At 39.2% G+C, this 448,001-nt stretch overlaps 7 protein-coding genes across 20 annotated transcripts; 4 read left to right on the forward strand and 3 right to left on the reverse strand.

Moving 5' to 3' along the window:
- Nucleotides 1-5,616: 5,616 nt before the first annotated feature.
- On the reverse strand, nucleotides 5,617-9,467 carry LOC130929459 (uncharacterized). Its single transcript, XM_057856600.1, has 5 exons — nucleotides 9,073-9,467; nucleotides 8,934-8,990; nucleotides 8,484-8,618; nucleotides 7,643-7,771; nucleotides 5,617-5,744 (listed from the first exon to the last, which is right to left on the reverse strand). The coding sequence occupies exons 1-5, from the start codon at nucleotides 9,389-9,391 to the stop codon at nucleotides 5,617-5,619; spliced, it is 768 nt and encodes a 255-aa protein (XP_057712583.1). The 5' UTR covers nucleotides 9,392-9,467.
- Nucleotides 9,468-10,920: 1,453 nt separating this feature from the next.
- On the reverse strand, nucleotides 10,921-19,745 carry LOC130912492 (uncharacterized). Of its 2 annotated transcripts, none has more exons than XM_057830618.1 (13): nucleotides 19,073-19,745; nucleotides 18,203-18,311; nucleotides 17,456-17,618; nucleotides 17,165-17,357; nucleotides 16,707-16,808; nucleotides 16,147-16,248; nucleotides 15,557-15,658; nucleotides 14,367-14,468; nucleotides 13,171-13,272; nucleotides 12,573-12,674; nucleotides 12,269-12,364; nucleotides 11,882-11,945; nucleotides 10,921-11,083 (listed from the first exon to the last, which is right to left on the reverse strand). In XM_057830618.1, the coding sequence occupies exons 1-13, from the start codon at nucleotides 19,103-19,105 to the stop codon at nucleotides 11,064-11,066; spliced, it is 1,290 nt and encodes a 429-aa protein (XP_057686601.1). In that variant the 5' UTR covers nucleotides 19,106-19,745; the 3' UTR covers nucleotides 10,921-11,063. The 2 variants fall into 2 exon arrangements, with proteins under 2 accessions (XP_057686601.1, XP_057686600.1); XM_057830617.1 differs by lacking the exon at nucleotides 10,921-11,083 and adding an exon at nucleotides 11,327-11,570 and having other exon boundaries at nucleotides 11,844-11,945.
- A 109,412-nt stretch (nucleotides 19,746-129,157) lies between these two features.
- LOC130908552 (cytochrome P450 3A40-like) lies at nucleotides 129,158-133,768 on the forward strand. Of its 2 annotated transcripts, XM_057824099.1 has the most exons (13): nucleotides 129,158-129,307; nucleotides 129,969-130,062; nucleotides 130,181-130,233; nucleotides 130,314-130,413; nucleotides 130,496-130,609; nucleotides 130,701-130,789; nucleotides 130,882-131,030; nucleotides 131,122-131,249; nucleotides 131,361-131,439; nucleotides 131,685-131,845; nucleotides 132,914-133,140; nucleotides 133,224-133,386; nucleotides 133,471-133,768. In XM_057824099.1, exons 1-13 carry the CDS (start codon nucleotides 129,237-129,239, stop codon nucleotides 133,558-133,560), a joined length of 1,518 nt encoding a protein of 505 aa, XP_057680082.1. In that variant the 5' UTR covers nucleotides 129,158-129,236; the 3' UTR covers nucleotides 133,561-133,768. The 2 variants fall into 2 exon arrangements, with proteins under 2 accessions (XP_057680082.1, XP_057680091.1); XM_057824108.1 differs by lacking the exons at nucleotides 130,181-130,233; nucleotides 130,314-130,413.
- Nucleotides 133,769-136,588: 2,820 nt separating this feature from the next.
- LOC130904685 (CTTNBP2 N-terminal-like protein) lies at nucleotides 136,589-164,377 on the forward strand. Of its 2 annotated transcripts, XM_057817624.1 has the most exons (5): nucleotides 136,589-136,713; nucleotides 141,471-141,578; nucleotides 156,152-156,403; nucleotides 160,870-160,977; nucleotides 162,223-164,377. In XM_057817624.1, the coding sequence occupies exons 1-5, from the start codon at nucleotides 136,708-136,710 to the stop codon at nucleotides 163,495-163,497; spliced, it is 1,749 nt and encodes a 582-aa protein (XP_057673607.1). In that variant the 5' UTR covers nucleotides 136,589-136,707; the 3' UTR covers nucleotides 163,498-164,377. The 2 variants fall into 2 exon arrangements, with proteins under 2 accessions (XP_057673607.1, XP_057673615.1); XM_057817632.1 differs by lacking the exon at nucleotides 160,870-160,977.
- A 71-nt stretch (nucleotides 164,378-164,448) lies between these two features.
- Nucleotides 164,449-170,212, reverse strand: capza1b (capping actin protein of muscle Z-line subunit alpha 1b). Its single transcript, XM_057817644.1, has 10 exons — nucleotides 169,995-170,212; nucleotides 169,087-169,150; nucleotides 167,738-167,789; nucleotides 167,514-167,577; nucleotides 167,228-167,434; nucleotides 166,318-166,397; nucleotides 166,076-166,154; nucleotides 165,896-165,967; nucleotides 165,734-165,796; nucleotides 164,449-165,616 (listed from the first exon to the last, which is right to left on the reverse strand). Exons 1-10 carry the CDS (start codon nucleotides 170,061-170,063, stop codon nucleotides 165,476-165,478), a joined length of 891 nt encoding a protein of 296 aa, XP_057673627.1. The 5' UTR covers nucleotides 170,064-170,212; the 3' UTR covers nucleotides 164,449-165,475.
- Nucleotides 170,213-170,457: 245 nt separating this feature from the next.
- On the forward strand, nucleotides 170,458-197,791 carry apeh (acylaminoacyl-peptide hydrolase). Of its 2 annotated transcripts, XM_057817601.1 has the most exons (24): nucleotides 170,458-170,564; nucleotides 170,857-170,986; nucleotides 171,057-171,183; nucleotides 171,269-171,356; nucleotides 172,576-172,651; nucleotides 172,781-172,872; nucleotides 173,150-173,224; nucleotides 173,311-173,448; nucleotides 173,704-173,795; nucleotides 173,907-173,947; nucleotides 174,095-174,216; nucleotides 174,347-174,407; nucleotides 184,565-184,662; nucleotides 184,759-184,810; nucleotides 185,132-185,176; nucleotides 187,930-188,018; nucleotides 191,521-191,659; nucleotides 194,868-194,951; nucleotides 195,566-195,646; nucleotides 196,164-196,252; nucleotides 196,438-196,628; nucleotides 196,741-196,843; nucleotides 196,937-197,043; nucleotides 197,126-197,791. In XM_057817601.1, exons 1-24 carry the CDS (start codon nucleotides 170,553-170,555, stop codon nucleotides 197,229-197,231), a joined length of 2,238 nt encoding a protein of 745 aa, XP_057673584.1. In that variant the 5' UTR covers nucleotides 170,458-170,552; the 3' UTR covers nucleotides 197,232-197,791. The 2 variants fall into 2 exon arrangements, with proteins under 2 accessions (XP_057673584.1, XP_057673594.1); XM_057817611.1 differs by lacking the exon at nucleotides 185,132-185,176 and having other exon boundaries at nucleotides 197,126-197,787.
- Nucleotides 197,792-202,369: 4,578 nt separating this feature from the next.
- On the forward strand, nucleotides 202,370-446,667 carry LOC130907988 (ERC protein 2-like). 10 transcript variants are annotated; one of them, XM_057823594.1, is made up of 17 exons: nucleotides 202,370-202,484; nucleotides 205,949-207,063; nucleotides 209,551-210,249; nucleotides 225,379-225,534; nucleotides 226,676-226,843; nucleotides 241,606-241,773; nucleotides 263,387-263,524; nucleotides 268,309-268,497; nucleotides 271,478-271,519; nucleotides 277,438-277,631; nucleotides 288,327-288,420; nucleotides 297,350-297,502; nucleotides 302,773-302,933; nucleotides 354,452-354,599; nucleotides 362,244-362,402; nucleotides 370,335-370,384; nucleotides 444,824-446,667. In XM_057823594.1, the coding sequence occupies exons 2-16, from the start codon at nucleotides 206,215-206,217 to the stop codon at nucleotides 370,359-370,361; spliced, it is 3,345 nt and encodes a 1,114-aa protein (XP_057679577.1). In that variant the 5' UTR covers nucleotides 202,370-202,484; nucleotides 205,949-206,214; the 3' UTR covers nucleotides 370,362-370,384; nucleotides 444,824-446,667. The 10 variants fall into 10 exon arrangements, with proteins under 10 accessions (XP_057679577.1, XP_057679548.1, XP_057679563.1 ...); XM_057823565.1 differs by having other exon boundaries at nucleotides 209,533-210,249; nucleotides 444,824-446,665; XM_057823580.1 differs by lacking the exon at nucleotides 444,824-446,667 and adding an exon at nucleotides 412,207-412,600 and having other exon boundaries at nucleotides 209,533-210,249.
- Nucleotides 446,668-448,001: the final 1,334 nt, after the last annotated feature.

Genomic DNA, 448,001 nt, shown 5'->3' on the forward strand with positions numbered 1-448,001 from the left:
TCATCGTCTTCTTCGGAAGAGTCCTCGAGTGAAGATAGTGACGGATTTGAACACGTGGGTGACGCCATCGACAAGCAGAGGTAAGCCAACTCACTTTTTTTTTTTATGCTGAAAAAGTTTCTTTTGAAAGTTTCTTTTGATATTGCAAGACAAAGTTAATTTTGATGCAATATAAGTGTGTGTTTGTGTATATAATAATAAAATGTGCATATCAGATCAAAGTCGTACGTGCACTATGTGTATCCCAGGCAGGAATTTATAATTTGTGGTGTTCTTCTTTCTATATGAAGATTAGGGATGTAGCACATATTCAGCTATGGTATTCTTTCTATTGTCATACATATAGATTTCCATTATTATTTATTGCTGTATATATTTTTATTTTATACTTTATTATTTTCATAAATACTGATTTTTTTTTTCATTTACATTTAGAGTGACAATGAAAGTAAAGTGAAATGAAAATGGAAGGGTGGAAGGGTGGAAAGAGGACCGACACCCCATGGAAGTGTGGGCTGTGTGATGTAGCCCTGTGTCTAATTCCAGGACGAAACTGCTTTTCAGAGTGGCATGCCTGAAAAAAATTTAACTTGTTTATTGTAAATATTTTTGAAAATACTTTTTTTTCCAATGTTATATATATATATATATTTTTTTTTTTTCCCACAATCAGTCTTCTCAATTTGTGTATATAAATGTGTGTTCAAGAAGCTTGATTGTGTGTACATAGTTTTCATCAGGTGATGGGCCGCAATACCTAAACTCAAAGAGATGGCCTCTAAACACTTTTTGTGTTAGATGGTATATATTTTTTCACTGTTCTTCACTGTTTGGTCTGCTGTATATAACCTGTTTTGACTAGAGCATGTCTAAAGGCAAAAAACGCCTATGGCTATACCTGTTGTTTATGTTGAATTGTCAAATATAAGACTATTTATTCTAAATTTTTTTGGTTGAATGTTCATCCTAATATGTTGAATAAATATTACAAAGTTTCAAAACGGTTCGTTACGCATGTTTGGTTGTCAATTGGACATCAATATTAAAAATTTTGACAAAACGATTTTGGAATTTTTGGTCTTTTTGGGCCCAAAATGATGATTTATAATTGGTCAGTGAAGGAAACAACAGTTTGGACATGAAGTTCAAGGTGTCACAAAAAAAGGGACCAAACCAGGCCATCGTAAACAATTCTTTCTTTGAAATATAAAGGCATCTTTAAAGGCATGCAAAATCAGACAAAATAGGCCCAGACCTTAAAGGGTTAAAACACAAATTAAATACTTGGAAGCTTTGTAAATACATGACATGTGTGCACATACTACACCTCTTGCCTCTTGCACATCTTGCTACATAGTATTAGAGGAACCTGAATAACACAAAATGCATTAATCTCCGGAATAACAAAAAGAACAATGTGCCGTTCCTTAGATTTTGGCATCAACGGAAGAAGTTTTTGCGGTAATAGGCCTAATAAACTAAACACACTTCTGTGGTGGTAGAAATGGCCTTTGTAAATGTCTAAACCTATAAACTAAGTCTACAGTACGTTGACACTGCAAGTCAATTCAGGTTTCTTTGCTCATATGCCACACATTGTATATATTTTTATTCCATGCGGAGTGAATTGACCAATTCCAGTTATTTGAAATCGTATTTGGGCTAATTCGTATGTGTATAACCTTAACCCTTTGCAATGATTATTTGTTTCACGTACTTGGAAACAAATTTCCAAATTCAATTTATAGGGTCTGTGTCAGGGATACACTAAGGGCCCAAATGCACGACTGTTCCGCCTAAACAAAAAGGTTCGTTTTTCAGTCCATAATGTTTGAATAAAGAGACAAGGGAAAAATCACAGCACTTGCTGGACACCAAAAAACTGAGCAAAGTCAACAAAGTAACAAGAAGGCATTTGTTCCAAACATAAATCTTGGTCAAAAAAAGGCTTACACAAGTTGGTGATATAGAAAAGAGACAAAGGGCAAGGGCACATGCAGACTATTTATATACAGGGTCACAGGTGGAAACTATCAGTCTGATTGGGAAGGGAAGGAAGTAACAGTGAAGCAAGGCGGAGCGCCACTATCAAAATAAAACCATTAATCCAACATGAATAAACACGAAACATTAACAGAAATTACGAGACATGACGGACTGTACTGAATTTGACTCAGGGTATTTATAATAGTTTGTTAGCAATTCTTTTTCCTATTCTGTATTTACATATTTAGGAGCTAATTACTTTATGTATCAGTCAAGCACCCCAAGGTCATTGTTGCTAACGATAATAATAATAATACTAATAAAAAGGTTTTCTTGTGTGAGAATGTGGTCATTTGTATTCACCATCAGTGTCAGAGTCTATCTCTGCACATTATTCATTGCTTTTTGTTGCATGACAAAATCCGGACCTAATTGAGTCAACTGGGAAATTATCATTTTGCAATGTAGTCCATAATCAATAGGGCCAGCATTCCCATCTTGCATATATAGTGTGGTCATGGGGGTAAAATACATTGAAAGTTGTTTTCTGGCGCAATTCTCTAACCTACACTGATTTAAAAATGATAAATGTCACATCGAGGGAAAGTGAAATTATATTATGGAAAATATTCTCCAGTTGTAGTTGTAATGAGAATGACGGGGTCACACACATGAATCCATAAATGGACTAAAAATGGCCTTTTCAACTTGTGAGTTCGTAACAAATTAGAATAATTTAAATGTCACTGAATAACAAGGTGGGATGAATTTCATGGTCAGTAGAAAGCAGTAATTGCCAGAGGACATGACAGTAATGCCAAACTTCTAAATGTTGTCTGCCTTGTTGTCATGACTTTGTCTTGATAATAAAACATCAACACAATAGTTTTTATTTTTAAATAGTTTTTTTTTTTTTTTTTTTTTTTTTTTTTTTTTTTTTTGAAGATACACTGGTCACTTGTCTGGCAAATTGTGCTGGCTTGCTTTTTTAACCCCCATTTTTAACACAATGTCAAAATAACTTGCATGAGAGGTAGCTTGTGACATCATATCTGGAAAAGTAAGATTAACTTCTGAACTTAATCCATTCTTAAATTGTTTTTCATTTCCATTTGCATACACCATTTGCATCAGTACACCCTTAGCAGGTGCATCTGTCTCAGGCATCCTGGTATTATTCTCAATTTAATGTGTATATGTAAGTTTATTCCTTATTACTGATGCTGCAACGCTTAAATCTACAAAGCTAATGCCGCTCACTACTTGATTATGTTTGTGTGGATTTGCACTGAATAAATTTCCTCCATTCCAACTACTGCAAGTTCAAAAGAAAAACTGGAGGCTATTTTTAATATTTGAAGTTAATTTACCATCCAACACACATTTTCTCTCTGTATGCCATTTACAGTATACATTTTTTTCCACAGAGCTATATTTTTCTCCTGTTGGGTTTGATCTGTGATAAGATACTGACCAAATATTAGTATTGAAAAGCAAGAAATGATACTGTCTTGTGTTCATTTTTGACATTACAGTATATTACTTTGTGTTTATTTATTCATCAGGTTTATACGGGCCAGTTAACTAATATTTTCACTATCTTTCTTGGTTTGTTCTATCTAGTTAAACATAGGTACTAAAATAGTCCTTTATGGAAGAATTCTGTAGCGGTAGAGGAGTTTATTCTCCGTGTGCCTCATAGTGATCTGGCAGCTCCTCATTTCACTGTTCAAGAAGGCATCAGCTCAAGGGGCTTCCTAGATATACTGCAGGTTGTTGTTTTTTTTGGCTCTCATCTAGCCCACAAAAGCTACATTCACACTACAAGGTTCAAGAGAGAAGTGAAATCCTGATTAGTTATTTAGTCAATTGATAAATGTACAGTATTTATCTATTTTGCAATTTGTTACGCTTTAGTACAAAAACCTCATGCTTGGGGGATAAACACTACCAGTGATGTGCAATAATTATAGCGGTGGATGATTTCATTTTAAATAGAGTTGTCAGATCATGACTTTTTACAGATAACCAATATCCCAATATTGTCCATCTCCAAAAATCCAATACAGATATCAAAATCTGCAGTCGTGCACTTAACGTGTAATTGCTAATTTATTGTGATGCCACACTGGATGCTTTAATATTGATAAATGTAACAACTTCAAGGTTTAAAATAAACATTCTGTGAAAAATAACAGAACAATTTCAATTTAAGTTATAGAAAATAAATATCCCATATAAATAGTATAAATTAAAATGAGTTAAAATGTCCATATTTAAATCAAATGAATCATTCACAATTAAATCACGTTTACAGTAGTTGCCCCAAAGAACAAATAGGAGGTGACCAAAGAAATTGAAATACAGGCAGGCAATCATAGGACATACCAATGCAATGACAATTCTCAAGATGCATTTTGCTGTGTTTTTACACAAATTATTGTATTTTATTACTTTTCTAGTTTTCGTTGTGACTATTTCTTTCAGGTAACGCAGTAGTTATATGTAATGAGTTTATAATTCATAATTTTATATTCATTTATTGTTCATTTACTTTTTTGTGCAATGAATGCAATTGGTCTGCTCACATAAATCTCAACCATCTTTGTTTTGATGCATCTTATGGTCATAAAGCATAACTGCTGTGCTAAGCTGTGATCAGCGCTTTTAGGAAGGCAGAAGGCTTCTACGTTCACTTTGAAGGAAACCATGCAATTTGGCCTAAAACTGATAATGAATAGCCGACAATGTTATTGTCCGATATTATTTTTAAATGCTATTATCGACTGATAATATCAGACTCTCATTTTAAACCTTGTTCCCCTTGCAAGATGCTACGTAATTCATGTATTTGTATTAAATAAAATAAAATAAAATAAAAAAAACAACAACAAACAAAATCAGAATAAAAAACAGGGCAACAGTGACCACACACACACACACACACACACACACACACACACACACACACACACCTATACGGGTTTATATGTTTTCTGGGGACCAAAAATCTAAAATTATGAAAGCATCATTTGTGGGGACCACCCTTTCTAAATGGTTTACAGAGCTGAAAAAAATCAGGTATAACCAGTTTGGCCATGTGAACTTATACACGCCTTCAAATATCAGAAATGATGAAGTGATGATTTTCACCATGCATTCTGGGGACCTATAAAAAAAACGATTATACATTCTTTTTGGGGACCTCATTTAAATAATATGCAAAGTAATTTACATATTTCACACTTGGTCCCCACAAATTGAACTTGATTAATGGGGACATTTTACCAGTTGTATTGACATACAGTAGTAAGCATCTGTATTAAACCATAACCTGACAGTCAGTGACTGAATATTGAAATAGAGGCCATTTAATATTAGTTTCATCTGCCAACACGAATATATTTCACACTGAAATAAATTTTATGAAAACATGTTACATTTAATGGAACAACAACAACAAACAACAACAAATTGCCTTTGGTGAGGTCAAATGGCACACAAACATAACACTGTCGTCTTTAGAATAACAAAAAAAAGAACAAATGAAAAACCAAAAACAAAACAAAAAAAACCCCATCAAACCAGTGTTGTGTGTGAAAAACTTACCAGAGTGTTGATAACAAAAATCTATTTACATTGCAATTTCCTTTTAGATGCTGAAATGCGGTTGTAAATGTAAAATTTGAGATTCCGCCAGTCCCGGTTCTTCAGGGCTTCTGGTTCAGCCCTTAAACACTTTTCACAGTCCAGTTTACCTGGCACAATGAAAGATGTTATGAACTTTGTCATGTGCCTTTCCACCGCCTGCACCTCCTTCTTCTGCCAGGGACATTTCTTCTTCTGCGTGGTTTTGCCTTGAAGTTTAGGGAGGGGGGGGGGGGGGGGGGGGGGTTGTGATTGGAAGAATAAAGAAGTTTGTGATTGAAATCATGTCTAATGCCACCTATAAAGACAAACATTATTGTAATGCTGTGAAGTTACATTATATACTGTAGCTTGCTCCCTGGGACACCACCTATTATGCCAATAGGTAAAACTACCACCAGACTAGGTTATTTGAAAGACTAAATAGTCTTGTGTACCATTACGTGTAAAAGTGTCATGCATTCATAGAAAGAACAACAGAGCCAAAAATGTGCCAGATCTCCCAGGAAATTTTCCTTTTTGTATCAACTCAACCAGGTCTTCCCTGCTGCAGTATCACAGGTCCCTGCAACTTCCGAGTTTTCTATAAAAATGATGACTCTGCAGGCAGTTCTACTGTTCAGAGAGCAAAGCCTCTGTTGTTATATCCTACTATGACATATTCGGAAGAAATTACTTCAAAATGTGAACACTTCATTTTTTGACATTTATGAATTAATTACAAATATTCAACAACACATAGCCACTTAAAGCCACTTGAAATTCAAGGGTCAATAAATGATTAAAAAATATATTTAAGGAATTGAGTGTCTATTAACCCTGACAGCCATCGATAATTTACATTGACAGTAAAATATGCCTCTGTTTTCTGCTGTACAATAAATGGATGAGAGTCATCTTCCCTGATGACTTTAGAGGACGTACAATGTTGGATAAGTCTATCTTTCTCACGGCCAGTGTTGTTAATCTTACTGAAAAAAAGTAATTAATTATAGTTACAAATTACTTCTCCCAAAAAGTCATTGCGTTAGTAACTCAATTACCTGAATGTAAGACATTACACGGCAAAGTAATTGGTGATAATTACTTTTTTTTTTCCTAAAAAAAAACAAAAAAAAACATTGGCCACACTATGTAAAGTTTTTTGTGAAGGTTTTTGGTACAATTGGCCCGAGCCCAATTCTTTACCCTAATTTACCCTTTACCCTGAATCAACTGTTAAAAGTTGTTAAAATTGCTCCCATTATTGCATTAGTTCCCTTCTCTCTACTTTCAACATATGAAAGTTTTAAAACTGTGTCATCATTTAAAGATAGATTCAAGTCAAGATTTTACTGATTTAGAAGTATTTTAGATAAAAAGTTACTTAGGTTCGCTAGGAAGGTTCTCTACAACAGAGCCGTAATAAAAGGTCTACTGCTTTAAGATGGCGGCTGTTTACTAACGCATCTAGTGCCGTGTCTATCATTTTGCATCTAGTTATATCTATATACAGTACATGTGATATCTACCATATGTCTACCATATCTACCATAACATGCGGGCGTAGTTTGTACGCTATCGGCCCATTTACAACAGGTATTATTGGAGCTACCTAGCATCGCGTTTGCTCGGCGTCACAACTTTCTTGCCTCCTCCCCACTCTTGCTCTGCTCTGTCGTCTCGGTGAGTCCGTCTCCCTCAGACTTTTCGACCAATATAATAACGCATAGTAACGCATGCCTTTCCGTCCTCAGTAACGGTAATGGCGTTGCCAAGATGAGAAAAGTAATTAATTAGATTACCCACTTCTGAAAAAAATAACGCCGTTAGTAACGCCGTTATATTGTAACGCCGTTATTAACAACACTGCTCACGACACACATATTTGTGAGATTGTGAGATCTCAAAAGAGTAGTATTTAATTTTCAATGCAAAATTTCATATCGGTGTTCCCACTATTACAATACTTTGATTACAATACAATGAATATATTGGATTAAAAACAGCTTGATTTCTAAGTGTTTACCTTCAGCGGAGGACTTCTTAGCACTGGCCCTTGCACGGACCCCATCTAATGATGGGGGTTCGTGCCTCCTATGTGTTTTGGGTCTCTTGTGTGGTATGTCATCACTCATTGTTTCATCTTGGTCTGCTCCTATGGAAAATAGAACATATTGCACATATAGTACAAATAATTATGTACATATCCTCATGCATTGATGTGTTCCACTCAAATACATTTTTACATTCATACATTTCATGAATATATTTAGTTTTATTAAAAGTTGATTTTGTCTTCTCTCATTAGAAATATTTGAAATGTTCATATTTTTAGAATAGCTGCTGAATTTATTTCTAACTTCAACACAAAATCTGTTTTAAAATCAACTTTTAGAAGGTTTCTTAACAATGACACCTGATGGCATCTCACAATCAACAGATGGAGTTTTGCACCTCTTATTTGTTTTTTTATCTCTTCTTTGGTCTGTCCTCTATTTCTTCTAAATGTCCTCCGAAAGAAGTTTTTTTTTAATAGAAAAATTGTGTTTACACTCAGAGATAACTAAAGCCGTTGCACTCAAAGATAACTAAAGCCGAATTATTATTTCTATTTATCTTACGATTTAGAAAGTGTTAAAAACTTTTGCAGTAACAATAAGTTTCTGAATGCATGTCTGTGTTTGTCATAAATAAATTATTGGTCTTAGATTTTAATTTTAATATTAAATATACCGTAGTTGGTTATTGGTTGCTTATTAAAAGTACTGTAAAGATGTTATTTCCTGTCTTAATTACTCGTACTAGTAATATTTATATATTAAAAGAGTTATTGATTTTAGTCCAAATTACAAAAAAATAAAAAAAACCTTTTGAGGAAGGTTTCTCAGCACCGACTGCTGATGACATCTCATCACCCGATGAAGAAGATGAGTGTCCCTCTCGTGATAGCAATGGTGTTTCAATCCTCTCAGGAGGGGGATGTGTCTCCTCTGTTAGTAGTCCTATGGAAAGTAACCTTTTTCAGAGTTTTATAGTATTTTGGCAATAAATTAGGGTAAATGTGTACTTAACCACCTACACAGGTATAATAGAATAAGATAAACATGTCCACAAGCCACTTCAAGAGTAAAAATAAATATTTTCCAGCTAAATTCCAAGTGCTAAAACTCATTTACAGTCCTGAAATTTTATAATCTGGGTCATAAAACAAAAACCCTCCCACAAAAATAAGACATACTAAAAACAGGAAAAAAGATAGTGTTTCTTTAAAATATAATAAAAATAGTATTTAACCCAACAACCCAGACCTACTGTACCATCATCATTTAGGTGTCCTGTATGCATGGTGTCATCATCACTGTCCAGAAGTTTTTCTGTAGAAGTCATGCAAACTGCAATTTACTTTTTTTTACTCAAAGAGGAAGGGATGGCAAATACAGAAATAAAAAGACATACCATCTGGGTCAATCTCAACTTCATCCAGACTTTTCCCACTGAATTCAGCCATTCTACCCTGTTCGAGAGCCACAAGGAGTTTGCTGACTTTGGCAAGTTGCAAAGTCTTCTCAGGCAGCCGATAATACTCTCTGTGGACTCTAATGTCATGGCCGAGAAAATTGGCCAATTGGTCCATTTCTGTGTTTGTCATGTTTAGCACTGTTGACAAGGTTGCGGCATGCTTTCTCAGCTTGGTCGATGTCAGTGACCTGGGACATGCAGCACCACATTGCTGTGCAAACGAACGGAAACAATCCGATCCTCGGAAGTGTGTCATGGCCCCTGGTCGTGCAAATAGGTATTCATTATCTTTCAGAACCCCACAAGCTTCTCTCTGTGAAACAAGGAGTTCTATGGCACGCAGCATTTTGGGAGTGAGAAGAATGGGCACTGGACGTCCACGCTTTCCTCTGATAACAATCCTGGTGAAGTGTCTGCAGAGTTTTTTTTCCAACTCAGAGAGTGCCCAGTCCAAATCATCATGTGGATCAGAGGTGTCTCTCGAAAGAAATGCAGATAGGGGCATGCATGCCACCTCTCCCTCTCTGCGCCGGTTGAAAAGAATGAGCTGGACAAGACACACCTTTGTCAGCTCATTCCAGACCTTTGCCGATGGAGTCTCAGAGAGGAATGTGTACCATTTATCGTGTTCTTGAGTGAGATATGCATGCAGTTTTTGGACATCTTTGGTGAAGGGCATGACACTGGGCACATTCCACTTTGCTTCCCTGATGTTCCTTAATGCTGCAGCTGAGATCAACTCGTGCCACTTTTCCTTATGGACAGCTTCAAAGTTGGTGGCCTCCGTTACAAGCTTTTCATTGTTTGAGATTAAACCCTTGGCTTTTAGGAGTTTGCTTACTTTAACTAAGGAGTGTCCTAGTTTGTTTGCGAGTGATGGAACCAAAAACCTGCCTAATTCATTTTCATGCCCACATGTAAACTTGACAGCTGTAACAGTCTCCATGTACTTTTCTGGATTAATGAAATCTTCCATGTTTTTCAAGGTGGTCACTCTCCTGGCACCCTGAACCAACCTTCCCAATTCTCGCATCTTCTCTCGCACATGATTTTTATTCTTTGCTGATGTACCGCTTTTATTTAACAAATGTTGCCCAAATTCAATAATTACTGGGTCATTTTTTATTATGTGTGAGATCGGATCAGGATTCATTGAAGTAACTATTTGCCACAACTGTTCACTTGTGGCTGCTGGTACGGGCCCTGTGTATACACATAAAGATTGAACACGGTTCTTTCCTGGTTTAGGGGCATTTGATCCAGGTTTGAATTGACAAATACGCATGTGTCGCCACAGAACTTTGCGAAGGAAAAGTCCTTGACAATGTGCACAATGCATAAAGTCATTTCCTTGTGTCTCGTTAGGAGGCCGTTTAAATGGCACTAATTCTCCTTTTCCTGACTGCATAACAAATGCATTGTGAGCAAAGTTTCCTTTGTTACGAATATAATCTAACTGTTTTTTTCTTTCCTTCGAGCCCTTAGGAAAGCTAACAGCACGCGCAACATCTGATTTATCCTCATGTGAACGTTCTAAATGCCTTGCCATCTTCGCGTAAGGCTTTGAACAATACAAGCAGTAATGTCTCTTATCATACACTCTTTTGGCACCCACTTTTTTGCATGGACCAACAACTACTGTGCCTCTGGTATGACTTGAACTGTGGACATCATCTGCTCTGCTGGAAGAAGGTTCTTCTGTTTCACTGGAATAGGGTTTCTCTTCTGCTCTGACACTAGATGTCAGTCTGTTTTTTGGTGTGGTAGAGTCACACATAGGGATTTCCATGTCAGATATATCATGTTTTGCCAGTGTGGGTAGTTTGTATCTGTCGCTGGCCTCACAGTCGGTATCACTTTTGGAGGTGGTATCAGGGATAAACTCATCTCCACTTGATGGTGAAGAATAAAAAAGCTCATCTGAATCTTCAAAACTTGTGTCTTTCATCTGAAATATATTCAAACATGAATAATTTAAATGAAATTGAAACATTTTCAAATTTTCATGAAGTTTTGAATTTTCTTATGAAGAATGTTAAAATCTGACATACCGTAAAGCGTATTGTGATATATTTGTTAACAATTTAACTGCTCATCATCAAATGTCTTTGTTAAAAATGATACAGTATCTTCAAGAATCTGCTTGTACTAGGAATGCAGGGTAAATACATTTGGCCCAGCCTCCCCCATGTTGTCTGAAGATCACTAATTAGTATGTCATTTAAGTGTGAGTTGTTTAAAACCTATGTTAACTTGTATTCGTCACCAATCACGGGCTACTGTATGATTAGAACATTAAATATAACATTTTGAGCAACACACTAAAGTGAAAAAAGACAAACTCAGTTTTGATCTATTTAGTATCTTCCAGTATATAAACTCACAATGACACTTCTGGTCCTTCTGTGTCTGTCACTATGTGTCGTTGTAATAGCCTGATAATAAGAAGTGAAAACATACACGTTAATATTTACCAGAACAGTATTTAAAGTTATTTTAAAAGGATTTAGAAATTCCTTCCTAGCCAAATGCTACCTGCCTTCACATATCCTAAAACTAAACTAGCTTTTTGTGAACATAAATATTTCACTTTGGCATGAGCACAACATGAAATACTTTTACACTGCTTTTCCACAAACTCAAGGTTAATGAACGTTTTGATAATTATATACCGTACATATAGACTTAAAAAGTAAATATGAAAGTACCTGTTGAGTGTTGTTTGGAAAAGCAACATTCTCCTTACTATATACAGTTGTTGAAGGACATGAGGTCTCTGAATCCAATGCACTGTCCTTAAAGGCGGTCATCTGCAACATCATCAACAACATTAGTAAATCATCATTGTAGGAAATGATATAAGAAAACAAAATACATCTTAAGTGTCCAGAATAAAGTGATTAACCAAGATAGCCAAACATAATTGTGCAACATTAACCTTCAGAATAATAAAAAAAATAAAAAAGGCTTTTTTGTTTTCCACATGACTATCATGTAATCTAGCAATCTATAGCTCATCATGAAGTCTAAGCTATTGAGAAAAAAAAAAAAACTTAAAAAAATATGTATAAATGAAAGCACCTTTGATGTAGAGTGAAAAATATAACCTGAAAAGTGATGTATATGAAAGTACCTGTTGACTGTTTGAATCAGCAACATTCTCAAAATGACCCACAGTCATAGAGGAACAAAAGATCTCTGAAGCTATATCACTGTTAATGGTGATCATCTGCAAAACATTAGGTAACACATCATTTTAGAATAAAATATAAGGCACCAAAAGTAAATCTCAAGTAAACTTCAGAATCAACATTCTCTTCTACCTACAAAACTACGTTCCCACATATATTTCAGTCCAACCTAACAGGCATTGTAGGGACATAGCTTTACAAAAACTTTTAACATTCACTCCTGAAAAGTGATGGAGATGAGCGTACCTGTTGTGTGTTATTTGAAACAGCAGCAATCGCTAACTGATCCACAGTCGTGGAGGGATGAGAGGTCTCTATAGCCAAATCCCAGTCTTTGTAGGCTGCAACCTGCATCACATTTAGTAAATCACAGTTATATGGTATTAGAAACCATAAGTAATTATCAAGCAAATGTCAGTGTAAACAACACTTTCTACCTGCCAACCACCGTCCTCACACATCTTTCAGTAAATCCAAACGGGTATTGTGGTGACATTTATCAACACAAACTTTCATTTCTCATGGGGACCGGGACTACAAGCAGTCCCCATTTTCCAAATTGTAACCCAAACATTTTACACACATTGACATTATAGTTTAAAAGTGTAATGTGAGGACATCGTAAATGTCTAGAAAAATGTGATAAATAACCAAAATTTTATTCACTATGATCAATTAAAATCAGCCTAAAATATTCATGTAACATTAACCTTCTGAACGCGATATATTAAACTGGCTGCTTTACACATCCACATGACTATATAAAGGAATTTAGTGCCCAGCCTCACAAATGCTGTGCTGTAGATGGAAAAAATGACCTGAAAAGTGATGGAGATGAAAGTACCTGTTGAGTGTTGTTTGGACAAGTCGCAATCTCCATCTGATTCATACTCATGTAGGGATGAGAGGTCTGTGAAGCCAAATCACAGTCCTTGCAGGCAGCAATCTGCAACACATTTAGTAAATCATCATTGTAGAATCTGATATGACAAAACAAAAGTCAATATGAAGTCAAATTAAGCATAAACATCCGTTTCTAATGGCCAACCCACGTCCTCACACATTTCAGTAAAAATAATCGGGCTTTGTGGGGACATTTATTCACACAAACTTTATTTTTTTCATGGGGACCAGCAGCAATCTAATTTTCCTAGATATCACCCAAACATTTTACACCCATTTAGATTATGGTGTGAACGTGTAATGTGGGGACATCGTAAATGTCTACAACAAAGTGATAAATAACCAAAATTATATTCACTATGATCAATTAAATCAGTCTAAAATATTCTCGTAACATTAATCTACTGAATACAATTAATGAGGCGTGCTCCTTTACCTATCCACATGATTCTATCATGGAATTTAGTGCCCATCATCACAAAGGACGTTATTAAGACGGAAAAAAATAACCGCAAATGTGATGGAGGTGAGAGTACCTGTTGAGTGTTGTTTGGACAAGTAGAGATCTCCGTCTGATCCATATCCATGGAAGGAGTAGAGGTCTCTGAAGCCAAGGCACTGTCATTAATGGTGGTCATCTGCAACACATTTAGTAAATCATCATTGTAGAATATGATATGACAAAACAAAAGTCAATATGAAGTCAAATTAAGCATAAACATCCGTTTCTAATGGCCAACCCACGTCCTCACACATTTCAGTAAAAATAATAGGGCTTTGTGGGGACATTTTTTCACACAAACTTTAATTTTTTCATGGGGACCAGACCAGCAGCAATCTAATTTTCCTAGATATCACCCAAACATTTTTACACCCATTCAGATTATGGTGTGAACGTGTAATGTGGGGACATCGTAAATGTCTACAACAAAGTGATAAATAACCAAAATTATATTCACTATGATCAATTAAATCAGTCTAAAATATTCTCGTGACATTACTCTACTGAATACAATTAACGAAGTGTGCTCCTTTACCTATCCACATGATTCTATCATGGAATTTAGTGCCTATCATCACAAAGGAAGTGATTTAGAGGGAATAAAATAACCGCAAATGTGATGGAGGTGAGAGTACCTGTTGAGTGTTGTTTGGACAAGTAGAGATCTCCGTCTGATCCATATCCATGGAAGGAGTAGAGGTCTCTGAAGCCAAGGCACTGTCATTAATGGTGGTCATCTGCAACACATTTCGTAAATCATCATTGTAGAATATGATATGACAAAACAAAAGTCAATATGAAGTCAAATTAAGCATAAACATCCGTTTCCATGGCCAACCCACGTCCTCACACATTTCAGTAAAAATAATCGGGCTTTGTGGGGACATTTATTCACACAAACTTTAATTTTTTCATGGGGACCAGACTAGCAGCAATCTAATTTTCCTAGATATCACCCAAACATTTTTACACCCATTCAGATTATGGTGTGAACGTGTAATGTGGGGACATCGTAAATGTCTACAACAAAGTGATAAATAACCAAAATTATATTCACTATGATCAATTAAATCAGTCTAAAATATTCTCGTGACATTACTCTACTGAATACAATTAATGAAGTGTGCTCCTTTACCTATCCACATGATTCTATCATGGAATTTAGTGCCTATCATCACAAAGGAAGTGATTTAGAGGGAATAAAATAACCGCAAATGTGATGGAGGTGAGAGTACCTGTTGAGTGTTGTTTGGACAAGTATGAATCTCCTTCTGATCCATATCCATGGAAGGAGTAGAGGTCTCTGAAGCCAAGGCACTGTCATTAATGGTGGTCATCTGCAACACATTTCGTAAATCATCATTGTAGAATATGATATGACAAAACAAAAGTCAATATGAAGTCAAATTAAGCATAAACATCCGTTTCCATGGCCAACCCACGTCCTCACACATTTCAGTAAAAATAATCGGGCTTTGTGGGGACATTTATTCACACAAACTTTAATTTTCTCATAGGGACCAGACCAGATATTCGAAGATATCACCCAAACATTTTTACACCCATTCACATTATGATGTGAACGTGTAATGTGGGGACATCGTAAATGTCTACAACAAAGTGATAAATAACCAACATTATATTCACTATAATCAGTTAAATCAGTCTGAAATATTTTTGTAACATTAATCTATTGAATACAATTAATGACGTGCGCTCCTTTACCTATCCACATGATTCTATCATGGAATTTAGTGCTCATCATCACATAGGAAGTTATTTAGAGGGAAAAAAATAACCGCAAATGTGATGGAGGTGAGAGTACCTGTTCAGTCTTGTTTGGACAAGTAGAGATCTCAGTCTGATCCATACTCATGGAAGGATTAGAGGTCTCTGAAGCCAAAGCACTGTCATTAATGATGGTCATCTGCAACACATTTAGTAAATCATCATTGTAGAATATGATTTGACAAAACAAAAGTCAATATGAATTCAAATTAAGCATAAACATCTGTTTTTAATGGCCAACCCACGTCCTCACACATTTCAGTAAAAATAATCGGGCTTTGTGGGGACATTTATTCACACAAACTTTAATTTTCTCATGGGGACCAGACCAGCACCAATATCATTTTCCAAGATATCACCCAAACATTTTTACACCCTTTCAAATTATGGTGTGAACGTGCAATGTGGGGACATCGTAAATGTCTAGAACAAAGTGATAAATAACCAAAATAATATTCACAAGGTTCAATAAAAATTAGCTTAAAATATATTTTTTACATTAACTGAATGCAATCCATGAAATATGCTCTTTCCACCTTACTTTGTCATGGAATTTAGTTCCCAGCATCACATGGGCTGTGCTGTAGATGGAAAACATGACCTGTAAAGTGATGGAGATGAAAGTACCTGTTGTGTATTGTTTGGAACAGCAGCAATCTCTAACTGATCAACGGTCATGGAGGGATGAGAGGTCTCTAAAGCCGAATCACAGTCCTCAAAGGCGGCCATCTGCAACACATTTAGAGAATCATAATTGTAGAATATGATAAAAGAAACCAAAAGTAATTCCCAAGCAAACATCAGTGTAAACAACCCTTTCTACCTGCCAACCACCGTCCTTGTTCATCTTTCAGTAAACCAAACAGAACTTTGTGTGGATATTTATTTACACAAACTTTAATTTCTCATGGAGACCGGACCAGCAGCGGTATGATTTCCGAAGATATCACACAAACATTTTTACTCCCTTTCACCTTATGGCGTGATTGTGTAATGTGGGGCACTGTCAGTGTCCACAATACATTGAAAAATAAAATAATAATCACTATGTGATATTAAATTAGTTTAAAATACTCTCATAACATTAACCTTCCAAACGCATTACATGAATTTGGCTGCTGTACGTATCCTCAGGACTGAATCAGTAGATAGACAAATAACTCAAAAAGAGATTGATATAAAAGTACCTGTTGAGAGTTGTTTTGACATGTCACATTCTCCATCTGATCCATAATCATGGAGGAACAAGAGGTCTCTATTCCCAAATCACTCTCCTTAATGCCGTTCATCTGCAACACATTTAGTAAATCATCATTGTATAATATGATTTTACAAACCAATCTTAGTTGAATTTTTCTTTTATCCCAGACAATTGATTTAGGTTGTTTTATTTGCCTGACATGTTTTCACTTTTGTCAACAACAACAATTGTCTGGGATAAAAGAAAAGTGTAGAAAAAATGAACTTAATACAACAAATGTCAATCGATAGTCCAATTCAGAGTCAAGATTCCTTTCTACATGCCAATCTCCTTCCTTACACATATTTCAGTCAAAGTAAACAGATGGTACGGGTATGTAGGTAGGTAGGTAAAAATTACTTTCGTTTTGTATTACAGAGCGATTCTGTGTTCCATCTCACATACTTGTGTTCTCCATGGACAGTCATCAACTCCATAATCATAATTTATTTCTTCTCCTTCTTGAATGTCTTCCACAGCAAACAAACAGAGGTGTGGCTTTCCTTCCACATCAATCCTTTTAATTTTACAGTTTGGCCGTCTGTGTTCATCATTTACCAACCTCCCAAATGATTCATCATCTCTTGAAGCATCAATGCTTGAAAAAAGATGAGGAAAAGAAAATAATCAGATGATAATACCTTTCAGGGTATTCTAATTTGTGTAATTCTGTTCAGAATATAATTTAAGCCTTACCACCATGTTTTTCCTCTCCACTTAAATGCAAACATAAATGCAGCACATGATGGGTGGTAAACTCTTCTTCTGCACTGATATTCTGAATCATTTATCAGATCACCCCTATATTCTGCAACAAATTGACCTCTGCTGATTGCAGCTTTTGCAAAAACACCACGTCCTGCAGACAGAGGGAACACTTTTTTTTTTTTTTTTTAACAACACATTTACAAAAAACAAAACAGACTCATCATTAATTTCCAAATGGTATCAAATCAGCAAACTCTCTCAGATATCAATAAATAAAAATAAAATTTCATATATTCCGTAACGAAAAAAGAACCCATATTATTTCTAGACATTATTTGAATTACTCAGGTTCCAATTGTTTAATTCTTCAGAGTCAGAGTAGTTTTGTTTGTCAAAGGATTATTAAGTTAATTTAAAACTAAGTTTTTGCTTTGATTTCTGAACACTGTATCCCTTAACTCCCTTCATGTAGCGGTACAACAAATGGTCGCCTACAGTTAGAATTGCTTTGCTGGTGCTTTAATTTTTTATCTTTACAAAAAGTGCCACACATATTCCTGCATTTTTTTTTTTTTTTTTAATTATCAATGATGGTTAATATTTATTGCAGCTCTACTAGTGTCTAATGTCACCTCAGATTTTGGTTGGTTTTTGATGCCCATGTGGTAATAATTGTACGTTTTGTGTATCATGTAGTTTTTGTAATCACAACAAATCACACAGACCACATCTTACCTTTAACTGCATCAATGTACTTGATGCACAATTTGTCTGTCTTGTCAGTCTTTGAGGTAACATGACAAATGGCATCCTGAAGGGGGCTGACCCTTTTTGGCATTTCAAACTGAACACATAAAAAAGTATTTTCATTACATTCAGTAAGATTTTTCTATAATATGACATCAAACATAATTAAAAAAAAAATATATATATATATATATATATATATATATACAAATGCAGTAAGCTATACAGCATATGTATTAGAATATCTCTGTTCCATCACACCTCATTCCAATGTTTATTCTGGCTTACTTGATTGATTTGAGGGGAAAAAACCCAAATGCAGCAACATAGAAATAAATGTAACATCTGATGGGTATTTGTGTAAAAGTACATGACTAATCTGTGAACCAAAGCAAAAATGGGAAATCTGGAAAGATTTTCTATAGGCAGAAACATATGCCTTTTTTAATTATTTTTTTAAAATCATTGCCTTTCTCAGAACCAAAGTGGAATACTAACTTTTTTCACTTAAATATAACACTCTGGTTATGCATTCCACAAAAATAAATTCCATGTTTTACTCATTTCTAAAGTTAATCCATACTTCTACACATTTTTCACCCAATAAATTGCTAACATACTGTTACAAATATTTATGCTTAAGATTTAGCCCTATAATTTAAATAAAACTCTTCATCCGGAGCAAAAATATTCTTAAATCCCATTATGATACAAAGTAGTACTAAGCTTAAAACATTACTCAGTTAGAGCTACAGTGTGATTAACTAAAAAGAGCAAACTTAAGGAAATTTGCGCAATTGGAGCTATAATTAGCTAGCAACAGCAAACTTAATTGTTCAAGCATACAAAACAGCTTACCTTAGGTTTTATTTTTGCTTCTTTGGCTGGCATGTTTACTAGCTCTTGCTAGCGTCTTCTGATGAGTCTAATTGAAGATTGCTTTCTACCTGTTTGACTCCATCGTTGTAAAAATCACCACATATTGGGGACAAGGGAGTGGGCGGGATTATGCAAATATGTGTGTGAAGCAGTGAATGCAATGAAATATATAACTAGATAATACATAATAGAAAACTTATTTGTTCATGCAAACAAATTAGCATTTTTTGTGTTACATTTACTTCATCTTCTTCTGCTGGCATGTTGACTAGCTCTTTCTAGTGTCTTCTGATGATTCTAATTAAAGATGACTTTCTGCCTGTTCTGATCCATTGATGTAAAAATCCTTACATGTGGGGACCAGGAAGTGGGTGGGATTATGTAAATGTGTGTGTAGAGCAGTGCAGTCGCAGTGAGTGCCATAGCAGTGAAAACTATGTAGGGGGGGCTAATGAGCATTGTCTACACACATACGTTGATCAAAAATCATGCTTTTTGGGCCAAGGCTAAAAATTTCACAGGCACATATAGACCACCTGCTTTATCGAATTTTACAGTTTGACTCATGGGGACCAGCTTTTTGGTCCCCATACCGCAACTGGTCCCCATGACGTGACTGTGTATACAGATTTTTGTCCCCATAAAACATGGAAACCAGTGCACAGGCACACACCATAAGAAACTGAGCTGGAACAACAAAATGGATAACTGCTTCAATGTGATCTAATTTGATTTATTGGGACTTTCTAATTGACAATGAAGAAATTTGGTATGACACCAGCACATTCCATAAATATCCATACATTTGCACACAAGGATGTGCATTTCTTTTTCGTGAGATCAAACATTTTGTTTCAAAGAGTGAGTAAAGTATCACACGTATCATTTCCCAGCGTCTCTGACTCATCACTGATGCTTAAGTGAGATTAATAAAGGGTTCACTTCATGTCCCAGTGCCCCTTTGTTCCCAGTGATGGAAAATATGCAATCAAGCAGCAAATATAAAAGATCAGACAAAACTAATCGGGAGATGTTTGGCCGTAAATGTATGACAGGAAAGAAGACCAAGATATAAACCTCTTGATTTTGTCTTTGATAGTCTTGCCAATCCAAATAGGTCATTGTTTGTGATCATTACAAAGTATCAGTTCACTGATTTAAGCTAAGCCAATCTATTTCCAAAGCCGGGCTTTCTTTTTTGTGCTTAATTGGAAATAGGGAACTTCATGAGTGAATCTTAAGCACCTGAACCTCATCCTAATAATGAGGTTGCGATGTAATCACTGAAGGTTAACGAGGGTGCGCCTCACTAATCAGTGCACATGAGCATGCTTTGCATCAAAAAAATGATGGATTTTAATGTCTTATCACTCATGTTGTCAAGTGATAATAATTAAGGGAGATATTTATACTCTGTCCTTTAAGCTGCTGTTTTTCTTTCTTTCTTTTTTATATTTGAAACAATTTCATCATATATAGGCAGATCAGTAAGGACAAACATAATGGGTGTGTGGAGATATATACTAGTAGTTCTTTATTGTCCCTTGAAATGGAAATTAGTTTCCACAGCCTTTCATGTCAAGTTCTTAACATTCCACCATAACAGAAGTTAATGAACAATCACAAAAACGCAGTGCACTACAAAGAACAAAAAAACATTTCACATTGTTGTGATTGTTTATGGATGCCAATAATGTGATGCTCAAAGGTGAAGATATTGTCCAGAGTGTTTCCAAGATAAATGTGTTTGAATGTGTTCTGTTCTGTGTTGCTGTTGATGGAGATGTGCTTAAGTAGACTAAGGACAATTTCCATGGAATTAGATTTGTTTTCAAAAAGATTGAAACAAAACTTCCTAAATTGCAAGCAAAAAAAAGACTAAGCAAAAGAATGAAACTCAAGCAAAAAAAAAAAAAAAATCATCTGAAAAGTAAAACTCAACGCTTTCAATGTTTACAATTCTCTCTTTTTCATTCTCCCTCCCCAGACTTTTGCTCTTAATGGCAAGCTTTCTTGCTTGCGTCTCTTCTCTTTTTGCTTGTGAAACAGATTTTTCTCTCGTGCTGCTTCATTTTTCTCATGCTCTCTGTTACGTCCCGGCTGACTGAAAGAGTCTCAAAAAACAATAATTAAACGGCCAGGGCCGTCACACTTTCCAAGTTTTTGCAAATTTGACACAAATATAATGTGGGGCGGGCTATATGTGAAGCGCATACTCATTGGTCAGTTAGTTTTCCTGTGCCCCCGGAAATTATTACGGACCTGTGCTGTTGATGCTGAAATCAGATATGACAGATCCTACCCTCACAACCTGTGGTATGTTGCTCAGAAAACTCTGGATCAGGGGAATGATGTGAGGTGAGATGATGTAGTTTGTGTATAATCAGATGGCATTGTGTTGTGTTGAAGGCTGATCTCAGATCCACAAGAAGATATATCTGACCAGCGGTTTCCAGAGAGAGTGGAGGAGACAGAGCTTGGCCTTATAAGCAAATTTAATGTACTATATCCAGCTGAGGATTAATGATCACACAGACAGTGACTATGCCTTGAGGTGAGTCTTGGCACGGGTTCAGTGCCTTGCTCAAGGGCACCTTGCCAATAGTCAGGAGGCTGACTACCATCTCGCCCAATAAACATTTAGTAATTTATTTATTTATTACACTCGAACTGTGACCTTCTTTTTATTAAAGTTTATAGTTGTGGTACGTGTGCGGACACCCAATATCTGTAACAGCCACGTTAGTTTGGATGTTGTGTGGAGCCTGACAAGATCAAATGTAACACACAATGAGTTGTCAATTTTTACTAAGAGCACTGATGGCAGCCAAGTATTGCAGAGGACAATGTCTGACACAGACACCCCCACTCAGTGAGGCTGACGCTTCTGCTGTAACTATGGAAACGTTCATCTGGCAACACTTGTTCAATCATCATTTATACTTATCATGTGCGTAAATGACTTTGTGTTGATGTATGTGTACAGCTATGTAGACGTGTTTATGGAAAAATGTATTACATAGTGTCGTAAAATGAATTATTCAAATATGTTATTTTAGGCACTCTGTTCCATATACAGTATATGCTATTTATATTCACTGCATTGGGTGTTCATCCGACTCAATTGATTGCTCATTATTTTCCATACATTGCTAACATTGCGGAACACTTGCCATGAGTGCACCGATGAATACATCTCATTCATCCATGTGAGAATAGAGACTTGATAATTCTATAGTAATTCTGCTCTACTTTAGTACAAGACTTCATTTTACACTATCATGCAGAGGACAGTGTCAATGTCAAAATCCATCAGTCAAATTTGAGTGTGCCCCCTCAGAAGATGTGAACTCAATGTACCTCACAATAGTCTCAACCATTCTGGGCAGTGTTGCAGAGGATTAAATGGATTGTGTGTCATTGTTGAATGTGACCGATTATGACCTGTGTGATAGACTAAGGTGCATAAGAATGAGAGGCAGTAAGAAATTGAAATGTACAGAAAATAATTTGAGGTGGGATGTTAATCCATAACATCAATTGATAACAAAAAGATATATATGTATATATATATACATATATATAATTTACAAAAAAAAAAGCACATTCTAAGGCCACAGAAATAGAGAAATCCAATTTAATGAGCAGGATTTCATCTAAAAAATGATACATTTTTGCCAAGGTTACTTGGAGGGTACTTGTCAGGGTCACAGGGTGCTGGAGCCTATCGCAGGTGACTTTGATAGAAAGGCGGACTACACCCTAAACTTGTCACCAGTCAGTTATAGGACACAAATAAATACTCAAAATCTATCAGAAGAAGAAAATGTGCACTTTGCTATGTTTTTTTTTTAGTTGTTGTTGTTTTTGGTTATTCTTTACCATTTAATGTTGGTCTGCTACGAGGAAGAAAAACTATTCCAGATTATACTATTTTATTCATTCGCCCACTAAATTCCTTTCGAGTAAGAATTTTTGGACAAATATTGCGACGTGATTAAAATGTGAGGGCTATAATGTGATTAATCCATAATTGGTATCAATCATTCAAGACAAATAAGAAACAGCACTCGAGCATGGAAAGCCACAATCTATTTCTTCGAGTTTCCCCTAATATGTTGTTCATACCTTCATTGCTGGGTTCAAGGCAATAACAGAATCTCTGCAATCTCATGAGGAACACCTGGTTCAATATCCTATTGATGCTGAATTACTTAACGAGCTGTGTTCACCTCATTTTCTGTTAACGAGCAACTTCCACAAACATTTCAACATTCCCTTCATTTACAACAGTTTATATCCTAGGTTAAAATCTTTGCCAGGACAGCAACCTAATCCTTCTTACTAACAGCAAATGTACTTATCACCGCTCTGCATGATGAGTCATTATGCACGTTTGTTAAGAAATTTGCCAAAACGAAGTATGGGAGATTTTAGGAGCGTCTATTTAAGTAAACAACTCTTGGATCACTCAAAGAGTATTTGGGTTATGCTAGGCAAATTTCCGTTATCAGCAATGGTGTTGCTGCCTGATAAGAGAACATCAATATTTCATCAGAATAAATCCAGAGGCAAAACTGGTATGACATTATGAAAATATTAAATAATGATTGCAATTCACAGTCCTGCCGTGTTATGAGTGAAATAGTTACACATCATTTAAATAAGTGGTTGAGGCCAAATACATGCCAGGATAATGTACAGAAACTGATGAGGGCTATGGTGAATCCTAATGCCTTTCGGTGCTAAAGATCAATGTGAAGAAACGGCAGGCTGCATTCAAAATTAATGGAGTATGAGACTGTCTTATAGTCGAACATTTATTTCATTAGCATTACTCGAATGTTGTGACCTTGGACCAAACTACCAAGTACATCAAGTCCAAAAGTTTAAAAGAGTAGGTGTAAAACAGAATGCAGTATTGTCTTTCTCTGTTCAAAATGAAGCTGATTCGTAGACAGGAGGAACATTGCCAACGAGAACAGATGAAATGTCATTGATTATGACAAGAAATTCCTAGTTTAAGAAGAGCAGTAAAGGTAATTATTGTTGCGATTACTTTATTGAGCGACCTTGCGTAATTACAATGAGATAGAGTGAACAGGCCCAAAACTGGAAGAACTTAACAGTATGCAAAGAAGATAAATCCTTTTATAATGAGATGTAATCTTACCCAGTGTGCAGCATATGGCTTGGTTTCCCACGCCGTCATAGTGTTCTTGCTGAAAATGCACTTCTGGCCCAAAACTAGAGCACAGAGAGTTGCACTGGGCATTGAAGAAGCACTTTTCAAGTTGATTACCATAAATCAGAAAGACACCTAAAAGATGGAACATTCCAATAGAGACCATTTGAATTTCTGTTTGCTGACTCAGTGTTTCAGTGAACAGTGCTCGAGAAAATGTCTCAGCATAGTGTATATATAAAGTACATTTACTGTATACGTAGTCTGTATGTATACTGCATATTATTTGGGGGCAAAGGGGTATACAGCTAGCAGAAATTTGAACTAAAGCTCAATTCAAGATTCATAGTAGCAGTTGGAACCCAATGTCTTGTTTTCAGTTTCTACATTCAAAGCACATTTTTCACATAATCTGGGTTTTGTTTGTTCAAAGTGACAGAGGAGGAGGTGATTGTGAGAGTAATGGAAAGGATAAAGCTTTGTGTGTCAACAAATGCTACTCAAAGAGACATCGTCTCTGGCAGGCCAGCCAGAGCTTAATGAGATGTTCTGATATAGAATTATTGATCATCCTCTGTCAGACCAAGGCTGGAATTCACAGGAGCTTATCCTCCACTCATTATGATGTTGATTAACATGAGCTGCCCAGACTTCATAGCTCATCACATGGATAGATATGACAGACATGTCAAATTATGTTATGTTTCTCCGAAAAGCTAACCTATTGGAACAAATGTACAGTATGTGCAGACTTTTACATGTATGTGTTTGCTTTCCATTTTGTTTGAATATGGCACTTGTACAGTACTGGGCAAAGTCTACTATGACGATCACCAGCACTGTTGTTTAAATAGATTTCATAGCTATCGTATCTACAAAGTAAATTGCTGAAACGATATGGTGCTAATAAGCAAATAATACTGAACGAAATTTAAATTGATCTTAAACTCTTTCTGGTAATCAAAAAAACACCAAAAACACCAGTTAAAATACCTGTATTGCTAATTTGAAAAGGAAAAAAAAACTCATACAAAGTAAAAATCTAAACTCTGAGCAGCAAGACGTCTATTTTCCTAATCAACTTCTCAGCAGAAAAGGAATGCACAACCACTAAGGAGTGGTATTTATTAGAGAGCAGCAAAATTTCCGTGGCTGAAAATTTTCAGCCAAAATGTGACTGAAAGGTTTCGTTTTGAAACGAATAGCATCCCAATGCCATTGCTGTAGATCCTGGTTGTGTGGGTCAGTGAGTCGATTTCTTCCTCATTTTATGCGTACAGCTTGAGGTCATCCATGTCGAGTAGGTGTCTTTTTGTTGCTCCACTTCAGAATTGGTACCCTTTGGCACACTTTGTGATGATCTGACTGACGGGGTTCAGGCTTATGCAGAATAGCAGTGGTGATAGTGTTTCTCCTTGGAGTATGTCGCACATGCTGTTGACTTGGGCAATTGATTTTGAATTGGCCTCTACGGATTTCTGCCACATCTCCATCAGTGGTGAATTCTGGTCTTTAAATGAGGGGAATCTCAAAGTGTGTCTGCCTGTGAGTGTTTTGTGAGTGTAGAGGGGCTCAGCGGCCCCTGCTGCTTAGTAGGGACTGAAAGTGCAGAGCGATAGAGGTAGGTCTCCTAACGCAAGCAGCTACAAAAAAAAATAGAATAGCGGGTTTTTTTGCCAGTCGTTTTTACCAAAGAAAGTGACGCTAGGATGGTTAAGAAAGTCTCCATTTCAACTCAGAACAACAGAATAAAAATTGAATAATGCTACCACGGACGTTTTGAACAACAAAATAGTTTATCCGCTCATTTAGCTGTCAATCAAAAAACTCCCCACTGAGTTCTGGATGAAGGGTCTTAGATTCCTATTGATCTAATACAGTTCTAGGCATTCTAGTACAGGGTTGGGCAAACTATTCCACAAAGGGCCGCCGTGTGTGTGCGTTTTTGTGCCAACCTATCAATAGGTCACCTTTTTACCAATCTGGTGTTTTAAAAGTGCAATCAGTCAGGTGATTCTTGTTTCAGCAGAAACCTCATTGGTTAAACCGTTTGTGCTAGATCGATTGGAAGAAAGATCAGGACCCACTGTAGCCTTCGAATACTGGTTGTTGTCCTTCCCTGTTCTAGTAACAATGTTTGTGGCATTAAGTCATAGGCTTTCTTGGAGTCAATACAGACAGTGCTGCTCTGCTGACCAGTATCTGATGTTTGACTCCTCTGGTGTTCCTGTTAATTCCTTTCTGAGCCCTGGTCATGTAATGAAACACATGCTTGCTCATCTTTGCCGGAATTTCTGATAGGGCCTTTCATGTTGAGCAAAGACAAATTTTTGGCCGGTAGTTGCATGGGATTGGTCCTTTCTGGGGTTCCTTCAGGATAGGATTGTCGTTTCAAGGTTTGGCCATTTTGGGTGCTTGCCATCCCTCAGCAACTGGTACTTGTTCTGGGTAGTTTCACTAACCTTTGGGCTTTGGTGTTGTGTGGTGCCTCTCTTGTCCATATACTCTTCCAGTACTCCTCCGTCTCAGATCTTTGAGGGTCTGAACAGTTGTTGTTTTCCTGCCACTGGGAGAACACTTTGGCTGGTTTGGTGGAGGAAATCTTGTTTATTCACTTGGCTTCGGCCTCCTTGGTGCATCTTTTCAATCGGGTGGCCAGAACTGTCAGTCTTTGAGTTCCTTGGGTATGCATGTCAGAATTTCTGCTTTTCGTGTCATGTAGTGTGACATATCCTACGTGTTCCTACTTTTTATTGATGAATAATAAATGAAGGATTTTAAGTGTGCTTTATAGTCCAAACATGTCACAGACATATTTTAAGGATAGGAATAAAGGAAAGTAAGATTTTTATTTATTGATTAGGTTTTTAATTCACGTTTACTATATTAGGATTACCTAGCCAGTATTTTTCCGACTAATGCGCTATAACAGAGAAGTTGCAGTGCCTCTATGATATCTTTGACAAAATATATTTGGGCCAGTCTTTTTATATTCTATAGCTGTCTGAAATTCACATACAATCATTTTTTAATATAGAAAACCTTTCTCCATTCATCCCAAAGCTTCTAAGACATCACCTAACTATAATCCTTAGCCTTACCTGGATGACTGAGAACCCACAAAAACCCTTTCCTGCTGTTATTCACCATTTATCCCATTTCAATTAAAGAAGCCTTTGCAGGCATTTTTTTTCCTTTTAAGTCTAGCTTCCTAAACCCCTGTAGAATTGCCCCCTATCCCAGCTGTTATCTGTCACCTTTCTTCACAGTCACCACTTCCCTCCCCTTATTTCCTTGACTGCCTTCATTCACCCAATGATGCAGCTAATGATGGATGAGACAACCCTCCTCTGGGCTCGGATCGTGGTAGTATTGTGGGGATGTCCTCAACTACCCACTGGCCTTTTCACACAACTTTCTCATTCATTGGCCTCGCTTTTATTTGACCATTACAGATTTTTTTTATATATTTAAAGGGTTTTAATTTCTGTTTTTGCAATGACATTTTCTGATGGTTTTTTTTTTTGTTGTTGTTGTCTTTTTGTTGGTTTTTCCGAATTCGGGCACAAATTAGTTTTTTTTTTCCCCATTTGAATTAAAGGTTTTTTCCCAAGAGGTACAGTAAATATTTGAAGGCAGTCATAACGCAATAATATCTTCCTTTCCAGAAATCCTCATTGGTTGCAGTATCGATTCAAGTGAATGTTCAGTCAGTCCCTGCTTCAATAATGTTATGTATCTCAAATTCTACGTAGAGGAGGGGGTGAAATCAGCATTGCTGTGAATGTGAGACTTAGGCACATTAGCATTCTCTTCATTTGTATAGGTATAATCCACATTCAAAGATTCATGCATTTTACACACACTGAATAGTCCACATTTGTACATAGGACCACTACACTATTAAGATAAAGAGTGCAAATCCCTCCGCATCCTGGGGATTATTTTATTCTGTGAAACGGTTTTAGACCTAGCTGTTCCTCCTTTTGTGCAACAGTGTGATTTATGATTTCTCTCCATACAATTTTTTTATGCGGTTTCCCCTGTCAGCATGATTCTTGGGGGAACTGCACAACAATCACAATCTATCAACGTTCAGTAGCTCAAATGTGAAGGAATCCTGGCAGAGTAGGTGTTAGCGCCAGCAGTTCCAATCAAAGGCAGCTTAAAATCTGCGAGCGGCAGCTGTCAGAGACACAGTAACTTTCTTTAAGCGAGTGATCCAATGACTAATTTGTAGGGTGAAAATGAGTAGAGCAAATGTCTGCGAGAGAACAAAGAAAACCTTGTTTCAGTTTATGTATCAGTGTCTGTCCATGCACACACGCGGTCGTGATTAACACCGTCCTCTTACTGAGTTGTAATAGTTTAATTTAATTTTATGTGGGTCACGTCCCAAGCCTTTTTAATAGCCTACAGTGGTCTGTGCCAACCGATTACTACAAACTTGTAAAGACTCATTTCCACATATCATTATAATGTTAATAGATTGTATCATTCAATTATTTATTTTATTCCAATGTACAGTGTAAAAGCATTTTTGCTTGTTTTACTCAACCATAGCAGTTAATGTTTTTGCACCTGTTGGGGCAATTTTACTTTCAATTTTTATTTGAGGGCTGTTGTAACAGTCACACACACAGCCAGACCGCTCTAGTGATAAAACTGAAGCTCGAAATCTACGTAATACATAACTCATAAAACGCTGTGCATGGAAATTTATGCTCTGATTCTTTTGACACCTTTCAACTCAATCAATTTTTCCTGCCAGCTGACCTCTTTCAGGCTTTATCTGTTTAGTATTTCCTGTCTACCATATAGAGTACCTGGCTGTGGCCTTTCACATTATTCATAGCTGCCACATTCAAAGAATGAATGCATAATTAATTGTTCTTGTCGTAAAGAATCTTGAGCAAGGTTACTTTCTCTTGCGCAGAACTCTGTCCGGATGCCTCTTTTTCTTGGCAGGGAGCATACCTATCTGCTTATAATGTCATTCATTAAATGTTATTTGCATCTTTTGACACAAGCTACACCCACATTTACCTGGGACTTGACCTGTGCATCTCACCTATATGTTTTATTCATCTTGGCTGTCAGTTTAATGTTTTATTGCTTGGTCCCGTTCTATAGACCAAACCTTTGCTCTTCACTGATCTAAGTGCGTATGTACAAAAGGAATCCCAACATTTCAGTGGGTGTAAGCTCATTGCCTTTAAGTATCAAATTAATTGGAGACTCATTGTGTATATTGCTCCCGGGAATGGGAGATTTTAATTAGATGTTCTAAATGGCCCCAAAATATGAAATATTCATGAGATAGCAACGGAATTCCATTGCTGTCTCTTGGCAATAATCTGTCTCCCATCAATTCAAGCTTATTGATTAAGAAAATATGACATTTTTCTAAACAATCAATGCCGCAATTCTGCAGGATAAGTGTATTTGATTGGGATATTGTGTTGGATAACATACAATATGATGGGGAAACATTTCAGTTTTTCTGTCAGTCTTCTGTAGTGCACACCTCTATTTTGTGTTGGTCAATTATATCCTTTCCTGTTGTTGGGTTTCACCTACCAGTGTTTTTGCTATGTAATTTATTTAATTCCTCGGTCCCATTTTGGTTAAGTAGGTTATTTCCATCCCTTAGTGTGGTGTCAGTTTAGTCCTTATCAGATAATGCAAAATAGATTAATTCATTTCGGCGCATCAGTTTCAATGTGGTTTTAATTCTTCTACGTTTACTTGACTTCTTATTATATTTCATCAGGCACATGCTTTAACAGTTGGTGATCTATGTGTTAGCTGACTGTATTTTCATACTGTACTGATAGTGGGGAGAGCTTGACGTAGGAAAAGAAGATGGTGTGGCATTTGGCAATTATTATAATGCAGCCTAATGGAATGGGGCGATTTGTTCCACAGCATGAAGTCAGTACTCAAGTGGCTTCTTCAAGTGAAGTGTAACTGTACCTCATTGGTTGGACTCTGTGACTTTGTTCCCCCAAAATAAAGTTCTTTGCATCCTGGCCTCCTGGGTTATTCTACGGTCACATTCAATGTTGATACATTGTAAAGTACATAAGCACCCCTGGGACTGTTTCACAATGTTTTTTTTGTTGTTGCAGTTTTTTTCATCCTGGTTGGCTGCCATGGTCAAAAATTACATTTTAATTAATCTGTTCAAAAGACGAAAGGGCTGTAAAATAATAGCCCCAGGAGGCATGAAGGATGCCATTTACAGTTAACAGTATAGAGATGTGGTTGTTCATTCTTTAGAGATGGATAAGTGCAAACTGATACTCGTTGTAATAAAAGGGATTAAGCAAAGATTAAAAGCTTATGTGTTCAATGTTTCCCAGAAGTGTGGCCATCCAAGTGATGGCAGTCATAATTCAAGGATTATTGATAAAATGACAGTAGGTTTAGAAATGAAAATTTAGCAACAAAAGATTTATTTTCTCCATTAGGGGTTTTGATGTCTGCATCCCTGTGATGCAATTCAAACAACAGAATGTCATGGATTCTAGTGAGCCTAACAAGCTTTTTGTTCAATCAAATTCCAATCAATTACACTGTCTAAAATTTTACTCGTAAATAAGCAATTAAAGAGTATATCAAGAATCAGTGTTTATCCTTTTTGTGACATGTTTGTGTGGTGTGAGCCATGAGACTTTTAATTACGAATTAATAAGAATAATAATAATATCTATTTAATTAAGGGCATTTTGTCTCATTACAATTTAAATCAATTACATGGGACATTTATCTTCTGTAAATCCAGTTGAAGTTGTTCTCTTATTTTAACAGAATGTTTATTTTATTTGGAAACCATGAAGTTGTTCCATTTATCATTATTAAAGCATCCAGTGGGGCACCACAATACAGTTAGCAATAGCATGTTAAGTGCATGACCCCATACAGTATATTGGTATCAGTTGGATATCAGTATTGGATTTTTTGAGATGGACAATACGTATCAGTTATCGGTTAAAAAGTCACTAGCGGACAACTCTAATAGTAATAATAAGAATAATGATAATAATATTTTAGGATTTAATTACGTAAACTGTGTGCACCCGAATTTGTGAAACACATATATGGGGATAACAAACGTTCCTTCATGGCCTATCCCCCAAAAATATGACAGAACCACATCATCATTACGAGAAGGTAAACGTTCTTTTATTAAAACTTTAAGTCATTAAAGAGGAAATTCATACCTATTATAGTAGTTGAAGTGTTATTATTTTTCGAACTTGGACATTTTTATTTTATTGTGTCTTCTGAAATGCATGCATGACCTTTCAAAACACAGATCCTCAGGTCTTGAACAGTACTGTGCATTGACGTCAGTCGAAAGAGCTGTGGTCCTCTTTCACCGAACCAGGGTGGAGGTGCCTGCTGTGCTGCTCACAGGAGAATAAAACATACACACAGTTACACGCAAACACACACAAACTGACATGCCCCTCTTAATATTAGAATTCTGAAGCAAAAACAGAGAGTTTTCACTGGAGACTGAACAACGAAAACTGCACTTCATGAACTTTTACAAGCAAACCACAGTATTAGTCTACATCGGTAATTGCACGATGCATGATGTAGATAGAGCTAATCAAGCTAAAGGATATTTAATTATGATTATCACAATGTGAAACTTCTGACTTTTTGTGGGCACAATTCAAGTGTATGCCATCGAAATAAGGCAAGGAAAGTTTAATTGTAAAACACAATTAAACATAAGGCAACCTTGTGATTAAAAGTGCTTTCAAGGACAATAGGATACAATTAAAAACAAAAACAGTACATCTTCTGAGATAACTGAATTTTGCACCACCCTACATACGTACATACAGTAAATATCAACATCAGTCAACTTCATTGCTACCCATTGAAAAAGTACCACAATAATTCCACAATAATACCTCTGCGACATAGCAATGTAAAAATCAGCTCGAACTATTGTAATAATTCATGGGAGTTAATTAAACTTCATTTCCCCGCAGCATTCTTGCTGAAACTAATTAAATTTGGTGGTTGGTGACATTTTTCAGGTGAGAGATTTAGTTTGATAAAGTGGCAAACTGAGTGACAAGTCAGAATTATAGACTTTGAAGTATGACTCAGCCTTGACCTTGGCACGGACTTTAATTATAAAAAGCAATCTTCGTATGCTATTTTCCTTCTTCCTAAATTCTGCTATCATCTGAGTAGTGCTGTCATCAATTTTTGGCTTTGTATGTTTTCATTATTAGTATAGTATGTTTATCTATTTCTTTGTCCTCATTTTACAGTCATATTCTGTTCAATTTATGTTGCTGTTCCATTTTTCCACCTGTTTAATTGAGCAACATTTCAGCCATGAAACAGTTGTAACACTAACATGTTCTTTCCAAATCCTTTGGTGTGTCTACTGAAAGAGACGACATTCAGTTTACAGCTGTTCCTGTGTTGTTTTTATACTCCAAAACACGTTAACATTGTAGCTGGAGTGTCACAATGATGAATCTTCAGTAAGAAATATTCATTTACTAGTGCAATAAACATAACACTTACTACTATATGGTCAGTGAGGCATGAGGCAGGGCATGTGCATGAGCCACCTGCTGTCTGATTGGAATTCAAAGCGGTGATGTTTCTCAACTGACAACAGCCTGAGGGAACCATCCTATACATGTCTGAGCAGCTGCTCCAAAATGTTGTGAGGAACCTCTGAGACACCCAAACAAAGCATCTATGGTCATCATTCAAACAGAGAAAAGGTGATGAATAAGGTCCCCCACAAAGAACTCAGGAGATGCCGAGGAAGTAATAAATTCTATGCTGAAATCATCCCCTGAGACTTCCACTCGGTCTTGTCATACTTTGCTAAGCAAGATGGAGACACACTGTATGTTGCATCGTACACAAACCTAAAAATAAGATAAGGGGGAATGACAATTGAATGACAATCCCCTGCCTCATGCCTTTATGACCATATAGTAGTAAGTGTTATGTTTATTGCACTAGCTGTCATTGCTACTATTGGAGAAAAGTGCTGCAAATTTTCTTCTGTATGTATTGTGATCATGACTGTGTGCAGGCCTACTCGGTTCGGTACGTACCTCGGTTTTGAGGTCACGATTCGGTTCATTTTCGGTACAGTAAAAAAAAACAAAATGCAAAATATAAATGTGCTAGTTGTTTATTGCACACTTTTGGGCTTTCATCAATAGGAACATTACCCTATATAAAGCTAGAATTCTGCTCAAAAAGTAACGGGTATTTAAAGATAATCCAACAACAATTTGCCTTTCAGACCCCGCATATTGGTCAGCTTTCTTTCTGAAAGAAAGAAGAAGTCCTGTGCTAAAGAGAAAAGCAATCCCAATGACAAAGATTTTAACATGTATTTTACAAATAAAATGCCTCAGTGAAACATTTTTTTTTCTTATGAACGGTTTTCAAAAGCTTTATTGGTGGATTTTCTCAAGTTAAAGCGCCACACAGAAATTAATAAATTTAATTGTGTAAGCAGGATGTGTGTATTATTCTTATTATTTGATTACAGATGTTCTAGCTCATTTCAATTTATTTTATTTAAACGGGCGATTGTTTATTTTATTATGTGTTTATATTTTACAATATAGTAACTGTGATATAGTATTCATTTATATTGTATATTTTATGTTGTATAACTTTAGTTCCTATGTGAATATTAGTTCCTACTTGTTTTGCTGTGGTAGGAGGGCTTTGTATTGAACACGGGGCCGTGTTGGTTATTATTATAGCCGAGAAGACAGCCGTAAATCAACAAAGACAAGTCAACTGTGCCCCGATCTACCACTCAAGAGATCTGATGGACTCAAAAAATAGGTTACGATTGCATATTAGTTTGAAAATCGACCGGATCCACCGTATTATTACACGAGTGATTTCCGGCCCAATCCTAGCTAGTAGTGTTGACGCAGGAGGGCCATGTCTCGCGTCAAATAATAAACTCTGCCGTTCTTTTCGCGTGTGTCGCGTTGAGCCGCTTCTGAGACGCATCTAACACACAGCCGCACTGTGACTGGTGTGCATTGGCTGATAGACTCTAACGCCCGCGTTTCACTGCGTTCTCGCGGCGGCCACGTTGTCGCGCCGTTGACGTTTCTGGACTGTCCTACCGTGTTGGTCCTCATTATAGTAGAGAAGACGGACTAAATATAATCTACACAAAGAAACTGTAACCCAATCGACTCACAGCCTCGAAAAGTAAGGGTTATATTACGTCAGAAACTCGTTCGGTACGTGTCCGTTCCGAACCGACTACCACTTACCGAAACAGTTCAATACTATTAAATGTACCGTTACACCATTAATATATATATACTGTATATATATAATTTTGTATATTCGTGCTGTCAAGAAAAAAGTCTTTAATTGGAGTTAATTGCCTTTTTTCATAGTTAACTAGCACTTTTTTTCCTTGATTTTTCTTGGGTGCCATTATTTTGTCAAATTTTAATACTAATGCCGTCCAGCAATTAAAAGATTAATCGCATGCAGTCCATAGTCAACTTACGATTAATTGCATTTTGTTTTTATTTATTTTAAATGAAAAAATGATTAGATGTTTTAAGTTTTAACTACACCTATCCGCACAGGAGTTAATCAATGTGCTTACCTTACATAATTCAAATTTAAGCCTTATTAGAAACAACAGTTGGGCATCCCAATGGGGTACAGGCATTGTCTTGGAGTCCAAACTCCCGTATTTTTCAGACTATAAGTCGCAGTTTTTTTTTCATAATTTGGCTAGGGGTGCGATTTATACTCAGGAGCTATTTATGTGTGAAATTATTAACACATTATTATATATACTTATATGTCATTTTGGTGTTTTGGAGTGACACCGATGGTTTGATAAACTAGTTAACATGTTCTTTATGCTGTAGTCATCTGAAAAACTCCTGATAGCTACATTATGTTAACATACCGGCCACGTTCGCATTTCGCTGTTCATGCATCATGTAACATTATCATACTGTAAACTTATTCAGCATGTTGTTCTCTATTTTATTTTTATCTTAAATAACCTTTCAAGATGACATATCTGTTCTATGTGTTGGATTTTATCAAGTAAATATCCCCCAAAAATGCAATTTATACTCCAGTGCGACTTATATGTTGTTTTTTCCTCTTCATTGCGCATTTTTGGGCAGGTGCGACTTATACTCGGGTGCGACTTATAGACCGTAAAATATGGTAGAGGGGGTAGGCAGGGCCTTAATTAATCACGTGTTTTAAAAAAATTGCGTTGACGTTGATATTTATTTATATATACAGTACATATCTACTGTACATACAGTAGAGACCAGAGGTTTGGACACACCTCATTCAATGAAACCAAAATGAAGGTCCCAATCCCATTGATAAAGCAATTTATTCCATTAATTAACCCTGAAAAGGCATACCTGCGTGTCCAAGACAAAAGCCATTTTAGGTGACTCCCTCTTGAAGCTCATCAAGAGGATGGCAAGAGTGTGCAAAAAAGTAATCCGAGCAAAAGGGTGGCTACTTTGAAGATACTAAAATATTATGTTTAATACTACTTTTTATTTCACCTTTTTTTGCTGAATACATAATTTCACACGTTTATTGATAGTTTTTTGTCATTGTTAGCTTTTTGTCATTGTTTTTTCCATTTGTGGTGTTCAATGACAGAAAGTAAAAGTCAATGAAAAATATTGTCATTGTTTTTTCCGTATGAGGTTGTTAATGACCAAAAGTAAATGTCAATGACAAAGTATACGGTTATATTTTTATTTATTTATATATTTATTTCTCTTTATATTTATTTATTTGTTTATTTATTTACCTATTCGTTTATTTATTTATTATTTATTTCTCTTTATATTTATTTATTCATTCATTTATTTATGTATTCATTTATTTATTTATTTTTAATTTTGGCACTCCTGTGACTCCATAGACTACAATGGCCTACGCCCTGAAGTATATTATTCCAGTCAATCATAGATGAAAGAGAGTCATCTAACATGTCTGAACTTTAGCAGGTGGTGGGAATCATGCATCAGTGAGTAAAAAGGGATGTGGGGAAATAAATGACTGGAAAATATCATGAGAATATGGCTTCGTAGAGCTTTCTGAGTAATCAATGAATTGTAAATGCAGCCCAGACAGTTGAAGTACGAAATGTTTGTTGATACCACGTGCAAGAACTTTGTCCAATAAGTTTTGGTAAAATTATATGATATATTCAAATTTTAAATGTGTTAGTATGCTATTATATTTCACATCAATAGACTAAAAAGACTGCCATGCTAAAAGTACATTTTTAATTGAATGGTGGTTTACAGTATATTTGGAGAAACACAGTTTTTGAGCGTCTTTACCTCAGACTAAAGGATGGCCTTGATCAGATGTAAGGCTATGGCTGACCTTCCATGTGACATTTTCACTTTTAATACTTGAGGATTTTCAAGAATGTATCATATCCATAGGGGATTGTACAATTTGGCCTTGGATCCACTCATTTCAGCGTAGATGGAGAAAAACATGGCTAACATTTTTTGGTGGAAAGTTCCTCAGGATTAGATGAGGAACACCAAAATTTTCTGGATTCTGAACTAGTAGATTTGTGTGGTTTTTCTACATTTCAAAACAGGGAGTACAGACTGTGCTCCAACTACACGATGATCATACGCTTACATTGTTTGTCTTTTTTCGTTTTATTTCCAGGTTTGAAACAGTTCTTCATACTCACGACTAGTCCACATGTGCTTCATGGACTTGCAGAAAGTGTTCAATCATATCCCTCTAGCAATTCTGTCACGCTGCTACAGGTGTATAGAGGCTCGTAGGGGCTGTTTGTTCCCAGTGGGGACCGGTGGAGTTTGGTCCAGATTACCAGCAGTAAATTGGTTTCGTTTCAAAGATCTTCGAGTCCTGTTTTTGCCCCATCTACTAGTGACATCTCATTCATGCCCATGGGGGGTTGATGGTGGGTGGGGGCGTAATTGTTTTCTGCTTTAGAAGTATTTAGCTTTAGTCCTCAAAGTACCAAATATCTATTTAGGAATATACCTGTATAGGCAAACCTATACATGGTATTAAATTTAAACTTTAAAAGAAGAACAGAGCAAGGAGTATTTCTCAAACACCAGAGCTGCAAGTCAGAAGTGATAATGACTTGTCCACTGTGCTGCTGGTTTTTACTTTATGTTCCTATTAAATGACAATTTTGAAGCGCAACCATCTGTGTTAAAGGATAAATTCTCATTTGTACGGCAGTTTCAGAGGTCAACCAAGAAGGTCAAAGTACAACTTGGAGGAGGCCTCTTGGTAAAAGCAATAGAGCAGGCCCACATACAAGGTTAAAGCATTCATGGGTCAGGAATAGGTTAAGGACAGGACAGTCATACCAGAAGGGCCATTTCTTCTAGTCAGTTTGTTTCCTTAAGAGGTCTGCAATTCACTTAGTAATATCATAGGTTTGGTGTGGATGGAAAGTCATAAAACAATTGCCACAATGTACAGTATATGCTGTCGCTTGTATTTTTGTCCTGAATTTAAGGAAAAATTGGATTTGGTTAAATCAGTTATCTGATTAGGGTTAAACAAATAAACAAACAAATAAATAGTTTATTTATTTATTTATACAGTTTTTGCATTAAAGCAGACATCTTAAATGCATCTCTGAGAGAATTTTAGCGTAAAAAAAGATTAATGATTATTTAGCCTTGATTGTTTTTTTTTTGTTTGTTTTGTTTTGTTTTGTTTTAATCTAACATTTATTTGTTTATTTTATTAGAGTCCCCACTGATCTCACTGTGTGAACAATGTCACCTTTTTGAGAATTTCCAAGGTCCAACAAGTGGAATTGTGCAACTTTGTTAGGTCGTAAAGTTAGAAAGAAAATTTGTCAGACAGAGAACCAATCATAAATGGACCTCTTACAGCACTCTTTTATCCCCTCATCACATTCCATTCATGCGGAATGAATTTGGATACATACGGTAATAATCATACAGAAGGAACATTTGGTAAAATCTTTTAGAACAGTCATACAATGACCTTGGGCTGACTTTAAACCAAAGATGATAGCTCCAGTTAAGTGCATGAAGTAAACCTCTCTCTTTTTTATTTTTTATTTTTATTTTTTAAATTGAAGTAGATTTTAGCAACACTAGAGATGAGACAATCATCAATACCTTAATACAGAAATACCAGACATTGCACGTCCCACCCATAAAATTTTAAATAATCCATTCACAAAGTACTCTTCTTCTCACCAAAACACACTCTAAATAAGAATAATAAGAGTTATACTGTAATTGCTCCTCCAACCCCCACACAAATGGTGTTATTTTTATTATAAAAAGATTGAGTGTCTGTCATTGAATATGCTGTTTGCAACAGAAAGACAAAAAACATTTAAATGTGCTATACAAAGGTAATGTACATGTGTACGTGAATGGAGTGACCGCTCAATGCATTCCTCATATGAACCTGAACATGTATTTTCAGCTTGAGGCGTAGCTGCAGGGAACAGAGTGTGATGTGACATCGCCAGTGAACGCGAGTGATTGGTATCCACGGCGATGGCAAATCCTGGTCGAAGAAACAAAATGTAATTTTTCATTTTATGTTGACATATCACAAGGATATAACATCACTCTGACTGTGATTGTTGTCTTTCACCCAGCATTCACATAATTATCCCTGTCTATCTTAAAGTAGCATGGCACCCAGTTAGTTGAAAGGATACTTGTGGCAGTCTCGAATGAGTCTTAAATTCTATTTACTTAGACCTTGTAGTCGTAAATGTACAAAGTAGCTGCAGTTATAGTTGAAAACACCTGTTTTCATATTGTAGTAATGTCTTTAGTTGTATCATACATATTTCCATTCATACTACTTCTCGGTACCTTGCTAACTCTTGGCGAGCAAATTTTACTATTGGTAATGAGCATCAACCAGCTTTACTCAAGTTTTGTCTTAGCCCATTCACTCTATCTTCTCCTTAATGTTCCCTTGATGTCCTCTATTTATGTCTTATCTATTAAACAAACACCTCTTGCAAGTGAATGAATCAGTGAGGCACTGCATATGACAACTTTTTTCCGAATCAAATGAAGTCAGTCAAACAAATTGCTACGTAAATGCCTCAAGGGAGCTCTTTCATATATATGCAGAACATGTGTGCATTCTTCACAGTATGCATGATTGCCATCATCATAATCATCATCACTGCCTTCACTGTCACCATAATTCTCATCATCATTACCACCTCTCCACGATTCATTAAATCATCACCTAGCCATATCCACACTCACTGTACCAGTGGGACAGTGCAACACTGCTCTGAGTGAGATTTATGACTGGGGTAGCCGTGGTTACGACTCCATTATGCCGAAATGGAGCACAGGTACATGTCACTCCTGCCTGGCCATGCCACATGTTCACTGTTTGAGCACATATAAATAATTGGCTCCATTTCCAATCTACAACAACTGTGGCCTGTCATTTGTAGATGTAGCATAACAGATGGCAGATTGTGTTGTCTCTATGTGCTACTCTATAAATAAAGAGAAAATGTACACTATTAAAGAATCAATTGGTGAGAATATATGTTCATGAAGATCAAAAAAATGCATGTGACAACACATAAAATTGGAAAGGTGCTTCATCAAGTCACATGTTGAGCCAAACCTTCAAACTTTGCATTTAATAGCTCACTTCTAAGGAGCAAGTCAGCAGTAGGTTGAGCTTCTTGAGTCCGAAGATTCTGCTCCAGAAAACTAAATTAGAATAGCTTTGAAATGCAAGCACTCTGCTGGAGTATATCAGATGCACTTTCCAGCATTGTGGGTCCTGAAAGGGTAACACCAAAGAAAATAAGTTTTATTTATATGGTGTTTTTTATGTATAAATTAACTCAATGTTATTTACAACATTTAAAAGTAAATTTAAACATTTAAAAAGACCAAAATAATTTGAGAGCAGTGTACAGAAATAAAAGGCTATTGACTCAAAATAATGGACAGTGCAACCTTTTTTTTATGATTTAAAAACGCTTTAAAAAGACCTCAAAGGTAAGCATGAACCGAAAAGAAGCTTTTTGCACATGGACTTAATACAACTCACTTCTCCTAGCAACTTAGTACTTACTTACGTCTGCAGCATAACGGCGAAATGCATCGACAATCCCAGTTAAGGGAGTATGAGGGAGGTTAGAGATGAGCATATTGTTTGCTAACATGGAAGCATCCATTATTCTCTTTTTAGTAGGGGCTTAATCAGGCCCTTTGCGTAAAACCAACATCTGTTATCGTTCACCGTGCCTTGCATCCAAAGAGCGGCTGTCTTTATCACAGTCACTCGCTGCAAATGAAGCCCTTATACTACGTAAGAGGATCAACACCAGTGAGAAAAAAAACAATGATTGCAGGATTCTCACTTTTAAAATGAGCTTTATTGTCATGTTTGCATTTACATGGTTCTGTCTTGGTTCCGTCTCCATTCAAACGATGAAGCAATTCCACCTGAAATCGATGTAGTATTCATGCCAGGCTCTGAGGGGCAGTGCTGTTTTGCAAGGCGACAGCCAATAATGCACTTAATTGACAACAACCTCCTTAGCCCGGAATACAACATACCCGCCCACGCCAACTCGAAGCAATGGCATCCACGCGTTTTTTTCTTTTGGTTCAAAAGGCACAAAAACATGAACATAAATATGTTTGAAATAAAAAATATTAATAAAAACAGTATATTAAAGCCGACGTTCCACCATGTTTGCTATTTTGAATGTTTACTAGCAGCAACTGCGCATGCCCAAAGTGACGTGTGCCAGTGCCGACATCATCGGAGCAAGAGCGTTACAGTCATATGGTTGCGGAACAATCCCCGCAATTGAGTGGTTCCACTTTGGAGGCAGGAACCAAAGGTTTGTGTATTTGCCTTCTATTTTTCCCATCACCATGTACATGTACTATGTAGGCGAGGCCATTCTGCAACACAATCGTTGCGTGTTAGTGTCGCAGGGTGACCATGTAAACAGCCCATTAATTTTGATAGGAGAAAGTGAGTTTTAGTAGACAGTATTAGGTCGGCTGATCTTTTGGGGTTATATGTAAACCAGAGAACACACAGAAAAGATCAAAGATGGCCAAGTCCTTCATGCCAACAGATGTAATGTCAATATCATTAGGGTTTAGCAAATCTGGCATGTCACCTTGAAAATAAGTAGGTCTTTTCACGAAATGTGACCAGTACAGAAAGGGGGGATGGATGCTCCTGCTTTCCCTCTTTTCTCTACCCGGGCGGTCTCCTTGGGCCCACCCCCCAAGGCTGGGGATACTTTCCTGCCTCGGACATGTTGGGCCGGGGCAGTTTGGTGGGGGGGGGGGGGGGGGGGCAGACGGTGGCACAACTCTTTGCCTGAGGGCTAGTTATTGGGGACAGGGATAGTGGAGGCGGCCCCAGCGCAGAATTTCCTTTTTTCTACATCTAAGTGGGTTCACGCATGGATGGGTGCAATTCGACACACTGAGGTAGATGACATTGTTGGTGTCAGGATTAGCAATCAGGTAGGATAGAATAGGATGCCAACATATCCACTCTTACAGGTGATTTACATTTTACTAGGTTCCAAATCTCACATTGCTGGTGTTGTGTGCGCTGTCAGGTCTCCTTTCGACTTACCTTTCCCCCCTCCTACTCCTCGGTTATCAGGCCCCCACATAGTGTCCAAGTGTAAATTTAATTAGATAATGATAGCTCTACTATGTTCGTAGGTAGCATAGGCGTGAAATAATGTATTTCTTGTGGTTGTTTGTTCTTTCTGTCTGCTTCCTTCCTCTCTGTCCCCCCTAAACCCCTTTCTGTTTGCTGCTTTCTCATAATGAATAAAACATAATGATCAACCACAATGGGAATATATCAAACTCCCATGTAATACATTTAAACTGTTCAGACCATAAGGACACTTAGATTCCTATTCTCAGTGCCTAAGCAGCTGAACAGGATAGGTGAAAAAAAAAGGGAAAAAAAAGAAAAAAGGAAAATAAAACAATGCCCGCAGTTCCTGATTTCAGCCTGCAAGCAATTCCAGTTTATTCAAGACTAGCTATGTTTAATGTGAGTCACTCAAATCAGTGTAGTCAATCCCATGAGCAATGCTTTGACTGATAAAGCAATGGGTCCGAGGGGCTCTGCAGCAGCTGCAAAAGCATACCCAATTGGTTTCTTTTGCCATAACTACAATGAAACAAAATTTATCTTTGTCAAAGTTGTGCTTGTGAGGAGCTACAGAGACTGTCTAACTTTGAAAACCTACACTGATCACCTCTTCAACAGTTATGTGAGTGCAAAAGGACCAAAATAGGTTACTTGACCTTTGGACCCACCATAAAGATCAGCGTCACCACAGTATAGTTTATTCCAAAAATATAAAACTTTAGAGCCAAACGGAGGTATTTGAATTCTGCTGTGAGTCACATAATATCCATACTACTATAGTTAAGTGATCACTACACTAGTTATAGTGTTGAACCTAATTGTTTGAAGTTTTACGTGAAATGGACAAGAAGCACGGGGTGGGCAAGTCCATTGTGATTCAGCAGGCAAACATAGATAGCGTCATTAGCTTAAAATTGGGGTTTAGTTTGTGCTGGAAATGATATGCTGTCTATCTATTTTTAATAACAGTGATAATTATATAATATACCGTATTTTTCGGACTATAAGTCGCAGTTTTTTTCATAGTTTGGCTGGGGGTGCGACTTATACTAAGGAGCGACTTATGTGTGAAATTATTAACACATTATAATATCATTTCACATGTTATTTTGGTGTTTTGGAGTGACACTGATGGTTTGGTAAACTTGTTAGCATGTTCTTTATGCTATAGTTATCTGAATAACTCTTAATAGCTATGGTCACGGTCGCGTTCTGCCTTTGGCAATGTGTGTTCAATTGTATTATTTACTTTTTTATATTGAAATGCATTCTTTTAGTTTGTGGCGCTTTCATGTCCACGTGGGGGCGCATTCGCACATATTTACGTGAAGAAGAGCGCTCACACGCTAGAAGACGGACAGCTACGCAGCTCTGAGTGAGTGGGTGAGTTAGCGAGAGAGAAACACGGCTGCGAACCTACATTCATTGTTTATGCTTGTAAAACATCTCTACAGAGGCAACACCTGTGTGTATCATCTTTTCTGTTGTTGCTGTGTGTTTTCCACCCGCGATCGGACACTTAGAGCCAGTTGGGAGGTTGTTTGAACAATGTGCTAATGCTAGTGAACGCATGTTAACCGTTTATGTCATCGCTGTAAAAGCACCTAATTATAAATTTATTTACGTTAATGCGAACCTGTTTGGTATCGAGGACGAAGTAGATTCAGCAAATTATACGGATGTCCAGCATCGTCATTTGGGAGTTTAGCTCGCTGTATAGCCAGGACCGAGCCGTAGCGTCCTGATGAGGACAGTATATTCACATTTCGTTGTTCATGCACTGTACACTGTACACATATTCAGCATGTTGTTCTCTGTTGTATTTTTATATTAAATTGCCTTTCAAGATGACATATCTGTTCTATATGTTGGATCTTATCAAGTAAATTTCCCCCAAAAAATGCGGCTTATACGCCAGTGCGACTTATATATGTTTTTTTTTATCTTCGTTTGGCATTTTATGGCTGGTGCGACATATACTCAGGTGCGACTTGTAGTCCGAAAAATACGGTAATCTATTATTATTATTATTATTATTATACTAATATATAACATAATTAATATATAATATATAACAACATTATTAAGTTAAACATACTGTACCTGTTTAGTGTTTCAATGGAAATAAAGATAATGATAGATGGAAGTCCAACCCTTCTATCTACACAATGAATGACGTACCTGTTGTTTCACTTTAATCACTCACTCCACCGACTGGTTAAGCACTGTGATTTATTGTATTCATTCATCACAACTGGCAAATATACAGGGGTTAGAGTCATTACACTTGTATTATTGTGGCCAACTATGCAGTTTACATTCTGCATTGATTTGTGCATTAAGTTATAACAAATGAACACCCTCAAATGTTTCACCCTTCCTCCATCATCTTTTAGGTTAATAATTTAGTGCGGTCAAATTAGAATGTATGTATTGTCAGTGAATTAAACATGAGCGATAATTTGAGTAGGAAATGGATTCTGATTTGCAAGGGTATGTAGTGCCATCCAAATTTATGACAAAATGACTCACCAAAGCAGATTTGAAAAATAGCTGTAAAAACACATGAAATATGCATGTCAGGAGGGATATTATTAGATCACAGATGTTCTATTCAGACAAAACAAAAGTAACCACAAGAGAAAACAGTTTTAAGTCTGAACCAGTTAGTTAACACCCCAAACAGAACAGTAAGAGCTAAGCGATTGTTTTTTTTTTTTTTTAAATGCCACCCTTTAATTTGTATACAGTGGTATTTTAAATAAGCACACTGAATATGTTTGTTCACATTTCAGAAAGGAAGTGCACTCAATAAGAGCTAAGCTTCATGAACAGACCATTGTTCACTTTAAACGGCAAAGAAAAGACTCCGCTTATTTTGAACTATGATGGCAATTGTGAGGTTTGAATAACAATCATACGAGGCACGAGAAGTAATGCAGTCTTGCTATCCTTTTCGCAGACAGAATGTCTAACTGTAAAGTCCTACCTCATATTTAACACAACTCAAGACACATCTGGTGTTTTTTTGTAAATAAGCAAGATTTTTATTTATTTATTAAAGTATTTTAAAGTGCCTGTGATACGAAAAAGCATGTTTATTTCATAATACATGCGGTATTTTATGCCCCTGAATGATATGGGCCGCTTGGATGTGTGTGGAAGCGATCGCTATTTTTATTTAGTTTTTTTAATCCCGCGCCATGAAAATGAGTGACTTCCGGCTTCGGTCTTGCATTGAGGAGGAGGGCGCTGTGACGTGTACGGTAGAAGACGTCCTCTTCACGCTACAGTGTACTGTTGTGTATGAGGACGAAGGATTCAGCTGATTTTGCGGATTAATGCGTTTATTTTTCGCATCACGCCAGCCAAACGGCTGCAGAAAAATCATTCTGTATGAGGGAGAGGCGTATGCACCTTTTTGGAGATTCAAAAGGTTCCCATTCACCGTGGATATTTACTGTGGGACCATTGGACTTACGAGGAAGTGAGTAAACATCTTGTTTTGTATTATGTCAAATACGAATACAGCGATTACAAAGTAAACACTACAAACTTCCTTTAAATGAAGGACTACTTACGTTTGATCATTGATAGGCATGTAAAAAGCTCTCCTAATGCTCATTAGCAGCAGCATGTTAGCTGCACAACAACTCCAGCCACCCTCCTCCGGGGAACGAACTGTAAATTGCTCTCCGCCAGGCGGTTTCCCGATCCCCGAAGACAATCGACAACCGGGTCGTCATGTCAAATAATCCAGGATAGTTATGTGTGATTTTCCGCTTCGAAGACTTTGAAACATCACTCGGTTCGGGTTAGCATGTCGGCTACCTGTCACGCCTTCTGGTTTGTTTACATTCTCCGAAGCCGGGGAAGGGAAATGACATATGTCCGATTTAGGTGTCATAAAATATTGTTCGGGAGGTGCGACAGTAAAGGTGAAGTCGACAGTTTTGACCATTATGGAGTAATTTTGCCATGTCGTCCTGAATAAATGCATTTTTATTATTTCATATTCCATTCAGCACAAGACTGTTATTTGTCATGACCATGCTATTTATTTAGCAATTGGGGAAAATACTTGGATAAAAACAATATCCAGTAAAAATATTGAAGTAAAGAGACAGAAACAATGACATTTTGCCGCTCTCTTCGTCGCGTTTTCCTCGTTGTGAATAGTTCCCCCTCGACGGGCTGACTGGTCCTTCTCAAGCCATTTATATAGCTATTGGGGAAAAATACTTGGATAAAAAGAATATCCTGTAAAAATATTGGAGTAGAGAGACTGAAAAAATGACAATTTGCGGCTCTCTTCGTCGCGTTTTCCTCGTTGTGAATAATTCCCCCTCAATGGGCTGAATAGTAAAACCGATGAGCCCAGTCTACCGCTGACGTCATCCACCTGTTGGGGACGCTAAAGCCCTATAATGGTAGGCGTGGCTAACCGGCAGATTAAAAGACTAATTTCTCGCCATCTGTGCTTTGCTAAATTGTTATATATAGTCGAATCGTCTCAAAATATGATTCTAATTCACATAATAATGCCATTTAAGACTTTTTTTCTCGTGTCATATGCTCTTTAAGAGTGTTCTCCACTGTGGCGTTTCAGCTGACATTGTTGCTCAAATACTGTGGTCACATTGAGACAGCAGTGAAAATGAAAGATGTAAGCATCTTGGACGAAAGATGGGCTGTGACAGATATCTATGAGTGTCTGAAATAAGGTATGATCACTGTCAGTCAAGCAACCAATCAGAAGACACCATAAAATGAAGAGAATATCACTGCATCTAGACAGTCACAGCCACTTCATCATCAGCAGCAACAACAAAGAATATGGAGAAATGAGGCATAGAAAACTCTGGCCGCTGTCATTCAATCACATACAGTCTGAAACCATTTTCCTTCCCCTCTTCTGTGTCCTCCTTACATTTATTTTCAAGTCAAATAAACAAGCACTTAATTTAACAACTTGAGATGGACTGATATTGCAGCGATGCTGCCTTTACAATCTGAAATGTACCCAAACAAATGTTTCAACTGCACAGCATGAAACATTCACAAACGAAGTTGACACACTTTGTTTTGCTGATGTTGTTTTTTTTGCCTGTCCTGTTCAGCTGCTTTGACACAGAGAATAGGAATCTGAGCTTTAATGTATCACATGGGCCTTTGATATACTCCCATTGTGGTTGTTCATTATGTTTAATTAGGAAAAAGGAGCAAACACGAAGGGATTATGGAGGGACAGAAAGGAAGTAAGCAAACACAAGAGGAGAAGAACAAACAACACAAGAAATACATTATTACACATCTATGCTACTTATGAACATAATGGTGCTATTGTTAGCTAACTATATTTACTCATGGGCACCATGGGAAAACTGAGGAGAAAGCGAAGGGAAGATAAGTCAAAAGGAGGTGCGATTAGACAAGTTGGAGCGTACACCATTCAGCAATGTGAGGTGGGGAACCCATTGTATGTAAATCACCTGTAAGTGCCGATATGTTGACATCCTATTCTATGACACCTGATCACTAATCTTGGCACTGAAAGTCCCTCTACCTGAGTGTGTCTAGTCATGCGTGAACCCACTCAGATGCGTGATAGTCCTGCAGAAAAGTGGAAATGCTGCGCAGGGGCCAGAGGGGGTGACACCCTGTCTCCCGCCAGCATCCCACGCCAGGACCCAAGGCGTAAGTGGGAGAATGCCGAGAGGCAAGCCGCGGGGCGGCACGGGACCGGAGCTCCAACACCCTGCAACCGACAGCTTAGACAATGAAGAGGCCCCGCCCCGGGAGCCCTGTCAGACAGAAAAGTTACACACTTTGTGACGTGCATTACTTTATAGAACCGGAAACACATTTTTGACACCTTAATAAAAAAGCTAAATTTACATTTTCCACTTGCATTGATTGCCTTCTAAGAACGTCAGTTTTTCTGATCTTATTTTAAATGAGGCAAAGTAACACTTTACACACAAGCTACAAACAAATTAGTAGAACAATGCGTTTTACTTATACAGTACATAAATATAATGGTTATAGTATAGCTCCCCCAAATTATTGGATTATATAATTACAAGTTGAAAAAAGCACAAGTTTTATTGGAGTCAAAAAATATATTGCTGTTTTTGCTTTGAAAGTGTTTTAATTCTGATTCAACCACCTCATTTTCCAAAGAATAAACTAGGCTTGGTGTGATGGTGTAATTCAAAACCTTTTTTTATTTTTTTTTTTCTTCAAAATTACCTCCCTATTAGGACCAAGTGCAATAACTATATTGTTATGGGATATTAGCATGTTACTATTCACAAGGGGCTGCCACAGGGTTCCTTAATGAGTCCCCTAGCTCTTATTTGTCACATCAATAACTTAATGCAAATATACATTTATTATTTACAGCTCGGGTGCAACTCCTTTTCAGCCAGTCAAATTGTATGAATTATTTTACTGCTGTCCAGCACTCATTAGTTCAACACAAACATGCTCTCAATGCTAAAAGAACAAATCTTATGTTCTTTTCTAACTGTAACATGCTGGCTCAAATGATTCCCAGAGGGTTTACTTTTGAGGGCAAAGAAATAGAAGTACATACTCTTATTAATACGGTAAACCCCAGACAACAGGACTCGTCTTATAGGGCCATGGACTCGAGTCAACTTGAGACGCAAATTTGACAACATCCAAATCGGCTGGGACTCAGTAAAAGCTGACAAACCCGACTCTCTTGGCCGAAGAGGGTCCGAGACTGACTTGAGACTTGCAGTCTCTGAAAACTCAGAGCATACATATTCTAATCAGTACAGGCATAGACATCATAGGAGTTCCTAGAGTTATCCATTTCGCTTTTAAAAACTCCCATTGAAATACAAACCGCAGAAAACCAAATTGTGATGCCAACAATAGTGACAAAGAAGGCATCACGTCAAATTGTTGTCACGTTCTGCTGCTGGTTAGTTTATGTTCTGTTACAGAGCTCATTGTGGGGGGCGTTCCTGACATCGCACCTGCACTCAATGCAGGCTCGTCAACACAGCATTTAAGCACGGCTGATCCCGAAGAAAGCTGTCGAGATATTGCTTGCTGATCGCCATTAGATTCTCGCACTATAGCCTTGCTACTTGCGCTTATTCTCTGTTTAGGATTTTGTTTGTGTGCTGCCCTCCGTTGAATCTCTACCTTGTGCAGGTATTTGAGTATTTGTATTTTGCCGGCTCTCTGCCTATTGTCTTAGTTACCCCCGAGCTTGTATTATTGAGCCCCATCGACGTATTGTCACGGACCCTTTTTGTTTTCTCCTGCCTTTCCGCAATCGCATGTTGTTTTTCGTTAGTGCTTAAATAACCCTTGTATTATCGAGCCCCGTCGACCTATTGTCACGGACCCTTTTTGTTTGTTCTGCCTTTCCGCAATCGCGTGTTTTTTCCGTTTATGATTAATAAACCCTTGTACGCCATCCCGGCTTGTTGTCTGCTACTTGGTCCAACCTTATTTCCGTATTCGCGGACGTAACAATTGTGAAACACGTTAAGCAATAGCTACAGTAACTTTACATTGTGTATGCCATTGGCTTTACACTGCTTTACTCCATGCAGATTACACAGAATGCACTTTTTTGACATTGAGTTTAGGACGGTAACATTTTTTTTCTCAACAATATAAACCTGTGTGCTTTTGGGTAGGGTGCGGAACAATTCTGAAAGACTTAATAAATCAGTAATTTGACATAACCTTGCGACTTTACTCAACTTGCCCACTAGTGGTGTCAACAATAATCGATGCGGCGATGCATCCCGATGCGGGGCATGGACGATTCAGTTCGATGCGGACAACAAGCCGAATCGATTCAGCGCATTTTAAAATATATAAGTACGTTCAAAAATCTTCCCTGCGCTATTCCGGTGATGCAACGGATTTGGTTTCCCCATTTGTATTATTATTCTCATGTTTCATTTTTTACACACCACATAACTCTGGTCAAGTTTCCCACCAACCTCGTAGAAGCCAAAATGTCTCCAGATGTCTGCTTTCAATGTCTTAGGTGCATCAATAAACTTTCTCGCTCTCTCTTTCTCCGCTTCAGCCATTGTTATGTTATGTCCTATCTCTTAGAGGTTAGATCTTGTGCCCGAACCCGAACGGGTCGGGTCGGGCCCGAAATATTAAGCATTCACGTTCGGGTCGGGTCGGGTCGCCGTGCCGGACTAATAAATTATTTTTTAAAAATGGGATAAAACTGAGAGCAGGCTCTCTGTATTGTGCATTTGCTTGTGCACGCACATGAACACAGTGGACACCCGCTTTTTCTTCTTCTCCTCCGCTGTGGTGCTTGCGATTCGTTACGAAAGACACTTTTATTTATGCACATAAAGGCAACACAAATGTGATCCTTTTGAATCTTCTCCTCTGTGTGTCTGCATAATTGCATGTTTTTTTTTTTATATATTAAACTTTCCCAGCGTTATTGTGTTGTGTAAATGCTTGTATAATGATCATAAAAATATGTAGACTATTTAAACATTAAGAAAACTTGCGTTTTTTCTGCCAACTCGAAGAAATGAAAATAAATTGCTGCTGCTGCCTTTTTTTTTTTTTCACGTCACTCCAAGCCGGGTCGGGCTTCAATACCAGCGGGCCGTGTCGGGTCGGGCTGGATTTTTTAGGCCCGATCTAACCTCTACTATCTCTCTGCTCTCTCGATTGCAAAAAACTGATATTTCCTCATGTTGAAACAGATTGTTATGGCTGCTAAAATGCTGCTGCACTTCATTTTAATTCATTATTTTTTATTGTTATGTGGTAGTTACTGATTGCATTTCTAAGTTGATTGCACATATATAGTGGGCTAGGCCTACATTTTACTTTTGTACTACATTGCAATTTAGTTGATGTTTTGTTTGCAACTGAACTGATCCCTGGATTGATATTGCGATAAAGATGCTGCTGCACTACAATATTTTCTTTGTCTTTTTCTTGAATATTTACTTGAATATTTTTATTGATGGGTCGTTGTGACTAAAATACAGTGACTGTGATTACTGATTTTGCACAGGAGTTCAGATGTTGCACTGTGTGAAAGGCTGCTACTGTGTGTAAAAAAAAAAAAAAAGAGAAAGCCCTGGTCTCATTCAAAGCACCAATTAAATGCTGTGATCTGTTTTTTTTTTAAATATATATATCATTTGACTTCAACCAGGAGTGACACAAGAGCCAATAAAAAGTTGTTTAATGTCTGACCGCTTGTGTTCCCTCATGATTCACGAAAAATATGCTTTGCTTTAGAATTTTAATGCATCCCAGGCTTTAGGGCATCGCGATGCATTGCCGAATCGAACCGAATCGAATCGTGACCCTCTGAATCGAATTGAATCGAATCGTGGCCCTCCGAATCGTAATCGAATCGAATCGAATCGTGAGGGCAGTACCGATGCACACCTCCATTGCCCACCATAGAAAAACTTTACTTGCCACTTGCTTGGGACTCGTACTTAATTGATGACTGATTCACCTTTAAGCAGTCTACAGAAAAGAAAACCATGTACTTTTGAGGAGCTGTATATTTGGCCAAGTTTAGTTATGCTATTGGTTCAAATAATAGAAATGCATTTCAAACTGATTCATCAAAAATATTTTGAACAGAAAGGAATGGTGGACAAATCCTGTGAAATAACCTAAATCAAATTCAAGAAACAGCAGTGTTGCAGCAAGCTTCATAAATGAGCAATGTAGCTGCAAGAGAATAAGGGTAGAGAATTGGTTTCACTTTAGAGTTATCAACCTGCTATACAACATATGTTGTATATCTATTACTTTAGAGGGTTGACTGTGTAATGTCAGGTCGAGTCAATCGACTATTTTTCATGTGGATGTGAAATTCTGTAAAATTGATTTCTTTACAGATTTAGCTCACCTGGAAATGCCACACTCGGCATCACTGAGTGACGATTTAAAAAATGTCAGATCAAGTAATGCATTTGTGCAATATAAAGAGTGAGAAGTGAAATACTGCTCTGTTGGATACAGCAAAATTATTTTGCACTCTCATTCGGAACAAAAGTGATGCCACAGGTATTGAACTTTAAATCAATTCAGGTATTATGTATTTCCATCAGACTCAAATTCCTTTCACCATCAATGAGGTCGTTGCCCCTCGCAAGGAAAAAAAAACAGGAGTGGCAAAAAGAAAATGTGTGACTGGAAAATGTGCAGAGAATTTACAAGGGACATTTAATACAGAAGTTTAGCCACTGTTTTCACATTTTTGTTTCCCTTACTCATACTGTTACATCTAAGATTTTGAAGTCATTTTAGATTCCCAATTTTAAATTTCTATGAGCACATGCTAGTTGAAAGGTTTTGCCTTTGTTGCCTTTTTTATTAGCAAAGGTAATTCAATGCGAAAGTAATTTTTTTTTCTTTTTCTTTTATTTTTGCTTCAACAAACAAGCACCTGTTTATCTCTTATTAGACTGATGTCAGTGTAAATGTGCTACACATTGACTGCTTGTCTATCAGCCCAATGAATATCTTACTGACACAGACTCTTTATAGGTGGTTATGAAAGGAAGTATGGTAACTATTTGTGGCAAAGCATGAGCATTTTAGCTGGGCTTTTACCGTCAAAAAAATGTATCATCATATCAACCGTATAGAGTTAGTTGAGCGGAGAGTGTAAGTAAACTATGTTGTAAAGAAACCTTTGGAATTTCATCGTTAATTTCTTATCTTTACTTTTATGTATTATGTATGTATATATTAATTACTACTAGGGCTGTCAAAATTATCGCGTTAACGCGCGGTAATTAATTTTTTTAATTAATCACGTTAAAATATTTGACGCAATTAACGCACATGTCCCGCTCAGACAGTATTCTGCCTTTTGGTAAGTTTTACAGCAAGGCTTTTTGTGCTGCAGCACAACAGCGAACTCTTGTGGTCGCTTTGCGACATGGTTTTTTTTTTTTCTTGCCAGTTCATATGGCTGCACGACGTCTCGGGCTGAAGCCTACGTTGTAATGAATGTTGTGCTTATATGATCCTTGGACAAGATTTGTCCGTAAGTATGGTTGTTGTAAAGAATGTACATATTATGTTGGTAAGCGAAATGTTCTATTTTTTGTATGAGACGCTTTTTGTTTATGTTTAGTGAACCTGTGTAGCGTGCTAAGCTAACGTTGTTGCTAATGCAATGCTTGTGTACTTTTTTTTTTGGTAGTTTTATGACGGTCTAAAGAGGACAATGGTTTGAGGCTATTTTCTTTATAAATCAGATGAAAAAGGAAGAAGTCTGATTATTAAGGCGTCGTTCACTAGCTGTCTAGCTTTGGAAAAAGTAGACGCTTCGGAGTGAGGACAGCATAGACAGATTTAAATGACAGTAGAGTGAAATGCTCACTACAGTCCTTATGTACCGTATGTTGAATGTACAGTGGGGAGAATAAGTATTTGATACACTGCCAATGGATTTTCCCATTGGCAGTGTATCAAATACTTGTTCTCCCCATTGTATATATCCATTTTGTGTCTTATCTTTCCATTCCAACAATTTATTTTACAGAATATATATAATTTACAGAAAAATATGGCATATTTTATAGATGGTTTGAATTGTGATTAATTGCGATTAGTTACGATTAATTAATTTTTAAGCTGTAATTAACTCGATTAAAAATTTTAATCGTTTGACAGCCCTAATTACTACATGAGCTGTGATCTCTGTAATGTGCTATAATCCATGTGTTCATGTTACAACTCATTTAAACTTTGACGTCCTTTGCCTTATTTTTGTGTAACAGTATTTAAAAAACAACAACACACATTTACGAAAGAACATTAAAAAATGATAATAATAATAGGGAAAAAGATGATGAAACAATATCCCTAAAAAATCCCTAATCTCAACACAAACTACTGCCTAAACTACTTGCTACTGACAATTCAGATTTGATATTATGCTTAAAGGATAGTAAACCTTTAGTTGTAGACATGACAAGATCACAGATGAGAGGAAATTTGTTGATGTACTTGGAAAATTAAATGAAAAGGATATTTTAATTTGTAATATTTTGATGAATTGCTTGTTTCATGTATTTTTTTTCTCAATTTAATTAATTAATATATTTATTTATTTTTAATCTCTGAAGCCGTAGCAGGCCCTAAAAGTCCCTACTGGTACATATGGATTTGTGATCCATCTTCTACCAAACATCTGCAGTGTTTTTTTAGTTTAGTTTACTAATATAGTTTTGGAACATCCAAATGATTACATGCTGTGTGTAGTCTACACTGCAATTTGGATGAATAATCATGAAAATAAATATATAAAATGATAATGTAAATCTTATGTGTCTTGACAAATTAAAAGCTATTCATGTGTCTATATCTCAACTTAGGACTCATGAATCATTCCGCATGAACAAAGTGATAACTCATAAATCTTTGGTGGAACACTATATCAGTGCAATTAGAGCAGCCTCACTGCTGCACAAGCCTCATGGTATATTCAAAATGTTTGGTGAATATTAAAATGAAAGGATCAGTGAGGAATACAGATCTGACTGAGGGGAGAAAACGATTGCCGGTCCAGAAATTCATCATGACAATAGAGATGGGCTTTAGTGGTGACAGACACAATACCAGGGGAGAAATTGCAGCACTAGATGTGAATGATTCAAAAGCGTTCTGCCGTATCAAAATGCAATGAGTCTCTATTATTTATTTTTCTACTGTTTAATGAGTTGGTAATCAACACACATTGCCTGGCTGAATACATTTCGACAAGGCTCAACTCAGAGTTGGCAGTAATGGAGCAAAAACGCAAATAGCGCTTAATCAATTCCTGTACCAAATGTAAAATATTGCTATTAATTCGTAGTGAAGATCCATTTGTGTGGCTATCTGTGAATGTTTTTGCAAACATTCCTGATAACTGGAACTGTGTTCTTTATCCTTATGCGTGTTTTTTATTTATGTCTTTATTTTTAAATTCATTAATTTTTTTAACTACTGCAGGAAGTAGCACGTTGAAATAATTTTGCAGTCTCACAATTGATGAAAGAATGTCTGCAGCATGAAACATTGCCTGGTATCTCTGTTGAAAGTCATTTAATCATCTGCTATTACAAGTGATGCCCTTGAGTCTCTACATTAATTAGCATGTTGGAAAACTGATTTATGGAGCAGTTTAGAAAAAACTAAATCGCTCATGTGTGTTATTAAGTAAACATCACGTGTGCCCTGAGGTTGAAATCCTTAAAGTGAAGCCATCAGATGTCCAATAATGCATAATGTGAGTAGCTAATGTCTCAACTGAGTTTTTGTCATGTAATTACAAAGTGTTGCCTTTCCTTGCTTGTAGCATTCTCTTAACATGCGCCGTTGTGGTTCATTTGGTCCTAAGTGTTAAGGAAAACAATGTTTTGTTTTTTCATCATAGTAAATTTATGTCTATTCTCATCAGATATATATATACTTTTTTATAAAACAGCAGTAACCATCTCATTAGTGAATCCATTAAAAGATAAACACATATTTAAATTTTGAAACAAAGCACTCATCATTTTAGGAATCGCCTCTCCGTGAACAGAAATTTAGACATATTAAAGCCCCATTCAGACATTAAATTACGGGATTTAAACGGATAGGCCTTATGTCTGAAAGCAATTTCCCAGGTTGACTAACACAAAGATGACACGGACATTAACCTGGTCGCGTCCTAGTATAGTGTCCTGGACTTACCCGGGAAGCGGGATGAGTGAAAGCAGCTGTTTGATTCCCGGGTCACAGCACAAAGTCTGATAACGTAAATATCATGGCCGGCCGATCGTCATTTCCTCATTCTACAGATGAAAAGCCGTAAAAAAAGTTAGCAAAATTAAACTGGACATATTACAAAATTAAATTGCTACTGGATTTTGGGGCAGAGTAAGAGACAGTTCATTGTTGGAAATGTGTCCATCTGTTATTCCAGAATTGTCGATGTTCTTGATTCTTCAAATCACTCTGGGTTGCTTGTCATCTTGAATCCACGGTGATGATCTTTTTTTTCCCAATCAGAAAAAAAACCTGAGCTGTATTTAACACAGGTCCTGGGTTACAATCTTTTCAGTTTCATTGTTGTACAACTTTCCAAGCATTACTGGGTGCAAACACTCAAGAATAAAACTTCAATTCATTCACAAGCATTTTGTATGCAATAAATGAAAAAATTTTCAGAAGACAAAAACGTAAATTAGATTTCTTTTCCTTTCAATCGGAAAATGTGTTTTATAACATTTTAAATAGCAGTACATTTTAGTCAAAATATCTCACCCAATAGTCTTAACTGACAACGCCTGGTCCTCCTGCTCTCTCACAAGGCTTTTGGCCTGCATGAATAAGGCGCTAGCAGTTAGCCACGAATGTAAATTTAGCATTAACGAATTAGCAAAGTGTGCTTCCACATCTTTCGAGTGGTCTCTGCTCAGTATTTTCACCACGCGACAAGCCGAATTCGCCTTATAATTTTAGTTCTAATCGGTTTGGGAAAAGGAATATTCCACCCCTGTGAATCGGAATGAAATTCCATTCAGTTTGGGCCTGTTCATTCCGAATGAGGTGTTTATATGGAACACATTTATTCGGTTTGAACAAATATTCCGATTGTAATTGGAATATTTGGCTCCATGTAAACGTGGCAACTGACTGACGCTGGGCTGCAAACACCCCAGTAATGTTGGCCAACCACTAGAGGGCGTTGTAAACAATCTGTACTCTGATTAGTATTGATGTATCAAAAGGAACAGGCCAGATCGCGGTCGTTAACAGATTGTTTAATATTTGCGGCCCGGTAGCAAATGCGCTGCAAACTAGTACCGGTCCCCAGCCCAATGGTTGGGGATCATTGATGTATAGGGTTGCTATGTGAAGAGTTTTTTTTTTTTTTTTAAGCAATCATAAACATTTGATACAAAACAGACAGCACAAAAGTACGATACTGAGCATTAAAGTCCAAGAAATATACAGAAAAAAAAATATTTTTTTAAGGAGGAGCACTGTACTACATGCGGCAGAAATACTTTGACATGTCACTTAAGGCGCTTCAAATTTATTAATTCCAAGCAGCTTATCCTAACTAGGGTTGCAGGGATGCTGGAGCCTATCCCAGCTAACCATGGGCAGTAGCCAGGGTACACCCTGAATCGGTTGCCAGCCAATCGCAGGGCATTTATGCACACACTCACACCTACGGACATTTTGGAGTGTTCAATCAGCCTACCATGCATGTTTTTGGGATGTGAGAGGAAACCGGAGTACCTGGAGAAAATCCACACAGGCACGGGTAGAACACGCTAACTCAGCACAGGAAGGGTGCCCGATATTGAACCCTTGATCTCAGAATTGTGAGGGGGACGTGCGAACCACTCGTCCACGCAATGCTGCCTTCCTTCAGATATTCCATTAATTTAATAAATAAATAAATAAATAAATAAAAATATTAAGGTCAATCAAAGAAAGATTGAAGATATTGCAATGCACAAATACTATACTGAAGATTATTTGTATGAGAATTAAACTCTAAAAGAGATATTTGGAAATTTGGTGTTGACTTGGAAACCCTTCTTTTGTTTACATTTTTTTTTCCCAAATAGCAACATAATATTAACCACAAGAAAACATGTTGTTTCATCATCATCATCAGTAACTTTGCACCCTTCACTGGAAAAGGTATACTGGAGCATTATTGCCACCTACTGTTCCGGAGTACAGAAGTAAGGTGTAAGATGTCACCCAAAATTAACTTTTGCGTTGTCAACTGCTTAGACAGTAACAATAAGGTGGAGCATTGTCAAGATTTCCAATCTGAATGAAGTTTTCAAATGTTTACATTTTTTTACCCCCCTCCCCCGTCCCCCAAACAGAGTCGCGGTGTAAATGATAGGGCTCTCTGGAAATGTTTTTGTGTTTTCACCCCTGTTACCTTTGTTGTGTAATGGCCCCTATATTATGAAATAGGAGATGAAGTTGAAGCGTAGAGGTTGGAGAGGATTCATCCCTAGTGATTCTGTATTATGTTGAGTTGAGATTATAGTGTAATAATTATTGAAAGTGCCTAATAAAACTGGAATTGCCGAAGTCAGGGATTTAAAGCTAGGTCTTTTGTCATTGGATTTCCCCACTCTCAGATGGACAGCTCAGTGCTTAGAAATTATAGCTTTTGTTCTAGAAAGATTTATCTGAACTTACCAAAGCTTAATGCGAACATTTAGACATGTATATATTCTTTAATCAACAACTCAGTGTATTTTTTGATGGGCATAACATTGAAGTGATTGAAGTGAGTGAAGCAGTGTATGATGAGCATAAGTGTTTGGTTTTTTTAAACTGCTTTTAAAAGAAAAACTGCCAGTAAGATCTATTTTGCTAACACATAAACAAGATATTGTTTACTTGTCTATCCAAGCAGTCTCCAAGGGCTTTGACTGAGACCATGGGGAAATTAGGTTTGGATTCACGTCGGATCATCGATCAGAGCTATTTACTGTTGAATATGTATTAGTGTAATCAAAACGTATTGTTAATGAATATTATTGAGTGACAGCAGAATTGTGGGAAAAAATTAAACATCCATTTATATAATTATACTGTGCTTTGTGTCAGAGATATGTCATGCTGGCTTTCATAATGTTATCCGCTGGCCTTAACATTTCACTGGTCTTCATTTAAAACTGATATGGAATCATGTTAATTTCTTTCCAAAATTTAAACTTAAAAAAAAAAAAAAAATTTACTTTTCCTCATCCACTCAGAATTCAGCTTCTATGCATTGTCATGTCATTGTATACTGCCCTGGGGCTTCGGATTTAGAATTGCTTGCTAGTACCACATAGACATCTTTGAAATTGTTCACATTGGGGAAAAAAGAACAAGCAATCAGATGTCAGTTTGAATCATGCTCACATCACATAAGCCTTCACCAAGGTGTCAGATTTTATTTACCGTACCATTCTCTAATTGTGTTAGTGTTCTGTGCGTTAGTTTTGGTACTCTATATCCATGGCCCTTGTAGGGTTTCCCTGCGGTTATCGTTTCAGTCTCTTCATGTCTGATTGCATACTAGTTTCATGTAGGCCTGCGTTTTATGTGTATACCAAACAGCTTCCCTGAGCCTCTCGTGTCTTGCTCAAATGTTTCTCATCTTCTTGTCACTTTGTGTAACTTCTTCCCATTTTCTTACTGTCTTTTGTCAGGATACTGCCCTTGTTAATGGTCCCTTTCCGTCCTTGCATTGTTCTATGCCCCTCGCAGTAAGTTTATTTTGTATATTTTTGGTAGGCTATACTTTTTTTCTCAGTATATTAGGGTTTTTGTAATTTTGTATTTTTCTTGTTGAAACCCTGACATGTGACCTGGAATTGCAAAATAAATTGGAAGCCGGACAGAGCGATTCCAAGATATAGGGCAAAAATATTTCACTTGGTGAAAATTTTATGAATTGATTTTGTAAAATGTACTCCAACAAAACATAAATTTTTTTTCAAAAACAATAGCTTATTTCCATACCATTTTTGTTAGTACACATAAGGGGACTTCTCAATTCACAAGTATAAGCAAAGTGATGAAAATTCCCCAATGGTAAAACTGCTTAGAAAAATTATTTTCCGTCCATTTTCAAAACCGTTTACCCTTACTAGGGTTGGGAGGGCGCTGGAGCCAATCCTAGCTGACCGCAGGCAAAAGGCGGACTACACCCTGAACTCATTGTTAAACAGTAGAGGGCAAAAATCAATATAAAGACATAATTTAGGTGATCGTGGTAGGCTCTTTATGAGTCATTGGAATTGCTTTTTGAATACCCATCATACAATTTAATCATTTAATTGATGCGCAAAAAATTATTGCAATGGGATTGTATGGCAAAAGACTACACTTTGAAATGGTTGCAAGCCAATAGTTGCTTGTCATATAGAGACAGAAAAATTAACAAAGTATCTACTGCCACTGAGTGGGAACTAAACCATGTGACCTGCACAACGTACTGTATGTAGCACCACATAAGTGAAAGCAAATGGTTTCAGTAGAGTAAGAAAATTGTGTAATTTAATGTGAACTGAATCATATGTGAAAGAATATGATCCCGGAGATCCGGGATCATGAAAGGCTCGCTCGCGGGAACCGGGCAAGGGAGGATGATGACTAATCTTCCGGAGCGGATACAGCAGACATGGGCCTCCATGATACCCCCGGCCATCCCTCCCTACACCAACTTGGAAATCAACCTATCCAATGAACCTACTCAAATTGACAATATTGCGAAATGCCATGGCAATCAATGACTTTTTGAAAGATATATGAGTTAAAAAAAAAAAAAAATGGACTATTTAACACAAACATGCTAGACTGTGCGTCCCGGGCTGTTGGGGGACGGGTATAGATAAGCATTTGCTTTTTTCCCGTCTTCCTTTGTCTGTCATCTTCTTTTTCAGCAAATTACACCATAGTCTGTGTCAATGTTTCTCCTTTCTGGCCAAACTATCCCACACTCTGTAACTGTCAATGATTCTGATGATGATGACAATGACAATGAATTCATTCATTCATTCATTCATTCATTCATACTTTAAAACAGGGGTAGCCAACTCCGGTCCTCGAGGGCCCCTATCGAGCTTGTTTCCCATGTCTCCCTCCTATAAAACACCTGAATCAAATGATCAGCTCATCAGTAAGCTCTGCAGGAGCCTGATAACGATCCTGATTATTTAAGTCAGGTGTGTTGGAGGAGGGAGACATGGAAAACAACCTGAATAGTGGCCCTCGAGGACCGGAGTTGGCCACCCCTGCTTTAAAACAACAGCTCATTTAAAATATGAATTAAATGTGTGGGGGTCGTAGTCAATGTAAGGAAACGACAGTCCCCGAATAACATCTTGCTAGAAGTAATGCAGCAACAAGGTCTTCTGTCAAGCTGCCGGCAAATGAGAAGAAGAGTGAACAATTATTAAATATCAAACTATCCGGTCTTTTCAATTTTTCCAAAATTGTTTCAGGATAAAAAAAAAGTTGTGGCATTACACAGTTTGATAACCAAACGGGCATGTGTGTTTAACTCCAATGCATTTTTTACACGGGCGGATGCAGCGTGCAGTTTGCTGCGGACAAACCCATGACATTGACCCCTCGTTTTTCACGGTTAATGGGGTCTGCCCTCCTATGAAAATCGAAAATCTGTGAAGTTGAGGAGCCTATATTTTTATAAATGATTTTTAAGCACTGCAAATGTAATAATTATGATTTGAAAAAAAAAAAAAAATAGTCGTCTCACCCACCCTGGTGATATGGTCTTTCCTTTCAAGCTCGGGTCCACTACCAGAGGCCTGGGAGCTTGAGGGTTCTGCGCAGGATCTTAGCTGTCCCTAGGATTGCACTCGTCTGAAAGGAGATGTCGGACGTTGTTCCTGTTATCTCTTGGAGCCATGCACCCAGCTTGGGGGTTACTGCCCCTAGTGTCCCGATCACTACTGGCACCACTGTTGCCTTCACTCCCCACATTTTCTCCAACTCTTCCTTCAACCCTTGATATTTCTCCAGCTTTTCGTGTTCTTTTTTCCTGATGTTGCTATCGCTCGGGATTGCTACATCTATCACTATTGCTATCTTCTGATGTTTATCCACCACCACTATGTCAGGCTGGTTGGCCATCACCAGTTTGTCTTTCTGGATCTGGAAGTCCCACAGGATCTTGGCTTGGTTGTTCTCAACCACCTTTGGAGGTGTCGCCCACCTTGACTCTGGGGTCTCCAGTCAGTACTCGGGACAGATGTTCCTGTACACTATGCCTACTACCTGGTTATGTTGTTCCATGTATGCCTTGCCTGCCAGCATGTTACACCCTGCTGTGATGTGCTGAACTGTCCCAGGGGCCTCTTTGCATAGCCTGCAGCTGGGGTCCTCTCTGGTGTGATAGACCCCGGCCTCTATTGATCTTGTGATTAGGGCCTGTTCTTGTGCTGCCATGATCAGTGCCTCCGTGCTGTCTTTCAGTCTGGCCTTTTCCAGCCACTGGTATGTTTTTCTCATGTCAGCTACCTCCTCAATTTGTCGGTGGTACACACCATGCAGGGGCTTGTCCTTCCATGATAGCTCCTCAGGGTCCTCCTCCTTATTGGGCTTCTGTTGCTTGATGCATTCAGCGAGTAGGTCATCACTGGGTGCCATTTTCGTGATGTACTCTTGGAGGGATGTAGTTTCCTCCTGGGTAGTGGCTCTGATGCTCACTGCTGATATATGTATATACATATATATATATGTAGGCAGTGGGGCAAATAAGTATTTAGTCAACCACTAATTGTGCAAGTTCACCCACTTGAAAATATTACAGAGGCCTGTAATTGTCAACATGGGTAAACCTCAACCATGAGAGACAGAATGTGGGGGAAAAAAACAGAAAATCACATTGTTTGATTTTTAAATAATTTATTTGCAAATCATGGTGGAAAATAAGTATTTGGTCAATACCAAAAGTTCATCTTAATACTTTGTTATGTACCCTTTGTTGGCAATAACGGAGGCCAAACGTTTTCTGTAACTCTTCACAAGCTTTTCACACACAGTTGCTGGTATTTTGGCCCATTGCTCCATGCAGATCTCTTCTAGAGAAGTGATGTTTTTGGGCTGTCGTTGGGCAACACGGACTTTTAACTCCCTCCACAGATTTTCTATGGGGTTGAGATCTGGAGACTGGCTAGGCCAGTCCAGGACCTTGAAATGCTTCTTACGAAGCCACTCCTTTGTTGCCCTGGCTGTGTGTTTGGGATCATTGTCATGCTGAAAGACCCAGCCATGTCTCATCTTCAATGCCCTTGCTGATGGAAGGAGATTTTCACTCAAAATCTTTCATACATGGCCCCATTCATTCTTTCCTTTACACAGATCAGTCGTCCTTGTCCCTTTGCAGAAAAACAGCCCCAAAGCATGATGTTTCCACCCCCATGCTTCACAGTGGGTATGATGTTCTTCGGATGCAACTCAGTATTCTTTCTCCTCCAGACACGAGAACCTGTGTTTCTACCAAAAAGTTCTATTTTGGTTTCATCTGACCGTAACACATTCTCCCAGTCCTCTTCTGGATCATCCAAATGCTCTCTAGCGAACTGCAGACGGGCCTGGACGTGTACCTTCTTCAGCAGGGGGACACGTCTGGCAGCGCAGGATTTGAGTCCCTGATGGTGCATTGTATTACTGAGGACCGGAGTTGGCCACCCCTGCTTTAAAACAACTGATAGTAGCCTTTCTTACTGTGTCCCAGCTCTCTGTAGGTAATTCTTTAGGTCTGCCCGTGTGGTTCTGGGATTTTTGCTCTTGTTATCATTTTGACGCCACGGGGTGAGATCTTGCATGGAGCCTCAGATCGAGGGCTCAGTAGTCATGTATGTCTTTCATTTTCTAATAATTTCTCCCACAGTTGATTTCTTTAAACCAAGCGTTTTGCCTATTGTAGATTCATATATACAGTTGTGGTCAAAAGTTTACATACACTTGTGAAGAACATAATGTCATGGCTCTCTTGAGTTTCCAGTTATTTCTACAACTCTGATTTTTCTCCGATAGAGTGATTGGAACAGATACTTCTTTGTCACAAAAAACATTCATGAAGTTTGGTTCTTTTATGACTTTATTATGGGTTAACAGAAAAAGTGATCAAATCTGCTGGGTCAAAAATATACATACATGGATCTGAAAAAGCGAATCATTGACTTGAACTAGTCAGGAAAGTCACTTGGAGCCATTTCAAAGCAGCTGCAGGTCCCAAGAGCAACAGTGCAAACAATTATTTGTAAGTATAAAGTGCATGTCACTGTTTTGTCACTGCCACGATCAGGAAGAAAACGCAAGCTATCACCTGCTGCTGAGAGAAAATTGGTCAGGAGGGTGAAGATTCAACCGAGAATCACCAAAAAGCAGATCTGCCAAGAATTAAAAGCTGCTGGAACACAGGTGTCAGTGTCCGCAGTCAAGCGTGTTTAGCATCTCCATGGACTGAGAGGCTGCCGTGCAAGAAGGAAGCCCTTGCTCCAAAAGCGGCACCTTAAGGCTCGACTGAAGTTTGCTGCTTATCACATGGACAGAGACAACACCTTCTGGAGGAAAGTTCTGTGGTCAGACGAAACAAAAATTGAGCTGTTTGGCCACAATGCCCAGCAATATGTTTGGAGGAGAAAAGGTGAGGCCTTTAACCCCAAGTACACCATGCCTACCGTCAAGCACGGTGGTGGTAGTATTATGCTGTGGGGCTGTTTTGCCGCCAATGGAACTGGTGCTTTACAGAGAGTAAATGGGATAATGAAGAGGGAGGATTACCTTCAAATTCTTCAAGATAACCTAACGTCATCAGCCCGAAGATTGGGTCTTGGGCGCAGTTGGGTGTTCCAACAGGACAATGACCCCAAACACACATCAAAAGTGGTAATGGAATGGCTAAATCAGGCTAGAATGGCCTTCCCAAAGTCCTGGCTTAAACCCCATTGAGAACTTGTAGACAATGCTGAAGAAACAAGTACATGTCAGAAAGCCATCAAATTTAACTGAACTGCACCAATTCTGTCAAGAGGAGTGGTCAAAGATTCAACCAGAAGCTTGCCAGAAGCTTGTGGGTGGCTACCAAAAGCGCCTAATTGAAGTGAAAATGGCCAAGGGACATGTTACCAAATATTAGCGCTGCTGTATGTATATTTTTGACCCAGCAGATTTGATCACTTTTTTTCTGTTCACCCATAATAAAGTCATAAAAGAACCAAACTTCATGAATGTTTTTTGTGACAAAGAAGTATCTGTTCCAATCACTATCAGAGAACAATCAAGAGTTGTAGAAATAACTGGAAACTCAAGAGAGCCATGACGTTATGTTCTTCACAAGTGTATGTAAACGTTTGACCACAACTGTATATTAGGGCTGTCAAACGATTAAAATTTTTTAATCGAGTTAATTACAGCTTAAAAATTAATTAATCGTAATTAATTGCAATTATTTGCAATTCAAACCATCTATAAAATATGCCATATTTTTCTGTAAATTATTGTTGGAATGGAAAGATAAGACACAAGATGGATATATACATTCAACATACGGTACATAAGGACTGTATTTGTTTATTATAACAATAAATCAACAAGATGGCATTAACATTATTAACATTCTGTTAAAGCGATCCATGGATAGAAAGACTTGTAGTTCTTAAAAGAAAAATGTTAGTACAAGTTATAGAAATTTTATATTAAAACCCCTCTTAATGTTTTCGTTTTAATAAAATTTGTAAAATTTTGATTAAAAAAAATAAACTAGTAGCCCGCCATTGTTGATGTCAATAATTACTTACACAATGCTCATGGGTGCTGAAGCCTATAAAATCAGTCGCACCCAAGCGCCAGCAGAGGGCGGCAAAACTCCATAAAACACAATTAACAAGTGAGCGTTTCACTGTACTGTCATTTAAATCTGTCTGAGCGGGGCATCTGCGTTAATTGCGTCAAATATTTTAACGTGATTAACTTAAAAAATTAATTAACGGCCGTTAACGCGATAATTTTGATATATATATATATATATATATATATATATAGATAGATATATTAGGCCTGTCAAAAATAACGCGTTAACGACCATGATTAATTTGGAAATATTAACGCATTAAAAAAAAAAATAACGCAATTTACCGCTCACACTAAGTTTGGCCACAACTGCCTCCCGTAGTCCCACACGCTGATGTTTACATTCTCCACGCGGCAATGCAGGACATAATGCAGCCAGCCACGATGAGTGAGGATGATGACCAAATTCCGTATTAAAAAGCTGCCTAATGGAAACCTGGATAAAACCAAAGTTGTGTGCACATACTGCTGTGATGAACTGTCCTTCGGATCGAAGCTCAACCAGCCTAAAATACCACCTTCGGGCAAGGCACATCTTCGCTAGTGTTAGCAATGACGCTAACACTGCAGGAACAAGCCGCAGTCATCAAGCTTCACTGGCAGAGTGCGGACTCGGACTTGCCAACAAAAAGAAACCAAGTAGGTTGACTACTGCTATCGCTACATGGGTAGCCAGAGACTGTAGAGTGTAGACCCATTAACATAGTCGAAGACAAGGGCCTTGAAAATCCAATGGCAACAACCAATGACAAACCACTAGACAGGTACAAGGCAGTGCCAGCATGGACTCATGTCCACTACAGTGGTGGTCTGCGCACAATAGTGCCCACAGTAAGCATGCCCACCTTGCAAAAAAAGTATCTGGTCACACCTGCCTCCTTGCGAGAGACTATTTTCTTTGACAGGGTACATTGTTCAAAAGAAAAGATCTGCTCTGTTATCTGAAAATGTCAACAAGCTAGTTTGCCTGAGAAGTTGGTTAAAAAAAATAATAAGAGTATGGCCAACTTAGTGTTTCTAAACACCTTTACACACAGTTTAGTGTAATGTTTTTCAGTTAAGTGTGTGAAAATTGTTTTTAAAAAATAATAAAGTATCTCACACAGCTTTCAGGCCATATAGTGTAAAACTGCAAGTGCTGCATTTACAGTATTTGTTTTCAAATGTTGAATTTAACAGACAAGTTGTTTACACATTTTTTGAAATACTAGCTATTGTTACTGTGTTGTGCTTGTCTGCTTTTTAAATTGGGAGTCAATTTTGGGTAATATGCCAAACGGTACTTGAGCCACATTGTTAGTCTGGGGCACTTTAATCTGTTAAAACTCTTTGCTGTATAATACAGACAATTTATTTTATTTTTTATTTTATACGAGCTGAGTTGTTAAATAAAATTTTAAAACTCTATTTGGTTAATTATTAATTCATTCACACATCATACATTTCATCTTAAAACAATTTTTAAGTCAATTATAGTATTTTCCTAGATTTTTTTTCTTGAAGAGCAACTTTATTCATCCCGAGGGAAATGTGATTAATCATGATTAATCACACAATTGACATATGATTAACTAGATTACATTTTAAATCGTTTGACAGCACTAATATATATATATATATATATATATATATATATATAATTAGCGCTGTCAAAATTATCGCGATAACGCGCGGTAATTAATTTTTTAAATTAATCACGTTAAAATATTTGACGCAATTAACGCACATGTATTGCATTTGGTAAGTTTTACAGCAAGGTTTTTGTGCTGTTTAACAGCGAACTCTTGTGGTCGCTTTGCGACATGGTTTACTGCTTTCTTGCCAGTTCAATATGGCTGCACGACGTCTCGGGCTGACGCCTACGTTGTAATGTTGTGCTTATATGATCCTTGGACAAGATTTGTCCGTAAGTATGGTTGTTGTAAAGAATGTACATATTATGTTAGTAAGCGAAATGTTATATTTTTTGTATGAGACGCTTTTTGTTTATGTTTAGTGAACCTGTATAGCGTGCTAAGCTAACGTTGTTGCTAATGCAATGCTTGTATACTTTTTTTTTTGTAGTTTCACTACGATCTAAAGAGGACAATGGTTTGAGGCCATTTTATTAATAAATCAGATGAAAAAGGAAGAAGTCTGATTATTAAGGCGTCGTTCACTAGCTGTCTAGCTTTGGAAAAAGTAGACGCTTCGGAGTGAGGACAGCATAGACAAATTTAAATGACAGTAGAGTGAAATGCCCACTACAATCCTTATGGACCGTATGTTAAATGTATATATCCATCTTGTGTCTTATCTTTCCATTCCAACAAATTATTTTACAGAATATATATATCATTTACAGAAAAATATGGCATATTTTATAGATGGTTTGAATTGCGATTAATTACGATTAATTAATTTTTAAGCTGTAATTAACGCGATTAAAAATTTTAATCGTTTGACAGCCCTAATATATATATACATATATATATATATATATGAAAACCTTCAAATGTTTGGGTGGATATAATATATATATATATAAAGTGGGGTAAATAAGTATTTAGTCAATTACCAATTGTCCAAGTTCTCCTACTTGAAAAGATTAGAGAGGCCTGTTATTGTCAACATGGGTAAACCTCAACCTCACCCATGAGAGACAGAATGTGAAAAAAAAAACAGAAAATCACACTGCTTGATTTTTAAATAATTTATTTCCAAATTAGAGTGGAAAATAATTATTTGGTCACCTACAAACAAGCAAGATTTCTGGCTGTCAAAGAGGTCTAACTTCTTCTAACGAGGTCTAACGAGGCTCCACTCGTTAGTTGTATTAATGGCACTTGTTTTAACTCTATCGGTATAAAAGACAACTGTCCACAATCTTAGGCAGTCACACTCCAAACTCCAGTATAGCCAAGACCAAAGAGCTGTTGAAGGACACCAGAGAAAAAATTGTAGACCTGCACCAGGCTGGGAAGACTGAATCTGCAATAGGTAAAACGCTTGGTGTAAAGCGATGAACTGTGGGAAAAATTATTAGAAAATGGAAGACATATAAGACCACTGATAATCTCTCTCGATCTGGGGCTCCATGCAAAATCTTACCCTATGTCGTCAAAATAATAACAAGAACGTTGAGCAAAATCCCAGAACCACACGGGGGGGACCTAGTGAATGACCTACAGAGAGCTTGGACCACGGTAACAAAGGCTACTATCAGTAACACAATGCGCCGCCAGGGACTCAAATCCTGCACTGCCAGACGTGTCCCCCTGCTGAAGAAAGTACACGTCCGGGCCTGTAGTGGACCGACATACACGCGGACACTGGTGTTTCAACTTAGGTAAAAATTCAATTTAATAAAGTCACAAAATAAACAGTTAACACAAACGTTGGGCCCAACATAAAAGAGGCCAACATAACGAAGGGCTTCAACCAAACTGACCTCACCTCTAGACACATCCGTGTGGCTGTTTAAATCAGGGCGGACTCCACTAACGACCACCTGAAGGAGGTATGACAAATTAACCAAACATTTCCAACTTACTAAACAACAACAGATAGAAAATATACATATATTCAAACAATAATTAACTAATGTGCATTTAAACAAACAGTGTAAACTTTACTCCAAACAATGAAAACTAAATCAACTTAACCCCCTTCAGTATGGTAGGTGCCAGATCTTACACAGCTGTGGTCATTAACTCAAATTGGCAAATAAAATCTAATAGGCATTCAGACATATTAACTAAAGTGTGCACCCATTAGAAAATACATGTCCCAAAAAAATATCACATAAATAATTAATTAAATCTTAAAACACTAAATTGTGGTGGTAGTGGAAGCCACCACACACTCCCCCTCGTCGGAAAGTCCGGTTCCACAGGTCCCACCATATCCATACCAAGTTGCCGAAATGGTGTACTCACAACTGGCAGAGGGTGGAGGGGAGCTTCGCAAGGACATCCGGCTGATGTTATCTGGCACTCCTGGACAACGCCAGGGTGGGTCACCACCGTCCCACGAAACTTCTCTCACCTCCGTGTCGTTTGGATGAGTGCCCCTTTTCCCTTGCAACACTTGGTACCTGGGGGGGGGCCTGCCCAAAGCCATCCTTACTCCAGCTTTTATGTGCCCATGGCTGGTTCTTCCCTCTTGCAGCTACACACACAGTCGCCAATGTGGCAGCCTCATCTGCCAAACCCCGGATCATGTTCCCTGATCCATACCTGAAGTGCTCTTGGTTGGACCCATCTCCCATCCAGCTCCTCCAGCCTGAAGTAAAGCTCTGAGTTTCCTCTGGGCCTACCCGCAGCGAGCAGGACCTCTGCCTGTCAGTTCCGCTGTTGCTCTCATATTTCAGCAAAACAGCTACTTTGACCATCGTCCTCACTCAGCTTCTGCAGCTTCGGCAACTGAGGCAAAGATGAGGAAGCAGGAGGGAAGTCATCAGATTGCCTCCGCACCGGTGTGGCCAATTCAGGTTCTGATGACGATGACCGCCGCACTCTGGGCGTGGTTCGAGTCCGGACCTCCATTTTGAGTAACGTAACCTGCTCTTCTAGCTCTCCAGAGTTACCACCAGTCCAACCGCCTCCCCGTCCCAATGGGCCTCAATTGCTTTCTGTTGGCCTATATGGGCTTTGAGAAGGTTGGAGAATTCGGTTAATGTGGGTTCACTTGCCTCCTCTTCCATAACCGGTAGTCCACCAACAGCCCCTTCCTCGTCATGGCCATTTCTCCCACTTCCAGATGACCCTGGTTCTGGGCTGGTACAGTCATTGCGTCCTCTTCCTCTTACGGGCATAGTTGAGGGTGAATGGCACAAAAATCATCAAAAAAGGGAAAAACAGAGGGAAAAAAAATACACCAGTGTCCAACTAGAAAGGTCCCACCACTGCCACCAAATGTAGTGGACCGACATACACGCGGACACTGGTGTTTCAACTTAGGTAAAAATTCAATTTAATAAAGTCACAAAATAAACAGTTAACACAAACCTTGGGCCCAACATAAAAGAAAGTCTTCAACCAAAACCCGACCTGACCTCTAGACACATCTGTGTGGCTGTTTAAATCAGGGCGGACTCCACTAACGACCACCTGAAGGAGGTATGACAAATTAACCAAACATTTCCAACTTACTAAACAACAACAGATAGAAAATATACATATATTCAAACAATAATTAACTAATGTGCATTTAAACAAACAGTGTAAACTTTACTCCAAACAATGAAAACTAAACTTAACCCCCTTCAGTATGGTAGGTGCCAGATCTTACACAGCTGTGGTCATTAACTCAAATTGGCAAATAAAATCTAATAGGCATTCAGACATATTAACTAAAGTGTGCACCCATTAGAAAATACATGTCCCAAAAAAATATCACATAAATAATTAATTAAATCTTAAAACACTAAATTGTGGTGGTAGTGGAAGCCACCACAGGGCCCATCTGCGATTCACTGGAGAGCATTTGGATGATCCAGAAGAGGACTTGGAAAATGTGTTATGGTCAGATGAAACCAAAATAGAACATTTTGGAAGAAACACAGGTTCTCGTGTTTGGAGGAGAAAGAATACTGAATTGCATCCGAAGAACACCAAACCCACTGTGAAGCACGGGGGTGGAAGCATCATGCTTTGGGGCTGTTTTTCGGCAAAGGGACCAGGACGACTGATCCGTGTAAAGGAAAGAATTAATGGGGCCATGTATCGAGAGATTTTGAGTGAAAATCTCCTTCCATCAGCAAGGGCATTGAAGATGAGACATGGCTGGGTCTTTCAGCATGACAATGATCCCAAACACACAGCCAGGGCAACAAAGGAGTGGTTTCGTAAGAAGCATTTCAAGGTCCTGGACTGGCATAGCCAGTCTCCAGATCTCAACCTCATAAAAAAATCTGTGGAAGGAGTTGAAAGTCCGTGTTGTCCAACGACAGCCCCAAAACATCACTGCTCAAGAGGAAATCTGCATGGAGGAATGGACCAAAATAACAGCAACAGTGTTTCAAGAGTAAAAGAAAATGTTTGGCCTCCATTTTCGCCAAAAAAAGGATACATAACAAAGTATTGAGGTGAAATTTTGGTATTAACCAAATACTTATATTCCACCATGATTTGCAAATAAATTCCTTAAAAATCAAACAATGTGATTTTTGGGTTATTTTTCCACATTCTGTCTCTCATGGTAATGGTTTACCCATGTTGACAATTACAATTGCATACTGTATATCTTAACATTTTTAAATAAAATAACACATTAGACTCCAGCGGCTCCTTCCTTGACTGACAATGATGATGATATGCACCTGTGCACTTCGATGAAGATGACACAATGCACAGGTGTCAAGGGAGCCTTATACTGTATCTCGAATATGCACGAATAACTGAAACCGCAAATTTCAAAGCATGACTTGGTGAGGGATTTCTGTAATTGTTCATTAGATGAGGGGGCATTGCCCATGCAAAGTATTTTTAGTGGTCATTTGAGCTGTGCGTAAGGTGTAACTATTTTGTTTTGTCACTAAGGCGCGGGTCCCAAATAACATAAAGCACATCCAGTTGCTGGCGGAGGGATATGAAGCTGTTTTGGTGGACGAATTCATAGGTCACGGCAGGGGTAGCTTTAATGAATCTACTTTTTTAAGAGTTTCCCGAGCTTTGCGACACCCGTAAAAGGGCTTTCAAACTTCTCTCTGCTCAGCCTAAATTATATTTTTGAAAGTGCTTGGGTGGAACTGAACTTTCTTCGTTCTTGCTGAAACTAGGAGAGCCATGTTCACGGCTCCTATTCCTCTTTATTTGATCTGAAAATCCATAATGTTACCCAAGGACAATCTGATTTTCAACAGAATTGACAATATTCTTACATTACATCTCCCCTGATTAGCAAACAACAGATACGTCAGACACAATTTGAATGACCACATAGTCAACGCGATTCCACTGATGCACTGTTCCAAAAAAATGAAACTTAAGATGAGCTGTAACGGGTAATGAAGCCCTAGCTTTTGAGGTGATGTACTGTATAAATCCTGATCATGAAGACCAGTATCAAGTGAATTGTTCAAATCATTTATTAAACACTCTTCTGGGTGGATTTTCGTTAGCGCAAACATCTGCACCAACTATGAGTCGAATGCAGTCTAATCATTGCCTTTCGTGCTGTGACACCTTCAAGATACACATTGACTTCGAGAAAAGAAAACACTACTTCTGTTGCTGTGTTTGTGTGAATATGGCAATTTAAAATTGAATGAATATGCGCAGAACAAAAAGGCTTATTTTATATTATGCATTGTTAAAATGTCAGTACCTACAGGATATAATGAAATAAACATTTTTGTATTGAGGATTCAAATTTTTTAAAGAATTTGTATTAATAAATACATTAACTACATTGTGCTAGCAGTGGCCCATTTTAACAAGTATTTTATAAATGGCAGATTTCTGCCAGTAGGTGCAAAAAGGCCAATATTATAATTTAGTCATAAATTCCTTATTTTAGTCACGAACACTTCAGGAGAAATTGCAAAACCGTCTCACCCTGATTCACAATGCAGAATTATTTCAGCAAGAATATAATGATGTAGGCATGAGAAAGCTACTCTATATTATGTAGACAGATATATAACTGATGTATGTAACTGGATATATAACCTGGAATTTCTTCACAACCGCTCAACTCTGAAATGATTTCCCCCTCATTCATATTCTTTTAAGATTTTCCAAAGGTTTTCTTTAATCTACTCAAAACACAGAATGAGCAAGCTAGGCATCTATTGAGACTGAAAACCCTGCATGAAAATAAATTGATTTGAATGTTATCTTCAACAGAGAGAATATATTCCAGGACACTATGGGAAGTATAAAAGGAAGCAGATAAAGGGCCCTGCGACTGAGATTAGGCTTTAAAAGAAAATGAAGACATTTGAAAAACCTGTACGAAACGATTAAAGAAGACACAGAATCAATTATCTGTATCAGATTTCATTTCCTTTAACATTCCACAGCTCAACAAGAAGGAAAAATCAACTTCCGAACACTCATTCTATTACTGTGGGTATCCTTTATGGAAACTAAATAGTGTTGTAAGATGGTGTAAATAATCTTGATTCAGATAAAACATGATTGACTTTCAACTCGTCAATGCATAGGGACTCTGTTGGGAACAAAATATGATGTAAAATGCGATCTTACCCCTGGGACTCTAGTTCTTTGGTACTACACCAGGTAAGCAACTAAAGAATAATTTCATTCCTAAATAAAGCCTGTGAAATGTAGTTTTAATCATAGGCCTATATAGTATGCAATTGTTCTAAGACCATCCACGTTAGTTGGATGTTTTTCTTGCTCTTTGTTGCAATGCCGCCTGGTAAAAGATGTTGAAAACGGTGGTAAATGAGTTCATTCTGTGGCATTTGCCTGAGTATTGGATTACAACAAAGACTTTGATAGGCTCAATAGGTAAGCAGGATATCATTGGTCCCATCTTCACGGCTATTGTATCACCATCAGTGTGGGTAATGCATGGGGACACAGACTTCATGGAAACTTCTGAGACATTAGCTCCAAATGACAGGTGATACGAACGTGGGGGACAACAAGGTGCTAAATGAAATACTGTGCCAGTATGTAATGAGTTGGTGATGGAAGTTTGTGTGAGTGGGTTTGGAGTGCTACATGTTTCTTTTTGTCTGTACTGCAGCTCCCTTGCACAGACACAGTTGCAGCAACATTGCATCACATTTCAATCAGTATATTCCTAATCAATGTAAGACATGAAAACAGTACCACTTCATTGAGTACACCTGTATTTTGTTGTTGTTGTTGTTGTTGTTTTTTTAACCTTACCGGTAACAGTAAAGATAAGTATTTTCTGTCACTTTGGTTAGGAATAGTTTAGGGTTAATCAAAAAAAAAAAAAAAAAAAAAAAACTACTGTAATCATATTTGCAAGACAGAATTTTTGACAAAGCTTTGGTATGGACAGGCAAAATGACCTTCCAGCAACCAAAATGTCACAAGCAAATATTTTTGTGCGCTTGTAAATATATATATATATATATATATATATATATATATATATATATATATATATATATATATATACATATATATATATATATGTATATATGTATACATACATACTATATTAGCTCAGAAGAAAACAAATACACACAGATTTTGAGTATGAGAGACAAGTAAACGGGACATCGCATCATGCATATGAACACCAGGATTTTCAAAGAAACTGCACCCTATCTGATCTGACTCTTCCAGATTTTAACACTTTTCAGTAAGTGAAATATTACGCCACTGTTGGCATGTTCCTCTGGCAGTGTTATGTGGGTTCTCACCTTCAGAATTGCCTGCATGCAAAACGCAACAAAAGTTTCCAAATTAATTATTCAAATAAGGCTGAAATAAAAGTCTGTGCTTTCAAGGCCTGCTAGGTGTCTTGTAACAAAACTGATTAAGTGATCTGTGTGAGGTAAACTCAATGATCCAATAAAGCCCCTTTCACACACGCCGAAACACCGGGAGAATCGCAGCGTGCAGCAGTTGTATGTGAACACAATTTCCCGTGTCGACTGACACGGAGATTACGCGGACATTTCAAGGGTCACGTCTCACCATAATGTCCGGGACTTTCCCGGGAAGCGATGTGGGTGAAAGCAGGCATTAAATTCCCGGGTCACAGCACGATGGCTGATGTATCATGGCGGGCCGATCGTCAATTCCTCTTTCTTCGCAGTAAGACGAAAAGCGGGAAGCAACATCGCAATTATCAACATTACAAGCTGGAAATAGCTACATTAAACTAAAATCATAATGAAATGTAATTGCTACGGGATCGTAGAGCCGAGGAAGAGAGTCCATCATACATCTTTGGAAATATGTGGTCTATTTTGTTGCCGATGTTAGGGTCCACTATTGCGGAAACAAGGTTGTATTTCAAAGCAAAAAATAACGGAGGATGCGTTCAAGGGTATAGACCCTACTCACGTGACGTCACAGCCACGCCCCCGCGCCATGTTGTCCGGATACTAGTCATGTTAATGCATTAGCGCTTCGTAAATTCCTCCTATTATGGCGTGTTTTTCTGCTCGTTAACATTAATAATCAAAATGGTGAAGTCGTGTGTGGCGGTCGGTTGCAAAAACAGAGAAGATAGACGGAGAGACTTGAATTTTTACCGTATTCCGAGAGACCCGAAGAGGAGACCGAGATTGACTGCTGCAATTCGACGAGAAAACTGGGCTCCAAACGACTACCACAGATTACGTAGTATTCATTTTATATCTGGTAAGATGCACTTAATATATATTTAGAGGGTTTTGGGCTGAGAACCACAATTAAGATCATTGCTAGGCTAATCGCCGACAACATACACTCAGACGTTGTGAATGAACTACCTGAAAATATATAATTATAAGGGGATAATCAGACAGTTGTCATACAATTAATTTACAATTTCACTATTGAGGTCAAAAGCCAAAAAATAAATTCAACTAGGGACAATCTGGAGTAGTGCTATCGCACTTCATATTTATTACGTATTATATATGTATACAGTGAGAGTGCTATCGCTAAACCATATAAACATTAAAAGCCCTAGCTCCATTGACAAATGATATGAAATACATTAGACTTGACAGTGGATGTTAGCAAGAACAAAAGATTTTGAATTGAAAATTTCGTAACTCACCTTCCGAGCACAAGATTCCTGCCGAATTTTCGTGTACGAGGACCTGTTTCACCCAACCAGCAACGTAGCATTTATAAGCCTCCAAGCTCTTAAAGTTTTTCAAACTTTCGTGAGAATAGGCTGATTTTGTGTGGACAAGATAGTTGTAAATATCAGGATATCAGATGTCAGGCGAAGCCAGCGGGTCGAAAAACATCGATTTAGGCATCAAATACGGATCTGGCGAATGGATAAACTGAAGCTTTTCCACGTAACGCCTTTTATGCAACGGATCCAATGAGTTTACAGCGTCAGATAACACCGGGGCTTCCATGAATTGCTCTATAACTTGCTCGACTAATTGAAAACAATGAGAATAGGTCTGAAAAAGAGGTACAATATGGCGGCCGGAAACAGCGACACGCCCATTTTGTGACGTAGGTGAGTAGGGTCTATACAATACAAGGGTATACAAACAAAAATATATGCGATCCTGGAAAAGGGGGAATAACACAATGGGTCCATGACAGTAGAGCCGTGAAAGGGAGTCCATCGTCCATCTTTGCAAATGTGTGGTTTATTTTGTTGCCGATGTTAGGGTCTGCTATTGCGGAAACAAGGTTGCACTTCAAAGCAGAAAACAATGGAGGGATGTGTGTTCAAGGGTTTATTAAATACAAAAAAAATGCACACGATTGCGGAAAATGGGGAATAACACAATGGGTCCGTGACAGTAGGTCGACGGGGATGAATAATATTAACCTAAGGCAGAGAGCCGATATCCAATACCAGCACAATGTAGGGGATTTCAAAACAAGGGTAGCAGAGGTGTCGAATGGCGCCCAGCAAATTAATATCTCGACACCCTTAATTTGGATCGCCTGCGCCTGGGCTTACAGTCTTGATGAGCTTTAATTGGCTGCAGTTACGACGTCAGGAACGCTCCGTCTGGAACAAAACACAATTCGACCAAAATTGTGACAGCCGACACCGACCAAAAATGTCATAACGTCCGGGTTATAAAGTCGCGCCACCAGCCCTCCCCGCACAGAGAGCGCCAGTGGGCAACAGGGGACAAGTCTGTGAACATGTCCAACCTGCATCATTCTTGGGACATCTCTACATGAGTGAAATCAATGATGCGAGTAAGTCCTGGGTCACCTTAAACGGGAATTTCCCGGATTCACACATTTACAAATGTGGGCAAAATTCTTCTGCGTGGTAATTACAAGACGGGAATTAATCACGAAACGAAGCATATGCCTTAATGTTAAAGAGTATTACAACACCTGGGGAAATGCTAATATTCCATCATTTATCCATAAACGCATGCCTTTTGGATTCATATATGCCACTTCGTGTAATTACACACATCGCAACACCAAGAAAATGATAGAAATTTGGATCGATTGTCAAGCTAAAACGACCGGCGGCCAAGATCCCGGAAATCTAGCATATCGTGCGCGTGACGTCACAACTAGGTAACACCCGGCTCAGTGCTTAGTACTAAATGGCGGCGATGATGGCGGACAATTTTGTTTCTAGTTGCAGCGACGAATCCGACGTAACGAACGCTCTTCTAATGGTGACGAGGAGAGTTATGAACCTTTCTTTGGTGTTTTGGGTTATCAATTTGAGCCCAAACGAAAGCCAATGCAGCCTAATGAAACGATCATTGAGGGGACCAATCACACTGATGAAACATCGGCAACAGATCGTGTGGGAAACACCGAATGGTTTGTTTACCATTTCTTTTTGTGAAGCTGATACACCGTGACCGCAAAATAATGTGCAGAATATTTATCATTTATTGTGCTATCATAGGTTTTCGCTCTGCCAACAGACACAAATATGAATGGGATTAGAGGATTTGTTGTATATATTTTACGAGAGATAATTTATACATGTGTCCTGTCCTATATCCAATGTGTGATATGTTTTTTATTATAAAAGATTACTCACCCTCCTTTGCTTAGCCTGGGGTGGTGGGGTGGTCCCATCAGTGCCAATCATCGTCCTCTTTCTTAATATCTCGGGACATTTAAGTGGCTGCGCGTGTATGGTGGGCATCGCATCTGCTTTCAGCAGCGATTTCTTAGCAAAACCTAATTTCATTTGTCCATAGTTCGAATAGCTTTCAGGTGTAAAATGCGCACCGCACAAAACCGTGCTGGAGGCCAGTTCTGCAAAATTAGCTATCTTTGCACGGACGAACTTTACTCATTGTCTGCGTAGTCTAGCTCTTCTTCTCGCGTTTGGGAACTCATGGGTACTAAATTGCGACAAATGGCTATTTGTACACCGCATAGCATGACAGGTTTGAACCATTTTCGCGATTTTTTTGATTTAACACGAACGCAACTCTCTCGTTGATAAACAGCGATGGCACCTGCATCGACCTTTTGTTTCCTGGCTGTTACGTCAAAGCCCCATTCGGCTGTTTCTGGAATACTTTTGGAAATGTTCGTAATTTTCGATCTATTTTTGATAATTGTTCATGAATGTGATTTATTTTTTTGTTAACTTTATTAATACTTGTTATCTTGCCACATAACGGTTCTATTGATATCTCACAGCCCTTTAGTATTATAATTCTCTTTAACTAAAGGCTGCTATACTGTTTGTTTTCATGTATTCCAAACTTAAATTAAATATCCAGGGCCCGGAATGTAATCTGAACTTCAATTGTTGTTGAACTATTGGTCGTAGATGATCTTTACATATCCAATCATAACTCAGTAATAATAATTCTCTCTTCTTGGCCATTAAAAAAATTGCATCATTACATTGAGATCATTTAATACAACAGGTAATAGTTTTATGTCTTGTTTCAGAGCATCACCTATGGTGTCTGTTGTTACTGTCTACAGATGGAGTCTGAGCAAGTGATAATTGCAACACCCCTCTTGTTAGTGTTATCAAGGAAGGACTGTCAACCGATAGTGTCAGCTGTACTTGGGGATCCAAGCCATCCCCTTAGTCCTGTCATGGGGACAGCATTGAGAGAGTGGGAGTTTGAAGAGGTTAAGAATCAAGTGCATAATGGCGATAGACGATTAAAGAATATTTGACACCATTACAAATCTACTATCTATTAAACACTGCGTTGGTGAGAAGACTGCTACTAATAAAAAGATGCGGGCAGAAATTGATATAACCCAGAATTCACAGTAGGGTTGTCATATTTCATCGTGTACCGCTTTAATATGAACTCCTGCAGGCCACAGGTTGTCAGAATAATATTCATGATATTTTTGAAAATGAGGCAATTCTCTCGGTGCCATACTTAACATATTGGCCCATCAATGCTTCCTTCTGGTGGCAGCAATGGCAGCGTAAGATAGGATTCATAAATCAGAAGCCAGCAGGGAGGGTAGTTGACAATGATGCATGCAGGGACACTGAAAATACAGCAATGGGAGAGCATAAAAAGAGCACCAAAAAACACACGAAAAAAAAAAAACAAAGGGGGCATGCTGAATGACTTCATATGCCAAAGATAGTTATGATGAGGGGTGGAGGAGGCAAATAACTTTTAACAGAGGGAACAATGAACCATTTTTGATTGTCAAAGGCTGCAATTTAGCTGCAGAACAGCCTCTCACAAGCTGCCCACACTCAATTGCTTTTCTTTAGCACAGCGTCCTTTCAAAGTCAAGGCCATAATAAAACTTTCCATAACCATGAGGTGGATTAGTGGTACACACCTGTATGCAAGACACAAAGGAAAGAGAGAGGAAGCTAAAGAGAACCCAAGAAAGAAGGCACACATACTAAGCTCCAAAACCCTGAGCCCACAGATATTAACCTGTCTCTATGCTATGAGTCAACAGGGCGAATCAGTGAGCTACTGCACAGACTTCAATGAACCAAATAAAACGAACACTGGCACTTCGGTGAAAAACTCAAACCAGTGTGAATCTGCTATCAGCCATGAAGCAAATGGACTGCCCTTGGTTCACTCTGCTCTGATTTGAGGTGAAGAAATGAAAGAACCAGTGAGAGTAGAGTGTGTCGAGAAAGTAAGGAGAAACCATAATTTGATTAATAGGTCTCCCACCAAATTAAGAATGTGTTGATGAGTATGCAGAAAGGTGTTTAAAAATTGCAGGAATTACTTTTACCGGTGAAATATACATTTACAAAGTAAAATTTTACTTTTATACTGTACATGTATGTGAATTTTCTAACAACCTTTGAATTCTCTTTACGCCGATATAATTGGTGTTTTTATAGAATTGTTGATTTTAGTTGTAAGCAGAGGGGAGTTGCCATGACACAAAAAATTACAATACATGGTTTGGATTCAAGGATGTCTATTCCCCAACCTCTAAGATGTCCATATTGTCGCGTTCTGCTGCTTGTCAGAATTTGTTTTTGTTGCAGAGCCGGCTGTGGGGGCGTGCCGACGTCGCACCTGCAGCTAATCCCTGCTCGTCAGCTATAGTATATAAACGCAGGTTATCCGGGAGAAGAACGCCGAGATATTTCCCTTGCTGGTCGCCATTAACACGTACTGCTTTCGAGTCGCTTTGTATTTGCCTTCTAGTTCGTCGGACGTCTTAGTTTTGTGATCCTCTACCTTGTGCAGGTATTGAGTGTATTTTTGTTTGTCTTTTTGGCTCTCTGCCCTACGCTCGGTTTTCACGTGTTTGATCCCCGTCGACCTATTTGTCACGGACCCCTTTTGTTATTCCGTTTTTACCGCGTTTGCGTGTTTTGTTTTATTTGTGAGTAATAAATCCCCGAACGCTTCCCCTCTGTTGTCTGTTTTTGGGTTCAATCTTGTTCTCCGCATCCGCGGATCACAACACATATATTGTGGGAATTCTCATATTTCTGCATAAACTCACCATTAAATATGATCTGATTTTTGTCAAATCACACAGATGTAAAAACACTGTCTCCTTTAACTAAAACCACCCAAACATTTGTTGGTTTTCATATTTTCATGAGGATAGCATGCAAACAATGACAGAAGGGGGAAAAGTAGGTAAGTGAGCCCTCTGCCTAAGGAGACTTAAAGACCAAATGAAACCAATTTTTACAAAGCAATTTAAGTCAGGTGTGTGCCCAATCACTGATGAGTGGTTTAAAGCTGCCCTGCCCACTATAAAAACCACACCTGGTAAGAATTGTCTAGATGAGAAGCAATGTCTGATGTGCCGGTCAAACAAGCTGTCTGAAGACCTGCGATTAAGGATTTGTATAAAGCTGGGAAAGGATACAAAACCATCTCTGAAAGCCTGGATGTTCATCGACAGTCAGCAAAGTTGTCTACAAATGGATAGCGTATGGCACTGTTACTTCTCTCCCAAGGAGTGACCATCCACCAAAGATGATGCCAAGAGTTCAGTGCAGAATACTAAGAGAGGTAAAAAATAACCCTAGGGTGTCTGCTAAATACTTACAGAAATCACTGGCACAGTCCAGTATCTCTGTGCACACATCAACAATATGTAAAACTATAGCCAAGAATGATGTACATGGGAGGACTCCACGGAGGAAGTCTGAAAAAACATTGTTGCCCGTTTAATGTTCACAAAAGGACACTTGGACACTCCACAGAAGTTTTGGTAAATTATTTTGAGGACTGATTAAACCAACGTTAAATTGTTTGGGAGTAACACACAACGTCATGTGTGGAGGGAAAATGGAACCGCTCACCAACACCTCATCCCCATTGTGAAGCATGGTGGAGGGAGCATCATGATTTGGGGCTGTTTCGCTACCTCAAGGCCTGGACAACTTGCAATCATTAATGGAAGAATAAATTCAAGAGTTTATCAGAATGTTTTGCAGGAAAACGAAGGCCGTCTGTCAGACAGTTAAAGCTAAAAAGAGGATGGATGCTGCAACAAAACAATGATCCAAATCACATAAGTAAATCAACTTCAGCATGGTTTCAGAAGAATAAAATACATGTTCTGCAGTGGCAAAGTCCAGACTTGGACCCCACTGAGATGCTGTGGAATGACCTAAAGACAGCATTTTATGCCAGACATCCAAGAAATCTGACTGAACTACAGCATTTATCTAGAGACGAATGGGCCGAGATTAGTCCTGATCGATGGGCCAGACTGATCTGCAACTACAGGAGGCATCTGGTTGAAGTTATTGCTGCCAAAGGGGGGCACAAAATATCAAATGTGATGGTTCACTTACTTATTTTCCCCCTTCTGTCATTGTTTGCATACTATCCTCATTAAAATAGGAAAACCTATAAATATTTGGACGGTTTTAGTTAAAGCAGACGCTGTTTTTTCATCTGTGTTTTGACAAAGATCAGATCACATTTGATGGTGATTTTATGCAGAAATGTGATAAATACCAAAAGGTTCAGGTACTTTTTCATACCACTGTATGCTCTGGGGTGGGGTGTGGGTTAGGGGACATATTCAGTGATGGTCATTGGACATGACTTTTATTAGGCTGTCTACAAAGACAATCAAATTAAACATAATTTCATACACAGTGTAGGAGCAAATTGAGCTATGTTACGTGATTAGTCAAAGGGAGGTAGGAACATGCTTTCAAGTAAGCAGTTCAAAGGAGCATGCTTCCAAGTTCATGGGGCAGATGAAGCCAACTGATGTGGAAGCGAGACAGTTTTTTGACCAGCATCAGCAACCGCATCAGAAAAAGCAGATTACAGCAGCATTACAAAGTTCAAAGAACAAGTCGTCCTGTCGTTGTTTCCTGCGTTAAGACTCATCGTTTTGCCTGGCTTCAAGGTACGTGTTTGGAATATCGCACCAATACACAGTATACTTGGATGTGTTTGACACACTTATGTTAGATATTGCACAAAATGATATCGCATACTGTATATCAGTTGATATAAAGCAATAAATGAATATAATATTCAATTAAAAAATATTTTTGAAGTTAATTTAAGTTTTTTGCTCATAGTCAAATGGTAAAAAATAATCGCGCAGATTTTTCAACATTTCAAAATTTCAACAGAATGTTACTTTAGGCTTAAATATCAGTGTTGGCATAAGACCTAGTAATTTAATTAGTAAATTAGGTAATGAATTGCTAGTGTTAATATAATAGGAAATGATGTTGCATTGTTCAAATATTGTGAGATAAAACAATGACTTCATTTATTTATTGGCTTTCCACTAATTGAATACAATACACTTATTAGATCCTAAATATTATTTAATTCTGCCTCACCAGCCATGAACCTTCTTTGTCACTGGTGCAAAATGTTGGACTGATGTTGAAAAGATATAAACCTGAGAAATAAATTTAAGTTAGTTGCATCATCATTTCTATAATACGAAAAGCCACAGAGTTTTTTATGTTTGGAGAAGCAACATAACACAGCTGGAAACCTGACAAGTGTTGCAGTCCAGCTGGTTTCAAGATTTGATTACCATTTTGCAATTCTTGATGAATTGCATCTTCCAATTCATGTAGTTATGTTCTTCATGGAATTTTGCTTCTTCTAATTGATGCAACAATACATATTTTTTAGCCCTTCTTATTGATAAAACTGTGGATTCTTAATGTGTATTGTATGGTAGGTTAATATGTTCCCCCTAGTTTCGTGAACACACAATACAATTTCACTTATTGATAAATTTTCCCTATTTTAATTTTAGTTTTTATTTATTTCTGTTACAGAAAATGTTTTTTCAATTTTAGTCTTCATTATTTTGTTCATTTTTGTCAACGATAATGATCTTGGTGATTATCTCATAAAACAGCAATGACAACAACATACAATTCCACCCAGTCTTTATGGGGCCTGTCCAAACACAAATTACACAAATTATTGTCACTGAGGATTAACCTCTTATCATTATTTGCCTAAAGACATATTTTTCCAAATACGCTCTGGATTTTCCATATTCTTACATATTACATGACAGTTGTCAAAGATAGACACTGCCGTACATAAAGCAGCAGATTTTAACAAGCACAACAGATAAGAATAGATTGAGCAAAAGAAAATAAAACATATACTACTGGTCATGCCTTGTATTAGACATAGAGTTAACCAGATACACAATCTAAGATATACTGTACAGTCCATGTTCATGGTAAAGGTAATAAATTCCCTAAAACAAGGGTCTTTGGCAGTAACATGATATTACTAATTGAAGGAACAACAGCAATATGTTAAATCACAGGAAAAAAGCAACATACAGTATTTTATGATAACCTATTCTTGTCAGAGCAAGCATTTCTAATCCTGATTATTTTTCATCACTGTTGACCAGGGGGCAATCCCCAAACAAAACGAGAAAAAGATGACAGATTAGACAGTTAGGCTAGGTTCAGACCGCAGGTCTTGATGCACGGTTGTGATTTTTCTTTAAATTTTTGGCTTGCCTGTTCAGACTGCCTTTTTCCATTAAGCCCGTATGTATTACACGTGCGCACTAACTCGCAGTCCGACACGCGCTGATCCGCATGCACGAGACGAATGACTACACATGCTAGCTCTACGTCATTCTAGGGTGATCATATTTTGATTTCCAAACAGAGGACACAAATAACATACATAAATAATCCCAGTTGAGTCTTATATTCAATGTTTATATGGATTGATAGAACACATGCACGCTGTGTGCGTGCATGGCGCACACACTTAAGGTCAGTTTGCCAAGACTCCCGGCCATATAAACAATAATGAAATATTGCTCATTTGGCGCACAGAAAGAAAACGGAGCATTCGCAGGCTTATCCTTTTTTCCCCATTTTATTTATTTATTTATTTATTTATTTTATTACTGTGGTTAAGGTCGCCTCCCTAAAAGTCGAGTTCAAGCTAGGCGCTAACGCTAATGAACAGCTCCATTGTATGACGTCCTCCCTGCCTCTCTCGCGCTTTGTTGAAGTATCTGCTGCATGAATTCTGATTTGGGGGATTTGACATTTCAGACCACAGCTACATTCTGAAAAAATATGGCCCAAATCAGATTTCAACCCCATACTAAAGTGACCTAGATCGGATATTGAAATGTTTCACTTCTATGCGATACTTCTATTTCTCGTTCTTTCTCGTTCAGACCATGAAGTAGATTAATGCCTCACCTGAATCAAAAAACACAAAAAAAATCATATTTGTGCATGGGGTATGAACCTAGCCTTAGTTATCAGCGGCAGAACATTGTTAAATGTCACGAAAAACGAAAATGAACTTTTCGGGAAAGGATTTTTTTTTGACATCTCAGTTTTCTAAATAGTGTTTTCCTTCTATATGAGAACATAAACAACGCTCAACAATAGAGTTGGGGATTCTTGGCATGAGACCGATTTGATTTGTGATTGATTGAATTCGCTGCCACCATGGAATTTTTGCGAGAACTGCAAGAAAGACTCCAAGTCAGAAAGTCAACAACATGACTAACCCAGCAATATTTCTAAATGTTTATTTGCAGACTATATTTGTGTGTCAGTTGTGTCCAAAAATCTGCCCCCATGGGTTTTATGATTTATATCAAGGGCAAATTGCATTCAAGAGACAGAACGCTAAGCCTGAGTGATATTATGATTGTTTTCAGAGGATTTCTGAATAGTGTCGACCATTATGTAGGACCAGGAGTGCAAAAGTTAAATAAATAAATACAGGTAGTCCCCGGGTTACGAGCCAGTTCCATTCCTACACTGGCGCCGTAACCCCGAATTTCCGCGTAATTGGAATTAACCTTTTAAGTACCCCTAAATCTAGAAATAACTATCCAAAAACATATATTTCATTTAAATAAAATAAAGTAAAAAAATAAGATTATGTTAGGTACGTTGTGTTAAATGCCGTTATATTAAATGACTATTCGGGCTTTACTCACGAGTGAGTCGCCTTGCTGAGAGAAAAGGGTGCTGTAGAAAGCGTAGGCAAGAAAGAGAGTGGGGGATATCATGGCTGCTCAGGTCGCCATCGTTGGCTTTTGCAACGCGAACCCGCCGTCCAAACTCAAAAAAACGGATCATGGCTCGTAAAAGGAGTTGGCTCCAGGGGTGCAGCAGCATGAGAACTAGGAAGCGGCAGATCTGCCGGCCGAAAGGAACTGCAGGAAGGCGGCAAGGCTGCTAGGGGAGGAGGGGGATCCTGACATGAAGAACGACAATGGGAACTAGATACTTTTTACATGACTAAAAGAGCAAAAAAAAAAACAACTGGCGACAAAACGGCTGATGAGACTGCAGCATTGTAAAGTCGAATTCACGAAAGTCGGGTACGTCGTAGCCTGTGGTTTACCTGTACACAATTAAATAAAATGGGTATTGGACCTCCCCTAGACTCAAACTAAGGTATTGTAATGTAAAAGTGATTTGGGGAAAAAAATAATTTAAAAAAAAAATTGAGATATTCAAGGACCGATCTACATCTGACACATACTAGACTACCCCAAGACTCGAATTAATGTACTCTCATGAAATTCTGATGTGTGATTTCATTTCACAGATGTCTTATTTCATGTCAGTTCATGTTCGTGTGTCCCACTGAGGTGAACCCATTCTTGGATAGCTCCCCGGTTTACTTTTTCAACAAAGGGACTTGGACTCTGAAGCCACCTCGTTGCATTATCGTAATGCACATAATGCAAACAAAGATCCAAATGAGGGACAGCTTGCTAGCTTGACTTCACTTTTCCTTATTGTGAAAGAATGGCCTGGCCTGACCGCATTAATAAATCGTTGTATTTTGGAAGCCACATGCACAGGGTCCGAAGTTCCTGCGTCAATGTGTTCTGCTAAGCCTAACATGTCCGTTATTATATCCCGAAAGAGTTCATGCAGAACCTCAGCAATCGCTGCTACGCTGCCATGTTGGGATGGAAGGAGCAATAGCTTGACTCAATCAAGTAAAAACCCCACCTAGTTCACGACCGCCCACCGAGTTTGATGAACCAATTATTGGAAATATTTTTCATTACTGTTTTAAAAGGTTCAGGGTTCTTTAAAGGGTTTTCTTCTTATTCTATTAGTCAGAATGAAAATAAATTGTTCTTAATCAAATGTTTTAGCTCATAGATTTTAGATTTGTTGGTAAAATAAAACACAAAATCTCTAACCACCTTTGGTTTTGTTGCATTAAGTTATTTGTAATGGGAAGAGGCTGTTTTAATGATTCTCAAGCAAGAAAGAGGAAGCCGTGATCTTCCCTTCAGCCTAATGAGAATGGATTGCATTCTGTTAAGCTTCACAGCCTCCTTTCACAAACACAAACAGCAGATTTATGAATAACAATTGCACAGTGCTGAAAAAGAAGCAGCGGAAATAAACTCCAACCATCACAGAGGAATGTTGACCCGTTGTATTGTTATGTTTTTTAAATGCAACTTGAGAAACGCCACATCATTATTCAGGAACGTTTGCGCTTCAATGTCCCCTCTACTGTGATACTGAAAAAGACCTATGTCAACCTCATTATTATTGGAGATTTTTTTTTTTTTTTTTTAATCAAAAAAACATTTGATGAACGTAAAGCACACTCAAATAAACAGCAATTAATGCATTGGTTGGCGATACATTGTCAGTGAATATGTACATATTATTGTACTTTACTGGTTTTGTGATGCATTTGCCCCATAATTGCTAATGCCAGTCTACTTTTTGATGTATCGTATTGGCTCGAATATAAGACGGCCTTGATTATAAGACGACCCCCTCTTTTTCAAGACTCAAGTTTGAAAAAAGACTTTTTGAACACCAAATTAATTTTTATACAGAAAATAATTACAGTACATCTGACACAAATGATTATAACAATATATTTGAGAGAAAAAGCATGTTATTTTGCCTCATTCGAATCTTAATATCTGAACATTTAAATATGTAATCTAAAGTGCAATCACATTCGTAAATGAATTGCTTCTGGTTTTTGAAATGTAAATAAACCAATCTATTGTGATAAAACAACAAAATTGCAATAACTGCATTAATCATCAAAGAGGTCTAACTGTAACTGTAGTCTTGAAACAAATCTGAATAAGGAAAAACATTGCAATAAAATAATGCAAACTGGTTAAACTTGAGAGTAGCTGAGATCTGTCATGACAGAACATCGCTTCAATGATATCTGGCGCCATCTAGCGTCGTGAATGGTGAGAGTAGCTGAGATCTGTCATGACAGAACATCGCTTCAATGATATCTGACGCCATCTAGAGTCGTGAATGGGTATAATGTCAAGACCGCGAATATAAGACGACCCCCTCTTTTTCAGTCTTATTTCAATACAAAAAACACCGTCTTATATTTGGGCCAATATGTTAAATTGAAAAAGAAGATATCACCACTGCAAGGACTTGTGGTCAAGGGAGGCAAAGCTTTTTATATATGTATATATATATATATATATATATATATATATATATATATATATATATATATATATATATATATATATATATATATATATATATATATATATATATATATATATATATATATATCAGAGGTTGCGCTTGACTTTTTCGTTGTCTGTCATTTTGACTGACAGGGTCATAAAAATCTGGTCATAATCTAATTTTACCCGTCACTTAAATTTTTAAAATGATGATAATGACACTCTGGTGACCCTTTGTCTGGCATAATTCACCTTCCGTACGACACAGCTACACAGCTACGTAGCGGCTACGACACAGTCACGTGACAGAGACACTTAAGAGCCGCGCTACAGCGGCTGGACACAGCAATTCAAGCTAACAAGACTCTTAACATTGCATACCGCTTCAACATATTCAATAGTATTTAGTTTTCATTCATTTTAAATTAATATTCTGTCCGAACAAGCTTAACAGAGAATCCACACCGTGCCATCACATATCAAGCAGATGAATATGTAACTTTTTCTCCGCAGTGACAAAAACAGCTGACTGTGGCCCCAGTAGGTAGGTAGCCTACCATATGTAGCATATGAAACAATGAAATTAACAGTTCACCTGCTGTGGCCTGAACGTAGTTTCACACCTTCCTCCTGGTGCGCATGGACTTGAATTGCGTGCCCGCTTGTGCAGTCCCTCTTTTTTCACCTCTTTTATCAACACCATCGTCGTTTTGGGGCTTTTTGAAGAAACTTCGGACACTCAGTTGCCTTGACATTTTTCAGAGTAAGGTCAACGACGTCATGCATCAAGAGAGACAATAGCTAATTAATATGCTTACTCGCCACCCTGTGGTCTGGGGTGTGAATTGCAACCTGTCAAAATGACGGATGGACTTCAGTTTTTTCCGTCACCGTTTTAAAAAATCGGTCAACGACGGAAAATATTTGGTTAACGTGACCCCTGATATATATATATATATATATATATATATATATATATATATATATATATATATATATATACTGTATATATTAGGGTTGTTCCGATCATGTTTTTTTGCTCCCGATCCGATCCCGATCATTTTAGTTTGAGTATCTGCCGATCCCGATATTTCCCGATCCGAGTGCTTTTTTTTTTTTTTGCTCCCGATTCAATTCCAATCATTCCTGATAATTTTTTCCGATCATATACATTTTGGCAATGCATTAAGAAAAAAATGAATAAAACTCAGACGAATATATACATTCAACATACAGTACACAAGTACTGTATTTGTTTATTATGGCAATAAATCCTCAAGATGGCATTTACATTATTAACATTCTTTCTGTGAGAGGGATCCATGGATAGAAAGACTTGTAATTCTTAAAGGACAAATGTGACTTTGTATATTGTGACTAAATATTGCCATCTAGTGTATTTGTTGAGCTTTCAGTAAAAGATACTGTAGCCATTTAACTGTTCTGCCCAAATGCATGATGGGAAGTGCAACCATGACTGTGCGTAGTGGTACCAATTGATGTATCTTCTCTGCGTTGGGTAATAACATAGGGTGTTAAGAAAAAGATCAATTACTACCTTTCTTCCCCACATTGCTTCCCACGATATTTCTAATCGCAGGGAGAGGGATTGTAAGGCTTTAGCCAATTAAAAAAAAGACTCCAAAGGCTGCCAAAATTCACTGTACTCATTTTACGCTGCCTTTTAGCTCTATATATTGGTAAAACGGCGCCATTACAGATTAAACGCGACAATGCGTGAGTGGGTCATGCAGCGCATGCGTTAATTGCGTTAAATATTTTAACGTGATAAATTTTTTAAAAAATTAATTACCGCCATTAACGCGATAAATTTGATAACCCTACCTTAAGATTAAACTAAAGACTCTAGATGAGTGTAACATATTATGTCTGTCACGTTAAATACAATTAGAAAACGATTTAATTAAAATATATATATATATATTAAAAAAAGGCATGTCCGATATTTTTTTGCTGATTCCGATACTTTGAAAATGACGTGATCGGACCCGATCGATCGGCATCCCAATTGATCGGGACATCTCTAATATATATACATATATATATATATATATACATATATATATATATATATATATATATATATACTTATATATATATATATATATATATATATACTCACCAGCCACTTTATTAGGTACACCATGCTAGTACCAGGTTGGACCCCCTTTTGCTCTTCAGAACTGCCTCAATTCTTTGTGGCATAGATTCAACAAGGTGCTGGAAGCATTCCTCAAAGAGTTTGGTCCATATTGACATGCTAGCATCACACAGTTGGTGCAGATTTGTCGGCTGCACATCCATGATGCCAATCTCCCATTCCACCACATCCCAAAGATGCTTTATTGGTTTGAGATCTGGTGACTGTGGAGGCCATTTGAGTACAGTGAACTCATTGTCATGTTCAAGAAACCAGTCTGAGATGATTCCAGCTTTATGACATGGCGCATTATCCTGCTGAAAGTAGCCATCAAAAGTTGGGTACATTGTGGTCATAAGGGATGGACATGGTCAGCAACAATACTCAGGTAGGCTGTGGCATTCCAACGATGCTCAATTGGTACCAAGGGACCCAAAGAGTGCCACGAAAATATTCCCCACACCATTACAACACCACCACCAGCCTGAACTGTTGATACAAGGCAGGATGGATCCATGGTTTCATGTTGTTGACGCCAAATTCTGACCCTACTATCAGAATGTCGCAGCAGAAATCGAGACTCATCAGACCAGGCAACGTTTTTCCAATCTTCTATTGTCCAATTTCGATGAGCTTGTGCAAATTGTAGCCTCAGTTTCCTGTTCTTAGCTGAAAGTAGTTGCACCCGGCGTGGTCTTCTGCTGCTGTAGCCCATCTGCCTCAAAGTTCGATGTACTGTACGTTCAGAGATGCTCTTCTGCCTACCTTGGTTGTAACGGGTGATTATTTGAGTCACTGTTGCCTTTCTATCAGCTCGAACCAGTTTGGCCATTCTCATCTGACTTCTGGCATCAACAAGGCATTTCCGCCCACAGAACTGCCGCTCACTGGATATTTTTTCTTTTTCGGACCATTCTCTGTAAACCCTAGAGATGGTTGTGCATGAAAATCCCAGTAGATCAGCAGTTTCTGAAATACTCAGACCAGCCCTTCTGGCACCAACAACCATGCCACGTTCAAAGTCACTCAAATCACCTTTCTTCCCCATACTGATGCTCGGTTTGAACTGCAGGAGATTGTCTTAAACCATGTCTTCATGCCTAAATGCGCTGAGTTGCCGCCATATGATTGGCTGATTAGAAATTAAGTGTTAACGAGCAGTTGGACAGGTGTACCTAATAAAGTGGCCGGTGAGTGTAGATAGATGGATGGATGGATGGATGGACGGACGGACGGACGGACGGACGGACGGACGGACGGACGGACGGACAGACAGACAGACAGACAGACAGACAGACAGACAGACAGACAGACAGACAGACAGACAGACAGATAGATAGATAGATAGATAGGTAGATAGGTATAGATATGTATATATATATATATATATGTATATACACATGGCGGAAAACACTCAGGTGACTTTCCGCACTGAGACGCCCAATTTGGCCAAATTTCAAAATTGTCCTAAATGCATTTTGAAAAAAATAAATAAAAAATTAAACAGCAAAATCCTAACTGAAGGTGAGAACATGCGAGCGCATAATTAAACACGCCATGATTTTAAAGGGTATTAAAACACTAAGGGGCTGTGAGATATCAATAAAACCGTTATGTGGCAAGATAACAAATATTAATAAAGTTAACAAAAAAATAAATCACATTCATGAGCAATTATCGAAAATAGATCGAAAATTACGAACATTTCAGAAAGTATTCCGGAAACAACCGAATGGGGCGGAGACGTCATAACAAGGAAACGAAAGGTCCAGGCAGGTGCCACCGTTGTTTATCGACGAGAGAGTTAAGTTCATGTTTTATCAAAAAATCGCTAAAATGGTTCAAACCTGTCATGCTATGTGGTCTACAAATTGCCATTTGTCGCAATGTAGTACCCATGAGTTCCCGAACGCGAGAAAAAGAGCTGGACTACGCAGACAATGAGTAAAGTTCGTCCGTGCTAAGAGGGCTAATTTTGCAGACCCAGCCTCCGGCACAGTTTTGTGTGGTGCACATTTTACACCTGAAAGCTATTCGAACTATGGACAAATGAAATCAAGTTTTGCTAAGAAATTGCTGATGAAAGGAGATGCGGTGCCCACCATACACGCGCAGCCACCTAAATGTCCCGAGATATCAAGAAAGAGAACGATGACTGGTTCTGATGAGACCACCCCAGGCTAACCAAAGGAGCGGAGCAGCCAAGCTCGAAATGGCCAGAGTGAGTATTCTTTTATAATAAAAACATCACGCATTGGATATAGGACTGGACACATGTATGAATTATCGCTCGTAAAATATGTAGAACAAATCCTCTAATCCCATTCATATTTGTGTCTGTTGGCAGAGCAAAAACCTATGATAGCACAATAAATGATAATTATTCTATACATTACATGATTATTTTACGGTCACGGTGTATCAGCTTCACAAAACGAAATGCAAAACAAACCATTCGGTGTTTCCCACGAGATATGTTACCGGTGTTTCATCAGTGTGATTGCTCCCCTCAATGATCCTTTCATTAGGCTACAATGGCTTTCGTTTGGGCCCAAATTGATAACCCAAAACACCAAAGAAAGGTTCATAACACTCCTCGTCACCATTAGAAGAATGTTCGTTACGTCGGATTCGTCGCTGCAACTAAAATCAAAATTGTCCGCCATCATCGCCGCCATTCAGTAATAAGCACTGAGCCGGTGTAGTTTCCTTGTCGTGACGTCACGCACACAATATGCTAGATATCCGGGATCTCGGGGGCGGGTCCTTTTAGTTTGACAATCGATCCAAATTTCTATCATTTTCTTGGTGTTGCGATGTGTGTAATTACACGAAGTGGCATGATATGAATCCAAAAGGCATGCGTTTATGGATAAATGATGGAATATTAGCATTTCCCCAGGTGTTGTCATACCCTTTAACGAGATTTTATTGCATACTTACCTCTTTTCGATCCAAAAACTCCATGTAGCATGTATCACCGAGTGTCAAGACACAGCTGTGAGTGGCCACACCCGGATTTTTGGGGAATTTTATGGGTGAAACATGGTAATATAACAAGGATTGCGATGCAGAAGTCGCAGACATCAAGGAATGGTCGAGATTTTCATTTTCATATATTTGCCCTTTTAAACTTTTTGTATGACATTGTTTTCTATTTTAATCTTCTGGCTTGTATGAATGTCTTTCTTCAGACTAATATATTTAATATTGTGTGTAATGTACTTAATTTTGCTTGTCCTATTGAACTAAAAATAAAAAGGGCAATGTGAGGCAGACAGCACTCTGCCTTAAAAAAGGGTGTGCACAACAGTACGCAGGTTTACGATGGTGCCATTAACTGGTATGGCAGCCCGCCAAAATGAATTAGGCGTCTATGACCATCAGTTGCAGCCAATGAGTTAATCAGTGTAAAAACTGTTCACAGTTTGCATTTTTACTATGTAGTGTATAAAGTACTCGATTTTTTATGAGCCCAAACTTAATTGCGTAATCCTTTACAGTGAAGTTTTATTTATTTTCACTCTGCTGTTTTTCTCCCTAATTTTGTCATCTAGGTAATGCTGGCTTAGCTGGGTGACATTTCAGTGCCACAGACTATTATATCTATTCAATAAGTAATTGCTAAGCTCAATACAAAGAGCTGGAAATAAAACACTACTTACGGTGTATTGTTGTATTATGGCTGTGAAGAGAAGTATTGTAATATATATATATATATTTTTTTTTTTTTATGTCAGGTTGTCATTGCAATAGGTTTGGCTAATAATTTAAACTCATAAATCTGATTCTAATGTCTTTATCTCACCAGCCATGATGAACATCATCAAGCAACAATGTGGTATTATATTTTGTGGTGCAAGAGTTACTGTGTATCTCTGTGATAAAACCAACGGGGTACCTTGCATGGTTTTGTTACAGAGCATTGCTTTATGATTTATGTGTGTTGTGGTGGCTTAAAAAGGGGACGACAAAAAGGAGTCTGGTGACCTCTAAGCTACAATGCAGCAGGAGCTTTAACCTGTAAAATCAAAAGCGTGTGCGTCAGCCACCATCCTGGAAATAGCCTATTTCACAGGGGATGAGAGGCTAATCTCAGCGAAATGACTATTCTTGGGTTTGGCATCACACTGCCACACTTAAATGTCACAGTTGTACGTGTGCGTATGTGCATGTGTCTGAATGTGCATTCAGAAGTTCCCAGCCTTATATAAATTCTGAAATCAATCTTTACTTCTTGCCCCTTTGTGTTTATTGGTTGTCCAAGATATTACAAACATAAGGATGAGAACATTCATTGATTTACCAGTTCAATCACATACAGTACGAAATCATTTCATACTGTAATCATTAGATGTCCTCTACCTGTTAGTGTATGTGCCAACAGACACACCGTGGGTTAAATTTTTTTTTTTTTTTAATAATTCAGTGTAGTATGTTTTTTTTTTTTTTTCATTCCATATGCACGACTGTGTTGCAAGTTTAAGTCCCATAAGGCAGTGGTCCCCAACCGTTTTTGCACCACTGACCGGTGTGCAGTGGGCCTTTTTGAAATGGACCGGCAATGTGTGGCAGAAAACTACAGTAAATATAAAATAACACTACGGGGCTAAAAACGAACATTCGGTGCTGGGAAAATGTAACTCACCATACGCTGAATCAACCTTTTTTAACAACGGCCTCTCTGATATCAACTCCACCGACTAATTAAATCCCACAAACTCGAAGATTAAGCTTAAGGTAAAAAATTCAGGCATTCACGGCATAAATGTCCAACACGAATATGATGTGAACAATGGTCGCCAACTTCGCGAGGACGAGCGGGAGCGACGACTACCCGCTGTTGCAACGGCAAAGCTAGGAAAAGGTCGCCATGTAGTGGCTCCAACCTACCGCTGGAACCCTCCAGAATGACGGTAAAATACGTTCATTTATTGACACGCACAGATCAACATTCCCTCGCACATTTCAATAGGTGGCTGCCCTCGGCTCGAACATGCACCCGCGCTTGCACACGCCTTTCTCAGTCCCAACACTTACAAGACTTAGCACGTGTGACTCAAGACCAAAACAGAAAGTAACAATGAGTGGTTACCATGGAAACGAACATGTAGTGCGAACCCTTCTAACATTTTTTATTCAAAATGCTCTTCGTACATGACTACAATATTCTTTATTCTACATAGATTATGAGACACTAACAAAATAGTAACGAAGAGACACTAAGGAAACTCACTTTGATCCGATTACTGGTTTGGAAAAAGGAATGCGTTCGATTACTTGTTTGTGAAAGAAAATAATCAGATTACAGTAACCTGTTACTTAGTAACGCGTTAGTGACAACACTGCCTGTCTGCCATTGCTGAGATGTGCCACCCGCAGCACACAGGCAACAGGAGCAAAGGTTAGTGTTTACAGTGACTGACGCTGGGCTGCTATAAGTGTGCAAACACCCCAGTAATGGCAGCCAACCACTGGAGGGCAACGTACACAAATCTCTACTTGGATTAGTCAATAGAGTAGATGTGTCAAGAGGTACAGGCCAGATCATTAAAAAATAATTTTTATTTCTCTGCAGCCCTGTAGCAAATGTGCCATGGTTGGTGATACCTGCCTTAAAGTGTACAATTAAATCTTGTAAAACATGTTGCCGGGGTCCCATACAAATTTAGATTAAATACAAAACAGTGATTTGATTGTGAACAACAGAACTGTTAGCCACAAGCCACTGAAACAGCTAACTAGGTGAGATTGGCGCAAATCCAAATGTTTTTTTATTGGGCTTCAGGGCTCAAACAATTTTATTCCATGAATTCTACATGACGGCAAGGGCTGGATGAATTATGATAGACTCGGCCACATATATTGTGTTATGTTGCAAAATTGTTATTAATGTGAAGTTTAAAAATGAAGCACAAGTTATTTATTTTCTTTCAATTGCATTATAGTTAGTTTGTAGAGAAATCCTACATAAAAATATAAATCATATTTTAGTATTGAAGCACACTGTACTATAGTGTCCCTGATACTATATGCACCACAGATTATCTAAAATATGTATATATAAAACTTTTACCACATACATGACCCAATGGGAAACTGAAATTAAGTCATTTGGAAGTGGGTGAGGAATTAATATGTGGGGATAAAGAGTAGGAAATTTCAGGGTCAAATAAACTGAAGGCATGTAAAACTGCCACAGAAAAAACAAAAAGCAAAATTCTATCCTGTATGTCTGTGTGTGTGTAGGGGGGGGGGGGGGGGGGGGGGTGCGTCTGTGTTCTCAATTTAAGTTGACAGTTTTACACCCCTGGCTGACCATGGTATCATTTTCAAATAGGATTATGTGCTAATGCACATATAACTCTCTCGCGGAAATGTTAATTTTTAATGGAAATAAAATTGGTCTGTCGTGTCTCATTGCAAATTGTCTGTATTATTCATTCACTGAGAAATATTATTTCTTCAAGTGTCTTTCCCTCACTGTTATAAAAAGGTCCTTCTTCTATGTAGAAGGGTTGCCTTTCTTACTTTCCTTTTTTTTCAAGGGAAAATACCTAATTGTGTATATTCCTAGAAACACTGTAATAATATATATAACGTATTCAGAACAACAAACATCTTTTTCATCAGTCAGTGCCACTTTTTGCTCAGATCACTGCCCTCCTGATTGTCTCAAAGATAGCAACAAATGCGCAACCTTATGTATGCGGACACACGCACGCACACGCACCAAGAAAGGCTCTGGGGGAACATACGAAAATACAAGTCTTCATCTCCACATCAAAGCGTTGCACACTCGTTAGTATGCAAAATAGCGCCCTCCACTTAATTTGGCACTTAGTAATTGATCGTGTTATCAGTTCTGCAGCAGATGATGAAAAGTACCATTACCAAAAGCTCTCATTTGGTTAAACAAATCAGTTCTATGGGATTTTTGCTGATGTTAGACTTTTCAGAAGGTTATCATACTGTATGGCAGGCAGATGTTTCAATATTGCCAATGACTTCTTTTTTTCCTTTAGCTTTTAAAGACACCCAACCCTCAATCAGCCCCCCAACAGCCCCTTAAAAGATAATCGATGCTTACCAACAAGGTTGCCTAGCAGCAGTTGCTTAGTAACCACCAGTCATTGCGTTCCACTATGGAGTATCTCACTAATTCTGTCCGGGCTAAATTTAGAAATGTCTTTGATTCTTCCCCCTCACTGGATTGACAAGTTGGCAACACAGGGGGACTTCTGCTTGAACAGACCATCCATTTTATTGTCACACTCTTAACTGTTCATCAATTTTTATGTGTTAAACAACATTAAATTTGTCCCAAGAGGGGGCGTTCCTGTCAGGTGCTAACTCATTGTCACTTATAACAACCAATCAAATTCCAAACTAAAAATGGAAGCTGCCACAGTGGCCAAAAAATGTGTTTAGATATGAACATAATAATACATTTACAACAGTTAGAGAATTGAGTGAATACCTAAACATCAATTACACATGTATTATAACTGCCAGAGGAGACAATGTAGCTTTAATTCAGGATTCAGGATACTGTATATGATTTTACAAGGTCGGCAACAAGACTGTTGACTCTCCCTATTCTGTTCTAAACGCAGACTACGTAATCAGGAAAAAGGTGAAGCGTGAAAGGAAACCTGTGGAAGTAAGCTACAATGCAAGGTAATGATAGATAACATTTCACAAACATAAAAACGCAGAAGCAGCTCTTCAGATTACAGCTTGTGAGCTCTCCTTGAGTGAAGCAACATGTTGTCCATTTCATTTCTCATCGAATGAAACGCCTGCATGTGTTGTCACTTTGTCTTATTAAGATGTAGTTGCCTTCGCCTTTGAGCTCTCCAGACATCCATCAGTGGATTTGTCATTTGGATGGGAGGCAGGACCAGAGATAAAGCTTTACATTATTTACTGTATCACAACAATCTAACAGATACTTGCAATCACATCCAAGAATCTCAATCTCTCTCTCTCTCTCTCTCTCTCTCTCTCTCTCTCTCTCTCTCTCTCTCTCTCTCTCTCTCTCTCTCTCTCTCTCTCTCTCTCTCTCTCTCTCATCTATCTTATTCTTCCAACTATACCAGGATGTCCAAACTATTCTAGAGTTCGGGACGCAGTGTGTGCTGGGTTTCATTCCAAGAAAACAAGACACCTTTTCACCAATCTGGTGTCTTACAAGTGTAATCAGTTGTTGTAATCAGGTGCTGCTCGTTTTAGCAGAAACTTCATTGGTTAAACTGTCTGTGCTCAATTGGTAGGAACAAAAACCAGGACCCCCAGCGGCCCCTGAGGACCGGTTCGGACACCCGTGGAATATACTGTCGCCCATTGTCCGGGGTTCATCGAATGGTTTTCATGAGTTGCTGAAGGTCAGCGACTATTTTTGCTCCAATTTTAAAATTCCAATCATAGGTTAACAGCAATGCAACATTTCTTATCTAATGGCCAATCAAAATTGAGCCCCAGGACCGTGCAGACCGGAGGCGCTCAAAATCTAAAATTTAATGTCGCCGTGTGACCAGGGCTTAATTTGTGCTGGAACAAGATCCAGCACCTCTTGATTTTGGCCTCCCTTTGTTCCGGGACTTATTTGGGCAGATCCTGCACCTCCTGTGTATAGAAAATAATAATAATATGAAAACGTTTTTAAAAAATGTATTGTAATAGCCCCGAATGGGGGGAAAGAAGGAGAGGAGTCACTTTCTCCACTTTATTGTGGCAACAATAAGAAAACAATAAACAAAATAACAGTGGACTGCTGCCATATTCGACCGCAAACTTTTGCTACTCGCCCGTCTCCTTCTCGCATCCTACTACTCACAGCTCTCCAGTCCCAGCATCTCTTAAAGAGACCATGCATAATGTCTTGTTCTGAGCTTTTTGTTGACAAAGTTATCGAACACACAAAGTGCTGACAACTTTGTTTCTTTATTAACACATGGAGCTAACAGCACAAACAGAACTTGTGGCTCTCGGCAGGCTGTGCCTCTCTATCTCACTCCCGCATCACGAGACCAAAACAACAGTAACGTTGCATGCATTTCAGGGTTCCTCAGAAAACATTATATCAGAATATTACACATAGTTACGGACATTATAGTATAATAATATGCGATAAATTCGTTTACAGAACAAATCCTAAGAATTGCATGTTGTTTATAAAAATTTAACGTCATTTGAAAGAGTCAGAGATTTGTTGATCCACTGAAAAGCTGGACCAACAAATCACGCCCCTAACATTTAAAAAAAAAAAAAAAAAAAAAAAAAAAACTTGAAATTTGTGGAATCTGGGGAGCAAGCAGCCAGGATCAAACGGTATTTCAACATGCCAAAAAGACAGTTGCATTGACTGACTTTTTTTCAAAAAAGAAGGAAGATGGTCCAAAACGATTCAGAAAAGCAAAAAGAAAAGAAAGGGGAAAAAAAGTCCCACAGCAGTGGGCATTTGCGTGTTGTTTTCGGCACCATTTTCTGCTTATCTTCTGGGACCTGTGCCCGTCTCATCATCCCCGCAAAGTTATATGTACTTTGCGTTCCAGCATCTTATGATTTACAAATTAAGCACTGCGTGTGACGTCACAACAGCGCAAACTCTCAAGGGGGGCATCCGCACTGCGACACTAAACAGGAGAACACGCAAGGGTCAGGACACAGCATCTCGGCGGAGGGCGAATTTTTATGGTAAGTGCTTTATTCAAAGTCATAATTGCGTTTTGAAGTCACTGCTTGACTGTTAAACAAGTTATTCATTCGAGCATTAATAAAATGGCCGGTTTATTTAAATGATCTGGCATGTCTCCAAGTTAAGAAATTCAAAATTTGTTGCAGAACAACATATGGAAGGAGAAAGCATTTACTCTGTATTACTGTATATGTTTCAATGTTGGAATGCTATTAGGGCCCCCACCCCCTGAGCCCCCCTCCTTGTGTAGGTGTATCACTGCCTTGATTGCAGGATTGGACAGATGGGTGAGCCTGGGACCAGGTGTCGATGATCATTGTCAGCAGCTTACTCAAGTGGGTCCTTGGCCTCACACCATCGCCAGATCATCAGCTCAACTACAAGAGTTTGTGACTCCAGCTTTCAGTTAACAAAGAATCTTGTAATCATGATACTTAGCTCATTTTTGTTTGTTTTTCCTTAAATCTTATACTGCTTGCCTGCCAAAACGCCTGCCTGCCCGTTCAAGTGTTCTATCAACAAACTGCCCACCAGATTCTTCGGACATTATCTGACACTCCCTCTAATTGTCAGTAATCGTTGATCCTGCAAGTGAAGCCGTACCGAGTTTGGCTCATTGTTCAAAAAACCACTGGGGCGGATCTGTTTTATGAAATTGGGCCGAAATTTGCTGGCCCGTGTCTGCTCCAGATTCTGTATATTTTTCTATCTGGGTTATTACTTACACCACTGGTGGTAAAATGGCTGACAGGATTTAAAGTTTTAAAATGTACGCTGACCTAATTTGATGATGTGACGAAGAGACAGGCTTGAGAGTTTAAACCGGAATGACAGAGGTCCAGTGTAAATAACAGCGACGGAAAGGGTGCGTAATGTTGAAGGAAAATAACAAGGCTAAAGATTTAGATTAAATTCATAAAAAACAAAAATTAGGAAATTACTAAGGATGAGAGATAAGGTTGTTACCATATTTTATGGCCAAAACAGAAAATACTGTGTCACGCAAAATATTTTACTGGAATATGAGACATACTTGGAGAAAGGGTCTGATAAAAAGAGATGAAAGAGGAAGGACTTTAATAGTGGATTCAGCATTGCATACTTGAGAGTGTACTGTCCTGTAGGGATCCTGGTCTCAAGGGAAGCAGAAGTAGCTGGTCCGCCTGTTAATGGGATTGTGTGAACAAACCAAAGACGTGAGAATTACAGGCTTAACAAAAACAATCTCTTCACAAATGTTCAAATATTTGATATATATAATATAGATGCTGCATAATAAATATTCAAAAGCTCAATCTATTACAAACCTGAACTATGTCGGTATATAGAGACTATATTATGTTTAAAATATTTATGTTACTTTCAACCGTGGCATTGTGCTGCAGCTAAAATCGGATTTGACAAAAACATGGAGCAGTAACTGGGATGTTAAAGAAACGGAGAAATGAAATGATGATGATGATGATAACAGACTGCTGGAGAGGGATGAATACAATTTTATCAAATTTGTAAATTACACTCGGTGCTTCTGATAATGTTAAAGCCAGCAGTGGTCTTATGCCCCAAAGGGATGCCATTGCACTTCAGACATTGGATATGCATCAAATTCATTACTTTAATTAGACGCATTGGTGTTTAATTGTTTGGAGGAGTATGCTTGGTGTGAATGCTTGCTGCTAGGGTTGTTTCGATCATGTTTTTTTTTTGCTCCCGATCCGATCCCGATCGTTTTAGTTTGAGTATATGCCGATCCCGATATTTCCCGATCCGATTGCTTTTTTTTTTGCTCCCGATTCAATTCCAATCATTCCCGATAATTTTTCCCGATCATATACATTTTGGCAATGCATTAAGAAAAAAATGAATAAAACTCGGACGAATATATACATTCAACATACAGTACACAAGTACTGTATTTGTTTATTATGACAATAAATCCTCAAGATGGCATTTACATTATTGACATTCTTTCTGTGAGAGGGATCCACGGATTGAAAGACTTGTAATTCTTAAAGGATAAATGTGACTTTGTATATTGTGACTAAATATTGCCATCTAGTGTATTTGTTGAGCTTTCAGTAAATGATACTGTAGCCATTTAACTGTTGTGGCCAAATGCATGAAGTGCACCCATGACTGTGCGTAGTGGTACCAATTGATATACGTATCTTCTCTGCGTTGGGAAATAACATAGGGTGTTAAGAAAACGATCAATTACTACCTTTCATCCCCACATTACTTCCCACGATATTTCTAATCATAGGGAGAGGGATTGTAAGGCTTTTAGCCATTTTAAGTGGGATTGAATGTGGGGGTGTCCCAATTTCTCAAAACGAAATAATTGCATTTATTTAAACTTACATTTTACAGAGAGTTATTTTAAAAATCCTTTTTTCAGTTGTAATTGTTTAGTTCTATTACTTGAATCTCTCAAGATTGTTCAAAGTGATATTAAATATCCATATGATCAAATATGTTAGAAAACACACAGGCTTCCATAGGGTGTCCTAATTTTTTCACATGACTGTATGACACTAAAATAGTTTCATGTCCTGTCATGAGTTATAGAATTTGATGACAGAAATACACAACCTTTTTTCTAGGAAGACGGCAAACTAGCTATCATCAGAAACGTTTGGGACAGGTGGGTGGAACGCCTACCACTGATGTACAATCCAGGCCCTGAGGTGACAGTCGCGATGTGTGCCTGGTCCCGTTCAGACGTTGCTGTACATTCAAAGAGTACATCTCAAGCAGATCACGCACAAATGGGTACAAGATCTAGTCAGCTTATGATGCCTCTGGCAGCTTTGCCTAGGATATGCATATTTACACAAGGAAACCTGTTTCTGCAAGGCCAGAATAAAACAGGGCATGCGTGTTGTGTTGGACATAACAGCTGGTCTCAAGGGGGATAATATCACATGTGATAACTTTTTTAATCTCATGAGCTTGTTCAAGACCTGTTGAAAAGAAAGCTCACCAGGGATGGGCCAGTGAGGAAGAAAAAGCCTCAACTTGCACTTCAGTTTTGATTTAGTTACATACGCATGGGCCGCTTGGGTTGTTTACATAAACAATCAGCCGTTTTATTCCTCTTTATTCCTAAATGTGCTGGAAGCTAAATGTATACATACAGTTGTGGTCAAAAGTTTACATACACTTGTGAAGAGCATAATGTCATGGCTCTCTTGAGTTTCCAGTTATTTCTACAACTCTGATTTTTCTCTGATAGAATGATTGGAACAGATACCTCTTTGTCACAAAAAACATTCGTGAAGTTTGGTTCTTTTATGACTTTATTATGGGTGAACAGAAAAAAGTGATCAAATCTGCTGGGTCAAAAATATACATACAGCAGCGCTAATATTTGGTAACATGTCCCTTGGCCATTTTCACTTCAATTAGGCGCTTTTGGTAGCCATCCACAAGCTTCTGGCAAGCTTCTGGTTGAATCTTTGACCACTCCTCTTGACAGAATTGGTGCAGTTCAGTTAAATTTGATGGCTTTCTGACATGGACTTGTTTCTTCAGCATTGTCCACAAGTTCTCAATGGGGTTTAAGTCAGGACTTTGGGAAGGCCATTCTAGCCTGATTTAGCCATTCCATTACCACTTTTGATGTGTGTTTGGGGTCTTTGTCCTGTTGGAACACCCAACTGCGCCCAAGACCCAATCTTCGGGCTGATGATGTTAGGTTATCTTGAAGAATTTGAAGGTTATCCTCCTTCTTCATTATCCCATTTACTATCTGTAAAGCACCAGTTCCATTGGCAGCAAAACAGCCCCACAGCATAAAACTACCACCACCGTGCTTGACGATAGGCATGGTGTACTTGGGGTTAAAGGCCTCACCTTTTCTCCTCCAAACATATTGCTGGGCATTGTGGCCAAACAGCTCGATTTTTGTTTCGTCTGACCACAGAACTTTCTTCCAGAAGGTCTTATCTTTGTCCATGTGATCAGCAGCAAACTTCAGTCGAGCCTTAAGGTGCCACTTTTGGAGCAAGGGCTTCCTTCTTGCACGGCAGCCTGTCAGTCCATGGAGATGCAAAACACGCTTGACTATGGACACTGACACCTGTGTTCCAGCAGCTTCTAATTCTTGGCAGATCTGCTTTTTGGTGATTCTCGGTTGAATCTTCACCCTCCTGACCAATTTTCTCTCAGCAGCAGGTGGTAGCTTGCGTTTTCTTCCTGATCGTGGCAGTGACACAACAGTGCCATGCACTTTATACTTACAAACAATTGTTTGCAATGTTGCTCTTGGGACCTGCAGCTACTTTGAAATGGCTCCAAGTGACTTTCCTGACTTGTTCAAGTCAATGATTCGCTTTTTCAGATCCATGTATGTATATTTTTGACCCAGCAGATTTGATCACTTTTTCTGTTAACCCATAATAAAGTCATAAAAGAACCAAACTTCATGAATGTTTTTTCTGACAAAGAAGTATCTGTTCCAATCACTCTATCGGAGAAAAATCAGAGTTGTAGAAAAAACTGGAAACTCAAGAGAGCCATGACATTATGTTCTTCACAAGTGTATGTAAACTTTTGACCACAACTGTATATATACATATGGCGTAAAACACTCAGGTGACTTGAAGTTCTGCTCCGAGACCCCCAATTTAGCCAACTTTCAAAATTGTCCGATATGCATGTGATAAATCATTGGAAAGCTTAAAATCTCTACTTTCTTCCATCCATCCATCCATTATCTTCCGCTTAGTCCGGGGTCAGGTCGCGGGGGCAGCAGCTTTAGCAGGGAAGCCCAGACTTCCCTCTCCCCAGCCACTTCAGCCAGCTCCTCCGGCAGGATTCCAAGGCGTTCCCAGGCCAGCCGAGCGACATAGTCTCTCCAGCGTGTCCTGGGTCGACCCCGGGGCCTCCTGCCGGTGGGACATGCCCGGAACACCTCTTCAGGGAGGCGTCCAGGAGGCATCCGAACCAGATGCCCGAGCCACCTCAACTGGCTCCTCTCAACGCGGAGGAGTAGCGGCTCGACACCAAGCCCCTCCCGGATGACCGAGCTTCTCACCCTATCTCTAAGGGAGAGCCCGGACACCCTGCGGAGGAAACTCATTTCGGCCGCTTGTATCCGGGATCTTGTTCTTTCGGTCACGACCCACAGCTCGTGACCATAGGTGAGGGTAGGAACGTAGATCGACCGGTAAATCGAGAGCTTCGCCTTTTGGCTCAGCTCCTTCTTCACCACAACGGACCGGTGCAGAGTCCGCATCACTGCAGACGCTGCACCGATCCGCCTGTCAATCTCCCGCTCCCTCCTACCCTCACTCGTGAACAAGACCCCAAGATACTTGAACTCCTCCACTTGGGGCAGGATCTCATCCCCGACCCGGAGAGGGCACTCCACCCTTTTCCGGCTGAGGACCATGGTCTCGGATTTGGAGGTGCTGATCTTGATCCCAACCGCTTCACACTCGGCCGCGAACCGCCCCAGTGAGAGTTGGAGGTCACGGCTTGATGAAGCCAAAAGCATCACATCATCTGCAAAAAGCAGAGATGCAATGCTGAGGCCACCAAACCGGACACCCTCAACGCTTCGGCTGCGCGTAGAAATTCTGTCCATAAAAATTATGAACAGAATCGGTGACAAAGGGCAGCCTTGGCGGAGTCCAATCCTCACTGGGAACGAATTCGACTTACTGCCGGCAATGCGGACCAGACTCTGACACCGGTCGTACAAGGACCGAACAGCCCTTACCAGGGGGCTCGGTACCCCGTACTCCCGGAGCACCCTCCACAGGACTCCCCTAGGCACACGGTCGAACGCCTTCTCCAAATCCACAAAACACATGTGGACTGGTTGGGCGAACTCCCATGCACCCTCGAGGACCCTGCCGAGGGTGTAGAGCTGGTCCACTGTTCCACGGCTGGGACGAAAACCACACTGCTCCTCCTGAATCCGAGATTCGACTTCCCGACGGACCCTCCTCTCCAGCACCCCTGAATAGACTTTACCGCGGAGGCTGAGGAGTGTGATCCCTCTATAATTGGAACACACCCTCCGGTCCCCCTTTTTAAAAAGGGGGACCACCACCCCGGTCTGCCAATCCAGAGGCACTGTCCCCGATGTCCACGCAATGTTGTAGAGGCGTGTCAGCCATGACAGCCCCACAACATCCAGAGCCTTTAGGAACTCCGGGCGGATCTCATCTACCCCTGGGGCCTTGCCGCCGAGGAGCTTACCAACCGCCTCAGTGACTTCAACCCCAGAGATCGAAGAGCCCACCTCAGAGTCCCCAGACTCTGCTCCCTCAAAGGAAGGCGTGTCGGTGGAATTGAGGAGGGCTTCGAAGTATTCTCCCCACCTACTCACGACGTCCCGAGTCGAGGTCAGCAGTACACCATCTTCACTATACACAGTGTTAATGGTGCACTGCTTTCCTCTCCTCAGACGCCGGATGGTGGACCAGAATTTCCTCGAAGCTGTCCGGAAGTCGTTTTCCATGGCCTTGCCGAACTCCTCCCATGTCCGAGTTTTTGCCTCGGCGACCGCCAAAGCCGCAGTCCGCTTGGCCAGCCGGTACCTGTCAGCTGCCTCCGGAGTCCCACAGGCCAAAAAGGCCTGATAGGCCTCCTTCTTCAGCTTGACGGCATCCCTTACCGCTGGTGTCCACCAGCGGGTTCGGGGATTGCCGCCACGACAGGCACCAACCACCTTACGGCCACAGCTCCGATCGGCCGCCTCAACAATGGAGGTGCGGAACATGGCCCACTCGGACTCAATGTCCCCCACCTCCCCCGGGACAAGGGAGAAGTTCTGCCGGAGGTGTGTGTTGAAACTCTTTCTGACAGGGGATTCTGCCAGACGTTCCCAGCAGACCCTCACAATACGTTTGGGCCTGCCAGGTCTGGCCAGCAACTTCCCCCACCATCGGAGCCAACACACCACCAGGTGGTGATCAGTTGACAGCTCCGCCCCTCTCTTCACCCGAGTGTCCAAAACATGTGGCCGCAAGTCCGATGACACGATTACAAAGTCGATCATTGAACTGCGGCCTAGGGTGTCCTGGTGCCAAGTGCACATGTGGACACCCCTATGTTTGACTACTTGTATGTTTGCTCTACTTTCTTGGGGAAGACAAATTTTCAACAAGAAGGCTTTTTTTTTTTTTTAATGTTTTTTAAACAGCAAAACCCCATCTGGAAGTGAGAGCACGCGAGAGCAGAATTACAGACGCCATGACTTTAACGAGATATTATTGTGTACAGTACTTACCTTGTTTCAATCCAAAAACTCCATGTAGGATGCATCACCGAGTGTCAAGACACAGCTATGAATGGCCACAGCCGGATATTGGGGGGATTTTATGGGTGAAACATGGTAATACAACAAGGGTCGCGATGCAGAAATCACAGACATCAAGGAGATTTTCTTTTTCATATATTTACCCTTTAAAACTTTTTTTTTTCTTTTTTCTTTTTTTTTTTTGTTTGGATTGATTATTTATCATCTAACATACCGGAGAAAATGTGACAATAACAAAAAAAAAATACAATTAAGCGATAGTTATGAGGTAGATATCCGTGACTTTTTTATAGACGCCTTTTTTTTTTTTTTATCGTGACGTAATTTGTTTAAAAGTTTAAAATATGTGAGTGAAAAAGTTTTTAAAGTCGATTTTTTTTTTTTAAACAAAATATGAGACATCAATTAATGATTCTAAGCTAAAAACGACAGCTATTTTGAATAACTGCTTTTTCAGTCTTGTCTGTGTTTTCCGCCATATACTGTATATACAGTATATATACCGTATTGGTCCGAATATAAGATGGCCCTGATTATAAGGCGACCCCCTCTTTTTCAAAACTCAAGTTTGAAAAAAGACTTTATGATCACCAAATTAATTTTTATACAGAAAATAATTACAGTACATCTGAAAGAAATGATTATAACAATATATTTGAGAGAAAAAGCATGTTATTTTGCCTCATTCAAATCTAAATATCTGAACATTTATATTTGTAAACTAAAGTGCAAACACATTTGTAAATGAATGACTTCTGGTTTTTGAAATGTAAATAAACCAATCTATTGTGATAAAACAACAAAATTGCAATAACTGCATTAACCATCAAAGTGAAGTCTAACTGTAACTGTAGTCTTGAAACAAATCTGAATAAGGAAAAACATTGCAATAAAATAATGGAAACTGGTTAAACTAGTCGCTTAGATCTGTCATGACAGAACATCACTTCAATGATATCTGGCGCCATCTAGCGTCGTGAATGGGTATAATGTCTAGACCGCGAATATAAGATGTTGCCTGGTACACCAGACTCACCGCTGTTTCAGCTATTGAGTCTGGCCACCATTCAGCGGATACAATTTCCAGGGCGGAGCAAGCCACAGCAAACAGACAGTGGAGTGGACCAATCAGCGACGGGCAGACGTGACGTTAGTAAAACGACGAAGGCAGGGCGAGGGACTTGCGCGGAAGTAAACATACGAGGAGAGCGGAGTTTATTCAACATGGCTAGCGCGAGACAGATTGTTGTCAATGACTCGTGTCGATGTGTTTTTGGTAATTTAAAACTGATTTTACCGTGGATTGGAACATATTCTCGGCTCTCCTGTTCACCATCTGTGTTGTTGTGGAGACGACCTCCGACGCGCAAGAGTGACGTTGCTCGTTAAGAACACGTCACGCAAATAAACGAATCTGATTTATTGATTGATTTTGTACCTGCTCGAGAGGCCGTTAATGGGCTGGTTCCCAGACTTTTCTCTCAGTGTTTGAAAAATACAGGGAGAACAGTCTGGCTGTGCCAGGCAATATAAGATGACCCCCTCTTTTTCAATCTCATTTCAATGCAAAAAAACACTGTCTTATATTCGGCCCAATACGATATATATATATATATATATATATATATATATATTTTTTTTTTTTAATCTTTAATTTTGACCAAGTTCAAGTCAGCTTTATTGTCGAATATGATATACTGTACATACATGACACATTTTGGGATATCAATACTTACTTCAAATAGCACATCCAATTTCCTTTGTGGTACCACATTCAATAAGGACACTTTTGTTGATAATAAATCTATCTAAATTAGATTGCATTTTAATGTGTTTTTCCAAATCCACTGTGTGGCAGCATTATCACAAAAAAATGCAGTTTATATACTGTGCTGTTAAATTATCTGATGCATCTTCCTTAAGTCTGGGATGTAGAATGACAAAGCTGTTTTGCAATTTACAAGATTTTTGATCCATCACGAGAAATAGGTTACAGCACGTATGTGTTGTTTTCAGTCGACTTCTGCCCAGTTTCTTTTGTGCAGTCTTTCTTTTGTAAACTCTACACACAGTATTTCCACACTCTTTAAATGCCATTTTATTTGTTGTCCACCCATATCCATCCATCTTAGCTTTTGCTACAATTCGACGATGATTTGGTTTGTGATTGTTCAACTTAACCCAAGTGATCGCCATGAGCTGTTTGTACCTGTAAGAGCAAATCTAGTTCTTGTCTTGTTTACAGTTTTGTTTTTTGTTTTTTTTCCACCTGTTCTCATTAGTTCTTCCCTTGATCAAAAAACTAGCTTCCTCTGTCCACCCATGTTTTGTCCAGGTACTCCTCATTGTCTTGTCAGTTTGTTTGTATTTAATTCCCTGCATGATGGATATTTTGAAGCAGTAAAGTTTTCAGGCTGAGTAGATGACTAAACCAACCTCAACAAGATCCCCAATGTATTCTTTATTTGGTTTTGATACCCACAAATCAATGGCACTGTTATTATGAGAAATATAATCAAGCCTGCTCCAATGTGTCATAAACAGTGGACATCTGCCATGTAGAAAGAAAGACGAAAAATTCATGAATAGGCCTGCAAATATATGTCAATTACAAATATTTGTTTAAAAAAATCACACAGTGATATGTGGTATGTAATAAATTTTTGATCATTTGCTTCTTTGCATTCATGAAACAATGAATGTACAGATGACAACACGGTCATAAAAAATCTCTATTCTCACTGAAGTGAGTAATGACTGAAGAAAAAAAACAGTTATAGTGTGCTGATACCACCTGGGTGCATACCAACTGCTTTGTGTCCTGGTGTTATTTGGCAGTGTGTTATTAATACTTTGCTAGACATATATCTGACTTCTGAATTTATCATTATATTTGTCTATGTTGGCTACTGTAAACATATGCTCGGTGTGAAAAGGATTATTGTGCTCATTATCTTGAGTTACAATACACACAACAGCCATATGTTCAGCCAAGCTATAAACGCTTTTCTGTGGGTCATTAAAAACAGGTGCTTGTAAGTGGCCGTTTCAACTATCCAGTAACAATTCATGAGGGATTTAATGTAGATGCTTAGATGAGCTGTCACTGCGCTGACATTTCAAAGATTTAAAAAGAATCAGAGTTAAAAGAAATGATTCATCCATCCAGTGCCTATACAAGCATTGTTGTGAAATAAAAAAGTAGGGCCATTTCAAGACCCTAAGTTGTGTGTTTAGTGCACACTATGCTATTTGATGACATACAGTGGGGAGAACAAGTATTTGATACACTGCCAATGGGTTTTCCCATTGACTGTATCAAATACTTGTTCTCCCCACTGTACATAAAGACCAAATGTGAAGTAATTTCATAACATGCCAAATAGGGTCACAATTAATGTAATTAAACATTGTCCAACAAATAAAGCATGAAAAAATAATGTATATGTTGTATTTATTTGACAAAATAATCGCTGAAAGGGGACGAACCCGGAAGTGATACGTCACACTGAGAACAGCAATGGCAGCGCTCCATACGGACGCCATACAAAACCCTTCAAACAATGATTCAAACAGCGATATAAGCGATAGATCGAGCGCAAGGGAGGAGATCCAAGTTTTGGAAGAGTTGGAGGAAGACGAGGAGGTTGGAATTTTATGTTGGACCTAACATGTATTAGCCAGACGCTAATCAGGATGCAAACAATGTGCCCAGACTACCTGACATGGAATGGAGATAAGACCCATCGAGATTACAAGATTGGTAAGCTATAGGCTGTTATTATTTTCATGATTTGAAGAAGCAGGCATTTGCACATAATTTTATGTTTTTGTCTATCTGATGACATTGTTTAAAAAATATATATATCATGTTCATATCATATCATCTTCATGTTCATTTTGCAGATCCGGCAGCTCTCGTGCATATAAAATAATACGGTAATATAAAAATGTTAGTGGGAAAGAAGGAGATGAGTCGTTGATGGCTTTCTCCACTTTATTGTGGCAACAATAAGAAAACAAAATAATAGCGGACTGCTGCCACATTCGACCGCGAAGTTTTGCTTCTCGCTCATCCCCCCTCGCCTCCTACTACTCACAGCTCTCCAGTCCCAGCGTCTGTTGAACGTATCGTGCATAGTGTCTTGTTATGAGCTTTTTGTTGACAAAGGTATCGAACACACAACGCGCTGACAACTTTGTTTCTTTATTAACACATGGAGCTAACAGTACGAACACAGCTTGGGGCTCTCGGCAGGCTGTGCGGAGCGATAGATAGAGCCTGTGCCTCTCTATCACACTCCCGCGTCACGTGACCAAAACAAGAGTAACGTTGCGTGCACTTCAGGGTACCTCGAAAAACATTATATCAGAATATTACACGCAGTTAGGACATTACAGTATAAAAAAAAATAATAATAATATGCATAAATTTATTTTCACCTCTAAATCCCAAGAATTGCATGTAGTTTATGAAAATTAACGTCATATGAAAGAGTCTGAGATTTGTTGGTGCACTGAGAAGCTGGACCAACAAATGACACTCCTGACATTAAAAAAAAAAAAAAAACTTGAAATTTGTGGCATCTGGGGAGCAAGAAGCCAGGATTAAACGGTATTTCAACATGCCAAAAAGACTGTTGCATTTACTGTCTTTTTTTTTTTTTTTTTTTCAAAAAGAAGGAAGATGGTTCAAAACGAGTCAGAAAAGCACCTAGAAAAGAAAGAAAATAAGGAAAGTCCCACAGCATGGCAAGTGGGCATTTGCGTTTTGTTTTCAGCACCATTTTCTGCATAATGTAATGTCCGTAACTGTGTTCGGGCCCGTGAAGGGGCCATCGGACAGCAGAGTGGTGATGTAGCCGGAAGTGAGGAGAAGAGTGCGGCGTGAGAGCGAAGTTGGCGGTGGCATGTTGCAGCAGTCCGCTGTTATTTTTGATATTTGTTATTTAACTGTTGCCACAATAAAGTGAAGGAAGCCATCATTGACTCCCCTCCTTTCTATTTCCCTATTCGGGCTATTACAATATGTTCCGGGATCTGTCAACGTGCCGTCATCCCTGAGCTGTCATATGTACTTTGCGTTCCGGCACCTTATGATTTACAAATTAAGCACTGTTCCACAACAGTTGGCAGCTCTGCTTTGACAAAGTCATCAGTCATCTATCCAAAAATCACACTTACTTTTTTTGCAAATCCTTGATCATAAGCAGACAAGTTGAGGAAGCAGGCATCTTCGAAGTCTTTGTAGCAGAGAACACGACTCGATGATGGCGTGAATTCATTCGCTTAGTGCAAACAAAAGATGTCCATTTACGTGCCCTGCTATCCTTCAGCCACTCATACAACTTTTCTTTAGATTGAGAACAATACATCGCCACACACCGTCGTGCCATCTTACCGAGAACCAATGCAACAATACTGTGTGTATGGCAGACTTCCTTCGCAGTTCTCGGTGTGACGTCATTTCCGAAGATTTCTGAGGATGGTCGAAGAAAAGCATTTTCATTGTCAAGGAACTTGCTATGGGTTAAACAAAGAATCTGGAAGTGTTGCGTTAAAAAGATAACGAAAATATGCTTATAATTGTTTAGCCATTGATATTATTCAAAAACATGGTTGGCCAACCTTACTTCACATTTGGTCTTTAAAAACAAAAATGTTTGCAGTAAATGTATACTTACTGAAGTGCATTGTCATAGCACTTTACAATTTTAGAAGGAGCCCTGAGCAAAATAAAGCAATTATTTTCTCCTATTGCTAGGCTAAACTCCAGTTTTACACAGTCCACTGTTTGTCTTAAGCGACATGCGGCTGGATAGTATGTTGAATTCAGTCTAATTTGATAGAACAAACTGGAATGAGACACCAAACAGGAATGTTTGAAGAAACATTAGTGGCACACCATTTTTAGATTCCATTTTGGGGAATGGTACACCTTCCCAAAACTGTTCTTGCTTTATGTCATCCATAACACGGTAGTCTTGGCATTTTCCAGGGATTTTTTTTTACCTGAACGCACCTGGAATTACTGTAATCTTATTGATGAACTGACCTGAAGTCATTTTAACTGAACTGAAATAGCATTTTCCCAAAGCAGCAAAGATTTTTTTTCTCAAGAAAGTCTTGTTCTGATGTGCTTCCTCAACGAGCCAATGAAAAGCATGGTCGGGCAGACATTGGGAATTAAGATTCAGTCCAAACACACGGCTGATTGTTTTTCTTTAAATCGGTCTAAATGACTTTACCTTCTTTTTTCTACAATTGTAATTTCCCTTGAGTTCTGCATTTGACTCAAAGACTGCACGCTTGTGTGTTTCTCCACATAAGCATCCATTTGTTGTGTGAAAGTACAGCTTTGGGTACGATTAAAAAAAAAAAAAAAAAGCCTCAAGCACCAAGACCATGGTTTTATGCATCACTAAACGTGATCTACATTTTGACTCACAGGCACTGGTGGGTAGAGTAGCCAAAAATTTTACTCAAGTTGCGTCACTTCAAAATAATATTACTCATGTAAAAGTAGAAATAGTCGTCCAAAAAATGAACTCAAGTACAAGTAAAAAAGTATCTTGTGAAAAGAATACTCAAGTAATGAGTAACATTGTGAGTATCTGCTTATATTTTTGTTGGATTTTTTTTTTTTTTTTTTAAACAATGGTACTTTTCTCTGAGCACAAAGCTATCTATATCGACTGTTATTATAAAGATACTGTATAATAAGGCCATCACATACTGTAAAAATATTAAGCCAAAGAAATAAAAAAAATAATAATAATAATAATTGAATTCCGACGAGAGAAAAAATATATATAAATGCAGCATAATTAGGCCAAAAAACATGACTGCCCTCTGGTGGAGAAAATAGTTCCTAGTTTGAATAGTGAAGAGTTCCTTCATAATTATTATTTTGAAATTAAAAGGATCATATCTCGGGTTTTCCGTGGTCAACCGGTGTGCTTTCGAGAAATGTTGAAGGCAGCGCTCTATATCAAAAAGTTCATTTTTTTATGGTGCTTTAAAGACACCACACGATTGAACAGGCTGGCGTGAAGCTTTAACAGCAAGCCTGCATCTGATCGGTATAATGAAGTCATGTGATTATTGTTGCGACGTTTCATTGGTGAAATCGGTAGAGCTATCCCGGTAGTACAGCATGCACGTCTCTACTCTTGATAGCGCTGGCAAAAAAATAATAAATCTGCTAGAATAAAGAGGGAAAATGTAACAACTCTTGTGTAGCCCAAAGTAGCAGAGTAAGAGTAGCATTTTTTCTTCACAAATCTACTCAAGTAAAAGTAAAAAGTATAGCTAAGTAAAACTACCCACCTCTGCTCATAGGTCGTGCTTCATTTTGGTGTTTTAAGGAAAGAACTTGTGAGTTACTGGTGGGCTTAAACCAATGTGGATACCCCAGTCTAATGGTAGGGAGGGTAAAATAAGCAGGCAGGTGGAAAGGTCTTCTTGGTGTAGCACATGTTTGAGAGCCCCTTACAAAGGCTCAGTTCTCCACATGACATTTCACAGCCCGACCTTCGGTCCCAGCATGACTGCGTCTTTTATGGGCTACATTTTCGAAGCGAGATAAAAGCTTCCCCATTTCCCTTTGACAAAATGGATTTAGTCATGGCGAGATGAGTGGCAGTGAATAGCAATCTATATTCTGAATTTTGCCATCTTCTTCTTTCATGGCTTCTTTCATGCCACTAAAAGGAAAACATGCATGTGCGGCAGATAATTGAAGATGCGGACCCTGGAAACCTTGGACAAAACTTGTGATGCCTCTAGTTATTGTTTGCTATCATTTCCCCTTATTAATGGCTGTGATGAGATACTTAATATTTAAATAAATAAAACATTTGGCGTAATCTACAAGATTAATCATATACTCAAAGAGTACGGTACTTCTTTGGATTCAAGGTATCTTTAGGATGAAGTTGAACTAGCGTTAAAAAGTATTTTAAAAAATTGTTTTTTGTTTTTTTTTTAATCCTGTTTCATTTTTTAAACTATCCTGTTCAGCTGCATGGTCCCACAGAATGGTAGAATGTCTTTTAAAGCTGGAACAGTTTGCTGAGCCAAAGGGGAGGGGGAAAAAAAGTATATACTGTACTGTATAGGTATAGAACGGATCTGAGGATGTACGCAAGCATGACTAGAATGACGCAACAAGAATTGACAGTAGATGGGGATCTTAAATACAGACACGGAGTAACAGGGCAATGAGGCACAGGTGGGTGACACGAGAGGAAGCCGATTGGTGAATAAACAAGGATCAGACCACAACAAGTGAAATCAACGGGCATTCAGAAGGACAAGACACACCACGGTACAAACTTGACAGAACTCAAACTATGACAGCCTCCACACTCCCCTAATTCCTGTTTCCTCTTCCCCAACTATGTTTTGATACCCAGTCTTTTGTTTTATCGCTTCAAGATTTGTTTGTTCTTTGATTTTGTTAACTATTATTATTCAATTCAGTTCAATTCAATTTTATTTGTATAGCCCTGGATCACAACAACATTGTCTCAAAGGGCTTTGCAGAGGCAATATGATATACAATCAGAAACAGCAAATGAAGCAACAAAGATGAATAAATAAATTCAAGTCCTGAGCATCCCCCATCCTTAGACCCTCCATGTCGGCAAGGAAAAACTCCAAAAACTCCAGAGTCTTCAGGAAAAAATGAGAAACCTTGGGGAGTACCACAGTCAGGAGAGATCCACTCCCAGGACGGATAGACAGGAAGCCCCAGGACCGCTAATGGGAATTAGCAGGCGAAGTTACAGTCCATAAAGATGCAGTGGAGTAAAGGAACAAGAAGAGGTCCATCTAGCCAGATGAGACAGGGGTAGCAACGAGGACATCCATCCAGCTTGGGGTCCGGACAGTCAGGAGGCTGCAGCTGAAAAATAGCCTCTCCCCAGAGGGGAGGGGGGAAAGGGGACACCGGGTGACTAGTGATGAAGAGACTAGACAACTAGATATTAACATTGGAAAATAGAAATAAAGTGAGATAAGCGGTAGGTAGAGTGAGAAAAAGGAGATAGAACTCAGTGGCTGTACTTCCAGCTTTATAGCTTCTAGTGCAGCTTAGACTAAACTTTGAGTCTACTCCGACTTCAACTAGCCTGACCATAAGCTTTGTTGAATAGGAACGTTTTTAATCTAATCTTAAATGTGCAGACTATCTCGGCTTCTTTAATATTAGCTTGAAGCTGATTCCATAAAACAGGGGCTTGGTGGCTAAAGGCTCTAGCTCCGACAGTACTTTTAGAAACCCTGGGAACTACCAGTAGACCTGCATTCTGAGAGCGGAGTGTTCTGTTGGGGCGGTATGGAACCAGAGCATCGGTGAGATAAGATGGCCCCAACCCATTAATGGTCTTAAATGTAAGAAGGAGGATTTTAAATTTAATTCTAAACTCGACTGGTTGTGGGGATGGACACTAAGATCACTAATCTCCGTACCGTAGGTTAAAATCAGGTCCAGGGTGTGCTTGTGTCTATGAGTTGGTTTATTTACATTTTGAATGAAGCCAGTCCCATCTAGTAGGTCATTAAAGGCCTTACCAAGAGAGTCACCGTCATCATCAACATGTATATTAAAATCCCCTACAATTATAATTCTATCCCAGCTTAGTAAATTATTAAATTATTAATTATAAAAATGTTGCGTTTACCACCACCAAGCCTTGCCTCCCTGCTTTCTCCCTGCATTTGGGTCCACCTTGTCTCCGCTCCCTGACACATACCACATCAGAAACATAATTGGAGGCTATCGCAGGACGAACTGGGCGCGAACCACAAACCTCCACCCCCACCACAGCCGACAGTCTAGTCAGCACCCGATGCGCCCACAACCAGTGGAGGAAAACAATCTGAGCCCCAGGATCCATGGCGGTCGCCTAGTCCCAACAGGGTTCTCCAACCAGCATACCCCAAGAGCTGTTTCACATGTCAAAATGCAATGATGCATGACACTAAATTTTACTCTTTGATTACAAATGTGTATGTTAACTCTATTTTCTACTTCTTAGTTACAAAAAAAGTCCAGGCTTTTCTCTGGGCTGACAACAGATCCTGTATTTTATTTATTTATTTTTTTGCTCTGCATTATTGACAACCTTGATGGGACAGAACAAATTAAACCTTAATTAACTGTCACCCATACATTAGTAATACATTTTTAAATAATCTGTTATTTATGTATGCATCTTTATGACTGTGTATGTTGAACACAGAGGTGCGCAGAGGTAGAGAGGCATATTCATTAGCAATCTTTTCACCATATGTTACATGCAGGGCTGTGTGCGCCCGCAGTGACAGTACTCGAGTGATGAAATAGAAAAAAGTGAAAAGAACGTGACTGGACTGCATGTAGCCGGTGACTTATGTAAGCTGTTTGGAATGGCCTTTTTGTACCTAGTTTGAAATGTGGGTGTGTGTGTGGGGGGGGTGTATACGTATATATAGTATGTACTAGTATATACTGTACACCTCCATGTCAATGTGACCAAGACCTCAAATTGTGGAGGCCTTATGTAGGCTGTTTGGAATGGTCCTTTTGTACTTAGCTTGATATGTGCGTATATATTATATATGTATGTAGAGTGGTACCTCGACATCCGACATAAAATTTGACTCGCCGTTTGTTTCTACATCAGAGAACATGCTCGAAATACGACGATTTATGGCAGCGCCGCAGTTTGTTTTCTCGCAAGACAGACGCATGGAAGATTTTCTTGTGAGAGAAATCAACATGGGTTCCAATTGTCGAGTTTCGCGGGAAGGCAGGTGGTGTGCGGACCCAAGTGAAGTGAAAGGGAAGCAAGGCAGAAAGGCGGGGCAAAAATGTTTTAATTAATCCCAACAAAAAAACAAAACAAAGTACCAACAAAATAACCGGGTATCCAAAAACTCTTAACAAACAAAAGTCAAACTAAGAAATCAACTTACTTTTGAAGCATGACGAGGAACACGAAGAACTGGGGAAAAAACGCTGACATGAACATGGAGATTGACATTGACAATGTCGCGACAAGACTCAACAAAAACGGGGAGCTTATATAGACACAGAGACAGGGTAGCGAGTCACAAGGAACAGGTGGGTGACACAGGAGGATGCAGATTGGTGGATACACTAGGAGCAGGCACAACAGGTGAAATCAATGGGCAATCACAGGGACAAGTCAGACTAGGAGAAAACAAACACAAAACCTAACACCAATAATGTTAGTGCAGTTGGTGAAAAAAGGAAAAGATGAGGCTTACCACTGAAATGAAGATGGAAATTATAGAAAAATACGAGCGTGGGAAGCGAGTCCATGAACTGGCCGTATAACACGGCCGTAGATTGTACGATCTCAACGGTCTTCCTCCGACCTCCATTCGCCAGTCTTTATAAGTTAAGGTGACAATTATTATTGTGGTAACCGCCAAAAAATCGCCAGCTTCGTCAAGTTTTTAAGAATTTATTTCAGAACTTGTGCAATACAGCATGCCTGTACTGTCTGCTGCAGCTCAACAAAGTGAAAGTGAAAAGTCCCTCTCTCACTCTGTCAAGTCAGCCATGCAGTGCGTTCAGGTAGACCAGGCAAAACACATCCGCCACATTAGAACCCGATTTGTTACATTATTACAGGTAGTATCACTATTCCTATTATTATGTTATTATTCTGAATTTCATTCATATTTTATTTGTTTTGCTCTGTGTAATTGCTATTTTCAATAATACCAGCAGCATTTATTAAGGATTTAGTGTAGGTTTACGGCTGTGGAACGAATTAATAGATTTCTAATGTATTCTTATGGGAAAATCCTGCTCGACATACGACCATCTCTACTCAAAAAAGGTCCTGGAACTAATTAACGTCGCATATAGAGGCACCACTGTATATGTACTGTATATGTCAATGTGACATAGACTTCAAATTGTGGCCTGGGAGCCCTAAATCAGTGAGCATGCCGAAGATTCCACAAATGAAACCGAGTGATGAGTAGAACATAATGCAATCATTCAGTTAAAAAACAATAGAATATTACCATTGTTAATATCAGAACAGCATATACTGGTGCATTCTGCTGTAAATCTCTCCACAAACTCGGTTTAGGGAATTGTTAACATTCTCAACAAAAGGTAAATAATATATAAATAGTGATCTAGATTATTATATTAAGACAATGTAGCCATATAATCACAGCACACTGCACTGTGCTTTTCACATAAAATGTTCTTCCCTTCACCTGCTGTCTGGGGTTTATTGCTTGATTTGATATCATTTTATTTGTTTTTATTGTGAAGGTGGGTGCTACGGGGCTTGGGTGGCATTTTTTATACATCTGGGCTTCTCATGTCACAGCCTTCAATTATGAATGTGTGTGCTCTTTTGTTCTCTCACACACTGCGGGGCAGTTTTTACGGGCAATGTTGTGGAAGCATAAATAAGTCAGCAAAGCTGCCTGATAGTTGACTCACGGACACAGTACAGATTGCCTTCACCAGAGGAAGACTCTTGAAGCAAAGACGAGCACACTGGTGGCTGGATGGTGAACCACCTCCTCCCAAGTAATCAAGGCATCAGCTGGCAAGGAAGGCAAAAAGTCACTCTTTTGATTACACTGTAAAAAATTGCTGTAAATTTACGGCCAATTTTGAACACTAAAATACCGTTTTTGTGTTAAACAGTTTATTACTGTAGTTAGCAATGCATTGTGGGTTACCAGCATTAAAGCAACAAGACAAATGCTGTAAACGGTATGTTAATGTTTCAATTACATGACACTACCGTATTTTTGGGAAACTGAGTTTTGACTGGAAATTTGGAACATGGTCAGAAATCTGACATCTTTTACATTGTGGCAATATAGACTATGTTTTTTGCCAATTTAAATTAAAATAACCAGACACCGCAAATAATTTGCCATCAAATCCTGGAGGACGTAATAGGCCTTAATTTGGATGTTGGAGAGTCTTCAGAGGATGACTTTAGATGACTTAGATGACTGTTCTACAGTGCTTGTTCTTCAACTTATATTGGGATTATGTGTACCAATTTATAAACGGTGAGTTAATTAAGTCTTACTCATATAACCTAAATTATTGAATATTAAACTAAAGTTCTGAGGATTGCTGGATAGCAATATATAATAATGATGTTAATTCCTCTGGAGTGCCAGTAGAGGGCAGTTTTCTATTGTTTTGCAAAAGATGCAGCTCAGTGAATTTTTTGGGCAAATAAATGAAAGGTGTTTGCTAGTGAGCGGTTAAAAAGGCAAAATCCAAGTGTCTCATACGTATCCAACAGTGGAGTTACAATACGATAAAATTTATTTCTAATTATTTCTCTATTTTTATTATTATTTATTTTATAAATTTATTATGTTTATGTTTTGATTGTTAGTAGTTTTAAATTTTGATGTTGCAAATGTTAGCTAAAGGCATTAGCGTTAGCTGTAGCGGATGATGTATGGGAGTTGAGCCTCAGACTACAACACAATCACATCGACGCAAACACCAGACTGGATGTTTTGTTGGCCTACAGGCTATATTATTATATTATTTGACGTCGCCTCGATTCTATTCTACTCATATGTTTCTTGTGTTATCCCCACTCTAATCTAAACTGGCCCTTCTCCAAAAATTGAAGTATTCCATCACCCTGAAGGCTGATTTATGCTTCTGTGTAGCAGTGACGGCGGACCTACGCCATTAACGCAGATCCGATTATGACCCTACGCCAAGGGTGGGCAAACCGGTCCTTGAGAGCCGCAGTGGGTCCTGGTCTTTGTTTCAACTGATTCAGCACAGACAGTTTAACCAATGAGGTTTCAGTGGAAACAAGAAGCACCTGACTGCAATCAACTGATTCCACTTGTAAGAAACCAGATTGGTGAAAGGCTGTCCTCATGATTGGTATGAACAAAAACCCGCACCCACTGCGGCCCTTTCCGGAATACTTTGCCCACCCCTGCCCTACGCCATAGCCTGACGTGCACCTCCAAAAAGTCCTGACTACACATCACGTCAACGCGCTTGACGTGAACGTCGAAGGACTGTGATTGGTCCGCTCAGAACATTGTTTCCGGTTCAGCACAACAACAACACCATTTTCAAACATTCACAAACGACTTCTGTGTCGCCTACGCTTCAACATTTGTATTGACAACATTTGTTGTTTAATATTAATCAGCTGCAGCTGCAAATGCACACGTTTCATCTCCATTGCCATTGCTCTCAATGGAAAATAAAGGAATTCGTCAAGAGTCCTCCAAAACCACACAAAGACAAAGCCACACCAATCTCGTGGTATAGCGGTGAATTACTGTGGAAACGTCACTGTCTGCGACAAACTCTGTCCCCACATCACACAGGAGACTAATATTTAAATTTGGAGTAAATTAGACAGGTGCTTTTTTAGCTTCTTTTTTTTTTTCTTTTTACAAACTCTTACTTCTTCATATTGAAGAACCCATGCGAAGAATGGGAGTATTATGGACAATGTAAAGTCAAACCCTGATAAAACATCAACAAAAAAGCATTGAGCAGACAACCAGGGCGTGAACTGGAAAATCACCGGCATGCAAGCACTATGGAAACGATGTACAGCTGGAAGAGATTGGCCAATCAACCCATGCGCAACCCAGAGCTATAAAAGCAGAAAAGGAAGATGGCAGCCTGGTTTGGCTATTGACACTTGCAGTCCTGTGCAGCTGGAGACGTTGGTAAAAGATAACCAGGGAGGCAGCCGGTAAGCAGCAGAATTAAAAGATGAAATGTGCCAGCAGCGGCCTTTAGCACAAGGGTTGACTCATCGGTGGAAATGTTTGGACAATTGTAGTATATTGTTTAGGGGTTTTTTGGGATTTGTCCTTGACCGATCACCACTTCTGACCCAGCCTGTCCTGCCTGACCCGACTACTCCAGGGTTCCAGCCCAATCAACTTGCTCAGCCTGTTCTGCTTGACCAGACTATGCCAGCACTCCATTGAGATCAACCTGTCCTGCTTGACCCGATTACGGCAGATCTCCAGCCTACTCAGCCTGACCTACACGACCCGACTGCACCATCTCTAGTTCCTATCCGTTTTCACTGCCTGCCAACACGATGAAATAAAACCTGTTCTGTTTCGCCCCTGACATCAGCATTTTTTTCTGTACTAGATGGAAATATAAGCATTCATAGACTGTAATTTTCCCAAATACCGTTAAAACACAGTATATCGTTAAAAACGCAGCATACTGCAGCTCCTCAGTTGACTGCTCTTTACTGTAAATTCTGGTAATACAGGAATATACAGTTTTTCCTGGATTAGACTACTACTGTTAAATATTTTCACATTACCAAGACTGTAAAATAAGTCTGGTAATGGCAATCCTGCTGACTGTGTTTTACTGTATTTTCTATAAATACAGCAGTCAGTTTTTCTGGATTACAGACTATTACTGTGAAGCATTTTTACATTACCAAGACTGTAAAATAACAGTATATAAATGGCAACCCTGCTGCCAGCTCTTTACCGTTATTTTACACTGAAATTTTTTACAGTGTAGGTATGGGTGGTTAGAAGAAGAAAAAAAGCGGAACCTCCCTAATACATAGTGGATGTCAAATTGTTAATTTCCCCAAGTGGAATTATGCGATTCACATTAACATGTTTGCCATGCTTATTTCAAGTCAATGAGACTAAAATGTTCTCAGTAAGCTAAAGATTTTTTTGACTTCTTTGATACTAAATACAGTGGGGAGAACAAGTATTTGATACACTGCGAATGGGGAAAAATTGGCAGTGTATCAAATACTTGTTCTCCCCACTGTATTTTCTCTGGCCCTCTGTATTTTTAGAGGGGCCAAATACAAGAGACCAATTTGAATCTCAGATCTCATTGATTTATTTTTCAAATGCAGAAGCCAAGTTGGCTATTACTGTAATACCAAAGACTGGAATTTGAAAATTAGACGGGGGATTATAAAGGTGTTTTATGCAGTGATTCCAAACTAAACAAAATCTCAGTTCTTTTGAGATTCTTTTTTGAGTTTGCTGTCATGGTAATTTAGTGGCAAGATCACACAATAATTTTGACAGGTGTGTATTGACTGACTGCATGTTTTGGATTCAGTAGTGCATTGGGTAAACGGATGTATTGTACCGTAGTATTGTCCTCACACACCTGTCACATTGGAATAAAACTGTCATAATTGTTATGTTACATTTTGCAGAGGTGTTTGGCTCCCATTATGTTACATTAACCAACAGCACACAACAAGTTTAATCAGCTGTTTATAGTCATGTATGCACTGGGCCATTCACGTTCAATTAATACATGGAGAGTAACCTGCTCGAGGAGAGAGGAGTTAATGTTTCACCAGGTGGTGATTTTTAGGACATGCTGACAAGTGATGCATTTCAAGTGTGTGTTTGTTTGCTTGTATTAATCCCAGCCCTCTAGTGAGCAGTCAGACGGTGACATAGTGAACCCGGGCGGCTATCCAAAACAACAGCAAAACCCTTTTAAAATATCCAAGGATGGATTACGAGATTAAGAATTCCAAGCAGCTTTAACACATTACAAAATGGTCTCACAGTGGAAGAGTAATGTTTATATATGACCCTTAAAAGCCTTGGTTGTATACAGCTTCACCAGCAGTCAAAATACATATGTTTTTTTTATTTGTCAGACTGTGCAGCTGTTTAAATAGGATTTGAAAAGGTGCACATATTGCATGTACCATTTTAAGATAAGCATGAAGCTTGATTCATATATTGGTCTGTATGTTGCCTTATTTGGGTTTTTAACCAGATGTGAGGAACGAAAAGCTGCATTTAGTGCCATAAATTTTATCTCCACATGCTTCTTAAAGTGAAATTGAAATTGTTTGTATTTCCTTCAAAGTTTTTCAATTTTTTAACAGGGTTAAGTTTGGAAACAAATGAGATTTTAGATTTGTTTTAACAGTTTTGAGATTTTTAAAAAAAAAAATTTTTAATTAAACACATAATTTTGAACAGCATAGTCGCATGGTTACGATTATTGATTTTATTTGCATTCTTTCATTGCTACTGTCAAGGAAATGATAGACCAATCAAAACAGATCCCCTAAAATGAAGATCAGAAAATGATTCTGCTCAATCATGTTCAACATCATCTTGGCAGCACATACAGCGGGGATTTAAAAGGGCTCTCGGAAATCTTTTGGAAGGCAAATGAAGCAAGTGGATTTGGTGGATTCAACAATTTAGCACGCACTACTGATGACACTGATGGTCTTCACGGTCTTTAAACTGGAGATCTATGGAGGTTTTACTGCAGCTGTTCCTCACTCTCTTCCCTACAAAAAAAGCTGCAATGGATTCCCAAGAAGTGTGTGAAATCAAATGCACGTGAGAGGGGAGGTGACAGGCAATTTAAGAGTGACTAAAATCCTGTCACTGTGCTTGTATGCATGTGTGTACCTTGAGCTATTTTCCTTAAAATGTTACTTTTCATCACAGCAGCTTGTTCGCTTGAGCAGTTATAATTCTCTCAGAATGTTCACCGGACAGGGAACATGATTTCCTCTCTGGCTTAATGGGATGGATTGCACAACAGACTTGGCACCAAACCACTAAACGTTACACACACATGCCAACAGTTTCCCCGTCTCCATCCCTCAAACATATGTATTTCCATCCCTCAATCTTTCACTCTCCTTTGAGTTTTAGGGAATGAGAAAAAATGCATAAACAGAGTATAAGGAAGCCATAAGGTGTAGCATCACAATGATTATGGGTTGTGTCTTTGCAGTACCACAGTTAGGACAAAGTCACATTACTCAGCTCCCCAGGGTCAGGTTGGTACAACGGTACACTGCACCAGCCTGACAGCCATTATCTGTCTACTGAATTATAGTAGTGAGCAAATAGATGCCAATGTTGAAATTTTCAGGCACAACTATGAATATGAGGAAAAATGTTGTTGTTTCAAGGCCTTCGGTGTTGTTACTATGCGTATTTGAATAACTGTATTTTCAAGATTTTCATTTTGGACATTCTTTTAAAGACAGAAACAGTCCCAAAAATCTCCTTGATATGGTACCTTAACTCAGTCAGTTTAGAGTGTTATCTGGTTAGACCTGTAAACCACTGTTAGTTTTTGGAAAAGCAAAATGCTGCCTTGGAAAGTCAGCGGAGAGCTGGATAATAAACGATGCAAAAAACAGATTACAATTTCATTTCATTCATTCATTTTGCTTAATGTGAGCCAATTAGGATTTTGGATGTGCTACAGAATTAATTTCACACTGTATTGGATGACCTTTAAAAAGAGAAGGAAAAATTATTTTGGCAAACCTTCAGCTTCTCAACTGTATCTGCAACAACTTGCTGCATTATGTTAAACTATACTGCCCTCTGTTGGTGATTACTAGATTATTCAACTGTAGGGTATACGAGTAATGTATTGAAAATTTTATTAATGAAGCAAGTGAAGAGATTATCAGATCCACAAAGAGATGCTGACCATGTAATATTACGATAATTGCACTTATATAAGAGCTACAATATTTATTGTAGATGACTTTTTATTTTTCAGACCAGCACCCGTGAATATAACCTAATTTTTATACTATTTATAAATCATTAAAATTCTCTTCTACCCAGAGGCCCCCATTTTTTCAGCAATGTATTGAAAATGCACTTCAATTTAAATTTGACATTCTGTTAGACGAGAAGGGGGTCAAAGCAAGAACCAATTCCATGTTTGTGGGGGATGTAGTTATCAATAGATAAATTAACAAATATATTGCATACTGGTCCTTCAAAAAAAATTTTGCATATTGTGATAAAGTTCAATATTTTCTGTAATGTACTGATAAACATTAGACTTTCATATAGTTTAGATTCATTAAACACAACTGAAGTAGTTCAAGCCTTTTATTGTTTTAATATTGCTGATTTTGGCAAAAAAAAAAAAAACAAGAAACACCAAAAATCCCTATCTCAAAAAATTAACATGAAAACGTACTCTAAAGAAGCTACTAACCTAATCATCTGAATCAACAAATTAACTCAAAGCCCCTGCGAAAGATTCCTGAGGCTTTTAAAAACTCCCAGCCTGGTTCATTACTCAAAACTGCAATCATGGGCAAGACTGCCGACCTGACTGCTGTCCAGAAGGCCATCATTGACACCCTCAAGCAAGAGGCTAAGACACAGAAAGAAATTTCTGAGCGAATAGGCTGTTCCCAGAGTGCTGTATCAAGGCACTTCAGTGGGAAGTCTGTGGGAAGGAAAAAGTGTGGCAGGAAACGCTGCACAATCAGAAGAGGGGACCGCACCTTGAGAAAGATTGTGGAGAAGGGCCAATTCCAGACCTTGGGTGACCTGCAGAAACAGTGGACTGAGTCTGGAGTAGAAACATCCAGAGCCACTGGAAATGGGCTACAGGTGCCGCATTCCCTAGGACAAGCCACTTTTGAACCTGAAACAGCAGCAGAAGCGCTTGACCTGGGCTACAGAGAAGCAGCACTGAACTGTTGCTCAGTGGTCCAAAGTACTTTTTTCAGATGAAAGCCAATTTTGCATGTCATTTGGAAATCAAGGTGCCAGAGTTTGGAGGAAGACTGGGGAGAAGGAAATGCCAAAATGCCTGAAGTCCAATGTCAAGTACCTACAGTCAGTAATGGTCTGGGGTGCCATGTCAGCTGCTAGTGTTGGTCTACGGCAGTGGTCTCAAACCGGTCCTCAAAGGGCCGCAGGGGGTACTGGATTTCATTCCAACCAAACGAGACAAATACCTTTTCACCAATCTGGTTTCTTACAAGTGTAATCAGTTGATTGCAATCAGGTGCTGCTTATGTTAGTAGAAACCTCATTGGTTGAACTGTTTGTGCTGGATCTGTTGGAACAAAAACCAGGACCCACTGCGGCCCTTTGTGGAGTCGGTTTGAGACCGCTGGTCTACGGTGTTTTATCAAGGGCAGGGTAAATGCAGCTAGCTATCAGGATATCTTGGCACACTTCTTGCTTCCATCTGCTGAAAAGCTTTATGGAGATGAAGAATTCATTTTTCAGCACGACCTGGCACCTGCTCACAGTGCCAAAACCACTGGTAAATGGTTTACTGACCATGGCATTACTGTGCTCAATTGGCCTGCCAACTCTCCTGACCTGAACCCCATAGAGAATCTGTGGGATATTGTGAAGAATAAGTTGAGAGACACCAGACCCAACACTGTGGATGAGGTTAAGGCCACTATCAAAGCATCCTGGGCCTCCATAACACCTAAGCAGTGCCACAGGCTGATTGCCTCCATGACACGCCGCATTGAAGCAGTCATTTCTGCTAAAGGATTCCCGACCAAGTATTGAGTGCATAGCTGATATAATTAATTGAAGGTTGACTTTTTTTTTTTTAATTAAAAAACACTTTTTTGTATTGGTCGGATGAAATATGCTAATTTTTTTAGATAGGGATTTTTGTTTTTTCTTGACTTTTTTGCCAAAATCATCAATATTAAAACAATAAAAGGCTTGAACTACTTCAGTTAAGTGTAATGAATCTAAAATATATGAAAGTCTAATGATTATCAGTACATTACAGAAAATAATGAATTTTATCACAATATGCTATTTTTTGAGAAGGACTAGTATATAAAAGCCTTTCAGAGGGGCAGGTGTACTCACATAGTTTACAAGTTAGCTACAATTAGACAGGTGTCCTTTACAATGTCATTAACACCTCTGATGAAGGGATTCGGGTCCATTCTTCATTAGAATAGTCAATTAGGTCAATTATTGTTTACCAGCAAGCACCTGGAGGACACACTGGCGATCCAGATGGTATATCACATCATTGTATGTCCTCTCATCTAAAAATAGCATCAGTAACTAGTGTAAGTGTCACTGTCCCGAACTGCACTTAGACTTATGATAAGCAACATCCTGTATGTCTTGTCATGTATATTGTCTGATCAGTTTTAACCCCCTATATTTGGTTCATTTTCCATACCCACAGATGTTATTGTCACTCTTGATTCAGCTCAAATAAATACTACAGTATGCTTTCGATGGAACAGTGGCAGTGAACCAGGTGCATCTATCTGCATTGATGATGCAACCACAGACGGGGAAAGTTACCTTTGAACTCGGATCATCATTACAGTGAGGAGCCAAAAAGATTAACAGTGATTACTGTTTGACTTTATCTCTTTATTGCAAGGTAAACATTCTAAGTCATCTTAAAAGTATTGTGTAGCTCAAAGGTCAGGCAGGCATGCAATTTATGTCTTTATATACAGGTACAGTTAATGAAATTATATAGTACCTCTTAAATTGAAACTGTTCATTACCATGCACAAGAACTGTCGATAACATTTATGGAATCATAATCAATAATGTAATGGGAAAAAGAATAAGACCCAAAATGAATATTCAGTACCACCTAAATACAAAACCTATTCTTAAAAATCCTTATATGAAGTATAAATAAATAAACTAATTAAATAAATACAAATTCTGTAGTCATATTTCAGTAAGTAAGTCAAAAGGTTATTATTACGCAAGTACTGCTCCACCCTCCCTAGGCTCTGGTCCAACTGAACTGATGTTTACATGTTACATAACACGGTTTTGATCAATGGACAAAACTGTTGGAGCTTTACTTGCCACTACTTGAACAGACATTTTGGACAGCACGGATCGGGACAAGATGGGCTTTTCCCTTTATTTTTCCATCGAGACATGGACTCTAATAGCCATTGTCATTTCTCTACTGGCACTGTAAGTGAAGTTTAGACATGTTTACTTTAGATTTGAAAAGTTTCAGATTTGATGCTGGAAGTAGTTTTTGATTTGTGATATGTTACCAAAACTACACACAAACTGAAACTGTATCATATCATGACTATAACATATAAACGCCATGATTACTACAGTTGTGGTTTGCTGAGAGGGGGGGAAATGAAATACAAAGGATGATCTGACAATGCATGTAGGTGCTGGAGTGGCTGATAATGAGGTGGGCAGGCTGGCACGCAGAGTGGAGCAGAGAGTGGAAAAACAAGTTTCAAGTCACACTTCAGCGTTGCCTGAACACAACACAGTAAAAACAACCACGATTGGAGTACATTCCAATGTGACACATTAAAATTGTTCAACCTATGAAGACACTCAGATCCACGTTCGCCATGTCTAAGCAGCTGAACAGGACAGGTTTAAAAGTAAAAAAAAAAAAAAAAAAGTTTGCACTGCTCCTAAAGGAATTATAGTAAACCTTGAAATATTAGTTTACTTGCTACCTAATTTATCAAGAGAAATGACTTTTATTATTTATAATAATAATTTTTAAAAATCTTGACAGTGTAACGTAAATATGCTTCAAAAGTAACGTATTTCTTAATAACAGTTGTTAGATTTTAATTTGGTGTTTTTCCATTTCCAGCTATGGAACTGCCCCATATAACTTTTTCAAGAAATTAGGAATCAAAGGTCCCAAACCATTGCCTTTTATTGGGACATTTCTAGAGTACCGGCAGGTAAGATATATTCAACCACTCTGACCTGAAGTAAATTAGTTTAAGGTTTGAATATCTTTTTTTTTTGTTTATCAGTATTGATTTTTTTGTTTTGTTTGTTTGTTCCTTTATTGGTTAGGGTATCCATAATTTTGACCAAAAATGTTTCCAAAAGTATGGAAAGGTTTGGGGGTAAGTGTATTGTATGGATAATTTGTTTGTCTTTACTTTGTTGATATTGTACTTGGTTATTTAACAATGTTTGCTGTAAGGTTGTATGATGGCAGACAGCCTCTTATGGCCATTATGGACACAGCTATGATCAAAACCATCTTGGTTAAGGAGTGTTACTCTGTATTCACCAACAGACGGGTAAAATGAGGACAATCATATAAATAGTAATAAAATAATTAAACACAAAAACAACTCATTCATTCACTGTGTGTTTTTATAGGATCTGGGCTTAAATGGGCCTTTGAATGATGCCGTCTCAATAGTCGAAGATGAGGACTGGAAGAGGATTCGCAGCGTACTCTCGCCGTCATTCACAAGTGGGAGACTTAAAGAGGTAGTAATAAAAAAAGAGAGTTTCATTTTCACGGGAACTGTTTATTTTTCTAACAATAATTCAATTTTTACCATGCTGTATTTGTCCACAGATGTATTCAATAATGCTGCAGCATTCTAGTAATCTACTCAAAAGTCTTCAGGGGAAAGTGGATGCTGATGAGGTCATTAATGTCAAAGAGTGAGTAGGGAAGGGATCTTTGTACAGCGTAATGGCTTCATTATGTATTCCCTTTGACAGTGAAAAATAAGGCCATATTGGATGTTTTACAGTGTTTTTGGACCTTACAGTATGGATGTTGTAGCAAGCACTGCTTTCAGTGTAGATATTGACTCTATTAACCGCCCCGCTGATCCATTTGTGGCAAACATTCAGAAAATGACCAAGTTCAACTTCTTGAATCCTTTGATTGTGCTTGTTGGTAGGTACAATAGTCTTAAAAGTTTTTTGTTTTTTTCATGTGACTGTGCATGGCCAGTTTTTAATATTAAATCTCTTCCCTCTGATCTCAGTTCTCTTTCCATTTCTGCGGCCACTGATCGAGAAGATGGAAATATCCCTCTTTCCCGCTGATGTGTTGACTTTCTTCTATAACTTCCTAAAGACCATCAAATCTGACCGAAAAAAAAACAATTGCAAAGTAAATTGGTCAAGACAGATATTTGAAGCTGGTGGTTGTACATTTACTGTATATCATATTCAGGATTATTATTGTTTTCAGTGAAACTGAAATGCTTTTTCTTGCTTTCAGAGCCGAGTAGATTTCATGCAGTTGATGGTGGACTCTCAGATTTCAGAATCCAGCAAAGAAAATATGAACGACCAAAAAGGTAGTTTAAACAAACAAACAACAACAACAACAACAAACATAAAAGAAACAGAACATTTGAAATATTATGACTTGGTATACTCCTGTATTTTGTGTTTGATTGGTTTAAATGGAACCACATTGAAGAAAGTTTTGGCAAGTTTTGGAGTTCTGAAGTCAATAACAATATACAGAAATACACTGGGGGGACAACAATCTTGATAACTCTTGGTTTGCATTTGGTTTGATTACATATTTGTGTTACAGGCCTGACTGATCACGAAATCCTTTCTCAAGCAATGATATTCATATTTGCTGGGTATGAAACAAGCAGCAGCTCGATGTGCTTCTTTGCCTATAACCTAGCAACCAACCCTCACATTCAGAAGGCCCTCCAGGAGGAGATTGATGAAACATTTCCAAATAAGGTCTTTTTTTTTTTTTTTTTTTTTTAACTTAACTGTATCTTATTATCAACTAGGCATGTGCCAGTATGAGATTCTGATGGTATGATAACCTTAAGCAAAAAAATCACGGTTTCACGGTATCACGGCATTGCAATTATAGTTCTATAATGTGTAAATGTGTGTGATATCTGGGTTTAAAAAAAAAAAAAACTTTATTCCATTGAACAGGATTTTTTATTTTTCAAAACATACGTATTAGCAAATTGAAACATAAGTATGATGTTAAAATAAATTTAAATAAATAACAAAACATAACTGAAATATTCTAAATAAACAATAATTCTAAATAAAATACTAATAAAATCCTACATATATAAAATAATAAAATCCTTTAGGTGAGCCTAAACCCACAGCCACAGCTCAACATCATTACCTTTTTACCATTTTATCAGAACAAAAATAATTGAATTATTTTCCATTAAAAGCACATGTATATGACTCGTATCTTGTTGACATTATACACACACTTTTTCTCAAACAGACATTTGCCAGAGAGGAAAAAAACATGTTTTTCCACCGCTAAACACACTAAAAACGCTGGAGTTAACTCTTTTAGCTGGTGGGAAACGTTCATGATAGTGTTTACTAGCTTTTATTTTGTATGAATGCCTTGGGAGCCACTCTCCGCAAACATGTTTTACATATCAGCTGGCCCTCCTCCTCTAAGCCGAGGCCGTCTGTAACTTTTCTGTAGCTGAAGTATTCCCATACGAGCGATTATGTTTTCTTCGATGGGGTGGGGGTTCAGGAGTTTTACCTCCTCCAGCCATCATGTAGAACACCTGACTCACTGACAGTGAGCAGCAACGGGTGGGGGAGGGTTGAGCCTTGCAGCTGCAAGCGAGGGATTTCTCCCTGCATTTTTGGGACATAAAAAATAGCTAGTACCTTAGGGACGGTATGGCTGAAAATTTTTGCGGTTTTCAAACTGTGACGTTTTCATACAGCGGTATACCTTGAAACCGGTAATTGGCACATGTCTATTATCGAGAAGTTGGGTTTCCTAGCACTACACTTTTATTCAATTAGGTTCGGCCAAACTATGACGACCTGATGCAGATGGAATACCTGGATATGGTGATGAACGAGTCAGCGAGGCTGTACCCTATTGCAACAAGACTTGAAAGGGTAGCAAAGACATCAGTGGAAGTCTGTGGCGTTACTATTCCTAAGAATAGTGTTGTTATGGTTCCAATTTACGCTCTCCACCGGGACCCTTCTTTGTGGCCTGAACCGGAATCTTTCAAACCTGAAAGGTATATGAGAATGAATTACAAATTCATTTCTGTCTTATTGTTGGTAGTCGGCCAAAAACAGTTATTTGCTGTGTCCTTTTTAGGTTCGGTAAAGAAAACAAAGACAATATAGATCCTTATGCCTTCTTGCCATTTGGAGCAGGACCAAGGAACTGCATTGGCATGCGATTTGCTCTCCTGATGATGAAATTGGCCTTGGTGGAAATATTGCAGCACTATAGCTTTGTCACCTGCAAAGAAACAGAAGTGAGTCGACAGTTTTAATCATTTTAAAGCCATGATGGATTTTTGGTATTTTTTTTATTTACCCCTGTTTTTTTACTCTCCTAGATCCCATTGGAGTTGTCAAATGAAGGATTTACTTCACCCAAGAATCCAATCAAAATTAAACTAATGCCAAGAGCAACCACATCAGATTAAACTTCCCGATGAACATGATTATTGAGCCCTCATTTTACCACTTTGAATGCCTCTCAAAGTCCCCATTATCATGAAATCCTTGAAACTTTGGATAGGTTGAACATTAATACTTTGTTTGCATAAAGCATATCAAGAACTACTCCTAAATAAAGATCCAATTCAAGTATTTTATTTCACAAATAAAATATTTACCGGAATAAAGGTTTGACAACAAACGAGTGAAAAATGTACTCAATTTGGTTACAAACACAAGAACCACAGTCACTGGATGCAGTTTGCACTATTAATTCTATGGGGCGCCGTTTGTAAAGCAGCACATGCCGAAAATTATGACAACACTTTCTCACATTTAGCGCCACGCAGTGTTAAAAATGTGGTGTGAAACGTTTGCGGTCACTTTTTTTTTTGCACATTTAAACCCTAACCCTAACATTATTTAGCAACTTAAATATTTATTTTTAAATAATAATTATTGGGCTTGAATGTCTAAATTCAGAACTAAATATTTAGTTAAATGTTAAATGCAAATCTTAAATTTATATTCTATATATATAGATTTTAAATGTATATCTTAAATATATATGTGAAATTTATATCTGAAATATATATGTCCTAAATCTGAATTTTATATTAAATCCTAAATGTATATGTTATATCTAAATATTATATTTAAATCTTAAATCTGGAAACAGTTTAAACTAAATATTTAGCGTAATATGCAAATTCACATGACTGGAGACCGGAAGTAACAAAATAAAAGCTGGAGCAGCTTAGACTGTTCACGTTGCTTGAAAATGAATAAAACCTACTCAACGGTGGCAGTCCGCTCTTGGACATGATTTATTGTGTTAATTACAATATCTACGTAAAATACACATTTAAGAGAAACCATTTAAGGAGTATTTTGTGCTTTTAGTGTCACTTTTACGCACGAGCTCTGTAAAGTTTTCTAGTTTCATTTTCTAACTTCAACTGCAAAAATCCCGCGTTTCTCACTGGGAAACCTTTTTATTGCAGTCAGAATAGCTCTGCTGATAGTTTCGGGTAAATTTGACTCGCCTGACATATTTTCTTACAGCCCACCCTCGCCGACTGTGAGAAACGCGGGATTTTTGCAGATAAAGATAGAGAAGTCAACCTTGCTCTCCAGTCCAGTCCAACAGAGACCCCTCGTGGCTTTTCTTAGTAACTTTATAGGGCTCGTGTGTAAAAGTGACACTAAAAGCACAAAATACTCATTAAATGGTTTCTCCTAAATGTGTATTTTACCTAGATATTGTTATTATCACAATAAATCATGTCCAAGAGACAACTGCCACCGTTGAGTAGGTTTTATTCATTTTCAAGCCACGTAAACAAACAGTCTGAGCTGCTTCAGCTTTTATTTTGTTACTTCCAGACTCCAGTCATGTGGATTTGCATATTACGCTAAATATTTAGTTTTCTGTTTCCAGATTGGTGGCACGGTGGCTGAGTGGTTAGCACGTCTGCCTCACAGTTCTGAGATCGAGGGTTCAATCCTGGGCTTCGGCCTTACTGTGTGGAGTTTGCATTTTCTCCCCGTGCCTGTGTGGGTTTCCTCCGGGAACTCTGGTTTCCTCCCACATCCCAAAAACATGCATGGTAGGCTGAATGGGCACTCTATATTGTCCATAGGTATGCGTGTGTGCGTGAATGGTTGTATGTCTCCTTGTGCCCTGCGATTGGCTGGCAACCAGTTCAGGGTGTCCCCTGCCTATGGCCCAGAGTTAGCTGGGATAGGCTCCAGCTCCTCTGCGACCCTCGTGAGGAAAAGCGGCATGGAAAATGAATGAATGTTTCCAGATTAAAGATTTAAATATAATATTTAGATACAACATATACATTTAGGATTTAATATAAAATTCAGATTTAGGATATATATATATTTCAGATATAAATTTCATATATATATTTAGGATATAAATTTAAAATATATATAGAGAATATACATTTAAGATTTGCATTTAACATTTAAATACATATTTTGTACTGGATTTAGACATTCAAGTCCAATAATTAATATTTAAAAATAAATATTTAAGTTGCTAAATAATGTTGTAAATGTGCACAAAAAAAAAAGTGACCGCAAACATTTCACATCACATTTTTAACACTGCGTGGCGCTAAATGTGAGAAAATGTTGTCGTAATTTTCGGCATGTGCTGCTTTACAAACGGCGCCCTATATAATTCAGCCTTCCGCAAACCACTAGAGGGAGCTCACAAACCATTACATACAAAATCACTTTAGGGCGCTGCAAGTGGCCTTAACGGATATGTACTTTAGATGTCTATCTTCCATAACGTGTGGGACATTCTTCATAACATCTATGAAATAATTTGATTTAAATTTAAAAGAGATTCAATTTTCCAAATATAATTCAACATAATATAAGCCCTCTAAACTGTGGGCGTTCACTAATGGGTTTCACATTGATGAGCATTCATTTTAATTTCAGACTATCAGAGATAATAATTTAACAATGTGTTACTATGATGACTGATTTTAACCATATTATAGCCGAGCGCAACATTTTATTACCACTCTTCATGGACTTAGCAGGTGTACGTGTCTAGACTCTAGAATGTTTTAGTGCTTGTCATTTTTATACCACTATGGGGTGTTAACGACGAGCCTATATCAAGGATAGATAATACAATTGTGATAATGATGATTCTGATGATTCATTTTAAAGTTCAGCGGTGTTTGAGGAAATCTTGTCGTCGAAAAAATGTGTCGCACTCGTCGTCATGCGTGCGACACAAAATGTAATACAGGCGGGGTGTTCACGTCTACTAACTTGCATTATTTACATTTGTAATGTGAAGAATCATTATAAAAGAACAACACTGGCTGCGAGGCAATCTCTAGAAGCCCGAAACAAAGAGCTTTAGCTCAACCAAATGGAGACGTCTTTCTCCCGCCCCCCTAACGGGTAACCTGGCTGCTATTGGTCGTAGTACAAGAAAGCTTGTTGACTATTGGCTGCAGGCGGCTCACCGTTGACCGTCTGTTGTTCTGGTTTGGAAGTAGGAGCGTCTTTGACAGCGAACTGCTTCCAGCGAACCCTTTTGGGAGCAACAATTTCTGCATTTGTGTGTTATTTACGCGTGGAGACGTAAGTGTATGAAGGTATGTTTAACGCAGATGAATATTAATGCTTTCAATTTCTTCTGGCCAATTTTCTAGGCATTTTAAACAAGAATGGAGTTAAATCTGTAACCCATCAGCTCTAATTGAATTTCATTTGTGGTTGTGTGCGATTATTAGGTATTAGATGTCTATAACGGCTGTTATCCAGAGGTTTCACGAAATAGATATTCTTTTCAGGTAAATGAACGCAGGTACCGATGGGATATTGTTGCAAAAATTATCTTGCCATCATCGCTCACTTTAATTGGATATTCCTGATAAGTTTGACACGTATAGGTGAATGTTGCTTTCATGAAAAAGAATTGCAGATTTCTGTGTCCGACAAGTGCTATTACTGAATAATTTTCTATTCCTGAGCCACCACAGTAACTAGTTATTATCTTGAACGCACATTGAAAAAGTATATGATTGAAAATGTGCATTAGGCACATAAAGCATTTTTCTTTTGCTGATTTAACACGGCTGATTCTTAAATCCTTGCAAGCTTTTGGGCAGGATTCATATTTGCTCTTGAGTGTTGAATCCCATGGAGTGGGCATCCCTGGAATGTTGGAATGGTTTTTCATAGAAACCAAACTCCAAGTATCAGGTGACAAGGCAAAGTTGGTCCACATTGACTGGAGCCACTCCAGATAACAATATTTAGTGCTTCAGTGACAAAGTAACTGCTGGTAAATGCCTTTTCAGTGATTAAGTTATATAATATATATTTACTATTTTATTGTAATCTCAAACAAAATACCTGTAGCTTGCTCCCAAAAATTTTACTTTTGACATTTCAGTGAGTTGAGCCTCAGGATAAACCGTGGAATTTGACAGTGTACTCACTTTTCAGACTCAACAGACAGCGAGGAGACACTTTGAAGCATAACCATTTGTGCCGCTGTATTCATTTCTACAGTCAAGACTACGAATAACAAAGTAATCTAAGTGAAATAAATAAATAAAACACTGAAATTTGAAACATTTTATCTATTTATGTATTTATTTTTATCAAATGCAGCATACAGAATCAGTCTAATAGAAAATGTCATTTGATATCATTTTTGTACCACCATACATTATCAATTATCAATCGTTTATGTAATAAAAAAGCAAATGTCTTCATTTGTAAGGAAAATTTATAGGAATAGAAAAGTAAGAATACATATCTATCAAAAATATAAACAGGAGGTTGCATGGAGTTGAACAAAACAAATAAAAAATGTTAAATCTTAAAGCTTTGGAATATATGAGTATCTTGGCCACAGTTTTATCCATCATTAAGATAAAGAAAAGAACAACCATTATCAAAAACAAGTGAGGCAACACAACACATTTTCATTCATATTGGTACAGTACACCAGTTTTCCATAACACGTAACATTTTCATTTGGGCACCTACAGTGGTATGAAAAAGTATCAACCTTTTGAATTGCTCACATTTCTGCATAAAATCACCATCAAATGTGATCTGATCTTTGTCAAAATCACACAGATAAAAAAACAGTGTCTGCTTTAACTAAAACCAAGAAAGCACGTACTTATGTTTTCATATTTTAATGAGGATAGTATGCAAACAATGACAGATGCGTGAAAAATAAGTAAGTGAACCATCATATTTAATATTTTGTGGCCTTCCCTTTGGCAGCAATAACTTCAACCAGACACTTCCTGTAACTGCAGATCAGTCTGGCACATCGATCAGGACTAATCTTGGCCCATTGTTCTCTACAAAAATGCTGTAGTTCAGTCAGATTCCTGGGATGTCTGGCATGAATCGCTGTCTTAAGGTCATGGCTTAGCATCTCAATAGGGTTCAAGTCTGGACTTTGACTTGGCCACTCCAGAACGTGTATTTTGTTCTTCTGAAACCATTCTGAAGTTGATTTACTTCTGTGTTCTGGATCATTGTCTTGTTGCAGCATCCATCCTCTTTTTAGCTTCAACTGTCTGACAGACGGCCTCAGGTTTTCCTGCAAAACATCCTAATAAACTTTTGAATTTATTCCTCCATTAATGATTGCAAGTTGTCCAGGCCTTGAGGTAGCAAAACAGCCCCAAATCATGATGCTCCCTCCACCCTGCTTCACGGCTGGGATGAGGTGTTGATGTTGGTGAGCTGTTCCATTTTTCCTCCACACATGATGTTGTGTGTTACTCCCAAACAATTCAACTTTGGTTTCATCAGTCCATAAAATATTTTGCCAAAACTTGTGTAGAGTGTCTAAGTGCCTTTTTGCGAACATTGAACGAGCAACAATGTTTTTTTAGACAGCAGGTCTTCCTCTGTGGAGTCCTCCCATGAACACCATTCACAGCAAAATCATGAGTGTTAATTTAACTCAGAGTTAAAATCAACACTTTCTGATTTTATATAATCCTCACAGATTCTGAGTTAAAGTTAAACTTTGGAAAGTGTTAATAATTTAACTCATTACCGTAATTGTGTTAAATATATGACACTGTCAGTGTTGTTGAATAACACACTAAAGTGTACTTTTAACACTAAATTGCGGTACTCCTTTTCACTCTGAGTATTGTTTTTTTCATTCATGGTGTTATTCATGACACATGAAAGTGCATTTTTAATACTAAATTTAGTTGTTTTCTTCCAAAAGGAGTGTTACTTTTAAATATTTATAGGTATGTTGCTAATAATTTGGATGAGTGGGGGACCCGCGCACAGAAAGTGGGCTAAAGCGGCAATTGTAACCCATTCCTGCGTTCACAAGAGGTAACAGAGATTTTACAGAAGATAGGCTTACTTTTACTACATTTATTCAATCAAACAAACACTACCTATTTACAGACAAGACTACTTACAGTCGTGGTGTCACTTCACCCACAAGTCTTTGCGCCTGCTTTGTTTTCTGACACATGCACTTCAACTGGGTGTAGCTGATTAACTCTGCTAGGATTACATTTAACTCTGCCAGGGGTGTCAGTATTCAACTCACTTAACTGACACCGCGTTGAGAGCGATCTTAATGCTGCTAGTGTTAAAACAACTCCCAAATCAACACCGATCAACTCAAAATAATTTACACCCAAAAAAATCAACTCTACAGATTTTGCTGTGTTCTTGGTCATAGTCGTACATATAATTGATGTGTGCACAGAGATATTGGACTGTGGCAGTGATTTCTGTACGTCTTTAGCAGACACTCTATTGTTCTTTTTTACTTCTCTGAGTATTCTGTGCTAAACTCTTAGCATCATCTTTGGTGGACGGCCACTCCTTGGGAGAGAAGCACTTACTTCTTTGTCCCCCTTCTGTCATTGTTTGCATGCTATCCTGATTAAATTATGAAAACCTATAAATGTTTGGTTGGTTTTAGTTAAAGCAGACACTGTTTTTACATCTGTGTGATTTTGATAAAGATCAGATCACGTTTGATGGTGATTTTATGCAGAAATGTGAAAAATTCCAAAAGGTTCAGATACTTTTTCATACCACTTCATGCTATCTAAAACCATGACTGATTGCCAGACAATCGCATGGCACCTCCAGTCCAATAACCATGTACATTCACATGCACTAATGTTCAGTTAAAATATTGAATTAATCTTCTCCGCATGTTTCTCGAATGTTAGAAGAAGTGTAGTTCCCTGAAAAAAGGATTCAGAGTATGAGCCCCATAGTGAAGAACCTGCAATATGCGCACAGAATGGCTTGGCCTGAAAACAAAATCCAATTTGCCTAATTTGATCTTCAATTACCTTTGTTTTTGTTTTGTTTTGTTTTTTTAATTTTTTGTTTGATGTTTCTGTCTTTTTGTGCACGTTGTGCACCATTGCAGTATAACTGACTCATACCTGTGTGTTCCTACCTAATTGGAACAAGAAATAATGGAGGCAAGAATGATACGGTTCAACATGCGGTAGTTAAAAAGACAAAATTGACACCAGAGGTTTTCTTGATGTCAGGGCAATAATGATTTAAACTATGTGTGCCGAAACTAACACTGGAATGCAAAACGTGCCCTTAAATTCCCGGAATGCCTGATCCAGTGAAGCAGTCTTATCTAGGTAGAACGTCCATTACTACAGTACTGTAATAGCATTACAACTGCTACTTGAGAAGACAGAAAACACCTAGTTAACAACTCTTCCAAATCAGACTTGAGTATATGCGAACTTTTTTTTTTTTTTTTTTTTAAACCTTTTTAACAGGACGGATTTGAAGGGGGCAGGGTGCATTTTCCGGGGTTGACCCTTGTAGGTCCTGACCTTATAGCTTGCCTACCATCTAGCAAACAGACATAATACATTCCCAATTATGTGCGCTTTTGTGATTAGAGCTCAACATATTGTTTCCCATCCTAGCTTAATTAAGGGGAGATGACTTAAAGAAGTGTGACAAAGTAAACGATCAGTTATTTACTAGTGATCTCTACTTCTGACTACTGTACACTCTCCGAAGTTAATAAAACTTGATCATCTTAATATGAATAGTAACACTTGGGTAAAAATTGTTGGGTGAAACTATGGACAAAAAAGACTTAAAGTCAGTTTCTTGATGTACTGTTGGTATGCTAACGAGTTCCAATTAATAGCCTAGCAATTCCCTCTGTGAGTCTGACAAGCCTAAAATTGTGTGGAAAATTGTATCTAAAAAAGTGCAATATTACAGTTAGGTTGATTTGTCTACATGTGCAAACAACTGTTATGCCATGAGAGGTTAAGAACTGTTACTGTCTTAAGTTTAGCTGCATATTTTTCATCCAGTATGTCCCCTACCTCAATTTCTTCAGGAGGAGAAGATGAATGTGGAGGCTCTAAGCAGAGCAGAGCTACTGACACTCCTCAGTATCTTGGAGGGAGAGCTTGAGGCCCAGGAGGTGGTCATTCATGCCTTTAGAGTAAGTACAACCATCACCAAAGCTTCCTCTAGACACTGACAGCGAAGACTGAAATTAACCTGTTTCAGCATTACACATGCAAAAAGAATGTCAATGAACCAAGAGTGCATATGTAAACAGGAAACTGAGGAAACAGCAGGAGTATAGACAATAGGGCAGGATTTTGGTTCCACCAATGTCAACATTATTTCTGTTTGCTCAGTGAGGGGAGGTAGAGATTTTTTTCCCTCTCAATTTATCAACCGGAAGAATGATGTGGTTGAAATTGAAAACTGGCCTTTAACACAAATACTCTGGTAATTGAACAGAACCCAGTTTAAATGCAGACTGCAATAATCAACCAACCAATATAATCCTGTTTGAATAGCAATTTTTTTCATATATTGGTACCAACATATGGCGCTTTTGAACTTCTCTATTTAACCCTCAAAACTACAACGAAATTGAGACTTTCTACTAAAAGTTGTTTTCGTTTTATGAAGTAAATTGTATATTGTTAGAAATGCTTATTTGTGAAACTCACATACTTTTTCTAATACAAGTATACATCAGTTAATTGTTAGCAGCTAATGTACATGCAAACAACAAAATATTTGCTATTGATGACAGGTTGGACTTTTTCCTCCCATGTTACCATTTTATAAGCACATGGTGGACTTCAGATAACAACAACTTTGCAGATAGTTTCATAAGACCATCAACCCCACTTATCCTTGTCAGGTAACGGGTTGCTGGAGCGTATCCCTGCTGACGTAGGGTGAAACATCCTACACCCTTAACTGGTTGCCAGTCAGTCACAGGGCACACACAAACAGAGAACCATTCGCAATCACATAACACTGCGACTGTGTGAAAATGGATCCAATGCTATCTGTGCTGAATCAGGCAAATCTACCAACACCTTCACCATCATCAAATTCTGAATGTGTTTATTTTATAAATTCAAATGCTATTATAGAGTGAACACATCAAGTCTGAAAACATCGTACTAGACAAATATGATGTAATTTACAAAACATGTAAATACTGTAAGTGTGAGATTCAATTGAAGAAAAACAAAATGCTCATCTTAATGTCAAAGAATTAAACATCAGTTTTTTTCCCCTTTTTCCTAAAAGGGCAGTTACCCAATAATATCAGAGCCGAGTGCAATTCCAGAAACACATACAAAAATTTCAATGTGATCATGAAAATACACTCTACATTATCAAAATGACTTTTTATTAACCTTGTGTTGAAAAAATATTTAGTATTTATAAATTAATCACCTCTTACACAAATTGTACTTAGCAGGGCAATTTGTGGAACATGTCAACATAACATACAGCCGATGAAAAGACACTAAAGAAGGTTCATAGTGACACTGACTAAAAGGGTCTGGTCTTTTTGCCTTATAAGCCAGCCTCATCAATCCTCGTTGTTCTAGTCATTCATCCATGCTAAGCAAGACAGCATGGTTGGCCCAAAGCTACATTTCTTTGCATTGTTTGAGTGTACTCTTGTTATGCTCTCTAACACAGCAGCTGCTCCATGCTAGGATGGAGCCACTAAATGCTGCTGAGTGCCTTGAAAGATGGAACCGGGGTTATAATAAACAAAGTCATTGCAATTACTGTATCTTGAGGCATTTTGATCTAGGCTATTCGTGCCTAAAAGGTCAGCACTCCAAATTGGATGCATAGATGGCACAAAGCAAAACTGTAAATAAGCATCCAGTAGTCATCTGTGTTTGAAGAACGGGTTGTTACCTCATTGTTCATCCTCTCTTTGTATTACAAGCTTTAGTGCCTTCCTTTCAGCATCCCCCTTCAATCTTGTTACGCAGCAATATTACATGGCAGCTTTCATAATTAACCATGACCCTTGTCCCATCTGCCCAGTCACACACAAACACGCGCACACCCACACACACACACGCGCATACACATGCTAGTAGTCCCTTGTGGGCTGTTTAGAGGTTGGGTGTTGTTTCTGTGGCGGATGTACAATCACTGACTTCCGTCCTTTGCGCTTTGGGCAGTTTTTTTCTGGCACTGCAAAAAAAAAAAAGAAAAAAAAAAAAGGAAATTAAGGTTTTCTTCTTTTCAGTAGTTTTGTTTAGAAGCTGACTTCTTGGTTATGTAAAATAATAACAAATAATCTGAATTACCTTTTTAACCTAGTATTGCTCTAAAGCTGAAAGCTCTCAATAAACAAGGGCGGCTTTGGACAATTTTCATGAAATGTAACTTGTCTCAATGGTTAATCACTCTATTGCAACTTTAAAAATCCAGTTTAATTATAAAGGACTTGGATTAACAGTTGCACTAGAGGGATATTTCCCGAGGACATGACACCGCAAAAAGGTCATATTCCAATGGGAGCAGCCTGTCTTTTGACTTGTCTTTATCTAAAGGGGAAAGCAAATATGTCTGTCTGTCAGGCATTAATGGAACAGAGGGTTTGGTATCTCAAAGGAATGCCAGTCTAAGACATGCAAGTGGGAGCAGAGTCTTTTTCTTTGCCGCTTACAAGAACACTATTACAATTTTTTTCAGATTGCTGGCACAAGTTCTTGTGGATATGAGCCAATGGAATTCACAAAGTGTTCAACATTCTCAATACCTTAGATCTGTGTAATTCAAATGTTATAATTGCTTTCTGTAAGTAAAAACTCACATTTCAAATGTCTTATTTGATTACACAACGATAATCAGTTTTATTTTAACAGATGACAGAAATCTGTGAAAATTTCCTGTGAAAATGTTGACATTCTAAAGATTTGGACATGTTGAATTTGCACCTCTTGTCCAGACAGTGGCCTGTTTGTTTTGTTTTGGCCAGTCATTGTTGGTGCACTACGCTTGTACAGTATATTCTTATTTGCCACAATTGTATTTGTTATAGCCACAAAAGTATAGATAGAAACTGGTCAGCCTGAGTCCTATGACAGTAATGCAAAATGACCTGAATATTTACCCCCCTTCCCCCTAAAAAAGGACAAAAACTTACCCGAATCTACAATTATTTATTCTGGCTTTGTAGGGCCTTGGTCAGAAAGTAAAGTAGTTATGGTATGGCTAAAGTCCACCTACTTGATCGCTTCGATATAATTGTCACTTTAATATCACTTGGTAGCTTTCTCACTGTTCGTCCTCTGAGGTGAAGTGAGGTTATTTCATTGGTCTGTTGAATGTAGTCAACAGAAAAAAAAAAAACTACGTTCACAATTCTGCTCTAAAAACACAGTGGTGATCTCATTTCTTTTTCTGCCTCTGTTGTATTTGTTTTGGCACATAACAATAGGGCGTAGTCATTTTGACCCTGTCTTTAAATCTTTAAAATCCAGTCTGAATATGGTTGTTGCGCTGATGTCATTCCTGTTTTTTTTTTTTTTTAACCAGTGGTGAAAGTGGCTAGAATTTCTTGCCGGAACTCCTGGATTCCATTTTTTTTAATGGGGGTGTGGGGGTGGGTGGGTGTCAAACCTGCCTAAACCACCGAAATGCAAAAAATGAAGGGTTCAATCCCGGGCTCCGGCCCTCCTGTGTGGAGTTTGCATGGTCTCCCTGTGCCTGCGTGGGTTTTCTCCGGGTACTCAGGTTTCCCCCCACATCACAAAAACATGCATGGTAGGCTGATCGAACGGTCTAAATTGTCCCTAAGTATGATTGTGTGCGCGAATGGTTGTCCGTCTCCTTGTGCCCTGCAATTGGCTGGCAACTGATTCAGGGTGTACACCGCATATTGCCCATAGTTAGCTGGGATTGGTTCCAGCGCCCCCGTGACCCTCGTGAGGAATAGCGGCTCAGAAAATAAATGAATGAAAGGTTTAACACAGGCTACTACATTACACTGGAACAAGGCATTATTGAGAAACTTATTTCCATTCAAAATTGTATTTTTTCACTGATTTACAAAATTCCATCTAAAATGCCATCTAGTTTTTATTTAGACGCTGAAACGAACTACGTCGAAGAAATAAATGAATAATAAATATCGGTGGAAATGGATGACGCTACACAAGCGCTTTATTAGGCTTGTTGTTAACACTTGTGTATGTAAATGTGACGTTAGTAGATTCTTATTGGAGATGCGTGTGTGGCAGCGTGGCAGGGTTCTTTTTTTTTTTTAACAGTGTTTGGACCGTTGCCGTCATATTTGCGGGATAAAAGCGGCATTCTGAGCGGTTCCGCCTAATAAACTCATGGCGGAACTCCGTTCCGGCTCGTTCCGGTCCACTTTCACCCCTGTTTTTAACCTATACTATATTCCAGTTCTATGAATAACAAAGTAACATTTTTAATTATAGTGGAAGCCGTGTGCAATTCTGTTACCACATTACAAATGACAATGTGCAATTTTCTACCACTAAATCTTCTCACATAAGTTATTATTTCTTAGTACTTTTAACATTTTTTTCCAAAATATATATACTAGTATATTAATTAATTAAATTAGTAAATTAACTAAATTAATTTACTTTTAAATAATTTTAAAAGTAAATGAAAGAAATAACTGAATTCTCAAGTAAATATTACATAGATTTCAATGAAACCACCCACACAATGCGCAGCCGAAGGACTTGAAATGACGACTAAAGAACAATGCTACATGTTATGCTAACCACCGTGTGCAATTTAGCACATTGACATGTGCAGAGTCATTTGCACTTAGTGAAACACACAGGTGCACCCTTAAGCCTGAGTTATACTCCCGCGTTGCGGTGACGGCGTAGCGACTACGGCGTCATTGGACATTCGATAGTTCTGCGGTGAGGGAACACGTTGCTCTGTAATTCACCGCCAAGCCACTAGAGGGATGTGGCGTTATGTTTGTACGGTTTTGGGGCATGATTGTTGACTACTTCCGCTAGTCGGAGAAAAAATAAACAATGCAAGATGGAACTCTTGAAAGTAAATATTCTGCTCATCAACACTGAATAAATATTGAACATACAAATGTTGACGGGCAGGCGACGCAGAAGACGGTTTCGAGGCGGTCTGGCCGACTTTTGATGCCGCACAGAGAGTTTTAGACTCGGGTGGAGAGAGCTAGCTGTGGCGGCTAGCTTCAAACTGGCGTCGAGCACTGCGTTCAAGGTCTGCAAAGCCCTCCAGCCTGATTTGTTTGCCGTGTCCTACAACCAGCCAGTGGGAAGCCATAGCAGATTTCTGGCGTCTAGGGAACTTCCCAAACTGCGTTGGGAGGCTTGATTTTAAGGTTATCATAAAAAGCACCGAGGCACTCTCAATCAGTGATGATGTATTGTGTGTGTGAACTGTCTGTTATTGAAAATTAAAGATCAAAACAACTCTTTTGACACCAAATCTGTGCTTTATTCTTCATATACTTGAAACATATGTACACAGTAAATGATGAAGTGCACCAACCCAAAATACGACATAAAGTGATAAAAAGTTGGCAGTTTTTGGCCGACTGGGTCACCGCTTCGTGTGGCCACTCGATTCCGACGTCCCACGACCCACGTCTCGGTGGTTCTTCCATTTATTTATTTTTCCGATCGCCGACATTGCCATTTGGCAGTCACAATAATAATTTCTTGACGAGACTTGCTCTTCGATGATACTCCCGTCGGCTTGGTGCATTTTTGCGTGTAGAAAATAATGTTTGATTCTATTCTACAATGGCGGTGTTTTCGCCCGGAAACAACAGTCTGAGCGGACCAATCACAGTCCGTTTTCGCTACGTCAACGCGTCTACGCGACGCGAAGGTTACAAAAATCGAGAGGTGCGCGTCAGGCTACGGCGTAGGGTCGTAACTCGATTCTTCCTTGACGGCGTAGGTCTGACGCGGAAGTATAACTCGGCCTTTAGCCATTTATCTACATGTACAGTGCTGGCCAAATGTGTTGGCACCCCTGCAATTCTGCCAGATAATGCTCAATTTCTCCCAGAAAATTATTGCAATTACAAATGCTTTGGTAGTCATATCTTGATTTATTTTGCTTGCAATGGAAAAAACACAAAAGGGAATAAAAAAAAAAAAAAACATTATCATTTTACACAAAACTCCAAAAATGGGCCAGACAAAAGTATTGGCAACATCAGCCTAACACTTGGTAGCACAACCTTTAGAGAAAATAACTGCGAACAACCGCTTCCAGTGTCCATCAATGAGTTTCTTACAATGCTTAGGTGGAATTTTAGACCATTCTTCTTTGGCTAACTGCTCCAGGTCTCTGACATTTGAAGGTTGCCTTGTCCAAACTGCCATTTTTAGATGTCTCCACAGGTGTTCTATGGGATTCAGGTATGGCCACATTAGAAGTCTCCAGTGCTTTCTCTCAAACCATTTTCTAGTGCTTTTTGAAGTGTGTTTTGGATCATTGTCTGTTATGATACGGCAAGCCGTTAAGCATGGATCCAACACAGAGGTGGAAGTTTGTCGTATCTATTACAAAACGAGAACTAAGGGAGCACGCCAGAACACGCGAGACAAAATACAAAATAAAAATGGCACGAACCTAGTCGGCGAGTCAACTAAGGAGAAGGCACAAGGGCCGGAAAAAGGCTAAACTAAATGATAGCAAAGTCCAACAAAAATACTAGCACAACAATGTGATAACAAAGAATACAACCGTAAATGGCAAGTAGAACTCGAGATGATGCACACAGCGGTAAGCAAGCAGGTTGGCATGTAATAGTCCGACACTTGCAGATGGTGACAGGCTTCCTTAAATTTCAAGCTTTCCTAATGCAGCACAGGTGTGTCGCATTACCATGCCCATCTGGCTCAATCAGGTGCTGAATATAGGAAAAACAACTGAGAACTCAAACAAATATGACAGAACCCCCCCCTCAATGGACGCCCCCTGGCGGACCACCTGGTTTCGTGGGATGGAGGGAGTGGAAATCCCGCAGAAGCGACGGATCGAGGATCCAGGAGCGGGGGACCCATTGGCGTTCCTCAGGGCCATAACCTTCCCAGTCGACCAGGTACTGCACACCCCTACCCCGCCTCCTAGAATCAAGTATGGTACGTACTGTATACACCGGCCCACCATCGACCACACGAGGAGCAGGAGGAGGCACTGGCGGAGGGTTCAGGGGACAGGTGGAGACTGGCTTGAGCAGAGACACGTGGAAGACTGGGTGAATCCTCATTGAATTAGGAAGCTTCAGCCTGACCGCGACGGGGTTCACCACCGAGTCCACAGCAAAAGGGCCCACGAACCTAGGGCCCAACTTCTTGGACGTCCCCACAAGGTGCAAATCCCGCGTTGATAACCAGACCATTTGGCCCGGTTGATACACTGGAGCAGGCCTTCTGTGGCGGTCAGCAATCTGTCGGTTGCGGGCTGCTGTGCGGACCAGTGCAGCCCTTGCGTCCCTCCAGACTTTATGGGCCCTCCACAGGTGGACCTGGACAGAAGGCACAACCACCTCGGCTTCCTGGGACGGGAACAACGGAGGCTGGAACCCGTATGCGGTCATAAATGGTGACCTCCCTGTGGCCGAGCAAACGAGGGTGTTGTGAGCATACTCCACCCAAGGGAGGTGTGATGACCAGGAGGCTGGATGCAGTTGGCAAACACAGCGAAGGGCAGCCTCCAGCTCCTGGTTGACCCGTTCCGTCTGCCCATTCGACTGCGGGTGGTAACCAGAGGACCGGCTTGACGTGGCCCCCAAGGCCTTGCAGAATGATCCCCAAATCCGCGAGATGAATTGTGGTCCTCTATCCGACACAAGGTCACATGGAATGCCGTGAGTCCGAAATACATGAGTCACTAACAGGTCAGCAGTCTCTAGAGCTGAAGGCAATTTGGGGAGCGCGACGAAGTGTGCCATCTTTGAGAACCTGTCCACCACGGTCAAGATGACAGAATGGCCCCTGGATCATGGGAGGCCAGTGATGAAGTCCAGTGCAACATGAGACCAGGGGCGAGATGGAACAGGGAGTGGATTCAGCAATCCCGCAGGTGGCCGATGAATTGCCTTGCCTCGAGCGCAGATGGTACAAGCGGAGACATAGTCCATGATGTCCTTGCGCATGCCTGGCCACCAGAACCTCTGTGACACAAGAAAGAATGTGCGGGAAACGCCCGGGTGACAGGCAAACTTCGAAACGTGGCCCCACTTCAGCACTCCTGCGCGCTGTGCGTCTGGTACGAATAACTTGCCAACGGGACAGCTTCCAGGTACCCTTACACCCCGCAAGGCCTTCTCCACAAGACGCTCGACCTCCCACCGCAGTGCTCCAACGATCAGGTTCTCTGGCACCACCGGCTCATCCGAAGGACCCTCTTCCAATGCAATACAGCCTTGACAGGGCGTCTGGCTTCCCGTTCCTCGACCCTGGACGGTAAGTTATCACAAAGTTAAAGCGGGTCAGGAACAACGGCCAACGGGCCTGGCGGGAGTTGAGGCGCCTGGCAGCCCTAAGATACTCCCAAGTTTTTGTGGTCCGTGAGTATTTGGAACGGTTCTTCCGTCCCCTCCAACCAGTGCCTCCATTCCTGCAAAGCCTGTACGATAGCGAGCAGCTCCCGGTTGCCGACATCGTAATTTGCTTCTGCAGGGCTGAGGCGGCGGGAGTAGTATGCGCAGGGGTGCAGTCTCTGGTCAACCGTAGACCTCTGGGATAGAATGGCCCCCACTCCGGAACTCGATGCATCAACCTCGACCACAAAAGGAAGATCAGAATCAGCGTGGACTAGGACAGGTGAGCTCGTAAATGCACGTTTTAGACCTACAAATGCGGCCTCTGCCGCAGAAGACCATGCAAAGGGCCGTTTGTTCGAAGTCAGTCTAGTAAGTGGCTCGGCCCTCATACTGTAATTGCGTATAAAACGTCTGTAAAAGTTGGCGAACCCAAGAAACCTTTGTAAGTACTTATGTGACGTGGGAGTCGGCCACTCTGCCACTGCCTGGATCTTAGCCGGATCAGGCCTGAGCTTTCCTTTTTCCACTATAAAACCCAGAAACTGTATTGACCCACAGTGAAACTCGCACTTCTCAGCCTTGACAAATAATTTGTTCTCGAGAAGTCTTTGTAGAACCATGCGGACATGTTGGCAATGTTCCTGCTCATTTCTTGAGAAAATTAAAATGTCATCCAAGTATACAAAACAGAAAACGTTTAACATATCACGCAATACATCATTTATGAGAGACTGGAATACAGCAGGTGCATTTGTGAGACCGAAAGGCATGACAAGGTACTCAAAATGCCCGAGCGGGGTTTTAAAAGCGGTTTTCCACTCATCTCCCTCACGAATCCTGACCAAGTGGTATGCACTGCGCAAATCTAATTTTGTGAATATGGTGGCCGATTTTAATGGGGCGAAAGCCGAATCTAACAACGGCAGCGGGTATTTGTTTTTAACGGTAATCTCATTGAGACCCTGGTAGTCGATGCACGGCCTAAGACCCCCATCTTTTTTGCCGACAAACAAAAAACCCCGCCCCCAAAGGAGAAGATGAAGGGCGTATAAGGCCAGCAGCCAAGGAAGAGGAGATGTATTCCCTCATCGCCTCTTGCTCTGGTTTAGAGACCTGGTACAATCTAGAGCTAGGTAGCGGGGCGTTAGGCAACAATTCAATCGCACAATCGTACGGACGGTGCGGTGGAAGTGTCTTAGCACACTCTATGCTAAAAACTTGTTTGAGGTCATGGTATTCGGCCGGAACATTCCCCAAATCAATTGGCTCGGTAGGCGCTTGCGCTCGGCTGGGAAGTAAACTTGCAGAGCGCAAGCAGTGCGAATAACAAAATGTACTCCATGTTAATATTTGTGTTTTGGTCCAGTCAATATTAGGGTTGTGCACTTTTAACCAAGAGAGCCCCAACACAACTGGAGCCGATTTACATGGCATAACCAGAAAGCTACGGATTTCAAAATGATTCCCTGAAAGTCTAGTTTTGAGTGGCGCCGTAATAAACCTCACGTCCGCCAGGGGGCGCCCATCGAGGTCCAAAACCCTTTTTGGTCTAGCTAGCTTTATTAAAGGACATTTGAGAGCTTCTACAACACTCCGGTCTACAAAACAATCATCTGCCCCTGAATCAATCAGAGCAGTAATCCCAATATTAACCCCACCATGCGACATTTCCCCCTGTAATTGCAGTCTCGTAATATCCTGGGGTTTTATTTGTTCTTTTAACTCTCCGTGATGAGACTCACTTGATGGGACGTTGTCGTGCACGAACCTCGTCCCCCCTCGGGGAAGGCGAACCCCAGGGAGAGCAGATCCAGGTCGACGCGAGGGGACCACGTCACAGGTGGCGAGACGGTGCCCCGGCAAACCACAGTACAGACACACACCTGCTCTCATCCATCTCCGTCGCTCCGCTGCAGAGAGACGCCCACCGCCGATTCTCATGGACTCCTCCCTCATCGAGCCCGGACTCTGCGACGGCGCCCGGACGACCGGTGACTCAACGAAGCCGTCCTCACCGATGGCAGTCAGGCAGCTCCTCGGCGACGACCACGGATATCCCCGGTGCTCCATGGCCCGTTCCCTCTCGCGTTCCTTCAGCCGACCATCCAGAGAGACTGATAAGGAAATCAGCTCCTCCAGGCTTGAAGATTCGTCCCGGGAAGCCAGCTCATCTTTGATTTTAGAAGACAGCCCTCGCCGAAAAATTCCACACAGCGCTGCGTCACCAAACCCGCACTCCGCCGCCAAAATGCGGAACTGAATGGAGTAGTCAGCTGCGGACAGATCGCCCTGAAAAAAAATCCAGCAGGCGGCTGGCTGCCTCCTTGCCTCTAACCGGGTGATCAAAAACTGTCACGAACTCCGCCTCAAAAGTTTCGAATGAATTACGGATCGCGGGCCTTGTGTTGCTTACCGCCATGGCCCATGTAGCTGCTTTACCGGTGAGTAGACTCATAGCGTATGCTACCCGGGATCTGTCACTAGCAAACGTGTATGGCTGTTGATCAAAGACGAGGGAGCACTGGTGTAAAAATTGTCGGCATGCGCCAGGCTCGCCTTCGTAGCGACAGGGGTGTGGCAATACCGGCTCTCGAAATGACGCCGGTGGGGTGGATTGTTCAGACGCCACGGCCATATTACTAGTAGCACTAGTTTGTATAGGGGATGCCATGTTTTCAATTCTTGTGGTTAAAGAACCGATCAAACGCACTAATTCGCGCAACGATTGCTCATGTTTACCGATCATGCGGTCGTGACCAGCCAGAGCATTGTGAACACCCTCCAAGTCTGTGGGATCCATGTGGTCGGACTATTCTGTTATGATACGGCAAGCCGTTAAGCATGGATCCAACACAGAGGTGGAAGTTTGTCGTATTTATTACAAAACGAGAACTAAGGGAGCACGCCAGAACACGCGAGACAAAATACAAAATAAAAATGGCACGAACCTAGTCGGCGAGTCAACTAAGGAGAAGGCACAAGGGCCGGAAAAAGGCTAAACTAAATGATAGCAAAGTCCAACAAAAATACTAGCACAACAATGTGATAACAAAGAACACAACCGTAAATGGCAAGTAGAACTCGAGATGATGCACACAGCGGTAAGCAAGCAGGTTGGCATGTAATAGTCCGACACTTGCAGATGGTGACAGGCTTCCTGAAATATCAAGCTTTCCTAATGCAGCACAGGTGTGTCGCATTACCACGCCCATCTGGCTCAATCAGGTGCTGAATATAGGAAAAAGAACTGAGAACTCAAACAAATATGACATTGTCCTACTTGAAGACCCATGACCTCTGAGGGAAACCCAGCTTTCTCACACTGGGCCCTGCATTATTCTGGAAAATTTGTTGGTAGTCTACAGACTTCATAATGCCATGCACATGGTGAAGCAGTCCAGTGCCAGAGGTAGCAAAGCAACCCCAAAACATCAGGGAACCGCCGCCATGTTTGATTGTGGGGACAGCGTTCCATTCTTTGAAGTCCTTGTTTTTTTCCTGTACGTTCTATGTTGATGTCTTTCCCCAAAAAGCTTTACTTTTGTCTCATCTGACCAAAGAACATTCTTCCAAAACGTTTATGGCTTTCTTAGGTGAGTTTTGGCAAACTCCAGCCTGGCTTTTTTATGTCTCTGGGTCAGAAGTTGGGTCTTCCAGGGTATCCTACATTAGAGTCCCTTTTTATTTAGGTGCCGACGGATAGTACGGGTTGACACTGTTGTACCCTTGGACTGCAGGACAGCTTTAACTTGTTTGGATGTTAGTCGAGGTTCTTTACCCACCATTCGCATAATCTTTCGTTGAAATCTTTTGTCAATTTTTATTCTCCGCCCACTTCTAGGGAGGTTAGCCACAGTGTCATGGGCTTTACGCTTATTGATGACACTGCGCACGGTAGACACAGGAACAGTCTTTGGAGAAGGACTTGCCCATGCTTCCTCACAATTTTGCTTCTCAAGTCCTCGGATAGTTCTTTGGTCCTCTTTATTTTCTCCATGCTCAGTGTGGTACACACAAAGACACAGGACAGAGGTTGAGTCAACTTCAATCCATTTTAACTGGCTGCAAGCGTGATTTAGTTATTGCCACCACCTGTTATGTGCCATAGGTAAGTAACAGGTGCTGTTAATTACACAAATTAGAGAAGAATCACGTGATTTTTCAATACTTTTGTTGGGCCCACTTTTGGAGTTTTGTGTAAGAAATTGAGCATTATCTGACAGAATTGCAGGGATGCCAATACTTTTGGCCAGCACTGTAGAGTATTAATGCTTTCCACAATATTGTCTAGAAATGTAATGGAAGGTTCAGCTGTACATGTGAAACTAGATAGATGCACTATAATAATACTATTCTCAATGGTAATTTCTACACCAGCAGTTCATTGTTTGCCAGACTTTACATGTCCCGCTGAGGAAACAAGACTCCGTGGCTTTTCTCATCTCACACAAGGCTGTGATTGTGCCTTGAGGCTATAGTTAACTGACTTGAGTGACAACAGATTCTTGCTGGTGGAGGTCAAACTGTCACTCACACATCCCATTAACTGCCGGATGTGACTGAGGCTGATGAAAAGACAGCCGAAAAATGTGTAACATGTCTAGTCCAGTCACAAAACCATTTCAGACATAAGTAAAAGGTTGTTTCCATGCTTGCTCGGAAAAAATAATAAAAAACACAACATTATTGTTTAATTATTTGCTCAATTTTGTAGGTAAAGACGTTTGTCATCACTGGCTCCAGAGAAAGGAGAATCTTGAAATATTCTCATAAAATAAAGCACACCCTGTTAGTTTGATTGGAACTGTCTTGCAATAACAAAAATCTCAATGCAATCATTCCAAAATGGGGAACTAGAAAGACAGCACTTTACCTTTTACTTAAGTACAAAAAAATTTGCTCACAGGTAAACACACGGAGTACACAAACCCACAAGAATGTGAAAGACAGACTTTGTGCAACCACTCTCATTGAAGTCTAGTGGGTCGGACATGGAGACAAAGGCTGGGGCTGAAGGCATTGAAACAGTGTCTTTATGCAGTTCGTCTAATCTTTTCTAAGGGTCACATTCTTTGTTCAGAGAGAGAGATGGAGACTCGAGTATAGCGTCATTACTGATGCCCAGAGGGTGTGTGTGAGCATGTGTTTACATTGTTGTAGTCTATGAGCAAGAACAGGAAAACGTGTGACATTTTCCGAGTGATGGTAAACTGGAGGAAGAATTTGTTGTTATTAATTTTTGGGAAGGAGGATAAAGGGGTCCTTTAAGGACTGTGATAGAGGACAGCCTGAAGTGACATGCTTGACTGATTGTATCTGCTCTGTAGTTAAAAATGTTATAGTCTTAGTTCCTTGTCTTGTCCTTCTTTAACAACATTGCCTCATGTAGGATACTACTTACTTATATGCGTCTACTTTAATTTCCAAAACATATTGAATATTTTAAGTACAATAAACATCTGTTTAATTTAATGGCCTGGTCATTCACGTCTGCATCTCTGGGGAGGTATCAACATCTGCTTTTGGAAAGGGGGCTTATTGTCTCACTCCTTTGTGTTTTGCTTGTAGTGAAAGACCATCTGCCTGTGCTTACATTGACAATAACATCACCACATTGATTTCCTACACATATGCACGTGCTAAGAACGTGCTAACACTCGCGGACACACAACCTAAACCCAAACTCTTGGTTGCTGAAGTGATGTCTATTCTCACATACTATATACTACTATATTTTTATTCTTGTTTTCTTTGAGGGAGAGACAGAGAGAGAGAAAAAGAGAAAGCCAGTGAGAGAAAGAGAGAGTGAAAGAGATTTGGTTTTTCAGGCACTTAGGCCAGGTAGCTTTCAATACTACATTTTCTTTAATTAAAAAAAAAAAAAAAAAAAAAACTGGCGGTTGAACCTGAGGTGGTTTTGCCCTACTAGAGTAGTGTGTAATTGCTCATTCAGTACCGTAGATAGAAGTGGCACTCCTATTGTCAGTGTGTGTGCAGGGAGTATAACCTACTATACGTAATTCGATAGACAAATCATACCATGTACTGTGTTGTCGCAGCAGAGAGTTGGAGCGATGTAAATTGTTTTCCTCTTCCTGGGGCGGGAGCATAACAAAATAATTGAGAAGCATCGTGTTGTTGTATTAGTGTAACAAATCTAACAGGATTTATTTTTGCTTTTCCTTTAGGCTCAACACAAAGATTCTTTCGTCCAAGAGCGTTATGGCCAGTACAACCTCAGTGATCCATTTCTGGCTTTGCAACGGGACAGCAAAGTAGCAGAGAACCAAAGCAGAATTGCTCAAACTCATGCAGACCTGCAGGAGCAAGGGGTGGGCCCTAACCCTCTGGCTGTACTGAAACTGGTCATGGCCCACTGCAAGAGGATGCAGGAAAGGATGATGAGACAGTTGGCAGCAACTGAGAGCAGACACAAAAAGGTAATTCATGGACTTATTTCAGGTTGTAATACGCTCAACCAGCTGTGTTTCAATTACTGCGTGATGATTGTTCTAAAACCAAAGTAGTTACAAAAAAATCTTATGATCATCCAATAAGAGGATCTTTGTTGACATATTTATGGCACAGGTGTAGTTGATTGGATCGCAAGAAATCACAAACATAATGGCAAACAGTGAAGACGTGACAAACAGACAACAAAATCTCTGATATACTGTATAAACACTTTAACTCTGAAGACGAGAGGACGTTTACAGATAAGCGTTTAATATGTATTGGTGACAAAATCGAAGTAATTTTAAGCTCTATGATTCTTATGTGTCAAGGAAAGTTGGGCAAATTTCTTTTGCAAAGCACAAAGCTGTGGTATACTGTAAGTGGATTCTATATTTATCTAAGTAAATAAATAAATAGTCGGTAGAATTTACCATGAACAAAGTGAGCCTCACAATAATTTATACTTGGTCATTGCAGGACACATTGAGGGAAAAACTTGGATGGATGGATTATTATCATGGATCATTACCACAATGGATGAGTGGTTAGACTTGCAGTTCTAAGAATGGAGTTCAAATCCAAGCTACTCTCCCTGCTTACCTGGGTCTACACTCCGGCTACACAGGCTTTCACCCACCTTCCTAAATAAGTTCTAAATGAACTACGATCATCCGGCTCACTCCCTTAATATTTAATCATGATGACATGATGAGCATACCCTAAGAGCTGTGGTGTGCGAAGTGAGGTGCTGAGGGTGCTGCAGCACCAACTGGTGTTGGTTTTTTTTTTTTTTTTCTTCTTAAAAATAAATCAATAAATAAAACAGATTGAAACAATAGCGTATTTAACTGGGGATTAAATATATGTGTTGAAAAAGTTGGGTTTTTTTTGTGTTAATAACATGGTCTTCACAAAACCAGCTAAATTTTCTAAACTTCAAATTGAGGTCGAAAATGAAGATGATTATGATAATATATAATAGTGCCCAGCAAGGAAAAGTTAGCTGCAGATTTAGACTGCGGAGAACTTCAGATAGCTTGCATTACAACCATAATATTGTTTGCTGTTGCTGTTGAGCTGCCGCCGTGCAGACAGCTGTTGGATATTTGTGTGCAATTTATTTGCGGTTCTGTGAAAAGTGGGTCTTAAACCAAGGCTTGCTGGACCTTTTAGTTTTTAAATGTGTTTGTGTGTCATTGCACCATCTAGCTGCGGGGATTTGCATTAAAATACACGGGCGCTTTTATTTCCGATACAAAAACTCCAACACACTGTAGGTGAAATAGAACGCAGTCTCTGTCGTAGCCTAGTAGTAGGACTATTCAGCATGCATGTGAGCTGCCACATGCATGCTGTGACACGGCTCAGAGAACAAACGGACCCAATAATGCAGTGCTCAGAGCAGATTTATTAACAATGGTTCTGAGAGGAAGAAGTCTTGGCCCTTGGAGAAGCACGGAAGGCTGTTCGAGCAGGGGGGGGGACGAGCAAGGCGAAGGCCCAGGCAGGATGCGTCTAGATCCGGTCCTGTAGCAGGGTTCAGGTCACAGAGAAAAGGCAGAGGCACAGACGAGGAGCAGGCTAGAGGCAAAAATCCACAAGGTCAAAAAGTGTATCAAAAATCCGGCAAGACAAGGTAACTAGAAATGCTCGTAAGTTGCAGTGAAGGCTAACAAACTCGCAATGGAGCAGAGGGCTGTGTGTGCTTATGTAGGGAGGCTGTGGTAATGACCAGGTGTGCAGGACAGGTGTGTGGAATGAGTGCTGATGACTGGGAGAGGGGAAAAAAAAGGAAAAGGCATACAGGCCTGCTGTGGGGCATTAACATGCTGGGCATCCATGCATGTGTACTGCCACATGCGTGCTTGTGCATGTCTTGTATGGAGAAAAGGCTCAAGCGTGGCAAATTTGGACCGAAACAGCTGGTTTTAGATGGGAAAAACAAAATATGATCCTCAGCATCCCCTGCTGTCAGTGACGTCCAGCGCCGCTGCCGAAGAGCGCACTTTCCTCCTACGGTGTTACTCGGAACCTACAGGCAACAATAAGTCTGCAATAAATGGTTATAATTACCGGCAATCACTCTGACAAAAAATTAAAAATCAGGCTACAATGATTGATGCATATGCTAGTCCTTCTAAAAAAAATTAGCATATTGTGATAAAGTTAATTATTTTCTGTAATGTACTGATAAACAATAGATTTTCATATAGATTCATACACACAACTGAAGTAGTTCAAGCCTTTTATTGTTTTAAAATGGATGATTTTGGCAAAAAAGTCAAGAAAAACCAAAAATCCGTATCTCAAAATATTAGCATATTTCATCCGACCAATACAAAAAAGTGTTTTTTTAAATACAAAAAAAGTCAACCTTCAATTGATTATATCAGCTATGCACTCAATACTTGGTCGGGAATCCTTTTGCAGACTGCTTCAATGCGGCGTGGCATGGAGGCAATCAACCTGTGGCACTGCTGAGGTGTTATGGATGCCCAGGATGCTTCGATAGCGGCCTTAAGCTCATCCACAGAGTTGGGTCTGGTGTCTCTCAACTTCCTCTTCACAACATCCCACAGATTCTCTATGGGGTTAATGTCAGGAGAGTTGGCAGGCCAATTGAGCACAGTAATGCCATGGTCAGTAAACCATTTACCAGTGGTTTTGGCACTGTGAGCAGGTGCCAGGTCGTGCTGAAAAATGAAATATTCATCTCCATAACGCTTTTCAGCAGATGGAAGCATGAAGTGCTCCAAAATCTCCTGATAGCTAGCTGCATTGACCCTGCCCTTGATAAAACACAGTAGACCAACACCAGCAGCTGACATGGCACCCCAGACCATCACTGACTGTGGGTACTTGACACTGGACTTCAGGCATTTTGGCATTTCCTCCTCCCCAGTCTTCCTCCAAACTCTGGCACCTTAATTTCCGAATGACATGCAAAATTTGCTTTCATCTGAAAAAAGTACTTTGGACCACTGAGCAACAGTCCAGTGCTGCTTCTCTGTAGCCCAGGTCAGGCGCTTCTGCCACCGTTTCAGGTTCAAAAGTGGCTTGACCTGGGGAAGCGGCAACTGTAGCCCATTTCCAGCACACGCCTGTGCACGGTGGCTCTGGATGTTTCTACTCCAGACTCAGTCCACTGTTTCTGCAGGTCCCCCAAGGTCTGGAATTGGCCCTTCTCCACAATCTTTCTCAGGGTGCGGTCACCTCTTCTGGTTGTGCAGCATTTCCTGCCACACTTTTTCCTTCCCACAGACTTCCCACTGAGGTGCCTTGATACAGCACTCTGAGAAGAGCCTATTCGCTCAGAAATGTCTTTTTGTGTATTAGCCTTTTGCTTGAGGGTGTCAATGATGTTTTGAGTAATGACCCAGGCTGGGAGTTTTTAAAAGCCTCAGGAATCTTTCGCAGGGGTTTTGAGTTAATCCGCTGATTCAGATGATTAGGTTAGGAGCTTCTTTAGAGTACCTTTTCATGATATGCTCATTTTTTGAGATAGGGATTTTTGTTTTTTCTTGACTTTTTTTTTTTGCCAAAATCAGCAATATTAAAACAATAAAAGGCTTGAACTACATCAGTTGTGTGTAATGAATCTAAAATATATGAAAGTCTAATGTTTTATCAGTATATTACAGAAAATAATTAACTTTATCACATCCTTAGTTTATTTTCGTATTTCATTCTGCTCTATCCACGAATAATGGAGTAGCAATTTTAGTTGGTGTCCTTACCAAGGAATAGAAGAACAAAGTGGGTTAAACCTGCAGGCCTCCTTTCTTCTGTTAATTGAAGACTATATTGTCTGTCACTGTGAATGCAAGTGTGTAATTTCACATTTTATAGTGATGAATGTCATGTTTTGTGACAAAGTTATGATTATGTGATCAATTACATTTCAACAAAAGTTTTAATGTTATAAGATGCATGTTTTAACTCGATAAGGTATTATATTTGAACGTAATACATACAATACAAACTTCGATAAGGTATTATATTTGAACGTAATACATACAATACAAACTTCTGTATTCGGCGAAGCAAAACGAATCATTTGTATGGGATAGATCACTGGTGGAGCCCTGTGTAGCCAATACTGCATCTGTTTCTTGGCTTTAAGTATTAAATATCTTTAAACAATTGTGCTTATTCTTCTTTATGTATTATAGAAGAGTAGCGTAGTTACATAGGTACTATCTACATTTAAAGGTGACATGTGCCTACAGAAGGCTCCACCAGTGACTGAACCATAAGGAACTGTTTTGTTTTGCCAACTGCTGTAGTTAAATGTATCGTGTTTTGTGAAAGATAACGTATCACAATAGGGAAGTAGAATTTTTTTCCTTCTAGATTGGAAGCAATACACTTTGTACGCTATACTTTGTACTAATAATGAAACAGGTGTCCTTCTCATCTAATTCATTGGTGTCACATTTCTGTTTGGCAGATGATAGGTGATCTAGCGAAAGACAAACTACGGCACACCCATGAATCTGCGCAGAGTGACAATTTTTCTTTGATTCTACAAACCGAAAGAGATGAACTCTTACAACAGGTGCTGACCCACATAAAACTGCAGATATGTTTGTAATTGTGTAGTAAAGGTGCCAAAGTATTTAACTGGCTGATAAATGATCTAGGAGATCTGTGGAGGTCGTGTTGCTTTTGTGTTTCTTTTTCTCCTCTTTTTTGTTTTCCTTTTTACACTGAAAGCTGTGATTTACTGGAAAAGTCGGAGAGATCACAGGAAAGCATCAGTGGGGCTCCATTGTCTAAGTCACTGGGGTGGGCAGGGCTTTTAAAGTTCAAGAACACACAGTACACATGCACCATTATGTGCACACACACGGCTGTTATGAAGGAAACAGATGAGGAAGAGCCCATTGTTTAGTTGAGTTTATGGCCTCAGGAAACTTGAGCTAATGCTTCTACATGTCTGGTCAGATCACGCACACATACTCAAGGGAAGAATCAGACTCTATTACATGGGCTTAAATAAAACAGCATAAAACAGTTTTCTATAGCCTTTTCCTATATAGGTTAATGTTATAGCCTGCATTTTACAACTTGATCAAGGTTTTGAAACAGCAGGCAGCCTTTAAATATCCTTTTGCAAATTTATCAAAAATAAACGCATCACAATATATTGGTTAGAAAGTATTTCCTCTCAGGATATGTCTTCTATTTCAAAATCTTGTGCGGTATTTTCCTATAAAATATTCCCACAACTGTGGGTAATTGAATGAGATTTGTGAATGCGTGCACACAAAAATTACTTTTTCTAAATCAATTTCATGTTCTAAAAATAAAAATCTGAATTGGATATATCGGATACTTTAGAATAGATGCATTCAAATGGTAAATGCAGGCTTTCATTTTTATAATGCTAAGGCACTCTTTACAATATCACCTCATTCACCTACAGATGACACAGCATCTGGAGCAAAATCAATATCTTGCTCAAGCATACTTTGGTCACCAGGGCAGGGGATCAAACCTACAACCTTTGGGTTTGCGGGACGACTACCTCTTAGCCATGCCGCCCCATTTACAACTCAATGACTGCAAAAGCTACTAGAAATCAATATCATTTATTATGAGATCTAATAACAGGTCTGGCTCTGTATAGAAAAGGCTTCTGGTTTCTGACTTGAATCTGCCAATTATGGACGTCTGCATCGGACTAGCCAATGCAATGCTGCAACTCAACAAAGTGAGGTTATTGTGCCTCCCTGTGGCCACAATAAAATTCGCCGTCTTGATTTAATCACCTACTGTACATATGCTCTTGTCTCTCCAGCTTGAAATTGAGCGAGCAGCCGTGCGGCAACTTGAGAGGGCACAGGAGGAGGCCATGAGCCAGGCAGAGGACTCACTGACCCAGCATCAACAGCTATCATCTACTCTCAGCCTGGAGCTCCAAAAAGCCAGCACCCGGGCAGATGAGGAGGCTCACAAGGTCTTAGAGCTCCGTACTATGTTGCAAGAGGAGACAGGAGCGGTGGAAAAGCTACAGAAGCTCCTTGAAGAGGAAAAAAACAGATCAGCTGAGTTTGAGGCTGAAAATAAGAGGAAGCTTGCTGAATTTACCACTGAGCAAGTCGAATTGAAAGCCAGACTCATCAATGAAGAGTTTAAGAGTAAGGAACTGAGGAGACAACTTGAACATCTGAAAAAGAGGTTGGCTGAAACCAGTGAGCGAAAGGAGGTATTGACAGTGATAAACGAGTTACCATCCAAGGTGGCAGTTGCATCCACCGCCATTCAGACGGAGCCTGATGGGAAAGTTATTGTCCCCGCAAAAGGATCATCACTGGTAAAGGTCAATGGCCATCACACTGTTAAAGAGACAGATCAAACTCAGGAAGAAAGAGGAACAGAAAACGTAGGGATACAGGAAAACGGGGCAGGGGCAAGTTTACATTCTCCTCTCACTCCTCATCCTCACAATATACCTCAATCTCCGTCAAGCACAGCCTCTTCTTCCCTCTCCTCCTCTCCTATTTCTTCACCAGTTTTGGTCAAACATCTTAACAGCCCCGGATTCCATCAGTCCTCCTACCAGGCTGGAGTCAATCAGCGATTCCAAGCTGCCCGACACAAGTTTCAAACCCAGGCGGAGCTGGAGCAGCAACAGCATGGTGGCCCTCTTTCCCCCAGGGACCTCTCACCCACCACCTCCTCCATCTCTCCACCACCAGAACACAGTGCAGCCAAGCAGCTGGCCCGCAACACTGTCACACAGGTGCTGTCCCGGTTCACTAGCCAGCAGGCCGGTGTCAAACTGTCAAACTCTCCATTTGGTACAGACTACCGTAATGTAGCTGTGTCACCTCCTGGGGGGAGGTCACCTTCTGGGCATTTATCTCCAGGTATCCGATCCCCTCTCACTCCGCGATCAGAGAGGACTCATCCTCCTCCAATTCCTCCTAAGAAGCCAGGTATCAGTCAGACTCCGGGGTCCCCAAGTCATTCCGCCCAGACCAGCCTATTCCCAGAGCTTTCAGGGAACTGCGGACCCACCAGCTGCGGACCAGATGGGACAACAGAGGCGGTTTTATCTTCTACCAGTTAATGTTTCAATCACACTGACAAACCCTTTTCAAGTGCACACAATTTTCTACTTGCCATACAAGCTGTGCCACATACAACCCAGTTGTTTTGGTTTTTTCGCACAGCTGCCTCTCTGGAGGCCTACACAGTCAGAAAGATACATTGAGCCAGAAAATATAAAATTGCCTTTTGGCATGTTCAGACAACTGCAAAGAATGGCACTGGACGTTGAATAAGGTGCAAGATTTAAGAACCGTCTGTGATGATTAATGCTGATGTTGCGCACTGTGCGCATTCCCGATATTATACAGCAGTACAGTGAATCTATAAATCTGACAGTTACACTTGCAGCAACTCTCACACCCACCCACAAACATGCTGAAACTTCCGGCACTGCAGGTTAATGCTGAACTGTTAAAAACTGTATATGGGATTTAAGTGCCGTAGATTTTAGAATGCACGTTGTTGCCACTCATCCACATATAGTAACTTGTATTTTGAAGAATATTACACTGTAAATCAGATGCAGTCAAGTAAATAACTGTACTTTTTCTAGTACACAAACTGCACTGCAATACTAACGTGTCTGTTGATCGCAAAGACCTCTACTTTAACCAAATCTAAATGGATGTTTCAAGTTATTAAGAAAATTGCAACCATTTATTGGCTATGGCAAATTCATTGTGTTTTAATAGATTTTTAAACGCTTTAGAAATGTTTGTACATACACTACTTTTTACTTAGATTTACCATCAAGAACACCTGCCGGAGTCTCTAAATTCACTAACATTCGCAGACGCAGCAATCACAGAACAGGAGGAGCCAGTCAATCAATTTCTGACAAAATAATTGAATATTTTAGCAGACACATAAAGGAGAAATAAACTACATTTTTGTGCTTACTATTTACAAGATACTTGTCTTTTTACATTACCTGATGCCAACTATGGGTTTCTTGGAAGTGTTCAATCACATCAATAAGCAAGTTATTGTCCTTTAATTTTTGTCCTTTAATTCACACAACAGAATGGGGCAGTACAGGCAACACATAACAGTTTAGCACACAAAGTTGGTAACCGTCTGAGGGTTGAACATAGCATCTATCCAAAAATGTCTACTTTTAAGTATTAGTGTAGTTACAGTTTGATGTGGCTCTGTAGAACTTAACATCTTGCATGTGTGCACAGGCACATGGCATTGACCGACACATTTTTTTAACAGTACAATATTTCGTGACTCCAAAAGAAAACAGTATATTAAAATAGAAATGTGCATTTGTGGGTGTGAGATGGAGTTCTTTACCATAGGAAAGAGATTTTGGCAAATGAATTAAGTGCAGTCAATGCAAGACCACATTACCGCTTCAGAGAAAAATACATGTCATTTCAGTCATGATGGCTTGCATGAGTAAAGACACACATAGAGGACAACTTAAAAACGTTCCCTTACCTGGCAGATAAAACAGTATGTGAAAGTTTACATCTCAGGAGCAGGGCTATGCCAAGGTTTGTGTTACTTTCAATTGCCACTGTAAAATTTGGCAAACTCTAGCTTCCCTTCATCATGTCTCATTAAATACATGAATATTGATCATCTCACCTTTTCCCTAAATTGAGCCAACCAAAAATGAAATATAACATCTTGCTACAAATCCTTATAAATGATGTGCTTTATTGCACATGATGATTTTATGCACACTGCGAGTCTTTAATAATATGCTGTTCTGACAGAATTGACCAAACTCTCATTCTTGGATAACTAACCCAACAAGTCTTGCACATCACGCACTCAAAAGTAACCACTTACTGCAAACTGTTTTTCTTTAGTACAGTTCTCCCTCGATCAGACATGCATATTTATTACAGTCTGCAAATCCTCCGTTTTGATGAGTTGTTTCAATGTATTCTTTGCCCCAAACTGAGATCGTTTTGCTTTGGTAAGTCCGTGGGTATGATTAGGTAGGACCAGTGGATTATCCCTGGCTTAACCCAAACCTCCCATTAGACATTCTGCATCTCTTTTCCAATTTTGTAACTGAGTATTTTATTCCAATCGATCTTGGTGCGCGTAACAGGCAGCTGACGACGGAGAGCCTTGAAAGTTGTATCAGACATGGCCTGGTAGTTCTCACTGATTGCACTCTGGTGGAAAAGTTGAGGAATATATTACCACTCATACAACTAGAATTCAAAATATTTTAGTTCAATGGTTTCATTGAAATAATGGCTACTCAATATAGCCATTAAAAAGTAACTTACCTGGTAGTCATTTTCAGCCTCTTCAATAATGTCAACAAAATTCTTAGCGGTCTCAGTTTCGCTCTGTTGGAGACACAACAGTGCCACTCCGTTTACAATATACAACTAAACAATAAACTAAGACAAAAATTACCATTCTGAAACAATGAATGGATTACTTACCGTCACTGGTATTGACTGCTCTATCTCTTTATGACTAAGCAGCTGCACGTTCCCATCTTCATAGTAGTGCACCTAAAAATGGAAGAACCAAGATTACTATTTATTAATTCCCTTATTGTTTTAATTCTCTCTTCCTAATACATTATTTGAAAACAAAACTGTAAACCTAGTTCAACCCACCTGGACTTTCAATACTCCCACAACCTGCGCAGAGGACTGCCCAAGGTTAAGTTTCCACTCGGACCTACAGCGACCATTCCTGTTTGGCAATCAAAGATACTTTATTATCGTTATGAAGAACAACAATGTTGCCGTATTTCACGAATACTCAGACACATATAGACAAAAAATTATCCAATGGCTTACATACTATCAAATTGAATGCCATTTATTGTCAGCATATGAAAAGCTATTAGAAGTACCAGAAATTTTTGGGTTGAAACTGATGTCCTTCAATGCATGCTATGATAGTGTGTTGGCCATCAACAGTTTTCCCATATACCTGTGATACACAATGAGGAGAAAAAATATTTTTAAAACTAGCTTGTACAAATACTATAGTGGCGCTTTAACTTACGAGTTGTATATTTTCCATAAACACCCACTGACTCAAAACACTTGTATGACTCTGAATATCTTGGGAAATCCATTACTACAGTATTCTGGTTCAGTTCCACAATTGTAATACGTATTTTGGCCAACAGACGGCAGTATTGTACATACTTAGTCTAACCCAGGGGTGGGCAAACTATTCCACAAAGGGCCGCAGTTGGTGCGGGTTTTTGTTCATACCCATTGAGGACAGCCTTTCACCAATCTGGTTTCTTACAAGTGCAATCAGTTGATTGCAGTCAGGTGCTTCTTGTTTCCACTGAAACCTCATTGGTTAAACTGTCTGTGCTGAATCAGTTGGAACAAAGACCAGGACCCACTGCGGCCCTCGAGGACCGGTTTGCCCACCGCTGGTCTAACCAGTTGACAGCTTACGGAATCAATATTCTTGGTAACTTTAAATCAGCAGTTTCTCAAAGCAGTTGCGTAATTGCTTTAAATTGTGTACTTTGTGCAATTCACTTTAATGTTTACTTTGAAAATAAATGTCAACTGGTGGTAATACACTGTTGAGAGCCTATCTGCTAAATTGCTTCGTGTTATGAAAAAAAAATGGAAATTAAGTTTGATGCCACCATCTAGCATACTTTTTATTTTCATGTAGTTTAAAACAAAAAAAACCCCAATGAACTAACAGATTGTCTCAAAAAACTCAAGTCAGGTCACTCGTAAGTCAAGGTACCACTGTACTATATTTTGCATTTCTCGTGTGTGACTCACTGTGCAGACTCCAGAAGGGTAATGCTCTTTGACATAGGCACTAATGGCATTGTCACAGCAATCTCTCCAGGTTTTAAGAGATTGGTCCCCTTCATATGTCTGTACATCGCTCGCTTCTTTGCTCAGGTGGTCAAAACGGAACGACAAGTTGTTGCGTGGGTCCAGAAAGCGGCCCTGACCCAGATCACCATGCTCTGTAATCAGTACCTGTGAGTAAAACCAAGGAAGATAAAATGACTCTAAAACTGTTGATGGAATTAAGAGGAACAATTGTGGTGATCCATACCGGGTCTTCGGAGCCATCATGTCTGGCAGGTATGAATTGATCCATATTGTACTGGGCAAATGAGCTGGGCAAAGGTTATAAATGCAATAATACAGTTAAGGATTTATCACATCATGGGATGAAAGCTTGTTTAACAGGCCATAGTTACATGGAGGTTCATTAATTTAGTGTGCACACCACATTCCTGTAAAACTGAATATTGAAATACAGTAAATGAAACTTACTGTGATGCTCCTTCCCTGAAGAGGGCATCATCGTTGAGAAGAAGCCGCACGTCTGTAACAGAAAAAGAAATTATGGCCTGATCATCTCACCTTTCTAACCGGAAATGTAGATGACCAGTGGCAGTGGCACATTGTTTCTCAGTTGGCAACCTTCAAATGTTTAGGATATTTAGGATACAACTATGTTCAACATATGAGCTATAAAAATGACAGATTTTCTCTGTTATGGCTAGCGGTATCTTGACTCCACACACAAAATTTAATCATCCAATATCTGTACCTCTTCCACTCATGAGGATTGCAGAGGCGCTAAAGCCTAATCAGTTGACTATGAGCATGTTTAAATCAAGGGCGTAGGTTTGCATAGGGACGGTAGGGACATAACACCACCAACTTTTAAGGATGCTCAAATTGTCCCCACCAACTTTTAAGCAACCATATTTGCATTATATAATGAGTTCAGTTATATAGGTAATTTAGACTGTCTTCCCATAAGTTGTAAGGATAGAATTGAACTTACATTATGTTCAGATTTACATTTACCACTTTTCACTTGCTGAATGTGCTGGTCCATTTTTTCCCCCCTTTAAAGGCACGTTTGATTGGCTGATGTCTAGAACCCCCACATTCACACAATCCCGACAATTTTCGGCCAGCAGCAGCCACTTTAAGTAATGTAAAAAGACGTCAAAGTTGTGAAGGTAGGGAACACACCACTAATTTTGCAACTGAAAGTCCGACCTGCATCAGTTAGCATAACATTAGACTGTGTGAACTTGCTAACCTAAAAAAGTCGAGTAGAAAGCTGCTTAGAGACGTGTCTTCCTGTACTTTTCCTACTGTTAACGTTAATCCAACTGTGCATTTATTCCCTAGTTAAAATGTATGTATTTTCTATCCCTTATCATCATTAAAAAATATTTTTATTTGCAGCCGATGCACATTTTTTAACCCCCACCCAAAAAAAAAAACCAAAAACAAAACCCAACCACTGTAAATTTCCTTTGTATGAAGCAAGTTTTTTGAAAAATGACTTTCTCCCTTGAAAATAAAGTTATTGTAACCTTCTTCATTTTTACGTAGGAACCAGCTATATATGAGAAATGTACCCAATCTGTTTGGTCTTATTAATGTCCCATCCCCAGCAAAAAATGTACATGCAGATTATGCTGTTATAGCGCCCCTCCCAATGTTGAGACCAAACCTACACTTTTGGTTTAAATTAAAGGTGCAACTAATACAACAACTCTTTAATGTATACTTTACAATACACAATTATATAATGCATCCAAAATTTCAAATTGTACAATTAAAATAAATAAATAAAAACTTGTTGAGAGACCTCTTACCATTGAAGACGTGGTTGAACTCTCCTGGGGGAGCACGGGTCACAAAGTTAGCTGCAATGCGAACCTTTGAGACCAAAAATAGATGCACAGTATGAACATTAAATTGAGCTGTCATGCCAGGAAAAACAAGACTCATCCTATTTGGGACTCTAACTGGTAGCGATATCTCCAATAATGTTTGTGTACATGCACATTTAATTTGATAACTTTGTCATTTAGCCTATACACTTTTTTTTTTTTTTAAAGAGGTGCGTTGGGACAAAACTTTGCGTCTCTTTTTTCATCAACAACTCATGTAAACAAATACACAGGAGTGAAATGGGCTTCGTGTGTGTTCGCAATCACATTAACAGTGCTCGCGCCACCGAATCAGTTTGCCGCACATTTATGTTGATGACAATGGCATCAAAGAACATAAAATATGAGCATGAAATGGAGCTTTTGAAATTATCGGGGGACATCACTGTCACTTTGTATGTGCTCTTCGGGCTTCATCTGAACTAAACGGCTTGGCATGTCATCATGTGAGGTGACCAAATACGTGGGCTGCAACTGTATCACATTGACCCAAGCAAACCATTCCATCAACGGACATATACCCGGATCTCAAATTAAAAAAAAAAAACACATCTTGTTAGTAATTTTGCCTTTCATTCCAATGCATTGAATGTAACAATGAAAGCATATGTCACACAATTTTAATTATCTTGCTAGAACTCAGCTAGCTTCTCGCATAGGGAAGCCTTTACAAGCGCTGGCTGAATGGTAAGCTAAAGCTACTTGAGGAAATAACAGCCGTTTTTGTTATTACACTATTTCGCTCAATTCTGGCATTTCCCTTGGTTATGTGAAATTGACTTCTTAGCATATTAAAGCAAATGAATCAAAGAAGTTGACAAGATTCAAACCTTCTCCTCGTCTGATAACGGTTCCCTAAAGTCAGCCTCGTCTGATAACGGTTCGTTCAAGTCAGCCATCTTGGCTCTTGTGACCCCACCTACTCAGACTCAAGGAACCTATGTGATATTATTATTACAAGTGTTAGTCTGGCGAGCTTTACCTAAAAAGAAAAATTAAACTGATACCACAGTGACAAATATATGCCTTCACAAAGACCACTAAAATTTAAATGAATATTAATAACACAAAGAGGGGCTGGGGGTTAAAACATTCACACTTTAATATCACTACTTCCCGCTGTAACACAAAATACAAAATTCTACAAAATAAAAGTGTGCTCATAACGCGCTTTATATAGTTTGAATCTTGCACAAATTTGAAAAGCCAAATATTGCAGTTATATCTATTTTTAAACACTGTTTATTTGCTCTTTTCCTCGAAAGTTCATGGTTCTTTGTTTTTTATTGTTGAAATAGGTTTTATTCTGAACGAGAACAAAGGAAACAGTATGTTTATTTCATTTGCTTAATTGTGCTTCCGACCTCAGCAACTATCAAAATCCAGACATGGAGTCACAGGTATTTAACTTATCCTACTATAACCTACAAATGTCACGCTAGTTTATGTGCGCACGTATAGTTATAGATAGTTACACATTCTGCTGATGAACTCGCTTCACTCTAAAAGAGTGGTTAAGTCAAGAAAGCTCACGAATAGTAATGGCTCGGTTTCTGTTTCGACTACCAGCTGCTACCATTACAGGAAGTTCCTTGTTGGTGTAATTGTGAGAAAATAAAGAAGGCATTCTCCTGCTGGCGACAGCTAACGCCAACGGTGCGTAGTTTTAGTAGTTCTGTTGCGTGTTGTCAGGTGGTGACCAACCCAGAAGAGATCGCTAGGCTCTACAGACAGCTCAGCCTCTTCCCCTCACTAAACAGAGCAGACGTGGGACCTGTTATTACATCTCAGTATGGAGGCAAATACAGCAACATCTACACAGGTTTGTATCCACACTTAGGACTTCAGATCCCACTATAATCACTGATATTAATTATTGATATTTGCTGCAGAATGGAGCCAGCGTGATCTGGAGAGGAATGAAAATGTCAAGTTTTGTAAGCAGTACATTGTGTTCCACGATGACAAGTCAGTGGTCTTTTCAGCACCATCCGGGAACTGCACAGAGGTTCAAGGAGTGTATGTACAAATTATGCATTTTCAGTTGTGAGTGGATTTGTATAGGTTCTAATAGACACATGCCATTCATTTTCATACCTTCCAGGTTGCTAAGTAAAGACGCCCCTTCTGGAGAAATGAAAGCTGTTGTAAGAAAAAGCACTGTAAAGGGGGAGGAGAATCAGTTTTTGGAGGTTTGATAATTACTTATACTTACAAGCAGAGGCTCTTAAACTTTTCACTCTTAGTGCACCAAAAATAGTATAGCAATAAATATAACCATAGAATTGGGGGGCATGGATCAGTAGTAGTGTAGTCATATCCCAACCCAAATGTTGTGGATTCTATCCCCCACCCTGATGACCATGCAAGATACTGAACCCCATATTGTTCCCTTTCTGCATCATCAGTAGGTGAATAAGGACATAGTGTCAAAAGTGCTTTGATTACCTTAGTCATGTAGTTTGTATGACCAAGTCAGTCAATGCATATTGTAAACTTGTTAACTAGGTGCTGGAGCTATTCCCAGTTGACTTTAAGAAGTGGTGTGCACCCTGAACTCGTCAGACAACGCAGGACACGTATAGATAACAGGCAGTCGTGCTCACTTTAAAAACTACTGACAATTAAGATGTTTTTTTGTTTTTTAATGTTTAATGAAACCAGAGTACCCAAAGAAATCACCCAGAGGAAAGCCAATGCCTTAATTTAAGCACTTTTTTGTAATGAACTGAAGTGAATGTGATAACTCACACCGCCAGTCTTAGTATTTATAAAAATAAGAGTTATTTTTATTTGATGTGATTTTATTTTTTAATTACTGTAAACCTATCTGAAGCCATCTAACATGTAGTGTCAACATTAGAATTGGGTTCGAAAATGGCAAAATAAATTGAATGCAAATTTTTGATAAATTCAGATTTCATTAAGTAAATATTTTAAAATAGCTCCTTGAAATTAAATGCAGGTATTTTATATGTAAAGGTTACATACAATTAAAAATTTCTTAGGCAGTTGTTGGAGTCTGCAATTGCTATTCTCACACTTTGCATATCACTTTGTTCATATACTGTACCTCAGATTGTGTGTTAATGCACAATACACCTGACCAGACTGCATAATCTGATGTGATTCATCACAGTCAAATGTTACCCTGGTATCATCATCGTATTTATAAAGGCTTATAAACCTCTAGACTTTGAAGAGTGCACTTTCTTTGTGCTTGTGAATTGCCATCAGTCTAATATACCAGTATTGTACTGTGATAGCATGTCAGGATATAGCCATACTCAGTGCAGTTATTGTACTCCTTTCTACATGTTTGTTCATACTGCATTGTGCTATCATGTACTCTGTTTTTGTACAACCTAAGATTCTACTAATTGTATATTCTACAATGACTTTATTTTCCAGATCTGGAGTAAAAACATAAAAATAAAATGCATCAATCTCACAGCTCTAAAGAAGCATGGAAATGTTTATGAAGATGGTGAGTTACCCTGAGAATTTCACTCAAATTATGACCTCCCAATGGTTTCCTTATTAAAATTTTACAGAATTATAATGCAGACTTGCTACCACAGAATAAGATTAATGTTTTTTTATTTTTAATCCTTAGAGCATTTTGGTTGCTTGGTCTGGTCCCATTCTGAGACTCACCTCCTCTACGTGGCTGAGAAAAAGCGGCCCAAGTCAGAGTCTTTCTTTCAGGTGCGTTAGCAAGACTCATAGTGAAGTCATAAATTATTATCATTAGAGGGCCATTCAATTGGTAATAAAAATGGATTATTGCTCAATTTACATGGTATACAGTGTACACGGAAAAAGAAGTTCTGGGAATTTATTGTTCTCTGACATCAGCATTAAAATGGTGAAAATAAGTACTGCACTAATCCTGTAAATGTACCATTTATTTGTATTTTATACTCACTCAAAGAAATATTTCCCCCCAAAATGATAGTTTTGTTGTCTCAATTTGTTTATGTAGACGGAGTCTTCAACATTACCTTCTACTGTGGATGAAGATGAGACTTTGAGATCCGAGAAAAAAGAAGCTGTCAAAGTAGTTTCAGTATTCACATAGATTTTTTTCTTTGTACTTTGTGGCTAATGTTGCATTATCCCCCCACCCCTGTGGTTGATCTGAAGGGAGAGCAGTTTGTCTTCCATGAAGACTGGGGAGAGACGCTGGTTCATAAAAGCAGCCCGGTGCTCTGTGTTTTGGACATTGAGGGTAACAATGTTTCGGTTTTGGAAGGAGTGCCTGAGAACATCTCGCCAGGACAGGTTAATGGACATGCACAATAATATGCATGGTTATTTTAACTAACCTAAAAAATGTTAATTTTCAAAGTTATGGTAAAATGTCAAATATATTGTATGTGTTAAGTAAATGAAGTCTCATTTTAAAAGGACTTGACAATTTTTTAATATCAAACTAAAATTAAAAAGTCGGCCAAATTCGCATTTAAAGTGGTCAAACTGATTCTTTCAAATCAGAGGCTGACAAATTGCTTTTTAAAAATGAAGGCCTTTCTGCAGGCATTTTGGGCTCCAGGTGACACAGGTGTGGTGTTTGTCGGATGGTCTCATGAGCCTTTCAGGCTCGGACTCAAATACTCTCCCAACAGGAGGTGATTGTTCTTCACTCGCTACAGCGCCTTAACTTAACCCTATTCGTTAACTATGTTTAGAATAATAATTTAATATGTCACCAACATGTGTGTTTCTCCTATCTTTATCAGGTCATCTTTGTTTTATGTGGATCTCACTGGGGGGAAATGTGGTAAGGGCAGTTAGCTTAACCCAAACATTGCTCTAATGTGCACAGGGGAAACTGGGATCAACATATGGATAGTGTTATTATTGGCATTTTTTTTCCTTCTCCTTTTTACTGAGTTTTCTCACTTATTTCTCAATTTGTGGCTCTCAGAACAATTGTCATCTGGAACGAGTGCAGTGTCTTCTCCGAGGCTGAGCCCCGACCAATGCCGGATTGTCTACCAAGAAAATAGTCTCTACGGACCACACATGCAGTGTAGCCAACTTTGTATGGTAAGCTCATTCCACTTTATAAATGTCTACTCTATTCTTTTTACCAGATGTAGACGGCATACATTTTTAAGGTTGTGGTCCAATGTTATGAATGAGTTGTATACTAAAGATATGTTGACTGTCTGTCTAGTATGATTGGTATACGAAGAAGACCTCAGTCGTGGTAGATGTGGTGAAGAGACCAGGAGATGGTAAGTAACATTTATTAGCATTTTTAATCGACCTTTTACATTTATATATATATATATTAGCGGTGCAACGGTTTGTGGTTCAAAGCTGAACCGTACGGTTCGCCCTGTACGGTTCAATACGCCTTTATAAACCGCGCCTTTTCGGTTTTGCAATTAATGTATTCCGAGCGCTTGTGGAATGAATTGATCGAGTCCTGTGTGCCTGTGTGTGACGTGAAGCACTGCTGTGGAGAAATTCCCGCCCCGCAAGTAAATGTCGGATCGCTGTCAAGCACCTGTATAATAGAAGCCGAGTAACGCCCTCTCTCACTTACGAGCGAAGTGAAAGTGAAACAAGAAAGAAAACAAATAGCTATGGCAAGCGGAGGAGAGGAGAGACCGAATTTTGAGGAAGCACAGGTGTAGGTTCACTATCCTCTTCCCCTCACTATCCACTCGCTCTCGCTATATAAGCTATATACGGTAATTGGCCGAGGAAATGCTGTCCCGTGAAATGCCTGTTTAAAAATGTTCCCGTTGTTACTTCTTGCTTTCGCTTAAAAGTGCCCATTTAAAAAGGAAAAGCGATGGATGATACTCCACGCAGAGCGTATTATTAACAAATGTTAAAGTTGTATAAACATATAGCGAGAATAAGGAACGTCACTGACAAGCGCAGGCCCACGCGAAATGGATAGTGAGGGGAATAGGATAGTGCACCTACACCGGCTTCTTTCAAATCTGCGGTGTGGCAACATTTTGGTTTCCCCGTGGACTACAATGCGGAGGGAGAGAAAATATTGAAGGAAAAAAAAATTGCAAGCATTGCTCAGCGCTTGGTCCCCATGTTAATGGCAAAACTTTTATAACATGACTCCGGCACCTCAGCCGGCATCACCCACAGATATCGCTTTCTCAAGGTAGGACAACCCCGAAGATGACACCAGTGAAAACACACGGCGGGTTCGTTAATTTATTTGCAACGCTTGACCCGCGTTACATTGTTCCCTCGCGGACATATTTCTCCAACGTAATCCCCGACATTTATGAAATGGCACGCAAAGCCATCGAAAATGATTTCGCTAAAGCACATAGTTTCGCCTTGACCACTGATAGTTGGAAGTTGGACGTCCCGTGCTACAGAGTGCTACTACCTAACTGTGACGGTCCACTATAATTCATACCTGTCAAATTGTACGGTCTCGTCGTAATTTGTACAAGTCAGCACTCATTTTTAAATGTGTACGCTGTACGTTACGTTCAAAATCCACGTTTTTCGTGCATTACGTTTTTTTTTTTTTCATCCGTTCGGATTTGGTCACCGTTTCTGCAACGAGACAATGCGTTGGTTGAATGACGCGAGAAAAGTCAGCGACTGGGAGAAGGAAGAGTGTTTGTTGAGACGCTGTAGCAAACGCGATGCTAGGCTAGGTGGTTCCAATATTATCTGACTTAGCCGACAACATACAATCTACACCTAGATTTCTCATGCATATAGAACTACATGCGAAATGACAGACACGATAGCGTTAGTAAACAGCCACCATTTTAGAGCAGTAAACTTCTCAGAAAGGCTCTGTCGTAGTAAACCTTACGAGTGAACCTAAGCAACTTTTTATCTAAAATACTCCTAAATCGGCAAAATCTTGACTTGAGTCTGTCTTTAAAAGATGGTTGATTCACAACATTAAATGCCCTCCAAACATAGCAAAGGTTACTATGTTTTGGGGTTTGTTTGTTTTTTTTAATGACAAAAAACAAAAAAACTTGAAAGGTATCACCAGTTACTTTGCCAAGTAACTTTTTTACTACTGTGTGTGTATTTCAGTTGTCAGTCACTACACTAGCCAAAGAGCTAAGAGGCATTTTAACAGTCGAAAATGTTTACATTTTAAGTGCTTATTTCATTTTTATAAAAGCAAAAAAGGCAGTTATTAAAAAAAAAAAAAAAAGCAAAAAGCAAACCGAAACCAAACCGAAACCGTGATCCCAAAACCAAGGTTCAAACCGAACCATGGGCTAACTGAACCGTTGCACCCCTAATATATATACAGTGCCCTCCATAATTATTGGATTTATAATAATTATGTGTTTTTTAGCTTCTAATATATATTTTTTTCTAAATAATATGGGACCTTAATGGGAAAAAAGAGAAAAATCCAACCTTTAATACAAGTGCATTTATTCAGTGAGGAAAAAAATCCCACATGAAGAAATAATTATTTGACATCAAATAATGTGTGTCACAATTATTAGCACCCCTGGTGTTAATACTTTGTACAACCCCCTTTTGCCAACAAAACAGCACCTAATCTTCTCCTATAATGTTTCACAAGATGGGAAAAGACAGAAAGAGGGATCTTCAGCCATTCCTCTTTGCAGAATCTCTCTATATCATCCAGAGACCTGGGTCCTCTCCTCTGTACTCTCCTCTTCAGTTCACCCCACAGGTTTTCAATGGGGTTGAGGTCTGGGGACTGAGATGGCCATGGGAGGAGCTTGATTTTGTGTCTGTTGAACCATTTTGGTGTAGATTTGGCCATATGTTTAAGGTCATTGTCTTGCTGAAAAACGCAGTGACGACCCATCTTCAGCTTTCGGGCAGAGGGCAACAGATTTTGATTTAAAATGTCCTGGTATTTCAAAGCATTCATGATGCCATGCACCCTAACAAGGTTCCCAGCACCTTTGGAGGCGAAACAGCTCCACAGCATCACTGACCCACCCCCATACTTCACAGTGGGTATGAGGTGCTATTCAGCATGCGCATCTTTCGTGGCACACCAGACCCACTTAGAGTGTTTGTTGCCAAAAAGCTCAATCTTGGTCTCATCTGACCAAAGCACACGGTCCCTCTGGCGTGCCACGAAAGATGCGCATGCTGAAAAGCACCTCATACCCACTGTGAAGTATGGGGGTGGGTCAGTGATGCTGTGGGGCTGTTTCGCTTCTAAAGGCCCTGGGAACCTTGTTAGGGTGCATGGCATCATGAATGCTTTGAAATAACAGGACATTTTAGATAAAAATCTGTTGCCCTCTGCCCGAAAGCTGAAGATGAGTCGTCACTGGGTCTTTCAGCAAGACAATGACCCTAAACATATGGCCAAATCTACACAGAAATGGTTCACCAGACACAAAATCAAGCACCTCCCATGGCCATCTCAGTCCCCAGACCTTGTTTTGTTGGCAAAAGGGGTTGTACAACGTATTAACACCAGAGGTGCTCATAATTGTGACACACATTATTTGATGTCAAATAATTATTTCTTTATGTGGGATTTTTTTCCCCACTGAATAAATGCACTTGTATTGAAGGTTGGATTTTTGTCTTTTTTTCCATTAAGGTCCCATATTATCTGAATTAAAAAAATATATACAGTATATTTCTTCTGCCCTCAGCCGAGCGTATGGCTACTCGACTTTGGCAGCGAGCTAAACCGACAAAGAAACTTGGAGGCCCGAACTCCTTCCTCTCATTTATTTCTTTGTGTCAACGTGTGTGCGTGTGTGTGTGTGGCAAAAAGATTTTGTTTTGTCAAGGGTTCCCAACGATGTATGGTGCAGAGGAGGTGTGCAACGTCTTAACACCTCAAGGCCTCTTTTCCAACTGAAATAAAAAGTTCTTTCTGCCTGCTGCTTACAGCAAGTCGCCACTAGGGGAAGCCGAGCGCAAACAGCAATACCAAAGAAAAACTTAAGATTCTGAGTTAGAATAGCGACATCCTGTGGACGGATGAACAATGTACAATCTTAGAAAGAAATTAAACCCAAAAAGTAGTCAACATAAGACCAGAGGACATAACACTCCCCGCCTGACATCTGCAAGATGTCAGCCCTTAACTAATGAACGATACAAAACAACAACTCGTTTTACATGCTATCCTTAGACATCAAAAGCACAACTTCACGAATTGGGCGAATGTAAAACCTATTCTCGCCGTTTCGGCAAATCTTAACCTCAACTTTTCTGACATTACCGTCCTCACTTGGGAAAGATTTTGTGATCAGTCCGAGTGGCCAATTATTCCTATGTTCTAGAGACTCCCTCATTAAAACAACGTCGCCCATTTGAAGGTTCGGCTTTTTTATTTTCCACTTGCGACGAACCTGCAAGCCTGCGATGTATTCTTTCTGCCAACGACTCCAGAAAACATTAGCTAAGTACTGCACGCGCTTCCATTGGGCTTTGAATAGGTCACTGGTCTGAAACTGCCCTGGTGGAATCGGTGGTGTGCCAACCTTTTGCGTGAGTAGCATCGCAGGAGTAAGAATGACTGGGTTTTCGGGATCTGTAGAAACAGCCGTTAGCGGGCGTGCATTTACAATTGCGGTGACTTCAGCTAACAATGTCACGAGTACTTCATGTGTGAGCTTCCCATATGGATGTTCAAGGAGCATTGCATTGAGGATTTTTCGGGTGACGCCGATCATGCGTTCCCAGGAACCAGCCATATGGGATGCATGTGGAGGATTAAACTGCCATTTGCACGCACTGTCTTTCAAGAATGTGCCTATTTTGTCATTGTGACAGCCTAGTTTGTCTATTTGGAGCTCTTTGCAGGCACTCACAAAATTTGTCCCACAATCAGATCTCAAGAGTTTGGCACCACCTCGGATGGCAAAGAAACGACGCAGTGCATTAATGAATGACGATGTGTCCATTGACTCAATCACTTCAATATGAATTGCACGTGTACTCATGCAGGTGAATATGACTGCCCATCTTTTAGCATCTGCATTAGCACCACGCGTTTTTCTCACTGTAACGGACCAGGGACCGAACACATCAAGGCCTACATTTGTGAAAGGAGGGTCCGTGGACAGCCTGTCCTCAGGAAGTTCAGCCATTATCTGTTCAGGTTGCCTGCCCCTTAATTTGCGGCATGTGATGCACTTGAAAATCACACTGCTTACTGCTCTTTTTCCTCCCACAATCCAAAAGCCCCCTGCTCTGACTGCTCCCTCCGTGAAATGCCTTCCCTGGTGACATAATTTTTCGTGAAAGTGTCTTATTATGAGCTGAGCAAGATGATGCTTTCCAGGGACGAGTATGGGATTGGTTTCTTCTGCAGACAACTGTGCTTTCTTTAGTCGGCCTCCAACTTTAAGGAGCCCTTGCGTGTCAACAAATGGATTCAGTTTGCTGAGTGGACTTGAGTTTTTTAGAGCTGTGCCTTTTTCAATGCATCCAATATCTTCTGCGAAGACCTCTCTTTGAACGGTGCGAATGATCGTGGTCTTGGCTAGTTGCAGTGACTTTTCAGTTAAATGTTTGTTGCAGTTGTGCCAGCCACGACAGGAAACCTCAGAGTTGTTCTTGAATGATTGAGCTATATGTTGGAGTTTGGCAATAGCCTTTTGCAGCACCTTCCAACTTGAAAACCTTTCAAATCTGGCACTATTAAACTGGCCTTTTGATAGGGTGGTAGTGCAAGTTGTTACCTCAGGACGCAACTCACAGTCAGTCTCTGGGTCTATGAGATCGAAGGTTTGACTTCGAACTTGACTTTGGTCCAACCTGGAGAGGAAAGCTGGGCCTCTGAGCCAGGTGGAGCTGGAGAGCTGCTCAGCGGGCAACGCTCGTGTGGCATGGTCTGCCGGATTTAAGTGTGTGGGCACGTAATGCCACTGGTGAGTTTGTGCAAAGCGCCTGATGCGTTCGACTCTGTTGTGCACATAAACGTGAAAGCGTCTCTTGGTGTTTGAGATGTACCCAAGCACTACCTTTGAGTCTGTGTAAAGATTCACCTGATCGACTGTGACATCCAGCTCCTCTAGAACCAACTCTGCTACTTCCACGGCCAGGACTGCTGCACAGAGTTCAAGTCGGGGTATGGTGATGTCTGGTTTAGGAGCTAAACGTGCTTTGCCGAGGAGGAATCCCACTTCGCTGTGTCCGTCCTCATTTGTGAGTTTGAGGTAGGCTACCGCACCTACGGCTTTTGTGGAAGCATCACAAAAAACGTCAATCTCTATTCTTTGGGCTGCAGACAGCGGTATTGAAGTGTACATTCTGGGAATTTCAAGATGTTGTAGGTGTCCGAGGGAACTTTTCCACTTTTGCCACTGTTCTAATTTGTCTTTTGGCAGTTCAGTGTCCCACTCTGAAACATTTGTGGAAATGTCTCTGAGTATGGTTCTACCCCCTACGATTACTGGAATAGCAAAACCAAGTGGGTCGAACACACTGTTGATAACTGACAGAACTCCCCTTTTTGTGAACGGCCTTTCATTTACTCTTACTTGGAACTTGAATTGGTCAGTCAACAGCTCCCATCCTAAGCCCAAACTGCGCTGCATTGGTGGGGTAGTCTGCCCAATGTCAAGACCTTGCATGCCTACAGCACGATCTTCGGTTGGAAAGGCTCCTGTTATGAGAGGACAATTGGATGAGATTTTGTGCAGGCGTATGTTACACTGAGCCAGCATCTTCTGTGCCCTACTAAGAACATCAATGGCCTGCTCTATGGAAGAGAATGACTTTAGCCCATCATCTACATAGAAGTGCCGTTCAATGAATTCTTTTGCGTCACTGCCAAATTCCATTTCTCCTTCTATGGCTGTTCTTTTCAGTCCAAAGATGGCGACTGATGGGGAAGGACAATTACCAAACACATGGACAGTCATCCTAAATTCTTGCACTTTTCCATCAAGGTCATGATTTTGGAACCACAAGAAACGAAGGTAGTTACGGTGGTCTTCTCGTAGTATAAAGTTGTGAAACATATGCTCCACATCTGCCATAACGGCGTATGGGTCGGACCTAAACCGCATCAGAACTCCTACGAGAGTGTTGTTAAGATCTGGTCCCTTGAGGAGCACGTCATTGAGAGAAACATTGTCAAGTTGAGCACTCGAATCAAAGACTACCCTAATTTTTTCTGGCTTTTGCGGGTGGTAAACGCCAAAACTAGGGAGATACCAGCACTCTTGATCTGGCGCCAGTGCGGGCGCTGGTTCGGCATGGCCCTTGCTGAATATTTTCTCCATAAACTCAGCGTAATGCGCTCTCATTTCAGGCTTTCTTCTCAGCGTTTTGCGGAGCGACATTAAACGATTGTAGGCCTGCTCCCGGTTGTCAGGTAGGCGCCGCCTAGGTGAGCGGAATGGGAGTGGAGCTACCCAGTTATTCGCCTCATCTTTAGCAAAGTTGTTGTGCATAATGTCTAGGAACAACGCATCTTCTGCCGAAAGTGCAACTTTGTCGTCATTTGTTGTTTGTTGGAAAATATGTTGTCCTAGTTCCGCTTGTGTGTTTAGTGGATCGTTTTTGGTGTATTTCTCTTTGATAACGATTGTGTTTTCGCAAGGACTGAGGAACGTGGGACGTCCACTGTTTAGAACGTTCGTCTTAAATGAGTTCAATGTGGGTTTATGAGCTCCAGAGAGACAGACATCACCTATGACAACCCATCCTAAATCGAGACGCTGGGCATGAGGTGCATTGTTTGGCCCATTTACCTGACCACGAACTTTATGAGCCTGAATGATGTCCCTTCCCAGGAGCAGAAGAATGTCTGCCGATGGGTCGAGAGGAGGAATCTGTGAAGCGATTGATCGCAAATGAGGGTGAGCTGCTGCTACCTCAGGGCTGGGAATTTCGTCTCTATTATCTGGAATCTGATCACATTCTGTTATTGTAGGCAGCATCATGGAGACCTTACCATCTACATCTTCTACAACAAAGCCATCAGCTTTGCGACCTCGTGTCTCTGATAAACCTGCACATGTTCTCATGGTGTATGGGAATATGGTACTTTGCACATTAAACATGTCAAAAAACGCAGATCTGGCTAAGGATGAATTGCTCTGATCATCCAACATGGCATATACCCTCTTTTTCTTTTCTGGAGAAGTTCGGCGATATACATTAACTAAACAGATCTTTGAGCATGATTTTCCTTTTACGCCTTGCCCACATACTTCTGTGCAACTGGCTGTGTTCACAGGATTTGGGCCCTCAGACTCCCCGCCGTGACTCTGGGTTGGGGGATTAAAGTCTTGAGGTGTCCATGGAGGTGGACCGACATGCATGGCAGACACATGAGCATCGCTATCACATTCTGAGCATTGGATAATAGCTTTACAGTCTCGAGCCCTGTGATTTGTGGACGCACAACATTTAAAACAAATGGCGTGCTCTTTGAGAATGTTCTTTCTTTCGTCTAGTGTTTTCATTCTAAACCCCCTGCATTTGACGAGTGAATGTGGTTTTTGGTGGATAGGACATTGTTTGTCTGGATCGAGTGCTGTCAATTTAGCCGGACTGATCTCTATTTTATTCACCGCCAATGGAACTCTGTATTTGTCTCGTCTTACTGATGTCTTATCAACCCTTGGATTTATTACGTTTGAACACTGTAACATAAAGCTAGGGTCTGTTCTCATTTCAGCGTAGTCATTTACGAACCGCACAAAATACGAAAAAGGTGGATAGACTGCACCGTTTTCCCTTTTGTATTTGGTACCTTGTGTAACCCATGACTCCTGGAGTCCATATGGGAGTTTTTCAACTATCGGGTTTATGCCCCTTGGTGTGTCGAGAAAGCTAAGACCCGGCAAATAACTTTCACTTTTGGCATACGATAGCTCTAACAGAAGATCAGCAAGCTCCTGCAGTAAGTGAGTGTCTTTGTTGGAGATTCTTGGAAAAGTCTGCAACCGTTGGAAGAGTGAGGATTCAATTACCTCTGGAGAGCCATAAGTCTTGTCTAGCCGCTGCCACAGACGTTGGAGACCTGCCTGTGGATTACTCACGTGGACCGCCCTGATCCTCTGAGCGTGTTGAAGAGACTCCCCGCCGAGCCACTTGGTGAGAAGGTCGAGCTCTTCGCTGGGCTTGAGATTGAGGCCTTCCGTCGCGTTGCAGAACATGGACTTCCAGGACAGGTAGGACTCTGGCCGGTTGTCGAAAACCTTGAACCCCGATGTCAGCAGATCACGCCGTGCTAGATAGGCTGCTAAATTGGACAGTTCACTTTGTGGGGTTGCTGAAGGTGTAGGCTGGTGTGAGATGTCCGTTCTCGCACGATGAGATTGGAGATGCTCTTCGTCAGCGATGTCGATGTGACGCACATGTGGAAAAGCACCAGCTGATTTTGGGCTATTTTCTGGTTGTTGAGAGTCATTGTGCCTAACCAGGTGCTCAGTGTTTGGCGTTTGTGTGCCATCTGCTTGCACACGCTGGTCGTCAAAGTGAGCATGCACATACTCTTGTGCACGCCTGATGGAGGGGGGTGTCTTGGAAAATACCCCTTGCTCGCTGAGGTCGACTTTGGCGCGCTCCTCTTCTTCGAAAGTCGCCTCCCAAACTTTAGCTGCGGCGAGCGCTGCTTCTGCTTCACCTTCCGTCTTCAGAGCGTGTAGTGTTGCCTCGATGCGTGCCTTCTCGACCTCCATGTCGATTTGGCGTTTGGCGTACCGTGCTCTGGCGTAGGCAGCTTCGGCGTCTGCTCGTGCTTGTGCAGCAGCTTGACTCGTTCTGGACCGGCGTGAAGAATGAGAATGACTGGCCTCCGACCTGGTGACCACTTGGCTGATAGGTGGTGAAACTTCTTGCTGAGACATCTTGGGTGCTTGATGTGTTGAAAATCTTTTTACTCTTCTGCCCTCAGCCGAGCGTATGGCTACTCGACTTTGGCAGCGAGCTAAACCGACAAAGAAACTTGGAGGCCCGAACTCCTTCCTCTCATTTATTTCTTTGTGTCAACGTGTGTGCGTGTGTGTGTGTGGCAAAAAGATTTTGTTTTGTCAAGGGTTCCCAACGATGTATGGTGCAGAGGAGGTGTGCAACGTCTTAACACCTCAAGGCCTCTTTTCCAACTGAAATAAAAAGTTCTTTCTGCCTGCTGCTTACAGCAAGTCGCCACTAGGGGAAGCCGAGCGCAAACAGCAATACCAAAGAAAAACTTAAGATTCTGAGTTAGAATAGCGACATCCTGTGGACGGATGAACAATGTACAATCTTAGAAAGAAATTAAACCCAAAAAGTAGTCAACATAAGACCAGAGGACATAACAATATTAGAAGCTAAAAATCACATCTTAACCAGGGTGCCAATAATTATGGTGGGCACTGTATATATATATATATATATATATATATATATATATATATATTTTTTTTTTTTATTTAAGAAAATGATTCTTGAATGTTTGTGTTTATTTTGTGTTATACAGATGGCTTCACTGGCATATATTGCACTCAGCTGCCTCCTAAATGCTGGTCAGCTGATAGTCAGCGAATTATTGTTGCTTGTCCTCAGCGCAGCCGCAAGGTGTTTCTCATTTTGTGTTCGTGTGTTTTGTGTTGTGTTAGTCACATGTTCCATGTGCCTGATTAGTTTGTCTTGATTTTTTTTTTTTTTTATAAGGAGCTGCTGATGGTGGATATAAACACAGGGAGTGTTACCTCTCTTACATCAAGTAAGTCAATATTAACTAAGAGTCTTTAATGCAACTGTCACCTAACTTTTTTTTTTCTGGAGGCTTCTGACTGTGATGGGGGATTAGGGTTAGATAGGGCATATGATATAGAAAAATTTTATGACCCCAGAAGGACTCATGTAGTACAAATACACACAAACATTTATCCTACCATATCAGCACATAATTTCTGGCACATATTTGTTTATCATTACTAGTGGTTTGCCAAAGTAGTAAGTATTCCCTAATTTGCTTTAATCTGAAACACCAAATGTACGTTACTTTTTCACATTATTTTTTTTTCTATTGACAACATAACGGTTAACTGTCTTGGTGAGAAACATCTAGTAACTGACACTGACAAAGGTAAGTGAGTGAAAATTTTTAAATTAAGAAGGTTTCTTTATATTAACAATAATAATACAGATTTTTCAGGTTACGACACGCCTCAGCTGGAAAATATTGCCTCTTGTTACGAATGAAATTTCAGGATACAAAAGGCAAAACTACAGTATGGGCTTCTACTCGCAGCTCCCAGAATTTAATGAATGTAACATAATTATAGGTGCTCTGCCATAGGCTATTACCTATCATCTTCCCGGCAACTAATTGGCTAAAAGTGACCTCTGCTGATTGTGTATGTGTGTATCCCGATTCCCGGCGTCCTCTTTCCTCTTCATTCACCTCTCGTGTGCCGACAGCTTTACATGAGCGTATTAATTTTTATTCTTTTTCTTTGTATTTTACATTACGCACAACACTCATCTTTCATCTTTTATAAAGCATAAAACTGCATCAAAATGTGTAACATTTGTTACATGTTTTGATGCATTTTTATGCTCTATAAAAGATTTATGTATGAATTTTGAGAGGCTTGAAACAATTACATGGAAAATGCGTCTCTACTTACGGAATTTTCAGTTTACGAAACTACTTTCAGAACCAAATAGTTTTGTAAGTAGCGGTACTATTTTATTACCTTCCTGACTTAACTGTACCGTACTCTGCAATTGTATTGTTTTAATTACATAACACAGTTACAGTTTTTAATAAAAGTTCTGAGTATAAAACAAACACAACAAAGAAGTGGTGGAAGAGTGCCTTATATTCTGAAAAATACATTAGTTCTATCCAGGCACGGCCATGTCAATACCAGTAACCCTTTTCAAAAATCAATAATATTCTTTTGTGTGCCAAAAGGGATTATATCTTTGATTTACTGTACAACATTTGTTAAATATTAACACTCAACTGTATTTTAAGGATATGTTCAACATTGCCTAGGGTGTTAATAACTTGTACCTTAAAGTGCCTGTGACACGAAAAAGCATGTTTATTTCATAATACACGCGGTATTTTATGCTCCTGAATGATATGGACCGCTTGGATGTGTGTGGAAGCGATCGCTATATTTATTTAGTTTTTTGAATCCCGCGCCAGGAAAATGAGTGACTTCCGGCTTCGGTCCTGCATTGAGGAGGAGGGCGCTGTGACGTGTACGGTAGAAGGCGTCCTCTTCACGCTACAGTGTACTGTTGTGTATGAGGACGAAGGATTCAGCTGATTTTGCGGATTAATACGTTTATTTTTCGCATCACGCCAGCCAAACGGCTGCAGAAAAATCATTCTGTATGAGGGAGAAGCGTATGCGCCTTTTTGGAGTTTCAAAAGGTTCCCATTCACCGTGGATATTTACTGTGGGACCATTGGACTTACGAGGAAGTGAGTAAACATCTTGTTTTGTATTATGTCAAATACGAATACAGCGATTACAAAGTAAACACTACAAACTTCCTTTAAATGAAGGACTACTTACGTTTGATCATTGATAGGAATGTAAAAAGCTCTCCTAATGCATTAGCAGCAGCACGTTAGCTGCGTTAGCTCCAGCCACCCTCCTCCGGGGAACGAACTGTAAATTGCTCTCCGCCGGGCGGTTTGCCGATCCACTAAGACATTCGACAACCGGGTCGTCATGTCAAATAATCCAGGATAGCTTTGTGTGATTTTCCGCTTTGAAGACTTTGAAACATCACTCGGTTCGGGTTAGCATGTCGGCTAGCTGTCACTCCTTCTGGTTTGTTTACATTCTCCGAAGCCGGGGAAGGGAAATGACATATGTCCGATTTAGGTGTCATAAAATATCGTTCGGGAGGTGCGACAGTAAAGGTGAAGTCGACAGTTTTGACCATTATGTAGTAATTTTGCCATGTCGTCTTGAATAAATGGATTTTTATTATTTCATATTCCATTTAGCACAAGATTGTTATTTGTCTAGACCATGCCATTTATTTAGCAATTGGGGAAAATACTTGGATAAAAAGAATATCCTGTAAAAATATGGAAGTAAAGAGACAGAAACAATGACATTTTGCCGCTCTCTTTGTCGCGTTTTCCTCATTGTGAATAGTTCCCCCCATTGTGAACAGTTCCCCCTCGACGGGCTGACTGGTCCTTCTCAAGCCATTTATATAGCTATTGGGGAAAAATACTTGCATAAAAAGAATATCCTGTAAAAATATTGGAGTAGAGAGACTGAAACAATGACATTTTGCGGCTCTCTTCGTCGCGTTTTCCTCGTTCTGAACAATTCCCCCTCAATGGGCTGAATAGTAAAACCGATGAGCCCAGTCTACCGCTGACGTCATCCACCTGTTGGGGACGCTAAAGCCCTATAATGGTAGGCGTGGCTAACCGGCAGATTAAAAGACTTAATTTCTCGTCATCTGCACTTTGCTAAATTGTTGTATATAGTCGAATCGTCTCAAAATATGATTGTAATTCACATAATAATGCCATTTAAGACTTTTTTTCTGGTGTCATATGCTCTTTAACTGTTAAACCAGGTTTAGTTTAATTTTTCTGAAGTTGAACACAAATATCAGGCTAACAACAACAAGACAGACTGAGAAGTCAAGTTTTTTATGAAATAATTTCCTGTTCCAACTGTTGCTCAGAATTTATGCAGTCTAAGATCGAAAACCAGAAAGACTGGTTGTTTGAGTAGTTGCTTGTGCAACTGGTTTGGGGCTTGGTTTTGCAAGACAATGTCCACCAGTCCTTTCTTTCCAGTAATCAACAAGTTTGGTTATATTTGAATGTATTCATGCTTTCTGTAGAATCTGGCATGGGGGCATGGTGTCTACTGACTGTCGAAAGGGATCTGATAGTGGCAAGCTGCTCCTCTCCAAACTGCCCCCCAAGTCTGGTAGGAACATCACCTCTCTGGTCAATATTCATTTTCCCCTAGTCACATGCAACATGCATAATACATCAGGATTTTTTTCAACTAATAAGGGTTCTTGTTCAGAATATACAAACCTCAATTGTCAACCATGAAACTGTATAGATTATAGAACATAAAATGTTATTTACTGTATACTAGTAAATAGGACAGGACTCTTGAGTTGCATCCTGATTTCTCATATAATATGATCGAAAAGGGAGGACAAATTTTCGACTGGGGGGCTGCTTGCAAATTATGTTTCGATGGAAGAAAGGCTTGCAGAGGGCGAGATGTCCATCCAGGATCTGTTAGTAAAGGGAAAATTGACTTGAAACGTGTCAAACTTTAAGTAAAAAATACTTCCATTTTGAAGCAGTCCAGAGCCCTGCAAGGGTAAGAAGACAGTACCGTATATTTTAAAGAGTAATTAATAATAATAATACATTTTATTTCTAGAGCGCTTTTCATGCCACACATAGACTCTTCACAAGAAAGATGGAATCACAGTAGCTCAAAAACAATAAGGAAACAATCATAAAATTAGATTAAAAGCAGGATAAAAGCAAACAAAAAAATAAGAGTTTAAGATGGAACAGAGCTAAGGATCATGGTGGGTAAGACAGTGTAAACAGGTCTGTTTTGAGTCTTGATTTGAAAAGTGAAAGGGTAGATTTATTGTGAAGATCGGAGGGTAGGGAGTTCCAGAACTGTGACTAAAAGCGCTTGAACCAAAGGTGGTGAGACAGACACGGGGGACGGAAAGGTGGTGGATAGAGGAAGAGTGAAGTGAACGGGGGGGTGTTAATAAAGAGGAGATTGCATAGTTAGGGAGGGGCCCGGCCATGGAGTGCTTTTGAAGGTAATGACGAGAATCTTCTAGTTGATCCTTTGTTTTACTAGGAGCCAGTGAAGTTGACGGAGGATGGGGGTGATATGGTGTGTAGTGGGGGTCCAAGTGATGAGATGTGCTGCTGAGTTTTGGAGGAGTTGCAGTCTTTGGAGGGACTTATTTGGGATACCGAGTCGGGAGGTGATTAGATTACAAACCAGAGTGGAAGCGCTATGGCAAGTGAGAGAAGGGAGGAGGGGAGAAATATTGGGACGGTGGAAGTAGGCTGATCTGGTGATGTCGCCTATATGGGAGCGGAAGGAGAGCATACTGTCGAGGATGACAACCAGACTCTTAACATGAGTAGAAGGGGAGATCGGTACATTGTTGATGGCAATAGAGAAGTTATTGTCATTAGAGAGCATGGCGGTGGTTCCTACGAGAAGGACTTCTAATTTTGAGCTATTGAGTAGGAGGACGTTAGAGGAGAACCAAGAGTTAATGTCTTCCCAACAGAGGGTGAGGGTGGAGGGTCGAAGGGAAAAGGTTGGTTTTGAGGAAATTTGGAGCTGGGTTAGGGTTTGTAGTAAATGTTGTGTTTGCGGAAGATGGAACTGAGGGGGAGAATGTAAATGATGAAAAGGAGCGGCCCTAGGACAGAACCCTGGGGCATGCTAGCGGAGACAGGGAGGGATTTGTATTAATGTGGACCGACTTTGACAAATTGTGTGCGGTAGGAAGTGAATCAGGAATTGACTGAACTCCATTCTTCACTGGATTTGCACATGTTTATAGTAACCAAAGAGGATGCCTCAACACCCAGTGGTGCTCACATATTTTGACAGAATTCTGTTTTACGAAGCTATCCTGATCTCAATTTGACAAGAAAACATGTACAGTGGGGAGAACAAGTATTTGATATACTGCCGATTTTGCTGGTTTTCCCAATTGCAAGCCATGTAGAGGTCTGTAATTTGTATCATAAGTTCTCTTCAACTGTGAGGGACGGAATCTAATACAAAAATCCAGAAAATCACATTGTATAATTTTTAAATAATAAATTTGTATTTAACTGCATGAAATAAGTATTTGATACATTACCAACTAGTAAATATTTTGCCTCTTAGTTCTTTTTTAAGAACCCCTCCTGTTCTCCACTCATTACCGGAAGTAACTGCACCTGTTTGAACTTGTTACCTGTATAAAAGACACCTGTTCACATGCTCAAACAAACAAACTCCAACCTCTCTACAAAGGCTAAGACCAAAGAGCTGTGTAAGGACATCATGGATAAAATAATAGACCTGCACAAGGCTGGGATGGGCTACAGGAAAATAAGCAAGCAGCTTAGTGAGAAGGTAACAACTGTTGGAGCGATTATTAGATAATGGAAGAAGTTCAAGTTGACTGTCAATCTGCTTCGTTCTGGGGCCCCATGCAAGATCTCACCTCGTGGGGCATCACTGATCATGAGGAAGGTGAGGGATCAGCCTAGAACTACACGGCAGGACCTGGTCAATGACCTGAAGAGAGCTGGAACCACAGTCTCGAAGAAAACCATTGGAAACACATGACGCCATCATGGATTAAAATTCTACAGCGCACGCAAGATCCTGCTGCTGAAGCCAGTGCATGTCCAGATACGTCTGAAGTTTGCCACTGACCATCTGGATTATCCAGAGGAGCAATGGGAGAAGATCATGTGGTTGGATGAGACCAAAATTGAACTTTTTGGTCTAAACTCGGCTTGTCGTGTTCGGAGGAAAAAGAAGGATGAGTACAACCCCAAGAACACCATCCCAACTGTGAAACATGGAGGAGGAAACATCATTTTTTGGGGCTGCTTCTCTGCCAAGGGTACAGGACGACTGCACCGTATTGAGGGGAGGATGGATGGGGCTATGTATCGCCAGATCTTGGCTGACAACCTCCTTCCTTCATTGAGCCCTGAAGATGGGTCGTGGCTGGGTCTTCCAGCATGACAACGACGCAAAGCACACAGCCAAGGCAGAGAGAGTGGCTCCGTAAGAAGCATCTTAAGGTCCCGGAGTGGCCTAGCCAGTCACCAGATCTGAAATCGACAGAAAATCTATGGAAGGAGCTGAAAGTCCGTGTTGCCCGGCAGCAGCCCCGAAACCTGAAGGCTCTGGAGAAGATCTGCATGGAGGAGTGGGCCAAAATCCCTGCTGCAGTGTGTGCAAACCTTGTCGAGGAATACAGGAAACGTGTGGTCTCTGTAATAGCAAACAAAGGTTTCGTACCAAATATTAAGTTCGATTTTTGTGATGTATCAAATACTTATTTCATGCAATTAAATGCATATTTATTATTTAAAAATCATGCAACACGATTTTCTGTTTTTTTGTATTAGATTCCGTTCCTCACAGTTGAAGAGAACTTATGATGCAAATTACAGACCTCTACATGCTTTGCAAGTGGGAAAACCAGCAAAATCGGCATTGTATCAAATACTTGTTCTCCCCACTGTACATTACAAGTATTTCTTATGATAATATTGTGGTACAATATTCTAACCGCTAACCTGCAATTATATTTTGGAAACCACAATGAGTTGTGAGTTTTCAATTTGGCGTGCCATTTTATGGAACTGACAGTTCGCTTGCTTATTGCAACTTTTTTTTTTTCAATGTCCAGAGAGTGGGTTTCCTTCCAAGCAGGGATTCTGAAGAAGAAGTTGTTTGGATCACACTGGAGGAATCTCAGACGTTGCCAGCAATTGACTGGCAGATCCTGTCATTCACCCCTCCCACAGAACAAGACAACAGTCAATACTGTAAGCGCAAAATTCTGAATTTTATTTTTTTTCATTCAAAATGTATATTATCATTTAAGATATGTCCTGAATTTGTTACCTTCTTCAATTGTCCAAGTTCTTAACCTCCCGAATTTGATTTGTGTTAAGTATTCCTTTATATGTTTGGTGGTTTTGTTCTTTTGTCTAATTCCAAATAAAACAAAATGAATATTTTCATTAGTAGTCAACCAAGTAATCCTTTTCCGAATTTGCATGTTTAAATATGTAAATACACATAATTATGTATCAGCAATTGTACTGTTAAATAATATAATGAAACTAATAAACAAAATGACATTGCTATTTACTGTATTTTTCGGACGATAAGGCCAGTGGCTTATTTGGTGCACCAACAATGAGAAAGTTTAATTTCACACATAAGGTGCACCTGATTATAAGGCACATGAGTGTATCAATGCTATCAGTTGTTCTTTATCTTTTAACATTTCAGTTATTGTTTTACTCATTTATTATTTGCTGTATAGTTTTAATTATAGGTTTGTTGAATCATGAATGTGTGTCAAGTAGTGAATAGCTTCATCAGCACAAACACAACAGAATGTGAGGAAGTTATATCCATGAATGCCATGAAAAAATTAGCTGAAAAAAACCCACACATTTTCCTTTCAAATTCAAAATACTAACTAACTAAAATCTTGCAAAGATGAATGTTAGACTAGTCTTAGCTGGAAGAGCAACTTGGTCGAGGTTCTAAATCTCAGCCGTTGAGAAACAAGCTTGAATGAAGGGGAAAAGAATAGCGTCAAAGATCGCTAATGGCGACAGATGATCTAGCCCTAAGCACAAATCCACATTCGATGGACAAAGAGAGGTCTCACACCCAATGTTTTTTTAATATAAAACCCTTACACAACAATATTTACATTTTGACTAACTTATACATTTTTACCTAACTTAATAACTTATTAATTCTTTGTCTTTTTAAAACAAATGCATGACATGTAGACTAGAGTTGACACAATGGCTAAAAATGGTGAAACTTCACTTGAGCTTTCACACCCCTCAGAAAACAATATAAAAGTTGTACAGTATATATTTTTTAATTTTATTTAGAAGTGTTTTTACATTTTTATAGCAATTATTTTTGTTCTTGCTCTAATCTAGAGCAACATGAGCTGTGGCTAGTTTATAAGTGCTATTTATTTTCATTTTATTTAAAATATTATTTTTTGTTAATTTATCTATTTTAACATTATATTCACTGACCAATTTGCAAATATGTTCTGAAAATTAAAAAAAAAAAAATCATTTTCAATCGAAAAAAGGTTTTTTTTAACCCATACATCTCAAAATAACACATTTTTGAGCTATAATTGCAATACCGTGATACCGTGAAACCGCGGTATTTTTGCGGTATTAAAATTTCATACCGGCACATGCCTTGCGTCAAGAGGATTTTACTGGAGCTTATAATCCAGCTATGTGACAACAAAATAGGTTTGAGGTCATTAATCACAACCAGGATGCATACATTAGGTGCACTGGACGATAAGGTGGTCTGTAAATTTTCGGGAAATATAAAAGATTTTAAGTATGCCTGATCGTCCCCAAAATACAGTACATATTCTTGGAATAATAGTCAAACCTTAAAATTTCATTCGAATGTATTTAATGAGCCTAATTACTAAAGATGCACCGATACCGATACTAGTATCGGCAGGGGGCGCCGATCCGGCCCGAAATGGTGGTATCGGTATCGGCGAGTACCAACAAAGACGGCGCCGATACCATTTACCGGTCCATTATTATAACATTTGACCACAGCCTTTTTCTCCTCCTGGCGCTCACTACACTCTGTCTCTGTGTTGTGTGATGACACGTGAACACCAAGCAGCTATCGCTATTGGCCTGCTCCAGACCAATGAGAGCGGGCCAATAGCCACTCCTGACCAATCAAAAGGGGGCTTTTTCATATGGACGAAAAACAAACCAGGAAATATGGTGGCGCCGCGGCGGTCGGGAAATATTTCCATATAGAAATCCCGTCGATTAAAATCAATGGCTGCATGCAAGATTTGCGGCCTGAAAGTTTGGAGATGTGGAGTTAAATCGGCCAGTTTCAATACCTCGAACTTGATAAAACATTTGAAGACGAAACGTGAACGAACACAACGAGTTTGAGCCTGCAAGAGCAGGACTGCTATCCAGAGGAAGAAGGCCGGAGTAACAATCTCTGGTCAGTTCACTTCGTCTACTTTACTTTTATTGTCTTTTACTGAAAGAAATGCCGCAGTAATTTGGGACGTGTTTCCAAAGTATTGTTGCCACCTTTCAGAAATAGAAATAAGGGACTCCCACCTCCCGAAATAAAGGAGAGACGGGATGCTGTGGTCAATTATTATTACTTATAATTGTTGGCGTCCGCAAATGCGGAAACAAGGTTGAACCTCGAAGCAGACAACAAGCGGGGGATACATAAAAGGGTTTAATGATTGCAAACAAAAAATAACACGCGATCGCGGGACAGTTGAAATAACAAAAGGAGTCCGTGACAGCAGGTCGACGGACAAACTAAGACGATAGGCAGCGGTTACAAATGAGAGCAGCACACTAACAGAAAAACCCAATGCAGGGGCATAACAAGCAAATGTAGCGAGATTATTGTGCCAGATGTCAAATAACGATCAGCAAGGCAAATATCTCGGCAGCCTTCTCTGAGATCACCCGTGCTTAAATGCTGCGTTGATGAGCCCCCACGCCCAGCAACAAAACACAATCTAACCAGCAGCAGAATGTGACAATAATTTCATGAAAGTTGCACTGTTTGGACTTTGAGAGGTTTAAAAAAGTTTATTCAGTTCATTCAGAGTTTATTATTATGAATTTATTTTTACTTTCTTACTGTTGGGCTAGTATTATACATGTTTTATTAATTTCACAAATTTAGCACTATTTTGGCCTTTGAGAGCGGAAGGTTTATTCAACTATTTTCTACTAGGGTTTAGTGTACTTTTTCCTATTTTGCAAAGGTAAGCAACAGCCTGACAAAGCTTTGATAGCAATGATTTCACATCCAATTATGTAGCTCTTTGGGGAAAAAAAAAAAAAAAAAAGAATATATATATATATATATATATATAATCGGGGTGGTATTGGTATGGTATCGGTATCGGGGCCAAAAAATGGTATCGGTGCAACACTACTAATTACATTTACTATTTTTCAGCTGGCCTTGACTTTGAAGCATTACTGATTAAACCAAAGGAGTTAAAGGATGGTGTGAAGCTGCCTCTTATTGTGTTTCCTCACGGTTGGTGCTTAAGTCTACTTAAGTTTTCATTTTTGGTTTTATAAGAGGTATCGCAAGGTGCATCCCTGGCTGTAACATTCACATGTGAATTATGAAGGTTTCTAACTGTTGTTTTCAGCAGCCCTTTCAATTTTCGTCATAGTTATTTGGACTAAATACTTGTAAGTCTTAGTCATATCATTCATTTCATAATGTAGTATTTTTCATAGTCATTTCAATTTCATTTCTCTCAGTCTTCGTCTAGTTTTGGTCAACCAAGACTCAAAAAGTTTCGTCTCGTTTCAGTTGATGGATACATAAACTGTTTCCGTCTAGTTTCAGTCAATGAATATTCAAAACGTTTTTGTCTCTAAAAATTCAAAGGTTTTAGTGCAAAAATTAATTATAGATTCATATATATATATATATATATATATATATATATATATATATAAATTTATATCATAATAGGTATTTGTTAAATGTAGGGATTAAGGAGTATAATTATATAATGATTACACTTCTCATTTTTAGAAGACCAACAATCTTAATTAATCAATGGGATGGTTACTTTGACATTAAAGCACAGGCCTTTATTAAGTACAGGTTGGATTAACTATTGTTTGTTTCCATAGGGGGTCCACATTCTGTGATTGTTGCTGACTGGCTTCTGTCTCCTGCTGTGCTGTGCAGGGTGGGTTTTGCTGTATTATTAGGTAAGTTTAAACCCTAAGGTCAAGCCATTTGATGTTGCACTTTGTGTGTGGCAATGCTTATGCCCAGAAGAATCTTGCAATAATAATGCATTTTGTAACTCTCAAGTCCACAACTGGCATAGTTAACGTACTGATGTTTTCAACATGACACTTTTATATTTCACACTATCATGTACCACAGTTAGCTGTCTGTTCAAAGCAGTAATCCTCAACTTAAAGCGATACTTATCGAGTCATTTTCTCACACGTTTATATTTCTTTAGGCAATACCAAGCTTTGATTTTATATTCATGTAGTGTTTTACTCAATTGATACCGTTAGTGACTCGAGGTCTCTTTAGAATGTAGGCTACCCATTTAATAAGTTTTTGTCTGAGTGATTTTGTTTCCTCTGCTAAGACACTCAAAAACCTATGTATGGAATCTATACTGTGTGCAGAAACTGTACTGATTTTACATTAACTTTTGTCAAGTAGTGATTTTCACATCCATACACTTTTCATCTTTTTTGATTTCAGTGAACTACCGCGGATCACTTGGCTTTGGCCAGGACAATATCCTCTCATTGCCTGGCAATGTTGGCACACAGGACGTCAAAGATGTTCAAGTAATGTCAATACTGTTCACGCTTATGATTAAATCATAAATAGAATTTGTTGTTCTGTTTCTTTCCTGTTGCAGAATTATTTTAGTCCTGTTGCATTTGTGTGATTGCAGTTCTGAAAACAGTCTCTTCAATTAATTTTATACTATCAAAAGCATTTATGTAGTATTGATGTTTTTGGCCACCAGTTTGCTGTTGAAAGTGTTCTCAACGGTGATGAGTTTGACAAGCAGAAGTTGGCAGTTTATGGAGGTTCCCATGGAGGTTTCCTGGCCTGTCATCTAATTGGCCAATATCCCGGTTACTACAAGGCTTGTGTGGCCCTCAACCCAGTTGTCAATCTGGCCTCTATGGTGTGCGGCACGGATATCCCTGACTGGTAAATTTTTATTACTATTGTGTAACAAAGCATTTCCCCACTTTTCAGTAATTTAAACACTCTGGGGAAAGAAAGTAGCAGATTTTCCACTCTCTGCTTCTGATTTTTACAGGTGCATGTATGAGGCTGGCTTTGAGTACCCTACAGATAGTCTTTATGAACCTGCTGTTTGGGAACAAATGTTGAACAAGTCTCCAATCAAACTTACGACACATGTATGTGCTGTAATTGTGTATTAATGATTTGAGTGTGGAGGTTTACTGGTGTTACCGTAATTCATCTGTAAACTTGTGTCTTCACTTATCTAGGTACAGACACCGGTCTTACTCATACTCGGAGAAGATGACAAGCGTGTGCCCCACAAGCAAGGAATTGAATATTACAGGGCTTTGAAAGCAAAAGAAGTGCCTGTCCGGTAAGCAACTTTTATGACGAGTCTTTTGTGGGGTTTGTCATAGAACTTTTCATTCTCTGATGTGCTGATGTTTGGTGTGTAGTTTGCTGATGTATCCTGGGAACAACCACTCCTTGTCCAATGTGGATGCTGAGTCTGATGGCTTCATGAACACCGTTCTATGGATAATAGAACACTTGTCTGAATGATGGTGCTAATATGAAAAGACTGGTATATTCACTCAATCAAAATATATAATACTAACAGAGGTTCTTGTCTGCTTTTGGGATCTTGTAAAAACAAAGCCAATAAGTGCTCTGGGACCAGAACACAGCTTTTGACTCTATCAATTGTGATTAAGTCTTCTACAATGTGTATGATTATTTTTAGTGTCTAAATGTTACTAAAACTTGAATAAAGCTTGTTTTAAATAATTATCATTGTTTTTATTAAGGGATTCCTAATTTCCTGCTGTAAGATCAAATCCTTTGCATTTTAGTATTTGGAGTGAAACCAGCAGGTTTTAGTGTAAAACTCTCAGGCATCTAAAGTGTTGGATGTGTTAAGGCTTTATTTAAATATCCATTCAATTCAAAATCAGTAAAGGCAATGTATTAGGTATTCTTTTTTTTTATTTTGAATGTCACCTCTGATCAAGCTTTTAGCGATCATCATCATTTAAATATACTAGGTCGAATGTGTTTTGAGAACAACCGTCTCTTTTTGTCCCAAGTATAACAATAGGTGCCTTCAAGGGAACCTCCAATAAAGATGGCCTATCTTTCACTATCAAACACATGAAATGATTTTTTTGCTCAGGTTTTTTTTTTTAAAATATATTAATAATATTTGGGGAAAAAAAGCTGAGCACCCATAAATCTCTTGAGTTTTTAGGGGGAGGGCAGTTTCAGTGCTGACATAAGTTTTACATGCAGACCTATTTCATGAATGCCAATGTTAAACCCATTCCTCAGTTTTCCATGGGCTACTATTGATATTTTTGCATTTCATATTCGAATACACTGGAGAGACATGAAGAGCAGCTTTGAGATTTGTAACAGTGGTGTTACCAGGATGCCAGGTGTGGGTGGGCATTAGTTTTACCTGGGGGTGCAAAAAAAAAAAAAAAGTTACAATGCTCAAGGAAGTCGAAATCCAGCGTAGGGCTACTGCACCTTAAAACATGTTTTGTTTTCTCCTTTAGATAACTGTTGTTGTGATTTGGTCTAAACAAATAAAAGTTGATTTGATTTTATTTGACTTAGAACACATCCATAACTGAACAGTATGGACTTGCAGGTGACAATGTTTTGTTTTTTTTAGGTAACCTATTGTGGTTCCTCGGTTTTATTATTATTATTAGGGCCCGAGCACTAAGCGTGCGAAGGCCCTATTGTTTTGCAAAGGATTATTATTATTATTATTATTATTATTTATGTATTTATTTATTTTATTTTTTTTTTTCAGGGCAAATGAAAACGGCCAATTTGGAGGCCTGAACATGCACGAAAAGTCAACAAAATTTGCACATACGTGCGGAAAATTGTAAAGTCTATACCTTGTCCAAAATCGCTCCAAAAAAGCATTGGCACCCATATTCCAAACCCAACAGGAAATCGGTTATTTTGGATCAAATATGAAATTTTTATCGATTCACAGGGTGCACATTTGAGACCTTTTCGCTAAGGGAGTTAGTTGGATCATCTTCAAAATTGGTGAGACAGTTCAGGAGACATATGAGATCTTAAGTTTTTAAAATGGTGCGTTTTCATTCACGGGTCTGACCTGGGCGTGGTGCCAAAGTCGGCCATTTTTTCAGCAAAATGACAAAATTCAGTAAATGACTAATAGTTCCTTGACACAACGTTCAATCTTTTTCATATCTGGCATGTATGTCCGGTATCCCACCCTTAACACGAGTGCATTGAAATATTACCCATTAGGCCTAGCGACCCCTAGTGAGAACAGGAAATGCCTTTTTTTACGAGGCAGGTTCCTCCTCCGAGGAAAAAAAAAATCTGTTGACCTCAAACCTGCATCAGGGGAGCCTTAAGACCTGTGTTCAGGTGCCTGATGAAAAATATTGAGGTTTCGTTGAAGCGGAGGAGTCCAAACAGGAAAGTGAAAATGACCGTCAACAATTTGTCTCGCAAAAAACTTTGAACAGTCATAACTCGGCAGAAATACAACATATCTGCGCCAAACTTCCCGTGCTTGTTGAGAGTCATACCCTGAAGGGTCTTGTAGGGGTCATTTGCATCAACTCTACAGTGCCAACTAGTGGCGACAGAAAGGAGTTTTAAAACAGGCCTTTCCTATTGGGTTTTTTCAACGTAGAGCAATGAAATTTGGGGAGTCTATACCTTATCAAAACTGTTCCAAAAAGTTTCTTGCACCCATTTTCCAAATTCAACACAAAATCAAGTATTTTGGATCGAATGTGAAATTTTTATCCATTTGTAGAATAGTTTACATTTGGGGGCCTGAACATGCACGAAAACTCACCAAATTTTGCACATACATGCGACTTTGCGTTGATTTCGATAATCTTGCAACGTTACAAAAAAATGTAACGAAATGGCTCAGTGGCGCCCCCTTGAATTTTTCAAAAAGGTGTTTCCTATTAGATTTTTTTAACGTAGAGCAATGAAATTTGGGGAGTCGATACCTTGTGCAAAACTGCTCCAAAAAGTCTCTTTAACCAATATTCCAAACCCAACAGGAAATCGGGTATTTTGGATCAAATGTGAATTTTTTATCAATTACCAGGGTGCACATTTTAGACTTTGTCACAGAAGGAGTTAGTTGGATCATCTTCAAAATTGGCGAGACTATTCAGGAGACATAGGAGATCTAAAATTTTCAAAATGGTGCGTTTTCATTCATGGGTCTGACCTGGGCGTGGTGCCAAAGTCGGCCATTTTTTCAGCAAAATGACAAATTTAGTAAATGACTAATAGCTCCTTGACACAACGTTCAATCTTTTGCATATCTGGCATGTATGTGCGGTATCCCACCCTTAACACGAGTGCATTGAAATATTACCCATTAAGCCTAGCGCCCCCTAGTGGGAACAGTAAATGCCTTTTTTTACGAAACAGGCTCCTCCTCCAAGGAAAAAAAAAATCTATTCACCTGAAACCTGCATCAGGGGAGCCATATGACATGTGTTCAGGTGCCTGATGAAAAATATCGAGGTTTGGTTGAAGCAGAAGGGTCCAACAGGAGATGTGAACATGACTGAAGCCATTTCGTCTCACCACAAGTTTTGAACAGTCATAACTTGGAAGATCTACAACATATCTGCGCCAAACATCTCGTGCTTGTTGAGTCATATTCTGAAGGGTCCTGTAGGGGTCATTTGCATAAACCCTACAGCGCCAACTAAAGGCAATAGAAAGTCACTAGTCACTAGGTTGGTCATTGTAGTTTCAAGATCTTTTGAAATACTTATTTTATGGCCCATGTCCACATGTCCCTGTTTGTTGCCGTGACGACCCTTTGTTCGCCATTAAAAGGAAATATTTTTTTCAGAGACTCAGGCAGCTTATAGAGCCACATAATTTGGCACATTTGGTCGAATTTGACCAGTTAGAAGATTCATTTTGATTTTGAATAAGGGCTTGCCTGCACAGCTCAGTAGTACCTCCTTTTTTGTAGTACTCTCTCCAATAGGGGTTTTTATATCTTAGGTGTGTGAACGTAAAGAGGCAACTTTGGAGCATGTTAGGTTCTAATGAGATGATTAGAGAGGACGATCTGCCACCACCCTGACCTGCACACTGTCCGAGTTACGTGACGTACGAGTTGCGCTAGATTGCGAGGGCCCATTCAGTCCTGCTTGCAGGCCTAGTTATAGTTAGTCTTTGTTCCGCAGCCCCTTTGAGCTCAATTTGACCACCTTAGAGTGCTTTAAAATGCACCAAAATCGGCAGGCAGGTCAAGACAGGTGCAATCTTTGATACTATGTAAAGACAAATTCCAAATACTCTATGTAGCGCCCCCTAGCAGTCATTGTTTGTCCCGCCAAAGCTTTGAGCCCTACTTTGACCCCCTCAGAATGCTTCAAAACTCACCAAACTCAACAGACAGGTGAACACTGGTGAAAACTTTGATAAAATGTGAAAAAACAAAAAAATCAAAATATGCGTAAATGTGTTCAGCGCCCCTAGTAACAAAACCAACATTTCATTTTCTTACTTTTTTTTTTTTTTTTTTTTTTTGAGGTGAAAGAGGAGGTAACAACGCAAAGGTTAAAACTTAGAACAGATCAGTAGTATATGAATGGGATACCATACGCGGTGACCAGACTGCCGTTAGTACTGCGTCCAGTTTTCTTTGGGTGGGCAGTGCGTGTCTGTGGGCAGTGCCCCCCCCCCCCCCCCCCCCCCATAATTTTGTTGGCCACCCACTGGCCATCCCGCTTGCCAGTATGTCGTTAGATTATTGTAGCATCAGTTATGCATTTCATCCCGTTTGATCCCTGTTGGGAAGTACTTTTTATCTTTTGTTCATTCAGTAATAATTTTTTTTTTTGTCACATTAACATTGTGTTGGGAAATATCCAGTTAAGATATGATTGCCTCTGTACTTGCTTTTATTTGTATCTGCCAGCACCTGCTTTTCCCCAGTAATCATTTTTGTTTTGTTAAATGTACACCTTATGCCTAATATATACATAACACAATAAAACAGAATTGTTGTGGAACTCAAAATGTTGACTGGACAGTTATGGACTATGCACATTAAATCATTAGTAACATCAAATATTACACAATACACCAAAGTATATCAGTAGCCATGTCCTTAAGTCTTTCTGATAGTTTCCCCCTGACATTTTAACTGCAATAATATAATGAAAACTTGAAATTATGGTTTTTAGTTTTGGTGTGCCACCCCAAGATTTTAAGTGGCCCCATCTGGCCACCTCTATGAAAAATTTCTGGAGGCGCCACTGTCCGTGGGTGGGCACTGCTCACCCTGCCCCCCCCCCCCCCTCCCCGGTAACGCCCCTGATTTGTAATATATAATTGCCTCTGTCGCAGCATCCCCATTTTATTCAGGTGAGATTAAGCGGAGTATAACCCGAACTGGTCAGCCTATTAAAATGTACTTGTTGAGCTGGAACCTTTGTGTGTGATAAATATGCAGAAAAACAGAAATCAAGAACAGACAAATACATAAAGCACTGTATGTGTGCACGGAAAGTTAACAGTAGGTCAAGAGTTATGACTATATGTGATTATGATGATAAGAAACGCTTCAATTAATATATGCGGCTGGGGCAGCAGTCCTGTCGCGCACGCGCCAACAGTTGGGCGCGCGCGCCCACGCGGAGTACGAGTGATGGCCACAGAGGTCACTCACTCACTAGAGTGCTGGTCGGATGATTCTGTGATGGAGGAGTCCAGTGTGAGGAGGTTCAAGTACATACGGAGGGGCCACTTGTTCACGGAAGACAGGTGCGTGAGGTCAGGGTATTCCTTGTTTTTTTGCGCTTTTAACATGACTATTACACTTGATATCTACGGGGTTTGAGATTATTTATTATGTAAGGCATCGGACTCGTGTAGCATGTAGCCATGCGCATATGAGCAAAAAACTAATCCCCTCATGCAGTTGTAGTAGAGTTGTGCAGCGGTGTCGTTTGTATCCAGACGAGCGCCCTTCTACGCTCGCACTCATTTAAACAGTTGATAGCTAGTTTTATTGTTTTACCCAGGTGTCCAGGCGTCTATTTGTGACGTCATTCGGTGAAGCAACGAGTTTTGCTTCTGACAACAGCTGGTCATCACGACATTTGGGAACCAGAGGCAAGTAAAATACTTGCAGTTTGCCGATCATTACTACTTCGTTGTTGTAATTAATTTTGCGTGTTTGTTTAGATTGGTTTTAGTTGTTTTGACATAGCTGCATTGTGTATTGTAGCAATGTGCATCTAGTGTCGTTGTCCCCATCCTAACTCTAAACATGGCACTGTCAACAAAAAATGTCATATTTTGGATGGGGGTGTTCATTTCCCATAAAGCACCCAAAATATAATTGTTATTGTGTGCAACAATGATGGATGAAGGATTGACATCTGTATTATGAGTGACAAGCAGGTTTAACCAATCACTTGGTAGAAAGTGATGCAGTGACTACCAACGTCCAATCCTCTTGGATTAGAGGAGGGATTATGGTTTGGATTTGTTGATGATTTATACTAGCTATCCCAATATCTGGCCCCTCAAAGAGTTTTTTTGTTAAAATTCTCCAAGGGTGGCACAGAATGACCACTTGTTTTTATTGTAGTCTGTCAGAGATGGTGATAGTGTCTTCTTCAGTCTACTGGCAGTGACTCCATAGGTTGTCTTCTTCAGTCTACTGGCGGTGACTCAGTAGGTTGCTGAGCAGTCTGTTGTGAGCGGCGGAGACTTCTACAGGTTGGGCAATGATTGTCTATACCAAGGGGTGGGTGATCGCCCACTGCACACCGATGTCATCAAGCACGCCACTCAGTAGCAGCATGGTCTTACTCGTTGTTGAAGAACTGTAGGATGTCATTGCAGGGGGAGCGCCAGGTGTTTCTGTCAGAGTCTCCAGTCTAGACGACCAGTATGTTGAGGTGCTTCAGGATGGCTTTAATATGGTTTGTGTACCACTTCTTCTGACTTGCAACAGCGCGACTGCCACTGGCGAACTGGCCGTACAGGACTCGTATCAGAAGACGGCCTTCAGTCATGTCAGCCATGACATGGCCCAACCAGCGCAGCAGTTGGCAGAAGAGCAGACATTCCAGGGAAGGGATGTTAGCTCGACAGTGCATCTCCGCGAGAGGTACTTTGTCATACCAACGAAAACTGAGGATCTGCTGGAGATATCTGACATGAAATAGAGGAAGAGGCGGGGTTGAGGTGACCTTGGATCTTAGCTGACAGTTATCTGCACAATGTTAGGTTGCTGCCCATGTAGGTGAAATTCCCAGTGTTCTTCAGAGAAGTTCCATTGATGGTAAAAATTGGGGAGGACTTCTGTCTTATTGGTAATAACCAGTAGACAGACTCACTTGTAAACCCAGCATTAGATGTTAAGACTGTTTTGCAGCCCATCCGGGGTGTGGCTGGGGAAGGCCGCATCGTCTGCATAGTGGAGGCCGAAGATCAGTTCCGCAGAGATTGTACTCTTGTCTTGGGACCAAGCTTGAAAATTGAGGAAACTTGCATCAAAGCGGTCCTGGAGGGCAATACCATTAGATGGTTGGAGGTTAGTTCTCAATAGAAGGTTGACAGCAACCAGGAAAGAGTTGAAGATTACCGGAGCTAGAAAGCAGCCCTGTTTAACGCTGACCTCCACAGTGAAGCTGCCAGATTCAGCACCAGCCATGGCAACCTGAGCTGTACATCCCAATGTGGAACTGTTGAGGGAAGCCAGTAAGGTGGGGGGGCAGTCGAATTTTTGTTGGGCATTCCACAGGAAGGGTTCATCTAGTGTGTCGAAGGCCTTTGTAAGGTCAACGAACACAAAGAAGAGATCATGGTGTTGCTCACGGCAGTTCTCCTGCTGCAGACGGGCGACAAATAATATGTCGGTGGTACTGCATTGATGCCGAAGGCTGCACTGCTGCTCTGGTGTGCAAGGTCCACAACTTGCTCTAGGAAGCGAGTGGGGATGATCTGGCTAGCACTTTACCAACCATGGCCAGAAGAGAGGTGCTAAAACTGTTCATGCAGTCAGCAAGGTCACACGGAATGAAAAGTTTAAATGTGGAGTTCACGTCTTGTACGAATGCTTTTTTTTCTCTCATATTCCAAAACAAGTTTTCAGTTACATTCAGGACTCTATTTTGCCAATATGTGTGAATGTTAATGCTTGTTTGTCTATACCTGCTCTGCAATTGACTGGTTTTGGGTGTACAACACCTCTCACACAGTCAACTGGGTGAGGCTCCGGCTCATCCGCAACCCAAGTGAGGAGAAGCAGTGGGATAATCAATAGATGGATGATTCTCCAATGATTCACTGTATGTTTACCTCTAAAATTCCAAACTTTATTGATCACCTAACTAAATTTCACAAAAGGTGTGAATCAAGAAATTATATCTCATCTGGGGATAATGTAGCGAGGCTCTTGGAGGTGTTCGATTAAAGCTCCCGGTGGTCATCAGTTAAAAAAAATACTATACATAGACGGTTCTTTGAGGAATATTGTATAGTTTGGTAAATATCTGGTGTTATAATAAATGGGTCTAGTATTTGCTTATATTATCCCCCGGTTAATTTTCATGTACACAGCCGTATTGGGAGTGGATGTGACATCAAGTCATTGATGTGCTTCCCTTGCAACCGGTTGCTATTACATTGCAAAAACACACCTCCTTAAAACTAGTTAAATTTACTTGTTTTCGGTGGAAATCTACTAGAAATAAGTGAAATTATCTGCCAATGCTTCAAGTAAATTTTACTCATATTTCTTGAAACGAGTAATAGCTATCTGTAATTGAGCTTAACATATGTATTTTAAGCAAAAAATTAGTACATTAAATCTTTAAAAAAAAAAATCTTGTCAGAAATGTTCTTAAAGAATAGATATTGTTCAAAACATTATTTGAAAGCAATTTGTTCTTGATTTAGGTAAAAAAAATTACCAACCTTTAGATATATCTGTTGAATAAAAACAAATAGTAATATTTACTTTAAGTGGAATAATCTGATGCATTATTCTGTGAACTATTCTTTAACACTCAAAGCAAGATGGAGAAAATTATTTAACTTGGTTTGAGAAAAATAATCTAAGACATTATAAATCTGCAGTGTAAGTGATATACTAGATCATATTTTTTGTCATATTTAATTTTTTTCTATCCCACAAAAAAGTAATTTTCGATAAACTGAGATTCAGCATTAATATATTGCTTCTCTTTTGATTGATTCTTCTTTGTTGTCAGGGATCCATGATGTCCGCCCCTGTACCTGAAACCAAGTCATGTTTGATTAGTGAATTTGGGAGTCCTGCTGCCAACAGCAACCTCTTTATGTTATTAGGACTAAATACTGCAAATCTCAGTCTCAAGCCCTATCAAATCCGCAATGGCCAGGTGGAAACGAAGAGGCCAGGAATTGGTCATTTAAATCCTCTTATCCACATTGCCTCCACAAAGGGATACATAAATCATTGACCTTAAGAGTATCATCTCAAATGCCAAATTGAAAAATGCCTATAAATGTTAGAGCCAAGCCGGCGCAGAGCAAACTGTCTGCTGTCTCAAAGAGCAGCACGCACGCAGATGGCAATGCATCTCATTCACGCTTTTCAAGGTCTGCAAAACAGGGCAAAAGTAAACAGGTCAAGACCAGTTCAACCCCAGGCTGCCGCTCAGGACTCGAACCTGGCTCAGTGTCTTCACCTGTTTCAAAAGTATCTGGAGGTCAAGGATCAAAGTCAGGGCTCTGTCCGAAGAAATCTGGTATAATAACGACTAAACAGACCTATGGTTCAGCCACAGCTCCGGGGGGTAAAACGTTGTCAATGGAAAACATTCAATCTTTAAATGCAGCTTATGGCACTTCAGGCACATACTCATGTGAGCGAGATGCTTTGGAACCCTCTGGCAGTTACCCCAAAGCCACCATGACTCTTGGAAGGAACACCATCCGCTCTTCGTACAGTGGCCGGGGTACGGGTATGGCCAGCAGCCCAAATATAAACTCCACTGACCTGAATCACCTGTCCAACCAATATGGCAAAGACCAAAAATTTGGACCTGGAGGGACTTCCAGTCAACAGCACCAGTCTGGGAGACATTCAGATGCACTAGATTTCACTGGCCACGAAGAATCTCTTGCATCTGATCTCCAGGCTCAGCTGAGAGCGCTTCTGAGGGAAAACGACAGCCTAAGAAGAGAATTGGATGAAGGAAAGGATGGAAGGACAGGTCACAGTTTTAACAACGTTAATTCCTGGAGTTCAGATAGCAAGAGAGACAAATCCATAAGGCGAGAGGAGGGAGCTCGAGCCTCTGCCCTTAAGGATTATCACAGGGCAGACCAAGACACTATTCAGGTAAGTCATAGTCACTTTATATATGAGAATGTAAAAATTCTTTGAAAGAATTATTTCAATAACACTAACTGAATCACAAGTGTTCACATCCACTGAAATGTCATTGCACCATGCACCAAATGAGTCAACAGTGCAATCAAGAGTGAGTCATTATTCACACAAGTGAATTTGTGTTATTTTTATTTATCTGTATCATGTGGACGTCACACCTCTTCTTATGCCTCCTGTGTACCCATCTTTAATACTGCATAGAAACACTATTCTCTAGTTCTCTTGTAAATATGGTTTTCAATGCTCAGGTTTTGAGTTTCCATGGGAACTCTTGTCCTGAAGGCAGCCTTGTAATATTGCTGGGTAAAAACACCATTATAGTATGTATCTGTCCTTAAAAAAAGAAAAAAAAAGAAAAATTCTGGCAGCTTTCACGATTACTCCACCAGAGTTCCTAAATAAAACCATTTTTTCTGATGCATTTCCCTTCAGTTGTCAAAAATTCAACTAATACCGGCTAAAAATATAACCTTTTTTCATGTTAAGATTATTGTAGTTGCTTTTAATTATCGATTTCAAGTAAATGATACAAGACTGCTTAAGAGCCAGTTTCTCCTCCTTTATACGTAGCAACGTTATATAGTTACTGGCCACAAATTGTGATCTTATACCAATGTAACCAAGGCATCGCCTTTGCATTTGCACCTATTTGCCCTTGTAACTGAAGCCCTGGGCGTCCTGTAGGGGATGCATGTACGCGTCTGACGGCCAACAGACAGATCTGATCTGTGACAGATGCTATGTAACTCCGGGGTGACACAGCGAGACAGACCAGCATTCACTTAAATTAAGATCTTAAATCTTCAGTTAGCCGGGTTTTCCCAGAAAGGTCTCGGTAAATGTGTCATAATATACTGTATATATTTAAAATAAAAACATTTTGTTCTTATAATTTATTTTGACACATTGCAGAAAAATAAGAATAAATACCAAAGCGCTAAAAGCAATGCCATTTCTTCAAGTGAAATGGATCCCTTTCATAGTTCAGTTGAGGATGATTCACTTTGGGTTTACTTTATCCTGTGAGTTACCTTTCAAAGACCTTGACATTAGAACTGGTTCATTTGCATCAGGAGTGTCACTTTCACCCCCAGCTGTGCCACACAGAATTCCACATAACCATCTGCTAATGTGTCTTCATTTTGTAGGAAGTGGATTTGTGTTATGAATTGTCAACCCACTGTCTTTGTATTCACTTTTAGCATCTTGCAGTATGCTGTAAGGGAAGGTGGAATGTCACCCCCGCCTCCCTTCATCTTAGCAGTGTCCTTGGTGCCACCTACCTTTTGGATACCAGAGCAGAATAGTATTCAAAGGAGTGTTACAGTTCATTATTTTGACAAGCTTTAAAGATATCTAGTTAATTATTTGACTTCTAAAATGTGGCACTTTCTTACCCTACGTTGGCTTTCATCATGAGTTCTCTCAAATAACAGATTCCTAAAAATATGCCAGGTCAAGAATTGTCATTGGTTGTGAATGCCTAGTGAATATTCCAGCAATATTTTAAATAGGTACGTGTAGATGTACGTGCGTGTGTATGCAAATATATATTACTCACACTCATTTTTAAAGATTTTTTATTTTAAGTTCAGTAATATGAGGGGCATTCAAAAACCAATGCACTCAAGTGCATTGTTCGTACAGGATTTTACCAATCTTGTTTATATTTGGCACAAACATGATAGGACACACCTTTTTGCGATTGTTATATGTGTTTTTCTTATTTTCAGATTTTTATAGCTTAAACTAACTAATCAGCATAAGTTTTGTTGTCAGAATTGGCAGAGGTGGATGGGCGACCACTACGGGGCTTATCGGCTATGCTGGCTTTACCCACCTCTTCATGGTCTTCAGTACTGTTTTTGAATCGCTGTACCAATCTTTTTTACAGTACTATAGTCACTCTATAGTATCATCCTTGTAGACATTTTCCAGCCGGTTGTGAATCCTCAGAGGGGTTTCGCCCTCTGCAAAAAGGAATTCGATTACAGCTCTTTGTGTCTGACGAGCTTCAAGAGGGGCAGCCATTTTGGAAGCTAGTTTAAGCTTTAAAAATCTGAAAATAAGAAAAACACATATAACAATCGCAAAAAGTTGTGTCTTCTCATGTTTGTACGAAATATAAACAAGATTGGTAAAATCCTGTACGAGCAATGCACTTGAGTGCAATATATTTTTGAATGCCCCTCGTAATTTATTGAGTTACATCTTTAGTTCCATTCCTATTCATCCTTTAACGCGTTTGCCTTCTTGTATGTACTTTGTACATCTCAAATACTCTTACTGTGCTGTAATTATAACTCAAGGTGTTTTGAAGTGTAATGTCGCCCACATGAGGACAAAACGTACGCAGTTAAACACTACAACACAGAAGAAACCCAGTGTATTTTGCTTACTGTTTTCATTTTCTGCAAGGCCCCATTAACTGTGCAGGAGCTCCAGGAGGAACTAAGGGCTCACAGGGAGATGAACAGCCGCCTTCAGCAATCCCATCAACCTGGGACACCTAGTTCCTGTCGTGACATCCATATTGGCCAGGACCACAGAGGAGGGCTCAGTCCTAGCCACTTTCTCCGAGAAAGACCTAGCAATTTCCACAGTCCTGGACCCAGGCAAAGCCCAAAAGTAAGCCCATCCAATACGTACAATCCAAGGCATCAGGAAGCTGATGTCATCATTCACAGCTCTGGATATGGTGGTACCAGCCCAACAGCAACACAGCGACTCAGCCCAGTAAACACTCTTCATCCTGGGCCAAAGCACAGCCCAAATCAGGCAGTAGTCCCCAGCCCTGTACGACGCTGCAGTCCTTGCCAGGTGCCGGGGTGTGATGGCTTCTCTTCACCACCGCTGCAGCCATCACATGAGAATTTCATCCACCTGCAGTCAGAGCACGAACGGCAGGCCAAGGAACTGTTCCATTTGAGGAAAACCTTGGAAGAAATGGAGATAAGAATTGACTCTCAAAAACAGACGCTGGGTGCCAGAGATGAGAGCATTCAGAGGCTCATGGAGATGCTTCAGGGCCAAGGTCAATTTCACGGACAGTGGGTTCATGGGCAGAGGACAGGCATTTTAGCCATGGCTGCACAAGAGGCTGAAGCACAATTGGAAAGCATGCACATAAGAGAGGTAAGTTTTACTTTAAATTACCATGCTTTAAATATGTATTTTAAAAATATTGAGTACTGCATGTCTTACTGGTTCTCCCCGTGCCTGCGTGGGTTTTCTCCGGGTACTCCAGATTCCTCCCACTTCCCAAAAACATGCATGGTAGGCTGATTGAACTCTCTAAATTGTCCTTTCGATCAATCAATCGATCGATCAATCAATCAATCTTATTAATCCCTTGGGAGGGTTCCCTCAGGGAAATTAGTTATGGTAGTATGGTATGGTTGTTCGTCTCCTTGTGCCCTGCGATTGGCTGGCAACCGATTCCCGGTGTACCCGGCCTACCTCCCATACTTATCTGGGATTGGCTGCAGCAACCCCGTGGCCCTCGTGAGGTTAAGCGGCTCGGAAATTGAAAGAATGTCTTACTGGCTTATGGTACCGTATTGATGGAGTCGTATTAATTTATAAAAGGATTGGGGCCAGTTACATTTAAAACAGCTTTTAACCAAGGAACCACGAAGATATTTTTTCCACCATTAATGTAACAATCTCCACAATTCAACTGAAAAAAATATTGAAACATTAAAAAAACAACAACAACAGGATGAATGCTGACCAAAACAAATCTAATCAAGTAAAAGTGTTGTTACGTTGATGAAATTTTACTTAAGTAAAAGTAAAAGTTCTGGTGTAAAAATATACTCAAAGTAAAGGTAAATACCAAAAATAGCTCATTTAAAATTTACTCATAAGTATAGCTCCCGGTGCACAGAGGGGCCTTGGCTGGCAGCCGGGGGGGGGGGGCTTGGTTGAACGTTCCCTCGCCCAATCCATCTCAGTCCCCTGACCTGAATATTATTGAAAACCTGCGGTGTGATTTAAAGTGGGCTGTATGCTCAGTAACCATCAAACTTTACTGGAGATGAAGAATGGTTCAGAACATCTTCAACCTGAATCCAGACCGACATTGGAAGCGATAGAAAACATTTAGATGCTGTTTTTTTTTTTTTTTTGCGAAAAGAGGACGTCCTAAATATTTATGTAATTTTTCAGTTTTGTGTACCTGGATTATTTTGTTTAAATTAGTATTGTACACTTTCCTATAGACACCAATCATGTGACGTCACAACTCCGCCCCCCTGACTGGTGCCGCCATATTGTCCGTCAGCTCGTGTTTACATATTACCGCCACATACATTCCTCCCATTACTGCGTGTTTTTCTGCTTGTCTAAGGAATCACCGCGAACGAACCCAAAAACCTTCCTGACAATCGTTATCATTGATTAATCAAAATGGTGAAGGCATGTGTGGCGGTTGCAGTAACAGAGAAGATAAACGGTCATTTTAGTAGTTGCTGTGTGCCCATTGTTAAAAGGGCAAATCTCGAAAGCAGCACGGTTTGTTTATCTCGGTCCATGATGCGTTTGTGTTGACAGCCGTTAGACAGTGGCGAAAACATCAATATGATGCCAACTCGATCGCAGACATCACCAGACGGAGACTATGAAGCTCGTTGCCACGGTCGCGCAGCAAGAGGGTGAGTGCAACAACAGGTGTTGTGCCGAAAAATAGCCGCCCTGCGTGAAATGCCCCCCCTGACGGGAGCGCCCACACGGAAACGACTTTCTTTTACCGTGAATATGTATTATTTTACTCTGCTTGAACTAATAAATGTCATACCTGTGTGATTCTCATTGGGATATGGTCGTGAAAACCTGTAGACTAATACATTTCTGTTCAAAGATGGTTATGTGGCCCAGTCCACGATTTGTTACTAAAATATAGTACTAATATTTTGTGTAATTTAATTATTTAAAACTGATCTTACAGTCGTAAATCCATTACTGTAATGCGTCCATGACAACATTTGATGTTTTCACGTCAATAAAACGTTATAAATAAGCGCTCCCATCATGGGGGACATTTCACGCAGGGCAGCTATTTTTCGGCACACACCGGCCCGTTGTCCATCAAGTTTCATTTTACAATCGTGAAAACGGTGACGCTCAGCTGACCAAAAGTCGGTTTATATTCGGGCCGGTGCTGATTTTTGGGTACCCAACTCCTCATCGTGACATAAACTGGAGTACGATTGAACATTTTGTGGTCTCAGGACAAGCTCTGACGCACGGGATGGGACCGGATGGGAGGAAACATCGGTTTGGGCATCAAATACGGATCTGGGGACTCGATCGACCGAAGCTTTTCCAAATAACGGCTTTTATGCAACTCATCCAATGAGTTTACAGCGTCTGAAAGCACCGGGGCTTCCATAATTTGCAAGTGAATCCACCTTTAGAAACCACGATCATTGACAATACGGACACACAATGACGGACAATATGGCGGCACAATACATCGATCACGTGATTGTGTGACGTTGGTGATTGGGGTCTATAAATCAGGGGTCGGGAACCTATGGCTCGCGAGCCAGATATGGCTCTTTTAACGGCTGCATCTGGCTCGCAGACAAATCTTGAGTTATTAAAAAAAAAAAAAAAGTTTTTTATGTAATGGGAAGGGCGCTACGACCTCGGGGGAAACCTGGCGGGCGTAAGAGCCACAGGGGAAGCGTTAAAAAGAGCAACCAGTCAGGGGCGCTCACATGTTTTCCATTGGCAAACCCAGTGATCAGGCGACATTCAGGACACTACAGACACTACAGGTGCGGCAGTGAAGAACGTCTGAAGTCTGATGATGTGTGTGGCAGTCGGTTGAAATAATGACTATGGATCTGTAGCATGGTGCAGACAGGGATTAAATGCTTCAGTCTGTTGCTGCACATTTAATTTTGCTTTATTTTCATTTTTCTTGTACAGCTGAAACAAGAAAAAAAACAACGTCCGTCTCGCGTTGCTGCACACACACGGCTCATTTCTTATTCGCTCTGAAATGTGGATTCTTACATAATTATATTAATAAACAAATACAAGTTTTTATGACAAAACATTTAACTTCTGCATTTTAGACACTACTAGCATTCACTCGTCGTCCGCTTGCCATTACGAAAACATCTGCAGTCACACATAAACATACTGTAATAGCCCAGAATGGGGAAATAGGAAGGAGAGATGATTATGACTTTCCCACTTTATTTTGGCAACCATAGAAATAAACAAAATAACAGCGGCATCCGCAACATGCTAACTTTGCTCTCACGGCGTACGCTTTCTCCTCCTTGCTTCCCGCTACGTCACTACTCTGCCGTCTGATGGCCTCTTCAAGGGCCCACAAATAGTTACGGACATTACAATACTTAACGATTAACATATTTCTGAACTATATTAACACACAGCACACATCACAATCATCATAAAATAAAGCAATACGCTAATATACACAGTCAAATTATACTCTTTTTCTCACCTCAAACAAGAAAATAGTTTACAACGTCCGTCTCCCATTGCTCTAAAATGCGAACATTTATTGCCCATGCACGCCACGTAGCGAATGCCCCCCCCCCGGTTAAAAACCGTAAGTACAACAGTATCTGTGGACACAAAATATTAAAATAACTATTTTAATATTATTTAATAATTGTTATTTAATATCATTTATAAAAGTTATTAAAAAGAATTCAGGGACTTATTGTACTTTAAAAGTGTTGAAATTACATAAAATGCACATATTACTTGTATTTTTAGTTTTAAACATACTGTATAGCTCTCACAGAATTACATTTAAAAATATGTGGTGTTCATGGCTCTCTCAGCCAAAAAGCTTCCCGACCCCTGCTATAAATGTTTTTTTTTTCTTCCACTTCTCAAATACGACTGTTTGTGTGCTATTTCTCTGACATGTTTGACTGAAATTGATGATCCATACAACCAGTGTTTTTTTTTTAAAGGAAATCTTGAAAATTATCAAGGTTGCAAAAGATATTTCATACCACTACTGAATGTGTGAGTCACATTGTCTCCTTTAAAATGCTGCATCTATTGATTTAGAAATCGAAATGCAGTGTTGCACAGGTATGTATTTATGAAGTAATCCATGCAGGCCAGGTGGATTGGCGGCATGCCGCTTTGGCCTTCTGGCTCCTGCTTTGGATATTTTTAACTCTTAAATCTTCTTAGCTCTTTCATTTCACTACCTGTATGTGTGTCTGTGTGCGTGCATCTACTTTGTTTGTACCATGCTTCTTTTGTCTGCATGTTGTGCCTCTCCCTCTGCATCAGCTGTACCAACTGAATGTGTGCGTGAGTGAACATTGGCGCACATCTGGAGCCTGTTGGTTTAGCATTTCTACCAAGGCCACACCCACTCTGGACTTGGGAAAGAAGTATTCACCCATGGTGGGTGTCTCTGGTGGCTGCTGATCTTTTAATGCAATGTTTCCTGTGCATGTGTGTGTAATAGGTGAGTACTTGTTCGCACACACACAATATAGTATTCTATTTTTAACTGTTTGGCATCTTGACACGTGCGCTTTTAAGAGCTGAACGAATGGCTTGTGCAGTTTTTATCAGTCAGGAGAAATGTGCACACATATTTTCTTTTTCAAAGATAAATTCAGGTAGTTTGCGTGAATGTGTACGACTGTCCAAGTGGTATGCTTGCTAAGCATATTTTTGTTAAGTGTCTCTGAAATTTAGTTGTTTTGGTTGATTTTAATTGTATGCATTGCCATAGCTCATTGAGCACATGTTTTAGCACATTTTAAAATACATGACGTGACAGCCAGTCTTAAAATAGTCTTAAGTTTTTCTTTAAATAGTAATAAATATTTCATATTTATAATCATATTTCCAAAAGTATAATAGCACTGTAATCACAAACTACTCAACAAGGTTAAGATAAATATTAGTGAAAGATGTTATATTTTTTTAATTGAAATGTATTCTTAATTAATTACTTTTACCAAAGTATTGATTTTCAAAACTTTTAGGCGTAGCATAAGGGTGTAAAATAAATTAGGATCTCTGACACTATAGTTAGAATTTTCATCAGTTTGTGGTGAAGAAAGAATTCACAATGTCAAATGTCTGGGTTAACCGCTAATTAAAAGATATCTTTGCACGCGTTTAACTGTGAGGTAACCTTTTTCTTGTCAAGGCCTCCTGCCTATGTTGACTTGTCAGAGTGGTAATTTGGCCTCACACTTGGACTTTGAAGGTTCTTACCGTAGTGCTGCAAAACTCAAGCATATTTTGATTAGCTCCAGAGGAAGTCGGCACAACCGCCTTCCATTACCATGCCCATTATGCTCTTTTGAAATGACCCTGCTCATCTAACTTCAGCTGAGATGCTAAATACTAAACATATGTAGACCTTCTCTTGCTCTTCACCATCACTGCAGTCTTTCTTGCCAGTTTGTTGCTGTCATTGTTGGAACAAAGATCAATTCTTACCTTAGTGAATTTGCACTAGCCCCAGTTTTCTTGTTTTGGGTTCTTGATGGACAGGCACTGATAATTTTAGTGGACTTATTTTAAAATACAGTAATTGTACTAGTTAAAGGTTCACGGGAATTGGTCATCAGTATTATAATTCAGTACCATTTAGTACTTTACAGGTTTGGAGCTCTTCACCAGATGTGAAGTTACTTGAACCATCAGTCTGTGTTTATGTCTGGATGGTATGCTCATGAGGAGTTTGTGTGGATAGAGTACACACCATCATTCACCTGCTGGTGCCTACTCTCAGGGGATGGTGTGTGAAATGGTGCACTTTTGCTCCTACTTTGTGTTCACATTCATCAGCTGTCAGACTGAAATCCATAAACTCAAACATAGGTTGTATTTATTTTGTTTGTGAAATTGAGGAGCTAAATAATAATGGACTGGTCGACCTGATCATAAATGTGTGTATATATACATATATATATATATATATATATGTGTGTGTGTGTGCTTAGTAATCCTTCAATGAGCAAAATGTATATTATAAAACGATCTCACAGAGCACCACGTAGTAAGAATCACAAAAAGTGATTGCCCAATTGTGACGTAAATGTTGTGTGTCTATTGCAATACCCGCAAAAGCCACAAAGGGACAGTGTTCTATTAGATTTACTAGAACTTTGCAGTAACTACACAATTACAATAAATCCTACGACAATTCTGTTGTGTGTACTCTATCTTCAGTGTGTTTTCTCTCTGTGTCCGTCTGTCTTTCTCTCTCTCTGTCTCGCTCTCTCACACACGTAATTAACTCTCCCCAGTCACAGTAGACGCAATAAAAACAACACCATTGCTCTTTTCCAGAGTAGCCCTGACCTGTTGCCAACGGTTTGCACAAACGCACATACATTTGTACTTGAAGCTCGATTCTGTAATGATTTGAATTGCTTTCTTAAAAAAACATGAAGTTTAAACAGTTTTAGTTTACAATGCATGGATTATTGCATCAAACAGTTATTAAAACTCCCATGACAACTTTTTTAAAGTTTACCTGGAGAGTGCATGTATTATTATTATTTTTTTTTTTATTTAAATTTTTAAATTGTCCTATCAAACCTAAGCATGATCAATTCGGATTATACAGTGAGGAGCAGAAGTATTTGCAACCCTTGTGATTTTGCAAGTTCACCCCCTTAGAAAATAGGTAGAGGTCTGAAATTTCTATCATATATGCATTTCCACTTATAGACCCAGATAGCAGACTGTTTTTGAAAAGATGTTGGATCAACATTCCGCTGTCGATCTTATATCATTGAGTCAGCGTCGCTTTTGCACCCTCAGTTAATGTTGTTTCAACGTTGAAATCCTTACAAAACCTAGATGTCATTTCGATTATTAATAACATTGGAACAATACTGAATCAATATTATGTTTTCGACCAAAACGCCCGCTCATCCATAATTCAATGGCTTTTCAATCATATTTCCTGGTCAATCATAAATCAACTATTTGTCAACATTAGTTCATCAAGTATAAAACAATAGCCACCTTTACATGCTGACTTTTATTCATACCGATTCAAATCATTCCGAATGGAAATTTCAGATCAGCTGTTTACATGTCACTTCATCTATTCCGATCCAGCGTTTCCATGTGACTGCCTTTATTCCGAAAGGACGTTTGACAACTGCCGTCTGACATGCGCAGATTAATCAAAACAAAGCGTCACGTTGCAAAACATGGAGATCGATCGTCGGAGTGCTGCTGTTTTAACTTTAACCCACTTGTTGTGTTTGTGGGGTCGTATCCGCTTCTGCTGTTTTGCTCTTTTGCCTTGTAGTAGCCGGTTTTCCACCGGTTTCTAATCTGGTCAACGCTCCGGTCTATTCCGGCTTCGTGTAACCTCTCGTGAACTTTTTTAAATAGTTCACTGTTCCTCATTTTACGCCCGTCTAAGCGAGCAATTATATTCAATTCTTTTAAAGTTTGAATTAAATACAATCTTTCCGCCGGACTCCAATTAGGTGCGCTGTGCTTGGAAGCCATGTTGCAAGTGACGTTACTTACGTCACCAAGTGACGTCACCACGTCAGTACGGAGCATGTGCAGAAAGAACGCAACCAGACACCATTCCGCTTCCCTGTTTACATGATATAATTTTACTTCTAATCGGTTTGGGAAAAGGAATATTCCACCCTTGTGAATCGGAATGAAATTCCATTCGGTTTGGGCCTGTTCATTCCGAATGAGGTGTTTATGTGGAACACATTTATTCGGTTTGAACAAATATTCCGATTGTAATTGGAGTATTTGGCTCCATGTAAACGTGGCAAATGTTAACCCAACCATCACCTGACATACCATAGAACAGCGTTGTTTCAACGTCACTTGACGTCGAAAATTTTGATTTCAACCATACTGATGATTTTGATGGAAACTCAACGTTTATTTAACGTCGGTCTGCTATCTGGGGGAGACATAATCTTTAAAAAAAAAAAAAAAAAAAAAAAGTCCTCTCAGACCTAACCATGATCAATTTGGATAATACAGTGAGGAGCAGAAGTATTGGCAACCCTTGTGATTTTGCAAGTTCACCCACTTAGAAAATAGGTAGAGGTGTGAAATTTCAATCATATATGCATTTCCACTTATAGAGACATAATCTAAAAAAAAATCAGAACTCACATTGTATGATTTTTCAATATTTTTTTTGTAATTTACTGGGGTTCATAAGTATTTGTACCCCTGAGAAAACCGGTGCTGATATTTAGTGCTGAAGCCACTATTTGCAATTACAGAGGTCAGACGCTTTCTGCAGTTCTTCACCAGGTTTTCACATAAGGAAACAGGGATTTTGGCCTATTCCGCCACACAAAACTTCTCAAGATCTGTCACGTTTCGGGTTATTGAGAAACACAAAGTTTCAGCTCCATCTAAAGATTTTCTATTAGATTGAGGTCTGGAGACTGGCTATGCCACTCCAGAACCTTGATATCCTTTTTACACAGCCACTCCTTGGTCAGCTTAGCTGTGTGCTTCGGATCATGGTCATGTTGGAAGATCCAGCCACAACTCATCTTCAAGTCTCTGGCTGAGGGAAGGAGGTTGTGGCTCGAAATCTTGACAATACATTTTACCATTCATCCTCTGCTTTATACAGTCACGGTACAGTCGTCCTATCGACGTGGCCAAAAAGCAGCCCCAAAGCATGAGGTTGCCACCCCCATACTTCACAGTGGGGATGGTGTTCTCATCCTTCTTTATCCTCCACACACGACGAGTAAAGTCTGCACCAAAATTCTACTTTGGTCTCATCTGACCACATGACTTTCTCCCATGACCCCTATGCAGCTTTCAGATGCTCCCTAGCAAACTTCAGACGGGCCTTCACATGTACTGGCTTCAACAGGGGAACCTTCTGAGAAATGCATAGTTCTAAACCATTGCATCATAATGTTTTACTGACAGTAGTCTTTGAAACTGTGCATCCAGCTCTCTTCAGGTTATTGACCAGCTCCTGCGGTGTAGTTCTAGGCTGAGCCCTCACTTTTTTCATCATGAGTGATGCTCCATGAGGAGAGATTTTACATGGAGCCCAGACCGAGGTAGATTATCAGTCTTGTTTAGCCTTTTCCATTTTTCTAACAAATGCTGCAATTGATTTATTCTCACCAACCTGTTTTCTAATTGTCCCATAGCCTTTATCAGCTTTGTGGAGCTCAACAATTATTTCTCTGGTGTCTTTCGAATTCTCCCTGGTCTTGCCCACGGTAGCAGTTGGATTGTGACTGACTGTGGGGTGCACAGGTGACAATATTGAGCTCAAATTGGTGGTGGATGGGTGGGTAGTTACACATGGGGTAAAGGTGGACTTTTTTTAAGGTAGACTGACAACTCTTTGAGTGTCATAATTACTGTTGATTCTCAGTCATACAAATTCTTATGAAACCCATTAAATTAAAAATTATGTAAAAAAAAAGTATACATTGTGATTTCTGGATTTTTTTAGATTATCTCTCTGTAAGTGGAAATGCATCTATGATTGAAATTTCAGACCTCTACCTATTTTCTAAGTGGGTGAACTTGCAAAATCACAAGGGGTACAAAATACTTCTGCTCCTCACTGTATATATCGTATCCTATTGTATTGCTAAACTATTATCAAAATAATTTCTAAAATACCGGTATTTGCAATGCTTAGAGTATTTGTAAATGACCGTTTTCTGTCACTGGTAAGCAGCACCATATGTTTTCTTTGCCCGTGTACCCTTTTATGTCTTGCAGTCCAGTCAAGTGGAATATTCTTGAACACAATTCAATGTACTAGTTTGAAAAGGTCCCAAAGGTTCCCTTTTGAAGACATTTCCATGTACCATCAAAAAATGAAACATCAGCACTCCCCGAAATCCACCACAACCTGGGGAACCACATTTTTGCTATGCTCTGTTGATATCCCAGAATGTTTTAGCAGGACAAAATTACACCCCTGACAATCTCACAAACAAACCCACTCCTTACACTCTGCTTAAATCTGTATAACTTTTTTTGTCTTTTCAAAACCATCTGGTTTGATAGGTAGTCACATTTCCTCATTTGTGTTTGCCTTTTCTTCTCTCTTTTCTCTCAGTGATGGATAAGGGTTGAAAATTAAGCAGTGACTCTGTATTGGCTATTTGCATCATCTGCGGGTTGTCTATTGCCTTCAGGCTGTAATTGAACTGTTTGACCATATCTGTCTCTCAGAATGCCAGCATTTATTGCTATTGTGTTACCTTTGATCCTATTAATTCCATATGTTAGCTGTTCTGACACGTAAAGCGGATTTGACAATGTTTGACGGCAAGTTTTTGATGAACTCAAATCCTCCAATAGGGGAAACAGCGGCGTTGTCAATGAGAAGTTCACTTGGAAATTGTATAAGGCCACAGTCATTCTTAAATGTGAGTCAACACACAGACACAAGAGTGCACACATGCTTAGTGGGCAATAACAGACCTGCTCTTAGAGGAGTAATCCCTGCTTATCCACAAGTGAATTGACAAGCGGATAAGGCTCAGATCATCTAATTTCATTGAAGAACTTCATAAGATTTTGGCTTTACTCACCCGCCACAGTACTGTACACAGAGGTTTCTATTTACCGCTTGATCAGATCTCATTTGAATTTTTTTCCCAAACAGTAAATGAGTTTGTACTATATACAGTATTTTTGCAAGAAACCTAGTGACTTTGACTCTGAATGACATATCAGTAAGTCCAAGAGAGTTGGAGTCAAAGATCGGATTGTGCATGCTCCCAACCTGTCACAGTTTCAAAGTTCAGTTTTACATTTTGTATGGATTCCTGTGGATTATTTTGTGATATCAGTTTAGATTAAACATCAATCTGATATTCTCAGCCTAGTCACAACTTTTCGCTAACTTTGATGTCAAAGCCAGATTTCTGTTGGTTTGGAAAAATATCCAATCCCAGATACTTGAAGTAATTAAAGTGAAAAACGATATCAATTCATGTTTTGTGTCTGAAATCTGTCAAATGCAATTTTGAACAGTATTGCTTGCAAGAACTACCTTTAGTCTTCTCAGGATTATTAATATCTGTTGCAAAGGTGACAAAGGTTACTCGTGTTGGAAAATGTGTAAAGAGGGTTAAGACTGTAATTTAATGTGCAGTGATAGTCCACACTAATGAACCAGCAGTGCAGTGTTGGATGCAGAAATTCTGTCCTCTTAAAATTTGCTCAGACTTTCCATGATCCTGGTCAAGGAAAGCTGAATTGAAGATGGATTACTTGTGGATGGATTGACACACATTAACCAGTGGAGATTTAGTATCTGAAAATAAATTACTGAGACTTTTCTTATTATACTTCAAGTATGAATATGTGTATGTTTAACCAGAAAGTAAGTTGAGGTATTCAATACTGCAAGTGTTTACTTTGGTGAGCTTCACTAGGAATATCAGGAGTGTGGACCTTTCAAATGGTTTAACTAATTCGCCTTGATCAGTACAACTAGTAGTAATTAATTAAATGGTTGTACTGTGGTAGTTATGAGTAAAAGCCATCATTATTTATTAATAGGAGCAAAAAAGCGCATGCGCGAGCACGCTGTTGCTCCAGCAGTGATAACATTTGAGAATGGGAAAGGTTGAGAACAGACTAAAACAAAAAAGAAGAGTGAGAGTATTGTATTATACAGTATTTTGATTATATGAACATCTTTCAAATTTGGGGATGAACTGAGTTGGTGTGATCAATGTAAAGAGGTAAGACTACTTGCTTGGACATATGTTAGGGGAGACCAAACCAGGAAGTTGCTTAAATAGGAAATGACACTTTTTTCATGGAAAGGCATTTAAGACTTTGACATTAATTACCTGGAGCTATACGCATTCAGGAGCCCTAAAGATGATGAGCCGCCAAGCATATTTCTATCGGGTTCCTCCTCAAGAGCTCCATCGGCGGAATCAGCAAGCAGATCCAGCAAGGTCCAGAGCTCTACAGACTGTAATTGATATGAAGGTAGGACTTTACAGAACATGACAGTTAAAGTAAAGAATTTCCACATGCAGTCCTGTGATAGTTTTAATTCATCCGTGAACTACGATGCTCTTCTGATATAATGTGGAAAGGTTTCTTATTTCAGCAACCCTTAGGCACCCAGCTAATTTAGATATCACCTGTAACAGTACGGTAATTTAATTTATTGATGAGCTTTGCTGTAATATGAGAACAATTGACCACTGTCGTAGGAAAACTAATATTGATCGTCCTAGTTTATAATTCACCCACAGAGCGTAATGCACTTGATGAATTAGTTTTGAATGCCGCATATGATAGCTTTCATTCACATCTCAAGCGTTTAAAGTCATTAGCGTTGCCAAAAAAAAAAAAAAAAAAACATTGCACTCACCTTTCTATATGTAGAGGTGTGCTGAACCGCACACCCAGCTTTTTACACAGTTTTTTTCATTGTCTATCTCATACTTAGGCTTAGATGCTCTTAAAGCATGCCAGATATGCTTGCCTTCTAACTCATTCACTGTTGACAGTGGTAAACATAAATGCCTTTGAAGTCAGTCACCGCCAATTGTTGGAAATTAATTGAACAAATTGTATCCCATATATTATATATAAGACTGGCATCCTAATGATACACATTTTTTAAAACATGACACGATGGTAAAGCAAACACTCTTAAACTTACAGGCTGAGATTTAGCCAGAGCTCCAATGAGTTTCTGAAAGCATCTATTCTATTTGTCTGTAATATGTCTGTAATGTGCACTGGGGATTTTCCCTTTGTTCTTACAGAACACCACCCCTCCTTTCTGTTTTGATCCTGACGTTATATGGCAGGTATGGTGATGAGTGCTTGTTTCTTGATCTTTCTGTTTTCATTTTAAGCTTAAATTGTCAGAGAATTTAGGGCTTAGCGTAACCTCTGTATTTCTGGTTTTGCCTTCTTTATTTGGGTGACTTGTGTGTCTTTCCCTTGAGCCGCTGTGCAGAAATACAGATAACATAAATACGTTATCCAACAAAGAGGATATAGCATTGACAGTTGTGAGTATCAATTATTCAACAAAAAAATGCATTATTAAACAACTAAATGTACATACATGGCAGGAAACACTCAGGTGACTTGAAGTTCCGCTCTGAGACCCACAATTTGGCCAAATTTCAAAATTGTCCGATATGCACGTGTGATACATCATTGGAAAGCTTAAAATCTCCATTTTCTGGGGGAAGAAAATTTTTGAACAGGAGGGCATTTAAAAAAAAAAAAAAAAATGTTTTTTAAACAGCAAAACCCTATCTGGAGGCGAGAGCACGCGAGAGCAGAATTACAGACGCCATGACTTTAGCGAGATATTATCGCGTACTTACCTTGTTTGATCCAAAAACTCCATGTAGCGTGTATCACTGAGTGTCAAGACACAGTTGTGAATGCCCACAGCTGGATTTATTGGAGATTTTATGGGCTAAACATGGCAATATTATAAGGGTCGCAATGCAGAAATCGCAGACATCAAGCAGTGGTCGAGATTTTCTTTTTCATGTATTTACCCCTTTAAATGTTTTTTTTTTTTTTTTCCTATTTTTCTTTGTTTGGATCGATTATTTATCATCTAACATATCGGAGAAAATGCGACTGTGACAAAAAAATACAATGAAGCGATAGTTATGAATTAAATATCCGTGGCTTTTTTACAGACGCCATTTTTTTTCATTGCGACATCATTTGTTTAAAAGTTTAAAATATGCGAATGAATAATTTTTTAAAGTCTTTTCTTAAAACGAAATATTAGACATCAATCAATGATTCTAAGCTAAAAATGACAGACATTTTGAATAAAAAATATAATTATTTTTATGGCTGTGTTAAAAGCTGTTGCGCGACGTCTGTAAACGGGGGTTTTCAGGGTAAAACGGACAAATTAGAAATAGTTCGGGGGCTTAATGTGCCATGAATCTGATTTGGCAGCATATAGACATTATTATCTATTAAACACAACAGTTGTTTTGGCTTAAAATACAGCAGTTTCTTTCAAAGAGGAGTGCAAGAGCAGAAACTGCGTTTTCAGTCCTGTCTGTTTTCCGCCACATGTAAACTGCTAGTGTTGAGTCCCCAAACACACACATTTTTGTTCGCTATCCTTGCTCCTAGTTAGTTATGTAGTAGCAAAGAAATTAGAATGAATAGTTTGTTCACAGAAAACTGGCTAACCAATAGCCAGTTTATGTTAAGTCAACAAGTTTTGTATAAGTATGCTTATTACATTTCGATTTTACTAAAGCAATTCAAAGTGCACGGGGCCAGCGGCTAAAAGTAACATTAAAACGTTTTAATGGTGTTTGTCATTATACTTTTGTGCTAGGCTAACTGGTTCTGCTTTGCAAAAAGACACCGTGCACATTGTCGACTATTTAACTGTTTTGTTATTTTGTTGTGTTTTTATGTTTCTTTTTGTTCTAAATGAAGGGATGTATTATTGTGCAGTAACATTTGTCAATTTGGGAAAATTGAACAATGCAATGCTTAGAGGCGAAGACATTGCAGCAGCTATTTTCTTTTTTTTGTAACTAAATTGTTCGGTATTTTAATAATAAATCCAGCCCTGCATGGTAATATTAGATTACATCAATATCCTACAGCATCTCAACAGTTGAAAAGAAGCTTTTGCCAGAGAGTATAGAGATTTTCATGGTCTCTGTGTCTTTTTGGAGGGAATTTGCAACACCAACTTTTGGACAGGGTTGACGTCAGAGATGGTAATGGAGGTCAGATGCTTCCATGTTACTTCTGGGATGTGCTGATGGTATCATGCAATCTGCTTCCATTTATTCAATTGACATTCTTTTCTCTTCCAAGGTTTAGCATTCAACGTATGTATGAACACATGTAAGCTAAGCAATCGCAGGACTTGTCCACAACCTCAACTATACTTGCTTGCCAGTCTTGATTTATTTAGTCCCTTATTCAAACACAACATAAATTTGGTGTTCGTTTCATGGTATTTTGCATCAAATCTCAAATAAACCTTGTTTGTTGCTTTCTTCATGTGAGAGGTTAGATTTTCACAATGTTTGAGTGGTAACAGTTAGGTCTTTTCTATTAATTCCTTGACATCATGTCCCTCTCTGTTTAAGTTTTCAATCTGTTTGCAGCAAGTAGTTTCACATCAAGATCAATAACATGTTACACCTCCTCCCTCTTGTGTGAGGATGAATGATAAATTGTAAACATTCAAGGCAGAAAATCTCTTATGAAAGTGAAATCTGGCTGCTGTTGATGGTGCAGGACACCAAGATCTCTTCATTGGAGAGGAACATCAGAGACTTAGAAGATGAGGTCCAGATGTTAAAGACCAGCGGTTTGCTACATCCTGATGACAGGCATGATGAGTTCAAACAGGTGGAGGTCTACAAGAGCCATTCGAAATTCATGAAGACCAAGGTAAAATGCCTTAGGATAATAGGATGACACCTGCATGTCGAGAGTGTTGCATGCTAAAACAACAATGTAGTAACTTTCTTAAGACTGTTCATGACTCCACTGCATATCAATATGTCTGGCATAATGACAAATGGCCCATCAGTTGTTAGTTCTGTGCTTGTGCAACCCCCCTGGGTCTTGGTAAAGCTAATGGGCATTGCCTTTGCCCCTTTCTCACTCAAGTTGATGGTGGGGCCTCCGAACGTTTTCGGGGCCTGGAGTGGGATTCGGTGCCTCCTGTCCGGGAGGTGATCGGTCACCTGTTGCCAGTGTGGATGCGTGGCACAATGTTGGGAGTGGAAAAATTGGACCTGGAGGGGGGCAGTTCTATGTGTTTGTGTGTGGGAGGCAGTTATTTGGCAGACGTGTGTGTGTGTGTGTGCGTGTGCGTGCGTGTGTGTGTGTAGTGGTCAGGGTTGTACAGGAGGCCCTCCAATCCTCTTTCTTCTAGTGTCCGTTTGATCACACGGGCCTGGGCCTGGCATGTAGGAGCTTGCCTCTAGCTTCATGCACTCTTCACTTGTCACTGTTATCATTTTACACTTCAGGCACTTACATTTTTATTCAGCATCTTTCGGGGGTACTGGAATGGGAATGTTTGGTTCATGCCAAGCTCCCTCCATTTGTTCAGTAGTGACCGCCTTTCGTTCCTTGGTTTCAGTCTTTTGTCTCCTCTGTCTCAGTGGCCTGCTTGGGCCCCAGTGGTGGCCAGGGCGTTGTGCTCTCGTTCTCCTCTGGTGGGGGTCCACTCTCGCACTGAGCTGTGGGTGCCATGCTGCACTCTGGGCTGGGTGCGAGGCTGAACAATGTGTAGGCTGGCTGTTGATGGTTTGTGTGGGGGTTTGAGGACGGTCGTGTGCTCCTTCACCGAATTTCCGAAGGTTAGTTGGTGGCCACTTGCATAGGCTGAGGGACCACCCCGGGTCTGGGCGTATGGTGCTACATCGGCTTGTCTGATGGCTCTCGCTAATATGCATGAATCTATCATAAGCACAATTTACTTAAGTTGATGACAACTTTTCAGCCGTTTGCATGTGTTGTATGTTAGCTTCACCCTGCTCAAGAATGACTAACCAAATGCTTTTTTGTATATTATTGCCAGATAGAGCAGCTGAAGCAAGAGCTGAACAGGAAGGAGTCTGAGATGCAGGCCCTGCAGACCAAACTGGAAACACTAACCAATCAGAATTCTGACTGCAAGCAACACATTGAGGTGCTTAAGGAGTCCCTCAATGCGAAGGAGCAACGTGCCAATACACTACAGACAGAGGTTAGTTTACATGTAAGCACAGGTGCAAATAAAATGGAAAAACTCCCTAAAGACATATATTCTCACAATTTGACTTTAAAGTTTCTGAATGGCTACAAGAGGCCACCTTTGAAGTTTGTAAACTTAATGGCTTTAATGATTTTATCTGTGCTATGAGCGATGAAGTCCTGTCGTGTGTTTAGTGATGGTGTGTATGTGTATGAAGGGAGCGTTTAACATTTTTCTCCATCACTCTCAAGACTTGGAACTGATACGTTAGATCTCTCTATGTTCCCAAGTTGAGAGTGGCCTGCTAACTTTGTCCACTCATCATTACAGGAAGCAATTTGGGTCAAAATGAGGCGTAATTGTCCATACATGCGAAAGGAATTTTGGCTCTTGTCGTGAATACATCATACTTATGGGGACTGGTTTTAGTGGGTGGTTTAGATTTCAGTGGGTGGTTTTGTGAGAGCATTTATTAACCTCCACCACCCCATCACCACCCGCTGATGGGGGAAAAAAACAGTGACAGTGTAAAATATTTCCATATTCGGCAGATTTTTTTAAATTAATATTGCAACACGACCAAAATCATATAGCTGATTCAAGTCACACTTTGTGGTGTTTGCTAATATTTGATAATTACCGACACAAGTATTTGACGACTCTTAGTCCAGAGTATCACATAGAGGGTTGGGCATCGAACATCAAGCATCGATGGGATCCAGGACTATCACTGCAATGCTCCCGAACTGTTCGAATTTTAAAATTTCGATTCCATGTTTCGATGCCCTGTCCGCTGCTGAACACCACGAAGAAGCAGACACATAAAGTGTGTTTGTGCATTGCAACTTGATTTCAACCATAGACACGGTGCAGCGGCGCTCAAAAGTTCGGCTCAACGTCACAAAGAAAAATATTGGAATAAGTATTTTTAAGTGTTGTTTTTTAATCACCATACCAGTTGTGATCGTTAAGGTTGATGTGTAAACGTTATTAATGATTTCGAGGGTTCATACTGAGGTAGTGATATTAAATTCATGATGGTGGGTGCTTCGACTCCCATGACATGTAATGGATCTGATAGTATCACCAGACGCACACACTGTTAAACAGAAACATGCAAAACACACCCACTCTTAGGGCTGATTGCTTGGCTCTCATCTCTATCCGGTCTCAGGAGGTCTCTCCTGCTATTGAAGTAGCTTTTTCCCTGCTTGAGAAAGTCTTGGGTTTCTACATCTAAGTGGGCAAACCTCAGGATGAGTAAAGCTATTTAGGGCATTTCAGGCCAAGCAAGTATTGCCCTGCATTCATCTGTTACCTGTCGATCATTAAAGTTTTGAGCAGAGCCATTCTCACAGGACCTCCCTCTAAGCTTCATTTGATCATTTTATCGTCTTCATTCACCTCTGCTTTTTCACATTTCCTTTTTGTTCCATTCAATACTCCAAGGCTATCAGATCCACACCAGCGCACTGTGTATGCGTTAGTGACTTTGCCAGTTGTGGTTCATTTGACTGACAGTAATTGGCAGACAATGTCTCATGGGAGCAATACTTAAAGAGGCAATCCGAGAAGCAGCACTGTCTCTATAACCAGCGAATGTATTTGTCAGTCAATGTTGAGGACAGCTTCCACATGACCCTGTTTAAATTAATCTGCAGATAGGTGTAATTGTAGAAAATATTACTAGTCTGTCTTGGAAATATAAGCATAATACAGGTGTGTGTGTGTGTGTGTGTATTCTTTCTGTAGGGATTATGGCTATGCATGATTGAAACTATACTCCTCCAGATCAGGTGACCTAGAAGAAATCATTTTACATATTTAAACGACACGGGAAAGGTGGCAGTGAAAAAAATTGTTTTCACATGTTAAAATGAGGATCATAATGTAAAAACAAATTCCTTCCCTGTGACACCTGTAAGGAAAGAGTCCTTGATGATTTCACATACTGAATGACTGATACCTTTTGCACCTATCCCGAGTACTTGCAAACTTCTCAATTTGTTGGATCATTTGTCACAGAACAGTGTAATATACAGTCATTCAGAGTTCCTGTTATATATTGTTCACAGGAAACATTGCAGCCCATAAGTTGATAGAACTACTACTTGGCTTGACTTAAAAACCTGCATGCAGCGCAATGATTTGAACACAACCAGGATTCGTGCTGGTGTGCCTGACTATTACTCCTCCGGTGACGCATTGACTGGCATTTACCGTGAAGTTATGTTGTTTAGACAGATTCTACCTCTTCGAACCGAAATATGGTTTACAAATCGGCATGATTCATTAGCCCAGTCAAACGAAAGCCAATGCAGCCTAATGAAACGATCATTGAGGGGAGCAATCACTCTGATGAAACACCGGCAACGGATCGTGTGGGAAACACCGAATGGTTTGTTTTGCATTTCTTTTCTTGAAGCTGATACACCGTGACCGCAAAATAAAGTAATGTTCAGAATAATTATCATTTATTGTGCTAACATAGGTTTTCGCTCTGCCAACAGACACAAATATGAATGGGATTAGAGGATTTGTTGTATATACAGTGCCTTGCAAAAGTATTCGGCCCCCTTGAACCTTGCAACCTTTCGCCACATTTCAGGCTTCAAACATAAAGATATAAAATTTTAATTTGTTGTCAAGAATCAACAACAAGTGGGACACAATCGTGAAGTGGAACAAAATTTTTTGGATAATTTAAACTTTTTTAACAAATAAAAAACTGAAAAGTGGGGCGTGCAATATTATTCGGGTTAGGGTTTATTTTTGAACCATTCCATTGTAGATTTGGCTTTATGTTTTGGATCATTGTCCTGTTGGAAGATAAATCTCCGTCCCAGTCTCAGGTCTTGTGCAGATACCAACAGGTTTTCTTCCAGAATGTTCCTGTATTTGGCTGCATCCATCTTCCCGTCAATTTTAACCATCTTCCCTGTCCCTGCTGAAGAAAAGCAGGCCCAAACCATGATGCTGCCACCACCATGTTTGACAGTGGGGATGGTGTGTTCAGGGTGATGAGCTGTGTTGCTTTTACGCCAAACATATCATTTTGCATTGTGGCCAAAAAGTTCAATTTTGGTTTCATCTCACCAGAGCACCTTCTTCCACATGTTTTGTGTGTCTCCCAGGTGGCTTGTGGCAAACTTTAAACGAGACTTTTTATGGATATCTTTGAGAAATGGCTTTCTTCTTGCCACTCTTCCATAAAGGCCAGATTTGTGCAGTGTACGACTGATTGTTGTCCTATGGACATACTCTCCCACCTCAGCTGTAGATCTCTGCAGTTCATCCAGAGTGATCATGGGCCTCTTGGCTGCATCTTTGATCAGTTTTCTCCTTGTTTGAGAAGAAAGTTTGGAAGGACGGCCGGGTCTTGGTAGATTTGCAGTGGTCTGATGCTCCTTCCATTTCAATATGATGGCTTGCACAGTGCTCCTTGAGATGTTTAAAGCTTGGGAAATCTTTTTGTATCCAAATGCGGCTTTAAACTTCTCCACAACAGTATCTCGGACCTGCCTGGTGTGTTCCTTGGTTTTCATAATGCTCTCTGCACTTTAAACAGAACCCTGAGACTATCACAGAGCAGGTGCATTTATACGGAGACTTGATTACACACAGGTGGATTCTATTTATCATCATCGGTCATTTAGGACAACATTGGATCATTCAGAGATCCTCACTGAACTTCTAGAGTGAGTTTGCTGCACTGAAAGTAAAGGGGCCGAATAATATTGCACGCCCCACTTTTCAGTTTTTTATTTGTTAAAAAAGTTTAAATTATCCAATAAATGTTGTTCCACTTCACGATTGTGTCCCACTTGTTGTTGCTTCTTGACAAAAAAATTTAATTTCATATCTTTATGTTTGAAGCCTGAAATGTGGCGAAAGGTTGCAAGATTCAAGGGGGCCGAAAACTTTTGCAAGGCACTGTATTTTACGAGCGATAATTTATACATGTGTCCACACCTACAGTATATCCAATGTGTGATATGTTTTCATTTAAAAAAAAAAATGTACTCACTCTGGCCATTTCAAGCTTGGCTGCTCCCCTCCTTTGCTTAGCCTGGGGTGGTGGGGTGGTCTCATCAGTGCCAGTCATCGTCCTCTTTCTTGATTTCTCGGGACATTTAGGTGGCTGCGCTTGTATGGTGGGCACCGCATCTGCTTTCAGCAGCAATTTCTTAGCAAAACCTGATTTCATCTGTCCATAGTTCGAATAGCTTTCAGTTGTAAAATGTGCAACACTCAAAACCGTGCCGGAGGCTGGGTCTGCAAAATTAGCCCTTATTGCACGGACGAACTTTACTCATTGTCTGCGTAGTCCAGCTCTTTTTCTCGCGTTCGAGAACTCATGGGTACTACATTGCGACAAATGGCTATTTGTACGCCACATAGTATGACAGTTTTGAACCATTTTAGTGATTTTTTTGATAAAACAAGAACGCAACTCTCTCGTCGATAAACAACGATGGCACCTGCCTCGACCTTTTGTTTCCTGGCTGTGACGTCAAAGCCCCATTCGGCTGTTGCCGGAATACTTTCGGAAATGTTCGTAATTTTCGATCTATTTTCGATAATTGCTGATGAATGTGATTTATTTTTTTGTAATTTTTTTAATATTTGTTATCTTGCCACATAATGGTTCAATTGATATCTCACAGCCCCTTAGTATTTTAATTGTCTTTAAACCTACCCAATTGAAGCCTTTAACATCTCATATAAGACTTGTATTAATCTAGATTAATAGAAATACAGTAGCTAAATCATGTCATGTCCATCCACAGAAAAGAGTATTATACAACAACAAATTAAACGTGCACACAGAAAATGGAAGAATGATTCATTGATGCTATAACTCTTAAGTCTTTTGTTCTATTTACCGATTGATAGTTTATATGGGTAGTGAAGCAGAAAAGATGTGGTTTCATCCTGGCTATATGCCACACTGGAAACCAGCTCTCCCCCTTTCTTTCCCTGTCTTATTCTTTCTTTCCTATTTACTTGCAGCATAGCTATCGTTCAACCAATTTAAGATGATTGCTGATTTGATTGACAATTAAGAAACGATCTATCATAATTCAAATGGATCATTTCCTAAATGGGTAGGCATATTTTTATAAACATACAAATGCACGTCTATCTGTCAATCAGTATGACCACGAGCAGCCAAATGTGATATAGTTTCTCCTGGATTGAATATTAATCTATGAACACATTGAATGTGATAGTAATCAAGTCATGTCAAATTCATAGATTGGCCCTAAATTATTTTTGAAAAAAAATCACAAATGGCTTCACAGTTAAAAATTTTGTATTATTATTGGTATTTTACACAAAGACATAAATATTTAATGTGAATATACTGAAGCAAAATAATGAAAGCTTACCATAATGTCTTAATATAATCTCACATGAACATAACTAACCATGGTTACCATTCTGAGGCCCTGGTTCTTGTGCTTTGGGATTCAATGTAAGCAGAAATGATTTTGAGCTCCCCAAAACAAACATGGATATAGGTCCAAAATAAAGCCCCTGTAGAGGCCATGTGGAAAAACCATAAAACAGAGTTAAAGAGGTCATGATGTAGAGATTTTTTTCCCAAGGGATCAAGGTAAATACTGTATATTTTTAAGAGACTGCTAAAATGCACAACAATACAGTGTATCACAAAAGTGAGTACATCCCTCACATTTCTGCAGATATTTAAGTATATCTTTTCATGGGACAACCCTGACAAAATGACACTTTGACACAATGAAATATAGTCTGTATGCAGCTTACAGTATACAGTATACAGTTATTTTCCCCTCAAAATCACTCAAAAATATAGCCATTAATATCTAAACCCCTAGCAACAAAAGTGAGAACACCCCTTAGAAACTACGTACATCCCTAAATGTCCCTAAATGTCCAAATTGAGTACTGCTTGTCATTTTTCCCTCCAAAATGTCACGTGACTCATTACAGGAGTGCTATCAGCATTGCTGCAGAGATTGAAGAGGTGGGGGGGTCAGCCTGTTTGTGCTCAGACCATACGCCGCACTCTACATCCAATTGGTGTGCATGGCTAACCCCCCAGGAGGAAGCCTCTCCCGAAGACGGTACACAAGAAAGCCCGCCCGTCTCATCAGACCATAGGACATGGTTCCAGTAATCCATGTGCTTTGTTGACATGTCTTCAACAAACTGTTTTGTACTGTTTGGACATTTAGGGATGTACGTTGTTTCTAAGGGGTGTACTCACTTTTGTTGCCAGTGGTTTAGATATTCATGGCTATGTTTGGAGGGGGAAATAAATTAACTCTATTATATAAGCACTGTATGCAATCTGCATACACTGTATGCAGAATGCACAAAATCTGAATTCTGATTCGTTGTTCAACTCAAATGGAATCACATTTCTGCTTTACACAGTCTCTTTTCTGGTGATGTATCCCACATGTGTCCTTTTGTGGAACCTCTTTGGTGTTTAAACACACTAAATATCAATAAAACACACACATGCACATTGACAATGATCTGGCTTGGTCTGTTGTCAAATTGAGGCTGCTCTTCCAGCCAGAAAAAACTCAGTGTTTTTTTTCTCTCAATTTTTTTCACTTTAACCTCACACGGTTTTTTTACCTTACCACTTAACTGCCAATTTTAATGTGCCCCACACACACCTAAAGTGGCAAACAAATAATACAGCTCCTTAGATCACTTAGATAAGTCAGATCACCCACTATGAAATAGAATTTTAACTTATTTTCATTTTAGCCATTAAAGCAAGTACCCAAAATAATGTGAACATATTCTTCTCACTCTAATTCGGCACACAGGATTTTACATGAAACACATACGGGTACTTGGAAGAATCGCTGACTTTTGCTCTTTAGTTTTTTTGGGATGTATGCATGAATATGCAGTAAACATGATTACAGACAGGAAACCTTTACAATTTAAATATGTATGGTTTAGTGGTGCTTCTTCTCTTACACAAATACACTGTGGACCTAAATGTTTAATCCCAACATTAATACACACTGGATATGGAGTGCTTTATCAGCCCTACATAGGCGTGTTTTGATCCACATACCTACCTAAATGTACTTCAAATCATGTGTATACTGAGACAAATCTGCTTTTATATATATTTAATTACATTCTGTACTGATAAGGATGAATGATGAATAGATAAAATGAGGACCCCCATTGAGACAATTCATTTTTGTTTAAGATTTTAATATTCAAAGAAGGAACACAGTTGGTAAATTAGGGTAAAATCCTTTTATTTTTATGCTCCATTGTGACCTAGTACAATACGTTTTTGTTTTTTTTGTTTTTTGTTTTTTTTCTGATAATGGAGCTAGAGTGCATGCACAGTCACAGCTCAAATACATCTTCTTAAAAAAATAATCAAGCCTAGAACCAGGTATGACTGCAAGCATTCACCTTCCTCTAGTCTATGCAATAAATCCACCCTCTTTTACAAGACAACAAGGCTTGACTGAATGCTTTATTTATTTGGACCTGAGAAAACAAAAGGAAAAACAAATCAGACAGAACCAGTGATATTCTCGAGATAACAGCAGCAATAGTTAAGACAAATAGTTTAGACAACAATAATAATGATAATAATAAACAAAGTCATAATTTATTCATTGTGTCCAAAAAGGAGTAGGATGAAGCATTTGCTTATTAAGCCCCACCCCCATTTCTATTCCTTATTTATATCTGTCCGCCCTATGTAACTAGTCCTCATATTAACAAAGAAATAAAGAAAATGACCATATACATAAGATGCAAGATACACAAAAATAAACGGGACCTAGCCAATAACAGATATGTGAAAACCCCCTATAATTGAACCCCTTCCTCTTCCCTACACCCTGTGAAAACCATGTGCTTGTATCACTTCCTAAACTGGGTCATGCTTGGACATGGCTTGAGCCCCTCATTTAGTTTATTTCACAGCTTCACTCCACAAACCAAAACACAAAAACGTTTTAATGTAGTTCGTACCCTCTGATGCCGTAAGTGAAGCTCTCCCCTCAAACTGTATTGCCCTTCTCTGTTAAAAAACAATTTCTGTATGTTGCCAGAAAGTGACCTGTCTATAGCCTGATACATGAGCTGAGCTGTTTGAAAATGAACCGAGTCCATGAATTGTAATGTTCCGGAATTTTAAGATAAAGTATTTGTATGCTATAACCAGCATTATTTACTATTCTTATGGCTCTTTTTTTTGTAAAATGGATAGTGAATTTATAGTACATTTATAATTATTACCCCAGACTTCTGCACAGTAGTGTAAATATGGCAGGATTGAAAAACAGTAAAGTATGTGGACTGATTTATTATCAAGACTGTGTTTTGCTTTACTCAGGACTGAAATGCTTCTTGATAATATACTTTGTATATATTTTATTTGAGCTTTCCAGTTAATCTTCTCATTAATAACTACCCCAAGAAACTTGTTTCCATAGACCCTTTCAATATTTACCCCATCTATCTGTATTTGTACTTCACTATATTTAATGTATCTGCTAAATAACATGAATTTTGTTTTACTCAAGTTTAATGATAATTTCTTTCAGTAAAACCAAGCTTTTAGTTTACAAATTTCATCAGAAACTCTACCCAGTAGATCATGTAATCCCCACCCCAGAAGATACTAGTGTCATATGCGAATAAAACAACTTTTAGTATTCTTTAAACTTTGCATGTATCATTTATATAAAGAATAAACAGTTTTGGACCTAATACTGAACCCTGGGGGACACCACAAGCAATGTCCAAGAATGATGATGAGTTGTAACCCAACTTCACAAATTGTTTTCTGTTTCTTAAATAACTCTTCACCCAGTGTAGTCCCACTCCCCTGTTCCCATACTTTTCAAGTTTATTGATTAAAATGTCATGATTAATGGTGTCAAACCTTCTTAAGATCAATGAATATTCCAACTGAGTGTAATTTGTTATCAATAGCGTTAGTGATCTCAACTGATTCTATTAAAGCTAGTGATAATGAACTGTTTGCCCTAAATCCATACTGACTGTCGAAAAGTAAGTTATATTTACTTATGAATTTATCTCATCCGTTGTTGAATAATTTTTCTAGAATTTTGGAAAATTGTGGAAGTAGAAAAACATGCCTGTAATTTGTGAAGTGGTGTCTTATTCCCAGTCTTATATAATGTCACTACTATAGCTGTTTTCATTTTGTTTGGAAATCTACCAGTTTGGAACTGAAAACTAAGTTACTATATTTCAATTTTTGGCACTTCTGTGTGTGTGTGTGTGTGTGTGTGCGTGTGTGTGCTGGGGTGTGTGCGTGTGTGGGAGTGGATGGGATGTTGTTACATCTGTGTTTTTTGTTGTTACTTCTGCAGCCTGTGGGCAAACAGCTGTGTTGCCATGGTTCTACATGACACAACACACTTTGGGGTGGCCTGAGACTGTCCCCCTTACTCCACCCTTTATGTCTTGCTGTGAGGCAGTTAACATTCACTTAATATTCTTAACTGACCCTGAGCTAAAATGTCTGTTTCATTCCTGATCTCACTTTTGAAGGCATCTTATGGCCCATTGCAGGGTTTTAACAGCTTTATTTATCATCCGAAAGCTACTTCTCTAGTACTAATTACAAAGAGCTAACAGTTTAACACATGCTTCTGAAAGAGCACACAACTCTTTATAAACCAGTCAATGTTAATATATTCAAATAATCAGTTCTACAAAATTAGTTAATTCAACTTCTGAACCTGAACTGGTTGCGAGCCATTCACAGGGCACATATAGACACACAACCATTCACGCACACACCCGCACCTACGGGTAATTTGGAGTTTCCAATCAGACTACCATGCATGTTTTTGGGATGTGGGAGGATGCCGAAGTAGTTCTACAACATTCATAGAAAAATTATATTGTCCCATGACTGTCTCAGTGACGCATGTGATGAGTGTCTGGAATCCATGTTCATTGACCCTGGTTTAAAGTATGGCATAAAAAATGCATAATGCAACAGCATTAATTAAGTTTTGTGGAAAAAGGGAGGATATAATTTGTTTATATACAGTTTTACCTCTACTTACCACATGAATTGGTTCTGGAAGTTGTCTCGTAACCCGAAAACTTCGTAAATGGAGACGGGTTTTACATGTAAATGCCCTAATCCGTTCCAAGCACGATAGGCACGCCACATTAGATTTTATAATTGGTGTAAAACCGGAATAAAACAACAGCCAAACACATTGGAATCGATCCATAATACTAACCTAACCGTTAATACCTGTTATGAAGTAGATAATAAAACAAAATGCAAAGAAAAGAAGAAAAAAACATCTTACCTTTTGAGAGAGGCAATGTCGTCTTTCACGAAATCGATGATGCCTATCGCCTAGCTCAGGGGTCTCCAACCCAGTCCTCAAGGCCCACTGTGGGTCCTGGTTTTTGTTCCAGCCGATCCAGCAGAGGCAGTTGAGCCAATGAGGCTTCTGCTAAAACAAGCCACACCTGACTGCAATCAACTGATTGCACTTGTACAACACCAGATTGGGGAAAAAGTGTTGTCATCTTGTTTGGTAGGAATGAAATCCTGCACCCACAGTGGGCCTTTGTGGAATAGGTTGGGGACCCCTGGCCTAGCTCAATGTTCGTGTCACAAAAACACGAGGAGATTTACAGTGGTATGAAAAAGTATCTGAATCTTTTGGAATTTCTCACTTTTCTTCATAAAATCACCATCAAATTTGATCAGATCTTTGTCAGAATCACACAGATGAAAAAACAGTGTCTGCTTTAACTAAAACCACCCAAACATTTATAGGTTTTCATTTTTTAATGAGGGTAGTTTGCAAACAATGACAGAAGGGGGAAAAATAAGTAAGTGAACCATCACTTTTTTTTGTGGCCCCCACTTTGGCAGCAATAACTTCAATCAGATGCTTCTTTTAGCTGCAGATCAGTCTGGCACATCGATCAGAACTAATTGTGGCCCAGTCTTCTCTACAAAACTGCTGTAGTTCAGTAAGGTGCTGGGATGTCTGGCATGAGTCGTTGTCTTTAGGTCATCGCACAGCATCTCAATGGGGTCCAAGTCTGGACTTTGACTTGGCCACTCCAGAACGTGCATTTTGTTCTTCTCAAACCACTCTGAAGTTGATTTACTTCTGTGTTTTGCATTATTGTCTTGTTGCAGTCTTCATCCTTTTTTTTTAGCTTCAAATGTCTGACAGACGGCCTGAAGCTTTCCTAACCCTGATAAACTTTTAAATTCATTCTTTCATTAATGATTGCAAGTTTTCCAGGCCCTGAGGCAGAAAAACAGCCCCAAGTCATGTTGTCCCCTCCGCCATGCTTCACGTTTGGGATGAGGTGTTGATGTTTGTGAGCATTTCCATTTTTCCTCCACCCATGACATTGTGTGTTACTCCCAAACAATTCAACTTGGATTTCATCAGTCCACAAAATATTTTGCCAAAACTTATGTGGAGTGTCCAAGTGCCTTTTTGAGAACATTAAACGAGCAACAATGTTTTTTGCTGGAAATCCGTATAATTTGCTGAATCAATTTGGTCCTCGATACCATACAGGTTCGCATCAACGTAAATAAATGATAATTAGGTGCTATTACTGCAATGACATAAACGGTTAGCATGCGTTCCCTAGCAGTAGCACATTGTTCAAACAACCACACAACTGGCTCTAAGTGTCTGATCGCGGGTGGAAAACACACAACAACAACAGACAAGATGATACACACAGGCGTTGCCTCTGTAGAGATATTTTAAAAGCATAAACAATGAACATAGGTTCGCAGCCGTATTTCTCCCTCGCTAACTCGCCCACTCACTCAGAGCTACGTAGCTGTCAGTCTTCTTCTGGTGTGTGAGCGCTCCTCTTCACGTAAACAAGTGCGAGTGCGCCCCCACGTGGACGTGAAAGCGCTACAAACTAAAAGCATGCATTTCAATATAACAAAAGTCAATAATACAATTGAACACACATTGCCAAAGGCAGAACGTGAACGTGGCCATGGCTATTAAGAGTTATGCAGATAACTATAGCATAAAGAACATGCTAACAAGTTTACCAAACCATCACTGTCACTCCCAAAAACCAAAATAACATGTGAAATGATATCATAATGTGTTAATAATTTCACACATAAGTCGCTCATGTCTCATCCCCAGCCAAAATATGAAAAAATCTGCAACTTATAGTCCGAAAAATACAGTAAGTAGAGTTGCCACTATATTTTTAATAAACCAAGACAAATTTTAAAATTTGGATCATCCCTATCAACGTGAGTTAACTGACTATAAATAGGATTAAAATTGAGGAACCATCCTGCCATAGTAGTGAGATGTGACTTAAATTCAAAACTGTTGGGTGAGCAAGTTAGTGTGATGTCTTTGCAATTCAGACATTGTTAAACACTACAACATTGAATGCTGCAATGCAATAAAATGTGAAAAGACTTATACAGCTAGCTTTTTTTTCCTTCATCAATGTTCTCCCCTAAATGATTCCAGTTTGTTTGTATAGGCGTCTTTTCACAATGAAGTGGAAAAAGTAATGAAACTTTTATCTTGAGGTCATTTCTTTGTATAATAAAGCCTGTAAATTTACAGTGTTGCCATTTCATTTCCAGTGTAGATACTGTGTTATATTATTTTACACTGATTTAAAAGTTACATACAATTAAAATGTTACATCAGGATATTTGTGGTGTATGAGGAATGTTTTTCATATCACTAGCCCAACTAAATTCCCACAATGAGTATGTATCCTCAAGGGACTGCAACAGTTACTATGTAAACTGTCTAAGTGTCCACTAGACTTGGCCTGCCGCGGTCTTCCCATCGTGTCTGGTTCTGCTGTCTTAACTGTGGTCGACTCATATTGTCCCTGGGTTGTTTATTGCGGTCCAGAGCCCGCTTTGGGCCTGATACCTTTGCCGATTTTGCTGCCAAAAAAACTTTTATGATGAAATGTGAGGCAGGAAAAAGGGAGCTGAGGGCAAACAGAGGAGATGTTTTCTTTGAGCCTCTGTTTCAATTGGCTAACCAGTGTCCAGAATACACATTTGGCTATCTTTGAAAGAAACAGCAAGCCAGCTCAAATGGATGTTTAAATTTGCGTACTCGTGTGTGGCGTTTTTGTGCATTAAACAAACGTACCTAAATGTTTTCCCTACAAATAGCAAAGACTGCAATTTGAATGCATTTTCCAAAAAGAATCTTAAACATATGTGAATGAATTTCAGGGTTTATCATCCAGTGTTGTTAGGTGTGTAAATGAAAGTCAAAGAGAAGAACTTTTTAGGACCACTCCTGAGAAATGTTAAATTGTTGTTGATATTCAAATGGAGTGATACATTTGAGGTTTCACATTTTTCTCTCGTTCTGTTTTAACTTTTGTGATCCTTTCAGCTCTTTTCTCGTCTATCCATCTCGGTTTTCCGCAGTTCTCTTTCTGGCAGCAGTCGGTGCTTTTAGAGGGTATTAGCTGGGTGTCCTTATTGTACTATCCCAGCTTAGTGGGCCAGTGCAGGTGAGAGTGGGGATTTCCTGCTCAGTCTCTCCAGGACATTCTTGCTAAATTGCTCCTTTCCAGGTGGAATTGGAGGTTAGCTGTGCTCTTTGTACTCATGTTGCAGAACCCAAACTTCAGCTTGCACTGATGTGAACACACTAACATACCAAAGGTGCAAGGATTAGTCGGTGTCACCTGGTTTGTGGGGGGGGGGGGTGCGTGTCGGTGTAGGGGTGGGTGTGTGGATGTGTGTGAGTACAGCAGGGGCAGGACAGAACTTGGCTCAGTTGTCTGACTCTGGTTGTCTGCCAGCAAAGCAATATAAGACAAGCTGCGCCATCTTACACCGGTGGGGCCTGGCCTGCTTTTAATGCAACTTCTTGAGAGAAAAACTTTGTGTGCTTTTGACCTTTTTGCTGCCTTCTTTTCTACTCACCCAGAAACGCCAATCCAAAATGGATATCATTAAAAACCAAACCCCCAAAAATCTGCCATTATCATTCCCGTTGAAATACTAAAAAAAAAAAAATAATAATAATAATAATAATAATAATAAAAAATCAAAATGCCAATGCAAGACTGTGTTTATATGGATATACGATATCTGGAAGATCTATTTACGTTTTGATCAATCAGTAAGTTTTAGGGATGGTGAGTAACAGTGAATTTGGTTGAGTATGTATTTTTCATTAATGGACAAACATGTACTTTTATCCCAGAAAATCATGCAAGACTTACTGGTAATGTAATTTTGAGTTGAGTCACAGCAGAGAAAGCCATATAATACTCTTGACAGCCAGATACATTTTTATGTGTGTTTGTGTGGGATCCTCTCAGCGGGCAGTAAAGCAGAACATTGATATATGTCTAAAGGAGACTTTAATGTGTGTGCTTGTGTGTGTCTCGACAGTGAGATATTTGGCAGCTGTTACCACGATCATATTTTGCATACTTACACACGTTTTACTTTACTGGCACAAAGCAAAACGTGTCCTACTTTCAAAAGTCAACAAGCAGATCTGAGTGAAACATACCACTTTTTACACGTATTCCACGTGGGGTTAAATATATTGCATAAGCTCCCATTTAATACTGCAAGTTTAGTTATTTTGGGGGATTTTTTTTTTTTTTGGTTTTATTTAATCCTCAAGGCTCTCTTTATTTGTAGGCATGAGCGTACTATATGAAAAATGTTTGATCCTCCACAATGTACTTAGTTTTTGTGATTTTAACTATTTTAGGTTGATGCTCTAAGGGTGCGTTTGGAAGAAAAAGAACAGTTCCTGACGAAGAAAAACAAGCAGCTTCAGGACCTGACTGATGAAAAAAGCACTCTAACAGGAGAAATCAGAGACATGAAGGATATGCTGGATGTCAAAGAAAGAAAGGTCAATGTCCTCCAGAAGAAGGTATGTGTATTTACTGTTCTTAGCATTACCGTACCAAAGAATCATGCAACACTAGTTTTCTGTAATATGTTCAGTTTTTGAAAAAGGCATGTTTTAGCGAACTACTGTAGCTCCATACTTGTGTTGAATACCAATTAGTGACATTGAGTGCTGTGTTTTCAAACCAAAATACATATGAAAGGTTTGGTCTGAGTGCTAAATTTGAGGATAACTCTTGCCAACCAGTAGCAATTAATCTACGAACATGGTGTAAGAAAACAAATTTTTATTGGTTTTTTGGTGCTTTTGGTAGGAAAATCTGTTGTCACGTAGCCTATCCTTTTCAAAAATGTTCAACAAATTTCAGAGCGTTGTAAATGTTTTAGAGCTTGTAAATAGCTGATTTTATATTTGAATTACTGTCCACTTTCCTGTTTTGTTTCTCTTCAAATGTTTGGAAATAAACAGAAATATCAAAACAAGCAAGTCCACAAAAATGGATAACAAAATCATAATGGTAAATTGAAATGCAGATTTTATTTGTTCTGTGAACACAATCCTAACTCCTAACATTTATTTCAAATGCTCTTCCTCCATTGAAATAAATGGAAATGGTGTTAATCAGTTTTAGCTGTTTGTGTTGACGTTTCCATTGTTTTACGGTTCACAACGGCATCAAATAGATGTTTCAATCAGGCGATCTCTATATGTATTTTCCCTCTATGTGTTAGCTCTAAATCAGTGGACTGTAATTCATTGCTCGTTGTTTATATCTGAGGTTGTTTCAAATACACAATTCCATGTTTTATGTTTCATTTGACAATAAATTGAAAGTCGCAATAAACAGTTCTACCATATAAAACTTGGGCTTTTGCTCACAAAGCTGAAAACTGGCCAAGTGCAGCTTGTAACTTGAAAACCTCAAAAACACAAGCGGCCATTGTACAACATTAGAGCTTCACTTATTTTAAAAGTTAAAAACCTAAGTATAAATAAAACACAACTGTGCACCATCCAGCAAATACAGGACACAAATGATTCTACAGCCACGGGGAAAAATGATGTAATCACCAATCTTGGTAAGTGTTCACTCTGTTGATTTATTGTGTACAAAAAACAAACAAACAAGCAAACCATGGACAGGACACAAAACTTAAGTCATTTCAAACGGCAACTTCCTTTGAAAGAAACACTTACAGAAATCAAGAGAAATGTGGTTGTCAGTAACGATTACATTTACAGTCGAAGCGCAGGAAGACATACGGAATTACTCAATTATGAGGCAAAAATTATGGAGTCATTAAAATCTGATGATAAAAAATATGGAATGATTAAACAAAAACAATTGAATTGATGTCTGGATTATATTCAGGCTGTGACATTCATTTTACATATGTGTTTTCACAGTTTTTGCTCAATGGTAAGACTTGATTTCATCCCCTCTGAAATATCCTTTCAAAGGACGGGATAAGAAATGTGTCTAAATGTCAACGCAAAGCTGTGCATTTCTTGATAATGCAACAACAGCCATCTTATCTGTGCCTTTCCTGCATCTTGCATCATTATTAAGTGCAGACATGTGCATTTCTTCTTCTGGCAATTATCATAAATCTTATTGAAACAGTACCAACAAATGTACCGGCACTATCACCTGTTTCAGTGTAGATTCGTAATTAAATTAATTAATCCCTGATTAATTATGACTTCCATACAGTTAGGGTTGCAGCTATAGATTGTTTTAGTAGTCGATTAATCGATGAACTAGCTAGTTCGAAGAATTGAGTAATCGGATAAGGAACGTAAAAAATACCTGACCTGAGCCTTAAACGGTATGAAAAAAAATAAAATAAATGAGGATATATGTACAACAAAAGACCAATTGGCTAAGTTACAGTACATAGCAAAAGTCCGCTAGCCTAAATGCTATAAAATGCCAACTTTTTTTTTTTTTTTTTTTTTTACAATGCTCTTAACAAATAGTTCAAACACATACAGTATTCTGACAAAAAAAAAAACTTTAAACTAAATTACAAATCCATTAAAAAACATTAGCTCAAACAAAAACTTCGCTTATGTTGGTCTTAACAGGGAGCAGTTGGATTCAGCCATGTGAAATGAGCCAGACTAGAAGGCAGTGTATCCACCCAAATCAATAAAACTAAATGAAAACACTTTCAAATCAAACCGTTACAACGCCACTTTAATTAAACGAATACTCGAAGCAGCAAAATTTAATTAGAATTTTTTTTTTTTTTCTAATCAAGTACTTGAATTAATCGAATACCGTAATCGTTTCAGCACTACTTACAGCCATCCACCATCTAGGACAGCTTTTTTTTAATTTATTTTTTTTTTACACCATTGTCTTTGTGTGTTCAGGATTGCTTTTGCTTGTTTTTTTTCTGTATGTAAATCCTTATGTTTGCAATTTCTTACAGTTCAGTTACATGTTGACTCCAGTTTCCTTGCAATTGTTCCTTTTTGTGTTTTTTGTTGGTAATCATTCTATTTTCAAAGCATATTGCTTTTAGTTTTCTGTCTTGACACTGATGTCTGTCCAGTATGCTTGTGTTTGACAACCTTCCAATGCAGTTTGTACATGGTTCACATTTTAGTCACAGCTAACTGTGAACAACCAACATCTTTTACAACACTGTGTGGTAACTTAACTTGAAGAAATTTCGTAATCGCCTCCTTTTTTTCATGACATTGACTGTCATGTTGGAGCCGTGAAAGGCAGTAAGCATGCAACAGTTTACCAAAGTATGATCACTTCTTTAACTTGCAGACTAATGAGCTGATCAAATATAACTCGAGTGTTATGTTTCTTTTTTTTCCCTCCAAATTGAGTGAGTCCATATTTTTTTTCTCCCTTGCTTGCACTGGAGCTCCGTAAGTGAGTACCAGAATTTTTGTTCTAGTTCTCTTTTAGTGTTTCCTAAAGCCAAAACATAGCAGTTTAAAGTACCTACAACAGGATAAAAAAGGGTTAAATAGCATTATTATGTGAATTAGAATCCTATTTTGAGATGATTCGACTATATACAACAATTTAGCAATGCGCAGATGACGAGAAATTAGTCTTTTAATCTGGCGTTTAGCTACGCCTACCATTATTTGGCTCTAGCGTCCCCATCAGGAGGATGACGTCGGCAGGGTCATGGTTTCATCTGATTTAGTCAATGACTTAGTCATTATAGCGCTCTAGCGCCTCCATCTGGGTGATGACCTAGGCAGAGTAACAATTTCAGCTGGTTTAGAATTCAGCCCATTGAGGGGGAAGATTCAGAACGAGAAAAATGCGACAGAGATTAGCAAAATGTCATCATCGTTTTAATCTCTCCAATATTTTTACAGGATATTGTTTTCATTGAAGTATTTTTCCCCAATTGCTAAATAAATGGTATGGTCATGACAAATAGCAGTCTTGTGCTAAATGGAATATGAAAAATTAAAAATGCATTTATTCAGTATGACATGGTAAAATTACTCCATAATGGTCAAAACTGTCCACTTCTTGCACCTCCCAAACCATATTTTATGCCACCAGAGTTAGTAATTTCCCTGCCTCGGCTTCGGAGAGCGTAAACAAACCAGGTAGCGTGACAGCTAGCCGACATGTTAACCCGAACAGAGTAATGTTTCAAAGTCTCCGAAGTGAAAAATCACACATAACTAGCCCGGATCTTTTCACACGGCGGTGGGGTTGTCGATTGTCGACCGGCCACATGACGAGGGCAATAAGCCGGGTATAGCGCTTTCCTGGCGGGGGTGTTTGCAATAAGCCGCCGGTCGTCGGTCGAGTGTCGTTCTCGTTGGAAAAGGAGCATGTCAGCCACAAAATGCAAGCCACCTCCATATTAAAAAGTGCCATGATCCCAGTATTTGACATAATACAAAACATGATGTTTACTCACTTCCTCGTAAGTCCAATGGTCCCACAGTTGTCGCACACTTGTTTTGGCCGATCTTTGGGTGAACGGGACCTTTCCGAATCCCAAAAAGGCTCACACACCTCGCCCTGGTGCAAATAGACGAATTAATCCACAAAATTAGCTGAATCCGCAGTCCATCTCCATGCTATAAAGCAATACTGTATTGTAGTGATGGCAGCCTGAAACTCAGACTTCGAAACGTGCTCCAAACCGACAACGTAGATTTATATTGGACCACTGCTCCGGAGCTTGCTTCAAACCACGTGACATATGACGTATGAAACAGGAATTGTTTCAGTTCTTCAATGAAACACCCCTATCGGTTCATAATCCAATCGGATGGGTCACAGACACTGGCGTCTTTATTCTGACAAGTGACTAGCTGAGGTGATTTGAATTATAGCATCTCATTTTTTCATAACGGCGCAAACAAATGTTAATTTTGCGGGTTGGTGTCCTCGTGGTTTGCGTGAGTTTTTGCAGTCGACTTGCTGGAAATCTGTTTCGTTTGATCATTAACGAGCAAGCTAGGACGAGAGGTCGTTCTGAAATGTGGGAACATTATGATCTGATCGCTCCTGATAAGGTACGTGCGCTGTCTATAAACACATAACATAAGTAATGTCATTTTAAAAAGTTACATTGCTAACAAAATTAAAGTTATTGCCAGAGATGCGTCTGATACCAGGAGGTCAAGGAATGCCTCAGCAGATGCAACGCAGGAGGTGCAGTGATAGTTTATTGATCCATGCCTGGGAAGAGCCAAAAACCCACTTATTTACTGGCAAAATCATCAGAATGTGTACCCTCATTTATTCCATTCGGCAAAACATTTTTTATGCAGCATCATGTTTCCTGTGAGCAAGTATTTTCTAAATGTGGAGAAGTTACTGTATAAGCAAAAAAGAAATCGACTCAATCCAAAAACTCTGCGGATAGTAATGTACCTCAATAAAAATCTTTAAATGTTCCCCATCCCACATAATGACCATAGTTACACAAGCACACTGAACCCCCCCCCCCCCGTCGCTCACATCAGTGACACAAAACATTCATAGCTCTTTATTTGTAAATAGTCACCCTCTTAAAATACTTAAAATATTCGCCTATGCCATATTTGAACAAATATTTACTCAATTCTGCCTCTGAAATGGAATTAATCATCAATACAGTGTAGAGAATTTGGTTCAGTATTTCATGTTTTCGAAAATACATAAATAAATAAAACCCAAAATAAAGTGACTTAGGCGATTATTGTACGAGGATGACGAAATAGCACATCAAAATCAGGTTTCCTGTATGCATCACACTTCAGGGGGAAAGACAGCTTGTGAGCCCCTGCAGTTCCAGCTTTTGCCAGGAGGTGTCACTGGTAATGAAGTTTCATGGACTGAACCTATTTTCGAATCAATTGGCCAAGTGGTTTGGAACTTCACATGAAGCTTCATTGGCCGTAACCACTGTATTGTGAGATGCTGTCCCTGGTGACATCACATTCACATTTCTCCTAAACCCGAGACTGGAGCCAGAAGTCACTCATTTTCATGGCGTGGGATTAAAAAATTGAATATATAAAACGATTGCTTCCGCACACATCCAAGTGTTCCATTTAATTCAGGAGCATAAAACACCACGTGTAATATGATGTAAACATGCTTTTTGGTGTCATACGCACTTTAAAATGACAAACGTTTTGTGTCCTGTCTATTGTTTGGTTATGACATACACAATTAAACAACTGAGTTAGCATCCCCCAAGACCACTGATTCCATAATTTTTACCAGGGGTTGTACACACTGTCATGCACATATCACCAGCATTAATGAGAAATATTTCTATTTTTAGATGACAACTGTTATTATCATTTCCTTTATAAGCCAATTGCACACATGCAGTTACCCTGTCAACTTACTTCTTTCCTCTCATGTCAACAATTTAGATCTCCCTCTCTCACCTTTCACCTCCCCTTTTCTGGTTGCACATTAATTGAAAATTGCCTCCTAAGATCATATGTCACTTCATCAGTCTCTGTGTTTTCACGTTTTACTGCATGCATATTAATACCTCTAAGCATTTCCCAGCAAGACACTTAAGCGTGGTCTTCTGTGCAGTATACAGCCGTTACAGAATTGTAGGGAATATAAAACTGCCAAGTAGTATTGCTTTGTCTCCTACTTGAGACTTAAGTTCAACCCTTTTTTTTTAGTAAACATGTTCCATCCCTAAAATGGTTAAGCTAAACAATTTGACATGACATGTTCAACTCTTTCTCACCTCCTGTCTCGGGAAGTTCGATACAAATCAAGAAAAGATAATTAATGTGTATAGTAGTTCTAATTATTTTAATTGCTGTTTCTGTCAGCCTCCTTCCTCTTTCATGCATTTGTGGATATTTTTCCCGTTCTCTTCTTTTAAAAAATTTACTCTGCTATATTTGGGATGTCTTGCTTTGTGCTCTTGGTTCTCTCTCATTTTGTGTCTGTGACAGACAATTACAGTGTTATGATGTTTGATATGAGAGGAGAACTAACAAAATGGCAGCCAGCAACAGTAATTAGTAGAGTTTGTCTTTAATTATTTGTCATCTTTAAGGTACAGCAATTTGATTTGTATAGCACCAGTGTAGCTTTTTTCTTTTCAAGCTGATCTAGACTAGTCTTTAATTTTCAAAAACCCACTTTTACTTAGTCAGGAAACTTTTATTGACATTGAGTGAGCTGGGTATGTCCTTCGGGTGGATATGGGTTACTCTCAGTAAGGTGTCGTCAAATGTGAATCTTAAAGGGCCACAACGTTTTAGTGAGCTAAAGGTAAGTTTATCTTGGTCAGTTATCCCACATGTAATAACACTATACATTTCAAAAGGCCTTTTCATTTAAAACACCAACAACAATACCAAACCCTGATATTTTTACTTTTCATTATTTTTTTGTTGTTGCTTGCATTGAAACTGTCACTTCAGTCATGTTTTCTTTTATTATTTCTGCATCTAATAAGGACTTCTTGTGCCAATTCAATATCCACACCACTCACATCAGCACTCTGTTGCTTTTTGTTGTTTGTTGACTAAACTAGCAAAATAAAGCATGCTGAATCTGCTAAACAAGCAGAAGCTTGAAACAAAGGCAGTATATGAATTGAGATGTGGAGAAGTAAGAGCAGAATTAGTCCACCACCATCTCGTCCAACCTCAATTTTTTTTAAACGATTTTTTTAAAAACTTGGTTTTGTGTTGTTAGTTTATTTCTTGGTAGTATTTATACAATGGCACCTACCATTGTATATTTGCTTTAAGGTAGCTACAGTGGCATGAAAAAGTATCCGAACCTTTTGGAATTTCTCACATTTCTACATAAATTCACCATCAAATGTGATCTGATCTTTGTCAAACTCACACGGATGTCACAACAGTGTCTGCTTTAACTAAAACCACCCAAACATTTATAGGTCTTCATAGAGAGCAATTGAAACCAATTTTTACCAAACAATTTAGGTCAGGTGTGTGCCCAATCACTGATGAGTGGTTTAAAGCTGCCCTGCCCTATATGACACACACACCTGGTAAGCATTTTCTTGATGAGAAGCATTGTTTAATGTGAATCATGGCTCGGTCAAAAGAGCTGTCTGAAGACCAGCGATCAAGTATTGTTGATTTGTATAACGCTGGGAAAGGTTACAAAACCATCTCTAAAAGTCTGGATGTTCATCAATCGGCAGTCAGAGAAGTTGTCTACAAATGGAGAGAGTTTGGCACTGTTACTTCTCTCCTAAGAAGTGGCCATCCTCTAAAGATGACGCCAAGAGTTCAGCCCAGAACACTCAGAGAGGTAAAAAAAGAACCCTAGAGTGTCTGCTAAAGACTTACAGAAATCACTGGCACAGTCCAATATCTCTGTGCGCACACACCAACTATATGTAAAACTATAGCCAAAAATGTTGTTCATGGGAGGACTCCGTAGAGGAAGCCACTGCTGTCTAAAAAAAATCATTGTTGCTCGTTTAATGTTCGCAAAAAGGCACTTGGACATTTCACAGAAGTTTTGGCAAAATATTTTGTGGACTAATGAAATTAAAGTTTAATTGTTTGGGAGTGACACACAGTGTCATGTTTGGAGAAAAATGGAACAGCTCACAAACATAAACACCTCATCCCCACCGTGAAGCATGGTGGAAGGAGCATCATGATTTGGGGCTGTTTTTCTGCCTCAGGGCCTGCACAACTTGCAGTCATTAATGGAAGAATGATTTCAAAACTTTATCAGGATGTTTTGATGGAAAACCTGAGGCCGTCTGTCAGACAGTTGAAGCTAAAAAGAGGATGGATGCTGCAACAAGACAATGGTCCAAAATACAGAAGAAAATCAACCTCAGAATGGTTTGAGAAGAACAAAAATACACGTATCGGAGTGGCCAAGTCAAAGTCCAGACTTTAACCCCATTGAGATGCTGTGGCATGACCTAAAGACAACGATTCATGCCAGACATCCCAGGAATCTTACTGCAGGCGTTTTGTAGAGAAGAATGGGCCAAAATTAGTCCTGATCGATGTGCCAGACTGATCTGCAGCTACAGGAAGTGTCTGGTTGAAGTTATTGCTGCCAAGGGAGGGGCCACAAAATATTAAATGTGATGGTTCACTTACCGTATTTTTCGGACTATTAGTCGCACCTGAGTATAAGTCGCACCAGCCCAAAAATGCGCAATGAAGAGGAAAAAAAAAAAAAAACTGGCACCGGGGTATAAATCGTATTTTTGGAGGAAATTTGCTTGATAAAATCCAACACATATAACAGATATGTCATCTTGAAAGGCAATTTAAAATAAAAATACAATAGAGAACAACATGCTGAATAAGTGTACAGTATGGTAATGTTACATGATGCATGAGCAACGAAATGCGAACGTGCCCAGTATGTTAACGTAGCATAGCTATTAAGAGTTATTCAGATAACTATAGCATAAAGAACATGCTAACAAGTTTACCAAACCATCAGTGTCACTCCAAAATACCAAAATAACATGTGAAATGATATAATAATGTGTTAATAATTTCACACATAATTCGCTCCACAGTATAAGTCGCACCCCAAGCCAAACTAAAAAAACTGTGACTTATAGTCCGAAAAATACGGTACTTATTTTCCCTCCTTCTGTCATTGTTTGCATGCTAGCCTCATTAAAATATGAAAACCTATAAATGTGTGGGTGGTTTTAGTTAAAGCAAACAGTTTTTTCATCTGTGTGATTTTGACAAAGATCAGATCACATTTGATGGTGATTATATGCAGAAATGTGAGAAATTCCAAAAGGTACAGATACTTGTTCATCCCACTGTAGCGCTCAAAAAAACGAAACGCATTTTGTATTTTATTACACAATATACGGTACTAGTATGTAATTTTATTTGTGTTTTTCACTTTACAGTTTACCTCACCTGGAATATATTTGAAACCATGAAAATTAGATTTCCTTTTTTTCCTGGGACTGTTCATAATCTGCCCATCTATATTTAATTTGCATCTCCACTTTGTCCATCTCCAACAGGTCTATAAATATGTCGAGCTTGATCATTGAGATCGATTCAAAAATGGTCAATTCCCATTGACGAGTATAAGCGACTCAAAATATATAATACTAATTTAAGACTTTCTGTGAGAGGAGTTCATGTTTAAAGGTTTTGCAGTGGTGTTTGTTTTGTACCAAGTCATACTTGCCGCTTTTTCGCGACCTCTTATATCTATACTGTACCAGCATTTTGAGTGCCTCACTTCATCTGTTAAAACTTGAGTTCCAAGCTCTTTGACATGTGTAACTTTAGGAGTGGTAAGGACCTCTACTTTAACCTCTCATTTGTGCCGTGCTTTTTCTTTAATTGCGAAAGTGATACATGACTTGCATGTATGTATTTCTTGACTCAGATGACGGTTACCAATATTTCTCATCGGCCTCCCCATGGCCAACTACTATGACTTATAGTGTGGCACCATGATGTCACTGATATAGCTTTATCCTTAGGTCAATTCTAATAGTTTAGAGGCTGAATTTAATGAAGAATAATGAGCAACTGCTCTTTATTGAACAAATGAGTGTGACTGCAAGGTTTCTACCCTCTCATTTTTTTGGCTTCCCATATCACAGTGTGGAACAGTTGAAGCTCTGTTTGGAACTCCCTTCGTCCTTGCGACCATGACCAATGCATAAAGATGAATTTATTTATTTATTTTCATTTTTTTTCTTTCCTTCTCCACTCTTTTTCACTAGGAGTGGGGTTGTGGGAGGCATAGAGGCAGAGACGTTTGTGGTGCAGTTTTGGCATGCATGTGTTATTCATGTTCAAACATTGTGGTCATCCCAATCCATATTCATGCTTTTAAAAAGCCAAGCTTTGTGTGTGGAAGTATAGTATCCACTATCAGGTTCCCTCCCTATGGCAACCACAGACGGGTAGCTTTAGTTACCTCTGCCTAAGCTGCATATAAAATGTACTGTGAATATATACTATATACATTATATACCCGTACACAGTCACCTCCAAAAGTATTGGAACAGCAAGTTCAATTCCTTTGTTTTTGTTTTATACTGAAGACATAGGGGTTTCAGATAAAAATGTAATTATGACACTGGTGTTCAGAATTCCAGCTTTTATTTTCGTGGATTTTACATCCAGATGCGTTAAATAACCCAGGTAAGATTTCGTTTGTTTGAACTCAGTCACTTTTAAAGTGGGCAAAAGTATTGGAACATGTGAGTGATGGGTTTTTCTAGTTGCCCAAGTGTTGCCTTTAAGATAGATTGTTGAGATTTTAATGATGGGGGTGGGGGGTGCAAAATGTCATACCAACCAAATGCTGTGGTGAAATAGGGTAATGGTCTGGGGCTGCTATTGATCATTCTGGTTGGCTTTCTGAGATTTATGGGAGCCATCAAATCTGTTTTCTACTAGAAAATCCTGAATGACTATGTTTGACCATCAGTCATTAATTCAAACAGAAATGCACTTGAGTTCTAAAGCCGGACCAAACTCAAAAATAAACAAGCTAGTCAAATTCTGATTGGCTTTAAAAAAAGCAGAAAAACAACAACGATCCATTTTTGACATGGCCTCGTGAAAGTTCAGGGTTGAATCTCATTGAAATGCTGTGGCATGACCTTAAAAAGGCATTCATACACAAAAGTTCTGCAGTTTGGCTGAATTAAAACAATTCTGCAAAGTTTGATGCGAAATATTCGTTGCAAATAATAGAAAGTACTTGATTTCTGTTGTTGCTGCTGAAGGTGGTCCAACCAGCTATTTGGTTTTGTAAGCAATCAGTATCGTACTTTTGCACACAGCCGTAGGTACCTTTGAATACTGTATAGTACCCCCCTAACCCCATAATTCGTAAAACCAACATTTAATAACTGTATTTTATTTTTGCTAATGTTATCATTACCTGGTATTTGAAGTTGTTTGATTATCTTAAATATTAAGTCAGGAAACTATGTAGGATTGTATGTATACATGCTTCTGCATGCCCATGGACATCTGTGTGGTTCTCCCTTATCTTATTATTTCACCCTATTTCAGACTCTTTTGGCATTAGATCTGGCATTATGTCATCACTCCCTCCCAGTGTCAACACTAGCTCCGGCCTGGTGTCACTCGCTTTGGCCTGGTGTAGCTAGGGTAACTGACAAAAGGAAATGCTTCTGGTTTCTACTAGGGATGTCCCTATCACATATTTTTTACAACCGAGTCCAAGTCACCGGATTTTGAGAAGAGTCCTGATCCGATACGGGAAAAAAAAGTTTATTATATAATTATTTATTTTTTAAATTGAACAAATGTCCAAACATGTTACTCTCCCACCATGGTGCCTTCATAATGTGAATATTTTTTTAAAAACTAGAATAATGTAGAGAAATGCTTGTCTTTTTCAAATGCTTAAGTGAGTCAACTCAAATCCACTCCCGCTACTAAGAACGGCCTCTCACTTACACAATGAGTTGCCACAGCACCCTTATGACTAGGGATGGGAATTGATACAATTTTTACGATTCCGATTCCATTATCGATATTGCTTAACGATTCGATTCTTAATCGATTCTTTTATCGATTCTAATTTGGGGAAAAAGAAGAACAAACGTTTTGATTGGCATCGAGTTTGTTTAATCAGATGTCACAACCTTACAAACTCACAACGAGGTCAAAAGAGGCCCAAAGCCTCAATGTTAACTGTGGCAATAAGTGCCAAATACACAAGAATGTGTAACATTTTACTGAAACATTTTTTTTAATAGAAATGAAAAATATTGGTATAAATTGGCATATAGGTCGTTGTTCTGCCTTTGGCAATATGTGTTAAAGCAGGGATCCCCAAACTTTTCCCTTCTCTGATGAGGGGCCGGGGTCAGTTTGTAACAGAAAAAAGTGTGACGATTGCAGGATTGCCTAAATGTAAAAATGTATTGTTTTTCAGAATGCCACGATTAGATAACCCTTTCTGGATTCTTCATGGAACAAAAGTAAATAAAATAAAAATATAATATAATATAATATAATAATAATAAATAATAACACTATTAATTAAATAGATAATAACAAAATAACCCTCTCTGAGTTCTTCACGGAAAAAGGCCAGTAAATAAATAACACTATTAAGAAGAGAAAAAAAAAAAAATAATAATAATTCAAAATGCTCTCTGGTATTGTTCAGGGGGCCAGACCAAATGTGCAAATGTGAGGCGGGCCGTAGTTTGGGGACCCCTGTGTTAAAGTGTATTATTTACCATTATATTGAAATGCATGCCTTTTAGTTTTTATGGTGCGTTCACGCTCAAGTGGGGGCACCCTTGCGTTTCCTCACGCGAAGAAGAACGCGCTCATGTGAAGAAGAGCGCGCTTACACGCGAAGAACTGCCGCATCCAAGCGAGTGAGCAAGTTAGTGGAAGAGGGAAACATTGATACGAGCCTACGTTCTTTGTTAATTTTTGTAAAATATCTACAGAGGCAATGCCTGTATGTATCATCTTTTGTGTTGTTGTTGTGTGTTTCCACTCGCGATCGGACACTTAAATCCAGCTGTGTAGTGGTTTGAACGATGTGCTAATGCTCGCGAACGCATGCTAACAGTTTGTGTTATTACTGTATTAGCAGCTAATCATTGCTGATTTACGTTGATGCAAGCATGTTTGTTACCGGGGACGAAACTGATTTGTTTCATTTTTATTTTTATTTTCACTCTTCAAGTGATGGTTGAATAAAGTCAACAAATTATACCAACGTCTTCTACATCGTCATTTGGTAGTTTAGCTAGCTGTATGGCCAGGACTGAGCCTTAGCGTCTCCGTGAGGACAGTGCAGTCGTATTCCCTCCTGAGGCAGTTATCTCCACCTTGCAATGACTGCAAGTCGCTTTGTTGTAATTTTTCCTCGTGAAGTGAAGACACACTTTCAAGCATTTGAACCTACGTGCTGTCATTGTTATGTTTACGGCTGCAATGCTCGTGCTAAACCATCGTTAACCTTTCATTTTCACCCTCTTTCCTGGTGAAGTGTAGCCAAACTTTGGAGCGAGTGGTTCTTGGCGCCATGCTAGTTTGATGCGTCTGGACAACAAGACACGTCACGACGCAATATGCGTCTTTAGGAATCGTTAAAGGGATATTTAAGGCTTTTTCATTGTGATGTCGAGGCCTCGAAACACTAGAATTTGGTTTGGAATTGGAATCGGATTTCGATTCCCATCCCTACTTTTGACTGTGCTGCAACTTTAACGATGATTAACAAATTTGTGCCTTTGATCATAGAACTACCAAGTTTCTCTGGCAAGATCAAAGCTACGAACCTGTCGATCATCATTAACCTTAAGTACCAAACGGAAGCTGCATGGGACAGTTTGGCCGCACTGCTTAGCAGGAAGGAGGGTGTGGCACTGTACGAGAGTGAAGCAGAAAAGCATATTTTTGTAATTAAAAACCCGTTCCTTTGCACCCGATTCTGATCCAAAAATGCTGCAATCAACCCAATTCCCGATCACGTGATCGGATCGAGACATCCCTAGTTTCTCACTCTTTTCTCTATTTAATAAAATATATGGTAGCAGTCTCATAGCTCAAAGGCAAGAATCTTACTAATTTGTGGTATGTACTGTACCTTTAATTTCCTGAAACAACTCACTTTGACCCTTTTCTCCCCCCTTCTGCATGTTTTACACATAAGGTTGAAACAACAGTGAGACTGTTGAATGAGATGTGTATGGATAATGAGAGAGGGTGCTGCATTTTGATCGGAAGGAAAATATTAGTCCAACATTGGCACTGTGTTTATTATGTGTTGAATATACACACAGAGAGACTAAGTCAATTGCTGTGATTTGATGCTTTTTTTAAGTGGAGATGGGAGTTTATACTGTATTCCATTTATTCAACATTCTTGAATTATTGCTTATGTTTGCAGCACTACTTACATGGGTATGGCATATGTTGGGAAACAAGTAGTTATTAAACACAACTTCCTGACTCAGAATACACATTTTTTTGGGTCCTTCCCGACGAGAGCAGTGTCGGATTGCACGACATTGTGTCATGATGTCACAGTGTATCTTGGAACGAATAAGTTGTCACACTAGTTGACGTCGTCGGAAGGAGGGACAGGCAGCTGTCAATTATTAATTGCGACAGAGGCACTTCATATATTAGTGACAGTCGTCTGCTCTACTCAGATCAACACATTTGCTATGAACAAGACTGGAAAATGGGATTCACTGAATATTTTGTCTTAGTGGGGTGGAGGAACATGTGTAGGTGCCACACGCTGCCAGCATCCACACTGTCAGGAAAAAAAAGAGAGTGTGTACAAGAGAAGGCAGACGATGTTCACGAAGTTAAACGATTGGTCAATATTAATCAACGAATAGTAGGAAATATGCGGCAGGACAATCACAAATTCTAACACGCCAGATTTTCTGCGACATGGACATGAGACCTCCGAGACGGCGGATTGGCAATCATTGGATTTGTCACCACTACGTGAGGCAACTTTTCTGTTGGGCTAAATCAGCCTGAAATTGCGTAGTCTAAGTCGGGCATAAATGTGATTGAATAAAAATGATCAGCCAAATGCATTTCCAGTATTAATGATTTTAAACCCAAAGAGCAATAGTTTTACAAAAGATAGCTTTTTGAATTTGGTCTCAAAATAGAAGCTGTTTTAAAACCTCTTTTAAAAGATGTTTCTAAATCTAAAGGTTTGTGAATACCCAAATATGTCACATTCATCCACGAGTGGCGGAACAGAGGGCCTTTGTTGCATGTGTGTCACTCGGCTAAGGAGCTTCATAATGCTACTTCAGGCAAGTGCACATTTTCTATGACCAATGAACTTTATTTCCAAAACTGAGCCTAAATATGTATTGTATAGTCCTGAAATATGCTTTTAGAGCGTTTTGGATGACCATAGGATGGTGTATGCACACAGAGTGGATGTTATACTGTATTATGTACTTTTCTCCATATAAATAGTGATCGTTTTGACAATGTTATCTATCCATAAACTTTTCAAAAACACAAAGAATGTGAACTCAGTTTTTATTTCTTGTGTAAATATACCCCCAAATCTTTGTAAAGGAGGTGTATGATTTGCTCGTTGCTTATATAGTTACTCCATCTTCGCAGAGGAAAATACCTATTGAGCTGAATCTGTCCAGTTCTGCCAGCTAGAGGCAAATGCTGTATCCCCCAGCTTTGATTTTCAAAACATATTTCATAGAAAAGAAAAATTGCAGTATTGGTGAACGTGTTGGAGCGCACATGCACAAACTTGGGAGTTATCCGCATAGCCAGATACATTGTAGGCTGCCCTGGAGGTATTCCAGCTAAGTGACTGAGTGTGTATATCAGCCGTACTTCTCAGATCATCTGAGATAATTCTGAAATATACGCATACATTCCAGCTGCTGTGAAAGCCACCAATGTCTTTCATCCTAATGGATTCCATCTGACCAATCAGAGCACAGACACACTGCTGTAGATAAGCCGTTAGAGCTGGATATGTTCCGGTAAAAAAAAGAAGAAAAAAAAAACAAAAAACTTTTGTTACATCCCCACCCTCAACTCTTGCATCTCTCTACTGCTCCTATCAGCAATCAGATGGTTAATGTTGAGAGCCTGAGGCTAACCGATTGGAGCCATGCAGGCTACTCTTCAGTCAGGAGAAACCTATTGTTGGAATAAGCTACTGCTATTCAAACCTGTCTTCTGCCTGACCACAACACCTGCATTACAGTCTGTCTAATTAAATGCATTTAAAGATTTCCGCACTTGTTAAAAAGTTACACTTGACTGTATCCTGATAATGGCAAACCTCATATCAAGCTTAACTACTTAGTCCTAACTGGCTAAAAGTTTTTTATTTTTTTTATTTTATGGCAGACTCATTTTCTTTGTCTTATTATAAAATATTAGTGAAGGGAGCATAACACTAGATATAGCAAAGCATTATGTTGAGACACAACAACTGTTGTGTTCCTTTGGTGTGTAACTTTTTTCTGGTTTCCATCCTCTCCAAACAGAGAGAAAAAAATACTAATGGCACTCCGAGCAGTAGAATCGAGCAACAAGGTAATTACACAGCAATTACCATAGCATTCTGCAGCAGAAGGGGTGGGGGCGCTCGAGATATGGTCTTGAGCCTAAGGAGCAGAGACGTGACTCAACTTAGCCAAAACACACGGAGACACACGGTCAGGTAGAGCTTGTCTCACATAAATACAATCTGTCTTTATTCAAAAGTTTATGCTTTACCTCCCTGATCGTTTTGCTCAACAGAAGAAACTCCTTCCATGTCTAGCTGTTACTCTGTGTGTGTGCTCCACATATGTGTCTCAGTTTGTAATTAGTATGTATGGATACAGCTGTATTTCTGAAGAGGAGGAGTAAGACATCCGCTATTTAATTGTGCTGTGTGTGCCACATTCATTTGAACAGAGGACAAACATTTACGATGAAAATCACAGCTCCACTCATTTTTGACATACTAATGTAGTTCAGTATGTCAGTGGTTCTTTTATTCCTTAAATTCAACAATCTCATTTTGTCTGTTTCACATTAACAACATGATAACAAACTCTTAGAAGTTTTGATATTGGCAAGAAATAAACATAACTCTTGTTCCACAGATGAGGAGCCAACTGAGAATTTAGTCTTTGCTATACAATGTTTAAACTTTGATAAAAGTGGCTACAGTCACAGATGGTATAGTTGTACACTCGCCTGACTTCAGTGCAGGCATGAGTTTAGTGCTACACGGTAATGGTATAAATGTGTTATTGGTTGCCTTGATATTTGCCCTGTGATTGACTAGTGACCAGTCTAGGGCTTAGACCACCATTAAGTTAATAGTTACACGTGACAAATTTAAACAAGTGTATATTATCTCAATTTCTTTTTGCAGAATTATGCCTTGTCCTTCTTAAAAGGAGATACAGTATTAAGTACAGTTGCTCATCGTATATCACTAGATCTGATACATGGTTAACAAGCCAGCTTTTATTTTTATTTTATAATATGTACTGCAAACTTAAACTTGTCATGCTGCTTTTTTTCCGGGCAACAATATGCAACTGTGACGAAACATTTAAAACAAAACAAAGCTGTCATTTACAAAGAAAGATAATGAATTTTCACCTTGAGTTTACCATTTGAGAGTTGTGACCAGTTAGTGGCCACAAGAGGGCATCAATTTACATAATATCACAGTCTGACTCCTTGGTTAAGTATTCCATGCACACTAGCTGTGAATGAAATGGAGGGACAGTGGTAAGGTAATGATACCCTGAACAGATAATATCTGAGCTTCATGATTCTGCTCTGCATCCCTTAAAAACTATATATTTTTAGCAGTTTTGTTTTTTGCATTTCTTGCCGGAAGACATTGGTTATCAGTGATTTATTAAAGTATGCGAGAACTAAGAGGAAACATGCACATTTTGTGTATCACAATTTAACCACAGGTAGAAATTTACTCTCATCTCCAAATTAGTGTGCTTGACTTTGACATAGATTATTGCCAAGAATTACACAATCTTGTACAGTAGAAAGTTTTAATCGTTGTCACTTTTTATGTGAAGCTTTGTGTACGTACTGTTCATGTCAATATCTGTGTCCGTCTGGGTTTTTGGGTTAATGGACAGTACTTATATAGCGCATTTATCTATATGGTTGCCATGCCCAAAGCGCTTTACATTAGCACACATTTACACTTTCAAGCACACATTCGCACACCAATGGTGCTACTACCATGCAAGGCGCTGTCAACCCATTGGTGGCAAATTAGGGTTCAGTACCTTGCCAAAGGGCACTTCGACAGTGGGCAGTCATAGCTGTGAATCAAACCACTGACCCTTCGGTCCAAGGACAACTCCAGCTACCAACTGCGCCACTGCAACTATAGTGATACCTGCCAATATATTGATACACAATTACAAGCGGAAAAAAAAATTGTTGAGTGAAAGTGAGTTATTTTCAAAACACTTTCATAAATACTGCACAAACAATTGCGAAGCTGTCATGGTCAGGATCCATGCAGACCTCATCTGTGTTCTGTAGAAATGATTCTTCCGAGGCCACTGAGTTCTTATTCTCTTTCTTTGGATGGAAGACATATGGGTCAACCGAGTTTGTGGTTCTTCTCTGGAGCATTTTGCATTTTCACTGTGTTTTTGCCAGAAACACATTTTCAACAGTTTTTCACTCATTGCATCAAAATGAGGTCTAATAAAGATATTACTAACAAACTAACCACATTGCAATAGCAAGTCAAATGGTGATCAGATCTGCAGATTAAGATTTGTTAATCTTGATGTTGTATTAGGAGTTTCCATTATTTGGGAGTAGATCCTTTTTTTTTTTTTTTTTAATTCAATTTGCTGCAAATATGCAAAGCAATTTTCGGATAATATAGTTTTTTAGTTGATCTGACCACTTTTTCGCAATCTGTCGACCTAATGTGATCCAAATTTTATTCACTTTTTGTTTTGTGCCGTTAAGACCAACCTGCTAGTCACACAATGGTGATGTTACACAAACACTCCATATTTCAAGTGTAGTCTGGTCTGGTTCTATCTTGTTGTAGATAAAGTTATCAGTAACGCCATAAACATTTAGGAGTTGTGTGTTTCTGGGAGTGAGGCAGATGTCAAACTTTCTGAAAATAATGTGTAAGACACATAAAGGGAGTCAGAGACCATTGTCTTGCCTGCAGAATAATGACAGCAGTATATTTTGGGAGTTGTGCTACAGATACAGTACAAGTGTACACAATTTAGGGAGGGTGCCATGCTTAACAATGTGATAGTAACATTCTACACTGAATTTGTACATGCACATATTTGTAGAAGAACTGATAGCTTAGCTGCTGTTCTCATCTGCAACACCCAGGCCCTGAAAGCAAAGCTGTACTTCCCAGAAAGGCACACAAATTTGATCTTCTCTCCTCAACAATGGTGGGCCTCTGACATTTTGGACAACATGTCACATTCTCTTTCTGATAGATGTGACTCCAGTGACAAGTTCTTTCGAGCCGAGACCCAAGTTGGGTTTTACGAGACAGTTCCACAGTGGCTGAATGTCAAGGTCAATATTTCTCTGCCTGGTGGTTATTTTATGTTAAGAGGCCAAGGCAAACATCAGCCTCATGAAGAGTGTAATGATTTATCTAAGAGCAGGGGCGATATGCTCAATTTGAAATGAAATAGAGCTCTGTGGTGTCCATAGGAGCCAAGAGCAATGGTATGCTTTGGTATGTATGACTGTGTTTTGGGCATACAATATTTTGAGGAGGATTATATCGGAATGCTTACTCAGTATTTTCAATCATTTCTTTTTACATATGGCGGAAAACACTCAGGTGACTTGAAGTTCCGCTCTGAGACCCCCAATTTGGCCAAATTTCAAAATTGACCGATATGCATGTTTGATACATCATTGAAAAGCTTAAAATCTCAATTTTCTGGGGGAAGAAAAATTTTGAACAGGAGGGCATTTTTTTATTTTAAAAAAAAAAAAAAAAAATAGGTTTTGCTGTTTATTAAACTATCTGGAGGTGAGAGCATGCAAGAGCAGAATTACAGACGCCATGACTTTAACGAGATATTATCGCGTACTTACCTTGTTTCAATCCAAAAAATTCCATGTACAATGTATCACTGAGAGTTAAGACACAGCTGTGACTGGCCACAGCTGGATTTTTTTCTGTCTGTAAACGGGGGTATCCAGGGTAAAACGGGCATATTAAAAATAGTTTGGGGGCTTAATGCGCCATGAATCTGCTATGGCAGCATATAGACATATTGTTCTATCAAACGCAACTGTTGTTTTGGCTTAAAATACAGCAGTTTCTTTTAAAGAGGAGCGCAAGACCAGAAACTGCTTTTTCAGTCTTGTCTGTTTTATCTGCCATATTTCAAATAGATAGCCTCTGTCATTTGATATCTCAAAGCCTTTTTACTTGCATCCTGCATCTGCATCTTGAGGAGTATATGTGAAATGGTGGACTATTTTTTATTTACAGAATATAAAAGAAACTTAATATTTTATTTAAAATCCCTGCAAATGTGGGATGTGGGAATTCTGTCAGTGGTAGTGTGAAATATTCTCATAATTCCCTGAAGGATTTACTGCCCCTGCCACTTATGTGCTGACCAATCAAGCTTGAAGTGTAATGACTGTCATTAATGATCAAGATTTTACTGAAAGTACAAGCCTGTTTTTTCTTCTATTACCTCCTGCTACTTTCCGTCTGTCTTTTGCCAAACTCGAGATGGCCCCAATAAAGTTTGCTGCTTGCCCTCTAGAGAGCGAAGAAACTCCAAAGGCTGTAGGCCTATTTTTTTCATGAGATTTTCATTATATGTACATAGTAAACTAATTATGACAAACTAAATCTCCATTACTACAGAAAAAAAAATGTTCTGGTTTTAATGAGTGGCTAATGTGTTGTGTTACTGAGGACAACTAGAGTAAGAGACGGAGATTAAAAAAAAAAAAAAAAAAAAAAAAGCACTACATTTAACTTGGATTTACATTTTGTTGTCACAGAGAAGTGGTCAAGGTAAATAAGATTTGGCTTCAATCTGCCTGTTTTGGAGAGTTTTTTTTTTTTTCCCCCCCAGTGCCTTGTTGGTTGGAATCTCGATTTGTATTACAAATCTTACAAGCATGGTGATTACTCATAGTCGTAGCTGGGTCCAATTACTTTTTGTATAATTATTGCTGTTTTCTTTCACCTTGAAAAAAATATATTAACTGATCCTCATAACCACAGATTTCAGTCTGCATCAAAATATGTGTTTGTTATTTTATTGCATAATGTAAATACCAACTTTAAAGAAAATCAGCAAAAACACAATAAATGACCATTCAAACAGCAGGCCAAGATTCAATTGCTCGATTTGTCAAAAGGAAGTAAAAAGTGCTGTATAATTTCAAACATATCAAAAATTATATGGTACTTTTGTAAATTGTACATTTCTTGAGCAAAGCTCTCGGAGCTAAAAAGGTTGGTATTTTTTAAAATAACAAAACAAGGAGGAGAAAAAAAAAAAAAAAAAAAAGCAACTACCAACTCAACGGAGTCTAATCACAAAAAAGTCTTTTGAACTCAATTTTCATTTAAATTGAGTTGGATCTTAATTTGCTTTCTCTGGCTTTATTTTGCCAGATTGAGAACCTCTTGGATCAGTTAAAGGACAAGGACAAACAGCTGACTGGGTTGAAGGACCGGGTCCAAGGTCTTCAAACGGATTCTAGCAACACAGAGACAGCCCTTGCCACGCTGGAGGAAGCCCTGTCTGATAAGGTACAAGGATACAGTGTGTGAATATTGATTGAAAACCACAACGCGGACGATAGAGGGATTATGTGGAAATAAACAAAAAAGTACCAATATGTATATATTAATACTAATACTGAAACAAACTTGTCAGATAAAGTGTAGTCACAAAATGAGACAATTAGACCACCACTAGGATTTTATGATCTGGAAAAACATACTCATCAAGGAACATAGATTTTTAAGGATGTGTGTAAGCCATTAGTTACTTACTTCTTTTGCTATGACTCGCTCTCCATATTTAAGGGCAGATGCCTCTTAATTTATTAACAATTTACTACATGAGAAGATGTGAGAAAACTGATAGTCACAGTGGAAAGCAGGAAAGTATTTTAAGGGAGCAATGAACCACGATTAATCTGTAGTTGATCTCGGCAAGAATCCATCTATCCAGCCAGCCAGCCAGCCAGCCAGCCAGCCATTTTTTCCTTCCTAGAAACTGCTTCATGTATTTCATATAAACTTTCAAATGTAAAATCTGCAAATTGTACCTGTCTGCCAGAATCCTTGCATTTTCAAAAAGACCACATTTCAGGAAATAGAGGGTGTGCATAGTTCATGAAAGCAAGTTTAGGCTAAACTCTGAAAGGTCTAAATAAAAAACCCACAAGAAATGCAGTAAATAAAGCAGTGATCTTACAATAAGCAGTCTAGTAGGCAGAAATGAAACCGCCTGCATGGAAGCGTTTTAGCTTTTTTTTTTTTTTTTCCCCCCACAAAATGGGTTTGATCATACAAACGTATCTATTCAAACAACTTTTTCTTGTTATTATCTAAGAAAAAACAAAAAAAGAAAAAGAAAAAAAAACATTAAGACTCTCAATCTTTAATTGCCATAATACCGCTTAGCTCTCCCTGGCTGAGGAAGGAGGTGGAGTATTATGACACTTCTCACAGAGTGTCAAAAAGAGTTAATAGATTAGCTCTCAAGGTAGGACTGGACAATCTGGCCAAAAAAAGGATCACTATTTTTTTTCCTTATATCATCTCAGTTCTTTCCACAATATAGCTATTTTTTTAATACTTCTTGGGTTTACTCTTTTGTTTTTTTACTGGTAGTTTTAAAGAATCTGAAATGAAATCATAAGAAACTAGAAAGTAGTGAAATGTTTCATTCAAATATAAAATAAATACTATTATGAAAAATAGCATCAGTGCATATGTTGCCTCTAGCAAACAACACTTCTCATGGACAACATCTTCAACAAAAATTAATGAAATTAATAAAGATAAGAAATATATATTTACTGTAATTTTCACCAAATTTGATACGAAATTGGCATTTGTTCATAGATAAGCCACACCGGGCTATAAGCTGCAGCTGTCCTCTCTGTATTATGGGATATTTACACCAAAAGATAGCACTTTATTTGACAGCGGCATCATAAGACTGTCATAAGACTAAATAAACCACCATTCTTTAAGAAGCTTCATTTGGCCATCACTGCTCCCATGGGGAAGATAGTCAACCTCTGCTGCCACCTGCTGTCAACACTGTTATCGTCCAATATGCTTCCTAGCATGCATTGCAGCGCTACAGATGTAAATAACAATCAAAATTCATGTTCTGCGCTGATTTTTTCTTCAGTTACTGTTCCAGTTGTTTCATTAGTTGCTAATGATGGTATTTGGTAATACTCTATTTGACAGTGGGGCCAGAAGACTGTCATGAGACCATATATATACATATGTATATATATATATATAGGGCTCAGCAATTCGGAAGTACTGTAAATAAAGTTTTTAAAGAAGAAAAATGCCCCATTAGGGGTAAGATGCTGTTTGACACTCAAATTCTTAGAAATGTGCATCTTCTTTTATAACTAATGAGTTACTGGAAAGATAAACAATGGAAAAATACAATGACTTCCCTCAAAAATATAGTTAATTACACTGGCAAGCCAGCCTTGATCTTACTATGTACAAGATACATGGCAAGTCATTTTGGTGTTCGCTGGATTTCAAAATCGATGCTAGAGGTGGGGCTAACAAACACAGACTGAATCTGAAAGAACGAACTACAGAAGCATGGCTGTGATGTAAACGGAATGTGACACACTCTCAGTTGCAGTCAATTTATAGTTCTCAAACAAGCATGGCATGCAGTCATAATAACTACCATTTTAGTGTGAAAAATATAAGAGTACAGGATGTATTGTTGTGTTCGGTGCTAGTTTTTGAAAAGAGAAAAAAACAAAAAGTCTGAAAGATTTGTAGTTAGGTCTGCCTTTGACGCCGTTTGCTAATCGTGTAAACTATGGTGTTCTTTCGCGCTTCGGATGAGACTTTATAGCATACAGTGCCCTCCATAATTATTGGCACCCCTGAAAAAGATGTGTTTTTTTAGCTTCTAATAGTTTGTTTTTTTATTGAAATAATATGGGACATTAATGGAAAAAAAAAGAGAAAAATCCAACCTTCAATACAAGTACATTCATTCAGTGGGAAAAAATCCCACATAAAGAAAAAATTATTTGACATCAAATAATGTGTGTCACAATTATTAGCACCCCTGCGGTTAATACTTTGTACAACCCCCTTTTGCCAACAAAACAAGGTCAGGGACTGAGATGGCCATGGGAGGAGCTTGATTTTGTGTCTGGTGAACCATTTCTGTGTAGATTTGGCCATACGTTTAGGGTCATTGTCTTGCTGAAAGAGCCAGTGACGACCCATCTTCAGCTTTCGGGCAGAGGGCAACAGATTTTGATTTAAAATGTCCTGGTATTTTAAAGCATTCATGATGCCATGCACCCTAACAAGGTTCCCAGGGCCTTTGGAAGCGAAACAGCCCCATAGCATCACTGACCCACCCCCATACTTCACAGTGGGTATGAGGTGCTTTTCAGCATGCGCATCTTTCGTGGCAGGCCAGACCCACTTAAAGTGTTTGTTGCCAAAAAGCTCAATCTTGGTCTCATCTGACCAAAGCACACGGTCCCAGTTGAAGCCTGGGACTGTGTGTATTTTTGTGTGTCAAATCATTTTTTCTTTGTTGGATTTTTTCCCCACTGAATGAATGTACTTGTATTGAAGGTTGGATTTTTCTCATTTTTCTTCCATTAAGGTCCCATATTATTTGAATTAAAAAAAAAAAAAAACTATTAGAAGCTAAAAAACACTACTTTTTCAGGGGTGCCAATAATTATGGCGGGCACTGCATGTTGGAAATCCTGGCTGGGCTGAGTGTTATAAACTAACTGAAAACCATCAATATTGGACTGTGATGAAGAGCACTGGCATTATACTCTTTGTGGTCAACAAACAGCGTAAAATGTCTTCATAAGAGTGAGCATGTATATTGCTAATCACAAACCCGCTTATCACAGTACTGTGGCTCTAATTAACATGCTTGGTTCCGTGTCCCTACCAAGACCTTGTGTCTAACATTGTGTGCATTTCATGTTGCACTTGAATGCCTTTTCTATCTCTTGGTGCAATTTTTCCTTTTAACACATCCTTGTATTCATCCCAAAACATCAAATATCTTTGCAATCGCTCAAAATATGAGGGAAACGCCCAGAACCCAGTAACCATTTAAGGCTGATTTGTGCTTCTGCGTTGTTGTGATGGTGGACCTATGCCGTTAACGCAGACCCAATCTACAACGCTATGCCGTAGCCTGACGTGCGCCTCCAAAAAATCCTGACTACGCGTCAGGTCAACACGTCGTGACGTGAATGTCAAAGGACTGTGATTGGTCCGCTCAGAACATTGTTTCCGGTTCAGCACACCACCACCATTTTCAAATATCCAAACACCTCCGCAAACTTCTTCTGTGTAACATACGCTTCAACACTGGTATTAACAACATTTGTTGTTCAATATTTGTTGTTCAATATTAATTCCGTTGCCATTGTTGTCTGTGTCCGGAGGAAAATTAAAGGAATTCAACAAGGGGCCCCCAAAATCGTACAAAGACAAAGCCACACCCCTCTAGTGCCTTGGCGGTGACAGAGCAATGCAAAACTTCGAATGCTCAATGACGACATAGGGTCTACGCCGTTGCTCCGCCGTCAATGGAATGCAGAAGCATAAATCAGGTCTCTTTTCTCTCTCTTGTGTCTCTAAAGGCTGCTCTGCATGCATTTCTCTGCCAGGTCTAGTTGGAGGATGTATTTGTCCAATTTACCTATGGGTTTAAAGCTGCCAATCATGTGGCAGTGCCACTTCGTAAAGCCGCAATTCTTAGCTGCGCTACGTGCCTAAATAAACACCTGAATAAACACCTTGATAATCACTTCAATCCACACACCTACTATTCACACACACCTTATATGCACTCCCACCCATGCAGTGGACATGGTTTTGGGCCAATGCCCAAAGCCTTTCTGGTGTGATTAGAGAACAGGAAGAATTATGATATAAACATTCCAACTTAGTTTATCGGGAGTCAGTGTGGAGTTGTAAGGAAGTATTCTCCAGTACTGTATTATCCATTTTCAATAAATCTGTCTCTATACTCCGTCTTGCTCTGATCTCTCTGTTTCCCCGCTATTATTTATGGTGGTCTTATTTAAGACTTGTATTTATGAGTTTGGCTGCCCTTTGCAAAACAGGCTGTTGGGCCCATTCACTAAGAGGCTATGATTCATTAATGATAGCGCAGAGATGAATAGACACCCAGGACGGACAACCGTTTGGAAGTGATACAATTTATAGCTTTAGTGGGAATAAGCATGTTAGTAGATACTATTTTTATGGTCTATTCCACATTTAGTTTCATGTTCTCAATTTTCCTCACTACTCAGGAGCGAGTTATTGAGAACCTTCGGGAACAGAAGGAGCGGGCGGACAGGGTGCAACTGGTGGAGTTGGAGCGACTAAGGAAGGACAACCAGGAATTGAAGGACAAGCTCTCGGCCCTCCAACCACAGAAACCGTCCCCCAGCCAACCTGCTATCCTGGGTCCAAACCAAATCCAGAGGCCCGATGGAGAGGTCTGTATGGGGTGAGCACTGGGAGAAGGGAGGTTCAAAAGGGGAAACGTGAGCATGCATGTGTTTAACACATTTATATCCTCAACAGCACCCAAGAGGGGCAACTGAAACAAATAATTTTGGGGGAGATAACATTATAAAGTATAAATGTCAACGGTGTTTAATTTTGGTTGTTTTTGTATTCATTTCTTACAAAGATACGAAACCCAAATAATTCAACAGCAACAAAACAAATCGGCGAAACGCCTTTTTGTTTATACAAGCACTGTTCACCCTGAAATTTGGGAGTGGTGTGTATTTATGCACATTGCAGTAACAGTGGCATCGAGTTCCAGAGTGCAAATATTGAATCTCATTTCGTGTATAATAAAACAATAGCCAGCCAGTTCACAAGAAAATAAATCACTCATTTTCACTTATTATAAATCAAACACCTTTCTTGACATTTTATGATTATTTTAATTGAAATTTAAATGTGTTGTGACTTTTGAATTTATTTCTGTGACTGTAATCAAGTTTGCACACTGCTACAGTATTAATTACCCTCAATAACTAAGATTCAGGAAAACTTCACAATCGTTTAAATTTTGCACTGGCTTGTAATCAGGAAAACCTTTAAGTTCTTAGCATGCTCAGATGAGCAGGAGATCCTTTGTGTTGAATGTCCGCCAACTATCCAAACGTAACTTAAGTCAGCTTGTCACCAAATATGTGTTTGATGTTTAATCACCACAATGGCTTAAAAGACCACACAGTTCACAACTCTGAAGGAACCGGTAAATCCAAATATTCCTTGCTTCTGGCTCCATCCAAAAATGCATCATTAATTCTTCTTTGGCACCTCCCTGTGAGCATCAGCAATAAAAAAAAAAAAAAAAAAACCTTCGGTTAATGGGACAGTCTGTATCAGATGTAAATAGATGGTATGGCAGTGATATTAAAAGGATATGATTTGTGGATAAAGAAAAATCCCTCCATTCCATATTGGGCCCCAAATTTGCACACCATCACATCTAGTATGTATCATCTGGCCGGGATGTATGAGACACCTTTTTTTAATAGTCATAAAAAGCATAAACACATCTCATTCTTCTAAAATGATATCTTGTCGAGTGTTGGGCCACAAAAAAGGGACAACAGCTCGATAACTCTTGGAGCCAGCAGATTTACACTCCGACAGAAGTGTTGCCATTTTTGGATTATTTAGTGTCACTGGCAGCAGCCAAACCTGTTGTGCAAACTTGCAAATTCTTCAGAACGACTTATGATGTCTGTTTATATGAGCATGTGTGTGTTCTTTGATATGTTGTTGAGCTTATGTGGTGAACAAAAAAAATTTTCACGCATGCACGTCCATAAGCGTGTACAGATAGAATAGATAGTTGAATACAATGAAGTATGGTGTGACAAGCTGTGGTTATTCATTACACCATAGGTGAGAGGGAAAAAAACACTTTGGTGCTTGTGCATATGAACATTATCTCTATTTGTACGCGCATAGTTACCATGAGATCATATAAACACAAACACAGTAAAATATGCAATGATCTCTACAAAGAATGGAAGCATAATGTGACCTTCTAAAGTCAACCCAGAGGTTGTGTGAAAGATATGATCGAGGCAGGATGCTGATGCAAATGTCTCCACTAATTTTGTGGAATGTTTTGTTCATTGTATTCATGGCAATATTTTACTTTACCTGTTTTATGTGTGGGAAAAGCAAAACCTGGCCTCTGCCCCATTTAATTTCTGCCATTGCTTGGAAGGGATGATTCTCGGGTTACCAATCAATTTACTTCAGATTGTCCAGTTCCAGAAAAAAAAAAAAACACATGCCGAAGCACTTCGGACATGAAAAAAAGACATCCTTTCACATCCTTACACCCTTTACAACTGCTATGAGAACATGTATGCGCCACTGTACCAATGTCCGTACTTGGTGCAAAGGAAACTGTCCCATGGTTACAAATTGTATAATATTTTTTTGCGATGTTAAACTAAATTCTAAATACATTACAAGAAAGCAATATTTGCCTCAAATACCCTTGCCAAGGTACCTAGCATGTACATTTCATAATGTGAAAACATTACCTCTTCTACTGTGATAGCCACTGCAGACTAGGCAAAATACAGTGGCATTAATCAGTTAGTTAATCATTAAGCAGTTTGAGAATGCCCTGGGTGCCTGTACTTGTGGGAACATAAAGGTGTATGTAAATGTTTGGGCACTATGGGTATGCCAATGACATGTTTCCTTCATTTAAGTGCCTTTTTCGTCACTTGAAGAAAAAAAGACAAATGTTTTCTGATTTGTTGTGAGGCATATTTCCCGTCACACTGTTGCAATTGATGTTCACGTTCAAATGTTATACACACAATCATGGCAGATGTTTGGTATCCCACTCAGTCTAGCTGTTAGAAGAGCCTTTTCATCCCTAAGATGTTTAAAACACAACATCCGACTTCCATGAAGCTGTATTTACTCTTCCCAGGAAGTAAATGCTAGCTTTTTATAGAGACAAATATTGAAAGAAGCTCTTGGAAGGAACGGTGCTTTTCTCATATATGGCTGACTGGTTAGCATGTCGCCACACAGTTCTGAGATCAAGGGTGCAATTGCGGGCCCCGGCCTCCCTGTATGATATTTGCATTTCTTTCAAATACCTTTGTTGGTGTTCTTTGGGTTCTTAATTTCATCCCACATCTCAACACATGCCTGGCAGGTGGGTAAATACTCAGAATTCTCTGTAGGTATGACTGTTAAACATTTGCTTATACATATATGCTCGGTTTAGGGTGCACTCCTCCATCCGTCCATAGTCAGCTAGGATAGCCTACAGTACCCTGCAACCCTTGTGAGGATAAGCAGGATGGAAACTAAGACCCGAGCCACAGTCAGATTTGACAACTCTGTTGCTTTGTGTAATTATAGCTTCCTGACTTAGGCTGACACAATAATCATCTTCTACTCATTCTCTAGGTGCCATCCAAAATAGTTGCACAACCAGCTGTGAACTCAACGGTAGGTTCCATATCATGATGTCCCTTTGTGTTTGTTTTCTTATTTCAAACGTTCACATGACATTTAATAAGGAGTGTTTGGTGGCCTACGAACATGTACAGTGGGGCAAATAAGTATTTAGTCAACCACTAATTGTGCAACTTCTCCCACTTGAAAATATTAGAGAGGCCTGTAACTGTCAACATGGGTAAACCTCAACCATGAGAGACGGAATGTGGAAAAAAAAAAACAGAAAATCCCATTGTTTGATTTTTAAAGAATTTATTGGCAAATCATGGTGGAAAATAAGTATTTGGTCAATACCAAAAGTTCATCTCAATACTTTGTTATGTACCCTTTGTGGACAATAACGGAGGCCAAACGTTTTCTGTAATTCTTCACAAACTTTTCACACACTGTAGCTGGTATTTTGGCCCATTCCTCCATGCAGATCTCCTCTAGAGCAGTGATGTTTTGGGGCTGTCGTTGGGCAACACGGACTTTCAACTCCCTCCACAGATTTTCTATGGGGTTGACATCTGGAGACTGGCTAGGCCACTCTAGGACCTTGAAATGCTTCTTACGAAGCCACTCTTTTGTTCCCCTGGCTGTGTGTTTGGGATCATTGTCATGCTGAAAGACCCAGCCACGTCTCATCTTCAATGCCCTTGCTGAGGGAAGGAGATTTTCACTCAAAATCTCTCGATACATGGCCCCATTCATTCTTTCCTTTACACAGATCAGTTGTCCTGGTCCCTTTGCAGAAAAACAGCTCCAAAGCATTATGTTTCCACCCTCATGCTTCGCAGTGGGTATGGAGTTCTTCGCCTGCAATTCAGTATTCTTTCTTCTCCAAACACGAGAACCTGTATTTCTACCAAAAAGTTCTATTTTGGTTTCATCTGACCATAACAGATTCTCCCAGTCCTCTTCTGGATCATCCAAATACTCTCTAGCGAACCGCAGACGGGCCTGGACGTGTACTGGCTTCAGCAGGGGGACACGTCTGGTAGTGAAGGATTTGAGTCCCTGGCTGCGCATTGTGTTACTGATAGTAGCCTTTGTTACTGTGGTCCCAGCTCTCGGTAGGTCCTTCACTAGGTCCCCACATGTGGTTCTGGGATTTTTGCTCACCGTTCTTGTTATCATTTTGACGCCACGGGGTGAGATCTTGCATGGAGCCCCAGATCAAGGGAGATTATCAGTGGTCTTGTATGTCTTCCATTTTCTAATAATTGCCCCTACAGTTGATTTCTTTACACCAAGCGTTTTACCTATTGCAGATTTAGTCTTCCCAGCCTGGTGCAGGGCTACAATTTTGTCGCTGGTGTCCTTCGACAGCTCTTTGGTCTTGGCCAGAGTGGAGTTTGGAGTGTGACTGACTGAGATTGTGGACAGGTGTCTTTTATACCGATAATGAGTTAAAACAGGTGCCATTAATGCAGGTAACGAGTGGAGCCTCGTTAGACCTCCTTAGAAGAAGTTAGACCTCTTTGACAGCCAGAAATCTTGCTTGTTTGTAGGTGACCAAATACTTATTTTCCACTCTAATTTGGAAATCTTTAAAAATCAAACAATGTGATTTTCTGTTTTTTTTTTTTCCACATTCTGTCTCTTATGGTTGAGGCTTACCCATGTTAAGTACAGGCCTCTCTAATCTTTTCAAGTAGGAGACTTGCACAATTGGTGGTTGACTAAATACTTATTTGCCCCACTGTAGTTCTTCTTTGGCGTAATGGACAGAAGTGTTTTTTTCCCAGCTATTTTCCATAATAAGCCTCTTTCCCACTGGCGGTCCAAGTTAACAATTCTTTCAAAATATCCTTAATGTTTTGTCTGTTAGAGCAACAACCCTGTTGTTCATTTTATTAAACACACCTACCATTTGTATATCCATCACAAGGTAGCTGATATAGCTGCTTGTTAGTCATTCATCAGTGGCAATTTTCTTCAAACGTTCATTTTGGTCGAATGTGTATTAGTGCTTCGTAGGACTGTAATGCCAAAGTTCTACCAGTTGCAATTAATAATACATTTTCTCTATATATTTATTCCTTTCTGTATTGGTCCAATGCTCTGTATATTGATGAATGTTTTGACAAGTTTCTCAAATACAGAGGACAGTAGTACCTCAAGATATGAACGCTTCGGTACGCGACAATTTTACAAAAGGTTTTTCTAAGCTTTTTCTGCTTCATATTACAATATATACATATATAAATATATTCCAAAAAAAATATTCAACTTACAAAAGAGAAAACATACTATAAAAGATACTTAATTCGCGCTCGCAGAATATTTTAAAAGGCACACTCATAGACTTCATAATACATTATGAAGTCTCTGGCACACCATAAACGAGCCTGTACTGTCCTCGCAAGGCGTTGGTGCTCAGTCTAAGCTAGAGAGTAGGGCTGTAAAACGATTAAAATTTTTAATCGAGTTAATCACAGCTTAAAAATTAATTGTAATTAATTGCAATTCAAGCCATCTCTAAAATATTTTTCTGTAAATTATTGTTGGAATGGAAAGACACAAGACAGATATGTACATTGAACATACTGTACATAAGAACTGTATTTGTTTAATATAACAATAAATCCACAAGATGGCATTAACATTATTAAAGTGATCCTCTAACTAAAATACATGTAGGCTGTAATAAACCACAATTGTTCTCTTGTGCTAAAATATGTTGTTAGAAACACACAAAATGTTAAATCAATTGCAATATTTTATAGTATTTAGTTGACCGTTAGTTGGCGCCATGGTTTGCGGGCTCGGAGTGATGACGTCATGGTGTCTTTCGTGTTCAACAATTGCTTATTGCTGCCTAAACTCGCGAAGTAAAATGCCACGATGTGCTGCTTTTGGATGCAATTTCCAGTCAAATGGAAACAAGGGGAGTGAAATGAGTGGTCATGGTGGAATTATTAATTTTAGTGAATAAATGTGCATAAGTGGAAGCTTCTCCACCTTTTTGGTCCCTGTATGCACGTATCCTACCCACCACGCGTTACAACTAGCGCCGAACATTTTTCCTGGATCCTCAGTCAAGTAAGGGATCAGTCTATTTTCTGGATCCGACGGTCCCACCGCGTCTGCAATATTGGTTTCGGATCTGTCCATTTTTTTGATTCGTCAGTCCCACAGCGGCTTTTCGGATCAGTCTATTTTGTGCAATCAACGGCCTAATCGCGGCTGCGGCATTGCCATGGTATCGGTCTAATTCCTGGATCTTCGAGTGAGTAAAAAAACGCGGATTAGGATTACTATTGCTATCTTTTTTGTTGACTATTCTTCGTGGGAGTTTTCCCCAAATCATACTAAATAATTAAAGCACTATGGCACGCTACAGTGACGACAGTGACTCTGACGTGGACCTTACAACAATGTTGGGAGTTCGTCAGGGAACGCGTGTTTGCGTACTGCTAAGCTCCCGAGTGAAGAGTGGTCAAGGTGGAATTATTACTTTTTTGAATAAATGTGCATAAGTGGAAGCTTCTCTTTTTGGTACTTTTATACACGTATCCTAGCTACCACGCGTTACAATGTACAAGACATGGATTACACAAGGTGTGCTCTTTGGCCTGTACTGTAAGCACACGACAGCTCTGGATGCTAACAATCTACATAATTGGGATAAATTTGAAAACTCAATATGCTTACCTTGAATATCTGCTAATAAAACCGGACAGCATACACTCTCGCTCGACTGACGCCGTAGTTCCCATCCATTGTACTCCACGGTCATTTGAGTGCTGGCTTCACAACATATGAGACCTCTATAAGTTGGTATACTGTGACTAAATATTGCCATCCAGTGTATTTGTTGAGCTAAACGAAATGTTTAAATAGAGTTTGACCAAAATCTGAGTAAGTTTTATGTGTATTTTGCAAAGCTATTTTGATTGGGAATGCCAGCTTTTTTTCTGTGAACATTATTGTTTTTTGAGAGATAGGAATATTATTTTAGTTGTGCTTTCACTAAATGATACTTATGTTTGTTGTTGCCGAAGCATATGCCAATAATCGGCGCCGTCCAATAAACGCTTGTGTCCACTCGCCTTTCTCTGCCTCTTAGCTCTCAATGTGCAAAAAGACGGCGTCATTGTAATCGGTTTGAGGCAATGCATAAGTGGGTCATTCCGCGCATGCGTTAAATATTTTAACGTGATTAATTAAAAAAAAAAAAGTCGGTTTGTTTTGCTGCCAACACTTTGCAGAGTCAAACAAAAAAATTAAAATGAAATAAATCAGTCTCATCCTCAATGACTGACACGTTCACAGCAACATGAATCTGTGATTATAATTAGCTACTAATACAGCAATAACACTTGCATAAACGGTTAGCATGCATTAGCTATCTGTCCTGTAAAAGTTACGTAACTCGCTTTAAGTATCAGCTTATGAGTGAAAACACACAACAAACAATATAAAACATGGTAAATGCAGGCATTGTCACTGTAGATGTGAAGAACAATAATGCGTTCTTCTTTTTGTGAAAAAATTAGTTGTTCTTTGCGTGCGTAAATGTGTTCTTCATATGTGTAAATACGTTCTTCATGTGCGGAAATCTTAAAGCACTACTCGCTCTATGCTGCTTGCACCAAAATAAAAGCATTGCTGACGATATCTTTGCCAAAAGAGCAAAATTCTCTCAATTTTCCCTCATGAAGAGTGATTTTTCACCCACACTCTGTTCTCTACGTTGGTATCACGTTGGTTTTCGAACGTCGCCTCATTCGGTAAGATTCCACATTTTCGTATTATTCTCATTTTGTTGGCATTATGTTCCGGGTAAATTAGGTATATTGAACAATAAAAATGTATTTGGCTCTTATTTCAATTATTATAACATTTTATTTTGCGGTTTTGGTGGCGCTTGGAATGAAATAGGCGATTTACCTGTAATACGCGGTTAATTATACGAAAAAATCATATCAAAGCCACTCTGGAACAAATTCATTTTCTATCTTGAAGTACCACTGTTTTACATCATGAATGTCCAAAGTTGGTCTTCTTGGTGATTTGTGCACTTGATCAGAGCTCAAACATGAATTGAATTGATTTCCCATTGAAATCATTAATTTAGACATCGCTACTTTAAAATCGCAAAAAAAAAAAATAAAATAAAATAAAATAATGATAATTTTTTTGACTGACCCAGGATCTGTTGTGCTAATAAATCTGCTGGTTGATGCCCTTTCTAACAGGATTTATAGTACGTTTCACATTTTATTAACATATTCAGAAAAAAAAAAAAAAAAAAAACTTATTATAGAATTATCACAAAAGATCATATCGGCTAACCCATGATATGTATTAATTTAATGCCATATGTCTCAGTCCTCAGTCGATGACCAAATAAATATAGTATATGTTAATATGTTTTACAAAAAATAAACAACTAAATTGGCTGCACGGTGGCTGAATGGTTAGCATGTCTGCCTCACAGTTCTGAGATCAAGGGTTCAATCCCGGGCTTCGGGCTTCCTGTGTGAGTTTGCATGTTCTCCCTGTGCTTGCGTGGGTTTCCTCCGGGGACTCCGGTTTCCTCCCAAAAACATGCATGGTAGGCTGATTGAACACTCTAAATTGTCCGTAGGTATGAGTGTGTGCGTGAATGGTTGTATGTCTCCTTGTGCCCTGTGATTGGCTGGCAACCAGTTCAGGGTGTCCCCTGCCTACTGCCCATAGTTAGCTGGGATAGGCTCCAGCACCTCCGCGACCCTCGTGAGGAAGACGGGCATGGAAAATGAATAAACAACTAAATTAGGGCAAAAATGAAAACCATGTTTTGTCAAAAAATAATTAAGTAAAATATAATAATATAATACAAATTATATATACAATATCAAAACATATTCACAAAGTATGGCAGCAAGCAGTGAATTTCAAAGGACTGCGTAACACTGAATGCATTTTTCTCTCCCAAGGCCCCAAACCCAGACGACACTATGCGTAATTGTCCGGACATTGCAGATCGTCTAAGGCTTCTCGAGCAGGAAGTGGCTCGCCACAGGGAGGAATCTGGAAAGTCACAAGCAGAGGTCACCAGGTTAATGGTGGCACTGAAAGATGCTGAGATGGACAGATCTGGCAGAGAGAAAAGAATAAATGATCTTGAGAGGTGAGTTTTTTGAAAATGTATAGACATTAAATATACACCACTTCTTCGTCTGTCCAAGTTCGGTATAGTTTAAGTTGTTGTTGATTCCTTCATATGCTCTGTATTTAACTCAAGATAAAACATTTCCATTTCTTCACACCTCTGGATACAACTGCCACCCTCTATTTTTTTTTCCCCACAAAGGTGCAGTCAATTAGATACATGTAATATTTAAAATTACTGAACTAAATGTCTCATTTTCTCTGCTTGAAAACATAATATGAATTGTACCTTATTTTCTGGAACTGCAAGTTGCTCTGGAGCACAAGTCAAACAATTAAAAAAATGTGTCAAAGAAAAAAATAAAACAATCATTTTTTCCCCACGCCATTTATCACCAAACAGCTTAAACGTAGTCACTAGTCTTACTACATCAACAAAACAGCATTTCAAACGAATTGGATAATTGCCAAAACCAGGACACTGACTCCGCATTGCTCACAATCACAAATAACAGTGCTGATTAGAGGTGGGCGAAATTTCCGATTCTTAGATTATTTGCGAAAAGATTCGAGAACGATTCACAAACATCCAAATTCCGATTAGTGAAATATGCCAAGCGGAACTAAAACATAGTCAGCGCGGTCTTCGGGATGCAATGAGGAATAGGCCGAGTGTAAACATCATGCTCAACTCACGGCTCTGGCTCAACTCATGCCACTAGATAAAAAAAAAAACAAAACAAAAAAAAAAAAAAAACAATAATACCTGACTGCGGCCGACAGCCACTACAAGCTACGGCCACATAATGCTATGGTAGATATCACAGGCATAAAGAACTAGATGCGAAATGTCAGACTCGGCAGCGTTAACAGTGAGCACATGTATAAAAAACTAGATGCGAAATGACAGACTCGTACGCGTTAGTAAACAGCCGCCATCTTAAAGCAGTAGCCTTATCTGGAAGGCTGTTGTAACGAACCTTCCGAGCGAACCTAATTAACTTTTTATCTAAAATACTCCAAAATCGGCAAAATCTTGACTTGAATCCATCTTTGAATGATGAAACAGTTTTAAAACGCTCACATGTCGAAAGTAGACAGAAGGGAAATTATGGAGTAATGGGAGCAATTTTAACAAACATTTGATTCATAACATTAAATTAATTGTTTGTGGTTTAAAGCTGCTTATACAGAATTGATCTCTATTTCATTTACTTTTTTGAACTGTTAACTTGATACTGAAATAGTAGTTTATTTAAGCCTGAGAGGATTTTTCTAACTAATGTACAAAACATTAAAAGCAGCTACTGTAATAGCTAGGGGGGTGCGTCAATAATCGATTTATAATTGAATCGTAGCCTCTGAATCGTAATCGAATCGTTAGGTGCCCCAAGATTCCTACCTCTAATGATGATAGGAGTGCTAACATTATCACCCTTTAGCTTAGCAACCTACTACGTTGCTGCACGTCAGCTCAACAATGACACTTTGCCAGCTTTCCTCAATTTCTGCAGCATGTACACATACATTTATTTCCCTAATATTCATCTCACCAACGGCCCTGTTTGCTTAGCTTACCTCGAGTGGCTTCCCATTCTCCACATCAACTAGTTTAACTTCTGTTGCTAGTTTCCAGTGACCAATTTGTCATCCAGCTTGCCTCCAAAATGTTTTATGTATATTTCATTCTCCGCTCAGGCCACATATCCTACCTCACGTGGCTCCAGATACAATTTAAGACTGTCCAAATTTATGTAGCTGCTTTGTGTAGCTTTGACTCTTTCTGAACACTTGTCAAAAATAGAATGACTACAACTCCAGCCTGCTTATATTTCCATTCAAAATAAACAACGCTCACAGACTTGTTAGCAGCAACTCATGTTCGAAATAAGCGTAGGAATGCCCGAGACCACGTGACTTGCTTACAACACCTATTTTAAGAAATAAAGTAGGAATGCACAATAAATACACTTTAGTAAAATACAATACAGCGTACTGGTTTGGTTAGATATAAATATAGTCACTATTGTAAGAGCGCTAACATTTCTTGGCTTCTTAATCACAAACTAAGAGTTCTCTCTTGTGGCTGGTTGTGGGTAATGTTTATGCCATGGCCAGCCAGTATAATAACATTTCAGGTAAAAATCTGTATATTAACATGATATGTGACTGGCTCAGCCAATGTATGAAATAAAAATAAATAAATAAATTAAAAAAAAAAAAAAAAAGGACTTATAGTCCGGAAAATACGGTACATATAAAACACACCTTATGCACTGCCAATGGGCTGGTGATAGTGACTGTTTAGTCAAAGTTTCCATCTGTAATGTTTAAACTGCTGTGTTGGCTTCAATACGATCGGAAGTTCAGTTTCCCAGTAGAGCAGTGAATGTCCCGTACCTTTTCTCTGCAAGGAATCACAGTTCTCATGTGCTTTTTACATGATCTGTGCCTTCACAGATGCAAATTCAAGTATCCCAATAAGTGGTTTATGTCAATTATCAATACACTTCCTTCATATGAATTGACACAGTAAGCAAACTGTCATTGACCATACATTGACATTGACTGTGTCCTTCAAATTGAACTAATTTGATCTAAGCTTTTTCCAGTATGAATTGGGTTTTATATTCACTTCATTGAGTGGTGGTTCTGGGACAAAGGTGGATGTGCTAAATAAACAACCTCCAAAGTCGTGTAAAAGAGGAATAGAAATAAGCAAACTATAGGCAAGGCAAGGCAAATTTATTTGTATAGCACAGTTTAACACAAGGCAATTCAAAGTGCTTTACATCACATGAAGATCCAGGAGCAGAGAAAAAAAAATCATAATAATCACATTAAATCAAAAGAAAGGGAAAACAAAGACAATTGAAACATGAAATAAAATTATACACAAAATGAATAAAAATCAAATATCTTGAAACTTGAAATATATAGACAGTTATGGATATGCTGTGATGAACAAAAGGGTTTTAGCCCTGATTTAAAGGAGCTAACAGTTTGAGTACAATTCAGACCTTCAGGTAACTTGTTCCAGAGGTGAGGAGCATAATAGCTAAATGCTGCCTCTCCCTGCTTGGTTCTTGTTCTTGGAACATACAGGAGACAGGTTCCGGACGACCTTAGGGGTCTAGATGCTTTATAGGGATCCAACAAATTAAGCATGTATTGTGGTTCAAGGCCATAAAGTGTAATCAAACATAAGATCAAACAAAGAATCAAGAATCATGTGCTACAGCAGTGATTTTTAAGACAAGCACGCATCTCATAGAATATCACCAAACAAAAATGTGTCTTATGTCAGTTTGCTTACAAAAGTACACATTGCTTTTAGTGTCTCAAAACAAGAGTTTATATCTTACTGAAATTATACTTTTTAAAGGATGTTATCTTAAGTGTGTTTATTTTTTTTCTTCGAAACTAGATACCCACTATATTCCTGGAAAGAAGTTTTTTCTCAGTGTGTTATGCGTATATGCGTGTACATATACAGTATTGCATTTTTTTCATCGTGTGAGTTTGAATTATTTCTACGTATGAAGGGGCAGTTGCCTTCAGATTTATTCATAGACCCTTAGCCAAAAGACTGAAACAAATTGCATTGTTATATATAATTTAGGGGCTAACTCATAGAAAGTAAAGATGTTTAAATCATCAAGCTTTTAAAGATGCACCTGGGCATTATAATGCATACATAAAGATGCCTTAATTTTTTGCTCTTAGAGAATAATATATTGAAGTGCAGTGCTAAATAACTGCAACGCGACGTTGTCTAGTCCCAGTTTAGGCAGTTGTACTGTACATGAATTGGAAATTTTCAAATTGTATTTTTTCTCCAATTACATGTATAAACACTATAAAAAGTAAATAAATAATAAATAATAAACATTCTTGTCCTGTTTGGATCTTTCAGCACTGCATAAAGACCAATGCCTCAGATAAGACGTCAGAATGTTGACCCAACTGCCACACTCTAAACGTTCTGAATTCCTATTTCCTCCCCTTCTCTTTACCCGTGCAGTACTTCTTTTTTGTTTTATTTCATAGATTTAAAATTGTACATGATTTAGATTTTATCTTCCTCTTTTTCCATAAACTGCACATCTCTCATTCTTATCCCTGCTGTTTGTGTATCTGCGTGAAATCGGAGGCTTTATCCACCCCCTCCCCCCTTTTTTCTTTTTATTAAAAACCAAAGTATATTAAATCTTATACAGACAGCAAGATGATCCGTCTAAACATCTTATTCCTACTAATGCTCCCATTAACCTTTAATATTAGCCCACTTTAAGTCACAGGCAAATGTTTTTTGTTTGCCCTTGGTAGGTTTTGTCACCACAACTCTCGAACAGTCCTCTTTAAATGTCCAAAACAAGATCATTCCTCATCCAGCCATCTATCTTCTTACCCATTATCCAAAGTCTCAGGCCCAGGCCTTCCTCTCACCAGCAACTTTGTCCTGTCATCTGGGACACATAGGCTATTGTGACACTTTAGGTCAATTCCAATTTCTTTGCCCATATGTGGCCCATATACGCCACATGATTTTTTTTTCATGTATCATGAACAGACCAATTTTGTTTTTCCCAAATTCATCCTGGGCTCACATGTACAGTACTTTTACCTTCTTGATACCACATGCAAAGCTATCGGGTTAAGAAAACATTGGCTCTGATAGCAAAAAAAATCACTGCGACACATGAACACATGTTACACTCCTCACAGTGCGCATGCGTGTCACGGTCACATCCAGGCAGAAATTTGCATTATGTTTTAGCAACATGAACAGCTACAAAAAAAAAAAAAAAAATCCTGAAATTGGTCATCCTGCTCTGTTGTGTGGACATGGCCAAAGTCTCACTAGTGTGCCCAGGGTCAACCTCACGGCATCTTCTCAGGTAGACCTGCCCAGAAAACTCCACCAGAGAGGGGTCCAGGGTCATCCAAATCAGATGCCCGAGCCACCTCATCTGGCTCCTTTTGATGCGAAGGAGGACAAACCCTTTCTTTTCAGGCAACAAAACTACCTTTAAAGCCTTTTTTCATAATCTAAAAAATGTCTTGCCACACACTGCGATGCATAAACCTTTTGGAACTCAGAATCTTAAAATGATAGCTCAGTCATTTCATTAATTCTTTATCGTTGCAAAAGATCATTTGATTTGTCACCTCAAAAAGCAGCTTAGGCCAATAAAACAAAAGACAACAAAGAGTAATAGAGAAGATTGATGGGAAAATATGCTTAAAGAAAGTTGAAAACACAGCTGCTCTTGGAGCCAGGAATAAATTGGAGCTGCTTATGTTGGAACATGAATGTGTTGAGGGTTCCAGGTGGAAGAAGCAAAAGGACATGTGAAAAATGACTTACAAATGTATCAGGTTTCATACACAGTACTTTTTTTCACACTCCGAACTGCTTATTTCAGTCTTAGATAAAAAAAAGTCTGAGAAATTTTGCTGCACTAAATTACTATTCTCAATTATAACATTTTTACTGTGATTTACACTTTTATACCCCATCATCCATGCCCGGATAATTTAATGGAGTTATTTTAGCTACCAAAAGAGACCAGCATGTCTGCTAGTTTACACACCTGTGCGGGTAGCAGTGTGAGCGCCCTCATGGCCTGTTAGTTTTCAGTGGACATGCTTCTGAGCTTATACAAACATACAAACACAGACATTGCAGTTTAAACAGATCCCGTCCCTCACGCGCTGGAAATGTGTATAAAGGTTTAAAAATACTTCGTGATGATAAGAGAATTAAAGGAGATACAGTGGGAAGATAAACTTATGACCTGATTCATAGGTTTTCCAGAATATCGGAAGCAATTGTTCAGTCCATTTTTGCATTGACTTGCGACCAAAAATGTTGAGATACGAATGCTGTATGGAACCAATAAACTCAACCTCTTTTACAGTGTTTTTGTGACCCGTTTCTCACAAAACGGGTTGCAAGATGCATGTTCACCCACCCAGTTGAGGTTTATTGCAAGAAAGGACACGTGATATTCAGAATTTTTTTTTTACATTACAGTATTTTTCCTAACCGTTGATGTAATTTTATCAGTTTACAAGACAATGTGCATTAAAAATGGCCAGTGTGTCCTTTTCAAGCTATTGTACTCAGTCATCTGTATCAATTAAACCATTAAAATACCATTGGCTGTTCGTGAAGGGGTGTGTCAGTAAAATAATATTTACTGTATATTGAGACCTCATGTTGCCATTGGCAAGTGGATGTATAGGGAACATAAAGTGGGGAGTTACTTAATAAGTGGTGTGAACTGACACCATCACTGATTTCAAATCTTATTTCTAGAGCGGTCTTACTAATACACTGCTGGCCAAAAGTATTGGCACCCCTGCAATTTTGTCAGATAATGCTCAATTTGTTCCATAAAATGATTGCAATTACAATTAATTTGGTAGTAATATATTCATTTATTTTTGCTTGCAATTAAAAAACAAAAAAGAGAATGAAAAATAAAATATTTTCATTTTACACGAAACTCCAAAAGGAGATGGACTTGTAGCCTTGAGATTGCCCAAGCTTCCTCACAATTTTACTTCTCAAGTCTTCAGACAGTTCTTTGGTCTTCTTTCTTTTCTCCATGCTTAATGTGGTACACACAAGGACACAGGGCAGAGGTTGAGTCAACTTTAATCCATTTTAACTGGCTGCAAGTGTGATTTAGTGATTGCCACCACCTGTTATGTGCCACAGGTAAGTAACAGGTGCTGTTCATTACACAAATTAGAGAAGCATCACATGATTTTTCAAAAGGTGCCAATACTTTTGCCTGGCCCATTTTTGGAGTTTTGTGTGAAATGATAATGATTTACTTAAGTTTCCCCATTCTCTTTTGTGTTTTTTCATTGCAAGCAAAATAAATGAAGATATTGCTACCAAAGCATTTGTAAGTGCAATAATTTTCTGGGAGAAATTGAGCGTTATCTGACAGAATTGGCAGGGGTGCCAATACTTTTGGCCAGCAGTGTAGAAGCAATTGCAATTAAATTACAAACCACATAGATAACAATTTTTGAAAAGGTCACACACTCATTTCGATCTATCCTATGCTAGCCTGGTACTCCAGACTCGCCGCTGTTCCAGCGATTGAGTCTGGCCACCATTGAGCGGATTCCAGGGCGGAGCAAGCTACAGCACACAGACAGCGGAGTGGACCAATCAGCGACGGGCGGGACGAGGGACTTGCCCGCGGAAGTAAACATATGAGGAGAGCGGAGTTTATTCAACATGGCTAGCGCGAGACAGACTGTTGTCAGTTGCCACGTTTACATGGAGCCAAATATTCCAATTACAATCGGAATATTTGATCAAACCGAATAAATGTGTTCCATATAAACACCTCATTCGGAATGAACAGGCCCAAACCGAATGGAATTTCATTCCGATTCACAGGGGTGGAATATTCCTTTTCCCCAACCGATTGGAAGTAAAATTATATCATGTAAACAGGGAAGCGGAATGGTGTCTGGTTGCGTTCTTTCTACGCATGCTCCGTACTGACGTGGTGACGTCACTCAGTAACGTCACTTGCAACATGGCTTCCAAGCACACGCACAGTGCACCCACATAACTTTTTAAATGAACGGCGTATCATTCTGAAGTTTTGTTTCCACTCGAAAAGTTAAAACAGCAGCTGATCTGACGATCGATCTCCATGTTTTGCAACGTGACGCTTTGTTTTGATTAATCTGCGCATGTCAGACGGCAGTTGTCAAACGTCCTTTCGGAATAAAGGCAGTCACATGTAAACGCTGGATCGGAATAGATGAAGTGACATGTAAACAGCTGATGTGAAATTTCCACTCGGAATGATTTGAATCGGTATGAATAAAAGTCAGCATGTAAAGTGGCTACTGACTTGTTTTGACGTGTTTTTGGTAATTTAAAACTGATTTTACCGTGGATTGGAACATATTCTCGGCTCTCCCGTTCGCCATCTGAGTTTTTGTGGAGACGACTTCCGACGCGGAAAAGTGACGTTGCTCGTTAAGAACACGTCACACAAATAAACGAATCTGATTTGTCGATTGATTTTGTACTTGCTCGAGAGGCCGTTAATGGGCTGGGTCCCAGACTATACGCTCAGTGTTTGAAAAACACAGGGAGAACAGTCTGGCCGTGCCAGGCAAATCCTATGCATGAAACAGTGAGGAAAACAATGGAATTCTATGCGAGGTCACCTTTAAAATCTTACCAGGTAGCATTCGTTTTAGAAAAGTCTGTGTATCAGGCCTTATAACCTCTTAAGCAACATGTACGAGTATATTAACACAAACAGTGGACTAACATTTAGTAAGATGTAACAGCAGTCACCAACCTATAATCTTCTGAGGGGAAAAAAAACCTAATACTATTAATGCTAAGGAGTTATGACCATGGCTACTGTATCTGTTTTTCTGTATGCCCCTCAGTGGCAGAAGTGCACATGCCAGAAGGGGGAATAGATAGTCTGTTGAATTTAAGCAAATATGGGTGTGTGTGTGTGTGTGGGGGGGGGGGGGGGTACTTTAATTATTTATATTCTGATTTATTTGTCAACATTGTGTGCGTGTGTTTTTTTTTTTTTAAAGAGATAACATTTTTTGTTCATCAAAAAATTATGTAGGGGGGGCTGCAACTGATTATGTAATTCCAATGCATTTACATTTATTTCAATGGGAATATGCAAAAAAAAAAAAAATTTTAAATGGATACAAATGTTTTTTTTTTTTGAGTAATGAATGTGGCTACAAAATTCATTAAACTCCTAATACGCTACTGTTTTGGTATAAATGTGATATTTTGGAAATATACCTCATCCAGCACTCATATACAGTGGGGATAACAAGTATTTGATACACTGCCAATGGGAAAACCTATTGGCAGTGTATCAAATACTTGTTCTCCCCATTGTGTATATATATATATATATATATATATAAGATCCCTGACCGTTTTGGGAATCGGATAAAGAGGGAAATATTGAGATACAGTTTGCCTAGCTCTGCCAGACTGGTCTCCCTGTATTTTTCAAACACTGAGAGAAATAGTCTGGGAACCATCCCATTAACGGCCTCTCGAGCAGGTACAAAATCAATCGACAAATCAGATTCATTTATTTGCGTGACGTGTTCTTATCGAGCAACGTCGCTCTTGCGCGTCGGAAGTCGTCTCCACAACAAAGGTGAACAGGAGAGCCGAGAATATGTTCCAATCCACGGTAAAATCAGTTTTAAATTACCAAAAACACATCGACACGAGTCATTGACAACAGTCTGTCTCGCGCTAGCCATGTTGAATAAACTCCGCTCTCCTCGTATGTTTACTTCCGCACACAAGTCCCTCGTCCTGCCCTCGTCGTTTTACTAACCCTGCCCGTCGCTGATTGGTCCACTCCGCTGTCTGTTTGCTGTGGCTTGCTCCGCCCTGGAAATTGTATCCGCGTGAATGGTGGCCAGACTCAATAGCTGGAACAGCGGTGAGTCTGGTGTACCAGGCAAAGATACAGTGGCAATAGAGAATTGCTTCCGGCTTTTTTCAAGCTGTTGGTGTACGTCAGTTTTGTTCTGCATCACTCAAAATGACGTGATCAGAGGCCCTGACTCAGTCACTATTGTTGTTTATCCCAAAGGTGTTTGATCGGGATGAGGTCAGAGCGCTCAAGTTATTAAACATGAAACTCATTCAACAATAGCATGGCTAATGATAAACCTGCCATGAAACAGAAAAGGGCCTTCCCTATAAACCTAGAACCTCAAATCTCTACCATTCCATTGGTCAATCACATAAATATGCTTTTTTCCCATATATAGTACATTATACAGTACAGTGAATTTGTGTAGTGTTTGTGTTTGCCTTGTGCGTGTCAGTAAAATGTGTGCATCCTTTATTTGAAAAAGTTTAGATGGAATTGCTCACCGACATCACTCGCATGTCCGACACAAACAAACAACATTTTGGGGGAAATGACAGCAAATATTTGCCCACATGTGGGTGCAGCTTGTAGCTCTGTACCAAAATAAACACACCAGCATGGATGTGGAATAATAATGTGGCACGTTTTGCCAGCTGCTTGCTTCTTGGTTCTGCAGAATTCACCTCCGCTAATTTGTCACTGTCAGCTTTCTTATATTTTCACAATTTACCCCCTAAAATGTTGTACCAATATTGTTGCTTTAATTTTTCATGAGGTTGCCACTACTTAATATGCAGATTCGATAAAAATCTAGTGGCATTTAACAAATTCCATCTCATCACCCTTATTTTATTATAACCGCCTTAGGAGTTGGAATATGTACTTTTTACTATGACAGATTTACATGGGCACTTTGACACCATCACTTCTCTCGCCTGCCATGAGTCACACATGATTTTGATTACTTTTGAGAATTGCACATTTTTCATGTCTTTATTCATCTAACAGGAGTTTTACATAAGGAACGGTTGAGTTTCTGCTTACTAATGATAAGAAATAAACTAGCAACTCTCAGTAAGTAATGAGCTATTAACTCATTGGCCGCCATTCATAGAGATAGATGCCCTATCCTTTGGGAGGTCCTGGTTCAAATGGATTGGACATTTATCGGCATTCATGGCACTGTAAAATGGCCATTAAATGCAAGTTAATATGGATGTCATGTCTATTGCTTTCAATGCCTGTGAATGAGTTACTCACCTCTACCTTTTTTTCATTTCAAGGCAAGTCAAGTCCCCTCATATCCAAAAACAGATGGTGCCTGGTGAAATAAGGAAAGATGCCCAGCTTGATGGACATGCACACTCTTTATCGCAGGTTTGAAAATATGAATATACATATACTAATTGCATGTGTTGATTACATTCCTTCGCAGTTTTCATCACCTGTCTAGCCTAAATTTAATGTGTTCACCACTGCATTCATGTTTACCCTAGATACAGTGGTATGAAAAAGGATCTGAACCTTTTGGAATTTCTCACATTTCTGCATAAAATCACAACCAAATGTGATCTAATCTTTGTCAAAACCACACAGGTGACAAAACAGTGTCTGCTTCAACTAAAACCATCAAATCTTTATATGTTTTCATATTTTAATGAGCATAGTATGCAAACAATGACGGAAGCGGGAAAAATAAGGAAGTGAACCATCAAATTTAATATTTTGTGCCCCCCCCATTTGGCAGCAATAACTTCAACCAGACGCTTCCTGTCGCAGCACATCAGTCTGGCACATAGATGAGGACTAATCTTGGCCCATTCTTCTTGACAAAACTTTAGTTCAGTCAGATTCCTGTGATGTCTGGCATGAATCGCTGTCTTTAGGTCATGCCTTAGCATCTCAATGGGGTTCAAGTCTGGACTTTGACTTGGCCACTCTAGAAAGTGCATATAGTTCTTCTGAAACCATTCTGAAGTTGATTTACTTCTGTGATTTGGATCATTATCTTGTTGCAGCATCCATCCTCTTTTTAGCTTCAACTGTCTGACAGACGGCCTCAAGTTTTCCTGCAAAACATCCTGATAAACTATTGAATTCATTTTTCCATTAATGATTGCAAGTTGTCCAGGCCCTGGGGTAGCAAAACAGCCCTAAATCATGATGCTCGCTCCACCATGCTTCACGGTGGGGATGAGGTGTTGATGATGGTGAGCTGTTCCATTTTTCCTCCACACATGATATTGTGTGTTACTCCCAAACAATTTAACTTTGGTTTCATCAGTCCACAAACTATTTTGCCAAAACTTCTGTGGAGTGTCCAAGTGCCTTTTTGCAAACATTAAACAAGCAACAATGTTTTTTTTTTCTAGACAGCAGTGGCTTCCTCTGTGGAGTCCTCCCACGTACACCATTCTTGGTTATAGTTTTACATATAGTTGATGTGTGCACAGAGATATTGGACTGTGCCAATGATTTCCATAAGTCATTAGCTGACAGTCTAGGGTTCTTTTTTTTTTTTTTTTTTTTTTTTTTAACCTCTCTGAGTATTCTGCTCTAAACTCTTGGCGTCATCTTTGGTGGACGGCCACTCCTTGGGAGAGAAGCAACAGAGCCAAACTCTCTACATTTGTAGACAACTTCTCTGACTGTCGATTGATGAACATCCAGACTTTTCGCAATGGTTTTGTATCCTTTCCCAGTTTCATACAAATCAACAATCCTTTATCGCAGGTCTTCAGACAACTCTTTTGACCAAGGCATGACGCATATCAGACAATGCATCAAGACAATTCTTACCAGGTGTGTGTTTAATGGTGGGCAGGGTAGCTTTAAACCACTCATCAGTGATCGGGCACACACCTGACTTAAATTGTGTGGTAAAAATTGGTTTCAATTGCTCTTTAAGTCTCCTTAGACCGAGGATTCACTTACCGTATTTTTCGGACTATAATTCGCATTTTTTTTCATAGTTTGGCTGGGGGTGCGACTTATACTCAGGAGCGACTTATGTGTGAAATTATTAACACATTATGATATCATTTCGCGTGTTATTTTGGTGTTTTGGAGTGACAATAATGGTTTGGTAAACTTGTTAGCATGTTCTTTATGCTATAGTTATCTTAATAACTTAATAGCTATGGCCACGTTCGCATTCTGCCTTTGGCAATGTGTGTTCAATTGTATTATTGATTTTTTTTTATATTAAAATGCATGCTTTTAGTTTGTGGCGCTTTCACGCCCATGTGGGGGCGCACTTGCACTTGTTTACGTGAAGAAGAGCGCTGACACGCCAGAAGAAGACCGACAGCTTCGTAGCTCTGACTGAGTGGGCGAGTTAGTGAGAGAGAAACATGGCTGCGGACCTACGTTCATTGTTTATGCTTGTAAAATATCTCTACAGAGGCAACGCCTGTGTGTATCATCTTATCTGTTGTTGTTGTGTGTTTTCCACCCGCGATCGGACACTTAGAGCCAGTTGTGTGGTTGTTTGAACGATGCGCTCATGCTAGCGAACGCATGCTAACCGTTTGTGTCATGTCATTGCTGTAAAAGCACCTAATTATCATTTATTTACGTCGATGCGAACCTGTTTGGTATCGAGTATGAAACTGATTCAGCATTATACGGACGTCCAGCATCGCCATGTGGGAGTTTAGTCCGCTGAATAGCCAGGACCGAGCCATAGCGTCCTGGTGAGGACAGTATATTCGCATTTCGTTGTTCATGCACTGTACACTGTACACTTATTCAGCATGTTGTTCTCTATTGTATTTTTATATTAAATTACCTTTCAAGAGGACATGTCTGTTCAATGTGTTGGATTCTATCATGTAAATATCCCCAAAAAATGCGACTTATACTCCGGTGCAGCTTATATATGTTTTTTTTCTCTTCGTTGGACATTTTATTGCTGGTACGACTTATACTCAGGTGCGACTTGTAGTCCGAAAAATACGGTACTTATTTTCCCCCCTTTTGTCATTGTTTGCATGCTATACCCACTAAATTTTGAAAACCTATAAATGTTTGGGTGGTTTTAGTTAAAGCAGACACTGTTTTTACATCCGTGTGATTTTGACAAAGATCAGATCAGATTTGATGGTAATTTTATGCAGAAATGTGAGAAATTCCAAAAGGTTCAGGTACTTTTTCATAGCACTGTAACTTTACCCCCTTTTTTTAATTGATTGAGTTGAATGGGAAGAACGTTTAAAACATTAAAACTTAAGATTGCTTCCTTTTGGTGAAGTGCACCCAAATGATGCAAACGCAGTTCTTATGCACATACATATAACATTTTTCTCCCCACCTTGAACCCTGTGGTTTATTGTCAATGTAGACTGAATGAGGATTTTTACAGGCTAATGAGTTGCATGGGATGAATATCCTTGCAATTTATAGTCCAATGCAGCTTCATGTTTTTTGTGAAATTTGGTGGATGCGGTTTATAGTCAGGTGTGCTATATAATCCAAATATATACTGTAATTCTTGGGGTGCTGAATCCAAATTCGACCTTAATTTTCTTTCTCTTCAAGATAAGTTTTTTATTTTTTATTTTTATTTTTTTTTTCCTCTCCTCTCCTCTCCTCTCCTCTCCTCTCCTCTCCTCTCCTCTCCTCTCCTCTCCTCTCCTCTCCTCTCCTCTCCTCTCCTCTCCTCTCCTCTCCTCTCCTCTCCTCTCCTCTCCTCGTGTTCTTTTGTCCTTCTTCCCAGTGGTGAGATTGTAATGCAAACCTGTCTTTTTTCCTATTCACTCCTACCCGTCTACATTTTATCTCTGCGTTCATGGAGAACAAAACATGGCACAAGGATAAACACAAACAAACAAGACTGCACTTCCACCTTAGCTTGCCCCATCCATGCAGGAGAGTTTATGTGGGATCGAGAGATACCATCTCTTCACTTCATCATCTCCATCACGCCAACAGTGCACTTCGCCAACATAAAGAAAACACACTTTCATAAATGTTCCCTTTAAGCTCTCAAAGCCAAAGGCCTGTTATTATTTTTATGTATATTTTTTTATCGTAACAGAGACATCAACCTCCCCCTTGACCTCTACCCCATCCTTTGTTATTTTCTTCTTCCTTGTCCACTTGACTACGCGAGGCAAAGTAAAGCAAACAATTTTCGCACAGTTCAACACATGGTAATTTAATGTGCTTTACATCACTTTGAAATAAGCAAGAAACAATGGAAACAATCAATTAAAAATAGAAATAAACACACAAATAAAAGAATCATAAATGAATCAGTAAGACACAGTTAAAAACAAAAACAATAGGAAATTGCACAAGTCATACATTGACATACAGTACATACATGAAAAGTTAGGCTTATGTTATAGTGAACAAGTGTTTTTTAGCCCTGATTTTAAGGAACTTACTTTTTAGCACACCTGAAATATTCAGGTAATTTGCTACAAACCGCAATAACTGAATGCTGGCTCACCCTCCTTCTTATTCGTGGAACACACAACAAACCAATTCCAGATGACCTAAGGTGTCTGGATGCTTCATTGGGATCTAGCAAATCCAGCATGTATTTTGGTCCAAGGCCATTAAATGTTTTGTAGACCAACAGTAAGACTTTATAGTTTATCCTTTGACTCACCGGAGGCAAGTGCAGTGATTTAATGACCAGTGTAATATGATCCACTTTCGTAGTATGTACAGTGGGGAAAATAAGTATTTAGACAACCACTAATTGCGCAAGTTCTCCCACTTGAAAATATTAGAGAGGCCTGTAATTCTCAACATGGGTAAACCTCAACCATGAGAGACAGAATGTGGGAAAAAAAACAGAAAATCACGTTGTTTGATTTTTAAAGAATTTATTTGCAAACAGTGTGGAAAATAAGTATTTGGTCAATACCAAAAGTTTATCTCAATACTTTGTTATGTACCCTTTGTTGGCAATAACAGACGCCAAACATTTTCTGTAACTCTTCACAAGCTTTTCACACACTGTTGCTGATATTTTGGCCCATTCCTCCATGCAGATCTCCTCTAGAGCAGTGATGTTTTGGGGCTGTCGTTGGGCAGCACGGACTTTCAACTCCCTCCACAGGTTTTCTATGGGGTTGGCATCTGGAGACTGGCTAGGCCACTCCAGGACCTTGATATGCTTCTTAAGAAGCCACTCCTTTGCTGCCCTGGCTGTGTTTTTGGGATCATTGTCATGCTGAAAGACCCAGCTACATCTCATCTTCAATGCCCTTGCTGATGGAAGGAGATTTTCACTCAAAATCTCTCGATACATGGCCCCATTCATTCTTTCCTTTACACAAATCAGTTGTCCTGGTCCCTTTGCAGAAAAACAGCCCCAAAGCATTATGTTTCCACCACCATGCTTCACAGTGGGTATGGTGTTCTTTGGATGTAATTCAGTATTCTTGTAATTCTGTAGTCATGTGGGGACACTGAAATGTAGAGTTGTGTGTCATCTGCATAAGTATGATAGAAGATGTTTGGATGTTCCCTATTGTGAGCTAGAGGAAGCATACAGCTATTGAATAAAAGCGGTCTGAGAATGGACCCTTGAGCAACCCCACGTGTGATTGTGTTTCATTCAGATTAATGATTTCTGATTGACACAAAAATCCCTATTTTGTAAATCAGATTTGAACTACTGAAGCACAGTGTCAGTGAGCCCTATTCCAGTCTTCTGAGTGGTACGTTATGGTCAGAAGTGGCACCTGATGTGATCTTTTGCTGCTGCAGCCCGTTTTCCTCAAGGTTTGACTTCTTGTGTTTTCAAAGATGCTTTTCTGCATACTTCAGTTATAACTAAAGTTGCACCGATACCGATACCAGTATCGGCAGGGGGCGCCGATCCGGCCCGAATTGATGGTATCGGTATAGACGAGTACCAACATTTAGGGCGCCGATACCATCTACTGGCATCACTTTAGCGCAAATGAACTGTCATCCTCACGTGAGCCAACTTCCCAAATTCTGATGCATGACATCTGCATGTCTTTGTCTCGAAATTACCAAACGAAAATAACCCCTTCGTCTTCAATATTAAGGATGTTCACTACAACGAATATCTGCGATGTTACGCTGCATTTCTAACATGGCACTCACAAACGATTAGCATGTATAAGCTAACGCTTGCTGTTGTAGCGCTGATGGGATCCGAAAGCTTAAGAGCGTGAGAGACTAAGACTAACTCATGGTTTCATGATGAAGAATGAGTGGCAAATTAACAGCGCCGTACTTCAAACTCGTCCTGTTTATGAAAGTCGATTGTCATATTATGCTGGTGTTGTGCAGTAATGAGCAGAAGTGACTTCTGTGGCCAGAAAACACTCAAGCGTCGCAGCGTGCACACTAGATATCATCAGATAGCAACCTAGATGTGCTATGTTAGATCCCATGCCAACTCTCGCGCGCACACACTAGATATCATCAAATAGCAACCTAGATGTGCTACATTAGCAACAGTGCAACACTAGTTATAACGAGTGGTTATTTGAGTTATTGTCAGCTCGAATCAGTCTGGCCATTCTTTTCTGAAATTCTGGCATCACCGAGGCTTTTTTTCCCACAAAAACGCTGCTTACTGGAGGTTTTTTCTTTTTTTTTAAACTGTTCTCTGTAAACCCCAGAGACTCTCCACACACATTAGTCTCTGTCACTCTCTTCCATGGCAGGTCTGTAGCTATAGTCACATGTAAAATCACATTTACTCCAGATGCCAAACATTCACACATATAAAGTACACGTTCATATGTTACGCATTTATGACTTCGGTTACATATATGTATATTACGTTACACATTTATTTGCACATTTGTAACTGTAGTTACGTACCTGTGACTCCATCTGTGATGCTGGCTGCGCATTTGTGACTCTGCCACGGCAGGACTGTAGCAAAACTCATGTATAAAATTACATTATACCCAATTCAGAGGCCCTGTGATTACAGCTCACGCAAAGTACACACTAGTGACTTAAGGTACGCATTCGTGACTCGAGTTAAACATTTATGACTCTGGCTACGATTTTGTGAATCCAGGATCCAATTGCAGATAGTTTTGCTAAAATAATATCCCAATAACAGGGCAAATATAACCTGACTTGCACGGCCAGACTGTTCTCCCTGTATTTTTCAAACACTGTGAGAATTGTCTGGGACCCAGCTCTTTAACACATTTTTCTAGTGCATACACATTTTTGTAGTGTTAATGGCCTCTCGAGCCCGAACGAAATCATCCGTGCAATCAGATGTGTTTATTTGCGTGACATGTTCTTAAGGAGCAACGCTCTTGCACGTCGGAAGTTGTCTCTACAACAAAACAGATGGTGAACGGGAGAGCCGAGAAGGTGATCCAACCCGCGGTAAATTCAGTTTTAAATGACCAAAAACGCATCGACACAAGTCATTGACAACAGTCTGTCTCACGCTAGCCATGTTGAATAAACTTCTCTGTTCTCCGCTCGTGCTTGAGTTTCTTGTCGCTGAACCAACGTCACGTCCGCCCATCGCTGATTGGTCCACTCCGTTGTCTGTTCCGCCCTGGGAATTTGATCCACGGGTTGGTCACCAGATTCGCTTGAACAGCGGTGAACCGCTTGAACAGCGGTGAGTCTGGAGTTCCAGGCTAACATATAACAGCCACTTGCACATACTGTCAAACTGTCACCGAGATGGAATCGATTCCACAATGCCTCCTCTAAATTCAGGCAAATACAGAGTAGACCACTACAGTAACATTAGTGGTTTAGGAAAATGACTGTTTAAATCCACAATTCCAATTAAATTAGGACATTGCACTTACATGAGCATTACAAAGTTTTGAGAAGGTCAAATGAAGTTCATCTGTGAAGTTATAGTGCTTTTCAGGTTCATCCATCCGAAAGCCAAATATCTCCAACTTTGTGTTTGGTTGTGCTTATCTTTTTACAAGTGAGTATGTGTGGTGGAGTGCTTCCAGGAGTACACAGCTGCTGTAAGTTTGCATTTTCTCACTCCCTGTTGGTTTCTCGTAATGATTATAATCCCTCCATTCCACCCGAAAGGGTCAGACTGCATAATGACCTTTCCTTGGGGACAAGGGTGATGACTGGTGCTGTAGAGCCAATTATTCCTCCATTGCTTCTCACTTCATTTCTCATTTTTTGCCTTCATTCACATAATTTTATTTGATTTTTGCAAGTCATTGAAATTTCCTTAAAAGTCACACAAGACACATAGGCTGTACGTACATATATTCAAATTGCTATCTGGTCAAGTTTCACTCAGATTACCAACAGCAGCAGCATCTCCATAGGGGGCTGGGCAGGTAGGGTCATTTTGTATAAATGTGTGTGCGGGTGCATATATCTCTGTTGGGCGGGGTCAGAGCAGTACTTGTTGATTCTGGTGCATCGAATTACTGGCCGTCTGTCACATCCAATTAAAGCGCTGGAGAGCTGATGCACACAGCCTTCCTCTGTGAGCGTGCACAGGGGTTTGCAGCTCACCTCCAGCTGTGTGGTGCTGACGTGACGAGCAACAAGTTTCCGCTTGTGATTTGCACGGCTTGGCACTGTTCTCATCACCCGCGGGGAGAGTCCCATTGCTGCTGTCAGTATCACTGTATGACTTATTTACTTCATTTAGGTGTCCTATGATTTTTGTCCTATATTGCAAAGGAATGTCTACAAGTCATTCTATAGACTGTGACTCCATACTACGTCAGTCAAGTTCAGCAGTTGGTGTGATTACACACGTTTTGCGACAAGCTTTAAAGCTGAAGTTCGGTCTGACAGTGTCTTCATGCCCGTTTGACCCAAAGATGACTACGCAGCTATTCTGGAGTGTGAACGTGTGAACTTCAATGTGAGTCCCCCACCAACCCCAGAATGAAAGAGGCCAAGAGAAGCAGTGGGTTTATTATTTCTGCTCAGTGTTTTCTTTCACAGTTCCATCAGCCAATGTGGAGAGTGATCCCTTTCCGACTCGACACTGGTGTTGTAGAGGCCACACGCGCGCACAACATACACACCTGTGCTGCCTGTGAATACGCACATTCACATTTTTGTAAAGACGTCCACAACGATAAAAACATTTTCCACTCTTTCAACCTACTTCTTTTTAAGAAACTGTTTGCACTCACCACAGCCTTTCGCTGAATGAACGCAATCCTTTAGACTTCATTTTCTTTCATCAATTTACCTGTTAACTGACCTTGATAAATCATTGGATCGTGGGCTCGTACAGTAGAATATTGTGTGAAATATTTTGAAATAAAACTCTCTCCCTCTCATTGTTTTACTTCAGAACCCTTCAAATTAAAATGCTCTTGCTCCTCAGCTTCAGCTATCAGCTTCCCAGGATGCCATGCAGGAGACAGCTGAACGGATAGGGGAGTTGGAGAAGGCCTTGAGGGACAGTATGAACACTTCTGCAAATAGGGAGGTGCTATGGGCTCAAGAAGAGATGACCCGCATTCAGGCCCAGAGACAGGTGTACCTGACACCTTATGCACACTCTCATTCAAACCTTCAAGATTGTGTAAATGGTAATGCAGAGCAACTCATTCAAAGAAGCCCAAAGAGTATGGGGTACACCCTCGTGTGGCTAAAGTGCTTAACTGCAGACAGGTTGGGGTTAAACCTTGTCATTACTCCAATACTATTTTATGATACCCACTCAGAAATCAGTATATAATGGTATTGCTTGTATTCTGTTTGTAATAATTCAATTTAAAATAGACTTTGCATGTGTTAATCTCTTAAGGTTATTATAATTAAGGAAGACTAAAATGACACAAATCTTGTGACAGGTGAAAACACATTTGGAAGAAGCCCCCTTCATATACTGTACTAGAACAGCTTTCCCTCTTTTAGAAAAACTTTCTAAAATATTATTATGTGTCTTCATCTTCTTTTCCTTTCGGCTTTTCCCTTCAGGGGTCGCCACAGCGAATCAGTTGTCTCCATCTAACCCTGTCCTATGCATCCTCTTCCCCACACGAACTACCTTCATGTCCTCTTTAACTACATCCATAAACCACCTCCTTGGTCGTCCTCTAGACTTCCCGCCTGGCATATGGAAATTCAACATTCTTTTTCCACATTTTTAAATTCATCAAGGAGAAGCGTTTTGAGGTCACGGATGTTATACATGTAAGCTTTTTTTGTCCGAGTACCTCATCTTAAAAGTGTTTGATGAAGTTGAGGCCATGACTCACAAGTCATGACAACAAATTCCCCCTAATTATGCCTTTAAGGCTCTTGCTTTGTGTACTCTGAGAAGGAACATGAACATTAGAAGCATACACCTTTTCAAAAGACCTTGGTACAAAGAAAAGATTCAAAATATATTACCGTTAAATCAATTCATCAAGACATTTGTCCCAGGACATTTTTCTTTGTGCAATAGTTTAGATTTTAAGCCTCTGTGTTCGGCAGTCTTTGTGATGGATTGCTGGTTGGTTGGTAAGTGCCTTAAGTGTGTTTTGCAGATGTCTGCATCGCTGTGTCTGCTGGGAAGTTAAGAAATGGGCCAAATGAGTGTGTTTTCCCTGTGTGCGCACGCAAACACACACGTTCATTTGAATGAGAATGACCTCACATTAGTTAAAAGTGCTATGAGCAGATGGGAGCCACCAGTGGTTTCAACTACAGCTAACATTTCTGTGGCAGAATGGAATTCCAATTCACACACACACAAAGAAATACAAACATTGACAAGAGGAATCTAAAAGAGTATGGGTGGTTAGAACAGAAGAAAATAAGGTCAAACTCAAGTTTTCTAAACCCCAAAGTAATTGATGATCCTTTCATACTTGATTTCCAGTCAGTATTTGTGACACCAATTCAATAATGCCACTAATAACGTAAGACAATATAAGTTGATTCACATGTCAACAAGCCTTGCAATTGCTCACAAATCAGCAACGGAGTATACCAAAGTATACTCCACAACATGGGAAAAGAGGCTCCTTTAAAAAGTTCCTCGATGCTCATTGGGCAGGGGCTCCAAACACTTTACACATACCATAGCATATCATAGGCTACCCAGAAGCTGTGTAAAGAGAAAATGAATGTCTTTTTCAACTTCACACGACGGAAGAAAATGTATTAACAGCCCTGGACAACCAACCAAGTCCTAACATTTTGCAGAAGAAGAAAAAAAAAAAGTGATGAAAAATCAAGATATCTGTGCTCTCAAAAGTCCTGAGTGTACCACTGAAACACAAATGCCCCCTCATTGAATTTCAGATTCCTACACATTTTTATACTTAAGGTTGATATATTTTCACAACTCAAAAGTCCCCAGTGGCTAGAATGTATCCTACCGCGGCACAGGACAACACTACGGCGTACGTGTCCAGAGAGCTAAATTACAATGCTTTGAGTGTTTCACTGTTTCTTGCTCTAGTTGTATGTTTTGTGCGGACTGAGGTCTCTTGGCTCTGTTGATGTAATGTGGGGTAGAGGTTTCCATTGAGATAGAAACCAATAGCTGAATAGCTGGCAATGTACCAGCTATGGAGATGGCTCCTTTAATATGAGCATTCATTTGTGTTTTGCACATTTTATATTCGCAAGCAATCTTGGTCTTTTGAGTAAAGGAAGTAGTTGTCACTGCAAAATACATGTTAAATAATGTGAAATGCTTTTTGAGTTACAAACTCATAACTTCATTAGAGTAGTGAAAGACTTGAACATGAGATTTTTTTAATTGGCAGTAGAAACGACTGGGATAGCAATATTCATAAGAGGGGGAGTAAAACGTTTGCATGGTTAAGTGCATAATTTCCAAAGGGAAAATTCCGATTAACTACAGCGTACACTTATGCATGGAAACAGATATCAAACATCCCAAAAAAAAAAAAAAAAAAAAAACTGAATATTGACCTTATTGGCTGTATGTAATAGTAGCCGCTTGTCATCATTTTGGCCAAAGCTTAATGTTGTATGTCTGATATTTAGTGCGATGTAGTTCTGAGCCTTAGCTCATGCTTTCGGCAATTACTATCAAACATTTGTAATTTAATCAGTTAAAAATATGTAAATTCACTTTAAGGGGTTAAATAAGAAGAAAGAAATAGGACATTAATCCAAGTCAGTAGATGATTGAAATTACAAATACTTTGACAGTATTCCACACCCTAACCCCAAAAACGTAGCTAATTAGCCTGGCAGCTTGAAATTTTACCTGGTGTTTGTGTGCATGTAAATGGTGGCTAACTGATTTAAGATCAGTGTTTAGGATTGCGCTTGTTTACTTGATATATTAGTAGTGTACGTTCATGGTTATAAATTCTAGGGTTTAGTGGTTTCTATTAGAAGTTCACAACTTAAACTAATGTTTAGCAAGTTTATAAATGTGGTTGCGAGACTTTTCACACGCACAAAAAGTGTTTTACTCCATGTGAACCTGGGAACGCCACTCAAATGATCAGGCCCTACGTGCAGAGAGCATACTGAGCCATTGTGCTGTCATGCTGGTGAATGGACTTAAGGCATACTGAGCCAGTATCTAGCAGTCATGCTGTCTCCCCAACAAAAGATAACCATTTGGCTCAGTTCTCAAACTGCTCTGTGCTTATGATGCTCACCACATGCACCCGTCAACGCGTCTAACGGCGTGAGCCAACATGACATCATACACGCAAGAAGGAGGCTATATGTGAACATAAGCATGCAGTTCCACCGTTGTCAACCGGGCATTTCTGGTCCATACTAAGGAAGGGAAAAAAGTCAGTAAAACATCACCTGATCTTGGCACCATTCCCGACATTCTCACATTTGGCCCCCTCCCCTTTGAGAAGTTCTTTCTTCTCCTCTGTCTCAAAGTAATCAGTCTCATGATGTATAATGCGCTGAAAGTCTTCCATCAGCTTGACTGGCTGAAATGGTCTTCCATCAGCTTGACTGGCTGAAATGGAGCATGGGTAATGTTCTTGGTCACTTTTCTTCACACCCACTGTGTCGACGCACTCTGTCTCCTGCAGCTATAATCCTGAGCCCCCTTGTCACCCATCTGCCTTCTTAACTTGTTTTGCCCAATGATTTCCACAGGTTTTCTGCCTTTGTCCCACTATTTGTACAAATCTCTTGCACCCCACCGCCCCCTTGGCATTTGAACTAGGCCTTTGAACCAGCAACACCGACGCAAATGGACAAGGGGGATTTGGCCCTTACCTCTGAGCCCTCAATCAGCTTAGCCAGTCTTAGTAAGCTTTAGCCAGGCTGTGAGGCTTTCCCTTGAAGTTGAGCTAAATTAGCACGCACAGGCTCATCGCTAAGCTGATTAGTCCCCTAATTTCACTAAAATGCATTGTATTCCTAATTAATGATGTGATTGTGACACAAGGGCTAGTCTGGGTGGTGGACCAATGTTTGGCTGACAGATCCATATGTGATGTAGGTGACCCTTGACTTTCTTAATGGAGAGTTTAGCTTTTCAAACAAAAACCTCAAACAATGAAAATAATTCCAAGCCATCCATTTATCAACACCCCTACTTATCACGTGCAGGGAAACTTTGATGTGATTTGAGACGTTTTGATGTGTTGTTTTCCGGGTGAATTAGCAAGAGGTTAATTGTTGTTGCCAGGGATGTTTCAGTCCTTTTCCAGACATCTCTGAATCAAAATTGCATTTCAAAGTTCTGTACGCTGCACTGATAATCCCCCCGACTCTCACTTGTGTGTGATCTGCATGAACAGCGAGCAGACTGTCTGACATCTGTGAAACACACCTACCAAACGGGCGGAGATTGAGAGCGTCCTGAAAATGTGCGAACGATTTGGCCCCATCATAAAAGAGGCCTGCTCCTTCTTTTATGTCGCACCCCTTGGAGTGCTTTCCACTTCTTCTTTCATTTCTATTTCCTCTTTAGGTTAGATCCAACAATAATTTGTCTTATATGGTTTATCTCTAAAATCAAACATTGTCAAATTTGACAAAAGCTGAATTTTTGTTGTTGCAGTTTTACAGTTACGTCACCATAATGAGCCCAACCACTACAGTGCGGCATCCTTTTGTAAAGTGCTTGCTGTTAGACAATTACCTACTTCCTGCGTTCGAATAATGATCCCCTGAGGCCACATCCTGTCTGTCAGACGCTCAGGTGGAACAAGTGGGCCTGAATGGTTGGAGGGCATGTGTGTTCATTGATCTCACCTGTTCTCAAGTAGACAAACACTCCAGCGTGTAAAAAAATTAGCAAGCCAAAGGAAGAGGAGGAGAAGAGAGACTTTCTTCTACCACAACGTGCTGGTCATTTGACCTGACCCTAATTTCCAAGCAGTCACACATTCTTTTCATGCATTTTGGCTAATTTCAACCTTTTTCATACAAATCACACAGATTATTAAATATACCTTCACTATGTAATAAAAGACACTGACACCTCTATTTGAAAAGTCAGATTTTTAATGATGACATTTCTTGAACTACAAACAACAGCTAGTGAATCACTGATCTAATTTACTGTGATGAATTTAGCTATGCTAACACTTTGTCATTCGAAGAGCTTCTTCTCATTCTGTGTAGTAAAAATTAAGATCACTTTAATTTGACGTCTTTTTCCATGCTATGGTTTGATATACGGAAATCATAGTACTAAATGGGCATACCAAAATTCGTAGCTGATAAGTCCATATAAAAAGCAAATAAACATGCAGGCATACAGTATAAATATACTGTACACAAGCGTTGTTGTTTAAACTGTATGATTTGCTTGCTCCTATATTAAAAGTATGGTCTCCCTTTTACTAGCTTGAAGAGCTGATGGTGGCCTTGGAGAAGACACGCCAAGAATTGGATACGACAAAAATGCATCTATCCTCCACTCAGCAGACCTTGCATGAAAGAGACGGACATCTCAGCAACTTGCGGCAGGAAAAACGCAAACAGCTGGAAGAGATTCTGGAAATGAAGTGAGTTTTACACTACCTCCCTACATATCATGATTTTTGATTTGCTTTTTTCTTCTATTAATCTACTGTATGTATTAATGTGTTTCTCCAAACCATTTTTTTACTCGAAACATTTGCTAAACTGTACATTTCAATAACAACATACATCAAGCTGGATGCAGTGGTTTTAATATATCATGGGTAAAAAGGCAATTATTGTGAAGGGCATCCTGGAGATGTTGTGAAGTCACATGACTTCAGCTGACTGAGACACTATGGTGGACTCCAATTTGGAATCGTAAACCAGTGGCTATTTCTTGCAATACATTGAACTTTACACAGAACTTTTTTTCGAGTCATGATGAGAGAGATGTTGTGGAGGAGGGTAGTTTGCAGCGAGAGATGTTTGGGTTCAACTGCTGCTCACCACTGACAAGGTTTGGACGATTGATAGGTGGAGGCATTTTGCATGTTGACTGAAGGCAAGCCATGCCAAATTTTAATGTGTAGCACAACTCAACATAAGGTACTCCGTAGTGCTTTACACCATATAAAAGTCGCAAGACAGATACAAAAAAAGAAAAAAAGGAACTAAAAATAGAGACAAATAAATGGATAAAAAGCACAAGACATATATTATTGCATTTTTGAACAGTGAGGGCAGTAAGAAATACGCTGTAATAATTACCCCACTTACTGCCAATTGTTATCTGGGATTGGCTCCCGCGACCCTCGTGAGGATAAGCGGCTTGGAAAATGAATGACTGAATGCATGAATAACTTACAGGTCCGAAAAGGCACGTTGTGATGCACATGACATTATGCCTATGTGATTTTTGCTGCGCATGCATAGTTGCGCACCAATTATGCCGACTCCTGTTATTAAGTGTCTCTATCATCTATCTCCAAGTGTCTCTATCCCTTCTGACTTAGAGCAAAAGGTGGGGTGCACGATGGTCATGATGTTGAATACTAATACACAGGGGTGCACATATTTTTTTTGCCCAGGTTCTCAGAGGAGGACCTGGAGATGTGACTTGGTCCTCATTGAGCTTGAGAGCCGACCCGCCTGATGCGATAAAAATATGACAAGCTTTACTTAGAGCCAATTAACTTTAATTAATTACATTAACAATTAAGGCTTGATTAACATCAACTGGCACAACGAAATTGTCATTACTTTAAAGTGAAATGTAAAGAAATAAACATAAAAGCACCAATTCAAAATAAAGGGCATTATGCGGCTCCCACATTAACTCCAAGCCTTTGTAAAAGTGGGATGTCCTCCTCATAAGACCTCATTGAACGTGCATGTTAAGCTTTGTAAAATGCGAACAAAAACACGTTTGTCAGTGCAAGGCGGTTTTCATTATTCTGCCACTTGTCCATAGGGCGAGTGGGGTCCTATCTGACATCGATTTTTGATAGTTTGCTTAATTGCCACATGCTCTGTTTTTTTTGTGCTTTTCAAAGTTTGGATGGCTGAAATTCTTTGACCCTACATAAACGACGTCTCTGTCGTCTGTCTGTCTTTTGACGGTTATGGGGGAACACGAAAATAATTACTCAGTGGGGCCTGCCTCTTCGACATTTTGAGAAGTTATTTTCTCGTGTCCGCCGCAAATACAGTGGTCAGCCATGGGTACGCAAAAGCGTATGGAAGCCGTTGAGGGCCAGCGCGTTTGTCTACGTCCAGTACGCATGCGCGCATGCGGACCACTTATGTGCACCCCTGCTAATACAGTATTTTTAAACAAATTCACTGAATGATGTTTCAGGCACGTTTTTCATGGGAAGATCCATAACTAATAATTATAAACCTAGGCCCAAAAAGTTGCTGTCTGACATATGTGGCCATTTTACAGTCATTTAGTTAATTTCCAAATGTCCCTTAAAAATTAACTTGCCCGTGAGATTTTGTCTAACAATTACGAAATCAGAACCTTTTATACTAAAAATATAGGTGAGACTAAATTGTGAATACCGTAGTTTTCGTTTACAACTGTGTATGCTGGCAGACCATGGAAAGGTTGAGCATGCGAGAAGAACAAGGTGAGAGTCGGACCCACTGTTTCATGTGGGATGAAAGTCATGAGCCTCAATTTCCTTCAATATCTCAATGCTCTAATGCTTTTTGACAGCACTGACAGAAGGAAGGTAGCTGAAAATGTCTGTTAGAAAAAGTAACTTTAATTAAAGCCCCCAGTGTCAGACAAAGGTATCACACTTGATAATTGGAACCTTTAATTCCATGATGTCATCTAAAGAGAATTTGTGTGTAAGCATGTGTTTCTGTTTGACACACAGTGTTTATAAACAACTGGGGGAAAAAAATACTCATGCTTGTGCCAAACACACGATATGACAAAACTTATCATCCTGTCTGTTCCAGTTTTCCCCATCTAAGCAGTGGTTTCCAGCAAGACAAATGTGTTACACATCAGACAGTCACAAACCGTTCCTCTTTTTAGATGTGAAATTGCAAACACTCACATAACATTTGCTTGGCAAACTCAATTATTCTTGTATAGTCTGCTAGTCTTAAATCATTATTATATTATCATTACAGTGACATTTGAGGAAGAATGTCAGTGTGATGGTTGGCTGGCATAAACACCAAAATTACAGTACATGTGCTGTTTGTGTGCAATCCCTTGAACTGCATGCAAGTCTACGATGACTCAATCAAATGGGGGGGGGGCACAATTGCATGTGTGTGTGTGTGTGTGGGGGGGGGGGGGGGGGTCTGTGCTGTGTATCCAATGCATGCAGAGGTCAGAAGAATGGGTTCTGGGTCATAGACGAAGAGGATTAAAGGACTGTTGAACTGTGAGTGAGGCGAAGCTTTGTTAGAAATCACTTGCATCTTTACAAGTCTTGGAGATATATGCCGCATGTGATCACTCTCTTCTGTAGATACTGTAGACACACACACAGCATATTCCCACAGCTCAGCTCTGGTTCAAGTTAGCTCAGACGCAAGCATATAGGAGAGGTAAGGTAGAGAATGTGAAGTAATGGGAGAATGTGAGAGAGGAGCAGGGTATGCTTCAGTCAGATTTGCTCTGCACACACTGAACCATTTAAATCTTAGAAAACAGCAGGGAAGCTTGAGTGTGTGACAAGTTTCTTTTTCATTCATTTGGAGTTTGGCATTTGTAACAAAAAAACAAACAAACAAACAAAAAAAAAACAGCTGTACCAAACTATTTAAAAAATAATAATAATAATTTGCACATCAGTGCCAGAGAAAAAGACTCCTAGTTATTCAGTGTTGACAATGAAAGAGAATAGCATTTAGCACGAGAGGTATACCTGTACAGGGATGAGCCCAGAAAGCTGTTTGTTCCAATGCCACTGCTTTTTTTTTGGCAGCAAATCAGCAGATTGAGCGGATTCCCCAAACAAGAAGTTTTCAAAGTTTTGCATGAAAGCCAAGGAAAGATAACAAAAAAATCGAGTCAACCAAAGTCTGTTCTCAAATGCCCCCCACCCCCATAAAAAACAACTTTCTGCCAGGTTTCACAGTACAAAACTCCCAGTCTTGCTCCATTTCACTCTCCTCCACCCTCTGCCTACTCTTAATTTGGGCCTCTTTTATCCAATCATCCAGGCCTTCTTTAATCAATTGGCTTAAACAGCCACACCTGGATGAGTTTATCCGGCATACTGGGTGATGTAGTCTCCAGACTGGTGACCGTCTTGTTTGGATTCCTCAGTTGCTGAGGAATCTAGCGCCCCCTCTGCTACTTACTACTCACAATTTGCAATATTGTTTTATGTATGGCTTTTTTCTAATGTATGTCTGAGTGAAACGACATAGCATTCATTTTGCCTATATGTATAGATAGTATGTGTGGTCGACACAAAATTTTCAAAGCTATTGGGAGTCACGACCAAGACTGTGTGTTTTAGTAGTCTATTCTGGGACCAAATCTAGATCTTCAAAATGTGACCGGTCTAGAGTGTACAACACTTGGGTATCTACTATAATATAACCCAACATGAAACAGAGTGTCTGAGTCTCTCTCTCACTCACACACACAATAATATTAAGATTAAAAATATATATATATTTGATTCATCTGCATCACATCTGCAGACTATTTTATTTTGAAAACCTGACCACCTCATTCCATTGTCTTTCCCACACCCACTTGTTTCTTAAAGAGGAACAGGAGAAGTTTGAAGCATGATACAATGCACTGGACATGAAAGTAGAGATTTTTTTAAGTAGAGCTGTTGTTTGAACGTTTGAAAGATGAGCCATCTATAACACTTACATTAGTCAACAGACAGAATAATTACAAGAGAGGCACAGGCAGATTTAGAGAGGGATTGACAATTATGCGAGAAAGATGACAGAGTGTTGGATGAAGAGGGTGGTTAATGAGGAATATGAGTATGGGGATGATGGAAGGAGTGAAACAAGAAAGACCAAAGAAATGAGCAGAGCTGCGGAAAAGTGGTATTGGTGTGTCTCTGAGCCCTCCATGCAAATTCTATGGAGCATTTGATGTTAGGTTAGCAGATCAAGGAGTAATTGTGGTTCTTATTCAGTGGAGTACAACATATTAGTATTAACCTCTAGCTGTTTTTTTTTTTTTAGATTGGGTAGATGTACCCAATGGTTGCTTTTGTAATTATTGTCCAAAATGTATTTCTTGTCATAGCAAACAGAACACTACTGGTCAAATGTTTGAGCCACCCCTACCCCCCTCTTTTTTTAATTCCCAATTAAAAAATCATGCAGCTTAGCTCTATTTTACTTTGAAATAAAAGCACTGAATGATTGAAGAATTTAAAGTTACAAGATGAATCATCACAAAAAAACTTCAAAGTCCCTTTTGGAAATCATAACAGCTTAACACACCGGTGGCAATATTTGTCATTTTTATCAAAAGGTGTGCCACTAAAGATTTGCTTTGCTTTCATTTTCAGTCCCATTCATTTCAAACCAACTTAATGATAGATAGATAGATAGATAGATAGATAGATAGATAGATTTATTAACAGACTCAAGGTTCAAGCCACAATCACACAATACAAGGGAACGAACCATACAAAACTTAAAACAACATAACAATAAAAGAAGGTAAACTACAGGTAAATGAGATATAAACGTGGAGACACATGATTCCAAAATCTGTTATTTTTTCAGTTTTGGTAAACCTTTCCTTTTTTTGGTGCAGGTGCATGCTATAACCTGGATTTAGACTGCTTGAACTGTTTAAAAAAAAAAAAAAGCGTAAGCGAAATTGGGGTATTTAAAAAAAAATAATAATAATAACTGTAGTGTATATTTATTTGCTTTTCTCTTAATATTTGAATTACATATTTTAAATTCTGTCGTGTCTGATAATGATATAAAATAATTCCGTTTTAGGTTTTGGGTTTGCTTGAGCCCCAATGTTACAGATATCTGATGTTCAGTCCTTTATCTGTCCAGTTTCCTCCTCTGACCTTCCGTTGGCAAGTTCGAGCAACCCGTGGCATAATGAAGCTCAGAGCGACATTATGACTTTCAAATCCCTGATGTAGACATACTGTCTCTGTAGAGCCTTTGCCATGGTTACGCCGCCAAAACACTCGAGTCCAGCTGTAGAGGCAAGGTCATGTCCCTGCTCACATATCTGTCCGTATAAAGAGCTGAGACACATTCAAGAACGTAATTAACGAAAGGAAAGTGCACACATTTTGCAATGCTCACTCATACGTTTTCTGTTTTACTGTTTACCTTATACAGCATTGTTCTGACATTTTATTGTGAAACTGATCACTCCTACTGCAAAAGCTCACGTACAGTACACAGACAAGAACATGCACAGTCAACGCTTTGTGTGAGCGGATTGACACACATACCGATTCAAGCTGGCACAACTGCGGTGTTCAAGTGCGATTGTTGTGTTAAGGCAACGATGAGACATTGATGGTGGCTGAAAGAGATTCTCTGTGTTGCAGTGATGAGGTGGAGCTGACCACACATCACCTTCCTCTTCCTGAGCAGGTTTGTGTGCGTGTCGCCTCGTGGGAACTCGTGGCCATTCATCATGTCTGTCTGTGCTCCTGTGCCCTCTGACACCCATGTTTACCTTCGGCATGTGTGTCGGCTGTCAGCTTGGTAGGTGTGTTATTATGTCAGGGCCCAGATCCGCCCTACTTCACAACCTCCTCTATTTGGTCAATGGGGGGCCAGATCGCTAAAGGAATTTTAAGATAAAAAATAAATAAAGACGTGAATAAAGTGGACTGAAATAAGACTATCTGTTTTGAAAACCATAAAATTTTTATGCGCATGTAACAAATTAACTTGACTATTACACAATGTGACACCGATACAGCTTGGCCGGTTGACCCCAAGGCAGTCGTAGAACATGCGATAGGTTTGACAATTTTTATTTGAAAATGGGTGCAATTAGACATACTCAAGTAGAGAGAGATTGTTGGTGCCAGGATTAGCAATCAGGTAGCATAGAACAGGATGGCAACATATGTACACTTTCAGGTGATTTACACAGTACTGGGTTGCCCACCTCACATTGCTGAATTGTGTACACTCACGACACTGCTTAATCACGTCTCCTTTTGACTCGCCTTTTCTTTCTCCTCGGTTATCAGGCGCTCTACATGGTGTCCACGGATAAATATAATTGGCTAACGATAACAACACTATGTTCATAGTTAAAATGGGTGTGTAATAGTGTTTTTCTTGTTGTTGTTTGTTCTTCTCTTCTGTCTGCTTCCTTCCTTCTGACATCTCTTAGTCCCTTCCCGTCGCTGCTGTTCACTAGCAATAGAGACATAATGCACACTCCCAGAAACCCAGGAACAAAACAGCATGTAAAAGTGACATGGACAATGACCCAATAAGAATTGAAAGAAAGCAAACCTATCTTTGCTTATGCATGTATTGGAGACTTAACAACCTCACCCAAGATTCAACCCATTTTACAAGTATACTGCTAATGTCACGGATTGTACCTACCAGTCCTTTTGAGAATTGAAAACTTTCTATAACATACTGTCTTGTGTATTTTCGACCTTATAAATATTCAGCGCACTTCATTTTGATTTCAGTGTTTGATTTTTATGGCCAATCAGGGTTTTACTTAGAGGTATTTGTGAGTCATTATGACTTTAGTACTGTGTTTGCACGAACCACACGGTGCCAGAACCACTGTGCCTGTTTCACAACCACCTTTGGCCGATGTATTTGGGACAAAACTTCATGTTTTGTAGCAATATACCATGTGAGTTCTGCCTCCAACTGCACAGATCCGGGTTCGGTGGTATTCCAACAGAGGTAAATCAAGGAATCCTTCTACTGTCTTAAAAACCCTCAAAAGAATGCAAGAAAATAGGAAGAACTGTATTTTTTGGACTATAAGTCGCATTTTTCCCCGTAGTTTGGCTGGAGGTGCGACTTATACTCTGGGGCGACTTATGTGTGAAATTATTAACACATTATTATGTCATTTCACATGTTATTTTGGTGTTTTGGAGTGACACTGATGGTTTGGTAAACTTGTTAGCATGTTCTTTATGCTATAGTTATCTGAATAACTTAATAGCTATGGCCACGTTCGCGTTCTGCCTTTGGCAATGTGTGTTCAATTGTATTAATGACTTTTTTATATTGAAATGCATGCTTTTAGTTAGTGGTACTTTCACGCCCACGTAGGGGCGCACTTCCACTTGTTTACACGAAGAAGAGCGCTCACACGCCAGAAGAAGACCGACAGCTACGTAGCTCTGAGTGATTGGGCAAGTTAGCGCAAGAGAAACACGGCTGCGAACCTACGTTCATTGTTTATGCTTGTAAAATATCTCTACAGAGGCAACGCCTGTGTGTATCATCTTTTCTGTTGTTATTGTGTGTTTTCTACTCGCGATCGGACACTTAAAGCCAGTTGTGTGGTTGTTTGAACGATGCGCTAATGCTAGCGAACGCATGCTAACCGTTTATGTCATGTCATTGCTGTAAAAGCACCTAATTATCATTTATTTACGTTGATGCGAACCTGTTTGGTATCAAGGACGAAATTGATTCAGCAAATTATACAGACATCCAGCATCGTCATTTGGGAGTTTAGCCCGCGGAATAGCCAGGACCGAGCCACGGCGTCCTGGTGAGGACAGTATATTCGCATTTCGTTGGTCATGCACTCTACACTTATTCAGCATGTTGTTCTCTCTTGTATTTTTATATTAAATTGCCTTTCAAGATGACATGTCTGTTCTACTGTATGTGTTGGATTTTATCATGTAAATTTCCCCCAAAAATGCGACTTATATATGGGTTTTTTTCTCTTCGTTGGGCATTTTATGGCTGGTGCGACTTATACTCAGGTGCGAATTGTAGTCCGAAAAATACGGTACTGTATTTTTTGGACTATAAGTCGCGTTTTTTTCCATAGTTTGGATGGAGGTGCGACTTATACTCTGGAGCGACTTATGTGTGAAATTATTAACACATTATTATATCATTTCACATGTTATTTTGGTGTTTTGGAGTGACACTGTTGGTTTGGTAAACTTGTTCTTTATGCTATAGTTATCTGAATAACTCTTAATAGCTATGTTACGTTAACATACCGGCCACGTTCACATTTCGTTGTTCATGCATCATGTAACATTATCATACTGTACACGTATTTAGCATGTTGTTCTCTATTGTAATTTTTATTTTAAATAGCCTTTAAAGCTGACGTATCTGTTCTATGTGTTGTATTTTATCAAGTAAATTTCCCCCCAAAATGCGACTTACACTCTGGTGAGAATTATGTTTTTTTTTCCCTCTTCATTGCGCATTTTTGGGCTGGTGCGACGTATACTCAGGTGTGACTAATAGACCGAAAAATATGCAATGTTGCTAGAATTAGTTTTGCTAGATGCTAAATGAACTGTAGTCCAGCTTGGTTGCTGAGGAACAGAAAGTGTGGAACACTAAAAACACTGTGTGGCAGGCATAGCAAATGAGCCAAAACAAAGAATAATAATTATGTACTGTACTGTATGTGCAAGTACAAAAAAAGCTTGAGTACTGTATATTGAACGATGGTCTCCCTTTTTTTTTCATAACTTCATGAATCAGTGAATTTGAATCTCTAAGTACTAAATTATTTCCTATTTATTCGCCAATCTCTTACTCTCCTGTTCTATCTCTTGAATGGTTGAAGAAGGCCTGGAATTTATCACATGTACCTAATAATTACTATCCCAGGAAATGGTCTTGAGGAAGTGGGGAAGTATGTGCACTAACCCTGCTAATTAGTATCCCTCACAAATGCACAGACACACACAAACACACTCCCTCACACAAAAAGCTAATTAGTGTCATTTGGCTGGAGTACAAGTCTAGGCTTAATCTGATTGGCTTTTGGGAGACTAACACCCCCAAGTTTGCATGGTTGTATAAATCTCAGGGCTAATTACCTGAAAGCCGTGTGTTTGTGTGTGCACATGAGTGCGCAATTGATTAGGCGAGCCCTGCAGCCATAAAGAGCCAGCCTAGGACACAGTACCAAGAGGTGACCAGTGATCACCTCCTAAACTACAGACCAGCCCTCGGGGTCACTGATGGAATGAGGAGAAGGAGGTTAGGAGTAATTTTAGGGGTTGAGGCGGTCAAAGAGTATTAGATATGCTCTGCCACTTGGTTTATTTTTAAATAATTTAAAAACTTTTCAACAGGCACATAAGTTATTGTCGATCCATTGTGAGACTTATATAGCTGGGAGTGCAATGTTGTAGAATGTGCTGAGTTGTAAAACAGCACTTTAAAATGGTGGCTTACTGAAATGCCTTCTTGGTTTACCATAATGGGCGTATAAAATGTTTCTATGCCCATCCAAAGTGAGCCAGTGGAGCATACTGGCACATATTCACACACTGTAAACACCTCTTGGGCTCTGTGGTTTGTACGTTCACTTGCACATGCACCCAGACACACATATCTACACGCAAACCGCACAGACACATTCACCTAATTTCCAACTCTTGTTTTAGGGTTCTACTTTGTCCAGCTACATGTTTCTCTTTGTCCTTTACTCCACCTGTCAGTTTTTTACTCCATACAGTCTTTTTTTTTTCCAAAACATATCTAATTACTCAGCAGCTTTTCTATTACATGTTCAACCTTGTTGTTAAGATTTGTTTCAGTGAATCCGCTGAGAATGTCACTTTCAGATTTTATTTGTTTAGAAAGTAGATATTGTATTTGCTCTTAGTCAATAAAGACATCTGATCTAAAATAAGCACAATGACCATTCTATGAGTTAGGCTATGGCAGTACGTTTTTTATGAGATGAGTTAGTGGTATTGTAATCAGAACCTATTTGGAGCACATTTGTATATAGTTTGGGTGTGAGAGGTCAGAAGTTCAACGATATATGTTAGCACTATGTCATAAAACCCCTCAAGGTGCTTAGAAGAATAGGAAATAGAATTCTTTGAAGCTGTCATATTTGGTTTTAATACCTTTAAGAATTGTTTTATATTGGAATAGTTCTGCTCTGGACTGAGAGAATACTGAAAACTGAATATTAGTGTTCTCCGAGTATTTTAGTATGGAACCTGCTTTCACAACAGTGTTCCTGCAAAAACACATGTTGCTTCACCTTCCCAGGAGGTTTTAATCAGGAGTAGACCACCATCCAATCTACATGTACCAGAGCCGCCGCTGGCACTTCTGGATCATGAATGTGTGTCTTATTTGGTTAATTTATAAGTGCAGATCCAAGCTGTAATTATCATTATGCGCTTCTCAGCAATGGCAGGACAGGCCTCAAGCAAGTTCAGATGAGTGTACATTTTCTTTCTGATGTGCATTAAATGTGTTTATGTGCACACAAAAGCAAGTGTCTACATGAGTGTTTTTTTTCTTAAACATGTCAGTGTTCAGGTACAGAAAAGCACCATGTGAAGAGCTCGAGCACCCATAGTAAAAAAAAAAAAGAAAAATGGAACCATGATTGTGTGCTTTTTTTTTTCTTTAAAGAATTTACAGAAACATCACATTGATCTCACAAGAAAATGACTTAAACTAAATATAGTGATTTTGATGGAGTTTTTTGTCTGTGAAAAGCTATTTGCAAATGCTAGTGCACAACTCTGCAATAAATAGACTAGCTTTTTATGGTTTTGGTTATCCAAAGAAAAAATCACAAAGGAAAGGAACAAAAACACCAGAGTTTATTTGAAGCAAATGGTCCTGTTATACAAGATCGCAACCACAGTATAATGTGTGTAGTCTGACATATGTAGGAGTACGTCAGTACAACAGAGGCTGCCTTCACGTTAGCCATAGAGTGAGAAGAAAAAAGGATTGGTCACCCTTAACAAAACAGGACAAAAGTCCTGAAGAACAGTTGGAAACAGTGTGAGAAGAAAATGATGGCTTGGAACCCAAGCTGTGTGATTGTAGAATGTGAAGATTACTGAATGATTATATTTGAGCCTAAAATTTGGTTGTCTTGAATAAGGTCAACATTTCACTGTCATTCTTCGGAATACAATACTCAACTGAATGTTGTCACCTCTTACCGTCACATTATCACCTTTGTGGACCAGGAAGTGAAATACAAATGAAATAAAAATGGATAATAATAGTAATTAAAATGAAAAAATAAGGACATTTTCCCACACTTTTGGGCCTGTTTGTGAAAGGGCGCTGGGGGAAAAAAACCCACAGAATGAGGCCAATTATTTGACATTAAAATCAACTGTATCAACGACACAGTTTGTTAATCATCTTTTAATTCAATGTCTTGGCTACTGTACAGTGCTTATGATACTGTAAACTCTAAATTGTGCTTGTTAGGTTGTAGTGAAGCAGCACAGTTAACTTGTGGAATTCTGCAAAACATTTTGTTCTGGGATCTGGAGCCATGTGACCAATACCTTACTATTTATTGTCAAAACGGCTACAAATACTCTTCAGCAGGTTGTCAAAATTGTTTGTGTTCATCTGAGCCACTTTGTCTTTTTGTTCCAAAACTATATTGGAATGTACTTGTTTTTCTTATCACACACTCATGCACACTATGAGTGTGCCATCTTAGGCACCCCACGATTCGATTAGATTACGATTCAGGGTGCTATGATTCGATTATTGAAAGATGATCACTGTATTGACGATGATCACGAATATCACGATTATCGATGCATCATACGTTACTAATTCATAAAGTAGCCAAACAAATTTATGTCCAATTATTTATTTAAAATATCCTAATGATTCAACAGGAACGATGGAAACATTCCCATACAACAAAAAGCTGCCCTTAAGCTGCTTTTTTATTTATTTATTTTTTATTTTTTTTTACAGGAAAGTGCAAAAACATTAGTCATTTTAAAGGGAGCCCTTATTTCTATCAACAATACAATAACATTTACACAGGTGGAATGAGTTCCACATTTTCTGGAAACAAAGTGTCTTTAGAAATAAGACTTCTTTTAACCAATATACTTTGTTTTCACAGATTTCTATACTATTTCGCATGTTTGTAGCGTTACAGCTATACTTAATCATGGTTTTACACGTTCTGCATATGAAATACACGTTAGCGAATTAGGTTAGCGTTCGGCGCTAACTATTAACATCTCAAAAACAACAACAATAAAGGCTAAATATTACAAGAGGGGTCGTGTACTCACCTCTTATTGACGCACACGGGTCTTAGCAACACACTCAGGACATTTTTTCAGTTGAAATTCCTTAAAACTACTGTTGGACATCTGAAAGATAAGGAGCAATGAACTATCTCTCTTCCCCTCTCGCTCTAAAAAAGTAACTTGCGCACAAAAGCTCGACTGCCGGGTCATGCTTTTGTGCGCAAGTACTTCTGTGCCTGCCTGTCTCATACACATATTTATTTTCCAGTCTTTTAAAAAGGAGTAAATCTCTCTCTCAGTAACCGGCAGCATCCATCATAAAGTTGTCCCTGCGTCCGTTAACGGTGTCCGGGCGGCAGACGTGTCTCGAATTTCGTTCCGCTATGAGCGGCTGTCATAAAGTTATGAGGGAAAATCATCGTTTTTGAACCTTTATGAATCGTAATCGAATCGTCACGTGTCGAATCGCGATGCATGTAATATTCGATTTTTTGGAACCCACACCCTGGTGTTGTGTGGAGATATTCACAGAATTTGACAATATGTATTGGATTACAACACAAAGCTCCCTAGCACTCACTGCCCCATTCTATACACAGGTCCCCGAGTTCAGCATTGACAAAAGTCAAATGTGTGTTTTTGGCTTTGGGTTACACTTGATTAAATTAGAAGAAATGGCGCACACATGTGCATACACACGTACACGCACGCGGACGCACACACACTCACAGCAGCACTCAAAAAACACACAACCTCAAAAAGCACACTGATTTCTATTAAGTTAAAAAAAATGTTGAGTGTCTTCTTCCATTGCAAGGGCTTTTATGTGATAAGATCGAGCCAGAGTACTCTCCTATGCTGAATTCCTGAGCACATCAAACAACAGTAAACCACATCACAGCAGTAGGAAGAGCGTAACTCCATTAGCTAGCCCATAAAGAACACATGTGTGCGCGTTGTGTGTGTTTGTAGTGCAAGAGCTACAAAAAGTTTATACATAGGTCTGCATACCTCAATATGTTTGTACTAACATATTCACAAATTGGAAGTTCCTTATATCTGAATTTGTGACTAAGCTGTTGTGCGTAATTTGGTGAAATTCGTTCCCATACACTTACTGTCAGCGCTATCATCTGGGTCCATTCTACAAACCATTTCAGCTTTGATTTAGTTAAACAAAATGGTCTGGTTTAAAAAGGATCATGACACAATAACTAAATGCCACAAGAAAAACAAGAAAGAATTAAGGAATCTGTTTGTTGGCCAGATGGTTATTGTTAACTTTAATCATATACAAGCGATACAGGCATACACGCAGACAACAAACTTTTCCAACACCCCATTCAAAAGTAGAGGACCGCTTTAAAGTGTCATTCAATGTGTCATGTTCTCGACCTCATGCATGCACACATACAAAATGTCACTGTCATAAGGTGTTTGGTGACATTATTAATTCATTGAGAGAAGTAGTGGGAGCAGCAGTGGATGGAGTTAAATGTTAAGACCCAGTGAGGATTTCTGGATTTTCATTTTATTTTCATTTGAAACATATCTGTGTCACAAATACAGGCCAAGTGACATGTACTGAGATACTGTCACTCTTCACTTGGCCTTGGGATGGATCTTATTGAAGCTGGATATCATCATCAGTGTTGTGCTGTCTCTGCCATGAAAGGATGTCATTATCATCTATGCAGATGGGAGACATAAGAAAATAATTTACTTTTGTTGTTTTTTAGCTGTCCTACTCAGCTGTCTAGACACGAAGAATAAGAATGTGGTTGTCCCTATGGTCTGAACAGTTTTAATACATCACATAAGAGCAGTGTTGTCACAGATTACTTGAAAAAGTAATTGAATTACTGATTACGCCTCAAAAAAGTAATCTAGTTACTTTACTGATTACTTCATTATCAAAGTAATTAAGTTACTTTAAAAGTAATCTGTCAGTTACTTTTTACCCATTTTTCTCCCTTTGCCGCCTCAACATAAGAATGACAAACGGAAAAATGTCATCACATGTAATTGACTTTCCAATGATTGAATTTAAAGGGGAATATCAGAATTTCGCGCTAGCTTAGCCACTCCGGAGCCCTGAAACTAACAAATATCTGACAAACTGCTTGGAATTTGTTGAAACCAACTCCACCGATCAGTTAAACCCCGCTAACTCTAAGATTAAGCCTAATGTCAAAACTTCTGAATTTCGGCTTATGGTTAACGGCATATCAGTGCCAATGTAAAACAATGCAAACTGACTGCACAAAATTGCAAAGGTGGTGGGCGCGGATGCGCGTCCACAACCCGGAAGTAGTCCTCTCAACACACACGCGGTCAATTTGGCCACAAAACATGGCGGCAACTAAGCACTTTACACTCAATTGGACTTACAACACATCCCGCAGATGCTAAACGAACACATCACCTCACGGCATAAATGTGCAACACGCATATGATGTAAACAAAGCTTGCCAACTTGGAGCGATGACTGCCCGTCGTTGCTACAGCAAAGTTACGAAGCGGCCGCGCATGTAGGAAGTCCAACCTTTTTCTGATACCCTACAGAATGAAGGAAAAATACTCACCTTCATTCATGGATATCCACAGATCAATATTCCCTCGCAACGTGTCAACACTCGGCTCCAATGTCCAACCGCCTGGCCCACTCCTTCAGTCCCACAACACATGTGGCACGAGACCAAAACAGGAAATAGCTAAGAGGTTGTCATGGAAACACGTACCGGGAACCTTTTATTTTAGCATTTTCTATTTAAAATGCTCTTCGTACATGACTACAATAATCTTCATTTTACATACGTTATGAGGCAATGAAAAAATAGTAACGCAGAGACATTAAGGAAACTAACTTTAATCAGATTACTGGTGTAGAAAAATGAACGCGTTAGATTACTCGTTACTGAAAAAGTAATCAGATTACAGTAACGCGTTACTTACTAACTAACGCGTTACTGACAACACTGCATAAGAGTTTGATATACTCCCATTGTGGTTGTTCATTGTTTTATCTATTAGGAAATCTAAGCAAACATGAAGGGGTCTAGGGGGACAGAAAGGAAGGAAGCAGACAGAAGAGGAGAACAATAAACAACAAAAATACATTATTATATACCTATGCTACCCATGAATATGACGGTGCTATCGTTATCTAATTATATTTACCCATGGACACCATGTGAGGGGCCTGAGAACCAGGGCAAAAGAGAAGGGAAGGGAAGTTGAAAGGAGACCTGATTAGGCGGGGTGGAGCGTTCTTCTGGAAGTGTGAGGTGGGGACTTTTGCTAGTTTTAGGCAACTAAACAATTATTTACTGAACAAGGAGGCTTGTGAAGAAAATGTGGCTTCAGACAAATGTGTCCTGACACATCCACAGAGTGGAATGAGGCCCACCCAGCTCTATCCTAATCTTTTGCTAATTTGTATTTATTCAGTGACTTTAGATACCTACAGTAGGTAAGATTTCAAGTTTTTGGCTTGCAAATTAATATTCTGCCGATCTAAACTGTGTGTAATGCAGACGATGACATGTGCACAGACAAAATGACAATGATCCCACTCATTATAGTCAAAGGTGTGTAAGAGAGGTAAGCTTGATAGTAAACTTGATAATGGCAAGGAGCAGTTATGTACTATGGCAGGCCCTAATTGCTTGCTGTTCGTGGCTTTGTCTGAGCATGTCCAATGTAACCAGTCACAAGGGAGCCTGTGCCAGAGCAAACACACAGCGCTGAACCATGCTGAAGTCTTTTATGATGCTGTCGACTCCAGTAATATGACACTTAGGGCATAAACTAAGTATTAAAGATATTAAGCACATTGTTTAGGTCATCCTCCTGGCACAATTTTTTTTTGTAAGACTCTCAGAGCCTTGGTATCCCAGTATCAGTGTCTTGGTATGTCACTTAGGCAGATTAATGCCCATTAAACACAAATTGAGATGCATGCAAATAGACAATTAGCTGAGCTGTCAATACTAACAGAAATGGGGAGTGTTTTTCTAAGATTCAAGCAACCTCCTCTAATGCCTTTAACCAACTGAACTCTAATAAAAGATCGCAATCTTGTACCACATTAACCATTGTCGGAATTATTGACTGCTCTGCAAAAGGTTCCGATCTATGGAAGGCAGGTTTTCCTTATTTAAGTGACAAAATACTGGTCTTTAAACTTATTGTGTTCCAAAATGCTCAAACATTTGGTCTGTCATGGCTTTTGTGATTTGGTGATTCTAAGGCTGCATTCAGACTGCAGGCATATCTGATTCTAATCGGATTCCTCACCAAATCATGATTTTTAGGGCTTACTGTTCACTCTATTTTTAGCAAGGGTCCAAATCAGAACTGAGCCTTTTCAGACTGGGCCACATTATTGACAAACCTGACAGGTTGCTGTGGTAACGAAGGCATCATCCAGTATAAAGTGACGTCACCTCACAGACAGTCAAAACCATATGAGCCGTTCAAACTGAGAAGCATCATATCCATATCCGATATGAAACTACCTGTTGTATGTGGTTTCAATCCGACTCATAAAAATCAGATTCCTGTGCTTTGTGACTGTTCAGATAAAAAAAAAAAAAAAAAAAAAAAAGCAATCCAGCTTTAATCTGGATCTGCTAAAAGCCGAATTTTGGCTGCTCAGTCAGATTCCATTTCACAATCATCACTCACTCTGTTATCCCTTTACGTTACGTATTGATTTGCCATAAGGTGTCTTCATTATCAATAAAGAGTAATCGGGTGAATTGTTATCTGTGTGCATCTTTTTCTGCCCTGCAGCTGACTGCGGAAAACAGTAGTCCAGGTCTTAACCAGCTTTCAATCAGTCACCTAAATCAAGCTTTAGCTCACCAGCAAGAGGTCAAGCGATAAAAAAAGGATGAATGCTCTATGTGCACACCATCCATCCATTGGTTGCTTGGAAAAGCATGTACAGTGCTCGCATGTTAAAGAGAAATGAAATTGTTTTAAATGGCTGTAAAAGGGGGTGCGTGTGTGTGTGTGTGTGTGTGTGTGTGTGTGTGTGTGTGTGTGGGAGAAATTGTGTACACCCATGTATATGGGCCAATATCAGCTGTCTCTCGAGTCCCCCTTCAACTCATGACCCAAGGCAATTGCTTTGGCTTCATGCCCTATTGTGGCTTCTCTGCTATATTGTGTACTTAATCATAGACTTCTCATCAGCAATTATACAAACCGGTGTTTATAGTATGTTTTGCATTTTGTATTCTGAATGGGACAAGATGGGTCTCGTTTTAATTTTAATGTGAGCCATGTTCTGTACCAGCTATACTTAATGTGAATATGGGGAAATCATATCCTCTTTTGATCTGTGTGTACTATGCACACAGTTATTTTTCAGTCTTGATTGGCAAACTATTATCCATCAGTGGTGAAATCCTTTTTTTTCTTTTTTCCCTTTTTTTTATTAGAAACTAGTCATTAAAAGGTGCTTCGACTTCAATTTTGAGTGTCTTAACTACGGTATGTGTAAAAGGGCAGTACCTAAACACATGTACAGTGCACTCTTGTATGTAACCAGAAAGCGTAGGTGGAAGCCATTGTTAAAATAACTGTGACATAACCCACCCAGGGAGCTAGCTTAACTGTTCATGAGTGTGTTATCTAGGTGGAATTCAGCAGTTCTGTCAGTAACATGTTACTGCAAACTACCTGTCTCTTTACTAGAAGCCAGACATGGGTTGCAACAGGTGTGTGGGAATTTGAGTGTCTGAGCATTTGATAGTTGAGTAACCTTGCAATTATGTCGTCTGTGACTGCCAAAGCCCAATCGTGGATATTGTGATATCATGAAATAGGGGTTCAAAATGTCAAAGAGCGTATGCAGTTTTAACTCGTGATTGCAAGGCATATCATTTAGCTGTTTCATGCTTTTGTGCACGAATACACACTGCTTCAGCTGTAATTTTTTTTTTGCTTGTAAAATATAAAAAGACATATACCATCTTCAAGTAACTAAAGATTCAAGTCTTCTTCACATGAATCATATGTATTACAACTATACTTAAAACTACATATGTCTCTCTTGGGAATTCATACCAAATCAGCAAAATGCAATTACAAGACCGAGTGCACCAGAGGCATGATCTGTCTGCACTACCTACAATTACCCAGATTATAGAGCAGTGTGACTGGCTGTACAGTATGCTGTAGTTTGTGTGAATTACATTTTTTGTTATTGTTTATGTTCTATAAATCTTCATCCAGATACCAGGGATTTCACTTGGTCTCGAAGTGTTGTTCAAATTGCCGCAATGGTGAAATCAATAATTTTCATTAAAAGACCAAGAGGTAGTCACGTTACTCTTTTATCCTCTCTGATCCGTTTGAATATACAGCAGACCTGTCCAAACCTGGTTAGCTCCTTTAATCATCACACTGATCTCATCCTCTGTCTGTCAGCATGTGCATGTGTGAGACCTTCCATCAACCTTTTCACATTTGTATATTCATTGCAGTGCTTTTGTTTTTGTCTTTATTTTTGGCTATAAATGTTCATGCTGTAAACTGATTTAATGATGTCTATCCAAGTTAGTATGTGGTTGGAGTGTTTGTGTCCCACTCTATAAAGCTGTTGAGCTGTTCTTACAGTCTGATTTCAAAGGAGAGCTGGTGAAGATGTTTTGCTTTGCAACCATTTGGCCCTGTTGCATTAGATTCATGTCACAATTCTGTGAACGTGATGGGAAATACCGTGTATATGCTATTAATCACTGAGCGCATAAACGTGTTTTAAGGGTACAAGGATGTTTTGCATGCACAACAATGTGTTTTGTGTGCACAAAAGTGTGTTTTGGTATGAATTCACATTTATCTTTTGTAAAAAAAAAAAATTAAAAAAACAAACAAAAAAAACGTTATTTTTAGGGCTGTCAAACGATTAAAATTTTTAATCGAGTTAATTACAGCTTAAAAATTAATTAATCGTAATTAATCGCAATTAATCGCAATTCAAACCATCTATAAAATGTGCCATATTTTTCTGTAAATTATTGTTGGAATGGAAAGATAAGACAAGATGGATATATACATTCAACATATGGTACATAAGGACTGTATTTATTATAACAATAAATCAACATTATTAACATTCTGTTAAAGTGATCCATGGATAGAAAGACTTGTAGTTCTTAAAAGATGAATATTAGTACAAGTTATAGAAACGTTATAATAAAACGCCTCTTAATGTTTTCGTTTTAATAACATTTGTAAAATTTTCAATCAAAAAATAAACTAGTAGCCCTATTCTGTCCTCAATGTGTGTGAGTACACAAATTGACAGATAGCGAACATAAGTTCCAAAAAGAAATCAGACGGTGTGGCAAAGTTGCATGGGCTTTACTGAAGTCATCTCTTTTTGACAGGAGCACATTTCTTGTATTTTTGTAAAACTGAAAATAACAAGGCAATGTGTCAATAACTTGCATAAATCACAAAATAACATAAAATGTACACACACGTGTCCATTTGAGCAGTAGCACTAGCCAATTAGCTCACAAGCATCTAACAATGTAACTGCATTTCACCATATATGTGAACAAATTCAAATACACATCATCAATAACTATCTAATGCTCATGAATATAAACAAAGGAGGAATATAACTCACAAGCGATGCATGTATTAGACACAAACAGTGTGATGGGGCTATGAGAACTGCCACTGAATACTGGATGCGGACGTTAGCTGGTCTGAATAGCACTGTCTATTAGTGTGAGTTCGCGTCGACATATAATCACGTCAGAAAAGCGCGCCGAAACCCAAATAATCAGCTGCACTGAATCGCCAGCAGAGGGCGACATTACGCCAAATAACATATGCAAGTCACACCCAAGCGCCAGCAGAGGGCGGAAAAACGCCATAAAACACAATTAACAAGTTGGCCTTTCACTGTACTGACATTTAAATCTGTCTGAGCGGGCCTAGTGCGTTAATTGCGTCAAATATTTTAACGTGATTAATTTAAAAAATTAATTAACACGATAATTTTGACAGCCCTAGTTATTTTTTGTGCTTGCTTCGCCTTTCTCGCTCATGTCTATCCAGGCTTTCCCCTGCGTTTGAAACTCACTTCACTCGGACTTGCGATTAATTTCTATGTTACCCCTCAGTTTGTCACTGATATCAACCAATCAGGAGTCAGGGCATTTGAAACTCACTTCACTCGCACTTGCGATTGATTTCTATGTTACCCCTCAGTTTGTCACTGGTATCAACCAATCAGGAGTCAGGATGAAGGGCAAATTCTGACTGGATGCTAACTCTCCAATTATAAAAAGAGCGTCGGAACAAGCGAGTAAACCTTTTCCAGGTTTTCAATGCCCACCTTCAATGACAAGCTAATGCAAAGTCAGTAAATGTGTTTTCATTGATTTAACCCTTTAACACCTAAGCCTATTTTGGCCGAATTTGCATGCATTTGATGTTGCCTTTATATTTCAAAGAAAAAAATGTTCACAATGGCCAAGTTGGGTCCCTTTTTTCAGGACACCTTGAACTTCATGTCCAAACTGTTGTTTTCTTCACTGACCAATTATAATCCACATTTTGGACCCAAAAAGACAAAAAAATCTCAAAATATTTTTTCAAAATTTGTAATGTTGGTGTCCCATTGACAACCAAACATGCTCGACCAACCGTTTTGAAGCTTGATAATATTTATTCAACTTGTTAGGATAAACATTCAATAGAAAAAAATAAGATTGAATAGTTTTATGTTTGACTATTCAACACAAACAGCGGGTATGGTCATAGGCGTTTTTGGCCTTTACACATTTTATGGTCGAAACAGGTACAGTGCAAAATAGTGAGAGAAAAAATTATATATTTATCATCTAACACAAAAAAGGTTTGGAGGATATCTCTTTGTGAAGTTAGGTATTATACCCATCACCTTATCTAAAGTATACATACATGCAATCAAGCTTCTCGAACACACATCTACAGGCATGAAAATCTCTCACCTTTCGGCGAAATTCGCCGTTTTGAAGTCAAAAATGGCGACCTACGTGAATTGCATAGATCCGAGGAGAAATTCTTTTTGGGAGGAGGAGGGGGGGGTCGGGAGGTTTTATTTAATTATTATTATTGTAACGAATCGAGTTATAATGTGGCGAGGGTGTTAGCATGTGTTCCTGAATGCACCGCATGACGTAGAGGGGTGAGGGAGGTGCGGGAGAGCGAGGGACGTGCCTTCCGTGTTTACGTTTGTTCTGGCGGGGGAGATATGTGCGTTGGCTGCGGCAGATAGCAGTCGTGTTGTTCAATAAGTTTCCACAAATAAAGAATTTCAATCTGATAAAACGGTTGACTATTATCAACGTTACATTATTATTATCATCATGTGATTAACTTAGTACGTAAACTGAGCACTTAAGAAATCGGTTCTTTAAAAAATGTCACACTTGGACAGTCAGCAAATCCTTCTAGATGCTTCGCTGACGAGAACCAATCATCGGCCCAAGGTGCGTTCCATTATTCCAAACGCGCGCACTCCTTACTGTACATGGAGTGCTCGGAGAGCCTTTGGGTGGCATTGCATAGCTGCGAAAACAAAAAGCAGGCCTTATCCACACCGGGGCAGACCAGAACGCAGCATGCACACTTGCCTGTATTTGCCAGCAGATTGAATTTGGTGAGTATTGGTTTCAATCGTTTTCACATTTTGCGATATAAAAAAGTTACTGCCATTCGTTGCAGCTTGCGTTGAACACTGCCAGAGCTAGCCAAATCTCCCATGAAAAAAAATAGCTCCCGTTAAATTGGCGTCAAGCTTGTGCATTTAGCGGTAATATAAACGAAGAAACACTGTTGAGTCAAATTAAGCGGCATGCTCTCGGATGGAGGTGGCGTCTCACATCGCTCCCGTCGTCCGCCGGAGACGCGTTATTTTCGGCTTGGATTTGAGCTGACGGCCGGTGTCGGCACAACACCGGCCCGACGAGTGGTGGGAATGAGTCCTGCTTCTTAAAGCTTTTCAGAAATACAGGGATCCCTCGTTTTTCGCGGTTAATGGGGACCAGAACCCGCCGCAATAAGTGAAAACCGCGAAGTGGCCCCCCCACCCCCATTTTTTGGTGCGTGTTCAATGCATTTATTCAGATTTTACATTGGAAAAAAGATACATATATATGACATGTTTTTTCACCAAAGTATCACTTATAAATGGTTTTCAAGCACTTCAAAATGTAAGAATTATGATAAGTTTTAAACATGTTACTGCCCCACCGAATTATTTTCAAACAAGAATAAAGTAGTAAGAAAATGCTTGGCTTTATTAAATGCTTCATAGTGAGTCTACTCAAACCCTCTCAGGCTTTGGTAAACGGTGATTGACACGTGTGCAAAGTTTTTCTTTTTATATATATTTTTTTGTTTGAAGCAACTTATTTGATTGAATAATAAAGACACAAATGTCCTAGCCAAAATGTGGCCCAAACGCAAAACAACATTACTTCAATGGAAAAATTTGTTTCAATCAAGTAAAATAGTTTTCAAATGCTTTTTTTGTCTCAAATTTATTTTTGCAATCAAAAACAATTTTTTTTAATTGAAGTGAATTTTTGGGGATTAAAAGTATATACTGTATTTTGATTGAAGCAACTTTGTTTTTGATAGAAGTAACTTTGTTTTTTGATTGAATAATAAAAACACGATTGAATAATAAAAACACAAATCTACCTCCATCGTTATTGAGAGAGAAAGAAATTTAGAAAGCTTTAAAACTAAAAGCCACCGGGAGTCTGTTTTTTTGTTTTTTTTTTAATATTTATATTTCATTACATAGACATGCCTTGTAGGGAAGGGAGATTGAGGGATAAAAAAAGGAGTTAGATGAGGCTGCTAAAGGCAGTGGATACCTCATCAGCTGGGTGAATAGCAGACCTGGTAAGAACAAGTTTGCAAGGATAGTTGGGTATTAAATACAATTATAAATACAATTACAATGTTATGTTTCTATAAGATTTTATGTCATTGCTTTATTAATCATTAGGTGCTAGAGTTGTTAAGTATGGATAATAATGAAATAATAGTTTTAAGAAAACTGTGCTGTTGGTGGCTCAGTGACCATCTAATGTGGTTTGTTCTCAGATGAACAAGTTGAGGAAGGAAGTTTTGATGCAGAGGTTGAGGGAAGAAAATAGGCAGACTGACTGAGTTAAAGCCAGAAAGTGTTGATGACAGTTTTGATTTCTATTCACTGTTGCCCCCTTCCAATTAAAGTATGTCACAGTCGCAGCCAATAATTATCTAAAGCTGGTTAAAATTGAAGTTATGTTGTTTTAAGGTGTATTAAATACTTGTTCATGTGCTCCTTTTGATCTGCGAGCACCCGCCCCTCCACCGGTCTCTGCACGGCCCTGCTGAAACACAGTGTGGGTCGACAGAGCTCAATATTTTGTTGGGGTGTACAGTGTACTGGAACATATTTCCTCCACACCCTTCTCACCTTTTTAACCCCTGACCCATTTTCATGCCTGCATCTATATAAAAATTGAAAAGATTCATAGTGAAGAAAAATATATATATAACATTGAAAAAAAGGATTTTCAAAAATATTGACAAATAGTTCAGTTCAATTCAATTTTTTCAGGCATGCGACCCGATAGTTTTTTTTTTTTTTTTTTTTTTTTTTTTTTTTTGCGCACTCAATAAAGTTTGTTCTTGAACAGGTCACTGAGCAGCGTCACATACAACGTCACACAGCCTACTCTTCTGCCGTTTGAGCGCTGCTGTCACTTCTACCCGCCGAGACGCTGACTAATCCGAGGAAAACAACGACAAATGCAGCTCATCCTATTCCTTGAGTTGATGAAAAAAATGCATTAGCTTGCGCTAAATTTAGTTTTGGATTCATTCTGCACGTTTCAAAGTCGCTCGCGCAATCCAACCGGTGTCCATGCCTCCTTTTCCTTAGTTGGCGCCTAGCTCGGCAATTTATTAAAAATGTTCACATTCAGTTCGTCCTTCTTGACATCACAATGGATCTTGGGATATGTAGTCTTTTGCGCTGCGTTCGGTTTTGAAAAAGGACAAGAAATGATGGAAATATGGAGATAGATACATGGTACATGCAGCGTTTTAATGCATATTTATGAGTGCAATAAAACAATAAAACTCAAATGACATTATCTCCCGTTTTTCATGGTCGATTGACTTCAGATAAAAACTGGCGTGGACATCAACTTCCGCACTTTCAAATGAGACCAACCAGCGGCACGTGGGTGATGTAATTACAGCATGACGAAGCTTCAAAGACGACATGCATAAACGCGTCGCTGCTGACACGTTCGGTGTTAAAGGGTTAAGGTAAAAAAAAAAAAAAGTTTGTCCCTAAGGGTTGACTTTTGTCCCTTAGATGTCTCCTACCTCTCCAAAATGACAGATACGGTGAAATTTTGAATTGTAGTAGGCAATGGCGTTCAATTGCCAGGTAATAATGCAATCAGAATGCGAAAATGTGTTTTCATTCATTTTAGGTGAGGTGAGGTTTTGTCAATTTATTATTGTACAAGCCGTAGCAAAAAGGAAATTGACTGGGTGTGTCTGTATTTTCTACTCAATAAGGATTCCATATTTTTTTCTTCAGAATGGAGTGATTCTATATTTATTTCCCTGCACTTGCTCTATAAATGTAACATTTACTGACCACCACAATGTTTTTCATTCATTTTTTTTAGTGTTTCTGAATGCTAAAGAGTTGCACTTTTGAAAAATTCATTATCTTTTCAAGGTTTTTATCTGAGTTTGTTCTACATGATAAAATGTCTGAGTGAGTGCTCGTCCGAGACTGGTGATTCCATACTTTTTGCTTGGCGTTGTATGTCTTATTGTATTGTACTGTATGTATGTATTTAATGTCTCCTCCTTAACCAAAAGACATATATGGTGATTTTTTTTGTAACTGTAGTAAGTAATGGGCTTCCATGGCCAGCTTCTATAGCACTCATAATGAGAAATGGTTTTTCTGTTGAATATTTGTGAATATTATTTGTCAGCCTTATGTAATTTGTGGATGCAGATGGTAGGTCAAACACCTGCTTGTTCCCATCTTATTTTTTTGATTGAACGGTAAGCAGCCGATCAAAATTTGTCTTGCATCCCGATTGATTGAGAATAGTGGCATGTATCTAAAGCAGTCGTAACAGATAAATTGTGTCTGTTGGCCTTCAGACATATTCTGTAGCCAGACAGAATACCTGCTGTCGCTTGTACTTCATTATGTTAAAATCAGGGGTCGCGTTAACCGAATATTTTCCATCGTTGACCGTTTTGTTAAAACGGTGACGGAAAAAACTGATGTCCATCTGTCATTTTGACAGGTTGCAATTCACACCCCAGACCACAAGGTGGCGAGTGAGCATATTAATTAGCTATTGTCTCTCTTGATGCATGACGTCGTTGGCCTTACTCAGAAAAATGTCAAGGCAACTGAGTGTTTGCCTGGCACGGCCAGACTGTTCTCCCTGTATTTTTCAAACACTGAGAGAAAAGTCTGAGACCCAGCCTCTCGAGTAGGTACAAAATCAATCGACAAATCAGATTTGTTTATTTGCGTGACGTGTTCTTCACGAGCAACGTCACTCTTGCGCGCCGAAAGTCGTCTCTACAACAACACGGATAGCGAACGGGAGAGCCGAGAATATGTTCCAATCCGCGGTAAATTCAGTTTTAAATGAGCTAAAACACATCGACACGAGTCATTGACAATAGTCTGTCTCGCGCTAGCCATGTTGAATAAACTCCGTTCTCCTCGTATGTTTACTTCCGCGCACAAGTCCCTCGTCCTGCCCTCGTCGCTTTGCTAACGGCACGTCTGCCCGTCGCTGATTGGTGCACTCCGCTGTCTGTTTGCCTCTTGTTAAGCTTGTTCGGACAAAATATTAATTAAAAATGAATGAAAACTAAATACTATTGAATATGTCATTATTATCATTTTAAAAATGTAAGTGACTGGTAAAAATAGATAATGACCGGATTTTTATGACACTGTCAAAATGACAGACAACGAAAAAGTCTAGCGCAACCTCTGGTTAGAATGTTGCGATTTGTCTATGGCATTCAGCACAAATAGAACATTTGCATATCTTCTCTGATCGGCGTAGCAGCAACGCAACAGGGGGCGCAATGCAAACGTGGGCTGTGTAACTAGTATAACGCGAGTATAACGCGTTTCTAACGCCGTCATTTTATTCAGTACAGAGTATCTAATTACTTTTCCCATCTTTGCAACGCCGTTATCGTGGGGGGCGTTACTACATTTTGGTTGAATGAAACGTGAGTTGTCAGATTTTGTCACAGCTTCCTGGGACAAAGCAGAGCGGGGAGAGGAGAGATGAGGGGGGTGGCCAGGTGGCTCGGAGCGGTAGTATAGCATTCGTGTTCTCGTTAGCATTAGCGTTTAGTGTGGTGAGCGTCATTTTAAACTCGGGCAACTTTTTTTTTTTTTTTTTTACAAACAGTTCGTGGTGTCCAGGTGAGTACAATAAATTAAAAATAATGTACTATTTTTCTGCTGAGTGTGCATTATCATCACCAAGTGCACGTTGTTCTTGTAGACATACAAGATAACACAATATAATATATATTTTTAAATTTTTGATTTTTTTAAATGCCAAAAATAGTCACTTGCCCTTATCTTTTCTTGAATATATCCAACAACTTTGTGTGATGTTTTTTAATCAAAACAACTTGTGCAAAGATAGGAGAGGCAGGAGATTCAGAGCCTTACCTGCATAGATATTATACAGTATATGTACTGTACATGCTGTATTTACATGTAATAATCACAGATATATCTGTTTATCCCTGGAAAACACAAGAATTTTGGAGTTGCAGTCAATAATACAGGCCAAATTTAAACCACGGGTTCTCCAGGATCATGGGAGAAAATGGGTGGATGGATGGATGGATGGATGGATGGATGGGTTCTCCAGGGTCAACTCTTGATATTTTTTAATCTCAAAATAATACAAGTTTTGTGACATTAAAGGGATTTTTTTCTTTTTTTTATTTTTCTTTCATAACTTCAAATGGCCATGAGTGTGATTGACAGAGTGTGGGTTGAACGTTAGTGCAAACTTGGTTATCCTTTACTCTCTGACGGGAAAGCCGCTATTCCCACCTCCAAGGAAAACACTCAAACTGAGGCTTATCCAGGCCAAAAGACCGTGCACAGATGTTGTCTCAAGCATGCATCCATTACATTTATACTGAGCAAAGAGCTAGCCTGTGTTCTGGTGACCACATTTGTAGGTTACATAATTGTCTGAGATGTTTGTCATTCTGTGGGACACAGATACTGATCTGTCCTTTTTTCCCCAAACCACATTTTAAACTAAACAAGCATCACATCCACGGGACGGTGTTATGTAGGAAATTGGTGAACATGCGGCTATAACTTTGGATCCATGTTATTTTCTGTGTCACTATGTCTGCTGGAAATAAGTGTGGTGGCCTCCCATTCCATCACATGTCGGTTGTGGTTCAACTGTGGTCCACTGCCAGGTCCTACAATTTGAGCTCAGACAACACACTGAATCAGTCTTTCATCATCTATGTGCAAACGAACTTTTTCAGTCAAGTATGTCTGTGTGCTTCTATATTGGTACCACAGAAGGTTGTACTCTGTGCATGATATTTTAGGGCTTTCTGACCCTGTGTCAAGATTTTTATTCATATTTCCCAGCTGCAGTTAAATGACCAATGTGAGCATTACAGTTGTAAGAGGACAGGAAAGGCTAGAGGAATGGGGAGAGAGAAAAGCAAGGAGGGTAATTGAAGGGTTCAGGGTAATACTTAGACCAAGGGTTTGTGTTTCAACGTGTTCGCATAACCTCCATGAACTTAATATTTTACCCCACTCAAAAATAAGTGCGATGGATCTGAATAAAGAGTAATAGGGTGCAAGCCGAGGCCCGAAGCACAGATGAAGCTATTCCGTAGTTTGGTGGTCCTTTCATTCATTACCATAGTTCTGTATGGCGATTTGATTGGGTGATGATGGAGACTGAGCCGATCAGTTTCATTACACTGAGTGTAATGTTTATATTTTGTAAAGCATTAGAATTAGGGATGGGTCCGATCCAGTATCAGATACCAGTACCGGTTTAATTCAGGGATCGGATCGATCAAACCTGTGACTATTGGAGCCATCCACCCGCACCTTAAATGTTTTGTGTTGAAATGACTCCAGAAGTGATTCACTGCTGAATGCTCAGCTACCTGGTTGCAAAATGTGAAATGACTTTCCTGCAAAAAGGTCTATCTTAGTATGAAGCGGTATATTGAGACCTGCCTCTGCTTGGGATTTTTCCTATGAACAGAATTCCCGTTTGTCTGGCTTCCATCTCTGACCTTGCAAGAATTCATACATCTTACTTAACTGTATGTAGACATCAATTAAATTCTCAGGAAAATAAGCAAAAATAACAAGGACAATATTACAGGAAAGAGAGCTCTGCATCAGCAGATTCAGTTATCGAGATCGGATCTGAAGTGAAAAATGTAGATTGAATTGATGCAAAACTAAACATGCTGCATATATCATTTTCAACAATTGACTTTGGAACAGCTAGGAGACATCATTCACTACATAACAGCATTAGTTGACACATTATGCTTGTATTACAACACCGTTGGTGATTTGGGTAAAATATGACAATAATTCCCAATTCCATTTTTGTAAAATACTAGTAATTTGCGGTAGATCTGACCAGGATATTGTATTCCAAGTTATTCAAATTAGTCCAAAATGTTTGGCTGGCAGTTGTAGTTCTTTTCTTTTTGAAACTGAAATAAGCTTTGCTTAGATTGGGTTTTCTATGTGCAATAAATTGTGTAACTTTGCTTTGGTAGTTGGTGAGATCTTGGTAACTCTAGTGAATGGAGTGCAACTATACAGTTCTTCATCTACCCCTATCATCTTGATAGCACTTGAGTATATAATCTGAAAAGTCGCCACAGGGATCAAATTAGTGCTTCAACGATGAATCGATTAACTCAAGTAATTTGATCAGAAAATAGCTTCTATTCAATTTTTTTTTTTTTTTTTTAATTAGACAGGGGTTGTAATGGTTTGTTTTGAACGTGTTTGCATTTAGTTTCATTGATTTGAGTTGATACATTGCCCTCTAGTGGCAACAGTGAATATGACATGACTCATTTAACATGGCTTGATCGGCTACTCCCTGTTAAGAGAAGGTTTTTGTCAGGTACAAGACGGAGGAACCAGTTGCGTATCGCAGACACAGACTTTTATTGATGTTGACATGCAAAGAAAACAATCAGGTCAAGCGGTAATGGCTAGTTGGCATGCAAACCTATGCTGAATCGCTGACAACCTGACACTGAATGCTTTGTTCTCATGCCTTATATACTGTTCTCAATTGTTCTTTGTGACATATCAAAGAGTACACAGTCTTTGTGATGCAAGCTTTGTGATGCATGAGTGTGATGCAATATACTGGCAATATGCGTGTACATGACAGAACCCCCCTCTCAAAGGACGGCTCCAGAAGTCCCGAGAATTGAGCCCATTAAGGGCTACTAATCCACCGACCCGTCAGAGTCCATGGCCTCCTCCACTGAGGGCATTGGCTCAATCTCCTCCTCACCAGTGGAGGAATCAACTACCGATGGCACAGGGCCGGTTTCAGAGTCAGATGCAGGCATGGGCTGAGAGCAAGCCGCTCTAGGTCGACCCCGCCAGACGGATGGTTGGTCCGGATGGAGGCAGTGGAAATCTGACATGAGGGTCCGATCTACAATCCGCCCAGCTGGGACCGACATCCTCTCCTCAGGACCATATCCTTCCCAGTCCACCAGATTTTGGAGGCCCCTGCCCCGGCGGCGTGACTTGAGCAGGCCACGAACTGTGTAGACAGGACCCCCGTCCACCAGGCGAGGAGGGGGAGGTGGTGTTGCATTCGGGACCAGGGGGCTTTCATGGACTGGCTTTAATTTGGAGACATGGAAGTTTCGGCTAACCTTCATAGACCTGGGTAGTTTGAGTCGGACAGCTGATGGGCTGATGACCTTCTCGATGGGAAACGGACCGACAAACCTGGGTGCCTGTTTACGTGATTCCACCTGGAGTGGCAGGTCCTGGGAAGAAAGCCATACCTTCTGGCCAGTTTGGTATGCCAGGGCTGCAGTCCGTCGTCGGTTGTCTCTGATGGCATAACCAGAAACAGACTTTAAAAGAGTGGTACGGGCTTGAGACCAGATTCGGCGACATCTCTGTACGCAGGCTTGGGCGGAAGGGCAGGAAGTGTCTCCCTCTTGGCTGGCGAACAGGGGCGGTTGATAGCCGAAGACAGTGTGAAAGGGAGACAGGCCGGTGGCAGAGCTGGGAAGGGAGTTGTGAGCGTATTCCATCAACAGCAGATGTTGCGCCCAAGAATGGGGGTTGCGTAAAGGCATGCAGAGGAGGGATGTCTCAAGCTCTTGGTTGAGCCTTTCCGACTGCCGGTTAGAATGGGGGTGATAGCCTGACGTGAGGCTCGCTGTGGCTCCCAGGAGGTGGCAGAACTCCTTCCAGAAGGAGGATGCAAACTGCGGACCCCGGTCAGATACGACATCCCTAGCTAGTCCGTGAAGTCGGAACACCTGCTCCATAATCACCTGTGCCGTCTTCTTAGCAGTGGGCAATCTTGGCAGTGGGATGAAGTGGGCCATCTTGCTGAACCTGTCCACAACCGTGAGGATGACAGTGTTTCCTTCAGAAGGAGGGAGTCCGGTGACAAAGTCCATTGATATATGGGACCAGGGTCGATTGGAGACTGGCAGGGGTTGGAGCAAGCTGGCTGGGGAACGGCTGGTGGTTTTGTTCTGACTACAGGTGGGGCAGGCTTTCACGAAGTCTTGGACGTCTGTTCTCAATGATGGCCACCAGAATCGCTGTGAGAGCAGGTGGATGGTGCGTTTGACACCAGGGTGACAAGCCAGGTGGTAGTTGTGGCCCCACTGGATCACCTGGGACCTCAGATTATCTGGAACAAAGAGGGGATCAGTGGGGCAGGCGTGGGGCATGGCTTCTTTGACCTGCTCCTCAGTGTCCCAGGTCAGCGTGGAAACTAGGCAGGAATCCGGGAGAATATGCTTGGAATCCTCCACTAGTGCTTCATCCTTCTGGAACACTCGAGAGAGAGCATCGGGCTTTGCATTCCAGGAAGCAGGGCGGTAAGAGAGGGTGAAATTGAAACGTATGAAGAATAGAGACCAACGGCCATCCTGCCGCGGATTCAACCACCGGGCTGTTCTTATGTATTCAAGGTTCTTGTTGTCGGTCCACACCAGAAACGGCACGGTTGATCCTTCAAGCCAATGTCGCCATTCTTCCAGAGCGAGTTTCACAGCCAGCAGCTCGTGTTTCCCAATGTCATAATTCTGCTCTGCCGGGGACATTCGGCGAGAGTAGAAGGCGCATGGATGTAACTTGCCGTCCGAGGCTGCGCGCTGTGAAAGCACTGCCCCAACCCCCACGTCGGACAAATTCATTTCTACCACAAATTGTCGCTCTGGGTCAGGAAATTGGAGGTTGGGGCAGAAGTGAAGCATGCCTTAAACGTCTAGAAGGCCTTTTCAGCTGTTGGAGTCCACCTGAACGGAACCTTTGTGCTGGTAAGGGCTGTGAGGGGAGATGCCACTGTGCTGTAATTCCGGATGAATCGTCTGTAGAAGTTGGCAAAGCCCAGGAATTGTTGCAGTTTTTGCGGGTCTGCGGTACAGGCCAGGATGTAACTGCCGTCACTTTTGCAGGGTCCATCTGAAGACTTCCCTCTGCCACTATCTGTCCCAGAAACAATACCGATCTGGTGTGGAATTCACATTTCTCTGCTTGGACAAACAGGGAGTTTTCCAGGAGACGGCGCAGAACCTGCTGGATGTGATTTATATGGTCAGACATGGTTTTGGAAAATATCAGTATTTCATCTACAGTGCCCTCCATAATTATTGGCACCCCTGCTTAAGATGTGATTTTTAGCTTCTAATATTTTTTTTTATTATTCAAATAATATTGGACCTTAATGGAAAAAAAAAGAGAACAATCCAACCTTCAATACAAGTGCATTTATTCAGTGGGGAAAAAATCCCACATACAGATATAATTATTTGACATCAAATAATGTGTGTCACAATTATTAGCACCCCTGTTGTTAATACTTTGTACAACCCCCTTTTGCCAACAAAACAAGGTCTGGGGACTGAGATGGCCATGGGAGGAGCTTGATTTTGTGTCTGGTGAACCATTTCTGTGTAGATTTGGCTATATGTTTAGGGTCATTGTCTTGCTGAAAGACCCAGTGACGACCCATCTTCAGCTTTTGGGCAAAGGGCAACAGATTTTGATTTAAAATGTCCTGGTATTTCAAAGCATTCATGATGCCATGCACCCTCTGAAACCAGAGGTTTCGGTGAAGATAGAGTTGCCAGTTTGGTGAGTTTGGATCGCCTGATTCAGTTGTTCTTGCTGTTGCTGGAGTTTGTTGCCGTTCTGGATTAACGATGCGATGTCACCAGACATCCGGGAGGCCTCCTCTTCTGCTTGGTGAAGATGGTCCAAGTCATCCTCTTCTGCTTGGTGAAGATGGTCCAAGTCATCCTCTTCTGCTTGGTGAAGATGGTCCAGGGCAGAGGGTTGGTACGCTGGTTCCATTTTGGTCAGGTTGTACTGTCAGATACGAGACGGAGGAACCAGTTGTGTATCGCAGACACAGAATTGTATTGATGTTGACAGGCAAAGAAAACAATCAGGTCCAAGCGGTAATGGCTAGTTGGCATCCAAATGTATGCTGAATCGCTGACGACCTAACACTGAATGCTTTGTGCTTGTGCCTTATATACTGTTCTCAGTTGTTCTTTGTGACATATCAAAGAGTACACAGTCTTTGTGATGGAAGCTTTGTGATGCATGAGTGTGATGCAATATGCTGGTACATGACAGTTTTAAGTTTTTGTTTGCGCTAATACGATTGTTTATACATTCAGCTTTATTTTACATATCCTAAAATATATTCTGCAACACATTAAATGTTCCTAATCCGATTACTCGATTATTTGAACTAATTGATGGATTAATCGATTGCTTAAATAATCGATAGCTGCAGCCCTAGATCAAATGCTTGTGGCGGCCAAGTATTCAGCTGCATCAAAATGTGTCAGCTCACTTTTACAGTTCACAGTGTGGAATGGGCATGCAGCAAAAAATTAAACTTTTGCTATTTCATCCATAAAAATGGCATGTAAAATACGTACAGTGGAATGACTAATGAGGAAAACAATATTTTGATCCAGGTCAGGGTCAAATTGTCTTTAGCCTTGATTCACTTTTGTTACAGTGGACATTCGGTGATAATTAATTGAATTTGTCTGTGAAAATTTCATTACTGACATAATTAGGGCATATGCAGGCAATGTTTGTGAATCTTTATTATGTGGTTCTAATTTAATTAGGGTTATTTAACCTTGGTGTCTGTATACAGAGTACTTAATTCCCTTTTTTGCCTTGCATTCAAATGGCGTTTTTCTCCTCCATCTATGAGTGTGAATGTGTGTGTGCATGGTTGGAGACTCCCACTACCTGTGTGGTTCTTTGGGTAGAAAACCCGACTAAAGACACGGGGAAAAAAAACTAAGAAATTACAAACTGCTGTTTTTCCAAGTTTTTGGGTCCAATTTCATCTTTGAACTTGTGTTAGGGGCCTGTGCCAGGCCATGCCAGACACTTTCACAAACCTATTTTGGCATATGTTATGATTGAGTTGATGTGAAGGCAGTGTTTCTACAGAACGTTCGGGGGGGCAGCAATCGCATCAGAAAATTCACTTCCCTAGTGCTTCATCAATCTATCTATTTATTTTATGTAGGTTTAGAGCAAGGATCCTCCCGAGCCTTAGCTGGAGCTAGAGTTATACAATGGACATGTAAGCAAGAACTGGTGTATTATAAAAGCACCAGCTCGGGGTTGTATGCTTATTTGCTTTTCAAGATTTGCTATTTCAGTCTTGATGTTTTTGCTTTGGAGTCTGGAGATTTGGAGTCAGAATCAGGATGAATTCAACATAAAAACCACAGTCAACCTTGCTCTGTCCTCAATGTAAAAATAAACTTACCAACAATTTTGCAGTTTAATATTTGTAATGAAATGAAAGCTTTATTGTCATTGCCAATGAGCAACGAGATGCCATTCAGGTGTAACCCACCAGAACGGTTAATTTATTGACTTGTCCCTGCCTTACTTACAAGGCTGGAAGTGCGTGGTTGGGTGTGTTTTTAAAATAATTTTTTTTTAAATGAAACTTTCAACTTCATTAAATTTACCAGGACTGTCTAGCAGCTCAATAGTTTACCCCAATAAGTTAAGTTAGGAAAAATGTTAGAGTGATCGGTCTGTGTCGTTAATCTACATTCATACACACAAGGCCACCTGGTCCTGCTCTGTGTTTGTGTCTCTCTATCTTGCTTCCTGCCAGGAATGCACCAGTGGTCCGTCTGGTCTTGCTCATCTCTGAGAGTAGTCAGCCACCTCTCTTCGTCCCTGCTCCCACTATAAACATTTGGCTACTTTTGGCAGATTTGTTGTTTTTTTGTCCCCTCATGTTTTCCCTCTTGTTGCTGTAAAACTGATACATACCCTTTCAATTAGACTAGTCGGCCAGGGCACCGGTGAAGGAGTGGGAGAGAGCAGAGTAAGTGGGTTGTATATTTTATTAGTGAAGTGAAAACACACACAAACTGGCCTAGTTCTCGGAGAAACAGCTGTTCAAGTCTTGGGAGCTAACATTCTAGCATTTTGGCTTGAAGCAAATAATTACAATAAGATAATGTAATAATGTATCATATACAACATATACTGTATAATTGGCAAGCGACCAGTTTAGGTTGAACCATGTTTTGTGCTATTAATCAGCTGGGATAGCCTTCAACACCCCTGCGACCTGCTTGATGATAAGCGGTATAGATAATGTGTGCATTTGTTTATATTGTATATACATTTCAATCTATCTCTATACATAATGAAATTTAATAAACAAATATGACATTATCATGTGCGCTTTGGTTCGCATTTTGGTTTTGTGTGTTTTTTGCATCGGGGTTATTTTTGTCATTATTTTTTATTCTTGTTCTAATAATCCTGGTGGTATATAGTGTCAGGCATATACAGTATGTATAAAAATGCAATAAAAAAGATTTGAATATATAAATAAATTGGTTCTTCAATTAGATGACTTAAAGTACAATAAACTATCCAGGGAGTCAAATAAACATATTTGAGGTGACATTTCGTGATCCGTGCTACGTCACGTCTAAAAGGTCCGCAATCATTTTATCAGCCTTAAGTAGGGTTGGGCATCGAGCATCAATGGGATCCGGTTTTAACACTCTGATGCTCCCGGAACTGTTCGAAATTTTAAATTTCGATTCCATGTTTCGTTGTCCTGACCGCCGAGCGAAAAAATTGCTGCCGAAAACCACGAAGAACAAGCCACAAGGTGCTTGCGTTTGTGCAGTGCAACTTGATTACAACCATGGACATGGTGCGGTGACGCTCAAAAGTTTGGCTCAACTTTACAAAAAAAAAAAAAAAAAAAAAGACCAGTCAGGCAACATTTGCAACACAACTATATCATGCAAAGGTGGCTGCATGACCAATATGATTAAACACCTCAGCTTCATGGAATACAAGTGCCGAGTGCCAAGTGCATAGCCGAGTGCCGCATATTTGACACGCTGCGCCGGTGTTCTGACAAATTTTGCACCCCACGAATGCAGCGGTTCCAAAGTAAACACCATAAACTTTCATTGAAGAAAGCAATATTTACTTAAGTTTGATCATGGACGGACATGTAGAAAAGTTCTAAGACACATCCTGTCGTGTTAGCTGCACGCCGCTCTCTCTGTTAACGTCTCTTCGCTGTGTCGTTAAGCATTAATTTACACCGTATTTGTGTTGCACATGTATATTTATGGTTTAACTTGTTGATTTAGCACCTTTGGATAAACATGGAGAATCCCACTGAATGTAAAGGAGGGCTTATTCACCGTTACAAAAGCTTCGGTTGCAAATTCAGATGAGGGAGAAAAAATTGTCAGAACACCTCTAACTAGTTAGAAAATGGTAAGTAAACCAAGAAATTACGTCTGTCTTCTGCTGTCCCCTTGACCCGACAGCAGTAGATGATGAATGGATGGATGGAATAGTACGAGAATAAGTCGTAATTTTACGTCGGACTATGGTAGATATGACATGTATATTGAACTAGATACGAAATGATAGACTCGCCGGCGTTAGTAAACAGCCACCATCTTAAAGCAGTAGACTTCTTAGTCTACTGTACTGTACAGTATATAGGCTATATAAGCAACTACATACTTTACGTAGCGTGTTGCCGCCTCCGTTAAATCGACAGTATTAAAAGATCATCAAATTATAATCAATAGAAGAATTTATACTAATGCTTCATCGTAACTCCCAGCTAAGGTACATGTATGGCAAATGAATATGTGTAAATGTTTTCCCCGTGAGCTTTTGAAAAATAAACATCTTTATACATTCAACATACAGTACATAAGTACTGTATTTGTTTATTATGACAAAAAAATCCTTAAGATGGCATTTACATTATTAACATTCTTTCTGTGAGAGGGATCCACGGATAGAAAGACTTGTGACTTTGTATATTGTGACTAAATATTGCCATCTAGTGTATTTGTTGAGCTTTCAGTAAATTATACTGTGGCCATCCCAAATGCATGATGGGAAGTGGAACCATGACTTTGCAATGTGCTACCAATTGCTATATCTTCTCTGGTTTGGGAAACAACATAAGGTGTTAAGACAATGATAAATGCCACCTTGCTTCCCCACATTGCCTCCCATGATATTTCTAATCATAGGGAGAGGGATTGCAAGGCTTTAGCCATTTAATAAAAGGCTCCAAAGGCTGCCAAAGCTCACTCTACTCATTTTGCGCTGCCTTTTATCTCTATAGGTAAAACGGCGTCATTACAGATTGAGCGTGACAATGAGTGAGAGGGTCATGCAGCGCATGCATTAATTGTGTTAAATATTTTAACGTGACACATTTTTTAAAAAATTAATTGCCGCCGTTATCGGAATAAATTTGATAACCCTACTTTAAGCCTAAACTAAAGACTCTGGATGAGTGTTACATATGATGTCTGTGACGTTAAATACAATTAGAAAACGATTTAATTAAAATTTATATATATATGTTTAAAAAAGGCATGGCCGATATTTTTTGCCGATTCCGATACTTTGAAAATGACTTGATCGGACCCGATCGATCGGATCAGGACATCTCTATTTATATACAAGTTAAAAATAGCCCTGTGAGAAATTAATATAATTTTTAAAAATCATCAAGAAGTTAAGACATTAATATAAACTACAATTTTTTTTTTTACCCTGCATCTTAAAAGAATCGGAATCAAGAATTGTTCAGAACCAGAATTGGAACCGGAATCGTTCAATTTCATACCAAACCCAACCAACCCTAGCCTAAAGACAGAAGATCAAAGATCATGTTAGAGGATCGATAGTGCACATACAGAATATACTTAACAAATGTAATTCCAATCCGTCCACAAATAACGAAGGAGTAGCATATTTACTTAGGGTCCTCAACAACAAGAACAACAAAATGAGTGGCCATTTCAGCCTGCCCCTGGACGCCTTGGATGCATTATGGTCTTAGTTCGTTCCTACTTGTTTTCTTAAATTTGGCTCGTGTGGTTTGTGGGCTCATTTATGTATTTCTTTGTAGTAATGATACATTTTCTGCATGTCCTTTGGCTTTCTCATGTCCTCTGCTTGCTCTCAGCACAGGAAGACTGAATAGTAAGCTCCCCCATCTGAAAATTACACCACCAGCAACCCTTGGTGCAGCGTCACACACTTGTAATCAAGGAATGGCCATAAAATCTCCATGGAATGTCCCTGCAGAGCTGGACAGTTAAGCAGTGGATGATCACAAACTAGAGAAACTTCTTGTAATGAATGTCCTGGGAACTGGTATTAGCAGGCTCCCCCTGATGTAGTTAACGGAACACAGTATATCACACTTTCATAGAAGTCATGAAACACAAACGTGCACAAAGTTAAGCTAAAGTGTGCTGTTCTGAGGGGCAGTATTGATGGTTCCCTGGGGCATCCCACGGACGCATCTGTTTCTGTCTGCCTGACTCGCCACTCTCATAATTTCAAGTAAGTCATAACACAAATTATAAACACATCTTCCTCATCTGTGACGCCAAGGAATAACAACGTTAAGTGTGCTGAGCTGATTTAAGAGAGTCAGACTGTTAAATATATTCTTTTTTTATTCTCCCCCTCTACCCCCCCTCTAATTTATCTTGTGTAGCTCAGCTAGTTTTTGTTTTTCATTCATTACCGTTACCTTTTGAGTATATTTTATGTGTGTGTCCAATTAGCTATGTACTCTCTCTGTCTCTCTCTCTCTGTCTCTCTCACACTTAGAGGTCGGTATGAACTGCTGTTGTATGATTTACTTTGTGACGCCACAGCCTGTCAACTTCAGTTCTATTGCTAGGTCGTCTTCATCCTGTCTTTGTCCTATCTCCTCATTTGTCATCCTTTTGTCCTCAATACCACCCCAGGACTAACTTCCCGTTTTTTCCATTTCTGACCACTTTGACTCCTTTTTCTTTCACCTCCTATCACACAGTAATGTACTCTAACCATTAATCTCCCACCAATATAGAGGCAAAGGTCTCAATATGTCCTGGGCCCACAAAGGTTCAACTGGAATCACATGTTTTACTTGAGCTAATATATCCAACCTTCTATAAATGAGATGTCAGTCCAAGCTACATTATGTACTAGCATTGGACGCTTATGTGCAATCTTAAAACCAATTATGATATGTGCATAATGAGTAAGCTATTTATTCTGTTCCCCAAATGTTGTTATCTAGTTGACAAAAAAGGTTCTGTAGTTCTGGAAACCCGTCAATAGGATTTATCTACTCACTTATTACAGTGCCTCATGACTTTTAAGTGCACAGGGTCTGACTTTTATGAAGATCGATCACACGCTTGTCATGAAAACAACATTTCATTGTCACCCTTACGACCGGACAGGAAATGAAGATAATACTTTGGTCAACGATACGCCAAGTATAAGATAAGCAGTGAGTGAGACCAGAGGATAGGAAAGTAAAATTGTTCACTTTTAATAAAAAGTACAAGCATTTGTCTTGTCTATGCTGGTCTCATAGAAGAATCCTTGTTTTACATTCAAGATTCAAGATCAAAATTGTCATTCAAATTAGAAGGATTTCAGAGAGCAAATCATCGCATGCAGACTAGGGATGGGAATCGAAATCCGATTCCAATTCGGAACCGGTTCCTAGTGTTTCGAGGCCTCGACATCACAATGAAAAAGCCTTAACGATCCCTTTAACGAGTCCTGAAGACGCATATTGCGTCGTGACTGTCTTGTTGTCCAAACACATCAAACTAGCATGGCGCCAAGAACCACCCGCTCCAAAGTTTGGCTACACTTCACCAGGAAAGAGGGTGAAAATGAAAGGTTGCGATAGTTTAGCACGAGCATTGCAGCTGGAAACATAACAATGACAGCACGTAGGTTCAAACGCTCGAAAGTGTGTCTTCACTTCACAAGGAAAAATTACAACAAAACGACTTACAATCATTGCAAGGTGGAGATAACTGCATCGGAGGGAAGGTGGAGATAACTGCATCGGGAGGGAATAGACTGCACTGTCCTCACAGAGACAGCTATACAGCTAGCTAAACTCCGAAATGACGATACAGAAGACGTTGGTATAATTTGCTGACTTTATTCAACCATCACTTGAAGAGTGAAACTAAAAATAGAAATAAATCAATTTCGTCCCCAATAACAAACAGGTTTGCATCAACGTAAATCAGCGATGATTAGCGGCTAATTCAGTAATAACAAAGTAGCTAGCATGTGTTCGCTAGCATTAGCACGTCGTTCAAACCACTACACAACTGGATTTAAGTGTCCGATCGCGAGTGGAAACACACAACAACAACACAAAAGATGATACATACAGGCGTTGCCTCTGTAGATATTTTACAAGCATTAACAAAGAACGTAGGGTCGCAGCAGTGCTTCCCTCTCTCACTAACTCGCTCACTTGCTTGGATGCGGCATTTCTTCTTCACGTGAGCGCGTTCTTCTTCGCGTGAGGAAGCGCAAGGGCGCCCCCACTTGAGCGTGAAAGCACCATAAAAACTAAAAGGCATGCATTTCAATATACTGGTAAATACTACTTTAACAGTGGTCCCCAAACTACGGCCCGCGGGCTGAATACGGCCCGCCCCGACATTTGGTCCGGCCCCCTGAACAATACCAGAGAGCATTTTGAATTTTTTTTTTCTCAATAGTGTTAATTATTTTCTGGCCTTTTTCTGTGAAGAACTCAGAGAGGGTTATTTGGTTATTATCTATTTGATTAATAGTGTTATTTTTATTAATTATTATTATATTATTATTTTTATTTTATTTACTTTTGTTCCGTGAAATATCCGGAAAGGGTTATTTGATTGTGGCATTCTGAAAAAACCATAATTGTTTACATTTAGGCACTCCTGCAATCGTCACATTTTTTCTGTTACAAACTGACCCCGGCCCCTCATCAGAGAAGGGTAAAGTTATGCGGCCCTCACTGGAAAAAGTTTGGGGACCCCTGCAAGTTTAACACATATTGCTAACGGCAGACTAACGACCTATATGCCAATATATACCAATATTTTCTATTTCAGTTACAAAAATGTTTCAGTAAAATGTTACATTCTTGTGCATTTGCCACTTATTGCCACAGTTAATATTGAGGCTTTGGGCCTCTTTTGACCTTGTTGTGAGTTTTTAAGGTTGTGACTTCTGATTAAACAAACTCAATGCCAATCAAAACGTTTGTTCTTCTTTTTCCCCAAATTAGAATCGAAAAGAGAATCGATAAAGAATCGAATCGTTAATCAATATCGATAATGGAATCGGACTCGTAAAAATCCTATCAATTCCCATCCCTAATGCAGACACATACTATGCAACTGTTGCACACACATTCATTGAGAATATGAGACACAGCGTTTGTTGGCTGGCTAAACATAATAATGATCATTTTTATTGCTTTAGGAAGACATCAGTGAGTACATTGCTACAGGACCACTAAGATTGCACCCCACAGGTAGAAAGCACTGTAATCTGTTAAACTCATTTACACACTGACAGGGGACAGGGCAGTTGTTGTTTCTGGAGTTCGTCTAAGAGGGTCTTAAGTGTCAATAACAACAGAAATGCTATTCTACCGAGAGTTATCTTCCAATGTTAGGGGGAGGAACGTGTTGCACTTAAATCTCTCCAGGCTCCAGATGTGTGACATTCAAGCTTTAACGCACCAAGTATGACATCATGATTATTTTCTTTTTCGAATGAATCAATTTTCTACAGGTGCCAAAAAAGTGTTTTTTCTTCATTTTACAAGAGATTGAAAAGACATCTTGAGTTATGGGCCTGTAGCAGCATTGATAAAGTGACTTTGTGGGGGTCAGAGAGATGGATCTCTGTTTTCCAGATGAGTTTTCAAATAAGATAAACTAGTCTTTCAAAAATGCTAACTTGACCTCACGGTTTCTTCCACTGCACATGACATGAATCCCCTCACAAGATTTCTGATTGGGTTTTGAAAGTTGTCCTCCCAATTGTTAAGCTATTTTATTTCATATTCACAGATAAGCCTCTTAAATTATACTTAAATGCAGATAATACAGGCACTGACAAGCTCTATAGAGATACTTGGGTGGGAACTTATGTTTGAGAGTGTAAATCTGACAGGTTGCTGTAAAATTTCTTAGTCTTTTGAAGTTACAACCCACTTTAAATGAAGTTGGGACCTTGTGTTTAACATAAATAAAAACAGAATACAATGATTTGCAAATCATGTTCAACCTATATTAAATTTGAATACACTTTAAACTGATAAACTTTAATGTGAATAGCAATAATCATTAAATTAGAATTTTATGGCCGCAACACGTTCTAAAAGAGCTGTGACAGTTGGCAAAAAAGGGTGAGAAAGTTGAGGAATGCTCATCAAGCGCCTGTTTGAATCAGTACAAAAAGTATTTTGATTAATATTGCAGCTTTGGAAAGAAAAAAAAAAAAAAAAAAGCATAATTAATCTACTTACAGACAAGTTTCCTGAGTGAAACATGGGCGACAATTTCTGCTCCGAATTTCCGGTTTAGACAGAACAACATGAAGTAAGCAGTGTTTTGACAAAGTTAAAACTGCAAAATCAAACCAGTAAAACCCACGGAATCTCAAAAATAGAATCAGCACGACGTAGATGAGACTCCGCGACTTTCTGTGCTTTGCGTGAACTCCTGGAAGCGCCTATATACATTTATATATATATATATATATATATATATATATATATATATATATATATATATATATATATTAGGGCTGTCAAACGATTAAAATTTTTAATCGAGTTAATTACAGCTTAAAAATTAATTAATCGTAATTAATCGCAATTAATCGCAATTCAAACCATCTATAAAATATGCCATATTTTTCTGTAAATTATTGTTGGACTGGAAAGAAAAGACAAGATGGATATATACATTCAACATACGGTACATAAGGACTGTATTTGTTTATTATAACAATAAATCAACAAGATGGCATTAACATTATTAACATTCTGTTAAAGTGATCCATGGATAGAAAGACTTGTAGTTCTTAAAAGATGAATATTAGTACAAGTTATAGAAATGTTATATTAAAACGCCTCTTAATGTTTTCATTTTAATAAAATTTGTAAAATTTTCAATCAAAAAATAAACTAGTAGCCCCATTCTGTCCTCAATGTGTGTGAGTACACAAATTGACAGATAGCGAACATAAGTTCCAAAAAGAAATCAGACGGTGTGGCAAAGTTGCATGGGCTTTACTGAAGTCATCTCTTTTTGACAGGAGCACGTTTCTTGTATTTTTGTAAAACTGAAAATAAAAAGGCAATGTGTCAATTACTTGCATAAATCACAAAATAACATAAAATGTACACACACGTGTCCATTTGAGCAGTAGCACTAGCCAATTAGCTCACAAGCATCTAACAATGTAACTGCATTTCACCATATATGTGAACAAATTCAAATACACATCATCAATAACTATCTAATGCTCATGAATATAAACAAAGGAGGAATATAACTCACAAGCGATGCATGTATTAGACGCAAACAGTGTGATGGGGCTATGAGAACTGCCACTGAATACTGGATGCGGACGTTAGCTGGTCTGAATAGCACTGTCTATTAGTGTGAGTTCGCGTCGACATATAATCACGTCAGAAAAGCGCGCCGAAACCCAAATAATCAGCTGCACTGAATCGCCAGCAGAGGGCGACATTACGCCACATAATATATGCAAGTCACATCCAAGCGCCAGCAGAGGGCGGAAAAACTCCATAAAACACAATTAACAAGTTGGCCTTTCACTGTACTGACATTTAAATCTGTCTGAGCGGGCCTAGTGCGTTAATTGCGTCAAATATTTTAACGTGATTAATTTAAAAAATTAATTAACGCCCGTTAACGCGATAATTTTGACAGCCCTAATATATATATATATATATATATATATATATATATATATATATATATATATATATATATATATATATATATATATATATATATATGGTTAGAAGTGGAATGCTTTGATCAGCGACCAGCTAGTAGCTACAGTGCTCCAGTGTGGATCTACCTCGCCATACGCCTTAAATCGAAACCAACAGCAGACAAGTTAAAGATGTGCTTTGCAATCTAAGGATCCACCTAAACGATTGTATGTTTGTTCTTATCGCTTCGTTGATCATTTGTGGACAAAATTATAACAATCTGTGCAGCCTGTGTTAACGTGAGGTGTATATCGATACATAAGTGACCAAAATTAGGCAAAATTACAAATAATATAACAGTAGCCTAATGCAGAGGGGCTGACACAGATTTTGTTGTTACAAAGAAATACTACAAGGTATTTTTCATCTGTTTATTTTATAGTAACGGTATTGTTAGTTCATCACGCATTTACATACAAACACAAATAGTATGTCAATCTTTTTTATTGCAGATATTGATTGCAATAAAACTTTTTGACAACATGATTCCATTTCTTGTTTTATTTAAAACGATTGGTGCATATGCAAATCAGGTCAATAAATCACAATTTAGAAAATTATTAGAAAAATATTAACGAAGGTGGAGCATGAGTCGAGCCTTCCATCATCAAAGTAGAATGCACGTAGTCCCGATATATGTCCATCAACGTACAGTAGGTGTTGTTGTGAGGCACATCAAGTTGTCATCCCTTGTAGTGTTGTATCGGTTGTGAACGATTCGTTCTTTTTGAACGAATTGTTTGGGTGAACGAGACTGAACTAATCACCTTCTGCACTGATTAGTTCTAGGAAGGTGGGGCTTGCTTGCTGCGTGGGAGGGCGTTGAGCAAGCGGCAGAGTCTTGAGATCGCGCACAACCAATCAGACGCCAGCCACATCGCGGGCAGGGGAGGGAGCAAAAACAAAATCAGAGCGTCCGTCACTCACTTCCATGTGTGGCCAATAAGCAGCCAGCGTGCAAGCAGGGGGCAAGACTGAGTTATGTCACTTCCCGTTCACTTACTCGGTCCTCCGGCTCCTGACCGAGCTTGCTACTAACTTGACCTTCGAGTCAAGGCGTGAACGAGTCAAAAAATGAAAGGAAATGACTGTCACATATTTGTTAATGTGGAGTCTATCATATGCTGCTCAAACAGACAAAAACACCACATAAACCTAGCGAGCATGGTTTAGTGTACTACTTTTCTCAACAGACTCAGGACTACATATGACGACTACATATGATACTATCAAATTTACAGTAGTTTAAAACACTTTCGCGGGTAGCTATGAGGCAAGCAAAAGCTGAGTTGCGGTCGCGTGACGGCAGTCACGGCAGTGCAGGGGGGAGAGAACTGTCACTGTATGGAGGCTTCATGGCACCGATATTTACCTCATATGTGCACAGGAAAATGAATATTTAGTATGATCACCAGAATACTGATTTGCAATGAAACAGTATATACATGAGTATATACATGTCAATTTTTTCGGAGTGTTTTATATATTTTTTTCGTGTCAAAGCGTGTCGGGGGTTGGTTGGTTTGGCAAATGAATGTCCATCCGTCCATCATGTGCTACTCAAGCGCCCAAAAACAACACAGGCCGGCACGGGAGATGTAGCAATATGTCTAAATTTTTCTACTGACTAATGAGAGTGGAAAGAGTATTGTAAAGAGTAGGGATGGGAATCGAAATCCGATTCCATTTCCGAACCGGTTCCTAGTGTTTCGAGGCCTCAACATCACAATGAAAAAGCCTTAATGATCCCTTTAACGATTCCTAAAGACGCATATTGCGTCGTGACGTGTCTTGTTGTCCAGACGCATCAAACTAGCATGGCGCCAAGAACCACTCCCTCCAAAGTTTGGCTACGCTTCACCAGGAAAGAGGGTGAAAATGAAAGGTTACGATAGTTTAGCACGAGCATTGCAGCCATAAACATAACAATGACAGTAAGTAGGTTCAAACGCTTGAAAGTGTGTCTTCACTTCACGAGGAAAAATTACAAAAAAGCGACTTGCAGTCATTGCAAGGTGGAGATAACTGCATCGGGAGGGAATACGAATGCACTGTCCTCACCGAGACGCTAAGGCTCAGTCCTGGCTATACAGCTAGCTAAACTCCCAAATGACAATGCAGAAGACGTTGGTATAATTTGCTGACTTTATTCAACCATCACTTGAAGAGTGAAACTAAAAATAGAGATGAAACAAATCAATTTCGTCCCCAATAACAAACAGGTTTGCATCAACGTAAATCAGCGATGATTAGCTGCTAATACAGTAATAACACAAACGATTAGCATGTGTTCGCTAGCATTAGCACATCGTTCAAACCACTACACAATTGGATTTAAGTGTCCCGATCGCAAGTGGAAACACACAACAACAACACAAAAGATGATACATACAGGCGTTGCCTCTGTAGATATTTTACAAACATTAACAAAGAACGTAGGCTCATAGCAGTGTTTTGCTCTCTCACTAACTCACTCACTCACTTGGATGCGGCACTTCTTCTTCTTCGCGTGTAAGCGCGCTCTTGTTCACGTGAGCGCGTTCTTCTTCGCGTGAGGAAGCGCCAGGGCACCACCACTTGAGCGTGAAAGCACCATAAAAACTAAAAGGCATGCATTTCTATATAATGGTAAATAATACACTTTAACACAGGGGTCCCCAAACTACGGCCCACGGGCCGGATATGGGCCGCCTCCACATTTGGTCCGCCCCCCTGAAAAATACCAGAGAGCATTTTGTTTTTTTCTTGTTTTTTTTTTCTCAATAATGTTATTTATTTCCTGGCCTTTTTCTGTGAAGAACTCAGAGAGGGTAATTTGGTTATTATCTATTTAATTGATAGTGTTATATTATATTATAGTATATTATATTATATTATAATTATATTATTTTATTTACTTTTGTTCCGTGAAGAATCCAGAAAGGTTTATTTGATTGTGGCTTTCTGAAAAACAATACTTTTTTACATTTAGGCACTCCTGCAATCGTCACACTTTTTCTGTTACAAACTGACCCCGGCCCCTCATCAGAGAAGGGAAAAGTCATGTGGCCCTCACAGGAAAAAGTTTGGGGACCCCTGCTTCAACACATATTGCCAAAGGCAGAACAACGACCTATATGCCAATATATGCCAATAATTTTTTATTTCTATTAGAAAATGTTTCAGTAAAATGTTACACATTCTTGTGCATTTGCCACTTATTGCCACAGTTAACATTGAGGCTTTGGGCCTCTTTTGACCTCGTTGTGAGTTTGTAAGGTTGTGACTTCTGATTAAACAAACTCGATGCCAATCAAAATGTTTGTTCGTCTTTTCCCCAAATTAGAATCGATAAGAGAATCGATAAAGAATTGAATCGTTAAGCAATATCGATAATGGAATCGGAATCGCAAAAATCCTATCAATTCTCATCCCTAGTAAAGAGCAAACAATTATTTCTCGTCAGCATTTGATGATCTGAGATGAGGGGACGACAGAGGAGCTGACTGGAGTATTTATTTATTAATACTAAGGCTGTCAAACGATTAAAATTTTTAATTGAGTTAATTACAGCTTAAAAATTAATTTATCGTAATTAATCGCAATCTCTAAAATATGCCATATTTTTCTGTAAATTATTGTTGGGATGAAAAGATAAGACTCAAGACGGATATATACATTCAACATACGGTACATAAGTACTGTATTTGTTTATTACAACAATAAATCAACAAGATGCGATTAACATTATTAACATTCTCTTAAAGCGATCCATGGATAGAAAAACTTGTAGTTCTTAAAAGATAAATGTTAGTACAAGTTATAGAAATTTATATTAAAACCCCTCTTAATGTTTTCATTTTACTAAAATTTGTAAAATTTTCAATCAAAAAATAAACTATTATTATTATTAAGTAGAGACCAGCTGAAAAAGAAGTCATGCACCTTCAAATTATATTAGTTTTTAACGTTTTGGGTTTTGTTCCCCTTCAATGAATACATTGGACACATTTAATAATACCCTGTTATAAAGTCAAGGTTTTTGTGCTTCAACATAGGATTAGTTCTTTTCACCATCATATTGTAAGAAGTTATGAAGCCTAACCGTGTTTGGAACTAAATTAATCCGATATCCCAACATTTAATGTTTCAATGCCAGATTTCACAGAAAATGTGTATACATTGCATTAAAGTTCTATACATAACACTTCAATAGTACATCTTGTGTATACATTGCATTAAAGTTCTATACATAACACTTCAATAGTACATCTTGTGTCCACTTCCTTTAGTAGTAGTGGATGTTTAGTTGTGTTTTCTCAGAGATTTTCAGACTGTAAAAGTTTAATGACACCAACACGTACTGTACTGAAATGTGGGCTGGTGCTGTCTAAGTCAATTTTGAAGCACATACTTTGGTGCAGTGTGGTTCTGCATGTGCATGTGTTTGTATGCATTCCCATTACAGTGAGCATTAAAAGAAATAACAGTGAAGGTGTGTGGAGACGAAAAGTGTCACGTCAGACCCGCTGCGTGATTAATGGTGTGATTAGCTGTTTCGATTCACTTGTCAGAACACACACCCAAGCGCACACAAATACCGGCACGAATGGGAGTTACCATGTGAGCGCACACAAACACACAGCGGCGTATTAATGGTCTTGAATAGGAGAATCCAGATGCGGTGCAAGGATAATTGTACTAAAAACACCAAATGTAAAGTCCCAGGCAAGTGAGACTTTGGTCGGGCCTCAGTGTGTTTATTTTTGCAATTGAGTTATTACTGCAGGGTCTTGAATCATGGAATAAAAACACTCCAATACAGGTCAATTTTTAATTGAGCCCAAAGTGCAATTTCAATGTGCCCTCTCTCTTCCTCTTCCACTAAACTCAACCAACACATTACCTTACACTGACATGCTCCTTATTACTTCCGCCAACGATGTTATGGCTTCATCATCAACAGATGCTGTTTTTTTTCTTTTTTAACATATATAATTTAGAACTTACATGTGCTGGATTGCAGGAAAATCCACCATTTATCCCCTTGAAATGCGACTGAATTAAATTTTTTTTTTTAAATGGCACACAGTTGCTGCAGATAGAAGTGTAATCCCTTAGATGTTTCTTAGCTCTCTGAGTAACATTTACAATGATGGTCTGATATTTGTAACTCTTAATTTAACAAGCTAGTCCCTCTTTAATCTTAAATTATTGTCTTAATACTTTATTGTAGCTTTAAAAACGTAGCCATCTTTTTTAACTCGACTTTAATAATGCACCGCCATTATGTGTAAGTAACTCTTGTATTTAGCGTACAATGGATGATGTCCAAATTTATTGCGATTGGAATCCAATGTGAAAGTGGCCTTAATTATCATCACAAGAGGTGCTGGGATGTTAATCCCAGCTGACTATAGTAAGGAGTCGGGGTACACCCTGACCAGGTTGCCAGCCAATTGCAAAAAGTGGCTTCAGATCCTCTTAACTCATTCACTCCCAGCCGTTTTCACCGGAGCAAAGCCGTTTTACTGGGTTTTGACTGGTTTTGCAAGGCCCACAGAAAATTCTGTTCTATTGCTATATAAACATGGAACCCACCAAAAGAAAAATTAGACTCTCTTCTTTCAGCAGAAAAAAAGTAAGTTCATATTTTTTTCCTTTCTTTAGAAATCAGCATTAGAAAATTGCTTAGTTTGACCATTTTTCCAATTTCTGATGAAAAACGGAGAAATTGAGCTTTTTGTGAACGCATACATTTCAAACATAACTTTGACTTAAACACAGCTATTTTTTGCTTTAGTTACATCCCAAACATCTGAATAATGTTTTCCTTTTACAAAAAACGGAAACAAGACAAATAGAGCTTTTGATAGCAAAGTAACAATTTATTTAGACATAACTGAAAGATGACGTTGTGTTGGCCGCGACAGCGGGTTAAACTTTTCCCCCAGTGCCGCCTGTTTCAAAAAGATGAATTTTTTTGAGTCTTTGTGGGTTCTGCTCACAAGCAGCATGGACTATACGGCATCTAGTGGTCCCGGTAGTTCTGCTTGGTCGTCCAGCGCCTGGCATCTCGGGCGTTCTACCGGTTGTTCTGCTTGGTCGTCCGCCGCCTGTCATCCATTCGGTCATTTTCCGCCCTCTCCCCGGCTTTGCGGCTTGGCCGTTGGTTGCCGTTGAATAGGGTTGCGGGTCTTGCCAAATGCATTACTGCCCTCCAGTGGCCTGTTTTATTGCTTTAAAATTGGTTTTGAGCTTTGAAAAAAAATGCAAAAGATGTATAAATACGTTTTTGGGACACTGAAGCAATTAAAAATAGAACGTATTTAATACGTTTTTGGGAGCAAATGAGTTAATCTAGGTTTTTTTTTCTTCTACTTTAACTAACCTTATATTAATTTTTGAAATGTGTTTGCTTCCAACATATTTACCTACCTTTATGAAAAGGCCCTTTCTGTTTCAGCTTTACTGTGAAACATAAGGTCCAAATAGGCATACTTTGATGAGTTTGTTGTCAAACAACAAAAACTCGTATCGTGACTGCAACACCATCAAGCAACGATCGTGAGAAAGGCTCAGTCATCCTTGGTCATTGTCCAATAACGCACTAAAATATTCTATAAATTTTTCCTGGAAATAGTGGAATGGTACCAAATGTTTTGTCCATCGTTATTGTGACACGTTTCCATTAGTGTACATTACTGATGTGTTTGTCAGTCCTACGTAGTTTTGCAACATTTTGTTTATTCCTATGTTTAGTCATCACCAATCTGTTAAGGATATCATTTACCCCGGATAGTGGGTGTAGATTTGAATGTTTGGTTGTGTGTATGATTAAGCTTCCTCCCTCTGCACCTGTAGCCACTTAGAGTATTTTTACAAATTTAGTGGGGACCAGCAGTGACACAGGAAAGATGTCATTGCCCCCTCAGGCTACTCTATTACACTTCATTACATTATTACGTGACCATGAGTCACACTGCGGTACCAGACCACTTAGCACATCACTTGAATAACGTCTCTGGAATGGCAAAGTAGAAAAATGCCTGTCACATGTATGTACATATAAGGACTTCCTCTGATCCTCTGTAAATGTTTATCATGTTGTGTCAACTATGGAATAAATTTTCTGAGGCCAACTTTTTAACTAATTCTGAATAATGTTTTCCTCAGGCAGCAAGCTTTACTGGCAGCTATCAGTGAGAAGGATGCAAACATAGCCCTTCTGGAGTTGTCTCCTTCGAAGCGGAGAAACCCCCAAGCGGAGGTTATGGCTCTAAAGCGGGAAAAGGACCGGCTCATGCACCAACTCAAACAACAGGTACATTAAGCACACTGATCCCACTGAGCTCTGAAGAATGTAGTAGACTTTAAGCAATTGTGGTCTAAATGGGTGACTGGTATTTTTTTTTGTCTTGTGGTCATAATTCAGGACATTGTGACTTTGAAAATCAAACCAAGATGACAAATTCAAACCTGCTGCAGATTGCAAGACCTTGCTTGCAAAGCAGCTTCATGGACAAGAGTTGTACTTCAAAACTAAGAACAGGCAGAAGTTAATAATTTCTTGTAAACAGAATTGGCTTCTCCACCTCAGACCATATTTTTGTGCTCAGTCATCATGCAGCAAACCCGTCAAGCACGGGATGTGGTTCGCGGGGGGAAAAATCTGTTAAATTGATATGGTTGTAACTGTCTCTGCCATTAGTGCCATTAGTAGTCTATGTAATGCAGACATACAGTACATTTGACTCAGGAGTGAATCATTAGGAGTGTACCCTGTCTGATCGCTTTTAGTACAACAGATGTTAAATGTCAACAGCTATTTCCCAAATTTGCCTTTTTTTGTTCAATACAACCTAATACCAACCAAGGTATGCAGTTTATTAGGTGCTCTTCAGACCACATGACTGACTGAACCAAAATGAACACTAACAATAATGATCCAACAGCAGGGAGTCTGCCTGTGTTCTGAATCAGAGAAGTTTCTGGGAAACGTGTTGTTTTTTAAAGTCAAACGATACAATGGTAAATGTGCACCTACCTGCATGTTTGTATCTCCCTCATAAACAATTCCCGGGCACTGCAGTTCTTAAAAGGATTTCAGGGAAAACTCATTATCTGTCTCCAATGGATTCATGTTGTTTTCCAGTTGAACAACCAACGTTTACAGTTGTATCTGACTATATGATGGGCTGTAATTGTAACAGTTAAAATATGAGAAAAATTGTGAAGAACTCAGAGAGTTATGGGATACACATACACCCTTTGAAAAGTCGTATCTAAGCGCATAAATTTACCAGACAATGTTATGACCGCCCAGCACCAGGGGTTTTAAAACATGGGACTAAACCAAATCAGATTTAGAAAGTTGTAAAATCTGTGACTCCTGATAGTACATCTTACATTGCTTTTGCTTTCGTGAGCTCTTATCATGTCTTCCAACTTGACGTAGACTTTTGTCTACTGTCTTCAGACCCACTGACATATGTGAAGGATTGTCCACCTCTTATTGTCAACGGCCACCAGTAGAAAGAAACTGACCAGGAAATGCCAAAGAATTATGGAAGTCTGGGACTCTGAGGAGAAAATGATCTGGAGAAGCAGATAGATTTACAGATAGCAGCGCCCTGTCTGACCTCTCCATTAACCACTTCCAGTGTATCTTGTGTGTGTGAGTCTGTGTGAGCAAGCATCAAAGATCAACCCTACCTTCTTACACTTCCAGTTAGCCTTTGATGTTCAAAGACTCGTATTAACTCACAAACAGTAAGTGTCAATTTTACGCTTTGTCAGGAGATTCAGAACAAATACCCCCTCTGAAGGATTTCTTACAAATATCCCAACCTAGGACTAGAGGATAAGAAGGAGTTCTAGACGCCTTCCTGTTGAGGTGTTCCACCCATGTTCCCCTGGAAAGAGGAGCCCAGGAAAGTCCCAGTTCATGCTGGAGATACTGTCTATCTCTGAGGTCCCCCCAGAAGAGCTGGACAGAGTGGCTAGTGGAAAGGGAAGTTCTAGCTCCTTTGCTGAAGCTGCAGCCCCCACGGTCTGACCTCAGATAAATGAATGAAGCTGGCTGGCTTGATGTGTTTTAACGTAGTGAAAGATGGCCGAGCATCAGGAAATAACATGATAAAAGTACCTCTCAATTTGGGTATAAAAGACTCAAGTAAGCATTCATCCCCAAGAAATGCCGCTCTCTACCATGAGAGAAGAATTTTGTGTTTTCAGAGGTGTACAATAGCCAGGGATAGAGTCAGGAATATAATCAGTTTGCTCAAAGCAGTGTCACTGTGTCTTACTCATTCCTACCGGTACAAAATGCGTAATGCTGGACAGGAATGTATGATCACACACATACTGTTTTACGCACTACACATGCTACAAACAAACCTGATTAAAGAACTAAAGAAAGCACCATGAAAGACTCAAGTCTAAAGTTATTTTATATATTCATGGATTAACATACAGAGTGACTGGAAAGTAACTTTTTTCTTTTTTTTAAGGACTTGTTATTTATTTCTGAAATAATAATTCTTACAAGAAAATACCATGAAAATAAAAGTGTATTACACATAGTTTTATTTAAAATGCAATATTGGCACCAGCATTGGCCATCAATTTATTGAATTAGTAAAAAGGTGTCCTCTTTTGATTTGACTCCTGTCTAGTAAAACAAATATTGGACTTCTAATTTGATAGAAATAATCCTTTGGAATGTGTAAACTATGATTTGACTGAACATTTACTGTATCTTCAGTTTTTTGAATCTCAATCTGAATCTGAAAAAAAGCCAATAACACAACATAGTTCTTCATAAGCATCAATGTTTTTGGGGGGTATGTGTGGGCTGCTTCAGGACAATAAAGTGTGTAGTGTGGAATTGTCCCAGTCTCAATGATAGGTGTCTTCTGTGTAACTGTTTCTCCACCTAGTCACACCTGGGAGTGTCAACGCCTGAAGTCATGAAGCGCAGGCAACTTCAATGTACTCTTTAACTGCCCTGGTGTCTGTCTGAAACCTCCTACCTCTAACCATGGTGTCAAGGTGCTTGCCTTATCTAAGTAGCTCTTTCCATTGAATACTTAAGCTCTTTAAGATGGACCACATCCTCTCTTGTGAACCTTCCCGCCTATTCCCTTAATCATTAGGCCGTCACTGCTTATCTTAGATACAGCCCGAGGACAAAGCCGCTATATTGATTCTGACCATGGCTTGGTGTGGTCTCTTCATTAAAGGTTGATTAAACAAATGCCACATAATAATGCAATTGTGGCATGTACAGATGTGCTTTGAATCATCTTCTGTTTCAACATGATTGCACCAACAGCTCTGTCCACCTATGGGAAATATATTTGAAGCAAATTAAGACCTCAACCTGCCAATAAAGCTGCATTTCCAACAAGCGGTCTGGTGCGGGTTTGGTATGATAGTTTAACTTATGGGAATGTTTCCCCAATTTGGATAATACACTTGGAATGCGTAGATATACATTATATACACACACACACTAAACAATTTTAACACCGGTACATGTCATAATGAGTGTTAATGAAATAACAATAAGGGGTGGGAAATTTGGGATACCCACTTTGATTGGCTAAAATAATACCGACATTGACAAAATGTCTTCCCCCATGTCAGTGAAATTTTGTCGGTTTTTTTTTTTCAAATAACCAAACATGATTCTTTCAGCTGGGATCCAAATGTGAAAAGTCTTTCTCAGGTTAAAGCCACTTTGTCCTCTTTGTGGCTTGTATAGACCCTACTCACCTACGTCACAAAATGGGCGTGTCGCTGTCTCCGGCTGCCATATTGTACCTCTTTTTCAGACCTATTCTCATTGTTTTCAATTAGTCGAGCAAGTTATAGAGCAATTCATGGAAGCCCCGGTGTTATCTGACGTTGTAAACTCATTGGATCCGTTGCATAAAAGGCGTTACGTTGAAAAGCTTCAGTTTATCCATTTGCCAGATCCGTATTTGATGCCTAAATCGATGTTTTTCGACCCGCTGGCTTCGCCTGACATCTGATATCCTGATATTTACAACAATCTTGTCCACACAAAATCAGCCTATTCTCACGAAAGTTTGAAAAACTTTAAGAGCTTGGAGGCTTATAAATGCTACGTTGCTGGTTGGGTGAAACAGGTCCTCGTACACAAAAATTCGGCAGGAATCTTGTGCTCGGAAGGTGAGTTACGAAATTTTCAATTCAAAATCTTTTGTTCTTGCTAACATCCACTGTCAAGTCTAATGTATTTCATATCATTTGTCAATGGAGCTAGGGCTTTTAATGTTTATATGGTTTAGCGATAGCACTCTCACTATATACATATATATAATACGTTATAAATATGAAGTGCGATAGCACTACTCCAGATTGTCCCTAGTTGAATTTATTTTTTGGCTTTTGACCTCAATAGTGAAATTGTAAATTAATTGTATGACAACTGTCTGATTATCCCCTTATAATTATATATTTTCAGGTAGTTCATTCACAACGTCTGAGTGTATGTTGTCGGCGATTAGCCTAGCAATGATCTTAATTGTGGTTGTCAGCCCAAAAACCCTCTAAATATATATTAAATGCATCTTACCAGATATAAAATGACTACTACATAATCTGTGGTAGTCGTTTGGAGCCCAGTTTTCTCGTCGAATTGCAGCAGTCAATCTCGGTCTCCTGTTCAGGTCTCTCGGAATACGGTCAAAATTCAAGTCTCTCCGTCTATCTTCTCTGTTTTTGCAACTGACCGCCACACACGACTTCACCATTTTGATTATTAATGTTAACGAGCAGAAAAACACGCCATAATAGGAGGAATTTGCGAAGCGCTAATGCATTAACATGACTAGTATCCGGACAACATGGCGCGGGGGCGTGGTTGTGACGTCACGTGAGTAGGGTCTATTGGTGATGGTGGCAAGCTATTGAGCAACTGGCTTTTGGCCACTCAGCTGTTTCATGTCCATTCTTTCATCTTCTATTGTTTTCTATCGTATGTATAGTTTTGTAAGTGTAATTAACGTGTTATTTTTTGCAATGTTTCAGTCAAAATACAGCGAGACAGACGTGTGCACTAGTGAAGCCCGTTGCTACAGCAAACATTTTCCTCCCAAGAGTTACAACACAGATGTCATTTATTCATTTATATATTTTACATTTTGCATCACGTTTATTTTTTTATTTTATTTTTTTTTAAACCTCATTTACCTTTATTAACAAAACACAACCAAGTCTCATCTCTCTTCAATAGTACCTCGATGGGAAAGTCATAAGTTTTTAGACTTTTTCACCGTTCAGTTGAATGAGAAAGATTCTGAAAACCTTTGACCAAGGGTATGTATTTTGTCAATTCATTTTTGTTGCACATGGGATTTTCCGTCTAGCATAAATTGTTCAGAGGAAACTCACATTGAAAAGAGCACAAACTATTACATTTTATGAACAAAAAAGCAGGAAATAATTGGAGAAATCAGCTTTATCTATCAATGACTGAAAGAATAGTAATACCCTGAAAATGTTAGTTTGTGTTTGCCGGGTCCAAGGCCCAAACCGTTGGAAAGTGAAAGATCATAGACATAGATCTATAGACATGTATTGCTGTAGAGGGATTTCTGTGATCCTTTCCTAAATTACTGTATTTTTCGGACTATAAGTCGCACCTGAGTATAAATCGCACCAGCCCAAAAATGCGCAATGGAGAGGTAAAAAAAAAAAAATATATATATATATATACAAGTCGCACCGGAGTATAAGTCGCAATTTTGGGGGAAATTTATTTGATAAAATCCAACACATAGAACAGAAATGTCATCTTGAAAGGAAATTTAAAATACAAGAGAGAACAACATGCTGAATAAGTGTACAGTATGAAAATGTTATATGATTTGCGGTTGCTGCACCCAGGTTATGGAATAGTCTTCCCCCGGAAATCCGCACCACTACAAATTTGGGCCTTTTTAAATCTCGTTTAAAGACACACCTTTTTAGACTCGCCTTTCCCCAAGATTAGTTTAGCCTGGTTTTATTTCTTTAGGGTTTTTAATGTTTTCGGATTTTATCTGTTTTATTGTTTTGTTTGGTGTCTGACTAATCGTGATGCGATGGTTCGTTTTTTTTCTTTTCTTTTCTTCCTAATGTCATTTTATAACATTTTCCTGCCTTTTATTTACTATGTGCCATGTTTCTCTTTGTTGTAAAGCACTTTGGGGACCTTTCGGGTTTTGTAAAGGGCTATATAAATAAATTTGATTTGATTTGATTTGATTTTGATCCATGAACAACGAAATGCGAACGTGGCTGGTATGTTAACGTAACATAGCTATTAAGAGTTCAGATAACAATGGCATAAAAACATGCTAACAAGTTTACCAAACCATCAGTGTCACTCCAAAACACCAAAATAACATGTAAATGATTTCACACATAAGTCGCGCCAGAGTATAAATCGCACCCCCAGCCAAACTATGGGAAAAAACTGCAACTTAAAGTCCAAAAATATGGTACAATTACATGACATGAGTGCCATTTATAGAAATGCATTAGTTTTTAACAGATTTTGACAATTTGTCAATAACAAGGGTATTCAGTGTAAAATTGATGTTTATGTATGATACTTTGTTCCCCCAACAAGTTATTCCCGTCGTTTCTGTCATTGTTTCAGTTCCTCCCTGCTGCTTGCAGTCTTCTCTTTGCCTGGCACAGCCAGACTATTCTCCCTGTATTTTTCAAACAGTGTGAGAAATAGTCTGGGGCCCAGCCCATTAACGGCCTCTCGAGCAAGGTACAAAATCAATCGTCCAGTCAGATTCGTTTATTTGCGTGACGTGTTCTTAACGAGTAACGTCACTCTTGCGCGCCTAAAGTCGTGTCTACAACAACACAGATGGCGAACGGAAGAGCCGAGAATATGTTCCAATCCGCGGTAAAACCAGTTTTAAATTACCAAAAACACATTGAAACAAGTCATTGACAACAGTCAACATGGCTCGCGCTAGCCATGTTAAATAAACTTCTCCATTCTCCTCTCACGCTAATTACTTCTCGCTTTAACAACGTCACGTCTGCCCGTCGCTGATTGGTCCACTCCACTGTCTGTTTGCTGTGGCTTGCTCCGCCCTCGGAATTTGATCCGCCGGACGGTCGCCAGACTCAATCAATGGAACAGCGGTGAGTCTGGTATACCAGGCAAGTCTTCTCTCATACCCAGCTTGAGCTTTTCTTGCCTTTATTGTGACAAAAAGCCAGGAAAGAGTAGGGGTGGGGTAATTCACGATTGTGTTTACTTGGTTGGAAGTTTCTCACGTTTAATATGATGTCATACTGACGCAACATCCCCTACCTGCGCAGATCGCCGCCTTCCTTAATTGTAAACCTTTGGCGGTTGAAATCAACAATATTTGAGGGTGTGCTACGGAAATGTTATACCTGACTCATACCAGTCTGCTTAGTGGAAACGTAGCTTACGTCTATCTCCCTGACAGCTGGCCTCACACAAGTCAGCCTAATGTCCATTATTGTGGGCTTTTATCGCGCTTCTATGTAGAAATGTTAGCTGGATGACAGCTTATTTCACATACACACTCTTACACAAACACACAAGGAATGCCATTTTTGGGCATCTTAGACGACAGATATTTGAGCATAACTTTAGTCTATGGAATCTAAAATGCAAGTGTGAGAACGTCTGAAGCCTCAGGCATCATGCAACGCTTACTAACCTTTCTTACTGCCATTTGTCTTATTCTTTTAAGTGGTGCTCCATGAAATGGATAATATTTGACAGACTTATGGTGTTTCCATCAGGAACTCCGACTTACCCAATTTATCACCTGTCAAGTAGTGTCAGCACTGATGCTTTGAACATCGCTGATGGCTTTCAACATGTTCTACCCCGTGAGAAAGCCCACCGGCACCCTAATAAACTGTTTTGTTTTGTTATTTTTTGTTTCTGCAGACTCAGAGCAGAATGAAGATGATGGCTGATAACTATGAGGAAGATCGCATTCACCCTCAAAATAATCCCCACCTTTCCCACCACTTGCACTCAGCAAATGTACATCACCGAAGCCTCCCTAGACACCCCCATGCCAACCACAGACGCCCTATGGACCAGGTCAGGTTGAATGTTCACACAAACACACATCAGTGACCACTTCAGGTTCTTATCATTTCACAGCTGTAGACATTTTTTTTGTGTCTTAATAACAAAACATATCTACTTGTGTTCCTCCCCCTCAAAGTTGACACTCCTAGCCACGTCATTACAGACGAATATACAATTTGTTCATAGATTTAATTAGGATCATAAATCTCTTTGATGACATATTTTTCCCTATCTGGTTATCATTAGCACACAGATCGAGGACAAAACTTGGGCCTGAGACTTCTTAGTGTGTCTGTTTAAATGTTACACTGTACTTTATATGAACACTACACACCTGAGTATTTGCATCACTTTGAGTGTGTGTCACAAGCTAATAATTTCTCACCAGGTGAAAATGCTACTAGGGAAAATACATTTTCAAATATTCCACTTTTAATTATGAAAGACATTAGATGATAACATACTGCATATTTCATAATGCATCAGAACCTCATGAAGCCTTGACCTGGAAGGAAGGAGTCCAAACAGCTGGGTTAAGTCTGAGTATGTCTGACTGTTTGGCAGGTTATGATGAAGAGATGGGTTTCCACAAGCTGAAATAACTTACAGTATGTCTGTTTTTATATGCAGATTTACAGGTTTCAAAATTGCGTAAATGTTTCTGAAACATCTGTCTAAATTGGAGTAAAATATGCACTGGGAATTGCCTGCAGAAAATCAGACCTGCAGGTTTTAGTGATGGAATAAATAACATTGTATGTGAAAATGGCCGTTTGTATTATTTTAAACCCAGATTAATGGGTGTATCATATAATGCAGGGGTCCCGAAACTACGGCCCGCGGGCCGAATACGGCCCACCTCCACATTTGGTCCGGCCCCTGAACAATACCAGAGAGCATTTTGAAATTTTTTTTTTTTTTTTTTCCTCAGTAGTGTTATTTATTTCCTGGCCTTTTCTGTGAAGAACTCAGAGAGGGTTATTTGGTTACTATCTATTTAATTAATAGTGTTTTTATTATTATTATAATTATATTATATAATTTTTTTTATTTTATTTACTTTTGTTCTGTGAAGAATCCAGAAAGGGTTATTTGATTGTGGCTTTCTGAAAAACAATAAATTTTTACATTTAGGCACTCCTGCAGTCACACTTTTTCTGTTACAAACTGACCCCGGCCCCTCATCAGAGAAGGGAAAAGTTATGTGGCCCTCACAGGAAAATGTTTGGGGACCCCTGATATAATATATAAATTTGTTTTTACTTTTGACGGCTATCTTTAATGGCTGTGCAAATATGCTACTGGAATCTCTGGACATTTTATAATAGTTTGAAAAAATGACTTGTGAAAGCACTTTCAAATTGAAAGAAGTAATCTTACTTGACTAACTTCAAATATTTTTGAGTCACTTAGTATCTACTACATGTCATGTCATCTTTTTTAAATCAACATGCATCTTTTCTTCAATTTGTTTTGATTATTGAAACTGTTTAAGATTCTGTCTTGGGCAAGTTTTCCATGGAAAAGAGGTCAACATAATATTATTGTACAACATAATGCAACATAATAGTAAAGGCAACATTATTATATAATATTAACAAAAAAAACGTATACTTATTTAATATACAACATTTTATACATACAACAGTTTTATCAACCATTTTAATACTTTAGAATTAGTTTAATCGATGTATTGATTTATATTTCTATTTTAGCCATAGAGGTGACAGTTTAATAAGGTATTTAAACTGACTTAAACTGGGCTATTATTTTGAAAATAGACAGGTGAAGGAAAGTGTACTGTACAGTGGCTACTGTATATTTCTTTGATAATTTAAACGTGTTTGTTTTACAGCAGTTGTAGCAAATGCCATGTACTCGGTCACGGTCACCCAGCTTCTTATTTGGCCAAGTTGTTATCATTGAGCACTTCCTATTTTCTAAAGCACACATGTAAAAAACAAATATATGTCTAGACGGAGGTCACTCTATCACCACCTGGCTTTTCCTTATACAGTGGGGCAAATAAGTATTTAGTCAACCACTAATTGTGCAAGTTCTCCCACTTAAAAATATTAAAGAGGCCTGTAATTGTCAACATGGGTAAACCTCAACCATGAGAGACAGAATGTGGAAAAAAAAAACAGAAAATCGCATTGTTTGATTTTTAAACAATTTATTTGCAAATCATGGTGGAAAATAAGTATTTGGTCAATACCAAAAGTTCATCTCAATACTTTGTTATGTACCCATTGTTGCAAATAACGGAGGCCAAACATTTTCTGTAACTCTTCACAAGATTTTCACACACTGTTGCTGGTATTTTGGCCCATTCCTCTATGCAGATCTCCTCTAGAGCAGTGATGTTTTGGGGCTGTCGTTGGGCAACACGGACTTTCAACTCCCTCCACAGATTTTCTATGGGGTTGCGATCTGGAAACTGGCTAGGCCACTCCAGGACCTTGTAATGCTTCTTACGAAGCCACTCCTTTGTTGCCCTGGCTGTGTGTTTGGGATCATTGTCATGCTAAAAGACCCAGCCACGTCTCATCTTCAATGCCCTTGCTGATGGAAGAAGAGATTTTCACTCAAAATCTCTCGATACATGGGCCCATTCATTCTTTCCTTTACATAGATCAGTCATCCTGGTCCCTTTGCAGAAAAACAGCCCCAAAGCATGATGTTTCCACCCCCTTGCTTCACAGTGGGTATGGTGTTCTTCGGATGCAATTCAGTATTCTTTCTCCTCCAAACACGGGATCCTGTGTTTCTACCAAAAAGTTCTATTTTGGTTTCATTTGACCATAACACATTTTCCCAGTCCTCTTCTGGATCATCCAAATACTCTCTAGCGAACCGCAGACGGGCCTGGACGTGTACTTTCTTCAGTAGGGGGACACGTCTGGCAGTGCAGGATTTGAGTGGCGGCGCATTGTGTTACTGATAGTAGCCTTTGTTACTGTGGTCCCAGCTCTCTGTAGGTCATTGTCTAGGTCCTCCCGTGTGGTTCTGGGATTTTTGCTCACCGTTCTTGTTATCATTTTGACGCCACGGGGCGAGATCTTGCATGGAGCCACAGATCGAGGGAGATTATCAGTGGTCTTCTATGTCTTCCATTTTCTAATAATTGCTCCCACAGTTGATTTCTTTACACCAGTGGTGTCCAAACGTTTTGCAAAGGGGGCCAGAATCGGTGTGGTAAAAATGTGGGGGGCTGACCTTGGCTGAGATCCTTTACGTAGAACAATATATTTATGCAAATTTTAGCAAGCCATTCTGTGTGTCACATTTGCTTCATTATTATTTTTTTAATTAATAATTTCCACAAAATCTTGCAACTAGCCTTTGTGGCGTTCTCTTTCATCTCTTGGGCTCTTGCGAAATACTGCTGCTGTAAAATTAAACTAGCTTTAAGTTGCTTCAATTTCTCGCTACGTATCTTCCCTGTAATCTTGTCGTACATGTCAGCGTGTCTTGTTTAGTACTATCGCCTCACATCGAACTCTTTCAAAACAGCGACTGTCTCTTTGCAAATGAGGCAGACACAGTTTTTGCGTATTTTAGTGATAGTCCAATTTCCACCTATCCTTGAAGCGTCGGCCGTTACATTCAACATTCTTTTTTTGTTGTTGTTGTTGTTGATTGTCGCCATTTTAGAAAATTGGGAGTAAAGGGTCACATGGGGTAATGTTGCTTAGAGTGCTGCTGACTTTTAGTGGGTAAATGAGGAGCAGCATTTAGTGTGTAAGCTAGTTCATATGCTGGTAGCAGTACTGCTGACCAATTTATTAGGTCTGTGTGCGGGCCAGACATTATTGATTTTATGACACAGGCTGGGGGCTGGATGAAATTTGACCACGGGCCACATTTGGCTCCCGGGTCCCACTTTGGACATGTCTGCTTTACACCAAGCGTTTTACCTATTGCAGATTCAGTCTTCCCAGCCTGTTGCAGGTCTACAATTTTGTCCCTGGTGTCCTTCGACAGCTCTTTGGTCTTAGCCATAGTGGAGATTGAGTGTGACTGACTGAGGTGGTGGACAGGTGTCTTTTGTACCGATAATGAGTTAAAACAGGTGCCATTAACACAGGTAACGAGTGGAGCCTTAGAAGTTAGACCTCTTTGACAGCAAGAAATCTTGCTTGTTTGTAGGTGGTCAAATACTTATTTTGCACTCTAATTTGGAAATAAATTCTTTAAAAATCAAACAATGTGATTTTCAGTTTTTTTTGTTTTTTTTCCCCCACATTCTGTCTCTCATGGTTGAGGTTTACCCATGTTGACAATTACAGGCCTCTCTAATCTTTTCAAGTAGGAGAACTTGCACAATTGGTGGTTGACTAAATACTTATTTGCCCCACTGTATCTGCTCTCAGATCCCCTAAGAATACACAGAAGCACCCAAGGGGTAACTGTTGTATGTATGCTTACAGGTGTGTGCATGCATCCATGTGTGTGTATTAATGTGTGTATACACAGTGCTGATGGGATATGTCAGGTAACACAGTCTGAATGTCACAGAAATCCCCGCACTGGGACTGTTTTCCCTCCAAACAGAAGACTCTACACCTCGTTTTATTTTTCTCTTTCATTTAATCATGATAAATTACTCTGTTTTTCTTTCACATGATCTTCTCTCTTCGCCTTATTTGCTCCTCTTCCCAGCACCAGTTTCTTCAGTGGCTCAAACACATTTATTGATTTGTTCATCAAGAAATTGTATGTCTACATCTAGCCCTGTTGTTTACAAGAATGTTACAAAATAAATAATAGTGAAAATTGTTGTCACCCCTCTTTCTGTGACTAATAAATATGTCTCCAAAAGAACAGTCAGTAGTCAGTATACAGTACTGCAATTATAGTGTTATTTGTCAAGATAGAAGTGAAATATAATTGACTGAGACAAGTACTGGAAGTGCTTTCATCCTCCTGAGATGTACCCCAACGCTGTGGCTCAGCATGAAGTTTGTGCACTTTGACAGGCATTTGTGTCCATATTGTTCTCATTTAGCTATGCCAACTACACTACCAGAAACTTGGCAGAAGGCCGTGAAGGAAATGGAAAACATTCTCAAAGTGTTTATCAAAATCTGAATTATACAACCCTTTCTTTAGGTATTTTGCCGCTTTTGTAGGTACTAACATGTTGCTTTCCTTAGATCTGTTAGGAATTACACATGGCACTCATGATTGTTTGTGTGTGCGTATGTGTCTGGCTGTGTGTATTACCTGCCAAAATGAGTATTTATGGATCTGGTTCTGTTTAGAGGATATGTCATAGCCAGTTGCTGCATACTAACATATAGTATGTCTCATACAAAGACTATTTTAGAATCAACACAAGGAATGTCACAATCAAGGGTGTAGGTTTGATTTTAAGATTGGTGGGTACACGAAAATGCCCAAAAGCTTGCTAACTATCTACTATCTCTCGCACTCTCTCATTCTATCTAGGTATATAACTGTATGTAAATACCGTACTCAGAAAAATAGAATATCCTGACAAGGTTGTTGTTTTAATTAGTTGAAAATCTTCAATCAGCAAGGTAACAACAACAAACTACTTGAGATTTGTCAATTTGCGTGTAATGGCTTAGAAATTTTTGTTTGTTTGTTTGTTAAATTGCCAAAAATAAAACAACTTTAATTTGTATTCAAAATTTTGTGGTAGTACTCGTATACTGTACATTAATATAAATAATAGACGTCCATCGTAGGATGGTATCTGTGTCATCCTCAAGTTCGGGTCCTCTATCAATGACCTGGAAGTTTGAGGATTCTGCGCAGTATCTTAGCTGTTCATAATTATTGGCACCCCTGGTTATGATGTGTTTTTTAGCTTCTAATAATGTTTTTTGGGTACCCAAAGCACACGGTCCCAGGCTTCAACTGGGACCGTGTGCTTTGATCAGATGAGACCAAGATTGAGCTTTTTGGAACCAAACACTCTAAGTGGGTCTGGCGTGCCACGAAAGATGCGCATGCTGAAAAGCACCTCATACCCACTGTGAAGTATGTGGGTGGGTCAGTGATGCTGTGGGGCTGTTTCGCTTCCAAAGGCCTTGGGAACCTTGTTAGGGTGCATGGCATCATGAATGCTTTAAAATACCAGGACATTTTAAATCAAAATCTGTTGCCCTCTGCCCGAAAGCTGAAGATGGGTCGTCACTGGCTCTTTCAGCAAGACAATGACCCTAAACGTATGGCCAAATCTACACAGAAATGGTTCACCAGACACAAAATCAAGCTCCTCCCATGGCCATCTCAGTCCCCTGACCTTGTTTTGTTGGCAAAAGGGGTTGTACAAAGTATTAACACCAGGGGTGCTAATAATTGTGACACACATTATTTGATGTCAAATATTTCTTTATGTGGGATTTTCTTCCCCACTGAATAAATGCACTTGTATTGAAGGTTGGATTTTTCTCTTTTTTTCCATTAAGGTCCCATATTATTTAAATTAAAAAATATATTAGAAGCTAAAAAAACACATCTTAACCAGGGGTGCCAATAATTATGGAGGGCACTGTATATATATGGCGGAAAACACTCAGGTGACTTGAAGACTTGACTTGACTCGGAGACCCCCAATTTAGCCAACTTTCAAAATTGTCCGATATGCATGTGTGATACATCATTGGAAAGCTTAAAATCTCTATTTCCTGGGGGAAGAAAAAATTTTAACAGGAGGGCGTTTTTTTAAAATGTTTTTAAACATTAAAACCCTATCTGGAGGTGAGAGCACGCGAGAGCAGAATTACAGACGCCATGACTTTAACGAGATATTATCGTGTACTTACCTTGTTTCGATCCAAAAACTCCATGTAGCATGTATCACCGAGTGTCAAGACACAGCTTTGACTGGCCACAGCTGGATTTTTGGGGGATTTTATGGGTGAAACATGGTAATATAACAAGGGTCGCGAACATGGCTTCTGCCCTAAAACCATCCACACATCTTCAATCTCTTTGAATATTTTTATTCGGCACATACCTATGAAGTAAAATATGCCGGAGCAGCAATACTGTTTCAGCGCGGCTTTCCTATTGGTGCGTTCGATGTGCCAAAGTGACGCTCCTATTGGCTGTAAATAGTGGTGTCAGTTAACACAAAGTGTGCCTGCGAATCCAACCAATAAGAGCGTCGCATTGGCACATCGAACTCGGAATATTTTACTTCATCGAACGCACCAATAGGATAAATATCTGCACTGATGAGCTTCTTACCTGAAGTACTTTCACTTTCACTCCTAAAACATCTCTTATATAATTGTTCTACATATAGCACATTTATAGTATATCTTGACATTCTTCAAATAGGCTTAGCATGCGCACGTGCATATAAACACAAAACAAAATGTAAATGACACCAACTATAAAATTAGATCCACACCGGACCTTTTATTTTTGTGGCTGGCGACAGACTTACTTATAAACAGCTAATTGACTTTGGTCAACTGCAGCTAAGGAATAGAGGGATGTTTTTGGAACGACTGTCAAAAATCAAAGGTTCAGTGTAGGTTGCATGTAGCTTTCAGAGCTCAAGCTCTGGCCTTTCCAAACAGATGGAGTTACAGTGGGGGACAGTTACATGTAGATTCATCAAAATCCGGCTGCCAATCAGAGAAAAATATTGGGAGCTATAGGTTATACTTCTAGCAGAGACCCACATTTAACCCCTTATGTGACATAATCATTGACTGAACACAACAGGCAGCATTTGTAATGACAGTGACGACACAGGACGCTAAGGACATGTGCCTACAAATATACAGCCACTATGATGAATATTGAAAGGGACTTTCCAAATCTATGAGAATGTTACAATTCGGATAAGGTGCTTTTTAAAATGTTTATATTTTACTTTACCCTTTGTGTATGGAAAGTATGCTTTTAAAATGTTATACTGACATGATGTGTGTCCCCTGTTTTATATCTCAGGAAGATGAAGAGGGCATTTGGGCATAATTCGGCATCATCGTTGGAACATTGTGAGTACCCATACTTGATTGTAATCACTTGCTAGACATGCTGATTTAACCAAAGTAAACCAAACCATTTCCCAACTCTGACAAAAGTAGTATAAAAGCACCTTTTCCCATTACTTATGAATTTCCGCTGACTAAATAGCATTCAGTGGTTTATTGCAACCTTTATAGTGAAAGGACATGTGCATGCTTTTGAGTGCTTTCCATTCACTGTCTGCATGGTTATATAGGCGACTTTGCGCTATTACATCTAAATGCACCAAGCGGCCTAATGTGGGTGTACCAGGGTCGAGCGGTGATAAAAACGACACATTGACAGAAACCAGAGATGGACAAGTCAGTCTACCCCGAGCCTTTTTTTCATTTATAGTAAAATTTTACCATACTCCCCTACCCTGTTGTGTTCCCGTGTGTGGGGTAATTACAATACAACACTGAACAGTCATGATGTTTTTTAAGACTGCAAGCTGAAAAAGCATAAAATAAAGAATGCAGAGTCATAAAGGGTAATTCCTGTTGTGGGAGTTTTATATTAACACCCCCCCAATAGACTCAACAACATGCCTTCCAACACAGACTTGATGAAAGAGGCCTGTGCTATGGTTTTCTTGGCGTTAATACATGTGTGTTTAAAATAAAAAGTCAGGCGGGAAGGAAACATGGATGAAGAGATACAGAACTGAGTAGGCCTGAAAAGAAGGGTGCCTGTGTTTTTATGTGGCAAGTGAAGGGAATAGCAGGCGGCATTGTATGCTCATACTTTCCAATGAATCTCATTAATTCCCCCCAATAATCCACAGGTGGACCATCACAAGCGGATTGTCTTTCTAACCTCAGTGACTTAGTCATTATGCACTTTGCCCTGACTGTGCTTTAAGGATTACAATTCTGTAAGTGTATTGGAGCAAATGGTTTGTCTTTCCACTGTGTACCCATGATAGGTTTAGTTTTGTGTGTGCTAGTGCACAACAGCATTGCCATGCACGGTGTAGCAGTCTACATAGCCTGTAATGTCGTCCATGTGTGCCGTGAAGCCAGCAGTGTCAAGATTCACCGTCTTGAACAACCACACTGCTCCAATTCTCCCTCTTCCCACCGTTCCATCTTTTTTTTCCATCATGTTCTTTCCACCTCCCTTTTTTCCTTGCGCTGCTTTCTAATATATATATATTTCTTCAAGGTAAAACGCAAGACTCAGAGTCTTGACTGCTGGTACGCTATCTTCAATCAGATATGCTGATGGTGTGTATATGCGTGCATTAATGTGTGTGTATTGGTTCTTCTTATCCCAATCTAATACAATAAGCCAGCCACATTAGCCTTTAGCGCAGAGTGGTGTTGTGGCTACCAATATCAGTGCAGTTCATCTATCCACAGCAGTTGTTCTGGCAGTGTGCAATGCGAGCACAGCTAACGTGAGTTAGCCACCCTTTATGGAAGAACAGATGGGAGCTATTTAGTGGTGTGTAGCTACAGCGCAATAAGGCCAGATCTAATCCCCATATCCTGTCCCGGAGTGAGCTCTCGCTAATATGAACAAACAGAGATGACAGCACAGATAGCCAAATAGACAGAGGAATAGCCAGAGATCTGTGTATCTGTCCGGACATCAAAGTGTTTACTGCAAGCATTCATGCTTTATTTGAGTGATGCTCCCTTGACTCCCAATGTGAGGCCACCTTTTGTACTCCTCATAAACTGAGTTTTGAAATTCCATTTGGCAAAGTTGGTTTGAGCAATCCAGGTATAAATGTGAATGTTTGTAAGAACACTGGATGTTGATTGGCTTGTTGGTTGCATATGCCCAGGTCGTGATTGTTGCTTGCATATGCCCTGCTAGTGATTGCTGAGGTTTTGTTTACCTTCTTGGCCTTCAAGACTCTAATGAAATAAGAATGCCCTTTCGGCAGAGAGCACACTAAAGGAGGGGGTGGAAGAGAAGGAGAACTTGGGGCCAAAATGTGAAGCAGTGTGGGGGGAAGAGGCTCTCTGGAAAATGTTGTCTTTTATCACACCGTGAAGTTGTTTGTACTGAATGGAGAGAAAAGAAGCTGAGAGGCATTCCTCGTAGGGACGCATTTGTTCCAGCCAAAACAAGTCAAAAAGTGCATGTTTGCCCATGCTGTTTTGTTCCCAACTGAATGCTGCATTTGTGTCCACATAATGTACATCTGTAAGTATTCCACTTAGGTGAATGTGTGTGCGTGTGCAAGGAGGCCACATAGAACATTCATTGCGAAAGTGGCTGTTAGTGCTGTTTAATATTCTGGAATGCACGTACTGTAAGTTGGTGTCAAGGAAATTGTTTTGCTTGTCTTAAGCCTGAATAAGATTGGCTCCATCCAAGGCCAAGGGTTTTTATTTATTAAAACTGGTGTGAAAGCCTGCAAAAACAGTCAACACAACCTGTGGCGTCAAGAAAAAGCTACATCATTGTCTCTTGATACAATAGTATAATGGCTTGACAACTGAATGGCACTGCTTATTGTACCACTGACTCTTAACTTTGACTTAGAAACTGTTAGCTTAGATTCCATCCTAAAATGATTGTATATTTAAACCCTTCTTGATGTTTTTGTTTTTATACAATTTGTAAAATTAGTTTAACTAGTAGGTCGCCATTGTTGTTGACGTCACAGGGCGGTGACATCACTGGGTTATGCTGCCGGGCTTCCAGAGTGTGACTCTAGCAACATAAACATTTCATCTGTTCAGCCCTTTCAATTTGAACCCGAGAGGAACATTAATGAGCATGACCCGCACAGTCGATATTTCACAAAACGAGCAGCGAAAGCAAAATGAAGAGGATAGCCGGGATGAGACAAGACGAGAGTAGGACAAAACCGGTGTTCTGCCAAAATGTGCTAAACCGGCGAAACGTCCTACAAAAGGTGAATTTGACACTTAAAGTACTATCATGCGCTTTCAGCTTGTTTTATTTAGATGCATACAGAGAGAACATACTAAACATGCCTTAAGAAAATATCCAACCATAGTAATATCAAATCAGGGTGGTTTAAATGTGCTACGTGACTGATGTGGTCAACAGATCAACAATCTGCTTTGAAGCTACCACAAGGAAACACAATGCTTAAAAGTATTTTGAGGCAATGAAAAGGTAATAAAAGACTCAATCAAAAAACATATAGTAAGTACTCGCCGCTTTTAACCGATGTGTGCATGTGTTGGATGTCTCGCCACGTAGAAGGAATTGCAGAACACTGGTAGTGTTCGTCTAGTGACAGTGGCAAACTACGTCATCATCCTGAGCATCCATTGCGCACACAAAACATGGTGCCCTCCGTAGGTCAAAATATGTACTAAATGTTATAGCTTTTTAAATCAATGGAAGAATTTTATGTGTTTCTAATAACATATTTTAGTAAAAGAGAACAATTGTGGCTTATTAGAGCCTACAAGTCTTTAAACCTGAGGTTCCCTTTGAAGAAATTGGATAAAAGACAGAAATTCCCTGTTCAGTTAATAAAGATTGGTGTACTAATTTGCAAGATACTAGAGTAAGCTGTTTCTCATGTCCACCAATAAGTCTGTGTCTTTCTCTAATAAAAGTTAAAATGTCATTTTTGCACATGGCTGGACTGCTTTCTGAAATGTCATGTGATGTTGTATTTAGAAATTAAGCGCTTAGAAGTTAAAATAAAATGCTGAGTGTTAACCACAACAAATATCTCAAAGGGCTTCACAGGCCCACAGTTGACAATTATGACATCCACAGATCTGAAAGACACGCTACCCCTTAATCCTTCCGCAGGTGCACTTTGGCCTCACCTACAAACCAGAGTTTTTGTTTCTGCTTGACATATGGTTAACAATTGTTAGTTATTTTTTCTTGCAAAGCTTGGCAAGCTCTAGCAATGCAATCCTTTTCTTGTGCATTTTCTGGTCATCATCATCAGAATTAAACTATACAAACTTGGAACTCACTGCAAAACACAGATACGGCGTGTTTAATAAGTACCGCTGGTGGTCAGCTGAAAAACTATGGTACCTACGGACCAATATTGTACCGTTTGATAAACATCTGGTGTTATAATATACAGTGGGGAGAACAAGTATTTGATACACTGCCAACATTGATAGTGTATCAAATACTTGTTCTCCCCACTGTACGTGTCTAGTCTTGTATTTGACAAAATTCCCCCCCTGGCTCTTTTTGGCCCCCCTCGGGCCTTCTACGTCTTCAGAGAATGACTAAAAAAAAGAATTCTTAGCCAGTAAAACCATTAAAAAATATATACATAAAACGAGTAACGTATTTTAAATACTAATTACAATTTTACATTTCATAAGTACACCAACAAATTGCCTTTTATATGTGATTGTCATATCTATTGTTCCCCTTCAAACCAGCCAGACTTTCAAGTCATACTGGTCTTCTGTGGTTTCAATTGGACTTCCTCTCTGATCCTATCTACTATACAGGCAAATCACAGCACATGGAGATGGACATGTCATGAAGGGGAGCAATGGTGAATATTTTGTACACTCCAGGTAGTTTTGGAAGATGTTGTGTGTAAAGAAGCTGTAGGGAACTAGATGGCGCTTTTTTTCAGCGTCCTGCCATTGCTTGTACAAAGTAGTCTCGTCCGATGTGCGATAGAACACCAAAACAAACGCTTCGACTTGCTGTCAGAACAAGTCAAAGTGAAATGTATATCTTTCGAACGTACTTTTACTGATCAATCTCTATACAAAAACAATTAGTGTATGCAACAATACACCAAGTACATGGTACAAGCTCATTTAATCAGAATGGATAGACTACAAATTGACTAATAACCAACAGCGTGATTCACTTTGCGTTTCCATGACATCAGTGCTTCTTTGAATAGTTCTTTGAGATTCAGTCTGTGCTTGTTAGGCCTCACCTCTATTATCAATTTTGAAGTCCAGCTCAAACCACAGAAGACCAGATTGATTTGCCATGTATGTTTCTTGTACATGGCGTAAGTCAGGCTGTCTTGCCAGGCTATTCTATTTTTAAGTTCACATCAGCAATGAAAGGTTTACTATCCTGAAAGCATATTATCCAATCAGAATTTTTCATCTCTAACAAGACCTAGTTATGTGGTGATAAATCTAGGGAAAGGCCAAGCTAAAGCCAAAGTGATGTGCGTTGGTATGGAGAGTGATGGGCAAATTCACCAATCACATTTATTTTTTAGCAGGTGGGACAAAAAAAATAAATAAAAATAAAACTCTTAGCCTTCCCAAATTCGAAGACGTTAGTGTCGGCTATTAGCCATGAAGGAAAATGACTCGAAAGGGAATTTAGTTCCACCTATTGTGCGTCCAACTGTAAAACTACGCTATTTGAATTTACACTATTCAATTGCTAAAAGTTATTCACTTGTACACCTGCAGTTGTTTCGCATTTTCACTTGAAAAATTACTGTTTTGACACATTCGTCATGGGTGATGTAACACGGTGCAAACGGCACATCGGTTTTGTTAAGAAACATCCAACACGGCTGCTGCCGGGATTATATGATAAATTTTCATATTCCGTGTTTGGGTTCTTACGCCTAGATCTGTCATGTTGCATGGAACCAATTGGGAAATTAATTAATTAATTATTAATTATTAATTAATTAATTGGAACCAACTTTTGAACTGCTCGATTTTCCTCAGTACCCTTGTACAAGTACCTTCTAATTGACTTCGACTTGAATATTGTCTAAAACAGTTCTTAGCTCAATTGATTTGCTAGTAAAATTCCCTACACTGCAGCATTTTAGTTGCTAGATTTATACTCTACATTTATAATTGTGTTTTTTTGTCTGTCTGAGATTTCTATTGCTGATGATAGATCAATGGATGTGTATGTTGTGTATTAGGACTGAACCACTAAATTCCAGCTCTGTCTGATTAGACATGTCTGAAGTGATTATATTTGTTTAAAAAAAAAAAAAAAAAAAAAAGCCATTCCTCCAGCTCTCCATGTTTTTTCCATGGTTTCATATATCAGCTATGAGTAAATAATTTTCATATTTAATTCTTTTTGTTTTGTTTTTGTAATTCATTCATTCATTTCCCATGCCGCTTTTCCTCACGAGGGTCGCGGAGGTGCTGGAGCCTATCCCAGCTAACTACGGGCTGTAGGCAGGGGACACCCTGAACTGGTTGCCATTATACTCTTATTTTTGGGGATATTGGGGGACTTTACAGTCCCTGAATGCAACCTCAGCGATGTCTAACATTGATTCAATACCTTTTTGATTTATATTATTCTGTGTGTACTATGCCCTATGTGTTTGTGAGTTTGTGCATGTGTGCACATGTGTTCATATATGAAAGAAAGCTAAAGAAACGGAAGAAGATGGAGAAATCCTGACAGGATTACAAGTGTATTTTGTGAGCTTATGGTGATGGCAGCACACAAAAGCTCTACCCTGAGGAGATCCTCACACCTGTGGAGGCACTAGAAGTAAGCCAGTGTTTGTGATGTATAAATGGTAGATGACAGAAAAACAAATGTGTAATATGCAAAGGCAAATATGATTTTGGGTGGTGTCAGGCTCAGCCTTATTAAATCCAAAAGAGAAAAAAATAACCCCTAAAAAAGGTTGATTTATTTAGGGGAAAAAAAGCTATTTTCAGCATTATTTTCCCCCCCAAATATGGTTGGCTAACTCTTGTCGCAAGGCACCAGTGTATGGGAATTTGCCTTTGTTTTTCACACAAAAGTCAGAGCTGCTATTGGACTGTCTTTGTAGAATTAAAAAGCAAAGACCTCAGGAATGTCTAAAATTTGTCTTAGTCCAGAGTAACGGTAGCCGTGCTCGCAGATTAGGCCACCATACTCTAATAACAGTGCAACCTGGACTGCCACTCAAGATTAGAGTCGGACTGCTAATTAGGCCTCATATAACAGTAGGTTTCAGTATATGTCTCATGCTACCCCAACACTTTCCCAAAGGTCATCCATATGTAGGAAGCTTGTAAAAAGTTAAGGTCCTGTGTTACCATTAGTCAAAATGACAACACCTATTCTATAATGGATGCGCCATTATTTCTGATAGTCCTCTCTTTCTGAAGTGGCTCTAAAGTGTTTCAGTGAACCTTAAAAACCAGCAAAATCTTGTAATGAAATTAGGCTTCAAAATCAAAACTAGGTCACAGGCATATTGCTGGGGGGTTTGCATATGACAATAGTTTTAAAATGTTTAAAGGGCCTTTACTTTTAAGGCTGCAGAATCAACTTTTTCATTTAGGCTTGAAACCGAAGAGATTTATAAACCCTCTGACCTGAATGAAAGTGATTAAGGAGGCTCTGTCTGTTTGATGTTTCATCCATATGGTAAACTGCCTTACTAAGAGAAAAGTCACACATTCCAATATTTTGTTGCACTGGCTTTGCTGTTCGGAACAAAGACACTGACAAATTTGGCTGCTTTGTACGTATATTCCCAAATCAATCTGTAAGAGTATCTTGGACTCAATTAGAGCAGACAAGTACTCATAATAGGCAATTGGAACCATGGTTGACTGGCATACTTTCTTGGCCTGTGCTTAACTTGCTCAATAAGCATTCATGCATCTGCCCGCGTAAAAGGCCTGAATGCATGTTTTGATGATTACCATTTTTTGCTATACTGTTGCTCTAGATTAAATCATTTTACTTATTCCCAGTCCCCAGCTGTCATTATGCTCTAAATGATTTTCACATTCTACTTCTTATTAGGTCTGTCAAACGATTAAAATTTTCGTAATTAATCGCAATTAATCGCAATTCAAACCATCTATAAAATATGCCATATTTTTCTGTAAATTATTGTTGGAATGTAAAGATAAGACACAAGATGGATATATACATTCAACATACGGTACATAAAGACTGTATTTGTTTATTATAACAATAAATCAACAAGATGGCATTAACATTATCAACATTCTGTTAAAGCGATCCATGGATAGAAAGACTTGTAGTTCTTAAAAGATAAATGTTAGTACAAGTTATAGAAATTTTATATTAAAACCCCTCTTAATGTTTTCGTTTTAATAAAATTTGTAAAATTTTCAATCAAAAAAATAAACTAGTAGCCCGCCATTGTTGATGTCAATAATTACTTACACAATGCTCATGGGTGCTGAAGCCTATAAAATCAGACGCACCCAAGCGCCAGCAGAGGGCGGCAAAACTCCATAAAACACAATTAACAAGTGGGCATTTCACTGTACTGTTATTTAAATCTGTCTGAGCGGGGGCATGTGCGTTAATTGCGTCAAATATTTTAACGTGATTAATTTAAAAAATTATTTACCGCCCGTTAACGAGAAAATTTTTACAGCCCTAATATATATATATATATATATAAGTTCTTATACTTTTTTTTTTTTTTTTTTCATTTGATTCGACCATATTTTATATCTAAGACCAACATTTTTTCAAATGTCGAAAAAGAATGTTTTAAGCATTACTTTTTTTTGTTATTAATTACTCATATGGTTACTTTTTTGACAACAACCATATTGTGGATATGAAGCATTTGTAATATACAATACAGTATATCTTAAACCGTTTACTTGACTCAACCATGTATTTTACAGTGATATTCTGAAATACAATTTTAAAAATAAAAAATCCATTCATTAGTCAGGTCATGGGTGTAGCAGCTTCAAGCAAAGAACCTCATATGCCCCTTTTCCCAGCTACTTCATCCAACTCTTCTGGCGGGTGACCAGTCATTTAGGAGACATAGAGCACATTCACATTAGACCAAGAGGACCAAAGTCTGGTTGGAGAGCTACCTTGCAGCAACACTTGCAAATGACTTCTTTAAAAGGTTCAGTATTCACACTGCGCCAACCGAACTTTCCGAGTAATATCACATGGAAGAAAGGTGCACTCATTGATTGGACAAATATAGATGAGGAAATACCTCCCTCCTGGGAGGGGAGGGAGCGTGGAGCATCACAGCAGCTGCACGTAATGTAGCATAGGCGCGCCCTGCTCCGCTTGCATTCACAAGCAAATCAGGGTGCACTTAAAGCGGACCGAGACCCAGGGTTTTGGAGCGGACCAGAGTTCGTTTGTTTGCTCCGAACTATAGTTCGGATACGCAGTCACATTTCCAAACTAAGCGGATACGCGTTCACATTTACAAAACGAAGCGTATTATCTGAGAAAAAAATCTCTGTACCATTTAAAAAAGACCAAACAGTACTCGTGTGAAAGTGCCCATAATCTCACCAGCATGTCCTGGGTCATTCCCGAGGTGTCTCCCGAGCGGGATATGACTAGTACACCTCACCAGGGAGGCCATCCTGATCAGAGGCATGCCCCACCTCAGCAGGCTCCTCTCAATGTGAAGAAGCAGTAGCTTGTTTCTGAGTTTGTCCCAAAGACCAAGCTTCACTCTCTATCTCCAAGGGTTAGGATCCTACATTGACTGGTAAAATGAAAGCTTTGCCTTCGACTCGCTCCTTCTCCACCATGAGAGTACACAGCCATTCTACGTGATCATAATCCTGAGTTATTAACGCCTCCTCTTGGGAAAGGAAGTCATCCTCAACCTGGAAGGTTCATGCCACCCTTTTCCAACTAGGATCTACCAAGATGTACTTTTTAATGTTGTTCAAAATCAGTTAATTGATATTCAACTGCCCTCTTTTATAGTATTTCTGCTTTTTGCTACAAGTGTGAAGTTGCAAAGAGCAACTGTGTGTGTATTTGAAGTGTCTTAAATAGAACCAGCAATAGGTTTATGTTTTACTTTTCCTTCTTGTGGTTGGTTGTCGAGTGCGTAGTTTCATACAATGTAATCGATGATTACTTAAAGTGTAGGTAAAATGGGCTGCTCGAGTGTAGTCATAATTCTATAATATTAGAGATAAACCGATTATTGGCCATGCCAATTATCGGTGTTGATATTTGGAAATTTGACGTATATCGGTATCTGACTTTGTTTTTAGTCCGACCGGCCATTGTTTAAAAAAAAATCCATTTAAAACTGGGTTTATGTCAGATGCAGCCGCGCCTCTCCTGCATAAGTATTCACCCCGTCCTCTGATTGGTTATATCATAATGGTAAATGGAGCTACACTTGTATGGCGCCTTTCCACCTTTTTAAGGCCCTCAAAGTGCTTCCCACGATATCCTCATCTACCTACTGGTGACGCAGAACCAGGAGCAACGTAGGGTTTAGCACCATACTTAGACGAGGTCACAGGGTGGAGAATTGAACCCACAACCTCTGGGTTGGGGAACGACCACTCAGCCACTAAACCATGCCACCCCCTATTATTAGGTATTATTTTCTAATTGTGTGATGAAATATGCTTTAGGCATTTAAATGGTCAGTGTTTGCATTTTTCATTTTTTTACGCCAATTTTTACTATTGCTGCAAATAAACATCGGCTCCAAAAATTGGTTATCAGCCCCTTTAACTACTAATAATCGGAATCGGTCCTGAAAAACCCATATCGGTCGATCTTTTTATAATTTCCCCAAAAGCTCTGTACAAAAGTTAAATAGCATAAATATGAAAAACTGATATGTGATACTTCCCTATCTTTCCGTATATCTCGGCGGAACAGAGTTGGGCACGTCAGACTCAAACATTAAAGCACTTATCAATAGGTACCATTGTGTCCCCGTTTTCCACTTCAGTGTTCTAACCAGGCGAGGTCTTGCCTGTCAGAGTGCATCCGCTACAAAGCTTCATCCCTGCAGCTAAACTGGATCCACTGCTGGGTGGTCTTCCTCCTCCTCCGCCTCTTCACAGGACTCACATTAGAACAGCATCAGTCATTGTAGGTATCATACTTTGGGATGGTGTGTGATGGCCCTGCTCAGTTGGAGCTTAGAGGGAGGATTTAATAATAATTCATTTATTTTAACAAGAAATATAGATTTTTTTCCTCCCACTCTTTATTTTTTTCTGAATATTTTCCAAATTATGTACCTCAAATTCATGTGTCCCAGTGGCATTGAGTAAGACTGTATGAATGTGTGTGTTTATGCATATATACTGTATTCTGCCCCCGCTACTTCCTCAATTTAGCTAGACAGACTACTCCTCCAATGATGATATCAATTGGTCACTTAAATCAACATTGAGATTGTATAAAAGAAGTGTAAAACTAACAATAATCAGAGGAAAATGGGTTACATGCTGTCTTGAAATGAAATACATAAAACACATTAACCATTTAGTCTGCCTTGTGTGTTTAGGCACCGGGACAGTTTTAAAATGTACCGACTAGTAACCTGGATCGGCTAAAAATCTAAATGATACACAGCTCTAATAAGGTCTACACATAATATACATTTGTGTTATTCTTCATCTATAGCAGGGGTGTCTAACCATTTTTCTCTAAGGGCCGCTTTAAGAAAAATCAGCTGGCGGACACGACGATCAGCTGACTGACAGTCTCAAAAAAGATAACAATTGGGGCCAGGGCCATCGCACCACTCAGAAGTGCAGTGAGCAGCGTGGGTAACGGTTAAATGTAAACATGGAAGAAAAGCAGGTTGGCCCCCTGGGTGGGGGATTCAAATAAAAAAAGAATATAGATGGAACAACTGTCAGAAAATGTAAATAAGTTGGTTTGCCTCAGCGACTGGCTAGAAGATGAGTAGAGAAGAGGGCCACATTTATGTGTACACTACACACACTTTGCACACATTATAGATAATACTTTTTTCTTACTGTTCTAACGCTCTGTTGTGTGTTTGTTTTTGCAGAGAAAAAGTAAATGTCTTCAACAGAAAGAACGTTAATGTTAATGCCATCTTGTGAATTTATTGTTATAATCAACAAATACAGTACTTATGTACAGTATGTTGAATGTATATATCCGTCTTGTGTCTTTCCATTCAAAAAATAATTTACAGAAAAATATGGCATATTTTAGAGATGGTTTGAATTATGATTAATTAATTTTTAAGCTGTGATTAACTTGATTAAAAATTTTAATCATTTGACAGCCCTAAATGTAACCCTTACTTTTCGAGGCTGTGGTCATAAAGTTAATATGATAAACTTGAAACTGTTCAGTGTTGCAACTGTTCAATTTTGCACATCAGATATTTGTTTAAAGAAAAGGTCTGGGCCAATGGTATTTATTTTTATTTAGTTTTTCAAAAAATCTGCATTTCAGAATATTGTATTTTATATTTTTTGAGCAGAATTCTAGCTTTGTATAGGCTAATGTTCCTATTGTTGAAAGCACAAAAGTGTGTAATAAACAACTAGCACATTTATATTTTGCATTTTGTTTTCTTACTGTACCGAAAATGAACCGAACCTTGACCTCATAACCGAGGTATGTACCGAATCGAGATTTTTGGGTACCGTTACACACCTAATATATATATATTAGTGCTGTCAAGTGATTAGAATTTTTAATCACAGTTTATTGCATTTTTTCATAGTTAACCCACTCTTGTTTTGTAAAAAAAAAAAAAAAAATCCTTGATTTTCTTATTTTCCATTATTTTGTCAAATTATAATACTAGTGCTGTAAAGCGATTAAATTTTTTAATTGCATCTGGTCCATAGTGAAATGTCCACAAATGAAATACGTGAGGTAAAGGTTCCCAAACTGTCCAGTCTTTACCGCAAAGCATGGTGATAAAAAAAAAAAAAAAAAATTCAGTTAAAAAAAGATTTTTAAAAATCCTTAATAGAAAATTGTAAAAGTCAGGACACAACAGACTTAATATTAATACATATTTGTCACAGCACTCAATGTTTGCCAAGTATGAGGTTTTTTTTTCTTTTCTATTCAGAAAGGTAGAAGAATCTGTCAGAGGCCCGGTGTGCTCCCGTTCTGATGGGATGGGAATGGAAAACAATGTAAACATTCTGTCACACACATAAACAAGGCCCCACTCAGGTTTCACTGCACAGTTAGGGAATGCTTAGCTACTCTTTTACAGAGAAAGTATTTTTGTAATTTGTTTATATCAGATTCCAGATACCTAATGTAGGGAATGGCTTTGTCGGTACTTCACTACACCTGAGTCTAATTTTGAGATATTTCTCGTGGACAGATTGTCAAGATGGCTTACCAAAGTGGACATAATCAGTCTTTCTCGTCTGCGTTTCTTCGTCAGTCACATTATTTTTGTTGCCTCATTTATTTTCTCCTTTGCTGTTTTTACCGCAAGGAGCATACCCAGTAACGAGTGAATATAAAAAATTAAAGTACTGATAAATATATTTTGTAGTAGAGATGTCGAAATATCGGATCGGACGCCGATATGGGCAAAAAAATGCGCATCGGTATCGGATCGGAACACGGGAAAAATTCCGATCCAGACTTCCGATCCAGTTTTGTTTTTTTTTTTTTAAGTCCGGTCCGGGTTTTCCAGCGCACCGATTTACATAATCCATTCCAGTTTTTGCTTCAGTTTCCCTAAAATCCGGTCCGCATTTTACAGCACCCCTTCAACACACTACATTTACATTACCGTCTCCCAATTTACCGAGAGACTTTATCAGTAAAATTGTCAGCTGAGTGGGATCATTTCACCTTAAAGGACGACAAAGACGAAGAGGCAGAGAGCAACATATGCCACAATAAAGTCAAGCATAGTGGTAAAGCTGTAAAAAGTTTTAATGCAACCAACCTAATCAAGCATTTAGCGAAATACCACCACAAACAATATGAGGAGTATGTTAAGAAAACCGAAGACAAAAAGAAAGGTCCTATGCAACTAACAATGGCAGAAACTTTTGCTATGCGTGACAAACTGGCACTCGACAGTCCCAAAGCCCAGGGAATAACAAGAGTCATTGCCGAAGAATTCATTCTGGATGACGAGCCATTATCTCACGTGAGTAAAGACGCACTATCCAACACACGATTCGGCCGCTGAAGATTCGAGAACGATTCACAAACATCCAAATTCCGATTATTGAAATATGTCAAGTAAAGCGGAACTAATACACAGCGCGGTCTTCGGGACGCAATGATAAACTGACCGCATTGCGTCCCGAAAGTAAACATAACTTGTCTTAGACCCGGGTAATGCCAATGCTCAACTCACGGCTTTAGCTCAACTCAGGCTGCTGGATAAAAAACACAAGAATACCTGACTTCTGCTGACAGCCGCAACAAACTACGTCAACATCGTTTTACTGGAGATAATAGATATCATATGTACATAGAACCAGATGCTACTCGACAGACCCGACTGCGTAAGCAACATTGAAGTATTGAAAACCAGATGTGTTAGTAAACAGCCGCCATCTTAAAGCAGAAGACTTCCCTAGTAGGCTGTTGTGAACCTTCCAAGCAAACCTAATTAACTTTTCATCTAAAATACTCCTAAATCGACAAAATCTTGACTTGAATCTATCTTCAAAACAGTTTTAAAACTTTCACATGTCGAAAGTAGACAGAAGGGAAATTATGGAATAACGGGAGCAATTTTAACAACTTTAACAGTTGATTCGCAAAATTAAATGAATTGAATGTAGTTTAAAGCTGCTGATACAGAATGGGGACATGAGTATTTTATTTACTGTTTTAAAATGTTAACTTGATACTGAAATAGTCATTTATTTAAACCTGAGAGGCTTTTTATACAATTTTTGTAACTAATGCACAAAACATTAAAAGCATAGCTTGGGGGATTTGGGGGATTTTCCACTGAGGTTGTTGGTGTGTTTTGCTTTTTTAAGACAGTTTACAATATTATTTGCACGTTTTACTGACTGACTATGCCATTTCTGTTTGTTATTTATAATGTTTTGTGTTTGTCACTGAATAAACAGGTCAGTTTCTTGTTACCAACCGTTGTGTGTTATTCAAACTCACCTAATTCAGCTGGCTAGTTGTTATCAAGGGTGCTAAAACCTTTCTCAACATGAGTCTGACAACTAAGTAAGGAGGCTAAATAACTTTAAACGTTAACACATGCTCAGATAGGTCGGTATCGGCCAGTATCGGTATCAGATCGGAAGTGCAAAACAATATCGGTATCGAATCAGAAGTGCAAAAACCTGGATCGGCACATCCCTATTTTGTAGAGACGGTATTTGGGAGGATTCATCAAAGTTTTTGTCTGAAGCTGTGATTCTCCCAATTAGTCACAGAAAGGTCCCTGTTCGTTTAATGGGCGTTATTTTATTTGTACTAAATTCTTGTGATTTTGTCCAAAAAATGGCTTTTCCTTTGAAGTGTGATAACTTAGTCATTTCTGAATATTTTTTCACTTTCAACCACTCAAAATGTTCAGTGCCATCAGACCTATCTACACTTATAAAGTTTTTTATTTTTTTTTTATTTTTCAATGCCCCCTATGGACAATAATAGTAGCATTATCCAAATAGCAAAACTAATTATGCTGTGTATATATATATATAAAAAACAAAAGTCTAATTTGAATATTACATATCACATAGTTAGAGGCTTGAATAAGTCTTTAAGTCATAACAACCGATTTTTTTATGCATGCCCAGTTTTTACACATTTGCAGTTTTCTCATTTACACTAAACTCTTGTGATTTTGTCCAAAAAATGGCTTTTCGTTTGAAATGTGATAACCAAGTCATTTCTGAATATTTTTTCACTTTCAACCACTCAAAATGTTCAGTGGCATCAGACCTATCTACACATATATAGTTTTTTATTTTTTTTTAATTTTTTTAATGCCCCCTATTAACTATAATAGTAGCATTATCCGAATAGCAAAACTAATGATGCTGTATATATATAAAAAACAAAAGTCTAATTTGAATATTACATATCACATAGTTAGAGGCTTGAATAAGTCCTTAAGGCATAACAACTGATTTTTTATGCATGCCCAGTTTTTACACATTTGCAGTTTTCTCATTTACACTAAACTCTTGTGATTTTGTCCAAAAAATGGCTTTTCCTTTGAAATGTGATAACTTAGTCATTTCTGAATATTTTTTCACTTTCAACCACTCAAAATGTTCAGTGGCATCAGACCTATCTACACATATATAGTTTTTTATATATTTTATTTTTTAATGCCCCCTATGGACAATAATAGCAGCATTATCCTAATAGCAACAGTAACTATGCTGTATATATATATATATATATATATATATATATATATATATATATATATATATATATATATATATATATATATAAAACAAAAGTGTAATTTGAATATTACATATCACATAGTTAGAGGCTTGAATAAGTCTTTAAGTCATAACAACCGATTTTTTTATGCATGCCCAGTTTTTACACATTTGCAGTTTTCTCATTTACACTAAACTCTTGTGATTTTGTCCCAAAAAATGGTTTTTCCTTTGAAATGTGATAACTAAGTCATTTCTGAATATTTTTTCACTTTCAACCACTCAAAATGTTCAGTGGCATCAGACCTATTTACACATATAGTTTTTTAAAAATATTTTTTTATGTTTTAATGCCCCCTATGGACAATAATACCAGCATTATCCTAATAGCAAAAGTAACTATGCTGTATATATATATATATATATAAAACAAAAGTCTAATTTGAATATTTCATATGACATAGTTAGAGGCTTGAATAAGTCCACAAGTCGTAACAACCAAATTTTTTATGCATGGCCCAGTTTTTACACAATTGCAGTTTTCTCATTTACACTAAACCCTTGTGATTTTGTCCAAAAAATGGCTTTTCCTTTGAAGTGTGATAACTAAGTCATTTCTGAATATTTTTTCACTTTCAACCACTCACAATACTTAGTGGCATCAGACCTATCTACACATATAAAGTTTTTTTTTTTTTTTTTTGCCTCCTATGGACAATAATAGCAGCATTATCCTAATAGCAAAATATACATAAATCAAAGTAAAGTATTTTATATTACATAATTACATCATTGGATAAGTAAAAGTCGTAACAATAGATTTTTTAAGAACAAGACTGTGACAAAGTGACAACAACTGATTTGATGATAGAATTTATGTTAACAATTTTACAAAACATGTATACAATATAACAGTTAACATAATAACAATATACAGAATTCATGATGTGCACTTTGAGATATGTTTTTTAAATGTAAAGTGCGTTATAAATAAAATGTATTATTATTTATTATTATGTTCGAAGCCCGAAGTGGCTTTGTGCAAAGGCCACATTGTTTGCGCTTGGACGGGGGTCCAGCTCGCTGCTCTCCCAAGCCTTCGGCAAAAGGCGGTGGTTCCCGTTTTAGAACTTCTGGCCGAATTAGAGCCTTGCCAAGTTCCTCAAGAAATAGTCGGCGCTTGTAGCTTTTCTTCACGTTCCACTCAGGGTAGATCTCCGTGAACAGCACAAATGCGCTGAAGGACGAAATGTCCAGCATGTAAAAAAACTCACACATTGGCCACCTGAGTGCGCGCCGGCGGCAGGAGTATGTGGCACAGGCCTGCAAATCACAAGCACGCAGAACAATAACAGCTTTGATCTTTGATCAGCTTTTACAAGACAAACCTTGATATGCAAAACATGTGCTTACTCACTTTCGCCATCGCCTCGATCGCCGTCATTTTCGTCATGCGCCTCAACGTGGTCATGTCCGTGCCCCCGCCTTCTGCTCCCCGCTTTCATCTCCGTCATTATGTTGTCAACCATTTCCCATTTCTCGTCATCAAAGTCGTCCTCCTCCGGCATCGAAAGTCCGGAAGAATTTCTTCAATGTCTTCTGGGCTCGCCGAAGAAGCGTCCGAACGAAGGTCGTCGTCGGAATCAGGATTTTCTAACACCATCCGAATCGTGTTCTGCAGTGAAATACTTCGCGCCGCCATCGATCACAGTTGTGTTGGAAGAAATGCAAAATGGTGATCCTCGCGAGAACAGAGACTCCCAAAATGCCCAGAACCAATGAGAGTAAAGAAATTCAAACACCCAACCAATAAGAGTTGAAGTTCAAACGACAACAATAAACACATGTTTTTTGTTTTGTTTTTTTTGCATTTCCGGGAAGTACCGGTTTATTGTCTCGTGCACGCGTGCAAAATTGCAAATATGCATGCCCAAATAGACTGAAAGTGAGCTCAGACACATAAACACCAATTTTTTTGTAATGCCAACCGTTTTTATCGCATTAATTTTTTACCAATTTGTATTGAGTTTCGCAAGCAAATTCATGTATTGGCCTATGGCTCCAACTAGTGACTTTTGAGTGACAACACACATATTCCTCTTTTTGCATGTTTTTGACTCGCCTAAGAAACGATTGCATCAATAATCACGGAAAATGGATTATAACACATCAGGTTTACAGCATATCAAAAATCATGATTTATAATGGGAGTCAATGAGCCAAAAAATGGCAAAATAACAAGAGTTTAGTGCAAATCTTCCCATCCTGTTTGCAATAAGTTAGAAATTCCCGGATGGTGCCATTTTGAACTTCTACATGATTTAGTATCCTGCAGGAAATATCAGCTCCCTAGTGTATTTTTTCATATGCTTTTTTTCCTTTTAAACACAGAAAAAAACGAAAAAAGCCAAAAAATGGACAAATAACACCCAGGGGTATAAATCTAAAACTTCCTTTTAAACAAATATGTGTAACTTTAAAAAATAATCCATTAATTTCAAGTTAATCAATAAATACTGATGAATAGGCTAATCTTTGGCATCCCAAAAAGACACATTTTGTTTGAGTAATAAAAACAATGACTTGAAGAACTGTCTGCTCAACAGTGCAAATGAACTGAGGACCCAAACATATGTTTAACCTTTTAATTACTATATTTTTACGTGGTTATTTATCTCACGCAGTCTGCGTGAGTTTGTATGCCCCCCCCCTTTTTTTTTCCCTTTTTCCCCCTCCTGTCGTAATGTGTCTGGAACTGGTTTGTTTCACAGCAGGCATTCCTTTCGGACTACTCTGTTTGCTTAGGTAATAACTGGCTTAGCTGTAATTTGTTTGTGTTCATGTGTGCATGCCCTTGCATTTTACACATGTATACAGCTGAGCATGTTTCTTTGAACTAGGAAACAAGCCGTGCCCAGATGATTGCTAGTCTGTCTGTTTCAATGTTTCCTTTTTGCTCAGATCATTTTAGATTAACCTCCGCATCATTGTGTTAGTAATAGTCATTGAATGTTATTCATTTTAAACGAGATCTGCAGGGCAGGGCCATGTAGAAAGGTAATTGCGACACTCTCTGATCTCGCCGCGGGTGGTCACGTGATTCATGTAGGCATGAATAGTTCCAAGCACAAGCAGCGCTGTAATGGTTTTCTATGGAACTGACAGCAGTGATTGAGACATTTATGGTATAATTTATAAAGTCACCAATCTAAGTACTTGTCTGATCATGTCATTGCATTAACAGATATTTTTAAATGGTACGTTTACATTTGGAGTGGTAAGGTGACAATTGAAAACCAGGTAAAGGGAACTTTCCCATGTTGTGGGGGAAAATTTCGTGTTTGCATTAGCGTCGGAAATCGACTTTTACATTGAAATGCAAGATGATTTAACTGTTTTTTTTTTCTAGATAATGTCTCGATTTCCTTGATTCACTTACCTGTGGTAATATATTAAAGAATAACAACTCATTACCCTTTAATACAGAAAACATATTTTTACTGAACAGTTGGTGAAACTGGTGTCATGGGTCACTGTTTACACCTAACATTTTATAGATCATTGGGCTGTTATTGTTGGATGGTCAGCATTTGGATACACCAATTGGTCCAAAAAGGGCTATCGTATTTATGGATTCTCCAAGGACCAAGAGTAGCAGGGGAAAAAATGGATGGCAATGATCAGCTGTCAAACATGAAATTGAAATACTTTTTGAAAGGCTTTTTTTTTTTTGCTTTTTGCAATTTGAAATGGGGCTCATTGACCACAGCCAGCAGTCACCATCAGCTGTCCCCAGCACAAGCAGCAGCATGATGTGCATCATGAAAAATTAGCTTTCTATTATAATTTTGTGTCTATTATTTGTTGACATCACTTTTCAATCTACACATCTCTAAAATATAGTACCGTATTTTTCGGACTATAAGTCGCGTTTTTTTTTCATATTTTGGCTGGGGGTGCGACTTATACTCAGGAGTGACTTATGTGTGGAATTATTAACACATTATGATATAATTTCACATGTTATTTCTGTGTTTTGCAGTGACACTGATGGTTTTGTAAAGTTGTTAGCATGTTCTTATGCTATAGTTATCTAAATAACTCTTTATAGCTATGGCCACGTTCGTGTTCTGCCTTTGGCTGTGTATGTTCAATTGTATTATTGACTTTTTTATCTTGAAATGGCTGCATTTAGTTTGTGGCGCTTTCACGCCCACGTGAGGGCGCACTCGCGCTTGTTTACGTGACACGCCAGAAGAAGACGGACAGCTACGTAGCTCTGAGTGAGTTGAGTGGGCGAGTTAGCTAGAGAGAATAGACGGCTGCGAACCTACTTTCATTGTTTATGCTTTTAAATCATCTCTACAGAGGCAGCGCCTGCGTGTATCATCTTTTCTGTTGTTGTTGTGTGTTTTCCACCCGCGATCGGACACTTAGAGCCAGTTGTGTGGTTTTTTTGAACGATGTGCTATGTGCTAATGATAGCGAACGCATGCTAACCTGTTACTTATTACTAATAGTACCTAATTATCATTTATTTACGTTGATGCGAACCTGTTTTCTATCGAGGACCAAATTGATTCAGCAAATTATACGGACGTCCAGCATTGTCTTTTGGGAGTTCGCTGTATAGCCACGACCGAGCCTTAACGTAGGACAGTATATTCACATTTCGTTGTTCATACACTGTACACTGTACATTTATTTAGCATGTTGTTCTCTATTGTATTTTTATATTAAATTGCCTTTCAAGATGACATGTCTGTTCTATGTGTTGGATTTTATCAAGTAAATTTCCCCTCGTTTTGAAGTAAAAAAGGATGACCTACATATGTGAATTGTGTAGATCTGAGGAGAACATTTTTTAGGGGGGGTCGGGAGATTTTTTTTTTTTTAATGTCGGACGCTTGGTATGCAAGCGGATAAAGCGGCACAAAGCCAAAAAAAGCGCACCAGAATGGCCAAAACATTGACTTATTTCAACGAAGCAAAGAAAAGTACACTGTTGTCTCCTGCCTTTTCAATGCCAAGCTTGGCTACATGTCCGCCGTGAATGGACACCTAAAGCGCCATCACCCAGTTGTAATTTTGGAAGACAACAGGAGACAATTACAATTTGGTAGATGGTAAGTCCATCTAACTAACTAACGACATGTTTTATTGAAGTTGCTAAGCCTGTCGCGATATGCAATGAGTCCGTTTATCGCACGGTAAATAGAAATTAAGGGGGGTAAGTTTCACGGCCGTGTTCAATTGCCGCGCGCGCATACGTGCATTCATTTGTGCGTGCATGATGATGGCATATGAGACAACAGTTCCTTTCACAGATGTTTATTGCTCATCAACATGCCATAGAATTAAAGTTCAGACATACGAAATAAGGAAACACATCTATATTAAACACTGTAAACGTTAGCATTGCTACATCGAGGCTATTGGGGAAAAAAGACAACCTACTTTATCCTGCTTTTTTTGCAGAGTGTAAAGCTTACGGTTAGCAGTTTAGCGAACGTACTTCCGGTGAACATGATCAAATAAAAGCACGTCATGGTCGTCATATAAATAACGCTTTCTGGAGTTAATCCCACATACTTCAGAATTCAGATTCTAAACTAAGAATAGCTTTAAAATGACAACTTTCATGAAAAATCTGATTGGCAATGAATAATTATTATACTACTATTGTATATAATAGTATACTATAATATTAATGTTAGATAATTTTTTAAGAATTGTTTTGAATCATGTTTGAAAGGCGAAGTCAGTGTTCTGAATCTGTTTACATTCCATTCTTTTGTACTAGTTAATGCTATCAGCATTTGACCTGATTGTTATTTGTGATTTATTGTTGTTATTTACATGTTTATTTGTACTCTAATAAAGAATTTAGGTGTTCCAAAATAGTTTTGTGAATTAATAAGCGTCATCAAAAATTTCAATGCTAAATTAGTGAAAAAAGGGGGGGAAAATGTATTACATTTGTCAACTAATCGTAAAAATAGTCGGCTGACTAATCAGAAGAAAATTAGTCGTTTGGGACAGCCATAGTTGTACAGTGTACTGGAACATATTTCCTCCACGCCCTTCTCACCTTTTTAACCTCTGATCCATTTCCATACCTGTTCAATGCTGGTCATTTCTTTCATTTTTCTTCATCCATTCATTACCTGGTTTGGGTCTGAAGGAAAAGATCAAATAGAGTAAGAAGCGTTTGTTGTGGCCAAGCAAAAACTGTATTAAACACTGCTGAGAGATGTTACGTGGATAGTTCTTGCATTCCCTTTGAATGATGGGTAGGAGGGACAGGTTTAGAAAAAAAGTCAGGGATCAACATTATAATGAATGGTTAATATATTTCTGCGGCTTTTAAGATTGAGGTGCTTTGGCATATCTTTTCCTGCTGCTCTTACTCGCTCATCACTTGCCTGCTTACACACACACCCTTGCACACCTACAAACACTAGTCGGGTAACGCATCGAAGTGGTCTCAAAGACAAGAAAGCATTTTTGTATGTCAAGAAAAGCAAACAATTATACCACGTGTGGCAGTGTGCGTCTGTGTGTGTATCAGGAAATGGAGAGAGTGAACAAGTGCTAAACGAAATTCCTTGCCTGAGAGCTGCTACAAAGGCCCAGATTGACAGATAGGATTAAGAGTGTCATCCTAAGGATTAAGTGTAACAAACTCGATTGACAGATAGGAACAACAAAGGGAATTTACACACACGCACTCACACTAAACTTTGGCCCAAAAATGTACACAGGCAATTATAGGGAGGCGTATCAAAGTACAGGGACAAATCCTGTATAAATGCGTGCGAGGAGGTCCTCCCGGAATTACCTGCACGCCTCAACAAGGATGATCCCTTCCCTCCACCTTTGTACTTTTCTGTTTTCATGTTTGTTTGTGTACATGTGATGCAAACTGAAAGATCAAAGAAGATAATTAGCTATCGTTGACTTGATATTACTGCATACCTTCTGAGATTGTGGCAAAGTAACCTTTGATTTATACAGTGCTGCTCGAAAGTTTGTGAACCCCACAGCGATGGTCAGATTTTTGTAAAAAAAAAAACTAAAATAACCTTATTAAATGTTAAGTTATACCCAAATCCACAATACTGACATTCCAAATAATGGACTGAAACAAAAGAAATAGTTATATTGTCATTCTTTATTTAACAAAAGTGGTTGATTTAAGAAAAACTCAGATATCATGTGTGCAAAAGTATGTGAACCCCTTCAGTTAATAGGATATTGCGCCTCCTTTTGCAGAGATTACCTCAACCAAACGGTTTCTGTAGTGACTAATCAGCCTCTCACATCTACTTTGGGGGATTTTTGCCCATTCTTCCTTGCAGAACGCAGTCAGTTGAGAGAGGTTTGATGGGCGTCTGGCATGAACTGCTCGCTTCAGGTCCCGCCACAGCATTTCAATGGGATTTAGGTCAGGACTTTGACTGGGCCAGTCCAGAACACGAATCTTCTTCTTTTTCAGCCATTCCTTGGTTGTATTGCTGGAATGCTTTGGATCATTATCATGTTGCATGATCCACCTTCTGCCAAGCTTTAACTTCAAAACAGATGGCGTCAGGTTATGTTCTAGGATTTGACAATATTCCTCAGAATTCATGATTCCCTGGACTATGTGGAGTTGTCCAGGTCCTGAGGATGAAAAGCAAGCCCAGATCTTGACATTCCCACCTCCATGCTTCACTGTTGGGAGAAGGTTCTTTTGGTGGTATGCAGTGTTGACTTTTCGCCAGACATGGCGGTTTTGGTTGTGACCAAACAGTTCAATTTTGCACCTACATCCGTTGATGAAAACTCTTTTTAATTTAGTCTCGACAACACAACTGTTAAAAAAACAAAAAAAAACTACTGAATTGATTGATTAGGAAATCAGGTTGAAATAATAGAAAATTCCAAAATGTTGAGGGGGTTCACAAACTTTTGAGCAGCACTGTACGTGCATTCTCCTAGCATCTGCCTGAATTGTCTTCAGATGATTTCACTTCCTCAAATATGTTGACTCTAAATGATATCAATAAGCTTCTTTTAGCAATGGGGTCTAGTTGGTTCAAATTTATATAGTTGATACATTTTTTTTAATAAATCATGTATACTTTATTACAGAGTCAACGGTTCAGATAAGAGCAAGACAATATATACAAAACATAATAAACACATAAAATAACCATTTAAAAAAAAACATTTTTACAATGTAAAAAAAGAAAGAAAAAAAGTAAACATGAAAAATGCAATAACCCCAGAGGAGAGACTACTATAACCAAACAACATATTCACAATGCACTATGGGTATATGTTCTGAAGTTTAATACTTCAAAGTTTTGTTTTTTGTTTTGTGCACTTTATTTTGACAGGTGACAGAAAAATTAATACTAGCACATTTGGGCTTCCCATCACAGTATTATTAGAAATATCGTATTGGCCAGAATATAAGACGGCCCTGATTATAAGATGACCCCCTCTTTTTCATGACTCAAGTTTGAAAAAAGACTTTTTGAGCGTCGTGAATGGATATAATGTGTGGACCGCAAATATAAGACGACCCCCACTTTTTCAGTCTTATTTCAATGCAGAAAACACAGTCTTATATTCGGGCCAATACGGTACATGAAGAATTATATGAAAGTAAGTTTCATCTTGAGTAGACTGGAGCACAACACTGTTGAATTTAACTGATTTTTTTTTACTTGTTGTTCAAATGAAATTGTAAAAGGTTCTTCTATTAGATTAAATTACAATTGAAACAAAAACACTGGTTACAAAAAAGAAGGGATTTTAGGACAGTTGTGTAGTAGTGTAGTAGTAGTGTTTGTTGGTGTCACATTTATCAACTATGTTCAATTCAATGACAGATCTTGATGGGGTTTTTCCTGGCAAAACTTTCATCATCTCAGTGACATGCCGACCCTGCAATTGAAATACAGCACAAGACCTGAACAAGGTTCATCAATCCAAAATCATACTGTTGTGGTGGAAACCGTGTCTTAGCGACAGTCACTCTAAATTCTCTATTCAATTCTGCACAAAGTAACACTCATAACAAATTGACATCTTTTCAGGCTGTAATCCCTTGTTGTTACTTGTCTACTCCAAACAGATCATTGATAAGTGGCCACGTGAGCCCCCATATTGGCACACTACTAGTATGTATTTGAAGTTTTGCACAATTTTTTTGATAGGGACGATCACCTCTGGTCTCCTCACTTTACACTGTGACACTAAGTGTCAAGTCATTTTTATTGGCTCTCTTTGTGTTTGTGCGCATGGACTACCGACACATTCCAAGAAAGTTGTTTCAGGCTTGTGTTTAATAAAGCTAAGGGTCTGACTTCAAAGCACTCATGCACACATAGCATACCTCTTCCGTCTGGCTATGAACATTTATGAGATGGCACATGGAGTTCAATTAATTTTAAACCTTTGCCATAGTAACATTAAATGAGCCATCTAAAGCATGTGGAGAATAAGTGAAAATTAAAAACAAGTTAAATGAAAAGAAAATGGTCTGAATATGCAGTTTAACCTAGTCTGTGTAGTTGGTTGGGTTAGTACTTGTCTCACAAGATTAAATGTAGCTTGTTTCGATGACAGACAACATTACACAGCTAATCTGCAAATTGTGGGATATACATTATAGAAAGCCCATACCTCATTCTATGTAATCCCTGTGTATTTTAGTACAATTACATCATACAATGTGGAATTGTGCCGTTAAATAGTAAGAGTTCATGTTGTTCCCACAAAAAATAGTCAAGTACTTCTTTGATTTAATGCTATTGTAGTGAAAAATTAAGTGGTTGGTGTAAAAACTGAAATTTATGAAAGGGGTTTGTCGCTATCTGGTATATTACCAGTCCTGGAATTGACTCTGACCCTTTGTTGGAAATTCTTTAAACTTTATGAGAGTGCATATGGTTTACTGTGGATGTTTTAATATGGTGTATGTTTCTGTCCTTGATGTTTGGGTTTGTAAAAAGGATTGGTTTTACTGTCAGCATATGTAGAGGTATGTCGCAGTATGCATGTGTCTGTCGGCCAGCGCAGTGGATGTGGTTCACCTTGCACTGGCCACCTGTAAGCCATCAACAAAAATTAGCGTCTTTAGCCTTGATGGCTTGCAGAACAGAAGAGGGCGGTGAGAATGTGGTGGGCAAGCTGCTGGTTTGGCTTTTTGGAGAGGTGTTTGTGTATGTTGTGTGAGGATATGGCAACAAAAAGCTGCATGGATCTTAGTACTTGTGTTCTAACTGAAAGACCACACCTTCTCTGTGCACACTTATGACTAACACACTACGTGGAATCATTAAGTTCAATAAACAAATAAGTTATTAATTTCAGCATGTGGGCTTGAAGCAGATATCAGAAAATATGCCACAGGTCACACCCCCTCTCTCGGTGTCCAAGACTCTCATTGGCTGTGGGACTTTGGAGGGAAGGGCGAGACTAATGATGTGGTCTTCGTGTTGCTGCTTCCTGTCCTTTGCTGGAGGACTTCCTGTGACAGAGTCATCTTGTCCTGATTAAAGTGCACACTCTGAGCCCCCGAAGCAGGACAGTTTTGTTCTAATACACACAAACACAGAAGATATAGGCTATTTCACGTGCCCCTCCTTAGATATATGATACTATTGACTCGAGCTGTGGAAATACTGAGTCTTTTTTTTTCTCTCTCTCTTTAGGTTTCTCTGTCTGTTTTTAGTTTTTATGCCTCCCCTTGTTGTGTAGCCAGGAGGCTGTTTGGTGTGATGAAGAGATGACTGGTCCTGTTTAGCTGACTGGTCTGCTGCCCAGCCCTGGCACCAGACCTCACAGCTGGGGTGTTGATCTGTGGGTTGGTTTGTTCAGTGCAAAAAGCAATACAGAGGCTTTTTCACATGCACAATCAAGACAAATTAACTTGTATTGTGAGAAAGCAAACGTAACGTTTCAATTTTCTTATGTCAGTAGAGGTCTAAGGTGTTCCAGTATCAGGCCCACTCAAATATTCTGATTTCATTATCATAGTTATATCACTGATACATTCTGATGCCTCATGCTGCTTTTAGCCACTTGGAATCACAAACTGAGATGTCAACATCAGTTAGCAAGCAGCAGAATATTTATTGGGAATCAAAAGCACATTAATTTCCAAATCATGATTGCCTAAATGTCAGCCGCTATTTTTTTTTTTTTTGCAACCTGTTTTTTAATCACAGACGAATGCTGTTGCAGTGCTGCTGGTTTGACAAACAATTTTAAAATGTCATCCTCTATCGCATCAGCAAAAAAATAATTATAATTAAAATAGGGCTGTCAAAATTATTGCGTTAACGGGCGTTAATTAATTTTTTAAATTAATCACGTTAAAATATTTGACGCAATTAACGCAGATGCCCCGCTCAGACACATTTAAATGACGGTACAGTGAAACGCTCACTTGTTAATTGTGTTTTATGGAGTTTTGCCGCCCTCTGCTGGCGCTTGGGTGCGACTGATTTTATAGGCTTCAGCACCCATGAGCATTGTGTGAGTAATTATTGACATCAACAATGGCGGGCTACTAGTTTATTTTTTGATTGAAAATTTTACAAATTTCATTAAAACGAAAACATTAAGAGGGGTTTTAATATAAAATTTCTATAACTTGTACTAACATTTTTTTTTTTAAGAACTACAAGTCTTTCTATCCATGGATCGCTTTAACAGAATGTTAATAATGTTAATGCCATCTTGTTGATTTATTGTTACAATAAACAAATACAGTTGTGTGTTGAATGTATATATCCATCTTGTCTTATCTTTCAATTCCAACAATAATTTACAGAAAAATATGGCATATTTTATAGATGGTTTGAATTGCGATTAATTGCGATTAATTACGATTAATTAATTTTTAAGCTGTAATTAACTCGATTAAAAATTTTAATCGTTTGACGGCCCTAAATTAAAAACATTGACATTTCTAGGTACCATATAGACATGTATACTGTGTTTTACAATGATACTGAACTAATATTTCTAATTAAATTAATACATACCTGTAGTCATTGTTGCTGAATATATACCAGTGCAGGGTGTATTAATTTCAGGTTGATCATGAAATGAACAAATTTGGAGTTAACATGCAGGTGATGGCAGTGAAATAAATACCAGACATGACTTGTAGTTATCATCTGAAGGTGAGGCTTTTCTGTGCAAATGTTTTGTCATTTGAAGAGTTCAAATATTGGCAATAGAGATGTCCTAATACAATCACGTCATCGGAAATCGGGCCGATTGCGCCATTTTTCAGATCGGAATCTGCTGAAAAGGATGGGGTTTTTGATTACAGAAATACATTTATGTTTCTCTGCTTCATGCGCGTACAGCCTTCACTCTCCCTCCTGCTGCTTTTCTTGCACACTATCGCACTGCAGTCTGCTGCTTGTTAAAGTTAACGATGAGTGACAGGCTGACAGCTAGCGAAGCCTTGATGTTGCCAGAGAAGCATGGGATCGCTGACTTGCAAGACACCGCATCTGTCAATCATCTTTGAGCTTTGTAAACCCTAGCATGTTCTCTCTAAGGCCATGTCTTCACCTAGCAGGGTATTTGGCAAAAATAACTTTTTCTACAATTTGGCCTATCATCCACACGCACATTTAAACGAGGGTTCTTAAATCCTCCGTCCAAACTGAAGATATGCGAATTCTGCGTTTGTGGTGCCATCATGTGGAAAAAAACTGGAAAAGTCACTGACTGCGACAAACTTTGTCCTTACGTCACACATAAGACCAATGTTTACATTTGGAGTGAATCAGATAGGTGCTTTTTTGCTTCAATTCATTTACAAACTCTTGCAGTGCCTACTATTGAAGAACACATGCGAAGGATAGGGGTATTATTGACAATTATTTTTCGCGCATTGTTATTAATGTACTTAAAAATGAATGAATGCGGTTGGATGTGGAAGCTTTTTTTTTTCTTTTCTACAAACGTACTGGTGTGGACGAAATTATTTTTTTCTGTTGATTAGGGTTTCAAACATGGCCTAAGTGTTCTCAGCAGCCTGAACGGATTTGAGTGGACTCACTCAATGAAGCAGTCAACAAAGGAAATATTTTTGTATGTTATTCTTGTTTAAAAATTATTCGATGAGACAGTAACTTGTTTAAAACATCATAACATACATACATACATACAAACATACAATAAATACACACCAAAAAAAACATTTTGCCATGCAAGTGATAATGCGGAAAGCATGAAAATGTAAACTGAGTCACTGATGCCTGCACAAGTAGTATTAGCAGTTTAGCAGCTAGTTCCAAATCAATTTTTTGTACGTTATTTTTTTTTAATAATTCGATGAGACAGTAACTTGTTTAAAACATCATAATCGTTACATTTGAAGTGCTTAAACACCATTTATTAAAATCTACATATGCATAAAAGATTTTAATTATACTTTGGGGGGAAAAAAAGGGAAAAAACATGTCTTATATGCATAGGCGGATCTACTATTCAGGCGAAGTAGACGATCGCCTTAGGCCCCCAACCAGTAGGGGGGGGGGCCCAACCAGCTGCCCTTGCCCCAACGAGCAACGGCTTGGGCCACCGGAGCCAGCAGCACCCCCAACTATTTGGCATGTATAATTATGTCAGCATACCAAACAAACAAATAAAACAAAAAAAAAAGCCATTTGAATGCTGCATCTATATTAAACCCCCCCACGCACTACAATGGACTGTTCCACGACGACGGACTGAATATCAGTCGCTTAGCTTCATTTAGCACCGTTTGGCATGGCTTAGCTCCGCTTAGCTGTTAGTTAGCTTCACTTAGCTCTCCCGCGGTTTTCACGCCACGAAGCTCGCTATTTTTACAGCTCACTTACTACTTCGCACGTCGGCTATCGTTTATTTCGAACACATGAGCGAATGTGCTCTCCATGAGAGCCAAAGTGCAGTGAGGGAGAAGTTCAGAACAGGCCTCTAATGTCTCTTTTAACTTTCTTCTTCTTCTTCACACCGAACATAAAATACACGACAGCACACCATGTGGCGAAACAATGTAGTACAGTTCCAAACAGTCATACAATAACACTCAACAGCTAGTTAACAGCAAAAGCACGTCATGTTCGTCATATAAATAATGATTTCTGGAGTTAATCCCACATACTTTAGAATTAATATTATAATATGTTGAGTAAATATTACATAATACAGATTCTACACTAAGAATAGCTTTCAAATGACACTCTTCATACTATTATATATAGTAGTATACTAAAATAATATTGCCAGAATTTTTTTTAAGAATTGTTTTGAATAATGTTGGAAAGGCAAAGTCAGTGTTCTGAATCTGTTTACTTTCCATTCTTTTGCACTAGTAAATTCTATCAGCATTTAACCTCATTGTTTATTTGTGATGAATTATTGTTATTTACATGATTATTTGTAGTGATGAATTATTGTTATTTACATGATTATTTGTACTTTAATAAAGAATTTAAGTGTTCCAAAATAGTTTTGTGAATTAATAAGCGTCAACAAAAATTTCATTGCTAAATTAGTAATAAAAAAAAAGAAAAGAAAATTATTAGTTATAATTATTGGAAAATTAGTAGATTAGTCGATCGTTTACGACTATGTTTCGTTTACTTACGATTAGTAATCGTAAAACTAGTCAGCTGACTAATCAGGAGAAAATTTGTCATTAGGACAGGCCTAGTGTACTAGAACATATTTCCTCCACACCGTTCTCACCTTTTTAACCCCTGACCCATGAAGGGGGCCCCTGGATATGTTCGCCTTTGGCTCCAAAATTGCCAAGTCCGCCACTGCTTATATGTATCTCCAATGCTAAGTCTTAATAAATACATTGAACACACTAAAAAAAAAAAACGAAAAAAAAAACCATTTTTTTAGGGGGGGACAATTTGTTTTTCAGTGTCTGATCAGACTCTGTATAGTCAGATTCTGAAAATCAGGTGACTAAAAATATGCAATCGGGACATCCCTGGTTGCCAACATAACAGACCTGTTTAATCATTTGAACAATTAGTACCATGCAAGTGATAATGCGGGAAGCATGAAAATGTCATTGTCATTGTTGCCTGCACAAGTAGTATTAGCCGTTTAGCAGCTAGTTCCAAATCAATACACTGGACCAAAGCAGCATGTCATCTTTGGGACCCATTTAAAATTAAAAAGAAATTTGAACACTTGGTTTAGCATCATAATTAAAAAAAATAATAATAATGATAAAACATATTCACCCCCCCAGGGAGCAATTTGTTTTACTTGGGGTTCTGCATACCTGCTTTATTCTCAATCCCAAACCCTATATCCCACTACAGTACGCAGTAAAACCGTGATATTTTTATTATTGTAGCAGAATCAGTCAGTCTTTAATTCACTCATCTGCAAAACAGCTTATTTTATTCAGAGTCGCAGGACAATAAAGCCAAACCCGGCTGACATCATGCAAAAGGTGGACTACACTCTGAACTGGATGCCAATCAGTTGCAGGACACATTGCAGTGGCTGACGCCCATTCACACTCACAGCATCACTGAGTGGAAATTGAACCCACACTGCCTGTTTCGACATCAGGCATATGTACCACTAACTACATCATCAGTGGCCTATGGAAGGACCATTAAGTGGGTTTTTGTTCAAATTTCACCTACTTACTCTTAATAAACAAACAATCCAGAAAAATTCCATGACACAGCTATGCACTTTTCAATTAAATTTGTGACACATAGATGCTATGGGGGATTTTATTCAAAACATTATCAAATTACATAATGAAATAATTCGTCCGTTTGTTTGAGCATTTGCTTTTTACATTTTTGTTAAACACCGCCAGCCCTTTTATGATTATGGAACTCTTGCTATTAACATGTTGTTAATCTTGTGCTCTCAGGTTTGGAAATTATGTGTGTTTGTGTGTGCAAAAATCCACTCTCCAAGGGTACATTGTCAGAAAATGGACTCCAAATGCTGGCCTTTTAGCTTTGCAAACACAACCTGAAGGCCTTTCCCCGTGTCTCCCTCTCTCTCTTTCAACTCGATCCCACCCCAAATTTGGCCCACCCTCCTACCCATGACAATTCACCTGCCCAACAACCCCAAGGCTCTTCAGCACCCAATCCTCTACAGCCCAATTCCCTCCCTCTGTCTCCTTCATCACACACAGAGAGTCATTCCTGAGTGGGTAAATAGAGTAAATTGGGGCTGACCCGCAGGGTTAGAAGAGGCCGCACTCTCTTTTCATGTCAAAGCCATCTGAAGGCTGATTGGTTGATTGCAGTGCTCTCAGCTTCCAAAAGGCTCCCTTGTGCTGTTATAATTTCCCCATCATGTGCATGTACACACATCCACGGACTGGCGCACACATATGGAAGCGTGTGCGTGGATACATGCAGGCGCACACACACGGATTCTCACAGCCAAATGACTTAATTGGTGTTAATTGCATAATGACAGTAGCGAATTGGCACTGGGTCAGAGGTGACACTGTTTGGAGTGGTAGTGGAGAATAGATGTCAGGAAGATGAGGAAGAGAATGGCTAAAACTTGTAGTTCATCTGCAACTGGTTGGAAGTTTCAACATGAAGCAATCCTTGACGTGACGGCTGATGGCGGCCTACTGAGAAGATGCACACACATGTGCACATGCACAAATGGCCCTTTGTGGGTGGATGGATGTTCAATGCGTTTACCACAAGGATTCAATTTGACTCTGTCAGCTTCTGTGGCTGAGTGCAAGTGTGCCTGTCTGCGTGCGTGTGTTTGTGTGTGGTTGTGTTACCCTGCAAGCCAAGTATGTTTATGTGCGTGTAAGATGGCTGGGACAGCTGAATTGGTGAAAACGTTTAAGCCATCATCATTACGGAGCTGTTGGTGCTCCAGGCGTGTTTTAGTGAAGAGCATAATTGGCTCACTATGCTGCTGTGTAATCTTTTCATATTCTGTGAAAACAACGAAAGCTATTGCTCATAATGACCGTGTTTAAGGTGGGACTGATTAATTTTACCTTGGTCTAAAATGCCTTGTTTCCACCAAATAATACAGTTTTATTCATTTGTTAAATCTTTCCATGTTCAAATGCTTAAAAGGACACAATCAGCCTCACAGGGTTTTCCTTCTGGCTTTTTGGCTCAAAAGTAAATTTGGCCTGAAAACCAGGATTTGACACTGACAAGTGGAAGACAACAAACAGAAAAAAAGGACAAAAACCGCTCCGCCCGAGCTCAAGTTGAATGCTCGTCACAGCCACGGCATGGGGGGCTACTTGTTTCCGGGTAAAATAAAGTGAGTCACATGGGTAAGCTTGTAGAAAAGCCACCACTGCAAGTAATAAGTTGAATGGTGAATGCAAGTGAAGTTGGAGTCAAGGACCACTTCTGTGCTTCTGCTCTACTTATCAACTGCCGCCATTTGACTCCCACTCACACGAGATCCCTGCCTCTCCTCAATGATGCTGCCCCCATCTCCTGACGTAGTTAGTGCTTTGCATGCCTTTGTTTGGCCTAGCTAAGAGTTGGTGCCTGCTAAGAAAACCCTGCTTAGCTCATGAATGCAAGCGTTAAGCATTATGAAAAACTAAGAAGAAACAAAAGTGTTTTTATTGTCACTTTAACTTACTGGCAAACAGAGGGAGGAGACAGCGGGTGTGTAGGTTGGTAGAGGGTGGGGGGACCGGTGAGCCACATTGTACAGCCAGTTCACTTAGGCTTGGTTCATACCTCAAGTCTTAATGCACAATTCAGATTTTTTGGTCATATCTGTTTTTTTGGTGTGCCTGTTCAGACTGCCTTTGTCCATTGAGTCCGTTCAAGTATCACGCATGTGCACTAATTTGCTGTCCGAGATGCGCTGTTCAAACTGACCTGCATGCGCAGAAGCATCAAAACAAATGCTGGCTCAACGCTATTCTAGGGTGATCATATTTTGATTTCCAAAAAGAGGACACAAATAACCGACATGAATAATCCCCATTTAGTCTTCTATTTAAAGTTGATATGGATTAATAGCATGCACGTACTGTGCAAGCATGACGTACACATACACGGACAGTTTGCCCCAACTCTTGGCCCTGTAAGTAATTTTGAAATATTGCTCATTTTGAGAACAGATCTACCCCTCTCCGCCACCCTTTTATTTTTTTATGACTGTTGTCAAGCTTGCCTCGTCCCTAAAAGCCGCGTTTAAGCTAGGCGCTAATGCTAACGTAGCGCTATCGCTTCCGTCCTGCCTGCCACTCTCGATCTTTGCTGACGTAATTGCTGCGTAAATTTCCGATTTGGGGGACTTGACAGTTCAGACCGCAGCCACATTCTGGAAAAATGTGGCCCAGATCGGATTTTAACCACATACCAAAGAGACCTAGATCGGATTTTAAATGGTCCACTTTTATGTGACCTGTTCAGTTCAGACCGTCAAGTTAATACCTGACTCGAGTCGAAAAAACACGAAAAAATCGGGTTTGTGCATTAAGCCCTGCGGGATGAACCTCACCTTACACTCACACCACACATATTTTTCTATCATTTCCTTCTTAAAATCAATGTCCCCTTTTTCCTTTTTCAACCACCTGCACTCACAAGACAATCCGCCATGCGTCCGTCTTGCGGGACAACAATGAACTTGTGACACTGTTATAAATTATCGTATTTCGAGCATGTCGTCATATGTCCAGATAAATAACGAGTCAAATTTTCTTCGGATGTCAAAAGGATCGCATGTGGATGCGATGGAATGTCGAGGTAACACTGTAATGTAATTTTTATATAGACTGCTGAGTTTTGTTTTTGACTTTCAAGTCCGCTCAATAAAAGTTTGATAAATTGCATTACATACATTTATTTATCTATTTTAAATCAATATCGCTTTGCTAAAGAGCCATAGCCCTAATGTAAAGTGGTATTCTGTCAATAAAACTCCCACTACATCCTTGTATATTGAGCAACTTGGTGTCAAGACATTGAATACAGAAAATTATTTTATTATTATTTTATATTTTATTCATTCATCTAATAAATTGAAATATATAAATTTAAAATTTTAATTACCGTATTGGCCCGAATATAAGACAGCCCTGATTATAAGCTGACCCCCTCTTTTTCAAGACTCAAGTTTGAAAAAAGACTTTTTGAACACCAAATTAATTTTTATACAGAAAATAATTACAGTACATCCGAAACAAATGATTATAACAATACATTTGAGAGAAAAAGCATGTTATTTTGCCTCATTAAAATCTTAATATCCGAACATTTAAATATGTAAACTAAAGTGCAATCACATTCGTAAATGAAAGGCTTCTGTTTTTTTAAATGTAAATAAACTAATCTATTGTGATAAAACCACAAAATTGCAATAACTGCCTTAACCATGAAAGTGAAGTCTAACTGTAACTGTAGTCTTGAAACAAATCTGAATAAGGAAAAACATTGCAATAAAATAATGCAAACTGGTTAAACTAAAAATAGCTGAAATCTCTCATGACAGAACATCGCTTCAATGATATTCGGCGCCATCTAGCATCGTGTATGGGGAGAGTAGCTGAGACCTGTCATGACAGAACATCACTTTAATGATATCTGGCGCCATCTAGCGTCGTGAATGGGTATAATGACCAGACCGCGAATATAAGACGACCCCCCCCTCTTTTTCAATCCTATGTCAATGCAAAAAACACCGTCTTATATTCGGGCCAATACGGTAATAAAAAAAACTAAGAAAATATGATAAAGATGGGGAAAATAGTGTTGTTTGCATGGTGTTTTTTGTTGTTGTTGCTGTTTTGTTTTAACTAGGATGCAATTGTTCCTCACAAAATCAAGTTTCTGACAATATATCTAGAATGTTGCTTAGAGGTGGCGATAGGGGTTGGAATGTCTAAATACAAAATACTAATATGATATCTATTTAGTATATCTTTCAGTTGTAACTCAGCTTACTATTTTTATTTCATGTCTGAAAGGTATTATTTGTGTTACAACACAGATCTACCTAATGATTTAAGAGATGTGTTTAGCTGTCCTCTTGTGTCTCCCATGTGCTGGATCACTCCAAACCACTTCTTGTTTGCATTATAGATCACACGGAATGAATTTCTGTTCATAACAATGTTGTTCATGTGTCTAATTTGCCCAAGTTCTGCAGTACACAACTGTTGCATAAACTGAATCCTCCTGGATTATTCTGTGTGCACATGTGTCTTTTTGTGTGGTAGAAACAGTATCTTTACCTCGTTATTTATAAGAGGAAGTGATCCAAGGTTTACAATGAGATTTACGTTCACACTTTCTGTATTTGGCCCTCTCTATATTAGCTCTATACATCATAAGTCCACATATTTCCATGGCATATATGTATTGGCTGTGCGTGTTTAATTTCATCAATGTTCAACTCCCTGTCGTGCTTAAACTTGTTACGTCTGAATGCACTTTGTCATACCCACTGCATATTTGGTGTGTGGTATGTGCGCATCCTGTATTGACTCTTTTTAAGTGGTTCTCCAAGCCCAGATGATAGATGTACGGTTTTATGAGAGTTCCTCCGAAAGGCATCCCCCACAGGCTCTTTGGGACACAAAAGAAGCTGTCACTCTGAACTTTTCTGATCTCAGCGTGTGTTCATCCAGATGTGTGTAGTGTTGCAATGGAGGGTTTGCGTTTGCATGTGTGTGTGAATGCCTCCATATGTGGAAGAGCTGTCACCTGTTCCTTGTACTGTCTACAAGCCCTGTCTATGGGCGAGTCTTTGATCTGGGCCGCAGGAGATTCCTACACTGTGAAATAGCCTGGCCAGATTTACTCAATGAAAGAGCAGGACTTAACCACTGTTATTACACCGCCTCTTTTTTTAAACATCACTTCTTGTTTCTGTCTCTGACTCTCTTATTCCTTGAGTCATGCTTGGGCCTTTGTCATTTGCTGCTTCTTCACTTGAATGTGTTGGAACTTTATATGTTAAACAGTGAACTCAGTACACAGTGCAGGGAGTATGTTCCATGTTTATCTGCTGTAGAAAACGCTCATCGTCAAAACCCCGTCATATCTCTAGCAGTTGATTCCCAATTGTCCACTGTACTTTTAGTCATTCCTTTTTCATTTTACTGAGTGATACTCTACATCAGTGATCCCCAACTACCGGGCAACTATCGATATTGCTCAACGATTCAATTCTTTATCGATTCTCTTATCGATTCTAATTTGGGGAAAAAGAAGAACAAACGTTTTGATTGGCATCGAGTTTAATCAGAAGTCACAACCTTACAAACTCACAACGAGGTCAAAAGCCAAAGCCAAAGCCTCAATATTAACTGTGGCAATAAGTGGCAAATGCACAAGAATGTGTAACATTTTACTGAAACATTTTTCTAATAGAAGTAAAAAATATGAAAATGAATGAATGAATGAATATTGGCATATAGGTCGTTGTTCTGCCGTTGGCAATATGTGTTAAAGCAGGGGTCCCCAAACTTTTTCCTGTGAGGGCCACATAACTTTTAACTGATGACGGGCCGGGGTCAGTTTGAACAGAACACAGAAAAGGTGTGACGATTGCAGGAGTGCCGAAATGTAAAAAAGTATTGCTTTTCAGAAAGCCGCAATCAAATAACCCTTTCTGGATTCTTTACAGAACAAATAAAATAAAATAAAAATAATAATATAATATAATAATTATAATAATAATAATAAATAATAATAATAACACTATTAATCACATAGATAATAACCAAATAACCCTCCTGAGTTCTTCACAGAAAAAGGCCAGAAAATAAATAACACTATTAAGAAAAAAAAGACAATTCAAAATGCTCTCTGGTATTGTTCAGGGGCCGGACCAAATGTGGGGGCGGGTCGTATCCAGCCCGCGGCGCGTAGTTTGGGGACGCCTGTTAAAGTGTATTATTTACCAGTATATTGAAATGCATTAGATTTTATGGCGCTTTCACGCTCAAGTGGGGGCGCCCTTGCGCTTCCTCACGCGAAGAAGAACTCGTTCATGTGAAGAAGAGCGTGCTTACACGCGGAGAAGAAATGCCGCATCCAAGCGAGTGAGCTAGTGAGAGAGGGGAAACACTGCTACGAGCCTACGTTCTTTTTTAATGTTTGTAAAATATCTACAGAGGCAACGCCTGTATGTATCCTCTTTTGTGTTGTTGTGTGCTTCCACTCGCGATCGGACACTTAAATCCAGTTGTGTAGTAGTTTGAACGATGTGCTAATGCTAGCCAACGCATGCTAACCGTTTAGCTGTATTAGCAGCTAATCATCGCTGATTTACGTTGATGCAAACCTGTTTGTTATTGGGGACGAAATTGATTTGTTTCATTTCTATTTTTAGTTTCACTCTTCAAGTGATGGTTGAATAAAGTCAGCAAATTATACCAACGTCATCTGTATCCTCATTTGGGAGTTTAGCTAGCTATATAGCCAGGACTAAGCCTTAGCGTCTCTGTGAGGACAGTGCAGTCTTATTCCCTCCCGATGCAGTTATCTCCACCTTCCCTCCCGATGCGGTTATCTCCACCTTGCAAGTCTGCAAGTCGTTTTGTTGTAACTTTTCCTCGTGAAGTAAAGACACTCTTTCGAGCGTTTGAACCTACGTGCTGTCATTGTTATGTTTACGGCGCAATGCTTTGTGCTAAACCATCGTAACCTTTCATTTTCACCCTCTTTCCTGGTGAAGTGTGGCCAAACTTTGGAGCGGGTGGTTCTTGGCGCCATGCTAGTTTGATGCGTCTGGACAACAAGACACGTCACAATGCAATATCATCAATCAATCAATCATTAAAGGGATCGTTCAGGCTTTTTCATTGTGATGTCGAGGCCTCGAAACACAAGGAACCGGTTCTGAATTGGAATCGGATTTCGATTCCCATCCCTACCTACAACCAAGTCCACTCTGCATAAAAAAGCTAAAAGCTAGCAAACAAGGCACCAAAAGCGAATGCGCTGAGAGCATCATACCTCGTGGCGAACTGTCTTGCTAAGGCCAAGAAACCTTTCACGACTGGAGAAGAAGTCATCCCTGCGACCAAGAATATTTGTCGTCAAGTTTTAGGAGAGGCCGCTGTTATAAAAAATGTTGATTCAGCATACATTTTCCTTGCCCTTAATGTTCAATTTTAACCCGGTCGTGTTATTTTATATTTACTGTAATTTTCTGACACACTTTGCTGGTCCATGAAAAAAAAGGCCCACATCCCACCAGTCCAATCCAAGACCACTGCTACAACGTAGCTGCACCTGTTTGTTATATAGTATGTATTTGTTTGTATTTGCTTTTATTTTGCTCAGCTTTGTACAATCAGCTCAGTATAGCTAATGAAAATATGTTATCAAATGTAAATTAAAAAAAAAAAAAAAAAAAGTTAATTCACACACACGCACACATATTGAAGTGAAAACAGTTTATGAAACAGGTTTCTAAATTTTAGTGGAGGCATTCCTTTTCAGTATGGAGCATAACTAATGCCAAGCCAAGCGTCAGGTACTTTATGGTCAGTACACTTTAGGGGACCAGTCACTGTTTGCTTTACCACTGCTGGGTACATTTACCACTTAGTTGGCTCAAATATGGCATCGTGCTCAAATCTTACATTTTTAGCCCATTTATGTCGTGTAAGTAACTACATACATTAAGCATTGAGCATGTGTTACTGATTATATCCAGTCTAGCATCAAGTTGTTGACATTGAAATATTCATTTGTCCGTTTTGTTTTCATTTCTCACATTCTTTGCCGTATACCATCAAATTATTTTCACACAGTGAATAAGTGCTCTGCATTGTTGAATCCCTGCAAGACAGTTCATGGTTGACTTTATATGTTTTCACTGTGCCTGTGTGGGTTCTCCTTGGCACGCTGGTAGGTAGGTCGGTCGTCACTGAAATAATCCCATGGGGGGCATTAAGTCTATTATTCCAGTCTAGTCTGAGTATTAATGCAGCCTTGGTCCCGCCGTTACATCTATAGTATGACAGTTTACACTCTTCTGGGAAGATTTTCCTACATTTTGAAGTGTGCCTGTCCAAATTGTTTTCCATACATCCAGAAGCTAACTTTTGAGGTTAATGGTGTAGAGCAAGAATGGCAGCCTCCCAATCTCCATTCTGGTTCATAGCAAAATGGTTTGATGGAATTCAGGTCAGGTCAAGTCAAGATTTATGATAACACGCTCATCTTCAGTCTTTGTGAACTGCTCACACAATACAGTCCCAGTTCCCCTTAAATTGTTCAATGTTGCAAATAGAGAATCCTTTCATATGTTGTGGTATGCTAATTCTCATCAAATTTCCAAATGACCCTACCTAAAGTTTGTATATGCGAAGGACATTTATTTCCTTGCAGCTATTTTGTTTGACTTCTCCTTCAACTAGGTAAGTCGACTGAAACGCCTGTCATCTGTCATTACAGCAAACTGGGGGAGAAATGTGGGCCGTGCCATTTTAACGGGTCTACTCAAGGATGTGGGGTAATGTGAGTGATGGTTGAAAGTCACAGTCTGTGACCTGAGAAAGCTCCTACTAAACATCAGCACATGACCTTGCTCGGGAGGCCTGAATTCTTTCAATGTTAAGCCGATACTATTCCCAATGCTTCCCAGACAAATGGATGGAAGTTTACATACGCACACATACACACACCGGCTCACAAAGTAACATTTCACACAGAATGAGCTTTGTGATTCTTTTCCAGTTACTGCAAATCTGCAAGCACTTTACACACTACATTTTCACCGCTTATATTAGTGCAATGATGGGAATCTATTTTGCTGCCTTGATGTTTAGATGTATGGAACTGCACATCATGTGTTTTTGTTCAAGGAACCAGTGATCCTAACCTAACTGGAACATTTATATTCCACTGCTAAGACTTTCATAAACAGGGTGAGGACATGTTTACATACAATATCATCCCAGCTGGACTTTACATCATTCCTCCCCATCATAACAAAGCATATTTGCCTATCTTATAGTAGCAGTGCATCATAACCTGTTGCATGAATCCCACAGCTAGACTAAATGTTAAACGCTTTTCAGACCACTATCTCAGAGCCTTTTTATGGTGTATGCTGTATTTTAGGAATAAACATAGAAAAAAAATACATTTATTACTTTGTCAAAACTATGAGATGATTAACGTTTTATCTCTGCAGTAAGTCGAAGTTGACACTTTCTATGATTATTTATGATTGGCTACATTCCCATCTTAGCGTTACTGTGTCGCCCTTTCCATGACCTACAGAGCATCCCACAATTTGTGCAAATATTCAAAATGCTTTTAGAGGATGTAAGCGCACTTAGTCCAGTTACAGCACAGCAGAAGTAATTGAGAGTTCAGAGCATTCTGTCAAAACTGCCTAAACTATCTCTTCAAATGTTGTCCTCTTGGGGTGTGACGAATCGCTCCAGTGCGTAAATATTCTATAGCCTGTCTCCTCCCGCACATACAAACACATGCACACACACACTCAACCCTGAGGCAGGAAAGGTGGGCATTCCCCACCTAACACTTCTCTTTTGATGATCACTTTTCCCCACTTCTTCCATTGACCCCAGATTCATGCCTTGAGGTGGTGGGATCCCACAGCATGGAAAATTTACCACACATGCACACCTAAACATGACCCCCGCCTCCAGACAGACACAGACACAGACACACACCAACTTTGATCTGACAATGATGTTCTATAAGTATTGTGACTAAGCAAGGAATAAATACAACCATGATGAAGTCATCAATGCTATTTTATTCTTCTCCCTCCAGAGTCCATCCATTTGGCACTGTTCACAATTGGCTCTTAGCTGCCTGGCATTAGCTGGAGATCAGTAGCAGACCACCAACCATTGTAAAAAGCTCTTTTCCCCAGTGTGTATCCAATGTGTCTAATGTCCTGGGGCTCCTTCTGACCCGGGGGGCAGCAAGCAGACCCAGCCAACAAGATGATTGGTTCTTCCTGAGACCGGACTTACCTAGCATTAAGCATCACGCTGCAGCTGCGCTAGAACAAACACTCTCAGTCCACTTGACAGTGAGTTCTAACAATCCAGTTTATAGCCACTAGTGCGTTTTAGTTAAATCAAGTGAAGCAAAGAGTTGTACTTACTAGTCATGCTTAAAAATGGCATTATACATATCATAAATCAAGTCAAAAACAGTATCATGAGAATTGAAAGTGTCCTACATTGTTCGAGCTTTTCATAATACTTTTTATCAGCACATTTGAATGAAGGTTTATTTAAATTTTCGAATTTCAACAGGGTCTGCTTTTACATTCAAAAATGCATATCTCTGTGGTGTAAATAAAGTTCAGGAAGAAGCCTTTTGTCATCAATTTGTGTTAAACCAATCTGACTGGATTTTGCAGTTCTTAACCGTTTAAAACCTAAGCCTATTTTGGCCGAATTTGCATGCCTTTGATGTTGCCTTTATATTTCAAAGAAAAAAATGTTCACAATGGCCAGGTTGGCTGCCTTTTTTCAGGACACCATAACCTCCATATCCAATCTGTTGTTTCCTTCACTGACCAATTATAATCAACATTTTGGACCAAAAAGACAAAAAACTCCCAAAATCTTTTTTCAACATTTGTCATGTTGATGTCCCATTGACAACCAAACATGCTCGACCAACCGTTTTGAAGCTTGATAATATTTATTCAACTTGTTAGCATAAACATTCAATAGAAAAAGATAAGACTAAATAGTTTTATGTTTGACAATTCAACACAAACAGCAGGTATGGTCATAGGCGTTTTTGGCCTTTACACATACTATGGTCAAAACAGGTTATATACAGTGCAAAATAGTGAGAATTTAAAAAATATATATATGTACAGTGGGGCAAATAAGTATTTAGTCAACCACTAATTGTTGAAGTTCTCCCTCCCACTTGAAAATATTAGCGAGGCCTGTAATTGTCAACATGGTAAACCCCAACCATGAGAGACAGAATGTGGAAGAAAAACCCAGAAAATCACATTGTTTGATTTTTAAATAATTTATTTGCAAATCATGGTGGAAAATAAGTATTTGGTAAATACCAAAAGTTCATCTCAATACTTTGTTATGTACCCTTTTGTTGGCAATATCGGAGGCCAAACGTTTTCTGTAACTCTTCACAAGCTTTTCACACACTGTAGCTAGTATTTTGGCCCTTTCCTCCATGCAGATCTCCTCTAGAGCAGTGATGTTTTGGGGCTGTCATTGGGCAACACGGACTTTCAACTCCCTCCACAGATTTTCTATGTAGTTGAGATCTGGAGAATGGCTAGGCCACTCCAGGAACTTGAAATGCTTCTTACGAAGCCACTCCTTTGTTGCCCTGGCTGTGCGTTTGGGATCATTGTCATGCTGAAAGACCCAGCCACGTCTCATCTTCAATGCCCTTGCTGATGGAAGGAGATTTTCACTCAAAATCTCTCGATACATGGCTCCATTCATTCTTTCCTTTATATAGATCAGTGGTACTGGTCCCTTTCCAGAAAAACAGCCTCAAAGCATGATGTTTCCACCCCCATGCTTCACAGTGGGTATGGTGTTCTTCGGATGCAATTCAGTATTCTTTCTCCTCCAAGCACGAGAAACTGTTTCTACCAAAAAGTTCTCTTTTGGTTTCATCTGACCATAACACATTCTGCCAGTCCTCTTCTGGATCATCCAAATGCTCTCGAGCAAACTGCTGACGGGCCTGGACGTGTACTTTCTTCAGCAGAGGGGACACGTCTCGCAGTGCAGGATTTGAGTCCCTGGCGGCGCATTGTGTTACTGATAGTAGCCTTTGTTACTGTGGTCCCAGCTCTCTGTAGGTCATTCACTCGGTCCCCCCGTGTGGTACTGGGATTTTTGCTCACCGTTCTTGTTATCATTTTGACGCCACGGGGTGAGATCTTGCATGGAGCCCCAGATCGAGGGAGATTATCAGTGGTCTTGTATGTCTTCCATTTTCTAATATTTGCCCCCACAGTTGATTTCTTTACGCCAAGCGTTTTACCTATTGCAGATTTAGTCTTCCCAGCCTGGTGCATGTCTACAATTTTGTCTCTGGTGTCCTTCGACAGCTCTTTGGTCTTGGCCATAGTGGAGTTTGGAGTGTGACTGACTGAGGTTGTGGACAGGTGTCTTTTATACTGATAATGAGTTAAAACAGGTGCCATTAATGCAGGTAACGAGTGGAGCCTCGTTTGACCTCGTTAGAAGAAGTTAGACCTCTTTGACAGCGGGAAATCTTGCTTGTTTGTAGGTGACTAAATACCTTTTTTCCACTCTAATTTGGAAATATTTTTTTTTAAATCAAACAATGTGATTTTCTGTTTTTTTTTTTCCACATTCTGTCTCTCATGGTTGAGGTTTACCCATGTTGACAATTACAGGCCTCTCTAATCTTTTCAAGTAGAAGAACTTGCACAATTGGTGGTTGACTAATTACTTATTTGCCCCACTCTATACATCATCTAACACAAAAAGGGTTTAGAGGATATCTCTTTGTGAGTTTAGGTATTGTACCCATCACCTTATCAAAAGTATATACATGCAATCAAGCTTCTCGAACACACACATCTATATACAAATTGAAAAGATTGATAATGAAGAAGAGAAAAATCAAATATAACGTTGAAAAAAAGTATTTTAAAAAATAATGACAAGTATTTCAGTTCAATTTTTTGATGCAAGCGACTGAATAAAGTTTTTTTTTTTTTTTTTTTTTTTTTTTTTTTTTGCACACTCAATAAAGTTTCCTCTTGGACAGGACACGGAGCCACGTCACACACGTCGCACAGCCCACTCTTCCGCTGTTTGCACGCTGTCACTTCTACTCGCCCAGATGCCGACTGATACGAGGAAAACAACGACAAAAACGTCTCATCCTCTTCCTTGAGTTAACGAAATAATGCATTAGCTTGCGCTAAATTTAGTTTTCAATGCATTCCGCACGTTTCAAATTCGCTTGCTCAATCCAACCGGCTGGTGATCGCTTCGCATGTCTCCCTTTCCTTAGGTGGCGCCTTGCTCGGCAATTTATTAAAAATGTTCACATTAGGTTCGTCCTTCTTGACCTCACAACGGCTCTTGGGATATGTAGTTGTTAGGTCTAAACTTACTTGTATCTAGCAAAATAATAAAGACCTAGAGGAGGACGAAGATAAGGATCAGATAGGAGACAGTGATAAGGCTTTACGCTGGCGGCCGTCAGGAGAAAAGGTTGATGCGGAGCGAGTAGCTCGCAACAAGCTTATCTAAAACCCCCCCTGAGGAGCGCAGCCTTTTTATTAAGGAGATGGAGAGCATTCATTGCACATGCGTAAGTTTTATTTTATCGAGACTGTATCATTTACTGAGAACAGAAACCAGAATGAAACATTATGGTGACATTTACTGAAAACAGAAACTTTACTCTTTCCATTGTGTAAACACTAAAAGGCATAAGTGAATAGAGAAAACAATCATAACACCTAGTTTTAAACACACATAATTGCATTTACTATTGTAAATATTGTGAATATTGTTAATACTGTTATTGTGCAAAAGCATTAAAGCACATCTCACAGTAGTCTTTCGTGCTGCTTTCTGTTTTGAAAAAGGACAAGAAATGATGGAAATATGGAGATAAACACATGGTCCATGCAGCGTTTTAATGCTTATTTATGAGTGCCATAAAACTATGAAACTCAAATGACATTACATCCCGTTTTACTAGGTTGAGTGACTTCAAATAAAAGCTGGTGTGGACATCAACTTCCAAACTTTCAAATGAAAGTAACCAGTGGCACATGGGTGACGTAGTTACAGCGTGTCGAGGCTTCAAAGACATTTTGCGTAAACACGTCGCCGCCGACACGTTAGGTGTTAAAGGGTTAAGTATACCTCTAGGTGCTACTTGGACAGATCATCAGTAATGTCATAGGGTGTATCGGGTCTTTGAAACTTTCAAATTTGAATTTCACATTTTCAAATTTCAACAGGGCCTGCTTTTACATTCAAAATTGCATATCTCTGCAGTGTAGATAAAGTTTAAGAAGAAGCCTTTTGTCATCAATTTGGGTTAAGTCAATCAGATTGAATTTTGAAAAATTAATAGTTAATTTTGTGTATTCACCTGTATTATGTTAAATTAAACTCAAATTGCTAAAAAAAACAGAACTCTGGGAAAAGATGCTGTTTCTTTAGCTGAGCATGTTATGGGGCAAAATCATTTAAGAGACAGAACTTGAACTGTGGGCAATAAAGAACAGATGGAGAAATTGTGAGTGTGACGGCCGGAGAGTGGAGACGAGGTCCGTTGGTTTAGAAGTCAAAACTGAAGGGTCGGTGGCTTTGGTGCCCTCTTGAGAAGAAATCAAGCAGAGGATGAAGCCCTGGGGCTATTACCACATCCGGAAACGGCTAAGCGGTGCAGGGAAACATGAGCTAGGTTGTATCTATTTATTTATTAATTTATTTGGTGATATGCACACACAAACACCCACACACATGTCAAAGAGTTGCAATTGGAAACTTTCATGCTGTATGAATGGTGTTTGTTTGTGTCAAATTCATTAGCCATGTGTCTTTCATATCTATGAGGCAGAATAATTTTCTCTCTGTCGTCATGTAAATATGATCATGTCTGTGCATGAAGTTATGCATACAAAACTTCAAAGCTAATACCACAACCCTCCCTATAATGCCCTTATGAAAAAGCAACTTTGTTAGGCCTGCATCCCCTAAATTTATTTTTTCAGATGGGGGTGAGAGGCTGTTACCATGTCAGTCAGCATGGCCACTTATCAGACCATCAGACTACCCTCAGATTCTCTTTCCAGATGGAGGTGAGATAGGGCTCCAGAAGCCCAGAACCCCGCAGACACTGACAGAATGGGTACCTCCCCTAATCTCCTACCTGATGGAGGTCCTTTAATGTGGGCTCGAGTTTCATTTTGTCCCCTTTGCCCACACCCCCATCAACCAGGCCTGTACTGGCATCTACATTCAGTCACGTTCAAGGCCCAGAAACATGGTTGGTAACGGGCTGTTAGCTCCACTAAGAGGTTTAGCTCTAGGTCAAGGTGATCCAAACAGATTGCTGGGTAAAGTAAAGGATAGGCAGGAAAAACAAGTACAAAAGCAGAGCACACTGCATCAGGTCCAGTGTGTACTGTACATCCTCTTATAATAGCAAGCTCCTGCCCATACAGGAGCCCCAAGACTGTGGCTTACCACTTAACATACCCGCCTGCTTTATTATAGTGAAGTGCAAAGACTGCTATTCCACATGACGTTGCAAAGAATCCCGCTCTCTGACACCGCCACCGCAGAGAACAACTTCATGCCAACCACAGTGCCATCTGACCATCTTGTCCAGCCACATAGCGTCTCTACCTAATGCTGCCAGCATACCACAGCCAAGGAAAGAAGCATAGCAACCACAGAGTGGTAAGATTTGTAGGAGTTTCCTTCATATGTCAAAGTCCACTACGTTGCTTCCTGTACATACAATGTCTGGGTTCGGTGAAAAATCATGTTTGCCATCCAGATGTAGCCAAAAGTAGTACAGCTCCCTACTACTTTACCCACATTTTTACCAAATTGTGGCTTCCACGTCACGAAGGGAATATGATTTGACTAAACAAAAAAATACCAATTTGAAATATAGAACCCTATTTTTATAGACGGCAAACGTGCACTCTCGCGTAAAATATGACTCCAGTGTATTTTCCTGCTAGCCCAGACCATGCTGCATGTGTTTTGGAATTTGCTAGACTGGTCTATGCAACATAGGTGTACCAGTGCTAAAAAAGTATGTCATTATGGATCGCTATATCACGCCCCCAAATCGGAAAACTCGGACACCAATCATCGAGTGGCATAGGAATGTACTGTATGGTCGTAACTTGAAACATCTTTTTTCTAACTTTAAAATTGCAAAAAGCCAATGGCTAAACGCTGTCCGTGGGATACCTGTAATTCTTACACCAGGTACACTGTAAGATTGGGGAGGGACTTATTTTTATCTGCCTTTTTCAAAGCCTAAAAAAAGCTTGCCAAATACAAGCTATGGATAAGGTTCTGTCATCGGCCAAATAAACAACTAAATGTCAAGACAGTAACCAATGACACTAATGTTTGTTTGGTTATTGTCTTGACATTTAGTTGTTTATTAGTTGTGCAAAGGTATGTAGGTAAGTTAAATGATTTGTATATATACATATATATTAGGGCTGTCAAACAATCAAAATTTTTAATCAAGTTAATTACAGCTTGAAAATTAATTAATCGTAATTAATCGCAATTCAAACCATCGATAAAACATGCCATATTTTTCTGTTAATTATTGTTGGAATGGAAAGATAAGACACAAGACAGATATATACATTCAACATATGGTACATAAGTACTGTATTTGTTTATTAAAACAATAAATCAACAAGATGGCATTAACAGTATTAACATTCTCTTAAAGCGAGCCACGGATAGAAAGACTTGTTCTTAAAAGATAAATGTTAGTACAAGTTATAGAAATTTTATATTAAAACCCCTCTTAATGTTTTCGTTTTATTAAAATTTGTAAAATTTTCAATCAAAAATAAAATAGTAGCTCGCCATTGTTAATGTCAATAATTACACCATTCTCACTCATTGTGCCCATACATACAAGCCCATAAAATCATTTGGACCCAAGCGCCAGCAGAGGGCGCCAAACACCAAGAAGCAAGTAACAAGCGGACATTACACTGTGTCATTTTAATCTGTTTGAGCGGGGCATGTGCGTTAATTGCGTCAAATATTTTAACGTGATTAATTTAAAAAATTCACTACCACCCGTTAACCTCGATAATTTTGACAGCCGTAATATATATATATATACATACACTCACCGGCCGCTTTATCAGGTGCACCTCTCCAACTGCTCGTTAACACTTAATTTCTAATCAGCCAATCACATGGCGGCAACTCAGTGCATTTAGGCAAGTAGATATGGTTTAAGACAATCTCCTGCAGTTCAAACCGAGCATCAGTATGGGGAAGAAAGGTGATTTGAGTGACTTTAAACATGGCATGGTTGTTGGTGCCAGAAGGGCTGGTCTGAGTGTTTCAGAAACTGCTGATCTACTAGTATTTTCACGCACAACCATCTCTAGGGTTTACAGAGAATGGTCCGTAAAGAAGAAATATCCAGTGAGCGGCAATTCTGTGGGCGGAAATGCCTTGTTGATGCCAGAGGTCAGAAGAGAGTGGCCACACTTGTTCGAGCTGATAGAAAGGCAACAGTGACTCAAATAGCCACCCGTTACAACCAAGGTAGGCAGAAGAGCATCTCTGAACGCACAGTACATCGAACTTTGAGGTAGATTGGCTACAGCAGTAGAAGACCACGCCGGATGCCACTCCTTTCAGCTAAGAACAGGAAAATGAGGCTACAATTTGCACAAGCTCATCGAAATTGGACAATAGAAGATTGGAAAAACGTTGCCTGCTATGATGAGTCTCGATTTCTGCTGCGACATTCGGATGGTAGGGACAGAATTTGGCGTCAAAAACATGAAAGCATGGATCCATCCTGCTCTGTATCAACAGTTCAGGCTGGTGGTGGTGATGTAATGGTGTGGGTAATATTTTCTTGGCACTCTTTCGGCCAATTGAGCATCGTTGGAACGCCACTGCCTACCTGAGTATTGTTGCTGACCATATCCATCCCTTTATGACCACAATGTACCCAACTTCTGATGGCTACTTTCAGCAGGATAATGCGCCATGTCATAAAGCTGGAATCATCTCAGACTGGTTTCTTGAACATGACAACGAGTTCACTGTACTCAAATGGCTTCCACAGTCACCAGCTCTCAATCCAATAGAGCATCTTTGGGATGTGGTGGAACGGGAGATTCGCATCATGGATGTTCAGCCGACAAATCTGCACCAACTGTGTGATGCCATCATTTCAATATGGACCAAACTCTCTGACGAATGCTTCCAGCACTTTGTTGAATCTATGCCACGAAGAATTGAGGCAGTTCTGAAGGCAAAAGGGGGTCCAACCCGTTACTAGCATGGTGTACCTAATATATACCTGTATATACTGTATGTATGTAATATATATGTATGTAATATGTAATATATATATATACATATGGCGGAAAACACAGACAAGGCTGAAAAAGCAGTTTCTGCTCTTGCACCCCTATTTAAAAGAAACTGCTGTATTTTAAGCCAAAACAACTGTTGTGTTTGACAGAACAATATGTTTATACGCTGCCATAGCAGATTCATGGCTCATTAAGCCCCCAAACTATTTTTAATTTGTTCGTTTTACCCAGAAAACCCCAGTTTACAGATGTCACGCAACCGCTTTTGTTTTAACCCAGCCATAAAACTAAGGTAATTAATTATATTTCTTATTCAAAATGTCTGTCATTTTTAGCTTAGAATCATTAATTGATGTCTAATATTTCGTTTAAAAAACAAAAAGATTTTTAAAAATTATTCACTCGCATATTTAAACTTTTAAACAAATGACGTCACAATGAAAAAAAATAGCGTCTGTAAAAAAGCCACGGATATCTGCCTTATAAATATCACTTAATTGTATTTTTTTTTGTAACTGTCGCATTTTCTCCGCTATGTTGATGATAAATAATCGATTCAAACAAAGAAAAATAGGAAAAAAACGTTTAAAGGGGTAAATATATCAAAAAGAAAATCTCAACCACTCCTTGATGTCTGCGATTTCTGCATCGCGACCCTTGTTATATTGACATGTTTCACCCATAAAATACCCAAAAAATCCAGTTGTGGGCATTCAAAACTGTGTCTTGATACTCAGTGATACATGCTACATGGAGTTTTTTAGATCGAAACAACGTAAGTACGCGATAATATCTCGTTAAAGTCATGGCGTCTGTAATTCTGCACGTGCTCTCGCCTCCAGATAGGGTTTTGCTGTTGAAAAAATATATTTTTAAAAACATTGCCCTCCTGTTCAAAAATTTTCTTTCCCCAGAAAGTGGAGATTTTAAGCTTTCCAATGATGTATCACACATGCTTATAGGACAATTTTGAAATTTGGCCAAATCGGGGGTCTCAGAGCAGAACTTCAAGTCACCTGAGTGTTTTCCGCCATATATATATGCCATATATAAAATTGTCCTAAATGAAAGACAATTTCATATGTATCACACTACATGTGTGATACATCAATGGAAAGCTTAAAATCTCAATTTTCTGGGGGAAGAAACATTTCGAGCAGGAGGTCATTTAAAAAAAACAAACTAAACAGCAAAACCCTATCTGGAGGTGAGAGCACGCGAGAGCAGAATTACAGACGCCATGACTTTAATGAGATCTTATCGCTGGTATCAACTTGTTTCGATCCAAAAACTCCATGTTGCATGTATCACTGAGTGTCAAGACACAGCTGTGAATGGCCACAGCTGGATTTTGGGGGGATTTTATGGGTGAAACATTGTAATATAACAAGGGTCGCGATGCAGATATCGCAGACATCAAGGAGTGCTCGAGATTTTCCTTTTCATATATTTACCCTTTTAATTTTTTTTTTCCATTTTTCTTTGTTTGGATCAATTATTTATCATCTAACATATCGGAGAAAATGCGACAGTAAAAAAAAAAAAAAAATACAATCAAGCGATAGTTATTAGGCAGATATCCGTGACTTTATTACAGACACCATTTTTTTCATTGTGACGTAATTTGTTTAAAAGTTTAAAATATGTGAGTGAATAATTTTCTAAAGTCGTTTTTTTTTTTCTTTCTTTTTTTTTTTTTTTTAAACTAAATATTAGACATCAATTAATGATTTTAAGCTAAAAATGACATACATTATGAATAATAAATATAATTAATTACCTTTGTTTTATGGCTGGGTTGAAACAAAAGCGGTTGCGCGACGTCTGTAAACGGGGGTTTTCAGGGTAAAACGGGCAAATTAGATATAGTTCGGGGGCTTAATACGTGATGAATCTGCTATTGCAGCATATAGACATATTGTTCTATCAAACACAAGTTGTTTTGGCTTAAAATACAGCAGTTTCTTTTAAAAAGGAGTGCAAGAGCAGAAACTGCTTCTTCAGTCTTGTCCGTGTTTTCTGCTATAATTATTAGACAGCATGTTGTAAAAACGTAGACTTAGACTAACATTTAACTGCCTACTTGTTTACTAGCCTGTCACACATAAATAGAATAAAATATCACTAATCTAAGCTGTCGAGGCCCCAGCATTGAACTACATAGTAGCTAGCAAGTATGTACATAAATATATAAGCTACCAAGATGCCTGCATTGATTGATTCATTTTAAATTATTTTGTTGTAAACTAATTTCTTGGGACAAGAGGCAGATATAAATTGGTCTTTTTTCCCTGCTCCTTTACTTTGTAAATTGTAAACATTCTTTATTTTGACTAATCAATATTTTCTTTTAAAATTGAAATAAAGAACAAACACACTAACATGACGTGTAGTTTCTAGTTAGCTAACGTTATAGCTATTGTTTTATGTATCTCGTACTTCACTAGCTAGATATTCAGTAATGTTACGTTACGTTAATTCAATCAATGCATGCATCTTGACAATTTATACATTTGCATTACTCTGTGGGTTTAAGGTAATAATGTGGTAGAAGTCACTTAACTTACCCTGTAATGTACGAACAACATTGCTCCTTGTTATCATCAGCAACTTTGAGAGTGAGTGAAACTGGGGTTTTTCATTTTTAGGTTGCAAGTGGTAGCATTTCTTTTTTTTTTTTTTTGTGAGGGTGGGTGGAGGGGTACCATGGACATAGCAGTCCACTGCATACTGCAACCCTCTTTGCTTCTAGTTGAAATATCTTCCAAAAAAAAAAAAAAACAGGTCTATTAGCCGCCGTGGTAGTGCAAATTCAGAAATTTGAACTCCCACCATCATCTATAAATTTGTTTACTCAGTCACTGTCACAGAGAGAATTTGACAGACCCTTGGGTTGGCAGAGTTTTCCAAGGGGACGTGGCTTAGCAATAGGTCAGTTGTTACCAGTCATCATTAGCATATTTCTAAAATCATCCCATTGGCCGCAGCACCATGAGGATGGCAGGTGTGTCAAGCATTTGATCTGTGATGGGTGTGAAAAATGGCCAATTTCTCTGCACAGATATCCTGAGCCAAATTCCTGTAATCTGCTAATTAAGTCTGCTCATACTTCAGACTTTCAATGAGTAAACCATTTCATCTGTCCGTTAGGAAAAGCAGACGTGACATGAATAAATGCACCCGATTTATGCGATCTCTATAAGGATATATTTGTAAGCCTGCTAATTTCTCCAAAGCTGCTCACGTTGAAAAAGATTCATATTGTCTTCAAAGAATATTAAACTCACAATTTTTTTTGTAAAGACATTTGTGATTTTTTTTTTTTTTTTTTTTTTTTTAAATCTGCTTTGCTAGTTTCAACCACTTCCTTTAGTCTTCTTCAGAAGTGTCACATGGTGGTGAAGTGATGTGTTCAAATGTTCCCTGGGTACCCTGGGAAATTTGCCAATAACCGCCCAACCTCTTTGTGAATTGTAGCACATTTGAACATGCTCAGTAAAACTTTTAAATTTGTCTATTTTATTGAAATCACAGCCTCTGTGGGGAGGCTTTTGGGGTCTCTTTTTGCTGACTCTGTGGCCCGCAGAGCTTTGCCTGGAGGTAAACGGGAGTGCTTTAGATCATAGATCTAAGGAGAGTCTTTTTGGGGCTTTTGCGACTGACTTTGTGGCTCACAGAGCTCTGCCTGGTGTCCCATGGGGCTGTTATGGAGCATCTCCAGTCCGTTATGGAGGCGTATAATAATTTCCCCCAGAATTGCTGTCAAGACTGTTAAGACTGCTTTCGCAGTCTCCATAACTCAGGGCAGTTAAAGAAAGGTGCGCAATCGCAAGAGTGCAAGAGCTAAATAGAGAAAAAGAAACACTGAGATGCAAATTAGCCCGGAAGTAGTATATGACAGACATCTGTGCTTGTCGAATTATAGTAATGTATGTAATTTTAAAAATTAAAGACATGGCCCATTTGCATTGGGTTAAGATATTTGGCATCCTCTGCAATTATTACAAATCACCAAAGGTTTACAGGTCTTACTGATTTCATGCGAGTTGGGCTTTAATATGGATTTTTTAGTTTTATTTTTCTTTATATAAACAATGAAATACCTGATACCTGGCAGGTTGCACAATGCTGCTTTGATGTTTGTCACGCAATCTCAATATGGGACACAGCTACTATCATACGACATCGACCTGGAACAAGATCAGATTTTACCATTTCAAACTGTGCCCTGGCCCTTAGAACTGTACTGTTTGATTGGAATGTGGTTTTAATCTTCAACCCCTGTGGGATTGGAATGGCCTAGTTTTCTGACAGCCCACCATCATTCCTTCTGAAATCTTCCATCATGGTCTAGCAATTCGCTTGAGCCAACTGTTCAATTCTAGACTTGCACTGTGAATTATAACAATGAGGTTATTCTCTGTATGACATTGCAGCTTGAATCATTAAAAGTGCAAGGTTCCAATTCTGCACAATGTTCAATAACCTCATGTTTGTTGTGTTGCTTGACTTTGCTTCTTTCGTTGCATTGGGGACTTCCATTGTCATGGTTGCAAATCTGCTGAACAACATTTTTTTCCTGAAATACTGGTCACAAATCTGTCTAAATCTGTCAGTTTTATGAAACATGAAAAAGTCTCTGAGCTGAACTCATAAAAAATAGGAGCAAAGCCAATTTTTTTTGTTTGTTTGTTTTGTTTTTGTTTCCCAGTAAATAATTGTGATTTGGGACTTCAAATGATAAATGAAAAGCAAATAAAACATGTTCTTTTATGTATAGTGAAACTGTGAAATCCTGGAGCCTATCTAAATATCACTTGTAGCTAGAAATGAAATTCAAAGAGTAAAGTTCTTGTGTTCCCGTCACCTCACGTGTGTGATCGTTTACACTGTTGTGATTGTGAAAGAGATGCTATGGGTAGAATATGCAGTACAGCCCTGGAGACACTTTATGACATTGTCTTTGAATCGGATTCAGCTTGTATTGACACCTCTCTCAGTAAGACAAAGACTACCTTTTAGTATGCGTTCACAACAAAAGAATGAGCAAGGAAAGGAATCCTGTGATTAGAAATAGAAGATTATAGGAGTGAATGAGAGCCTAGTCCAAGGTGAACTTGTAAGAGAGAAATCAAGAGACACCGTGGGGGAGGAAGAGAGAGGAATTTGGGAGTGAAGAGATAGAATTCCATGCACCTTTTAGCACGTTTTATTGCCGTTGCACAAACCTGTATTTAGGACCTGTATGAACGTTATACTCTATATTTTCCGCCTCAGGGTAAGTTTAGCAATAAATGAATATATCCGACCAATAACACTTTTTCTGTTTTCCTGTCTGGTACCTATACCTTTTTGATTTTTTACATGTGTCTGTTTAGCATACGCACTTGGTTTTCTATGCATTTTGTCTTCACACGTCGAACTGCATGATGCGAATACGAGTTCAGAGAGATTCACAGTCATGTGCACATGATATATAAAACAGAATCCATCTTAGTAGGAACTACTACAGTAAGTTCCACCTGTATCATTAGTACTGTGACACACCCATGAAGCTCCTTACGATTCCACACAGGCCTCCAAAGGTTAAAGGTAAAATTACAGTGCATACTTGTGTATTGACTGTGTGTGATTGTGAATTGATGTAGAAATACTTGACTGGGAACCTCTGCCTCTTCTTTTTGAAAACCTTGTAGCTTTCGCATCAAAAGTCGACTCCCTCTAGTGGTATCCAAATTGAACAGATATACTTTCCATCTTAAAGTTTTATTTTTAATTTTTGTTCTTTTTTTTAATTGTTATTATTTCAAATTAAACTGTAAGTGCGTTTCCTGACTGTCTTAATGGTAGCCATTGTCTGTCAACATCTCACCCTCTGACATATCGAAGGCTTACTCACGCTTGCTTTCCCTTTGTATGTTTGGTCAGATGAAGGAAATTATGTAATTAGGCTGAAGGGATTGCTTTCTTTCACATTTCACCTCCTACCCATCCAAAAAATGCCACTATCTGCTTTTACTTTTCTATGTCCACCCTCTTTTCCCATCCGGGTTTGCACTTTCTTCCTAGTTCTATGACAGCAGGAGATGGTTCCAATTTAGTCTGAGCCACATCCTCATTCACCTCCTTCATTAATAAGGGACATAATAGCGACTAAGTTGAAGAAAATGAGCACTTTAATTCAAGTTCGTTTCAATGATTGAACAGTCACTTTTTTAAACATCAAAAGAGGAATTTGGGGAGTTTATGAAGGGGTCAAAAGCAGCATTTTGATGTCACGGATGTGTGTCAGCTTGGCTTTAGTTAGAACACTTATGCTCGGAGATGAGTGCTGGGGTACATATGGCCAGTATGGGGGTGGGGGGGGGGGGTATCTGGCATTTTGCACTCTAATTTCAGCCAGCCTGGAGGCCTGGAGCGCTAAGAAGGGCCTCACTGTTGCTCTCTGGATCAGCCAGGTATTGCTTACATAAAAAGCAAGTGAAAACAGCTGTAGGGATAATTAGCTTGATTCTCCATTACATGCCATGAGGGCCAATAACTAAAAAAAATTTAGTTTTGTTTGGGTTAGAGCGGCAGCCCCATCTAGGAGGAAGTTGTAAAAGTCAGGAAGGCAAAAAAGGGAGTAGTGAAAATGAGAAATGAAATAATAGCAATTGTAAAGTCTTGAGGCCTTTGTTCCTGAGATGCATGCTCTTCCTTGGATGACCCAGACTAACCCTCATTTTTCAAATATGTTTGAGGTTTTTATGAAAAAATTGTGATATTGGGTTTGTTTTTGTTGTTGTTTTTTTAATCATTTAGTGTTTCATTTTATATACAGTATGTGCAGAGTGACATAAGTGATTTTTGTAGTAATGGTGTAATTATAAATTTGCTGTAGCAAATAATTTTGCTGGTTTGGTCTATGACTCCTCCAGCACTTGTAATGTATAATTTGCTTTGAAGTGGTAAAAAAAAATAAAAAATACAAACAAACTGGCAACCAAGCATATGCCAAGCAACAAAAACATCATGTGATAACAGGAATTTGTTGACCTTCACATAGCATGGATGCTAATTAATCTAATTAATAGTAATTAACTAAAATGTTTTAAGTAGAATAATGACAATTGTCAATCAAGCCTCCATTTTGTTAACATTTTCTACATTTTGATGTTGATAAACTCTTCCAGTGCTGTTGAGAATGATAGATGTCAAATTGTGTGGCTGTTTTAATCATTTTGCTGCGTATTTAAATTAGTTTGTCACTTGTAGAAAACCAATCCATTTGAACTGGAAGGGTGGCACATTCATTTTCTGCCAACCCTCCCAGGTCAAAAGCTTTGAACGTCTATCGCTTCCAATGGCAGTCAATGAATTAATAAAGTGCCTGTGACAGGAAAAAGCATGTTTATTTAATAATACACGCTGTATTTTATGCTCCTGAATGAAATGGAAATGGTGAGGAAGCGATCGATATATTTATTCAATTTTTTGAATCCCGCGCTACGAAAATGACAGACTTCCGGCTTCGGTCATGCATTGAGGAAGAGGGCGCTGTGACGTGTACGGGAGAAGGAGTCCTCTTCACTATACAGCCGTACTGTTGTATGAGAAGGACTAAGGATTCAGCTGATTTTGCGGATTAATTTGTTTATTTTTCGCATCACGCCAGCCGAACGGCTGCAGAAAAATCTTGCTGTAGGATGTAGAGGCGTGTGAGCTTTTTTGGGGTTTCAAAAGGTTCCCATTCACCCGCTGATATTGGCTAAAACAATCCCTACTACTGTGGGACCATGGGACTTACGAGGAAGTGAGTAAACATCGTGTTTAGTATTACGTCAAATACTGGGATCATTTTAATATGTAGGTGGCTTGCATTTTGTGGCTGACATGCTCCTTGTCCCCTCGGCCGACGACCAGCGGCTTGTCGCACATCCCCCCGCCGGGAGAGCACTATACTCGGCTTATTGCCCTCTTCATGTGCCCGGTGATCTGTCAAATTTTCCAACTGATCAGAAATTGCAACTTTGTGTTAAAAATAGCCGCAAATACAGCGATTACTGAGTAAACACTACAAACGTTGTTTAAAAAAAGGACTACTTACATTTGATCATGGATGGGCATTTAAAAAGCTCTCCTTATACACATATTGTCATGTTAGCTGCATAACAACTGCAGCCGCCCTCCTATGAGTCTCTCGCTGTTTACAACTTCGCTGTGTAGTAAAGCATTATTTTGCCATATTCGTGTTAACCATTTGGCAGCTACACGCTCCTCCGACGTTGGCCGGTTTGCCTGGCGGTCATTGTCCAGCTGCTTCCCCGCAAACGAGCCCTCTGCCCTCAGCAGACGGCGAGCTCTAACTTGTTCGCCGCCGGGCGGGTTGCCGATCGGCAATCAATAACCCAGTCGTCTTTTTAAATGATCCAGGCTATTTATGTGTGATTTTCTGCTTCGAAGACTTTGAAACATCAATCAGTTTGGGTTAGCATGTCGGCTAGCTGTCACGCCTCTTGGTTTGTTTGTCTCCGAAGCCTGGGAAGGGAAATGACATAAGCCTGACTTGGCATAAAATATCGTTCGGGAGGTGCGACAGTAAAGGTGAAGTCGACAGTTTTGACCATAATGGAGTAATTTAGCCATGTCGTCCTGAATAAATGCATTTTTATTATTTCATATTCCATTTAGCACAAGATGACCATGCCATTTATTTAGCTGTTGGGGAAACATACTTGGATAAAAATAATATCCTGTAAAAGTACTGGAGTAGAGAGACTGAAACAATGACATTTTGCTGCTCTTTACGTCGCGCTTTCTTCGTTCTGAATAATTCCCCTCAATGGGCTGAATAATAAAACCGTAGAGCCCATTCTCCCGCTGACGGCATCCACCCGGTGGGGACGCTAGAGCCCTATAATGGTAGGCGTGGCTAACCAGCAGATTAAAAGACTAATTTCTCGTCATCTGCGCTATGCTAAATGGTTGTAAATAGCCGTATCGTCTCAAAATATGATTCTAATTTACATAATAATGCTATTTAGGCCTTTTTTTTATCCTGTCGTACGCACTTTAAAGACTAGTTTCAAACGTACTAGCAAAAATCTTGAGAGCACAGGAATGAGGAGAAGGATAAGGGTTTCTCAGGGAGTGGAAGATAGGAATGGCTGATTGGACTCCATGATGGACAGGGAAATAACCAAACTTTTCAGTGGGTTTGTGTACATGTGAACTCTAGGTTATCTGTCTCTCTCTGTTAAGAGCAATAATAATGTTAGTAGTCTTTCGGTGTGTTATGTGAAAATGTAATTCCCTCCTTCGTAAATGTTCTGTTTTTTATGCATAGTTCCCCCACTGTATTGTTTAGGTTATAACCCGAGTAAACATGGAATTTAACAGTTACAATCCTGCATTCTAAATTAACTCTAGCTAATCAGATTTTTTGGGAAAGCTGAGTTAATTTTCTCTCGGCACACTGAAGTCTGATGACCTCCAGACCTGTTTGAACAAAAATCATTTTAATTGAACCCGTCTGACAAAATGAAGGTGGGCAAAAGATCAGAAAAAGCTGAAGCAACACAGAGCAACACACAAACAGGGTCCGATCACGTCATTTTCAAAGTATCGGAATCGGCAAAAAAATATCGGACATGCCTTTTTTAATATATACAGTATATATATATATATATATATTTTTTTTTTTTTTATTAAATCGTTTTGTAATTGTATTTAACGTTACAGACAAAATGTCTTACATTCATCCAGAGTCTTTAGTTTTGGCTGAAAGTGGAGCTGTCAAATTTATCGCGTGAACGGCGGTAATAACATTAATATATTTAACGCAATTAACGCATGCGCTGCACTACCCACTCACGCATTGTCGCGTTCAATCTAATAATGGCACCAAATTACATATACATAGAACTAAAAGGCAACGTGAAATGAGTAGAGAGAATTTTGGCACCCTTTGAAGCCTTTTTTTAATTGGCTAAAGCCTTACAATCCCTCTCTCTACGATCAGAAATATCGTGGGAAGCAATGTGGGGAAGAAAGGTAGTAGTTGATCTTTTTCTTAACACCCTATTTTATTTCCCAATGCTGAGAAGATATATCAATTGGTACCATTACGCACAGTCACGGTTGCACTTCCCATCATGCATTTGGGCGAAAGTAAATGGCTGAATTATCATTTACTGAAAGCTCATAAAAATCCGCTAGATGGCAATATTTAGTCACAATATACAAAGTCACATTTGTCCTATAAGAATTACAAGTCTTTCTATCCGTGGATCCCTCTCACAGAAAGAATGTTAATAATATAAATGCCATCTTGAGGATTTATTGTCATAATAAACAAATACAATACTTATGTACTGTATGTTGAATGTATATATTTGTCCGAGTTTTATTCATTTTTTTCTTAATGCATTGCCAAAATGTATATGATCGGGGAAAATTATTGGGGATGATTGGAGTTGAATCAGGAGCAAAAAAAACCCAATCGGATCGGGAAATATCGGGATCGGCAGATACTCAAACTAAAACGATCGGGATCGGATCGGGAGCAAAAAAACATGATCGGAACAACCCTAGTAATCGGCGTCTATCACTGTGAAATGGGTTACTAAGCGTTTGGACCACAGCATACCATCATGGTCAAAGCCGTTATCGGCAAATGGAGATACATGGATTGGAGATACTAGATATAAGAGGTCATAATGCAACCCAATGATCATCAGGGCAAGAAGCATCATAAAAGACTAGACACTCCCCTGCTTCCACCTCTTCAATCTGTTGCCCTCTGGCAGGCGCGAGAGGGCCATACCAGCCAGAACAAACAGAGTGAAAGACAGTTTCTTTCCAGGAGCTGTCATCCGAATCAATTCAAGTTTGCAATGAAATATTATTATCATTGCTAAATTAAGGTCGAGTTATGCTTCCGCGTCAGACCTGTGCCTTCAAGGAAAACCCAATTTACGACCCTGCGCCGTAGCCTGACGCAGTCCAATTGAATTTTCAAACCCTAGCGTCATCTCGACGTAAATGACGTGACGGAAATGGACTGTGATTGGTCCGCTCAGACTGTTGTTTCCAGTTCAGCTCGAAATCACCGCCATTGTACACGTAAAAATGGACCAAGCCGACGGGAGTCTCATCGAAGAGCAAGTCTTGTCAAGACATCATTAAGATTGCCAAATGGAAAGGTCAGCGATTGAATAAAAAAATGGAAGAACCACCGAGACGTGTGTGTTCAGAATCGAGTTGCCACACGAAGCGGTGACCCAGTCGGCCAAAAACTGCCAGCTTTTTATCACTTTATGTCGTATTTTTGGTTGGTGCACTTCATCATTTAATGTGTACATCTGTTTGCTGTGAGTCTGTGACTTATTTTCGTGTCACACTTCAAGTATATGAAGAATAAAGCACAGGTTTGGTATCAAAAGAGTTGTTTTGCTGTTTCATTTTCAACAACAGACAGTTCATACACGATACATCATCACTGACTGAGCGTGCCTCGGTGCTTTTATGATAACGTTAACATCAAGGCTTCCAATGCAGTTTGGGAAGTTCCATAGACGCCAGAAATCTGCTATCGCTTCCAACTTGCTGGTTGTAGAACACGGCAAACAAATTGGGCTGGAGGGCTTTGCAAACGTCGGACAAAACGCTGGACGCAGTGCTCGACGCCAGTTTGAAGCTAGCCCCTAAAGCTAGTTGGTTTTCACCCGAGGCTAAAACCCTCTATGCAGCATGAAAAGTTGGACAGACCTTCTGCGTCGCCTGCGCCTCAACATTTGTATGATCAGCATTTATTCAGTGTTGATGAGCTGAAGATCCACATTCAAGCGTTCCATCTTGCATTGTTTATTTTTTTTCTCCGTTAAACTAGAAAAGAGGAAGTCAACAAGCATGCCCCAAAACAGTACAAACATAACACCACACCCCTCTAGTGGCTTGGCGGTGAATTACAGAGCAACGCGTCACCTGGCCGGAGAACCATCGAATGTCGAATGACGCCGTAGTCGCTGTGCCGTCACCACAACGCCGGAGCATAACTCAGACTTCATGCATATGAATTATATATACTGGACTGTCTCAGGAAATTAGAATAAACAATATTCTAATTTTTTGAGACAGTCCTGTGTATATATACAGGACTGTCTCAGGAAATTAGAATACACAATATTCTAATTTCCTGACTGTCTCAGGAAATTAGAATATTGTGTATTCTAATTTCCTGAGACAGTCCTGTATATATACACAGGACTGTCTCAAAAAATTAGAATATTGTGTATTCTAATTTCCTGAGACAGTCCAGTATATTAGGGCTGTCAAAATTATCGCGTTAACGGGCGTTAATTAATTTTTTTAATTAATCAAGTTAAAATATTTGACGCAATTAACGCACTAGGCCCGCTCAGACAGATTTAAATGTCAGTACAGTGAAAGGCCAACTTGTTAATTGTGTTTTATGGAGTTTTTCCGCCCTCTGCTGGCGCTTGGGTGTGACTTGCATATGTTATGTGGCGTAATGTCGCCCTCTGCTGGCGATTCAGTGCAGCTGATTATTTGGGTTTCGGCGCGCTTTTCTGACGTGATTATATGTCGACGCGAACTCACACTAACAGACAGTGCTATTCAGACCAGCTAACGTCCGCATCCAGTATTCAGTGGCAGTTCTCATAGCCCCATCACACTGTTTGTGTCTAATACATGCATCGCTTGTGAGTTATATTCCTCCTTTGTTTATATTCATGAGCATTAGATAGTTATTGATGACGTGTATTTGAATTTGTTCACATATATGGTGAAATGCAGTTACATTGTTAGATGCTTGTGAGCTAATTGGCTAGTGCTACTGCTCAAATGGACACGTGTGTGTACATTTTATGTTATTTTGTGATTTATGCAAGTTATTGACACATTGCCTTGTTATTTTCAGTTTTACAAAAATACAAGAAACGTGCTCCTGTCAAAAAGAGATGACTTCAGTAAAGCCCATGCAACTTTGCCACACCGTCTGATTTCTTTTTGGAACTTATGTTCGCTGTCAATTTGTGTATTCACGCACATTGAGGACAGAATAGGGCTACTAGTTTATTTTTTGATTGAAAATTTTACAAATTTTATTAAAACGAAAACATTAAGAGGCGTTTTAATATAACATTTCTATAACTTGTACTAATATTCATCTTTTAAGAACTACAAGTCTTCCTATCCATGGATCACTTTAACAGAATGTTAATAATGTTAATGCCATCTTGTTGATTTATTGTTATAATAAACAAATACAGTCCTTATGTACCGTATGTTGAATGTATATATCCATCTTGACTTATCTTTCCATTCCAACAATAATTTACAGAAAAATATGGCATATTTTATAGATGGTTTGAATTGCGATTAATTGCGATTAATTACGATTAATTAATTTTTAAGCTGTAATTAACTCGATTAAAAATTTTAATCGTTTGACAGCCCTAATATATATATATATATATATATATACATACAGTGCCTTGCAAAAGTATTCGGCCCCCTTGAATCTTGCAACCTTTCGCCACATTTCAGACTTCAAACATAAAGATATTAAATTAAATTTTTTTGTCAAGAATCAACAACAAGTGGGACACAATCGTGAAGTGGAACAACATTTATTGGATTATTTAAACTTTTTTAACAAATAAAAAACTGAAAAGTGGGGCGTGCAATATTATTCGGCCCCTTTACTTTCAGTGCAGCAAACTCACTCCAGAAGTTCAGTGAGGATCTCTGAATGATCCAGTGTTGTCCTAAATGACCGATGATGATAAATAGAATCCACCTGTGTGTAATCAAGTCTGCGTATAAATGCACCTGCTCTGTGATAGTCTCAGGGTTCTGTTTAAAGTGCAGAGAGCATTATGAAAACCAAGGAACACACCAGGCAGGTCCGAGATACTGTTGTGGAGAAGTTTAAAGCCGGATTTGGATACAAAAAGATTTCCCAAGCTTTAAACATCTCAAGGAGCACTGTGCAAGCCATCATATTGAAATGGAAGGAGCCTCAGACCACTGCAGATCTACCAAGACCCGGCCGTCCTTCCAAACTTTCTTCTCAAACAAGGAGAAAACTGATCAGAGATGCAGCCAAGAGGCCCATGATCACTCTGGATGAACTGCAGAGATCTACAGCTGAGATGGGAGAGTCTGTCCATAGGACAACAATCAGTCGTACACTGCACAAATCTGGCCTTTATGGAAGAGTGGCAAGAAGAAAGCCATTTCTCAAAGATATCCATAAAAGTCTTGTTTAAAGTTTGCCACAAGCCACCTGGGAGACACACCAAACATGTGGAAGAAGGTGCTCTGGTCAGATGAAACCAAAATTGAACTTTTTGGCCACAATGCAAAACGATATGTTTGGCGTAAAAGCAACACAGCTCATCACCCTGAACACACCATCCCCACTGTCAAACATGGTGGTGGCAGCATCATGGTTTGGGCCTGCTTTTCTTCAGCAGGGACAGGGAAGATGGTTAAAATTGACGGGAAGATGGATGCAGCCAAATACAGGAACATTCTGGAAGAAAACCTGTTGGTATCTGCACAAGACCTGAGACTGGGACGGAGATTCATCTTCCAACAGGACAATGATCCAAAACATAAAGCCAAATCTACAATGGAATGGTTCAAAAATAAATGTATCCAGGTGTTAGAATGGCCAAGTCAAAGTCCAGACCTGAATCCAATCGAGAATCTGTGGAAAGAGCTGAAGACTGCTGTTCACAAACACTCTCCATCCAACCTCACTGAGCTCGAGCTGTTTTGCAAGAAAGAATGGGCAAGAATGTCAGTCTCTCGATGTGCAAAACTGATAGAAACATACCCCAAGCGACTTGCAGCTGTAATTGGAGCAAAAGGTGGCGCTACAAAGTATTAACGCAAGGGGGCCGAATAATATTGCACGCCCCACTTTTCAGTTTTTTATTTGTTAAAAAAGTTTAAATTATCCAATAAATTTTGTTCCACTTCACGATTGTGTCCCACTTGTTGTTGATTCTTGACAAAAAATTAAAATTGTATATCTTTATGTTTGAAGCCTGAAATGTGGCGAAAGGTTGCAAGGTTTAAGGGGGCCGAATACTTTTGCAAGGCACTGTATACATACAATATATACTAGCCTTGAGAATGTCCATGCTTCCTCAAAATTTTGCTTCTCAAGTCACACTGGGCAAAGGTTGAGTCAACTTTAGTCCATTTTAACTGGCTCTAAGTGTGATTTAGTTATTGCCACCACCTGTTATGTGCCACAGGCAAGTAAGAGGTGCTGTTAATTGCACAAATTAGAGAAGCATCACATGATTTTTCAAAGTGTGCCAAATCTTTTGTCCGGCCCATTTCTGGAGTTTTGTGTAAAATGATGAGAGAATGGGGGAGGAAAATTAAATCATTTTGTGTTTTTTTCATTGCAAGCAAAATAAATGAAGATATTACTACCAAAGCTTATATATATATATATACACACACATATACATACATATATTAGTCCTTCTCAAAAAATTTGCATATTGTGATAAAGTTCATTATTTTCTGAAATATACTGAGAAACATTAGACTTTCATATATTTTAGATTCATTGCACACAACTGAAGTAGTTCAAGCCTTTTATTGTTTTAATATTGATGATATTGGCAAAAAAGTCAAGAAAAACCAAAAATCCCTATCTCAAAAAACTTTGCGTATCATGAAAAGGTACTCTGAAGAAGCTATTAACCTAATCATCTGAATCAACGAATTAACTCAAAACCCCTGCGAAAGATTCCTGAGGCTTTAAAAAAAAAACTCCCAGCCTGGTTCATTACTCAAAACCGCAATCATGGGCAAGACTGCCAACCTGACTGCTGTCCAGAAGGCCATCATTGACTCCTTCAAGCAAGAGGCTAAGGCAGAGAAAGACATTTCTGATTGGATAGGCTGTTCCCAGAGTGCTGTATCAAGGCACCTCAGTGGGAAGTCTGTGGGAAGGAAAAGGTGTGGCAGGAAACACTGCACAATCAGAAGAGGAGACTGCACCCTGAGAAAGATCGTGGAGAAGGGCCGATTCCAGACCTTGGGGACCTGCAGAAACAGTGGACTGAGTCTGGAGTAGAAACATCTAGAGCCACCGTGCACAGGTGTGTGCTGGAAATGACAGAAGCGCCTGATCTGGGCTACAAAGAAGCAGCACATGACTGTTGCTCAGTGGTCCAAAGTAGTCTTTTCAGATGAAAGCAAATTTTGCATGTCATCCAGAAATCAAGGTGCCAGAGTTTGGAGGACGACTGGGGAGAATGAAATGCCAAAATGCCTGAAGTCTAGTGTCAAGTACCCACAGTCAGTGATGGTCTGGAGTGCCATGTCAGCTGCTCGTGTTTGTCTACTGTGTTTTATCAAGGGCAGTGTCAATGCAGCTAGCAATCAGGAGATTTTGGAGCACTTCATGCTTCCATCTGCTGAAAAGCTTTATAGAGATGACGATGTCATTTTTCAGCACGACCTGGCACCTGCTCACAGTGCCAAATCCACTGGTAAATGGTTTACTGACCATGGCATTACTGTGCTCAATTGGCCTGCCAACTCTCCTGACCTGAACCCCATAGAGAATCTGTGGGATATTGTGAAGAATAAGTTGAGAGACACCAGACCCAACACTGTGGATGAGGTTAAGGCCGCTATCAAAGCATCCTGGGCCTCCATAACACCTAAGCAGTGCCACAGGCTGATTGCCTCCATGACACGCCGCATTGAAGCAGTCATTTCTGCTAAAGGATTCCCGACCAAGTATTGAGTGCATAGCTGATATAATTAATTGAAGGTTGACTTTTTTTGTATTAAAAAACACTTTTTTGTATTGGTCGGATGAAATATGCTCTTTTTTTTTTTTTAGATAGGGGTTTTTGGTTCTTCTTGACTTTTTTGCCAAAATCATCAATATTAAAACAATAAAAGGCTTGAACTACTTCAGTTGTGTGTAATGAATCTAAAATATATGAAAGTCTAATGTTTATGGACATTACAGAAAATAATGAACTTTATCACAATATGCAAGTTTTTTTTAGAAGGACTAGTATATATATATATATATATATATATATATACACATATACATATACATATAATATATATACACAACAAACCGGCCACTTCATTAGGTACACCAGGCTCGTAACGGGTTGGACCCCCTTTTGCCTTCAGAACTGCCTCAATTCTTCGTGGCATAGATTCAACAAGGTGCTGGAAGCATTCCTCAGAGAGTTTGGTCCATATTGACACAATGGCATCACACAGTTGGTGCAGATTTGTCGGCTGCACATCCATGATGCGAATCTCCCGTTTCACCACATCCCAAAGATTGAGATCTGGTGACTGTGGAGGCCATTTGAGTACAGTGAACTGCTGAAAGTGAACCGCTGAAAGTAGCCATCTGAAGTTGGGTACATTGTGGTCATAAAGGGATGGACATGGTCAGCAACAATACTCAGGTGGGCTGTGGCGTTCCGACGATGCTCAATTGGTACCAAGGGGCCCAAAGAGTGCCAAGAAAATATTCCCCACACCATTACAACTAGAAGTAGAAGTGGTTACGTAACAAGTGGCCGAACGGACTTATGACGTACGTGAGTGTAAAGAGGTGTCCCAATTCGTAAGGCTGATGTTTCAAGCCCTACCCCTTATTGCTCCGTTTGAAGGGCAAGGGGTGGGGGAAGAAAAATAGAAATGGGATGCGGCCGGCGGTGCATAAGTAATGGCCCCATTTACAAAACAAAGGCTAGGCTCGACTTGGGGGCGGATACCGGGGTGTCCCATTTTGGACACCCTTGGGGATGATCCCAGGGTGTCCCATTTTGGGTACTTCTAGTGTTACACCACCACCAGCCTGAACCGTTGATACAAGGCAGGATGGATCCATGGTTTCATGTTGTTGACGCCAAAATTCTGACCCTTCCATCCGAATGTCGCAGCAGAAATCGAGACTCATCAGACCAGGCAATGTTTTTCCAATCTTCTATTGTCCCATTTCAATGAGCTTGTTCAAATTGTAGCCTCAATTTCCTGTTCTTAGCTGAAAGGAGTGGCACCCGGCGTGGTCTTCTGCTGCTGTGGCCCATCTGCCTCAAAGTTCGATGTACTGTGCGTTCAGAGATGCTCTTCTGCCTACCTTGGTTGTAACGCGTGGTTATTTGAGTCATTGTTGCCTTTCTATCAGCTCGAACCAGTCTGGCCATTCTCCTCTGACCTCTGGCATCAAAAAGGCATTTCCGCCCACAGAACTGCCGCTCACTGGATATTTTTTCTTTTTCGGACCATTCTCTGTAAACCCTAGAGATGGTTGTGCGTGAAAATCCCAGTAGATCAGCAGTTTCTGAAATACTCAGACCAGCCCTTCTGGCACCAACAACCATGCCACGTTCAAAATCACTCAAATCACCTTTCTTCCCCATACTGATGCTCGGTTTGAACTGCAGGAGATTGTCTTAAACCATGTCTACATGCCTAAATGCACTGAGTTGCCGCCATGTGATTGGCTGATTAGAAATTAAGTGTTAACGAGCAGTTGGACAGGTGTAATAAAGTGGCCGGTGAGTGTATATATATGTTTTGACAGCAGTAGTGATAGATGTAGCAATCCCGAGCGATAGCATCATCAGGAAAAAAGAACATGAAAAACTGGAGAAATACCAAGGGTTGAAGGAAGAGTTGGAGAAAATGTGGGGAGTGAAGGCAAGAGTGGTGCCAGTAGTGATCGGGACACTAGGGGCAGTAACCCCCAAGCTGGGTGCATGGCTCCAATAGATACCAGGAACAACGACCGACGTCTTTGTTCAGAAGAGCACAATCCTAGGGACGGCTAAGATCCTGCGCAGAACCCTCAAGCTCCCAGGCCTCTGGTAGAGGACCCGAGCTTAAGAGGAGAGACCATACCGCCCGTGTGGGCGAGACAACGATTTTTTTTTTATATATACTATATATCTATATATACTGTATATCTACAAGAACAGATGTGTCAAACGTTGTCAAAGATTCCGTAACAGTTATAGTTTAGGGAGGGAACTTTTTCTTTTCTTTTTTTTTTTTTTTTTTTTAACCTCACATAGGGCCTAGTACATTAGTTTTATTCCTTAATGATTTAAATCATCTACATTTTCTTGGGTTACCTTTGTCTGATCGTTGCATTTATTTGATCATCGTTAACAACAAAAAAGAATTTGAAGAAGCGAATACTTGTCCATGCCACTTTTCATGTTAGAGCAATACATTTATTTTTACTTACTTACTCTACTTACTTTACTTTAATTTATTTTACAATATGCAAAGTAAAGTATTTGATTATAATACGGCAGCCGAAATGCAGTTGTTTCATTGGGTCATACAATGACTGAAGAGCTAGCGGTTTGATCCCGACTTCAACTGCCCACTGTCAGTTTCCTTGGGAAAGACATTACACCTTAAATTGCTCCCACTGGGCATGGTATCAGTCTTACCTGGCAGCAACAGGTGAAAGTGTGCAATGAACGACTGAATGTGAGTAAAACTATTAAGGCACTGTAGCCTACTGGTGTAGATAAAGTGCCCTGTACAGTATAAATTATCTCCAACATTTACCATAACCTGATATACAATTATCTTTTGTTTTCATATGAGGATAACAAAGGTGAAATTGTTCTTTTGTTTCACTGATATTGCATTATCAGTTTTCTGTGAGACAAAGCAAGATGTCTGTGGTTTGGGGGGGGGGGGGGTGGCAGTTGCAGGAGGAATATGCCCTGTAGCTGCTTGCTCATGTGTGTGCGTGCGTAAGTGTGTGTAGATATGACCTCATCTAAAAGGAAAAAGACAGCTAGGTTCAGATCGCAGGTCTTAAAGCACAAATCCGATTTTTCGTGTTTTTCCTACTCGAGAGAGGCATTAAGTTTACGGTCTGAACGGGACATAAGCCGCATAGAAGTGGACCATTTCAAATCCGATCTGGGTCACTTTCGTATGTGGTTTAAATCCGATCTGGGGCACATTTTTCCAGAATTTGGTGGCGGTTTGAACTATCAAGTCTCCCAAATCAGAATTCATGCTGTAATTACGTCAGCTATGAGCTAGAGCGGCAGGCAGGACAGCAGCGATAAGTGTACATTAGTGTTAGAACGTAGCTTGAACTTGGCTTTCACGCAGGAGGCGGGCTTGATCCCAGTCATAGAAAAAATAATAATAATAAATGAAGAAAAGGAAAAGCCTGATAATGCTCGGTTTTCTTTCTGTGGCAAGGCAAGGCAAGGCAAATTTACACAAGGCAATTCAAAGTGCTTTACATCACATGAAAACCATAAAAATCACATTTAAATCAACACAACGTAAAAACCAAGACAAAAGATCGCATTTAATCACAGAATAAAAATAAATAAATAAAAATAAAACAAAAATAGAAATAAAGCAAAAACTACTACTACTAATAATGATTGAAATCAGCAATGGAGATAAGCACAAGAGGAATAGAAGGCAGGTAGATTGAAATATATAGACAGTTATGGATATGCAGTGCTAAACAAAAGCGTTTTTAGCCCTGATTTAAAGGAGCTAACAGTTTGAGCATACTTCAGACGTTCGGGTAACTTGTTCCAGAGGTGAGGAGCATAAAAACTAAATGCTGCCTCACCCTGCTTGGTTCTTGTTCTTGGAACATGCAGAAGACCCGTTCCAGACGACCTTAGGGGTCTAGATGTCTCATAGGAATCTAACAAGTCAAGCATGTATTTTGGTCCAAGGCCATTAAGTGTTTTGTAGACGAGCAGTAGTATTTTATAGTCTATCCTTTGACTCACTGGAAGCCAGTATAGCGATTTCAAAACCGGTGTAATGTGGTCCAGCTTCCTTGTATTTGTGAGGACTCTGGCTGCAGCATTCTGTACTAGCTGCAGCTTCCTGACTGATTTTTTATCAAGACCTGTAAATATACCGTTGCAGTAGTCCAATCTGCTGAAAACGAATGCATGCATAAGTTTTTCCATGTCTTGTTGAGTCAGAAGCCCCTTAATTCTGGTTATATTTTTTAGGTGGTAATAAGCGGATTTAGTGACGGACTTTAGATGGCTATCAAATTTTAGGTCTGAGTCAATAATTACGCCAAGGTTTCTGACTTGATTTGTAGCTGTAAGTGACATTGTGCTAAGTTGGCTGTGGCTGTGTGGCTGTGCGCCAAATAAGCAATATTTCAATATCGTTTACATGCCTGAGTCAGGGCAAACTGACACATATAAGCCTTACATGTGTGTATCATGCACGCACGCACTGTGCATGCGTTCTATCAATCCATATAAATTTTGAATATAAGACTAAACCGGGGTTCTTAATGTCTGTTATTTGTGTCCTCTTTTTGGAAATCAAAATATGATCACCCTGGAATGACATACTGTACAGCCAGCATGTGTACAGTATTTTGTTTTGATGCTTCTGTGCATGCGGGTTAGTTTGCTCAGTGTGTGTCGGACTGCGAATTAGTGCGCATGCGTAATACTTGAAAGGGCTCAGTGGACAAAAGCTGTCTGAACGGGCACGCCAAATAAACATATATGACAAAAAAATCGGAAATGTGAATTAAGACCTGCAGTTTGAACCTAGCTTTTTTAGAGCACAGCCATCCTTGTTCTATTTTCAACAGTCTCCTTGCTTGTGATTCTTTTTTCTCTCACCCTTCCCTAAGTTCTTTTCCTGTCACTTATCAGTTTAAGAGTTAACGTTTCCCCCTTTAGGATTACAATAAAGAGTGTCATTAATATTTATTTTACTCATTCATTTTGTTCATATTCTATCCAACTATTAATTTTCTCAGTTATTCATCCTGGCCACAACTGCTTTTGCATTGGGTTGTTTTAAATATACCGTAGATCGTCATATGAAATGAATTTATCATATCTTTCAGTGAACTACTAAAGGTGATCAAAAAAGTTAAATGCCTCTCAGTGTTCTGAAGTTCATTTGTACACCACTAAAAACATCAGCTACTATAATAACTATATTGTTAAATAATTGCCACTTTGTCAAGACAGACAATTTTTGGAAAGACAATTATACGCTGCAGCTCTTAAACTGGATCTTATTAGATATCTTAGGTTGCAGCAAGTGAACATGTCCCCATGGATACATTAATTACAGTACTTGGTTCAAACTTTTGCTTGGTAAATCCCTGGTTGTGCCCTTGCAATAACAAAAACAATGTTATTTGGATTCAGGGTGTATCCTGCCTACTGCCTATAGTTACAGTAGTTGGGATAGCGCCAGTACCCCCGCAAACCTCGTGAGGATAGCGGTGCAGCAGAAATGGAATGGGAATGTGACCTTTCAAATTTGCTTTATACAAATATTTGAGTTTACAAAGCCCTATTGTGACACCCATCGTGTTGCAGTTTGTAACATAACAACAATTTTTATAAAGCGTAGTCTCACACTGTATGCTTTGCATAGCTTTTTACTTCAGTTTGAGTCAATATGTATGCAGTATATGTAACAGATTATTTCGGCTGCTTTCAAAATGCTTGGCCAAAACCGAAAACCAAATATTGAAAACACTTGGTCACAAAACGAAAACGGAAAGGCCGAATAAGATACAGAACATGTATATAATTCATTTTTTATTTTATTTTCAAGACATATATAATTTTTTAAAAGTTATTTTTAACTTAATACCATTTGCTTTGGCACTATCCCGAGGAAACCTCTCGAAAGTCTCCGCCACAGAAGCAGTCGGTATGATGGGAGCAACTTCTTTTTTCTAGTTTCTTTGAGTATCTTATACACATATTATTGTTTGTTGCTCAACAGGCTGATTAAACCTGAGGTGGAAAAATTTCAAGACACTTCAGCAGAACATATTTTAAGGACCGCTATTCGAACATATTTCTTGTACTTACAGACCGCGGACATGTTGATTGTGAGCCAGGAGTGTTTGCAAGACAGCGTCAGCCAGTGTGTTGCTTCTCGCCATGTTTTGATTAAGTCTTCACAAAGAGGTCTAAGGTTTTTCACACTAGTTTGGTGGTAAACCTTCGGTCTTCAAAACATTTTAACCGACAACCGATAATGTATTTTTAGCTATTTTTGTTTACAGCACCGAATTTTCGTTTACATCTATAATTCATGTACACACACACGCACACACATATATCCTGTATATACATGTATATACATGTGTGTATATATATATATATATGTTCAAGAATAGCCACACTGTGGCCGGCATTCCCGGGACTGGCTTTCTCATTACAATTGTGGATGCAGGCAGGAGTTTGTGTTGTGAATTCATCTGCCGTGTGGTGGTAGAGAGGTGTTGACAGAGAAGAAAGAGGAACAGTCTCGCAGCACATCAACAGGCAGGTCATGCTCTCTATTATGGTCTGCCGGGAACCATATTTGTTGATTCTATGTTGCCCCCCCACCTTCAAATCATTAACTTAAGTACAGACGACAGCAAAGAAATTTGAGTCTGGCTACCAAACTTGGACAAACTCATGCTACGGTTTTTCACACATACACATTTACTGTACATTCACATGCACACACAGACATGACTTAGCAGAACCAATGATGGCTTATTATTTGCCTCATTATTTGCAGTACCTGTTTATTTATTTCTAGCTGTAACCGATAGTCATCCAATGGTCAATCAGATTGTAACCTTTCCGCATGGTTCATCTTTCTGGTCATCATCTAATGTCTCCTCTACCTCAATCATGGTATTTGTATTCCTGGTTAGCAATATTAAAATGAGTGACTAACAATAATGAAATCAATTGTATTTTGGGGGCCTGAGGCTATAAGGCATCCATATCATGATAGAGATACGTACAGTAATTGTTTCTTGTATTTTCAGCAGCCTTGAGGGAAAAGAAGTGTGTTGTTGATGACTGATGTGGTGTCTGAACATAGCAAATTGAGCCCCCACCCCCTTTTTTTTCTTCAGTTAATGAGCACTTGATTGTTGGAATGCTGCAAACGCATTTAGAATGTTTATAAGGAGCTTCGGAGGTGTGCCAGACATTTAGGAACAAACTGGTTAAAAAAAAAAAAAATAAATAAATAAATAAATAAAGGAAAGGAAAGGAAAGGAAAACCCGATACGACATGCTCAGCTTTTATTTGTCCACTATCAAGCAATTTATTTATATAACATTTCAAAAGTTTATGTATTTTCTTTACAATAACTGGCTATATATGGTGAATTGTTATACTACTATTTATTTTGGCACTTCATCTTCTTTTATTTTTGTTGTTTTCTTATCTTGGTATTTGACCTCTCACATGAATGCGTTTTCATCCTGTTTCTGTCAACAGATGCCTGAGCAGCCAGGTATCAGGAGATCTAGCAGCTCCAGTGGTGCATTCTGACTACAACTGCTTCCCCCACCCACATCATCTTTCCCACCACATCAGGCGCATTTCAGAACCCACCACTTATAAGCACTTCTGTTAAGCTCCAAATGTTGTCTTCTTCTTCACTGACCAAATGCCAAGACTCTAATGTGGAGGCATGTCGGTCATTAACGATGGCCTTGGTGTAACATGGCTTCCTGCCTTTATTTCCTACTTGTTACGGTGAGTGGGGGATTGTGGATAGAACTCCAATTTCAGGTCTATGTTCTGGCTTTCAATCAACTGACAATTAATACACCACATTTGATAAGAATGTAGCCAAGCCAGAGCAAGTGGAATCATCTACAGTATTAACATCTGGTACCACTGGACGTATGGACAATAGTAAACGTGCTTACTTTTGGCTCAAAATATTGAACATTTGTAACTATCTCAACATAAACCTCATACACTCACACCCAACAAGACCTTCTCTATCTCATGTGCCAATGGAGACACCCAAGTATACAAAAACATACTTCTGATATTGGACTGGATCGGAATCATTCATCTTCTAAACCAGGGGTGGGCAAACTATTCTCCAAAGGGCCGCGATGGGTGCGGGTTTTTGTTCATACCCATCATGAGGACAGCCTTTCACCAATTTACTTTCTTACAAGTGCAATCAGTTGATGGCAGTCAGGTACTTCTTGTTTCTGCTAAAACCTCATTGGTTAAACTGTCTGTGCTGAATCAGTTGGAACAAAGACCAGGAGCCACTGCAGCCCTCGAGGACCGATTTGCCCACCCCTGTTCTAAACGTAAACCACTAACTGACCCACGTTTTGTTGGACATTCTCATGTTTGCTTCGTTGAAGATGACCAAAAAATGTTTGTTTTATTGTTATTTTTTTATTATTGGTGTTTTTGTTACATTATTTTAATTTGAGTGCCACTGAGAAATGTTTTAAAAAGTTACATTTTTATTTGTTTGTGTGTTTTTCTCTGGTGTGGTGCATAATATTAATCAAGAAACAGATTTTAAGGTCTGAAAGTCAAAATCAAGGACAATCTGATTTGGGCCTTAGAACTTAAGTGACACAAACCTTTATTATGCCATCAAAATGTAAAAATTGAACATTTTACTTGTGTATCTTTCACTTTTTGGTGGCTACTAAGCAGAATTTAACTGAATAATAAAAGAAGTAAAAATGAACTTTTAAATTGGGATTAAAAATTATCATTGGCATCTGCAATCTTAAAAAAAAGAATAAGGACTTTGGAAATAAAAATGTTTTTTGAGTTCATGACAACTACATAACCTTGCGCGGTTTTTTGAACCAACCTTACAAATCTTTGTTTCCATTTTTCTACTTGCTCCACTGGAACAAAGATATGCTTTTTTTTATCTGTCTATATGTGTGTGGGTGGTTTAGTGCTGCTTTCACCATGGCTGTGAATGTTTGTGGTGGGGTCACGGTATTCACCCTTGACTTGTTCCACAGTGTTTTGCAGTGGTCAGCGTGTTTCCTGATGTTTTAACAAATGTTGCTTTTACAGGAACTATGAGGTGTGTTTTATGCGAAATAATGTCAATAACATTGACATTGACAGTGTTTAGTGGTCAAATGAAGTGCAACAATGGCTATTTTCACAAGATTAAAGTTTCCCCGCCACTAATGGCGGTCTCAACAATAGCCTCTTGAAATTTTTCCCAGTTTTCATGCTCTACCAATTCTCTCCAGATCTCATAAACTCAGCCAGATGTTGCCCGAAATTACTTCCTCAAAGAACATGGGGGTGGGTATGGATAGAGGAGGGAGGGAACTGAGACACTACGACGGCAGAGTGGGCGGCATAACAAATTTGGCTGAGCATGTTTGGTAATACCAGCTGGATGTGCCTTGGCACGCACGCCTGCCAACAGCTGATGTGCAAATACTCAAACGTGTGTCATCACACCCTTCAAATTTCCTGTCCTGTCACGAAACATATACTCTAAATTTACTGTACATTCGAGAATACTTTAATTACCCTAGGTACACCTGCACAATAAAATGGGATCCATCTAATTTTGTTTACTGCTTTTGGCCATTGAGCCAGAGTTTATGTCAGCTGATTTTAGGTAAGCGACTGAGTAAATCCAGGAATTGTAGCTACTCGACAGTTAACTCATTCATTCCCCAGCCATTTTTCACAAGAGATCCCCTTCTGTGCCAGGTATTTGTAATGATTTTACGCCAGAGATTATTTTTTTTCTACGGCTAGATGAATTTATGCTGCCGAGCGTCCATGACATCGGGCGCTTGCAAAGATTTAATTGAAGGCACGTACAAACAAACAATCATTTCAGATTCAGAGTCATTGTCATTGTCAGATAACAACGAAATTCAGATTGGAGTTCCAACAATACTACGGGTTAGTACCCATTAAAGTGCTTGGTGCAGAGTAGGATAAAGGTAAAGTGTCCCCAGTACCCCCACAATCCCACCATAAATAAATAATAAATATTGATAAACTTACATAACCATTCATGCCCCCCCCCCCCCCCCCGCTCCCCACAGTGTCAAGTGCATACTAATGACCGTATAACCATAACAGCAATTTCAATGTACTTGTGAATTCAGCAGTGTGAGATATTTACACTCAGCCCGACATTAGCGATGTACAAAATAAATGACAAGTCAATCTGGTGTTCTGTGATTTCAAGTGCATTTCCCACTCTGACTCAATCTGTATCATCAAATCACAGCACACGAGGCGGTACTTGCGGTAACTTCGAAGCTCGCTATAATATATACCCCAGATGGGATCCACTGATAAAACCCAGCGCAACGTAAAGCCGGCTTTCAGCCACTAGCACTCAGGTCTCCTTTGGGCCACCAAACCAATCCCCCTACAGGTCAGATGCTGCTGCACTGCCAGCTCTCTCCCACGCTGCGCCCCTGGTTAACATTTTGTACTCATCCTTTGTTAATTGGCTTTAAAATACTCAACTTGATGTAACTTTAGCCAGCAGGAAGCGTCAAACCAAGAGGTTGTGAAATAGACCCCACTCACCAACTTCACACAATAACGTGTCGCTGTATCCGGCCACCATATTGTCCGTCATTGTTTATCCGTATTCTCAATGGTTTCAATTTGTCGTGCAATTTATAGT

This window comes from Corythoichthys intestinalis, chromosome 2 (genome assembly GCF_030265065.1).
Source record: "Corythoichthys intestinalis isolate RoL2023-P3 chromosome 2, ASM3026506v1, whole genome shotgun sequence".
Classification (NCBI taxonomy): Eukaryota; Metazoa; Chordata; class Actinopteri; order Syngnathiformes; family Syngnathidae; genus Corythoichthys; species Corythoichthys intestinalis.

Coding starts and splice junctions, on each gene's coding strand:
- LOC130929459 (XM_057856600.1), bottom strand. CDS start 9,391: ATGACACACTTCCGAGGATCGGATTGTTTCCGTTCGTTTGCACAGCAA. Junction 8,991..9,072: donor AGTTGAGATTGACCCAGATG/GTATGTCTTTTT, acceptor TGACTTCTACAG/AAAAACTTCTGGACAGTGAT. Junction 5,745..7,642: donor TAAGAAGTCCTCCGCTGAAG/GTAAACACTTAG, acceptor TCATTGTGCCAG/GTAAACTGGACTGTGAAAAG.
- LOC130912492 (XM_057830617.1), bottom strand. CDS start 19,105: ATGCCAGCCAAAGAAGCAAAAATAAAACCTAAG. Junction 18,312..19,072: donor AAGCAAAAATAAAACCTAAG/GTAAGCTGTTTT, acceptor TTATGTGTTCAG/TTTGAAATGCCAAAAAGGGT. Junction 16,809..17,164: donor ACTGTCCATGGAGAACACAA/GTATGTGAGATG, acceptor AATGTGTTGCAG/ATGAACGGCATTAAGGAGAG.
- LOC130908552 (XM_057824099.1), top strand. CDS start 129,237: ATGGGCTTTTCCCTTTATTTTTCCATCGAGACATGGACTCTAATAGCC. Junction 130,790..130,881: donor GAGGTCATTAATGTCAAAGA/GTGAGTAGGGAA, acceptor GATGTTTTACAG/TGTTTTTGGACCTTACAGTA. Junction 131,846..132,913: donor ATGAAACATTTCCAAATAAG/GTCTTTTTTTTT, acceptor TTATTCAATTAG/GTTCGGCCAAACTATGACGA.
- LOC130904685 (XM_057817624.1), top strand. Junction 156,404..160,869: donor CTGAGAGCAGACACAAAAAG/GTAATTCATGGA, acceptor TCTGTTTGGCAG/ATGATAGGTGATCTAGCGAA. Junction 160,978..162,222: donor GAGATGAACTCTTACAACAG/GTGCTGACCCAC, acceptor TTGTCTCTCCAG/CTTGAAATTGAGCGAGCAGC.
- capza1b (XM_057817644.1), bottom strand. CDS start 170,063: ATGGCTGACTTGAACGAACCGTTATCAGACGAGGCTGACTTTAGGGAA. Junction 166,398..167,227: donor ACCCTTCTGGAGTCTGCACA/GTGAGTCACACA, acceptor TGTGTATCACAG/GTATATGGGAAAACTGTTGA. Junction 166,155..166,317: donor TTTCAACCCAAAAATTTCTG/GTACTTCTAATA, acceptor ATTGCCAAACAG/GAATGGTCGCTGTAGGTCCG.
- apeh (XM_057817601.1), top strand. Junction 185,177..187,929: donor AGTAACTGACACTGACAAAG/GTAAGTGAGTGA, acceptor TGCTTTCTGTAG/AATCTGGCATGGGGGCATGG. Junction 197,044..197,125: donor GCAAAAGAAGTGCCTGTCCG/GTAAGCAACTTT, acceptor TTTGGTGTGTAG/TTTGCTGATGTATCCTGGGA.
- LOC130907988 (XM_057823565.1), top strand. CDS start 206,215: ATGCCTATAAATGTTAGAGCCAAGCCGGCGCAGAGCAAACTGTCTGCT. Junction 263,525..268,308: donor AGGAAGCCCTGTCTGATAAG/GTACAAGGATAC, acceptor CTCACTACTCAG/GAGCGAGTTATTGAGAACCT. Junction 271,520..277,437: donor AACCAGCTGTGAACTCAACG/GTAGGTTCCATA, acceptor TTCTCTCCCAAG/GCCCCAAACCCAGACGACAC.